This window comes from Anabas testudineus, chromosome 24 (assembly GCF_900324465.2).
Source record: "Anabas testudineus chromosome 24, fAnaTes1.2, whole genome shotgun sequence".
NCBI lineage: Eukaryota > Metazoa > Chordata > Actinopteri > Anabantiformes > Anabantidae > Anabas > Anabas testudineus.
The window spans coordinates 1,376,840-1,953,555 of record NC_046632.1 but is presented as its reverse complement, the minus strand read 5'-3'; the positions used below and the strand labels follow the sequence as shown (position 1 = coordinate 1,953,555).

At 40.3% G+C, this 576,716-nt stretch overlaps 19 protein-coding genes and 1 long non-coding RNA gene across 32 annotated transcripts; 11 read left to right on the top strand and 9 right to left on the bottom strand.

The window, feature by feature from the left end:
* The first annotated feature begins 77,751 nt into the window (after positions 1-77,751).
* LOC113149567 (uncharacterized protein C14orf132-like) lies at positions 77,752-98,351 on the top strand. The gene is made up of 2 exons (XM_026341773.1): positions 77,752-77,916; positions 97,550-98,351. Exons 1-2 carry the CDS (start codon positions 77,890-77,892, stop codon positions 97,778-97,780), a joined length of 258 nt encoding a protein of 85 aa, XP_026197558.1. The 5' UTR covers positions 77,752-77,889; the 3' UTR covers positions 97,781-98,351.
* Positions 98,352-120,492: 22,141 nt separating this feature from the next.
* LOC113149574 (B2 bradykinin receptor-like) lies at positions 120,493-122,103 on the top strand. Its single transcript, XM_026341779.1, has 2 exons — positions 120,493-120,560; positions 121,000-122,103. Exon 2 carries the CDS (start codon positions 121,006-121,008, stop codon positions 122,101-122,103), a length of 1,098 nt encoding a protein of 365 aa, XP_026197564.1. The 5' UTR covers positions 120,493-120,560; positions 121,000-121,005.
* Positions 122,104-124,876: 2,773 nt separating this feature from the next.
* katna1 (katanin p60 (ATPase containing) subunit A 1) lies at positions 124,877-130,312 on the top strand. Its single transcript, XM_026340810.1, has 11 exons — positions 124,877-124,959; positions 125,959-126,124; positions 126,210-126,349; positions 126,830-127,034; positions 127,209-127,324; positions 127,800-127,905; positions 127,984-128,142; positions 128,553-128,679; positions 128,834-128,968; positions 129,216-129,342; positions 129,703-130,312. The coding sequence occupies exons 2-11, from the start codon at positions 125,963-125,965 to the stop codon at positions 129,899-129,901; spliced, it is 1,476 nt and encodes a 491-aa protein (XP_026196595.1). The 5' UTR covers positions 124,877-124,959; positions 125,959-125,962; the 3' UTR covers positions 129,902-130,312.
* Positions 130,313-131,179: 867 nt separating this feature from the next.
* ginm1 (glycoprotein integral membrane 1) lies at positions 131,180-136,077 on the bottom strand. Its single transcript, XM_026340812.1, has 8 exons — positions 135,909-136,077; positions 135,670-135,741; positions 135,454-135,553; positions 134,821-134,975; positions 134,324-134,483; positions 133,996-134,225; positions 133,127-133,290; positions 131,180-133,029 (listed from the first exon to the last, which is right to left on the bottom strand). The coding sequence occupies exons 1-8, from the start codon at positions 136,068-136,070 to the stop codon at positions 132,918-132,920; spliced, it is 1,155 nt and encodes a 384-aa protein (XP_026196597.1). The 5' UTR covers positions 136,071-136,077; the 3' UTR covers positions 131,180-132,917.
* A 23-nt stretch (positions 136,078-136,100) lies between these two features.
* ppil4 (peptidylprolyl isomerase (cyclophilin)-like 4) lies at positions 136,101-150,395 on the top strand. Of its 2 annotated transcripts, XR_003297533.1 has the most exons (14): positions 136,101-136,192; positions 136,492-136,559; positions 136,997-137,061; positions 137,167-137,284; positions 137,701-137,843; positions 139,234-139,330; positions 139,703-139,819; positions 139,911-140,035; positions 140,131-140,197; positions 142,198-142,309; positions 142,468-142,564; positions 142,727-142,859; positions 149,712-150,055; positions 150,159-150,395. XR_003297533.1 is itself a non-coding variant. In XM_026340811.1 (13 exons), the coding sequence occupies exons 1-13, from the start codon at positions 136,123-136,125 to the stop codon at positions 149,928-149,930; spliced, it is 1,431 nt and encodes a 476-aa protein (XP_026196596.1). In that variant the 5' UTR covers positions 136,101-136,122; the 3' UTR covers positions 149,931-150,097. The 2 variants fall into 2 exon arrangements, 1 of the variants encoding a protein (XP_026196596.1); XM_026340811.1 differs by lacking the exon at positions 150,159-150,395 and having other exon boundaries at positions 149,712-150,097.
* A 4,533-nt stretch (positions 150,396-154,928) lies between these two features.
* Positions 154,929-163,495, top strand: LOC113149536 (endoribonuclease ZC3H12A). Of its 2 annotated transcripts, none has more exons than XM_026341730.1 (6): positions 154,929-155,834; positions 157,032-157,461; positions 159,442-159,581; positions 160,924-161,158; positions 161,317-161,423; positions 162,188-163,495. In XM_026341730.1, exons 2-6 carry the CDS (start codon positions 157,157-157,159, stop codon positions 163,048-163,050), a joined length of 1,650 nt encoding a protein of 549 aa, XP_026197515.1. In that variant the 5' UTR covers positions 154,929-155,834; positions 157,032-157,156; the 3' UTR covers positions 163,051-163,495. The 2 variants fall into 2 exon arrangements, with proteins under 2 accessions (XP_026197515.1, XP_026197516.1); XM_026341731.1 differs by lacking the exon at positions 154,929-155,834 and adding an exon at positions 155,842-156,908.
* Positions 163,496-165,874: 2,379 nt separating this feature from the next.
* On the bottom strand, positions 165,875-199,647 carry tab2 (TGF-beta activated kinase 1 (MAP3K7) binding protein 2). Of its 2 annotated transcripts, none has more exons than XM_026341729.1 (7): positions 199,307-199,644; positions 175,791-175,978; positions 173,967-175,656; positions 170,246-170,406; positions 169,368-169,461; positions 168,779-168,874; positions 165,875-167,952 (listed from the first exon to the last, which is right to left on the bottom strand). In XM_026341729.1, exons 2-7 carry the CDS (start codon positions 175,890-175,892, stop codon positions 167,813-167,815), a joined length of 2,283 nt encoding a protein of 760 aa, XP_026197514.1. In that variant the 5' UTR covers positions 175,893-175,978; positions 199,307-199,644; the 3' UTR covers positions 165,875-167,812. The 2 variants fall into 2 exon arrangements, with proteins under 2 accessions (XP_026197514.1, XP_026197513.1); XM_026341728.1 differs by lacking the exon at positions 165,875-167,952 and adding an exon at positions 167,965-168,234 and having other exon boundaries at positions 199,307-199,647.
* A 13,035-nt stretch (positions 199,648-212,682) lies between these two features.
* Positions 212,683-270,127, bottom strand: cdk19 (cyclin-dependent kinase 19). The gene is made up of 13 exons (XM_026341003.1): positions 269,866-270,127; positions 265,170-265,245; positions 241,404-241,514; positions 240,860-241,000; positions 227,457-227,514; positions 226,027-226,158; positions 224,732-224,875; positions 224,413-224,482; positions 224,238-224,310; positions 223,272-223,369; positions 223,030-223,108; positions 221,214-221,459; positions 212,683-217,447 (listed from the first exon to the last, which is right to left on the bottom strand). Exons 1-13 carry the CDS (start codon positions 269,991-269,993, stop codon positions 217,322-217,324), a joined length of 1,482 nt encoding a protein of 493 aa, XP_026196788.1. The 5' UTR covers positions 269,994-270,127; the 3' UTR covers positions 212,683-217,321.
* On the top strand, positions 247,267-248,884 carry LOC113149130. The gene is made up of 3 exons (XR_003297557.1): positions 247,267-247,450; positions 247,661-247,845; positions 247,995-248,884. It is a non-coding gene; the product is annotated as an uncharacterized LOC113149130 (long non-coding RNA).
* A 939-nt stretch (positions 270,128-271,066) lies between the features above and the next one.
* On the top strand, positions 271,067-280,269 carry amd1 (adenosylmethionine decarboxylase 1). Its single transcript, XM_026341463.1, has 9 exons — positions 271,067-271,375; positions 275,125-275,211; positions 276,145-276,271; positions 276,375-276,477; positions 276,702-276,744; positions 277,008-277,152; positions 277,244-277,336; positions 277,430-277,585; positions 277,684-280,269. Exons 1-9 carry the CDS (start codon positions 271,263-271,265, stop codon positions 277,825-277,827), a joined length of 1,011 nt encoding a protein of 336 aa, XP_026197248.1. The 5' UTR covers positions 271,067-271,262; the 3' UTR covers positions 277,828-280,269.
* Positions 280,270-283,236: 2,967 nt separating this feature from the next.
* On the top strand, positions 283,237-288,978 carry rpf2 (ribosome production factor 2 homolog). Its single transcript, XM_026342218.1, has 10 exons — positions 283,237-283,361; positions 284,251-284,383; positions 285,087-285,124; positions 285,570-285,609; positions 285,695-285,776; positions 285,985-286,061; positions 286,152-286,251; positions 286,347-286,449; positions 287,610-287,754; positions 288,564-288,978. Exons 1-10 carry the CDS (start codon positions 283,339-283,341, stop codon positions 288,744-288,746), a joined length of 924 nt encoding a protein of 307 aa, XP_026198003.1. The 5' UTR covers positions 283,237-283,338; the 3' UTR covers positions 288,747-288,978.
* A 2,303-nt stretch (positions 288,979-291,281) lies between these two features.
* On the top strand, positions 291,282-315,694 carry slc16a10 (solute carrier family 16 member 10). The gene is made up of 6 exons (XM_026341552.1): positions 291,282-291,591; positions 304,347-304,491; positions 306,045-306,474; positions 310,834-310,977; positions 311,308-311,536; positions 312,458-315,694. The coding sequence occupies exons 1-6, from the start codon at positions 291,282-291,284 to the stop codon at positions 312,682-312,684; spliced, it is 1,485 nt and encodes a 494-aa protein (XP_026197337.1). The 3' UTR covers positions 312,685-315,694.
* A 940-nt stretch (positions 315,695-316,634) lies between these two features.
* mfsd4b (major facilitator superfamily domain containing 4B) lies at positions 316,635-321,915 on the top strand. The gene is made up of 4 exons (XM_026341575.1): positions 316,635-317,222; positions 317,867-318,035; positions 318,170-318,286; positions 319,893-321,915. The coding sequence occupies exons 1-4, from the start codon at positions 316,941-316,943 to the stop codon at positions 321,185-321,187; spliced, it is 1,863 nt and encodes a 620-aa protein (XP_026197360.1). The 5' UTR covers positions 316,635-316,940; the 3' UTR covers positions 321,188-321,915.
* Positions 321,831-382,176, bottom strand: rev3l (REV3 like, DNA directed polymerase zeta catalytic subunit). 3 transcript variants are annotated; one of them, XM_026341571.1, is made up of 32 exons: positions 381,527-382,176; positions 356,438-356,627; positions 354,923-354,997; positions 354,400-354,560; positions 351,695-351,824; positions 351,297-351,391; positions 350,056-350,160; positions 348,784-348,868; positions 344,383-344,525; positions 343,317-343,442; positions 341,855-342,092; positions 340,699-340,841; positions 335,767-339,589; positions 334,264-335,186; positions 334,023-334,108; positions 333,683-333,808; positions 331,662-331,854; positions 331,198-331,312; positions 330,777-330,892; positions 329,954-330,072; positions 329,626-329,744; positions 329,323-329,464; positions 328,633-328,877; positions 327,399-327,507; positions 326,841-327,047; positions 326,632-326,741; positions 326,224-326,338; positions 325,977-326,114; positions 325,468-325,658; positions 324,772-325,018; positions 324,006-324,221; positions 321,831-322,905 (listed from the first exon to the last, which is right to left on the bottom strand). In XM_026341571.1, the coding sequence occupies exons 1-32, from the start codon at positions 381,663-381,665 to the stop codon at positions 322,765-322,767; spliced, it is 9,111 nt and encodes a 3,036-aa protein (XP_026197356.1). In that variant the 5' UTR covers positions 381,666-382,176; the 3' UTR covers positions 321,831-322,764. The 3 variants fall into 3 exon arrangements, with proteins under 3 accessions (XP_026197356.1, XP_026197357.1, XP_026197359.1); XM_026341572.1 differs by having other exon boundaries at positions 331,198-331,309; XM_026341574.1 differs by having other exon boundaries at positions 343,317-343,436.
* A 3,512-nt stretch (positions 382,177-385,688) lies between these two features.
* Positions 385,689-395,878, bottom strand: traf3ip2a (TRAF3 interacting protein 2a). 4 transcript variants are annotated; one of them, XM_026340942.1, is made up of 10 exons: positions 390,668-391,698; positions 390,292-390,334; positions 389,720-390,184; positions 389,403-389,535; positions 389,128-389,297; positions 388,953-389,041; positions 388,802-388,870; positions 388,603-388,707; positions 387,906-387,980; positions 385,689-387,341 (listed from the first exon to the last, which is right to left on the bottom strand). In XM_026340942.1, exons 2-10 carry the CDS (start codon positions 390,305-390,307, stop codon positions 387,195-387,197), a joined length of 1,269 nt encoding a protein of 422 aa, XP_026196727.1. In that variant the 5' UTR covers positions 390,308-390,334; positions 390,668-391,698; the 3' UTR covers positions 385,689-387,194. The 4 variants fall into 4 exon arrangements, 3 of the variants coding, with proteins under 3 accessions (XP_026196727.1, XP_026196728.1, XP_026196729.1); XM_026340943.1 differs by having other exon boundaries at positions 390,292-390,532; positions 390,668-390,730; XM_026340944.1 differs by lacking the exon at positions 390,668-391,698 and adding an exon at positions 390,440-390,658.
* Positions 395,879-397,009: 1,131 nt separating this feature from the next.
* fynb (FYN proto-oncogene, Src family tyrosine kinase b) lies at positions 397,010-488,988 on the bottom strand. 4 transcript variants are annotated; one of them, XM_026340938.1, is made up of 13 exons: positions 488,759-488,988; positions 444,697-444,766; positions 417,550-417,806; positions 413,415-413,511; positions 408,397-408,495; positions 406,774-406,877; positions 406,249-406,398; positions 403,081-403,245; positions 401,452-401,631; positions 400,629-400,705; positions 399,680-399,833; positions 398,663-398,794; positions 397,010-397,428 (listed from the first exon to the last, which is right to left on the bottom strand). In XM_026340938.1, exons 3-13 carry the CDS (start codon positions 417,794-417,796, stop codon positions 397,220-397,222), a joined length of 1,614 nt encoding a protein of 537 aa, XP_026196723.1. In that variant the 5' UTR covers positions 417,797-417,806; positions 444,697-444,766; positions 488,759-488,988; the 3' UTR covers positions 397,010-397,219. The 4 variants fall into 4 exon arrangements, with proteins under 4 accessions (XP_026196723.1, XP_026196726.1, XP_026196724.1 ...); XM_026340941.2 differs by lacking the exon at positions 403,081-403,245 and adding an exon at positions 402,563-402,718 and having other exon boundaries at positions 488,759-488,986; XM_026340939.1 differs by lacking the exon at positions 444,697-444,766.
* Positions 488,989-490,271: 1,283 nt separating this feature from the next.
* si:dkey-119m7.4 (uncharacterized protein LOC560629 homolog) lies at positions 490,272-500,720 on the bottom strand. Its single transcript, XM_026341270.1, has 10 exons — positions 500,176-500,720; positions 499,072-499,175; positions 498,768-498,922; positions 498,307-498,475; positions 497,787-497,910; positions 496,658-496,764; positions 494,898-495,109; positions 494,660-494,768; positions 492,820-493,032; positions 490,272-492,718 (listed from the first exon to the last, which is right to left on the bottom strand). The coding sequence occupies exons 1-10, from the start codon at positions 500,524-500,526 to the stop codon at positions 492,694-492,696; spliced, it is 1,569 nt and encodes a 522-aa protein (XP_026197055.1). The 5' UTR covers positions 500,527-500,720; the 3' UTR covers positions 490,272-492,693.
* Positions 500,721-504,244: 3,524 nt separating this feature from the next.
* ccn6 (cellular communication network factor 6) lies at positions 504,245-507,768 on the top strand. 2 transcript variants are annotated; one of them, XM_026341273.1, is made up of 5 exons: positions 504,245-504,334; positions 505,464-505,743; positions 506,457-506,693; positions 507,205-507,377; positions 507,463-507,768. In XM_026341273.1, the coding sequence occupies exons 1-5, from the start codon at positions 504,287-504,289 to the stop codon at positions 507,742-507,744; spliced, it is 1,020 nt and encodes a 339-aa protein (XP_026197058.1). In that variant the 5' UTR covers positions 504,245-504,286; the 3' UTR covers positions 507,745-507,768. The 2 variants fall into 2 exon arrangements, with proteins under 2 accessions (XP_026197058.1, XP_026197057.1); XM_026341272.1 differs by having other exon boundaries at positions 507,184-507,377.
* Positions 507,769-508,131: 363 nt separating this feature from the next.
* On the bottom strand, positions 508,132-516,599 carry tube1 (tubulin, epsilon 1). The gene is made up of 12 exons (XM_026341271.1): positions 516,416-516,599; positions 516,095-516,168; positions 515,610-515,662; positions 515,453-515,510; positions 515,104-515,219; positions 513,249-513,370; positions 512,573-512,760; positions 512,295-512,467; positions 511,261-511,401; positions 510,417-510,557; positions 508,483-508,657; positions 508,132-508,339 (listed from the first exon to the last, which is right to left on the bottom strand). Exons 1-12 carry the CDS (start codon positions 516,438-516,440, stop codon positions 508,181-508,183), a joined length of 1,425 nt encoding a protein of 474 aa, XP_026197056.1. The 5' UTR covers positions 516,441-516,599; the 3' UTR covers positions 508,132-508,180.
* Positions 516,600-517,242: 643 nt separating this feature from the next.
* Positions 517,243-544,191, bottom strand: lama4 (laminin, alpha 4). Its single transcript, XM_026341487.2, has 40 exons — positions 543,645-544,191; positions 537,648-537,749; positions 537,429-537,553; positions 537,253-537,333; positions 536,159-536,373; positions 535,013-535,113; positions 534,522-534,702; positions 534,017-534,100; positions 533,740-533,891; positions 533,335-533,445; positions 532,953-533,064; positions 532,683-532,847; positions 531,822-532,015; positions 529,916-530,032; positions 529,225-529,373; positions 528,200-528,341; positions 528,011-528,104; positions 527,790-527,906; positions 527,412-527,597; positions 527,169-527,308; positions 526,696-526,860; positions 525,915-526,060; positions 525,209-525,371; positions 524,988-525,121; positions 524,528-524,699; positions 524,170-524,301; positions 523,928-524,070; positions 523,419-523,548; positions 523,169-523,306; positions 522,929-523,062; positions 522,273-522,437; positions 521,951-522,101; positions 521,664-521,854; positions 521,343-521,532; positions 521,078-521,233; positions 519,221-519,380; positions 518,563-518,690; positions 518,383-518,476; positions 517,874-517,993; positions 517,243-517,789 (listed from the first exon to the last, which is right to left on the bottom strand). The coding sequence occupies exons 1-40, from the start codon at positions 543,750-543,752 to the stop codon at positions 517,644-517,646; spliced, it is 5,634 nt and encodes a 1,877-aa protein (XP_026197272.1). The 5' UTR covers positions 543,753-544,191; the 3' UTR covers positions 517,243-517,643.
* Positions 544,192-576,716: the final 32,525 nt, after the last annotated feature.

The following is a 576,716-nucleotide window of genomic DNA, read 5'->3' as shown; positions in this document are numbered from 1 at the left end:
GCCCTATCCACTACTATTTCCCAAATGAATTTTTAACTATACCTGTTAAATGCACACAATCTCTGCACTGCTGTTCACTGTGAGCAGGCTTCTTGCATTCTGTGTCTATCTGTGACTTGACTGTATGCTGGTACCAAGGGATCTCTCAAGTACCACAAGGGAATTTTGTTGCAGAAAATAAGGCAATGCAAACAGGAAAAGAAAGTTAAACAAAACCAAAACAGCTTTTTGTTATAGGAGACTTACATAACATGCAGCAGGCAATTTTGTTTACTCCAGCAGTTGTCATTAATACATCTGTGTTCTTTTCTGCCTGCCTATATGGAGGCCAAGAAAGACAAGCTCCAAGCTTAACAACAAATATGTAATTTGTCGCTGGCACACAACAGCCCATGCTAGTATTTTCCTATCTGACAGTGTGCAGGTTGACATATTTTTCAGTGGATCCAACAATGGTTCATATGATTGGATCTCATAACTGCCAGCACTATGGTTAGTGTCATCAGCGATGTAAGTGACACAAGTAGATAGGAGCCAAAGCACAACTCTGCCTTAGCCTTGTACATTGTACCCTTGTTAAGTTTCTTTGGGCGAAAATGGCGAAAGTGATAACTCATGAGGTTCAGAAGAATCTGGACAGAATCAATTGAATTTACATTTGTCAAACACACAAAACATTGAATTTGTGATTTGTCAATTCACTTCAAACTATTATTTATCTGACGAAAGTACAAAAAAGAAGATATTCAGTGTTTTTTTACTGAAAAGTTCAATTATATTTTATAAACAGTAGCAAGTTTGAAGTGGCAGTGCACTGAAAAGAACTGGGACAGACTCGTATTTACCGCTGCATTCAACAGTGGTTTAAACCTTTGGCTTACAAACACTGAGATTTCCCCAGAGTCTCTGAATCTTTTCACAAAATTATGTGCAACAGTTGGTAAAAGCCCTAAATTCTTGAGAAATGTTTTATTTTGAACAGACAAAGTTTGGCACTAAGTAAATATCCACAGCCCATCCTTGCTTAAAAAAAACGAAGCCTTTCATACCCAATCATGACACCCTCACAGTTATATATATATATATAGATATATACATAGAGAGAGAGAATATATAGACATATTATTACAAATGAAATACAGTCACATATTATTATTACCCACCCATCCACCCCAGCCCCACTGTCTGACAGGCACTGTGGTGCTTCAGCCCCCTAACTCCACTTCCACCTCAGATTAGTCGTACATCACATGGTCAGTACGAGTCCTTGTCAGTTGTAAGCTTAGCTGACCTAGCCATTTGAACAAACGGCTGGTGTTGTTAATTCTCCTTTGAAGATCGTCTCATTTTATCTCTGCACCTTTTGTGTAAGAATCTTTTGTATAAGTTAAATTAAATCTGCAGGAAGCAGAGCTGCCTGACTGAAGAGTCACCCTGAAGGCAACAATCCATCTTATTTAAGAAATATAAAAGTCAACCTGAAGAGTACTGGCATATTCAGGGTTCAAATGCCCTGAAGACAAAAAAAACTGAACCTAATTGTCTTATGTTAGCGAGCGCCATAGTGCAACTCTCAGTCAGTGATGACACAGGATGTCAGAGCCATCGCTTTGACCATGTAAATGACATAATGACATACTTTAAACACAATTTGGCTGTCACTTCCTGCCCATATGATGGAATGTATCAATCAGAGAGAACACTAATGTGGAGAAACATCTAGTATTTGTCTGTGTTAGCTTCACACTCTGTTAATGCAGTGTTATTTGCTCTGTCATTCTGCTGTCACTTACTGTATCCTCTGCAAACTGCATCGCATATGTCTTGCACGAGCATTTTGAAGTTAAAAAGAAACTGAATGATCACTCTGTCAGTAGTACTGACCCAAACTCACTGGAAAATGGTCTGGTTTTGCTCTGCTGTCCTTGCTTTCCGATTTTTATTCCTCCAAACCTTCAAAATTCTATTGCTGCTTATCTCAAAGTAATTATACAGTCTTTGTGTAAACATGTTGTGTAATTGCTATACAGCCATTCATGTGTAACAGGATGAATCCTCATAGGCAATCACAAAGTCTCCCTCCGTGTTTCACGCACAGAATGCAATTCACCATCTCAGCAACACACACATGGCTCTTCTCTCTATATTGCACCGGTGCCCATCTAACCTCAGCACTGGCTCCGTTTATTGATTCAGATCTAGTACATCAATGCAGCGAGGACACTGATGACCCCAGGCCGACTCATAAACACTACCTGGTGGCTTCAATCAGGTGAAGAGATACTATAAAGACATGGAGAACACTGAGTCAGTGCTTTGTGAACCGTAACACTGCTGTCCATGCACGATCTCCATCTGGGCAGGTAAGTCCCAGCAGGTCAGTGTGATTGGTCAGGCTGTTAGCGGCTATTTGAGTCTATTATCTTGAACCTTTATTGGATCCTTTGTTGTCATTGTCATACAGGGCAGTGGGAAGCAAGGCTGTGCTATAAAATTCAGGGCACTGTCATCTTTAATAAAGATCTCTATGAAGTTGTAGAGGCAATGCAGAATAATTGTTCTTGTTTACTGTATACAAAGCAGCAGCAGCAGCATTGAGATGATTCATTTTATTTATCCAGCTATATGTAAGTGGTACAGGGTGGTGATATACACTATACAGCATTGGAAAGGTAAGTCTAATTCTTTGTTTTTTAAGGTACACTGAAGGGATTGGGTTTAACATCAGGAGATAAGAGGAAAGGTCAGACTTTCAGATGTTATTTGATGCTACTGTAGATCCACAAACATTGGCTGTATCATGCGTTTAATAGGTAATTCTATTGTGGCAAATGCTAAATTTAAAACTAAGATAAATAAAATATAGCCCCTTTAATTGAATCCTTGATATTGTATTGATATTGATATTAACTGACCAAAGTTAGAAGTTTTACAATGTTTTTATCTGACTTATATTTATTGGTACACAGGTACTGCCCTTCACTAATAAATGACACCACAATGAGTTACATTTTGAAACCTTACCGAATAAATAATGAGAGAGAATTGAGATTTGTTTTGCAGTCATAGAACTCTTTTTTTAATGTGGATTAAAAGCAGGATAAATGCAGTTTAATGCCTACAGCTACTACGGCTGCTGCCGTCACTTGTTTTATTAACCAATGAATATCAGTTTGGTGATCTGTGGATGACAGCTCTGTGTATTATGTCTTTGTAATTTTAAATTATTCGCTTATCTTTATTTTTGGTCCGATTATGATCAGGATCTCCAAGACATTCATAGCATCAGTTCATAATATTTCACCTACTTCATAAAAGTGTACTCACACTTTATGCAGAGTATGTCATATCAAAATACTGCATCAATATGTTGGCAGCATTTTATTGTTACTTCCGTGTTGTTTTTACCCTCAGAATGAGACTGAAAGGACAGAGAAACACCAAAGAACTAGGGATCAAAAGCCAACTGTTGTTTCGCCCCATGTTGCCTTTATCTGGGATAAAAAGTAGCACTTGAACACACCACAAAGACTACAGTCAAAGGCCATCTTGTGTGTACATCCTGGCAGTATCTGCAGATCCAGTATACACCATAAAAAGTAGCATGTGTTACCATTTTCACACCACTCTCGTTCTCTATACACAGTTTTAGTCACATTGTTTGCTTACCTTTTCCTGGAACATGACGAATTAGCTTAAATGCCATCAATAAGGGTCTGATTAGTGGCAAAGATGCAGGACATATTCCAAAAAGGACTAATATAGACTTAAATGTATTTCAATAGTGATAATACCCAGTTAATCAAGATAATACTGTTCTGTCTGTTTTCAGCCACAAATCAATAAAAAAGCCCACATACACATTCGTACTTTAAAATTCTCTTCAATTCTTAAATCTTTTTGTCAAATACTAATACTAATAATTTGACATCTTTTGGATGCAGAGAGAAATGAAATGCAACATGTCTCATGAACTCTTTTGAACTGCTAACATCCTTGTTAAAAATACAAATGTAAATTAATTAGGAATTGTTAAAAACAAGATGGCATAAAATCAGCCAATAGAAAATAAAATGATCAACCCATGGAGTCTCAAGTATTCAAAATCACACTGTAAAGCTAAGCAAAAATGTGAAATCACATTCTCATCCAACTGCATCTGTTTCATCCTGCAGATTCTGTGTGTCTGGACGTTCTCCTGATGAGTCAGTGCATGATGTCATGGGGGATCTCCTCCCAGACCTGGATCAGGGCATCAGTGAGCTCCTGTTTCTGATAGTTGGGTCAGAAACTTTCACACCAGAAGCCTGCTGGAGCTTATTTGTAGGTTCTGCAGTGCTCCTCTTGTTCCTCTTTGGAACGCATACTGGTCTAGGTGCTGGGTTGTTGTTGCTTATGTGCTGCTCTGGTGAACCAGACAGTCTCCTGGTATCTTCTTCAAGGTCTTGATACTGTGCTAGGAAAAATAGCAAATGTTCTTTACACTAGATGTTTGGAGGTGCCATCTTTGAGTCATTGGGGTACCTCAACCACAGTGGGTTGAAGGTACCAGTAGTGACACGGACACTAGCAAAACACAAAACGTGGAAGGAATCCATCAGAAGTGATAAGTAGAGAACATTTGTCGGTGGTCCCCACATGTAAAACCATTGTATTGCTTTAGCCTCTCTATTGCACTTTCATTCAGACTAAAGCATGCAACACTGATTCACAATCACATCACTTAATTCCTAATTGGTGGCTTGGTGCTTTACTGCAATAACTATAATAAATGCTTTTGAGCAGTGTATTTATTGATATAATAAGTTATAATTTTTTCTTTATTATCAAACCTTGATTCATGTAAGCACCTCGATATCAATGTAATGGATTATTGCAGGCAAGTTTTCAAAGGCATGCTTTTCAGTGAGTAAATGAAATTAGGTGCTTTTTAAGTTTCTCCTGCACTTATCTAAAGGTTCTCAAATGGCTTCAGAGTTGGAATCTTTGATGTTTTTTGAATATAGTGTGGTTTGAGATCATGCTCTTTTTAACTATTGTGCACTGTGACTTACCTAGAGGCAACTGATGAGGCTAATGATGCTGACCCTGTGCACTGATGTCAAGTGCACAGGGAAGTACTAAAGATGCTTTCTGACACTAGTATCTTACTTATGTTGAAGAAGGCTGCTGTCAAAACGTTACACATGAACAAATTATGAATTTCTAATCAGCGGTTAGTTACCAGAAATACAGAAATTCCGGTCTTTGCTCTTTACTCTGCATTTAGCAGTAAATAAAACATCACAGGAGGTAACATCTCATGTCTAGCGAGACTAGATAAACAGGGTTTTCTGTGCCACCACCTATGAATAAATCACAACCTCTCTCCAGAAGCCACAGAATCAGTTTACACAGACAAACAATGACTTTCTAGCATCCACTAAGATGTAGAAAATTAGAGCCACAGCAGCACTGACTGACCACTGCGCAGCTGTGAATGAATTGGGGCAGTTGTCCACCAATCGGGCAAGACACTGAACTGTCCCCTCTTTGAAGTGTTGAATAATTCTTTAAAACTTTTTTTATATGTGAAATCCTACTTTGGAAAGTAACTAGTAACTATTTCTGTAAACTCTGCTTGTATGAGACTGACATCCATCCCGTCCTCTCACTCTCAGAAAGAAATAAACACATTTTCCAACATGTTCTATTCCTTCAACACCTTTTCCATTTCCAGCAACAGCACTATGTTGTGAACATTGTGGAGTGGTTCTGAGTACACGTTGGTTCTGATGGAGGACAGACTCCTGCAGCTCACGAGCACTGTGACAGAGCCTGAGATACGCAGCTTTTGATAAACATGAACACAGATAGAGAGGAGGATTTTTTTTTTAAATCATATAAATCTAAATGCTAATACAGAAGGAGAGGGTAAGGTGAGGTGCGGGAAGTTACTTTTTCTGGAAGCGGGCAGTGACGTAGCAGTGAGGGCGCAGAGTTCACTGTTGGTGCATGAAGACAGAGCAAACTAGTAGAACTAGGCTTGAGGATTTTATACTTTGTTTCTGTGAATTATAAATATATAAATTATAAAATATAAGTCAGCAACTAAGAGCAAAATATGTATTTTGGTGCTTTGAATCTTATTAAACAGGAAGAAGTCATGTTTATTTATCTTACGCTCTGTACTTGCTGTAAGTGAGCTGTAGGCTCCACTGTTCTCTCTCAAGACAGCACATGGTTCAGCGTGTTTTATAAATATATCCTGCTGAAGATTACCAGTGCGTCACTTAATTCGGGATCATTTGATAAAAAATACATTTATTTATTTCATTACATACAGAGTGTGCTGGATACTAAAACACTACCACAAGCTTAGAACCTTGAAAGTGTAGATCCTTTTTATTCAGTTAGATCTGAGCTTAAATAGTAAAAATTACTACAAAGTAGTTATTATTTTATACAACACAGTGCATTATTCAGATAGATTTCGACTAGTGTCTTCGGTCAAGTTAACAAGTAATTGTGTATTTTAAAAATCAAATGGAGTACAATGAGAGTAAATTGGACTGGTAGACGAAATAACAATAGATGAAATCAGCAGTGGTTAAAAAATACAGTGTTACTGTTTTTATAAGGAATGCTTTTGAATCAGTGGTGTTTTTCATGTGTGAGAGGAGCCTGCATCAGAAGCGTATTAAACCCATTCATTAAGAGGCATATTGCATGGCTGTCAAACGTCCAACTATGTCCGCAATTTAAGTGTTGATGTGACATTTGCGAATGCTGTGAAGTGGAGAATCACAGCTCCTGCCCAATGAACAAAAATGCCAGGTTTTCACATTTAAATTCTACCATCGTAGTGATGACAGTAAATACAGTCACAAGAAAAAGTAATGGCACTGTTTGCAATTTCCTTTTTCTTCCTTTTCTGCATAAATTTGTCAAGAAATGTGATCTAATCTTCACTTAAGTCACAACTGTCAACAAACACAATATTTCTAAGCTGATCAAAGAAACATTTATGTTGTGCAGAAAACCAGGAAAAAGTGCCATTCATTTTTTTCTTTCCATTACATGTAAAGACTGAAAGCACACATGATCAAAATGACTGACAGTGTTATCTACAGTACCACTGTCATCTCCAGGCAAAATGAAATATTATTTAATAGTGTGAGTACATTTCAAAATGCACTAAATGCCCGGGACAAGTTAGGTTTACTTAGTTATATAATATAAATGTCTTTGCCCAGTTATTTTACTTAAAAACTTTCCGAGAGAAATGTCAGGTTACAGTTTGTTGTCAAACTCGGGATCTACTGTACAGCAAAGCTGTAGTTTGTTTAGAGAGGGCAACCAATCAAATCTTCAAGTCTCCCTCAGAGATGATAACCTTCATGGTGGATTTCTGTTGCTCAGCCATCTAGGAAAAATATGATAGACAGGTATTTAGTGAATAACATCGTTAAAGTGTTACCATAAGTTCTCCTTGTATCCTGCATGCTGATAATGGAAGGACATCATTCAACTCTGACATCTTAACCACACACATAGAGGAGACATCACTAAAGTGAAGTTGGTGAGATCTCAAATGCTCACAGTACTATGCTGTCATTTTGTGACAAACAAACAGAACATCTGTTTTAGCTATAGCAATCTTTTCAATCTGACCATACTCAGGAAGACCTGAGCATGAGCCAGTAGAGAGTACCATGTCTGGATGATACTTGATTCCATCTACACAGACAGACAATGCATCAAGGACTGACCCTGGTTTTGTAATGTTTTGAGTAATGACTCTCTGAACATTCAAAGGGAAAGAGGCATGCCAAACTGGGGAAACCCTTTATATCTCAACCTCAAGTCAAGATGGTAACTGACTGCTTTCTGGTGAAATTCTGAGCAATGCAAATTGTTTTTTTAAAGCACTTATGCTTCCCCTGGAAGCACATTGTCCAAACCCTAGATATGGGACTAAATGTCCTTACAAGATAAGGGTAATGTTCGAAAATCTGGAAATGTTGACTGCAGCAGCCATCTGCTGTTCGCTATCTTACATTCCAGAATATTCAGTGTCTCTTTGGTATGCCTTGGTGCCACAGCTAACTCAATAATGTCTTTGAGAAGTATGAGAATTTCCCAAGTGTTGTCACCCTGAGGGACACACTGACCAATAAAAAATGGGAGGAACCTTATAAGACAACAAGTCTTATGGCTGTTTCTGCCAATGGTCCCTTTGGTGGAAAATGTTCTGTTCTGTCAGCAAATGTGTAATAAAAGTACCTGATGGCCTGATTCAGCATATCTAGTGTGAAATACTTTTTGCCTATCAAGTCTGTAAGACACAGGAACAACTCAGTGGGAAAAATGCCTTCCAAGAGATCATGTAGGACGTCAAGAGGGTAACCTGTGACCACATGAAAGTGCTTGAGATTCTCAGTTAAAGGACATGCTGTTTTCACGCCATAAGTTTGACTCAGTCTTGGGTCATCTCTCATCTCCTGTACCTGCCTATCACAGGAGTCTTCGTCTGTGAGTTGAAAGAATCCCCGAACATACCTCTTTTTGCTGCACATCACTTCCGCTTGCCAAACTGAATTTGCAGAACTTGTCAACAGTGAAGCTCTCCAGGAATCCTCTAAGGGAGTGTGCACCAACGGTCCTCAGCAGCAACATATAAGACTGTACCTTTCACATTTGTACCCATTTGCTCCAGGTAAACACCATTTTGCTCCAATAGCTTCAGATCATAGATCAGAGACTGCAGAACTTTTGCATAGTTGAGCAAGCTGGATTGAGTTTAGGGTTGACCTATATTTTGGAGGTATATTGGCAATGACCCAGTATATTGCAGATATTTTATGTTTCAATGTAAAGATCGAGAGCAATGGTGAACTCATCTCTCTCGACATAGAATAGTTCTGACATAGCTTTGTCTAATACATCAGTTTTGTTAAGCAACATCTGGAGCATGGGAACAACAGGGATATATGCAATTGTTTTTTTTGCCAGTGGAAACTCTTAACCTACATACAGTGCCTATAAAAAATATTCACCCCCTTGGATGTTTCATCTTTTTATTGACATAAATCGATCGTGGTCAATAAAAGTTGGAAACTTTGACAAAAAAAATTAAGTGAAAAAAGGTTTCTACAATTCAATTAGGCTTGCACATCTGGACACTGGCATTTTATGCCATTCTTCTTTGCAAACCTGCTCAAGCTCTGTCAGGTTGCAGGGGTATCGGGTGTAAACAGCCCTTTTTAAGTTCATCTGCAAATTCTCTATTGAAGGTTTGGGCTTTGACTCAGCCAGTGGAAAACAAATCTTCTCCCAAGTCATAGTTGTCTTGCAGTCTGAATAAGATTGTCCTTCAGGATTGTCCTATATTTTGCAATATTCATCCTACCCTCTACCTTGACAAGCCTTCCAGGGCCGGCTCCCAAGATGGTAGTCAAAATGGTAGCCAGGAATACTGATTAACCAGGGACTGGACCTTCCAGACACAAGTGTTTTTGTACCTCAACCACTTTTTGTTTTTGTACTGCACTCAGGTGATCCCCATTTCACTAATTGTGGGATTACTAGCACCAAATATCAGGGTCAATATTAATCCAAACACTGATTCCACCTTACATATTTGTATTTAATCGACATTACTTTGTAGAAACCTGTTTTCACTTTGACATTAATGACGTATTTATCGGACATTTTTTTGTCAAAGTCACCAACTTTTATTGACCATGACTGATTTATAATTTTAACAAAAGGATGAAACATCCAAGGGGGTGAATACTTGTTATAGGCATGCTACACTACTCACACAGAGCCCTTCCAATGAAAAAGAAAACAATAAGAAAGCAACAGGTTCCTACTTTTTACCAATACAACTCACCAGACTCATTACACCAGTAGTACTGTCGCCCTCCTCTCTGCTCTTCTGGCGGCCACTTTTTAAGTGTGAGAGAAGTAGCTATCAGGTGGCTAACAGGTGAAATGTCCCGTCAGGTTAAATGATGTTTGATTAGTGTTTCCACTAATCAAACGTCAAAAGAAGTGAGGAAAACAACAGTAAGAGAGGAACAGGCTAACTATGTATGTTGAATCGGACAATGCAGCAATTAATCATTTAGGCAGGTGAAGGAAAAAACATTAACATCACATTATGTTCACTCTCCCAGTATGCACCTGAAACAGCCAATCACTGAGCTTCAAAATATGTCCCCATGGAGATAAAGAGGGGTGTTCATGACTAAAACTATTTCTAAGCGATTTAACCTAAAGTTATTCACACATTGCATTACTATGAAATGCAAGCATATTCTACCACAACCTAATGTAATATACTTACATTTGATAGTGATGGAATCATTTGTGTATATTGCAATTGTTTGTTTATTAGATTATCTGGGTTTACAGTGTACCAGCTACTGCAATCACGTATTTCTAACATAGCCATTCATTAAATTAGAAGGTTTTAGGACTCATCCTCTCTACGAAACAGCAATAATAATTGGAACTTAGGGACACGCATATACTGTAAACAAACTATATGAACTTGTGGTATTTACTGTAAAGAAGATCTACAGTAGGTGAGCTAAAGAGCTGATCAATCTAGTCTTGTTTAATGTCCTGAAGTCATTCTACAGCTGTCCTCCAGTGGCTTTAAAAGGTGAAGCTATTTGAAACTTTCCGTCGTTTTCTCTCCCTTGTGTCAAACCTTTCAACAAAGATAGTCGGTGTGTGATATGGTCAGGCAGAGTGCAAATTAATTAGCTTGGAAAAGAATGGATTATCTGCTTCCAGCAGCATAGAAAAGCTCAGTATTTAACTGATCTCAAGGCATATTCTCATTAGAGCAGCTAACGCCCCTTCTATCCATCCTTTTTAGCCCGTGAAGCAGAACTATAGATCCTTTGTCTGCCGTGGATCACTGCTTGGTGAGGAAGCAAAAGACCTGGTGTGATTAAGACGGCTGAATAGACTCTTTTCACTTCATCTCTTCTGAGAGCAGTGGGATGAGCGTTGGCACTAGAGCAGAGTGAGGTGGCAAGCGCAGCAGCAGCAGCAGCATCACCAACTACATGCCATGACTCGTGATGACAGCGGTGAGTCCGGCCAGCATTTATCCTCTTTAGCACTTGTCAGGCTTCATCACGTCTCGGGCCTCTGTCACACGGCGACAGGTCATTGTGCTACGACCACTCTGGGAAGAGAGGAGCACCTGCCGCTGGGCGCTGTGAGTCCTGCTTAATAGACACTGACCTCTGAGAACTTTCCATGTCTTGATTGCATTTAAAGACAGAATCACTGACACTGTCATAGAAATACACGTTTTCAAATACAGTATCAGAGTTGATAGATAGCACAGCAGAATATCAATTAGACATAGTCTGTCTCCTCTATGAGCTTGTACAATATTCAGCATATTGTGTATTTGCCATACTTGAATATACACATACATACTGCAGGTTATGGACATAATATAGATCCACAGAGGTTCATGTCCTGTCTCCTGCTTACTCTCTAAAGAGCAGGTTGAAATATTAAGTCCCTGTTTAAATCAGTTTCCATCCTTTATTAACTAAAATTGGATAACAGTAGTCCATTTGGAAATCATACTTTAATTTATGCATATTTGATTGGCACTCAACTTGTGTCGGACAAGGTGTGTCCAGGATTCAGGTACGTTCACAAACTCCACTGGTTTGAGTATCTGTTAGTCAGTCTAGTTCGCCTCTGCTTCTCCGCGTTTCTCCTAGGGAGAGCGCCCTGTTCTTCTCCTTTATCGCCACTCCCCTGATCCTCTCTTCCTGTTTCCTTTTCCTCACGCTTGTGTCAGATCGCTTAAAAGAGATTTAAGCTCCATTTTACCAATGTGGAATAGTGAGGAAGGTGTTCATTAACACACAGGTGTAGTCCATACTGATCCATTAGCGACTAATAAATGCAATTATACACAACACATCAAAAAAAGATAAAACCAAACTAGAAAACATGCAGCACAACTAATTCCACATCATCTTAATGATGTATTCCACCCCTTGAAATGAACCTATGTTGTAATGAGATAAACAATGTTATTATTTTCACCTTTCATTGGTTTTAATGCTATGGTTGATCGATATATATCCATCCATCAGTTTTCTGCTGCTTCTCTGGTGTTGGGTTGCAGCTGGCTAATCAGGACAGGCCCAAACATCCCATTCATCAGCAACATACTGTAATCCAGCTCCTTCTGTAGGAAACCAGGGCATTCCCAGGCCAGATCAGATATAGAGAAATCTCTCCAGCATGTTCTGGGTCTTCTCCACAGTCTTCTAGTTATTGGACAGTCCTGTAAAATGTCCATAGAGAGATATTGAAAAGGCATTACTGAACAAATGTCCAAACCACCTGAATTGGCTACTTTAGATGCAATTTATCCCAGGATCTCTTCTTTGACAGTAGAAATGATCATTGGAGCTTATTTAAAACATAGTATATGAGTAAACAGGTTAGACTTGTGAGGACAATGATGGTCTGATAGTCGCTTCACAAATTCATCTTCATTCACTGTGGTGACATCTCTGTAGCCCTAAAAACATTTCACTGGTTTCCTAAAAACAAGCCCTGTGTTACCAAGGATATGCCGATGCAAATTAACAAAATAAGGTCTTCAGATGACATTAGAGGTCAAGGCGATGATAGAGGTGTGGCAGATGCAGTCCTAATGAATATTACTTACTTACTATAAGCAGCTGATGATTGGTATGGGCACTTGTGTACAAGTGGATGTCTATTGCCAATCTTGTATGCAAGCACAGTAAAAAATAAAATTCACAACATATTATACAATTTCACAAAAGAGGATTTTATCATACAACTTAATGTTCAGTTACATATTTGAAAACATAGACACAGGCCTCCAGAATGTCTGTCAGCTTCTGCACTTTTGATTGATGAAGATTGTCCTAAACATCCGTATGCGTATACAGTATAACACAATTATATGTATGTATGTCATTTGTGTGTGTCTCTCTCCTCATTGCATATTCATCTAAGAGAGCAGTGCACAAATAATACATTTTTACAGAGGTGGGTTATGCATTCTGCTGAACTGGACTGTTTTGATGAAACAAATCTCTGAAACCCTCTCAAAGGTTGTGTAAACATTGTGCACATGGGATTTACAAAACCTTACACGAGTAAGGTTGTCGTGGCAGGAATAAATCTGCAAGTATAAGGCTATACCTGATTCATATCAACTGAAAAGAAGACATTAGGCAATTCTTGTGGACTCTGAATCTGAAAGCACTGAAACTTTGTAAAAAAAATGTTTCTTAAGACATAACAAGAGAGCCTGTAGGCCTTTGGCTGCCTCAGTATTAACATCTATATGAACACCATCTCTATTTGTAAATGCTGCTTTTGCAGTAACATATGTGCCAGTGCAGCGCACAGCACGTAGGAGATCCCTGCATGCTGGAAGACTGCTGTTTGCATATGAACGCTGTGCTGTATGCCGGCGAAACTGCCAGTACGCATCGGCAACCTCAGTGGTGTAAACGCAATTTATACAACGTACACATGTGTACATGCTGGGATGTCCACTGCTGCATCGAGCAGCATTTATAAATCCCATCTGGCAAAATGAAACTAGATTAAAACAGGCATTAAACACCAAACACATGATCACAGTATTCTGCACATTCAGGAGATTAAAGCTGGTTTGACAGATGCCACTTCATCCAGCCTCTTTGGTCCTTTACATATAAAACATTTAGCAGCACAGGAGGACTAACAATACATTAGGCTTATGTTATTCAGAATGGTCACATACATATTTTAGCAGGATATTTATATCTGCTGGCAGCCATTTAATGTTGTCTCTGTGCTGCTCAGTATGGTGTCTGTGTGTTTCCACATGCACGTGGACACTTCCTTTGTGGAATCTACTGAGCCCTAAGGAGTGTGTGCTCTCGGTGAAAAGCGAGCTAAAATACTAAAACGCGTTCCTTGAGTATTCCTCCTTTATTCTTGTTTTCATGAGTAGTACTCACTGGACACACGTGGCTATATTTAATATTTAATAAACAGTTCTGTAGCACAGCTGGGTGCAGAGTATCAGAATGCGTCCTTCAGCTATTGTGAACGACATAAATATAAACCATTATTTGTGATTATTTAGCGTTTGGCTAGAAACAAGGCCATGAAGAATTTTAAATAATAATTATTATTCTTATTATTAAATTATTAAATAATATATAAATTAAAATAAAATAACATCCAGAGTAGCAGATGGAAGCAAACTAGCTCAACTACATCAAAACTGAATCAAATGAAAATTCAATTCAATTCAATTTTATTTGTAGAGGGCTTTTTACAATTGACATTGTCACAAGGCAGCTTTACACAACCAAAGAACAGTTCATGAACAGTGTTGAATTAACACATTTTCTTGATGGTAAGTACAGATGATAAAGATAAATTATTATTATTATTATTATTATTATTATTGTTATTATTATTATTATTATTATTATTATTATTATTATTATTATTATTATTATTATTATTATTATTATTATTATTATTATTATTATTATTATTATTATTATACAAATCTAGATTCTAGAGAAGGCAAAACTTCAGAACTTGACAGAGCAAAAATGTAACAGGCAGGAAACAGCTGGAAATTGCTGTACATACATAAAACAGTCCAGCAGCGTATATGGGAAACGGAGCAGGTGTCAGGGGAAGCAGAGATGATAGAGACCAGGGAGAAAACTTCCACTGTAACAGGAAGTGGGGCAGAATCATTACAGTTTTGGGATATGTTCCTCCTTCTCTGGCACTAATATATAGTATATTTCTTTGGTTTCTGGAGTTTCTAATCTGCCTGGAGACCATGTCCGTAAACTTGATAAAACTTATATAAAACCCAACTTCCACTAGGAAATGATGTTGCGCTTACACATAGCTGTGAACCAAATTATGTAGTTATGTAGTAACTCCTGGAAATGTAACAGACCTGCTGATCTAGACGTATTAGACAGTATTTACAGCTCATACTGTTACATTGTCTCCAATCCACCCTCACAAATAACCAAGTCTAATCTCTTGTTGCATATTCAGAGCAATGTAGCAGTCAGAGACGCACCCTGCAGGAGAGGCCAGAAGGTTGTGTGTTTCATGTCTGTAGCAACATAATGTATATTCCAGAATGTCCTTGAAGTATCCTTCACATGCATTCACGATGTCAGACAGATAAGAAGAAGAATACACAGAGTGGGATATGGCATTGGAGTGCTCTGCAATCCTGCTGCCGTTCCATCCAGACCCAATCCAGCGTGCCCTGTGTGTAGTGAGTCAGTCACCGTATCTCCTGCTCATGTGCCCAAATCACGTCATCTGTTTTCACTGTAATCAGATAATCTCAGACTCTGTTCGGAGAATTAGGGGATTATTTATGCTTAATCCAATTTTCTAACCTTCACCTGTAGGACAAAAACATCATTTACCAGAAACAAAACAAGGGCTGCACTGGTATGAGTACTCTGAAATACAGCTTAAATTAGACTGGGTGCTGAGGAAACTGTGGGTGTCTCAGAACAGAAGCAAAGTCCTGATTGCAATAGGAAATGACATGGAGACTATGGAAGAAGACGTGTTTACCGGCCTCATAATGGTAGGTGTGCAGTTCGTATGATACTAAACAGATGTTTACATAGTGTCTGTATTTGCTAAACGAGCTAATGCTTTTATTTTGTACAAATTTAATGTTAAATCATCCTAAATAAAACTAAACATGATCTCGTTAGTTACGTTTAACAGCAGATTTGCTTCTCATTTCTGGACAGATAGGTTGTTAATAATGTTGAATATTAATGGGCCTATAAGTCTGTACATAGTAACAAAATCCAAATTAAAGATGTGGCCGTATTGTGGCCTGGTCAGGTAGTTTCAGAAGTGTTAGTGAGTTTGGAACCACACACACACACACACACACACACACACACACACACACACACACACCTGTGTGTCTTACAACCCTCTCACCACACATTTGAGTGAACTGTAAAGTTTGTCTCCCTTAACAACTTAACTGTTTGTAATGTCAATGACATGACGGTAAAAATAAAAACAATGCTAACTTAATCTGAGGAGCCTCCTGCATCATTTCATATTTAATATTATCATATCATGATCAGTGGTCATGTGAGCGATAGGATCACAGGTGGCCTGAGACAGTTCGTTACACCTGACATGTAACTGTGCACAAAATTAAAGTGACTAACGAGTTAGAAACTGTATAAAAGTGCATAAACGATCAGAATAACTGGTGAGGTCTCCATGTCTCCCCAACGAGCCTGGTCAATAATGGCTATAACCAACTTAAGATAAAACTGACCGTCTGCAGAGCTGGACTGTAAATCTTTGAGCCTTATTTGCTACATGTTTAAAAACTGAGCATATTCTGGTGACACACTCAGCAGAAGATCACATCAGCAGTCGAGAGAAGGATCAAAGAACAATAATAAGTGGTTTCTATTGACTCTCTTCTTTTTAAACATCACCCAATTCTTAATGTCAGGCTGTTATGGATTTTATTGAAGCGAGGATTTATTAGACTGGATTATTTTAAGCTATGTGCATCTAATAAATCTAATAAATTAACAGAGTGGTTAATTAAATTTAGAAGAGTGCAAGAGACAGTGTGCAAATTAGACAGGATCATTACCGTTACGACTAATGTTGTGCATGAGCGGATACTGATCCACTGCAGTTTAGACTTGTTTAAAAAACATAATGTCAACACAGCAATATAACTAATATATAAAATTAATAAAATAACATCCAGAGTAGCAGATGTAAGCAAACTAGCTCAACTACATCAAAACTAAATCAAATGAAAACAAATCTGAGGTGAACTATTGGTTGTGTTATATCTACAGTTACTGCTTGGAAATTATTGATTGGCCCTAAAAGTAGAACAGTCAGCTTGTTCTGGCCTTATCCTGCTTATCTATGACACTGCTGTAGAGTAGAAAGACATACAAAAAAGAGCTGGGAACAAAATAAGGTTGGTGTAGGATGTAGATTACTCCTTAGTTTTTCTTTGAAGGTGTACTAGTTAATCAGAATTCAAAGTTAGGCAGTAAAAGTCAAGCTCATGGTCCAAGATCTCTTCTCCAAGAATCGTTGTGTGTGATAAGCGCAGCAGATCTGACCCTGAAACTGTCTGTATTCTGATCCCTCTTAGGGACTGTCCAGCATGTTACACTTTCTATTATTTTGTGACTCCGGTGAGTAATGTAGTCTCAGCTAACACACCTTAAGGGCAAGATTTTTAAAAAATTATTTTGCCAAGTTGTTGACCTACTTTCTAATCAAACACAGCACAGGTTATTCCACTTCCTGCGCTAATATCAGTAAAATTAAAATCAAGAAGCCGGCTCGTTGTAGGATGTTGTGAAAGTGCAGGTCATACAGTGGTTAGTGGTCAGTGAATGGGCTCGCATGTTAATTTTTCTACCTTTAAAATCATTTCAGACATCCAAAAACACAATGGCACCACTCAGCTTGTATAACATTGCCTTTTTAAATTGATTACGGGATGCCAACTCTCTGGAAACCACCAGAAGCTCTGAGAATGACACAAATAATAATTTCCACAAAGTTTGCTGCCTTAGTCTTGTCAATAAAAGAATTTGACATGTAAGAAAAGCTTGTAATTATACTTCACTATAACATTCGATGAAAAAGTTCCATCACAGAGGTGTTGTATCATGCAAACTGAACACTTACCAGGCTCCCGACTCAACATCCTCACCTTTTCTTTTTTGGGGCAGCCAAGCCTGTGTTCTTTGATTCAGTGATGCTGAACAGATGAATCCTCAAGCATGGCTTTAACAAATAGAGTGATAATAATAATAAGAAATGGTGGCACAGTTCATATATAATACTTCTGGATCTGCTTCTATTCTCATAATACATCTAATACCAGCCATGTAGCAGCCATGACATTAAGGCTGAAGAAAAATAACAGCTGTTACCTTGTTGCCTGTGCAGTGTTAGACTGTAGTGGCATAAACATGCTGCTAAAAGCAATAGTTAAACTCTTTATGGAACTACCGGCTATTAAGATTTGATTCCTACTGTATAGAAGTCCTAAAACAGACTCAGCCTTTTTCAATATCTTGTTAAGCCTTGCATCCTTATAATATTATATTCTTATTTAGGCATTATTTATGTTTGCAACAGTTCCTCAAATGTTTCCTGGTCCTCCGGAAAGGTTCATGCAATAATCCTATTTATTTACACCAAAATGTAGAAGACAGCAGGAGAATAAAACATGAGAATAAAACTGAACTGGTGTTCTTAAGACAGAGATGACAACAGAGGAAGCTCTGTGTGCAGTAGAATCCATCAGAGGCTGGCAGGTGGAGCAGCTCTGTCTTAATGGTGTCTGACAAAGTGATACGATTCTGTGAAGACCAGCTGATCAGGCCTTTAACAAGGCATTAAACTTGCATTAGCATGTCATATAGTTCCTCCCGCTCCTGGGGAAGAGGCAGAGATTAACCCCGCCACCCTGTAAAAGTGGTTAAACAGCAGAGAAACTCTAAATGAGGCTCTCCGACACATCACCTGCTGCTCGCTGCCAGTTATGTAACTTCACTGCAACGGTTTTTATTCAGTGTTGTAAAAAACAAACAAGGCCTCAGGCAAGGACAGCGTTCAACCTTGGAGTGTGTCCTTAGAGAGCTTCACTTGAAAGAGTAGCCTTTCACCATCTGAACTGTAATATTCGCAAATAACATTTGAACTGTTGTAGGTGAAACCTGAAAACACCCACACTGCCAGTGAGACGGGAAGAACGCGAGAAACTATTTATGAAACGCCGCAGGATGACACGGTCAGCATAATCAAGCACTTATATAATAACACATGGTATCATTATTTTCCTTGTTATCACCATTGTTGTTTTATTGATTTAGTTCCCCGACCTTTTTAATTGTGGAACGTGCTCAGATCTTATTCATGTCATCGACATGGCTGATTGGGCTTTTTCATACTGTGTGATGGCTGAAGTCTGGAGGAGGTTGAATGTTATAGCACTGTAGAAGTTATCAAATATATAACCATGATTGATCAGTATTACATTTCATAGTGTAGCAGTCCTGTACCACATAATGATTTTCACAGCATTTTGATGAATCTGTTTTGATGGATTGCTTTAAGTAGAATTCTTGCAACTCTGACATCACCATTGCTTCGACAATTTCATTTATTGCTAATACCACATAAACTGAACGTGACTGAGGAGAAAATCATTATCAAAGTGAAATTTACCACCAGTGGATTTGCTAAAGGGAACATCAGTGTATAACCTCAGAAATGTGACTGGACTATTTTACACATTACCCTCAAACGCTGAGCTCACCTGTTCCAACATCCAGCCAAAAGAGATCATTTTTCATAGCACTTAATTCATGTTGTGAGGAGGTGAGGGGAAGTCCCGTTTCCCCTTCACATTTCATAATTGTTGACATGTTTCATCAAGGCTGTGTAATAAAAAAAAAAAACATTTAAGACTTCTTGCTTTTAATTTGTTGACAGGATTTAAATGATCCTGCTCTCTTGACGTATTAGCAACACCCACGTTAATGCAGAACAGTGGGAATCACCATTAATCAGAACCAGTTCATGACCAATTTATCCAGAAAAGCAGGAGACTGTAAAGAAATCACCTTATGTCAACAACCTCAGTACCGAATACATTAGATTTACTTTGACTACAGCACAAAAATAGTTTTTTGTGTTTTACTTTTATATAAAGGATGAGTCCACCGCATTTTGGCTTTTTTTTATTTATTTTTTTTCTGCATCTGTCACAAAGTAAACCCAAAAAGAAGCTGCCTGGAGCCACAATCATGCTTACTCCACAGAGATCGTCTGTAGGAGAAATAATTGCCTTCTCACCTGAGCATGTGAGCCAAAGAGCTGACAAACAGATTTAATCAGTGTTTTCATTTCTGATTTACCACTAACTGAGGTCATATTCATCATGCCATGTTTTGATGGATGACTGAATTTTCCACCATTTCCCCAGATCCTTGCGAGCTTTTCAAACATTCGTCTTTCTGCTAAAGAAAAAAAAAAAAAAAAGTGATAAGAATTAACACTGTCAACCACAGGAGAGAACAACTTCAATCTTCCCCCACAAAATGAAATTATGCAAAGTCAAAGAAGGATTTGCATAATGTGTTTAAAAAAAAAAAAAAAAAAAAGAGCAACTCAAGCCCTTGGCTGATTAAAACAATCAGTTTGAATATCTGTAGCCTCCTCTGTTGTGGGTAGGGAGGGAGGGAGGAGGCATTGCTGACAAAAAGGTTGCACTCGGGTTGGCGGTGTACCACTGCCAGTATTACAGCCTATTAAACGCGCTCATCAGCGGAGGTCAAGAAAGCAAAGCCCTGTGTGAAGCCAGTCTGCTGTAATTAAAGACACGTGATGATATTCCTTCGTTCCCGCTCCACCTCCATCCCTCTCTCCTGCTCAACATGCAGGGATTGCTGGATTGTATCCTACATGTGGAAGTCAAACTTTCTCCAAGGTCAAGGGTTTTGTTGTGAGGAAACATGCACTGTCTGGGGTACTAATGACAGACAGAATTATTCCCAGAGGTGAAGTAAAGGTGCAAGAAATCACTGCACGTTTGGAGGTGAACAAGTCAAGAACACTGGGAAAACAAGTCAATTCACAACCTAGACTTAGGTGACGGGCACAAAAAATGGATGGACTATGTTCCGAGGCACATGTTCATTGATTTGTTTTAAATGAATGCAGCACTTCATTTATTAATGAAAGCAAAGTTGTGGAAAGGTGGTTACCAGTGTCACAAAAACAGGAGTTGAGGACCCATGGACATAGACAGAAGTTTAATTCATGGAGATATAGGAACAGCTATTACTTGATGATGATGGTTCAAAATACCTTTTATTAATGTTTATTATAAACCTTTTATTTTTCTTATCTCTACCAATCACTAGAATCCCAGATTCATATTTCAAACTACTGAGGGGTTTGTTAACCCACTTGCTTTCCCTGCCTCTGCAAATTGTAAGCTCTGATCACACTTTGTTAATCAGATGTGAGATTGTCCAAACTTTCTTCATTTTTGACTGTCGTGTTGTTCTTTATACTAGACAGTATAAACAGATCACTGTCTAATGGTTGTGTCCCAGATTATTTTAAATCAGCCTGCATACAGGCTGTTTTAATTCACATTTCATTTTAATTTATTTCCAAGAGTCTTGAAATAACTGAGCCACAGTAACAAATGACCTCTTACTGAATGCTGAAGTTGGCATGTGTTCTGTTCTGTTGCTTCATCTGGTGCTGATGCTATTGGCTGTTAATGTGGTGAGAATGTGTTGGGTGTGAAGTTCTAAGTTATATTTTATTCCTGAAACCAGAAATGGGTAGAGTAGCAAAGAAGTGTGTTGTGTTTAGCCTTAGCCAAGTATTAATCCAGACCTAACTGGAACAACAGTACCTACCTACTCCCAACGTGCATGAACATTGTAGCGGTTCTCAAGAGTCTACTTACCCTACAGTGTCATAAATGTAAAGATTAGCAAAAGCACAAGGATGCTGTTTATGAATAAAGGCTGTTACCAAAGTTACAGCTAGAATTAGGCCAAACTGTTAATTATAATTATTATTATGTGTATTTGCACCTACATCAACATGTTTCTCCTGATCTTGCTAAAATATTGGATCAAGGTTTAATGCTGGGTGAAAACACATCTGTGTTTGTACCTTGGGCTCATTTCTAGTCTAGGAGATAAATGTAAAGTAAAACAAATCTAAGCTGTCAATCTGGAGAAAACCTTCACGTTTGTTTCTTACATTTTCATTAATGGCAGAAATTTTCATGTATTTTTTTCTTCAAAAATACATGAAAATGGACAAGAAACTGAGAAGAAACCAACTTAAATCACCATGAAACCATTGCTCCAGGACTCTTCACAGCAGCCGCAATGCTCTATTGAAACTTGTGATGACAATATGACATTTATTCACACTCCATCTCTCACACTGCTCAGCTTCCCTCGGTTCTGGGAGAGGATAGTGAGAGGCTTGCACATGGGGTTTCATGTGACAGTGTGAAGGAATGGACAGGCCAAGGCTGGTTATCCATTTACATGCACGTCAAGCAGTCGCCTGCACTTCTGTCCATCCTTGTAGAACTAACACATCTATTTCACGTGCAGCTCTGTCAGTGCTCTGTCACTGCCACACCATCAGCAGCACTATTCTCTGCAATCAGGACACAGTGTGTGCACACACACACACACACTGCATGCACATACAGAAAAAAAATCATGTCATTCCAGAGAGACCATTGAGGCACACCTTATTTACATTTAGTACACACAGGAATGGATTCTTATGCATCAGACGTGCACACATCCACACAAAAATGTTTTAGAAAGCTGTAAACATATTCAGGCTGTGGGTTGCAGAGGCAGACCTCAGTGCTTTTGTGCCTTTATGAAGCCTCGGATATGCTGACGGAGCAAATGTCCTGTCACAGTCCTGCATTAATCACCTCCGCCATAATTCAGCTTCATTGTCACAATGAAAGCCACAGAAGCAGCTGCTTATTGGGACAGTGGTGAATGTTCCCAGCCTAGACCTCTTCTATCTGTAATGGATTGCCGTGTGTTACTGAGGAGCTCCCTGTGATTAATATAAGAAAAGTTCACCAAATGGAAGGCTCATTTTAATCACAAGTGATAATCGTGATGATGATGATGAAAAATAATGTGATGCCGACCTTGAACTACATTTGTGACATACACGTTACATTACCTTTAAGAAAAGCACTGCATTATGGGAAGTGCATGATCCAGGGTTTCTGTTTGTTTCTGTTATTGGTTTTATTTTTGTAATATAGTAATTTATAGTAAGTAATATAAGAAGTCAGATATAAGAAGTCAGACTTTAGTGGCATGGAAGTGGTACATCATCACTGACTGTTCTTGCAGATCCAAAGAAAAGCAGTGGCAGAAAACTATTTCTCATGTTGCTCTATGAGACAAAGTTGAACAAAGCAGATGGAGAGTAAACATATTGACACACTAAGAGTTGTCTTGGGCTCCATGGGGACAGATACTTTCCATGAGACAGCTGAGTGACAGATATCAAAAATGCCCCAGAAACCCTTCAAGAATGATGGAAGTATGAATTGTTGTTTGTCTTTGCCACCAGCGAGAGCAGACATCACTGAGCAAAGGCGTCTTTAGGATGTTTGTTTCCAGGGCTCAGTGCAGAGGGGTGACTAGGTGTCTTACTGCCCCCTCTGAAAAGCTGATAGGTGCCCCCCTTGCCAAAATAAGCTGGTAGGTATTTGTCTTTAGCAGAAGGAGAGTTGAGCACATTTTTAGCTGAAATAAAAATGAATAAGGCATAATTATTGTGTATTTTTGAATTCATTTAATAAAGACAAGTAAAAGTAATTATGTGTTTCAGTGTTTCCTGAAGCCCAAATTCAGCTGAAAGGAACGTTGTCTGCCACTGATATTTCCATGATCCATATTTGTGCAAAAGCAGTTCAATTATTCATATACCTTTATTGCATTACAACTAAATGTGTAAAAAAAAAAAAAAAAGCTTAATTATGCACAGGAAGAATTCACTGACAGCTGTAGACATAAAAGTGAGTGAGTACAATATGTCTTTTTATCTATCAACCAGGTTGACATTTACAGAGCTGTGAATGAATCTGGGTCAAAAACACTGTTTCTGGATTTAGAATGACAAATGGCTGTTATTTATTGTATTTTTAAATAAGTGCTTGGCATTTCTTACCCTAAAAAATACTTTTTTTATCATTAACAATGTATTACTTCCTGGAAGCATCACTTTCAATTTCATCTTTTAACCTTTTAAAACATGATCCTATTTTCTTTCGACCATTCCTCCAATCACCTACCCAGATTACAGAAACCAGGCTTCTCGTTTAGATGACAGTTAGGAAATCAGCTTACTCTAAAATGCCAACTGTAACTGTGGTGTGGGGATCCCAGCTCACCAGACCACCAGACACATCAGCAGCATCTATGTAAGAGGTTTCACTTCCTCTAGAGCGAATGAATTGGCCATAAGAGCTCTCAGTCCCTGTCATCTGCTCCCACTTGGTCTTTGCTGCTGTTGATACTGTGTGTACTCAATGGAATCAGACTGCACTCTGTCTGAATTTGAAATCAATATACGGTAGTTATAGTTATGCTGAAGGAAAATAAGCCAATCTGTCAGTAGTATGCAGAACAGTGGCAGTTTTCAGGGTTAGGAATATGTGGTCCTAAGGTCACCAACCCCCACTGAGGCAGAACAAGTCTTAAATTTAAATCACCAAAATTCTTTTGAGCCAGGTCCTAAAACCATGCAGGGTCCATAAGGATCTAAGGTGCATGAGTGTGCACAGTGACTTGGTGGCACTATATAATGTCATAGGAAAAATGGTGGTTCCATGCCAGCCCAATGATTTTGTGGTCATGACTTCAATCATAAATGCTCAGTTACAGTTATTGAAGAATCACAGCTTGGTTGCATTTTAGTATTGGTATGATGATATGTTGCAACAAACAAATCAAAATAAAATTACACCACGCAATATATTACTGATGACATCAGCACAGCTGGATCTCAGCACACACTTCTTCTCTCACACTGTTGCTGTGATAGTCACACGAACAGCTGTGCAAGCCCCCCCTGGTTCATACATGTCATTAACTTTGTGTCTTCTCTCTCCCGTAGTTGTGCTTCCTACTCTCTGTCTCCCTCTCTCTGTATTTTCCTGCTGGTACCCCGGCCAAAGAGCTGTATATCTTCAGAGTGTAGTTACTGGCCCTACCAACCTGTCCAGTGTTTTTGCTGCCTGTGTGAAGAACAACTCCAACATACCAACCAACAGAAGATTTGTCTGCTGCTTTGGGTAATTCTGTTATAACTTGGGTTTGTCATCATATAAATGTAATATGCATGCATTGTTGCCTCAGAATACATCATCAGTATCTAATTTTATGGACACATTTTATGGGTCAGATAGTTAAGTAAGTAATTTGATGTCATAAAGAACTAAAATAAAATAAAAAAAACACTGTCTTTAATTTTGCAGGTTGACCAAGCACCAATATAGAGTAAGTACAGTCCAATGCTAACATGTCAGCCAGTGAGGCGTACTGGCAATACAGTGTAGCCCATAAGTCCATGTAGGCCTGGGTGGGCTTCTGCCCTGAAAGTACACTCAAGGTTTTTATATGTGAGGTGCATATTTTAATCACAGGACCTCCACTCTGAATTTAATTAATTTAATTAATTAATTAATTTTTTTTTTTTTTTTTTTTTTTTTTTTACATAGCTACAATGCAGTGTTCTAACTTACCTGCTCTTACTGTGCTTGGTACTTCTGGACAACATACAGTTTAACACACTGCCATTTCCAAATGTGTTTCATAGTGTTTAGAACATCTGTACATTACGTATTAGCAAAGCCCAATAACATAAATTCTGTTACTCAGACTCCCTGGATCTCTACCAAGATGACTGTTGCTGCTAAAACCAGACTAAACAATTCAGGCACAGGGAGCCTAGGATCTTGAAGAAAGAACATAATGTTGACATTTTGAAGGATAACGTTCTGGCTGTGTAGCAGCCACGTCTAGCATCGCCACTGGTTCTTCAAGCAAGACAATGACCCAAAGCATACATTCAAGTTGGTCCAGAGATTTAAAAAAACAAAACAAAATGAAGGTCCTAGAGTGGCCCTCTTAGGGCCCAGATCTCAATGCTATTGAGAATCTGTGGCGAGGTCTCAAAGTTGATGTCCATGCTTAAAACAATTTGCCATGGAAGAATGGGCTAAGATTCTTCATGAGACATGTACCAAGCCAGTCACTAACTACTATAACAGGTTTTTGTCTTTTTGTCTATTGACTATTATTTGTCAGATAACTAATAATTTTGGCCTTGTCATTTAGATTTTTCTTGTTTGAATTTAGTACATCAGTAAAATTTTCCATGGAAAGGTTAAGTGTTTTGTTTGATTTCATGAAGGGGGCTAATAATTTGGGGTTGAACAGAGTTTAGTTAGTTAACAAAAGTGAAAGTGTGTAACAGTATCCTGGCCCAGTCTTCATAAAATGAACAAGTGCCTAAAGCACAAAGTAGCAAGTTAATACAGAATCAAAAGACGCTGTGCTGAAGTAAATCATATCACACCAACTGACAGCTACGCCGCGGTTTTTCTAGCGTGTGAAGGTGAAATTGCTAGAGCTTGATTAGAGCATGGAACTAGGGCATCGGTCCAATCTGTCAGGATTATAGGCATCTGGCTCCAACCTCACACAGGAGTCCACGCTTGTTAATTTGCATAGAAACAAAATACACGAAAGGGTTTGTGTTGACTTTTCCTTAGCGGGCTGACATTTGGATTTAGCTCAAAGCACAGCTGTGCTTAAGAATAGTTCAGCCTCAGGAGAAGCTTGCTAGTGTCAATCAATTCTATTCAACACTTCACAGAAATGTTGCTGGTAGTCATTTCTAAACCGCACCTTGGTCTAAACTGTGGTATGGACTAATGAACATATGTCAACATATTTTCTTCTTCTTGCTTTGGTCCATCATCATGATACAGCAATCGATCTTAGATGTGATGAAAAGCTATTCTAGTATGTGCTTGTACATTTTATAGTTTGTTTTTTCAAAAGATGGTCCTTCAACTCAATACTGAGCCCACACTGATGATTAACGTTTAATGTTTAAACTGTACACTTGTATATATCTCTAGATCATTGTGACAGTTTCTATGGTTGTGAAGGCATTTGTTCTTTTTAATATATATATATATATACATATATATATATATACTTACCACATATGAAACATTCCACTATATTATTGTTCAAATCATCTGCTGTTGTGCACACTGACTTTTCTGAAAAGAAAAATCAACCCAGGAATTTTAGCTCAGATGTATATTGTTGTGTACTGTTCACATTGTATTACAAAGAGGGTGGGGGATATCCACAATCCATAGCACAGACATACATACATTTCTCTATAATAACACCACTCAATAAACTTCACAGGATATGTTGGGTTCAGAGCTCATTTTAATAATTTTTTGCTGGCGTTGAACCAGAACTCTTTTTCTTCTGTCAGAATTGCCTTTTCTCCCTCCAGCTACACCTCATGTAAAGCCAACAGCAGAAATGCAAAGAATACGTGTTTTGTGGAGACTTTTTGTATTATAAATGCTCCACTAAGGTAACGAATAGCCAAGCTCATACAGTACAACACCTGTTCCTGCTGTGCACCTGCTGGTTCTAAAGCAGCCAGTCGTATTAGATTTTTTTAATGTTTACCAGGACATTTACATTTCCTATGCTGTTATTTAAGACTTTAACAGGTAACTTTAATTTAGCTGTCATGTTTGGGTCTGACTGAAATCAAACTGAGAGGCAGTGAACATGCGCGCTGACAGAGCAACTCCTCCCTGGGGAAGCTATCACAGCAATGCATCATTGTTTCCCACAATAAAATCACTCTTCCAGGACTCTCTCTGCAATACAAAAACACTCCTTTCAATCCCCAGTGGCCATCATCATCTCAAACAACACCAATTTAGGCCCAAAGTACACACATTTCAGTGAGGCGTAGGATAATGGGTATTGTGTAACAAGCCACAATGGCTGAAAAGGATCTTTTTCTGAAATAAATGACCCAGCTGGAGGAAGAACTCTCTCTGTTTGAATCATCGACTCCTTGATTCTGTGTGGAACATGTTGACATGAGCTATGCAGTATTCATAGTTATATACCAACAATTCAAAATCTGATGTTTTAGAGGATTGATCCATTGATTGCTTTGGCTTAATTGTAGGTTTAAACCAGGTCTAAACATGTACAGCACTTCTCCATGTGTGTCTCCAGTAACAGTACCTAATACTAAACCTTACTATTGTTTTGTGTTTAGTGCTGGTTGAACAATTCAGTATTTCCTACTAGTTTTGTTGTCGACTTTACACTGTTACATGCTGACTCTGGAAAAAAGGATGTTCACACTCGGAAGTCCTCTGACAGAAGCCCTCGCCTACTCAGCTTTTACATTAGTACTGTGTGAGAAATTAAGCTTTAATCAATGCGAGGGGTGACTGACAGATGACATGTTTTTCTCTCCGGGCTTTTCATAGCTGTACGCGCTCACTGCAGACACCAATCAGCACTGCAGATCTGACTCTAGCTTTGTTGCACAATCTTGTATTCCTATTGTATTCATTTTTAAAAAACAAACAATAATTAACTAACTAGGGCTTACAATACTGTTCACGTCTGCTGCACAGCCATGTGGGCCGTATTGACTGGGAGCTTTCTCTGTGCAAAGCTTTTCTCGACACGCTTCATTCATTTAGATGTACAGCCTATTACACACCAGATAAAAAAATGAGGACTCAAACTTCCTGGCACTACTTTTATTTCTTAGGCGCATCCCATCAACAGATACCACCTACTCCTAACCTGCCTGACCTCTCAGATTCTAAGCATAAGTCCCCCAGAGAAAGTTTCCAGCAGTGAGGAAGTGTACTTAAGACCAGCAAAGAGGACAGCAGACCCAATAGCAGGACACACAGTCAGGCAGACAGATAAGCAAAGTCTGTTCACTGCAAGAAAACAGGCTGTTAACTCAGGCAATCAGGCAAACACAGGGGGCAGAAACAGACCCCAGCCTGTGGTCAGTAAGCAGCAGACAGTCCAAGAATCTAGTGACCAAATCCTGGGGTAAACAAGGGCATCGAGACAAACTGTGCAGAGTTCAAAATGTGATCAGTCTAAAACAATAGGCAACAGGGGAAAACACTGACTAGATTTAAGGTGTCAGAGGTGGAACTGGTACAATGAAAAACATAAATCAATGAATCAATAAATCAAAGCCTTGCTGTTCGTAGCTACTGTACAGTGTGTACATTCAATGCTAATATTGTTTATGTCAATGTCTGGTGTGTTTTCTTTTATGTTCATTTACTATAATATCTTTACAGGATAGGTAATAAGTGTTACGTGTAAAAATACATATAAAACAACTGGCCCAGAAGATGACCCAGATTATCAAATTAGGAAACCTTTCCATTAGTAGGGGTCCGTCTTGGATGGTGAAAAGTTTGGAATAATAAAAGGAACTCTGTCTTGCTCCTGGCTTTGGGAAAGTTTCACTGCCACACAAGTATAATACTTGTGTTGCTTTTTTCAAAAGGAACGCTACTGGCCTGCACGCCACTGGCAATAGCTCACATATATTGCATAAGTATCAAGATTTGTTTTCTGTTTGTACAACACATCACAGCATTATACAACCATAAGGATTGTCAATTTGTCAACATTCAGGAGCTCAAGAATTAATGACATTAATAAGAGATGTAGCATGTTTCCTATTGTAGGCAATAGAAAAAATTTGTAATGTCTTTAAAAGAAACAAACCACTGGTGTACTGAGCAACATATCTAGAACGGCTGTGCCAAGGAAAACAACAGCTGATGGCAAAATCACTGTGTGAATAAACACCAAAAAATACAGATAGTGATGTCACAATCATGAATTTACCATTATATTCTGCAAAGGACAGGAGAAGAAACGTCTTTATCAAGCAAATAAAAAGCAAACCATGACCCCTTTTTCCTGCTTTCATCTTCAGTAAAAATAGAAAACAGTGATTCATTATGAAAATGAAACATTTTTTTTATAGTTGCCCAACCTTGAACAGCAAGCTATGGTTAAACAGACCAATCAACTACAAAAAGGATGAGGAAAATGATCTAACCCATTTCTTTATCATGTGCAGTAGTAGATATTTCCAAATCACAGCACATCTTCTTACTTGACTGGAACAGTTCTATGAACATTACACCATCATAACGCTGATGTGCTGTGCAGAGCTCCGTCTGTTTGAATGTGTTAAAGAAGTGTCTGGGAGACATAGAGTAACTATAATGTGTTTTTCTTCAAAGCAAAACATGATAATTGCTAGAATGCATAGCCATGAATATATCTGAAGCTAAGAGTCACCAGCATGTGGACATGTTGTTTGAGGTGCTGCAAAGAAGAAACTACATGACTGTAAAAATGTGGAAAAACAAGGTCCAAAATGTAATTTTCCTCTCTGCATCAGAATAATGCCAAAAAGGAAAAAAGCCATCAAAATCAGAGATGATACAGCATCAAAAGCGTCGCTTTGAAAGACATTTCCAATAAAAAGAAATCTCAATATCGGCTTGAAATGTCAGAGAAAAGAAAAACATGTGCGATGCGTTTTAAAAATATGGAAAATGGTTTCTTTATGAAGGCAAATAACTGTGGGATTTATATTTTTTACAAACAAAATAGAAAAAAAATATTTTAATTTTAGAGGTTATAATGGTTGTAAATGTAATGTCACTGTTACAGGTCAGGTGACTCGTATTTCATCAAGTATCCGGAATAATGGCCTGAGGCACAGGTGTATCTGTATCTGATGGCAACTTCTTCTTCTTCTTCTTTCCTATCTCATCTGTAAGTCATTCTCTTGACAATGTCTGAGAGGCCATGACTCACCTCACCGTGTCATTTTAGTCCGTTTTTACTGCAGGTTTTACACTAGCTTGCTTTATATTGGGAGCAGTTCAGTAATACTTTGTACAATGTGGTGGACAAATACTGACATGTGTCAGTAAAACATGTACAAGTATATGGTATACAGTTGTAGTTTACAGTTTACACTCTACATGGACATTATTGGCCTTTGTTATTATATAATTACTCTTTTTTATAATCATTTTCTTACATGTTGTCATGTAAATGCTTTGCCACATCTAATTGGAGGGTGTTACATTTGAGGTAGGTGCTTCTATCTTGTCAATGTAAAACTGGCTTGACTTTAGACCCTTAGACCACTAAGATAGGTGTTTCAGCAGCTTCCAGTTCAGGCAGACCTGTGCCAACCAATGAACCAATGTCCTCTCAGCTGAATTAGACAGTGTGGGTCTTGGCTACAGTGACTACACCTTTCAGTAAACCTGGATTTATGTACAGTTGTTTGAAATGTTGAGCCTGGAATCTTTTTCAGTTTTGCACTAAGATCCTTGGACCTTCTCCAGTTTTCCCCAGTGGAGTACTTAAGTTTCACATTTTCAGAAATAATTCTCTATCACATTTAATGTGTTTCAAATCGAATCACTGGTTTTACTTTACCCAGACTATATATTAAAAAACAACTGAGCACAGTGGTAAATGCATTCGCAGAACTGCTATGAGGACGAAATAGTGTCAATTCAAATTTGAAAGGAAAGGGATCTGATGTGATTGATGTAATAGCTGTGACAGATCTGAAGCCACTATCCCTCTGGATAGAATCAAGTTAAGGGTTTTAAAGATGCAGCCTGTCAGTCTATGCACAAACTGGCTGAAAACAAAAGTATTGATATTTTAGAAAGGTTTTACTTTTACCTTTAAAATAAAGGCCAAGTGGTCTGGGAATCAACATAGAGATAGAATGATAAGAGTCTGCTATGCTGGAAAATACCATGTACAGAGCTGGAGATAGTTTCAATGCAATAGCCTCAAAAGAGTTGAAGATAATGGAGGGAAAATTAAAACTACAATTAGACTACATTGAGGCAACACTATCACCCTGATTAGAAGCACAAACAACATGAGCTACTGTGGATTCAGGTGGAGAAGCTTGGTGTTTTCATGTCCCCTTAAAGACAATATTCAAACTGGCCTCCAAGGTGCAGCAATCTTAAAACACTTGTCGGGTGTTTCAGCATGCACAGGCTGTCACTCAGCACAGGCACCCAGCTGATGGAGGAAATCAAGAAGACAACTTTCTGTCACCTCTAACGTTTTTTTAAACATCACTTTTCACATCCTCTGTCAGACTGGATTCACTTTGCTCAGTGGTAACGTTTTCGTTCCATGTTTGGAGCTTTTATTTCATACTTTTATTGCCCTTTTTCACAGTAAACACAGATAAAGGTTTTTATCAGTCTCATTAATCATGAGCACAAGTCTGTGACTTCCCTCACTTTCTCATACCGTACCTCCTCATGTGACTGTTGTTTTTTCTCTCTCGACATGTGACAAAGAGCATTCAATGGAGGTGACATTTACCCAGGTGCAACATCTGTCACAATACCAATAATTTTACCAGTCACACATAAACCCGAGGTAACACTCATATAACACAACTGTTGTACTGCAACCCACACATACAGCGAACCATCGTCAAGTTACAGTTTGTTACAAAATGAGAACAATTCTTTAATAAGAGATCTTATTTTCTACTCGTTTCCCAGTTTCTAGTGAGTCATCAGTTTACATTACATTTACAAGCATGTTGAAGTTAGATAATGATTCATGGTCAAAGCTCTTTACATATAGTTTAAGATCTTACAGAGTTATGGGGCAAGAAAAAGAAAAGTGAACTATTTTCTGGATTTCTGCATAAATTGGTCGTCAAACGTAATCTTCACTAAAGTCACAAAAAAGATTTCTATCTATCTATCTATGGATCTTTCATGTCTTTTTTGAACACACCCATTAAACATACAGACTGCTGGTTGAATCATACGTAAACAGGGCTGACAGATTTTTTTGTGTTGGTAGAAAACTGTAACTGTCTGCCCCTTCCACTCAACCTGTATAGCACTATTCAGATCACGTCACTTACAGATGTACTGTTCTCCCATTCATTGTGCTATATTTCTTATTAAAACCATTTCATGGACATTTTAACCCTTCTGACCCTGACACTTTTGAACATCGGTGTCAGTACTCTTGGTTAAAACAGTTTTTGAAAAACATAACACTATGGGAACATGCTGCGATGGAGTTCAACTAAAACTAGGCATGAACTAATCAGAATCATCTCTATTCCTGCAGAAACCAAAGCAGAGTCAAAGCAGACGCGGGCAACATGTGCCTGTCTTTGGCCTGTTGATGACCAGACATGCTGCAGCACGTCTTTTTGTCAAAGTGTAGTACATGTTAAAGAAACCAGTGGTACAGAACATTGCGAAAGGTTCTGCTGCGCACACTGTGAAGAAAAGATTTCAATCAACTATTAGTCCTGGGAAACAGGAGGAGGAGGTGTAAGTGGTGTGAAACAGCAATTCACATCATCTTTTCTGAGGTTCTCATGAGCTGCACAGTGATGCTGTACAGACGTCAGCAAGGCTTTGTCTATTGTGTAGTCTGATCTCAATAAACACGACGAGCAAAAACGATGAGAGTCCATGTTTGAGATGGCCACCGTCTGGCAAACACTAGCCAGCTGTGCTCAAACTGTATCTGACTCTGAGTGTGGAAATCAAATGCTAAATGTAAAGGGTTAATAAGCAGATAATCGACAGCCTCCCAGCACTAAATGGTCTTCTGACTCCACAATGTGTTAGTCAGGTGCCTGACTGACTTAATGTTCTGGCTGCTGCCGCTGCAAGCTAAATATTTCCCTTCTAAAGGATTGTAATTATCACATCATTTTGCACAATGAACATTGTTTGCAGGACATGTCTGACAAATGCTTGCTCCACCACACACAGTGACACCTCCAAAACATACAAGCCTCTCTTTCCTGTGTGTTTTCACCATCCACTTCAACCACTCCTTCCATATGATTAATGCACAGTTCCTCAAAGTGCTGTCCTGAGGACAGAAACATTAATATCATACAGTTAACCATCATATCTGTGCTTAACTACAGAATCCCCATGCTGCCCATTCTACCTTATAACAAACGGATGCAGCTTTATCACTGTGCTAAGTCTTTCATTACAAGACATAAATATTAATCACTGTATACTACATGAAAAAGTAGGGCTCGTTGTCACTAGCAACAAGAAGAGAACTGCAGTCTGTCATTTTAAAGGTCTTCTGTAAAAACTGCCTCAGTTTCTAACTTGTCAAATCTAAACGCACTCACCAGGACACATCTCAGGACTGTATAACTGTAGTTACTGTTCAGGTACAGGCTTCCATCGATACTGCTGAAGTGGAAACATCAGCATCTAGATTAATGAGCACAAAGAACCCAGATATTCATCCAAGAACCTTTCTGTGCTTAGAAATGGAAAAGAATTAGAAATGAATTTGAAAACTGAATATCCTCCTCTACATCTATGTTATTGTATCGGATGCTGTAAGTGTGCTTGCTGTCATTGAGAGATATAAACAAAGTGTTCAATACTAATTTAAAATACCTGATTTTATGATTTGAAGTACTGCACAGAAGCTTTCTTGGACTGAGCGGAAATGTGAAGTGAAAGGATACGTGTAAAAAAGCTGCTGCAGACATTGAGAAGTTGCGTGAGGAGCGGCTCGTTTCCTCAGATCAAAAGGAGCTGCGGCATGATGAGCTGTCGCAGCGAGACAGGCAGATGAATATACATGACTCAGCACCAATTAGCTGAGGAACGGGGGAGAAATCTGCATGAATATTCATCTGACTTTGGAGACCCATCACCAGCCATATCACGTTCCTGCAAATTTTCAAAGCCAGTTGCATATTGTGATATTTCCACACCTGTCTTACTTCTCCCCACTCATCCCATGGTTACATGCTGTCGTTTGGTGCCTCGAACACAACACAAGAATAACACAATGTTAGTAAAGGCTCTCAGGTTGGCAGAACATAAAATAAAGTGGTGCACAGCTGTTGATGCTAACCCTGGATTGCACTGTGATTTAGATTTAGTGATGCTGTTAACCCTGTCAACATCAAATTGTAATGCATCTTACCGCAGAGCAATATTCTTTTTTATCCTGTGCAGAAAACGCTGTTATATTTTGGAAATAAAACGCTGAGTACAAGATAGCAGACTGACAGTTTTTTAATAGTGTGTTAATATGCCCCCACAGCCATAAGCAATAGCTCATAATAGCAGCAGCCACGGCTCTGCTCTGTTTTCTTTGTGGTCTTTAACCATCATAGTTAATCTGTATGAATATGTTGCAGGGAATTAGGTATGACTGTGGAATCTGACACAGGATGACACCAAGGCTGTGGGCACTGTGCGTGGGCACCTGCATCTTAAGCTTTAATTGAAGTCGTGTCAATACTGACACATACAGATATTATCTTGTCTAATATTTTGCACAAACACTGTGAACTAATGTGGAGGCCTGTGTGGCGATAGCTTTAGGGTTATGCTGCTGAATCATTTTTGTGTTAACGCTGAATTATGTGTGCTCATGCTGATCACTAACACTGCAGTTTGGCTTAGCTTTGTTGATTTCATTTTACAAATCGCAATTATCCGGTTTTGCATCTTATCAAACTTTTTTCCCAGCTGTTTTTTTTTTTTCCCAGTGGAATAGAAAAAACATTCATACAAACTATTTTCCAACTGAAGCTTTTAGCAGCCAAAAAAGTAAAGTGAGTAATGGACTTGCATTCATCAGCTCCGTATGAATGATGCTGTTATCCTATGTCTGCTGGATTAATACAGAGTCGGGTTTGATGGTTTGAACTTTTTCAAATGAGAGTTGTTGAATGGCGTCATCTGAGATTTCAAAAAACTCATATCAACAACAGTGATTTTTGCAGTTTTTCAGTTACTTTAGCTAAAACGATGTACCCTAACTCAGGTGCAATCTAGGGATAGGAAAACTTTAGACTTTTATACTTTTATAATTTTGTTGCCTTTCCTTATTGAAAATTCCCAATCTTACCCTGGTTATGTTCCAGTTTTACAGTTGGTGTAACAGCAGCTCAGTTGTTAGAGCAGTCATCCAGCAGTGCCAGAGTTAGCCAAAAATAGTAGTAGCCATTATTATTTTTATCATTAGTATAACTTGTGTCACATATTTGTCAAAGAAAATATAACGGGCCTTTGTCCTTTGTGTCTGTGCTGGCTGAAATTACTGAAGCATTTGTGTTTCAAATCTTGATATGACTAAAATCAAAGCTGCTGTTCACTGGTCAATGATTATTTGATGTTTAGTTCATTTATTAGTTTTGACCTCTGTTTTGTTTTTTTGTCCTTCCACTGACTGTTTTTCAGTGTGTATTAGATCTATTGTTTTGTCCATAACTCCAGAAACATTGCATGTCTAAATTCCCAACAACATCAATCCCAGTGTTGCTGCCAATACTCCAGAGTATTTTTTGACAAGCAAACTTTGTGACAAGCATTCTAATACCCTCCAAACACACACTACAGACTCACTCTCCGTCACACACCGGACATAAATTAAGTGCGATCCACACTGATCATTAATAGAAGCTGCGTACTTAGATTGAATACCATTGATTCACACCATAGTGTGTAATTGCACTTGTTAGATTTCCACTCCTTTTTTGTTACATCCACTATAATGCTCAGTATCAGAGAGCACTTTATGACCGTCTGGGTAGTCTGGGGTGTCTGTGATTTTATTAGGAGGAGGCTTTAAAAAATATGTCTCCTTGGGGAGGAGAGAGGAGCAGCACACTCCAACAGCGATTCAATCCCCACAGTTACTGTTCCTGCTCTACCCGTCACGATCCCTGCCTGACCCTGCCCCAGTTAGTTTGTTTTTCTGCCTTCTGTCTATCTCCCAGTCATTATCACCAGACCTGTTTCACCTGCGCTCCAGCCTCCCTTCATAAGCTCCCCTCACTCTACACCGTGCTGCCAGACTGTCAGTTTTGCTCTGCTCCCCGGCCTCTGACCTTGCCCAGTCCTTGCTCAGTCGTGAGTCTTGCCTGCCTGGTGTTTTTGGACCTGTGCTCTCCTCTTGGATCAGTGTCCGGATCATGAAACTTGTGTCCGCCCCTCTAAGTGTTTTCGCCTGCTCATTCGGGTAGTGACCTTTTCTTGATACGTTGTACTTTTGTGTCACTTTATATTCAAGGGCCGTGCTACATGTTCCTCCCGCTTGGCCCCTGTTTCATTCTACTAATCATCTTTTTCAATAAACTCCTGTTGATTTCATTGTGTCTGGCAATTCAATTAATCCTATTGCATGATCACCAGTCTATCTTGCAGCAAGTGCATCAAATATTATAACTGACTGAGGAGATGACATTGACTGCAGCTATGCATAATTATGGCTGAGCAAAATACTCCCTACTTTAAGTACCTGGCTGCTGATCCTAAAGTAGCCTAAAGGACCTGCTGGTCCAGAGTAAGGCTGTCAGAATAACACTAATTTCATCCTGAAAGATTGTGATACGGGTTTAGAAACTGAACACACAATTTACCCAATATAGGCAAGAGCAGGGTGAGAAACACTCGTCCACGTTGAAGGTGATTTAATGTTGAAGGGTCGCTGAGACTTCGTTAAGTCTCTGGAGCACTGGAACTCTGGAGTTGCACACACTCAGATCAATAGTGAAAAGGGACAGAGCTAAAGTGTGTTCTTTAGTACAATAGTACAATCATGTAATTGATGTACTCTCCTACTCCTGTTTTAATCACAGTGGAGTACTCAATATCCACCCTAATAACTTTTAAACATGTGGCCACTGGTAAGAGCTTTTCAGCTAAGTGTAGCTGAAGATCAATTTGAAGAATCCTGATCAATAATGTGTTCAAAATGTGTTCTCACATTTATTTCACATAAGTTTTACAGATTACATAAAAAAAAAAAAAAGCCATACACTCAACCTGCTGCACAAGGTCTAGTGTAAGCTGCCAGAATTGCTGCTGGTACGGGACAACGTCTTTAGCAAAGTCCCATTGTGACAACAAAGACAGGGACATTGACTAATTGCAGAGGTGGAGATCAAAAGGAAGTCTCTTGCTGGTGGCTTCCCATTAGCTGGGTTTAATAGAAGGAAGATCATGAATTTCCCCAAAGTCGAAAGTTTTTGTTCCAATTACGTTTAGAGATCCACAAATTGTTACAGCACCACAACGGCTCTAGTAGAAAGTCATTTTTGTGCTGTTATGCGTGGCGTCTCTTTATTTTGAGGCAGAAAAACAGTAACCATTTGAGTCTTGTCTCTTTCTCCTGCAACAGAAGCACTCTGTAGTTTTCTTTTTCTTTTTTTTTTTTTTTTAGTCGAGGGAGAGGATGTCGTGGCTCTGAGCTGTGTGCCTGCAAAGGTCAGCTCACCAAGCTGCCCCACCATTCCAGCAGATGATATGTACATGCTGCTGGACAAGGATGAAGGGCAGGCTGAGGCACAAACTCTGGAGGACTCTGTGTGTATGTGTGTGTGTGTGTGTGTGTGTGTGTGTGTGTGTGTGTGTGTGTGTGTGTGTGTGTGTGTGTGTGTGTGTGTGTGTGTGTGTGTGTGTGTGTATGCACGAATGCAGTGCATGTATGCAGTGTATAGGTTTATATGTGTCTGCTGTTAAGGGATTTGTCAAACCTGCTGGTATCTCATAGAACCATTCAATGTAAAATTCCAGGTGTCAGTATTACCATTTCAAATTTAAAAGATTAAAACCATGGCTGATTACTGTGCTTTAAAAACAACCTCCCCCACTAAAGGGTTAAATAATATCCAGCATCAAGGTAACTACAGCCTGTTCAGTGGATTATTATTTGCTATTCACTTGATTTCAGTTCGTGTGTCAATACTTGAGGCATGGTAGAGACTCTGCTCAAATAAGGAATGCAGTGGATGAACCCATTTGGCATTTTTATGTTCAGGTTGCCTACCACAGCCTACACCTTTGCAGTAAACATAAATAAAATTAAACTAAGAACTCAGATAAAATATTAAAATAAATAATTCAATACTCAACTCAGGTTGGATCAATAACTTGCACTGCTAAATTTTCTCAATTGCAAACACTACTGTCATCAAAATTGGCATTACACTGTAGAACCTTGTCTGCAAGTTTCTTGCTTTAAACTAATTATAATAAATAATCTTAAACTATGCTAGTGACTTACAGTACAGGAACATCGCGTCTTACTGACCCATTCAAACGCCCTATCCTCATCCCTAAGCAGACTTTTGGCTTAATACTGCATCATTACGCCATTATTGATGTGACTCTGTTAACACTAGTCAGTGGACAGAGGCGGGGGGGGGGGGGGGTAACCTTAACATCACTATGAGATGCCAAAAGGACTTAAAAACATCATTTTTATGCACTAGGAATGACAGTGGTCTGGATTATACTGAAACTATGGGAGTGTTTATATTAAAAGCAGCCTGAGTATATGTCAGATAACAGCCTGGTTCTATCTGTAGTTCAGATAAAGACCAAGCCTCTGTTTGAGAATGGTTATGGTAATGCAAAAAACAATAAGTGGATATTGCTCTAAAAAACAGCCCATTTTAATATGGAGATTTACAGCTGGAGGGCAGAGCCAGTCCAAACGCAGAGATGGATTTGTAATATTGTTTCCTGTTGGTGTGTTCAGTGATTTCTGCTGTATCAGATTAATGAATTATTCAGTAATAGTTTCTCCCAAGAAGACTGAAATAAAACAGGAGGAATAAATTCAGCTGTTAACATGGAACTGAAGGCTGCCTTTTAGATCTGATGTTCTCCAAAATGAGAACAGACAGCCTCCACACACTCATCTGTTTTCTCGGGTTTTGAATATAGTTACAATTTAATGCGGCGTGTGTCTTTGTGAGGCCCGCACACGCTCGCACTGAGTGATGTGAAAATATATTAAATCTCCTGAATTCTGCATTGTAGGGATTTCAGCAGGGCAGGTAGGGACCACCCTGAGTTTTGATGCTGCTTGTGTTTACTGTTTTGTGTGGAGCCCTTTCTTAAAATCATGTAATTAACAAATGAAATAAGTTAAAAAAAAAAATACAGTGAAAGAAATTAGAATCTTAATGAGAACTGTTTATTTCATGCATCACTTACTAGACTGATCTCTGCAGACCTTCGTTGTCTGCCTCACATTTTCTGAGGCTTCAAATCAGGGGAGAATATCTAACTAAGAGTGGATTTTGGATACAAAGTTCGGAAGTTCCCAACTTTATTCGACTTGCAGCTACCCATCAGGAATCCTTTTTTGCACAGAATCTAGATTTGTTCCCTCACCATCCCATGTAAATGCTGAAATAGGATTTTGAGAGGGATCTCTTCAAAGTACATTATGACCTTTAAGAGGCCAGGAAAGGGCAAATCCATGCAAGTCTTTTCTGTCCAGTGAGTTCCAGTCGTGAAGGAACTATTGCCCTTTCACATCGATGTTCACAGCGGAACAGAGGAGTGGGAAGGCCGACATAAGATCCAATTATGAACCCTTGAATTTAAAAACCGTTTGATCCTCCTGTGCCAGAAATAACCTCCTTATAATTTCTTTGGAGAACTTGCATGGTGTTCCATGAACTGAGATTATAGACTGAGCTCCAGTACATTACATACAGTACATTTAAACCTTTACTTGTTAGTCTGGGCTTTTGTTTGTTTGTTTGTTTGTTTGTTTGTTTGTTTGTTTGTTTGTTTGTTTGTTTGTTTGTTTGTTTGTTTGTTTGTTTACCTCATCTCGCTTATTTCTAGGGGAGTAGCCACAGAACTAAATCCTTTCCACGTATCCACAGTATGTCAATGTGTGAACTGACATCATAAGTCTTTAAAATGACTTCTTTCCCATCTTTGATGTACTCACTGCACTGCTGCCTGACAACCAGTTGACATTCCACATTCGAAGTAGGGGTTGGTGGGGTGCACATTTTCCATGTACAAGTGAGATGCTGAAATATGACCCTGGAAGTTCAGCTGGACTGACAGACTGTATGTTTAAAAAGCCTATTCTAGGACAAAGCATAACACAGTGGCTTGTAATACTCATAGACAGGATTGTACCACAGGACATTAATTCATGTCACGTTCCCCAAAAAAAAAAAAAAAAAGACACACAGGAGACTGGAGAGCAGATAACCAGTCCACTCACAGTCCAGGCAAACGGGTAAAAAACACAAGGCCGGATTTAGAGTCCAAGCTGTGGTAAACAGCAGGAATAGATTGTTTATGATGAAGAAGATTCTTCTGTTAAAGATGGTGCCACTGGCACTCAAACGCCTACCCAAGGGAAAAGAGAGCTAAAAGCAACAATCAGAAAACTGAACTACTTGTTACATGATGTAACATATGTACAAAGTACCTTTATTTTTCTCTTGTTTTTCTGATTTGAATCTCTTTCATTTCCCTTGTATTGGTGTTAGTCATTGTTTACCTGCTGCTTTCAGACGCGTGGCTTGTTTTGTCTTCCCTGATTAACTATGTCTTTTTGGCCTCCACAATAAACTGTTTTTATTTGTAGTTAACACACACCAACTTAATTCATTATGACATTTTTGTTCTCGTGTTTTTAGTACTCGCCTGTCACCACCACATCAGTCTGTCCCACTTTCCATTCAGATTCTTTTTTATTTTTACCTCTTCGCAGTAGCTGTCAGTTCTTGTGGACTAATGCGCACATGAACACACAAACTGCTAGTCTACATAACCAGATACACTGAAGGGAAGGAGATGCAGAATTAGTTCTTAGTTTTACTGTATGTTCCCAGGTCAGGAAGCTATTCAGCTGCTCATGTGTGTGGCCTGGAGCAGAGCTCTGGTCCTGGGAAGTGGAAGAATGCCTACTCTACTCTGCACAAAGCAAATCTGCGACCATGTACTGCAGAGACTGTGCACATGCAGAGTTAACCGGACCTTTGAAGCTCACTTCTCCCTCACAGCCTCCATAGGAGAAAAAAATCAACCAGGAATAACACCTGATAATGTCTCAGACTGCCTGTGCAGTCTACAAAACAAATGGGCTGGTAGAGACTCACCCAGTGTTACTGAACTCGAGCTGTATAAAGTGGTTGGCAGGTCTGGCAGACAGTGACACTGATGCACATTAGGATTCAGACTGAGCGCTGGCTGAGCTGCCTGCCCGCTCACCGCGGCTGATTATCAGCCACATCCAGAGTGCAGAGATACAGAGACAGACAGGCAGGCTCTCCGCCTGCTCCTCCCTGGTATTTCATGCACAGAGCCGCTCAAATGTTCAACCCCTCGGCTCCAGAGCCCCGACTGCTTCCCTCACTGCTGCCTTGTAGGGACTCAGAGTGCCGCTGCAAACTTTGCCAAGTGACTGAAGAACTGATGCGTCTGATCTAGTGTGAGTGACAAGGACAGAGCTGCTGAATTCCACTGACAGTGAACAGTGTGAGTGTGCCAGCACTGCGTGGAAAGTTGGAGTATTGTCACGCTCGTTCTTGTGAGCAACGGAAATGTGGCAGAATGTGTCTGGGGACACTCACTGCTCCCCCGTCTGTAGTAGTCCTTAGTCTGATTGTGTAGGGAGGAGGGGAACAGTGTCCTGTTGACACAATCCGTGTACAAGTCAGGAACTTGATGCAGCCTTGTATAATTCATGTGGTCTGAGTTGATGTGCTCTTATGTGGTCTAGGGATGAAGGCAAGTTCAGACTACAGACAAACTAAAATCCTCAACCTTGGAGTAGGTTGATTAGTCCTAGTGGTTCAGAATTGACTTTTGACCTCGTGATGAGCTGCTCTAGATGCTACAACAGTAGTGTTGTGGGTTATGTACCTTTCAGCCTGCCATTAAATATGGTGTTGATATTCATGTCCTCACAGTAGCAATGCTAATGGAAAACCTTTGTCTAACCCCAACAATGTCAGGTGCTAATATTTTATTTATTAGACTATTTATCATGAATTGTACAGCAGAGACATTCTTCAGAGAGAATGCTTTTAATGACCACACCAAATATCACATTTTTATGCTTTTGTATATGTTTATATAATATTATATTAAATACTTTGGGAATGCCAACATCCCTGCTAACACCTCACTGTAGGTTACCTACAGTATATCTCCTCCCAACCTGTCCTTACCAGAAGAAAACATCAGGTAAACTTTGGTAATTTATCAGACTCCTGCCCAAATGTTTGATACTTTTACATTGTTATGGTTTCGGTCAACAGACTATAAAGCCTCATTTCTACTTTTTTATGATTTTTTGATCCATGGAGGGTTTATGAAAATGTCCTAAAGCCTAATAATCCTAATAGGTTTTATGTTAGTGACATCATTTCAAATTAAAAGTCTGTGGAGAACACTAATGCACATGCTACACTACATGGAAGCAAACCCAAAACCTTGAAAACCTTTTTGGCTCATGTGCCGGTCAAGCAATTTACAGTTAAGTGACTAGGCGCCATATTTAAGGCTGGAATGCATTTTTTATGGACCTGCATATGTGAGACTCAGTAATTTAAGAAAAGGTTTGTGGCCATTAACAACACTCACAAGGTTTTGGTTTCAACCATGCTGTTGGCTGGGAAATGGGGTCAAGTTTGAAAATGGTTTGAACATGCATGGTATCATACAAGGCAACCAATGCTATACTGAACTGTTGTCTTCAGCATTAGTCACTAAGTTTTGCTATGAACAACCTCAAATAATAACACAAATAACAATGGATTTCAAAAGAATTCCACTTCTAAATAATCCCACGCAGCTACAACCCCAAGGAGGTTGTATGAGTGTGTGAGAAAAGCGCTATATAAGTGCAGACCATTTACCATTTACAAAAGAAATCCATTTGTGCTGCAGCCAGGCCAGATGTTGAGAGACTCAATGAAACCTTGGACCAGACAAGTGTTTTTTGTGTTGGGTGGTTAACAGGGAAAACTAATGATGATTACCTAATGAGAGCTACCTGAGCGCACTTATTACACATCTCCAGATAAACTCACCTGATTCTACAGGAAGACAGCTGCCACATGAAAGAACATATGGCCGTCCATATTAAAGTCAGGCTGCCAACTTTACTTGGCGCAGGTACAGTAAAGAGAAATGTGTGTATTTATTGAACACATGGAGTTGATATTGGGGTACTGCTGTTTCTTTCAAAGCTGATCTCATGAGGTGATGCAGAGGGCTGATGGGAGTATGTACATAGAGCGTGCTTCACGAGAATTGTCATGTATTTGAATGACCACTGTTTGTGTCTTCAGTAGATTTAGTATGCAATATCCTCTGCTCCTTGTTTCACCCACACCTAAGACTTGTTACTGTTGGGATGGCACAAACACCATCATTATGAATGTCATTCACCCACCAACTAGTTCCTTAGGGATATGCTTTTGTATGTAAAGCCAAATGAAGATCAATACCTGGCAGTGAGATACTTATGTATAATTTCAGACTTTTCATATTATTGTGTATCTCTTGAATTCAGAGCTCCAAATTGGCCTTATCAACACATTACTGAGCTGGCTTCTTGACCAAACTCCCTAGCTCAGTCAGGATGTCAGAATATGTATCAGTTCTTATGAAAGCAGCATGTCAGTGTGAGGAATGATATCTGGAAACAGCTTTACATAGTCAGCATGGTAATAATATCAATGTGTAGCTTTCGGAGCTGATGAGTGGCGACTGCAAAGCTTTAATGCAGCCTGAGAAGAACGCCGTGTACGCTTCAAGCTGCCTTTCTTCGGCTCGCTCTCCCTTGTTCAAATGAAATAAAGTGTCAGATGTGGCGGGGCTGTCGGCTGACAGTGCAGCGGAGGTGTGCAGGAGAAAGCCCAGCTTCCTGCACCGCACCACTGTGGGGAATGACAGGGAGCTTCTAGCATCTGCGTGGCTCAGAGTGTGAAGCCCTATTCCTGCATCTGCTGTGGAATTAACAAGACGGGGTGTCGGGCCTCAGCAACAATGCACTCACCAACGTAAGCATATTTAGTTCCCTATAGCAAGACTGTCTACATTAGTTATAGATGCAGTGCTCACATGAAATTCACTACTAACCCTAAGATATCACCATCATGGAGTGAAACCTTTCCTTTTCTCAGTGCTGCCATTACTCTGCAGTCATCATGCTGGCATAAGGTATTGAACTAATGTGACATTTTTCTGGAAGAAGACAGCTGTGAGATTCACCAATTACTCTTCTAATTAAAGTGATTTGGACATCTAAGCATGAGCTTGGAAGCATATGATTTCACAGTGGGTGGCCAGAGGCAGTTGTTGAGAAATCCCCCTTAGAAGAAATCTAATGAACTGAAAGAGGAAGTTGACGCTCTCCATCCTTGGCTCTAGCACAAAACTCTCTCATAGTCTCTACGATGGCAAACGAGATAGTGCTGTGCATTGGGGAACGGTCGTATGGAAGGCCAGGACTGCTGATATTTTTATTACAGCTTACTTATCATAGTAATATTTATCTTTCAGTAGACTTGAACTAGTCTTTGTCTGGGACAGGTTGATTGCACAATATGCAACTTGAATAGAAGAAAACACCAGGACCCTTGCTGCACAAGGTTTAATTCATGTTGGGTGTTCTGAAATTAACACAAACTATCCATACACACCTAATATTTGGTTGAATATCCCTTAGTCAGAATGCTTTGGGTAGTAATCAATAAACTGGCAGAATTCTAGTACTGTACAGTTAAATTTGCTGGTACAAACCTTTTAAGCACAGTCCACATATTTTACCTATTCACGCTTGTGTAAAATAAACACTAGAGCGTCTTTTGAGCATCCTCTTCAAGTTCAGTGTGAATAGGCAAAGTCATCTTGAAGAGAGGGCTACCTTCTCACTAGTACGACGGGGTTTCATTAGAAGAAGGGCTTCGGAAAAGTGCCAAACACACAAGAGGATGCCTGCTGATGGATGATGAATCCACACAGAGACCAGGAAGAAAACCAACAATCCTTTTTAATCTACTTTCCCTTTGCTTCAGCAGACCAGTAAAACCTTTATCAAAGATTTGTTTGATGTCTTTAATCTCCCCACATCGCCCTCCTCTCTGCTGTGAAAATGTGCCCTGGCGACTTGTAGCAGGCTGTTGTGTGTCACTGTTCAGGCCCTTGCAGTCCCATAGCTGCTGATTAAAAGTCTGCAGTACTGTCTGTTACCATTTAGTCCCTAATATAGTCCTGCTAGACGACATTTATTTTCACATGCATCATATCATAGCATGGGACAATTTAAATGTGTGTAACTATTTTATCTATAATTCATATGTAATTAACTATATATTTATGGCTTGTACTAGCACGTCATATTACTTATGGAAAAATACAAACCATATCTCAGAAGAGTTTTTCTAATGTAATAAAAACACAAAAAAAGCTGTTTTAATTCGCTCAGAGTGTCATGTAGCATCAGTAGAAGAGATTTTCAGACACATCTACACCGCAGGCAGACCAGCCAAGTACACCCACTCTGCGTCTATGAAGTCACTTTGTTGGAGCACTTACAGGATCAGGCATGGCGTTATGCTGCTGGAATATTCACTTCCCAGACATTGTATAGAGGGCAGAGAGAACTTGGCAGTGTTTCCGCACAGAATCGATGTGTGGTTTCCTCCTTTGCCCAAGAGAATTCATGTTGCATTTGTCCCTGTTCTGTTTCTGAATCTCTTAGGCGTGCATGGCTGAATATGGCTAACATATCTTACAAACACCAAACAACACAGCAGTTAAGCAAATAAAATCATCAAAGAATTTACTTTGGCACTTCTAATAAATCAGTTATTGTAAAGGATGTATAATGTGTTTAGGCCTTTTCCAACATAACACTTGCTCTGCCCTTTTAGTTAGCTCAATAATTCATCATGTTGACTGCACTGAACGTGTGATTTGACCACTTACTGTGTGGAAAGGAGCTGTGGTGCATCTGACTCCGCTCTATTCATTAATAATACACTGACATTTGCTACAGACTTGATGGGATTGCTACTTTTAGCTTATTAGAAAGAGAGAAACCTGTAAAGATACAAAATCCCTTTAAAATATTATGAGAAGAAGACTAAGTAAAACATCCCCACGTATTTGCACATGAAACATATCAGACTTTTAAAAGCAAACGAGGCTAGTGCCGCTAGTGCTAATGACTCCCACAGGTTGCAGGCGGCTGCAGATGTCGTCACATCTGCCACGTCCCAGAGCACGGCTGCAAGCTGTGGTGACTGCAGACTAACTGCAGCTGTGGAACACTTCCTGCATCATAGTCACTCTGTCTGTGTTCGCCTGAAAACAACGGGGTTAGGCCTGCCCACTTTCTCTTGGGTCACTCTACTGGCAACATGATACTTGGCATTGGCCAGAGAGGCCAGAACTAATGAGGTCTGAGGTCTGAGAACCCAGCAGAGACGCACAAGAAACAACTGGAGGCTTTTTGTAGCACACTGCTGCATTAATACCTGCACAGTTTGTTTAGGTCTTTATCATGATCCCATCACATGGCAAAGATGTGGGAAAGAAACATGCAACAAAATGGTTTCTATTTGTAACTTGCACCTGCCTATATATATAATATTAGCTTGTTATATTCGCAAAATATCAATATTGAAACTGCTAGTTTTGTTTCACTGCTTGTTCATCAACAGTGAGCAAATTTCAAATGACAGATAATACCAATGTTTTAAATTCAGACTCTCCTCATACTGGGGGCCTAGGTAACGTGGTTCCAGTACTTTCCTTGCTACATTCCTGCTTGTGTCGCACAGTAGTCTGCTAGTAGAAAGTAGTTTCAGATGCATCTCTGTTCCTTGACCCAAATAAAAGCTTAATGCACTTGTGCACATGTAGCACTGTGTCTTCTTTCTTCAGCTCCTAACTTCAGGTCTTTCAGGTTAATATACTCAGCTCAGAACCACCCTGACCCACAACACCTCCTCCGCGAGGTCAGATGCTGAGGGAGCTCAGAGTTGTTCTTTTTTTTTTTCCTAATTCATCTCCCCATCAACAATACATGTGCAGTGAATACAAATTTAAAGCCAGTAAATATCTCTCATATCTTAAAAAACCATGGCGCTCCATCCTTTGGGCTCTCAGTGCCACACGAGGGAACTTCACTTCATTATCTTCAAGCACCTTTTTGTCAGCGGGGCCACTTTTATCAGAGATAAAATGTGACCTTGTCTAACTCTCTGCTGAACATCTCCACCTAATAAGCATCATGAAAAGAAGATCAGGCAGTGAGAAAATATTTTCTATTATTCTAATTGTGTGTATATATCGTTTTTTGCAAATCCTTTCATGACAGTGAAACCATTTAAAATGCAAATGAGGCTTAATTATCGTAGTGTGTGCATTTAATATCTTCACCAAGATCGGGTCTTAAATGGCTCAATTTGGAGCTCAGTATTTTCAAGCAGCCACTTGCTAGAACCTGCACTATGAAACCTGTACTCAGTGAAAAATACGCCACAGTCAATCAGGTCAGACGTTTTAAGATCTAGTGTTATCCTCTAATGTTGTCCATATGTCTGCAGTGATAGGACATAAACTATGCTCCAATATTCCCACAGGTCCTTAAACTAGATGAATGAAACCCAATGAACCATTAAAATGATCCCCATCATGACAATTATCAATTCAATTGAAGCAGTAATTAGAATCAATATTGTCAGTGGGATGACAATAAGGCGTGCGTATGGGAGGCTTGTTACTTGTTTTATGTAGCTTTATTTATATTCTTTATGCCAGCACATTTTCAAGTGTCACCATATATACTTACGCCTTTACACTTTCAACTTTTAATAAACCTAGTTTTCGATTTGAATATAAAAAAGTGGGAGCGGAGCATTCGTCGGAAGCTATTTTCAGTCGCAGTGCTCGAGCGAGTATTTGTGGCAGCGTGACAGCAGGTGTGTGACAGGGTCCAAATAAACTACCGTGTATTTTCATGGTAATGAAAGAACATGTCACCCTGGAGCAGTGGTGTGGTTCACTGGTGTGTTTTCAACAGCGTTTGGACAATAATGGCACAGAGGAATATGTGTGTTTCTGTGTAACCTGATCCAGACTGTCACATCATCTCACCTTTTAGTTTTATACACAATTAGCCAGCAAATGTGTACTTAAAACATTTGTTGGAAAAGTAATGAAAAAGGAAGACATTACTCAAAATTCAACATGATTTGAAATAATAAAAATAGTTAGTGTTGACCAGTAATCTATGATCCCAACAGCATTTGACTATTAAATGGATCTTTCATTGCGATATTATCTTCTACACACAGATAGCAGCAGCTACAAAGCAGGCAGCTGTAGTTTCCTCCGTCCTGCATAGGGTCACCTGTTAGCACAGAGACACACTGAGGAGGCAGCTAATGAACTGTAGAAACAATGATTAACAAATGATGTGTCAACCCCCCAGGCTCGTTTGAACATTGGGCCATGAATGCTCACGTATTCAGATAGAATGAACAATTTAGAAATAGAATCCAAGTCGAACTGTATATACTCCCCCCCAAGCCCGTCCTCTTGTTATCCATACAGTACATGCTGTATAACAAGAGAGAGGGGACTGGGAGATGGCTGTCCCCCAACATGACTGGCCTTTAGCCACAGACTGAATATGAATGTTGAGAATACATCTGCTGCGTGTCAGACAGTGCCGCGGCACGCCTCGCTGCCTGCTGTTCAGTAGATGTGACTCATCAGGTCACTGCCACAGTACCCATCACCCCACGGTTGCACAGGGAGGGGGAAGTCAGCAGGGAAGGCCACATGCTCTCAGTGAACTGCCGACAGAAACGTGCCGCTGTCTATCTCCAGGCCGAGTCGTAGCAGAAATTCTTGATTCATGGCTTCCTGTACATCACCACTGCTGTGGGGCTTTGGAGTGCGAGGGGCTGTGGAGAGCAGGCCAGTAGAGATAACAGACTGAGATAAGTGCGAGGCCAGCAGACTGGCAGATCAGAATAGAGAGAGAGAGAGGTGCAATAAGAGCTCGGAGATGAACAGCTGCAGCATGCGCCTGTGATTCTGAAGCACTGATTAGTAAAGTGTCAGCTCGTGATTGTGTTTCCATTATTGTCATGCATACAACTATAAGTATAGCCAGCTGACAGGAGATTCCAACACACACAGCTTGAAGATTGTAGATCTATAAAAGACATGAATCATTCATTTTTGCCTATAAAACCAATACAACCCACTCACATGTTTTTAACAAAGTCTAGAATCAAACATTGTCTCTTTCTTTAGCAGCAGACATTATTTATTTATTTATTTATTATTTATTTTGTCTTATTTTGCCATTTTTTTGTTTTGTTTTTTGTGCTGCAGCATCAAAAATCTCAATTTTATCTGTATGCTGAATGTTTGATTAAAAGCAGGAACAGGTTGCTCTCATACATCATCAGGCAGCAGAGATGTTCTCAGCAGATACTGTACATTAAGCGGTGGGCATATATTGCCACCTGCTGATGAGATGATGGAACGTGCCGTTTCCCCACCGCGAACATTAGATTCCTCCTCTCCTCCTCTCAGAGATAATGGACAGTAAGTGCACTCTCAGCTGAAAATCAATGTGTGCAGCGAGACACAGTATCAATCAGACTAGAGGAGAGGGACGAGCAGAGGGGAGGTCAGGATGACTGGGAGCATTTTTACATTTTCCAAAGTAAAAGTAAAGTCGATACAAATGTCATATTCATTGGAAAGGAGATTTACATGTCATGCAGAATGGAATATAATGATATTGATCATTATTATTATAAACTGGTCTTAGGAATATGACAAGGTCTTCATTTAAATTACAATAAAAACAAACTGTTATTGAACTAACACCATTTAACATTTAATATATAATTATTTAAAAACTCTGATTGTTTCAATTTACATGGACCTGGTTCCATTGCACAGTCTAAATGTTGTAACGTTTATCTCATTATTACATGACATTGTCATTTTATTTGAGATGCTTACTGTACATATGATACATGCATTCAAATTCAAAAGGCGTCAAAATGTAGAGGAGCACTGGATAAACACGTCAAAGCGTTTCCAGGAAGAAGCTGACAGTGCTCACATTAAGAAGCTGATGGACATACTGCATGTGTCTGCTGCACCCTGCTGAGCCGCTGCTCAGCTGTGCTCACACACACTCTGCAACACTAGATGGTGCTGCAGGACATTAGCTTTGCCAACGAAAGGATGACTGGGACATACTGGAAAAACAAACAGATAAAACTAGCTTGGCTGCATTTGGATTGAACACCAGTCAAAGTACGGCTGCTCACTAGATTCCTCCTGATTCATATAAACTGCCAGGACTGCTCTGTTAGACGCCCAGCCGAGACTGTGAAAGAGGAGAAGAGATGGAGAGTGAGAAGAAGAGGAAGAGACTGAAAGGTCAGGGAGGTCAACACACACATTACTGCATGGAAGTTCTAATCTAGATAAACAGATAAACCGCTGTTTGCCAAGGAAAACAGGTAAACGTGTCCAAAACTGTTCTGCTCTGAGAAACATGAGCCAACACTGGTGGAGTTTTATCATTTCGAAATAGTGTGGAGATTATTTTTACCAAGTCTCCTTACAGAACCTCTTATTCGAATGCAGTGTCGATTGGCACGTTGCGCGTACCCCGTGAGTTAAAACGTATCTTCACTTTGCACAGCGTTCCACGCTTTGTGTGTCTCATGAAGAAATAAGCAGTGAAGTATTAAAACAGTAAGAAACATTCATGAGATGTCTTTCTGCAACAGAGACATTCTGCATTTCCTGCCATCAATATTGATTGGCCACTCGCACGCAGCAGTCACAATAGAACAAACACTTCGTCCTCATTATTGATACGTTTGTTCCATCGCTCCTCCAGAGTGCTCTCTTGTTGTAAGACTAAATATGAAATACATTTCCTGCAGACAATCCCCTGTGGTCTCAGAATAGCTCACGGAGTGAGAAACTCTGAAACAAATACAAAAAGATTGGGGACATGTCAAACATTGATCTGTCATAGCTTGAATTCTTTTTAATATTACAAAACCTTTATGTAGGAAAACGCTGTGCAATTTCTGCAGAAAGCACAAGTGTCACTATGGGAAGACAATGTAAGCACATATGGCAATTCACAGTATGAGGCCTTTTAATGACGGAGCAACAATATGCATTCAATTTGTGTGCTGCACCTTCCCATCACAACATCTGCTGCCATAACCCCCATACACAATGTTAAACTGCAAAGATGTCCTATGCATTGTACAAAACGTAATATGTGGTCATTTCATAGAACTGCACACACCATGATCAGTATCTACAGTCTAATGTGGTGACGGGCGTCACCCACTACAGAGCATGACTGCAGACAGTGGTGTGGGCAAAGACTTTTTTTAATAACTTAAAAATACTGCAAAGAAAGAGTGGAAGTGGAGTTTGACAACTCAGCAGGACCCCTGCTCTAACCTTAACCCACCTGAAAATCATTTTCAGGTTTCTGTTATCCATCATATCAGCTCTTTGTGCTGGCTTTGTCACAACATAGAAGCTGCAGCTTCCAGCTAGTTAAACTCTTCTGTTGAGAAGACGTCCTACATTTCTTTGCTTGCATTTGCTGTAGCTCCAATGTCAATGTCAATCATTGTTCCAATGATTTTACTACAACCTTTAACCATTTAATGAAGCTTTCTGTTTACCACTGAGTGAGCCACATACAAAGACACTTTTAGTGAAAGCCCTGTAAAACAATGTTATCAGAGTTCTGTCAATCTGAGAATTGGTCATCTTTCCTAGACTGAAAAGATGTTGTTGACTTTTCTTGCACAGCATGTTTGTATTTTGTTCAAATGACAGTTTATTGCCAGTCACTTGTGTCTAAGATGTAGGTGTGGTCTGAGAAGAGTCCGTCCACTCTTTGAACATTTCCGTTCAAACCAAACTGTTTGGTTTTTAGTTTCTTAACCATCAGGTGGAGCTGGATGGTGTTAAATGCTGGTGAGAAATCCACAAACAACAGTCTAGCATGATTTCCACTCCTCTCCAGGTGTTTACAGATGTAGTTAAGTGTTATGGTGGCACCCTGCACTCTTCTATTGGTTCCCATTACATGCAGGCAGTGTAATCAACTAGACTGATGATAAGTGTTATGGGTTGCATAGAATGAAAAAGGTTCACATACATTTTATACTAGCACTACAGGTTTTTCATGGTTGTTCTCAATAAAGACATGAAAGATCAGAATGTTTTGTTTTTTGTTTTTTTGTTTTTTTCAAAATACTGCAACAACCCCACTCTCTAATGTATTTAGCTAATGAACTGCTCTTTGCGCCCTTGAAGCACTACTGTAAATAGCCAGCACTAGTTAGTCATGCATGCTAATGTTTGCCATTTATATTAAAACAGACAAATCCACAATCATGTGGATCCCTTGCAACCTTTAATCTAAGACACAACTTTGTCCACCACAGTCACTTTTAGACTGGATATCATCTAACTGGATCTTTCTTTGCCTTGAGAAATTTTTTGACAGCTTTTGCTGTATGTTTTGGATCATTGTCCAAGTAGGTAATTCCTATCAGCTTCACATTTGGCTGAATCTGAGAAGAGAGTATTGCCCTGTACACTGTACAAAAGAATTCATCTTGATGTATTTATCAGTGTTCAGACCATCAATAAACACCTGTAACACAGTTCCATTGGCATCCATTGTCTGATGGATAAGGTGTATAATGACAGATGATTACATATGTTTCAGATCACAAGCTGACGCTTTGTTGTTGTTGTTGTTGTTGTTGTTGTTGAGTGTTACCAGTGTTTTACACCTTCTCTACAAAGTATTTACAGATCTGAACTTTTTCCACATTATTTTATGTAAGTCTTATTCCAAAATTAAATAATTTTCATTTTCAATTCTCCATAATGATAAAGTGAAAGAAGTTTGTTTGAAATCTTTGCAAATTTATTTTAAAATTAAAATGGGGAGCATCATTTTCAGATCAGATTCAGATAGATGTTTAGTCAGGTTTAAGTCTGGGCTCTTGCTGGACCACTTAAAGACATTTACACTGTTCTCCTGTAGCCACTTCTTTGTTATCTTTGCTGTGTGCTTGGGTTCGTTGTCCTGTTTAAAGATGAACTGTCGCCCCAGTCTGAGGTCCAGAGCGCTCTTGAACAGGTTTTCATCAAGTATGTCTCTGTACATTGCATCATCTTTCCCTCGATCCTGACTAGTCTTCCAGTTCCTACCACTGAAAAACATCCTCATCAAACATCAACTGTCACTGTACAAAACTCTTATCAGCTTTTCTAGATCCCAAAAACCAGCATTTCCCATCTCAGGGTTAATAATGCTGAGTTATAAGTTCAGCTCAGAGTAGTTAAGTGTGAATTTTGGAATACCTCTTCCGTCTGTTTAATTACGATGTTCGTTCCGTGTGTTGCAGTTTGAATTGAACAGAAGTCTTTCAATATTGACTCAATGAGGTTTAAATTATCATCCGGTCATGTTATTGTTCCTCTTACATTTAGCTCTTAAGACTAAAGTTGCTCAAAAAAAGGGGCTAGGCCATTTTCATGCTTTCTGTTTCACTTTCAAGCCATTTTCAGGAGCAGGCAGAAGTGACAGGCAACAGTTAATAAACAACAGCCATTAGAGGATATTTCAGGTACCTCTGTTTTATAGCCCCCCAGGCCAACACTTTGCCACTGGCCTGCTGAATTATTTTAAGTCCTCATTAATTACTTATAGCCCGAACAAGCTAGAAACAATACTGGGCACTGCAGCTGATTGGTTTGCTTTGAAACCACATCACCACAGTCTGACTCCAAAGTGGTACTTGGGATGAGCCTATGGCCATTTGACATCATTAGGACGGTAACTGCTATGTTGGTTTTGTGAGGTATCTTTAGAGACCCATGGTTGGTGAGGCATCAGTTGAAGGAAGAGCCACTAAGCTGCAGCTACTAAACACGAGATAATGAGAGGGACATTGACTAGCTGCTACCCATGTGCTGTTCTCTGATTCATCATGCTTCCATCCATAAATCTTCTCTTTGGTTTTCCTCGCTTTCCTCCTGCCTGGCAAAGTTGTACTGATGATTTGCATGTTTGGTTTGAAAAATGTTTTACATTTACATTTTAAATTTTTCTTCTTTCTTCTAAGACACATGCAGGAACTTATACATGCTAGATAACCATTGACTATAGTCTTTGCAGTATGTTCAAGAATGATAGTAATAGAACAATAATAATAATAATAACAACTTAACAAGCCCTGTATCTCACAATGTTTAAGAGCTTAAACGTTTACAGGATATGCTTTGGTCAAATGAATTTCTGACCTAACGTCACTAACCTTGTACCAACATAATAAAAACTCTGAAGTTTAAAGTAAAACCTAATTGAATCATTTCCCCACAGTCACCCTGCCTATTAAGAGTTTACAAAACAACTTGGAAAAGACAATCGCTTGGGTCCTAATTAAAACTGCTGAGCGGTACAAATATCCCCACTGGGTTTTCAGAGGAACGGAACATTGCTGCCTGTTCCAGCTCTGACACATTACAGCTCCCACTATTAACTCTGGAGGAGTTTTAAACTGACTACTAGAGAAGAGCATATTACACACGGATGGATCACAGCCTCACCTGTGGTTCTGTTAATCCCAAGCATATTAAAAACAGCTTAGTTCATCTTTTACTTAGGCAAGTGACCAAATTGCCATAAGAAATATGGGGTCTTCCACATTTCACAGCAGTACAGAGACTGCCTCAGAATTGGGTATTCTAGAGATCTACAATAACTGTGCTCCGTTTGTGAATATAATGCCACTCTAGCGTCTCAGTGTCCAAGGCTTTCACTACCACTACTTGCTTGATGTTAGTATATACAGAAGTATGAATTTGGGATATGGTAATGTCTTATGCCCTATTGACCGAAACCCACTTGAAGTGCTGCACTGTAAAGTTTTACTTGTTGTCAACTTAAAAAGTCAAGTAAAGGGCTGCCTTAAAATTTTACATAAAGCCAACAAATGCAATTTGTTCTTCTAACACAACTAATTGTTATCTTCACTAAGTATTGTATTGTATTGTGGTCCAAGTGGAATGAATTCAACACCAACCTCTATTATGGTTCACTTACTAGATACTGTGAAAATAAATGATCTAATGTATGTATACATAAGACACATAGCAAGTTTCCACCACGCTTATTTTCTAACTAAACTAAAAAATATATATATTTTAAGAGCATTACTTTACAAATGCGTGCTGGGAAGTCTACTAATATGCTAATTGGTTTTACAGTATTTAGGTTAACTTAATACTTTCCATTTTCACAAAATTCTTGAGTGAGAATTCACAGTGTGGATATCCCAGCAGAGAGCCATAATGAACTTACAGAGATAACCTTGACACAGTCTCTCTACAGTCAATAAGTTACACTGAGATAACATTTGCTGTGTGGAGATGGGGAAACACTAGATAAAGTGCAATAGATTTCTTTACTTGGAGCTGGTTTGAGATTAAATTGGGTAAAGAAGATATATCTATCCACACAGCAAATTGTAAATCAAACCCTGCAGCCAGCTAGCAAAAAGCACATCACACTGTGTACAAAGCACAGAAAGCATGCGGCCGAGGCCACGGATGTAATTTAGATGTTGTGTGGCCTGGCAGACAGTGAGGGCGGCAGCCATTTTCCTAGGGAACTACTACTAGCTACTCTAAAAGTCTGCAGTTATCAAAGAGAATAAATTCACAGGTGAATTGTTGAATCACAGAGAATCATACATCACTGATATATCACAGATTTGTGATTTAACACAAGTTATTTAAAAATGTGATACATTAAATCATGTTTACTAAAAATGACTAAATACAAAGTGATCCATGCCACAGTTGGTCCTGTATATCATCAAGGTGACTAACCAGGTATCTCAATTCTAATCACAACATCTAAAAATAAGAGTCGAATGTCAAACCAAAGATTAGATCAAATGCAAACTTATGCACAAAAAATAAAAACTGGACTGACAGAAGTGGGCTGTGTTAATTTGGTGCTGACAGTTGAGTACATTAACAACTCATTAACCCTGAACACAAATACTAATTAAGACAAGAATATGATACTAAAATATGCATTTTAATATTTGCTTACTCAGGAAGTGTCTGCTGGAAACCGCAGCAGTCCTCTGAGACAAAACGCTTCATAAATAAAAGTAGTTGACTCAGACTAATAGGTCTGTCCTGCATGAGAAAGGACTCACATACGGAAAAAGACAGAAGAAAATGAAGCATAGGAGTGCACAACATGACTGTGAAAACACTCACATGCATGCACGCACACACACATGGTTGTCCATCTTAATGACAGGCTGTCCGTCTTATTCTGTAGGTCAGAGTAACCTTTAGACGATGGTAAAGCATATGTACACCCTGAATAAATGAACAAACACTCAAGGTGATGAGTGACCCTACCACCAGAAAAACATATCATTTCAGCCATGTGTGTATGTATCAGTGTGTCTTATTCAACACACTTGCGTTGTAACTCAGTACAATAGCATAGTTAGGGTTTAATGAACACTAACATCACCATGTTAGTGAAGGGAAAGCGCAGCCATCAATATGTGACCAAACCTTCCATGACATCCACTCCTACCATTGTTACGAACTGACTGACGGACAGGACTGACGGGACGAACGGGGACCAAACAGGTAAGAACAAAAGGATATTTATTAACAAAAAGCAGGGGACACAGGGAACTAACACAAACTAACAAAGTATCAACACAAAACGCTGCGGGAACGCAGGCAACAGACACCGAGAGCAGGCCGAGGACCCCCAGGCCGGGGTGTGGCAAGAGGGTGAGACACAGAACAAACAAAACCAAACCAAAAAACAGGGGCAGAGGGAGGAACTGTAACAGAACCCCCCCGGCAAGGGGCGGATCCCAGATGGCCCCAAACAAACCAGGACGGGCGGGGGGAGGGAGGCCCGGAGGAGGGCCCGAAACACCAGACCGGGCGGGCGGAGGGAGGCCCGGAGGAGGGACCGGGCGCAGCAGACCAGGAGTGCCTCCGGCGGACGGCCAGGAGGCGGCAAACGGACCAGGAGTGCCTCCGGCGGACGGCCAGGAGGCGGCAAACGGACCAGGAGTGCCTCCGGCGGACGGCGGCAACGGACCAGGAGTGCCTCCGGCGGACGGCCAGGAGGCGGCAAACGGACCAGGAGTGCCTCCGGCGGACGGCCCAGGAGTGCCTCCGGCGGACGGCCAGGAGGCGGCAAACGGACCAGGAGTGCCTCCGGCGGACGGCCAGGAGGCGGCAAACGGACCAGGAGTGCCTCCGGCGGACGGCCAGGAGGCGGCAAACGGACCAGGAGTGCCTCCGGCGGACGGCCAGGAGGCGGCAAACGGACCAGGAGTGCCTCCGGCGGACGGCCAGTAGGCGGCAAACAGGACCGGAGAGACGACGAACCAGAAGACAGAGCCTCGGGCGGACGGCCGGGAGGCGACGAACCAGAAGACAGAACCCGAGACCCTTGAGCCGGCTGGAGAACCAGGGACCGGAAAGCCAGCCGGAGAGCAGGCCGAGGACCCCCAGGCCGGGGGCCAGGATACGACCCACGAGGCAGGAGACCCCCAGGCGGACTGCCGGATGGCGAGCAGAGAGCCGGGGAGCAGCAAGACGGCTGAGGACTCCCAGGCGGACTGCCCGGCGGCGACGAACAAGGCTGGAGAGCCCCGGGCGGACTGCCCGGCGGCGACGAACAAGGCTGGAGAGCCCCGGGCGGACTGCCCGGCGGCGACGAACAAGGCTGGAGAGCCCCGGGCGGACTGCCCGGCGGCGACGAACTTTGAGCAAGCTGGAGCTGAGGGGCCAGAACAGGACCACAGTTCTCAGGGGCCCCCCAAGGAGACAGGAGCAGGGTGGTGGTGTCCTCATTGTCATCCCACCACATCTCCTGGGGTGACAAACAAAGTTCAAAGGGTAGAGACGGCGGTGACGGCCTCTGCGTCGACCCGTCCGAAGACTGAAGAGACGGCGGCGACGGCCTCTGCGTCGACCCGTCCGAAGACTGAAGAGACGGCGGCGACGGCCTCTGCGTCGACCCGTCCGCAGACTGAAGAGACGGCGACGACGGCGACCTCTGCGTCGACCCGCCTGGGAACCTGGCGGCTGCAGGGACCGGAGCAGCAGCTGACACCAGAGCAGCGGTGACTGCAGCAATCAAGGTGGCTGCAACTGTGGCGACAGCTGAAGGACCAGGAACAGAAGCCAGATCCGTGACAGGAACAGGAGCCGAGACCAAAGCAGCGGGAGCTGCGGGACCGACAAAAACGGCATCGGCTGCTGGACTGACAAAAACGGCATCGGCTGCTGGACTGACAAAAACGGCATCGGCTGCTGGACTGACAAAAACGGCATCGGCTGCTGGACTGACACACACGGCATCGGCTGCTGGACTAACAAAACTGGCATCGGCAGCTGGGGGACCAACTAAAGCAGCAGTAGCTGCAGGACCAACAAAAGCAGCAGTAGCTGCAGGACCAACAAAAGCAGCAGTAGCTGCAGGACCAACAAAAGCAGCAGTAGCTGCAGGACCAACAAAAGCAGCAGTAGCTGCAGGACCAACAAAAGCAGCAGTAGCTGCAGGACCAACAAAAGCAGCTTCGGCTGCAGGACTAACAAAAGCAGCTTCGGCTGCAGAACCAACTAAAGCAGCACTAGCTGCGGGACTAACAAAAGCAGCTTCGGCTGCAGAACCAACAAAAGCAGCTTCGGCTGCAGAACTAACAAAAGCAGCATTAGCTGCCGGACAAACAAGCGCTGGGGACCGGGGAGTACTGGAGGAGGAGGAGAGCAAACAGTGCTGGCTAGGCAGGGCAGTCAAACGAAACCCCTGCTTGAAGGAATTCAGAGCAGACATCACAGTGTCTTTAAGACACTGGAACTCTGGATACGTCATCATGTATCCCTTCTTCACAAAGGTTCCGATTGCTGCCCTGTACAGCGCCTCGAAACACTCGGGGTCCACACCCGAGTGTAGCCAACCGACCACATGCTCTGCACTGCAACATAGGTCCAAATACTCCTCCTCCAGAATATCCGCCAGGCCCCCATAGCGCACAAAACTGGGGCAAGACGGAAGGGAGAAGCAACCAGTGGTGGAACGTGGTGGTTCCATGGTTGCAATAGTGGCTGGTTTGTTCTGTTACGAACTGACTGACGGACAGGACTGACGGGACGAACGGGGACCAAACAGGTAAGAACAAAAGGATATTTATTGACAAAAAGCAGGGGACACAGGGAACTAACACAAACTAACAAAGTATCAACACAAAACGCTGCGGGAACGCAGGCAACAGACGAACCAACAAAACATACAAAGTACCAACTAATAAACCACTAGACAAAAATACAAACCACAACTCACTAAAAGACATACAAAGTGACAAACGAAAATCACTGCCGAGGGCAGGAAAACGAGAACAAAACATACAAAACTAACAGGACAAAGTATCAACAAAAAAACACTGCATGAACGCAGACCAAACAAACCAAACGTACAAACAAAATGGAGGTTCCTGACAAACAAACAAACAGACAGACAGACTAACCAGATTCTTGGAGGAGTAGTGTGAGAGCATGAAAGTCAATGTGCAACAAACCAGCAATCAACTGAGGACTGAGGGGTGCTTATAAAGCAGAGGGAGTGCACAGGTGAACTGAGTCAGTAATTAGTCCAGAGTGCAGAGAGTGGGGGAAGAGGAGGAAGTCCATATATGGTGTGTGGCAAGAGGGTGAGACACAGAACAAACAAAACCAAACCAAAAAACAGGGGCAGAGGGAGGAACTGTAACAACCATGGACTTGCATCACTAGTTTTCCCGTGCAACTCTCCTGTACCCAGCATGCAATTAACAGTGTCTTCACATATCTAACAAGACTATTTAGGTCCAGTGAGAAACAAAATCACCCCAGAGGATGTATTTTGGGTTCCCTGACCACCTTTCCTCAGACTGAAGAAGCTATGTGGATACGTGGACCTATTCCAGTTGCGATGGCTTAACTTGACTGATAAGTTTAAAGTTAAGATTTAAAAGAGGACAGTGACAATTTAACCTGATGATCTGTAGCTGGAAAACCAGACAGCAAAGACCCAGTAACACTAGTCCCAGTAAACATTAATAGGGTCCTGACAGCAGGGGTAGACTTGACCAAGTTTTAACTCAGTACCACACACAAAGTCTGATCAGCAAAACCAAGTTGAACTGTAATTATTATAGTGGGAATTCCAGAAAAAAGGTAAAAAATGGAAAGTGGTGAGTTAATTCTACAACTGGATACCTAGAATGATAGTGAAAATCACTATGGCAGTGCAGCCAGTCTTGCCAAACTGAAGTGTGCCACTGATGTGGGTTCTCATGGAAGACACAACCAGACTGCAATAAACAAAATGGACTTAGTAAATAATTGAGGGTGAGAAGGAGGCAGTACAAGAGAACTACATTTGAAAGATGGAATTCAACAGCAGAAAGCTGCATTCAGAGAGAGGGGGGTAGTGTCAGGAGGAAGGAGCAACATACCATACTACCAATGAACTGCACGTTTTTCCATATTAATTGTTTGGTTTTTTTCCATTTCATTGTGTTTCCATAGACAAAAATGATGATTAACCTAACCGAACCTAAGCCTGGAGGGGATAAAAGCATCAGTAACCATCTCGGGGACCTTCTCTGAGTACTTAATAAGGTACTTCACAGATGTCTCTTTTAAATACAGTGTTATTAGATAAAGCATCCACATAACGTAAGGTTTGCTACTACTGGGGTCTCTTCAACTTCACATGCATTCAAGTCCATAATCATTAATGTTTCATCTCTTGTAGGATTGATAACGGAATTAAAGGGTCATCACAGAAAAGTTGGCATGTTTCAGTGGTAAATCAGCTGCATGTACATGGCATTTCTCTACTTTCATGATGGTAAAGCTACAGTACCTTGCAGGGGAAGCACAATTCTGACCCAGTGATTGGTGGAAAATCCTGTCAGTGTGTGTGTGTGTGTGTGTGTGTTGCTAATGGATATATTAATGATGATATATCTTGCATCTGGATCAATAATAGATGATGATGTGGTGGCAAGCGATGGATTTATAGAAATACAACATATAATAACCTATTGGAGAAAAGAGACAGGATCTCATAAAAGTGTTGTGCAGTTACAGTACAGTACATACAGTTGGTTTAGTAAAATAAGCTGGGTAGGAAGTCTAATACCCCTTTTCCATCAAGCCAGTTACAGGGGTGGTTTGGAGCCAGTGCTTCAATTCTGATCCAGTTCTTTGCATGTTAACAGCCAAACAACAAGCTCTTGGCCAAAAGCAGCACCAGCTCTTTGCTGGTCTCAAACCAAGAACCATTTTAGAGGCTGGAGTCAGGATTATCAAGACCAACTAAAGCATTGATGAGGCAATATACAAATCACTGCATTTGCTTGAAAAAATATGTCAGCTATGTGTGATTTCCTGGTTTTATGCATAAATTGATCAAGAATTGTTGTTGGATCTTCACAAAAGTCACACATTAATAAACTGGAGTTCGGTGTTAGTAAACCTGAAGTCCAGTCAATGATCAAGAGTCGTTGATTTGCATGTAGCTGGAATGAATTACAGAGTTATCTCAAAGAGTTTAGATATTCACCAATCCACAGTTAGACGAATTGACTATAAATGGAGATCACTTAATACTGTGGCTACTCTCCATAAAAGTGAGCAATCAGCCAGGATCACTCCAAAAAAGAACCATACAGCAACAGCTAAAGATTCGAACAAATCATTGGAGCTGGTTAACATCTCTGTATATTTTCAACAATACACAAAACACTGAGCATGGATTCAATAGAGAAAGCCATTGTATTGTAGTTTGCTAAAGACCACATTGACACTCAATGTATGTACAAAACTACAGGGAAAGTATTTTGTGGACAAATAAAATGATGGTAGAATTATCAAAAAAAGCAGTCCTGATGGTGCTGGCTCTGCTTCTCATACACATCCACACACTCATTCCCAAACAAGTGCTCATATTTACACCCACGCAGACAAACACAAAGACAAGGGCATTAAGTTGCTGATATTCTAGAAATCTGGTACTAGTAATTCCATAATTTCTTCAAATGGGACAAGTCTATTGCTTGATAGGATATGTTTCAGATGTGTTATCCCTTTTTATGCCAAACTGAGAAATGTAATGTACTGTTGTGTGTACTGGCATAAGTATCAAGTCAGAGAGGTTTGAATGCTAATACTTTTATTTTGAGATTTTATAATGCTAAATCTATAGCATTAATTTTATTGCAAAATGTTTTTTCCAATGGCTATCCAGAGAGAGTCTGCTGGGCTATTTTTGATCCATTTATAGACATGTTGTAATCTGTTGGCAAAGAAGTAGTAATAAGGATTTGGCAATTCTAAGTCAACACAGCTTTTAGATTTTGTGTGTATATAAGTGTTTTAAGCTGATTCGTGGTTTTTTATTTTTCCATAAAAATCTGGAGATGTGTGAGTCAAATGCCAGGTATAGTCTCAGGTATAGTCCAAAACTATACCTGAGATGGAAGGATTGGGTTCATTGAGAACAGATAGTTGATTCTGGGAACATTATTTTCATTTTTTAATTATTTCCATGAGTGATATGGGCAAGGACTTCCATTGTTGGGAAGGACGAGAAGACATTAAGGTCTCCCTTTATTTTCTGTAATAATGGGGAGTGGTTTAGTTGTGTCAGATCTGACAGCCTAGATGAGAATTCAATACCTAAATATCTAATGTTCCCTGACTGGAATGGAATAGAAGAGACACTCTAGAATTCAAGATTGATTGGCAAAAAAGAAAGAGCTGAGAAGTTGTTTATAAGACGAGAGAGAGGTTTGTGGGTTTAGGAGAAACAGTAATACATCATCAGCATATTTTATGATGTACATTTTTTTATTGTTATTCCAATAACTCCTTTGTTTTGAGAGAACTGGAGACTAGTTGACTCTAGCTTATGGGTGATGGCATAATCCATTAAGTTGATTAGTCTATACGTATTATTTGTTGACTGTCTATCTTTAATGAACCCTGTTTGGTCAGAATGGATTATATAGGGAGTCATTTTCTCAAGCTTTCTGTCGCATGCTTTGCAGAGTATTTTCTGGTCTACATTTATAAGTGAAATTGGTCGGTTACTCAACTGAAGTGTAGGATCTTTTCCTGGCTTTTGGAGCAAACTTATGAAGGCCGAATTCATGTTGGAGGGTAAAATACCTTGTTGCTTAACTTGGATGTTTTTGTAAAACATTGGTGCCATCATGGTCCAGAATGCCTGGTTCCATGGTCCAGCAAATTGTTCACAGAATTTAAGTACTTAACACTATGTTTTATCTGCCTACTTGTTTTTTCAGAAAACCATTTGTCTGTTGGCTGTCAGACATCTTTGGTGGTGAACTGTATAAACATGGGCAGTTCCTTTTCTTTTAAAGACAGCAGCTGAATGGGCTTTGGCATATCAAGTCATTTTAACTAACCACCACAGACAGGCACTGCTATCTGGTAATGAATGAGACAGAAAGGGAGAGAACTTAAAAGATTATGCTTTAATCAAAGGTGTAGAGTGGGGACATCTGCCGCAGCCCCAACTCACATGGGTCATGTGCTTCTAAAGGTGGCTTAAAAAGTGTTTGGATACCTAACATACAGAAATGAATATATATATAAAACATAAATAGTATACATTTTACATTACTGATTTATAGTCACATTTAAGTGGTAAAATACTTGGTATTAGAACCTTTAATGTGCTTTATCAGATACTTATGTGTAGTGTACTACAGTAGGCTACTACAGTGTGTAGTCCTATTTCTACTAAAGGCATGTCTCCCAGGGACCAGGAACAATTTGAGAAACGTAGTTCTTCCACCTGTATTTTCACCAGAGGATCATGGCAAGGCAGACCCTGAAATCTGCCTAGCCATGATCAGATTTGTACTGTAAGTTGCTCTCTGCCTCGGTTTACCCTCTGTTTTTGGTCCTTTTTTTGAATACTTGGACTTTCGGATTTGGACTCGTTGTTTACTTCGGATCTCTCCATTTCTCTCCAGTCTCCCTCTCCTCAGGCTCCTGCTCTGTAGTCTCCTGACACACGCTCCTTTCCTGTTAATCTCCCTCCTGATCTGTGATCACCAGCCATGTCTCACTTCTCCAGTTCCTGGCTCTCCCCTTCTCCCCTGCCAACATTTTCCCCTTTTGCCCCATAATCACCTGAAACCCCTACTACTCTGAGCTCAATAAACCTCATACAAACTTGCCTGCCGGTGTCTAGCCGCTTCTTGTTTCTATACTTAGAAAATGATAAAACCATCTGTCATAAGGTAATAAAATGCGCTTCACTAAATCATATGTGAATAATTCTGATTATTTTAGAGATTATACCACATAAAGCAAATGCATCCATACACTTAGCTCATGGCAAGATGCAGCCTGTGGCCAAAACACTGTCTTCCCCACTATTTGTGTTTAGTGGCCTTGTTTGACCTGTTCTCAGTAGTGATGAGAACTATCTACTCTTCCCAGAAATGGCAGCTGGCCAAAGCCGCCTGGAAGCCACCTGTGATGGTATGTTCTCAGTGAAATAGGTCATCTGTAGACATTGCACTTTCAGTTTAAACATCTGGTGTACAAGCATAGTGCTCCACTTAACACTGTTCTGATGCTGCTTTCTTTGTGTTAGTGTTTCCTCTGGAAGTTGCCACAGCTGTTCAGCAAACACACCAACTGTGTTTGTAAAATGTCAAATCTCACCTGAATCCAAAATCTTTCCATGCTATTCTTCTTTACAACAAGTGACATTTCCCTCACTCTTCTCTCATTCCTCAGCCATCACGCTAACTTTAAAGTTGTCAAGTGTAGCTAAATGATAAAGGGTTTCATTCCTGATTGACCAAATAGCACAAATGCATGGGGCACATCAACAACTTTTTTGATTGCAATTCTGGCAGTCATTTGCAATATAAATAATAAACATATATACCAGAGTGTAGCATCAAGTCAGTTACATTTCTGGGAATTGTTGTAGTTTTGTTGCAGTTGCAGTTAGGCTAGGAGAGCTGGGTAGGAGCAAAGAAGATCCTTAACCCATCAGCCCCATTTCTATCTAATGGGTGCACTCCCAAAAGCAATAAACAAAATGAAAACCAACACTACTGCTCAGAAGTATATGATTTATTGTTTTCCAAGTAACCACACGTGAAATTAGTCTGAATACAAAATAAGAACAGCCTTCTTCCAGTCTTCCAGTGTCTAATGTCTGTGCTCTTTTGCCCATCTCAGTCTTTTGTGTATTTTGTCCAGTCTGAGATGCATCTTTTTCTTGGCAAATCTGCCATGAAGTCCAGCATCATGAAGTCTCCTCTTCGCTGTAGATGCTGACACTGGTGTTTCACATGTACTGTTCAGTGCAGCTGCCAGTTGAGGACCTGTGAGGCGTCTTTGTCTTAAACTACGCACTCTCAGATATTTGTCCTGCACAGTTGTGCATCGGGGCCTCTCCCTCCTTTTTCTGTCCCTGTTAGAGACAGTTTGTGCTGCTCTCTGAAGGGAAGAGTTAACAGCATGATAAGAAATTTTAAATTTCTTCGCAACTTCTAGCATTGAGTAGCCTTCCTTTCTAAGGACAACAATAGACTGACAGGTCTCTAATGAAAGTTCTTTCTTTCTGGCTATTGGTACCTACTGGAACCTGTAAAGCAACGACTGCTAATGTTCAGATACTAAACTAACCTAAAGAATGCCATGCTCACTAGTTTGCTTTATTAGTACCACTGTTCTCAGCTGTGCAACACAAGTGCAAAAGGGTTTCCTTATAACCAATTAGCCTTATAAAATGAACTTGAATTAGCAGCCAGACCAGGAGATTGATGCAGAGGACTGTAATTTCTAATAGTAGGCCTCAATGCAAAAATGTAGATTATTCTTTAAAAATCATTAGATTAATTTTAATTGATTGTGAAATTGATAGAATTGTTTGTGAATTGCATGATAATTACTTTTTCTTTGGAAAACAAGGAAATTTGCAAGGGATCCCAAACGTGAGTGTTAGTGTGTGTTTGACTATTCCAGATGGGTGTAACTTTTCCCGCTGAGGAAGTCCACCACCACCAGGACATTTTTGCCATCATAGTGATTTCGTTAACCTTACGCCCCTGTCTACTTGACCTATCCTGTTCTTCCCTTATTTATTTATTAAAATAACTTACTCACATGACACTGCCTTTATGTTCCATTTTTGGTCCAGACCTGAATTTACATTACAGCAACCTCGAGAAAATACACCTGACATCCCTGCCTATGCCAAGATCTTGCAGCTCTAGGTCTAATGTTCTTTTGTTTACAAAGGCCTAGACTCTGCAAGATGCCAAAAAACAGAATTATGAGAAACACAGTTGAGACCTGGAAGACAGAATCTACTTGCGAGTCCAATGCTGCCAAACCGGCTTCAAACCAGCAAGGGCAATTTTGGGTGCTTCAGCAAGTTGGTCCATTAAGTTATCAAGTTGTTTTGGAGGACTCTGGTCTAGATCTTAAAGTAGCCTACATTTCCTATTGATCTTGTGCTCCATATTTCATTACTAATATCTGTATTCGATTATGTCTATATATACAAACTTGACCCAAGGCCGAGAGCATGGTGGCCAAACCACCATTTGACCTTTTATTTAAATATTATTATCTGTATAAATGCTTGTGATTCTTACTTGTGCTGTGACATTATCTTCAGCCAAAATATAGTGTAATTAGCTTTATTCAATTATTATTTAATGTTATTTCATCTGTGGTTATATAATTATAACAGAAATTCCAAGCATTTGAGTCAGCAGTTTTTTTATTGGTTGTCAATTTAATACAAACCATGAAACTTAGACTTCTGAAGTACCTTTGCATCATTATTAGGTCCAGCACGAGATGACGACCTACTGAGCTGACTAGAAAGTGGAACTGGGCCTATTAATACCTAGAACTTATTTGATATTATGTTAGGGTTTGTGGTTTTCCTGCTCCATGTATCAAGATCTGTTTTTTGAATAGTCATTGCAGTAATTTACACAGACCGACAGACAGTAATAGACTGAATAAAGACTAGGTGCCACAACATAAATAAGACTGTTCTTTTCCTTTAGATCTCTTACAATCTATGTAAGCTATTGAGAAATTTCACTACTTTTGCTTTTGTAGTCAGAGCTTTTGCCATATAATCATATGATTAGGGTTTTTCTTGTCTCTGTGCTCATCACGATTCTCCATTTGATGTCATTAGTGTTCCGTTTCATCACATGCTGCAGTGCAAATCTGTAGTGGGATATTCAGTATAGGCCTGGAGTGGGCTTTTTTTATCTACAGCTTTTGCAAATATAAACCTCAATGAGAGTCTTGTCAGTGTAATCGACCATGCATCATGCTACCAAATATTCACAAACTTTGTCCTATGGAATAAAAAGTCAGTATAGTGCATTAAGAGAACACAGTGAGTTCCAGTTCACTCTCACTGCTCTCCTAGTGTCACTGTCAGCAGCAGCAGCAGCAGCAGGAAGCAAGTGTTTACAGGAAGAAAATATCCACTACCTGCTAAGAGACAAACAGCAGACACAGTTGATATTGTGTGAGTTAAAGTAGCCCTGTGATAAATATGTACATCATGGTAATACAACAATAACTTCCTGAGGTGCGGTTATGGTGATGTTGCCAGGCAACAAGCATAGACTCAGGAATTCAATTCAATAGGGTGATTGTTTTTATCTTTAGATAAGTCAACTGGTTAAATAAATGATTTGTACTGTATTCATTATGAGTTTCAGAGGTGCTGGTAGGGGGATTTTGTTGCAGATGGAAACCACATCTACTTTAGGCCACTGAACCTTTTTCCAATTTTGTTCTTCATCTATACTGAAATAGTAGTTTTCCTCTCCTAAAGAGAAGACGAGTTTATCGGTGTATCAGTCCTCAGAATAATTTTAAGAGTACAATTGTACATGGTCACTGCCCTGAGTGTTTCGCGTCTTCTGATTACCATAGTACCCTTCACCTTTCACATCTTTTGTAGCTCTTCTCTCAGCCCTTGGTATTTCACAAGCTTCTCTTGTTCCTTCTTCCTGATGTTGATCATTTGGGATTGCTACTTCTATTGCTACAGTCTTCTTCCTCCTTTTGTCCACCACTACTATGCCCAGTTGGTTAGCCATTACCAGTTTATCAGTGTGTATTTAGAAGTCCCACAGGATTTTAGCTCGCTCATTCTCAACCACCTTTGGAGGCACATCCCATTTTGACCTTGGGACTTCCAGCCTGTACTCAGCACACATATTCCTGCACACTATGCCAGCGATTTGGTTATTGCGTTCCATGTATGCCCTGCCTGCTAGCATCTCAAGGTGCTGGATTTGGGGTGAAACCTTCCATGAATTGTAAGGAGCTTCCTTGTCTTGATGTCAGTGGCTTCTATTGTCCTAGCATTCAGCTTACTTCTCAGGGTTTGCCTTATTCACCATAGGTATTTGGCAGTTGCAGCTTTCATTGTGGCCACTTCATGACTCCCATTTACCCGAGGGATCCCACTATACTTATATCTGTCCTTAATGTGTGCCCTGTTGCCTTCTGGTAGTGTAATCTCCTCAGTTCTAACTACCTTCCCTTTATTTGTTGCCATCCGACTACACTTATTTAGTGTGAATGACATTCCAATTTCGTTACTGTAGATCCTAGCAGTGAGGATCAGTGAATCAATGTCTCATTCACTACTGGCATACAGCATGATGTCATCCATATAAAGGAGGTGGATGATGTTGGCTCCATTTGTAGTCTGTATCCGTAACCGGTCTTGTCGATGACCTGGCTCAGGGGATTTGGACCTATGCAGAACAGCAGTGGGGACAGAGCATTACCATTTTAAAAATCCACTAACTTTAGGACAAGGGAATCAAAATGCAGTCTGCTCTGAGTGTCAAATGTTTGTTCTTCTTCTGTAGAACCCAGTTTAATAGAGACTTAGTCAGAGCCAGTTGAGGCAGATGACCACCTACCATGAGCCTGGTTCTGCTGGAGGTTTCTTTCTCTAAAGCTAGTTTTTCCTCTTCACTGTAACCTACTACTGCTCAAGTGAAATTGTTGGGTTTTCTATATACAATTATATTGTGTAAGGTCTTAAATCTCAAACTGTAAAGTGCCTTGAGATGACCTGTGTTGACATGTGATGACGTTGGTGCTATGTACTGTCAGTAAACTAAATTTAGTTGAAATTGCCAGTTGTTTTAAGCTAAACCTTTTCCCACTGATATAGCATCATATTTAACATTCAGTATGTGGCATTAGCCTTTTGTCAGCAGTGTGGCAATGTCTGTGGCAATGCTACACCCTGACAATGGGAGAAAAAATCAACAAAGATGTCACACCATGTTCCACTCCCCAGCATCAGGGGAATGAATATTGTTCAAAACTGCTATTTCTATTAACTGAAACTACCAATAAACTGTCACCCTACCTGTAGACAGAGATTATGAAGTATGGAGAGAAGATAAAAGCCCCAGAAGCCGACGAAGTATCAAGAACGATTTGTTGTTTTGTCTTGAAACACCAGTCCCAGTAAACAAAGCATCAACGTCAGTGGAGTGATTTACTATTTAGCAGTGATGGAAAAGGAGCAGAGGTGACAACATTATATTATATCTATGGCTAGAATACACCCAAAGGGAAACGTCTCTGTGTGCCTTTCTCCTTGCTACTGTTGTCACATTTGAAATAATCTGCATATAATTTATTGCACTCTCCGCTGTTCTGCTATGTGTTATTTTTCACGTCGAACCTTTACACAGCAATAAACAGCTGAGGGACTTTGATGACAACAAGGAGGAGGGGAGAAAATGGAGACAAACAATAGCTTAACTCTGCGTGGGTCTGATCTAATTTGAATGCAAATACACAGAGGTTTTCTGCTTGGGTCTTCTGTTTTTTTTTTTTTGTTTGTTTGTTTTGTTTTGTGCTTTATGCAAATGTTACAATTAGGCTGCTTATCTCGACAGGATATGCAATTCCAGAACAAGAGGAGATAATGGATACCATCACAGTAGACAGGGGGTACTTAGATGAAGCCAGCTCCATGCTTTGAAATGATTAGGTCTTTACATGAATCCTTGCAATGGTGCATCTGCTGATGAAGATCAGACCACATATATAAAGGCGTTGCTAATAATTCTTAGTGTTTGTCACATACTGCAGGTGAATTAACGGAGTGCAAGAAATTTTAGCAACAGGCCTGAAACTGATTTCAACAATCTTTTTTTAACAAACTAATTTGCATTCACTTTAAATTAATAACCCCAATAAAAACGTCTCATGTAATTCCAGAGTACAGAGTGCACTTACTGTAATAAGAACACAATGTCAAATAGGAGATGTTTTTCTACCGGTTTGTCTTTATTTCTGTGCCATTGGAAGAGTACTGCGACAAATATGTTAACATGACAGAGTTCACATGAAAGCAAGACATGCTGGCAGCTCTACTGTATGAGGATATCTTTGAGTCAAAGGAGTCATGTTTTACTTTTCCTGTTCTAATGCTACATATATCATTTTGTGAAGATGGATGGCCATGTTACAGTCTGTAAACTTGTGTTTGCATGCTGGCTGGTAGTAAAAAAAACACACAGGTTTCAGTTCAAGTTCTTTTCAAAATGTGAAACCATCAAACATTGTGGAAATCTGTCCAGCTCTGACCATATGGGGCCTGCTTGAGCTCTCTATCTGCCCCTCTACTTCTAAAATGTTTAATTTAGTTTGCAGTCTTTCCCAGATGACTATTTTACCAACGTCCCCCAACGTAAAGCAGGATTTTTCCTATAATCTTTTTATCAGTGGAACCCCTGAACCCATTTATCATATCATGTTAGCATGCTTATGTTTAACATATCATTTCCTAAGTCATAAGCACAAATTCTAGCTGAGAATCTGAAAACCTGCAGTAGCAAGAACAAGAGATTTTGTGGGTTTTTGCGTTAATTTGTCATAAAACATGATCTAAACAATTCTGATCTTTCCTGTCCTTATTGAGAACATCCATAAAAACTTTATAGTGCTAGTGGAAAAGTATTAAGCTTAAAACATTTAAGCTTGAAGCTTAAATGTCTGTCTGTTATCCCAAATTAATGCAGAAAACCATATATATGATATTAGAGTACACTGCTTGAGGACACACCAGTAAAAAAAAAAAGAGGTGAAAAATGTGAAATGAATATGTTCAGAACCAACCAGACCACAGAGGATGACAGGTTGATGTTTGGGAAAATAAAATTGGAACTTATTGGATTAACTCATTTCATCTGGCTTTTTAGTCAGTATATATTGTGTGCAGAAATGTGGAGAACACTTTGAAGAGAGAAATAGAATAAAGTGAATCGTGAATCATTTGACAGTTGGGATGGGTTGGGTCTGATGCACAGTCACGCTGTATCATTTATATTTTGTCAGAGAAGACTATTATTGCGTCAAATTTAGAGAGTAAGTTGACAGAGAGATGTGAGTCCACATTGATGCCATCTTTCAGGACATGTTGTTAGCGTGCCAGTGACACTGCCTCTTACACTTACACTGCCTCTGCAGGAAAATGATCTAACCCTTTAAAAGATCAGGATAGTTTACTTTGGGCACCATGATGAGCTTCTATGACTCTTGCACTATGATCTAGACTCACTGCTGAGAATCTGAACTCTACTGACCTTACACATCAAAGTCTTTTTACCACTTTTGAAAACTACTATTGCGTTTGTGAGAAAAGTTGCATAAACCCTTTCAGTTATGTGAATTGTGACAAAAAACTATGTTACTTATTAAATCTTGGTTCCGACTAAAGTCTACACTGTAGTTTGGTGGGGAAGCAGGGAACACTGGGAGTTGTGGTCTGGAAAATACAAAATTGCAGTTGCTGAGATGGCGATCACGATGAGATAGGGTGCTTGGTGCAAAGATAAGGTGCAAAAACCAACACGTTTACAAGGGTGAGATAGAAGCAAGGTCTAGAACAAAACCCATTCAAAACACACAGGACAATGTATCCAGAGATGACTTGCTGGAAAGCAGTGTGAACACTGACAATCTGGCAAAATCATGGTGAACAGGGTGGTGCTCATAAAGCGGGATAAAGAGACACAGGCGAAAACAAGACACACGGTGGGGAACAGAAACAGGAAGCGGGGCCAGGAAAAAAAAAATTGAGCTACTCTGGCACACACTGTAGCCAGATTGAAGTCAATTTCAAATTACACTTGTACTCTGTGAACATTTTTAAAAATCAACCTGAGAGGCCACTTCTCTCTGCAAGCTACTTACAGACAACTACAGATAAGCATGATAGGCATCTACAAAGGATTAAAACACAGAGCCCTTACAATCCACTGCCCTCTGGCAACTGAATGACAATAAATACTGGCTTTAATTAATATTTGCTTAATATTTCCTTAGGCAAAAGGTTGTGCAGACAGTTGCATACTGAGATCAGGAAACAATAAAGGATAGATGAAGATGTGTAGTAATGTCAGCTGCACATTTGTGAACCTTTAGAATTGTCTCTCTTTGTGCATGAATATTACCTTAAAAGTTATCTGCTGTTCAAGCAAATCCTACAACTAAACACCACTTATACAAATAAGAAAAGAGAGAAAAAGGTTATGAACGTATTGCTGAAAATTATTCAAGCTTAAATGTCTGTGTGCGTGGCAAAAGTATGTGAAACTCTGGGATCAGTTCATTTGAATAGAAAAGCATTTCCCTCTGGGATTAACAAAGTATTTAGACGCCTGAATTTTGAATGTTGAGAGTTGGGTATTTCAATCACGAGATGACAATCAGGTTTAGGGGAGACAGTATAATGTTGACGACATAGGTTTGTAGACGTGTGCCATGACTTGAACTTGTTTTTCAGTCTACTGTATGTTGGTCCTGGATGTCTCAAGAAGGTGTCTGCACATGCTCATGCTGAAAAAACCATTGTGCCATTAATAGAGTAAAACCAACACAGAAAATTTAATATTTTGCAGATATTGTCAAGTCTTTACTGACATCACCAGTTGCACTTTCCAGTGTTACCATTTCCCAACCTGATGGTTTTACTTGTGGTAAGTGAACATTATCATTGTAATACAGGGTGGACCATGGCGTCTTCAAGTACAGATAAAACAAATATAAAATGTCATTAACTGACCAAAGACAATTTTCTCAAGATAAAAGTAATAACACTTGAAGTACCTGCACATTTATTGTGAGCAAAATGGAGGAGTACATCCTGCAGGAACCTTTTGTCAGCATCTCGTCCAATATGACAAACTAAAAAGGAGAAAAAATTAATTGTGTATTAAGAAAGACACTGCTGGTGCCACTTCTGTAAAACACCATTAATTGAATGAATAGCTATAATTTGTCAGATATACACTGCTGTGCTGCTGCTGAACTCTGTCTGTTCAGCCTGCCCTCAGTAACACACAGGTAACAACAGCTGAATCCTCTAAATAACAGAACATAAGAAGCTTCACAGATGGAGGATATATTGTGAGACTGCTGAATTAGAATCAGAGAGCTTTCTTTTAGATAATGATCTGGGAGACATTTGAATAACTCACATGTCTGTTGACGCCCTCACAGCCACTCAGTCTGGATCTCCCTCCTCAAGGTGACATCTTTTATGGGTGTTGAAGTCTTTACAGAAAACAGTTGCCTGGTGAGTTGTAGCAGAAATTCAAGAAGAATTCACAGCAACACTGTAACTAACTAGTCGACTAGTCGTTTTTACACAATAACACAGAGACAGTTAGCACAGATGTTAGAATTTTTGACCTGATGTTTGAAAGAGACACAACCACTGTGTGTGTAACTACCTACAGACATAAAATAAAATGCCATTCGCAGGAGCTCTTTTGTTTGTTGTTAAAAGACACACAGCGGCTTATGCAGACAGCAACATAACATGTTAATTTACTACGGTTACTACACAGATAAATATCAAAACTGTCGGAATTGATCCCTTCTTCAACCTCAACTTTGATGCAAACCCAGCGGTGAACGCACTTTTGGAAGTTCTGAGAAGGAGACTAAAGAAATGTCTGAATGAGAAGTGATATGTTGACAACAAAACAAGAAAAGAACCTTGTCCCAAAAGTGAATAATATGATATGTAAATACACAAATTGATCTATTGAAGACTGGTTCAAGCAGAAGAAAAGTGAAAGTTCTGACATTAATTCTATAGAAATGCTGGGGAGGGACAGTTCATTAAAAAGCCAGGCAGGACTGAAAAAGATTTAATGAAAACCTTTTTTTAAAGTTACCGGTTACTGAATGCATGGGCTCCTACATTAGCAACGTTAGACTTTATTAGACTTGATACATTTATAAAATAAAGTCAAATATAATTTAAATAATATTTCTGCAGAAACAGACATTTCTAACGGGTTCACATACTTTCAAGAATCACTGTCTTACAGAGATCTGTGATCAGATCATTTTACAGGCAGCATAACGTTCTCTATGGCTTCCCCAGACCTTACATGTCTGTTACATGTACAGGTTGAACCTGCTGTAGTCTGTGAAAAGCACAGGGGCCCAGTGGCAGACCTGCTAATACTAGTGCTCTATGGAAATTACCAATGAAGCTCCAAGCTGCCGGGCACTGAGCACAGGGCCCACAAGAGGACATCTGGTCATCAGACCACCCTCATGAAGTCTGTTTCTGATTGTTCGGTTAGAGACATTCGCACCAGTGAGGTCATTTTGTAGGGCTCTGACAGTGCTCATCTTGTTCCTTGTTGCACAAAGGAGCAGATACCTGTTCTGTTGAGGGGTCAAGGACCCTCTACGGCCCTGTCCAGCTCTCCTAGAGTAACTGTCTGTCTACTGGAAATTTGTGCAAAGTGAAACTACTGATTGTTATATAAAACTTTTCCTCCGTGTTGTCAAAAAAGTGTCGCTGCGTGTCTGTGTGGCGACATGAGCTTCCCTCCAGTGTAAAGTATAGTGGAGAGAGAGGCGGTGGGGCTCTGGAAATAGGCTGTGTTACATTAAAGATTTACCAATTCATCAAACAATCATTAATCACACAGACTTCCATGCATTTAACAGAAGCCGGGCTGAAAGCTCCTCTGCTCTCACGGCGTGATGGATGGCCACTGTGTGTGAAATACATGCCTCCATTACAATACAGCACACATGATGCCATGCACTGTTCTATTTTAGCATGCATGGCAATTAGAAGAAAACCATTAGAAAGTCAAGGCCAACTATAAATAATGTGGGTCAAATGATTAAATCAGTTCTGTAATCTATGCATGTATGGCTTGTCTAGCTGGCTATTAACAGTTTGTAATATTGCTGTTTATGGTTTTTGACTTCAGGGCTGTGCTCTGTCACTCCTTTGTCCACTCTTGATTATTCTCTATGCGAGAACTCTACAGTATGCTGTAAAATCTGATTTGGAACATATGTAAATCACTATACTGTGCAGCAGTGTCCCAGTTTTATGATGTACCATGATATAAAAGTTTATGGTCATTATACCATTTACATCTGTTTATTACTGATTTGGAAAAAAATGCAACTGAACACAGCCTCCAACCTGCACAACCTTCAACAAAACAACACTGTGTCTATATAGAAGGTGAAGCATGCTCTGGTGAGAGGAGCGATTTGATTTCAAAAATCGTTGCAGCCACTTTTATCATCGTCCTACATTTAAGAGACTTTTACAATTTATGCAAATATGACCAGAAAAAAACATAACAACATAAAATTCCATAATAAAATACATAATTTCATGTCAGAATCATCGAAGATTTGGACATTATACATATTATCTTTGCAAAATGTGAAAAAAGAAAAGAAATGGCAAGAAAATGTGTTCAAAAAATATAAAAATTTTCTTTTGAAAATAAAAAATTAAAATGCTATGTAGGAATTCATTGCAATCATATTGTATGGATCCCAGTGGAACTGGCTCACTTGCGTTTATTGATGGTGTGACTGCTCACAGAAATAACAAGAGGAATTCTGAGGTATATACTGCAGGTCTGAACTCTCTGCTTACATTCAGCCAAATGCTACAAGACGGCCAGGACAGTGCTTTTCAATGGTCAAATCAGCTGCCTGCTCTCATCCCAACAGAGCAGCTTTTCAAACAAGCAGCAACTGGAGGTGGCTGCACTGAGAGCCTGGCTGAGAATCTCCAGGGAGGAAACTTGGAATTTAGTGAAGTCCATAGGTCCACTTCAGGCAGTCATTCATTTTCAAATGATTTTCATCCAAAAATGATGATTATATTTACAATTATGAAGACTTTGTCTAACTACTGCATTACTGAGCTCCTGAACATACAGGTACTCTACTTTAAATGGCTGTAAATCTGTGGTAGAAGTACCACATCAGGCTGAATGTATACTCTTTGATTATAACTTGATTCAACCTGGATGATTCCATTAAGACTCTATGTGTGTTTATACCTATTATCAGAGCTGTCCTGTGAAAGACTTATGATGAAGGAGATGTCTTAGTATGATAAGATCTCCAGGTTAAACCAAGTACACATAGGATCCATGAGTACAATGTCACACAGGTCATTAAAAGTGACAGTGGAGGTGGTGGATTTAGAAAAGTTGATGGTATAATTTTTATAATGAGCACAGTTTCATGGTGTGACATGTTAATACACCAGTCTGTCCAAAACAGTAGAGACAGAAAACACTCTCTCTCTCTCTCTGTCTGTCTTACCTCCACCCCTCACCCCCGTCTAGCTCTCTCCCTCTCTCCATCTTCCTCTCTCTCTCTCTGTCTTACCTCCACCCCTCACCCCCGTCTAGCTCTCTCCCTCTCTCCATCTTCCTCTCTCTCTCTCTCTCTCTCTCTGTCTTACCTCCACCCCTCACCCCCGTCTAGCTCTCTCCCTGCCTGCTCTCTCCGACTCGCTCCGCAGCTGCGCGCACTCGGTCCACATGAGGAGAGGACTCGCTGATGCTGGATCGCCGCGTCGGGGATGACTAACCGGGGATCCGCCGGTCCTTCCCAGCGAGAGTAGGACGACTCTCGACGCCGTGTCGGGAGCAGCAGTTCGCCAGCTGTTTGACCTCAAACCCTCCGCCACCATGGATCTCTCCTTCATGGCAGCGCAGGTAAAGCTCTCGCACTTTGTGTCTGCTTGTCATCAGCGAGTTCCAAACGCACGTACGCATGGATGAGAGGCAACAAACGGGGGTTTATGGCGACGTTGTTAGAACTTTTTATTCTGTCTCATTTCAGTATAGTGAGGTGTAAAACCAAGAAGGAAAATTAGAATAAAATGGATAAAATGGGAGCCGGGTTAGTGTCGCAGCAGGATTCAACGCTGCGCTCAACCAAACCCATTCAAGTCAATTAAACATAACAACTGGAATATAGACTGGGTTTGAAAAACTACATCACCAAGTAATTGTTCTGTGAGAAAACTGTGTCTTTATAGCCTGTTTATCCAGTCATACTTGTTGAAATACTCAACAGAGTCAAAATAGTCTTTATTTTCTGATAAACTGCAAATTTTGCACTAAAGCACAGAATAAAATGAAAGTTGAGAGCCCAGAAGGTGAGACCTGCATTGCTACCAAATCTTAATACCCCGTCTTAAAGAGGGTCCCAGGTTCAACTCTAGTTTTACTGACTTAAGAATTAGGTTCATATTGTCATCACAGCAAACCTGTTCATATAGCAAGTGCATCAATATAATGGAAGAACTCTCCCCAAACAATAGATGCTTTTAAATCTGGATTTAATAAAACTAACATTTAATGCAGTCAAAGCAGGCGAAGCAGTGTATTGATCTGTGCTTTATTGGGACGGTGAAGGCAAAAGTCTGAGGTGGTTCTCAGTAATCCGAGTCCCAGTTATACCAAAGCCTCTGCTCAGGCACCGGGGCTCGAGGTTCTTGAAGTCTTTCACCTCTCAACTCGAGGGCTTCATCGGTTCAAACTGACTGGCTCGCAGTTGCAAGTAATTAACCTCACTGTAGTACCCGACAATCATGTGTGTTGTTTGAGTCACGAGTCAAAGTGCGAATGTTAAACTAGCAACTTTGTGGCACCTAAGAGAGATAGCGGTCTGCCCAGATGATGCATGATTCACTCAACAAACCTTCACAACTCCACAGAGGTTAAATGCGTATCACTCCCAACCAACTGAGGAAGGATTTAGAATGATTGACAAAACACCCTTAAGACACTAAATCTAGTTCAGCTGCCACTGAGTAGCACTTTAGTAGTTTTTTACCTTAAGCAAAGTAAAATTGATTGAAAAGTAGCCTGTAGTTTTAGTTGTGTTTAGAGTTCCAGCCATGTTCTAGCTTTGAGAAAGACTACTGTGTGTAACCAATTCTGTATGATATGTAATTCAGTATGATACATGAATTGGGGAATTTATAGTAGACTTTATAGTAGGTCTATGGTACAATATATTTTGTACTATAAGTTTGGAGCTGGACTGGTGGTAGGCACTCCACACTTACTGCAGCAGTGAAATACTTTAAACCCTTTAAACCTTAAATCAGACATTTGCTTGCTTTAAGCAGTGCATGTGGCGACTTGCTTGGTGCTTGCCATAGATTCATGTGTTAGCTGCCGAGATCGTTCATTAACTCAGCTGATGCTGATATTTTGTAGTATACATACTGGCTACCCTCAACATGTCCTGCAGAACTGTAGCCTGCATACCAAAGAAACCTCTTGACAGCTGTGGGACCCACCAAATTAGTTCATGCACTAGAGTTACTAAAGACCCAACTTATTATCTTGTTAGCCTACCAATAATATTACTGATTATTTACTTTTATAATTATATCATTTTTATATTTTGCATGATGCAGATGCAGATGCAGATTTGCATTATATTTTCTACAATCTACACCTGCTCTCACCACACTCTCTGCCCACAGTCGACCAGCTCTGACAGGTTGGAAGGGGCATTGTTAATATTTTTTCTTCCTTTTGTGTTTTTGAATTCGCTTCTCTCTACCAGCCCCCATCACACCTGACCAGGAACAACTTGGGTGTGTATGAGAGATGTGAAGAACAGAATATGTCCGCGCTCTAATAGCGAGCATTGGTAAGGAACATAGGCAAGATGTAAGGAAGGAATAATAATAAGCTGTCAGCTCTGCTAGACTTCACTGTCCTTCACCAGTGCATATGGACTTAGGGTTGAATGTTCTTTTGTGGGAAGATTTTCCTTTGTTTGTCCTCATTTCATCTCCAGCTAAGATACAAATGAGTTCTAATCCTCTGCAAAATGACTGTTTTTGTCAGTGTGTGCTATGAAACTAATGTCTCGCCTGATTAGTTCTGACAGAAGATGAAGAATGCTCTATTTCCTTAGGTCATAATGGCCATTATTACAATCAAGATTTCTTTTATTGCAGGGTAACATTTATTTCATATGTGGCTTTTGGAGACTTTCCCACATTCTAATTACATTTGCTTTGTTCTTTTCTTTGACATTTACATATATTGGCCAGGTAAAGGAACATTTAAAAATAAAACATATGAAGGTTTTTGTCTTGATTTTATCTTTAGAAGACTCTGAAGTTGGCCAGGATGACTCTGATGCCAGGAATTGAGGACAATAGCATCTTATTAAATTTGAATGTACTTATTGAACATAAAGCCTTCCAAAGTCCAGTTTAATCTGTATTTGGATTCAGCACAATAAAATTAGAAATGACAGTTTCAAGAGAACTGTACTTTTTTATTGAATGAAAGAACAGCAACAAAAGTCACACACTCTAATATTTTTTTAGACCACCTTTAGCTTTTATTACAGCATGCATTCGCCTTGGCATCATTTTGTAAAGCTTCTGCAATGTCACAACATTTATTCCGCAGAGTTGCATTAACATTTTTCAATGATGATGGGAGAGTCGGGCCACAGCACAAAGTCTTCTCCAGCACATCCCAAAGATTCTCAATGGGCTTAAGGTCTGAACTCTGTGGTTGTCAATTCATGTGAGAACATGATGTGTCATGCTCCCTAAATCACTCTTTTACAATTTGAGCCCGATGAATCCTGACATTATCATTTTGGAATATGTCCATGCCATCAGAGAAGAAAAAATGCACTGATGGAATAACCTGGTCATTCAGTATATTCAGGTAGTCAGCTGACCTCATTTTTTAGACAGATAATGCTGCTGAACCTCGACCTGACCAGCTGCAGCAACCCCAGATCATAACACTGCCCCCACAGGGTTGTACAGTAGGCAGTAGGCATGGTGGGTGCATCACTTCACCCACCTCTCTTCTTACCCTTATGCACCCATCACTCTAGAACAAGGTGAATCTGGACTCATCAGACCTCATGACCTTGTTCTATTGGACAGTTGTTAACCCAGCTTTAGTAGTTGCAGCAAACAACTTCTTTGCTTGATGTATGTCAATAATTTGAACCTTCTGAAACAGATGAACATCTTTTCCTCGACCACAGGATGTGTCTTCTGACCCGAATTGTGAAGCTACTCCAGGTGGTGACTTTTTTTTTTGGACAGGCAGTGTATAAAATGTAGCCACTGAAGAGCAGAAGACATGTAATGTGGTTTAATATAATGCAATATATAAAAGCAAGTATCTTGATCCAAATACTTAAAATTCCAAACTCTATGTTTTATGCTGATCAGTATAACTAATTCTAATTAAATGCTTGAGAATTTTTTGACCTACAATAGTGTTTTGGAGCAATATTATAATAAGCAACTCTATTTTGTTTGAATGTCAGTTCAAGTTCAGTTCAGTTTTATTCTTTTGCATAGATGAACAGCTGGTAAAAACAACACATAGAGATACATAGCATTGGCAGGGAAAAGAAGCCTGCTTGTGTGCAGACATGATGCAAACAATGCAGGATATAAATCTTAACTTCAATTACCACTGTAATGTTTTTATGAGGACAGAAACGTATTCACATTTGTCTTCGTTCAAGGATACACAGTGTGTTTTGTTGAGAAACATGCAAACTGAACTTTGGAGCTCCTGAGTCTGCCACAGAAGCCTGCTTAACATAATTCTATGACATTACTAATCAAAATAGTGAGGAAAGACAAAGAAGAAAAATAATGAGATTTATTAGTCCTGGGGCTGATTCTTGGAATATAAACTGATACCAGATGAGCTTTGGCAGTTTTGGCTTGGAGACATCAAGCTTTCCCCAAAAATCCTATGTTGAACCAGGGACTGAACTACCACCCTCACTCCACCATAGCTGCCAGCTGTGGTATAAGATGCAGGAACACAAATAGTGTTGTAGATGAAGAAGGTGTTAAGGAAAAGCTATTCACACCCCCTGGGTGCTCTAGTGTTTAAACTTAGGCTGGATGATGTGTGCTATGTGTGTTTGCCTATGTTGGTTAGTTTCAGGAAGGTTTATTTTAAATTCCAGTGTCCATGTTGGTTTTTAAATTGAAGATAAGCTCAGATTCTGAATACACGGCTTTAAAGTTAACTAGGTAGGAGTCCAAGATAGAAGTTCATGGCCAGATGTCTAAAAATTCTTCTAACATTACTATTAGTCTGAGCTGTACTAATGTACAAATGTTTGCTTGCAAGTATGCAAAACTAAGATGATGAACTTGACTCTTGACCCAGTTAGAATCCTCTGTAAGATGTGGTTATCCTTACAAAGAGGACTACATACAGAGCAGCTAGCGTGGCTGTACTCTTAATCTTGCTCTATTTTAGAAAAATCCCCCCTAAGGAGCCAACTGGCCAGTGTGACAGCAGATATCAGATCAGATGAGCATTGTATGAAACTCCCAGAGGTAATGTACAATCTAAAATTCACATTTTGTGAAAAAGGACAGCACAGTAAAGACGCTTACGGTAAAGGTTTTATTCACTTAAAAAGGAACTGGAAAAGCAAACGAAAGTGGCAGTGCATCATGGGATGGAAACGCCACAGCGTGAATGAGTCATCAGTGAGCCAGTGGGGTTCTCTTTTGAGAGTGTCTCAAAGAGACAACGCAGGACAGCTTGTCTCCCCACTTAATGGACCCACTTTACAAGTGCCTTAAAACATCACGGACATTTTAGGCTTTTATCCAGAAATGGTCAAGTTGACAAAGGAGAAAACAGGTCCGAATTATGCAGTGTTGTTTCATGAAGCAGGCAGAGACAAAGCTTGTTTTACATTTAAGGTGTTTTTAATGTGCTGTACATTCTCAATCTGTTACTTAGTGTGTTTAGAGCAATTGAACAGCAGTTGAAAGTTTTAATCAGGTACACAGGTGGATCAGTCTTGATGATGTCGGATGACTGTGCCGCCAATATTTTACGACATGATATGATCACAGCTTGACATTCACGTTTTTTGCTCAGCACCCACTTTTACACAGTCAACAATTTTGTTGTTAAATTCTGTTTTATATGATTAAAGTTGCCCATGGCACGCTAACATTTACTTAAACTAGATTTACAACCCCTTTTAAGTGTAAATTACAGCTGTTCACACCCAAATCAACACTACATAAAGTGTGTAACAGACTGCATAGAATGTGTAGCTGTGATAAGGTTGGGTGTAAAGCTTATTAATGTAAACATGCAGACTATAAAGACAAAGGCATAACATGAGTAGCTTCTTGTTAAATACGATACATGTGACACAGGGGTTTAGAAGAAGTTTAGAATTGAAAAGATAAAGACTGAAAGGAATGACAGCAACCTGTGATGTTTCAGTGACGCCTCCGTGGGAATTACCTCTAGCTTTATACATTCTAATGAACAACCTCTTTAAGTTATTATCACAAATGTCTCTCAGGGTACTTTCATTAAAAACTGAGCTTCCCTGACCTTGGCTATAAGCCTGAGTCTCTCTATCCTGTCTCGTTATCAGAGAGGACGAATGTTTGTTCATGGACACACATCAGTAGAAATGGTGAAGGAGCTAAGCTTGTGCTTAGCTACTATGTGGTTGACTACGATATAGTTTGATATGATTGTTGATACTGCTGCAGTTGCCACTGGCTGCTCTAATTGTTGTCTGCAAACAAAATGACCACTTGCTTACGTATAAAACAAATCAGTTTATTTCCTGCATAGAGAGTCCTTTGTACAATCTATTATACACAGTTTCAATCTTTAGAACAGCAACAATGATACATCAGCACGGTGAGGTTTCAAATGTACCGGCGCAATACAGTCAAAAATCTCTTTTCAAAATCTGGCTGTCTAAATATTATCAAAAGTTAAACTGAACAACAAGATGTCTCACATTCAATTGAAAAGTTTCTACATCACATTTAATGCATCCTCGACGTCCATAAAATTTGAAGTTGTAATTTTGCACAATTCTGCAACAGGTACCCTGGAAGCATTCTTATCTCACACAGTTTTAATGAATTCAGCTGTCTACATAGGTTTTTTTGACAGCTCACATTTCACTCTCACTATACAATAATACAGTATTGTAATACAATATTTGACATATTCTGAAACACATTTATATGCTTAAAGTTTTCAGGCATAGTCAAATTGCTTGCATTCTGACTGTTGCGTACTATGCGCTGCAGAAGCGAATGTATCTTGCCCTTTAGAAAAAGTTAATAAGCATTGATATGTTGCTTTCAGAAATCCCCTTGCAGAATCTTTTTCTGAGGTTTTTTTTAGATTCTTGACAGTAAAGCCCAGTTATGCAGCAATATACCACCGATTGGGTGGGGGAATGCTTCTGAGGAGAGATTTTCTAAAAGTGTATGTCACATTATTCCCACACTACACATGCAGGCCCATTGCCCTTCTGAGCATTGAGTGGAAGTGTTAAGTAAAACCAATTTTGCCTTTAGGCATGTTCAGACAATGCATTCTGGTGGGTTCCTTATGAAGCATACTGAAGCTTGGAAGACTCACTACTGCAAGCTGCACTTTTCAATGCAGACTCCCAGTTTGAATGCATTCCAACAAATAAACAACATATTTTGGTGGAGAAGGGTATCACCACTTAACACTAGAATACATGGGGTTAATGTCATCTGATGGAAACATTTACTATCAGACATCATGACACTTTGTTATAGACTAAAGCTTTGCTGGTAGTTATAAAATGTGATATACAAATAAATACAGTAGCATGGGGAGCTATTTAGTATGTAATGCATTAAAACAGTATATCACATTGAAATAGATCATGCTTAATAATGTGTGGAATAAACATTGCATATTCAACTGCTGCCTAAAAGAAACTGAAGAAATTCAGTTGTCATAAATAGAGTTCATTAATGCACTGCTCAGAATATTGTTAAATGAACATTTAAAGAAACACTTACAGAATGAGGGAGTTCCCCAAATTGCTCTGATTTTAATTTCATATTAACATAAAAACACTAGACATTATTTTTTATATTTAAGATATTAAAATGAGACAAAAAAAATGACAGTATGTATGTCCAGTCATCAACATACTCATAGAAGGTAATGTACAAACTAACAGTATCAAATGGTGGCATGCTACATAAACACTAACATGGAAATCATTAGATATTAGATTACATAATAAGGAAAACATCAGTATTACAGTGAAGAAAATAGATGATTGTTTGAATTAGATCTAGTCTATTTGATATAGTGTACGGACAGTGTGTGTGTGTGTGTGTGTGTGTGTGTGTGTGTGTCTGACTCATGACTGAGTGTTGATTTTGCAGTAATCGCTCTTACTGTGCCTTCCAGAGAAGAATGACCTTTGGGGTCATTTGTTGCCAGCACAGTCTTGTCTCCTACGTCTGTTTAATCTCTGTCAGTGATTTCAGATGTTTTTGGGCATAAATTCTGTCCTACTCCTCTGCCATGGTGCCATTTGTTCACACCTTATTATCTTCAATAAGTTTCAAGGTCACATATTGTGACCTTGCTGGGATCTCGCTTCTCAAAGGTTGCGATGAATTGCATTTACATGTACAGAGAGATGAAGCAGTTCTAGTAGAGGATGTTTGGATTAGTCCTGGGAATACAGAGTGCAGCACACAGCCTGTTTGGTACAGTACACAATGCACAATTCAGTACACAACAGATAAACTTTGTTCATTTGTATTTGCTGTACACTGATTTCATGATTTAAAACCTTATTAATCCCAGAGGGAAATAATTTAGCCTTGTAACAGCTGCTCTCAGTTCAAAAGGAAAGAAAAGAACCACAACTGTACCAACCAAAGGCAATTTACTGTATATTAAGGGAGCAAAAGTGTTCTGTCTTCAGCCTTCTCTTCAGCAAGTGATTGACTTTACCAGTGTAAAACCTTCCTTATTTAGGCGAAGTCTTGTGTTCAGCTGACTGTGTGTTTTAGATCAATATATTGCTGTACAGTGAATGTCTGTGAAGATTCTCAGTTAACCAAGTCATAGCCCTGAAAAACTAAGCCCAAAAAATATAACTGTATACAGTATTATATAGAAAACCACAACCCCTCTTCAGCAAGCACTAGGTGACAGTGGAGAGGAAAAAACTCCCTTTAGAGGAAGAAACCTCCAGCAGAACCAGGCCCAGGGTGGGAGACCATCTGCCTCGACTGGTTGGGGTGTATTGTAATGTATTGATTACAATTTGAAGGCATGAAAACCTGCTCTGTGACTATGCCTATTTAAAATCAATCTTTAATATAATCTGCAAATATTTGCAGACTCCAAACAGAAAAAAAAGATTTCATTTCAGCAATGTTAGATAAGACTTAATTTCCTGAAAGATTAAACCAATTGAGTAATAACCTGACTTTCCAAGAGTCTGTTAACCCCAACACAGTGAACAACCCATCTGTTATTTCTCAACATATGTATTCATATTTTATACTTAACAAATTAGAATAAAGATCATGTTACACATTAGTCATGATCTTATTAGAACTGAAAGGGGAAAGATGGAGGAAAAAGGAAAGCTATAGAAGCTATAAGAAGAAATGTTTCCATTTTGTGAGAACCCAGTGATGTAGGATAGATCAAAAAGAAGAAGACCAAGAAGTAAACCCTTTGTGTGCTGGTGGAGAGACTTGAGAGTTAGAGACGTGTGCCTACCAAGATACCTTGAAGGTTCATCCAGATAAGTAAGACCTGAGCCAGGCCAGAGCTGTGCCAGTGATGCCAGAGCGTGCAGACAGAATTATCTTGTGGTGTTGAAGGCTGCATATAGATCAAGTAGGATTAAGACAAAGACTGAGTCACAGCTTTTGCAGCCCACAGGTATTCCACAACTGTCAGGTGTGCTGTTTCTGTAAAGCGACACCTCCTCACACAAGACTGGTTGACATTGAGGAGGTTGTTCTGAGAAAGGAAGCTGATTGAAGACTGCTTATTCAAGGGTCTTGGCCAGAAATGGAAGAAGAGAGACTGGTTTGTAATTCTCCACATAGGAGGGGTAAAAAAGAGGTGGACCACCTCCCTCAAGATGAGTGCCATCTTCGGGTGGGAAGCAGCATGTCAAGCACATCACAGAAGTTACCCCGCTGGTGTGGTGGTCAATAGATCACAGTCACGTAGACTGTAACTGGTGCAGTAATCCTAATGGCATGATATTTCAATGGTAAGACACTGAAAAAGACACAAACCAAAATTGTGTACTTCTAGAGCTGTTTCACCTTCAGATCCATATTCTCTGTGAAAGTGTCTTTAAGCCTAATTCTGGTGAGTTCCTTGAAGTGGACTGTCATGTAAGGTTTGTCAATCCCAAGGCCAACTCTCCCTGTCCTGTAGATATTTATATTTTCCCTATTTGACTTATTTAAGCTGTGTTTACACAGTCAATTTCATTGGAAATTTCACCTCCTCTGGATTTGCATCAGTTTGCTGAGATCTTCATCTTTAGTGTTTCTTTCTTAGACCTTTGCTCTCTAGGGTCTCTCCCAGGGTAAGGAATTTGAAATCCCAGCTAATGCACCTATACGTGTCCTGAATAGGTGCTCTCTATTTTTAGTTTCAGACAGTCTGTGTAACAACAACAGTGCGAAAAGTACGTGAACCCTTTGAATAATGACCTCATACAAGAAGAATACATGCCTCGCCAGCTTTCAGATGATCTACAATCAATAGTTGTTAATTTACATAAAGCTGGAAAGAGTTACAAAGTAATATTAAAGACACCAGTCCACATTTAGGCTAACAATCTACAAGACACTTTGGGACTGTGGCTAGTCTACCAAGAAGTGGGCGGCCAGTCAAAATGACCCCAAGAGCACAACAAGCAAGAGGTAAAGAAACAACCCAGAGTGACAGCCAAAGATTTGAAGGCATCATTGGAACTGGCTAACATCTGTATTCAATAGTCTACTGTACGTAAAATGTTGAACAAGCAGGGTGCCTATGACCGGACACCATGAAGAGGCGTAAAAAGGGCACTGCATTAAAACATGAAACATGATGAAAATATCCTAATTTGGACCTGCTTTGATGTATCAGGGCCTCGCCAGTTTGCAGTGATTGGGGGGAAGATGAATTCCCAAATGTATCAAAAAATTCTTCAGAATAATGATAGAATGTCTGTACGTCAGCTGAAACTCTGTGGAAGTTTGGTGATGCTACAGGACAATGACCCAAAACAGACAACAGAATAGCTTCAGAAAAACACAATCCACCTTTTGGAGTGACCAAGTCAGAGCCCAGACCTCAACCCAATAGAGATGCGTTTGAGCAACTTTAAGTGATCAACACGCATTAAACAGTTCTGCAGGAAGTTCTGCATCCCTCTGGACTAAAATTCTTCCTGAACAATGTGCAGGTGTGATCCACAGCTACAGGAAGAGCCTGGTTGAAGTTATTGCTGCCACTGGGTGGTCAATCATTTATTTACCAAGGGTTCACAAACATTTTCACTAGCACTAGAGGTTTTTATAGCTGTTCTCAAAAATATATGAAAGATCACATTTTTTCATTCTTGTGTTATTATTTTAGACACATTATATTTGTTAATTACTCTCGACTTAGATGAAGATAAGATCACATTTTATGATAAATGAATTCAGAAAGACATTCCAAGAGGTTCATATACTTTTTCTTGTTGTTGTTGTATTATTTTGTATTAAAATATCATCATTAGCTGAACGCTATCAGTTAATCTAGGTGCTGTACATAAAGAATGAGGTTTTTATGGTTGTTCTCAAGAAAGACAAGAAAGATCTGAATTGTTTGTGTTATTATTTTAGGCACATTATATTTGTTAATACTCTTGACTTCAGATAACGTTGTAAAAGGTTGACTGTAGATAATTACCAGTTGCTTCCCAGACAGGAACTGCTTCAAAAGTAAGTAATACACAGATGTATATGTATTGTACACAGACAATACTATGAGACAGTCAGAAGTATTAGGTGTTCTCTAAACAGAACAAATGTATCCAGTTTTAGATATGCTAGTATTTTTGTGTTGTTTAAGACTAGATGCAGTAATTCAACTGAACATTTTCTGTGAGAAATGCAGACCAGTTTATGGGCTACAGTGGCCCAAATAGGCCAAAATTAGCTGGGTTATTGTTTAGTGAATAGGCAACATAAAAAGCCTTGGAGCCTGTACCCTGCCTACCAGACTACAAAAGCATCTCTGCTTTAGTCTCAAACAAGCTCTTATTTTTCCGACATCTAAGTGGCCCTCATACAAAGCATCTTACAGTGAGTGGTAAGCAAGGGTCAAGCTCTTCGCCAGAGGGTGTGGACGTGGTAGACTGATGAATGCGTAGATGCATTCTTACATGTATAAAAACTATGATACTCTCAAACAGAGCAGTATCTGTGGGTCTCAATACCATGTAATACAGAACATACATATGTAGTGCTTTCTTAGAAAAAGGAATATTACTTAAAAATATAAAAAATGATATAGGTAGAGTTCTTGTTCTTACGCAAATCAATACATGTGTAACATACCACAACCGTATAATAATGAGGCTGCTGTGCATCAAAAAGACCAGGAACAGACTAAAATGAGTCAAACTGAACTGTGGAGTGAAGAAAAACGAGCAACACCGCTAACCAGGTACTGTTAAGCACAGCTGGCCGGACCCCACAGCCACATCACAGTGTTGTAAAGTTTGCTATTACATGTCAGGATATCATAAAACGAGCACTTTTCTTTTAATACTGGCAGGAATATTAATACCACCAAAACAGCAGCTAATGCAAAAAAAAAAACAGTGCTCTACCGCGGACAGGAGTGGGAGGAAGAAGAGCAGCAGACTGAAAGACAGAGGAGAGTAGTAATTATATTACAGGCAAATATACTGTCATGTTTTGCAGTATAATAATAATAAAATCCTGTGCAATGCAGATGCTCAGCAGGTGTCTGAACCCAAGTTCAGGTTTATTTGGAGCTGGATTTGTGGTGGGACAGTGTGAGAAACTGCTGCCAACAGATAAAATACCTACTGCAGGAGTCGCATTGCGTCATATGTTATATGGCGCAAGAGTGTGATGTGCAGCAATAGGTCTCCAGCTATAAGGCTGCTCCATATTTTGTTTTAAAGCAGCAACTAACAAAATCTCAGGCTGAAACTGATGTGAAGTGCAGTGCCACTAGATGCTGACTCTGTAGAAGTAACCGTTTCCTACACATTATCATAGCGTGAACAGCTTAATTTATGCATAATTTTAATGATTCCCACAAATCTATCAAAAATACAAGTGATGTCAGCGTTAACAACTCCTTAATTTGGGGATAATAGCAAGTCAGGTCCCTGCTTTGTTATTAAACTGTAGTTTCCAGGTTGCTACCAGAAGTCTATTAGTATAATATAGTGTACTGTATAGTAATAGCATAATATAGTGTCTTACTGTCCATGGTCCCCATGTAATAACCATATTAGAGGGGTGTTTTACATCAACAGCCAGGATTTCAGGTCTGCTTTTATTTTCTCTCAGTAGCACTCACAGCTCTGGGACATTTGCATTTAAAATGCCACAATTTATATATCTGAAGGAGCGTGAACCTTTTTCCCACTGAGTTAATTGTGTTGATCTGCTCAGCATACAAAGTATCTGATCAAGAAGACTCCTCCATTCACTTGTTTTTTCTGAGCATTGGGGAGTGAAGCTTGCTCCGTTATTGGGGTACGGGCTCAAGTCAACTCCGTGCAATGTCAGGACCTGATCCTGTGGAGACAGTCTGGAGTGCTTGCGTGAAAACGACTTTACAAAGCAGCGCTGCTACTAGTATCAGGTGGAAGGTCAGCAGCTTATAGTTTTACCATCTTCTGCTTTTTGACTTACAGACAGACCTGAGCACCTTCTGAATATCACATTGAGACAATTCATCATTCTTTTGAATGGCTCTGGTCCCATTGTGAATTGGGATCCTCCATCTTAAAGGTTAATGTAAAGGTTAATAAGATGTTTAAATTCTAAGCCTCCTGTTCAGCATTTAACAACACAATACAACAAAGAGGTCGCTTGAGGTTTATAGTCTCACTGGTGGCTGTCTTGGCTGGTAGCTTTTTCAATGTCACATCAGTCAGCCAGCTCGGGGAGTTGAAGGATATCACTTAACGACATTCTTTGTTCCAGGTGTATTACACTATATGTGGCTGCATGGCTCTATGATGCCAGGCCTCATTCATTTCCAATCTATTATCTGTGAACTCTAATGGAAGGACAAATGAAAGGTGAATAATATGTCTAAGACGCTGTCTGTGCCGTCTTCCGAAAATATTTCACTGATGGTGAATATGTCACAATAATGAGACGTCAGCAGGATTAAATGTTTCATATTTCACAGCTCTGTTTCATGGTCATAACATAGAAACTACCATTAGTGTTTCTAGGTAATTAGGACACTCCATGTAAAAGAAACAGAGGTATTCAAAGTTACACTGAATAATGGGCAACTTGTGACTTGGAGGACCGCAGGTGGGATTAATCTGCACCATTTTCAACCCTCCAACCGCGTCTTGCATCCTCACAGCGCCTACATCCCTCTCTAATGTCACACACAATCACAGAGATAACCCTGATTCAGCCAGAGCAAACAATGACATATCTGTACTTCTCACAGCAATTATAAAGAACCCGTAATCAGTACGAGACATTACCAAATGATCAGATATTGCAGAATATCAATACGACTGAACATCTTCTTTTACTTTCTCACTTCTCTAACTTCATACTAAGTGGCCAACACTCATATCAGAACCTGTGGAAAAGACCATCACTATTGATTGCCAGGGTAGAAATCCAATAATTGCACCACCATTTTCTAAATTGGCTCTTGGAAGCAGAAGCTGCTCAAACATCCAGTACGGTGTGTAATTGAGTATAAATAAGGAAAATAGGGGCAGCACTGAAAGAGTTTTTGTCCTTTTTGTGGTGAGAATACAGATCAGATGACGACACTTACCATTCTGAAGAACTGTCACATGGAGTTTCTGTTCACACAAATCAAACCGTTGTTTTCATTAGCTCGCGCTAAGAGAATTCAAAGAGAAAACAACAAACACTAATTTATCACATCATCCCTCAATTCATATGTAGAAAACAACAACAAACAAGGAAGAGCACAGTGAATTGGTGGATCAACGTTCCCCGGTGTTTTCCTCAGGATCTTCAGTAATAGTCTTGTGTTCTGCAGTGCTTATTTTATTTTCTTTCATTTTGCAATAATAGAGCGATAACAGGAAATGAGTTAGAGAGATGTGGAATGAGACACAAACACCTCCTGCCCAGAATTTAACTGGGGACACTGAGGTTCATGGCTGGCGTCTAAGCTCTAACTCCCTGCTTTGATATTTAGTCGGTCTATCTCCTCTTGCACTCTCTGGCTCTGAGCACGGCGCATCATTTCCTCATGTTTTGACCCTGCAGGCGATAGACGGAGGCGCATTTAAACCACAGAGAGCACTTAACCTCCCCATGACTGCCATCCAACAGGAGGCTTATTTGTTGCCCGTAGCGACATCAAGATATTCAGGCACTGCGACAGCTGCTTTCTGAAGAGTCCGTGTGTATGAGACCACCAGGAGACAGACGGTGATAGGTTTGCTCTGAGGAATAGCTGCTTTTACAATGGCGCAGTGTGGCCATGTCAGTGGAGGTGATACAGTCATTTTTCTAAAGGCTTGCACGTAACTATATGTCCCTTTTGTAATTGATTATGTTCCATTGTTACCTTGTGGCTCACAGTGAATTATTTCATCAGCTACTGGATGGATTGCTCTGAAATCTACTATAAGATAAATCCAGATGACTTTGTTGATCAGAGATCGTTACAGTGACTGCTGATCCTTGGTCTATTTCACAGTTCAATAATACATCTGTACACTCTACAGAAATCTACATACAGTGTTAACTGGTTATTACTAACTGGAAGAACCTGTTTTAATAATAAGCAATACACTCAATATCATAAAAATATAGTGCCTATACCAACCAATTATAAATATGAATCATTTTAAATATTACATAATCTGTTAAAAACAAACAAAACCATGGTCAAATGTGTGTTTCCAGTCAGTGTACTCATGATCCTCTTCTTTTTGAGGGTCTCATGTACCCATGTGGGTGCTTGTTGTTTCTGTGCGTGCGTGAGTTAGGGATAGTCCAAAGACATGCAGTTAGCTTAACTAGTGACTTTGAATTGCCTGAAGGTGTGAGTGTGAATACTAACCATAGCCTGTTTACGTCTCTGTACGTCAGCCCTGAGGTAGACTGGCAATCTATCCAGGATAAGACGTTTATATACTGAATGGTTGACAAACACAATAACATGGAAACTGAACATGTATTTGTTATTTTTTTGTGTTTTTGCAGATTGTAGAAGGTTTACTCTGCTATTAAAAACAAAAACAGAGTGATAATGAATTTTCAATGACTTAGCTTAGTTTGAAATGAAATTTTGCAGCATATGCAGAGGAAGTCTATATGAAATAAATTACTGCATTTTTATAATTTGCATACATTTAGTAAAATATTCAAAACAAGGACGGATCTTACACAGCATGGATATTTGCATTGTTTTGGATGTAGACATCATTTAATTATCGTTCACAGCAACACAGAGTGACACACTGAACTGTTAACATCTCTTTTTACTGTGTATCCCTGTGCTTATTTGAGTGTGTGTGTGTGTGTGTGTGTGTGTGTGTGTGTGTGTGTGTGTGTGTGTGTGTGTGTGTGTGTGTGTGTGTGTCATGAATTCTAATGGCTTTCAATGAAACCCATTTAATGCCGCTGATGAAGAGAATCGGTGACAGAATGAAAATGCTAATGGTTGAGTCCTTGAGGTGACAGCAAGACGCCGCACGTTCCCAAACGAGTCAGGAGCCCTGTCCACAAACAGTGTCAACTATGGATTACATGTCACATGGGTTTGTCATATACTGCTGCAGACTGCGTGGTCAACAGGATATAGAGTTCTACTGGGAGCTGTTTGCAACAACTGTTATTATTTGATCTGTGTTCACATTGATTATGTCCCTTTTGGCAGTTCCAGGGCTGAATGTAGCCGATCTGGTCTGGTCTGAGGGAGCAGTAGAAAACGTCAGTGGGTGATGCTGTACGTGTTTGCATGAGAAACAGCTGATGATAGACAATAGACTTTGATATATTCATGGGTTTTTCAACACAGATGTAATTTCTTATGTTGTCAGTGCAATGCTGCTGCTGATTGTCCAGAAAGCACAGATCCTGAAAGAATTAGACTAAGGGAGACGGCAATTTACCTTAAAGGGTCCAGGCAGGAAGACACCGTCTGCCCACTCATCTTGTCACCACTCTAAGGTTCCTTCTGTGTATAATTATCCAATAATTGCACGTGGTCCTGTGCAGGAACCTCTATCATATGGTCGTCAAAAGAATAAATACATTTTAAATAAACCTTATGTACTGTATGTTGTCTCTTTATGCTGTTGTTGCCTTGTTTGTCACATAGCAGCTTTACCCCCCACCACCATCAGTGTCAAGGGTCCATTTCTAAATAACTGGTATACCCTGGACCTGACCTTTGCCTTGCCCCTTTGTAAGTTGTGCCTGTCCTATTGGCAGTGATTTTCTATTGGGACTTTTCCTGTGTTGCTCTTGTTTTGTGATTTTCTGATTTCAGTTGTTAAAGTACTTTGCGTCCCTGTGCCTTTTGCCATGTTACTGATGGTTTTCTGTTGATAATTTGTTCTTGTCTTGTTACTCTCAGGTCTTGAATTGTTACTTTGTGCCGAGCCATGTCTCCTGTGTTCTTTTGTTTCCTTGTGCCTAGTTCTCTGCTACTTTGTATGCCCAATTTGTTTCTCCAGCGTTAATCCATTAAACCTTGTTTTGTTTGAACTTGTGTCTGGCATAATCAGTCATTTGATTTGTCTTTTTTTTTTTAGCTTGTGGCATCATATCAGTTTCAGGAGTCTCATTTGCAGTTAAACTTTGATTTGATGTCAATAATTTAAGCTTTTCCACTTAATACTTTATTACTTACTTGAGATCTTCTATTTGAAGGAGCTCCTCAAAAATAGGCTCTGTCAGATTATATTGGCAACAACTGTTATGAGTATGTGAGATACATATTTATTGCCAGTTAAATGTATTGGATTGATATTGGCATATATCCAGTCCATCCTCAGACAGAGATTGATGCCAAAATAAAAATAAACCTTCAGAACGTATTACTCTGCATCTTAATGTAGTTCCCATTGTAAGCTGGTTACAGAAACGCCATGGAAACTCACTGGTTAAGAGCACTGTGTTGGTACAGTGGGGATTTTGAAGTGTCTGAACGAAAACTCAGAGCGTCCTGCAAAAACAAATGTACAACACTAGTACATCATTGGTAACGTGAGTCATGGAATTGTTATCTTTACCTGGTTTTTGCAGGCTAGGACACAGTGTGTCTAAAGTGGTGTGTTGAACAGTCTTCTGGCATCTGATAACCCTGCACAGTCCTGGAATGACTAATGACAACAACAATATACTTTATTGATCCTGTTACCAGACAGTACATATCAGCGCTACTACAGGGTTTTGGTGACTTGTCCAAGGACACCTCGACAAGTAGCCAGGAGGAACCGGGAAAAGAAACACTAACCACGGAGTTCATAGACAACTGCTCTACCAACTGAGCTACTGCCGCCCCTAATTGAGCAAGCATTACTAAAACTGTTCTTAATGCATCCTCATTACCTGAAAAACAGACCTACACCAATTATACCTGCCAATACAAAGCCTGGTAATGTGTGTAACAGCAGCATGGTGAAATGGAACTCTTTTCTTTTTATCCACATAAAGTCTATTTAAAGGTTTTGGGGAGTGCATGTGTAAAAAACAAAGTTGTACAAAGCTTTTTATGATTCCAGAAAAAAAACATCTGAGTATTTGCCTCAAGTGATGTCACTGGCGTCAACATGGGTTGGGTTGACACGTATCTTGTGGTGCTGTACATCCTGCTGAGCAGGAAGAAGTACTCAGATTGTTTTCCTAAGTAAAGGTATTAATGTCATTTTGTAGAAGTACTTTTTGTGAAGTAATACTCTGTTACTCTGTTAGAAATCCTGCATTTATTATGTTCCTTAAGTAGAAGTAGTATTGGCTTGAAAAATACTGAAAATACCAAAAGTAAAAGTAAAGTACTCTAGGATGGAAATTGTTTAATGTTTTGTGTTAATAGACCTGTGTGTTAACACGTTATGCTGTTTTGATGAGTTTAAAAATGATGACTTGAATAACCTTGGAAACTGCTGGTTAACTTAGAAATTTTACACCAGAGAGCAACAGTTATTCATTTAAATCTTAAAAATAAATGGTGAATGAAGTATTTCAATAAACAGTGGTACAAAGGTCCAACATTTTCCCCCAGAATGTGGTAAAGTCTTCTAACTTCTACTTAGTACAAAAAGTCAACCTGTTCTACAGGTCTATGGTATACAGTATGTGCTTTGTTTGTCATTCTAACCAGAACAATCAACAACAGTAGTTTTGGTGATGACCATTTTATTTTTGTCATTAGGCCAAAATTTCTACCTGGATGTGAAAAAATACCTTATATTTAATAAATATAATACATTTCAAATCTTTTCCATACTGGACGTTCCATGGGTTATTTTCTGTAAGGCAGGGGTCATTCTGTGACACGCTTCAGATTCATGTCATGTTCTCACTGCTTTTTTTTTTTTCCTTACCTAATTCTGTTGGTTCCTCTCCAGTGACTCATTGTAGATTAGATTCAGATCAGGCACAGGAACTTTAATGTCTGCGCCTTCTGATTTAAAGCCAGACGTTCTGAATCAAAAACAGCTTCATGCTGCATGAATATGTACAACTGATGCAACTTTTTCTTTGTTACGTGCTATAGAAAGTATTCGTTAAGACCTGTTGTGGTTTGAATAAAAAATGGAAGAAGGTCTAACCTCTTTGGCATTAATAAAGGTCAGGATGTTTTTTTTATTCTAGCATGTCACATTCCTCCTCTGAAGGTCTGATTTCACTTGCTGGATATTTCATCAGGCTGGATGTTGCTACGGAAGCTTGTGTTCACTTTCTGTATTCTTTCATTGTTCCTCCTCTACAGTACAGTAGTTTTGTTAATTTGTTTGGTCAAAGTCCAAAGAGTTTGTGAATTTTACTAAGTGAACTTCAGGGAGTTATAATTGAGATGGTAGTGTGAGTCTGAATCAGAGCAGTTGCTTGTAAATTGGTTTTCTTTACTGAACTGGCTGAACTCAACATGATCAAAAAGTAAAACCTAACTTATACAACCACACATCAAGGAGCAAAATGCTAATGGAGCAGCAGGGCGGGCCAAATCGTGTGTTGACAATATCCGCAGTGCTAATGATGAGGGGCTTTGTCCTGTGTTTACACAGATCCCGGTGATGACAGGCGCCTTCATGGACTCGTCTCCCAACGATGACTACAGCACCGATCACTCCCTGTTCACCTCGTCTGCCAGCGTCCATGCTGCCTCAATGGCAGCTCATAGCCCACCTGAGGAGCCCCAGTCAATGTCCCGGGACGCCATTTGGCTTTGGATCGCCATCACTGCCACCATTGGGAACATAGTGGTAGTGGGCGTAGTGTACGCATTCACGTTCTGAGTGGGACTTTTCTGACACAGGTGGTCTAAAAGAACACGGGAGCTACGCATACACTCACTGTCGAGTGGATGACTCATCAAATGGAATTTGGTCTGTCACTAAAGGACATGTCGGCAATTACCCAGCATTATGGCAACGGTGGCAAAGCACTTGAGTCTTAATGAACTTTAACCAACGAAGCATGGACGAGTCGAAACTGCAGAAAAATGTTCCCTCTGAGGAACTAGAGGTGGTAATAGCAGACATTATGTACAAATGTCTTCTTTCCTCAGCGTCTTTATGTGCTTCACAATATGTTCATCTTCTTTCTTTAATGGCTTATATATACTAAATGTTTGCTTACAGCATATTGCTCCTTGCAGGGAAAGGAGTGTCTGTGTGTGTATGCACATAAATATAAATATATATATATATATTTTACACTGCCCCTCCAAAAAAAAAAGTCACACACTCTAATATTTCCTTGGACCGTCTTTAGCTTTGATTACGGCACCCATTTGCTGTGGCATCAATTCAATAAGCTTCTGCTAAGTTTTCTCCAGCACATCCCAAAGATTCTCAGTAGGGTTGATGTCTGGACTCTGTGGTGTCCAATCCATGTGTGAAAATTATGTGTCATGCTCCCTGAACCACTCTTAAACAATTTGAGCCCGATGAATCCTGGCATTGTCATCTTGGAATATGTTTGTACCATCAGGAAAGAAAAAAATCTATTGATAGAACAACCTGGTCATTCAGTATATTCAGGTAGGCAGCTGACCTCATTCTTCGGGTACATAACATTGCTGAACCTGGACCTGACCAACTGCAGCAACCAATAATAATGTCAATAATTTATATGGATTATTACACATGGAGCATCACATGGAGTATTCCCATTTCTAGTGACTTTTACTTTAAGGAAGTGTTGTACTTGTACTCCTCTATACTATACTATTAGCAGGTTTAGATGCTTATTTATCATTTTATATCATTGAAGTGGCTTCACCTTGTTGTTCTACAAGTCTGTAGTCAACACAGATCTGTATCCATCTTTTTTTATCAATTACTAAGAATTTCCACTGTATTCCACGACATTCATGCTGTCAACATCATCAAATTCAGCACTGCCAACATACAATGTTTTCTTAATGGAGTACCTTTACTTTGTACCACAGTGGTTTTGTAATATAGTGGAGACAAATGAGAATATGCTGTTTGTTCCCAGAAATACAACATGTGCATTTAAAAAAATACAACACGGAGCTTTTTTTTTTATTAGATTAAATGTATTTTTTAATTACTTGACAGCCTTAGAAAATAAACATTAAGATACAGCCATTAACACAATAGAAAACATAGCTTACTACTGTAAGGTAGTAAGGTCTCAGTTATACATGTGACTTGGGCAAAGAAACCCTTGAACTAAAGACACAGATTTCAAACATAGCAAGATTGTATCTCAGCTCATGTATTTTAGACCTGAGCTGAAATCTGTTCAAATCTTCTGCATATTTCAAATTCTTGTAGAGATTTTAAAATATGAGTGAACCCATAAATATTGTGAGACTGCTTCATGCCAGGATTGTAGCTAAAGAAGTAAGATTTCTTTATTTCTCTATCTACAGGCATCATGAGTCACCCTGTCACCTTTTATTGTTAAACTTGATACCAAAGGAAAGATCAGGGCAGTGTTTTTTAAGTTACATTTCAAAGCTCAAACATACTTTATGTCCAAAGGAACATTATACAGTAGGATTTAGTTTATGTGTTTACACTGTGGTGGGTCCTGGCTTTCACATTGTCACATCTCTCCCTCAAAATTGCATTTGATTATAAATATAATCACTATAATATAGCAATCTGGATTGCATCCTCAGCCTGCTCTCTTTATCTGTAATCTTTGTCCTAGCTCTGCTTAGGGGCAGCAGCCAAATTGTTTTCCAAGCTGAATAGGCTGTAATGAGCTGTTGGGTGAAAGTTGCCTGTTGCCATAGTGATGCATCCCACCTACTGTCCAAAATCCACTCCCACCTGCTTTATGTCCTCCCAGTCCACCTGGCTTCTGAAATATATGCCCCACACACACACACACACACACACACATAATCAACACACTGCAGCCTTAAAAAGAAAGATGAACATCAAGTTTATGTCAGTGTGTTTAATCTACAATGTGCAACTTTTGGGAACTTTTAGCATGAGAATCATCTTTGCTTCATACTGCCACACTCTACCAGGCTCTGTCAGGCACTGCCCAGCTCTTTAGGTATTACTTTGATGCAGTGCTGATAAATCAGAAGCTACAAAATCACCAGAAATGCAAAAGTAACTGGCCCTCTCTTATTGGTCATTGGAGACTGATGATGTTGTACTGCAGTGTAGAAGCATTGAGGATTGGATGTCGTTTCAGCAAAACATTTGGCTGCTGCCGGGCAGACCGTGACAGTTTGGTTTTGTTAAAACTGTTTTCCCATGAACAACAGTGTATCCATGTACCCAGCCCTCCTGTTCAGTGTGTGTCACTGCAGCTGTTCTTAAACAGCTTAAAAATATAAGCAAGTTTCTAACTGAAGCATGTTAAGGAGTGAGTAGTTAGAGGCTAGTTGTCCCTCTTTTTTGGGGTCTTCATGCTAAGTTAGGGTACAGCATCCTCAATTCAACGCCACCAACAGGGAAGAAATACATTGAAATAATGTCTCGTACTCATATGTTATATCAATATACCATTCTAGTTTGAGGCAGTATAAGAAAGTCTAGATTCTGCCGTTTAACGGGATCCTTTTGTTTCCATCTATCACTGCGAAAATAGCTGTTCTGGACCCTCAGGAGTCTACGGAACACCACGGAACCTGCAGACAGTCAGATAGATTTTGATTAATACTTTCCCTTTAGAGTCTGACAACCCTGAGCACACCGCCCAGACAGTGTCCTCCTCCCCCCTTCCTCCCTGCAGATAGGACACTCAAAGTCACTGCCCAAACAGCAGCAGACAGCCAGTCTGCCCATTAAGTGTATTATTGGGACAGTGCCACCTGATGCCAAGATACCTGATGGCAATGTGGCCCAGCAGCAGCCTGGGGGTCACACACATTAACTGGATATTTTCTGAGTCTTCATGTCACAACAGCAGGATGATAAATTCATACAACAACTGTATTGTCTCGGAGGAACATGTGACGCGGCCTGCCTTAACTGCACGTGATCATTAGTTTGTGTTATCAGATGGTTCAGCGTGGACTTTGATTTATTGGTTTTTATCATAGAGATGGATGACTCATAGGAGGAAGGCTAATGAGATGCTGATTAAAGAATTAGAGAAGCTCTCCATGCATTTAAATACAAATATCTTAGTTTAACAGAGACAGCAGGCTGCTGAGTGAATACACTGTACAAAGTACAAGTACGTTGGCAAGAAAAAGTATAAGAACCTTTTGGAATTTTGTGGTTTTCATTAATTTGTCATAAAATGTTATCTGATCTTCATCTAAGTTAGTTGGCCATTCCAAAAGGCAGATTGAAGCGATTCTGTTGTGGACTTGCTTTGGTGTTTTGGGTCATTGTCCTCACCCAGCTTCTACAAAGCTGACTTGAAGACATTCTCACATTATAAGATTTTTTACAGTTAGTTATTCATCTTTTCCCCCAATCACTGCAAGCTGGCCAGGCCTTGATGCAGCAAAGCAGGCCCAAATCATGATGATACTTCCACCACACTTACGATTGGGACAATGTTTTCATGATGATATGCAGTGATTATGTATACCAGATGTAGTGCTGTGTCTTCTTTCCAAATAGTTAAGTCTTAGTTTTATCAGTCAACAAAACATTTTGCAAATACTGCTGTGGAGTGTCAATGTACTCTTTCACAAACTTCAGGCATGCAGCAATTCTCTTTTTAGTAAGCAGTGGCCTCCTTCATGATGTCCTGCCATAGACACCCTGCTAGTTCAATTCATTATATACTGTAGACTAATAAACACAAATGTTAGCCAGTTCCAATGAGGCCTTCAATTCGTGGGCTAACCAAATGTATCAAAATGTTCTTCAGGATAATGTGAGAATGTTTTTTTGTCACCTGAAACTCTGCCTTTTGGAGTGGCCAAGTCAGAGCCCTGAACTCAACCCAATAGAGAGCCACAAACACGAGACGTCCAGTGAATATGACAGAGCTGAAGCAGTTCTGCCTGGAACAATGGACTAAAATTCCTCCTAAACAATATACAGGTGTGATCCACAGCATCAGAAAGTGTAGAAAACCATAAAATTTCAAGCCACTGTACAAGATACTGTGGGGACCTACATCTAACTAAACATTTACTTGTGGGGACCAGATGCTGGGAAATGCTCACACCTTTGTTTGTGAAGCAGGGTTTCTTTACAAATTTGTCTGATGTTTTTGTGCAAACTTTCTGGAACCATATTTTTATTGTCACTCTGACCATGAACATTCTTCATAGGAGACTGGGTTGCTGACAGTTTGTATATACTGTACTGTAGTACTCTCAGTAGGTAGCTGTAATTTAGTTTTTCTTTTTTTTACAATGTTTCACAAACTTTGTCTGAACTTTCAGAACTCCCGTGCTCTTGAAATCTGTCCAGAATCTTATTAACGTATTATCTTCTTCTTTCTGCTTTTCTTTTTACATTTTGGTGTCAGTCAGAGAGGAGTTTTAACTGCAGTGGACTTCTGCTCAGTTCCAGGGTTGTTGCAGTATTTATTGTATCAAATACTATGTTAGGAAACGTTGATTGCCTACTGTACTTTACTAGTACTGTCTTTTTGTATTAAACTCTAGTTATTATAAAAAAGTTGTGAATAAATGTTATACTGTATATCGAGTGTTGTATTTTATTACCTCCTAATCTCCTTAAGATGGTTCATCAGCACTAACCTCAGTGATAGATACAGTATTTTGCATCTCCTGCAGCTGAGGTAATCAGGGGGTATAAATACTTTAAATAGCTATTAGAGAATAAACTCCAACCATAAGTAGTGTGACTGGGCTTATGTCAGTAAGCCTGACTAATGTTCTTAAAATTCAGTTTTAGATGGGCCATTTAAATAATTCAGACCCATAGATAGTATATACAGGTATGGTGGTGGACAGGTGTTTTTGGAAAGGTCACTTACTGACAGCATAGTCACTGAATGTACACTGCTCAAAAAAATTAAAGGAACACTTTGAAAACACATCAGATTTCAATAGGAAAAAAAATCATGCTGGATATTTATACAGATATGTTCTAAGTGATGTGATAGGAACGAAAGGATGCCACATCGTTTGATGAAAATTAAAATTATCAACCTACAGAGGACTGAATTTAAACACTATGAAAATCAAAGTGAAAAAATGATGCAGCAGGTTAGTCCATTTTACTGTAATTTGATTCCAGCAACTCAAAATGTTACTCAGTAGCTTGTTTGGCCCTTATGTGCTTGTATGCATGCCTGACAACATTGGGGCATGCTCTTAATAAGACAACGAATGATGCCCAGGGATATCTCTTCCCAGATCTGTATCAGGACATCACCGAGGTCCCAGACAGTCTGAAGCGCAACCTGGCGGCATTGGATGTACCATAACATTATGTCCCAGAGGTATTCTATTGGATTTAGGTCAGGCAAGCATGGGGGTCAGTTATTTATATGAATTCCTTTATCTTCCAGCAACTGCCAGCATAGTCTCACCACATGAGCCTGGGCATTGCTGTGCACAATGAGGAACCCAAGTCCCACTGCACCAGTGTAGGGTCTGACAGTGGGTCCAAGGATTTCATCCCGATAACTAATGGTACTCAAGGTGCTCTTGTTTAGCCTGTAGAGGTCTATGCAACCCTCTGTTGATGTACCTCCCCAGACCATAACTGACCCACCACCAAACCTGTCATGCTGAACGATGTTACAGGCAGCACAATCTCCCCAGACCCCTTCACATCTGTATCATGTGCTCAGGGTGAACCTGCGCTCATCTGTGAAAAGCACAGGTCAGTGGTCTCCACCTGTGAAACCATTCTTGTTTTGGGGGTTGTGTCATTATTTCCCCGCTAGTTCACCTGTTGTTGACTTCATTAACACCAAAGCAGCTGAAACTGATTAACAACCCCCTCTGCTACTTAACTGACCTGATTAATATCCCAGAAGTTTAATTGGCTTTACTCTGATTAAAAGAGGACAAGTCCGTTCTCGTTCAACAACCAAGTTCCGCAGATTCGTTGCGGGCCCAATACTGTATTCTTCTGTGTGCCATATGAGCTCAGTGCTGCAGCAGCAGTCATTTTTCAAGTCTGATTCCCATTGCAGTTTGTTGATAATGGTTATCCTGGCAGCAGTATTGTGGTGAATGACATTGGCTTATTTCACACAGCTGTCTGCTTTCTAACAGTCCGTAAAATACATCAAACTCAAACACTGGAAACTGGAAAACCTGAATGTGAGTCTCGGGTTGCAGGTTACTGTCCTCTGTTTAGTTCCTAGAAGCAACTGTGGACATTCTCTATCTCCTGTCTCCCTTCTATGATTTATTTAGTTATTTCATTTATACTTTCTGTTCTCCACAAGTTACTAACCTGTCATTTCAGACCCTGCCACTCCCTCCTGCTTTGCCCTCTAGTAAGACTGGGTTCCACCTTTCTAATTACCTAACGTTGCCCCTTCTTCCTTCCAGCTCACTTAAAACTTATTGGAATAATAATTAATAACTTACCGAGTGTTTTTACCAGATTGTTGCCCCTTGCCAGGTTTTCCATTCTTTATTTGTCAGTGTGACCTTTTTGCATTTTGCCTCCCTCCCTTTGCAGGCCCTTTAGTCTTTTTTTTTTTTTTTTTTTGTGCCCTATTAACTATTTACCAAAGTCACGTCCCACATCCCTATAAAGATTCTGTGACTGACCTCTACAGCTTTAATCCAGCTCATTGACAGGCAGCACCTTCCCGATCAACAAACAACGGATTAATACAACCATAGCCTTTTTTGCCCATGCAGGTAATTAGGTTCCATTGATTAGGGCATCAGGGGCAGAGAATGTGAAGGAGTCCAAATAGCAGTGTCAGACACAAACGGCTGATAAAGGCATGGACTTCAAAAAGGGAAACAAGGAACATTATGTGTAAGATTGGAGCTTAGTGACATAAACAACAAAATAAAGTGTGCTCTCACATGCTTTGAAGCTGTTTCAACATTGTTCCTTGGACAGCAGGGCATTTTAAGTATACTACTGTATTTCATTTAAAGGAAGCTGCATATGGTGAAGTGCATATGAACGGCTAAACAGTGAATGAAAAGAGACAAGCCGGCAGCAGTATGAGGGTTGCAGATCTGGTTAAGTAGTAGAGATTGAACATAGGTGGAGCTGATCAGGTGATTAGAGCATAGGAGAGTGGAGAGTCAATCAGTTTATTTATATGGGCATGGCAGGAAGTGGCTGGGCAAGTGAGTGACAGGAGTGTGGACAGGTGAGTAGGAGAGAGCACAGGGAGAGAACAGGGACAAAAATAAAACAACTAAGGTAGGATCAGGCAGGGATCTTGACACTACCCCTACATATTTTAACTAAATGCCTAACTCTAACATAACCAAAACCTAATCCTTACCCTAAATCCTAGTATTAACCACAACGACATGCTTTGAATGTATGACCAGCTAAAATTTCCTCACAAGAAAAGTGTTTGATCAAAAGTTGGCCAGTTGACCACAAGAAAATAGAGACACACACACACACACACACACACACACACACACCAGAGCTGGATCAGGCCATAAGTGAGCAGTAATGACTTCTGTGTGCTCGCCTGTCGGGTAAATCTCTGTAGAGCCTTCACACAACACTACCCCATCCTCACACATTCCTCCCACATTCAACACAGTCCACACATCTGTCACTGGCTGGATGCACTGCTCGCCTGGCTGAGCACGTACAGCGAGTCGTGACCAACAAGCTATACCAATATTCCCAAAGGCGCCATGTCAAAACCCTACAGTGCTTCCTCAGGGCTTTACTGTCAATTTTCTGACACACTGTGTTGACTACAGCTCAGTTTGAAACCGCCATTCTTTACCAAGCACTTGTTGAATAGTGTGTACAAATCAAGAGTGCTCAGGTTTAATTAAATTTCATGACTGCAGCTGATCATTAAATGGCTTATTAAGTCGTTAAATAAATATTGCAATATGAACATTATCACTACATAATGTGGAACAGTTAGGTCTCCTCCTCTTGCAATTCCATATAAAGATTTTTAGAACATTTACTGCCCATTACTTTTAGTGATAAAAAATGAAATGTTGCTGGTGCTGCACCCCATTGAACCTCAGCCCTAAAAAAATATATATGCACAAATGTTAGGGAGGACAACAAATTACCAAACCTGAAAGTGATTGTCCACCTGTGATTGTAGTTGTATTTAATACATCTGAATGGTAGGTGCATGCAGATGGCTGCTGTTATTTAGGCGAGGAAGAGGCATAGCAGAAATAACAGAATAAAAGTTTACCAGTTATTAACATATAATATGTATAATGGCCCATTTACACGAAGTTCTGTGCACCCAGCACGCATTGAACGAAGCCAAAATGGCTTTTAGTAGTAGTAGTCAAATACTGACAGCTGCTTCATCCATGATTATATATCAATATAAAAGAAAAAATGGAAACCTAAAGTGGAAATAAATGGAAATAAAAGTAAAGTAGTAAGTACCTCATAATTGCACTTAAGTACAGTGCTTGAGTAAATGTGCTCAGCTGCTTTCCACCACTGGATGTAGGCAATACACTAAAACAGAGTAAACATAAATTACAGGAAGTGTGAGAAGAATAAGAACGAGAATAGAGGAATTTATTCCGGTATACATCAGGAGAGTGAGTCAGCATTCACAGTAGTGGAAAAAAAAACTAAAAAAGAACAGACTGCCCATTTTCATGATGTTGTCACCATGGTAACCAACTCTGAAACCACCCACAGACTGTGATACTTGATTGTGGCAAGATACTCCTACAATATACTGTAAAATAATTAAAGGTGTATGTAGAGAATAAAAGAGCATCGCTAATATACTAATAGGTGCTAAGTACTATTTTATAATCCTTACAAATCAATCCTAATCCTGTTGTACAGTACCAATGTAACAGTCCATTCTTGGTAAAATGCCACATCTAAGCTGAGCACACAGAAGTCCTTTTTTCTTGAGTATTTTTCACATAATCTTCAGCACTAAAATAACATCAAGTTGTGCCATTCCCAATCTCAGAAGCCCACTTCTTAAACCCCAAGGTGTCATCTGTACATGCACCGATCAGTCGGAACATCAATACCACCTAGTGGTTTTAATGTCAGCATGGCTACTTTGACCAGTCTGCAGCTGCATGCAGCAAACTCTGAGTCCCTGTTTGTTAATCGTGACCAGCGTTAACATTCTCCCACACTGACCTCTGTCCACCACAACACTGATACCACCAGGTGGTTTTAATATTGTGGCTGATGGGTATATTTATACAGTATATTTAAATATTAAGGAAATAATATGACATTGTTGAGTATACACAAGAGTCCATGCAGCTGCTAGATGTCTTTTGTCAAAACTTCAGTATGTTTTATGTAGACATTTGAGTTGATGCTATAAGTTGAATTTGGACGGCTGTCAAACTCAGACAGAGCTGTGAGGGAAGAAAAAAACAATTCATTTATGTTTTTAAAATGTGGTCAGGTTAGGGGAGAGATTTGATTACTGACCTGCTGCATGCAAACACAGACTTACCATAACCAGGTTACTGCTCTGAATTCAAACAATTTGTTCGATTTCTCTCAACAGGACGGACGTCTGTGCAGAAGACCCCACAAACTCATTTTATTCCATCATTGAGAGGCAGCCAGAGAAAAGAGAGGCTGACATTTGACATTCAACCAGCCACGCTAATCATTTTATCAATTCAGCAGCCCTTCTTGTGTCTATGTTTTTCCGTCTGTAAGTGAATGTACTTCAAAGAAATCAGACTTTCTCAATTACTGATTTATAGAAAATAAATTATAACCAAGGGTGAGATGTTTTCTCTCACAGATGCTTGGTCAGTATTGTGTCTTTGATTAACTTAAGTGATTCAGTGTTCTAACAGTGCTGGTGATTGATGGCTCAATTGCCAGCTGCTCCAGGCAGAGAAGATGAAATTCAGTCCTTTCTGTAATGGCCACACTGAGCTGTGTTTGACATTGCAGCTGCAGGTAATCTCATTTTCTACAAATACAACCGTCTGATGACGGGTGGCCTCATGCAGACAGAGGCTTTCCATCTGTGGGAAGAAATGAGGTTCATTGCCTTCAGTATTACTAAGCAGCTTTTCTGGGGCTACATTTGCACATAAATGTGAAGGAAGTCAGGTTCCAGGTTAAGATATAGGAATATGAAACAGTTCAGGAAGGAAAACGGCATTTTTTTCTTATAAGTCACAAGTATTAACAAATTAAATGTATCCTTCAAGGTCTTCATTGAAAACAACCTTAAAAACACAGTATGAAGTGGAAAAGTGGAAAAAAAGTATGTGAACCCTTTGACTAATTAAGTTAATAAAATTAGTTTGGAGGTGTGGACTAGAGCTACTTCAACTGACAGAAACCACAGTAATGGCCTGGGACGGCATTTCCTTGGAGGGCCACACAGAACTCATGTGCTAGCCAGAGAAGTACCCTGACTGCCATTAGATACTGGGATGAGATCCTCAGACCCATTGTAAGACCATATGCTGGTGCAGTGGGTCCTGGGTTCCCTTTGATGCATGACAAAGTTAGGCCTCATGTGGCTGGAGTGTGTCATTCAGTGTTTGATTCTGAATCCAGACCTACATGGGAAAATGATTTTCCATTGATCATTCTGATTTTATTTTGTTCTCAACAAACTACATTTATTGTAAAAGGCTAAATCAACATGAAGACCAGAAAGGTGTCCATTGGAACAAAGCAAGTCATTGTGAATATGAGGGAAGAGAAAGGATCAATGAGAAACACTGCACAAACATTAAGCATTGTCAATACTGCAATTTAGAACAACCCAAATAGAAAGAAAGCACTGTGTACTGAGAACAACAGGAAAAGGCTATTGTTTCTCAAAACAACAGTCAGTGACATCATCAGCATTCTCCACAAAGCAGTGGTGGGGTGAAATAGCCCTCTCCATTCCAAGACTGCAATCCGTCCAGTGTGACGAAGTGAGAACTTTAAATAGACATGTGGCCCAAGTGTGACTTTGAAAAATCACTTCATGAAAGATTGTGATCTGACTCAGAAAAACAGATTTGCAGCCGATACTGTAGCTGTAATGTGAACAACAAACGATTTTCCACAAGTCGGGCCGCCGCAGGCTATTGTGTTTACCTTCTGAAACACTCACATCATCTCAAGCCACGTCCATTTGACGCTCAGCAGATCTGACATGAGTGGATATCTCTCTCCCACATTTCAGTCCAACACCTTCCCCACCCTCCCAGGAGAGAGGTGAAAAATCTATCCTGTTTTCCTCTTGACTGAATCCTTGTGATGTTCAGGAAAGCAGTAAATCCACCACAGGTCAACCTGCTCTGTAACCCTGTCAGTTCACTGACAGGTTCTATTCAGTGAAACCTTGGTTTATGCACAGTGAAGAACTCAAGATCCATTTCTCATTTTGAATTAGAAATGTTTGGACATTTACTCATGTATTCAGTTCATCACAGTGGCCACCAGGAGGCTGACATAGAAGCTTCTCCACCAGCTGATCACATTTTCCCCTTCTCTACAACTGGCCTCATCCAATCAATCTCTCGCCTCCAGACCACTAATCCAACCATGACAGAAGCCATGACATATAGAGTTACAGTGTGACAGAAATAGAAGCTCCCTGTTTCTGTTCTACTTTGAAAGCAAGGGAGCAAAGTTAAAGATGTCATGAAGATTAAATCATGGACATTTTCTGATTCCTGTCAAAAGTATGCAGTCAGGAAGGAAAAACCACACACCACTTTTTCCAGAAAAGTGCTGTCAGCAGGAAGTCTTCATATGGTGTGAAAGAAAGTGTCTGAGTAAACACAGCCTCCAGCAGCATGACACAGTGGCCAAATGGAGACAAGGAGGGGGAGGCAGCGATTTGAATGGACAAATCCCTCGTGCTGCGCCTGCTGTCAACAAAGCAATTCATCATAATATGTGCCACAACAATGCAATCAGGGAAATGAGAAGCCAAAAGGGGATCTTACTCCTTCGGAGACTCTAGTAAGAAATCCTGCTGAGCTGCGCTGATGACAGCTTCTCCCGCGGAGAAGAAGCACAGATGCTGCGTTGATTTATTTGATATGAAATGATGATGTCTACACTTTCAGTAAAAAAGAAATATGACTAGGAACAAGTTAGGAACCTGATAATTATTAAATAACTTCAAATCAAACGTTAATTTGACAAGTAATGACAAGTCACTTGGCACTAGTGTGAATATTGAATCACATTAATGAATCATGATTAGATTATTTAATTATGAAACAATCACTTTCTTCATTAGTAGCTCCTGGTTGACGCAGAACAAACTAGTAACAACTCAATTATTACTAATCATTTCGTACACATACTGTTTTGGTGCCCCATCAACTACATAACACTGCTTTCACAAAGTGTATTTGACACAGTAACAGTCTATATCCACAGCACAGTGATTGTCAGCGTCTGCTAACCAGTGATGCTGCAGTTTAGTTTACCGGTGTGCCTGTCCAGACTCATATTCTAAGCCAGATATTTCTAGTATACAACCCTGATGACGAAGGGACATACATGAGGTCACAATGACCTTCATCTTTGGCCTTTTGCCACAAAAATTGCATCAGACATTTTGTACCAGCTTTCTTTTTTCATCAAGAATACACCTCAAGTACTGGATGAACATGAGGTAACTGTGACCTTGACCTCTGGCCACCAAAATATAATCAAGTTATCACTGAGTCTGAGTTAACAGATGTGCCATATTTCCTTAGATATCACGTTCACAAGAATTAGGGTGGCTGTACGGACAGAAAACCTGAAATGCCTCAGGCCCTGGCTGTCTTAAAGATTGTTGCCAGGGACATGGACAGAGGGAGCTCAAGGCTGGTGCTCTTCTTAGATGCTGGACTCATGAGAAACACATCTAGGACTCTGGTTACAATCAAAGTTGAAACAGGGACATTTCTAAGCATTTAGGAATGAGGACACTACTTTTACTACTGTGTCATGCTGTTGTAACCTGCAAACCACATTTTGGCTTTGTACTGTTGAAAGACCGAGGACTTCCCTGAAAAGGATGATGTCTGCATGACAGCATATGTTGCTCCAAGAGCCGGTTATACTGAATAATACTTTTACAGATGTGCAAGATACCCATGATACATGATGCTCTTTTTCATATATTCAATCACAATACTGACTTTTGTTGCCATGTTTCAACAATTTTGAAATGTGTTGCTGATGTTTTAATCATATATAGGTTTTGTATTGATTTGCGGAAATTATTTCTGTTTGGAAAAAGGTCTATTGTAATAATCTGTATTTCATCTCGTGTTTGCTTTTGCCCTTTTCTCTGTGGTTTAACCTACCACAGTAACGTTTACTTAAAGGCCTCATTACACATGGATTTGCTCACTGTGTATGAGAGGTGCCTGCTGTGCATCATCATACCTTATCAGCTCAGCTCTGTTTGAAACAGAAGGGAGATCTGGCCTCTAGTCTAATGAAACTCAGTTACTGGCACTGTCTGGGGAGTAGAGGGAAACAATCCTCCCGGTGATTAGCCACATATGCGTGCTGCTGTAGGTCTGCTTCTGCTTATCTGCTTCCAAAATCAATTATCATCAGTGACTAAGAGAGGGAAGACCTCAGAACAACTCACAGTTACGTGTATGTAGAGTAGTTTGAATTTCCTTGGAGTTACATAGAGACATGCATGCTCTCATCTCAACTGAAACACACTCAGTGATGGCTGAGGATGATTGTATTTCACTTGGCCTTGGAAGCTGGAAGAACCACACCTAGAGTCTTATAGTAAGACCAGATAAAGCCCTATGAACCAAGATGTAGTTAAACCATTAGGTTCCCAGTGTAATGTGTGTGTTACCTCCCCTTGGATAAGTTATTTCATAAAATGCTTTACAAATATGAACCTGCTGCTGATCACGTGGGGAAGAACCTTCAAAAACCCACTACTAGGAAACCTCCTGCATTTTCTATCTTCTATGTTTCCATTCACTTCCTGTCAAAGAGGTCAACGGCAGTTGAAAGGAAGAAAAGCCAAAGAATTCCGTTATAGTCTGGTATCTTCCATGATTTTGACATGAAGTGTTATGACTGGGAGTGGTTGTGTAACACTGTTGCTGGCAGGAAATGACTGTGGAGAGAGTGATGATAAACTGTTAGCATGTCATCAGTCTAGTCTGCCCTGGATTTTTACCCAAGCAGTCCGAGGATCATAGTCGACTGGACACATTCATGGAGTCCCCTTTTAATTGTCTTTCAGATAGAGAGGGGCAAGGACCAAGATAGGATGTGACTGGGCCAATGTCAGATGAGAGACTAATCAAATAATAATAATAATAATAATAATAATAATAATAATAATAATAATAATAATAATATTATTATTATTATTATTATTATTATTATTATTATTATTATTATTATTATTATTATTATTATTATTATTATTATTATTATTATTATTATTATTATTGTGCAAATCTGTCTACCACAGGGAGATGGATAACCGTTTACATCTATGGGCAATTTAGAGGCACCACTTAAGTCCTAATATACAAGTCTTTAGGACTGTGGGAAGAAACCAAAGTGCCTGGAAAAAACCCACAGAGGCAAGAGGTTGGAGAACATGCGACCAGCACACAGAAAGGCACACACCCGAACCCTTCGTTTATTTAAATGTTACTGTTTTATTGGCTTATTTTATCACAGCAGCTTCTTTTTAGGAGTTAGGAAGGAAAGTAAATAGCTCATCTCTGTCCTGTCGCTGTCTTAAAATCTTTATTCAAGTCCCTGCCCAGGATCATCCTCTTGGAACACTCGCAAGACCAGCAACATGGGCAAAAGAAATTAGGACTATGTAAATGTTTTTTTTTTCTATGTGGCCTGCTCTGTCCCTTATCTCAATCACACCAGTAAAGTGAACGTTAAGGATATAGTGTGGCTTCATCAAATTTCCGTCTGTCTGAGATGCATCTTGATAGAATTTGCAAATGGCTTTTGAAACCAGCTCTCTAATCCAAAGAAGCCCAGGATAAATGAAGTGACTAAGTGTAATTAGGATCTCATTTCACCCACTCACAGTTAAATAGAAAGCTTATAAAACTGGGGATATTGATTTAACCTTATAGATATAGAGTAGCTGTTCAAGTTCATGGCATGAAAACAGCATGAGAGAGTTGAGTAAGCTGAACAACTGCTTTAAATATATAGAAATGAAAGCATACCTGTTACTTACCATACCATGTGAAAACTCTGCTGACCACTGACTGATCGGAGAGAAACATTACTACCACAAACACAGTCTGCATTATTTCCCAAACTCTCCAGATTTCATCAGTCTGCCTTCTCTCTCTAGCCTCCCTGAAAATAAATCACAGCAGTTTCATGCTACGCTACCAGCTACAGTGAGGGGCTGATATATGTGCAGTGGAAAACAAAGTAATTGTTAACGAACTCCAGTAGAGTCAAGTTGAGCAAGTACCATGCGGTGGAGAAATGCTAGAAATTTCAATAATCAAAACATCTACCCGTATCTTGGACAAAGTTCATCCACAGATTTACATGTCAGGTGCCAAAGGTCCATTCAATTCTATGGTTGCTGGCAGCTGCCTTTTTTAATGGCCATCTCATTAACGTATGTATATTTTTGTGATTTGTTTTGCTGTTGTTACAACAACTTCATCTTCATATAGACAAAGAAAATCTGTAATAAAAAATAAACTGAAAACAGGAATGTGTGTCTAAATATGGATGCTCTGGCTTTACTTCAGTATTGAAAAAGTTGTTACCACAAACTAGCTGACTCTTTGGACTCCATCAAGCTTTCTGTGTGAACTTGCTCACCCTGGTTTATTGGTCTGTTGGACATCAGTTTCAGTAAATGTTATTAGTATAGTCATTCTTTAAGGACATTTTCAGAGAGTTTATTTTTAGAGCAGTTTCATCAGCCAAACTGAGCCCATCTATGGTCTGTTACTGTTAGCCTGTATCCAAAGCAACACGGGAGCTAATAGAGTCAATGGAAACAACCAAAGCAAGCATAGTAATTTAAATAGAACTCATGTCTAGTGCAGCTATAATGAAAGATAATCACAAATTCATACCTTTGCCTCTTCATAATACAACAACTGTCATGTTGTTGGACAGTGAAGAAATATCTTGCTGGAAATTTAAAATTTAAAATGAGAAGCATAAATCTTTTATGAAACATAGATAGTAACTGCCAAAGGTTATGCAGAGCATGTCAAAAGACCTTCATCCAGGTGATGGTAAGGTGTGGTACATATGCCACCATAGCGTTTACCACAAAAACAAAATGACTCATTTTAAACTCTAAGAATGAGTAATTATCTTCACATGATGAAACATCTCTCCACAATACATTTTTGCAAAGGCCTGACCCGTTCTCACTTGGTTTTAACACTCAGATTTATAATAAAGATTAAAACTTATGGTGGCCAATGGTCGCACAAGAATGAAGTCCTGAGGAGTGGCTGTATTCTGAATATTGCCATGAGAGCTTGAAGATGGTTAATATGAATGTGGAATTCAGTCTTGTTGCTTCACTAATAGCCATTGTGGTAAATTACAGTACATGTCCGCAAGAGGCTAAACAGAGTTTTGTTTTGATGTAGTAAAAGTTAATCCAAAATGTTGCAGCCAGAGTTCTGACTGGAATTAGCAAGACAGATATATTTCTCCTACATTAGCTTCTCTCCGTTGGCTCCCTGTAAAATCCAGAACAGAATTTTAAATTCTTCTTCCCACTAATAAATCTCTTAATAATCAGGCTCCATCTTATCTTAAAGATTTTCCCAGCAGAACTCTCCATTCTCAGGCTACTGAGAAGTTTACTTGTGGTTCCTAGAGTTTGCTTCTTCCTCTCTGTCTCCCTCTCTCTCTGTACTCCTCTGCAGGTATCCTTGGCCTTGGAACTGTGAATCTCCAGAGTGTAGTTACTGGCCCTACCGACCTGCCCAGTGTTTTTGCTGCTTATTGTTGTTTTTTGTTTCCTGCTGTTCTTTTCTCTCTTCTCTCTCCACTCACCCCAACCGGTCGAGGCAGATGGCCGCCCACTATGAGCCTGGTTCTGCTGGAGGTTTCTTCCTCTAAAGGGAGTTTTTCCTCTCCACTGTCTCCTGTGTTTGCTCAAGTGGGGTGGTTGGGTTTTCTATGTAATTCTGTATACTGTTATATTTTTATAAGCTCTCAAACCTTGCACTGTAAAGTGCCTTGAGATGACTAATGTTGTGATTTGGCACTATACAAATAGAATTAAATTGAATTGAATTGAATTGAATTGAATTGAATTGAATTGAATTGAATTGAATTGAATTGAATTGAATTGAATTGAATTGAATCGAATCGAATCAAATCGAATCACTGGACAATATGTTGTACAGTACAACTTGTAGGATGAAGTCAATAGTCGTTTCGTTAAGAGAACTGGGGAAATACAAGAAGAAAGTTATCTTATTAAATAGATCAGTGAAACTGATGAGGAAATGCAATTACTCCAGGATGTCTGCTAAATGTCTGAAAAATGGACTTCATTACATCTGTCAGCAGACCAGTCACTGTGAGCAGTGGATGTTCCAGCCTTCATAAAAAGTGGCACCAAAAACATGGCATGATAATGAGTAGGATCTAAATAATAAGAGCGAAATGTTACATTTTATTCATGTTAGTTAGCGATTTATTAAATATAAATTATGTATTTTGAAAATATAAACAATATTGTTTTATTCTGGATAGTAAGTACTGTTTACATGATATGTATATTCATTATGTAGTATTCACATAAAAAATGTATTTGGTCAAATTAATTTTAATTTGTCATTAATATGAATGTATAAATTTCAGCAAATAATGATCACAATTTTAGATTATATTCTTGTGCTTTAACTCAAAGTTTTCTGTAGTCAGTCACTTTCTGCATGCCCAATTAGTCGCATTATTTTAATCAGGTTTGCGACAGCCCAGGGTTCAGACAACCTCTTGATTGTTCATTGAAAACCTTTAACCATGTGAACATGAGGTCTGAATGCAAATCAAAGTAAAAAAAAAAAACAAATCTGAAACAATAAAAATGTCTGTGACCAGCTCCTGCAGAACTCCTCAGGAGGCAGTCTAACACGCACTTGGTGGAATCTTTAATTAAGTCATTCATCTCTGGTGACAAGCTGATGCGAAGATTGCAGTCCTCCATGAATGCTAACACGTGATCTGATTTATAAAAAAGAAAAAGAAAGAAGAGCAGGAAAAAAAGATAGTGGGAGGCATAGGAGACAAAGAAAAGATGAGACATTGGCTCAGAGGGGGAGCTGTGAGGCAACTGGTCCCATTCAAGCATTACAGCAAGTGTGGCATAGCATTTGGTGCTAATTAATGATTTGTTATCCCACTAGCCGTAGGAGTAGCAAAAGAGATACAGAATGTACAGCATACAGTACAAACACGTTTAGTAGGTCAAAAAGAGTACACAGGTTTTTGTGTAGGTAAATGTCTTTCAGCATCTTTATACCATCTGACCATAAAGCATCATTCTGATTCTGGGTTTAGTAGTTGATAGGTCATGAAACATAAGATCCAAAAGGCTGCAGAGCAAGAAAAAATGTTGTTGATGAAATCCAATATTAAGCAATAAGCTTCTTCTTGGCTGCTGACACACCTTTCTGCCATATTTTGTCTGCCTTTTTCCAGGAATGGGGGTTTTCAGGAGTCATTAAGGGGGAGTGCTGCACATGGAAACTACATCTGGCAAAGTTTTCTCCCCAGAGGGCGTGTACAGTAGACTTGCACAGGTTCACACCATGTGGATAAATGAGCTAAATGTGCCAGGTGGACACAATTAACAAACATACATTGTGTGTTAATGTTGCAATTTAATTTAGAACTTCAAAAATATAATTTTTACTTTGGGAACTGACACAGATCACTATCTGGCCTATAGAGCCCCATTTAAATGACAGGCTTTAAAGCAGGTCTAAGTTTAAAATGTAGGAATAAGTATCATTAATTTGTATTATACGTATAACAGTATTATCAGTGTTGCCTATTAACTCAGCACCTTGCCTAGACCTTGCTTCTTTAGTGAAAGGTTTGCCACCTGACATAGATACAGTCATTTCTCTAGACTAGTGAGGACTTCTTTCATTATGTTTTAATCTCAAAGATGGCTGCAACTATGTGGCATTGAATTGAGGTCATTTTGTTTTCGTTTTGTAAATTAGAAAAAAATAAAATAAAATTTGAAACTGCAAACTGAATAATTCATATTAAACACTGAAAAAGTAAAAGAACCAAAGTATAAATAGGTGTATGAAAAGTTTTAAACTCTGAATCTGAGTGTGATTCATTTTTAAAAACTTCTATGAATAAAACCAATTTAACTTTTCACTTATTGAAGAATTATTTACCTTTAGATATACTTTTCACTATTTTATATCTTTATTGACCCTCTTCTGGCACAGGAAGCAGGATTAACAGGGTTGGGCACTCTCTCCTGAGTTACTACACATTCAGACCTTGTTGACTTTAGCAAACGTGGGAGAATTTACCAAAGGCCCTCCTCAGAATTTCCAACCCCACTTATTTAAATGCAGGGATGAGAAAATGGACAGTTAGGAGAACATTACATTACATTCCCAGGCTGTTTGTCTGTGCCATGCCATTAACAAAATCTTTCAAATAACATCTTTGACTACATACTGCCAGAATTAATCCTGGTTCTAATAACATTCCTGAATGCAACATGGTCGTATTTGAAGAAACTTAGGAGAGCATGCTCATCTCAGGGAATCCCTGTTTCTGAAGAGAAAATAGTAAAAGGAAACTGAGCATTTCAGCTAGTAAAACTAAGTAATAGCATCCTGTGGACTTGCCGAACCTGAAGTCCACCCCTCAGACCTACGCTAGACTACTAATTGACTTGGACTAAATTGTTAAGTCAATGATGAGGCTAAACAAAGCCACTGAGAATGATTACTGAGCCTAAGAGTTCAGATCTAGAGGGAGAAACTGAGTAAAACTGAGAGCTCAAATCTTTCACACTGTGACGTTGAAATTTACACACGCACATGCAAATTTGCAAAGTTCCACACTTTCAGTTGTATGTTTTTCATGAACTGTACTTGCTCTCTGTGCTTGCTGGTTATTGGTTGACCCCTCCTTGGCAGCAATAACCTCAACCAGGTGCTTCCTGCAGCTGTGGATGAGACGTGCACATTATTCAGGAGAATTTGTAGCCCCTTCTTCCTGTAAAACTGCTTCAGCTCTGCTCATATTCTTTAGATGTCTCATGCGTGTGGGTCTCTTCAAGTCATTCCAAAGCATTTCTATTGGGTTGAGGTCTGGGTTCTGACTTGGCCATTTCAAAAGGTGGATTTTCTTTTTCTGAAGCCATTCTGTTGTGTGTTTCAGTTCATTGTCCTGTAGCATCACCAAACTTCTACAGAGTTTCAGCTAATGTATAAACCTGATCACATTATGCTGAATAATGTTTTTTTCTGATAATCCTTCAAATCTTTGCCTGTCACTCTGGGTTGTTTCTTTACCTCATTAATGAGTGTTAGTTTTGCTCTTAGAGTCATTTTGACTGGCCGTCCACTTCTTGGTAGAGTCGCTACAGTCCTGTGTCTCCATTTGTAGATTGTTTGCCAACTGTAGACTGGTAAATTTCTAACTTCACTTTGTAACCTTTTCCAGCTTTATATAAATCAACAACTCTTGATCATAGATCCTCTGAAAGCTCCTTTTGGTAAGACATGGCTCACATAAGTCTATTCTTCTTGTGCGCAAACTCAAAAGGTTGGAGTAGTAGTTCAGTTGAAGTAGCTCTAGTCCACACCCTCAAAATAATTTTCTTAACTTATTCTAACACCTGACTCCAACTAGCTTTTTTGATGTCAGTATTTAAAATAGGGTTCACATGCTTTTGGCACTATGAGGTTTTTATGGTTTTTCTCAATAAAAACACTAAAGATCAAATCAGATCAGGTCATGACAAATTAATGCAGAAAACCATGCAATTCCAAAAGGTTCACATATTGTTTTCTTGCCACTGTACAATAGAACAGAATTAGCATTGCTTTAATTTTTCATTAGAAATTATATTGCAAATCTTTAAAGTTCAAACTGTTTGATTTTTGACTTTGATTAAAGATCTGAGCACTCTACAAGAAGCGTCAAAGATTAGACTAAAAATGTTAGAAATTACAAATGATGTATTTATATTCTTAGCTTCAGCTGGCTGGTGGTTACTTGCTGGTTTATGCTTATTAATACATTTAATAATTGTAATTATTAATACATGTTCCTATCATTTTAGTTGGATCTGTGTGTGTTCTCCAGGCTGCTGGCATATAACACACTCAGGGCAATGAGAGATAGATGAATCACTAGGAGGTTGAAACTGTGTTTTTTTCCTGTTTATGCCCTTGCATGCAAATGATCTGTTATACTTGTAGCACAAAATAATATCACATCTCTGGTGAAGCATAACTGTAAGCCTGTCTATGCATGTCTTTTGCGTTTACATGTGTCTGTGTGTGCTGCAGCGTTTGAGAGAAACAAAGAGCTGCCTTCCACCCCTATCAGGCTCCAAGAGAGAACAGTAAAAATGCATAAAAGAATGTCTTAACCAGAAATTGAGTTTTCTGTATTGATTTATTCCCATATAACTAGAAAACAGGGGGTGCTTTCCTGTCTGGAATTTGTATATTTCCCCTGTGCTTGTGTGGTTTCCTCTCGCAATCAAAAGGCATGCATTTAGTTCATTTCTATGTGGACAGATATTTTTTTAAATGTTACTTTTGCAGTTGTGGCCGTTAGTCCACAAGCAAACTACATTAAAGGTCACAAAAAAATAACCTTCTGGAAAATTGTTAGCACCGCACCATGCATAAAATATCTTCCTTTCAGTCTTTTTCCACATTTAGCAAAACAAAAATGAACACAAAATTAATAAAGCCGCTCATCTGCATCAGCAAATGTCTTCCTGTTTCATTGGGTCGCTTTCTGTCACTTAAGTACTGCTCTTCTTGTCAGTTGGACACCTCTGGCAGTTCACCAATAAACCAGTAGTTTGGACTCAGATCCAGATGTGGTCAGACCGGGGTTTTACAGCAGCTGCTGAGAGAAAGCAGAGCAGTATTTATTTGTCTCGCTCAAATGTTCCAAAAATCATGATTTGGAACATTTGAGTGAGAGAGCCAATCCATTCCACTTTGAAGCATCCAATCCAGATGCCAAAAATACAGTAATGTATAACTAATCCCAAACAAACTGTCAGCAACCCCTGAGTCAGCAATCAAAGTGAAAACATATTGCTGCTGGGCAGTGAATACCATTTTGTTGAGCCAGAACACAACACAGTAGCTGGGGGCGAAAACCAGATGGGAACTGTAAGTGACGACACAGAGATGATATCTGGGTCTGCACGTATAAAAGTGATGGTTCTCCCGGTGCTCTCTCCACTGGAGGCTGTATCATCATGATAATCTTCTGCTGGGTGTGAACGTGAGGAACATCTGGATGGAAAAGGCAGAGCAGAACAGAGAATAAGGTGAGTGGTTCGACAGCTTTCTATGAAGTAGACGGAATTGAAGGTGTATTTCTTTTTATTCTTCTGTTACTTTTAGTTTCCTGTAAAGAGTGTGAAATAATTTGACATTTGTGTAGAATGTAAGCAGTTAAAGATTCTACACATATACAGTGTGACACAATAGATACTTTAAGTAATTATCCAGTTTATTAAAATAAGTCATTAATTGTGGTTACAAATGTGTTTTAAATGTGTGTTTCAGTATAAAAAGTCAATCTAGTCAATCAAAAAAATCTATTTGGTGAACACTCTTTTTCTGACTCTTTTATTTTGTTGTGGTGTCTGTTGTATATTCCCCTCTCTTACCTTTTATTCTTTTTGTAAAGCACCTAACTTCAGTTGGAAGTTTGAAAAGTGCTGCAGTAGTACTACATTAAGTTGTCTGCTTGCTTATTCACAGTTTCCAATGGTTGCAAACGTATCAGACTGGTTGGTCCCGACTGTGGACCCACAGTTGGACCCGTGCAGTAACTACACTGAAGCCTGGTTATGGCTATCCTCCCTGCAGCCAGCCTACCTGGGTCTGATCAGCATCTTGGGGTTGGTGGGGAACAGTCTAGTTCTCTGTGTGTTGTGCTTGCACAGGAAGCCCTGCACTGTGGCTGATGTCTACCTGGGGAACCTGGCAACTGCTGACCTGGTCATGATGTCCTGCCTTCCCTTTTGGGCTAGTACTATTGCACAGGACTACCAGTGGAGCTTTGGAGAGCTTCTCTGTAAGATCGTCAACGTAGCCATCTCTATGAACTACATCTGCAGTGTTCTGTTCCTCACCCTGGTCAGCGTGGACCGTTACCTGGCCCTGGTGAAGCCCATGAGCCCCAGCCGTCTAAGGAGGGCCACCTGGGCCAAGCGGATCTGCCTCGGGATCTGGAGCCTGGGCTTCATCTTCAGCCTGCCAATCCTGCTTTTCCGTACAGTGACTTATGTAAAGGATGCAGGTGTGGACGCCTGCATCCTAGCCTACCCCCACCCAGCATGGAGGTTACACTACAACATCACCAAGATCATTCTGGGCTTTCTCTTACCCACTCTTGTTGTGGGTTACTGCACTCGTCACGTTGTTGCTGCACTGAACAACCGGGGAGCCAGAGGCCTCCCTGGGGTGAGGACAGAGAGGAAGGCCACCTACTTGGTCCTGGCTGTGCTGGCTGTCTTTCTTTTCTGCTGGACACCGCACCAGGTGATGCGGTTTCTTGACACTCTGGAATACTTCCATGTCATGGATGGGTGCCTGTGGGGTCACGTCCTGGACATCGGTATTCAACTGTCCACATATCTGGCATACAGCAACAGTGCTGTGAACCCGTTCCTGTTTGTCCTTGTGGGGAAGCATTTCAGAAGAAGGGCCAAAGAGGTGTTTAGTTTTAACCCCTGGTCAAAAGACATGACCTACCTGAGCGTGAGCTTCACCTCCATGAATAGACTAAATGAAACACAGCGTGTTAGTATTGATAAACCTTTTATTGGAGGACTTGATCAAATATATACCAATGTATCATGAGCAGATGCTGTAAGTACTTCAGGAGTTACAAAGTAAACTGTGTTAAAAACAAGGATGTTGAAAACACTAATTCTGATCACTTCATAAAAGGTCTGCAATGGTCTTTGGCTGCAGTGACGACCTTTAAAGCTGTTTTCACTGATTATAGGCCACTTTGGGGCAGCACAACACTAGCAGTAGGCAAAGAACAGTAGGTTTATCAGAGCTATGTTGTGAAAAAAAGCGATTGCCTGCTGGAAAGTAGGTTGGTAAGAGTCTAGCCTGCATGTTGTACCACCAAAGCACTGAACTAAAAGTCAGAAAAGATGTCTGTAGTGTTCAGTGGAACTGAAGAGTTAGTGATGAATCTCTGTGTTCTCCCTCACCTCCCAGGGTGAGGCTTTATGGTAACTAATCAGTCTATTTTTGAATGTTGATCAGTGCAACCCAACAAGGTATGAATTGATCTGGACTGTTCCAGATTATTCCTGAGCTCCAATTACTGGAGGATGTATGCTGCTGCAACCCCAAGGGAGTTATTAGCACAAATAGTCCACTTGGCTCTGTGTCTTTGTCCTATTTCACTTTCCTCTGTCTTTGCCTTTGTGAATATTTTGTTGATGCCCTATGTTGAAGATTTATGATGTAATCAATGCTAAATACCAACTGGCTGAAGATGAATCCCCCAGTAAGACTTTTCCATTGTCTCTGAGCTTTTTATGCCTGTGACTAAGTGCATCATTATGAAGTCTGAACTAGCCGAGACCTGCACTGTAAAGGGAATTTATTTCAAGCGGGATTCAGCTGAAGGAAGGTCATGTAGTTACTGTTGTTATTTAAAATGTTTTGCTTCCCATAAAAGAAGGAGTCTAATAAAGATCCAATCATCTCACTGTGTTAGTAGTTGGTGGTGTTTTTTTCTCAGGTGGGCATAGAAAGGGGAATAAATGCAAATGTTTTGGAGTTTTTGGAGTCCTAAGTGCTAAAACCACCACCTGTATTTTTTAATGTGTATCATTAATACAACTGTAATAAGATCGGATGTGTATTTAGTTTCTTATGCACAAACATTTTTTACAAAGTGCTGAGCAAAATCTAGGGAACAATTAACCATTCAGCTAAAAGGGTATGATGAATACAATCTTTCTGGTGATGGTTGACTTGCACGTGAAGTCAGAATAACATGCATAATAGCTAAAAAAAAATATTAAGGTCACTAATCCTGGATGATCCCAAAATTAGCAGGTCACTTAGTAACATGTGGGGTTATCATGGTTGGGTATAAAGAGTCAGTTCAGTCATTTCCTCAAACTCCATACACAGGGAAGAAGCTGTGCATCAGCTCTGTAAAAAACTAATCCTTCATAATCCTAAAAACTACCTTCCATATTAAAGTAACCAAACAGAGGTCAGGACGTTAAATAGTTTCAGCTACAATGTCAAGAAAATACACCACATTGTAAATACATATAAAACTGCAACAATCTAAAGTGTGACTAAACCATGGCTGTGTTCCACGTTGTGAAACCAGTAGGATTGCTAATCTGCTTAAATCTGCTTTAAAAGGTTCATTCAGTGTCAGGCTCAAAGTCATATTTCCCAGATATTATTAAAGTAATATTTCCCAAACTTAGATTCACAGTGTCAAGGGAGCAGCTTGAGAATGTTTTAGCTGTTCACAACATTCACCAGTAGAGGGCAGCCTCTCACCATACTTAGAGCTATTGGTGACCTAAACGTGTCTGTGACTTCCCCACTATAAAGAAGGTAATTTATGACCTGAGTAAAATAGTAAATGATTAACAATGCTCAAGTCTGTCTTGAAACATAAGAACTCCCGTATGAATGCTGACACTGATTTTACTGTTAAAGGATGCTATCCATGCCATTGATCATCCTCCATCTGTGCAGAAATCTGTGAAAAAGCTTCTCTGCTTACAACTTCAAAATTAGTCTCATTACATAGATATCTTTAGAGTTAGAGCCTTTTTAGTTGAGATACTTTCCTTCCATTGCAACTCAACAGCGAAACACAAAGACACACTTCACTTAATAGACTCAGGATGTGGATGTTGGATGACTTCCTCTGTAAGAGCTTCAGAAAGTTCCTGCTGCTCCTGTAGGAACAGGAGAAATGATCACAGAAAGTAAAACATCTTTCAGTGTTCAAAAGGGCACTAACACTTCAGGATAGACGCTTTGTCCAAGTGATTTTTCAAAGGGATTGTGATCTGCAGCCACAAGACTGTTAATGGTGGTGCTACATCTTTGATATAGAGGTGTATGGTCAGAGAACCGTGGCCGTACACTCCTGCTCCTTGCTGTGATACCAACTTGCTCTCATCAATCAGGAACAGAGTTAAGAGCAGTTCCTCAGCCTGCTCCTGGTCGTTTAGACCTACCAGGTCAAATCACTCTTACAAAGTGGTCAGGAACATAGTGCTGCTGTCACAGAACACAGTTGACTGTACAGTAAAACAACTATTTATTTCTTATAGATCTCCAGTAACATGGCACATGTACTATAAATTCTGCAACACCAGTGCCTCATGGAGCGCCTTTAATGAACAATTTAGTTAGACCTTTTATTACTTGTTGTTGTTTTTACCACACTGCACATTTCATACTTGAATGTTACGTAGTTTTATTTTGAAAGGTTTCAGTGTGCGCGCACACACACACACACACACACGCGCACGCACACACACGCTGTGCACATGCGCCGTTGCGAACTTCCGTGATGCCAACTGGACTACAAAGGTCCGCAGGTTGACTGGTATTTGTAGTCTCCTGTGGTGAGTCCGTCTTTGAACTGCTACAGCGGAACTCGTCACAACAGCCGCTGCGAAGACTTCAGTGAGTGCGTTCATCTGAAAAGTTGAGTATTAAAACGGGACGAACTGGGTTTGTGTAAGAATTCTAACCTAGTGTTTAGTTATATTGCACTGAGCAAATGTAGTTTGTAAGTTTTGTAAACATAGAGCATTTGTAAAAGTTGTTGCGTACGTTAGCAGAGATAGGAAACCGACCCCCCCAGCATGAAATTCAAAGTGACGGATATATTACGTAGTTCGTTTCTGTAGTCTCAGTGTGACGGACAGCTGGTGTTAATTGTAATTTATCCTGCTGGTGTTAATTGTAATTGTAATTTATCCTGCTGGTGTTCAGTGTTTGTGTTTTTACATTAACAGACAGGCTACGCTAGCGTCTTGTCCGTGCAACCTAACGTTAGACAGTTGTGTCGCATGTAACAGCTAGCCGCAAACATTCAGATGGGCGAGGCTGCGGCTAATTAATGGAATAAGACGTTAAAGTGATCGATAATAGTTGTTATATTACACAAAATGTTACAAAATGTTTGTAGAACACGTGTACGTTTTTGTAACGGTGCTGTCTTTTCTCTATTTGAATGATGTGACGACTGCAAAACGTGTCAAAATAACAGCACATATTCACAAACGGTTTTAAAAACAAAAAGTGGCTGCTACCAATTTCAATTGTGTACTGTGACTCCATCATAACCAGTAATGTCGATTCACTTCTTTCTTATTATTGTAGCAGAGATTGGGATCAGGGCATTTCCAGAAAGAATTAAGACAAAAGTATGTTTAACTCATTTTATCCACAGAAAGTGTGTCTTATGGTCAAATAATTCAGTGCAATGGCCTCTATTGTAGCGTTATAATCAAGAGCCTTAATTTAACTGTTATTCATCTTAAGTGTTTGGAGAATAACAATTTCGTTGTCTTTCAGTCTCTGTGCTTTAGCACATTTAATTTGAAATCCATTTTAATTAATAGTAATGCATGTCAGACAAAGCGGGGGCTATAATTTGAAGTATCTCTTTGCCCTATAACCCTGTCCGTGCTTCCACAGCGCCATGAGTCTACGAGAACTTAGTGAGAACGTGAAGCTTGCTCGAGAATACGCCCTGCTTGGAAACTACAGCTCAGCCAGCGTTCTCTATCATGGACTGCTCGAACAAATCAAAAAGTATGTGTACACTATGCGGGACAGCGGTTTTCAGCAGAGATGGCAGCAGGTAAAAGTGGCGTTAATAACTAATATGATCAAACCAACAAGGAATTTTCTGCCCCTCTTATGTTTGTCTGTGTTTATTTTCTCAGCTGTGGCAAGAAATTAGTGAAGAGAGTCGACAAGTTCAGGAGATTATGTCGACCCTGGAGAACTTTCAGCTTGACACGACGCCTGCTAAACCCACTAACCATGATGATTGTGAAATAAGGCCCGTGCACGTTGAACCGAGGTATTGCAGTTGGATTTTCAACTGAATTTTGAAGTTCCCCCATTCATTGCTTAAGTACTTTTCTCGTCTACTACTACTGTTCACCTTTGCAGTTCCCAGATTTGTGATCAGGGGTTTTAAAAACGATTTGTCTGTAGTCATATGATTGAGATTAGCAAACCTGGTTCCCTAGTGTGAGCAGCTTTGTCCCTGCTCTGCCTTGTAGAAGGTGGCTTGTAAACTTCACACTGCCTCTTTGGTAGTTTTGCTTATCTTCTTTTCTAAGCCTGGTTGTTTTAATACACTTGTTGAACATTCCCACAGCTTTAAATCTCATTCAGTTTGTATTACTGCTACGAAATGGATCAAAGTATATGTCTACATAAGTCCAAATTTGCATTGCTCTTTTAGAGCTCTGGCATGAATAAAAATTAACAGATATTGTGATTTGTGATTATTTGTTGTTAATAGCTCCATCTTCTTCCTCTTCTCTTCTCTCAGACATTCTCCGTGTCCAGTCAGGAGGCCTGCTAACCCTTATAAAGACAGCAAACCTCCAAACAACCGCCTGAGCGCCGCTGTGAGGGCTCAGCAGAGGCACACACCTCGTGGGGCCAATGGAGACCGAAGCAAACCCCCCAAGGTCAAAGAAAAGAAGGAGTCAAAAGAGACGAAGGAGGCTGGGGGCAAAGCAAAGGATGATAAGGTGGACATGAATCTACCTTCTGTGTCATTCCATTTGATTTTCATTGTTGATTATTCATTATTGACATGCTGCTTGTGTACCTTCAGCATGACTAGCCTGTCATTCCAGTTTTTCCTCTGGGACAGGCCACATGTACAGTACATTCAGGGAAGGTGTGTTTGTTCTGCCTTCCAGAACAAAGCAGAAGTCCAGGAGAAAGAAGTGAAAAAGTTTGATGGCACTGGTTATGACAAAGACCTTGTGGAAGCTCTGGAGAGAGATATTATATCTCAGAATCCCAACATTAAATGGTATGGTTTTACTTTTGTTGGCCTGGTTCCTTTACAAAAGATAGAAACCAGAGCACAACAGCTTTAAAAATTTTGTTTGTGATTGTTAGAAGTCATATTGCTTTCAGTTTGGGGGGAAAAAAAGCAGGCGAATATTAATATACCTTTACAAAAATACATAACATTTTATGAACTTCTTAACAAATAGCTGCACGTCCTCACACAACTGGATGAGTCACACGTGCTTCATGAAAAGATGCTGTTTTCAATCAACAAGGCAACAGAATCTGTGATGTACATTCAGCCCCTCTCAAAAATACACGGGTCATTGTTGTAGTGATGACCATACCAGCCCACACCTGGACAATACTGCTTAAATTGTGCTGTTCAAATTTCCACTCAGGATGCATAAGATATCTCTGATGGTGCCTAGCTACTAAATGTATGCTTAGCGTGAGTTTCTGATGTGCAGCCTGTGTCTTACCTCTTTGTGCAGGGATGACATTGCAGACTTGGAAGATGCTAAAAAACTCCTGAAAGAAGCGGTCGTGTTGCCAATGTGGATGCCAGCCTTTTTTAAAGGCATAAGAAGACCATGGAAGGTAGTGGCTTATGATATTAAATGTTAAATTCTGTTGTCGTATGAATCGCCATTACACAGAAGTCATTTCTGATTTTAGGGAGTGCTAATGGTGGGACCCCCGGGCACAGGGAAAACACTTCTGGCCAAAGCAGTTGCTACTGAATGCAGAACCACATTCTTCAATGTTTCCTCCTCTACACTCACGTCCAAATACAGAGGGGAGTCTGAAAAGCTTGTTCGCCTTCTGTTCGAAATGGTGAGCTCATACGCATTTTCTTTAAGGATTTTTGCATGTTTTGGCTTAATGTGTACCACATCCTCCTCCACTGATCAGTGTACACCATATAAGAACTAACTGACTGAATTTTTTGTGTTGGAAGTTAAACAAAAAAATTAAATGTAAAAGTCTTTCTATACTTTCTCCTATCTCAGACACATCTCAGTACAACCAATGGTTGCCTTAATTACAGCAGTGAACAGTGACTGAAATAATCATTTGAATATACTACTGGTAGAAATTCTTGAATTTTGGATATTATGGAGCATGAAAGCAAATACCTGATGGTGTACATTATTTTAGAAACTCTGCCTTCTCAAAGAACAGCCTGAGATTAACTAAGATCGTTGAAGCTTCTTCTGGACTCAGTCATGCTTGTCTTCATGCAGGCTCGATTTTACGCTCCCACCACAATCTTCATTGATGAAATCGACTCCATGTGCAGCCGCAGAGGCACTTCAGAAGAACATGAAGCCAGCAGGAGAGTGAAGGCAGAGCTGCTGGTGCAGATGGATGGTACAAAACCAATGAGACGATCACATACTGTGATTTACAAAATCACAAATTACTTGTATTTGGTTTTGAAAATATCTTTTATGAGTGAAACTGGGGAAACAAAATGAATTCTCCTAATTCATCAATTAATCCAGTCGTTACTGCTGTTGGACAGGTGTGGGTGGAGCATCAGAAAACGATGACCCTTCTAAGATGGTGATGGTCTTGGCTGCCACCAATTTCCCATGGGACATTGATGAAGCTCTGAGGAGACGACTGGAGAAGAGGATCTATATCCCTCTGCCTTCAAGTATGTGTCTTCACTACAGTGTAACCTCCCTGCACACCACAAAAATCTAATCTAAGTCTAACTGACCTGTTCAATCAGGATGACTTTATGTATTAATTTACAATTATGTTTCATGTTGATCTCCACTAAACAACCAGTCAAGCATGCAACATGTGAACAGCATCAACTTATACAGTGTTGTCATTGTTACAGTATAATCACGAAAGGTTGTGGGTTGCTCTGCTCGCTTTTGCCTTTTTCACTACAGCCAAGGGACGAGTGGAGCTGCTCAGGATCAACTTGAAGGAGCTGGAGCTGGCTGGTGACGTGGACTTGGACAAGATTGCAGAGCAGATGGAGGGTTACTCAGGAGCCGACATCACTAACGTGTGCAGGTCAGATTGTTCTTCATATTACAGTTGATTTGTTTCACAGGAGCTTCACACAGTTCAGAGTAAAGTCAATAAATGTGCACCGTGTCTGACCTCAAATTCTGCCAATGAAAAAAAAAAAAATGCTTTCTGGAGAAATGGAAGGTAATTTTTTAGAAAGAAATTGAATACATTCACACTTTGTTCTATTTACAGTTCATCTGTTGTAGGGTGGGTTTCTAGTAGAAAACCAGTATAATTTAAAACTCTGAAGGCAGACAGTAAATAAAGTGAGGGTTGCAAAGATTTCTGGTGTATTTTGTGAAATCTGTGTCATAAATAGCCCTGGAAATGTTTAAATGCAAGTGTTCTGTACCGCTGTAGAGATGCCTCTCTGATGGCCATGAGGCGAAGAATCGAGGGCCTCACACCAGAAGAGATCCGCAACATCTCGCGGGACGAGATGCACATGCCCACCACCATGGAGGACTTTGAGTCAGCTCTGAAGAAAGTGTCCAAATCTGTGTCTGCAGCCGACCTGGAGAAGTACGAGAAGTGGATTGAAGAGTTCGGGTCTTGCTGAAGGAAAAGGCATCCAAGTAGTCTGCAGGTAACAGTGACTTCTAGTATGGCTGTGTGTCAGGCAGTGGAATGTGGAAGAAGCTAATGTTTCTACACATTAGGTAAATAAGTGCACTTGAAATGGAAAATGTTCGTGTGTGTACAAGGTCACAGCACAGACAAATCAAATGCAGCTGTGTTCTGCACCACACTGACAAAGATGTTTTACTGCTACATTGAATTCATCAGTGTCACATTTGCTTTGTACCTTTGTATCTGACAGTGATCCCTGTCAATCACTTTACTTACTTTGTTCTGTTTTTTTAATGCACTTATGTGGTTCTAGCACACTTTTCCAGATGTGACTTGTTATGAACAGAACACTAACAAGATATTTAATTAAAGTTAACTGTGTTTATGGATATTAAAACTATCCTATGTGTATGTGTATTTATTCATTGGTCTATGGTGTGGTATGGTGCAAATGCATGATCAGTTTTTAGTTTGTTAAATATAATACCAGATTTTGCCTTAAACAAACACTTACTATATTGTGTATGTAGTACAAGAGTTCAGACAAGCCTTAAAAAAGGTTTTGGGTGGGCTATATGAACTAGGGTAGGAAAAGGAATCGAGTGGGCTTGATGTTGACTCTGGGTTTCACTGTGACCTTCCAGAATATTACATGCCTTACCTTTGGTGTGATCTTTGTTGGAGAAGAAATTCTTCCTTAACACTTTCTAGTGTCATGAGCATCAACAACTCTTCCAAAGTCTTGAGAAATCTCCTTTGTTCAGGATATGTCTTACTTCTACAACCCTGTGTTATCAAGATCAGACTTTGATGGTGATGAAGAACCAGATGTCTCTTCTATAAAACAAAAGAGAAGACTCAAACCTGATTATTAACCCATTGACTGAAGGACTCTCATTTCCTCTACAAATCAACACACAAACTGACACAAACATTAAATAAATCATTAGGGTATAATGGGTTGTCTAACTTGATTGTGTTCCTTTTATCCAGTTTTAGGAATTGCATAATATCAGATATTTTCAGTTATATTCATGCATTGTGTTTACTCACAATACTGTTTATAACTTCCATGTCTACATCAGCATGCCTTTTGTATAATCTTAATTATTGGATACTTGGTTTTAGCCAAATTACAAATGCTAACTAGACCCTGAAAAATTCTTAGTCCTTGTGTAATATTATAGCCAGATCTGTCTACAAATTTTTAAAACAATACTGTAAGTGCTGACTTTGGGGGGAAAAAAAATAAAAAAATCAGAATTCATAAACGTGATGGTCGAAAGGAAAGCATTTATTCAGCAGTATTTAGACCCAATTACACAGTCCAGCTGTAAGTCATACAATGGATGCACACAAATGCCTCGAAATAGTAACACCTGGACCTAGGAACATTTAAACAAAGAGCAAAGTAAAACATTTAGCTGTTCAGAAACACCTGATTTCATGCCTGGCATACTTTACAGCCTAATTTATGTATCCTCTACAGAACTTTGTCAGATTGAGTTTGAGGCAGGTTTCATTACAGGTCAAGTTGTCTTGAGTCGTCATGCATTTTCCTAGTTTAACCGTATGAGCTGCTGATACAACAGCAAACTGCATTCACTAGCTAGAGTACACATGCTACAGCAGCACATCATGCAACTTGCAGCTCAACTGAACTCAGGTGAAACAGAAAGTGATGATCTCAGCCGCTCTTAAGAGTGCAACATTTTTGGAATGAGAGAAAAACATAGTGAGACTAGTTTTAAGTAAAGAAAACTACCTTTTTTTGTGCTGAGCCTACCTGGTGCCTCACACAGCCTAGTGCAACAGTGGAAGTGATACTCAGTAGGTCTAACATCATCACTCTATCTCTATAAATTACAACATTTACCACAACAAAGGTACATCTGTGCAGGTTCAACTCCCAAATTCACAACTAAGTGTAGTTTACACTTGGAATTCAAGGGCAGAGGATGTGCAGACACTATTTCATGTCAGTCCAGTCAAAGCAGTAGTTTTTGTGTATATAAGGGCAGTTCCAGAAGTCAAATAGATAATCCTGTTTTTCTCAGAAACCCCTATTCCCTACTTTTTGTAGGCTATCCATAAGACATGACAGTAAAAGTGAATGTAGTACACGTCTGCAAATGAGAACAAGTGAGTGCTGGTTGCTTCACCATGGTGATGCCTCCAGTTCATTAAGCCATCGCCCTCTTCATTGCCGATTCTACAATCAACGTTTTGGAGGCTCCACCCTAGTCGCCTGGCAATCCACAGCTCGCAAAAGTGCTTTGAGACAAGTGGTGAATATGAGGAGATGTGCAGAATAAATAAACTGGGTGTTCTCTCTTATTTCTATTTAAATAAAAGGACTTTAGAGCTCCCATAGTCTATAGACAATCAACAATCTCACTTAACATTCGGTTTCATTACTGACAGGAAGCCACACGCAAAATTATAGGAAATTCTTTTTTTCTTTCAATCCACACATTTCCAATCTTGCCTAGTGCTAGAATAGAATGACATACTGATTGCCTGGGAATCTACCCTGACCTATAGGTTTTTGTTAAACATAGTTTTTTTATTTTGTAGAAACAAATGATGCATAATATGCAGACCAGCTATTGGCAGATCTTAATATATCAGTTTTCTCCTTTCTCAACAAGAACGTGTCACAAACCATTCCTTTAATAGACTTAAAAGCTCAATGCTTTTGACCATATCACACGGTCTTCAAAAAGAACAGCCACTAAATGGACCTCGAAATGAGAGTGATAAACAAGGATCACAATAGTAATAAGAATTCACCGCATTGCTATGGCATGTTTTGAAAGTGGATTAATGGTACTGCTTGCAACAAGTTAGACAAAACAAGTAATGACATAGTATGGGTTCACAAATGTGAACATAAGCTGGGGGGGAACAACCAGGCCATGCTGAAAATGTGAGACAGCAACTGAGGTTAAAGAATAAACCAGAACAATCTGACAAACTGAAAAGAGTTGGCCGAATCGCTTCTTTCAAGGCTTCTTCTCATCCTCCTCTGCTTCTGCTTCCATTTCAACGTTCTCCAACAGAGTGTGCTTCTCCTCCTCCGGCATCATAGTAACGTGGTTTAGGTGAAAAATGTGCCTGAAAAGGAGAAAACATTAGGGCAGGATGTGAGCTGGTCATGTTGAATACGCCTGCATATTCCAGCAGATTCTTAAATCAAGTCAAAACAACTCACTTGTGTTCACAAGTTGGGAAGAACATGTCCAAGATCTTGACTATGACCGCTGACCCGACAACTCCGATCACCACCACCCACATCACTAGGAAGAAGAGAGGCAGGGACTCGGAGCAAAAGTGCCGCAGACGCTCCCTCAGCTGCTCCACCCACTGACACATGGCCTGAAGAGAGGGTGGATGGATTTTTTTTTAATATTTACCGATAAGCCTTCTGTCAATCATCTAATTAATAAACGTCTACGGGCTTTTTTTCACCAAAGGAACTTTGCCTGGGGACCAGGAACCTTTTGAGGAAGTACATGGAATTTAAATTTAATTTAGGGATAAAAGTCCTGGGGTGGTGCTTCCTGAAGGTCCAGGAAGTATGAGGGCCTTGCAAGTACCACAAAGCATTTTACACAGCCAGCATTTCTTACAAACTCACTGCACACATGAAAAGCGACTGGCTGTCATGCTTCTGATATGTCAGCAGTCTACTTTGCATAATATTCCTGGGGATTTGGCCCTGCTGTGGAAATGCAAATCACACTTCCTTTGACTGGACTTCACACTGGGACTGACTATCACAAGGACAGTTCCTGAACTGGAAAGAAAACCAGGAACTTGCCAGGGAAAACACCTTAATGATTCTGCTTTATTGCATTTGCATTCAACATTTTGTTTTTGGCACGAACATTTGCAGGATGTTAGCTGACAGCTTCAAGGAAGTGACATTCCTCTCTCTTTTTTTTTGCTCCAGTTGACTCCCAACAACTCAATGTGTCAATTTCTTCTTCCTAGATAAGAAAGCACCCAAACCACTGGATCCTCAAATGGTTCAGCACCAAAATGTGTCATCAACTAGCACTAACATCAGACTTTACTCACAGAATAAGATGATATGAATTCTTTAGGCGGAGTTTCCATCTGAATCTGATCTGGCTGGCTCGGCTCTCTGTCATCAAACTCTTCATCGTATCTGACATCATACAACAGGTCGGGGTCCATACGCAGAGGAGTCTCTGGGAGCTTTCCGGGAGCTGCAACCTCTTCCTGGGTGGTCTCTGTGTGCTTCAAAGGGTACTGGTTGGTGGTCTGGGATATCAGCTGGTCTTCATCTGATTTTAAAAGGGTAGAAGAAATAAGAAAATAAATGGCTACAGTGGACAGTGTTTGCATAATAATAAGTACTAGAAAGTGCACCATGTCTTCTTGCCTTTTCTGGGATTTGGTGGATCTGTGACAACAACATCATTCTCTCTGGGAACCTTGAAGATTTCACTGTGACCGATGGGGTAGATGTTGGTAAACTGAGCCAGCTTCTGGAATTCTGGGCTCATCAGTATCTTCACCTCACACATGTCAGGCTGCTGGACCTAAATAATTCAAGTGAAACCATACCCCAATATTTATATTCTGAACTTTGTTTATGCAATTATTTATGATGAGCTAAAAACAGAGCAGTCTATTGTAAAATTATAATGATGTTGGCTTCAGAGATCAGGAATTCATGTGTAAATATTGAATCATTTAGTGAACTCTGATACTGATTAGTAACAGATTTGCATGATTTGTTAGCATAAATAAGTGAGCACACTTTAACAGTTCAATCTCCCTGTCAGTGACAGGGAATGACAGATGTTTTTTTCATGATACCCACTCCTAAAATTCAAGTTTGACAGCAAGATGACATGATTCTGAACAGTTGTTTACCTCTTTGCCCTCCATCTCGATTACTTCACTGAACACCTGCAGAGCCACTACCTCCTCCGAGTCACTGTACAGCCGGTTCTGGCTCACCATCACCCGGGTGACAGTGGACACCAAATCCCCAGACTCAAAATCACTGGTTCCATTGATGCTATCCACTGGAGAAAAAAAACACACACAAATCAGTGTATTCTAAAGCTCTAAGAAAGATGTGACTATCAGTTAATGAATCTACTATTGAATCAATAGTAACTCATGAATTGTCATTATTTGGGTAAAATCTCAACAGCAAATTATTTTTGTGATTATTGATCCATCTATAATATAGTAATATACAGTACATAGTAACTATAAAGCAATCAAAAATGATCTAATTAATGACATGATCTGTGATTAAATGAGCGATATATATACAGTATTTGCTTCAATTGATCTATAACAAATAAAAATGGAATCTTCCTAAGATTCTTCTTCTTGATTTCACTGTATTTAACAGGGTCCTGAGTTTCACTATAAATGTGCTAGAATTAGCCCAAAGGTTTATTATCATCTGCTGTATCTTATGTTATAATCGTTTAGCAGTTGGGTTCTGAGTTGTCTGTCCCAGCTGTTTTGGACTTTTGAGTACAAACTTACAGAGAAGTGCCTGACAGTTGAACCTGGTGACCCCTGACAGCTCTACTGGGATGTCATTGACCAGCACCTGCTCATCACCCACTGATATGTTTAAATTGATCTGAGAGAAAGGATGAAATGTGAAATGTGAAACGTGGCTCATTCGTCATTTTCCATAAATGAAAAGAACCCATCATTGCACAACATTTACTTAGCAAGTTCCCTGAAACTACACACCTGCAAGTTGTTGGATTCCTGTAACTGCGTGTCCGCCAATGTCCCCGCTGTCACATTAATGAGGATGTTCTCCTACGGGCATCAGTAATAAAACACAACAAGAAAAATGACACAAAGAGACGTGAGGTTCAGCACCACCATGTCTGCCAGCCCGGACATCCCTTCATCACCAAGCTAACACTATGCTAACGTCAACATCATCATGTTTTGTTGCCGTTTCCTGCCACTTTGAGCCTTACCGTGTTAAGCTGCCTAGGCGGCGATTCTGTGCTCGCCACTGAAGCAAAAAGTAGACATGTAATACAGACCACTGGTCCTGTCATTGCCATTTTGTGTTGGAAAAACACCAGCAGCGAGAAAGCTAACACAAAAACATTAAGCAAGACATATGAAGTGCGCATGTGTGAGAAACTCAAATTCCTACACCGTTCTCGCGAGACCAGGAACGTCATCATGGCGGTGCTCCTTGAAACGACGTTGGGAGATATTGTTATGGATTTATTTACTGAAGAAAGGCCTAAAAGTAAGAAAATCGATTATCTGGACACAACAGCAGCAGTTTTTAGAACCGGTTACTAGTTGAGTGAGCTGTGGGGAAAGCTAAACTACAGAATAAGGGTGTTGCTAGCTAACGTTGTTAGCTTGTGTGCTTCTTTTCATTTGTTTATTTAACATTTGCTAACAATTAAGCTAATTCACCAACAGTAACATAATTTTAAGAAACCAAAACATTAATGGCTTAATACATGTAGAGAGTTATTAAGGGTTTAGCTAGAAATGACTCGGTTTAACATTAACCAATGTGCTCTGTTTCATTTATAGCTTGCCTAAACTTTTTGAAGCTATGCAAGATAAAGTACTACAATTATTGCCTCATTCACAATGTGCAGGTAAGGCTACATGGTAATGTTACTTCGCAAAGTTATCTGATCTTAGATCTATATCTTAGATCTCCTTGATTCACACAGGGCACAAACTCATCTTTATTCACCTAAAGAGGGCGATGTAGTCACAGAGGAGAGCAATGAAGTTTCAGGCCACGGTTCATACAAATGTAGAAAGGACACATTCTGAGGACATGGTGTGAAGAACCCTAAAGGATACACTTGCAACACTTTAATTTCAATCAGAGTATTTGACTCATTCAGGAAAGGTGATCTCATGTGGAGAAATAAATAATGCAATGACAAAGTGTATGTTAAGATGTTTAAATTGAACATTTTTACTGTTTCACTTGTGATGATACTGTGCTTTTCTAATTTAATTGCCTAACTTTGGCTTTGTGTGATACATACTGTATTTAACAATGCGCCTGTCTCTTCTTAAGAGAGACTTTATTGTGCAGACGGGAGATCCTACTGGGACTGGCCGTGGTGGAGAATCTATCTATAGGTCAGTCTTCATCACCATTTATTTTTTTTTAAAGACACCACAAGTCAAACAATCATGACACCTTTTCTCTTGTGTGTGTGTGTGTGTGTGTGTGTGTGTGATTAGTAAACTGTATGGCGACCAGGCCCGCTTTTTTGATGCAGAAAAAGCACCGCGCATCAAACACAGAAAGAAGGGGACCGTATCCATGGTAAACAATGGGAACGATCAGCATGGTTCTCAGGTAAATGGACCCCTGCATGGTCTTAGTGTACAATGTTAGCATAGATGGTAACGTAGTAAATTACTGCATATGTTTGGTGTAAATTGCTGTGTAATTGTAAGATAACTGCCGTGATTAGTGTGTAATTAGTACAATATTAGAAAATGAGTAGTTTGTGAGAAATTGTGATGGATAATGTTATGTACAGCCTTCAGTTTTTTGGTTTCACAGTATTACAGACTTTTGTAATCACTGGGCAACAGAATTTTCTGCAGGACTCAGTTTGAAATATAAATATTTACCTACCATATACTTATATAAATATATATAACCCCCAAAACAAATAACTTACTATGTAATTATTAAGTAATTGGAGAGCTGTAATTTACTAGTTTGTGTTGCATGATGTACGTAACCTGTTGGTATTCTTGCTTCAGTTTCTTATTACCACTGGTGAGAACCTGGACTACCTAGATGGAGTCCATACTGTGTTTGGAGAAGTTACAGAAGGCATGGATGTCTTAGCCAAAATCAATGAGACCTTTGTTGACAAAGATTTTGTCCCATTTCAGGATATCAGGTAAGGTGGATAAATAGTGTTGCTAAGATTAAAGGTTTACCTTACACTGATCAACAGTAACAGAAATGCTAAAGTAACCTTAGGGCTTCCTCCCTTTAATTAGCAAAGAAACAGATGTGATACTTTGGAGCTTCATCCAAGTCAGACGAATAGATAGATGATGATCATGATGTTCAACCTTTCATTCAGCATCCTCTCTACAACATGCTCCACGGGTTCCAGTCCCCAACATAGCCTTCCTGATCAGTTTATTTATTTATTTTGCCTCAGGAGACAGCAGCAATGGAAATTCCACTGGCTACAACAGCCTAGTAAAAGATTTGCAACATGTTGTTGCACACATTAAAGGACTTCAGCTTCCTACAGAAGTAGAGTCTAAACAATACTGTTACTTTTGGCTGTAAATCTTCTCCTACATACATATAAAGTGCATCCAGAAAGTGTTCAGTGCTTAACTTTTCCACATTATATGTTACAGCCTTATTTCAGAATACATTACATTTTTATCAGAATTCTACATAAGACACCCTATAATGTCAAAGTGAAAGAAGTTTGTTGACTGATGTAATAATGTACATATGTAGCCTTTGCTCAATACTAGTTGTTGAAGCACCTTTAGGACCAATTAAAGCCTTAAGTCTTTGAGAATGATGCTGTAAGTTTGGTGCCTATTTTTGGGCAGTTCCATTTGCCCTGTGTGTTATCCCGTAGCCACTCCTTTGTTATCTTGGCTGTGTGCTTAGTGTTGTTGTCATTTTGAAAGATAAGTCATCACCCCAGCCTGACATCCAGACCTCTCTGGAACATGTTTTTATCAGGGATTGCTGCATTCATCTTTCCCTCAATTCTGACTAGTGTCCCATTGCCTGCCACTGAAAAACATCCCTACATCATGATGCAGCCACCACCATAGCCATTACTGTAGGAATGGTATTGGCCAGGTGGTGAGTGGTGTCTTGCTACAGACATGATACTTGGCATTTAGGCCAAAGAGTAAAATCTTTGTTTCATCAGGCCAGAGAATCTTATTTCTCATGGTCTGAGAGTCCTTGAAGTGCATTTTGGCAAACTTGTAGTGGTTAGTTGACATTATGCATAGTTGTTTACAATTTGTAAAATTCTACAAAGAAGTATTTGTACTGTATTTGTACTTTTTAGTACATACTATATTTCCAGTGAACACTTAACACAATTTTTTTACACAGTATTTTAGCTTTGAAACTTCACTGGTCTTTCATGTGATATAAGGTCTGACACAATGTATGGAAATTTTGCACTTTACTTGAGAGATCACCTGCCCATCATCTGCTTGGTTCTTATATCCAATAAATGCAGTGAGTCGGAGCATGAAGTTTTAAAGTGATGAGAAAATAATGCAATTTATCTTCAGAATAAATCACACTGTGATCCTGGAAGACCCATTTGATGACCCTCCTGACCTGCCAGTCCCTGATCGATCACCTGAACCCACAAAAGAGCAGCTGGATGTGAGTCCCTTAATCTTTTCAATATTTCAATATTGCGAATGTAGATGGTTAATAAATGATAATAAATCTTACATTGATAAAGATTTGACAGTGATTTTCTATTTTCAAAACTTTTCACTCCTATTTAGCCAGTGTCCCATCTCTTTTGAGTCTTTTGCAGGAATCAAACATTTCTAAAAAGCTGTCTTTTTTAATCTGTTCATCATGTTATAAGAGTGCAATTAAATAGTACTCTAGTCTAAAAATTGCGGAATGTTAACAGAGAGAGTTCAGCTCCAAGTACCCAAAAACAGATGTTCACGAGTAAATTTATGTTGGGTCTGAAAAAAGAAAAAAGACTATTGCTGTAAATCCAGTATATATTCTTTGCAGAGCGGCAGAATCGGAGCAGATGAAGTAATTGATGACACAGATGGGAAAGGGGCTGAGGAGGTGGAGGAGAAGCTGAAGGAGAAGGAGGCTAAAACTCAGGCCATCTTACTGGAGATGGTAAGAAGAGGAAACCTGCTCTGAGCTTTTTACAAAACATAGCAATGCAACCTGAGATGTTTTTACAATATTGTGACCCACAATTCTCCAGCTTGGTGATCTCCCTGACGCAGATATGAAGCCTCCAGAGAACGTGCTGTTTGTGTGCAAACTGAACCCGGTGACCACAGATGAAGACCTGGAAATCATCTTCTCCCGCTTTGGGACAATAAAAAGGTTTGTACGGGTCTATTTTCATTGTGCCTTAGTTGCATGTTCATTTTTTAATCACTCCTGCGAATAAATTTCAAACACTATTCTGTTCTGTACAGCTGTGAGATCATCAGAGATTGGAAAACTGGAGATTCCCTCTGTTATGCTTTTATTGAGTTTGAAAAGGTGAGCATCTTCATGAAATACAGTGTCACAAAATACCTCTATTTGCACACAGATACTACACCAGTGTATTAGAGGCAGTGTGGGGATGGGATTTATAGCTTAATGTAAAATTACTATTCACTTCCTGAGAATTAGTTTAAAAGAGAAGGATTGGGGTAAATATTCTAAACATTGGTTATAAAACTTCTCCCTATATTTTAAGTGTAGTTATAAGATTATCGGGTTAGACACCCTCAGTGACATATTGTTACTGCTATTACTTTACTATATGGACACAGTAATTAAGAATTTTACTTAAGGGCTTCACTTTGGTAAAAATTAATAGATATTGACAATTAAGATTATTTCTAAACTGTATTAGTGCCTAATGGAGAAAAGCTAACACTGAAGTACTGTACTCCCTAAATTCCTTGGCCTGCTTTTCCACCCCTCTTTAGACAGGTTACAGCTCATTGGCCAATGCCAGAATATAAAGAGTTACAGTAATCCAGACAAGATGATACAAAATCATGAGTTAACTCCCAGCCATATATAAGGATAAAATATGTCTGACCTTACATTTATATTTCTTAACTGAAATGATGAAATTATTGCAGCAGTCAAATATATCACACTTAAAGGTTAAAGGTCATCTAGCATCTCTAACACTAACTAACACGATTAGTTATAACAATATACTATTGTTTATTTCAAGTGCTTCCTTCAGGCTACCAGGCCTGGCTAGTTTATTTCCCCAGAACAGTACCCCTCATACTCAGACACACAAAATGATATTAATTTTTATTACCCATGGTTAGCAAGAAAGTTAATATGCACGTTTCCTACACTGTAAATCTACAGTATGTAATATTAGGGTAACTTACAAGTGACTAATAAACTATTGCTTCACCATCAAATGGTGACTTCTAATGTGATGTTTTAGTTAATACAATGATCCATTGACACCACTAGTGGAAATGTAAGTGCTTTCCCAGTTCTGTGAGTCATAGACTCCTATACACACAGCTGCTGGTTCATTAGGTTTTGTTGTTTAATCTAAAATCTAAATGGTAAATACACATACAATGTATATGCAGTTTTTGTTTTTGTGTTTTTTCATAATTTCACAAACACCAGCCAAAATGACCAGTATCTCACCATCCACTGCACACGGCCATTAAAGGTGCGTTAAAGGTGTATTGAGAAGCTCATCAGCCATTATAACTAGATATACACTACATACTGTGTAAGTAATTAAGGTGAAAAAATGGAAAACCCCCTTCAGTTTGATGTTTTGACATCATCACATGAGTCATTGTAATGGAGAAGTAAAACTTTAATACTCAAAAGTTATCATAAAAATAGATCATGCTTGGCTTGCTGTAAAACATTACAACCTGAGCAGCTATTCAAGGGCAACTTCCCCTTCACAAACTTTATTCATTTACACTAGTAAGAGTTCATGAGGAACCAACTGCACTGTTATTTTTGTCAGTGGTTTGAACGGGTGACAATGAATCCTCTGTACACCAGAGGAGTGGGTGCAGTTTTAGCATCAGTTCTTTGAAAATGTTCATGAACTGTATTTATAGAAGGCCGTTCAGGACTGGTGCTGAAATTGATCTTGTTAAACAGTTTAAAGTGCAGTGAATAACTTAAGCATTAGAGGGCTCTAGACTCATTTACTGATCTATTTCATTTACTGAGTGCAGCAGACACTGTCTGATTTTAAATGCAGACTGTCTGAGTAGAGTGTCCTTGTATTGTTTGTTGTAAACATGTATAGAATTTACACGTGGGTAGGTGAATTGTTAAGTGAAAGACAACAGTCTTACAGTAACTGTACCCTTCGCATTAGGGGAAATTTTGATACCTTGTTGACTAAACCGTTAATCAGTGAACTGAGAAGATAATGTGCACATTAATATACAGATAAATGACATTTAAAACTATTATTTTAAATCAATTTTCTACTAACACTGTATTTTCACGCCTTTTCTTCGTGTTTTCTGTCTCCACAGCAGGAGGATTGTGAAAAGGCCTATTTCAAAATGGACAATGTGCTCATAGATGATCGTCGCATTCATGTGGACTTCAGCCAGTCCGTTGCGAAGATCAAATGGAAAGGGAAAGGTACTCTGAAGCCTTTGTGGTTCACATCTGTTAATTATTTCTTTTTGTTTGAAGGATTATTATTTTATCCAGTGTACATCTACCTGTAGTTTCTACTGTCCTCCTCAGTCTGAGTTAATTCTAGATGTATCTTCCTGTCATGCCATTCTTTTTCCTAGGGGGAAAGTATACTAAAGATGATTTCAAAGCCTATGAGAAGGATGTGGAGAACCAATCCAAACTGGCTCTCAAGGATCAAGTAAAGCCTAAACAAGAGTATCCTTGTGTTTAAATAGTCTAGGATTTAATTTTCCAGTTTTAGCACATGATGTCAAGACATTTCATTGGGAATGGATATTTTTTTAATAATTTGATTTGGGGAACACCTCAGTGTTGACTTTGTCACCTATTTGGAGATTTCCGTAACATTCCCAAAAGTTCCAAGTATGACCTGCTAATTGAGGAGGAAGAGGAGGCAACAAGTCATCGGTCATCTGAGAAAAAGCACAAGGAGAAGAGACACCACCATCATTTAGATGATGAGGATGGCAGGAAGTCCAAAAAGCATAAGGTATGTTTACCCACTAGCCCCTAAAACACATTTCAGTGAGCCTTTAAATGCCATGGACAAAAACCATAAATTCATATAGTGTTATACTCTCACAAGCATAATACTTTGAGCATAGAGTAAATGACTGTGCAGTTTTACTTCTGTTTTCACCCCAGTGACCTATACTAGTCTCAGAATGTCAGTTTTTCCATATCTATATGAAGAAAATCATGTGATCTACTTATCTTTTTGTGTAAATCATCAGTAACAAATCCTCAAAAGCTCAAATGTTTTGCAGATGATAAAGAAAGCCTCTCTAGAAGGTCTTTTATGTATGCTTTATTCAAAAAAATAAAAATAAATCACACTCTACTAAAATATCACTTTACCTTAAGGTCTGTACCCCAATCATAAAATCAGTTTAGGTCATCGTTTCAGCTGAATTAAAAATCTAAATAAAAATTTCTATTACAGACACCCTGAATAATATTAAAATCTACAGAAAACAGAACTTGTCCGCAACTTCCTAAGCACTTATGTCTTTATTTTTATTCATATACAACTCTGGAAAAAAAATAAAAGACCACTGCAAAATAATCTGTACTTCAAGATTTATCCTTTATAGGTGTATGTATTGGTGAAAAGAACAGCTTTGTTTTACTTTTTTTTGAACTGCTGACAATATTTCTCCTAAATTCTAAACAAAACATATTCTCTATAATATATATTTAAAGGAAAAATAATGACACAGTACCTCATGGAGCAGAATTAAATGTGATTGTGTAGGACAGACACTGGCTTATATATTTTTATTTAATTGACATTACTTTGTAGAAACCTGTTTTCACTATTTTTCTGTTATTTTATTGTCAAAGTCGTCAACTTTTATTGACCATAATTGATTTATAATGTCAATAAAAAGATGACACATCCAAACGGGGGGAAAACTTTTTATAGGCACTGTTTATCAATAAATTATCTGGAATTATAATTAGTTTCTTCGGGTTTTATAGATGAATATAGCTGGGTATCATCGACATAGCAATGGAAATAATAGAGTGTTTCCTAATAATATTGGGGAAGGACATATGGAGTGAAAAAAATCGACCCATGCACAAAACTCTGTAGCTAACTTTTATGTGCATGGAAGACTCATTAACATGCACATACTGGAATCTATCTGATAGATACGATTTAAACCACCCTAGTGCTGTTCCTTTAACCCCAATGGCATGTTCCAGTCTGTGCGATAGAATGTTGTGATTTATAGTGTTGAATGCAGCACTAAGATCTAACAAGACAAGGATAGAGACAAGTCAGCTGTTGCTAAGAGACAATCATTAATGACCATTAAGAGTGCACCTTCTGTACTATGATGTACTCTAAATCCTGACTAGAAATTGGTATTGTTATTCCTGCACAGGTGGTCACATCATTGCTTAAAAACTACTCTTTCAAGGATTTCAGAGATAAAGGGTAGATTGGATCAAGCCATTGATTTGGATCAGACCCACTTGGTCGGGCCATCCCCAAGCCATGTGATAAACTGTATTGAATTACAACCTAAATGATACAAAACTTTAAGGTCAAGTTTCTTCCTTAATTTGTAAAGTTTAACAAACCAGAACATTTAGGAGTTATGGCACTGTGTAAGTGCAGGAACTGAAAGTAAAGTGAGGATGCTTTCAAGAATAATGACATGAATAGATTTCATTTTTTAATTATCATCTAAAATTAAATGCGTAGGATAACATCCTTGATTGTATGGAACTATTGATTGGTAGTCTTTTCTTTGAGTGTGGCATTGTTCTGCCTCTTCTACCATTTACACTGTCTGTGTTTCTATGTAAGCTGTTACCTGGCTGTCAGCCAAAAGTGCTTTGTCTATTTTAACATTTTGATATAAGTTTCTTCAACTTGTGGCAGTTTAAAAAACAAGTGATGAATGAAGGTGCACATGTGCAGCTAGCGACTTCTAAAATAAATAGTTCTGTGTAAAGAGACAGGTTATCAGTTCAGATTAAATTAAATCTGTTTCCATTTCAATGAATGGCTTGTAGTTATCTTAGTCAACAATGTGTTTACTACTGTGGAAAGTTTAGGGTGACTTAGAAGTTTCCTTGTTTTCCATAAAAGCATCCATTTTTTCATCTGTGCTAACAAGTGCAAGAGTCTTCTAATGATTCTTAGATAAGACAAACTCTATTAATCCCCAAAGAGAAATTCAGGTAGTCTTGTAGATAAGCTACAAGACTTTGCTGCCAACTGCTTAGGCACAAATTCTAGTATTTAATCTTTTATTTAATTAATTTATTAAAGGTCCCTTATTACGCTTTTCAGGCTGAAGTATGTTGGTCCTGGATGTCTAAAGAATGAGTCTGTACATTTTCATGCCGAAAAACCGTGTTGATCGCCTCCGCTGACCTGTCTGAAAATGTGCTTTTTAGGCCCTTTGTCAAAGCAGCCGTTTTCAGGGTGTGTTGCTTAGTATGCTAAAAATGAAGCAATATAAAACTTAGCGAATGACAGCCAGTCCTAATTGGTTTGGCTCAGCATTCTTTCTTTTGGTCTTTGAAGAGAGGGTCTCCAGCTGATGGTTTTACTTGTGGTAAGTGAACATTATCATTGTAATACAGGGTGGACTCTGGAGTCTTCAAGTACAGTAAAGATAAAACAATTGAAAACAGCAGACCAAAGACAATTTTCTTAAGATAAAAGTAATAACACTTGAAGTACCTGCACATTTGTTGTGAGCAAAATGTTGGTGGCGGCTCAACATCCTTTTGTCAGCATCTTGTCCAACATGACAAAGTAAAAAAGAAGAAGTCTATTAGTAACAACAGTGTTTGGATTAACTCTGTAAAACACATTTAATTGAATGGATAGCTATAATTTGTCATAAATAAACTGCAGTACTGCTGCTGAGCTTTATTAAACAAAAAACTGTGGCTGTTCAGTCTGCCCTCAGTAATAGAAATTGAAGTAGATGAAATAACAAATCCACAAGCTTACGTAGCTGTAAAATACAAACAATATACCTGATGTTTGTAAGAGACACATCCTCTGTGTTTGTGTAACTCACTACATACCAACCACAAATAAACCTGTCTCAGGAGTTCTTTCGTTTGTTGTCATAAGACACACAGCAACAACGTTTGGTATGCAGACAGCACCCTCATCTGGACCAAGCCTGAGGCGGGACTATGTGACGTCAGGAAGGTAAAGGATTCTAAACGGACCCTTGTGGGTCACCTGAGGATTTGACTAAACATCAAAATGTGAAAAAAAGAGAAAGTTGACTTTTAACATAACATGCATGTCTACATGCATCCGTAGAGTCATATTAATGTAATGAAATGTCCAAAAAGTGGATTTTGCATAATAGGGGACCTTTAATTTTTTTATTAGTATTAATATTATTATAAAACAAATAATTATAATAATTTGGCCTTTTAAATTGATAAAGCTACATTACAAACACAGCATGCCTTTGGAACACAGTATTAATATTTGCTACACTACATTACACAAAGTATTTTCTTTAAAAAAATGACATTTCTAAGTGGCCATCACGTTTGAACAATGGTACATAACCAGTTTACCATGTTCAGACGTGTATTGTGTTTAACTAGCAGATCATGTTGAAATTGGTATGGTCAACCCACGTTTGTTACTGCAATAATAATATCAAGCTTGTCAAAGCATATCTTACTGTATATAAAGTGTGTTTCCTTGTTCCTCTTGTTAATATAATATTTGCCCTACCAATATTTATTTAGTTCTTGATTTCATTCTGTGTGGGAGCCATTTGTCTCTGCTGGCTTTGTCAGGTGAAACAATTGGGTGAAACCCAGGTTTGAAGCCTGTTTTTTAAATAATGTCTTAAGCTCTGACACCTAATCTGGTTGGAGTGTGAACAAACACCAGTTTGCTCTTTTGTCATATTTTTAGTCAGATCTCATTATTTCCTTATTTTGACCAGGAAAAATAAAATGATTCCAACATGAGCCTTCATTTTGGCACTTGATTTAGATTGAGTTTTCATTTAGTTTTCATTTTAGTCTCATTTCCATTCTGAGTTTATTATGTATACATAAATAAACCCAATATTTATGTATACACGGGGACTGTGAGTAGAACATTTTGAGGAAACGGCTGTAACCATCTTGTGTACAGTTACCATAGTTACAGTTATGTGACAAGACGAGCGCTTGTCTAACATGAATACAGTGATATTTGCAGCACTAACTAAATGTTAAGTTAGGTCCTTCCTGTATTTGAACCAGAGCAATTTGGGATTGTTGAAGAAGCTGATGTAGCAAACAGGCAAGAGTTTGTGATTTGTCAAATGCTGCAGTTTGTTGAATATTCAATTTCAGTTTAATTTTATTTATGTAGCGACAAATCACAACATATGTCATCTTAAGGCATTTTACAGTGTAAGGTTTAAGATCTGACGAAATATAACTTTATACAAAAAAAACCAACTACACCCCTCTTTAACAAGCACTAGGCGACAGGATGTTTTATCAAAAAAAAACATCTTTTGCAGCAGTTACAGCCTGGCAAACCTTAGGCATAGCTGTCATTTTTGATTGCTTTCCTTCCTCAAAGTCCCTTCCACTCTGTGCAAATATCCTACTTTACCACCTCCAAAGCACCCCCAGACAATCACACTGCTTCTACCATGCTTGACTAAAGGCATTAAGCACTGTTCTAGCATCTTTTAATTTGCAATTATGCATCCCACAAATATTTTTCTGCTTGTCCCGAAGACCTCAAACTTGCAAGACAATTGCAAAAGGGTTTTTCTCATTTCTTAATTGGCCTTATAAAATCATTAGCTCGGATTAGCAGCCAGATTAGCAGCCAGACCAGGAGATTGATACAGAGGATTATTTGACCTATTTGACCTTGACTTTGAAAGTTCATTAGTTTTTTTTTTTAGCTCTTAAGCATTTATGGTATAATCATCAACTAAAATCATGTGGTGTAATGCGGGATGAGTCCAGCACCATCAGTCCAAATGTTGTTTATATCGGATAAACATAATATGTTCTGTTTTGGTTTTGTTTTTCTGCATGTTAAAGGGCGTCCTTGGTTTTGCTTCATAAATTTTGTAATATTTGCAGTATTGATACTCCTACAATCATAAAATTAATCACGCAGTAAATAAAAGGCAGCAGACAGTAGCTGTAATAATGAAAATGGTGTTCGTTGTACTCAGTTAATAAGTTAATACTCTAGATGCTCTAGTTGCCCAGGTGTAAGGATTTGTCTATTTCCACACACAGACAGAAATATCACTGCTTCTGAAATGTATTCACAACAAAAACACAGGGTGCAATAAAACTTAGAGACGGCAGTCGTCTATAAACCCCAGGGTTACTGGTTCGATTCCTGGTTCCTCCTGGTTCCTCTACTGCAGCAGTCCAAACTACAATTTCCCCAAAGGGATCAGTAAAGTGTTTCAGGTTCCTCCTAGCTACTTGTTGAAACCCCATAGTAGTGATATATACTGTTTGGCAACCACAAATTCCCCAAGGGGATCAATAGTGTGTCATTATTAATTATTAATAGAATTCAACTAAATGTGATGTCTGTAACAGCACAAATTGACCCACTAGGAAACCCTAATGTGTTTTTATTTTATATGACCACCAAACCTAAACACATTGTTTTGAGACATCACTTCAGTCTTCACTCTTTTTGTTGCTCTCAATAAGACTTGATCACTTGTCAACTATTCCTGAGCTATCTGCTTTCTCAGGTGATTTAGGTGTATGTCATTATTTGAGGTGCTGTGACTGAGACAGTCTCTGACACTGGGCGGTGTGCATTTCTCAAACTAAGACAAATCAAATTCAAAAGGCAGAAAAACACCTCCATGTTTCATAGTGGAGGTTGTGCTCTTTGAGGTTTTTCCTCTGAAAACAAAATTTATGTGACTTACGGTAAAATGCACATTATCGTATGTGCCTAAAAAACAGAATCTTCCAGAAGTGTCGTTGTTGTTTAGCTGAACACACCTGGGGACTAGGGTTGACATCCCTTGTTGAGACATTTGCTATTAGAGGGATCTGTACTCACATACAGACGAGCACAGGCTTCTGCTCGTACTACAACTATGTATACAGACACAAATACACACTTAAAAACATGTTGGCACATCTGGACAGTAGAAACAACTGCTTATATGTTGTGACTTAAAGCACTTCGGGGTGCTTAGACTGGGGTAGTGACGAAATTATTAAAGCACAGGTGCCACATTTGGATTTGCCTCCACCTCGTCCATGCTTGGCAGACGTTTTCCTCCTCATCTGCTCAGATATCTCTAAGTCCATGTTCAGCGTGGTGCATGCAATAAAACCAAACACTCGTGCTGGACATTTCTATTTTTAAATAGGCTCAATGACTGTTGAAGAGGATTGACAGCGACGGCCTTCCTTCCTTCAACCTTTGCTTGATTTGCATAAAATATCACTACAATCCACTCAGCACCACTTCTAAGGGTTACCAGTAATCTCGAGTCTGCTCACTCATCTCTTAGTTAAACCTGTAAGAAGTCATCACTGATGATGCACTGTTCTAACAAAGTAGCAGCTTTTCTAGGAAATCGTGATCCCAATTTCATCAACCCTAAGTAGGTGTTGTGGTAGGTGTGAGCACCCACAGTTACAGCAGGGGCTTACCAACCACACATTTGACAGTTGCTGGAAATGTGGAATTATTGTTATTGCTGTGTTAGTTTCTTAATTATAAAAAAAAAAAGGTTCTTATCGTTATGGGTAATTGTACTGTCTTGAACACAACCTTATGTGTTTACCTTTACTCACTAACAGTGTCACGCTCCCACATTTCCCATCTTCCCAGGACAGTGAGGAGAACCGCAGAGACAGGAAAACTGGACGCCAGCGCTCTCGCTCTCGCTCACGGTCCCGCTCCCGCTCCAGAAACAGGGACCACAAACACAGCAAGTCACGGGTCAAACATGGCAAAGAGGGACGTGATAAAGCCCACAGCCACAAGGACAGGAGCCGCAGCCGCTCCCCAAAGAAATCCAAGGATAAGGACAGGAGTAGATACAGATGAGGGCAGGAGGTCGGGGAAGAGAACAGTGGAGCCTTAATTGTATACAGCATGACTAATAGGCCATCTACATGTTCACATGCCTAATCCCCTGGCTTCCTTTCAAATAACTTGACCTTAAAGATCAGGTGATTGTTACTCCCTTGCTGCACTGGGTTGAGAAATGCTTTTTATATATTAAAAAATTCCACAAAATGTGACATTTGTCATTTTGTCATTTGAATACCACAGAAGACTTCCTCATCTGAATGTTATTCACTTCCTCTGCACCTTACACGCTGCCTAAATTAGAACAAAGGTGGTGCCGCGTGTATCATCGTTGACTTCAGTTTCTAACAGGTGGGTTTGTTTATACTCATAAAATGTGTGCGTGGAAAATTGCTGGGTAGAGTGTGTGTCTCCCTCCACCCGCCTCCTCATCGAGCGTTTACAATATCTGACTGCACAGAGTTAGAGCTACAGCAACATTTCTCAAGCGTATAGAGGAATGTTTTAGGTCTTTAGTGACAAAATGGAACAGAAATATACCTGATCATAACTTCAGTACTGAGGAAAATCACCTGCTGAGGAAGCTTAGGTCCAAATTGAAATCCTTACGTTGTGTCCACAAGGAATATTTTAATTTGAAGACACTGATAATTATTTTCATATGGTAGTTTGACCTAGTTCTTCGAAGGAGATTTAGATCTTGAGAGGAGACGATGGAGGAAGAGGAGAGACTTGAGCACTGTGTGTGTTTTGTGCTCCAGCTGTTTTGCTTTGTTTAGTTTTCAGAGTGATTCTGCTGGAGCAAGGAAAACAACGCCGGACATTTCAAAGTTTTCATGGGCTGTCTCTTGAACCGAGGATTTAATTTTAGAATGGATTCTACAAAACATGTAAATGTCAAAAACGGATTATTCTTTGTTAGGAGAACAGAACTGCACGAGCAGGAACCACCTTGAATTCTCTGCAGTTGTCTGCAAACAAACACGTGTGCATCCGCACAGTCCCTTCACCGAATATGTCGTTTTTAGAAAAGAGTCTTCGTGCAATGTTTTTAGTTTCCCGAAAATACACTGCTCTGTTGTGGGCGGTGGGGGGGTTAAATGTGTGCGGTGAACAGTGGAAACTGTAGCTTTCTGGAATGAAACTGAATAAACTCTACAGGGATGAGTCTGTACAGAGTTAAAAGCAGCGAGCAGAGTGGAAACAAAGGGTTGCACTGCTTCACTCCCACAGGTGGAACCACTGGTAGAGACTTCCCCAGCCGCCCACGACGTGTGCACACACCCTTGTGTGACCTTTAACCTTCTGTCAAATCACAGACCAGAACACAAGGACTTGCTGTTTCTATATTAAACTCTAGATGAGAAACAGGGCTTAACCCCCCCCCCGATACTTTGAGTCATATGAGCATCTTATGACTGGATGGTGAGATTTCGGCTTTAGTGACATATTGAACAAAGCCTGACTCCTCTCACAAACCTCCCCGTCCCCCGTCATCTCGTGCCTGCGTCGGCATTGTTCTCTTGTCTCGCTCATGTCGTTAGTATGTTTATTCAAAGAAAGCAAGAATGTTCAGTGAGCCGTCTTTCTGGCTGAATAGTGAATAGTGAGGTGTCGTGTGCACGCCGCCAGTCCAAACTTCACACATACCTTTAGTTATACATTCACTCATGCAAACACGAATGGTAAATGTGCTGTATAGAAGTCATAAACCACCTGTTCTCTCTGGCAACAGTTGTAATTTAATTTCCGAGTTAGTTTGTGCTCTCTAATTCATCTGCAAGAGAGAATAAACTACAGAGAGAAGAGCATGTCATTATTTTACAGCAGATTTAAATGCGAAACAAACATTTGCACTTAAAGCAGCACTACATATCTTTACGTTGCTTTCACTTGTTCCATGGTTTCGTTTCTATTCCTCAGCAACAAACACCTCCAGTTTAGTGTCACTACTCCCAGAGAGCTTTTTGGCCAAGACTGGAGTGCAGCGAGGTTTCAGAGCATGACGTTCCTGCTTATCCTACATCTGTGTGTGCAGATATTTAGCTTTTTAGGTCATTTTTTGCCAAAATTGACCTGAAAACCTGTCTTTAGTTCTCAGTTATTAGAGACAGAAGAACTGTGTAACTATGGATAATCTTATGGTGGCTGTGAATGATGCAATCGCACTTCTTATGCTTAGATACTACCTTAAGTACTTTTGAAAATGTATCATCAGGATTCTCAAGAAGAGATTCCTTTACGCTGACTGTCATCACCGTCACCATCTGCCGTGTCTCTTACTGTAAACGCATCAGCACCCTCACCACCACACTCAGTTCATGCTTCCACATCAATGATATGTTTTACTGCAGTAGAGTGGGTTTTATTATGGTAACGGACCCCCGGCTGTCGATGTTTGCAGGGTGGCACCTGAACAAGTCCAGACTAACCGTGTTGGATTGGAGCATTGCTCTTTGTACAAGATGCAAACTCGTCACATTATGCACCACTATTGTCTGGTGCAACTCTCTTTTTACACAGTCTTAAGGAACCACAGGTGCTGGAGACCACTTCAGAGTGTCTGGAGACTCTTCTCTGGTACTAAGTTGCTGATTTATCTGTGAAAACATATATAAGATAATATTGAGTCAGACTTTTTTTCTTTTTCATTACATAAGATACATGTAGTTGTCTATATTTAATTTAATGCACCGCCCAGCCAAACTCAAGTCACCACCTGGATTTCACTAAACAAACAGGTTGGAGCTTTCTGCTGGATAATTACTGCAGTGATTCATATGTTTCAGCTGGGAACACAGTGAGGTCAGCAGATTTACCTGAACGTACTGATTACGGACAAATATGTTCCAAGACGACGATGCCAGGAAACACCGGGTTCAAATTGTGAAAGAGCAGTTCAGGAAGCATGACACATCATTTTCACACATGGACTGACCACCACAGACTCCAGACCTTAATATTAATTAATCCCACCTTTAGGACGTGGTGGAGAACACTTTACCCAGTGGTTCAGTCCCATCTTCAGTTAATATTCATAATTTCTTATGAAGAGCAGCTCTGGACGGAGCTCGATGTGCTGACACTGCATAGACGTGTGGACCATGGTCCAACGAAATATTAGAGCGACGGACTTTATCTCTTCTCTCCTCTCAATTTAGATTTCACTGGTGCATGTTCTCTTTCTTAGGATGATTGTTGGGTTGTCTTTATACTTCTTACCATTTAAAGTGTTTTGAGAAGATGTTGAGATTTGATGCTATGTAAATAAACTCAACTGAACTGAATCAAGTGTCAATACTCAAAACATTACTTCCTAAAAGACTTTTGCAACATGTGCCTATGAAAATATGGTGCACTTGACACATAAACTTTAAAAACATTGTAACCCTCAAAATGTGGTGGCCTACATTACGTCAGCATTTTAGTTGAATATACAGCGTTGGGTGTTGTTTTGCTTGCACTTTACTGGTGTCGGCTAAATGCCGCCTTGAATTCTTAGAATGGAATGTGCGTGAGACGTGTTGCTGGTGGCTCCGGAGCTGTGCAACATATTCAGGACGTTTCCTTGTGAAAAGGTGAACGGTGACGTCGCGATGACTGACAAACAGCTCTTTAAGACATCATATGAAATCAGAAGGAGAGCAGCTGAAGGCAGACGTGCAACATAGTTCCTACGTCGGCTTCTACGAGTTCTCACAGAAACACTGTGCGTTTCCTGCTTTGCTACTTTGGCCACTGTTCTTTTCCAGGTATTGACGGGAGCTTCAATGTCATGTCTTAGCAGTGTGAGCTCCCACCATGCAGAGGTGAAGGTAGTGGACCATAAAGGTTTTAGAAAGTCATCACGGTCATCCACCCACCAGCTGCTGAGATATGGTGGTCGGACTGAAACCCAGACTGAACAGTTTTCACTGCACCAACTAATGTTTCATGATCAACAATGTAGATTGTGACTGTCTAACTCACGAATGTCTCTCCTCAAATCCAATCCTTTGATATCATTCGATAACAATCAGTATGTACTCGCTTCTTGTTTTGGGGAGGGACACACCTAAGTAAAGTGACACCTCATGCTTAATAGTAAAACCAAGTACTTCCTCATTGCTTCATCATTGCAACATGAAGCAACGTGGAGTGTGTGTGTGGGAACAACTCCTCCGAAACTATTCTTATAATCTTACTAATACAGCGGATCAATGATCACATGTAATTCTAATACAACACAATAGATGATCTCCCGCCCTGTTCTCTAGTAATTCATCTACTGTGCCGTCCTTCATTCACTAATTCAGGAACTGCTCATTGACCATTCATTCATTTACAGGTCAGAAGGACAGCGTGGCTGCGGAGCGCGTCGTCCACCAGCTGCGGGTTGATTTCCCCGTGGAGATCACTAATTAAATAAAAGATGGGTTTCAATTTCAAATGAATAGTAAGAGTAACATAAAGAATATCTTTGTGTCTTTAATGTCATTCCAACAGTTTGGTCATGACAGGCTTCACATCACATTGTTTCCTTGTTGGATCATATCAAACTTTCCCCCGTCGTTCCCAAAATAACCAGTTTACTGTTCCACCTGTAACTGTCGAACCATGGTTGATTCTTTATAGCAACTATAAATAACTAACCCCTTAAAGCAGCTTCAGCCAGGTTGTAGCCTCTCAGACACACACACACACACACACACACACAGCCTGGTTGTTTTGTTTTTTTTGCATGACCAACATCCTGGTTAGATTAAGGACAAACCAGAAAACTGAAGGCAGCATCGAATTGCTCTTTCATTGTGATCAGGCAGTTTTGCTTCCTGTTCCTTGTTGCATTTTGTCCAGGTTTAAACTTTGCCTGTCTTCACTTTGCTCGTGATGTCATCGAGCTGTGACATCACAAACACAACAAAAGTCAGTTGTTTGTTTTTTGGGAAAAGAGGGGACGTTCAGTGTGTATCCAAAGAAATCAGAAGCACCATAACAACTGTGTGTGTGTGTGTGTGTGAGCACAAACACTCGTGTACTTTGATCGGCTCAGTTCTCAGAACCAGAGGCACTTCAGGTAAACTCTGTTCCATTATGTCAAGTCACGCTTTCAGACGACCTTTAGTAACAACAACAGTGACACTAACGTGTTGGGATTGAATTCCGTCGCCACTGCTACGAGTATTTTTCTGTGATTCCTAGAGGGAATCTTACAAACACCACGCTCTGCTATTTTTGGCCCCAGGTACAAACGTCCTGAGCTCAGCTTGCTCGGCCAACTCCACTCTTTAAAGTCATTCTCTCTCTGCTGTCGCCAGGATCAGGTGACACACACTTCACTCTTCTTGTTGCCTGTTTAAGTATCAAGCGCTCAGGTAGTGTTGTGCTCTCTGCTCTGTGTGTTGACATCTGAAGACATGTGTGACGGCGGTGGAAAGTTCAGTAGAACAGCCAATAAAGCGTCCTGACATATTTACAGTCTGCAGAAAAACAGAATCAGAATGACTGTGAGAGTCTCAACAGTGTGACGCCTACAGCTCAGCTCAGCCGGTGTCCTGCGCTGCTTTGTGGAAGACACTGAACACATCACAGCACACCAGGAAGAGCTTCACAACCCCCACGGATCAGACGGGGGGGAAAAGAAATCCCTCAGGCTCCCACATCAACCCCTCGACTCCTGACAAGGAAGTGGCGTTAACAAATTCACTCGGCATATCTCTTCCTTGCTGGTCACAGAGAGATTTGTTTTCTCAGCAACCAGCGCTCACTTCCTCCTATGAGTAATAAGAGCAGCTTCACACAGACCGGGCTGCTTTTCAGAGCGACTCACTGACAGACTGAGAGCAGCTCTCACACACACTCGCACACACTCTCTCACACACTCTCTCACATACGCTCCTACACAGAGAGAGGGGCTCGGATCCACCACTCACTGAATGGGTAAGTAGAAAGTCAGACTTGAGTCATGTCCCAGGTTAGTTCTGCTGTTTGTGAGGCTGCAGTCAGGTCTTGTTCAGTCTTGCTCCAGGCTGGGAGGACGTCAGGGTCACTTTGAACTGCATGCCGTGTGTGTGTGTGTGTGTGTGTGTGTGTGTGTGTGTGTGTGTGTGTGTGTGTGTGTGTGTGTGTGTGTGTGAAGCTGCAGAGCCTGTAGGAGTTTAGACATGTGGGGACCATTCATTTTCCAGTTTTCATATTGACTACACGGCCTCACACTTAAACTAAACGTTAACTCAGCTACTGAGGATGTGGTTTGGTGCAGGTTTGTAGCAAGACTCTGCAAAGCTGAGTCTCCTCTGCACGGGGAACGATGTTCTCTGGTGAAAACATTCTCAGCTTTCAGGCGTCACTGTGCGTTTCACGGCGTGCGAGGAGTATGGGATGAGGAACACCTGACGACTGTGCTTGCGTTTTTCTTTTTTATTTAATTTCCTCATACCTCACATGTCAGGTTGACAGTAAAGGTTTATTCAAACATGTCTCTGACAACCATCAAGAATGAGGCGCTTTGAAGAATGATGGATGTGCTGTGTGTGGAAACAATGAGAGTGTTCTGTTCAGTTCACAGCGAGCTCTCGGCTCGACACACCTTCCCTGTGCTCTCACAGTGTGTTTTCATGCTCTGCCGGGATGAGTGGAAGTGGAAGAAGTGGGGTGGGGGGGTCAGTCATCTGGCATTTCAAACGCATCAGTGCGCGTCGTCTCCCTGGCTGTGAAGTTCAGGGGGTTTTCCACCAAGTGCCATAAAATGTGTGACCCCCTCCCCCCCCCTTTTTGGTTCCATTCATTCATGTTTGCCACAGCAGCTGATCTCGGTGCCACTCGGGAGGGATTCCAACTAGACCAGAGCTCAGTGCAGACCCCTCGGTTTCCTCCTGCGCTGTGACGGGGGCTTTCTGAACCGGCGTGACGTCAGGCAGAGCTTGCGCTTGCGTTGGCAGTCATGAGGCTGCGGTGAGCAGAGCAGATCCTATCAGCGACTCCAAACCACAACTGATTAGTCCAAAAACCCCTGTGAGACCACTTCCTGTGCTTACAGTGACAGAGGCCGGCTCTGCCTCTGCCTCCACCCCCTACTTTTTTTTTCTTCTTCTTCTTCTTCTTCTTTTGACACCTGTCAACTTTTCCAAAACACAGGCCGTCACCGTGGAGACACTGCTGAGCCAGAATAAGGAGGCGAAGAGGATTCCCCCCCCCCACCCTCTGCACAGGCAGTCCTGAGAACTCGAGACGAGAGAGAGGAGGCTGTTGTGAACCCTGCGATGGATCAGCAGCAGCAGCAGCAGCACGCCACAGTGGAGCGCTTCCTCAAGTTAGGATACTCTCACAGTGACATCGTGAGGGTCCTGGAGAGCCTCAAACATGACGCCCAGACCAACGACATCTTGGAGGAGCTGATAAAGACCTGCCACACTCGCACCTACAGCGACAGGAGCGTCCCCAACAGTCCCAAGCTGGTGCCAAGAGGCTGCAGCCCCAGTCCCGGCCAGCCCAGGCCCAGGGCGGACAGAGAGGCCGCGGCCGGCTTCAGACCAGTGGTCATAGACGGAAGCAACGTGGCCATGAGGTGAGTCCACTCTGCTGCTGTCAGTCTGTGTGTGACCAGTGTTCCCATCATGGGAAGTGTGTTGTAACAGTACACCAGTATATCAGTTATTATTACAAATCGATGGTTTCCATCTGAGGCCGGCGTCTCTGTTTATGTCAAATGTTTCAGTTCACAGATTTTTAATCACACTTCCTCTTAAACACGGGAAGTGAAAAAATTCTGTCAACTCAGTTGAAAATCACCTGATGTCAGACATGAGTGGATATTTTCACATCAGGTCCGTCTCTGGTGCGACTCGTAGCCCTGCTACAGCCTGACGGTGCCTGAAACCCCCCCCACCGAGCAGGTAACGAGGAAGCTGTTGAGTCAAACGAACAACTTGGCGAGTAGGAGGAGGACACCCTGCGAGCTCGAAGTGGAAAACAAAAGAGAGACATTTTCACAAGACGTGTTCCTGTAAGGACGTGAGCTGACTTGAAAGAGGAAGGAGGGCTGAAGTATTCAGTGCCACACCTTTCCACCCAGGTGGAGCAGCATTAGCAGAATCTGGCCTCTGATGGGAAATCTCACCCACCGTGACAGAGACCGTCACCAGGAAACCTCTGTCTGTTCCTCGTCAGAGTTGCACGGACGTGTCCTGGGCTGTTGCAAACCTGACGTGAACGCTTGCTACTTCTCACCTGAACGATCCCATTGTCCCACCTCGTTGACACAGACTACGACCAGTGAAGGGTTATTCTTGTTGTTCAGTTTCAGGACTTAAGGAAGTCGAGGAAGGAGCAGAGCCATTCCCATAAAGCTGATCTGTTTTTAAACTCACCGCCTGCAACAGATCAACAGAAGAAATGAGCTAGTTTAAAGGTGCCCTTATCAACATGGATAAAATGAGTATGAGTAATGTAAAAGATGTGGCTAGCCCTCATTAGCCCTCCTGGTTTACCTCAGCTGTACACCAGGTTTTAACCTCTCTTTAGACTGTTTTGGTTTTCACCCGTGCAGCTTTAATGTTTCCGGTCGCAGCATCAGGCAGCTGTGACCAGCAGAAAATCTCTTCTGATGACATGAAGCAGACATGAACAGAGTCTAGTCATGACGTACCGGAGCACTCAGCAGCTGAGGAGACTCATATTTCATTATTACTCTTCTTAAACACACATCTCAAACCTGACGGCTGTGATCATGTTGAATGTGAACCGTGCGACTACCTCACAGCACAGATCAGATTTGGGACTGTTCACAATCTCCTCCATCAAGGAAATGTTCTCCATTCAAAGTAAACTTTACGACATGTCAGTGAAGTTATGCAGCACAGATCTATTTATTTGGAATCCATAAACTACACTATCTCATGCCAGGTCTTGTCCTTGGTACCTGTTGTATGCAAAGTGTCTCACAACTTCCTGCTGACGGAAAAAAAAGGGGAAGTCCCACACACACACCCACACGAGTGCTCTCTTGAGCCTTTTACTTTCTCCTGCAGGCAAAACGATCTAGTTACAACCTAGGCAGCACTTGAGTGTCCCCCCCTGTAATGGGAGCGTTACAATAGGTTTGGATTTCAGAGGACGCACAGGTAACCTATCCTGGCAAACACAAAGCAGATCAGACTTTGCAGCACTTGCTGACACGGCTTACTGATAATGACGGTAACACAAGAGGCCGTGACACAGTAGGAAAGTTGAAAAAAAGCCAACCAGGACTTGACTTCTGGTGTTTTTCTAAGACTTTTCTCAAGTCAGAAATGTTTGCTGTGTTGTAAAGAGCAGCCACTTACGGTAAAATGTCAATGAGATGCACGTGAACAGTCTCAGTTCTCACTGTTACTCATCGTGCTTTTGCAATTGTGCCTTTCAACACAGCATCTACTTCCTGAAAAGGGAGAAGAGATGTGTGTGTGTGTTTGTGTGTGTGTAACGTGCCCAGAAGCACAAAAGAAGAAGTCAGTTTTTGTAATTTTTCTTCTTTTTAATCATCTCTGGCTTTTGTGTTGTGTTGTAGCCATGGCGACAAGAAGGTGTTCTCCTGCCAGGGCCTCCAGCTGGCGGTGAACTGGTTCTTGGACAAAGGGGTGCGCGACATCACCGTGTTCGTCCCCCTGTGGAGGAAGGAGCAGCCGAGGCCGGAGGCGCCCATCACAGGTGAGGTCACCTGACCCAGCTGAGGCGTCAGCTCACTTAAAGGGAAATGCCACCAAATCTAAGAACTCCCTGTGTCTTATTTTAGTTATGTGGTTTGGTTCGTACGCACCTTCCTCAAATCTGACCTCATTCTCCTGTGACGTCATGCTGATGCTGCTGCTGGCTGAAACACAATGGATGTGCTTTGTTTGAGGAAGTCGTCCCACACAACAAACACAGTAACCTTGCTATTCTCACACTGCCAATCAGGATCAACCGCAACGTTTAAAGGCTTTATTTGGCTGCAACAACTGACAGTAGAGTCAGGAGTGCATGACTTTCTCCTGTGTGTTCAGCGTGGAACTAGCCTCAGCTTGTGCCTTTCACTGTAGTGTTAACTGTCCTGATGTCACGAAGCAGCCAACATTCAGATTCTGAACAGAGCTGATAATTACAGATAATAAAGGTAAATGTACATTTTTCCTTCCTCGAATGACGACATGTTTAAATCTGTGATTTGATGCTGTGTCAGTGGAATCCATGTTAATAAGTGCAGCTTCAACGTGCACGTCACTGCAGCCTCTCTATCATCCACTCCCACCGTCGCTCAGCTATCGCTCGCTGTTATCTTGTTGACTTCGTGCTGACTTCTGGTTTCACTTGCATTATTTGATGTGTTTTTAAGAAAACTATTCTGAAACCAACAGCGTTAATGGAAAACCGACTTGTTATGTTGTCGGTGAGGATGGTTTTTAGTTCGTCAGAGAATTTCACATGAAATGAAGCTCTTTTTTATAGAAAACATGTGCCTCAGGAGAACAGAGAAGCCACCGGGCAACGCTTGGCGTCTCTCTCACATGCATGCTGAGACATTAGCTCTCTTGGCATATTGTCTGCCACTTTGGCACGTAACTGATGGCTGCTGGTAAATTCTCATCCACCTATTATGTTCATCCTGTTTGGCAGCTGCAGCCCAGCTCAGATTGACGTCCAGGGAATTTGCCCATAGTGGAGCTGAAAAATGAGGAAGTGGGACTAAAATACAGAGATTATTCATGTTGGGTCAAGTCGGCTGAAAATACAGTTTTCTTTCTTTTCCTAAAAGCAGTAAGCTGCACTTTACCCAGCGCACTTCCACTCCTTTAACTTTTTACATATGCGCATTACTAGTTTTATTCATGAACCATACTGATGTGAATTCCTGAGAAACACTAAGCCCAGTAATTTACCTCCACCCACACAGTCAGGTGCACCTGATTTTTAAATTCACCCACACCTCTTTTTCCCCAGACACAGGGAACACCAGGTGATTGCTGTGGTAGTAACTACTAATAAGCCTTTAACATTCTCGTGTCTCCTCTAGAACAACATATTCTCCACGAGCTGGAGAGGAGAAAGATCCTGGTGTACACACCGTCTCGCTGCGTGAACGGGAAGAGGGTGGTGTGCTATGACGACCGCTACATCATCAAGCTGGCCTTCGACTCAGACGGCATCATCGTGTCCAACGACAACTACCGCGACCTGCAGACGGAGAATCCGCAGTGGAAGAAGTTCATCGAGGAGAGGCTGCTGATGTACACGTTCGCCAATGACAAGTAAGACTGATGGGACACAGGCTGCACGAAGGGGACGTGCACAGCCTGGGATTTAAATAAAGAGGGACCTTGTTGCCTGGATAGATTTGAGCCCCAGCATCACAGCATTCATTGCACTGATGTCACTTAATGTTAACTGCGTATCTGTGCTGGTGCAGGTTCATGCCTCCTGATGATCCTCTGGGCAGAAATGGTCCAACCATTGATGACTTTCTGAGGAAGAAGCCGTGGACATCAGACAACAAGCTGCAGCACTGTCCATATGGTTAGTTCACATTCTTCTTTCAGACATCACTAAAAAAAAAAAAGGGATAATCAGCATTTGGGAGTATGAAGTTTTATGTGCATCAGTATTTAGCAGTTTTCATTTTCTCATATGAACTAGTAACAAGGTCATTACAGTCCAACTTCCACTGCAATCACTGATTCCAGAGCACTTATGACCTGCAGTTGGAACTAGTCTTCAAACGGTAAAAGTGTTACTTTGACATTAGAGTGTCTGCAGGGCTACACCGCTGCTGCTACGTGAAGGTGGTGCACCTTATTTTTAAGCCTGAAATGATCATTGGCTGATTCTTGTCCAACACTACACCCTAAACACTGCTTCACAATGTTTTTACAAATTGAACTCTGTTGGCGGCCAATCTGAGAAGTGTGGCACCGTGTCGGGTTATTCAAGTGACTCAGGAGGCGTTTCGTAATACCAAAATGTTTTCTCAACCCTCAAAGAAAGTCCCACAACATCAACACAAGTTGGAATTTCAAGATTTTCAAAAGACAAGTGAAAAAGTAGAAGTTGTGCCCAAACTGAAGCTGCACTGTGTTGAGTCATTGGAACATAAACAAAGATTCTGTCAGCCAGTAGGAAGAACTGTGTGCTCTCATCCTTCCTTATTTCATAGTGACGCCTCATAATAAACCATCTGTTGTAGTTAAAACCAAATAAGATGCATTGAGTTTGTTAAGTGTGTTTCCAGCGGTGCAGGTGATTCAAAAGTTCATGAATAGCATCTTATTTCTTTCTTTCAGGAAAAAAGTGTACTTACGGTGTGAAGTGCAAGTTCTACCACCCAGAGCGCGTCAACCAGTCCCAGCTCCCTGTGGCCGACGAGCTGAGGGCACAGAGAGACAGAGCCAAGAACTTCTCGCCCAAACCGAGCCTGCAGGAGGTGCACGGGTACCAGCCGGAGCACCGATACGCATCATCCACCACCCCACCTCTGAGCGTGGAGGACCAGTCGCACAGGGCTTCACCCAGCTCGAGAAGCCAACCCAACACCAGCCTCCACAACTGCCCGAGCTCCGATGTAGACGAGGCCTTCAGCTCCATGGAGGGCTCCATGGCTGGGCTTTATATCCAAGACGTTGGCTACAGCATGGAGCGCCTTCCTCACAGCTACAGTAGCGGCGTGCCTAGCTGCAACCTGAGCCATGACGAGTACTCCCTCCCTCAATCCCTCCCTGGCTCCTACAGCGGGAACAACCAGAGGCTCTGTCCGAACGGAGGAGGATACATCCCCCATCAAAATACAGTCTACAGCCAGTGCAGGTGCTACCACCAAGCATGGAGCTCCTGCCCAGCTCTGCCTCCACATAACGAGGAGTATCCTGGTCATTATTCAGACAAGTCGTACTTCACACAGCCCTCCATCAGACAAACCCACAGAGTGCACAGCGACCATTGGGGGCAAGGCAGCCCCTCTAGTGCCAGGGTGAGTGGCCAGGCTAAAAGTCCATCCAGTGAGCAGAGGAAGGGCCTGAGGAGCCAGCTGAGCACCCTCTTCCCCCAGAGCACAGTGGAGCAAGTCATGAACGCTTACCCGCACATCTCAGACATGTCCAAACTGATTTCTCTCATGCAGACATACAGGACCAGCCACATCTCCTACTAGATTACAGACTTTGACTATTTACTCAACCTGAGCCCACATTGGAGTTCTCATCCCAGACGCAGATGCAGTGAAAACTGAAAAAAGTGAATGTATATGACCATGAATCATACTAAAACTCTTCCTGGAACACATTCCAAACGTACCCTTTATTCAAAGCATTAAAAAAGTGACTCAATCTAGTGAAGTCTTGAAAAATGTAGCACTTTGGATGCTATTTATTTCTCCCAGTGTAAAAGTGCAATGCACTACGCTCCATACATGCTACTTATTGTAGCACTGACGGTTGTTTTATTAAAGCAGCATGTGTTGTTTTTCTCATGTTGCCTCAAAGTGAGGAACTCTATACTCTGTAATTCTGTAAAGAACAATCACAGACCTGTTTCTGATGTGAATTTTGTGTTTTGCTGTGACTGTGAAATAAAAGCAGCAGGAAATAGAACTCTCATTACTGACTGAGGTGGAAATTACCAAGACTACATGACACCCCTTTAACATACTTTATATTTCCCCAGTTTAAAATGTAAACAGTGAGCATGAGCAGAGAAATGTAGTTAAAATGTCAATGTACCAGGGTTGGTGGTTCAATCCCCAGCGCTTCCTCCTGCCCATATGTTAAAGACATGGACAAGACACTAAATGTGAGAATAAGAGGAAGTGTAAAGTGTTTCAGGAACTAATAAGTAGAAAAGAATAATACAAGTGCAGAGCACCTAATGTTGTTGTGTCTAAATGGGAGCACATCATTGCAGCAGGTCCAACATGTGAAACCAGAGAGGTGGAGCAGATGAATGCTCATTGTGTTAGTGCCAGACGTTCAAACTGTCACGTATGACTGTCTGGGACTCACGGTGTAGAAGCGCATCACAACTGCTGCTGCTGCTGCTGCTGCTGCTCTCTGCTGGTCAAAAGCTTTGAGTACCAGTGATGACACAGCAGGTCTAATGCCTGCAAACATGCTGATTTAAGGTAGTGTAGCAACAGTTGTCAACGTACTGTTGTTTTTCACGTACAGTGGCAAGAAAAAGTATGTGAACCCTTTGGGGTTAAGTGAAGTTTTGCCTTAATTGGTCATAAAATGTGCTCCAATCTTCATCTAACTCAACAATACAAAAACACAGTCTGCTGAAAATAATACTACACAAACATTATATGTTTTCATGTTTTTATTGAACATAACATGTTCAACATTCACAGTGCAGGGTGGAAAAAGTATGTGAACCCCTAGCTGGATGTGTTGCTGAAAGCTGTCCTGCCCTTTAAAAACACACCCTAACCCTAACCCAGTTTTGGGTTTACTGTTGCAGCACTGTTGCTACTCTCCCTCGGCGTGGTCGTCCTGTAAAGATGACTGCAAGAGCACAGCGCAGAATCCTGAATGAGGTAAAGAAGAATCCTAGAGTGTCAGCTAAAGACTTACAGAAATCTCTGGCACATGCTAACATTTTTGTTGACACGTCTACAATAAGGAAAACATCAAACAAGAATGGAGTACATGGGAGGACACCACGGAGGAAGCCATTGCTGTCCAAAATAAATATTGCAGCACGTTTGAAGTTTGCAAAAGAGCACCTGGATGTTCCACAGCACTACTGGAAAAATATTCTGTGGACAGATGAAACCAAAATTGAGTTGTTTGGAAAAAACACACAACACTATGTGTGGAGAAAAATAGGCACAGCACACCAACATCAAAACCTCATCCCCACTGTAAAACATGGTGGAGGGAGCATCGTGGTGTGGGGCTGCTTTGCTGCCTCAGGGTCTGGACGGATTGTTGTCATTGAGGAAAAATGAATTCCAGAGTTTATCAAGACATTTTGTAAGAAAACGTAAGACCATCTGTCGCCAACTGAAGCTCCACAGAGGATGGGTGATGCAGTGCTGACCTCAACCCGATTCAAATGCTGTGGCATAACCTTAAGAGAGCCATTCACACCAGACATCCCAAGAATATTGCTACACTGAAACAGTTTTGTGAAGAGAAGTGGTCCAAAATTACTCCAGATCGTTGTGCAGGTCTGATCTGCAACTACAGGAAACGTTTGGTTGAGGTTATTGCTGCCAAAGAAGGGTCAACCAGTTATTAAGTCCAACCTAAGTTTCCACCCTGCACTGTTAATGTTTACATGTTATGTTCAATAAAAACATGAAAACATGTCATGTTTGTGTGCTATTATTTTCAACAGACTGTGTTTTTCTATTGTTTTGACTTAGATGAAGATCAGAGAACATTTTATGACAAATTCATGCAGAAAACCATGAAATTCCAAAAGGTTCACAAATGTTTTCTTGCCACTGTATGTTTAATTTCAAAGGACAGATATCAAAATAAAGAGTGCAAAAACATACTGAGCACTGATTTTAGGGAAGTTGTTAAAATAAAACCTTTTTATTTTCTAATGAATTGGAAATAAATCAAAACATTTTAGAAATGCTCATGGCACAGATGTAATACTAAATTTACTTTTAGATTCCCTGTTCTCCTGAACCACTAATGTTTCTGATGCTACTAGTGCTCCGGAGAAAGACGGGTTCTGAAGGACCTGCTGTTACCATCTTTACCAACACCAATCTCCAGATTTAAGGGTTGTATAGATTTCTATTCCTCATTAATCCCCTTGGAAATTATCTGTATGTATAAAATACACAGCCTGCCCCTTTAACTTCTATAAAACCATCACAACGTGAACAGCGTGAAGACTTGCAAACATTCACCTGCTGGTTAATTAGTGACAGATAAGCAGGCTGTTGCTGCCATCTAATGGAGAAAAGTAGCATCACAACACACACTAAAACGATTCAGAATAGATTTTTTTTTTTTATTATTTTTACAAATAACTTATCTGTTACAATGACAGTTTCCCAGCTAAAATCCAAAAAACACTTTAGATATCCAAATTATTATTATTTTTTCCATTTAATAAAACATGAATAAACTGCCTCTTCACACCAAGGTGCAGATAAAGCTGAAAACTGGTTTTGTTGGGTTGGGAAAAGGAAAAAATTTATGGCATAAGTGCTTAAGAGACAATAATTCATCTTCTACAAAATGCAATGATTTTGGTTTTCAAAGTGGCACTTTGATGTGACAGAGTCGATTATCAATACAAATTCAAAGAGTTCTAAAAGGTACTAATGCAAGGCAACGCTTCACAAAGGTGGAAAAAAGTAACTACTCCACAGTTAAGGTAAGTTAATGGCAATAAGTAAACTTTAGAATCACCCTCGTCAATAAAAGCTTAGGAGGATGAAGTGAGCCAATAAGAGTAGACAGAGAGGACAGTCATGTTGTGCTTACACTTAGCAAAAAAACAGTTTTCTGTCTTGGCACCCATAGGAATATTTTGACAATATAACAGTTCAAACAGAAAAATATTCACTCTGACCTTTGGTACCTCACAGAAACACAACTCAGGTGTACAACAATATGTTGTTCCGGGAGCACTTTGTCATCAATCTGCACTAACATCCTGATTCTACTGGAAAATGAGTGTCTCTTTGCACTGAGGTGTAGTTGTCCCCCAAACATTAAACCTACATTCCAGTTGTCAGATAAGATAGCACTTTGTAATTTTGCTTTTTGACCCCTGTTCCCTCCCCTGACAGACCCAAACTTATTTGGTGCCCTGGGGGAAAAATAAGAAAAAAAGAAACTAAACAAACAGAGGAAAAAAAAAAAAAAAAAAAAAAAAATCGCCTTCCACTTTGCTGCATCTGCAGATTGTACACAGGAAACTGAGCAAATCCACAAGCGATGAACGGACCTGGCAGACGTAGCTTCGTGATGACTGCGAGGGTTTTTACTGCTCTGCTCCTCTGCTTCTGCAAGGCTTCAACTCTCACAGATATCAAGTAAAAAGCTTAAAAAGGGAGCATGGTGCTTATTTGTTTGAAAAAGGGAAACAGAACAAAAAAAGTTAATAAAGTCTATAAAGCTATACTTACAGGAAATACAAGTGATTCATAGTGTGAGAAAGAAGGCTTTTAAGGCACATTCTAAAATTATGTACAGTTAAAAGCTCAAAGGGAGTTTCTGCCTCCGTGTATTGTACACAAAGCATGCAACGTAGTTTCTTTTTCTTTAACTCATGACTGAAGGCACAGGAAAGGGGATACTGAAGGAGAAAAAACAAGAGGCACGTTTGAGTGGCAGAGACTCTGCCAGTTTCCCCTTCCACATCCTCAAAAAACAGCAAACAAACTTTAGGTCCACGAGTAGTCTGTTAGTTTTCCCTTCAGATGGAGAGCGGAGGCCAAACACAGCTCCCAAATTCCCCAGTCGTGCCACCGCAGAGGAAGAGAAACACAAATATTAGCTCAGCAAAAAGCACGTTGGCACCTGGTGATGTGTGTGTATGTGTCAGGGATGTGTGCCGCCACACTGCGGGGCCACGCTCGTAATACTGTAAGTGGGAGCAGCGAGGTATCCCCGGGGAGAAAGTGTCACCCGTCGAGCAGAAAAAAGGGGGACGTGACCCCCATGCAATCCGAGTCTCTAAGGTGAGGTATCATCCGAGTCTTTAGGAGGAAACGAGTTGTAAACACTATCCAGTCAAGCCTTCAGCGGACAGCATTCTACAAACCTTACAGAGGAAAGAAAAACTAAACAGAACAGGCCGGACAATGCACTGTGACTATGCCCCATCCCAGTTTCATACACGTAGGGAAGGAAGAAACAGAAAGGCCCCTTTTCTAATCTAGTCTTGTCGAAGGCAGGTGAGCGGGCGGAGGAGGGGCGGCGGTGTGTCGCAGCCTCGTTGGCTCAGAAGTGCCGCGGGAACTCACACTGTTCACAGCGGTGGAGGGCAGGATGGTTGAGGAAGGTGCAGGCCGTGCAGTTCCACTGCGCCCCCTCATCCTCCTCCTGGTCTGCAGTGGGCTTCACAATCTTACTGCCCGCATCTGTGACGAAGAGGAAGAGGAGAAGAAGAACAGGGTCAGTGCAAGATACAACACCAGAGAAGAAGTGCTTCAGAGGATTAACTGCTACATTAAGACAAAATGAAAACTGAAGCCACGTTTATGGACCATGTCAAAGTCAGGGGCACAGTTGATGAACGCAGGGGTAAAGATAGAAAAGAGAAGAAGAACTGAGGTACCAACCGAGTGGTAGAGGAGAGGACGGACCAGGGGAGGGCTTCATCATGAGCTCAGAGGTCACATTATACCTACATCCTCTCCTGTCTGGCCCCGAGTATGATGGAGATGAAAGAATGAGATGTGGATGGATGGACAGACATATTTACAGAGCAGGGGGAAGCAGAGGAGTAAAGAAATGGAGAAATCAAGAGTGGTAAATGGGGTTACACCAAGAGCTGTCAAAAGTAGTCACAGATTGTCTTCTCTAGCAAAACTTTCATCACAGTTTCACAACTACTAATGATGTTTTGTTTATGTTCATATGGATCAGATTTTAAAATCACTGTGGCCACACTAACGGCATGTTGGTAGAATCCTGAGGAAACACATAAAAGCAGGAGTGAAAGACAATCAAGTTAGTACTGACAACAGTTACTGTTAGAAGTAAATTATTTAGTAACCCAGCCTGATGAGCATTAACACCTCTTCTTCTCAAGTCTCAAATCTGGGACAGACACACTTCTACAAAGTTGTGCTGCCGAGATCAGACGTAGATAGTGAAGAGCAAGATTTCTCTTCTTTAAAAAAGAACTTTTACAATGACATGAGGAATGCAGAGTGATGACCATGAAACCTTTTCTGAACTTACCAACAGATGAAGTACCTTTGGGTTTGGGTGGGACCGGACCAAGGAATCCAATGTTGTCATAAAAATTATGGATTGCAATGGGATTGAAGTGTGGTCCTGCAAACAAAAGGGGTTTTTAACAGAGTTGCAAACAAGCTACTAATAAAACTATGTGTATTTTTGAAAGGAGGATAGCACAATATTGAATATATGTATTTTAGATTATGACTGTACAAATATTAAAGCATGATTGTTTCATCATAACTGACACAGCTTAAACTCCAGGTATCACCAGGTCTATTACTTTAATGAACAGCAAAAATTATTTGTGTCCTGCCTTCACCTGCATAACCCAGTAGGCCCGTGGCCTAATCTCTGTCAGCAGCAGAGTGCTGCCACGGGGCCAATAAAACCCTTGTTACCAACCAGCAACAGGATGTAATTCAGGAAGAACTGGTAGTTAACAGTACAATGGCAGCACCGTAGCTGTGTGTGCCGAGAGGATGTGAACAGCCCTGGCCATTGAGTTATAGCTGCAGGGCTCAATGACTTACTCGTAATATGTGAGCCGAACGCACTAATACAAACTGAAACAGAGACAGACTCTTACCTTTTGCTTGAAGAAGATCAATTTCTTTGGTTAGGCAGTCAATGTCAATCTGAAGTAACCTGTTTTTGCTTCGCAACTGCTTCATTTCGTCAATCTGACAAAGAAGGAAACAGGATGGTATAAGTTCAGTTAACCCTGAGGCACCAGACATTTCAACACTGCTTCTACTCTAAGTCAGTGGAACAGAACTGTGACCATGTCAGGAGGAGAGCTGCTCCACACTGCAGAGCTGGCTCGTCTCAGTAAACAACACTACTGTAAACCTAGGAGCTACTGAGCTCAGCAACACTGGTCAATTAACCTTTAGCTCACTTAACAGAACACTAAGAGCAGGACTTTATCTGAACCTGAGAGGTTTCAACAAACACATAGCTTCAAATCTAATGTGAACATGAACTGGTGCAAAAAATAAATACGAAAAAACATGTCCACTTTATGTTTTGTTTATCTGTCTGTGTCACTGTTGTCACATTTGTCTCAGTATTAGCTGCACACGTTGCTGCAGTACAGAATGTGAAGTGAATACAGTAGGGTGTGCGGTCTGTCAGTCTGGAAATATGGAGAGATAAGAGCCAAATCATAAACAGACCCTGTAATCAACATAGTTTTCAGAGTGTAGGAGAACTGAAAGACTAAAGTGACCCAGATTTCTTTCATCTGCCAGGAATAACGAGAAAAAAATAATAATTAATAACATCACTAATGACCGCACACAAGAAGTTAAATGCAACTCAATGAAGACATCAACTCAATGATTACTCCTCCCTCACCTCACATTTCCTGTCTGTAAGTTGATTTTTGCTGTGAACTTCAACAAGCAACATTATTTCACAATGAGGAAAGAAAACAAACAAAACATTTCATTGAATCAAGCTCACAGAGGGAATTTGTGTGGCTGAGTTGGATCTCTCCAACCGTCTTCTGGTCAGGTCGTTCTCCATCTCGTTGACTTCCTCTTTTAGCTTTTCCAGCTTCTTTTTCTTTAGCTCCAGCTCATGCCACAGCCTCTCCATGCGGGCCTTCTGGTGGACAAGCAACGCTGGGAGGAAAGCAAACATGTACACACACACACACACACACACACACAATTGTCAGCAACTGTTATAATATTATTACCACATTTAACAACTCTCAATGGCTACAAATACATGAAATACATGATCAAAACCAAAACTGCTGATGAAAACTCCTTGGAGGAACATTCCTGTGTATCTGCACTGCTGATAGATTTTCAAATGCACCACACTGATCTCTGCATACACCAGTCTAACCAGTTTTGGACATAAAAACTACTTTGTGTAAGGAGAGACAGAGGAACTACATAGGAGTCCTTAGTGTGTATCAGTGTGTTCCGTCACCTACTGTGGTAACATGAGGGGATTGGAATTATCCCTGCTGCGGGCTATTCTGCAGAAGAACACAGTGTTTAATATGAAGCTTTAACCGTGTAGAAGATCAGTTCATGTCTCTACAGCATTTGGCCATAATTCATCAGAAGCTCTAGCTTCTGACAGGCTGTAACAACTCCTACTCAGACATTCAGTGATAAACAACTTTCACAAACATCTGCCACTTAACATCAAGGGTGTTTTACGGCAACATGATCAACTGATCTCCTCCTGTCCTGTCAAAATGTCCTCAAGCTAAACAGCTTGAAACATTATTACCAGTTAGCCAGTGGGGAAACTATATAGTAAATGCAAAATGCCATGTCCTGTATGACAACATGCAAGGTGTGCACTTCTATTCATCTATTTTGCTTCTTTTGTAAATTTAAATTGAGCAGAGGCCACCAATACTGTTGTTTCACAGCACTTTTAGACTCCTTCCCTTTTTGCACAATTTACTGTCTGCAACCCATAATGACACCAGTTTAAAGGCCACATATTATCAAAAATCCACTATTTTGTCACTTTTGTGCACATATAATCCTCTGTATTGTTGTAAGTATGTTAGAGGTGCACTCCCTTCTTTTTTACATGTTCCTGTTTTGTGCAACCCAGTCCTAGAATGGTCCATTCAAAGTTTTTGCTTAAAATGATATATTGTTGAGTCTCAGGTATCCTATTCCTGCTCAGGCTTGGTCCAAAAACTGCCCACACCAACCTGTGCCAAAAAACTTGCAGTCTGCAATTGTTTTTCCTCACTACAGCTGACTCATCTTGCAAACAGCATAAAAGTAGCAACAGAGCAAAGCATGGACAGTACTCTCTGGTTAGACGTATGGATGAACATAGAAATCTCTGCTCCTTTTCCCCATCCTCTCAGGATCTGAACAAACTGGGGTTTTATTTGTTTGTAACGGAACGGTACTCACACAGCAAACAAAGTAGTGTGTGTGTGTGTGTAGGTGCGCTGACCATTTGTGGCCGCTATATTTACTTCAAGACTGAAGCGCAAAGATGAACTAATTTTGACAGTCTGTGACCTAAACCTGGACGTCAGTTAAAATTTGAAGCTGTAAATGTTACAAACACAGAGTGCTTTGCATCGTTTATGTCAGAGTAGTTCCCGCTGAGTTGTCAAACTAGTGTAAGTGTGTGCGCTTGTGTGTGTGCAATATTCCGACTATTTATGGCTGTTGGTTTTATTTAAGTACTAACGCTAAGGGTCTCATTCAAAGTTTGAAGCTGTAAGTGTTAGCAACAGATTGCCTTGTCTTGTTTGTTTACTTGGTTAGCTTGTTAAATAGAAATCTTTGGGCTAATTACACAGGATGTCCTAGGGACATCGAGTGAACCTTTTGAAACATTTCAGCATAAAAATACACTGAAAATACATTTTGAGGTACTTCAGCGACCCGTTTTTCAAGCCCCAAACTTGGGACTAATATGGGCATTTGCTCAAATGAAACAAACAGCATGCATTGCTTAGTAAAGGGGCCGTAAGACTTATCTGAAGTGAGAGAAGGATAGCTAAATACAGTCAAATACAAGTAGGAGGATCTGCCAGATCTGCAAGAAGTAGGCATCGAATCATCGCCCAAATCTATAGTTCATCTTATACCTACTCCTTTTGCTTTTGTTTTGTGTGGATTGGAAGCTTTCAAAAAAAAAAAAAAAAAAAAAGTCTACACAAAATGGATGACCTACAGACCTACCGACCCCAACCCCCAGACCGGTCCATAAGTCAATTGATACTGGGCTGCACAGAAAGAATACATAACTTACATTATTTCCATTTTATTTATTATCCGATTCTGAATGATGTCTTATTTTGGAAAATTACCGGATTCTTTCCCCCATATCTGTATATGACTCACTCTTGATGCATGTCAAGATGCTTGCCTCAGCGCATCTTGCCACGGCGCAGCTCAAAAAAGGTTGGGGACCACTGACTTACAGTACACTATACAGTATACTTTCCATGGACACAGTGCATCAACCCACTTGCAGGGGTGCATCTAAGAGGCTAGTCCTTTTATCTTGGGGCCACGTCAAAAGACCATGGATGTTTTTCCTGCAGTTGTGGTCACAGTTGCAGAACTGTTAAGACACCTAGCACAAAGCTTGTAGAAGATACAAAGCTGTAACTCCTACAGAGTTCCAAATTAAAGGTTTGAATTCCTTTGTAAAGGAGAGATTTCAGTTTTAATATTTGCACATTTGCAAAAATGTCTAAAATCAGGTTTGTCATAATTGTCATCATTGGTTATTGCATGTAGACTGATGGGTAAAAACTGCAACTGTGACAATTTAAAATGGAACCTAAAATGAAGTGAGCAAACTGTGAAGAAGTCCTGAATAGCTTGGGGAGACTGGTATGCAGCTAGTTAAATGGATTCTGTGTGTATTATGTCTGAAACGTATTAAATAACAGGTATGTGGTGACAAGTGCATCTTTATCAAGTCCAACTCTAAATGTGACTCAGCCAAGCACGATTTATGGCACGTTTTCCAAGTCAGTGCAAATAAATAAAAGGGGAAACTGGTCAGCCTGAATAATGTGAAGCCCCCTCTTTGGTGGTAGTCACTGCAGTACAGGAGCCACAGTCAATGACTCACATTTAATACAGTCAAACGCCCAAAAAAGGAAACAGCAGTGTGCTCCGACACATTTGACTCATACTACAGAATTCAGTCTTGGAGGCCAGTGAAGCGAACACAGCATTTAGTGTGGAGAACTCACAGTAGAGTCAGCACACTTTGGGAGCAGTTTTTGTCTTGATCTTCATGCAGAGCAGTGTTTCTCCACTGACTACAGGTTAGTGACAGCAGGCATACACAGCTTGGCTCAAGAAACAAATTATAGTCAAATTATAAAATTAGATTTTTAAGACCACACAGTGGAAACTTAACTATAATTTATTGTTTAAAAACTGACAGATAATTGTAAAGGACATTAACCCTTCAGCCAACCAATAAATAGTTGACACGGAAAACAGCTTTAACATCTGAGACCACTTGAGGGGGGATTCAGTGTCAGCTATTTTTGAGGATTTCTTATGGCTTGGTCCAAGCTGTAACTCAATGTGAGCATTGACTCAAAGCTTTGGATTTATTTATTAATGTTTCATCTGTGCTTATGCATTTGTTTCTTCTGGGAAATACTTCTAATTCCGAGCTTTCTATCTCAGTGGTGATATTCAGCATTGCTCACCTTGTGTGTATGCTGCATCATCAGAACCCATGCTGAGTCTGCGATGTTCACTAGGCCGATCCCTGTGTGGTGACAGCGGGTCTGAGAGATGGAGGGGGTCTGGCTCCACAAAGTGGTGGTCTGAGGGTAGGCTGAGGAGGTTGTTGGGCTCAAAAGTAGGGGACACAACTCCAGGGGACACGGCTGGGGGCTTATTGGGGGACACTGTGATTTTAAAAGTGTATTTGGTGTTGGGCTGAGTCACCACCACACGAGGGGAAGAAGCTGTGCTTCCCCCTCCCACAGAGGCACGGGACTTAGGTGGATGGTGGTGTATATAGGCGGGGCCCATGCTCACTTGGCCTCCCATGGTTCTGGGCCCAGAAGGTCCCTGCAAGGGGGGGTTGGCTGAGATGTAGACTGTGGGAGGGTTCCTACCCCCACTGTCGTCACTGGAGGCATTGGCAGAAATGTAAAACTTGGGTTGTGAGCGGGAGCTGGCCGAAGCCATGACGGCCTCGTCAGAAGGAGTGGTAGCAGCAGTAGGTGGGCTGGCAGAGATGTAAACAGTGGGCTGGCTGCGGCTCAGGCCTGTGCCTCCAATAGACAGAGGCGTGGTGGGGACAGCAGCCACCCCAGTTGAAGATGAGGAAGAAGGGCAGGAAGAGGAGGTGGAGGATGAACGTGGCCCACTGCTTGTCCGCAGCACAGCTGTTGTAGTTGTAGAGTTGCTCCTCTGGGGTGATTCAAGTTTGATCTCTATCTGATTCTTCCGTGGGCCAGTCGAGATGTTCTGAATGTTGTACTGGCTGATGGTAGACAAGGAGGTGGGCATGACGGAGGAGGAAGAGGAAGAAGAGCACGAGGAGATACCAGAGGAGGAAGCCTGGCTTCCACTGGGAATTATGGAGGGTGCTTGAGGATTTGTGGGAGAGCTGATTGGCATGTAGACGTGCGAGGTCTGGTGGCCCTGGGTCTGGTGCTGTGAGGTAAGTGAGGAGGACGCGTGCTGAGGGCCGGACCAGGAGCCAGACAGGGAGGAGGGGTGTGACACCTGGTAGATTTGCTGCTGGGGCTGTGATGTGGGGCTGTACTGGGCCCTGCTTCCCTGTTGCTGGTTCTGCCGAGTTGTACCGGATTGGCTAACATAGGGCCTGATGTAAATAGAGTTACCCTGTGGACTGCTTACTCCTGGCTGTGGCCCGCCATGTATGTGCAAAGAAGTGGGGGTGTTGCGGCCTGTCTGGATATTGGGGGCCAGCGTCACTGTAATGGGGTTGAAGCGTGGCATTTGCTGGCCACCCATAGATGTTCCTTTGACACCCAGAGGATAGAGTCCAAGGTGCTGTGGAGGCTGCGGCTTGCGCGTGGGCTCCATCACACCAAATACACTCAGGTTGGGGGGCACCTGCACTGGAGCTGACTGGGGCTCCTGCGGATAGAAGTCACTGTTGGGGGTCTGGCCTGTCGGTAAGGGCCCTTCACTCAGGCTGTGGGCCAGAGTCCGGCTGCCGTTCATTCTCAGGCTGTCCCGAACTGGGGCCATGTGCACATTCTGAGACTGCGGACCCAGGTTCAGCTGGGTCATGTGATTGCGGATCCTGGTGAAGCTGGGGTCGTCTGAAAAGCTTAGGTTTCCTTCCTGGCTGTACAGGTAGCCTGGACTGACCTGAGACAAGTACTCACAACAGGCGTCTAAATTGTTGTTGTTCTAAAAGAAAGAAAAAAAGTTTCAGATGATAATTCTAAAATTTCAAGAGATACAGATGTGATAAAAATAGACAAAGGTAAGGTGATCCTTTATAATTAATAGAAACAGTTCTGCTGAAATCTTGAACCCCTTACCTGCAGAACGCACTGAGAGACAACACCCTCTGGGACTTCAGGGAACTTCTGGCGCAGGTCATGCAAAACCCGAATGTCAATCTGGTGGCTTCCTTGTGCCATTCGTATGTTGCCAAGTCAGGACTGCTTGTTCTGTTCAGCGCACTGTGGCGTCAGGTGTGGCAGCAAGTCACCTTCATTTTGAACATCTTCCAAATAGAAAGAAAGACAGAAAAAAAGACAAAAAGAAAGAAAGAAAGACAGCCAGACAAAAAGAAAACAAACATTTAATAAGAACAACAAAGTCATCTCCATACAGTTTATGTAAAAGATTCACACTGAATCCAACCTTTCTCTAGTGCAAAATTTTACATTCGCATGAGCTGCTGTTTTGTTACCAGTCAACGAAAAAGTAACTCTACAGACATTTGATGAACAAATCTTGCTTAATGAATACTAACAGCTGACCTTAAAGTCAACATTCACTTAGCAGATGCAGTCAGTTAAATAGTCTTGTCTGGAACCAAATGTCAACATAAAGACTGTTAGGCTCCAGCAATAGGAAGTTCTGCAGAACAGTTGATTCCTGAGAAGCCCTGCTTTGTTTCTGACACTAGCGAAACAAATATTCTGTTTGGACTGTGCTGACTTGTGTGCAGTTTTGCTCTTGTGCTCCATGTTGCCGCCGTAGACTCTCTTAATTCAATTCAATTTTATTTGTATAGCGCCAATTTACAACAGAAGTTATCTCAAGGCACTTTACAGTGTAAGGTTTAAGACCTTACAGATATATCTATATCTATCTATATATAGATATATCTATCTCTATCTATCTATATATTTATCTATATCTATATCTATTTATCTATATCTATATCTCTCTATCTATATATCTATATCTCTCTATCTATATATCTATATCTCTCTATCTATATATCTATATCTCTCTATCTATATATCTATATCTCTCTATCTATATATCTATATATATCCACACACACACACACACACACACACACACACACACACACACACACACACACACACACACACACACACACACACACACACACACACACACACACACACACACACACACACAAGTCTATATAATTCAAAGTAAATGTGTGCAGAAGAGGTTATTAACCTACAGTTGTTCTTGGCTCTTCGCAATCTTCATCTATACATTGGCTATTATCATACCTGGGAGCTGGCCAAGGCAACTCCTCTATTGTACAGCTAGCCACTGTGCAGATCCACTACAACAGCCAAGTTCAAAAAACTTGCATCGATTTCCTTGGATTTTACACAGCTAGTGCAGGGAATTTATCTGGTAAACTCTGAGCTACACTTCTCCAGCACTACCTTGGGGACTAGAAACACAGACAAGTGTGACATGAAACAGAAGAGTCATGAGAACTTGAAAGTGTGAGGGCATGACACTCATGTCTTGTATTACCACACACTTTTCTTCAAACCACACTGTTACGAAACACCTTCCTGTGGGAGGTTCAGATATGCCATTCAAAACATTGTGACACATGAAGCACACCCTGTTCTGCTGTGTGCTGATTGATAGTGTGATGTAGAGTGGAGGAACAAGTGGTGGGTTTCTTGATGACACTACAGAGAAAGTGGATGTTGATGTCTAAAATGATTTTAAACTAAATTTGCCAACACTTATTTAATGATAAGTTTGATGTGTTTCTGCTCAAAGAATCTTGCCTATTATTAGTGCAGAAGACAAAGTATTATCTGAGCAGCTGTGATTCCGTCTTATCTAGGTTGTGAGGATGTGTAATGTCATAACTGTAAGGTTAGGATAAGAAGAAAAGAAGCTACTTGGCTACCGTTAATAGCAGGGTGCCATCTGTGAGTAGGAGCCTGAACCTCAGGAGACCTGAGCTACGTTTCAAAGGTGGTAATTAGTTTGTAGAGATCATGTTCAGCATCAGAGGGCAACAGGAAAAAGTATAAATTAATAATACATTTTAAAAAATAATAATTAAAGATTCCAACAACAACGTATTTTTGTTTTGTCTCAACATATGGATAATAGAACTTCAAACTGTTAAACAAGGCTCTGGAATCAGCCATCAGTCACTGTTTTCCTTTCTTTTGCACTACAAGAAAATGGAAACTTCAGCAATTATGCCACCAGACTGTGGTATTCATATTATGTGTCAGAAAAGAAGCCTTAAACACAGCATGGACAGTCTCCAAATGCAAACCAGAGGAAAACCAAAACATCACCAAGTCTCAGATTACATGTTAAGAATATGTCCTACTGCCTCCAGAAAAGCATTTTCCATCTACTCCAGTAGGTTAACGCATGCTGCAGAAAACAAAGCCTTTGAATTATCCTGAATCACTGACCACTTTTAAAGCCTGATACATAATCAGGTTACATCTTTCTGTTTAATGTATGAGTAACCACCACAGTCTGAAAACAACAGTCCACAATTAAGGCTCTGATCAGGAGGCTGGCCTGCTCAACTGTTGTGGGAAAGGAAATTCACTACTTGGCGAAAGACCCAATTGCAGGTCAACAGTGTGGTTAAGCCATTTCCCTATTTTCTTCTAAATCAAAAAGGTCCACACACCTCTTCACGGTTCGTAATTGTAGGCCTACAGCCTGCACATGTGTGAGGGTGGCTCTGAGGGTGGCTCTGAGGGAGGCACAGGAGTCCCTGCAGTCCCTGGAGGCACTGGTAAGGCAGCTCTGTGCTGCCAGCACAGATAGAGACAAAGCTCCTTTTGCTGAGGCTGTAAGCCACTGTGCCAAAGCATTGACCCACAGCCCCACACTAATTTCTGGAGGTGGCAGGCCTGCCATACTCCATCAATGGGCTTATTCACTCTGCCAAAATGAATGCACCTAAAAACGTCCAAACCCATTTAAGCCTTAAGAAAATGTGGATAAATAATCAACAGAAGCCTTTGGCATAAATATCAGCACAACACCTGATGCTCTGGCTGGTGCAACAGCCTGACAAAACTAGCTAACACAAACAAAGACACCAAAGATTACTAGAAACAAACAAAACACACAACCAAATGTCATCTCATTCTATTTTCAGCATACAAAGATTGGAATGTCTATTCAGGATTGTTTAGAACAGCGATGGCCTCGTCAACCCAGATCTTCCAACAATGTTTTCTGCAGAAATGGTAGTTCAAACATGATACTACTGAATGCAGTGGAAACAGTGAGGATCTCATCTCAACTTGAATCAGAAACATCCTCTGCAGTTTTAAGGAGCAGCCCAGCAGCATTGCATGGAATGTCTAACTTCTGTGTATTGGTCCAGCAAAATTTAAACAAATAGAGGGACTAATTGGCAGTGGATGTTGTTGAGGGCTGCTGGCAGACGCCCCAGTCTTCCAGAGGAGCACCAGACATACTTATGTGTGTAGTGTACACACTACTCAGTAATGTAGAGCAGAATACACAATCAGCTACTGTTCAGAGAACTGATACCCAATCATGTGCATGAATCAATTTTGATTATTTTTACAACAGGAAAGAAGAAGAATATTTCCACTTGAGAATATTGATGAAGGTGAGTAAGGCATTTTGCAAAAGAGTGCTGTTAATAAGTCATTTTAAAACACCCATTGGGCAGCAATGCCCACAAACACAAAAAATGTTTTTTTAAAGTAATCAAACGCTGATTTCATATAAATAGATTTGATCTGTTCTACATAGTTTCTAAATCTAACAACTTTGTTAAGCTGTAACGCAAACTGGTTTCAGTTGTGCGACATGGCCCATTTCACATTTGGGTTGCTCCATTATGGCAAACATCATAATCACAATTATGACAGTTGTGTGCAACACTGCTCTCTATTATAGATGACAAAACTTTTGCCAAGATGGATACACTGTCAGGTTTTTTTTCAGTGTGTCACAGAGCACAGAGTGTCAAAATAAGGCGTGAAACACTTTACTAGTCCAGATACTCTTTGGGTCCTGACCTGGATCAGAGACCGCCACTTGATGACCACTGATCTTCATAATTCTCTTCTTCTGCTCTTTCCTGCTCTTCTTCTGTGGTATTCAAATTTCCCAATTGTGTGACAGGATGCTAACAGGCTTTCTTGGCAAGTGAGCCATCTTGTCGTACATGCCACAGAGTAGTTATATTCAATTTATAACAATCACATAATAACATGACTGCAAACACAATGCAGTACAATTATTGTTTCAGTTTGAATAATTAGCTTCCACAATTGTTAAAAGCCAAACTCAAAAATGAAAATAGAATTCAATTGAGCCCTACCTCAGATGGTAGTTATTATGGAAACAAACTAACAGCACTACCTCTTTCTCGTGCTCTTCTTTCCTAAATTTTCTGCAAATTTCACATATACACTTACTATTCTATTGATGATTCCATAGATTTAGCTTTTTTAGATATGTCGTTCTGATTTAATGACACTGAAGAACTGCTGGCCCCACCTAGCCTCCCACAGAGAGGGGGAAACTCACAGACTTACATGGAAACTTTACTGAGGAGACAGAGTCTTAAAGCTGCAGCGCACTGAATCAAAGTAGTTTCCCACCATATTAATGTCACAAGTCATACTAAAATAAACTTTAGGATAAACTGCAACTGTGTCATCAGTGGAAACTTAAAACAGTTGTGCACCTATAAAAAGATTGCCTTAAAACAAGATTGAAAAGTAAATCTCAAATCCTATTACCAGTTTATGTGATTAATCAATTCAAATTCACCTTACTAATGACAACATTAGTAGGTAACACATTTACTCTAAGTATATTAGGCCTGTACATGAGCTCCATACAGTCTGAAGCACTTCTTTTGTTCCAGGCAATGTCTCCAGAACAGAAACAAACCACACTTTATGTGCAGATCCCAAATTGCACTCAACTGTGCCATGAAGCCCAGGCCTCCCAGTGCACACTGAGCTCAGATCAACTCTGCAAAACAGCCTGCTTGGCTTATAGTTACCCACTTTTGAAAACAGGGGTATAAGAGTGTGTGTCTATGGCTGAGGGGGAGTGTGTGTGTGCAGGAAATCAAAAATTCTTGAGCACCGCAGCCTGCAGCTGGTGGTTGATTGGAAGCAGGCGAGGGCATCAGCTCCACAGGTCGACCAAACCCCTGTGTCAAGGCACTGTGAAAAACTGAGAAACATGAATACACGCCTCTCTACTGGGCACTCTGTTGAGTTGATGGACCGCCAGTCCAACTTTTGAAAACTCTTTCTTTCCTACTGTAAATGGTGGTTTTAAAAAGCAGACTGGTTGATTGTAGGCCTCTGTTAATTAGAGGAGGTAAATAAGCAAAGCAGCTGCACACTTGCTATAACTTGCGTGTGTGCATGATTTTGTGCTGGGGCCATGACACTTTTTGTCCTCCTTGTTCTCCGCATACAAACCTCTGTACTCATTCAACAGCTTCTAAAAGTATAAATGTGTGTTCAGTTGCAGAGGCTGACAGCTGTTTTTACCTGCAGTTACGTCAAACGCGAACAAATTGCAAATTCCACTTTCATCCATTAACAGGTCTGATCAAAGGTACAACTGAAGTGCTGCTGCTGGCCAAGAACATTACCCAATCTGAGATGAGGACCTCACATGGAACTGCACAATAAGGACGAAAGATATTTAATGATATAGTAAAAAAAATAAAACATGTTTTTGCATGTAGCAGGAGTACATCTGCAGCAATATGTCTGAACCACTCACACCATATATCATATACACAGTACATGATGCAACCCGTGTCAACATTTGGTCATGAGCAGAGAAAATGTGATAGAAGAGTTGCAATGAATTTGTGGTGTCATCTTGAAAACATCAAAATGAACATCTGTTAAAAATGATGTTGATGTGATAAATGATTTCATTTTGATCACATACTGTGGGCAAGATAACAGTCTGACTATTTTTTTCTCTTCAACACTCAGTGTTGACAAAGTGGATACAATTTTTTCCTACACCATAACATTTAACCCTTACATTTCGAACGGTATGAATTTAGACCAAGGTGCAGCGGTTTAGCCAGGCTCTGCAAAACAAATATCTAACTCTGCACAAGAGCATTTGTTTCTGTGGTCCCTCACTGCTTTGTTATTCTTAGGACAATATGTTGAGACAACAGCAAGAGCTTAAAATAGAAAGCTCAGCAAAATGACAAGTTGTATCCTAATTTTTTTTTTTTTTTTCCTAAACCCAAAAACAAAAATATTACCAGCTGACAAGCCCCAACACAGACTGTCCTGTTGAGCAGGTGCAATATAATCTATAAGCTCAACTTTTCCAACCAAGCGCTTATTTTTCTAGCAGTAAAACATTCAGCAAAACAGCAGCGGCTCAACCATGTCACTGTGTACATTATTTTCACACCCTGTTTGGAAAGAGTGCTTGAAAGTAGGCAAACTGTTGGCATTCACTGCAAGCAGTGCAGTTTTCTTTTTTCTTCCAAACACTGCCACAGGCCAAAAGGAGGGTGGAGATTTTACCCAACCAATCCAAAGCAAGGTAATGAGAGAAAAAAATAACAGTAATGCAAACCTTTAAAACAGGTATATAAAGCAGTTGGATGTTTGTCTGAGCACTTTATGTCCTGGGATAGAACACAGTCAGCAAAGTACAACAGCAGGGATCTGGCCTGACATTATGCTAAACCATTTGCTTTGTTACTCCATATATTGCATTTGTGTGTGTGTGTGTGTGTGTGTGTGTGTGTGTGTATGTACATATACCTACATACATACATACATACATACACACACATACACAGAAAATTTTCTAAACAATGAGCTGCAGAAACAAGGAGTGGAGACCTTGGAAAATTGTGAGTGCAGGAAGCAGATGAGACAGATTTTGTTGGTAAGCATCAGGAAGGGATGACAAGACAGATTAAGACATGTTCCTGTGTCTCATGAGAAGGATGACAGATTCAGTGATGCAGCTCTGAGTAACAAGAGGCCCCTCGGTTCTTCCTTACATTTTCAATGGCCAGTTTATTTATTAATGATTGAAACTGTGTGTGTACCTGTAAAAAGGCTCACTATAAAACCCTTTGCAAGAAAATGTTTAATGTACCAAATTCTGACTTTTGACTATGCATGACCCTGAGGAATAAAGCACCTGAAAATACACATATGAAGACTTCTGAATGGGTATACATTTTGGTGACATTTTATTGTGAGACCAGATGCTGTGGTAACATGTCAAAGTGTCCCTGGACAAGACACTGAACCGCGGACCCTTGGCGCCTCAAGGAGGCAGCCTGTTCACAAAGAATTTCCCCAAGGGAATTAATCAGAATCAACTATTATCATTATTATTAATAAAGCAACTGTCTCTCATGAAAAGTGCATCATCATCACTGACATTTATTGTTTTAATGGACTGATAGTCAAACGGCATCAAATATGAGTCAGTGTAGTCGCTATTCAGGACAAGGCAAAAAATGTGTGACTGCTGAGAGTAGTGTTAGATATTTTTAAGCATTAAATCATATTTAGTTGTATAAATCATAACACCTGTCATATGAAAATTAACAACAATGACTAAGGGTGTGATTATTGTCCAAATTCATGGTTCAGTAGAGAACTCAACTTTTCTGTTTAGTTTTGTTTGTTCGTTTTTTTATTTTAAAGTTAAAGTCAGGGCCTTTCAAAACACTGATCACCTACACTCTGCACTGCCCCTGAATGCATCACACCTCAACTGCAGCTGACTGACATGGTTTTGGTCTTGGTTTCAGAACTACTACACCCCTAACAATGACAGTAAAAAGTGTACTGGTGTTCCTCGGCTTGACTCAAGTGTCATGTAAGAAAATTGTGGAAGTGTGGAAGCTGCCATAAGCTGGCAGCTGGTAAATGTAGCAGGTATATTGACCTGACAGGGGTTTTGGTAAATAGCCTACTGAGGCATTTGTTTCTCTCTAGTTTTCATTTACCAGCTGTCAAGCAGTAACTATTCAGTCTATGTGTTCTGCTTCTGAGTCACAAGCACAGATGATGTGAGGAGAATACAGAAGCACTTTAATGGAAACTTACCAAAAATCTGTGGGTCATTAAAACATTTCAATAAAAAAGTTGATATCAAGCTTTTTTAGTAACCCACATGAATTCAAATACAGAAGTCACATCAATGAACACTTTCTAGCAAGAGAAGGCAGGTTATTGCGCAGTTCTCTCTGATAACTTAACCAATGTACTGTGTGGAGGACTTCCTAAGTTCATCCACAATAACAAGTCATAACAGTGACTCATGAACATGTGGCAAAGACAACCTGCCGGCTGCTACTAAAAACAACCAAATACCAGCTGAGCTGTTAAGTGGAAGGAGCGTTGTACAACAAAACTAGCCCATGAACTACACTTAACAGCTAGAAAACATTCACCTCTAAGGTTTTCTGAACTGAGCCACTGTCTACCTCAGAATGCACAACTGCTTATTTTTGACATATCGCACAGACAGCAAAGAATTGAAGGAAACCCAAGTTATGGGAAAACTGATCTGGTACCAGTTAGGTGTGAGGACATAGACTGTGGCGGGTCAGAAACCTCAAAAGGATAAAGTTGGTTCAGGTAGATTTTCCACCAAGAGTTTCAAAACGTGCTCAACTTTACTGGCCAGCTGCATGGCAGCAGATTCATGCACTACATGATTCACTATTGCAGATTATTTGTCAGTTTGAAAGCCATGACTGCAAACTCTACTAATACTGCTGCTGGCTGCCTTATTAAGGGCTGCTCAGGCTTGGGAATTCACCGGGCTTTTCTTTAGATAAGCATCACATTCATACAAATCAGGATCTGACAAAAGTTAGCCATTAAAGCTTTGGTACTGTAGTGAGTTTTACATCACATAAGTAGATCAGCCATTATACTGATAATACTGTATATTGACTGTTGTGACAATCAAAATTGTGAGTATTCACAACCTTTTGGTGGCTGACTAATTCCTAGTGTGTAGTCTGCTACATGAAGTCTATAACCAGTCCCTAAGATAAGGCTGCATATAAAACGCCATAAATACCAGACATAACTTCCGTGTCGATCCCATTCAACAGACCCATCTTCAAGAGGAGATCTCACATAGACAGGCACAGGCACTTTGTTCACAGTTGTTCAGCAATGCAGACACACAAGCAAAGTATCGCATCTCCCTCAAAGATCACACCCAATATTTCCTTCAAAACTAAACAGGTCTTAGTTTCTAAATGCATACTTTTTTCCTAATATATGTCTGGCTTTCTGCTGTTGACTCTTAGAATCACTCAGAGTGCCTTGCTCAAAGGCACAGCCACTTCAACTACTGAGGAATGGCAAAACATTTCTCACCAAGTCCCCTCCCAGACTCAGCTTGCCTGCAATTCAAACTGGTGACCTTCCGGCTGACTGCAGCCAGAGCTTGGGTGGCAGTGCTGTCTCTCAACACTCATTGCAAGTCAATTGAACATAATCAGACAGCTTGCACTCAGGCGCTTAGCGATGACATGCCGAGTATGCACCAGCCCAATCTTCACCCTTTATTGCCTTACAAAATGCACTTACTGTATGTCATCATACTCTTTGAAGCACACAGACACAGGGACATTAGCAGCACTTTAGCCAGCTCATTCCATCAGTTGACTCCACCACCCGGGTCTTTACATTCAAGGAAAGACCTCCTTTTTAACCACATCTCCAACAGATCTTTGTTACAGAGCCCTGTGTCAGATTGAAACAGGGCAATGAATACTTAAATCTGAGTAAAGAAGAGCAAATATATACCTTCAGGTATAAGAGGAAACATTTTTCTGATCTACCCAAGTACCCAAAGAACTTCTGCCTTTATCATAAACTCAATTTCAAATTTCTCCAGAGCAAATATTTTCATAGTGCCCTGTTAATGATTGTGCTGAGTCAGTGTAAGTATTTGTCTTAATCAGCACAATTCCAAATAAAAAAATTTACGAGTTATAATATGTATTGGTGGAGCAGTAAGCAAGTTATTGATGCATCCCCGCTTTAGAGTATGACTGGACCTCCGTGTGTTTGGCTGAGGAGAAAACCCTCCGCCGGAAATGTTTCCTGCAGCTGTTAGGAGTATCATTCCCCACCTTGAGGCCAACCACAAGAAAAATAGCAGCCAAGTCACGTGACTCATCTGCTGCTGAGATGCCATTCTGTCTTATTCCACTCCTCTCAAAACATTCAAGTCATACTTGTCTCCCTCAGCGAGAAGGCCCTTTTCACCTATGCCTGGGTGACTGGCTTGTAAACACAACAAGTCAAAACTAGATATGTATAAATGTTTGTATATAACTAATATTTTATATAGTTATATACTAATATATATATATACTAATATATACAGTGAGGGAAAAAATTATTTGAACCCCAGCTGATTTTGTAAGTTTGCCCACTAACAAAGAAATGATCAGGCTATAATTTCAATGGTAGGTGTATTTGAACAGTGAGACAGTGAGCCAGAAAAATGCGTTTCAAAAAGAGTTATAAATTAATTTGCATTTCCACGAAGGAAAGAAGTATTTGATCCCTTCGAAAAACGTGCTTTAGTACTTGGTGGCAAAACCTTTGTTGGCAATCACAGAGGTCAGCCGTTTCTTGTAGTTGGCCACAAGGTTTGCACACATCTCAGGGGGGATTTTGGCCCACTCCTCTTTGCAGATCCTCTCCAATGTTTGGCAACTCGAACCTTCAGCTCCCTCCACAGATTTTCTATGGGATTAAGGTCTGGAGACTGACTAGGCCACTCCATGACCTTAATATGCTTCTTCTTGAGCCAGTGATTTGTTGCCTTAGCCGTGTGTTTTGGATCATTGTCATGCTGGAGTACCCAACCACGACCCTTTTCAATGCCCTGACTGAGGGAAGGAGGTTCTCACCCAACATTTGACGGTACATGGCCCCATCCATCCTCCCTTTGATGCGGTGCAATTGTCCTGTCCCCTTGGCAGAAAAACACCCCCAAAGCATAATGTTTCCACCTCCATATTTGACAGTGGGGATGGTGTTTTTGGAGTCATAGGCAGCCTTCCTCCTCCTCCAAACACAGCGAGTTGAGTTGATGCCAAAGAGCTCGATTTTGGTCTTATCTGACCACAACACTTTCACCCAGTCTTCCTCTGAATCAGTCAGATGTTCAGTGGCAAACTTCAAACGGGCCTGTAGATGGGCTTTCTTGAGCAGGGGGACCTTGCGGGCACAGCAGGATTTCAGTCCTTCACGGCGTAGTGTGTTACAAGGCAGCTGGTGACTATGGTCCCAGCTGCCTTGAGATCATTGACAAGTTCCTCCTGAGTGGTTCTTGGCTGATTCCTCACCGTTCTCATTATCATTGAAACTCCATGAGGTGAGATCTTGCATGGAGCTCCAGACCAAGGGAGATTGGCAGTTAATTTATGTTTCTTCCATTTGCGAATAATTGCACCAACTGTTGTCACCTTCTCACCCAGCTGCTTGGCGATGGTCTTGTAGCCCATTCCAGCCTTGTGTAGGTCCACAATCTTGTCCCTGACATCCTTGGAAAGCTCTTTGGTCTTGGCCATGGTGAAGAGTTTGGAATCTGGATTGATTGATTGCTTCTGTGGACAGGTCTCTTTTATACAGGTAACGAGCTGAGAGGGCTGCCAATGTCAGCTCGTTACCTGTATAAGATCCACCTGGGAGCTAGAGATCTTGCTGACGGATAGGGGATCAAATACTTATTTCCTTCATGGAAATGCAAATTAATTTATAACTCTTTTGAAACGCATTTTTCTGGATTTTTTTTGTCATTGTTGTGTCTCACTGTTCAAATACACCTACCATTGAAATTATAGCCTGATCATTTCTTTGTTAGTGGGCAAACTTACAAAATCAGCTGGGGTTCAAATAATTTTTTCCCTCACTGTATATATATAAGTATATATATATATATATATATATATATATATATATATATATATATATATATATATATATATATATATATATATATATATATATATATATATATATATATTATTATGGTGTTTTTCACACCCTAATAATGCCAAAAATCTAAAATATAGAATATTCTATTCATTCATTCGTTTTATTTTATTTGACTCATTGACTTGAATCTGTACTTGAATCTTACTTTTCTTTGTCTAAAAGCCACCGCCTACATCTGTTTGGTCCAGTGTTTACTTTTTTGTAGGGAGAACCACTGGCAATCCAGCCCTTCTAAATTAAATGAGTTTGCTCTAATGTTGTTGCTCTAACATCTGCCATGATTTCCTCAAATGGTTGTGCTTGTGCTTGATTAGGTGAAACAAACTAAAATCATGTTTCCATCCTTTATTAGTTCAGGTTTCCAACACAAATTGCAAATAACAATTTCTGATTCAATGATATGTGGCCAACCTATTTCAAATGACCCATTAAGTACTCAGAATTAGCGTATCCCCAGACTCTTCCACTGATACTTCTGTATGTAGGCGCATGTGAGATGCCTGTGTTATGCTTATCACTGAGTATGTACCAATATCACCAGTATCACAACACAGGAAATTCTTACCATGGTGCAGAATTATCCCAATATGTTTTGGAAGATCAGGTATAGCACAGCCATACTCCTGTAAATACTTACCGTTTTGGAAATGGTTGGGTACCATCGCCATGCTCAATACCTACATGAAGTGTAACAGGCAGTGATCAGCTGTAGAGAATGGAAGGACGACAAAGCACTGGTTCTACTTAGAGTGGCACCAGCAGGTGTGACATGGAGGGTGCGATCTCTAGCCTTGATGGATCCTTTGCGCACGCACATACGCGCACACACACCTCTATAGAATACCACAGCAAAGCAGCTCTGTTATGACATCTCTGACTGAGAGCAGAGGTAGGCCAATGGGTTTGAGAGGTCAAAGGTCAATAAGGGATGAGGGTGGAGGGAGGGAGGTGCACTCACGTAAGCCAGTGACATCCCTCTACTAAGCTATCACTTCCCTGTTTGTTGCACTGAAGGAGTTTCAAATGATCAGTGACAGAAAACAGTGACATTTTCAGAAACATGTCAAACAAGTGAAGTTTTAGACAGCATAGTGGCACCACAGGTTTTACTAGAGTGTATGTTTGTGGTGCTGTTGTGCAACCTGCAGTGGAATATAAAAAAATCCCTTCAAGACTTCAAGTAGTTATAGCAAGATGGTAAGGGTTGAATTACAATGCTATTTCATAGAGCCCCAGACGGGCAGTTGCCCTTAGAAAAGTTATACTGAAGCATAACAACAAAAAGCTTTTCAGTTGGGTGGACTCTGTTGTCCACCACACCCTGACAATATGTTTTCAGAATGAGACAGCAAGGAAGCAAGGGGGTATGTCAGCTTGAGGCCCACACTGTTACTGATAGGACACAAGATCAAAGGCCTTTCCCATCGTTAGTGACCACAAAAAAACACAAGTGAGATGAAAGACCATCTACAGACTACAATAGAAATGAGGAAGGACAGAGCAGTCCTGTATAGCATTTTAGAAACACCACAGAATAAGGTTTCTGTGCTGCATCTACAAGGAAAAGTTGGAAGGACTCAAAGGGGATGTGAGTCCGGAACTCGCCTACACAATAAGCAGGGGACTGATAAGACACCAGCCTGTAACAGGCACTCAACACACAAAAAGCAAATGGGAGTTTGAACCAATTAACTGTCTGCTAACTTACACAACATTAACTTATGCAGGCGTTGCTAGATTATTGTAAAACCTTATCTTCAGACAGTGTTTTTAAAGTCCTTCATTGATCCCTATTGGGAAATTGTACATAGATAATTGCACTTCTATAAGGTTTCAATCTCTTGTTTAAAGTCATGTCAACATGTGGCCAGGGGAACCTGGCAATGGAATTCAGCCACCCTGCATAATGTTTCTACTATATAAGCAAAAAGTTGTACAGTGGCAAGAAAAAGAATTGTTGGGAATTTTGTAGTTTTCTGCATTAATTTGTCATAAATTTTTATCTGATTTAAAAAGTATTCACAAATATAATGTGCCTAAAATAACACAAAAATAAACACCTGACTCCAATTTGCTTTTTTGAGGTAATTATTCCAAGGTTTCACATTCTCTCCCCCCAGATCACACTTTATGACAAATTAATGCAGCAAAACCATGAAGGTTCATTTTCTTGCCGGTGTATATACCTGGTATGATGTTATTGCATTATTTAGAGGGGTTTTACTCATGTACTGTGACTTGAGAATTAATGAAACAAAGTTTGTTGCCATAGTGACATTGCTAATTGCTGAAACACAAAGGTAGCATTAGTATCTGTAAACAGAAATTATATAGAGAGTCAGAGTCTGCGCTGTGGTAACATCATTTCAAAAATGTCTAGCAGCAGTCTATCTCTAGTCATTAGTCTACATACAAGCTATTAAAAGTAATTTTAAAAAATATTCATAAAAAATTAATAAGCACAAGGGTGTAACATCATACTGTAGTGTTAAACACATTAATGACATGTCTAATCTGTATTCAGACATAAAGATCCATCAAACTGCATTGATGCATCAATCAAATCACAGCAATTTAGTGCAATTGCTCTATGATTTTTAAGATTAACTTTGATTTTGAAGTTGTCATGCCAACCAGATGTTTAGAAATCAGATCAGCGATTCCTATTACTCTGAGCTATAGCAGCTACGAAAAATACCCAGATAAAATATACTTTCCAATCAAAAAATTAGCTGTAGGTATGGAAGTATTTTGGATTTAGAAATAAGATGGTAGAATACATATTTTCAATTCTTGGGAATATATTACAAATATCTAAAACCCTCATCAAAAACTGAACTTCTGTCCTCCTGTCCATTTCAGAAGAGAGCCAAGACGGAGAATGTAATAAAGATTAAAGGAGATAAAACAAGCAGACAGCAGGAGACCACACCAAACCAGGTCAACATTCGTGCAGCTGCATGTTTAGCTAGAGCTGACAGAGAGCCTAAAATTAAAGTTTAATATCATAACTATTATCACAAAAGTTATCACAGTTATCAGTATTATTACAGTTTTGTACTGTAGTGATACGAAGTGATAAAAAAATAATTTGTGGTTATAGCTAAAATTATTATTATTATTATTATTATTATTATTATTATTATTATTATTATTATTATTATTATAGTCTCTCATCTGTGTTGTATTGGAATACACAAATGCAAATTGAGGAGAGTCGCAGTAATTGCAATGAGCCCAAAAAAATTACTTGAGAACAAAGGCGTCTCAAAGTTTCTCCTGTAAGAACACTATCACAACCAATTGGATAACAGTCAGATTCTAAATTAACAAAATATATTGCTTACGTGACTAAACAAAACACTGATGACTAGGGCTGAAACGTTTCCTCAAGAAACTCAAATAACTCAAATAATATAATGTAAATACCTGATGCAAACTCTTGGTCTTAAAGCTTGTTCATGTATTTATAAATAGTCCAATGTGTTTTTCAGGCATGATAATTACCGGTCCTGTTGAACAGGCTACAAACAGAGAGAAAAGAGAAAACTACAGAATATGTCGTAAGTGAGAATGAACACAAATATTGGCAGCACTGATACTTTCAGTTAATTAAATAGCAGTCACAATCAAAAAGAGAAGCTTTATGGCCTACTAACAGTAAATCATGCAGGGTCATTTCAATTCAGATCCATTGAGTTCCTGGGCATACAGACAAACAAACCCAAGAGAGTACAAGTAGATTCAAACTGATCCAATTAGAATTTGGTCCCAAACTGACTCAGAAGAGAGTAGACCCAACACCTCAAGTGAACTACGTTTATTACCATAGATCTTTTCTTTACATTACAATTACAATTATAATAATATGAATGTGGCACCACTGATCACAAAAACTAAGCAGTTGAGGCCAAATGGCAAAATGCAAACAGAGGTGTTTCTCAGGGCAATGCGTGATGAGAGGAAGTGTTTTTGTCACACACACACACACACATCCTGCAGAGGCTATGGCCTGAATGACTGAGGAGCAGAGGCCAAAGATAAACTGCTGAACCACCTTCCTGTATGTTGTCAGTCATGGGTTTCAGTCAAAATGCAGCCTTTTCATGTGGAAATGCAGCCAACAAAAAGTCAACAAACAATAGAAGGGATATTTGTAACTACTACTACTACTACTGGTATATGTGAACACTGCACAGCAAGTGGATATGTGAAAAGTCACAGAGAGGCAGATGTTAACTTGTGAGAAACAGCTGCCAGCATGACCTTTGATAAACCTTTTTGTAGTTAACATTACCTTTTAAATAAATACATTTTGAAGTCTACTGTATGTATATGTATAAATAAATTGTGTAAATATGTAAATGTCCAGAAATGCTAAGTAAAAATGCTGACTGTGAAATGGAGAATTACATGCTTGTTCAAAGTTGCAAGCATTTCTACAGTGTATGCATCCATAGTCTAACAGGACCCATGACATCAAACTGAATAAAATCTGTTGGTTCTTACACTTATTAAATCACACTCAAAACATAAGTCTGACAACAGGAAGTAAACAAGTTTTCTGTGGGCTCAACTTGATTGCATGTTAATATGATGCTGTTGTGACAGCACATTTTCTTGTCATTCAGAATAAAGAGCAACTTAATCCTACTGCTCTGCTTCTTCTAATGACCAATAAATCATAAAAAAGAAAACATGGGTGGAAATTAACAATTCAAGCACAACACTGATCCCGCTAACAATGCTGAAGTGTCTTAAGAACTGCACTGCTGTCTTTCCAAACATGCCTGTTTAAAACACCAGCGGGTCTGGTTTCAATTAGTTTAAATGGTACATCCAAAGGGAGTCAGTGGAGGAACTCGGACTATATTCCTTTAATTGATGGTTGTGCTACTATCCTATTTCATAGCCGAGTTTCAGCAAAGGAAACTTGAAAAACACTTCATTAGCATGAAAAGCTCTCTTCTTTATTTATTCCACCATGTTACAGTCTGATTTAAAAGTGCCAATATATGGGATGTCTATTTTGAGTTTATTTATTTAGCTGAACAATTCCCCAGTCTAATACTACAATGCTGGAATTAATGTACCCTTGCCTGCAAACAAGCAAATTAATAACAATAGCATTAGCAATTTATACTGTAATTCTTCTAATTATTCCTACACAACATTGACATGAAAACATTTCAACATTACTTCCAACAGGTTTGAATGATTACCAGAGATATTATAATTCTATCATATTCTATCAATTCTATCATATAATCCATGCATTACATTATAATAAACATGTTGTATTATCTGGTTTTCCTTTATTAAGCAGATTGTGGATAAATCACTAGATTATGAAAACATCCACTCTTTTATACTCATTAAAGTAGGTGCTAATGAAAATGACAAAAGCATTTGGTAGTTAGTCTTTCATCCTGTTCATAAATAATGAGCATGTGTAGCCTCTGTATTCAAGAAACTGGCCCAGAAATCTACCAAGTAAATTCTTCAACCTTTAGCTAAACAGGTCATTTAACCCTCTACCGCTCCACTAATGCTACTTGCTAGAGAGCGTGGTTTTACAAGGCCGCTCCTAAGTTTACTTGTGTGTGCCTGCACAAATGTGAGCAGACAGTACTGGTGAATTGTACTTGCAAAGCTCTGTCTTGTTTGGTTTTTTGTTCTTTATATATAATTTAAAGAAGTGAGTTTTAATAACAACATTGAGTAATTAGTCCCACCCAGACAGCTAATGGTCTAGGATTGCTGGGACAGCAATTTTAGAGGAACAGAAAAGGCAGAGATAAAATACAGAGCCCATGTCAAGGACACAAGAATAGGGGAGGCTTCAGCACACACAGGCTCCATTACAGATATTGTTCACTCTTATTTTTACCAATGCATGTAACAACTACAAGACAGAGAATGAGACAGTATGCTAATAGTAATAGTTTTGACTTTGGTGTGCATGTATGCATTCATTGTCTTGAATACAGAAAGCCAACAAAATGGAACTGAATCTCGTCTGCATAGCACTGCAGTAACAAAACAGTCTGAGACAGCCTTCATCCGAATTGTGTAGTGTGTCACAGTTCACTGTGAAATTCTGCTTCACAGTCTAACAGAAAATGTGTGTTCTGTTACGCATTTGAGTCTGATTTACAACTAGGGACGGACAAATTGTAGGTTACAAATACCCAAACAAATCAGGCAACAGCAGCAAGGGTACAAACAATGCATCTTTCACACAATATGAGCAGATTCAGCTCGGCCCCAAGGTTACACCACAGCCCAACAAAATTACTAGGATGTTTTCTGTTTTGCAAACTGTGATTAAAATTACCACCTCAATGTCATTAGATTAGACCTGCCAGCTCTTCATGTGAAAGGGCAATCCTCAGAAAACAAAGTCAAAAATAACTATTTTGTTTAAATATGTTATAACATGCTTTTTATTTTAAAAAAAAGTATCTTCTACAACATAGCAAAAATAATGACAACAGAAACCACATATAAAACGTAAGAATACTGTATGTCAGGAATATATTTCAGAATGAAAAAGCTGCAGCATTTTACTAGTATTATTACATAATCCATAACACAGACAAGTTAGAAAAACAAGACGCAAATTCCAACAAGAACCAAAAATGGCTGTATAAATAAAAAATAAATTAGTGCTGTAATCCATGGGAAGTTTAAGAGAACCAGCTGATATGGGTGTGAGAACAATGATGTGTGCCTGGCAATTCGTAATAATTCCATAATATACAACGTCCAAGGAGTTATGGTAAGGAGAGTTGTATGCATATAAAGTACATCCCCAGAGTCCCAACCTCAAGCAGCTGGAGGATCCATAGGTTTCTTAAAATTTGTAAATAGCACAGCTTTCATTTAATCAGCATTCAAGACAAGGTAAAGATCAAAATCAAGTTGTAGCTTTGAGAGAGCCTGTGTTTTTGTGGGTGCAACAGTAAGTAAACTAACACTGGTTTAAGGGGTGACCTTGGTATATTTGTTACTAAGACAGGGCGAAAAAATGATAAAGATATCTAATGCAAACTAAATGGAGGAACTTTTAGAAATGGTCGACATAATTTGCATAGAACCCAATGATAATAATAATAGAGCTGCTTGAACCAATCATGTGGCTGGAAATGTTACAGCCAAATCAGGTTAGGTGGACTACACGCTCAATGCAAGGCTTTACAGTCCCAGAGCCAAGCAAGTCCTGGATTTTTGTATAAAACAACCAGTGCCAGACCTATTAGTGCCCACTTTCCAGCACCATGTCTTACAACAACAATTAAGAGACACAGTGATGTCACACATGTAACAGCCTACTTAACATTCTCATAGGGTGCAAATGTGACTGTGTTGTGCACATGCAGTGTTACGATTTTATTCGAAAACCAACCAAAGTGTTCAGATTATCACAGACAAATCAGTGCTTTTTTTGACTCCTTAACAATACAGATTTGATAAGTGTACCTTTAAAGATTTTATTGCCAGAGATTTACCCGTTTGCCAAAATTTTGTAGGATTTGTTGTTTTCTTTTAATATTCAAAATTGGGAATATATTAATAAAATATTCTCCGTAAGTGTGTGTATATTTCTTTCCCTGCCTTAGCCCAAGCCAGATTGTGTTTATGAGTAATGTTTGATAACTGTGATATAAATCTGGCATTATCTTTGCTTTTTCCTTTTTGTAACATACGTTCTTAATTCTTTAAAACCATGGGAAGACAAGCTGTAGCAATAACACAATAAAGAAGGACAGCTGCAGGTGAATAATTAAATGGAAAATTTGTTGAGATGAATAAGGCAATACATATGTGGGTATCTGCACAAGGATTACGTCAAGGGGGAGCATTAACAATTTGGAAAAGACATCACTGTCATCTTTTACAACATTTCACATTTTTATGACTCAATTCATTGTGTTTTTATGAGACATTATCTAATCTTTATGTATCTGTATCTGCATTGCCTTATCAACCTATGCAGTTAGTTTGGCATATTAAACTTGGTTAGTGATCATGTCTGCAAAAGAAATATCTTATGACTTATGGATGGGTACAGAATCTTAGCCCTAACCAAATTGTGAATTGAATATCCAAAAGTAATATAAACATACCAATTCCCATATTAATCAAAATCAGTTGCTCATTCTTTGTTTTAGATTCACAGCCCACAAATTGACTGTATGGTCCAGGTTCACTATAATCCTCAGCCCTTTTTCCAGAAGCAGGTCACTGATTTCAGCACAAACAAGGGACAGTAGTAACTAGCTGGTCAAGACAGTCAAGCGTGTAACAGCTAAAGGCCCACGTATTTTTCACAGGATTTCATTAAGACAAAGCCAGAGCTGAAAACACAAGACTTAATATTGGACTTCACATGACCAGAAACAACTCCCAATTACTACTTATACAGTACATAATGGATGTGTAGACACACAAATATAAAGTTTTAACTTAAAACACTGATGATGAAAATGATCTCGTGCAATTGGACATAATTGTGAATACACAGCTTAATGCAAATGCAATAAGCAAGTGACAGCTAGAGGTGCAGTGGACTGTGCAATGTCCACCCTTGAACTGTAGAGGACCACAAGCAGTATGTGTAATGGAGGACTCCATTTAAAGCTGAGAAGTCAGGAGAGCTTGACAGGGGGAGGGGGCTCCCATAAGAGTCTCTCCTTCTGACAGCCACACATAGGAGTGGGGGAGGGTTAAAAACCAAGTCGTCTTCCTGAGTCTGCAGCAATGGTAATGTGATGGATCCTTCCTGTCCACCTTCTTGACTCCCCTTTGGCATTATAGGTCTTAACCTGACACATTTAACATGCACTGAATAAAAACCAATGTCGATAGGTCACTAGGCAGATCTGTATAAAAGAACATGTATCACATTAAATCTACACAAGTTTAGAGTCTGTAGTCTTTTAGAGACAATCTGTTATGACACAGAAGATGAGAAGGTTATGCCTGGGTTAAACTGACTTTCCACAGTTAATCCAAATAACAAGCATTTGAACACCTTCCAGACAAACTCACATTCAGTAATTGTCTTTCCCCTTGTGAGAAGGGAAATAACTTCACACCCCCACCCCTTTGCTCTGCGGTGATAAGTTGTTGTGCAAACTACAAATGATAAATCAGGAAACAGGTTTTTCAGGAAAGAAGATTTAAGTCTTGGCACGGATCTCGCAACAACATGCCACAAACTCGACTCACTGTAAAACTTCTTTAGCACAACTGCTAGTACTACTTGTTAATTGTAAGGAAGCAAACACAACAAGTGAGCCTGATTGTTCACCTCTTATTAACCAGCACTGAGGCAATTGAGGTAACATACTCAAGTTTATGTCTGTATTCTGTGTGTTCACTTAATCCCGTTGATTTAGTCTTTTAGCATATGCCTAATGACTTCCAAACTAAGCAATTAGCAGCCTGCAATTCTGTCCAAGCACATAATTATTCCTAAAATTCTGACTTAGCACTTATCACACATACTCTGAGCACTGGTTGCTGAGTATCCTAAGAGTGGCAAATCAGCAAGGCCTCCTAGCAACATATTTGCCCAGCTACAGGCACACATGGTTTCAGTTAGGGGTCTGCACCTATAAACAGTTGGCCATGGCAGCTTACTGGTCAGGAAGTGCAATGTTGACTGCAAGTCAAGACAGGCACAAGCTGCTAATGAATGACATACACTCTTACAGTCAAGCTGTGACAATAAGATTTAGATGGGAAGTGTTCAGAGGCTGACAGAAAAGTGATTCTGAGCTCTGTAGATCTGTGAAGAAACTAAAGCATTTTGAAGCTGCCAGGCAGTCTATTTGGAGTAAAAGAAAGTAAAATAGAGTATTTAAGAAGCCTGGATTATTAAAATACCCTCAGCTAGGTTGTGCTTTGTATACGTGTTCTAAATCTAATGTTTAAGTAGATTTAGCACTTCAACAGGCAATTCCATTTCTTAGCTGCAAGTGCCAAAACATTAATTGGACAGAGGTTTATTACCTGCCCAACTGGCTGGCAAAGCTGAGAGACTTTCCAGCCACAACCAACATTTTGCATCATTTGACTGGTTGCTGGTGTTAGGCTAATATTTAGACCAGCCTAAGTGATACAACATGGAGAAACACACCCTTGATACACCCAGAAGGGGCTTTCAGTTGCAAAGTAGACCACCACCAATGGCTAAACACTACCATTACCAATTAAAAGAGGCTGTCTAACCGCGCATTTAAAAGCAACTGGCACGTCAAACAGTAATATGCGTGTCACATTTGGTTGCAATCACATTGATTAAATGCAATTTGAACTGCGTGAATATAACCAACTTGAAAAGAGAAAGGGGAAAAGAAAAGAAAACGATCTTCTGTGAACATATTAACAGACTTTATGCAGAAATTACGCAATCTTGTTCCATCAATACTTTCAAACAACTTCCATATCTGCAGCAACTTTCAAAACAGGCCAAATGTTGCAACCTGTGCCTCCCAGCTGATCCTGGCACCTTTAGTAGCTTCACAGGAATAAATAAATCAGTGGGGGAAAAGACAATACCAGTACTGGTTGGTTTATCCAGGGATTTACATCTGTCATCTTAACACTTCAACAAAGCTACAAAGTGGGCACATCTGCTGCAAAAGGGGGCAAATGTGAAAGACAAGCACCACGGTGAGATGACTGCATTATCACCTCAGTTATTAAACAGCCAAATACAATCTTTAACAGTGTGGGTCTTCTCAAGCTCAACTTGGCTGCGGTTAGGCAGCACTAAACTTACAGTGAGTGTTTACACCTGAGAAGCTCTAACTAGATGTCTTGTCTTACAGTGAAAAGGACAGTGTATAAGTTGAGCTTACGCCAAGACGTGTGTAAAAAAAAATCCCTGATGTGGACAGACAACTGCACCAAATTGGATAGCAAGCTAGAATGTTGAGGGGAAAGAAGGTTATACAAAAATACATCTGCTACTGTATCCATAGCATAAAGCATGCATGCAGGTCTACTTTGGGGTACGTTAGCTCTGTGTGAGGTTAAGCGAAGCTACAACTTTATGATTTAACGTTTCCATCCAGGACTTCGTCTTGCGACGTTTGAGCGGAGGGCTCAATGGAAAAAGCAGCCTAATACGGGCTAACGTTACAAAACATGTAACGCTGCCGCCAGCCAGCGTCATGCTACAATAAAAGAGCCGTAACAGTGATTTAGCGTTCCACGTACTAGCCGACGGGAACGAGATTTATGGGAAACGTTAACGAATCATTTCAACTTTTGTCAGTGGTTTGCTAACTTGACCGAAACGAAAACAGCCCCCCCCCCCCGAACACTTCAAGCCAGTTAGCTAACTTAGCTAGCTGCCTGCTGTAACGTTAGACAAAAACTTTTTCCACATCTGAAAACTTTTCTCTCGGTTTCCTTTCAAACCGTCAGACTGCAGCTAAAAGCGCTCAAGGTCCAAAACGCTGAGATGCTTATTCGCTTCACAAAAACGCCGTAAAAACTTCCGGTTGGTGCTAATTGGCAAAAACACTAACTTTATGTGGCTAACTTACCATCCCGTCTCGGCTGCCGCCGCTCCCCGGGCCGCCTTTAACACCCGAGACCGCCGCCGGACCTCCAGAGGGCCGCGGAGCTAGGAGAGGAGAAGCCGAGAGAGCACCAGCTACTACCAGGGACACGAAGAGCCAAGTGCGCCGAGGCCCAGGGCCTTGTGTGTCCTCGAAATAGCGCTAGGAGGGAGGGATACTGAGCCTCGGTCCTCCGCCGTGTGACAGAGACTCGGGAATAACTTTTTGACAGCTCGCTTCTTCAGCCCCCCCTCCCCGCGACAGCCCTTCACTTTTCTCTTTTTGCTCACTTCTGCTAGATACGAATCAAAATACTGTCACAGAATATGGCGGCGGCCTCAGCTCGCTGCTATCGCGAGAGGAGCGCCTGGTTCTCTCTCTTTTTTTTTTTTTTCAGTTTCCCAAGGTTGAGCCGAGGGAGGGAAGGAGGAGAAAGTCGTGAGTGCAAAGTGTGCTGATCTCCCTGCTGCTGCACATGTAAGCGAAGCAAAAGACACGTCTCGATTGATTTGTATTGCCAGGAGATGACAGCTGTGCAGGAGAAGTGTGGCCGCTCATGAATGCAGAGGATGGATGGATGTTTTGTTGTGGGTCATACCTCACTGGTAATAATTCATTGGCTTGGAGCTGGTCATTCATTGTGTTGCTCAAGGACACTGATTCATCTGCGTTAACTCACATACATCCTCCATAAAAGCCCAATCAATACAGTTACTAATGTAGTACATTCTAACAGCTGGCACCACATTTAGCCACAAAAGCCAGAGAGAGTTCAGTCAAACCAATTGAGAGCATTTACCTTTGTTGTCAAGTTCAGTCAACTGTGTTCTCTGACTTAGAATAAATGTCCCACATCACTATTGGGCTGTGAAAATCACTGGTATTGGTATTAATGGATGCTGACGGCCAGTGAAAAAGAGAAACTCTACTGTTTTAAATGACTTTATTATGTGGAAAACACTTTGGTGTCTCCAGAAGCTGGAATATATCAGTTAGACTACAGCAGAATAACTTAAACACAGTGTGCATCATAACATGCCACCATCTATGTTTAAACTATGTAAATGTAAAAACATTTAAGAAAACAGCTGAGTTCTAAATATGAAGCTTCTATTCTACAGACGTGGACGAAAGTATTGGCACTCGGCCCTTAAAGAAAGAAAAAACCCACAAAGGTCACTGAAATAACTTGAAACTGACAAAAGTAATAATAAATAAAAACCTACTCCAATGAACTCATGAAAATCAGACATAGCTTTTGAGTTGTGGTTCAACAGAAGTTTTCTGAAAAATAAACTAATGAAACTGGCCTGGAGGAAAATGATGGTACCCCTACAAAACATTGAAAATTATTTGACCATAGGTCCATGATAAACTAACGTGTGTCCTGTAATTATCTTCACAGGTGTCTTCAAACAAATCAGCCAGTCTGAAAAGTGGTCATTGTGATGTTTGGTATCATGATGTGTACCACACTCAAGATGGACAACAGAGAACTAACGAGAGAGTTGTCTCAGGAGATTAGAAATAAATTTTTAACATGTTAAAGGTAAAGGCTGTAAGACCATCTCCAAGCAACCTGATGTTCCTGTGACTACAGTTGCACATATTACGCAGATGTATAAGCTCCACAGGACTGTAGCCAACCTCCCTGGATGTGGCCGAAAGAGGACAGTTGATGACAAATTAAAGAGACAGATAATACAAATGGTAATCAAGGAGCCCAGAACAACCTCCAAGACATTAAAAGTTCAAGGTACAGTGTCAGATCATACCATCAGTCACTGTTAGAGCTTAGATGCAAAAATTAAGCATCCAAAGAAAAGTACACTGTACCTACTGTGAAACACGGAGAAGGCTCTGTTATGTTCTGGGGTTGCTTTAATACATCTGGTACAGGGTGTCTTAAATCTGTGCAGGGTCCAATGAAATCTCAAGACTGTCAAGATATTCTGGAGCCAAACGTGCAGCCCAGAGTCAGAAAGCTTGGTCTTTGTCACAGGTCATGGTCCTCCAACAGGATAATAACCCAAAACACAGCTAAAAGCACCCAAGAATGACTAAGAACAAGTCTTTGGACTATTCTGAAGTGGCCTTCTATAAGTCCTGATCTAAATCACATGAAACATCTGTGGAAAGAACTGAAGCATGCCATCTGGAGAAGAGACAGCTGGAGCAGTTTGCTTGTGAGGAGTGGGAGAAAATACCTGTGGACAGGTGCAGAAGTCTTATTGAGAGTTACAGAAGTCACTTGATTGCAGTGATTGCCTCAAAAAGTTGTGTTTGTCCAGACCAGTTTTATTAGTTTGTTTTTTAAAATGCTTGTTGAACCACAACTCAAAAGCTATGTCTGATTTTCATAAGTTAATTTTTAGTAAATTTGTATTTATTACTTTTGTCAGTTTCACGTTTTTTCAGTGACCTTTGTGGGTTTGTCTTTCTTTAAGGGAAGGGTGCCAATAATTTTGTCCACGTCTGAAATTCAGTTTGGACTAATCAAAAACAGCCAGAGTAGATGTAGACATCCAGCAGGGCAGAGAGTGTTTCTGAGGGACAGGGGCTCATTTTTGAATTTTTTAAACATAGGAATTAATCAGTACAGAGCTAATTTAGACTATTCTACAATATTGAAATTTCTATCATTATCTCTCTGCTAGAAATTGTAAACAGACTCACAGGAGTTTGGACTGAAAGTTTAGAGTTATTATTTGCACATATTTAGTTTTTTCAGTTACACCCATTAATAAATATTGGTTGTGGATAGAATGTACAAAAAATCTGCATATAGTTTTTGGTAAGTCAATAAAATGGTTTTAAAAATCTAAATTCTCTTAATTTTGAGAGGGGGCAACCTGTTGGTTCAGTTGGGTAAGGGGCAGGGGCTTGAGCCACCCTCTCTTGTAGTTCCTATTCCAGTGGTGCACAAGCCCAGTAGACTAAGTGCTGGAAGACAAGCTTAAAAAGCTGAGTGACAAAAACTGGCAGGTGAAGACCAAACACAGTGTGTTCCATCATTTGTAGACTGTAAACACACTTTGCTCCAGCACTTAGAGAGGGGAAGAGGTGCCACGTTGCAGTTTGAAAATGCACCAGTGAGTTATACCACAATATCAAAAGTTGATATGAGATGTGAACCCTTTCAAATGTTCTCTATGTCTGTATAAATATCACCTACATGATATCAGATTTACATTAAATGAATTGAATTGAATTGAATTGAATTGAATTGAAAATTCAATTTAACTTCCTATTTTTGTCCTCATCACATGTGCTTCTCTGAGGTTCTGCCTTATTTAAAAAAGAGAACTCTGGGTCCTCACTGCCAAAGTCTCTTTATACCATGGCATAAACATAGAAGATATTTGAAGACCTTAGAAGAAGAGTAGTTGATGCTCACCAGGCTGGAATGCAGGGGTGGATCTACTTGGGGGCAAATGTAGGTTTTGTCCCATAGCTGACACCCCACTCCCGAGCAGTCCCACCCCAACTGAAGCAGTAATTGGACAATAAAATGACAAACATGACCAAAAGCTGTTCAAATCACTGAAACAACCCCACCACCAACTTTTAAATCTTTAGTACTGTCTTTTGGTTTTTAGCTTAACTGTGTTATATATTGAATTGTACTGTATAAAAATTATAAGCTGCAATCTTGGCCAGGTCTTTCTTGAAAACGAGGTTGCAAACCCTAAGTGCACTTGACCTTTCTACCAAACCTCAAGGTACCCTGTGTAAATTTTCTCGATTCAAGGTTGCAGGAAAGGTGGGAAAAAGATATCTTAAGAGTTCTGACTCTATACATACATTATAAAGGGTTCACAAACCTTCAGACACCACTGTATTTAATTATGTTTATTTTTGGACAACTGACAACTATCTGCTAAGGAGGTCTATGATATTTAGTTGGAAACAAAGCAAGTGAGGCATCTTGAGCTAAGAGTTTTCTTGTCATACTATTTTTCAGAGGTTTCCAAATTCCAATGGAATAAATGTTCATTTTATGATTTCATTTTATGTTTAAAATGTATATTGTAGTGGTTGTGCTTTATACTTTTTAATGGAAATTTCATGGTTGGTTGCAAGACGTCAGGGCATTATAGGATTTACTAGTTTCAAAAGACAGTTTTTGATATCACGTGGTCAGAAAGCTGCTTCAAAGGCCTTTACTGCCCACCAAGAGTGTCCTGTCCATCACGATGAACGCTCCAGTTTCCACTCACAATGTTGCACCCAGTTTCTCTTTTTACTTGGCATGGACATCACAAACAGGTGTCCCGTTTCATTGTCCTTTTAAAACGATTTTTAATGCGGACCACTTCTTCAACTCTGTGCTTCTTGCCACATTAACCCTCGTGCAGGAGTGAATGAGAAAACAGACGCTTGCGGAAACGCTCATGAAAAAGGACTTTGCATTTGTTCTGCAGTAAACTGGGTGGAAACATATCGCGTCTCGTGTGTCAGCATAATGAAGTGACTCACGCACATAGTTAAGCAGGCACACACACACACAAATTGTGGCCCCTGCTATCTTACACAGACTGTGACCCCTTGACTCTGGGTTTGAAGCCTGGGGGAGCTGAAATCCCCTTTCAGTGTGAGCAGCAAAACCGACAGCACAGTGCAGCCTCTTATCCTCTCAGTATTGACTGCTTCAAACAATGCTTTATACACTTCCATGTGCTGAAGGCATGAGGGCCAGGGTGGAGGGTTATATGTCAAGCGGATGAATCAGCAAAAGAAGCAAAACCAAAAGCGATAGAACCAAAATTCTCAAGAATTTGCAGTGAGCTGACTTGTGAATGTGGCCACATTTTGTTTCTTCCCCAGTTTTGGTCTTGTTTCACACGCTGCCATACAAGTGGATTCGACTATGTGTGCTTTGGAATTGCAGCCGCCTACCCCCTTCCTTCCACAACCCACATGTAGTACACACACACACACACTAGCATCTCCATTTCCCTGCGTAAATTCTGTACACACATTACAAATATGACAGGATGGCCCACCTGAGTTCACATAAAAACAGGACAAAATGCACCTAACAGCAGCAGCCTGAGTGAAACCCATAAGAAAGACCTGCTGTTGCACTCTGCTGCCACACTTGCACAGCCCAGATAGGCTCTTCAGAGCAACAAGGCCGGCCACCCACATTCTTGGCATGGAAAGAGGCCCATTTCTCACGGTCTGAGGACAGCTTGTCATGGGTCAGCAGTTTAGATTTAGCTCTTGAGTGGGACTTCAGTCATTATTCCCCTCTTAAGCAAACTCCTGTGCTTGTCCACTGGCCATTTGAAGCGGGTTATGCAGATGCTCCAGTACTAACAAACTCAACGGAGTGCTGCTAAGGACAGGGCTGGAGGGTGAGGGGGGTAGAAGAGGGCAGGAAGTTGTTCTCAAACGTCAAGGAGTTACACACAAAAGTATTCCAGCATGCAGTGTTTCTAGCCTCAATATAGATACACTGCCTGTCCAAAAAAAGAGTCACCACCTGGATTTAACTAAACAAATAGGTAAGAACCTCCCATTAGATAATTACTGCATGGATGGTTGTGTTTCAGCTGGTAACAAGTTATTAAACCCTAACTGATGCAGCGTGTAGCTTCACATTTCTTAAAGAACCATGTCGGAAAACACATTCTGTGGTTGTGGTAATGATGTTAATCTGTTTCAGAAGGGTCAAATTATTGACGTGAATCAAGTAAAGAAAACATCTAATGAGCTTGCTGAAACTAGTATAATTAGGGTTAGGAGCTCGATGAGGCCAGATTTACCCTGTTCCAGAGTGATTGGAGCATCAGGGTAAGAAGAGAGGTGGGTGAAGTGATGCACCCATCATGTCTAGTGCCTACTGTACAAGTCTGTGGGGGCAGTGCTATGATCTGGGGTTGCTGCAGTTGTTCAGGTCTAGGTTCAGCAACCTTATGTGCCCAAAGAATGAGGTCAGCTGACTACCTGAATATACTGAATGACCAGGTTATTTCTTCTCTTATGGTACAAACATATTACAAGATGACAACGTCAGGTTTCACCGGGCTCGAATTGTGAAAGAGTAGTTCAGGAAGCATGACACATCATTTTCACACATGAATTGACCACCACAGAGTCCAGACCTTAACCCCATTGAGAATCGTTTGAATGTGCTGGAGAAGACTGTGCGCAGTGGTCTGACTCTCATCAATAAAAGATCTAAGTGAAAAATTAATGCAACTCTGGAAAGAATAAATGTTGTGACATTGCAGAAGCTTATTTTAACAATGCTAAGGTGAATGTGTACCAAAATCAACGATAAAGGTGGTCGAACTAAATATTAGAGTGTGAGGCTTGCGTTTCTTGGATCTTTTTGAAAGATCCAAGGAACATTCAATATTTGTAGAGGGTGAATATGTGAAGACCCAGAGCCTTAGAAACAGCTTTGTAAACATTCACACCTTTCGGCAATTTAAAGTTACCAATTAAACTGTGTTAATTGGTAATGGGAGGTTTTTGGATGATGGGAGGAAGCCGGAATACCCGGAGGAAACCCACAAAGGCATGAGGAGAGCATGCAAACACACAGAAAGGTACCTGACAGACTGGTGGAATCAAACCCAGATCATGTAAAATCTGTGAATTAAGTAAAAAGTGAGTGGTGGCGATGGTAATACCAGGCTGATTTAGACATATCCTGACATAAAGAGATATACATAACATATTGGTAGATAAAAGGAAGTTTTTAATTAAAGATATTCAATCAACAACAGGCTATTAATAACTGAAAATGTGCAGAAATACAGCGCTGATTTGGTCTCACTAACGTAACAGACAACTCAAACAGTCTGGGCCTGTTTTGTGTAGAGTGGAGAGTTTATTACCAGAAGGTAATTGAAATGTCAAGGTCTGCAGAGTGTAAGCATCAAGTTGTGGTTGGAGGCTGCTCTGAGCAGACTGGGAGTGAGTGGTGTGATGGCAGAGTTCCAGACACTGATCTCCTACCCTTAAGGTCAAACTGACACCCCGTGGATGGGCTGGGCACTTTCCCACTAGAGCCGAAGCAGATAGAAGGCACAAATAGAGCTGCTGCTTTGTTTTCCACTGTGGCAAAGCTAAAACGGCTGCTGTTAGGACAATAATGTTAGGGAGCAAAAAAAAAGTCCCAGCATTTAGTAAGCATGCTAACCCCGTCGTAACTCCAGACTGACTGTCCTCGAATCAAAAGGGCTCAATCCTCTCCAGAAGAGACTTGTAGTAGCTAAAATACTAGTTTAATTTCTTTAAAAGCTTTGTACGTTATTCAATTAAAGTCAAAAGAGTTTAAGTTAGAACACCTCGTACTAAGAAGTTCTTAAACTGTGATATTTTAAGTTGAATCAACTTGAGATTAAGAGAACATATTTACTTTGAGCCGATACAAAAATAACTTTGCTGTTTCCACTGAATTCCTACATGATGTGTTACAGTGTGTAGCTGTTTGAATATGAACTACTCCAGAGGATGCTCGAATTTTGAGTTGAATTTCCTTTAAGTACGAGACAACCATTCTACTCGTTCCGATTCTGTAGTTTCCCAACTCGTCTTCACCATACAACTGTATCTGAGGAGGAGGAGTACACTGACACATCAGCATCCCACACAAGCAGACTGTCAAAAGTGGTGACTGGTACTGTATCATTGTAAACTCACAACATGCTATACTCAGTGTAACGGAAATCCTCCATATTCTTTTTAAAATAATCTTCTTAGACCGCTGCACTCAGCTCACCTTACTTCTGGCAGTCTTTACTATGAAATTCCAAATAATGAGAACACTCCTTACTGTAAATTCTCTGGTTGGTTAGAAGGGGGAGCCTCACTCAAAAACCTTTAGAAGGGAATATTTCTGCACTGCTTCAGGACTGTTCAATGAACCTGGATCACAGGAGGCTTTGACAGCACCTCTCCACTATAAGTGTGTGTTTGAGCACTATTTCTAGTAAACAAAAGCTCATCGTTACACATTTTAGCTATAGGTTAAAAAACCTGGCTATGTGACATAGCTCCCAAACTGTAGTAGGACTGACTTCACATCTTAGACTTCACTGACCCAAAGACAACAGAGCAAAAACTTGAGAAGTGCTAAACAGAAGTCTATTGAATAATGTGAGCTACAAAATGTTTTAACCCTCAGGAGTCTACAATATATAAAGAACATTTTGAGTCTCTACCATAATGTCCAATGTTCACTATTGGAAGGGAATCTGGCTCCATACAATACAATTATTCATTACATGTACTTCATTTAAAGGGCGCTTTACCCTGTTTTTGCTTTTATGGGAGTACTTTACAGACCACTATCACAGGACTCCTAGGAGAGTGTCCTGTTTGTTTTCCAGCTGTTCTTGCCCTGCCCACTGCTGATTCCCTAGATTCAGTCAAACAGAAGCTGGTGAGGTGTGGGAAGACAAAGTAAATCTTCCAGTTTCTGATTCACTGAAGAGGGCAGGGGTAGCTGGAAGGCAGGGTAGGGTTGGAAACTATAGATCTAGATAGTCACATATAGAAGCTCTTTATTGGGCTGATTTACCTACTAAGACAGACCTTACAGAACGTTGGTAAAACACTATTTTATTTTATATTTCATTGGACCACCTTTAGCTTTGATTACAGCACAAATTCACCGTGACATTGTTTCAATAAGCTTCTGCAAGGCCACAATATTTATTCCCGTCCAGAGTTGCATTCATTTTTCGCCAACATTTTGTATTGATGATGGGAGAGTTGGACAACTGCACAAAGTCTTCTCCAGCACATCCCTAAGATCAGTAGGGTTAAGGTCTGGACTCTGTGGTGGTCAATCCATGTGTGAAAATGATGTGTCATGTTTCCTGAACCACTCTTTCACAATTTGAGCTTGATGAAGAAAAAAATAATTGATGGAAATAACCTGGTCATTCAGTATGTTCAGGTAGTCAGCTGACCTCATTCTTTGGACACATACTGTTGAACCTAGACCTGACCAACTGCAGCAACCCCAGATCATAGCACTTCCCCCACAGGCTTGTACAATAGGCACTAGACATGATGGGTGCATCACTTCACTCGCCTCTCTTCTTACCCTGATGCTCCCATCACTCTGGAACAGGGTAAATCTGGAATCATCAGACCCCATGAACTTCTTCCACTGCTCCAGAGTCCAATCTTTATGCTCCCCAGGAAATTGAAGCCTTTTTTTTTCCATTAGCCTCACTGACAAGTAGTTTTCTTAAGGCTATACAGCTGTTTAGTCCCAATCCCTGGAGTTCCCTTTGCATTGTGCATGTGGAAATGCTCTCACTTTCACTATTAAACATAGCTGTGAGTTGCAATTTGATTTCACCACATGTTTAAGTAAGCGCTGATCACGATCATTCAATGCGTTGGACAGTTCTTAAGCCAGTTGTAGTAGTTTTATTAATCTTCTTAGATTAGAGATAGATCTATCTAATAGATAGATAGATAGATAGATAGATAGATAGATTTACATACATACATATATGTTTAAAAAATATATGTACACATTGTCATTCAACTTATCCCCATGGGGGGGCTCCACAGTGGCCAGGAGAAGACAGGTTGTGAAACTCTGACACTAGAATAGATGGATGACCACTCTACCAACTAAGTTACTGCTGCTCCCAAAGAACATTTTATCATGTAGTCCATCTTAATGAGTCCATAGGTGTGGGGTACTTGTAATTGACCAATGGTGCAGCACCTGGAGACAGAGAATAAGAAACAGGATAATCTGTGTTAATGTATTCTGCTGAGGTCTCTCCTAGTCATAAATTTCCTTCAGGTAGTAGCAGAAACTCTGCAGGCAAAGCTGTCAATCTGCATGTACTCATGAGGTAGCCAAGTCTCAGCTTGCCTGTGCTGGGTTCACTTGTCACACCAGCAGCTCAAAAAGAGAAGTGACTTGACTCATCATGTACAATAATTTGACGATGAATATGAAGGGTTTAACCATCCACACATATTCAATTCTCGTGTGTGAAGAATATGTGTAGCCTTCTAACAAAAACAGGCTCAGTAGCAGTAGCAGCTTTATTCATTACAAGCGGTTTGACAAATTAAAAACCAAATCAGACCGTTTTCCCAGATTTAGCACTGAACCAGGCGAATCTCATTGAGTTCTACTTACTGCTGACTTTGACAGAAATAAAGGCATCTGAATGTTCACTGTGACAGGCTACACTTCGTGGAAAGGGAAACAAGCAGTTACTTATTGTGTTACTTACTATATTATGGAGTTATGTGCGAAGTCTTGTGGCTGGGCCGTTACCAACATTAAGGGGTTGGTTTCACCAATATGATAGATAACATACACATTTTCCCCCTTACCTCTCGTGGGAGTCAGCATACAGTTTTAGTTTTGCCCAGGACTGAGGTTTTTATTGCAGAGGCGTCCTCATGATGTTGAAAAATGACATTCTTGATTGTTGAGAAACAATATTGGCACTACTCTGGATAATGTGCAGAACATGTGCTGTCATAGGGAGGGAGATAGTTTACAGAAAAAGCAACCATCGCTGCTCTGATGGATAGAATGTTTAACATGTAACTCTTTGTAACTGGAAGTGAAATGAAGGGTTGGAGCAGTTTGCGGATTGGTTTCAGTTGTTGGGATTAACACAAATGAAATGTGCACTGAGCCAGAGACCCCACTTCCTAAAGCTATTTGACTAAAGAGTCACAATGGGCCATGTGATGAAACCTGAACCAGCTCCATCAGCTGAATGAAGACATTGTGATACAGCTTAAAGATCCAAAAAGCCAATAAATGAGTTGAGATAACAGGACAGAGCATGTGAGCAGAAGGTAATCATACTGATTTAGTTTAGTACTTGACGATGGTCATGCTTACAGCCACAACAGGTGGCATTATGTCTTCAGGTTGTCCATGTATCTACCAATAAATCCATCTATCCCATTCTCATAAACAAAATATCTGTAGAAGGAATTCTTCCAAATTGATCAAACGTCAACTGATGGTTGAAGTGATTAGACTCACTGTGACCTGATGTCTGCCTCATTCTTGTGAACACGATATCTCAAAAACTCCTTTGGGAAATTTCTTCACATTGGACACAACTGTTCCGTTGATGTCCTAAATAAATAAATAAATAAAGGTCCAGGTTCTTATCTTTAAGTTTACTGCTTAATTTCTGAAAAATATCAATGACGTTGATGACTCATGATGTTGAACCCGCTCTACTGACCTGAACAACATTTAGCTGCACAACCTTTATTTTTCATATTGTTTGAAAAAGTCAAGAGAAGACCTAGCTGCAGTAGGTGAATTATAGTTCCTGGATTAAAACATGGAATGGTCCTTTAAAAATATATGCTCCTTGTGACATGTCTGTTTCCTCCAGCGCACTGTGCTGTAGGAGTCAGAGCCTGTATCAGCTGTAGTTCAGTACCCGTCACGCTTGGGTGACATCAAGTGGTGATCAGCTGCAATATGTCGCTGCAGAAAGAAGCCACAAGCTGCACTCTCACAACTCCTCTACAAATCAGAGTGACTGAGACAAAAAAGATTTTTATTATAATAGAGGATATAAAATAAATATACATGACTTTTTCTCATTTAACAGTCATTTGTACAGTGAAATTTGCACAAAAGCAGCTAAATAAAGTTTTTCTTTTTAATTATTTGATGTTACCACATTAAGCTATTGCTGCCTTATCTATAAATGCTATGAAAAGACAACACATTTCGGCCATATGTATATTTTAAACTTGTGTGCACACACACCCACACACAGATAATACAGAGAGAATGTAGGAGAGTGGACAGACACCCCGACCTGCAAAGCCTTCTGCTGGTGCAGCTCACGGAGAGCCTCTGGGACTGTGCATGAAGCTTAATTTAAAAATGTTTAATTAATAAACAGTTGCTATTATTATTATTATTATTTTGTATTTTTGAGCCCACAATATAAAAATGTCTTCCACAACTGCTTATTAAAAGATGTTCTGATGGGATAGAGGGATAGAGTTATTGTAACCACAGTTTGTGACGCAAGCCAAACAATGCTTGTTATCTGAATGGCATGACAGGCATTGAAGGCATCCCAGAAACTTAGCTTTGCAGATGGAGTGCCTGTCTGCCTGTACAAACTGTTGAGAGGGCGACAGTGAGTCGTTATGTATAAGACAGGCACATGCAATACTACCAAAAAGGAGATGTGAAAAGAGACAGCGGACTAGAGGTGCACTAGATTCTGATATAGGCGTGTACTAATGTGTGTCTGTCCGTCTCCACACACACACACACACACACACACACACACACACACACACACACACACACACAGAATTCTTTGAACTGTCATAGCACTGCCAGAAATTTAGTGTCTAAAGCAAGACATTAAAAAAACATTAAATACTTTTTTTTTATTTTACCACTAAATATCTGAGCAACAACAGTGCATCAAAAGACAATTCTTGTATCAATAACTCAATGAGAAATTCTTAAAATGTGTTTTTTTTATGTACAGCATTTGAAAACATACTTATAACTACACTTCATTAATGCGGGAGGAAAATACGTGTTAGAAGAGAAAAAGCAGATAACCCTGTATCGGGATTGTTTGCAGTCTTTAGAGGTGTGATACAATGAAGTGAAAAAGAAAATACTGTATATATTTAACTGCTAACTTCCACATTGTGTAAATGACAACATGCTACGTAGTAATGAGGGAGATAAGAGGACACTGGAAAAAGACTCAAAGAGCCGACGGAAGAGCGCGTGAAAATAAAAACAGCATAAAAATGTGAAAAACATCTTCAAAAGATGAGAAAAAAAGGCACCGTCCACACAAATCAAAACGTGGATCATCATCATCATCTTTCCTGTGAAAACAGTGACGCTGTGGGACATTTGCGTGACAGAGCACGGAAGCCGGTGAGTGATGCCCAGACATTGGCGTCAACCTTCATTCGACTGTACACTGAGGTGACATTAACACATTCAGTAGCTAGACGTGATTTCATGTGAGCATGTAGAGGTGAAATAACTCCAAGAGAACAAGAAATGTGGTCTAGTGATGCCTGGTTGGGGTGACAGAGGTCCCTTTCTATAGCTACTATAGTTAAGGCAGAGGAAAGTTTAAAAATGGGTATTATTCATAGATGTATGGAAATAATAAATAGAATTGTACTGTATTGATATATATGTATTTCTTTACAATAGTTCATTTAGAGTACATTTCAAAATGCTGTGGAAAAAAAGACATAAGTGAGCGCCGTCTTGGACTACTGTAGTCAATATTACACAGAGTGAATTCACATCATCCATCAAAATATAATAAAAACCTGTCAACTGCAAAACCTAAGCACAGGTAAAAGCTTTAGTCTGGGAGTTTTTTTTTTTTTTTTTTGCATAGGACTTGTTTGACAGTAATTTGTCTTCCACTGGAGCCTCATGCTCAGTAATACTTGTGATAAGTGTCTTAATGTATCCTCGCTGTGAGTCAGTTCGACTTCGGAGACGTGCACTAAAGGGAGGGGAAAACCTTTTGAATAGCTGCTGGTTTTGATCCCCGTCAGATAAAACTGAGCAGGTTGCAACCCCCCCCCCCCACCACCACCACCACCACCACCCCAGATCTGTTTGCCAGACTGTCAGAACACACTGAAGGAACATACATGAAGAGTTCACTTCCAAAATGCTTTACAAGTACATTTTATATGAAAATGTATTACCTGAAGCTTGTATTTAAAGCTGCATTAGTTCATATTTTTGTAATGTGTATGGGGTCACTTTCAGTGAAGAACCGATAGAATAGAATTCCCCCCTCAGATCTACTGAGCATTTTAGGCTCTTTTAGCTCATAGCTTTGTTTTGTTTACCTGCGAGCTCTGCACTTATTAACTAAACAGCAGATGGACAAAGTACCAGCAACACGCTAATAATAAAAGATCTAGCTGCTATAGAAACACAAGGCTTTGTGGAGAATAATACAAAGCTAAAATGAGACTTATTAGACTTGTATTCAGGTGGTTAAAAGCCCCAGGGTTCTGGGGATTTTAGAGGTAAGAAAAAGTCAAAAATCATATTGACTTTTGTGGCCTGCACACACTTAAAGACTAGCTAAGAGTTCCAAAGACTGGACTGTTCACACTTCAAACAGTTTCCACCAGAGATCACCATATTCTACTCTTTGACAGTCTAGAATCAGCACACATCTTACAACTGAGTATCATGTGGGCCACACATTTGAAGACTGGTCAGTTACTACTGGAAGTACCTGTAGTAAACAATATCACAAATTTGAAAAAGTAATGTTTAATAAAATTCCTTATGAGAATGACTGGTAGAAACCTAGGTGTGAACAGTCATTTAGAAAAAATCCATCTTTGAATCCATCAACTTTAACAATACATTATTGTGTGTATTATGTTTTGTAGATAAGGTTGTCAACATATATTTTTTAAACATAATGTGAATTTCTGTTTTTATTTATTATTATTTCCTTTGTATTAGTTGCTGGCTGGTAGTGATTTTGCAGCCTTTGATGTGGAAACTGGGGTTCAAATCCCGGCTGTGGCCTTACAATTACCCTGCCTTTGCTTTGTAGCTTGTAAGTCGCTTTGGATAAAAGCAAATGAATAAATGTAATGTTTAACAACAAATTTCTCATTAACTGATGTAATCTTGCTAGCTTATGTACACACTAACAAATCACAGAGGTTTAGCTTCTTTTTTTTTTTTTTTAAGACCATGAAGAGTGAATGAAAATGAGAGAGATTACAGAACTAAGTGGATCATAGGCTAGTCCGAAGGTGACTTTGCCTCTCTGTAAGGTGATTAAGGAGATAATAGAAATTTGTTGGGTTTTCAGTGCTTGTTACACTGCCCCCAAGTGGCCAAAAACAATCAATTAATGCAGCTTTAAATATGTGTAAAATATACAGATCCAGCCTGCAAAAGGTTTTGTCAAACATCTAAAGTTACCTGTTTTCTTATGAAAACAAATCATATCACAAATCATACATATTACATCATATTCAATTTTCATATTCAAAAATCTTTAAACATGTATTTTAGAGTGAAACCTTTTCCATCAAAGTTCCATCAACTGCTTGTTGTTTTTCTCTTTAAAACTGGAATAAATTAAAAAAACAAACAAAAAAAACAAACAAAACAAACAATGTATCTGTCTTTTTACATAACTACCACAATTTGGAAGCAAATGTCCTCAACCCTCAATATCGACTGTAATAAATCCACCTAGCTGCTGCAGAAAAAGACATAGTCTGGAACAGACTCTCTCTTACTGAGAGAAGGGTAGGTGTTACTTTGAGGATCAGTGGCACCGATAACAGGAATCCTGGACACAACGTCATCAGTTCAACACTAAAAACACATTTTCTATTTGTAAAATTGTGGTTTTACAAAAGGACAGAGGTCCAGTTCTTTTTTCATCCACATGGTGTCAGTGTTTCCTAATGCACAGTGGGTCGTTGGGTGCGTTCTTTAATACAATCTGGTCATGTGACCTACTTCTATTCTAACCTGTTTTAAGTGTGTTCAGTGGTGGATCAAGTTTGAGATGCTTTGCAAGTAAAAATATATTATAACTATCTTAAAATACAAGCTAGCAAAGTAAATTATGTATTTTCAGCAAATATACTAGTGTTCTATTCAGTTTATGTTGCTGGATTATTATTACTGGTGTGTTGCTGCAGCTACTGTAGTCATGGTGCAGCTAATCTGAACTACTTAATAGTAATAAACAGTGGGTAGAACAGGGATAGTTGGAAAACAAAGCAGGACAGTGGCCCCTGTTCTACACAGTTGAGTAGTTCAGGACAAAATCATGGTCTTAAAAATACTAATCTATGTATAAAACATATCCTAATGTGTAGAGGTGCTGGCAAAAGGGTTGTGGGTGAAGGTCACCCTTTTAAATAATCAGAGAAAGATGAATTATTTCTTTGTGTTTGCCTTTGTTCTGTAGATTCTTCTTTACTGTAATTTCAGAGTAATGCCTGAAGTGCTGGGCAGATCCTGGAAGACAAGGGCAAGACAGGGCCAGGTGAAGTGGACCCATATGATGCAGCTAGCTTGACTGCATATTGTAGCTACAGAAGTAAGCTAGGTAGTTACCTGAAGCTCTTAAATAAATGTAAAAAGATATGCATTTCCATCTGAAATGTAGTGGAGTAGTACATTTAAAGTAGCATTAAATAGAAATACTGTAAGTAACTTGAATATGTCCATAAAACGAGATTTTGTCATTCTGGGAGCGTATGCCTACTTATTAGCTTTCTTTTCTGCCAAATTGGCCATTTTCAGGATATGCATCATTTGACAAGATATAGTTTGAAAACACACAAAAAAGTACACTGGCTTTTTTACACTTAAATTGTGTAAATGAGAGCATTAGATGCTGTGTTAGGTGGGGGTTTTGTTAGCCAGGCTAACAACCGTTTAGTATACCACTGTACCTCACTGTTCTCATTTATATTGATGCTAAGCTAAGCTAACTGGTTGCTGGTGGTAGCTTCCTGCTTCATACAGGTCATACTCAGGATACATACAAAAGGTATCAGAGTTCTTCTCTAATTTCTATATTTATAGGCCATCACTGCCTGTGTGTATTAGAAAACGCACCCATTGTCTTTGAATGTGCCCTAGCCTCAATTCAATGTCTGCTCAGTGCTTCTGAGGAAGGGAGTGGAAGAGGATGGTTGTTCAGGTGAGAAAACTAACCCCATGTTTGTTTCCAGCTCTTTGCAGATTTTCTCTTGCGGTTTAGCGGTCAGTGCAGTTCTTATAAGTAAAAAGAGAACATGCATAAAGTAACAAACGCACATCACACACACACACACACACACACACACTCAAAACACTCATAGGGCAACAGTAATAATAAAACCTAAAAAAACTATCTGACATCAGGCAGTAACAGTTTCAAGAAGCATATAAGTGGAGTGGGAGGCTGTACCGTTAGCTGCCCTGTACATTTAAGCACACGTTCGTGTTCAGAAACCTTTAAAGTCTTGGGTGTCCACAACAAGCTGGGTGTCGGAGCAAAGTGTCCACCAACAGCTCCCGAAGAAGAAGACACTGTGGAGCTGCTGGCCACAAATAAGAGGCGTCCAGCGTCCTGCAAACACTGTCGTCGTCAGAGGAAACAAAGCTGGGCTGTCACATGATCCTCATCTCTAAGGGTAGTGGAGTGACTCACAATATATAGAACTGAGAGCTGTAAAAAGATGTTCCTTATGATTCAATTCTAGATAAAGAGAGGTTGGAATATAGAAACCCTATAATAAAAGGTTAAATTGCGCATTTAGTATTTCCCTGCAATTCCATCAGCTAAAGAGCTGATTAATCTGTGTAGAAACATTGACTCTTTTTCTTTGTAAAAGGACAGGGTTAGCTCGAACCTTTCTTTTGATTATCCAAAGTAATAGTACATTTAACATGACAGTAAAGGGTTTTTTCCTCCTGTGTTTCCTTTCATCTGATAGTTTCCATTCATAGCAATATTTACAATGACATCAACTATCAAGGTAAACTTGAAAACTCTAGCAAACAAGCAAGTGAAAAAAAAATCAAATACAAAAAGATGCTATGTAATGTACATATATGAACACAGCTGCGATTCTTCCTCATGAGGAAGATGTTTGTAAGTGCCATGGTTTGGAGTCTGTGTGTGTGACGCCTTCACTTCTATCTTACATTATTTTCAGTTTTAAAAATAGTTCACCGGCCTGATGAGGCCCAACTTCTTGTTAGAACATTTTGGTTCCTATGTTTGTTGGCCTTTGTGTCGCAATGCCACTGAAGGCCATCATATAGGAGGTCAAAGGTGAGGGAGGGTTTGAAAACTGTGGATGGTGGACTTGGAATGATGTAATGCACAGAGGGAGGTCCGACCAAGATACGGCTGGCGATGGGGTCCAGTGACATCTGCTGAGGTTGTTAAGGGTTTGTTGAAGGAGTATGAGGAGTGGACTCCTCTGCTGGTTCGGCAGCAGCTGGGAGCCTCAGTAACGGTGGGTGTGGTGGGTGTACTGAGAGCTCACCTGGGACGACGAGGAGTATCCCATGGTGCTTTGTGGCTGGGTGGAGCCTTGGACGTTGCTTTGATAGCCAAGGCGGGAGCTGGAGTGCTGATGGATGAAGATAAAACACAGGAGTGAGCTGCTCAATGTTACCATGAAGATCTCCTGTCTTTGACTTTGTGTGACCATGTGCTACTTAATGCATTTTAAACTAGGGCTAAGATTAAAGACTTGATTCTGCTGTGTACGTCCATGGTGACATCATCAATGTTATCCTATCCATGGAATATTCAGTATGATACCCTGGAGGCATGGACTAATGTGGGTGTTTAAATTCCAGAAAGTTAATAAAGGATAACCAATGTGCACATGACCCCTGTGCTGAATTTGTGGCTCGACTTGAAAAGTGATGCAACCGCTATGTTACCCGACAGAGTTTGAGCAGTTTTGCAAAGAATACTGGAGGAAAATTGCAGCATTGCAACTGATTGCATTACAATGTTCTCCTATCGCCATCCTTTGTGGTCCCCCCATTTTTTGAACTCAACTTTAACCAGTAAAAATATTTTTGGGAAGCCGATTTGTGAAGCTGGCTGTGAGGCATGAGGCCCTTAGCTGAACTGATTGCTTGTCTACACTGCACAGTCCAGGTCACATGTCATAACACTGTATCTATTCAGGAGAATGATAGGAGAGTGGGATCGCCTGTGGGATAGTGGAATGTGGGATCAATGAGGGGAAAAGTAGGACTTTGACAGTGACAGCACACTCACAGAGTGCTGGTGTGTCAGTGCACCCCACTGGTTTATTTATACATCTGCTGAGGCTATCTCACACTAGCCTCAACCCTGCTATAAATATCTCCATACGTGTTATACTTATACAGTGTGTGCACCTGATAGTGTCACACACCCTCGCCTCCATGTGGCCTCACTGATAGAGCACACTTAAACAGAGACAGCGAAGGTCAAAGCGGTCACCTTTATCACACTCTGCTCTCTGCACTCATCGACATGTGCTCTCCATGTGAATACCACATTTCCTCACACTGGTCCCACCACTCAGACATCGGCCTCTCCCTGGCTCTTTGATAAGACTCGAGCTAAAGATATAACCAACGCCAGAGTAACAAATACAAGTTCCCACTGCTGAAGAGAGGAGAAAGAAGTGCTACTGATGACTCTAAATGCAATCTATAATTATATCAAAGCCTTTCTTTAAATGGTAATACTTTTTGCTTCTGGAAAAATATAGAAGTGTCATCTAATCATTGTGCCGTTGTTGAAGCCTTATTTTAGCGATTTGGTGGAAACCATCCTTTCTTCTATTACTGCAGTGTTTCCTGTGCCACTGGCGACAACACAGGCCTAAAGCAGCAGGTTTCAAGCCCCTGTGCTTAACTGTCAGTGAGGTGTTCTCTACACTAAGTGCTGCAGATTTTTTCTCCAAACTCTCAGTTTGAGTGTTATCTGTCTCTGAGGTTGCTTTGCAGACCTCATGTATTGACCTTTGGGCTGAGGCCACAGTCACTTTCGTTTGATGATCTTCAGTGCATCAATGCCGCAGAGCAGAATGCTGCACCTCAGTATGTACTGTCTTTCTGCCCAGCAGACTGTTGCATGTGAAAGCTTTCTTGCATTAAAAAGTAACAGGGACTCAACACTTGAGCAGAAGTGTTTAATGTCTGTTGTAGGGCTTGTGTTTCTTTCTTCTCACTTCACAAATCAACAACATGCCTTCCTTTTGCATAACTCTAGATAAAACACACATATAGATTAAACACAGGTAGTATTGCTATGTAGCAGTTTTCTAATTGATTTACAATATTACTCAAAATGTACAAGAGTTCATTAAAGGCATAAATACCAGTATTTATAACATGCATGCTGATCATAAAATAAGGGGAGAGAGAAGTGCAACAGGCTCCAGTCAATCAAATGTGGCTATTGCGTCTATCTGAGTGTCTAGTGTCTATGTCTGAGCATCTTGGTGAAAGCATTATTAGCTCTTACAGACAGTCACTATCAAGTCATTGGGAATATCTCAAACTGCCACCTTATAGTGGTGGAGGGGTTTGTGTGCTTGAATGATTCTAGGAGCTATTTTGTCAGGGGCTTAAAGCCCCTTGTAGGTTCTTTCAAGGCAAACAGGTCCTAAGTGATGGGCCAGTTCTTGCCCATGGGACCCAGCTGGGCACAGCCCAAAGGAGGGATGTGGGCCTGCCTTCCTGTAGGAGAGTTCCTCTGCGACCCAATCCCTGGACAAAGAATTTGGCTATTAGATCATGGAATGTCACCTTGCTGGGGAGGAAAGAGCCTGAACTTGTGCGAGAGGTGGAGAGGTACTGACTAGAGATAGTCGGGCTCACCTCTACGCATGGCTTGTGCTCTGGAACCCATCTCCTTGAGAGAGGTTAGACTCTCTTCTACTCTGGAGTGGAGCAGTGAGAGGCAATGGGCTACATTGGGCTGGCTTATAGTTCCCCAGCTCAGCCGCAATGTATTGGAATTTTCCCCGGTGGATAAGAGTCGCTTCCCTACGCCTTCAGGTAGGGGATAGGTCTCTCACTTTAGTTTGGCCAAGCACACTGCACCCCAGGTGGTCGCAGAAGCAAAAACTCAGACCTGGGAGGAGTTCTGTGATGCCATAGAGGAGGACTATCGGTCAGCCTTGAAGCTGCTGGCAAAGCTTTCAGCGCCCACAGAAAAGCTAAGCAGTGCTCTGTCAACACTGTTTACAGTGGAGGTGGTACATTGTTGGACGGTGGAAGGCCGACACGCCTTCTGCAGAGGAAGCAGAGCATGTGAACTGGGGTTGTCCTTCACCCTGGCTGAAGTCACTAAGGTAGTTGGTAAGCTCCTCTGTAGCAAGGCACCAGGGGTGGATGACATTCACCCCTGTAGGACTGTCGGGCTGATACGCCAGTATAGCATGGTGGTCAGGGACAGTGCCACTGAACTGGCAGACAGTGGTGGTAGTCCCTCTTTTCAAGAAGGGGGACCAAAGAAGGGGGAGTAAAGGGTGTATTCCAAGGGTGTATTCCACACTCCTCAGCCTCCCCGGGAAAGTCTATGCCAGAGTGCTGAAAAGGAGAATAAGCCAGGAATCAAACCTGGAATTCAGCAGGAATTATGATCGTGGGTTCATGGGAGTTCACCCAACCAGTACACATGTGCTTTGTGGACTTTGGGAAGGCTTTCGACCATGTCCCTCATGGTACTGTTAGGGTCTGGTCCCTGTAAGGGTACTGGGGCGGTTTACAGCCAAGTGTGAAGCGGCTGGGATGCGAATCAGCACCTCCAAGTCTGACGCCATGGTTCTTAACTGGAAAGAGTTGGCCTGCCCTCTCCCGGTTGAAGGAGAGATCCTGCCTCCAGTGGAGGAGTTTAATAATCTTAGGTTCTTGTTCACGAGTAAGTGAAAGATGGAGCGTGAGATTGACAGAAAGATCCTTGCATCGGTAACAGTAATGCGGTCAATGTACAGGTTTGTTGTGGTGAAGAAGATTAATCGATTTTACAGTCAATCTACGTTCCTACCCTCACCTATGGTCATGAAGTCATGACCGAAGGTCACAGATACAAGTAGCCGAAATGAGTTTCCTCCGCAGAGTGGCTGGGCACCCCCTTAAAGGTAGGGTGAGGAGCTCTGTCACCGGGTAGGAGCATCAAGAGGAGTCAGCTGAGGTGGCTTGGGCATCTGTTTCGGATGCCCCTGGGACCCGTCACTGGGGAGGTGTTCCTGAAATGTCCCTCTGGGAGGAGGCCTCGGGGAAGACCCAGGACACGTTGGAGGGACTATGCGTCTCGGTTGGCCTGTAGGCAGACCAATAACACATCTCCTCTTAAGCTGCTGGTGTAAAAATCCTACTAACCTGGTACTCTGACTGTAGTACCCCTGTGCCTGAGGAGGCCCCAGAGGGCCCAATGCGAGGTTTCTTGTTGGGCGGCCCCTGGTCCTGACCATGTTGTAAACCTCCGCCGGTAGTGGCCCCTGTGGCTCCGGCAGTGCCATTAGTTTGGGCAGAGTTTTGCTGGGAGGGTGCCTGCTGGGCTGTTGTCTGCTGCTGGTTCTGGGCCTGATTTTGGCCTGTCGTCTGCTGGTGCTGCTGGGTCTGGTTCTGCAGACAGAAGCACAGGGCAACCGACAGATGCTTAACAAAACTGATTTGATTTTGGCTCCAAGAAATAGCTATACAAATAAAATTTGTATTGAATTAAAGAAACAAACTTAAACTAACTGTGTGAAATCTGTTTTTAGCTGTTTGCTCTAGTCTCATCTGTAAGTTCTTCTTTTTTTACCCAGCCTCTGTGACCAACTTTCTTTCTGATGAGTCAAACACCATCTAACTTGGCAAAACTACATCTAGCTAAGGGAGACCTGAGCTGGACATGAAAAATTACCATACAGCGGATCATACAAAGAAGGTAACTCAGCCCAAAGCCACCAGGTTGTGTTATTTAGACAGTAATGACGGCTCATGTTTTGTGTTATACGACATAAATAAAAAAAAACATCTATTACACAGATGTTTTCACATTCGCAGAAGTAGCCAGCTGAAGTGGTCACATCTGCACTGTTAGCTTACCTTGTAAAGCTTTCCACGTGATGGACTTCTTACATCTGGGTACAATTCAGTGGACTTTATTTGTGTCATATGCAAAGACTAAGAGGTCATAATTTATCTCCTCTTCCTCATCGTTTGCTGTCTGTCAGCCCAGAGCTGGGACATACATGATGATGGTGTTATATATATATATATATATATATATACACATATATATATAACACCATATTATATATATATATATATATATATATATATATATATATATATATATATATATATATATATATATACATACACACACACACACACACACACACATACATATATATATATATATACATACATACACACACACACATATACTGTGTGTGTGTGTGTATATATATATATATATATATATATATATATATATATATATATATATATATATATATACTGTATATATATATATATATATATATATACTGTATATCTATATATATATAGATTATACACTGTATATCTATATACAGTTTTTTTTTATTATTAAAATTGGCAGTTAAACGGCTTCTGCTAACTTTTGCTACAGCTGTTTTCCAAAGCAACAACAGTCATTGTAAAAAACTGATGATATACTTCTAATTTTAAATAAAAGAGCCATGCTAAAGGTTTCCTGTGGAGTTCTGCAGTGCTGTGAAGGTGTTTCTCTCTTAGCTGTACTTGTTCTTTTGCCTTGTCCGTGCACATGTGGACATAAACACATGCACATATGACTAGAAGGAATGGAGCCTATAGAGTCGTGCCACTATCTACTGCCACACTAGTCTACTGTTCAGCAGGTGGCTGTCACAAACATCCCACCTCTAACCTGAGTTCCGTGAGAACTTTGCATATTAATAGAAGCCCCATGGGCTGTGTAGTGTAATGTTCCTAAATACAGTGAATGAGCAATGCAAGAATTAAAAAAATGCAAGATTATTAAAATCAGTACTGTTTACTCAGATTCTGGGAAACCTGCTCCTTAAATGTGAACCTTGGGTTGGTTCTGTAGAATAAAGGTTACTTTACCAACAAGTGGATGTCCAGCTTTGGCATTTAACATGATGATGCTGTATGACACATGTTAAATCAGGATAATTACCTTCTCAGTTTTCTCCTCTGACTCGTCTTCATTGAGAAACTCTCGTTTTGGGTAGGGGATCTGACACCCAGCAAACACACTGGACACAATCAGACAGAAATCAGTGGTTATAAGGTCTCTTTATTAACATCTTACCACTCCAACACCTAAACCCAGGAAGAATTCATTCCTCATACTTAAATAGAACTTTCCCTTTGTTGAATCAAGACAAAGCAAAACATCTTGCATAAGTTTATGCTCACTCAGTGGTTGGTAGAGGATCCTCCAGGAAGTACGGGTCCTGCAGCGCCTGCTCTGATGTGATTCTTTTGGTGGGGTCCATAGTGAGGAGTTTCTGGAGCTGGAGACAAAGGAACCACACACATAATGTCAAAATGCTTTAGCATGTTCTCATCTTTAAAGAGTGTAGAGCTTGTTAGTCTCACTGATGTGCACCCTGCACGTGTGTATGCGTATGGTAAACATAAACAGTAGGAATGTAACAGTTCTGAAACTGGCATTTGATAGAAACATTTTATGGCTGTTAATTTAACACATTCATTTTTTCATTACTTTTATTTGTATTTGTCAGCTTTTTTCTCGTCCCTTTTTTCTGTATGAAAGGAAATATGCACATGGAGAATAACTCAGCATACAGCTTATATCTTACAAATATCATTTTTTAAAATGATAGCAGTGTTTACTAGGAGTCATATAATGGTAATGTTAATATGTTTGGCTATTAACTATTGGCAACACATCTGGATAAATAGTGAGCACAACATGTACAGCATATACTGAACATTGAAATGCTGGGCAACTGTGTTTTGTTGATTTGAATATTCTGCAAAGTCTACAATATGTTGTCTGTTCCACTTGGGGTAAATATATTAGTTCACTTTAGGTTAAAGCTGAACCAGGAAACAGAAGCTACAGGACATGCAGCTCTTACTGGTGCTGTGACTTTTGGTGTTACAAGATCTAATCTGTTTAACCGCTATCATTTAGCCAAAAGAGATAACACAGAAATATGTCAAATATCAGGTTATTTTATATATATATATATATATATATATATATATATATATATATATATATATATATATATATATATATATATATATATATATATATATATATATATATATATATATATATATATATATATATATATATATATATATATATATATATATATATATATAGTGTGTGCGTGCATGAGTACATACCAACAGGAAAACTTTGCTGTCCGGTTTGACTTTATGCTTCTCCATGTATTTGATTAAGCTGCTGTTTGCATACCTGCAAGACCAGACAACACAAAGATACAGTTCGACTGTGTGTTGTTATTTGTTTACTGAACTATGAGTTGCTGATTGTCACATTATCAGAATATCCACTCACGTTGTCCTCCTGAAGTCCTTCTGCAGAGTGGGGTACTCTGGCATCTTCCTAATGTCTTCCCAGTCCTTATCTGTGGAATGTACAATCACACATCCAAGATAATGATTTAACACAAGCAGTACAACTTCATACAGTGCATGGCTTGCCGTTTTTGGTTTTCATCAGCTTTAACAAAACAGACTATTAGATTATTTAAAAAGAACATGTTGGCTTCAAGCTCTTTTCTCAGATCTTACTGTTTGTGCACACTTGTAAGTTCTCTGCATTGTGCTGTGTGTAGTTACAGTTACAGTGCAGTACAGTACAGTGTGTGGCAGACCTGCGGGGAAACCCATGACGCTGAATATCCTGTCCAGCTGGTCGTGGTGAAAGGGGTTACTGGTTTTGATGTCTTCTTGGCGACAGTGAAAGATGGGCTCTGACGTTAGCAGCTCCGCAAAGATGCAGCCAATTGCCCAAATATCTGATGCACACATGCATAAAACACACGCACACACACGCACACACACAGGCGCCACTTAGTCTGAGTGTTCTTGTACATTAGCTACAGTGCATTAGTCTTCCCAGAATTAATGAGTCTGTTTTTTCAAGCGTGTTGGAAGATAGATTTTACGTTTGTACGACACAGATGGCTGTTCATGTTAAATATAAAAACCTTTGTAAAGTTTTTCTTTTTAAGTAGCTAGTTGGGAGTGAAAAGGAAGATGGGAAACAAGGGGACAGAAAGGAGCAAGATATGCAATATACTGTACGTCCCCATCCACAATCTAACTGTGGACGCTGTGCATCTGAGGCGCACACTGGAAACAGCACAGTGTCCCCTGCTGGGTGTGAACCACTGAGTGTTGTTTCTTATTCCAGGAATGATAAAAATAGACACAGCTGCTTGATTCTTGGTGAAGACCGTGGATCACATGGGCACCTTCTCAGCCAGCACACTCATTAACTAAAAGTTAACACAAACCTACATAACAATCCTTGTGCAGAGACTATACAACCCCAATTCCAAAAAAGTACACTATGTAAAATCTACAGAAATAAAATGCAATGATTTGCAAATCTCATGAATCCATATTTTTTTCACAATGCAACATTGCAGCAACAAATGATCAAACTATTTAAGAATAATGTTCCTCAAAGTAAAACTGCCAACTTCAAATATATCATTAACTACAGTTCATAATATCAACAAAAGATTCTGAGGATCTGGAGGAATTTCTGTGCACTAGGAACAAGGCTGAAACCTGCCAGTGATCTTCAATGTCCCAAAACTCCAGAAACTGGTCTCCTTAGTTCCCAGATGTTTGCAGAAGAGGGGATGCTACACCATGATGAACATGGTCCTGTCAAAACTGTTTAAGAGACATGTTGCTGCTATCGATTTAAAAATGACCTTTTTCTTTTATTTAGATGGTCGATTTTCTCAATTTAAATATTTCATGCGTTGTCTGTGTTCTATTGTGAATACACTATGAATTTGATATGATTTGCTAATCATTGCATTCTGTTTTCATGTCGATTTTACACAGCATCCCAACTGTTTTTGGAATTAGGTTTTTATGTTCATGGCTGTTTTAAACAAAGACATACCAAAAGAGCTACTCCCCAACTCACCAATAGCTTTGGTATAATGCCGGGCCCCCAGCAGAAGCTCAGGGGCCCTGTACCAGAATGTCACCACCACAGGGTCGAGGTCCGCCAGAGGTTTGAGAGGAGAGTTGAAGAGTCTGGCAAAACCCATGTCGGCTGAAGGAGGTGAGGAGGAGAAGATAGGTGCAGTTAGCAAACAAGCACAACATCACAAGACTCATGTGAGTGTTGTGATGTTGAGGCCTGGAGCATTTTGTTTCATGGCTGAGTCAATTCACATAGTACAAACACCAAATCATCACCTCTGCTCCCACAGAGAGGAGCACTCTCTCTTATTGAGATTTAAATGAAATAAATAAATACATTTATTAATTAATTTGGCAACATGACATTCTGGGCCAGTTTTATCAATCAATCCTGTACAGACCTAACCCAAGAGTAAAGAAATCTATCACTTTCAAACATATTTGCTGCATCTTTATGTTGGCACATACTTTAATCTCTGGAAATAATCAGTTAATTTTCTCCAGTGTTTTTCTTCAATAGCATTTGCATTCCTTTGTAAGGTCGATTTGTTTCAGTAAAATGCTTATAGCTTTGGCTGACATGAAAAAAATGTATATCTGTCGTATCTCTGGCAAGTGGTGCATGTTTTCTTTGCCATAGTTTTCACCTTTCAGGCTACATACAAGCTGCCTGCAGCCTTAAAGGAATACGTACAGAAATGGCATCACATCCTCTGCATGCTTTTTGGTTTCAAAAATTATTCTAAAAGGACACTAATCCTAAAAAGATTTTACATTAATACAATTTATTTGAAAAATTTAGTTTATTGTTATTGCTTTAGTGTTTCTTTTTTGGTAATGTGCATATTTTCTCAGGAAGTGATGGCTCCAAAATCACAGTAAGTAATGAAATGTAAAACTTGTCCGAAAAAAGTAAGGGTGAGTCAGTCAGAGGAAGATGAACTCACACCTGCTGTCAATCTTTGCCTTTGTTTTATTCAAATCACTTTCTTAGTGATCAGACCACCTGTATGGGTGAATGTGAGCGTGTGAAAAACTATAACTTTAGAATTTCACCTCCAATTTACAATATCACAAAAAATATGTCTATCTCTTGAACTGTAAACCTGTTCTTGCTGGTGCAGCTGTGTGCAATAACAGTCTCATCAGCATCAGTTGTAGATAATCTAGTTGCACTAAAACAATAACTGAGTGAATACACAAAAATAGAATCCAGCATTGCAGCTGGAGCTTCCAACAGTCTCTTGGCCAGCTGGCTTATGTAACAGCACTGATCTGAGCTCCCTGTCGACCTCTGAGTAAGAAGGTGAACCGCTTTGCCCATTATGACAATCAAACAAGTCAACAGCCTCACTGACCCTGACCCTCACTGTGATAGTAGTCTAATTTACAAATGCAATCAGTCAAGCAGAAATATTTCTTTCTTACCGATTTTAACTCTTCCTCGTTCAGGACCTTCACCCATCACTAGGATGTTAGCTGGTTTCTGCAGAAGACAGAGAAACATTAGATACTATGTATAATATGTCTTGTTAAGTCTCAGGAGAGAACATACATCAATTCTAACAGTCATATGGGACAATACTAGAAATACATCCATTTTATCCCAGAATACCATTGGATTTGGACTTGCCTGTTGGTCAGGAAAGCACCCAGCCACATGACTATGTCAATCAGCCATTTTGCAAGTGTGTACCTCTCATGGTTTCTTATGACAGCCCACACAGAAATGCAGTAAAAACACCCTCACACACCTGGCACTGTTCATCTGTTTTTTGGATGTGGAACAAACACTATTCACTTATTTGCACAGTTTTTTTGAGCATTTATTATGAAGATCAGCTCCTACTGGAGCAGAGGCTGATGAGAACAGTGAGATTTAATGAAGACATTAAAGTTGCAGACCATACAACCAAAACCATGAATATATATATATATATATATATATATATATATATATATATATATATATATATATATATATATATATATATATATATATATATATATATATATATATATATATATATACACACAATTATTATTGCTTCGAGTTTCTTGACTTAAGTCAATATCTTACTTTTAGCTATATACCTATACACATCTAGCAAACACGAAGCAACATTAACATCCTGTTTAAGTCATGCTTCTAGCAACTTTGCCAACAAAAGTCCACAAGTTATTTTCATGTCTAATTTGCTTTCCTTTTCCTTTCTGGAGGGAAATACCTGACTTTTTAGGTGCTCACATATTTTATTATATTCACTGGCTAGTTTGCCTGTGGTCAGGGGTTAAGTGACAAATTCCGACTAAAGAGTTGAAAGGATGTGGCTGAAAACACCTCCTACTAAAAAATAGGTTAATGACATGAAAAAATATATATCAAAAATGATATAACAAACTGACACATACTGGAAAAATTGTCTTCTTGTACATCACACTGTTTCAGAGCTTGAAGTTTCAAATCAGAATTACCAACCAATTCCTACTAAGCATGTGGTATTTTCCCCCTTTACATTCTACATTCAAAAAATCTAGCAAGCTGCATTGATAAGCCTGTAAAGGTTCACAAAACTATTTCTGGCTCTGGGACTCCACACATCAACACTGAGATTTTAAACAATAATTTCCTAGACGTGTCGGATTTAGTCGACAGGGACAATAATGACTCATCCAGAAAGTCACGAAAGATCCCACAAAATCATCCAACGAACTGCAGACCTCTCTCACCTCAATAAAAGTCTGTTGTCATGACTCTACTTTCTCATAGACATTCAAAGGCACATTAGGGTTCATCTGAATTCTGGCACAACACACCTAGATCCTAGAACCTCTAACTGTTTCGGGAAATGTCCAACTGATGAGTGAAATGTTATTTGAAACTGTTTGGTCAACAGGGGTTTTGTTATATGTGGAGTCAACCTAACAGAAAAAGAGGCCATCACAGCTATAGTCAAGCATGGAGGTGGCAGTGTAATCTTGTGGAAATGCTTTGGACTTGCTATAACTGAGGGAAACATAAATTCTTCTCTATCTACCAGAGAATCCTGCATTAGAACATCATTAGTGAGATGAACCTGAAGAACAACTGGGTTATTCAGCAAGACGATAATCCTAGGCAAGAGTAAATCGACCTTCGAATGGATCAAATCCAATTCCAGCTGTCTTTGGGTGAGAGATAGGGTCAAATCTAATTCCAGCTGTCTTCGGGTGAGAGATAGGTTGCCAGTCTACGACAGAGCTGACATATAGACACAACAACAACAACAACAACCAGTCATACAAAATGGGCAATTTAGATTCACCAACTCATCCAACATGCGTGTCTTTGGACTGTGGAAGAAGCTGAAGTACTCTGGGAAAACGTACGCAGGCAGAGGTAGAACGTGCAAACTCCACACAGAAAGGCACCTGGCTGACTGGTGGATTCAAACCCAGGGCTGTCTAGCTGTGAGGTGACAGTGCTAATAGTCACACCACAAGCCACCTTTAAAAAATACAATTATCATCTGAAGCCTGGACTTTGTGTTTTGTGTTTGAAGATCAGAAAAACCTATTAAATAAAGATTTCAAAACATATAGAAAAGCAATCAGGAGGGTGGACCAATATTTATTTCACAGTACTGTACTTGCAGAGGGACAGAAATCATGTGTTTTTAGGTTGACAGTTGATTTCTAATGCAGTAGGACGCATCAGCTCGTTGTCAAACTATCGATTCTCTCTGGGTTTCTGTGTGAATGTGGAGCCTCTGGCTAGGCAGGCTCAGATCTGCCTGGCAAACACGGCTTGTTGCTATAGAAACAGCACTAATAATGAGATCTATAATTCATGCCCACAACACGACATGCAGCAATTGGCAAACACAAAGACAAGCATCTCTTAAAAGGCCAGAGGAGTTCAGGCTCACCAGCTCCTCTTACAAATTCGAAATATGCCTAACTGAATTCAAATACCAGGCATAAACATGCTCATTGTGGTTGTTTGGAAAACAGTTATGACTTGAGTGTTTAGTAAAAGGCCTGGGTGAGCGTCAGTGTCTCTTCCACATGCAAACATGCATGAAACATAACAGCTGAGGTGGAGGAGTTAATGTTTCTGATTAAATAAATGACCTAAAAACAACACAGTAAGTGTTACTGGAGAGAGGGACCAGATGAGTGGAGGTAAAATACGGTGTTTCAATGAAATATAGTACTTGTTTAAGATATGCACTAGTGATATTCTGATAAATGCACCAAATTGTGCTTTATACCCCAACATTTTGACTTCCTCTAGAATTGTTAGAGTGAAATCAATCAGTTACAGTTGGCTGTTTTTTTTAAATGGATCAGGAGCCGAGGGAAAATAAACACATTCCATCCCACTGAGGACCGCTGAGCTCCATCCTTGGGGAAATGGCCCTCTTATACAAAACCATCTATATCTTTGTCTTAAAAATTAGGCCAGCTGGAGGCTGTGTACAGAATGTGCAACTTGATAAACAGGCTTTCCTAAATCTGAACGGCTGCAGACAACCACAAGATGAAAATGAAGATAGAGAAATTACCTGGCATTACCTGCATGACTTGGATCACTTTGACGCATTGTGGTGTTGTGGAAAAACAGCTGAAGCTCCATTCCAGAACACTACTTTTGCCTACATAGCAACATACAGTCAGTGGCCACTTTATTAGCTACACATGTACAGTGTAATACAATCAAATACAGAAGCTCTACCCATAAATTAAAGTTTAAAGTTTCTTGTTGAAACTGCCAGAATGGTGATACGTTTTTTATTGAGGTCAAAGTGGATGGTGTCATATTTGACGGCATTATGATAAGAGGTGTTTCTAATACTTTGGCCACTTATTTACTTAAATGATTAAACACATCAATAATCAGCTAATTCAAGCCCTACCAACACATACAGGGTACATATCCTATTTAAGTGCAATAGTTTTTCTTACTAGATCAAACTAATTTAATAATCTAATAGTGACTAATAATAAAGTCTTTTAATTGTGACACTACATAACACATACACAAAACACATCAGGTTCAGCAAAGTGCAGCACAGCAAGCAGGATGACCAAAAGAATGACTTTTAAATAACAAAATAACTGATATAAACATAATATAAAATTAATATTCAGATCACTATATCACTACAGATTCTTATTCACTACAATTTCTGTCCTTCTTTGGATTGTATGTTGTTTACTAGCACACTTGAACAACAATGTATACAGTATATTAGGGTAGTTGTTTGAAAATTGAAAAGATGAAAATTCTCTCAGTCTGCTGGTTGGTCGTATCTTTATGTAGGCTCCTGTATCATCCTCTTTGGCCTCATATATAATAAACAGACTATTTTGCTTTATATCAGTCACAGTACAGCTCTGATGGCATGCCACTGGCAGCTGTACTAATACTATTAATATGTTATCTATAACTAAAAATCCCAACCAATCATTGTCATTGTTTCCCTTCCTAAGAGGTAGTTTGGACATGTCTACTCATCTACTCAAACAAGTACTCAACAGTCTTCTTTGTGGTGGTTTCCTGTCACACAAATCATGTCAGGGCACATTTTTTAGAGGCTGCTACATTGTGACCAAGGCGAGAAAAGTTGGCTAATGTTCTCAGTCAAATAGCCCACTCAACCAATCAGAAAAAATAGGTGTAGCCCTGATCTAAACTGATGACGCACAGTACATCCGTCAAAGCTTTAAAAACAAATGCCACATCACAGGAGGCCCAGCTCCTTAGGGCAAGACTCAGCAGTCCATCTGCATGTGTCAAATGACGAGGTCCATTCCTCCGAAGACAGGACAGAGAAGACAGTGTGGCGTAAAGGAAGCCATAAATGTCAAGGTTGAACAACCCTCCCTCAACAGCAGAGGTGGCCTAAGGCACAATCTATCAACAAGTTGCAATGCAGTTCTTTCATCAACCCAGGTGGTTTTACAGTTACTGTAACTGTTTCCAGTCGTTCCAAACACATGAAACCCACAGGTTAGCCCTAACCCTAACCCAAACCCAAACCATTACCCTAAGCCAGAGTGTTAGCAACATAATGGCTATGCAGACTTCATACCAACCTGGATGTCTAAGAATCTTTAACACATACAACTCAATTAGATTTGAACTTTTGTACAAAGGTGTTAACGTGATCAGCATCACGTTTACTTAAATTGGATTTCTGACCTAGATGTTATCCATCCATCGATCATCCTAACCGCTTGTCCTCTTAAGGGTGGTGGGAATGCTGGAGCCTATCCCAGCTGTCATTGAGTGAGTGGTGGGGTACACCCTGGACAGGTCACCAGTCTATCACAGAGCTGACACACAGAGACAGACAAACATTAACATTCACTCCTATGGACAATTTAGAGTCACCAATTAACCTAACATGCATGTCTTTGGACACTAGGTGGAAGCTGGAGTAACTGGAGAAACCCCACACAGACACAGGAGAGAACATGCAAACTCAGAAAGAAACACAGAAAGATGAACAAAAGAGCTGATTGTTGTTTTCTACCTACCATTATTTATGACAACTCATATTCCATTTGCAGTCTTGACTATTTGTTTTTATTGGTTGTATTTTGATGACTTCTTTGTGACACAAGAGAAGATACAAAACAAGCAAACAAACGGGTTCAGTAAAGTGTAGCACAGTGAGCTGGATGACAGACGCCAAAGCTCTACAATAGGCCTCATTCAGGAAGCGCTTGTAAGACCAAATTCCTTTTCAAGTGGCATTTATAACTCAAAGACAGCTTCTGCACTTAGGATATTTTTTCCAAGGTGTGAACTAAGTGGTTCAGAACCTGTCATTAGTCACTTACATGTGGCCTGCTGTTCTCCACAGATAGAAAACACTTTGACTAAATCTAACAAATTAAGTAATTTGTGCTTATGGCTGCCTGGGTCTTGTTTTCCTGTTTTGTTCCAGCCACTCCAACATCCTCATTCTCTTGCTTCAATAACATTGAATAAGAGTCGACTTTAGACTCACAGAAAGGCTGGACTAATGCTACGTTTGGCCCACATCATACCCAGCAGAAGCATTGCTTTGACAGACAGACACAGAGGTAGAGGCAGAAGGTGAGCTCCCTTCAAGGTCCAGAGCCTAGAATGCAGAGATGCATTGCTTAGATAGATTTCTGGTCTCAATCTTCCCTGGGATTCACAGACAACAGCCGACTGCCCTTCCAACTTAGCCATAGTCGCCCCATGATGAGGGCAGCACACCTCTTTCCACCAGCTTCCCACACAAGGTCTGCCTTATCTCTGCTTTACAGGCACTACAAGATATGAAGACAAACATCTGCTTTACTGCACTTTTTACTTTAAAACTCCATTAACTGGGGAATATTCAGAATAATAATAAATATACTGCAAATACTGTTACTATATCATGATTACTATGAGTCTGATTTTTAGATTTTATGATGCTCCTTAGCATAATTTGATACATATCTTCACACAGCATCTTAAAACCTTTATTGAACAACACAAAGTAGGTGCGACCTCTGGGTAAGTGTTAGTACTGGTTCAGACCTTGTAAAGAACCAGTTTGCTTTTCCTTGGGCTAAAGAGCCACCACAGAGTCATGGCATTAGGTCACTACAGTGTTTGCATATGTTTGTGGTTTCACAGCAACACTTGCACCAAGCACAACAACAAGCAACAGCTCTGCCATGACTTTATGATGGTACACTGGCATCTAATGTGTTTGTGCTGCTCGTTGTGCCTGCAATGGTCATTACGTCCAACAAAAAATATAATTACCTAAAACATTTTAATTATTGTTGTCACTAAACTTAGAAAGTTCATTAGCCTTTTCTTAGCTTTTGTCATTAGTTATCTACCTAGTATCTACACTAGTGAGAATCGCACTGTAGTTAAACAAATCTAGTAAATAATACACTCACTTTTTTTCCCCAACAAAGCTTTCGTTGGTCTTAAAGGCCACCATAATCATGCCCCCGGACTCTGACATAAGCGTTTCTTGATTACAGACCAGCAAAGGTTTGGTACCACTCCGGAACCAGTTTTCTAGGCAAAGAGCTCGTTCCTTAACTGTCAAAACACAAAGAGCTGGTTTGAAATTAAGCACTGGCTCCAAGCCCACTCTGGAATAGGCTTGGTGAAATGATTATTACAGGAGTCACTGACTTTTTTTATTTTTATTTTTTTGTAGCAGCTAACGATATCTTAAGTCAGTTCCTTTTAATATCTGTCACACTACAGCTCTGACGACCCGCTGTTGACAGCTGTATTACCAATACTATCTACTTGTTGTATTTGATCTTCCAATACTGACACTCCACTTGCTATGTTTCTGTCTGCTGATTACAGTAGCTGAACACTTCTGCTTTTTATTCTTTCGTAACAGTTAGAGTACTTATTATGCTAATGATCTAACCTTGTGAACTTGCATTACTAAGCCTGAATTAGCGATTTACAGGTTTGTATAGTTATGGGAGCTTGAAGATTTTCCTGCATGAGAATTACCTGTCAGGTCACATACTGTAACTTCACATCATTTCCCTGGGTTTATTTATGAAAAGTAAGTGTGGACAAGACTGGAAAAGACTGAAACTGAAAGGCAACTGTATCAAAGATTTCCTATTTTAATATCACACTTCATGATTCTTCTTCTATAATGTGTCAAGTGGAATAATACAGTATATTTCTTACTACTACTGAGCAAATTCTCAGTGGTCTGTCTTAACTATAGAATTATCTTCCCCGTGTTCCTGCATAGTGTGGGATGACAGCATTAAAGAGCCAAGAAAACAATAATGTATTCATAAAGTACAGTATATACATATAGTAGGTTTGTTGATCCGATTTACAGATCACCTTCAGTAATTTCCCCTGACAGTGACTACTGGTACAGTACGCTGAGGTCTGCTTTTGCTTTGGCCTGGTGGCTTGCTTAGTCAGCATCTTGACTTAGCTTGTCTCATGCAGGGCGGTGGACTCAGTACTAGCTACGGACTGTTACATAACTCTGTGTAGGCACAGAGTGGGAGGTGGGGGAGGCACACAGCAAACACCTTGGTTATAGGGGTGGGCGGGACAGAGAGGAAGGAGTGGAGCAATGGATGGACAAGTGGGGGATGGGAGCTATGCAGTGGTGCAATGCAAAACACATGTCGATTTCTGTGGTGCAGAGATGCAGAGCATGCTTCACGCCACAGCACAATGTACAGTTATGTTACGGCAGTGCTGGAGCAATTAAAGATGCGCTGATTGAAGCACCTTTCCCCACCTTTCTAAACAGAGCACTGCAGATTCCATGTCCGTCTTGTCTTACGCGTTTTCTCACATGTATAAACAACAAAGATCATGGCAGCATGTTCTGCTTTCATGTCAATTTTAAACAAGGGTTTTTGGGGCATTTGCTTCACTTTTCATTTGTTATTAATCACAAAAAAGACTGTGGCACCTGCACAACAGTGATAATCAAACCAATAACAAGAAGCAAACAGTGAATTTGGACCGTCTTGTGTCCACAATGGCAGGAAGCTGGCAATAAGCCATTTAAATTACAGCACTAACTACAACACATCAGTGCATCAGAGTCACGGTGACATCCGGCTGCAGTGAAAATAGTTAGAAAGGACCGGAAGAGCTGGTGCACAGATAAGAGTGGTGTGACCTTCAGGGAGCAAAACAATCACACAGCTCCTGTGGGAGAGTTGATGTTGTTGTAAAGGATGAGGGGTGGAGGGTGTGGGAGGTTGGGTGCTTTGCCTCTCTGCACCACATCAACAAATTCACAAAATGTCTACAGAATAAAATTCTGAGATATTTTATTATTGGCAAATGTTCACCTCTCCGTTTGTGATGGCACATGATATTTGATCTCACGTGTTCCAGGTGATATTGCTGGTATTGTTCACGTTGCTTCACTGTCACATCTACTGTCATTACTTACTGTGACACTTGAATAGAAAGCATCATCACTACCGTGTTACTAAGTAGCATCAATGCCTTTAGTTGACACGCACCAACAGACATTTTCGGTACAAGTGGGGATACTTGCACTAAGATTAGCTGTGAGGGGCCATGACTACGGTGGTGTGGAGGGAGTGTTTTTCCACTGCACAGCACCCAAGCTAAAATAAGCTGTTTACCTTGATGACGAGTTGCCGGTGTTCTCGGTGCAGCCTGTCAACAGTCCATGAAGGCTGATTGCGCTTCTGCTATTTCGCCTTGCAATATCTAAAACTAATCAGATTCAGATAGTTTTTATTATTTTAATACTATGCAGAAGGCAATTTGAAACATTTGTCATGACTGATGGTCAAGTTAAGCTGCTAGTTAGCACTTTAAAGAGCATTTAAAAAAAACGCTGGTTATAAAAATTATTTATAAAATTAATCAACTTCTATTTTCTTCAAGAGAACTGGTTTAGAAATGGATATTGGTTTTCTCAGGCGACTACCTAGCTGCTGCATACTGAGAAAGCCCGTTGTTCAGAATCACAATCTGACTTTCATTTAGTTCTGCTGCTGTGTTACCTTGAGCTTCAGTGGATGAAACTCAAGGACATGTGATGGACCTAACATGGTCAATGCCATAAATGTAGTCAAATTTGAATTCTGACCTAGAAACAGCACAACTTCTGATGTCTCAAACTTTGTTTAAATGACAGCTTGAAAACATGATTCAGTTTGTATTTGGTCTTCTCTTTAGTGATACACATAAACCAAACCGGAACCTTTTCTTACAATGTAATATCACTACTAACGTGTGAATCTAAAGCCGGATACAGCTTATTCATATGTGTCACAAAACTCCATTGTTGTCTAAAAACTATTAAAGCCACATCAGTGAGTCACACAATCCCATTCTTTCTTTATAAGGAAAATATGGGTACTGTGGTTTATCTATAAACAGCTCCACAAGGCTCTGAGTAGAGCCTGCAAGGTCACAGCACCTCGGTGGAGTGACAATTAATTGACAACAACTCGAATGACATGATCCTTAAAGTTGTTTTCATAACACTAGCAGCATTGACTCTAAGGATGACAGTGATGTCAGGCCACATCAAACTGAAACATCTCCACAACTGCTGGCTAAATGACACTACGGGCACCACTCCTCATACGGACATTCCTGGTAATAACGGCATCATCATGTTCTGAAATTCAAAATTCCAAAACAATTATATTTTATTATTCTTATAGATTTTTTTCTCTGACTTGTCCCAGACTGAGCCACTGGGCTCGCCAAATGCTTCAATGAGATTCTCCAGCATATTTTTCTATTCTTAAAATTAACTTCTCTCTTTCCTTTTACCATTCCTCCTTCAAAACAAACTTTGGTTTCTGTCTTGGTGTATTACTCTCAATCTCGTTTACACTTGAAGTTGCAGACTGGGACTTGAAACAGACTCTGGGATTTTGACTTGAGTTGACTAGTCTGGACTTGGATCTGTCTTGGACTCAATAAAGGTGGACTTAAGTACAACCTTGTGGTATGCTAGCACTGCCATTAGACACACACTGACAGGTCTGCAGTTTTGCTATGCTGAACATTAAAACCACCAGGTAGTTTTAATGTTGTGGCTGACTGATGTACTTTATGTTTGTTAGAATGCTCCAAATGTTAGAATGCTAACAAGCTAAACTAAGATGGTGAACGTGCTAAACATCAGTAAGTATCAGTCTGTTGGTACTGTCATTCTGATGTACAAAGGTTCAGCATCAGAACTGGACAATTCTCATGAATATTTGCTTGTCAGGAGACAAGGTTGCACTCAACCCTAACCCTAATTCACATCAGTTCCATTATTGTGAAACATCAGTCAGGTGTTCTTGAAAGGTCAGTTAGAGCTGTTTGACATGAACTTGTGCAACACAGACTACAATGTGATGCAAGATTCTGTGAATGGCTTGCTTAACTCACCATCTGACGCTGACTGAATCTCTGCGCATAGTTTTAATCATCACAGTGACATTTGAGCTCAACAACAGTCTGTCTTACACAAATCCACAGCGACTACAATAGGAGCAGAAAAGAACCTCTTTCAGAGTTCAGGAATAGATAAACTGAACACAGGCAAGGTAAAAACCAATTGAATGCCTGCAGAGCTGCCCTATGGATTGTTTCAACTCTCCAGAGAGACACCAGAGAAAGTGTAAAGAAGGCAAAGCACGTTCCCCGATCCCTGCAGGTTTGCATAATGTGATGTCCAGCCACCATATGACCACTGAGGATTGCTGGGGATTACGTAAGAGCGGACAACCTGATTCAGAGGCAGACGCCCGAACCGTGCGACTGCCCTGTCCTTTGACTTCTGAACCCAGCTTAGCCAACTCTCACTCACATAGTTTAATCCCAGTCATTCATTCTTTCACCAACACCCTCTGGGAACAGCCTCTCTCCAGATTATCTGACGTCAAAACAGTGATGGCAGTAATCAAATTAAAGTTTTGCTGCATAATCCACCCCTCCACTTTTCTTTAGAGTGAGAGTGAGGGAGAGATCAGAGCAAGGGAGTCACACACTGACAGATGGGCTGTAGGAGTTAACAGTGCACAGTCAGATATGAAGCAGAGAGAAAGCTAATTGTTCCAATTAGTTTCTTCTATCTTATATGTGAAAGATCTGTTGTTTTCCAATGAAGGTGGACAGGTTCTCTGTGCTGTATAGCAATCTTGTTATCATGTTACCTTTGACAGCAACTTTCTATAAACCTGAGCTGAGGACCCAGGCTGTGCTGTGAAGTTAGATATAGGCCTGACTGGATGATACAGACAGTAACAACAACATAAGCATCTCAGGCATCCAGGTCACAGTTATCTAAGCAATATCATAGGATTAACTAGTTTAGCTACATTAAAAAGGATAGAAAGTAACACTAGCAGTGAATAGAACAGTGATAGAAAGTAAGAATAGCCAGATTTTCCACACACACATACTTCAGTGGTCTGTCCAGGTACATGTGGCCACCTTAAAAAATAAATAAATAAAAAATCTGTCCCAGACAACTCGCTATGCATTATCAGTTAAGTACAGGACAGATTCTTCTCTTTCCATTGCTCTACAACATAACAGTCATATTAATGCAAGGTTACGTCAGCTTCCCCTTGAAACATATTTACAGACTTGAGCTTTCTGTTGTGTGTTCATCTGACAGATTATCTGGGTTGTGTGTCCCCAGAGCAGATACATATTTGCTGATTAGCACTAATTATGGCTGTTTTTGGTTAAAATGTCAAACAGCAGCTCATATTAGCTGTCACTAACCAATATTCATTTTATAATTTCAATGGATGATAGGCCAAATGAAACTTGCTGTTGTCAGAAGCTTAATTCCACACACCACCTGTAGCCAAATACTGTAAGTGAGGAAAGAGGTGTCACTCTGTAACACCTGAAAAACGTGTATCTCTCAAAGTGAGACCTCTTCTCCTGTAAAACCACCAGCTGGTTTCAGAATCTCCCAGGAAAAATGTCAATAAATCCAGACAAGCTTTTCATTCTGAGCCCAGTGTTCAAACAGCTTTCAGAAAATAAGGAGTGTCAAAGATTCAGTAGACTGTTAAGGTGATAGCACAATCAAATATCTTACAATCAATATTTGATCTTCCTTTGCTATATTTAGGTCTACAGTACAGTACAGTACAGTACAGTACAGCAGCCCCTTTTTTTGCAAATTTACTAAATGTTATATTTAAAGAAATAACTGTACATAAAAAGAGAAATATAATTGAATTAATAAATTCCATACACAAACCTGACCTTATAATATTATTGGCCAAATAAGTGTGCTATCTTTGATTTAACTCTTCTTAGAAATGTAACTAACCCAGACTGTGTTAATCAAATGTAAAGCATCACTTCATTTAGTTGCAAAATATTTTCTGTTCACACATAACCTTCAATCATTCTGCCAACATAGCTGGGATTTTTAGATACACAATGAGAAGTCCTGTGTCTCACGAAGTCTCCCTCTGGCCAAAGCACTGTGGGAAACAGAGGCGGAGAGAATGTCGCAGGAACCAGTGTGCTGTAGCCAGGTTAAAGGCTAGACAGGAGTCAGACAACATCTAGAGTTCAGGACGTCCTAGCTGTCAGGCATTACAATCACTCTCACCCAAACAATCCCAATCATAACACCACTCCACACCCAGACAAAACAACCCCCGCCCTGAAAAAACATGGCTCTACAAGTTGGAATGGCTCAGTGTGACACATGTGGCAGGCTTAAGTGACAGAGAGAGACAAGGTGCACCTTTTTAAAATAATACCACTTATACAGTCATTTAATAAGGTAACTGTACCATCTTATGGAATCCAATGCAACAGCTCTGTGATAGATTCTACTTTTACAAGGTCCTAATTTCTTATTGTTTTGGAAACAAACACATGGAAGCTAACTTTATCATTAGGAGCAGCTCACAGAAAAGCTGTTCTGAACAGACTTCAGTCATAATAATATCATTTCCAAATGTGTCTTTTTTGTTTGGTTTTCTTTTGTGAGACCTTTAACAAAAAAAAAAGAGATCAGTTGGTATTTTCACACTGACATAGACAATTCTACCTTAAAAAAACAAACTCTCCTCCAAAGAACTCACCTATACCAACACAGAAGATATGTCTTGACCTTTTCAAGTCTTTATTTATCTTCATGTGACCATGTATGATGTCACCACACACATGGCTGCTACAATGCAACCTGTGCTCTCCAGGGTAACAGTGTTACTGTGACATTAGCTGTGTTGCTTTTGGAAATGGCTCAGTGATGAAGTACAATACATGCTTGAGCTGGTGCATGTCTGTAAAAAGAAAGTGGAGCAGTGAATCCAATATAGCTGCTCACCAGATCCCTGTGGAGCACCCAGTTGGCATGGAGGTAATGGATCCCATCCAGAATCTGATATAGGAGAGACTTCACCATCCCTCGGGGCAGCTGCATGGGTTTCTTGTTGGCCTTGGAGGCGCGGTGGAACTTGATGATGTGCTACAGGGCAGACAAAGGTTTCACCTCAGTTGTGCTTCTGTATCTGTTCATCTTAGAAGCTCATACAGCATGGCAACATTGTTTTTCACATCTTGGCAGTGTCTGGCATATTAAGTAAACTACAATCCTGTAACAGATCTATATGTGAATACTAATGGCAGACAACTGGATGCTACCCAGTGCAATCCAATGTGTGAATTCAGTGTTTTAATATTTTTGATAATTTGAACCCTGGGTGAAAGCCAAATACACCAATAATAAAGGTAATAAAAGAAACCTTTGCTATACGGAGCACAGGAAACGTTCTGTCTATTACAGTGTAAGAAAACAGAAAAGTTTTCTGTGACACAATTATTAGCATTTCTCTGTGACATGCATTAAGTAATGGCACAGAGACACTTACCCAAAGGTCATGTTCAGCATAGTCGAAGAGGAGCCAAACCTTCCTGTCGCTGTGAGACAAGAACACTTTCTGTAGGGCGATCACATTTGGGTGTTTCAGTTCTCGTAACAGCTGGAAGAAAGATGCAGAGTTGAGGTAAATCTACTTGATTGTAAGAGCGATATTACAGACAAATGGGTAGATTATTCAGATGAAACCAAAATAACAAGCATAGACATGTAATATTGAAAGAGATTAAGATTGTGTTTACTCCACATTGATACAAAACTACAATTCTCATGACGCTCTGAGGGATGTAAACAGGAAATGCCATGTTGCAGCAGATTCAGTGGGTTACATGTGCTGTAGGCTACAACCTGACCCTGATTTGCTTATAGCTTACATCTGTTTATCATTGGTCACCAGTAATCAAGACATTTATGAAATGCTAAAACATTATTAGATAAAGTAGTAGACTGATTTTGCATTTCACCCACAGCCCGTGTGCCTGCAGCAATTTAGAGGTGGACTTTGCAGTCCTCTTATTACACTTATTGATTTATTGATCAAAATAAGATCTATGAACAGCATATTTGTCATGAACACGACCTGACCCCAGTGCTGGTGAGTTTCTACACTCCTGTCCGTTCCTTGACCTGCAAGTTGAATCCTCCATCAAACGGAACAGACATCTGAGTCCTCCAGCCATCTATTTTTTTTTTTTTTTTTTTTGGTGTAGTCACATTTTGAACTGACACTAAGACTATTTAGCCAAAAGTCTGACATACAGTGGCAAGAAAAACTATGTGAACTTTTTGGAATTTCATGGTTTTCTGCATTCATTTGTCAAAAAATGTGATCTGACCCTTCATATGTCTTTATTGAGAACAACCATAAAAACCTCACACATAGTGCAAGTGGAAAAAGGATGTCAACTCTTCATGGACTCTAACTGGAGTCAGGTGTTCGCATAAGTTAAGAAAATTAGTTTGGAAATGTGGACTAGAGCTACTTCAACTGACAAAAACCACTCTAACTTTTTGAGTTTGCGCCACACAAGAAGAATAGACTTATGTGAGCCATGCCTCGCCGAAAGGAGCTTTCAGAGGATCTACAATCAAGAAAGGTTGATTTACATCAAGCTGGAAAAGGTTAGAAAGTGATGTCAAAGACTTTAGATATTCACCAGTCTCCAGTTGGCAAATAATCTACAAATGGAGACACTTTGGGACTGTGGCTACTCTAACAAGAAGTGGGCGGCCAGTCAAAATGAACCCAAGAGCACAACAGACACTCATTAATGAAGTAAAAAAATAAAAACATCCCAGAGACACAGGCAAAGATTTGAAGGCATCACTGGAACTGTCTAACATCAGTGTTCATGAGCTTAGAGTAGGTAAAACATTGAACTAGCAGGGTGTCTATGACAGGACACCACGAAGGAAGCTGCTGCTTATTACATTTACATTTACATTTACATTTAGTCATTTAGCAGACGCTTTTATCCAAAGCGACTTACAAGTGAGGAACAAGGCAAGCAAACAAAATCTAAGTCAAGAAGAAACAACATCAAAGCAAAGTGCTATCGAAAAAGTGTTACTGTTTCAAGAGATGTGAGAATGAAAGGGTAGAATTTTTTTTTTTTTTTTAAGTGCAAAGGAAGATGCGGAAGAGTTCTGTTTTCAGCAGTTTTTTAAAGATTGCAAGTGAGGTGGCTGAGCGTGCAGAGATAGGCAGCTCATTCCACCATCGTGGGATCACTGAGCTGAACAGTTTTCCTTGGTGTCGACTGTGTGGTGCTGGTACCACCAGACGATGTTCCCTGGTTGAGCACAGTGGACGGGAGGGGATGTAGACCTGAACGATTGAATTGAGTTAAGATGGAGCTGTGGAGTTAACCACTCTGTAGGCAGGAGACAGAGCTTTGAACCTGATCCTTGTAGCCACCGGAAGCCAGTGCAAAGATCTGAAGAGCGGTGTGACATGAGACCTTTTTGGTTGATTAAAAATGAGGCGTGCTGCCGCATTTTGGATCATCTGGAGGGGTTTGGTCGTGAATGCCGGTAAACCAATCAGTAGTGCATTGCAGTAATCCAGGCGAGATAAGATCAACGCCTGTACAATGAGTTGGGTTGTGTACTCCGTCAGATAGGGTCTGATCTTTCTGATATTGTGGAGGGCATAATTAAATTATTATGAAGCATTACTAAGCATTAAGCATTATTAAAAACATTGCTGCACACCTGAAGTATGCCAAAGAGCACATTGACACTCCACAGCTGTATTAGCAAAATGTTTTGTAGACTAATGAAACTACGAGGGTCATTCAATAAATAAGGTTAATTTTTCGGTATAAGGACTGTTAATACAGATAGAAGCTTACTTTTTTTTTTTAATTCAGTTTTTTGTTTTACTTCTTTTTCACATGGATTTAATTTCTTTTGCAAATTAAAAAAAAACCTTGAGAGTTTTGGCGATTAACAAAGATGGCCGACCAAGAAGCATGCTCCAGGATTGAACAGCGGTCAGTTATCAAGTTTTTGGTTGCTGAAGGGTGTAAACCCGTTCAAATTCAGAGGAGAATGTCAACTGTGTATGGTGCCACATGTTTCAGCCCTTAAAGAAGGACAGAGCAGTGTTGAGGATGAAGGTAGGCCTGGGAGGCCTACAGAAGTGAGGTCTCCTGAGGTGATCGCATCAGTCAATGACCTCATTCAGTCTGACAGAAGGGTGACAGTGGATGACATTGCAAGGACTTTGAAGTGAAAAGTAAGGTTCCCAGTAAGTAAGCTTCTATCTGTATTAGAAGTCCTTATACCGAAAAATTCACCTTATTTATTGAATGACCCTCGTATATTGAACTATTTGTAAAAAACACAAAACACTACATCTGGTGTAAAAAAGTCACTGCATATCATCATGAAAACATCAACCCAAATGTAAGTATGGTGGAGGAGGTGATTTGGGCCTGCTCTGCTGCATCAGCTATGCAATGACTTCAACAGAGTCACACACATGAAGCAGTTCTGTCTGGAAGAATGGACTAAAATTCCTCTTGAACAATGTTCAGGTCTAATCCACAGCTACAGGAAGCACCTGGTTGAGGTTATTGCTGCCAAGTTGTCAACCCGTTATTAATTCTAAGGGTTCACATACTTTTTCCACTATCACTATGAGGTTTTTACGGTTGTTCTCAATAAAGACATGAAAGATCAGAGTATTTTTAGGCACATTGTATTTGTTAATAATATTGACTTAGATGAAGACTAGATCACATTATATGACCAATTAACGCAGAAAACAATGAAATTCCAAAAGGTTCACATACTTTTTCTTGCCATTGATTGAACCCAAACATGATTTCTAAATCTCTACCCAAACCTGAACAGAACCACAGGGTACCAACGGGTCAGGTTCAATTTAGGCAGCCACCCTCTACTCCAGCCACAAAAAATAAATAAAATGCAACAAGAAGGCATCCAAATTTTAAATTATTGTGACCTGTGAAAGCAGCTTAAAAGGAACAGCATGAAACATCTAATGTTTTCGTTTCATTTATCAGTGAGTCTCTGGCTCAAGGCCTAGTGAAGGTTAGCAGTAAGACAGCTGCATAATGGAGGACTTCTTCTGCAAATAATGGATAATGGAGGAAATCTGCTCCGTCTTTGTAACTGGTTCACAGGTCTTACACACTCCCTGTCACACGGTGCCATTTGCTGACCCATCAAACACAATCCGTACTCGGCCACAGCCTCTATATCTCCAGGGTGATCCAGTTGGAAGGGAGACAGAAATGAAACAGTCAACACAGAATCCCACTCATTGGATGAATTATTAATTTGTGCAGTAAGTATTGACTGTACTTCACATACAGGAAAAACAATGCAGATGCTCACATTAAGGCCTTGGTTGTTTCTTTGACATGTTATTAAGTTTAATACTTAATTTGGGCCTTTAGTAGTGTTTCAGTTTATTGCTCACAAGTAGTCCATTGTAAGTCTTTCAGATTTTTAACTGTACTATCTGTGTTTTGGCAGCAATAACCTACAACAAGTTCAGGGTAAACACATGTACATAGTAATTTCCGTTTGTCCTGAGATGGACACGGACTATGGACAGGGACAAATAGTTTCTCTTCATACTCAATTTTAGGGGTATGGATATAGACATAGGGACATTCTACAAATGCACAACAAAAAGCAGAATTTAGAACATTCAGAAAATTTCCTGCCTGGTTACAAGCATACAGCAACCACTACAAAGCTTTCCTGTTGTCATATAGTAGTCATTTTAATACTTTTTATACTTTTTACTTTACTTGAAACAGCGCTATGGACAAGAAAAGCACACTTTGCATTAGTGGATTGGACACTGACCTTTTGTCAATCAGTACCAAAATCATTGTCTGACTTTGCCATAGAACAAGCAGCTTGTTGTGTATGACCCTCTGAAAGCTAATGACAAACATATAATTAAATCATCAATTTAAATACACTGTAGGTTCATATGACTGGATCAATGCAACAACAATAACATATTTCTAATTATATGTAACCTTAGCTTAGGAAACATTATAGAGAGAGAGATCAATTGAGGGGAATAATACAGGAATTGTATGCAGGCTGTTTGATTCAGCTCTCAGATGGGGAAATGACTTTTGTGTTTAATCCACAGGCTCTAACAGGGCATTGTGGAATGAGCCCGGGGCTTAGGGCTTGAATACCCCAGCTTTGAGGCAACGCTTTGAATTCTGAGGACCGTATGCTGGACGAGACTGTCGACTAACCATTAGTAAAATGCTAATAAATGTTGTCAGAACTCCAAATGGTAAATCAACAATAAGCTGGTATTACAAATACTGCGTCGGAAACAGTAGTATGGTTGTGAGCTTCAAGCCCTCAGACAGCACTGCATTAAAAACAGGAAGGATTCTGTGAGGTACATCACTGCATGGGCTCAAGAATATTTTCAAAAATCACTGCCTGTTATCACAGTTCACTGTGTCATCCAAAAATTTGGATTCTCATTTTGTGTGCTGTTTAGCACATGCACATGGACACACTTTAATAAAAATTGAAGGTTAAGCAATACACATTCCATTCCATTGTGACCACATGCCTTAGTCACCAACACAAACTTTTAGGACAACAATAATAATTCCCGGGTTACAGACAGACCATTGCAAAGAAAACATGTTGTCATTGTCTTGTGCAAAATATGCAAATATCCCAGTTAATTCTGACTTTAAATATGACTTGAAATCTTTGCCAGTTGATCTGCAAAGAGTACACACCTAACTAGTAAACTGTGGACAGAGCACTAAAACTTCTGTCACCATTCAAACCCACTAATCCCGCAAGAATAGAAATATTTGCATGTTATTGTACCAAAACAAACATGGATGGCAACCAGTGGTTTGGATTGTTTATACGAGACGCACAATATGACTTTTTATGTCAACTGCAACCAAAAACAACCAATACGCACGTATTACCATTGCCATTTGCCGACGTCTAGTGGCTGAAGTGAACTTTATCAAGGTACCTGGTACTTACAGATAAAATATTATCGTTCTGATTCCAATATTGGATGGTTTGTTAATACTATAAAATTGACAATGCATTAAAAAAAGCATCTCCTAATATCTGCAGATGTGTGTTCACCAATCGGCCAACAAAATCAAGGTTTACATGTCTCAAAATGTTTTTCATTAAATGTAAATGTGTTTTTACAGAGTAATAGATATACATGGATAACATTACACTCACATGCAAGTTTTGATTTTTTTCTTATTCTCAGAAGAAGAAAGTAAGTAAGAAACAACATAGACATGTGGGCGTTGCACATCAAGTTTTCACAGTAAAAGCTCTGTTAGCTTGCAGTCTGCACTTAGTGCACTGTGTAATACAGAAAGTGAATACTTTTAATAATAAACGCCCACACCACTGATCTTGTTTACAATCTCCAGAGGGATTAAGCAGACCTCCAATCAGCTAGCTTATTAATGTTAGGTCGACATTAAAAGCTGTGCTCTCTGTGCTACCTGCAGTCTGGTCCCAGGACACACAGTAAGTTCAGATATTATTTATTTGTTTGTGTATCCTGGTTAATACCACACTATTGTCAGACCCCTTTAATTGATACATCTTCACAGTGTTTCATTTTTTCAATGTGGTTTTTAACAGAAGACAAATACCAAAAACGTATCATTGTTCCATTATTTATGGATGAAACGGTAATGTTTTCTAATGTATTTACTAATGTTGATGACCACACAGGATAGCTGAGTTAAAAACCACCTGGAGACGGAGATCTTTCCTGGACCAGTTACCAAACAGTCTCCGCCAAGGCACCTGGCAGCACACCTGACTCAGCCAAAAAGAAAGCATGTCGGCTGAAATCACCTTGTCTCCCAGCTTAGTGTAAACTAAGCTTCAATGTTCAGGACATGGACACAAACAGGGTAACACTGCGTTGTTACACTTTTGTATATGTGGACATATGCCACTCTTTCTGTTCTGGTTAAGCTGACTTCTATGTATAGGCTATGAAAACATCCCTACACATTTTTATGTAAAACACAGTAACAAAACTACAATTTTCTCTCCACAGTCTTCTCACATACCACCCTATTTAACCATCAGGAAGGAGTAACTGAAGGCCTTTCACAGCTGACAGAGTTGGAATGTCAACTGGTGGCAACATGTATGTTGAACAGCTGTTATTGTCCAACAGGCACTGCCCCAACAGGATGTATGTCCTGAACCAAGACACAAACATATATTAGTCCAATAGCAAAATATATGAGAGCTGTAAAATAATAATTGCTTGTATAATTGCCTTGCATACAAAAAGTCAACATAATATTAGAAGCATGTTGAGTCAGGTGCCCAGTGTGTTTACATACAGCAATGGTTTCAGATTAAATCAGGCTTTCCTGCACTCCGCTATTCTGACTGGTCAGTGACATTAGCAGTGGCATTCACTGGTAAAATGTCACAGCTAGGTCAATAGATAATGGTCCTCTGTTTACCACGACAATGAATTTGAGATGAAACACTTAAGATGCGAGTGTCTTTCAGCTTTATTTCAAGGGGTTTGAGAAAAGTGTATACATACCACCATATTTGTGTTGCACGCACATCTAGCAATCTGTAAAGTCATTTTAAAGAACTTAACACAGAAACTCATTTTTTAAAGACTTGATCAACACGCATTTGTGGACATAATGAGGCACATTGTCACCTGACAAATGTTAGGTGATGTTAAGGAAGTAGTCTTTTTTACAAACCCTAAGCATGTTTATTTAGTTCCTAAACCTAACCCAGACATCTTTGCGCCTAATCCCAACCAAATCACTTTGTTTGCACAGTTGTTGTCCAGAGTCTTCGACTGTTTAGGGTGAAATAAGTGTAAATGAGTCTGCTGCCATTTTGATATCACACAGGAGGTAGCTGCCGTTTTGGCAACTGACAGCAGCATAAAAAAAGCACTAATAGTAGGTAAACATGCATATAAACAAGACCAACTTTTAAGTTGTCACTGCAAATGTTTAAAAATAAAGAACATACACTCACTGTTTGTTTGGCCTCAAGGTTACAAACTGTGTTATTTGGTGAACATTGCATGTAAATAGAAACTTTGTTTCCATGAAATGCCACAGGGATCACCTTCAAGTAAGAACATTTGCATGTCCGGTTGTTCCGACTTTAAGTATCTTGTTTCATCCAAACACTGTTTACTGTAACATACATACATCACAGCCGGAATCTACAGAAGGTTTTTTTTAATCGACATTAAATAAAATAGAATGCAATGGAACGTATGATGCCTCTAAAAGGTCCAATTCTATTAGAATTTAACTTGAAAGCTTACATCTCAAAAAGTGCAAACTTGGCGTGGTAGCATAGGTGACAAAACCATAATTGCTCTCCTCAAATAGGCATGTTGGAGCTTGTGTTACACCAACAGAGAAACAGGTGACAGTGGCAACAACCAACTCAAACACCATTCAGTGACCCATTATCAACATCAACATGAAATTACTCAAATGTTTCCCTGTGTTGGTTATACTGACACTGCTTGGTCTCACATGATGGTAGCAAAACAGCTTGGAGCAGCAGATTGTCTCAAGCCATCTGACGCATTACCGTATGTAAAACATATACTTATCTCAGATGCAAATAAATATTTTTTAAAGGGTTTACCTTGTTCATTTTGCAAGTTCAGTGTTTGCAAGCTGCTGGTATATTAACATAACACAGTAATACTAAGTTCTGGAAAAATGGCCCTGCAGGACATAATCACATGTCTATAATCTTAACCACAGAAAGTTGGGTGTCCTGTAAAAAAGTTCTACGTGCAGAAAATGTGACTAATGTATCCGTGCTATTAGCCAAAGGCCAGTTAGACATGTTTCAACATATATATGTGTATGCATGTGTGTGTCAATGGTAAAAAGAATGAGTAATACAGGAATTGCTACATTAACCTTAGGGTCTTTAAACCTTAATGTGGAATGCCTAGGACAGGGGTCAGCAACCTTTAACACCCAAAGAGCCATTTGGACCCGGTTTCCACGGAAAAGAAAACACTGGGAGCTGCAAATACTTTTTGACATCTAAATTGAAGATAATGGGTTTTTTTTAAACCTTTACATTTTGTATACACAACTTTAGTGTGTTTCTTGTGGCATGTATTTTAGTGGTACAGAGAAAATTTAATTTAATTTATGTATTAAACACATTTTAAACAAAGAAATAATGGCCAAAAAAAAAACAAAAAAAACAAACACGCTGAGTTGAAGGTCTTTTTCAAATGTATCAAAAAGCTGAACTTAAATTATCCAGGTAGTAAACAGAAAATGCCCTGAGCCGTCATCCTTATATCGCCTTTGGACTGTCGGAGCGTGTAGCGGAGCCTTGACATGAATTTAAAAAGTTAATTGGAAAAAAAGCACTATGTCACTAAACACTGAAAAATAAATATTTGCAACATATCTGCATACACATTTTATTTTATCTGCTCCTGAACCTCTGCGCACAGAGCTGTACGAAGTCACTTTCATCTTTACGCAGGACTGTAAGCTGTCGTCTGTGAGCGGTGTTTGTTTTTAACGTGGTTCATGATGGAGAATAGCTGCTCACATACGTATGTCAAGCCGAAGATTGACAGGGCTCCATGTAAATATTTCTTCATGTTTATGTAGGTGTCGGGGATAAATTCCATGTTTCAAACACGAGTTTTTCTGTCTTATTTGTGATTCTGTATTAAATTAAATACTTATACTTTATTTTCCCAAGCCCATGTGGAGCCGCAGTATAAGTATAAAAACCTTCGGAGCCACAGGTTGCCGACCCCTGGCCTAGGATATTTGAACATTCAAGCTTCTTTCTTACTTGTGGTCCAATGTTCTGTAAAAATATTTTACTATTTTGCACTATGAAAAGATGACTGAGTTAAACAGCTTGAATTCCTGTGCCAGGTCATTGCATAGACTTGGAGCCCTGAGGCTTAGTACCCCTAAGTTTTTAACTGGGATGCTGACACAATTAGAAGCCTACTGCCTAAAGATTGCAAATTTTGTTATGTATATATTTATATTACATTACATTATAAGTAATCAATAAAATCTTCAAATAAACAGGGAGCTAATGTAGAGAGGAATATATTGGTGTAATGTGGTTAAAGCTCCCTGTTCAGCAGCCTACCAGCTGAGTAGATTTACTGATGTTTGATCTTTTTGTTTAAGACAGCAGAAAGACTTTTAAACATACATTAACATACAGTAGATTAGTAGGTCAGTGGGTCAATTCCTGGTTCCTCCTGGCTACATTTTGAGGTGTCCTTGAACAAAACACTGAACACAGAAACTGTCTGGGAGCTGGCCAACAACAATTTCACCAATAGAATTAATTAAGTATATCATTATTATTATCATATTATTAACTTTTACAATATTCCTAAAATGAAAAGAAGGATTTGACAAGTTTTTCACATTATTGTAAAGAAAGTAGCGAACTATGATCCATAGGTGTGACAGGAAGGTACAACTGTGTGTCATCAGCAAATTAATGAAAAAATACCAAGAATTGAGGCACACCATACTCGGTAGGACAAGGAAGAAAGACAACATTTAAAAAAATGATGAAAACCTGTTAAATGTTGTGCAGGTTATAGCCACCCAGTGCCTCAATCTATCCAACAGAATTCCATCTATTAATAACAATATTAAGGGTACATGCATGGCAGTGTCTGGAGGGCAAGTGAAAAAAAAGTAGAGTATAGACAGATAAAAGATAGTCAATCACATAGGGAAGACAGCACAATGTACTGCAAGTTTCCTCATGGATGGGTGAACACCACGCCCTGGGAAATAAGGGGACTGATTCTAAAAAGGGTCAATGTTGTGAATAAATCCAAGGTTGTGTGGTCAACAGACTGAAGCCAGGTATGGAAATTAAACAACTGTAAAGACGATTATGACTGCAATCTGTTCATAATGACTGATTGGACCTAGATTTCATTCCGGCTCAGTCTCTGCTGCCAGTCACATTAAGTGTGTGTGGTGTAAAGAGTCTTATGAACGAAAAGTCTTAAGAACCAACCACTGCCAGTTGGCATGATATTAATCACTGACACGGGAACGTCAAAATCGAAGGAACCTAAACTACAGCTTTACCTGAAGTTAGTTTTACAAAGCCATTCCAGCTCCATTTTCCTGTGTAGGCTCTATAATTCGCCTTGTCCACACCTCATCCACATCTCACCTAAAATCAGTACTTTGTCCTTTTTTCCGGCGCTAGTGTCACTGCTTATCAAAGGTACATGCTACCGGTTGGTGTCCATGTGTTGCCCACAGTCTACTCATTCATCAGGTGTGTGCTGCTTCCATACTCTCAAATATTCAAAATGTGTGGTGGAAACAGTATTTAAGTGTGAACTGTCTAGTCTTTGAAAGGCTTAGCTAGTCTTTAGCAGGCCTTAAAAATCTCTCTTAAGTGTCCCATACCTCAGAGTTAATACAAGGTGCATGAGAGGAGTGCCTTACTCCTTTACTCTAAGCCATGACCACAGCTGCTCAGGTTGAGACAAAGTCATGCTGAGAGAAAAAGCACACACTGTGTTCACTAACTCACTAATGACTCCCGGTGGTTTCAGGTCACTGACCTTCAAGTAACACTTTTAGGTAGCCTATGTGATTTCAATTTGAATTAGAAGGAAACCATCTAGCAAACAAGATGTTCAATCGAGACTGAAAACATCTGATGCTATATTTGGTTTTAGACACCTGAAACCAAAAAACATCATATAGACAGTAATGTGGCTATCACTTAATAACTGAGGCCAAAATGTAAGCAGGTCACCCACCCTACCCACTGTCCCCCACACTCTGCTTGGTCTAACATGCTTTCAAGTTTTTATCTAATTTCTTTTCCTATTTTTACATAATTTTCTTTTAACATATATTGTTTGGTTTATACTAATACTACAACACGAAACGTTTGGAACAGTAAATGCCATTTACCTTTTACCAGGCCTCCATAAGGTGGGAAGCTGGACGTAATGGGTTGGTTGTGGTGGTGTCATTTCCATGTCCCTGAACCACAGCACAAGACGGTGGATGTTTGTGTCATGATTTCATTACAACTAAAATATGTTTGTTGCCTAGGTTTCAGAAGCATTTCACCCTTATGATTTACTGAAGATGCTCCACCTCTTAATGAACAGCTTCTTGCATTTCATTAACCTTATGTTTCAGTTATTAATGTGGGCTAACATTATGAGTTCTTGAGGGAGAATGGGAACAGACTTGTCGACTAAATTCCTTGATAATCCTACTAAAAATTAGGTTATACTTGACCTCAAACCTCAGGGACAAACCACGAAAAACATGCTGGCCAAACTGCCATCTATGAAAAGGGGCCACCGTGCCATGATATTATACGTTATGGATGTAACATTAAGCTCCTAGTACACTCCATCAGAACTGCTTGTCAGATGATCAAATTGCTTCTGAGCTATTTCAGTAACTTTCCCACCCACACACTTGAGGCTGTGATTGGTCAGCTGCACAGTAGTAAGAAAAGAGTTCAATTTCTCTCTCCAGCTCTAGTTTTCATTCTTTTCTCTTTCCGTGGCAGAAATTACTACTACAATTCATGTTACTTTTAGGTTGCACAACTGATTTCTACAAACACTTTTCATCCTGACCTTAAAAGCACTTCTGGCTGGCTGCTGTGTTCACAGGCTGATTGAAGGAAGGAGTGTAAGTGAAAGCTCTAGTGAAATATTACTGTACAGTGAACATGTTCTTGACGTTATCATGACTGAATAGACTGTAAATAGCACTGAACAACTGAGTAAATTTCCTTTTTGAATGAACATGCTGCTCTGTTGCCGATAAGATAGGTAGCTGCAATAATGCATAGTGAGCATGAAAAAAACTGATTTGAACGTACAGTTTCTGCCATGTAAGTAGCAATATTGTAAAGTCCAGAAACAGGGCTAATCAGGTAATCTTGTGACAGGCAAGCTAATGTCAAAGATGGTGCCTCAAGATGATTAAAACAATAATACTAAGCTGGAATAGGCCTACAGTTCAGTGACAGAGTCAGTGATTCTGTGCAAGCAGCCAGAGTTTGGAATAACATGTATCATTTGATGGATGACAGGAGTATCCAGCCTCTGCTACTCCTGTTGGTTGTAGCAGCAAGGCTAACTTGTCAAGGCTAAGAAAAAAGATAAAGACTAATCACGTCCTTCTCAACACACTGTCTTGTATCATATACAGTATGAAGAAAAAGTAAGTGAACCTTTTAAATGTTGTGGTTTTCTAGATGAATTTGTCATAAAATGGGATCTGATTTTCAGCAGATAATCAGAGTCAAGAGTATTAATTATTATATAGTATTATTAATTATATATACAATATATTTATATATTTTATGAGTTATTATTTTAGGTACATCCTATTTGTCAATACTCTTGACTTAAAAGATAATAAAATTATGTTTTATGACAAATTAATGCAGAAAATTGCAAAAGGTTCACATACTTGCAGGGGACATCTTTTGATACACTGAGCTGCTCTCCTCTCATCTGCCACCTTTGCATGCCATAATTTTGTGTCTGCTATCTCCCATGGTTCTGCTTCTTCCTCTTTGTCTCTCTTTCTCTACATTTCTTATATACTTCTGTAGGTATCCCTGGCCTCAGAGCTCAATGTTTACAGCATACAGTTATTGGCCCAACCACTGTTTTGCTGCTTGTTCTTCTTTTGTTGCTTGAGGCAGATGGCTGCTCACCCTGAGCCTGGTTCTGCTGGAGGTTTCTTCCATTAAAGAGTGTTTTTCCTCTCCACTGTCGTCTGCTGCTGCTCAAGTGGAATTTGTTGGGTTTCTACATAATTCTATTTAGTTGTATAGTTATATTTTGTAAGGTCTTGTAAGGTGCTGTATAAATAAACTAAACGGTACTGAATTGATATAACTGGTAACTATGAGTAGGACTAGGGATAAAAGCTGAACTACTGTGCAGGCTGTGGCATTCAGATGAAACTGCCACTCAAGCCAGTGGGGGCAGCCACAGCAGCTTGGTCTAGGCAATTACAATGCCTCGGAAAAAAAAAAAAAAAAAAACAGAGGCTGGCTCTATGCCAACCTGTCATGGGGCCTTACAGATTTATGACAGCATGACCTGATGCTCACTATGGGGCCCAGCGAAACCAAACTAACACAAGTAATTGGCTTATAAGGAAATGCTTGCCCAACCTCTGGCACATTTAACTGTGTACTGACAGCTATCAACAAAAGTAACAATATCCACTAAGTTTTTGAGCAACAACACTGGCAGAACGGTTAGGTTTCATGTGAAAGAAAAGCCCACATGAAAACTAAGTCTGCCTTGGATCATCCTACATGAGAACTGATTAATGATTTCCCTCATGCAGCTGGCAAGCAGCGGGTCGATAAATCCACTTCAAGCTGCTCTGTGCAGGGCTCTGCCTGCCACTGGTTACAGACAAACACTGCAGCTCTGTTTGAGGTGGCCATGTATGCCAAGTCCTCTCCCTCCAGAATGAATAGTGACAGCCACTGGCTCAGTGAGACATAAGTACACCAGCAGCAGCAGTATACATTTGGTGTTATTTATTTAAATACTGCTGACTGGGCTTACAGGCAGCAGGCTGCAGCTCCAGGAGCAATGAGTTTAGTGCATGATCTATAAATATTAATACAATGATGCATCAGATCAGAAGCACATACAAGACATCTTCTGTTGCTACATTTATTTTACTGCAACAGCTGTAGCAGATTTGAATAAACATTTACATGTGTACTGTATTTAAGAAATGAACTCCTCCATTAAACTGACAAAGAGTCATTAGCTCTCACTGATTCCTTAGCAACCATGTGTCTGCACTTTCTGACCTCCACCCTCTACAAATACAACTAAAATATGTTTGTTTGCATAGTGATCAGCATGCTTTTAAAGAAAAGCTGATGAGCTCTCATGGAGACTGAGGCAGAAAACGTGATGCCTCATCTCTTGCTGGAGCATAATTTTATGTTTCTACCTTGGTAGAGGTGGAGGTGAGAGGCTGTGCAGTCAAATTATTACTACATAATTTTCTCCCAGTAGATTATTATTACTTAAGGAGTGATTGCATGTTTATCTTAAAAAAGAAAAAAGCTAAATAACAGCCTTCAGTTATTTGAGCCAGTGCTGGTACTGCTTTTGCCCACATGTGCAGCTGTGGCAGCCAGGAAAAAAGGGAAATATTTATGAGGTCAGAACATTCAGCTAAACAAAAGCCATTGTCACCGAGAGGGAGAACAAGCCTCATTTCATGGTAATAATAAAATTTATGAACAATGTTTCAATTCATAAAGGTCAAATTGAATGGCGGGAACAGAAGTGAAACAGGAGCAGGTGGGTGAATGACTTACAATAATAATTAAACCACTGGAGAGCCCTTGCCTTCTGAAATTGGATAATTATGTTTTATATTATATTATATTATATTATATTATATTATATTATATTATATTATATTATATTATATTATATTATATTATATATACAGCATCATACTGTCACAATCCCTGCCCACCCTAGACCCAGTTAGTTTTATTTTCCTGTTTCTGCTCTCACAGACTCACTCAAACTTATCAATTAAGTGGAAAGAGCTGTCTGTGGATTTTAGAGAAAAATGTGGAAAAACAGGGACAATCTCAAGGCTACAAGTTCATCTCCAGAGATCCTAATGTTCCTCAGTCCACTGTGGGCAATATCATCAAGAGGTTTACAGCCCAACCGACATGGACACCAACCGGCCCAACCTCCCTGGACGTGGATAGAGCAAAAACAATGAAAAATTACCCCAAAGGATTGTTCGAATGGTGGATAAAGAACTCAGATTAACTTCCAAAGTAATTCAAGCTGATCTGCAGACACATTTTACAACAGGGTACAACAGTGTCAGCTTGCAGTGTCTGTGGCCATCTGAATGAAAAAAGACGCAATAGTAGGAGAACCAGGAGGGGAAAAAAAGTAAGACTGGAGTTTGCAAAAACTTATGTGACAAAACCACAATCCTCCTGCGAGAACATACTGTGGACAGATGAGACAAAAAAAAAGAAGTGATGCCTTCAAAGAAAAGAACACAGTCCTTACAGTTAAACGTGGTGTAGGTTCAAAGATGTTTGGGGTTGCTTTGCTGCTTCTGGCACTGAATGCCTTGACTGTGTGAACGGTGTGAAATCTGATCATTATCAAAGAATTGTGGGGCATTCTGGGTCTTCCAGCAGGACAATGACCTGAAAAAGCACTCAGAAATGGTTACAAACAAAGCCCTGGAAAGTTCTGAAATGGCCAGCAATGAGTCCAGATCTGAATCCCATAGAAGACCTGGAGAGAGATCTCAAAACCGCTGTATTGAGAACGCATCCTTCAAATCCGAATGACCTGAAGCAGTTTGCAAAAGAAGAGTGGTCTAAAAGAGGTGTAAGAAACTCATTCATGGTTACAGGGAGCGATTGATTTCAGTTATTTTAAGAGGGTGCTAACAAATATTAAGTTAAGGGTGCCAATAATTTTGTCCAGTGCATTTTTGAGTTATAGGTGGAATTGTATCAAATTTGACTTCTCTGTTTTTTTGTGTTGTTCCAATGCAAACAAAAAAATGAACATGTGAGTACAAAACATTTGCAACTCCAACAATTTTCTGAGAGAAGGGTTGAATTGCAAGGGTGCCAATATTTTTGGCCAATAAAGTGTAGTATATAATCAAGCTCTATCATATCTTAAAAACCTCATAGAATCATACTTTCGCAGCAGAACACTCTCAATCAATCAATCAAATCAATCAATCTCAAAGTGAAGGCCTTCAGCTATTAAGCTCCTCCCCTGTGGAACCAGCTCCCAGTTCAGGTTCTGGAGGCAGACACCCTCTCTACATTTAAGACTAGACTTAAAACTTTCCTTTTTTATAAAGCTTATAGTTAGAGATGGATCAGGTGACTCTGAACCATCTCTTAGTTCTTCTATACGTTAGTCTGCTGGGGGACCTCTACTGATAAACTGAGTTCCTTCCTCTAATAGGGAGTTTTTCCTCTCCAGTGTTAGAGGAAGTAAGATATGTAAGACATGAACATTATAGCCAATCTCCTGCCATGAGGCTAATTTGTGGTAATTACACAATTTCATTACACTTAAACTATGAATAAACATAAATGTAGGTGATTTGTAGACATAAATTCACTTTAGAACTGGTTGGTACTGTATACTTTCTTAGAATGTAAACCTGACATAAAGCCTTTATGAAAGCACAGGCTTTTACACTTTGGAATGGCCAATAGCCTGAACTTTGGCATTGGTAGAAAACGCTGGATCAGTGTAGCTGCATCACTAGCTATCAAATGGAGATTCTGGATTGTATTTCATTATATTCATATTACACTGTGTCAATTGTTTTTCCCCAATGAGCTGTCTGGCTAATACTGACTACTCGCACACTGTGCATTTAACTGCTTTACACACCCCTGTCCTCAAATTACATGGTGCAAAGACTGCAGCCAGTGCAAAGCTATTGCTCAGTCCATTTTTCAAGTTTGTCTTTAAACAGCTATATCCAGATTCCAAATTAACCGTTTTTCTCAAAGCCATCCTTTTACACAGCTGACACTGCTGCAGATAGTTGCAATGTAGCTTAAAAATATCTGTTATTATTATCATTTTAAAAAAAGGTGAAAAACATAGCCAGTGGGGAACATCAACACAGCGAATATTCTGGAAAGAAATCAGCTAACTCCAAAAGATCTTGTCTTGAAAAACAAATCCTACATTAGAAGCTTTAGAGCAGGACTGTTCTTTCAGACAAAGACAAAGCAAATCAACCGTCTCAATTTAACCACTGAGCTTCTCTGCATGTGCAAGTAACATGACACTGAGTATGAGCTCTCATTCTCCTTTCTTCTTTAAATAAACAAATGTCACAAGCGATTCCATGACAACACGTGTAGTTACCCAATGTCCATAAAAATATATGCAAAGTCTCTAAAGACTGAGTGTCAAATAACACAATGCTGTGACAACATACTGAGTGTCCGAGGCTGTGACTCATTTACTCCTGCCCTATTTGACAGGGAGGTGCTGTTAGAACCAGAGGGAGAGATTGGTGAGCACACAGGTAATCTGACACACGCCTAGATGGGCATATTGACAGGCTGTCAGAGAGCAGAACAGTTCTCCAACAAGTAGCCCAAAGAAAACGAGCTTGAGGCAGGACACATAGTACAAAACAACTGAGTGCAATATTGGATTAAAAACATTACAACATTATCTCTGATTACGTGCAAGAAGAACATCTTTGTATTCAACTTAATGATTGCACCTGTTCATGAAAAGGTGCCCGTTGAAGAGATTTTATCATAACAAATATTCCGAAATTGCCATGTAAGGTAAAGTAACTTAACACTTTATTGAAATTAAGGTTCCAAAGCATTAGAGTAAAAATCACGTCAAAAACATCAGAACAGGATTCATTTGAGAGTATTGTACCAAAAAACAGAGACGTAACCAGAGATGTGAGACACAGTAGATAACAAAGTGTGCTCCATAAGAGGCAACAGCAACACTTAATTCACAGGGGCCTTAATTTCAATTCAGTTTATTTATCTAGCGTCAAACAACCGTAGACTGCAAGGTTTAAGACCTTATAGAATATAACTACAGCATATAACTAGATTTAAAACTATTTAATAAAGCAAATAATTCCTTAATCTTTGTTATCAGGTAAATTAGTCTGCAAATATCCGAGTCACTTGAGTTGAAGCAAAAAAGCAAAAAGAAGCAAAAAGAAGCAAAAAAGCAAAAGTTTGACCACAGCAGAGACATTGGACCTGAGGTAGTATTCCTCCACACACAGCCTTGTATGTCTGTCCAGCCTCACCATCTATAAACCATCCAGGTGAGCCGGCACCCAGTTCTTAGTTCATTCAGCCACTTCCTATTCTGTTTTACGATCAGCCCCAATGACTTGTTCATTTGTTTGGGGAGAGATTGTAGAAGTTGTAGAAATGCCACGGAAAAATTAAACGCCCATAAGAATATTTTAGGATATGAAACTAGACAATACCAACAATATGGCACTGACAACACTTCACCTAAGAAAAATAAAAAGACACTAAAACTATGTGTAGGAGTTTTCAGGTGTGCCTTCAGTGTTGTGATGATGGGTGTCCAAACTGAACAATGCTAAAATTCTAAAACCTGAGCTGGACATATGTAGAAGACAGTGCCCAAATCAAAATCTCATGCCTGTCCACTCTGTCACAAGACTTTCATGAGGGTTGCAGATACTTTTTTTGGACCCTCCAAAAAACTTCCTGACAGTCCCAAGTACAAACATCATCAGTCCATAAATGAACCTCCCTTTTGGGCCTCACCCACATAAGTTAGTTGGCAATTTTCCACTGCTCTGAGTGCACCAATAAAGAAATAGGAGCTAAAACAAACATTTTCTGACAGTGAGTCAGAAGAGACACCTTGTAAAGGCCCATTGCTAGAAAAAAATGTTTTTGGAATTGCAAATTGTTCCAAATCAAATTCCTTAAAGCCCTTTTTTTAAATTTGCAATTTTCAGACAACCATATTCTTTACCATTACAGTGAGAAAACGAGTCTGCAGATTTGATTGGGATTGAGAACCCTGAACAAACAAAACCACTGGTTTGCTGCTCTAAGCTCATTGCACATAGTCACGAGTTGCTGATGAGCAGAAGGTCGTATTGTCTCATGTTGCGACAGACTTCAAGTTTACTCTTCTCTGAGGAACGTTTCAAGCAAACAAAAGTTTCCCCAGTTATGGACAGCATTCACAAACCCTCAGGCAGAAGGATGACTCTTTTTAGAGGAGTTAAAAAATTTTGGCTTATTGGTGACAAAATGGGAACTGTAATTGTGTGTTGAACGTGCAACTTAAGGTGGGTGCAAATGTTAATGTGCAGCCAGTGCTCTTGAAAAGAGTTCTATAGGTTTGCTCAGCTTCCTTTGAATGTTTACTCAGTGTCACAGACAGTGTTTGCACCATATGACACTCAGCCTCCCCCCAGTGAATGTTATAGTGGAAACCAGAGCCTCTTATATAACAAGCCAGTAAAAGGGGCCACATTATTCTCTATCTGCAGCTTCAGAGAGAAGTGGCTAAGTGGTATGCTGACTCGCCCTCAGGCAGCACCACTCCCACCCTTCTCCACAAATACTATGGACCTAAACTTGAGTGCTGGTTGGAAACTGGGTATGTCCATCTCCCTGTTCCAAAAGCAAATAGTCCATTACAAATTGTTATTATGTAATGTTATTATTTATGTTATTGAAATCTCAAGCATTATATTCTGGTGTCAACTCAACTTGCTGTGTTTGGAGGGGGAGGAATGCTGCCTATGACTCCAAAAACACCGCCCCCACCATCAAATATGGAGGTGGAAACATTATGCTTTAGGGGTGTTTTTCTGCCAAGGGGACAGGACAATTGCACCGTATCAAAGGGAGGACGGATGGGGCCATGTACCGTGAAATGTTGGGTGAGAACCTCCTTCCCTCAGTCAGGGCATTGAAAATGGGTCGTGGTTGGGTACTCCAGCATGACAATGACCCAAAACACACTGCCAAGGCAACAAAGGATCGGCTCAATATGAAACATATTAGGGTCATGGAGTGGCCTAGTCAGTCTCCAGACCTTAATCCCATAGAAAATTTGTGGAGGGAGCTGAAGTTTCGAGTTGCCAAACATCAGCCACAAAACATTTATGCTTTGCAGAGGATGTGCAAAGAGAAGTGTGCCAAAAATTTGCGCAAACCTTGTGGCCAACTACAAGAAACAGCTGACCTTTAGCATTGCCAACAAAGGTTTTGCCAGTACTAAAGCACATTTTGCAAAGGGATCAAATACTTGTTTCATTCATGAAAATACAAATTAATTAATAACTGTTTTTGAAATGCATTTTTCTGGATTGTTTTGTTATTGTTGTGTCTCTCACTGTGAAGAATTTCCCCATCCTGGGATGAATAAAGTCTATCTATCTATCTAAATAAACCTACCATTGAAATTATAGACTGATCATTTCTTTGTTAGTGGGCAAACTTCCAAAATCAGCTGGGGTTCAAAAATTGTTTTCCCTGACTGTATAGGAAGAGCAATAATATGCTGTGTATTTGAACAAATTATTTCATATTGTCTTTTTACATGTGCAAGATTAAGTTATTGATTCATGGTCACTATTGTACTTTTTCTTTTCTTTTGGTTTGTTATGTGTCTATAATAATGCTGTTTTGTCATTTGGTCTTTTGAAATGAAATGAAATGAAACTGAAATGTAAGTTATAAAAAAGTTTATACAGATAAAGACATACATGTGTTATACATAAATGTTTCTTATGGCTTTGTTGCACATGACAGGAAAGTTATGAAAAGACCCATGATGTTGTCCATGATGTTGTATTTGGCACCTGGTGCAGGAAAAGAAGCAGGTCCCAGCAGCATAGTAGGTTGGAAGTTCTGATATGAATGCAGAGGTGTGTTTTCTGTTTTCTCTGAGGCAGCATCAATTGTAAATAAAACCTATTTTGTTGCTGAAGAATTATAAGGAAATACCATTGTTTAGATTAAAATAAAGTTGTAAACCATGCTTAGTGTCAGTTCGAAATAGGAGTCAAATGACTTGGGGTCATTTTGACTGGCCGCTCACATCCCAAAATGTCTCCATTTGTAGATTGTTTGCCTAACAGTAGGCTGGTGAATATCTGGTCTATGACATCACTTTGTAACTCTTTCCAGTTTTATGTAAATCAACAATTCTTCATTGTAGATCCTCTAAAACCTCCTTTTGGCGAGGTATGGCTCACATAAGCATATTCTGCTTGTGTGGAGCAACTTCAAAGGTTTGAATCCATCAAAGTAGGTCTAGACTCCAAGTATGCTAACACCTGACTCCATTTAGTTTTATTGAGGTCACATACTTTTTCCAGTAGCACTATGAGGTTTTAGTGGTTGTTCTCAATGAAGACCAGAAAGATCAGATTTTTTTTTGTGTTGGTATTTAAGGTACATTATATTTATTAATACCTGTCCACCTTGGTAAAGTACTTTGTAATACCAACAAATAGGATTGTACAACTGATGCAACCTCTCAATGAAACAGCAGAAATTAGTAGATAAGCCTCCGTGGCACAATCCAAATAAGTGAGAAAAGTTACATTTTTCCCCAAGGTGAAACTGTGTGTGAAGTCAGGTTTCACTTTGACCTGCACAGTGACTAACTGCATTTTCTAAAACCAGGAACACAGTGTTATTGCATTGTATTGTATCGTAAAAAGCATGTCATTATTGTTATTATTGAAATTTTTTTTTTTTAATATTAATTTTTCATAGTTCTTCTTAGTAGTCGTGATGGTTATATCCCAACGACTCTCCCCATATTTTTTTGAAGATACATCACCTAGCAAGTGGATTCAGATCTGGTGAGAAACAAAGACCACCCTGGAGGATAAATCTGGACCCCCTAGCCAACTTTCTTCAGACTGAAGAAGCTACTTGAATGAGCAGTAAATGTGAGAAGAAGCAAGTCCAGCTGACATTACTGAACTTTCAGATGATAACACCTCGATGACTAAAACTATTCACCTATATACAGCATATTTGGTATTATATTTATTTTTGTATTTTGTTATTTTTGTGACTTTGTAATCATGATCATTAGGCCACAAATGAAGAGCTGCATATCATAGATGCACCTGTTCACCCGCATAATGGCGTGTAGGAGAGGTGAAGGTGGAGGGTGAGTGGATATTTTTTGTTGACTGTTTGCTTGTCCCCTTAATGTGTCACAAGTCATAAAATGAATTTTTTATTTTTTTTGGTCAGCATGTACAAACAAGACTTTTGCCTCCAAGTGATTTTTTTTAATTGTATCCTGAAGTCACTATCGTACTTTTACTGGGGCCATTTTTTCCAACAAGCAAACAAAGTTCTGTTTACACTTAGTATTAGTCATGCAAACTAATTGTTTGTATCCTTGAGGACAACCAAATATGCTCATTGTTTATTTTACCTCAAACTGCTCAAACACTAATACATTAATCAGACAATATTCCATTCAAAGCTATGTTGAAAGTTTAACAGAAATTTTACTGGGTCATTAGAACTTTTAATAAAACTGGGTCTGCGTAACAAGTAGCATGAAAAAGGCTTGTTACATAGATTCTGAAGAACTAAATTTTAAACCCAGGAACAGCAGGTAGAAGTTCAACAGCTGACTTTAGACAGAAATCTAATTTCATTACCATACTTATCTGTTGGCATATTTTAGCTAAAGTCACTGAAGTTAGTATCAAGCTGATTTAGAGGCGTAAAGCTGCTTGCACGGAAGGTTTTGCTCCAGAGGCCTATTCACATTGATCACACCTCATGGACCAGAACCAATCCCATTCTATCTAGTGGATTAATCCACATTGACTGAAATATGAGCATGACCTCTGCAACTCCTGCATTCTTTCACACTTCAAGTCAATGTTTTATTCCTGAACTGTGATTTCTAAAAGCTGTTGCAAACTTTTTAGCAGTATCTCTATGGATTGACCCCCCATTCCCCCGTCCCCGATGTAGCAGACAAGAGAAAATCATTTAAAAAATTGCTGAGCAATTTGCTGAGCCTAAATGAAAATCATGCTTGTCCAGTAAACTCCTGCTTTCAATGAGTTTAGGGAGGTAAATTGAATTGAATGCCACAGTGCTGTGAGACTTTGCTCAAGTCTCACATTTGGTGTTTTCTCAGTAAGCCCCAAGATGGCACTAAGTGTAGGCTGTTCTGTTCAAACAGTTCAAAAATACACCTAAAAATAGCTGAACACTTGTCTTATTTATACAATCTATCTGTTTGTCTAGACTGCACACAAATGCACTGAGTGTCATACACTAAAGCCATTTCTTGACAGACAGTCAACAGTCAAACCTTTTGCTAACAATACCACCCAGCATCTTTTACTATATCGGGGGGTACAGACACAGTAGCCAGCATGTTATGTCACTGAAAACCACAATTTGTCATTAGTATGTTTTCACTTGTGCATGAATTAAACTAATGAGATATGACTACTAGATATGCTATTTATTGAGCTTGAGGCATGAGTTTTCACTCCAGACAGCGCCAGGTTTTCTGGACATTTAGGACACTAAATGTTAAACGTTGCCTTATCTTCACCCGGAAACAAACAAATATGTAACTTACAGCAATTTCCCTGCAGGCCGACATCGATATTCCAGTGCCTTCAATTTGCTTCAGTGCATACTCCTTCTCATCTTTTCTGTAGAGATAAAAAAGAGAATATGGGAGCAACATCATGAAATTGATAACAATTTTGGAAACAATGGAGCCTTTTTAACATTTGGGTTTTTGCAATGTTTTATCATTATTACAGGAGGTATTTTAGGAGGAAGAAGAGGACAGTGGGGGGCATGAAAACATTTGCAAAGGTTCAACTGCGGCTGAGAAATCTCTGCAAATAAAGAAAGCAAACATCCACTCATTGTCTACCAGAGAGCTCTGTACTTGTCTCCAACCTGGCATGTGCAGGTTAATCATGTGTCCTTGTGAATCACATTTGTGCATGAAAACCAGGTAATAAGTGAAATGTGAGACTGCAGGTCTGAGCACGTTCAGCAGATAAATATTGATTGTTTGCGATAAGCAGTGCTCTGCTGTGTGAAATCCAGCCCGAACAGAGCTATGAAGGAAACATGGGCTTAAGGGAAACATATTTGATTTAAAACAGTGGAAAGAAGCTAAATTAAAATGTAAACACAGTCAATGGACAGCATCCAATAACAACTTAATTCAGCTAGCAGACAGCACAGATCAAACAGGTTCTCGTAGCTCTGGGACCAAACCCACTTCAGTCTAATTTGCATTGTAGATGGTCATGGATTAACTGGCGCTCTCAGGCACATCTCTAATACTAATTGAGCACTGCCAAGGCTAAAAACGGCTCATATAATTTCATCTTTGGTCTGTAAACTAAGTGTCCTCATATTATTTTAGTCAAATTATCCACTATCCTCCTATGCAAAAGCAGAAAACTGATTAGAACACCACAGAAGATCACACGCAGAAATACAGTGCACATGTGTCTGCCAGCTTAGCCTTTAGCTTTTAGTCAGATATAACATTGTCAATTTTAGCTGATAGTGGGCTTCTGTATATAATCCCTCAGCTACAGTATTTGAATTGGCCATTTTTAATTTGCAGAGAGGTGGAGTATTGATCGGACAGCATGTTTCGGTCCATAACTGTCCTGAGCTTGATTGAGCATGGAAGCCAACAGGCATATTGTATTTCATGTCTGAACCTGACTCAAGTCTGATGCATTTGAGTATGGCCCTTGAGCTGAAATCTGGAAAAGACCAACAGATCAAAATCTCTTTCTCCCAAACCCAAAAATGATATTTCTGGCTGTACCTGGACCAAAACCTTGGGCCCCAACGGGTTCCATCGGGTTATGTCCAGGTATCCACTCTCCAAAGAGAAGGACACATAACAAGGACAATAAAAAGGAGCTGTATTTACACACTGCAGCTAGAGAATGGCATTGATAAGATTGTTGATTCTAAGAGGAATGAATGCATGTGATTCTGGTAGACCGGACAATTTGGGGATTAAAAAAGCTATTTTCAAAATACCTTGCTTTACTATGGCATTTTCAACTTGTGGAAAAAAGTAAATGCCCAGTGCCTCTAAAGCTGGTTTGACCAAACTGCTGCCAGTACTTCCAACAGTGTAACACACATCACAAAATCTTAGGCTGGTATTCGCTTAGCAGGCCAGGTCCCTCTATTCCACTGCATCGCTTTGGTGCTGGTTAGTGTGTGCCTGTAATGCCAGTGCAAGCCCCTGTTATTACGCCACTGCGGTTTGCACACAGTGCCATCATGTCTCTCCCAAAATTTGGAATACTATGGTCTGCGGATGCACTGGTGACTGGCTCTTAGTATTAACTTTGCAATGCCAGCACCATAAACCTATGCTTAAGAAACCACCAGAGACAAGCAGCACTGCAAATGTCTGAACAAAGTTTACTTTGGACTTGAACATCATGGACAACCCAGTGTTTTGTGTAATATTATTATAGTGCACCCATAGTAGACTTCCACTAGAGTGGATAAGGCTAAAATTTTATTATTTGAATCTTGAACATATAATCTAAGAATTTAACGTGATAATTCAGTCCAGCTATTTTTTCTGCAGAGAAACAGCTGGATTTACTGCATGTAGTAAAGCATTTTCCTTTTTAGAGTTTTCTGTAGAATTATTCACAAACCCCCCTGAATTCTTTTTTGACTGTTAAATTATACCGGCCAGGAAATCTTTCAGCATACCAATTAAATATTACTAGTTAAACACAGTCAACTCCACCATAATGGCCTAATTCATGGGGTGTTACTGAGATGTTGACCAGCAGGTTCTACAAAAGGTGGTACCCTTCTAGTTGCAGACCTTTCCCAAGAAAGGTTAAAACATACAAGATTCAAGTGACCGCAATTTGGGGTGCCACAAGTGAAGGTGTCTAAATACTGTATGGTGCACTCATCTCCACAGCAGAGAGATACACAGTTCAAGCTGCATGGATGTACCCTATATTCCGCCTAGTAACAGCTGGGACCAGCTCCACCTTTCCACAACCCTGAACAGAAAAGCAGTTTAGATAATGGATCTATAGCATTTCTATGATGCACTTGAGACAAAAACTAGGGTGGTGCCTCTAAGGTAAGCAGCACATATTAATATGTGATGCTGCCCATCCCAGGGCATTTTCACAAATCTCTCTGAATACAAACCAGGCTGACAGTGGCAACTGTCCAGATTTTACTTACAGTTGTATAGTTTATTTTTCCAAGGACAGAAGCCACCACAGTATTACATATTACAAGCTGCAGTATTGTACCGCAGTATTTAGGTGAAAAATTAAATCTGATCTACTGGTGAGTTCCATTTGGTAATGCATCACTAACTAAAACATGCTTCTCATAGCTTTCATTCTGAGCGGTCATGGCAGGTAAATCACAGGTGTACCTAATAAAAGTAATGATGATCCATTTAACTCAGTCAGAAGGGAGCCACTTGTGCTTTCGTTTCTATCATAAGACAGCATATGGCCTAGGCTAAATCACTGCTACGTCTACTAGCTACTATAACTGAATATGTAGACAGAATAATGATCCAATGATACATTTAAAGGAGTCAAAAGATTCTATAACATCTGTGTGACAGAACAATGAGGAGTAAAAGGCCGCAAAGTTGAATGATTAGCACCTGATTGTAAACGATCAGGTGATAGCCATCTCACTGTACTTCTTCTCTAATCAGTCATGTATTTTAAAGAAGGTCTGTACAAAATCTATAATACCTCTGAGGATGTTACTACCTTGCAGTATTTAACAATTTCCCAGGCATTAGTGCTGCAGAGATGCCTGCCTGTGACCTACCTGTGCACACCTTTTGTCCTCACATCAAACCTCCATTATCCCACTGTTGACTCAGCTTTTCTCCTCAATGAGTCGATGACCTCACATAATATTGCATGTGTAAGGTAACACGAGGCTGCGACTAGGCATGAACTCTTAGATCACATTTGAACGTGGGTCACATCGGGCTAATGCCCAAACGCAGTGACATTTTTTGGCTTTTGGAAATATTTAAAGCCACAATATGCAGCCTTGGGTAACCAAACCAGCTGTAGCATGAGAGCTGACAACAAACCGCTGTGCTCAGCCCTCAACCTCCACGCTGCATGCTGCATTCTGTACAGGCCTTCAGGTATTAGTCCTTCTGAAATGAACACAATGAATAAGAAGCTACAAACTCACCAGTCAAGCACATATAACTTGCTTTGCTCACAAACAAGAGAATATATCAGCACTGCTGCCTAAGAGTTCAATGAGTCGTGGCCACAGAAGCCTTTGACTGTACCTCTCCGCATTAACATACATTCAGAAGCATCATTCTAATAAAAACACATTTTTAAAGGTTATAAAATTAGCACCATAATATTTCAGGCTTGTGCATATGTGAATGGTATCACCAGAAGTATTAACATTGATTCAGATCAGATCAGATCAGATCAGATACTACTTCAGATTGCTCACTTTGCTTGGCAACTAAAGAAAAAACGACATATACACTAATTAGCTAGTTATCATATTATGATGGAGAGAAAAGAAAGCAATTTTTCATGAATATCTCCCTTGCAGGAGCTGCTCTTGCAAGCAAAGCTCAGGTCAGAGTGACTTCAATTCACTTCAGTTAGGAAATAAAACAGCCCTGCCAGCTGTTGGTACAGTGAATTAGGACTTTTTTCCCCTTCTGCCAGTTCGTGCTGGCACACGGTAACAGAGACGTGACAGCAGATCTTTCTGTTCGCCTTCCACACGCTTGACAGCGACAACGCTGGGAGCAAACAGCTGAAGGACAACTAGCGAAAAGTTTGGCAGCGCAGTGTTCAAAATGGGGGAGCGGCTTGTCCGCGGAAAGACGCCCCGACACTATCGCGCGAAACCGCGATAGCAGTGTCCTCCAGCGCGTTGAAACTCGTTAAAGAACAAGCTCCCTACGGTTGTCGCCGTCAAAAACAAAACAAAAAAAAAAAAAAAGACTTGTCAAAAAAGACAAACAAGTCGCACCGCTGCTGTGTTGTTTTGGGGGGGGGGGGGGGGGGGGGGGGAAGAGCAGGAGGAGGGAGGAGGAAAGGGAGAAGGGGGGCCGCTGGTGAGTGAGCGAGTGCGTTACATGAAAACAAAAACACAGACACACGGCTTCGGGGAGGCTCAAATCTAACGCCCCGTTCTACACACGACCGAGCTGCGTGTCCACAAAATGCATCCCGCAGTCAGTTTTATGTGAGCACAAACAACAACGTTCACGGTTATCTTACCCGTCTTTGCGCTTAGCTTTATAAACGTGCCCGTAGGTGCCTCGACCCACTTTGCAACCTTCATATTCGAACAGATCTTCTACTCTCTCTCTCTCGGCCGCCAGCTTTGTTTTGAAGTCGTAATCCATTTTAACCCATAAATACGTCTTAATTTACAATAAAATAAAATATTAATTATTACATGCATTAATTAAATAATCTGGTCGTTTTATTCCCCCACCATTTCCTTGTTTGGGATTTTGGTCTGCTCCGCTTAATGTTCACTGGCTCGTTGACGTTTCTAATTGGCGCGCGAGGTTCGCTGGGTAGGGTAGTTCTTCTGAGCAGGCGCCGTGATTCGCCAGCTCGTAAGCCGAGATGTAAGGAACTACAGCCCGCGTTTCTCACTGCGGTTTGTTGCACTGTGCGTACTCATGAACGCTCTTCAAAAATGCAGTCGTCGGTGGTTTGGATTTCAGAAGTAGAAACACACACGTTCGTCTAAAACGCATACCTTATGATCAAAAGACAGATTTAGAATTACATTTAAGACCACCATCCTTTGTTTATTAATGACGGTAATTTCATAGCACACACAAATGCAATGTAATCTAAATTAACGTAAGCACCTAATTATTAGCATTACTAATATTGTTACTGATCATTTATTATTATAATTATTATTAGTCTCAGTAGTGGTAGTATATTGATGGTATTGCGAAACTTCCTGATGTTATAATACAATTCATTATTTTAACGGGCTCGTTTTATTGCATTATATATGTAGTGCAATTTTTTTTTTTTTTTTTTTTTTTACAAATTTTTAAAATAAAACAGAAGTGTGCTTTAATAACATATAATGCACTGCACGTGAAAGGAATAAAATATACGAACATTTAATCCATATCAGAGAAAAAAAAGAATACAAACAACTTAAATTACATAAATGTAATGTTTATGCAATAAATATGAAAACATATTTATATTAAAATATGAGTTTAAATGAACGTCCCTTAAAATATTATTTAATGTTGTTGAATAGAGTCATAACACGTTATGTAGGCTGGAAAAAAATCTCACATGTCTTGTTTGGCGATGATTGGTAGATCTCTGGACCAATCAGAGACGAAGGCAGACGCTCGCACGAGGTTGGCCCAGTCTAAGAGTGACGTAAGCGCTGGTCGAGCATAAAACCACCGCGCCACCTCCATTCAGTGCTCTACACAGTATGGCCGGCGATATTAGCTAGCACTCGCTAACGGTATTCTCTGCAAAAGGGAAGACGGTAACTCAAGAAAATCAACACCTGGTTGCTTAAAGGACTGTACCTCAATAAGTTATAACTGATCGAGGAAGGATTCATTAAGCTGTAAACGTTACAACCGACGTTCAATATTTTGTTGGGTGTCTGTTGTCTCATGATGGAAGATAACGGTGCACACTTCTTCGAAGGGACGGAGAAGTTGTTGGAGGTGTGGTTCTCCCGGCAGGATGACACCAAAGGAACCGGGGACCTCCGCACCATCCCAAGGTTTGTCACCTGAATGCCTTAGCTGCTCTGTCAGTTACCTAGCATACTGAAACGTCGGCGGAAACGCCGGCCACATGCTTGGCTCCGCTCCTTCTGTTCACTCCTGACATAACTAACGCTAGTTAAGTGGGGAACGTAGAAAAGTAAGAAATGTTTTCTAAGACCACTGGTTTGATTGGGCCATTGGTTTAAGATGGTGTGCTAGCTAACAGTTAACTAGAAAGGGGACATAATTGTGACACCAGAGCTCACTATTAGACATCTAGCTAACGCCATCACTCGAAAATGGCCACCTCCCCCTTGGAAGTAGCACTTCAAAGCTGAGTCATTCATTCTTAGCCGAGGAAATGTGACGTTTAGCTAGTATACTGATATGATTCCTCAATTGTTATGGTAACTGATATATCGGTGGTATAACTAGTACTTAAAACCGTTTCGGTATCAAACCGGCCACCCCCCCCCCCCTTTTTTTTTTTTTTAAGCTAGCGCTAGCTAACTTTAGCTAGTTCCTGGAAGAAGAGATTGAAATATTAAGCTGTCCCCTGTCGTCTTCGACGTTGCACGACTCGAGGTGTACATTCAATTATCATTTAATGTACCTTACCTTGTATTAGTGTCACGTGTCGGCCCACTTTGATGTCAACATTAGGCGGGCTTGAGTCGTTTTTTTTTTTTTTCTTTTAAACATGAATGCGAATAGCAATAAATTACCCCCTGCACTGATCTTACTTGGTTCATCTGTAAAATCAGATCTAACGCATACAAAGCTACTTTTTACAAAGTCAAACGGCGTTTAATAAAATGGCTTGGTTTTATTTCGTTTTCTGTACCTCTAAATGGTGAGGTTATTTTTTTCCTGCGTCATTCGAAGGGGCCTAAGTGAATATGTCAAGCATGTGGTCGCCGTCGTCACCTCGTGTTGCAGCAGCACTGGCCAGTAACATGGACACACACACACACACACATATACATAGAGCCGAGTCACAGTTCACGGAGATCTCCGTCGTCTCGTCAACCGGAGGAGATTCACTTTGTGAATAACATACGCTGTTGCGGCTCCGGTGCTGGGGAGGAGTGCATGCCAAATGCTGCCTCTCACAATGTACATGACTGCGATAGCTGAGACAGTGAGTCATCGGGGAGTGTTGTAGATCGAGATCCTGCCACTAAAGAGGTGCCCATTTAATGTTTAAGCCTAGCTTGTTCTGCAGACAGCCACTCTGTGCATGGCAGCCTCCGAAAAAAACCGCCTGGCGTCGTCTTCCAGTCACGTTTTCATCCATGCGGCTACTCCCCTCCCAGTTCCTCCCATTGGTTAAAGGGCCTCCCTACTGCACTCAGAGGAACGAGTTATGTCTGGGTGATGGGATGTTCAGAGGAATTGTTACAAAACACCACAAAATCCATTAGCTATTGAGGAGCTGGTACCAAGCAGGATGCAGTTGGTCACAAATCAATAAAAATGATTTGTGTGAGCTATGTCACTGTTCAGTTCTGATTTAAAACAAAGAGCTGGCTCTGGCCAGTAGAGCAACTGGACCTGTGGTAGTAATGTCAACAGGAGGATGATTTATGCTGTCAGCAGCTGGTTAGAAAACAACCTGTTAGTGTAGCTGTGTATTCCACTGATTGGGCTGTAGTAAGGTTGAAGTCAAAGTGTCTTACTGTTCTGGTCATTAACCAGATCACTGTGGTGGGTTGAAATAAAATGTGTGGCCAGTCGAGTGAATGAAGACTGGCTTTAAAATACATCCAGAGGGCAGATTAACGGCTCAGAGGCACACTGTCGGTGGCTCAGGCTTGCTGGACATCAGCCAATGTCCAAATAAGTCCACAAGGGCATCTGATTCACAAATGTGGAGCTTGCTCGCGTTACTGCCGCTGTCCTTCAGCTCATTGGCAGCTTACAGCCTTCTCCTAGCAGTTGTCAAGCTGGGAGTCCTAAAGCGAGTCAGTGTTATCACATCTACGCCTTTCAAGATGAGGACCTCTCCTTTCCTCATGGCTCTGACGCTGTTACCATAAATTAATTAACATGTCATATGATCTGTTCTGTTCCACAAGCCCCTTTTTTAAGACAACAGGCAGATCTAGTCAAAATTCCAGAACTGCGTTGTGCTGCTAAACTATGTTTGGCTATTTCCTAGGCCTTGATGAACTCCTGTATTATGCAGCAGCTTAATCATTTTTTTTTTTTCTCTGAGGAAAGTCTGATCCTGCTGAGCGATTAGAAATAGCTCCTGGTATGCATTTCACACTGAAATGGGAGCTGACCCGGACTCCAGGAATGCTGTCCCACCTCGGATGATGTCGGGAAGCTTGTATGTTGCAACACCTGAAGTCCTCCCTGAAATAAAAAGTGAAATAACTGGATGAGTCATGCTTGTGGCGCTTATGCCCATTTGTTAAATTCCAGTTCAAATGTATGTTGAGGGCAACATTTCAAACTAGATTTAAATCACAGGTGAAACTTGTAGCACATGTGTGATGTTTTGCCTCCTTGTCTTCTGTATGAGGCATTCTCAAGAGTTGGTTGTTCAGTATGTGTGATGTGACCTTTTTATCATGCTGTGCTGCACCAGCCCAACCAGTTCTTGGTCTCATTCATGATGGATGTAACCGATTGTCACCCAGCGAGTTTGAAACCTGGCCTTTCATCAGAAATTTAATTTATTGAGATTTCATAGGTCACTTTCAGGGAGGTTTGTCCCCCATTGGGGTTTTGTTAGGTTGCTATGATTATGAAGCAAGAATGACCTGCAACAATGGTCACTATTACTGCACGCAAACTTGAGCTTGGGCACTTGATCTTATTTTTGTGTATGTGTATGAAAGTCGGGAGGTTTTTTGGTGCAACTTGGAAATGTCGATTAAAACAGTGAAGCTTTGTCTGTGTAGCTTAGTTAGTTCTTGATGATTTACTAGGCACACCTGCTTTGACCAGTGCTGTCACTGCAAGTTAGAGGGCCACTGCTGACAGTTCTACTACTTACAGGCACATTTCTCATTCTTGCCCCAGAAAAGGCTGAGTCATGCATGTGTCCATCCCTTGGGCTGGGTTGGGGGAAGGTCGGAGGTAAACTGCGACGTTGGCCTGCTGGTAAATTCCCCATTGAATGCTGTGCTCCTTGTGCTCAGTCTCTACCAGCCTTGGCTACACTATGCGGTCCTGCAGGATGGCACTGCATGCACACAGGCTGCTTTTACAAGGCTGTAACAAATATATGACGCAGCTGCATTTGCACTGCAGCCGTCTTTGAGCGGTGGTGGTGGTGGTGGTGGTAGGAGGGGGTGAGGTGGCAGTTGTTGAGAAGAATGCTGGCATGCTGTGTTGTCTGGCCCATTTGTGCCTGCCCTGGGAGCTAGTGCCAAGATTCAAACACAAAAGAGACGGAGCATTCCACGCTTTATGCATGTACATGTCCTCATTACTTTGCGTGGACACGTTTATCTCAATACCATTGTTGTTATGACACTTCTAGCCTGTCCTCACACCTTTTTAAATGTGAAATGCATTATATCAATGAATGTCCTCACAAATGTAGTAAGAGACCGGTTTGAGAGTTAAGGTAATGTTTGGGTTTGGCATTTGTGAGTTAGGAAATGCATTGTCACATGTCCTCCCAAAAATAGATGTCTCTTAAAAGATGTGTATAAAACACATCTGCTTCCTTTTTGTTGTGTGAACTCAACATTAAAAAGAAGCGGATCCTCAGTTGTTGTGTTTTGTTTTTCTCTTCCTCATTCAGGTTTGAGTGGGACAAACTTCTGGAGAATGTGCATTGTTTGATCATAAGTGTGACAAAGACCGACAAGCAGGAAGCTTATATACTCAGGTGAGTGCTGTGGGCCTTTATTTCCATTAGGGCCCTGCTGTCCTCTTGATGAGAAGACGGGTGGTGTTTGATCAGAAGTGTCACAAAGAGCATATACATGGAGGGCAGTAGGTGCTGTGGTGGTTTTGATTAGGAGATGGACAGGATTAGAAAGTGCACCCCTGTAAGTCACTTTATAACACAGTCACTATATCAGGTGATGACACTAGAGACCTTTCACTGCTCTGTAGTCTTTATTGTACTGCTTCAACACTTTCTAAGGACTTGACACAGTAAAGAACTGCAGTCCTGTGACCACGATAAACCGAAACCTTTTAGTTATCTGTATCAAGACTGACGGGTAAAACATTTTTAACAATGAGGAAGTTATTTTTATTTTTTTTATCACAGAGTGTGCATCACATTTAGCCAGGGTGAGTGTGGCACGGGTTTTGTCTGTTCTCACTCATGTGTCTTGCAGAACAGGTGTCTATTCAGTTACTCCAAGGTATACACATCACCCTTAATTATTATGAATTAATAAATCCTTACCTTAAAACAGAGCTTGAGCCAACATGAAAACCCTTCTGTCTGGTCAGTTTGGTTCCCTTTGCTGACGTGTGTCCATGTGATCTGTATAATCGCAGCAAAGTGCTTGAATACTTTTGTTATAGGGATCAGTTTTTGACTTAAGAAGAGAAATTAATGGAAATGTCTAAACATTATTTCACTCTGTCATTATGCATTCTTGAGATTGATGAGCGAAATGACTTTAAAGATCCTTTCAACATTAAATCTACAACCCAAGGTATAACAGAAAGTGAATGTGTCGGAACACTAATGCTGCTGTTAGTATTATATTTTTTAAGAGCAGAGCAACGTATATGCTGACGTATGAATAGAATTTCCATGCAGACAGTTCATGTTGTGTTTTTCTTCAATACCTGTCCACAGTGAGAGTAGCATGTTTGTCTCCAAGAGACGTTTCATTTTGAAGACATGCGGAACCACCCTCTTACTGCAAGCACTGGTGCCTCTGCTGGAACTTGCTCGGGAGTACTGCGGCTTTGATAGCATTGAGGTTTGACATATGCCGATTGTGTAACAAATGACATTCACAGTATAGTTTCAGTTTTTATTTCACCCTTGTAGGTGTGACATTCTTTTAATTTGTTTGTTTTCAGAATTTCTTCTACTCCCGTAAGAACTTCATGAAGCCGGCACACCAAGAGTTCCCTCATCGAAACTTCCAGGAGGAAGTCGACTTTCTCAGCCAGATTTTCCCAAGTATGTAACGCATGACTTTTTAAATCTCTTAAATGCTTTTTGTTTTGTTTACAAAGAGGATATCTGCACAGGTTGGGTATAAAAAGGGGAAAAAAAGAAACGATTTATTTCCTAGAAGCTTAAAGTGGACAATCTGTACATTTACTAACTTATTTTTCCAAATATCTGAGATAAAGACCACTGAAACAAACCCCTGTTTTCTTTCCTCCCTCTTGTTGTTGCAGATGGTGCAGCCTACTGTATGGGACGTTTGAACTCTGACTGCTGGTAAGCATCACACATATTTTATGTACACATTTTCAAGACATTGGTACCAATATCAGTGATCATTTGTCTGATAATTCTGTTTTTGTTCATCATATTTGAATGTTGCTCGATGACATTCAGATTTTTAGTGCAGATTACATTTATCTCTCTTGGTATTTGTTTTCAAGTTTAAACTTGTTCGCCGCCTCCTCTAGAGTCTCAGGGTTATTAACTCTTCATATACAGACTTTAAAGAGTCCCTCCCTGGGTGTGTCTCTGTACAGGTACCTGTTCACCCTGGACTTGCCAGAGTACTGGGAGAACAAGCATGCAGATCAGACACTGGAAGTTCTGATGAGCGACCTCGATCCAGCCATTATGGACCAGTTCTATATGAAAGATGGTGTTTCCGCAAGTGATGTCACTCGTGTAAGCATGCCGCCTTCAGTGCAGTTCAGATGATCTGATTAGGCTGTTACTCATGAATTGTTCCCAATCAGTAGTTCACCTCTTTTTGCAGATGAGTGGAATTCGTGACCTGATACCAGGTTCTGTGATCGACGCGACAATGTTCAACCCTTGTGGATACTCGATGAACGGGATGAAGACAGATGTAGGTGGTGTCATTGCTCAGTGTTTTCCATGTGGCGCTACAATAATAATGGGACCAGTTCTGTAACCTGGTTCTGCCCGTTCTGTTCTGCAGGGAACTTACTGGACCATCCACATCACTCCGGAGCCGGATTTCTCCTACGTGAGCTTTGAAACCAACCTCTCCCAGACGTCGTATGACGACCTGGTGAGGAAGGTGGTAGAAGTGTTCAAGCCAGGAAAATTTGTGACTACGCTTTTTGTCAATCAGGTTTGTATACAACTGTTAAAATTTATTTATTTTTAAACTGTTTGATTTTAAATTCAGTGTCTCAAAGTAAATTCCGTTTTCCCTCCATTTCCCCCCAGAGCTCAAAGTGTCGCAGTGTGTTCTCTTCTGCCCAGAAACTCGAGGGCTTCAAGCGTCTTGACCGCCAGTTGGCTCAATTCAATGATTACAATTTTGTCTTCACAAGCTACGCCAAGAACCACCAGCAGAACCAGCAGAGTTGAGGGCTGAGGATGAAGAAGAGGCGTAAAAAGAAAGGCTGCCGCCTCCTTGGGTTCCCCCAGCGCGGCCAGCTTCACCCCCCAGTAGAAAGCTTATCGTCTTCCCCTTCTTCCGTCACCTCCCTCCACCTGCCCTCCAACTGTCGTAGCTCAGAACTCCCCGGCGCCGACGCAGTTGAGAGCCCTAGTTTAAGTTTGAGTTGTTTGCATTGTTGTACTTGTGACTTAGATCTCCTGCATGTAAGCTCTGTTCTCCGTGTCACTATTCTAGCTCACTCTTGCTGTGATCTTGAAGTGCATGTAGAGGAATTAAACGCGCTCCATTTGAGGCCATTCACCTGCGCCCAGTACAACGGTCCTTTCCTGCAAGTCTCCCCCCTCATCCCCCACAGACAGGGCTTCCGCCCGCACTAGGCCGGGGCCCTGACACGCTCAGACTAGCCAGCCTCTGTAGCTGCTCTTAACTCGGGTTATCTGTTGGTTTAGAAATGTCCACTTTGACCCGACTTGTGAAGCTTTCCAATGTGACAATTGGAATGAATGGTTCCCTATCGGCTGAGTGCACTTTACCCATGGTACAAACAGAAGGCCAGCCTCCTGTCTGGATGTACACGTCTTGCTGAGCTTTGGCTGTTCTTATTGTTGGAGTAATGTCTCACTATTTGGATAGAAGTTTAGTAGCTTGTTTTTCAGCATGGTCGCACTAAAGCAGATTTCTGCTTTGCTAGACTGTGAAGCAGGTTTTGAATTGACTCATTCATCTTCATCTTATTTTTGGCCCAATAGACAAACTCTTAAAGTTATATGTAGGAAGAATACATGATGATCATTAAGCCCACTTTGTTGCACCTAAGCTCCGTTTTTACAGTGTGCTGTATCTACGGGAAGCTTCTGGGTCTTCAACCCCACCACGTCCCACCCCAGTCATATTCAGAACTGAATGTAGCACAGGCTGTGTGAGTTTGTAGGCATCTCTAGAGAAAAGCCTGAACCAGGTTTGAGCTGAATGTAGGACTCCAGGAGAGCACACACCTTCCATTGTCTTTTTGCTGCTGACCAGTCATCACCCCCCCTCGACCACTACCAGAATCAGATTATCAGCAAGCCCCTGGGTCTGTGACATCACCCTGGTGGCTGACCCCCACCCCCCACACACACCACCACCCTATCTGAATGGGAAATAATGAATCGGACACTTTTTGCTTAGTTGCCCAGCAAAGCATTTTTCTTTCCCCTTCAACATAATATCCATCCTCCCTCTGTCTCTTTCCGCCCCCATACAGAAATCTGTTCGCACACAATAGAGGCCCACCAGTCTGAGCATGTCAGGGTGATCCCGGATCATTCCACATGTAACCACTGCATAAAACTGCCGTTTTATTAAATTTATTGTGCCCAAACTTTTTTTTTTCCCCCCTCCCCTCTTTACGGTGAAACAGTTGAAAATGTGACTCCCCTAGCAGTTCTTTTTTTTCCTTTTGTTTGCATCAATGCCCTTTTGTTCCATGATGGGCAAAAAAGAGAAAAAAGTCCTGTAACACTGGTGCATGTAACTACTAGTGCTGTGTCGCTGCCATGTCTTCCGCCTTTCACCAGTAGGTCTGTTTTTGGGTTGGGGGGTTTTTTGTTTTGGTTTTTATATCCTTTTTTGCACTGTACTCATGTGCTTCACTATTTTTAGCCCTGAGATTAACTTGTAATTAATCTAATCTCAAGTTGTGCTGAAAACAGGTTAGGGTTAGCTTTCATATTTATTACCTCACATCAAACGTCCGGGTTTCCAGTCCCCTGCCTGCCGTTGAGCTAGTTCGCAATGCTTCTCCTGCCAGAGAAGGCACTTTGAATCAAGTGGTGGGGGGGGGCGTCTTAACCTTCTTTTCAGCTCTGCTGTGCAGTACGGTCTCATTAGAAAAATCCTGCATTGATTTGAGTAGCATACTGATGTCCTGACATGCTCTGGTGTCATTTGGGCCAGTAGGTGAAGTTTGAAGAACACATGAACAGTTTCCCACTAGTTTGTCATGTACTTTGTTTTTTTTTTTTTTGAGTGGTTTACTTTTTTCCTGAGGACCAATCTGAGCTCTGATTAGCATTTTATACAAAATTAGTATTTTGCTACGGACCAATCTTTCTTTTTTTCCCTCCCACTTTGTCCAAATGTTTTATTTTGTTAGTTTGTTCTGAGGTTAAGGACATGACATTTTCATAACTAAAGGGTTCTTTTTTTCTTTCCCCCACTTTCTTTTCCTCTTGTGAATCTTATAAAAGAGGAAGAGGAAGTAAAAGCTCCCCCCAAAGGGGAGAGGGTGATGTTGCAGAATGTACTAAAGGAGAAACTTTGCGGTTTAAATTCTTTCTTTTGCTGCTCTTTGCATGGTCAAGATGTGCTAAATATATCTGTGATATGAGCTTGATGCTTAAATAAAAGATGCTTATCTGTGCAAATGTCTCTTTTTCTCTGTATAGGAGCAAAGGTTCTCATTAGATGTTGACTATTGAAGTGATTTATAGAGAATACAAACACAAAGGATAAATCAATCCAGAAACTCAATTTACACTTGGTTGACTGGTTGAAGTGGTGGAGTCGGGGTCAGTTTGTGAATGGAAGAAATGAAATGCCTTTTCTGTTAAGTAGAAGTCAGGTGTTATAAGTGCTTCTCCTTGAATCTGTGCATGTGGGCCAAATCCAGACTAGACATTCAAGCTATCAACAGGATTTCAGGTCTTTTCTTAGTTACTCCGTAGGACTGATGCCCAGAGAAATCTATTCCAAGTACTTGCATGACAAAGCTGTTTTGAGAAACAGATGGAAATAAAACTAAATCAAAAGAGAGGGGAGGGGGGGTCAGGCTTTGAAAACACTGGATCCTACAATTCCCACAATGCAAGTCAATGATTTCCACTAGACCCTGCCTGTCTTGTAAATGCTCAGATCTTTTGAAATAATGGAAATCAGAGTTTTGTGCTCTTGTGCTGATATAACTCTTATTACATCATCAGGGTTCGTGTCTGAGTCCACAAACCCAAGTCCAAGTTTTTTGGCTACTTTCTGTCATTTATGTGATGTTAGAGATATTATGGCTCTAATCAATAATGATCAAAAAGCATGTGCAGCATTAAACACTGTATATTGAATTAGAACTTCAATTAAAAGGGTCTGGAGAAGCTGTGGAGATCTTAACATCATTTAGCATGACCGGTTTGGTGCTGGGTCAGTGATGGTCTGTGAAGGCACAGACCTCTACAGGCTAGACAACAGCACCCTGAGTGCCACGAAGTATCAGGATGAAATCCTTGGACTCGCTGTCAGAGGCGACACCAGCATGCAGTTTGACATGTAGGTCTCATCAGACACAAAAAAACTCTCTGTTCCTTCTGGGAACAGAAAGGAGCCACCGCCAGCAGACTCTGGGTATCGGATTAAAGAGGTCACGAACTGTAGTTAGGAAAGATTTAGTAATCTACAGTATAAAGGGATCAACTCAGACAATTTACTGTATGATGCCCGGCTGCCATTTTTAATCTGCTTTAAAAATATGGAAGCGGATAAGCCAGGCTTTCCACAGACATTAAGTTATTTAGTTTTGTCGTCATCTTTACTCACTTTTTAAGAAACTCCAGCAGGCCCGGTTTCCACCAGATAACACTTCGGACTGAGCTGGAGAATTCCCACAGATGTTCTTTACCCACTGTTTTAATTTCTTTATACTTTTTAATTTATTACAGATTATGTCATTATAAATAAAACATAGAACCCTTTGTTTTTTGAAAATCTAAATAGGGAAATCTGATTGAATGATGTAGCTGTCAAATATATGTTGTGCAGTTAAAAGTACATTTGCCCCTGGAGTGTATAAAAGTGCAGTAACATGAAATGAGAGCAGCACCGGATGGATTTCACGTTCATGTGGTGGGACATGCTCCCACCTGGTGGGCACTGACTGTACTGATGCTTCGCAGCTCTCCGCTGTTTCGGAAGAAATGCGCCTCATGTCAACAGGTTCATTTTGAGGGGGACTGATTAAACAGCACAGAGCTGCCTGCAGCCCGTCCAGCTGCATGAGTGGAAGACATTTAGGATTCAACACTGCTTCTATTCTCTCATCTCATTCTATTGCAACATCCTGCAACATTCGTCAACAGCGCTGAACTGGCAGGTGGCTTTAAGTTGAAAAATGAAGCAGATCGGTCTGAGTTTCTCCAGGTTTACTAGAGTTTGCTGGAAGTGATGGAGACAGAGAAGTCAGAAGGCATCAGGGTCTTGTTTTACTGTCTATCAGCACTGAAATCCTTCAGCCATGTCTAAACTGGTCAGCACGGATGACTCTCTTTTCTCAGCACTTCTCTCCTGCTCTACACCTCCACCTCCTCAGCTCCTGGTGGATTTCAGGTTCTCTTCCTGGTATCAGACTTGCGCTCTGCAGGTATAATGGCCAATAGCTAATATTAAGCTCCCAGGCCTAATAAATGAATAAAACGTCTAACTGTTTTTTTTTATTTGCACCAATGGAAAACAGTAAACTCACAACCTCTCTTATCCCTCACATAAAAGCTGAGTAGACCAACAAAAGAAAAAAACAACGCAGGCAGAATGTAGAAAAGCATAAATCCCTCATGGAGATGATGATCTTTATGCTGTAATCTAAAGAAATATGCAGAATTTGTGGAATTTGTTTCTGACTCACTTCCAAACAGCAACTTTTTGAGTCACCCTTTGCAAAGGAGGCACGCCAGGTTTCTATCAGTTCCTTGTAAGAATGCTGCATTTTTACTATCTTTTAGATCTACAGAGCTCGGGTGACTGACTGAATCAGCAATGTAGTATAAGAACTGTGTAACTCTGTAAAGGGCAAACAGGAGCACGTCTAAAGACATAAATACACTGCTCAAAGCTGCTTGAAAACACATCAGATCTCAATGGATCACAAAATGATGCCACATTGTTTGATAGAACTGGAAATTATCCACCTGCAGATGCTGAATTCAAAGATCCACTTTATAAACATAGATCATCAAATTGGCTTAAGGACACAGGCCCAGAGAGGTCATAGACCACTGTATAATGTGTGTGTGTTAATAGTTGTTTGAAAGTCGTAGCTTTGTTAAAAGATATAAAATAACAACAAAGATACACGTGATAACGTGATAAATGACAGCCTCATTGGTAAATGTGTTGCATCTCTTTTAGTTTGGGGATCAGGGGGATGTGTTGGGGGACTGACAACAGCAACACCAGGCCAACAGTTGAAATCTGAAATGCTAATGGTGCATAATCACAGAAGAATATGATGATGAAATAATTGAATGATTGAATTGATGAAAGACATTCTGACACCTGCGGCTGTGGAGCGTGACTGTGACACTAGGTGGCGGTAATTTGACGCGAAGAAGGAAGTCAACCAAACACCAACGAAGAAGAAGCGTCCCGCTGTCTTCCGGCGCTTTAATTCACGTGCGAGCGGAGCAGCGTGAGTGTTGTCCACGGTGACAGGAGCTCGAAGAGAGGCAGCAGAAATGTCGCAGCTAGACTCTGTCATGTAAGTTTGCCTTTTTATTCTTGGGAGCTCACCATTGTATTTGTTTGTATTTCTTTTTCTAGCATTTGCTTGAACATTGCTCGCTAAACTATTGTTGTTAACTGGACCATCTAGCCTAGCACCTCGTCTGTAGCTAGCCCATGAACATTAGCCTCATGCGTTTTTACTGTATAACGTAAACTTGAATTTATTAGGGTGTTTAGGTTAAGAACAACTTGTTAGCACACTAAACTTAAGGTGGGTTGGAAGTGGCTGTTACTTTGTTACTGCATTTCGATATTTGTTAGGGTTACCACTACACTATCCAGCCACCTCAGATCCCTTAGATTAGAAGTAATGAGGGCAACATCCACAGTTCTTACTATGTGTACTAATGTATTCAAAGTATGTATTTAAAGATAAAACAAGGTGTCAGTCTCGGTGTGCTAAAACAGGTGGACATCTTCCAAAGTTATTCTTTTTAGACTAAAAAATTCTGTATTTCTCTGGGCAGTGTTTCCCTGTTGAGTTGTGGTGAACAGAAAGGAACAAAAAGAGGCATAAAAGCAGCTTTAGGCGATAATTAATGTAACTAATTTGGAAAGCCTTTTACCGTCTTCACATAAACTTTTTATTATTTTTTGCAAAGAGGAAAGACTGGGTTTTGTCCCTCCTCGCTCACATAGGAATCATATGTTATGTTTTGGAGTGTTCTCTCCAAGACCAGCATGAACAGGAGAACTGATTCTAGCAAGTAAAACTCTGCTCTATACTAGGTAATATTTTTGCTCAAGTTGCATGTAGATTAGTAGGCAGTCTCTTAAATATTAGTAAGTAATTAAAGCAAAAGTAATTTCTCACAAGCACTGACAGTTTGTGTCATGGTTTCTGTGTTTGTGCGTATCCACAGAAAACCCAAGACGAAGCGCTCCAAGCGCTTCTTAGAAAGAAGAGCACCTAAACTGAGTGAGGATCTGAAGAGTGCCATGATTATGAAAGGAGGGAACACTAGTCAAACCGTCACCCAGGCCCTCAAGGACATAGTAAGTAATGTGGACGTGACACACTCATAGTGGGTGACAATTCACATATCAGTGTTGTTGTAAAGGTTTAATAAACCATTTCATCATCATCATCATCATCATCATCATCATCATCAACAACAACATCTACGTACTAAGAAAACTGTATGACTACATAAAACTTTGTTTTAACGTCCGTTACAGATCTTTAAGTAGCTTGTCCCTCACTATTGGAGAGGAGGTTGTTTAACAATCTGGCCATCCTTGTGTAATTTTGATGTGAAATTAAGAAAACACACATTAATTCCGACACATCTAATACAGATTTCAGCACACCTAGTGTGACATACACAACTTCAATTATGTTAAATGCATTTTGATTCTAAACATAGCATGTTAATGTTAGCCTCTGTTAGCTTTAGCTATCAATCTACCAGCAACTACACTAGTGTCACTCACATTGCAGGATAAGAAATCTAATAAATTAGACACTGATTTTTATCCTCCGAACAAAGCTTTAGCTGATCTTGTTAGTCAGGATATTCTGTTATTCTATTCTGTTTTGTTGTTGAAATATGTTTTAAAGACTTGTAAATGTGTTACCAACAGTGACTTGGTACATTAATCATATTAAATTGTGAAATACAGGAAGCCACATCTAGACAGACAGTAAAAATCTTTCAGTTTTGTTCTGAATTCAAACTTTAAAAATGTGTTCCCACAGTATTCCCTGAAGAAACCGAATGCTGTGCTTTACAAGAAGTAAGTGATTTCATGTCTTAGGAGATGCTAATATGATGAATGGAACTTGGAACCAATTCATGGTCATATGCTTCCTAAATGCGAAACTAAATGTAATTTAGTTGCACAGACACTGTCATTATTGAAGCAAAAACCTCAGAAATAGTTTTACCATAACTGTTCAATACATAATAGTAATAATTTGTTGAAAGCAGAGGTAGATGACAATCAACTGTGTGTTTGTTACACTAATTTTTACTATTTTTCTTTTTTATGACATTGCTTGTACATTAGAGCATCATGAAAAACACATTTTATGTCTGTTATTATCCAACACAGTCAATTTGGAATTGATCATAGCGAATAGTTATCAACTTGTGGAGTCAAATACATCACAATGCATTTAATGTTACAAATGTTCAGTGAAAACTGTCTACAGTGGATCAGATCTGTGTTTCCTTTTCAGGAAGAACATAACTCGGCCGTTTGAGGACTCAACATCACTGGTATGTGTATAGGTGAAGCTGTGATTTCTTCAATGTATCTGTTTTCTAGTTTTATCGCTGATCATTTATGGAAACCCCTTGTCAGGAATTTTTCTCCAAGAAGACAGACTGCTCTCTATTTCTGTTTGGCTCCCACAACAAGAAACGACCCAACAACTTCATATTTGGTAATGTTTCTCTCTGATATGTAAACACCACCAGCACCATGTAGACCAGCTGAAGTTTTAATGAAGAAGAATCACCTATCATGATAATTTTGCTTCTCAAAATTAGACATATAATGATTCTCCAAATGCATGGTTCAGTTCACACCTTGATTTTTGGTCAGAGCATGTGCGTGTATGTGTGTCATTGTGTCAATTGGTGGATCTCCAGGTCGCCTGTTTGACTTCCACGTGCTTGACATGATTGAACTTGGAATTGAGAAGTACGTCTCTCTGAGCGAGATTAAGGTAAATAGCTGCAGCAGCACTTCTACCATGAACTCAGTTTGTATGTTTATTATTGAGTCATAGTGGGCGGTGGTTTTTTTTTCGTGACAGACCAGCAAGTGTCCGGAGGGAACCAAACCAATGCTCATATTCGCAGGAGAGGCTTTTGACACAGACAATGAGCACAAACGTCTAAAGAGCCTGCTCACAGGTGAACACTCGATATACTCTCTAAGGCATTAGATATGTTTTCGATCAGAATGACGTCTCATTTGTCTAAAAACATTTCTTTGTCCTGCCTTTCAGACTTCTTCAGAGGTCCCACTGTGTCTGCTGTGCGGCTGGCAGGTTTGGAACACATTCTTCACTTCACCGCCCTGGATGGGAAAATATTTATGCGCAGCTACAGGTACTGAACTAAAAAGCTTAAAAATAATTTCAATCTCATTTAGCAAGAGAAGTGGTGTTCTGGGTGAAAAATCAACAAATTCCAAATCCACAACATACCTCTTTAATGTCAAAGTAATGTTTTTTACAAAGTAATGTCAATTAAATAAAAATATATAAGTGCATAAGTGAAATCAGTGTTTGCATTAATATTCACCCCCTTCAGGTCAGTATTTAGTAGATGCACCTTTGGCTGAAATCACAGCATGGAGTCTGTGTGGACAGGTCTCTATTGAGCTTGTACATCTGGACACTGGAATTTTAGAATTAGAATTGGGTGTGAACAGCCCTTTTCAAGTCCATCCACAAATTGGCCATGGAGTCTTTCACATGCCTATGGTTGAACTCAATTCATGTTTTACGCAGGTTGTCTTCAACAGTGTCTTTCTCCCATAAAGCTTTGACTGGTAGAACCTGGGCAACAGTTGTTGTATGTACAGTCTCTCCTATCTCAGTTGCTGAAGCTTGTAACTCCCTCAGAGTAGTCATCAGTTAGTGGCCTCTCTCACTAGTCTCCTTGCACAGTCGCTCAGTTTGTGTTGACGGCCTGTTCTAGGCAGATTTAGTCATGTGCCATATTCCTATAATTTCTTGATGTTGAATTCCACTGAACTCTGGGGGATGTGCAGTGCCTTGAAGATTTTTTTTGGATCCATCAACGTATGCTTTTCAATGACATGTTCTGAGTTGCTGGCAGTGTTTTTCTGTCTTCATGGTGTAATAGTAGCCAGGAATACTGAATAACTAGTGACTGGACCTTCCAGACACAGGTTTCTTTACACTGCAGTCACTTGAGACTCATCCACTGCACTCAGGTGATCCCCATTTCACAAATTGTGGGACTACTGGCACCAAATATCTGGACCTCTGTTGGATTAGGTCAGTCAGGGATGAATATTAATGCCAACACTGATTTCACCTTACATATTTTTATTTAACTAACATTACTTTGTAGAAACCTGTTTTCACTTTGACATTAATGAGGTATTTTTCTGAAATTTATTTGTCAAACTTTTACTGACCATGAATGATTTATGTCAATAAATGGATGAAACATCCAAGGGGGAAAATATTTATATAGACACTGTCCACCAGCCACTCTGTTCTTTCTACCACATGTAGGTGTCTCTTGAAGAAGTCGGGGTGCCGAACACCAAGGATAGAGCTGGAGGAGATTGGACCATCGTTTGACTTTGTCTTAAGAAGAACACATCTGGCTTCAGATGACTTGTACAAGTTAGCCCACAAACAACCCAAGGCCCTGAAGGTAGAAATCTCCTGGATAAAATTCCCAGATATAATGAGAAATGGAAATTCAATTAAACTAGTCTGGATAAATAGAGGGTTGGGGCAAAAAATAACTTGAATTTTCATGTACTTGATTTATTTTCAAAGTGTAATGTTCATCCACTTAGACAATAAACTAAGACATGTTTCAAACAAGCCTAGAAGTCAGATACAGCCACGTTAGTGATGTTTTCATGCTGTCCTTCTTATTACTCAAATAGATTTAAAAAATACAAACCCTTGTGTTGTGTACCAATAGAAAATTTCTAGTTTCCCCTGAAGGTGGCGCCAGAGGAAGCGAGGCCATATTGTGGCCACACTTTGAAAGCAAATCTGCATATAGACCATGCAAAACAACTTCTTATCAACTGCTCTCCATCGTCAGAGTTGTATCTGTGTTTCAAGCTTCATGCTGACATTATAATAATAATAATAATTGAACCCATTTGCCACTGTGATAGTCATTACAAGAGCAGATATGAAAGTATGTCTGACATCTGACATTTCTGTTGGATATAATCATGTAGCCACAAAACTATGAAGAAACTATAACGGACAGTTCTGTAGGCAACAGCTTGAGACGAGGTGTCAGCAGCAGGAAAGTGGGGCCTGCACTATAATTGCTATCTATGCAGTAGAACTTGAATGTTTCTTTTTTTAGTACGTAGTATAGTTGTACTGTTGAGTAAGCTTTCATCTGAATGACGGAGTGGTGGCAGTGTTTTTTGATTAATTATTTTCTCCAACTAACATGATGTAAATGATTCCTTTATTTTTTTCCTTTTACAGCCCAGGAAAAAGAAGAATGTTTCCTATGATGCCTTTGGTACCAAGTTTGGCAGGGTGCACATGCAGAAGCAGGATCTGTCCAAGCTGCATACACGCAAGATGAAGGGCCTTAGGAAGAGGAAGGGAGAGGTTGTTGAAGAACAGGACGGACAGGAACCCAAAGTGGCCAAAGTAGAGAGCTGAGGTCTGAGATGGGACAACGTAGACTGTTTACACCATGCATGTGGAGGACTGTCCAACACTTAAGTAATGGACAGAAGAGACGGGACTGACCATCAGCTTATTGTTCTCAGTTTTTACTGTTGGACTTGACTTGTGAGATGTATACCACGTTTTGTGTTGGGGGCATAAGATTCAAAGTATGTTTAAGCATATATTTTTCAAAAAACAATACAGTTTCTCAGTTTGAACATTTCATGTGTGTTTGTACTATTTTCAACCACATACATTTTTTCAATATTTTACAAATTACTTCATTCTGTTTTTATTCACATTTTACATAGTGTTTTAACTTTTGTTGGAAATGTTGTTGTAGAAGCCAAATCCACTTTGTAAAGAATAATCTGACACCACACCAGTTTCATAGCAGAAAGCCAGGGCTCCTATTATGACCAAATATCTGGCTATTAAAACAAAAACGGTACTTGTTAGCAGTTTGGACACACCTTCTCATCCACTAGCGATTCTCTGAATTTATATCGGGTGATTGTGGAGGAGAGGTGATCTGGTGCAGTGGGCTACAGGGCGTTGCTTCTGATGCAGTTAAAGGATGTCAATCAGCTGCAGAGCATTGATCCTCTTCCATCCTCGCATCATCCATCGCTGTCCAGAGTGCAACAACCCCCTCACACTGATCAGCAGCAAGCAACATCATTACCAACCCATCCCACCCTGGATACAGTTTTTTTTTTTCCTTTGGAATAACATTTAAATTTGAATAAAAATGTTGTGCTAACTTTTTTCCTTTTTTGCCCGCATTATTGTGGCAGGCATGTCATTTAGAATGAGCCGAATTAAGACGGACAATAAAATACTCAACACAAAATGACATAAGGTTGGGTGCAAAGGGAGCGTCCGCCAAAGGCTTAGTCTTTTCAAGAAAAGATTACCTTATTAATCATACATGACTTGTCACCACAAAAAAGAATATTAATGCACAATTACAAGAGTTCAGGTCTTTCACCATCTACAGTAATGCAAAAATATTGAGGGCGTATGTGGAAACTCAGTGAGTAAAGTAAAAAAAACATTATGCTTCTGAGATGAATACTACTAATGGGCTCTGTCACTTAACACAATCTGCTGCTGCATGCAGAAATGCAACCTGAAAGTCTATGACACAGAGGAAGCCATACATCAGTTCTGTGCAGAAACGCTGCCGAGTCTCTGGAACCAAGCTCTTGTCAGACGGACACTTGTTTTCAGGAAGACCGGACGTCAGGTTCTCTGTGTCAAAGATGGAAGAAAAAAAAAAAAACATCCAGTCCTTTATTAGTGAAAGACACAAAAACCAAACATCTGTGATGGTCTGAGGGTCCATCAGTCCCCATGTGTTGGAATTTTAGAGAAATAGCTCGGGGGTGTAGTGGTTAACACTGTCTCCGTGTCGTGCATCCCTGTAACAGTCTGACTCAAATAGTAGGAGATGCAGATCTCTGAAGATGAGAAATCCTCCTTGTCAAATTATGGACCCCCCCCCCCCAAATTGACTGTGAGACACTTTACCACCACATGATGTTACCAGTACATGCTTAAGGTCATTTTAAGATAAAAAAAAAATCAGGCATGCAACATCGTAGCGATAATTCGAGTCCAGCTTTTATTAGAAGCAGATCCTTTATTTGATTGACTTTGACATGACAAAATATGACACACTTATGATAATAACAAAATTCAACGGACCTCATTAAAACCTTTTTTTTTTTTTTTTTACCATTAATTAACATTTTCCCGTCACACTTCTTTTAAGTAACTCATTGAAGAAAGCTGCAGTTTTCGGGTGAATCTCGACATAGAAATCCAACTTGACATTAGATTTAGCCTGATACAAGGCTGATGTCGCCTCTGCCTGTCCTCCGAGGGTCTGCGGGGTTAGGTTAGGATTCACTGGTGACTGGGTGTGGAAGTGAGGGTCTGATGGAGAGAGTTATTAAATGACACCTCACTTTTCTTTCCCTCCACTTGAGAATCGTTCTTCATGTGTTTCCAGCAGCTTACCCAGCACTTTGCGGCTTTTTTTTAGCAGCTCCAAGGGGGAAGTGTGACCTTTCATAGGAGAAGTAAGTGATCCTGCGACGGGTGGGGTGAGTGGTACCAACCGGACTTTCGATCTGTGTATATATGTGTAATTACTTCCAAGTCTTGCGAAACGTATCGTGCATTAAAAGCAACATCTTATAAGTGCCATATTTTATTTTAACACTCTGTTGCGTCACAGGGGTCAGTCTCCAATCAGCTGCAGGATGCGTTGGAGCCCCGCCCGCCCGCGCTGTCACTTTATAACGAGCTACCGCAACTTGTGAAGTGTGAGTCGGGACACATGTCGCTCCACGACAAGGGCCAAGTCCCCTGAAGCTGTCACTGCTCCCTCACAAGCTGCCTTTACCCTCCACTTCTCTCAGTCCTGTCATTGTAGGCGACATACGTTCAGATTTAAAACAAATAACACAAGACTGCTCCCGTTTTCTGCTCTTTAACATAAAGCTGACATTTAAAGAAATGACAGAAGGGAACAATATGTCTGAATGTGATGGAGCCGCTGAGGACGCGGTGCCCACCGACGGACCCGCGGAGGAGAAGAAGGAGAGCTGGGACAGCACGGAGGCAGTCCCGGAGAAAGCGGCGGCTTCTGGGGCGGACGAGGTCGAGTTCGTGCACCCCGAGGGCGGCTGGGGTTGGCTGGTCATGCTGGCTGCCATGTGGTGTAACGGCTCCGTGTTCGGGATCCAGAACGCCTTCGGCATACTCTTCCTCTCTCTCCTGAGGGAATTCGGCGGCGAGCACGACGACGACCTCCGCTTCAAGACAGGTGAGTGTGGGCATGAGTAGTGTTAACAGCCGTGAGTCTGAATGTATTTCATTGGTTATTGTTGTGCAAAATAGCAATTTAACGTGCTTGATAAGCGGCTTTGATTTCCCTCTTCAAGTGGGACTAGTTAAACCCGACTTTAGCCACCTTTGACCTCTCCCCTCAGCACATGTGCTGCCCAGTAATAAGTCAAATCCGGTGAGTAGCAAACAGCAGAGCAGCAGCAGCAGCACAGGTAGCTCGTTATCCTAATGTACATACTGTAAAGCAGCTAGCTGCAGCTAGCAAGCTACACGATGTGTCCTTTCCTGGAGAGACCCGGGCACAACTAGCCAAGAGAAATGCTAGTGCGGTGTCGTGAGCCCACTTTTTAAGCATGTGTACCACAGTGCAGTTAATAAACGTGGTGTCGTTTCATTTAGTGTGGTTGCAGGCTGTGTGAAAACTCTTCCACGCTTTAAGTGGCTCGTAACGTGAGTCACCAGAGAAAGTCGGGTGTGGCGCTGAAATTGTCAATGAACTACAGATGCTGCTATTAATGAAGCAACACACACTCCAGTAACAGCACTACTTATTTTATACCTTTTAAAAAGGGCAATTTAGCGACTTTATTGTGTGTTTTTTCTCTTTGGAACAGTTAGTTGAGTGTGGACTGCTAGGGTTGAGGGTTGACAGCCTGCACTAAGGGGCGGATCTACAGTGGGGCAGTGGGGCCTCCTTATCTCTGGGGTTTTTCCCTCCTGGTGGCCCCCAACTATCAACCAGTACCAAACAGTGAGTTCCTAAAGCTGTAATTAGACACTCCAATGTCAAGCACGTCACTCAAATAACAGGTCGGCTTTCTTGGGTAAGCTGATTTCTGTCATGTAAATGGTAAACCTGGTTACCATGTTCGGGGTAGGGAATTAGGGATACCTGATTTCTCCCAGAAAACTCACGATCACTTGTGTAACCGTGTTTCTAATCAGCTTATTACAAGAGTGCTTGTGCAGGACATGTTCACAGCGGTGAGTGAGAGGGATGTTAGGCTCCCGTGATGAGAAATACCCTGAGTATTTCCTGATTTTTGCAGCACCAAGACAGTGAAATGATGGCTGATATCTTACACTTGATATAAAAAAAATTATCCACATTTTACAATTAAAAACCGAATAAATAGCTAAAAATTGAAGATTCTGATATTTGGGTCCAGCCCAAGTCTCTATAGTGTAAAAATCAGTGGACAATGCTTCCAAAATACAATAAATGAGTAGAAAAATCAGATTACTTATCTGCTGGATGTATAAATGGATTTCCAGTAAGCAGGTGTTTTTTAGTGTTTATAAAAACGTTTCCATGATTTCCACGATTATCCGAGAAACCTGGTTTCTCAGAGTAACCTGGTTACTTAAGTGCAACTGTTAAAACAGAAAAAGAAATGTAATAATTATAAATGACCTCATAGATCTCCCCCTTGTGTATCATCTTCTGTTCTTAGCTCAGTAACAACCATCGTACATCGTTGACTGGTTTGAGAATTGTATATGCTTTTATGCTTCCTGTTGGATCGTTCTGTTTGTTCCTTCACCCCTCTTTCCTCTTTCTGCCACCTCTTTGTAAATGGTTCTACATCCGCCCCTGTCCATTGTTGTTTTAAGTCGTTTGTTGACCATATATGGGCAGTGAATACGGGCAATGCAAGAGTTTCCATGTGTCTTTGTATTCATATCCATGAAGACGTGTTTTAATCATGATGTGGTTACTTGAGATAGCAGAATCAAGGAAAGTGTGTCGACAAAAAATCCCACCCTTCTATGTGTGTTTGCGTGTGTGTGCACGAGAATGAGAGGGATAGACTTACCCTATGAATAATGACCCTGTGTTGTTCCGCTGTGATTGTAACCACCTGTTGTTGGTGCCACAGTTTTGCCGATGAGGAGGTAAGAGTAGAACTGTATCTAAACCACTGTTTTTGGTCATCTAGGCCATAAATAATTCAGGGGTACACTTTTTGTTGACGGCTTTTATTGATCAGTAAAAGCTGTGAGACATTTCTTTAAGTTTATGCCATTCCAGCAATGTCCTAGATTTCTGCTGTTAAAGCCAACAATAAAGCAAATGGAGCACCCACTGACTAGCATTTACTAAAGTTCACTAACAAATCAGGATTCATCCCAAATACAGTGATATGTTACTGATACATGAAATTACATTTTGTTCATAGTGAAAATAACTATGGAAGAAATACTGTGGTGTCTCTTAGTTTTAATGATCGTGTAGAAAAACCTGTTGGGACTTGGTAGATGTTAGAATTCCTGTAGGTGAGAACTTCTGAAGCCCTGGATGGTCACACACAATATAGTTAAATTGTGCATTGGGTGATTTGTGCTGTGAGGCAATAAAAAATGTAATATATTTCTTCGTCTGGGGTTTTTGTAATACGCATTGCTCACAGTGTACACCTTCTAACAAATGACGCCAAACAAATCAAAATTACTATGTTCAATTTGTCTTTCATCAAGATGGACTGTAATAGTAGTGGACTGTCCTGTTCTATTTTTCCCAAGGGGATCAATAAAGTCATCTCTTGATGAGCAATGTCTTTCCCTAAAGTGAGGCAGAGATTCTGGTAATCTTCTCCCAACAACAACAACAATTTAATATTAAAGCAATGTATTTATCTTATTTTCTAATGCATAAAATCTAATTAAATACAACTACAGGAAATGTGTGTAATACTGAAGCAGGTAAATTGATCTTTGTTGCCAGTCGAACCATGACACTGTGACTTTGGAGTTGGTTCAAGTTCAGCATGTTATATAATTGTTTAGGTCTCTCCAAACCTTTGAACCTGATTCTGGAATTGATTTGGTCTGCAACTTTCTTTTTGGACTTTGTACGTAATTGGCATTCATCACATACTGATGTTGCCTTGAGCAAGCCTTTTAAAAATGCTGGTAACATGTTGTTTAGGATGTCTAGCGTATAGCTCTGATAATAAAATGCCATCAGAAAGATTTAACTTTAATTTTGTGTTTTTTGTCTTGTTTTTGGCAAATGTATTACACAAATGTAAACACTCAAAGTAAGACCCACAGTTGAGAGATCCAGTCTAGTTAGGTTCAATGCCTAGTCACTCGTGTTTAAGCTTCCCTCCCAGGTCTGGCAGATGTTTCAGGTATCTTATCAGGATCTCACCTGGATCCCTTTGAAGGTTTACCCAGCATGACTGACACTGGAATGACTGACTTTGGATAAGCGTCTGAAAATTGATGCATGGATGTGTTATTACCCTGATATGAGTATTTCATTTCGAAATATCACAGTTTATTGTTATACATTGACACTTCTGGTGCTGCTACTTTTCTAATTTTCCCAAGCGGATCATTTATTCATCATTTAGTCAAAGCGACTTACAAGTCATTACAAGGTACAAGGGTAGGCAGGGCAGCGTGAGGAGGTCTTGCCTAAGGACCCCTACTGGAGGTAGGCCACAGCTGGGATTTGAACCCCAGTCTCCCACATGGGAGGTGGTGATGTTACCACTACACACCACAGCCGCTGGATCAATACAATATTCCTCATTATTATTTTATTAAAATATTTTGATGCATGCTGCAATGTTTTTTGGCATTTTTTTGCCATGAAAATGTGGGGGCAAAAAGCTAATAGAGGGTTTTTGTTTTTTTTTTTTCAATTTGTTAAAAAGAACAGTTTATGCCATAATCTGGGGTGAGTGCTTATCATTTCCATTTGCCATCCCTTCGTTTAGTCACAAATGACTAAGGAAGAATTCAGAGGAGTTGTAGTCAGTGGAGGTGTAATGTTACTTGCTTTGTCATGGATTATGTTTCACTTGCAACCTTCTTTGGAAAGTCTGCCTGCACTATGACATCACCACCTTGGTATGAGCCTTAGCAGTTGTTGGGACACCAGGGTAAAGTGATCATACTAGGGGTGTCACAATTCTTCCAGTCCACAGTGTGGCTTGTTTTGGAAAAGTAAAGAACATGGTTGTGTGTTTTACCTTCCAAACAAGTGGCATAACTACCCTCCACTGGCCAAACAAAGTGTTCCCATACTGCTGACTTGAATGTGCCTGGGAGCTGTGCAGTCATCGGGTTGTTATCTATCTTGGGCCTTGCAAGATCACTCGATCATAATTGGACCAAAAAAGTGATTTGGCACCAAAGTTAGAACGCAATAAAATAGGTGTAATAGTGCGATAGTCTGCAGTGGTGAGGCGGGTTGGGAAAAGCTGTATCGTAATTTGAAATTGAGGAGGTTTATGTTTTTGGTCTGAACTTCAAGAAAAATGTGTGACAGTAAAGATCAGATTTCAATATTTTGCTGCTGCTCTCTACAGCAGCCTTCCTGATGTGAGAAGAGTGGTAACCAACATAACTCGGGTAGTTGAGTTGTTTTGAAGTTGGACACAGGCGCAGGGAAAGTGCCAAAAATGGCAAGAAGATGTGGGAGAGGCCCACTGCATTGACATGCAGGATAAGAGGTCAGGAAGACTTTGTAAACATCATAAATAATGATAATGGAATCCATTTCTCTCCAACTCTGCATTTATGTCTAAGTGAGCCCAAAAAGAAAATATGGATCTTAATTGATACAGTCAACACAAAGTAGATCTTAGTGGTGATTATTTCACATAATTATATTCTGTCACAGTGAAGCCTGTGAGACTTTATTTTCAGTTATTGTGATAGAAAGTAAGGATAAAATAGTACAAGTGGGGAAATATTACAAATGGACACTTGACATGAGATGTGATTATTAGGTCATATTATTATTAATACATTCATAATAAATTACTATTACTATTACTAAGTAATGTCACCATAACTAAAAGTGTAGGCAGGAGGATTTAAAGGAGGACTTTTCTCCTATTCAAACTGTAAACAAAGCTGCACTTAGCGGTCACCACGGATGGTTTATGTCTTCTTCTATTTGAGAATATGTCTGATAAGTAGTTGTAAATAGCACTGGGATCTCTTTCTCTTTTTGTGCAATGATTGGCTAAAATGAACAGCTAATCAAAGTAGTCAGACAGATGCTTACTGACAGCCTGACTCTGGCAGACAGCCAACCGTTACTTTATTTTGCAACAGTTCCACACTTCATCTTAAAACTCATTTATTGCATGACCTTTATTGGCTGATGTTTTTATTGTAATTGCTTTAATTATACTGTATATCAAAGTTTGACTTTACTCTTCATTTTATTGCTTTTACTGTTGTTACTACTGTATAAAGCACTTTGTAACTGTGTTTAGAAAGGTGCTATAAAATTACACATGTCTATTCAAAATCAAGTAAGGAGAACAAATATAACTTTTCTAATTTCATTGTCCTGTACTCAATTTTACAGTAGTTTGTATTTTAGAGAGCGTGCTCACGTACAGTTTTGAGAGAGGAACTCCTCACCATATCCTTTCTGAGCATATGACCTATCTGCACATTCAGGTTATCTTACCACAGCAGTTTCTCTTCTGTTTACATGAACAGCAGCCCATCCTCTCCATCTGTTGCCTGCACGTATAGCATGACTTCAGTATAAGGAGGTTGTTTTGGCGCAAGTGGGTCTTTATCGCAAACATGCAAGGGACTAGCCCTTATGCTCTCAAGATATGTTTTTCCTTACCCCCAATCATATATTAAAAAGCCAAGTAGTGGAGATTTTTATATTTCTTATATTTATATTTTTCTTATATTTTAATTACTAATCTGGAAGTTGAGTCATGGTAACTGGACTTCCTTCTTTCTTGACTAACAAGTCACAGTAGTTGTTTCTTAAGGGGTACCGTTCCAGTATATAATAATAACATATTATATCATGTTCTCTTGTTTTGATGTTTTTTAGGGCAATGCCATTTAGTTTGATTCTGTTTTATTTATCTCAAAAGTAAAATTTTGTAGCATCAAAATTTCACTGAATCATAAGAATAATAATACATAGTAAATATCCCACTTAAAATAAAACATTAGCAATCACTAGTGATTCATTTACTTGTTCATGTCTGTTAAGGTGTAGTGCAGGTACTTGTTTTTCTAAAGTCATTTTAGACAACTGTACAAACAGTGCTGGTTATTCCTCAACTTCATGGCTGTCTGCAGGACTGAATCAGAGGCGGGTCAACTCTGAAAACCAGATCTGATCCCCCTGTGTTTTGACGCTTAACATACCAACACACGTTACAACACACTTCTTCTCATATTCAAACACAGATACTGTTTATAGAGCTTATAATTATACTTAGAAACTACCCCCCCTTCAAAACACTGTTATGTTACAAACTGGCATTTCATGCCCGAAGTGAAGAAATACTAAATATGCTAAACACCTCAAATCAATGAAGTTACTTGGTAATCTTTTGGGCCTGCGGCTCTCGTATGTTAAGTACAAAGTGAGCTCGCTCCCGTAGTCTTGTACCCATAAAACTAACTTGTAAGAGAGTATCACTGATTTTAGTCAGTATGAATCTAGATTCTACACAAACAAATTTCCTGTTGTCAGTGAGTGTTAAATACAAAAATGTATCCATCATAGCTTGCTAGTTTGCGGTTGCATTTGAAGCTCTCCCTTGAGTCATGTTTAATCAAATTAGTATTCACTTTTGGAACCTCAACCTAGCTTTTATTAAAGGACTCCTGCTGAAAACACAATGAACAACAACAGAGAGAATGAATTTGAATATGATGCTGGATTACTTTCTGATCAGATGTCTAGTAGACAAATCTGGTTGATGCTGCGGAATTGGACATTTTGTCTCAGCAGGCTACAGTGTTTTAGCTGCATTTTACACTTAAACACTTTGCCTATTAAGCAATCTCATATCTCTAACCAAACAAACAGCCATCTTTCTCAATCAACACATGTTTTTCAGTTTTAAAACACGTGTTGCTTTAAAATGTGTTATAATAATATAATAGTAATAGTTTAATGTTGTTTTGAGTTTTGATAGTTCAAAAATTGGGAGTCACGTTTGTCATGACAGGCTGTTTGACTCTCACATGGCAGCTGTTGTATTTTTCAAGTGCCAAAGATAATGCACACAAAACTGGGAAACTAGAAGTCAAAATCAACCAATCACAGTGTGTAATGCTAGGGTGGAAAGGTCCAGCCCATAAGCTGGCCTGACCTGTCAGGTCAATGGTCTTTATGTCTGTGTTTCTGATTCTGGTTTCCTCCCTGTGGGAACGCCAGATGGGGTTATTCCTGGGCCTTGTGCCATAAAAAACACTTGGCTGTTGTCTAACATTAAAGCAGCTACAGACCTTTGGACCAAACAAATAATATAGAATTATTTATTATGCTGTTTTGGTGAGTCTGAAGTAACCAGAACACGTGCTTTATCAATAACAAAGAGTCATCTGTTCATATTTTGCCTGAATATTATTTTCACTCAGTGTGAAAGGAAAACGTGACTGGCACAGTGACTGTACGGTGAAGCTGAAAATATTGTTTCAGTATCGCTGTCTCTGAGAACGTGCCATACTGACTATCAGGTAGCTAGGATATGTATTTCCCAACCATCAACAGGTTCATAGTAACACACCACACTGCAGATAGCCAGCTAACACGCCACAAATGGGTTAAAATTTTACCTGCAGGTAGATGAAATGTTTAAGTGCAGTAGCAGTAAATCCACCAACAAGATATATGACACTGAGTCAGGTGTGTTTGTACAGTGCAAACTGAATGTTAAGTGTTGTACATATTAACAAGGTAGAGTATGATTGCTTTAACTTGCTGCTATCAGGGGGCGAGGGTAAGCCGACTTGTTTAGTGAGAGCCATTGAAAGCAACACTCTTATGTTTTCTTATGTTCTTATTTTTATTATCTATGAATTCTGTTGTTTTGTGAATTTGAATAGGTGAGTTTATATTAATCTTGTTTACCTTGTGTTTTAGTAGTCTTTTAGTAGTCTGATTTATTTAAGTTGAAAACAGGTATTTTAGTGTGTGTGTTTTTAAATCTGCCTCCGCTTTGGCTACTGAATACATAAAAAGGATCAGTAAAGTCAAAATCTTTTACCTTTAACCTGTTCAATTCAGAGCAAATCTTTTTTTTCATTAACAACCAGACAAGCAATTCTGGACAAACTAAATGAGGGACATATCCAAACTGTAGTTGTCCATGTCTGTATAATGTACTAAAAATGGGGTTGATGAAACCTCACCCAATCACCAATCAGTCCTGACACACCACCCCCTTTTTTTTTCTTTAACACAGTTCCCATTTAATGATTTTTTTGTATCCAGTGCAGAGACAAGTCATTCCACACATGCTTATGATGTGTTTTCTCTCCAGTTTATGTGCAGTCATAAATTATGCTGCAGCTTCTCCCTGGCTTTTTTGCTGTGTCATCAAGTAGAATGTTTCACTTCCTGTGGTGTGAGGCCAGAAAGCACATGCATGAGTTGAAACTTTGGGTGCAAAAACCCCAAATCTAGTATTTCTTACTGCCTCTCCCCCTCCAGAATCTCCAATGGAGAGGCGGTGTAAATGGTTTCCAGCTGCTGGAAGCAGGAGATGGAGTAATGACTGTGATGCTATATGGTGTGTTCTGGGCCAGATGTGTATCTGCAGTACAGTGAGGCCCTGATGAGGGATAACTGGGGCTGTACAGCAACAGCTGTAAAGTTATACTTGGAGGAACTTGTTGTACAGTAATTTTTAGTTAGAGCTGAGAATAGCAGCAGGAATTTCCTTAGGTGCTTCCATGCTGAGAAAAAAGTCAAGCAGTCACCTCCAGGAATCTCTGTTTTATAACGTCCAGTCAAGCTGCAACTGGTTTTACTTGACTGACTGTTGTGAAGAAGTGGACAATGTGAAAGCAATGTAAAAACAGATGATCCTGTGTGACAAAAAAAGTCTAAGAATCAGTCTTGACAGGTAACTGGCCACTGGATAACATTGCACGCTGTAAATATGAACATTGTGATGTAGGGAAGTCAGAAATCAGGAAACTGACTGCCTCACTTTTACCTAGCAAACATGAAGACTAATTTTAAACTAAGTTGCTAATTCAGTGGCAAGTTAATTTACCACATTGTTTTGAGTAAACCAAATTATAAATTCAATGCAACATCGCACATACTTGAAACAAGCCCTGAGAAATTGAGTGAGTCAGCCAATCAGAAGCAGGGGTGTGGTCCAAGTTAAAACTTTATGTATTTAAGTCTGTTCAAAAATGGTAAAGAAGATAGAAGATTAGCACAAGTCTTCTAAAAACCTTACCTGGCAACACATTCATCGACTTGCAATTTAGTTAATCATGAACTTCAGTGCATTCAGGTCCAGTTTACTTATTTTAAGGACCATCATCTATCATTTATGTTGGCAAGTGATGCAATTTTCACAGAAGACAATAAGTCAGAAATTCACTTATAAAGACATTCCAATTTATGGCTGTTTTCCTATTGTAGTTCCCATTATGAGGGGAATTAGTTATGAGTTTTAGATATGTGCCAGACATGTTCAGCATAACATAGACTACAGTTTGTAAGCCCATTAATTCTGCTGTTTGCTCTACTTGCTGTTTTTTTTTTTTTTAAAGAAAAAATGGGTTGCCAATTTTTTTCTTGTGTGACAAGTTGGAAACAAGTTTCTGGCAGGATGAAATACAAGACTAACTGAGACACAGCATCTGATGTCTCCACCTGGCTTTTTAAAACTTTTTTCTTCTATTCTTTCTCCGTCCTTCTCTCACTGTCTTTACTAGAGAAGAGTTGACTCTGCTACTTGTGGGAGCTGACAGTGAGTTCAGTGCAGTATGGTCAGCTTCCTGACTGCAGGTCAGTGGCTCCAAAATTCTGATTGTAATGCATGTTGGCTGGTGAGGCCTTTGGTGGAGGTTCTACAGCAGCAGTCACTCTAACAGAGCAGAGCTATTTTCTTCCACTACCTGAAGTTTATTTTAAAGGATTAAAGGTAAATCTACTGTTTTCTGCCCATGACTCCCGTTTCCCTGCTCTGTTACACAAGCACCTGCAGTACTTCAGGTGCTTGTATATTGTAAGTATGCCCCAAAACATACTAATTAATCAGAAATAATTCTCTAATTGGTTAGAAGGTTGAGCTCGGACTTTCAGAAACAAATATCTGCCCTGCTGCCAGTGCTATTCAGTTCTAATACAATAACACAGTATTTTCTTTTTGAATATTTTTATGCTCCAAGACCATTATTTAATCTCTCTCCAGATTCTGGCATTCCCCAGTTTCTATGCTTAGCAACTACAAGTTAATAAAAATTATGGTCACATTAGAGAAGGATCACTGTCCTGGTTAAATAGAATAATTATAGTTTTTTTCTGTTTCTATTCTTTTCTAATGGAATCACATGTCAGTCATTTTGTACAAACAGCGTTAATTGTTCAGCAGAAAAACATTTGGCCAGTCCAAATGGTATCATTCAGAGTTTCCAAACTGCAGCTTCCTCATTTTCAGCTGACTTCCCATAACTTCAATGGACTGAACAGACATTATTCACTGGGTTCATGATGATGTTGATGTGGTGTAGGGGTTTTAAGTGCTCTCTGGTGTTAAATGTAGCCTGACTTTATTTGTCATGTTGGAACTCTAATATAGTCTCAGTGCACAGATTTAGCCGGTTGGTAGTATGTGCTGCAGGAACAAGGTGTTTATTTAACCAACCCCGGAAAATGACCTATCACACCACTGCGATATGAACCAAGCATGCTCATCCATTAGATGTTTCCATTAACTTTTCCATTAACCCTTCAACCAGCTGCTCTAATGCAAGCCTCCTGAATTTATCATGTTGAAGTGAAGTCATCAGTAAACCATCAGGACCATTCTGTGCCTCTACATACTTGGTCCTGTTGGCTGTTCTCAGCCACTGATTGCCTACCAGTGGTACTTAAAACCTTAGTTATATGTGTACTTACAATGTAGTATAAAAAAAACTTAATAAAGCTCACAGGAAGAATTAGGAATTGTGATTTTAATAGGTAATTCATGTCTGAGTAGAGTGTTTGTGTAGATGATCACAATTAGAATGATTTTTTGTGTTTTCAGATTATCCAGTAAACTCGGGGAGGGTAATCACGTTCTAAGCACACCACGTGGTGAAATAGCACAATTACAACTGATAATAAGTCTCATACACAGAGAGAAAGTGGACACTTGTGTTCAAAGTCTGCAGTTCTACTAAAGGTGTCATCTACGTGGCTTTTGAATGCATTCTTTGCTTTCAGTCTTATGTCCCATTCAGGTTTCAGGTCTTTGTTTACAAGAGTGTTCTGCAGCATTCACTGCTGTAGCTTCAGTCATTGTGGGGTGACTGGGTTCAGAGCAGAGGGGTTTCGAGCAAGAAATCTTTAACAAAGCAGACAGACGACTTAGTGCAACTCTGTCTTGTCTGTCGGTGTACAAGCGGGCCCGCGGCTAGCGATGGAGGTCACTGGGACAGAGAGAATCCTCATATTACATTTTGCAATCTGGAATTCCTCTGTCTGAAGCGTAAATGCTTTGTAAATCAAGAGAGTCTACAGATGAAACCACAACAGCAATTTCCTGTTGTCTTTGAGGGTTCTGCCATTTATTATATTACCTAGCTTAAAGTGGCCTCAGACGGTATTGTGGCCCCTTTACTTTTTGCACACTTTATTGTGTTGAAAATGTCATTTTAAATTGAAACTCCTCAGTCTTGAATCAGTAAGCCATATTTACAAAGTCAAAAAACATGTTTCACAATTTTTGGGAATTTCTTAAAAACCAGAAACCTTATTTCTTATGTAGAAAAGTGTTCTTCTGTGGTGCTCCAGTTTGTTATTCAGTTTGACTACGAACCTAACAGTCACTTTACCAGAGCATCAGAAGTCCTCTGCAGAGATGGAGGTACCTGGCATAAGGACAAACATCTCAGTAACACTCCATCAATCAGGCCTTTATGTTAGAGTGGCTAGACAGAATATGCTTTGAGTAAGAGGCAGATGACAGTCAGACCTCCTCGAGTTTGTCAAACAAGGGAAAAGATTATTTAATAGAAAAATCAAACTCTTTGAGCAGAACTCCAAGAACTGTGTCTGGTGAACACCAGACACTGCTCATCACCCGGCTAATACCATGCTTACTACAAAGCATGGTATTGCAGTGCTTCTCAGAAGCAGGGATAGGACGATTGATCAGAACTGTGGGTAGCACTTAAAGAAAACCTGCTCCAGGGCACATTTGACCTGAGACTGGGGTGACAGTTCACCTTTCAGCTCAACAGTGACCTGAAGCAAAAGACAATTAAAGAAAGAGGTAGATTTGCACACTATTATGAAGACATGTTTTTAGTTTGTCATCAACACTTGGTAGCTGTTGCTAGTAGGTACACGTCTTAGTCATTGTGTACTTGGTCTTGTTAACTCAAGTGGCGTCTCCATAGAGCTTACCAAACATGTTTTCAAAGTTACAAAGAAAAATGGATGCAGACACTAACAATGTAGAGTATGATTAATAACCAAGACCTCAAAAAGGAAACTCGAGACATCTGGCGACTGGTTGTCTGTGTGTATGGACTGTACAGTGTGTGTGTGTGTGTGTTTGTGTAACTGTCAGTGCATGTGTGCGTGGATACAAAAGCAGCAGTTCTATTATTGCATCATGTTGCTTTGTTTTGTATTCAGCGGATTAAACACCATCTTCCTGGAGACAGTTTTTACTCTTGAAGTTGTCAAACAATAATCACTCTGACTTACAGCTCACTGTTTGTGAGATTTTCTCACTTGCTTTCCCTCTGTGTTCCCTGCAGCATGGGTGGGCTCTCTCTCCATGGGGATGATCTTCTTTTGCTCTCCCATCGTCAGCGTCTTCACCGACATCCTTGGCTGCAGAATTACCGCAGTGGGCGGCGCTGCTGTCGGCCTGGTCGGCCTCCTGGCCAGCTCCTTTGTCACGTAAGGAACCAAATATGTTTTTCAGTTCAAAATGACTTTCACTAAATAAAGTATATAGTCATCAACTAGCCAGTTGACTTTTCAGGATCTATTGGACATATGTCCTAATTATAGCACATACCATACCATAAGTACGGACAGTTATTTTAGCTCTTATATTAAGAGTGTTAGCATCTGTTTAGATGTGCTTACAAAAACCTATAACTCATTATAACAAACATATATATATATATATATACACGGATCTGCCACAACGTGAACACCACCTAGTGACTTGGGTGCATTTCTTCAGATTCTTCAAAATTAGTACAAGAATGCCAAATTTGGATTTAAGGATGAATTGATTTGTTGTAGATGTGTTTATTAATCATAACTATTTAAACAGTTAATGATTGATAACATACCATAGCTGTAGTCATATAAAATGATGTGTTTCACACTGTAGAATAGTAGAATTGTAGTGTGATTAAAATATTAAACACATGTACAAATTATTGGCAGGCAAGTTAAAATCTGATGAAGAGAGTTTACTATATCATCATCGTCATAGAAGAACTTTTAAATCTGGAGTTAAAATTGTGTATACAATTCTAAACACACACACACCCCCACACACAAAAAAAATACCCATACATCGCTCAATTCTATAATGGCACTTTCTGGGGAAATTCACTTAACTGTTAAGTCAGTTTTCCGAAACAAAGCATGCTCTTTTTAGCTTTTATCATTACTCTGTGGGGAAGAGGCCCTGTACTTAGCACTCTGCTGTTAATAATTTCCCAGAATCCCATACTTCCATGAAACACACTAAGTCACATAAACTTGTGATCCACATAGCAGCAAGTGCACTGTTCTCACTTTGTCATCACTTTTACTTATCACTGCCGTAAATAAGTAATAAAACAAAATTATTGCTTATCAAGTGACTGTCAAGCAGCATTTCGTGGCCGACTGCCAAGTTATGCAGTGAAAAGTGCAATGTGCAACATATCTTTGTCATGTGATTCCTCTTTTGGAAAGTTATTTTCTCAGATTTATTTATCTGAAACAGGACTTTGAAACCAGTCATATCTTGTATTTATGTGGACCTTCATCAGTAATCAACACTAATTATTTAGTTATTTTAAAATACTGTTCAGCTTCAGCAGTATATTGTCTGATCTTAATAATGATTAATAAATAACATCTTGCATCTTACATATGTCACTGCAAAAGACTGTTGCAGCTTTACTGCTGTAGAGCTGTGCATGATGTTCGCTGCATAGCTACACCTAGAGAGGGGAGAAGCAAGCTAATTTCTACCTCTAGTCCACATTTATAACATTCAACAATTACTTAAATTGTCTTATTGTTGGAGTCACATGGTTGATGAAAGCCCCTGGAGCAAATACAATGCATAATGAGGCATGTAGATACAGCTCACAGAGCCTTCTTTGACCTTTTCTTATCTTTTCTAGGCATTTTTTTCTCAAAGCCACTTGACTAGTTGAATCTTTTCATGTTGTTTCTGGGACAACAAATAACAGTTTTGTTGTTGTTTTGTGCTCTCACAGATCTCTGGGCCCCATGTACTTCACCTATGGCATTGTCTTTGCCTGTGGCTGCTCTTTCGCCTACCAGCCTAGCCTGGTCATCCTGGGCCACTACTTCAATAAGCGCCTGGGCCTGGTGAACGGCATTGTGACAGCTGGCAGCAGCATCTTCACCATTACTTTACCCATTGTGCTGTCAGACTTGCTGAAAAATGTGGGCCTCCAGAACACCATGCGTATTCTCTGCATCTTTATGTTTGTGCTCATGCTGGCTGGTTTAACTTACAAGCCCCTCCTGCCTGTTAAATCCACTAACACACAAACAGGCAGCTGGTGCCCACCCATGAGCCAGGTCTTCAACATCAACATCTGGAAGTCTTTGGGATATCGCATTTGGGCTTTCGGTGTCCCTGCAGCTCTTTATGGCTACTTTGTGCCTTACGTTCACCTGGTGAGTTTGTGTTTTATGTTACTATGCTTTCTTCATTCAGCTATGCTCAAATTCACTTTCACACGTAGTGCATATTTTTGTATATGTGTTACTGACTATCTTCACTCCACTGTGTGGGCCAGAGGTCAGTCTGATCACACATAGCAGTACTGAAATGCCAACACAGGGATTCTATGGTGTGATTTCTCTGTATCTCAGCCCCATGTTTTGCATGTGTTCATTGGCATGAGTGAGGAGTACGGGCCAGATGTCAACTAGGGGTCTTCAACAACACACATATCAAAACACACACTAGCAACTTGAGTTTCATTAATGTGAAAGGTGAGAGGAAAGACGGTCAAAACTCCAGCTGAGGTCTCCTAAATATTGTGATCGTACAGCACAGATGCTAGCTGTGTGGTCCTGGTGAATGTAGCCAAATTGGACAAGAAGACTCAATAAGCTGTGATTACAGTCAAAAGACTGTTCTGCAAACAGGTGTCTGGTTCCTGCATTAGCTTTTATTTAAGCTGTAAGATGGAGAAACTGTGACTTTGGAGAAAAGATTTTCTTGGGAGGGCTGCAGAGGAGAGCCTGGATGTGTTGGACTTCTCAGGAGGTGACAGTTTATTTGTACATGACTATGTTATTGGAGGGATCCCAGCCTGTATTTTCCCAACACTTTTTTCCCCCAGGCTAAGAGTTACTCATACTGGGACATAACGGGGGCCCGGCTTCAGCCTCAGTGCCACATCTGGCTTTACAGCCCTAGCAGCTGTCCTTTAGTAGACACAGAGCTTCCACCCTCTGGTCTTGAGGCCAAACCCCGACACTGTGGCACCGCATGGGAAGAAAAAGAAGGAAAAAACATGGGTCAAACAGCACATTGTCTAGCTTTTCAGGAAGCAAGTCCCATCAGGCCCTTAGACCCTGCGTGTGGGTGTGTGTGTGTGTGTGTGTGTGTGTGTGTGTGTGTGTGTGTGTGTGTGTGTGTTTGTGGGCATGAGTGTGCGTTTCCTTGAACAAAATGCTGAATGAAGCCTTTTAGAGCAACACTGCTCCAGCGCTATAATGTGTTTTTTTCTCTTTCCAAATCAAGCTGTACATACACTATCTGTCGACTATAAAAGAGTAAAGTCCAGTTTTGTCCACCCACATACTTTTCCAGGTACTGCTGATTTGAGATAAGTCGCTGGCCTTCAGGTATGATTATGTTTGCTTTGTGAGTTAGTTGATAAAAGGTGCACTACTGGCAAAAGCAGAGAGGTAAAGGAATTTGAATAGACTTTTTCTTATGCTCATTTCACTGAACATCCTGAAGAGCAGCACATGAGGAAATGTAATCAGCCAAACTATAATATGTTTTCTCCTTTGCTGAACCATAAGACACTCATTTCATTCAATAGTAACTTGCAGAAGGTAATTTTCTTTCCAGAGTGTGCATGGGTTGGAAAAGTGCCAAGAAGAGCTGAGAGAATGTGAGCTGGTTCACAGTAAAGAAAAAATGTACCTTAAAAAACACATTTAAAGTAGGGAGCAGAGCTTATTGGCCATGTGCTGTTTCTTTTATAGATTTTTTTCCTTATTCCTGTGGTGAACCAAATGCAACACATCGTCATTTGAACAACATTGCACTAGCTCTGGTCCTTTGATGTGTCACAGTAAGCCATGCCCGTGAGCACCATACCAGTGTCAGTGAATCGTGTTATTAATCACACCTGTGACTTACTGCGAGGGGAAAGTTAATGGATTAGTGGGGGGTATTCTTTATTTTTCATTTTGCCCACAAAAACAAAATCATTAGTGAACCACACTGAGTGTTTATTTTGTTAAGTCCCAGATACACCATCCTTCCACCTGAAATACTTAGTATTGCACCAAATATGGTTTAATACACCACTTATGGTCATCCCCAAATGTTACTCCTATTTCAGTAACATTTGCCACTAAGGTTTGTTCTACAATAAAACGGCAGGCAGGCCAATCAAACACACACTTTGCATCTACAAAGCCATGTTGTTACAGCATGTGTAGGATGAGGCCTGTCATTGTCCTCTTGAAAGATTCTCTGACTTCCTGGAAAAAGATGTTGCCTTTGATTGCCCTTCAGCATATTTCATATCTCTGAAATCCCAACATATGCCTCTTTGTTAAACCTTCACACATGCAAGTCACACATGCTATGGTCACCAATGCACCACCAACCTACCATTACAGATGCTGCTGATAGCAGTCTGGTCTTTTTAGTCTTTAATATGGAGAACCTGGTGTGTTTTTTCCTGAAAACAAGCTGAAACATGGAGCCATCTGGGCACAGAATACATTTGCACTCCATAACATGGCAGCTTTCTGCACAAAATCAATGTATGCCTTCTTCCCCAAGTACTAGAGTTTCTAGTTGTATGTATGGATGGAAAGGCAAACTATGTTAAATTACAGCGGTTTTCCAAAATACTCCTAAACCAATGTGGTTGCAATCATCATGGAAGCATGATGGTTTCTAATGTAATGCTGCTTGAGAGGTTAAAGGTCACAAACATTAAAGCTTGGTTTCTGCCCATGGTCTTGCCGCAGATATTTTTTAAGTTTCCCTAAATCTAGTATCAAGTATCATGACTGTAGATAGTGAAAGACCTGCATTCTTTACATTTGCATTTTGCATAATTCTAATTAATTAATTTTAGCACAAAGCTTTTGGTGGATGGAGAGTTAAAAATCACATTTCTTTTATCGTATTTTAGAAGAAGTACTTCTTACCATCTTACTTCTGGACTCAGGTTTCACAGCCTTAGTAGACCATGATGCATTGCAGCTACAAACAATGTTGCTGTTTTAAGCAACATGGTTCACCTAAAGTCAATAACGTGTGCTGGATTTAGAACATTCACGCATTTTGTAGGTCAAAGGCATCATGGATTGTAGCAAAAGTGCACGACTTAGAACTAAGGTAAAGAAGCAGAGCTGCATTGAATGCATGTGCGTGTGTTTACTCTGCAGCGTTGTAATGTTCAATGCCACAAGGCCACCTACCAGGCTCCAAGTTGCATCACTTGAAAGTGAGTTTGTGTTCCTGAAAACATGATCAAAGACACGTATGCCCTCGAAAAGCAAACAGTTAAAGTACCTTCTGCTGCAGTCGCCTCTGATAAGCACGAATAAATCAATTAAACAGAATTTCCTTGTCCATCAATAAATATTTACATAGTCTTTTAAATGAACTATCTTGCTTGATGACTGTAGGAAAAGATGGCTGCTGTATGATCAGTTTGTTAGTAGACAGTAATGTGGGGTGACAGAGTGAAGGAAGTACAGATGGATAAACAGTAGCACGAGACCAGCCTAAATCAGCATCTAGTCTTGTTAAAGACAGCAGAGGAGCACGGTTGCAATTTAGTTGTTTGTTTGTTTTTTTATTGTAACACCTGCAACCTTGCAGGAGGTCTCGAATAAATGTGAAACATAACTGATACGTTGTGTGAATAAGTCAGAGAGTTCAAGAGGGTTGAAGAGTTCTTCCTCACGTCTGTTCAGTAATCCCAGCAGAGAGACTGTGATCAGTACACCTAGCTGAATACACAGGTCTTATGAAGGGACAGTAGCATGGTATAGGGTGCTACAGTGTTACACCATCAACACATAGCCCCACATTGCCATCTGGCAAGTCTCTGAAAATTCTCCCCTGGGGTCAGTCTCAGATGAGTGCGTGTATGTGATACACGTGTGCACACACTCACTGAGCCTGTGGCGTTGCATCTTAAATGCGGGAATCCCCTGTAATCAGGACACAGAGAACTGAGTTGTGATGGATTGAGAAAGACAAAAAGTCATCTAGAGGTCTTTGCAGATGTGTGACCTGCAAGAGGGTTGGTGAGGTCAGGCGTAGTGGCAGCAGACAGAAAGGCTCTTTGAGCAGAACTACTGCAGTCTGCCTGGAGGTAGCAGCAGTTGGCAGGGCTCCACACAACAGGCTCCTTTGGCTTTTGCACAACGTCAAGTCTGGAAAACGAACATCTCAGCTGCTTTTCTCACAGTTTGAAGTGGAAACTAGAATTCAGTGGCAGCAGAAACAGAAACAGGAATGTGGAAATGATGGATATGTTACATAAGAGTGATACTGAGTAGTAAGTAGAGAGTGTGACCCCAAAACTCCTGCCTGATAAGGGGCGGGTACAGTAAGAGTTTGTGCCACTTTACAAATCAGTGGTTGGTTTACTCACCCCTAGATTTATGAGGTCTTATTAATTATATTTTCTGAACTAAAAAAAAACATGTTTATTTTCTGTTTCCTCTTCTTGATTTTTAAATTGAATCTTTTCCAGATGTTATTCTGGATTTAGAGCCGTGAAACAGCTGTTCATCTGTTTCATTTACTCTTCACAGATGAATCATGTCGAAGAGCGCTTTGGACAAGATGCCAGCAAAGAGGTTCTGCTCATGTGCATTGGTATAACATCTGGCATTGGTCGTCTCATCTTTGGCAGGGTGGCAGACTACGTTCAAGGAGTCAACAAAGTGTACCTGCAGGTGAGTCTGGCCTTAACAGTCACAAAAACATAGTTTAAGTTATTACGGTTGTCCTTGTGCACCTTGTGTCCTTGTGGGGTTTTCAAGGCTCATTTGTTATTTGTTGCTTATTGTCATCAATTAATGCTGACATTTAAAATCTCTGTTCCTCTATTTACATGGAAAAGTTCTGAGACAGCATTTAGACGATTGCGTGATGGTCATGTGATACTAAAGCTCTTCACTGACATTCAAACTAACTTGAACTAGAAAGGACCCTGGTATGGATGTTTTTTAATCTCTTACTATCTTATAACATTATTTAAACATCAAATGAACAACCCCTCCCAGGTTGCTTCATTCTTCGTCATCGGCCTCATGTCCATGATGATCCCACTATGCAACATCTTTGGTGGGCTGATTGCCGTGTGCCTGCTCATGGGGCTCTTCGATGGCTGCTTCATCTGCATCATGGCTCCGATCGCCTTCGAGCTTGTTGGAGCCAAAGACGTGTCCCAGGCCATTGGCTTCTTGCTGGGCCTAATGTCTGTGCCTATGACTGTGGGGCCCCCTATCGCAGGTAATATAGTATATCAACGATCTCACTAACCTACTGAATATTCATTGAAAGCTCCAGAGTTGCTCTTTTGTTACATAGCCTGACCTCTGACCTCTCTGTGCAGACAGAGAAAAGGTATTAAGCTTTCTCTCCAGGATAATACTATGACCATTTATCTATTTATGCCTTCATTTTTTATGCTTTTATTATATTCATTTTAGAATTGAGATTAGGGTGTTTCCACACACCCTCACATTTCTATCACAGCACTGACAGATAAATGTGATCCATGAAAACTACATTTTACAACACAGAAAAGAGAGCCAGCTCTTACTGCTACAATTAACATCAATATGTTATCAGTGTGTTAATAATTTAATAAATAAATCATGCATCTTTCTTTGGAGTAATGTTAGTCTTTCCATAAATATCATGACAAATATAATGGATGTTTAAAATAATAACTGTTGATGAGGAAACAATGTTTATTTTATAAGATCTACTACAGTGGCACGAAAAAGTATGTGATCACTTTTTATGACAAGTTAATTTAGAAAACCATGAAATTCCAAATGGTTAACATACTTTTTTTGCCATTGGACATAATGTACTAGTATGTTCTGTTTACAGAAGATGTTCTGAAGTCTCCAGTCTCCTCTTATTTGTTCTGTTTAAAAAAACATTCCTGCAGAAGTTCAGTAGAGCACTTAGTCATTGCTGAGAGAGGCATCATGTTGTACACATTCACTGGTCTTTGGCTCCACCTATTTGACACAATCTAGCTAAATAGTTAAATTTGAAACTAAAAAAAAAAAAAAATTAATTAATTAAAAAGATCATATATGTAAAGTGTAGATTAGAAAAACATAGGTAAGGTAAAGGAAAGGTTTTTAAATAAGTGTAAAATTTACCTCTTATTTTTCTCTTTGTCTCTGGTTGCAGGCTTCCTACGGGATAGACTCAATAGCTACGACGTGGCCTTCTACCTGGCAGGTATCCCCCCAATCTTTGGAGGAGCTGTGCTGTGTCTGATCCCCTGGCTGGAGGCCAGGCGCAAGAAAAGGGAGAAGGAGGCTGCAAGCAAGGAGCAGGACGCCAGCCAGACGATGTTAGGCCAAGAGAAGTCTCAGGGAGATGGACAATGCAAAAATGGAGAGTCTGTTGTATAAGTGCCGTGAAGAAAAGACTGAAAAAGAGACGTGGGGTCAGACTGACACTACTGTTGAGAGGCAGCAAATGTAAGTGTGAGTGTGTATGTTTAGCGCAGATTATAAAAACTCCCCTCAGTAGGAGATTAGAGTAGAATTAACAGGTTGAAGTACAGAATAACATGAATGTAATTCTGAAGAACTATGCATTAGATAGTGTCCGTTAGAATAAATGAATCTTAGAGCAGGTAAACCTGATGCCTAAATGAAATTGGAAGAAAACTACACATTCATTTTTGTCAGCCAGTGTCTCTGCCTAAACACTTTCAGATGGTAGTCTTAAAGGAAAAGTGGACTTCTGCTATTTATACTCTTTATAGTGAGTTTTCAACACTTCCATATGCATTTAGAAATATGGCATAAAACAAACATATATTGGATTATGCAAAAATTAAAATCTTCTTTTAGATGCATAAATCAACACTGTTTTGAGCTAGTGCAAAGGAAACCAGCCTGCTACAGATCTCTGTGGAAACCTCCCATCACCTAGTATGCCAAAATTGGAAATATCAGTGTTCAAAGGGCCAGTACCCACCATTTCAGAGAAGAGTTTGGAGCAGGTCCTTAAGACTGGTGTTGTGAAGCCCTGGGATTATCTGAGCTGTGAAGGTGCTCAGACACTTCAACAAAAGCAGCACAATAAGTGTACGTCCCATCTTCAAGACAAGACGGTCTGTTGCTCAGGCTGGACCCAGGAGATCCGAACTTTTCTAGAATGAATTGTACTCAAGGCTGGACCAAACATGCAAAATGGGCCCCAGACCCTCAGGACTGCTAGATTTACCATGTCCCAATCAGCTTGTGTTCACCGAAAATTTGTATGTACCAATATTTTTATTTAAACAGAAAACTGACTCAAATTATATGGAAGTTAAAAGGAGGGAATTTAAGGTGATTGTAAATTGAAGGCCTTTAATTTTTCGGTCTATATTACTCATACGTGGAAAATAAACTGGTTAATGACATTACCACAAATTAAAAATCAATTATTAAGTAATATATACAACAGGCGCAATGAGAGAAATGAGGTGTTAGAGGGTTAATCAAGACCTGATTGTACTGTGACTGATTCAATCCATGTGCATGAAAGACCTCTCAATATTTGATGTTCATATCTTTAAGGGAAAAGTTCAACATTTTGGGAAATATACTTTTTGAATAAGAGAAGAAGATTGATACCACTCTCATACCTACCTGTTCTTAGCTTAGTTTAGCTTAGCATAGCATGAAGTTAATGAAATATTTAACCTTGGTCTGTCCAAAGGTGACTCAATTTGAATACTTCATACACATAAAACATGTTGTGTCTCTTGTATAATCTGTTTTTGGCCAGGTGTAGAAAACCTTTTGAGTATTTCCCAAAATGTCAAACTAATCCTACCTCACTGTCACCCGCTTACTGTGATGGAACAACATATCGATTTGTAACGAACATATTGGTGCTCAAGGCTTGACTTCAAGCAGTATTTCTTTTAAAATGAATTGTGGTGAGACTTGATTTTATTTTATTTTATTGGTCCACAACTTTCAGCACTTGCCTTTATTGCGCAACATAAATGTGCAATGTGATGGGTCAAGTACAAGCAGATAAGATGCGGGTCACAACTAGATCACTTTCTTGGATTGATGACCTCTTTAAAAGACCAAAATATGATATACTATTATAAATACACTATCTTATTGATTTAGAGACTGAATCTTCAATATTTCAAATGGAAATGAAGACGTTTGAGTTCATCACTATCTCAGCATTCGCTACCTTAAATTTTAGTGGAAAAGTGTTTGTTTTATATTTTCATATTTATTTTTTCATCTTTGTTTTGGGCATTGGTCTAAAACCTTGACTTCATTTACTGAAGACCAAAGTGTATTGAAATGAAATAGCTCAAAGAAGTGTGTTAGCTGCTCCCTAAAAGCCTACAGGTAGTGCCAGTGAACTGTGACCACTGTGTTATCACCAGTGATACATGGCTTTTTGGAAACCATTTCACCATTACAGAATTGCTGTGGGTGAAAGTTTCCTCTGCAGAACGGTGACACTCTACCTCAGATGTTACTAAACAGTAGAACTGCCGCAGTCTGGACTGTCCTGTTCCTCCATCAGAGGTGCTCCAACAGTGCTCATGTTTAAGCAGTGTGGCTACAGGAGCACAACATCAGCTGCAAAGCTTTATGAAATGATCTAGCAGTCCAAAGTTTTGCTCTTTAAAGAAGCTTCTGCTGCTCAGAACCTAAAGTGCTTTGTTTATGCAACAAGTGTGAAAACCTGCACACAGGGTTTACATCTGTTCTCCTCTCTGAAGATTTTATTTTATTATGATTACATTGCATTTGTTGCAATTAAATCTTTTACGTTTTTTATTTTTACCACAGTGGCTCTATTCACCAATGAGTGCCTTGAGTAATTTCACCAGAGAAATTAATTTGTGCCTGTCAATATTGATTGTTTTGGTGTCATTATGCTTTAACATGTATTGCTTATTTCATTTAGGTATTGCTCAGTAGCTGCTTCTTGAAATTATCTGTGCCTTCCATTTGTTATTTTATCTTTAATGTAAAAACTGCCTTAAATACAAAGTGTTTTCAGTCTGTTAAGATGTTTTTGCATAAGCTCCATATACAATCTTACCAGTGGCTTTATTCACAATATCTGTATATACAGTATATATAACTTTTGTTTTTGCTGTGAATACAAAGTTACGTTAAATACTTGCTGCAAGCGATACTTCTTTATTTTTATCCTCTTTTTGCTTAATTGTTGTGTTGACTTCTGTTCTATTGATGCTCAGTTTTGATTATTGTTAGCATGTGGTTGATTATTCACATCTCTCATGAGTTAATCTAAGTATTTTTATTTTTCCTATTTCTCCCACAGGATCTGTGGTGAACTACAGTATATGAAATGTATGTTAACGCAATCAGACTTGAATGTTCTCATGTCAGTAAAAGAAAAGATGTTTAAATGATGCAACTTACTCTTAGTTTCTCTGTCTATGTGTGTGTTATGGTATGACTGAGCACAATCACTTAAAGATGTCATATTACACCTCATTTAATCAATCCGTCCCTTTGAGTCCTAAGGAAACGTGTCACTGTGTAAAAAACCAAAACCTCTTCCTAGCTCTTCCTAGAATAAGGAATAATAATAACAAAAATAATCATTTGGTGCCTGTTGCTTTAAATACAAATGAGTCAATTATATGTAACCACACAACCCTTAAAATCAGAAGATGGCAGCTTTAAGATAATTTAATCACAGAGAAAGATTCAAATATCCATGTGCCAAACATGATTTTAAGTGGTACTTGTAAATAATCTTATTATTCAAAAAAACCTCACTACTACACGTTTATGTATTATAGTGGATGAAGCAGCTGTCACCTTTACAAACTGCTAAAATAAAACAAACAAACAAAACAACACTGTTTATTCAATGGAGTACTTGTGCATCTATCAATTCATTTTCCAAATGTGCCACCGTTTTATGAGTGAGGCTTCAATCTGGGCCCCCCACTTAAATAACTGTACACTCGCCCCTGCAGCTTATTTATCTGCGATGCGCGAAATTGTATGTTTATCAATAGATATGTAGAGGCCGCCATTTTCTCTAAATGCTAACCTGACTGCTACTACTTCCTGTATCCCTGGACCATCGTTGACGCGTAGCTAGATCACAGATGGAAAAGAGGAAAGAGGTGCGACTGTGCTCTGTGTTTCGGATCCAGAATCCTATGATCAGCAGCGAGCACGACTGAGAGCATCACTGTCTGTGCGCTAAGTGAAATGAATATAACACAGTAAGTGTTTTAATCACTACATTTAAAAAAATACATTTCTTAAAATGTGACTACAGCTTAAAACGTTTTTCAAAATTTATTTATTTAACAGTAGTAAGTACAGTGATGGGTGGTTTCACACGCCCAGTGAGCAGCATTCGGAATAGACGATCTTTGCAAACCTCGGGCTCCCATACGGTCGCTGTTGACACTCTAGAGGAGTCCCCGTTCAGCGGTCTCCTGTCACTCTCGGAGCCACACACCTGTTCTAAAGATGGCTGACTTCATTTCAGCGTTTCAAATTTAAGATATACCGAGCGGTCCTCGTAGAGTAAGCGCCACAGCGGAGGAGGCCGCTAGTCGTCCGTCGCTGTTAACTGCTAGTTGCGCGCAGACTGCATCCTCGTGACGGCGCAGCTCCAGCAGCATCAGCTCACAGGTATGTGTTCGTCCGCCGCGCGAGACTCCGTGGTGAAAAAGAAGCACGTTCGGTTCGCCAGCATGGAGGAGGAGGACGACAACGACGAGCAGGAGGAGGACACGCTGTTTGACAAGAGGAAGGACGCAGGACGAGGACTGAAGAGCGCGCTGAAGGCGGCCAAAAAGGCGACCAAGCCGCTGTCCGACGACCGGGTGGAAGTGGTCGGCGGAGGGAGACGCGGAAACGAAGCGCGCGGCCGCTGGATGGTCACCCTGACGCTGTGTGCATCCTTCCTGGGCTTGGTAAAGATATTCTTAACGTTTAATTCAGCACAAAACATTCAATATAAGTGGAAATGTGTCTCCTCATTCATTCTCTTCATGAACTCCAATTAGTGTAGAGTTTAATATTGCTCCTGGCAACTAAAAAGCTTAACTACATATCAAGATAGCATTAGTTCGTCATGGTTAACTTGAGGCTGTTCTAATGCTATCTGTAGAGTTAGCATAACAAACTCCTCTTTATACCTTTATATCTTTAAATCTTTATTCTGTTATTGTCTGGAGAAATGAGGCGGAAAAAAAGTTCTTACAGACATTGAGTTGTTTGAATGGTTTCAGGACATATCTCTCATATCACCTTGTAGCTCAAAGGGTTAACGGTTATTCAAAGTAGATGGTTTAATTGTCATTGTTCCTCTGTGGAGAACTTTCAGGTGATGTGATCACCTGTATCCAGGTACAGTGAAAGAACCTGCTCAGTGAAACAGTGAGACATGAGCTGGGTCTAGTTAAGAGTCAGCAGCAGATCAGGTGTAATGTGCAGCAAGTGTTCTGAGCTCAGCGCTGCAGGATCCTCACAGACAGGATTTACGTCGGCTGTAAAAATTACTCTTCAACTCAACTGTCTTTTAAGAAAGTTGACTGAACTGTTGTTGTGCTTTTAGGGGATGAGTATCTCTGTTCTTGGCCCCACTTTTGAAGACCTGGCTGTGAATGTGAAAAAGAACATCAGCAACATCTCTTACATCTTTGTTGGCCGCTCTGCGGGATACATCGGAGGATCCCTCTTAGGAGGCACTCTCTTCGACTACATGAACCCCCATCTCCTGTTAGGTGACCCTTTCTTCAAACGAATGTTACGCCATAGTTCCAAGTGGTGCTGATGGAGTCTGTGTTGACAGTCTAAATAAAGGTGATATTTCACCTTTATTCTACTAAAATTGTCTTTTGTCTTATTTTCTTTCTAGGTTGTTCGATGCTGCTCACAGCCTTTGGAATGTGCGCCATCCCTTTCTGTAAGAATGCTCTGCTGCTCACCGGCTTCATGTCCAGCATTGGCATCTCCATGGGTGTTCTGGATACAGGTAAGGAAAATAAATGTGTTGGATGTATTTTGAACGTCCCGCTTTCACTTTTTCCTTTAACTCCCTCATGACTTTCATAGACATCTTTTTAGTAGTTTAGACATTTTAGTATTTCATAGCAGAAACATTACAATCCACTGCGGTTCATTCAGTATGCAACAACTGACTGTGCAGGTTTACTTGAAGTCCTATCATTAATGCTATTAAAAGTGTATATCAACATTTACCAACGTAAAACATACATCATTTTAATTACATATGTTGCCCTGGGTCGGTTTAAATTCTGGTTTACAGTCTGTATCAGACTTTTCCTTTTACACTGTGCAGCATTCTTTCTGCTGAATGCAAGCTTTAGGTTTACTGTACTACTGTGAAGCAGTAGTGAGTCTGTAACTCTAAAGATAAAAAAGGCACAGAGTGCCAGCTTTAATGACCTTATTACAGCCAATAAAAGTAACCCTTGATTTCTCTTCTATCACTTTTAAGAAGAGGAAAGCTTATGATTTCTTCCCCTCCTATAGAAACCGTCAAAAGTGATGTGTTGCTAAAAGCCCCGTTTGAGTTTCTGTTCCTCCATCCTGCTCATCACTGAGCCATGTTTCCCTCTTGCCAGCCTTCACAGTTTCACACCTGTTTCTTTCTTCTGTTGATATTTTGCCATCCTAAATCTTCAAGGAAGCCATTTTGATTAGTTAGTTAAATCTAGTTAAATCTTGCAATGTCTATTGATAATTCATTTACAGTCACACGAATGAGTAATAGAACTGTTTGCAATTTTGTGATTTTCTGCATCTCATATTCACTAAAGTCACAAATGTCAGTAATTCTACAAGTCAAAATCTTTTGTGATCTTTCTTTTACACCTATTAATCATACAACATGATGATGATAAAAAAATAATGTCAACATGCTGCTAACGTCACTAAATCTCAACTGCAGTCAGGTGTTTGTAAATCTGGTGTCCAGTCAATGAAACAAGAATGAAAATGGGGTTTAAGAGCAACACTGACTCATGAAAACTCCCACTGTGTCGGTCTACTATTCACAAGCAGTATCAGCTGATGTGAGCCAAACCTCACAAAAAGAGACTTCCAATCAAGAGTTGTTAACGACCATGTTGAAAATACATTATTCCGGTTTAAGGCAAATGCAAATCTATTTTTAGGACAATATTCCCAATAGACTCCACCAAACCAAGTCATTACAACTCACTGCGCTCATATGACCCCACTGAAACCTACTCCAGTTTGTAAACTCCTAAACTCCAACTTAGCTGGTGGCTCGGAAATGGAAGCATGAGGAGGTGATTCTAGTCTGTTTATGCAATTGCTTTATTATCCCTTGTATCACATTGTGACCTTGATTTGGTGTGTGTGTGTGCTATATAAATAAACGTTTTACTTACTTATCTTCTCCTACCTTAAGCATATCTATTATTTTATTTGCTTTTTCAATTTAACTGTGAATTGAATCTAAATGTGTAGCACTTCAGTCCATGTGTTTGTGTACAGAAGGCAAAGCAAAGCCCAGAATAAGGAAGTGTGACGTCAGTGCAGGACACCAATCTTCAGTGATCTAACGATTGTTTCTCTCCTCTTTGTGTCAGGTGGCAACGTGCTCATACTGAATACATGGGGAAAGCAGGCGGGCCCTCACATGCAGGCTCTACATTTCAGCTTTGCAGCCGGAGCCTTTGCGTCTCCAATCATAGCCAAACTGCTGTTCGGACCTGACGGGAACAGCACAACGGGACCCGTCCACACCAACTCCACATCTCCTCCCACCACAGACTCATCCCCTACAGCCTCCACTATACACACCATCAATCACTTCAACCAAATCATCACCCTCAAATCCATGTGGGCCTACATCACGATCGGCTTGTTTGTCTTGCTCGTCTCCGTCCTCTTCTTTGTACTCTGCAGTCGCAGCAGCACATCGTGTGACAAAGTCAGCACGTCGTCTGCAAAGCCCCTGGTGGCCAAACACCACATGGCCCTCATCATCCTGCTCTTCTTCTTCTTTTTTGCCTATGTTGGTGCCGAGGTCGCTTACGGCTCCTTCATTTTCACCTTTGCCAAGGAGTACGCCCATATGCCTCCATCCCAGGCGGCCGGGCTGAACTCTCTGTTCTGGGCAACGTTTGCTGCCTGTCGAGGGTTGGCCATCTTCTTTGCGGCTTGTGTGTACCCAGCTACCATGATCCTGCTCAGCCTGGTGGCCTCAACAATCTCCTCTTTGCTTCTCTGCCTCTTCAGCAGGGAGAAAGCGGCTCTGTGGTTTGGCACCGCTCTCTACGGGGCCTCCATGGCCACCACCTTTCCCAGCGGCATCTCGTGGGTGGAGCAGTACACCACAGTGACGGGCCGCACAGCATCATTGTTCGTGGTGGGTGCAGCGCTGGGCGAGATGGTGCTGCCCGGTCTTGTAGGCCTCCTGCTGGGGAGGTTTCGTGACCACCCCATTCTTATGTACCTGTCACTCATCACTGCTACCTTCACATCCATCCTTTTCCCTGTCATGTACAAGCTGGCGTCAGCCCCTAGCAGCCAAAGCAGGAAACCATGCACCAGGGGCCGACCAGATTCCGATGACAGCGAGTACAGGCAGGCCCTGCTGGACTCAGGAGCCAATGACGAAGAGGAGGAGGAGGAGGAGGAGCTGGACAATGAGGCCGATCAGTGGAACGATGCAGACTTTGAGGTCATTGAGATGGATGACACTGCGAGTCTTGTTAATTCTCCTAATAAGGCTTCCTCTCCTCCCGATGTCACTGGCTCCACCACTTCTAACACCCAGGGGCCAGAGCCTACAGGTGGAGCCTCAGACACCATGTCTCTAGGTGGAGACTCGCCCGGACGCAAGCTGCTGCTCTCTCTTGATAGAGAGAAGAGAGACTAAAACCTTGTCCCCCCCTGTGACTCCTAAGTGCTGTTAAAAAGACTCAACACTAGAAGAGCCATGCCTCGACATGTCTGTGCTCATTTGTTGTCGTTGCCAATTTTTCCGTATAGTTCTGATCAGTTACTGTGCAGTGAAACACTGGCTACTGTCTGAATCATGACGCTTACAGTAACCCACAGGATGTCGACTGAAACCTTTGCACAAAGACTCATCAGCGTCTTCTACAGCTTCCAGAGCTCTACTCTGCTACACTCCAAATAGTTTTAAATCTCGTCAGCGATTCTCTGCGAGGATCCTGTGTTTTCCTCCTCACTGAGGTCAAAGGTCAGCGTAGTCTGTAGAACAGAAAGTTCAGCTGGTAGAATTCAGTGCCTTGCTCAAGGACACACGAGCAGAGTGAACTAATTGATCCTGTTGATAATGGTTGTGATCCTGCCCTGCTGCTAAAGCTGTAGTTTCTTTTAGGCTGTTGAAGTGAGTGTGTGATGACGGCTGTTTAAGAGCTGAATGAAGTTTTCTCATTGCACACATGTAAACATCCGACTTAATTTGATTTTGTCGTTCTGTGCTGTATCGTATCGTGGGATTTGTCCCTGTGATTCATCTTTGGATTTAAAAAAAACAAACCCAGAATCAAAGATTGATTTTAATACTTTGACTTTTTATTATATCAACTTCAAAGCTCCACCCACAGCAATTTCCATTTAAAAACAAACAAAAAAACATTTATTTTATTTGTACATTTATACAAATACATAGATCCGGAGTAGAGCTGTGAAGGGGAACTGAAGAGCAAACTGAGTCTTGACAGATTTCATTTTTTATTTTGGAAACCTCCACAAAACCATATATGCACAAGGAAATAATATACCTCTTCATGACATAAATTATCAAAATACAGTATTGCAACAGTCCCAGATTAAAAAAAACTGAAATAGCTTCCAGTTTCAGCACTCTGTAGGTAGAGTGTGAAATGTCAAATCGGCCGACACGGACATCAGTACAATCAAGGTTAAATGAAACATGAGAAGTGACATCCTTTAACAAGCTGCTTTCACAGCTGGAGCGTCAGGTTTCTCATACTAATGCACAGTGAGAATATAGATGGAGCTGTACAGGGAGTATTTACAAAATCCTGCAGTGGAGAGAAAGAAGACAAGTCCATTAGTGAGTTGGATGTCATTTGTTTTGAGATCTGTCACCTCCAACTCCTCCTTGCTTGGACTGCACTAACTAGTTCCATGACAGGTGGTCTGGAGCTGTATCACCAAAGACGTTGGCTTCACTTGGCCCTTAGCAGCGAATGGAGACATCAGCAAATGTGCATGAAGACAGACATACGCCCACATCAAGGCCAGAGGAGCCACCCACCCCCTCCCCCCTCAAACAGTCTGCACATGCTCAGAAATACTCTTACAACAAATAAGTTACGAGACAGAATGAAAACCCAGCAGGGTTCAATCAAAGCACCATTTAAACTATTACAACTGAACTGAGTCAAACACTAGGATGGGGAGACGTGGGGAGGGATTTAGCACCAAATCAGTGAGGAATTCTGGGGGTTAAAGAGCCAATCAGAACTGCTCCAGCAGCTGTCGGAGGTAGGGGGCCTTGGAGAGCTGTCTGTTGACCCGGGACAGTTTGTAAAGGACGGGACAGTCCAGGGACACGCAGGGCACCTGCCGCTCTGCACAGCCGCTACAGTTCCTGCAGATCTGGAGAAAAGATCAACACAAATGTAACGATGATAAAATAATGATGTGCTACATTTCACATTTTGACAACATGTTCAACATACGAGATCTAACAGTACCTGCAGTGTCGCCGTTATCTACATGACTGCACACAGGGTCAAAGGTTAATATAAACAAGGAGTGCTGCATTAACTGAAGGAAATGTTTGACAGGACGGGACAGACAGTGGACAACTTTCTCTAACTCTCTACATCAGAAAGAGTAGCTGCTTCCAATCCTCTCTTCTGGCTCCACTTACACATTCTAATAGAAATGCTAGTATGACGTGACGTGGACGGACTGATACCGTCACTGTGGAGCCAATCAACCAATCAGACACATCTCTCTAATTATGAAGTGTGCAGACACTTCCAGGTTCTTTTTACCTTTCTCATCCTCCACTACAAAGTGTGTCGTTGTTGTCATTGTTCTTCTAGTGATGCTGTTGGTGCACTTTGTTTTCTCAAGTCGCTCTAAATCTAATGTGAGCGTACCTGCGAGGTCCTGTAACAGCTAGTTTGGACGGCAGCACACCCTTCAGTGCACAAACACTGAGAATGAACTTAAAAATACAATAAAGTAGGAATGAGAAAGCAACATTATCAGTATGTAATAAACTAGCTGCAGATTGGGAAACTCTGACATCATATTTACAATAAAAACTATTCTCCAAGTGCGTCAGCCATTACTGGTCATACATAGATGATTAGTTTTTCATATGGATACTAGAGAATCTGAATTTTTAAAACAGTGTAGTAGAGTTTACACTGAATGATGGTTTAGAGCATAAGACTTTTCTAAATGTGTAGATAGATGGTTGTAGGTAGAAGGAAACTAATCTGTCAGGGTATCACCCTGCAGTCAGTTCATACAATAATAGATTGATATTACAGGTTCATCTTTTGTGACAGAGGCTAAAGAACAGTGTGAAGGCTTTGAGGCGTGCAGTTTAGTAAATTATTGTTAGATAACAGTTTGAAAAGTTGAAATGCCTTTATTTTAATAAGGTCTAACACTGCTGTTGATCTTTTAAATGTTAAATGATGTCAGATTAACGTCTGCACCCAGCTGCAGCTTCTCACCTTCAGCAGCTGCTCTTGCTGACTCTCCCACTGTCTCATGTTCTGGTGGAGCGTCACGACCACTCTCTGGGGCTCAGCACGACACTGGGAGCACACTCCCAGCTGGGTCAGCTCATCGCACACGGGGCAATGGAGTGTGGTGAAGTACTGGGAAATGGTTCCCTTCCTGCCCACTTCCTCTCTGACCACTGCTGAAGAGCAGGACACCTTCTGGATCTGGACACAGACAAAGAGAGAGTTGAACCATGTTAAAAAAAACTGAATAAGACTGCCTCTTGCTGAAGACTGTTTTCCTGAAGGTCTTGCTACATGTTATTCTTCAGTAGTTCTGTAAATATCTGCCTCTGGTGTGATGAGTTCAGCATTTCCACGCCAAACATCAGCCCATCTGCTAAAATCCAAATGGATATATTCCCATCAGCCTCAACATTAATACAACAACTGCTTATGTTTATCACCGTGATAAACTGTTTCAACTTCACCAGCAGAGGGCGCATGTGCTCTGCCACAACTGAACCTGTCTCCATTACTGACTGTACAGTTTGATGAGTCTCATTCTGTCCTCAGCAGGAAGCAGAAGAGAGACTCTTCATGCTTTGTTCTCTTTGAATCCCTCTGTCAACGTGCTTTGATTTGGAGTGAGGGCAGCTTGTTCTCATCAGGTATATTAAGGTATTTCTGTTTTTGTACTATATGAATGACTTCTGCACATCTAAAAACCACAAAGATAAGACAACATGAACTTCATGCTGCTTCGTCCTCTCACCCTGGGGAGCTCATGGTACCAGCTGAACACATCCACTCCAATCAGCTGGAACATGCGGGCCAATGGTGGCAGGATCTGCTTGGTGATGTAGTAGGTTGCGTTGAGGCGAAGGCTGGGGTCCTGCAGCACGTCGATGGGCCGGCGCACCAGCTGGATGAGGGGCACACCAGGCATCCCATACACAATCACGTAGGGCACCCGCTCGCCTACTCGTGGCTCCAAGCGTCGGTCGTACGCCATCAAACGCCTGAGACAAACGGAAACACACCGTTCAGAAGTGGTGTCTCAGAGCTGTTTCTGCAGTTCTGCATTTGACTGTAAATCTCTCTGTGTGCACTCATAAAAGCAGCAAGGTCAGGAATCAACACTCCGACTTCTGCTCCTGACTACGCCGGTGCTCATGAACAAGGCTTGATATTTCCTTCTTACACAAGCTTTGGAAATTAGATTTTTTTCATCCACTGAGAACTGTGTTGCCTAGCAACAGACTCAGGTACTGTACATGCAGGCTAGTGCAGCCAGACAATCAGCACTGTGGGGCAGGAGTAATTGGATTCACACCCAGTACTGTAACTGTAGTTGACAGTGAGCTCCTGCTCTGCGTCTCACTCACACACACACAGTGAAACTAAGAACTCTGTTCTTTGGTGTAGAGATGTTAGTGCAAATGGCCAGAGACAACACACACACACACACCTGGTGAGCTCCAGTGCAGGGACACAGGCTCCGGGCCGGTACGAGCCGCTGCCTCTGTACTCCTTAGCGAACGTTAGGTCCTGCATGCTGGCCCGTCCGTCCAGAACCTTCACACACTGACGCTGTACAAACGGTTTGACCTGGCTTATGTCCCGTGTCTCAAAAAGCAACTTAATCGAACGCTCCAGAATCTACGAGGACACAAATGGACAAATGAAAACTCCAAGAGAGTAGAGAGAATAACAAGAAGAACCTAATCTAAGAAACTGATACGAAATAAACAAAAACACATATTTACTGTAGTACTGGAGCGTAGTAGCTTGCTCCTTAATGCCACGATGTTTGAATATAATTAGAAGTGATGGTGGTGATGTATGATTCAGAGTTAACACTAACATAAACCCTTGTATAACCTAACATGTATAAAGTGGTCTCTGGCGTGGTTGTGATGGGTGTAGAGCACACAGGAACGGGCAAAAGAGAGGAGGGAAGGAAGGTTTGCCTGTTACCTTGGAAACAGCAGGGCAGCCGTCGCGACGCACCGTCTCAATCCCTTTGGCGTCAAACACTGGCTCTTTTTGGTCGAGGCTCTCATACATGTAGCCCACGTAGCGCTTCTTTGTCTGCAGGACGCAGGGCAGGTACACCTGGGATACACACAGGTAACAGAGAGCTGCCGCTAAATGTGCATCAACAGAGAGAACTCACACAGGCACTCCATGCCGTGCTGCATCTCTGAGTCTACAGAAGCATTACCTTCTCAAACTTGAGCTTGACAGGCTTGGGGTTGGTTGCAGTCACGGCCTCAGCGATCTCGTTGCCGATCTTAAAGGCCTGCTCTTTGGTGGCTCCTCTCAGCAGAACAAACATGCTGCAGAAAGCAGAGGCAGACAGCAGCTCGTTAGCATAGTTCACTCCCTGTGATAGAACTCAGTTACCTGAAGCTTCAGACTTCAGTTATCATCATTTTGCAGATTCTCACAGTGGCATTGTTTTCTGAACCGAGGATTAATTAGTGTCTTCAATCTAGTTATCAAAACAATCCCAAAATGTAATCAGTGGAAACACTGAAGCTAGAGCTGCAGATAACAGTTAGAAAACAGTGACACGTGAACAAAGATGCTCACAGTGATGACTCAGCCTGGATCAGTACTAATTTCATACCTGTCGGTGTCACCGTACACAACTCGTGCTCCCCATTTCTTAGTGTCATTGACCAGCCTGATGGCTCTCTCCAGGGTCTCTCTGGCTTTGTGAACAATGCTGTCTCCCACCTGGAAAGCACAGGTGACAAGATGCCAATGAACAAACAGAAGCCGCACGGCATCGCTGTAATGCCACAGGAAGCTCACGGCGACATCTGACGGACTTACCTCCACGCTGGGCATTCGTCCGGAGTAGTTGGCGGACGTGTAGCCAAAGGTGACGTTAGCGATGAGCTTGAGTCCGAGCTGCCGGGCGTGCAGCAGCCTCATCAGGGCTTTGTCGTGCTTGTAGAATTTCATCGACTGCTTCACCATAATCCTGGTGTTGAGGATTTCTTCCAGCATGCTAGGCAGGACTCCTTTCCGCACAGAGGACTGGATGGAAAAAGTGTGCAAGTTGACATTACTCGTAGAGATGAACATGGAAACATGCTCCCTGTCACTCACAGAGTGATGCAGTTCCCCCCCTGCTTTTAGGAGTAGCTTCCACAGTCACTCCTACTAAAAATACTTTTGATCATATATGGTATGTATCCAGGGCTTGTATGTATTGATCCGTTTCTTTTTGAAAAGAGTGAGTAAAAGGATGCAGAGCATGTGGAATTTCTCTAAATGTGCCCCACCTTTACAACCTGAACAAACCTGCACCACTTCATGATGCAGCCTTCACGTTTTCTACAGCAACATTCAGTGAAGTCTCACCAGGAGATGTCAGAGCAGCTGTACCTTGACAAAGGCGATGCCGTTGGGGGAGACGGTGATGTCGTTGCGGAGCTGGTAGAGGAGCTCAGGAGGAACCCGCAGGGAGGTGCAGCCAAATTTAAACTCGTCAGGCCTGAGACAGAGACACGTGCATATGAACATCATTCAACACCATTCATTCCCTGTCTTCACGTCACCATCACTGCAGCACTGTATGAGTAAAGTAAAGTGTGTCGTCACAGTGATGGGTCTGCAAACCTCTTCTCTCACAGGCTGCAGTGTCACTGTGGCAGAAAGGTGTGTGACACTGAACTGTAGAGCGACTCCAGTGACAGCAGGTGTAACCACACTGCACTGAATAAAGCAAACACACTCTGGTGCACACACTGGTACCATAAACACAGGAAGGAGTTACTGGTTTAAGTTGGTGTAAGGCTGGAGTCTGGTTAACGTCAATAATACACGACTGGTTGGGTTATGTCACGACCACTAACCACATTTTTCTGTAGCTTCATCCAACTAGTGGCAAATTGTAGCAGTGCCTTTTCTGATCATTTAAACATGTTGATTAAACAAAGGCCAATGTAACAGCGGCGTATTGTTGTAAAGGCTCCTTGAAGAGGCAGTGTAAAAGGGGCTTAGGCTTCCATCATGTTTGAGGATGTGAATGGTAATAAACTGCCCTCTTGCTTCCCCATATTAAAATATCTCTGCTTCTAGTGGAAACAATTCTACAGAGCAGAATGTTCATGTAAATGTGCAATTGCCATTAATACAGTTATGAGATAAAATGGAAGAACAGTAAATTTAACCTGCAGCCTGTGATGAGAGGTTTCAGGGAGACACTGCTTAAGATTAACATCAAGCGTCTTGTTTGTTCAGAGGTACAGTCAGATGTTTTATATTATAACGTAGAAAACAATAATTCTTCACACAGCAGAAGCTGCAAGCAGAGAATGTAAAGCTTCAATAGTGCAGAGCTAATTTGCCACTTTCTCTGTTTTCCTGTTACCTAGCAGTAACAGTAGACATATGCATGTTGGAAAGACTTGTTGTTGCTATGCAACTACAGTAATCCTGGTGAAAATAATACTTCCTAACTTGCAGTGCTTGCTTCTCTGAGCAGTGAACAACACACAGAGCTCTGAGCGTGACGGTTCCATTAAAAATAACGAGGGCAGGAAGGCGGCACTGGAAGCAGACTTTCCAAGCAGACACGAGTAAACGCTGTAGGTGTGTGGGCCTATCGTGTCCTTACGTTCCCAGGCTGTCGATGTGGCCAAGGCAGGTGGAGTAGCAGTAGTTGTACGCGATGACGATGGACGGGTAGAGTGACTGGAAGTCCAGTACCACTACAGAGTTGCTGTAGAAGCGAGACTCGGGCTCCATCACCAATGGGATGCACTGCGGTGCCCTCTGCTGGGCTCGCTGCTGGATGCTGGGCGTAACAGGGATGTAGTTCTGCGGTTTAGCCAGACGCAGCATCATGGACTCAACACGGTACTGTTGGTACGAGAAGAAGCAGCACAATGAAATACAAAGAGGATTTGAAAAGTATTAGTCTTAATGACATCATGAGTTTTACGTTCAGCTATTTTCCTTTTTTTTTTAATGTGTGCGTTCATTTGTTACTGGATAAAGCTGCTTTAAATGCGTTTTACCCAGTAAACATTCTCATTCATTGTTTTTCCAAAATACCTGTGTTTTGCCTAAGTGTGAACAAAACAAACCTGACTACTTTTAAAATCTAAATCCAACTTTGGTTTGGAATGAGCTTTACTGGTGAGTAAAGGAAAAGCAGCCAACAAGTCCTCAAGGATGCAGTCAGGCAGCGTATACAAAGGTGTCATCACACCAAAAGGTTACAAGAGGTGTCTGAACACTGAATATTTCAATAATGAAGACCTAAAATTAAGCCACAGTGAAGTGTGTGTGCATGCGCTGGTACCTGTGATCCCCGGGTCAGAACATGGAGGAACTGAATCCCAAACAGTCTGGCCAGCTCGCTGGTTCTGCCGATAATATCATGCTGCTGCAGAAGCTGCATGCTTCCACGCATCCGGCTCACATAGTGGTCGATCAGCTTCCACCTACAGTAACACACACGAGTGCGATTATCATGACACAATGTTCACAGCTTTTAGAAACTGCAACTGCAAATTATATGAGGACTGGAGGGAGTAACAGTCCCATCAGGTCACGTTGAGTCAATCACACTGAGCTGTGTGATACTGTCAGTGTCAGTACAAACCTGTACAAGTCGCTGTTGTGGTCAAACCAATCAGAGAGTGTGCGGGGGCTGTACAGAGGGAAGCGCTGATGGAGCACATGGAAGGCCACATTCTCAAAGGTGTAGTTGTTTAATGTCACCTGGAGGAAAAAGACAAGCGTTGACCATCTCCTCACAATATCGCCGCCATGACTTCACTTTGAAATGCTTTCTCACTAAAATGCTACAGGAGTGAGAGAGAAAGTAGTTTACAAGATAAAACTCTAAATGCTTAGGACTGACAACAGTGTGTGTGTGTGTGTGTGTGTGTGTGTGTGTGTGTGTGTGTAAGTCGTGCCGGGACACCTGCCTCGGTCTTCATCACCCTCCACAGGTTGAGGGTGATGCGTCCAATAATGTTGATCTCAGACATGGTGTCAGCTCCGTACTCATCCCTCTCCGCGCTGAAGCGATTCTCTTTGGAGTCGCCTGAGGACACACACGGAGTGACACAGACAGCCAATTACCAGAGAGGAGGAGGAGAGCGCGGCCAGAGGCTCTTCATTCAGCTACTACACACTGACACACACTGACACTGACACACACACACACACTGACACTGACACACACACACACACACACACACACACACACACACACACACACACACACACACACATGCACACACACGTGCACAAACAAGGTCACACGTGTTTGTATTTCTAGTACCTGCAATGTGTGTAAGCACAAACACTTTTTCTTGCATTGGACTGAATAATTTCCTTCAGATTAAAACACTTGCCGGAGAAGAAACTGAAAGTGTCTCCCTACCCACCCAGCCTGACAGGACTTACTTTAGACCTCAGCAGCCTCACTCAAACGGTCAGGTCCATTATGAACAACAGTATAATTCTACAGAATCCTGCACATATGCAACAAGCAGCTATGTGTTTAACAAGTGGCTGCATCACTGTATGGATTTACCCTGATGTGTCACTTCAACTAAAAGAGGAACGTAACAGTTAAAAGTCATGAAACACTACATCATCATGATTTGAAGAAGGTATTGTAGTCGCTATAGTTAAATTTAATCTGGAAGTCTCTTCTCTTACATTCCTCTAATATGTCCAGTGACCAGTAAGGTGCCACATTCACTAAGTTAACATTGAATCTTTGGTGACAGCTTTTCCTACCTGGCACTCGTGACAGCTGCTGACACAGGTCCACTCCGAGTGCTGTGGCCCGTTGGAGGAGGTAGCCCCAGGAATGCATCTGCACCTCATATCCCACCAGGATGTCTGGGTCATACCTGAGAGAACACGGCCCATGAGAACAGAGAGGCAATGATAATACTATACTGTAGCTGCTGCTGCATCAAAGGATAACCTCTGACCTGGTGTTTTGGATCTATGAAGTATAAAACTTTGTCATTGTTCACATTGTCATAGACATAATATCTCCTTTAGCCATTCTAGTTGTTGTCTTATTATTTGATAGAAAAGCTTTTTAAAAACAGCCCAGGACCAACATATACTTGCCAGGATTGGATGGCTACAACTGCAAAGCTCCTAAACCCACTCAACCCCATGCAGTGAGAGCACTTTATACACAAACCTCCTCATGATGGTGACCAGCTCCTGAAACAGCATCTTCTCATCTGTGGCGTATGTCACCACCAGCCCAGAAACACCAGACCTGATCAGCAGGGGCGCTGTTCCTCTGTGACCTGCTGAGTGAATTCAAAAAGACTTTGAAGCTTTATGGGAAAATGTGGAAAACCTCAACAACGCATGGTAACATTTAAACTCTGCTGAACAATGTAGTGAACTAACTACAGACATCTTTCAATACATTCCTAATGCAGAGGGAGGAAAATACTTCAGAATGATGCACAGACAGAAATGTATAGTTCTTCAAATTGGACCCAGTGTCTTCTCTGTGCTCTGAAATCATTCCCTATTCACTCATTCACTACTCCCTGCACAGCCGGTAGTTCCTTCAGTAGTAAGCAGTAAGTTGAGATTTTGGACACTTGGTAAGTAAAGTAAATGGGGAGTAATTTTAGGCACAGACTTTACCTTGGTTACAACTTTGATGGTCTTTATCCACCACGATGGCACCAGTCAGCTGGGTGCTCTCTACATCTGGTAGGGGAGCATCAGAGCTGAGGCAATAGAATAAGGCACATATGGGGTCGAACTCAGGATCAGGTTCAAGGTCACGGCGTGATCTTGCATGGAGCTCCATGCCCATTAGTGTTAGATATTGCACCTGAAAGAAAAGAAAACTGTGTCATAAGGAAAAGGCATCATCTTTAGATTGAAAACTCAACACCAATCTGGCTTTACTGGGCACAGCCCCAGCATTTCAATGCAGTGAATACTACATTATTATAGAACCTAATTTTATACACTTTATTTTATTTTATTCAAATTGGGGGGGTCATCACACATTAACCATCTTACTTTGCAGGAAATAAAGGTGAACACTTCCAGTGGGAGTGAGTACTTTTTATAGAAACCATACTTATGTAAGATTAAAAGCCATCAAAGATGGTCTGGAGATGGAGTAGAGCCTAGGAACACTGTTACAGATGGTAAACATCAGTGAGTCAACAACTGCCAGTAATATGCTTGTCCCACTTCATCACATTCTCCATCTTCTGTTCAATTTTCCAAACACTATAAATAACTAAGGTTACATACAAACATTACACCGAGCAACTCTTTCCAAATGAACAGTCATTTGTCATGAGACTGATATACAGACAGGTTCATATAATAGTTCATATGACAGAGACATTATTGTAATTTTACACTTAAATGTAAAAAAACAACAACATACTGTTAAAACACACCAAATACCAAAACACTGAAAAAAAGTACCTTATTCATCTGTAACAATTTTATCACTATCCAAAACCTAAGATTACTCTTTCTTTAAATATTTCTTTAAAAAGGTGGACAATACAGTCTCCAGAGATATAGTCTCCAGCAACCAATCAGGACAGAAGATGCAGTGGAAGGCCCAGATGGACATCTGTCCAGGAAGACATATACTTACGAGTGTCCTCCTTGAGAAACGTATGCCTCACTGCTCCAGAATTGGCTCCATTGTTGAGTAAAACAAGAAAGAAACAAGTGTACACCGATACTGTGTGTATAAGGCTCAGGTCAGTTGGCCTCGCGGGCAGAGCTGCCAAGAAAAATAAACTACTATGGTTGGAAAATCAGAAGAAAGGTTTGCAGTGGGCCAAGATGCACCAACTGTGTAGATGACAGAAGTCTTATGATAAGTCCTAGTTTGCAGTGCAGTGAATCCAAACATACTGTACAGAGTTCAGATGCAGATGTCACAGTCACCACTGTACCACTGATAATTTAATGGCTTCTTTAAAGGGTTGATGATCCATGGGAAGTATACATAAAGCCCAAACAATGAGTGTTGTCAGACCGAGAGAGAGGGAGGCTGTGAGCGTATCCGTAGCTTCAGTCAGTCGCTGATCTGATGTTCTCGGGCCCCCGACATCTATCCTATGGCTTTATTTGTTGGTCTGTCGTTCTCAGTAAGGGTGCTCCACAGACTCCGGCCTGGTCTTTTGATGCCGCTCACTGCACCTGCCTTGACCTCAGGTCTGAATTTGAGGCCTTCTTCCTGGTTGTGAAAGAACTATCTGGAGACAAAAGTAGCTACTGGAATATTCTTTGTGATGGCTTTGGCTCAATCGCCATTGTTACTTGTGGGTGTACAAACTTTTTCTTGCCAGTGTATGTACAAAATGATTTCCGCATGGTTTGACAAGACCACAAATCCCTTTTCAAGGAACTGAATTACTCAAACGTAAATTGTCTTCATACAAGACCTTTCCTTAGGCATAGACAGTCAAATACTGGCCACATTTAAATTCAAATAATTATTATTTTAGAATTAAATAAGTATAAATATGACCTGAACTGACTAGCCTGTCAGCCACATGCTACAAAAAATTGCTGGGTTCTGAAATGTTTTTGTTTCACCTGAAAACAAAAAAAAACAAACAAACAAAAAAACTAAAATGAGAGAGCAGAGTTAACCATGAACAGCTTAAGTTGCAGCTCACCTCATGCAGAGCTTTGGCATCCTGCAGGTTCTGCATACTGACTTTGAAGCCATAGGAGTTGGCTATGCTGGGTCCTTCAATCTGAGAGTCATCTTTCTTTGGCGCATTTAAAGCAGCAAACTGGTTCTGTGGAAGGCAATGACAAATACCCAAATGAACAAGACAACACAGACAGATCAAATCTACAGGAAACCTATGAAAGCTCAATAAAAGCTCAAATGGAAGATGGACCGACTTCATGACGAACACTACACTGATATTGTAAAACCGACTCTCTAACCAGGCTAGCCTGTGGGGAGATGATGTGCTCAGAGACTTAAAAATCTACAAGCAGCCTGACCTTCATCTGTGTGGTCAGTAAAACTCTTCTCAGTGGGTCTGCCTGGCTTCTCCTCCTCTGCTGGAGTCTCTGAGAAAGGGCATCCTCTGCAGCAGGAATACAATATAAAGAGCAGAGGCAAGTGAAGCAACATTTTTATATAAATGAAAGAAAAAAAACTATATAAAATAAAGCAGAGTGGTAGTTAGGGATATAATTACACACTGTGCTCATAGGAGAGATGAAATTGCTATTTTCTTACCATCACATATAGGTGTGCTGCACACTGGCTCCATATCATCCTTGCTTTTCCTCTGCCTCCTTAAGAGGGGCGTGCTGTGAAGGAGGAGGGGGCTAGTCCTCCCCTCTTCCCTGTTATTCACATGAAGAGGCGAAGGACTGCTTGGATATTCTGCTCGTCTCTCCAAGGAATCAGAGAACCTAGGTGACAGGGTGCCTGGTGAGTTTTCAATTAGCCTGTTTTCATTCACGTGGTGTGGGCCTGAGGGACTGGGCTGACAGGACTGCTGCCACGTAGGCAGTTCTGGGGACTCAGGAGAGATGGTTTTATTATTAGGAGCTTTTTCTTCTTCCTCTTGGTAAAGATCCACAACAACTTCATCTGAAACGGGACTTTCCTCAGTGGATTTATATTGAGATCCTGTATTCTTCATGGGAGATAGGATTAAGGACAGGTTCCGTTTTGTTCTCCTCTGAGTCCAGGTACTATTAAGGGACTTCCCACACAGCTCAACTGTAACTGCTGGACAACATGAAGCAGCTGGCTGCTCAGATCTCTCTGAGTTTCTGTCCTCAACTTCGAGCTCATCACCCCCCTTATTGATTGGTCCTGTTTCTTTCCCCCACTTTTGTAAATTTTCATACTGTTTTTTGGCTTGCAGCCACAGCAGCACACGATCTCGACTTGGTGGGTTTTTACAGGGCAGAAGGACGATTTTCTTGTCACTGGCTGAGGATAAATTAGGTTTTGCCTGCTCTTTACAGGTCTCTGAGACATCAACTCTGTGGGCTTGGGACAACAAGGTAATACTGGTGGTGGGTCGTGTCATGGCTGAGAAGGCCGTCTTCCAGAAATGGAGGCCCTCCAAAGACAGCTCTCCACTGAACTCGTCTAGATCTTTAGCAAGTCTGGTACCCACCATTAGCTTACGACCACCAACCTCCCTGAGGGGAATACACAAAATATCAAATAAGCAATGTTGAAAACACTAGAGTATCATATTTTAGATCAGTGAGTTCAACAAATGCACCAAATGTTTTACTGTGTATAAAATAGCACCACATATTAACATTTCTGTGCCAACGTTTGTTGTTCTTTTGGTTTCCGGCACTCTGTGAAGTTCACTCGTCAACAGACCAGAGGTCTGTTAACTTTCAGTGTTACTCACCAAACTACAAATGCAATGACTATATTTAATTTCCCATAAAACAAAAATTCTTTTATAAATGCTCCTGCTAACCTTTACACTTGCATTATAAAAATAACCTATTTCACAAATACCTCATTTTTTGCAGTGCTAATGGTCCAATAGGCACATGGTATATTTAAGTAACAATGTTTATCTTGTCTTACAAAGATGCTCATAAGTTCTGAGTGAAACCAAAATTTAACTAACTCTTTTTCTTTTATAGGGTTTTTTTCTGATCAATTTTTATCTAGTTATTTATTCTACACACATCTTAATCATTTGCAACACAGTGTTAAAAGTAAATTACTGTTTGCCACTGTTGCATAAAGTCTTACATTGGCTTCCCTGGGGCATCAGAGGGGTCACTGCAGAAAGGCTCCTGGAAGGTGGCCTCTGACATCTCCAGGTCTAGTAGAGTGCTGAGGATCTCCTCCCGGCTTGGAGGGGACATGAGGGGCTTGAGAATGTGGGCGCCACCTCCTGCGCTCTTCAGCAACTGGCTCGCCCTCACCTGTGACAGCGAGCCAATAGAACAGGGCGAGCTATTGGGTGTGGTGGACATTAGTCCATCAATGCCCTCAAGAACATCCCCTGTTGGTGAGCCCTCATGGTCAACAAAGGATGCTGAGCTTAAAGGTAGTGGTAGGACAGGGTCAAAGATGGAAAAGAGCAGCTCTTTTCTCTCACAGTGAAAGTCTTGGAAGGGGCTGAGTGTATGGGCTTTACCTAAAGAAAAGTCCCACTCCCTACTCTTCATTTTCTCAGAGTTGAGGGATGTGAAGTGATTTGACTCAGACTCACTGTTCTTGGCACTATCAGGGCTGTCAGGCCTTGGTTTGTGGCAGTCAGAAGTCCTTTGAAGCTCCTCCACAGTTCCAAACAACCTATCGAGTTTCTTCTCAGAGCCCAGTGCCTGAACAGACACAACGTCCTGGCTTACATCACTCAGGAACTTAACTGGTAAATTTTTATCAGTAAGGACAAACTGGCTACCACTGTATGGGCTGGGAAACTCTATAGCATTTATATCAAAGGTATAATTGTGTGGAAGCTCTGGTGACAAGTTGTCTTCTATGAAGTTGCAACTGTCCAGGCCTGGGTCTGAAACAAAGAGGGAGCAGTCATCTGACACACTGCCCTCCTGCTTCACTATCAGATGTGGCTGCGTACTACTCATTTTACCTTTCCTGCTTCTGGGCTTATTGTCCTTGACAGGGGTAGATTTTGGGGCCCTTGGTTTGCGATGATTGGTGGAGAGAGCTTTTCTGGATTTAGCTGGTTTAGTTGTGGTATCTAGTAGTGCTGCAGTCTGAGCTATGGCAGTGCAGTGGCTGTCTATACTAATCGCTTGTAGAGGAAGGGCTTGTCCCTCTCGTCTCTTCTGGAGAAGTTGTTTGAGAACAGTCAAGCTAGAAGGGATCTCACAAAGAGTGGGGATCTCTCCATTCTTAGGGCCTGAGTGTGGGGAGGCTACTGCTAGTTCAGTATCTTTACTGTGCTCCACAAAGGGTTGACCAGCCTGCAGTAATGGAGAAGTGGTGGACTCCTCCTGTGAAGCCTCTAATTTTACCAGAGTGGTCTGGCAAGCTTGCTGCTTCCACTGAGCTGGTCGTGAAAAGGATTGGTTGACCTCCATTATTGAAGTCTCACAGTCCTCAACCTTTGGCTCTACAGACTGGGCTACTGAGTTAGAGTCTGGTATAGATGCAGTCTGGGAACTGCCCTGGCTGTGACTATCTGTGCTAACTGGGTGCTGAAATGGAGGGACCTTTTGAGAGGAACTCTCAGAAGGAGGTAGCTGATCATCTGGAAAAAGAAGCAGAGAACTGTCTTTGTCATGGTCATGGTCTTTACGTTCCTCAGTTTTCTTTTTGCGAGACCTTGTAGGTGTTATTGAACTGTTAACTGTGGCTTCAGCTGCATCTTTAGCTTTCTTTCTCTGCCTTGAAGCAGTACCACTACTTCTTCTTGCTTTCTCTTTTTTGGACTCATTTTCCTCTGATGGCTCCTGCTTAGTAGCCTTCTTGCTCATTTTCCTTTTAGGGTCTGCAGCTTTCTTAAGTTTGGCAGTTTGACACTTATTTTGAACTCCTTTGGTTGAAGACACAGTGTGTGGCTTGTGAAAAGCAGAACTAAGACATGGGTCACTGAGTGGGTTTATCAGTTGCTCTGAGCTGTCCATAAGAGGGTCACTTGGTGACCAACAACGTGGAGGTGTTGAGTCTATAGGGCTTGGGGATCTATCAGAGAGGTAGCCCAATTCTACCATGACATCAGAATATTCTATGTCAAGGTCATCTGCTAGCTCACAGTAATATGGCCGAGGAGGTGGTAGAGAGGGAAGGACTGGGCCTCTCTGCCAGCCTTTAGTCCTTTTAAGCTTTTCACCCTGCCTGACTCGAGTTCTAGAGGAGGTGCTAACAGTTTTCTTATTATTGGAGTTGACCTTTGGTTTTCGTTTGGGGTGTTTCTTAGCCTTTGGCTCAGTGACAGGAAATTTGACAGCAGTGGACTCAGGCACCTTAGGCCAGAAATCTTTGAGAGGGGCCAGTTTCGTGTACTGCTCCAGCTTGTCTGGTGTCAGCAATACAAGTTGCTCCTCTGCATTCAGCTTGGACAACTTCACCAGCATGTTTTTTTGTCCTTTGAACCTGTTGATAATAATGTACTTGATGATGATAGGGGGCTCTTTCTTGCGCCGTTTGTTGTATTTTACTTCCTGCCCACTGGAGACATTACTGTTCTTGATCTTGACAGAGGCCGGGCTTTTAGAACGAGTGGAACCTGAGTGTTCTCCATCCTCACCATCATAGCTCATCTTCCGTTTGGCCCTCAAGGTATATTTACTACCAGGCAAAGGTTTTGTTTTGTCCACCTTTGTGGATAAATCTTGCAATGGGCTTAACCTATCCTCTGTTGTGTCTTTACCTTCTTCAGAAAAACAGGAAACAATAGTGGAGTTGGTGGCGGGGGGCTCTGAAAATGGTTCTATCTGTTCATTTAAAGACCTCTCTTCAGTTACTTGCTCCTCCTTAGTGACGGGCTTTCCCTCTATAATGGGCCCATCTTTAACAGGCTGGGGCTCATTTACTGGTTTATCCTCTGAAACTGGCAGATCTGTGTCCACTGTCAGTGGACCCGCAAGCATGACAGAGGTAAAAGCAGTGCTAACCTGACCCTCACAGACAGAGCTTTCAATTATGTTTGATTTCATTCTCTGTCCTGCCATTCCTAACCTTTTTTTACTCACTTTTAGCCTGTATTTGCGAGGCTGTGCCTGCTCTAGCTTGCTGCAGTAATCAGTAAGCTTTTTGCTCCCAGCTTTCTTCCTACTGAGGCAGTTGGAGAGGATGACGCTGGGGAAGAACTTGTAGTGTGCTTCCTGCTGGGCCACAATTGTCCTCTCAGTTTTATTTTCCTGATAGTCCTCGTACCTGATTTTCAGTTCACCAACATCTCCCTCTTCACTGTCCCGCCCCATTTCCTCCTCCTGAGGATCAAGGAATTCTTCCTTATCCACTGATGTCCGGGCTGAGGGAATATTCCTTAGGATGGGGCTTTTACTGTCCTTTTGGTTCAGTTCCAGCTCTGTCTTTGCTGAGCAGTTTCTCAGCTCTGAGTAACAGAGGGAGAAGGTCCTGTGGTTTTGAAGAATAGAGAGACAGTTTGTTTCTACATTCTTTATGCTGCCATACTTCTTCCTGCTTTTGGCAAGCTTTCCATTACCAAATGAGAAACTTTCAAGGTCTGTGTTATCCAAAACTATGGATGTCTTCCTGTCATAGCTGTATAGGGGATGGATGTCTTCTTTGTCTACACACATGGGAGACACCTCAGGGTGACTGGCTCTTTTGCAGGGAATAGGATGCTTGACTGGCGGGATGTAGGGGATTTCTTTATTAACCTTGAAACCTGTTGAACATTCACTACTGCTGTCCTGGCTGCTTTTTGATTGAAAGTGCTTGTCAAGTGATTGCTCTGTGTCCAGCGTATGAACTGGTCTGTGATCAGAATGCTTACATTCCAGAACAATCTTAGCCGAGGAAGGTGGCTCAGGGTGGATAGTTTCACCAGGGAAAGGGTTTATTTTCCCAAGCATCTTTTCTGACACTATGAGAGAAGACTGGGTCCTGGAGCTTCCGTCTGTTAAGGATGAATCTAAGGATACAACATAAGAGCAGAAGAAGCACCTTAATAACAGTTCATATATGCTAGACAAATATTTACAAGACAATATTTGACTACTTACTTCTCTTTAAATTAAACACATTGTTTAAAAAATGTTGATAAAAACTTTTAATAAAATTAGATGACAGTAGTACAATTCAACAGTATCTTTGGCCACAAGTAATGTCAGCCAATCAGACACAAGCAATGATCAAACACTATAAGCCTGGATATCACTGTGGTCCATATTTTATCATTTCCCTGAATTCCTCATTGTCAACAGTTTAAACTGGCATAATGTCTTATGACCTTATAATTACAGTGAAACTGCATACAGCTTATGTACAGCTAGTTTAGAAATAGATGCTGCTGTTATGAAGGCAGCTAGACCTAGAAGACTTACTTAATTATCTTAAGTTATAAAGAATCTACAGGGAAAAGAAGCCCTGAAATGCCTAAAATGTTTCTGGGGTGTAACAATTCTCCAAATCCACAGCTTAATTCAGATCGTGACTTTAGAGGCACCGTTATAAAAAATAAATTTTGTTGCAGTATTTTATTAAATCACCAACTATTGGGTTATTGGGGTTTAAGTGCTTTGAAACATGGATGACCTATACTGTCCCTAAATGCCTCAACAGAGCTAAAGCTTCTATATGGGCACTGTTTTACTTTCTTAGGCTAAACATAAACCCTTTGTAGTTCATCCATAGATAATAGTAATATAAGCTATTTGCATTGCAATTTTAAAAATGAAACAATATATTCTGATGCTGCACCAACAGCTCTGTGATATAAAAAGGCAATTTCACTTGCATGAAAAGTGGCACACACACACAAATGAGAAGTATATTAGGATCTTACATTAAGTTCATTAAAAGTTAATTAATACTACTTAATTAATTCAACTTAATAACAGTACCCCTGGCAAATAATTCCAAGGCTTGTACTATATTAAAATCTTCATAATGAAATTAGATCACAGCTAAAACCTGCCGTCAACTTAAATTTGTGCAGCTGCTGTCAGATCTGTTTTCTGGTAGTTCAGATGAAATGTGCATCAACAGCATCAATAAACAAACTGAGATGATGTGACTCACCGCTGCTCTCGTCGGCCGCCCCATCGAGCTGAGGAATGGACAGATTGGCAAACAGAGCATTGTCCCCGCTCCACTCCATGTCTTCATCAGAAGACTCCTGCTGCTCATCACTGAAGCAGTCCTCTCCCTCCTTCACGTTGGACCTGTAAACACAGGAATGATGGGAAAACTGAGCGAATAGCTCATTGTGGATGGCCGTCCATATGACTGCTCATTGTCTTCCAGCTCATGTTTGGGCTCAAGCAAGGTTTCAACTGTCTCAAAGGGGCAAAAGCATGGGCAGACATTGTAAAGCTAAGCATAATTTAAACATCACAGTGCACAGATACATCCACGGATGCACTGGGACACATCATCAGTGATGTTTTCTGAGATCCTCAGGGGTTATTAGATAACCTTCCTCAGGTGATCCAGATGGGGTTGTGTCTCAGCAGCACTCACCCACTTTTCTGACCATTCCAAATACACTTTGAGGCTCTTTCTGCAGCCTCTGTGGTGGACCTGATGCCTCTCCTCTTTGCAGCTTCTGTGATGCCAAGCAAGATAAAGACTTGTGAAAAAGTCTGTGAATGATTGTGTGAACGATTGAATGATAGTGGCCTTCTCCAAGTGCTGATGGGCAGCTGCTCAAAATGTGCCCCAGAATCCGTCTTCCAGGACTGAGTGGACAAGTTGGAACATCACTCTTGCCCCAGACATGCAAGTTAGCCGGGGAGCACATCACAGACGGCTTGTATCATGAACTTAATACGCTCTAGTTCTGCCTTCCAGATGTCATTCCAGGTCAGCGTCCTTTCCTCCTTCCCACCTTGTCCATGCTCCCTGCTGCTGCATACTTATCACCCTGCTAGTTCTTTCCCAATTGCCACCGTGGCCACCAAATCCCTGCGTCCCTGGACTTCCTGCCTGTCCTTACTTCAATGCCTGTTGATGCCACTTTTGAGTCTGTAGAGCCTCAGTACATTAATACCGTTACATTAACTCTCTTATGCAAGTTTTTATTCAGTTTCACATTATTTCAGTGACCATTGTGGGTTTTTCTTTCTTTAACAGAAAGGTACCAACAGTTTTCTCTTTGTCTGTATCTTTTCTGTTGATATAGACAATACAGCGACTTCTTTCTGCTTTCACTCAAATGGAACAGAGATGAACTTGCCTTGGCAGGGATGAGTTTTCAGGTGCCTCACTGTCCCATCGCTGTGACATTAACACACTAAGCTCGGCCTCTTCCTTGTCCAGCTCTGGCCCTGCCTCTTCCTCATCACTGTTGCAGTGGTAGCTCCTTGCACCAGGAAGAGTCTGGGAGCGGGAATCTTGCCTATTGGGTGTTCTGCAGAATCCATCGTCCTCCAGGCCAGCCAGTAAATTGATGATGGCATTGTCTTGGCTGCTGTCTGCATAGACACCAAAAACAAAGTATTTAAGATATTATTTCAGGATAGACAGATTTTCAATCAATCAATCAAACAAAGACTATATAAACAACAGCATTTCAGCAAATTACAATACTGTGAAAAGTTTTAGTTTGTTTTGTTTTTAATTTAAACAGTGAAACTATCATATATTCTACATTCATAACATGTGAAGAGGAAGTAAAATATTTAGTTTTGTTCTGTATAGTCATACAGTATATTGAGAGAATCGCAGGGAAAACTGCTGACTGGACAGTTGTCCAGAAGACAATCATTGACATTGGAGGAGGTCAAGCCACAGAAGTTCATTGTTTAAAGGTCTGGTTGTTCACAGAGAGCTGTAATTGAAGCATATTTGCACAGTTGACAGGGAGGGAAAATGTGGCAGGAGAAGGTTCACAAGCAACAGATATGTTGTCAGCCTTAAGACGATTGTCAAGCAAAGACATTTCAAGAACTTGGGAGAGCTTCACAAGCTGTGCAGGGGGGCGGGAGTCAGTGCATCAAGAACCCAGACCCAGAGACGACAGCAGAATTGGACCGTTGCTTAGTGGTCCAAAGTCCGTTTTCAGATGAAAATGAAATTTTGCATTTAATTCTGAAATCAAGATCCGAGAGTGTGGAGGAAGCTTCTTAAAGTTCAGTGTGGAGTTGATTTGGGGCCATGTCACCTGCTGGTGTTGGTCTGCTGGTCCTCTGTGATTTATCATATCCAAAATCAACACAGAGATGCTGATTTCATTGTCCAGCAGGATTTAGCACCTACCTACCACTAACTGTTTTCTGACCATGATATTACTGTGTTTGATTGGCCAGTCAGCTCACCTGAACTAAACCCTAGGAAGATGAGAAAAACCAACAATACAGACAGGCTGAAGCTGCTGTCAAAGCAACCTGATCACTAGTAACCCTCAAAAGAGCCACAGGCTGATGTAAGAAGTGGTCACTGAAATTAAAACAAAGGCTTGAAATATTTAAGTTAACATGCAATAAATCAATATAATATAATATAATATAATATAATATAATATAATATAATATAATATAATATAATATAATATACATTTCATTTTTAAAATAAATGATCAACAACTTTACATTATAATTGCAGAGATGTACTAGTATATGTTAAACAGAAAATAAGAATAGACTGAGTTTGGAGTTGTTAGTGGATCTGAATCACATTTCTTCTAGTGGCCATCATACCTAACAGAGGTGAGTGGTTGGACGTCTGCGACAGTGGTAGGAAGGTCTGACTGTTCTCTAAGAGACTCAAGATGGCCTCCTCATCAACCACTGCCTCCTCTGGGATTTTATCAACCCTCACTGAGTCTGAAGAAGGGAAGAAAAAAAAAACAAGGCATTAGCATCTCTGGACACCTTGCTATACAGGCAGACCTCGACTGAGGGAACAGAAGAGGAGAGGTTCATAAACACATTTACACACAAGTGCACTACTATGATGTAGAGAAGCTTCACCATCACACCAAACACTCACACACACACACAGCAGGATAGCAACGTGATCAGACACCGATTTATTTGACTAATTCATAATATCTGGATTCCAGTAGATAGTCGCTTTGGAAGTTTCTGCCATGAACTTTAAATGCTTTACATCTGTTAACTGACATTATTGGGTGACAACAGGGGGCCTAGCTTTATTTTAGAGCCTCCCTTCTGACCCAGTGTCATGTTGCTTGCAAACATAGAAAAAACACATAAGATGTAACATGTAGATACTTTGCCAGGAAGTTGAAGCTTGGACACAAATAGATATTTTATGTTGAGGAGAATTATGAAAAACCTTATTTAATAATAAATGTAAGTAGCCAAGGTGCATGTAAACTTCCAATCTCAACTGTAAATCACTTGTTGTCCTATTGGCTAATTTGTCAGAAAAGGTTCTATGGTAACTGGTTACATTTAAAATAGCCTCTAACTGCTCAGCACAGATATTTTTAGCACCATAACCAGACACACACAGCATAATTTGTACAGCACTTTAATCACTGTAACTACACTCTCTATTCAAACTCTTACTCAGCAGCAAGGCACACAGTCCTTAAGCAGTCTAATAATGTTTGCTGCAACATACATATTATTGTGTGGTGCTGCCAGTGGGTGAAACCTACATCTACACGTTTCTACAACAGAGACACCTATGCAAAGACATTTTAAGTTTGTTTGGTAAGAATATCTAAATAAAGATTCATTTTACAAATTTGTGACATATTTCTGCTTCCTGAATCCCAGCAGCAGGTTTCCTCACCTGGCTCAGAGTCTCTGTGCACCTCCACAGCGTTGGCAGCAGTACATGGCAGTACCTCTGGGGTCAGGGGATCAGAATGGAGACTAAGGTCACTGAGAAAATCCTCTTGGTCCTCCCCGTCACCCACAGACGATGCTTGTGTCCTTGACATTGAAACATAATTTAACTCAACATCGGAATGTTTCTGTCATCCGAGTCTGTCAAAGCAGGGTTTGAGCTGTCTTAGTCCACCTTCATGCAGTCTGATGACTGTCTGTGTACATTGTAAGCACACCTGCCACAGCAGCTATTTCCTACTTATAACCAGGCAGCAGATATGTTTTTCTCACTGACAGTCATCATTTATTGTAATTGCTGCTGAAACAGGAGAACCTTCACTGTAAATGGAGGAACAGAGACTTCAATACAATATTATTAGCTTGCATAACGACCACATTTCATGACATTTCTTTGTACAATTATTATCTTTATTATTTGGTTATTGACTGAACTTACAGTATGAACAGTGTTACCATTCTGAGGTCCCTGGGGCGCGGTCATCACCTGCATGGGTACTACTGTCAGTATGACTCTTTTGCCTTATTGTGACTCTACCAATAGATTTACATAATACTGGTCTTCAAAATCCATTTACTCCTCTGTGAATTGTGTGAATAGTAATTCTGAAGATTAAATACATGCTGTAGGACAACTAAGAGTAGATGTTTTATTTTTTAGGCCTGATATCTGGTTCAGATCTGAGATATATAGATTTGCCTTCTTTAACATCAGAAAATTTAGAGGCTAACTTTCTGAACTTCTTACCTCTTCTCTTGACTACTAAGCAGTGACAATGTTTTTATCATACACTATTAAACCTTCTAAATGATCCCAATAACAGCACATCTCTTTTTTGATCAACCAAAAAGGATACATCATACCACCATTTCTCTGGACAAGCTTCCTGTAGCTGCCTGCATAAGGTTCAAAGCTCTGACACTCTACACTACATCTACATCATCTACAATCCCTCTCCCATTGTGCTTTGACAACAAATTACATCTGGTGATCCCTACATCTCACATAGATGTATATATAAAGCAGATTTTTCAGATCTGTGGACCCACAATAGTTGAATAAGCTACCTCTGTCTGTTTGCTCAGCAGCCTCACTCCTGGTATTAAAAAAAATAACCAACAACAGAAGCCTTTTGCCACTTTCCGTGTACAAAAAAGAAAAAGTCTATCTGGCAATTTTGTCTCAGGAAACGAAAACATGTTCTTTGGCACTTCGCTTTGAATGTCTCACCCCAGTCCTTGTGTTTTTGCTTGCTTTTCATCCAACTTGTAAGTTGCTTTGGATAATGACTTAGTGCAAATGATTTTAACATCATCTTCCACTTGAAAGCTGTCTCACAGAGTCTATCATCACATCGGGGTTCCACATCTTTGGTTCAGAAAAAAATATCTATTAAATCTTAAGTATCTATTATTTTTCTTCTTATTATTATCATCTTATGAGTTCTTTATAATGGTCATGTCTTATGCAGGAATTCCTCTGCACAATGTCTTAACATGTTGGACTATGTTTATCACGGTGCATTAACATCTGTCACCCCAAACTTATCACTGTGTGAAGATTCAAATCCATGGTTTGCTCCAAATCTCAAGTTTAGAGCCACTGTTTAGTTCATACCTTGTTTTTGCTTATTGGGGCTTGGGGGTCTTCAAAACACAGATGACCTATACTCTGTGCTGTCCCTGAACACCTCACAACATGGCCATCTTATGACAAGAACTATCACAGTTCTGTCTACAGGAGACTGCTGACATTTAGTCTTTGTTGTTATTAACAAAGCAATTCCAGACAAACTCCTTTCTTCTTCTCAAGTCTTTCTTGCAAAACAGCTAATGGACACATAGCTGCATAAAAAGAATCAATCTTTAATATAATTCATTCTAGTGGATTCAAGCCAAAATAATTACTACTGATTACTGAAAACACTACCTTTGATTTAGCAGTCACTGAACTAAGACAACCAACTTAAATTAAGCTTATTCTCAAATCCAGTACATGCACGTCCATGGAATTACAGACTAATTCTCACTTTCAACATAACTTAGAGTCCCAAACTGTACATGTACAGTGTTGTCAGCTTGGCTGTTACCTGACTCACAAAGCAAATGACCTTCTGCTATCTGCTCTCAGGCAGTCTTGTTTTATTAGCATGTCTTTACTGTGGGTCTTAATCAAGGGAAGTGCTGTGTTTACTCTGTGCGTCTGTAAACACAAACTGTACACAGTGTGTGCTGGTGTGCAGAATGTTTGTTGTCTGCTAAGTGAGTGTGTGCGCTTGTCTGTGTCTGAGCATATACAAGCGTGTGCGGATAAGTGGTGTGTGTCTGTGTGTTTGAGAAAGAATATGAATGGAAAACGGGCAGGCAGCCAACTGGGCTTTGTATCTCTCCAGATTGCTCTCAGCTACAAGCCGCCTATCACACTCTCTTACCCACACTGCCCTTCTGCATTGCCTAGCAACTCACCACTTAGTGACACTGAAAATATTGAAATGTAGACCAGACTAGCAGCCGCCACAAGTGGAAGAAATTTCACAGGAATGGTCAGAAAAAAGTGGAAGGAAAACAAAGAATTTCATTTGAGGTGCTAGTCTTTAGCTGATCCTCATCTTATCTGGAGGAAGGATGTTCAGTTCTGAATGAGCAGCAGTGATTTTTGTAGCTCAAGTTCAAAGTAACAAACACTTTCTAAAAACACTGGGGCCAAAGATGTGCTGAGAGCCAGTGTCTGACAGTGTTTATTATATAATCATTTTTAATTTATGAAAACATGGCTGGAAACATATAAAATGTGGGTTTGTTTTTAAATCAGCTGACATTTTGCTGTTGAGATGTTACTGCTGTCTCATTGTCACTCAGACACTGCGTTCTGCTGGGCCGTTTGGGAAAAGGCTCCAGAGCGTCAGTGTGCATGTGCCACTGTCTGGCTGCCTCTTAATTAGTCTGCTCGCTAACGACTTTAGAGGCGATGAGGGATGGGGCCTGGCAGGCGTCAAGAGATTGCTGGAGCGATTAACACATTTCGCTCACAAGCCACGCCCCCCTTGCTGGCTTCACTGCTGAGCAAAATGAGTCTGAATAACACAACCACTGTTTCCAAGTGAACTTCTGCTGATGATAATCCTGCTTTGGATACAACTTATCTAGTTTCCACAGTGTTTTATGTACTACCCTCTTCAGAAGCCTGAAGTGGAGCAATTATTTGACACTGGAAAGGCTCCATTATGCTTAACAACAATTTGACTCCTGCCATTTTCACATAGTTCTGATGCCACCCACTAGCCGTGGGTGCTGTAGTTCAGTTGGTGCGAAACGTACCCACAACACCCTAAGTTGGTAGTTCCACTCCGAGTTCCAAGTGCCTTTAATTAAGTGTTGAGAGGTATACAAAATACAAACCGAAAAAAAGTAGCCAAAGCAATAGAAAAAGAATGAAATATTACCTTGATGTCATGTTGTATTAAGATCTTTTTTTATCATTCGCCTGAATCTCTTAACACTTGTTGTGATTGTAGGCACATCATTATAACACATATGCAAACAATATATTTCCCACTATCACACTACAGCATAAGACCAATTTTTTTATAGTAGGAAATTTTTAATCATTAATGCAGCAGCGGGTTAAACAATTAAAAGTGTTATAACTGAAACCACCACAACAATTGAGACAATGAGAATTTAGCAACCGTAGTGGTAAGGAGGAACGCTAACAGAAAGGTAATGGTTGACTGTGTGTGAGAGAGTGACTAAGGCGGCCAGGCAGTGGAAGCTCCACCAGTAAACTGTGTGTGTGCTCCCTCTCTCAGGACGAGCCCTGCTCTACACTGAAAGCCCACGCTGCTCCCACAGCATGCTGCCCTCTCCCTTTCCTCTGGTCCTGTCTGATATCAGGGGTTAGTGAATAGAAGCCATCTGGATCTGATGCACAGGAATGCCTGGCTGCCGAGCCAACTGTACTTTTATTTATAACAGGAAATACTTGTACGCCTGTACGTTGTAGGATAGGGTGGGAGGTGTGGGTGTAACCTCATTGACATCACTTTAATCTCTCCTTTCCCATTTTTGCTGCACTATGCCCCTTCCATCCACACCCCCACTTTATACATCTGTTCTGACTTCACTTTCTCCATCTCTCCTGTCCAAGCATTCCAACCTCTGCTTTCACTCCCACACTCCACCCTGAGAGGAAAGAGGAGGTGGACAAACACTGACATGACGCCATAAGGCACGGGGAAACTGAGGACACGCAAGAGCTTCAGTAAAGTTCAGCACAAAGAACCAAACAAGAGAGAAACATGAGGTTCCCCATAAAAGCAGATCAGAGGAAAAATGAGGAACTCACAAGTCAAACTTGTTCTCCTTCAGAATCTCCTTGAATCGCTTCATGAAGATTTTCTCGCTCTCCGTTGAAGTGACAAACACACGATCTGGAATACATCAGACAAACAACTTCAACACTGCACACTTCATTCCTGGAAATTCAGAAAATATTTATAATAATAACAACAACAACATGTAACCAGAAAAAACTGGGAATCGAACCACCAACCCTGTGGTTCGTAGAGAACTGCTCTACCAACTGATATACTGCCGCCCCACATCTTCCAGTCCTCGGACGCTTAGCAACAACTATAACATTATGGTTACAAACTGCTGTTCAGTATGCTGGTAGTGACTGGGTAATTTTGGCATTACTGATGTTACAGCACTTACTCTAAGCACAATAATGAAATGAGCCTGGGAGTAATTCCACAGACCAGACCAGCAATGTCTTTTTTCTTTAAACCCGTCATATTTTCTGTACAATCTGTATAATCTCTGTAAGAAACAGACCTTACACGTCAGTCCCTTCCCTTTCCCTACACTTTTTAGAACTCTGTGTACTGAATGAAGGCCAATTCATTACAACACAGCAGATCAGTGTGTGGTTATTTATCACTCTTTTCACATGACAGCTCCGTATCTGTATCTGTCCATATCTGTGAGGACAACTCAGGGTGCAGAAAGATTCAAGTTGTATCACAAATCGCACCCTAAAGATGATGCTTCTCTGACGTGCTTAGCTAATAGAAAACACTGTACTCGTGTCCTAAATTTCCTGTTTTTCTCTGAAGTTTGTTTGTGTGAGTGAGCCAAGTCGGATTCACTGAACTCTTTACTGCACAGTCATGAGTCGCTGGTTTCACACTGATGAACACCACCTGTTCCTGGGGAAATGGACGTTCATGGGTTTTGTTTAGTTCTGTTTTTGGTTTTACTCTAGAGTAAAAAATTTTAAATTCTATGTAGAAGACAATTGGTAAATTCACCTACGTAACTGTCGCGAAAAGCATGAACCTTATCATGAAGATTTTCTTGCTCTCTAATAATAATGGTCTGAATTATTTCCATGTTTCCCATGGTGATCACAAAGTAAGCAGCAGACATTTTCTAAAATTCCTTAATAATCAACATTACGACTAAATCTGGAAGTAACTAGAATTGCTGTTCCACATTCCAAAGTGCCACCAACCTAATAACAATGACATTTCTTCTTTTATGTTGAGAATACGTCACTAGTTATTTGAGAAAAAGGATGGACATGACGAAGAGTTTCCACTGTGGATTTGCTCACCTTGTGATTGAGGGGTTTCTATCTGGGAGGCCTGGTTCTTCTCTCTCCTCCTCTGCTTCTCATCCTCCCAGATGGCCTGCAGGCCAGGGTTTCTGCCAATCTGATCTGAACAGAGAGGTGAATAACAACACAGTGTATCAGATAACAAGACCATCACATTACTGTCTTTTCAATGAAGTTATTAACCCTACAATAAAGCCTCTCTGATTTTTGTATCTAAGCTACACTGACCAGCACATGGAACTCATACATTCTGTAAAGTTTTAACTTACTGTAACAAAGTGGATGGAAAAGTATGAGTCAATACCAGCCCTGGAGTGGCCTCTCCTTTCCTTTCTTTATTCCAGAGCAGATACTGAGTGGTAATTACACTTCTGCACCCAGCCTGATCTAAATTATAAGAACTTCTACTGTGTACTGTACTACAGCTCTGATCCAAGCGTTGTCCCTAACTCACAAACAAAACATTCAGCAACACTCGCTCTGCCTGTCTGACAAGGACAAGGGCAGTTACTGAACTGCTCCTTTGAACTTGCACTTACAAACTCTGCACATGTGGCTTCAAATGCCAGAGTGAATTTACCAAGCGGAGAAAGGTTTGGCTTTACCACCCAGACAACATCTGTGTCAGCAGTAAAACCAGCACGGCCTGTGTGATTGGCTTCAACTGCAGGCAAAACATCCAACACTGGTGAGTGCAGTCGTGGTTTCAAACTTGCCATTTATTTAAGAGCATTATTCAGTTTGACAGTCGTCTATGGATGTTTGTCACACCCACACAACAAAAAGAGGATATGTTTGGCTTGCCCATGGGAGAGGAGATGGCTAGAAAGACACCACACCTAGTTTAGCTGCCTGAACAGCAAATGATGACGTATGTTTTTATTCCACCATGATGGAAGCTCAGAGATGAGAAATCCAGATGTATGCAGATGTGATTATTAAATACAGCAACAAAGTCACCAAACCCTGACCTTTAAGGATATTCTGCAAAGACTTAACAGCCTCTGTTAATCTCTCTCTCTCTCTCTCTCTCTCTCTGGGAAAGCAAGCTCCTTACACGAATGCTCATGTTTCAAACATGTTGATGAATTTAACGAATGGCGATAGAGATGAAGGTGCTCTGTCCTGTCAGTCATCTCAGCAACCTGACAAACTTTAAGCACAGGTGACTCAGCAGAAGATGTCTGACCACAGTAGCTCTCCTCTATCACAGTGGCGCAGCAAAAGTTGAAACTTACTTTCAATGTCCAGGCGGTTGAGGATGTCTACAGCCACGGCATCCACCTCCAGCTCACAGGTGCTCTGTTTCTCCACCTCTTCCAGCACTAAGGAGCTGCAGGCAGTGAATTCATGTTCATACACTGGTATTGTCAATAAAATACTAAAAAGTGCATTATTATTATTACAAATTAGAACTGCTATAGTTTGTTTTCTTGGTGTTTGTATTTTCACTACTGACCCACATGAGTCATGTATACTGACTGTATAATTAAAAAGTAAAAATCTAATTACTTTTAATTTATGAGAGTAAAACTTGTTGGGAGGAAAAAGAAAGAAAATGAAACATAATGCAACTAATTCCCAGTGAGTTTGTACTGTCAGAACATTCACAGTTGATACAGCAGGTGGGACTCACCAGGGTAGGGCGTTTTCCTCCCAGTGGGCATATGTGCCCCCCAGGGTGCTGTCGTTCAGCTTGGAGGTGCAGGGGCTCTTCCAGGGGCTGATTCTGGGATGATTGCTTGGAGTTTGCCCGTCTGAGCCTTCTGGAAAAACACACATACACACCACATTAAGGTTCTCTAGTAGGATGTCAGCAGGCTTATCACCAGACAGACTAGGTTAGCTGAATGATCTGAACCTGTTGAGGAAAAAAAAAACACGAGGCACAAGAAATTATAGTAAGGAACTTTGATGCATGGTCATCATTTGGTGCACCACTGTTATTTTCTTTCCAACAACAGCCAATATAATCATCTTACATCACAGTGTTCCTAGTCCAAAGCAAACAACCAGGTGAGCATTATGTTGTTATAGTGACATGGATGATGGCTAGTGAAAATCACATCCACATATAACGAACCACATGTATTTTTTAAACTAATGTCACTGCTATTGTTGCCATTTGGGAGACAAGTGTTCAAGCTGTGCAATGGGACTTTTAAACACATTAAGACTTCTTTTTATCTTAAAATAGTCCATTGGTCCTTGTTCAGCAGCTGCTTCCTATGGAGGTCAGACAGGCTGCTTAATGGAGTTCCAATGATTTTGCTACAAATCTTAACCGTCTCATTTAATGAAGCTTTCTGTTTCACACTGAGTGAGCCACATACAAAGACACTTTCAATGAAAGCCCTGTAAAACAGTGTTATCAGAGTTCTGTCAATCTGAAACTTGGTCAGCTTTCCTAGACTGAAAAGATGTTGTTGACTTTTTTTGCACAGCATGTTTTGTTCAAATGACATTTGAAGAAGTCCGTTCACTCTCACTCTCTGAGTCCTGCAGATTTAAAGTCAACAACATTTCTGTTCAAACCAAACTGTTTGGTTTTTAGTTTCTTCACCATCAGGTGGGGCTGAATGGTGTTAAATGCTGATGAGAAATCCACAAACAACAGTCAGCATGATTTCCACCCCTCTCCAGGTGTTTACAGATGTAGTTAAGGAGTGTTATGGTGGCATCCTGCAAATCCCTATTGGTTCTATGGGCAAACTACAAGGGGTGCAAAAGGGGACCTTTATGGGATAATATGACCTTTCTTATTCATTTCTCAAATTGATCTCAGATTAAGCATTTGCTTTCAAGTTTGAGCTTGAGGGGAGAAGAAAATGTAAACAGTACCTATTATTAGGGGATTTTGGTTTCTTTGTGCTAGGCAGCATTGGAGAGCTCTTTGCATCGACTGCATCAGTGTGTCTGTAGATCAAACGTGGAAAGCCTGCTTTTGTTGGAGGAGAGTCATGGAGGATTTTTAAAGCAAACTTTATTAAAGTAAAGTGTGGAATTTCCTGTCTGGAATCATTAATGCTCTTGCATGTGAAGGCAACCACAATGGGCTGGATGCTCTCTGGGAGTGGGGCGAGAGAGAGCTATGAGATCAGGGTTAAACTGTGATCAAACTGAGTTGGTTATCAGGGGTTTTAGTCTCCATCAGGAAAATTCTAGCTAGAGTTTTTGTTTGTGAGGGTCAGGTTCACCCAAGATTTGAGTCTGATGCTCCCACTGTGGGACTGACTGAGTTGAATGCCTGAAAAACTCTCAGTAAAACACTCAGCAGACAAAATGCAAAATCAGCACACACAAATCAAATGGCTTACTTATCATTGCTTGTTAATTTGGAGCAATACTTCAGAGCACTATAGGTGTTAATACCCACTATTTAAATCAGCCAGTGTGTAGGTTGATTGTACTGTCCCTGAATGGAGCACATCAGAACAGCAGTGCTCACTCTGCACTAGACACAATGTTACTTTCAGAGTACATAGCACACCCACAAAGTCAACTCACGGGTCGCCTACTGAGGTCAAGTGGAACAATCACAGTATAACAACAAGCTAATTCAACTGTGTATAGGTGAATTAGCTTACAGATCACTGATACATCCCACTTTTTCTGAGTTTTATGAATCAAACTCTTTGAAATCAAAACCTGGAGAAGCTGCAGCTTCTGGGTTGGTGTATTGTCATTTTGGAGAGCTGACAGATCTCTAAAGACCTGGCTCAAGTCAGCTCAGGCAAAGAGCAGAGTGTAGAGACTGCAAAGTGACTCCTGCCATCATGTTTCGTCATGACACATTTTATTTTGTTTTACTTGAAAAGAACAAAATTGATAAAATGAGCCAGGCAGACAGGGCAAAGAGAAAATACCAAAACAACAGACCACAAGAGAAAGCGTGTAATGAAGAGAGAGGGCAACTTATTGGAGGGAAACAGAGAGTACTGTTAAAAAGACAACAGAGGCATCCTGAGGCTGAGATAAGATAACAACTAATTTAATATGACACAAGGAATGAAAGCAATTCCTGGCCTGCTCTCTATGACTGCTGAGCCACAGAGAACATTGCAGAAAGCATGGAGAAGGGTGGCTCTGCCCACACTGTCCAGTAGAGACAGAAACAGCAACATGTCCTGCGTCCTGAAGCTGCTGAGACAGCAGAAGAAGGCCACTTGTTCAACATCACAGATAAGACCCCTTGAGAGCCACGAGCAACCTTAGCTGAGGGCCTACATCATGTTTCTGATAAGAATGGTCGATGATTAATTATAATTTAACTATAAATAAACGAGAAGAAAAATGGAGAATTTCTATATTATTCAAGTCATTTCTCTCCTGAACTCTTACCTTTGTTCTGGCTCCTGCGGAACTTCACTGCTGCCAAGTAAACTAGGTTCATGCCATACAGGTTGTAGTCTATAAAAAGCTGCAGCAGGTAGGGGATGTGCCCTTCGTGGGGCTGGTAACTCTTGTTCATCACTGCTCCGCTCTGCAACAGCTCACACACCCTGCAACAAAGAGACCATTGTTTATAAAACATGGTGTATCTGCCATCTGAGGGGGACACAGTTACATAAATGTAATGTGGGGATCACGTTTCCTCAGCTACTGCCTAAACTCAACAGTTGTGTACCCTAGTATCTGATCTATTCCCCCCATCAATGCAGCTCAGACTATTTTTAATCCGTGCTCTGTAATTTTTTCTCTCTCTCTTTCTCTCTCCCATTCACGCAGTATGCAGACACAGACACGCAGGCAGCCCATCAATTCGAATGTAAGCGAACGCGCAGCAATCGATTTCAGTTTAGTGAGCAGTAACGCCAAGGGGAACCTGCTCACATTAAAATATATCAATCTGCAGTAACTTTACCTTTTGACCATCTGAGGATTGTACAGATAGATCTTCATAAAGTGCTTCTCCTTCGCGTGGTATCCATAGAAAGGCCTGGAAGAAAAAGACCAGAGTGAGAGGACATATCAGCACACTGCACACAAATCTGCATCATTCACTGTAACAGTGTGTCTACACTGGGAAATTTGCTGCCATCGTGCAGAGCACTGAAACTGACAGTATGCACAGCATATAAGAATGATCCCCACATTTTCATAATTAATAATTGTATAGATTCTCACAATAACTCAAGATACATAAGCTATTTTGGTTTAGATATAAGCCTTTTAATGGTACTGTTAATAGAAGTGGGGAAATGACTTTGCTCTGGTTTGAATCAGTGGACCAGTTTGTCTTATCTGCTCATTAGTTAAAAAGCTGTGGGGCGGGAACAAGAAAGTAAACACATGAAAAAGATCCTGTTGTATACCAGTAGTGAATATATGAGAAAAAATAGCTGGTGATTATCCGGGCAATATACCAAGCAAAACTGAAACATTTTGAAAATAAAACACAGCTTTGCACTTTGTGAAGAAGATGAGCTTGTCAACTAAATGTTAAGAAAAAACCTGCTGATCTGACCCAGATAACAATCTCACTGTAATACCACATCCAGTTAGAGGGCTAGGTGCAGTTGTTTTTGATCTGCAGTTGAGTGTGCTTGCTGTGCTCAGACCTTCCCACACAAACGGCCCAATTCAACAGGGCTAAACATGGTACTGTAGGTGTGACAAATTGCATTATCCAAACTTTTTTCTATTTGGCTGCCTAATAGTTCATAACGTCTGTGAAACCTTTGACAATGTTCTACGCACAGGGCAATTACAGGTCAGCTGGAATGTTGGCAAATAATCCAGGAGTGAGAGAGGAGAATATTCTCATGTGCTGAGTGCATTTTACCAACGAGATGTGAACACCATAATGTGAAGCCCTTTTCTTAACCATTTCTAACTGGATCTTTAGTGAAAGCTGGATACAGCAGGCTTTCCACTGCAGAACTTAGATCCTGGTCTCTGCAGTGCCTAAATATTTTAATGCACCTTTTGATCACCTACTTGATTCAGACTTTTTTTTTTTTTTCATATTGTATTTACTTTTATTAGGTATGGTTATTTTAGTCTAGTTTAATCCCCTACTTTTTGGTTCGATTTTTTTGACAGTGTTTTGACACTGTTGTACCCACAGATTAGGTTGATGATCTGCTATAAAAGATCTGTTTGATGGTGTTATGGTGATATTTGACAGTGGCTTTGATTCCTTAAGATGCCTTCTATATTCTGAATTGGCAAAATTAATGTATTTTTACATGGAAAAGAATAGAAATATAAAATAAATGCTGAATCTGAAAGACAGACTGTTCAAAAGGGTCTTTCAGCTATCTTTCAGACCCAATCGGGACCAATCAGATAAAACTGTATAAAATCTGACCCTTAACAGTCACGTGCCATCTCTACTTCATGAGCTCAGTTAATTTTATAATGACGAGTCACTTACGTGCCAGAGACCAGCACCACCTTGAAGATGTGCTGGGTGCTAGAGGCAGGGTTTCCCATCACAACGTTGAGGGCCCTGTCGATGCTGAAGGCCACCTGCCGCATGTAACGCTCCGGCTGCTGCCCGTAGCCGTCGTACGGCACGTAAATGTAAGGGAACACACCATGAAGGTGGAGACATGTCTTCTGACCTGCAACAAAAACAACAGGACTATTATGTTATTCCTTTCATGTATGCACTTAAAATACAGAGGAGACTTCACATGGGGACTCACATTGAATATGCTTAAAATATTATATAGTAATATAAAAAAAAAAAAAAAACACATATTCCAGAGATGATGAGACTTGAACTATAGTTAGGTCCATATGTCTTTGAACAGTGAACCAGTTCTCATCACCTTGGGTCTATCACAGTGGGTTTGAATGAAACAGTCAATATGTGCTTACAGTGCAGGAACCAACGGTTGTAGTCTTCACTGGGATTTCTAGGGCAGAAACTATTAATCTATTGACAGGCTTCAATTGAGATGGATGGAGTGTGCTGGTTTTAGTAAACCTTTTTCCCTCTGTACATTGTCTGACCAGTCACACCACAGATGGATGGAAGTGCAACAAAAAGCCAGTGATGGTGTGATTTGTGAGCCCATTAGCTAAATTAGCTTAACAGAAACAAAATGGAAGAACTTCGCTTAGGGCTGTGGGTGGAGAACATATACATGGTCTTGACTGATGTAAAACGAGGTCCGCCAGCACGGGGAGAAGGAGACGCAGTGTTTAGTACAGGGGTGGTGCAGCATCACAACTCCTAGACAAACAAGTACACTGCTGAAGAGTCATCTCAGGTGAAGTGTGATACCACGCTCCAGTTCGTTCCCCCTTCTGCTTTTCTCTGTTTGTATCTACACATTGCTGGAGTAGCTGGCGCTGCATTTAAACAGGTTACATAATAGAGAATAACTTTTAACAGTGTTAAAATGAATACTACAAAGAACAGATGGCCTGACGCCGAACAGGAGGAGGCAGTGCTGAGCAAGAGCCTGAACCGAGCATGTTTACACATGCCAGGAGACATGCCTGCCTCAACAACTATATCAGTGGTGGGGCTTCCCAAAAAAACAAAAAAAAACAACAACAAAAAAAAAAAACACTCGAACACATACCAGATCAACATTAAAAGATAAAAGGGAATATTCTAGAATTGTCTTTCTGTTCTTGGAAATCAAATGTTGCTGTGTTTGTCCTGTGTTTTCTTCTAGTTGGTTAACTGTTAGTCATGCAAACCAATAATTCTGGTTCTTATTAGCGAAACTCAACTGTAAGCACACTTTCTAAGAGACATAAGTTCTGCATGAACACTCCAACTAGCACTAGCCATGAGCAGAGGGGTGGCAGCTAACCTGAGAGGTGGTCGGGATGGTGCACTTACTGGCTAAAGAAGCCAAAGCGGATGACCAGTTCTGGTCTTCCACACCAGCATTATTCTACCAGCCAGCATGCAAACACATGTTCACCATGTTTAACATAGGAATCCAACTTTACACAAGTATATATGTAACGCAAGAACACAAAAAGCATAATATGACTCTCTTTAACCAAACACTGAAATCCTGGATTCTTCATGACTACACAGGGCTACATGTGTTTTGCTGCACCTCAAATGGTTTAGTTACCGCTATCGTCCTGTCTGATTCTGCATGTAAAGGCTGTTTAAATGCTGCAAAGAAAAGGAAGGTTGTCATATTGTACAGTTCATCATATTGGAAGTACTCGTACTAGCATAAGCCACTCATGTTGCAAGTGAATGCACACAGTCACGGATTTATCCACATTTTTAATTTTAACTTTACACTTTTTATGCGAATGATTAACCAAATACATTCAGTATTTGCAATCACAGATTACAAGAAGAAGAGACAGTGGGAGTCAGTCTAGTCTGCAGTATGTATTTGTGTCTCCATTGAACAAGGCCAAAGTGTGTCTGTGTGGGACTCCACTGTGAGCTACACAAAGGCGGGCAGCCACTCCAGCAGTGAGGGAGCAGTGAGGACAGCACGCGTCTGTCTGTCCTCAGCCTGCCTTGTCAACATGGCCTCTTTCTCTAGCACAAACACACACAAACACACACCAACTCACTCCAAGAGCAGCCAATGCTGGCTTCTGCTGCAGTCGCTAGGCAACGGCGCAGGCAAAAGCAAAAGCCCCTGACAGACAGCGGGAGAGATAAACAAGTGATTCTTTCCACCCAGCTGGTCAGGGTGCAGAAAAAGACAAAGTGTGTGTGCATCAGAGAAAACAGGGCAGAATTAACAACAAAAGAAAGTGGACAGAAGATTTTACTCACATATTGACCCCCCCCCCCCCCCCCCCCCCCCACACACACACACACACACACACACACACACATAGACATAGTTTTTGAGTTGCAGTTCTACAGAAGTGTTTTGAAAAACAAACTAATGAATCAGGGCTGGACAAAAAAGAAAAACCACTGTGAATCTTTGAATTGCTTGATTTGTTGTGTTTTGAAAAAATGGCAACTGTTTTAACTTAAAACTAAATCTACAACAGCAAATTGTGCAAAAGTGCCACATTACTATCAGAAGCCACTGCACCTCTGGCTGTTTGGACCTCTCGTCTACGATTGCCTGCCTAGCTTCCTGTGAGAAGATTTGTGAATGAGGTAGGGAGGGGCTGTGACAGCTTCAAGATCTGATCTCTGAGGGAAGAAGCAGAGGAGATCCACTCTGTCAAGTGCCTCTCTCCATGTCTTGAGCAGCCCAGGTCACTAGTGAGGCAGTCAGAAAGCTCAGCCAAGCAGCCAGCCTACAGTTAGCATGTTGAGCTGAGTTTAAAATTAGGGATGTGCCATATTTTAATCATATTGTGATACTGACATCACAGGTTTGAGATGATACGTTTGCATATGTGCTACAATGTATAATACAAACAGAACAAGCATGGTCAAGGACTGGCACAATGCCAATTGAAACTGTCATTCACATTCTGTGAATGTTTCATTCATATTCAAATTTTAGTTACTTGATCGGTTTATTTGTTTTGGTATTTGACCATGTCAAAAAGCAAACACACTCAGTGTGAGGCAACACCGAGTGTGTTGCTTGCGTCTGCTGAAAATATTGTTCAACTGCACTACTGTCATGTCATTATGCCGCAAAATGATTGTAAAATATTGTGATTAAGTTTCTAGGCTATACAGACCGCCCTTATTTAAGACATCACACATTGTAGCTCTGTCTGTCTGTCATATATTTTTCACTATGAGCTCTATCATATTATATGTATGCTCAAAAATCAATTCCTAATAAAAACACACTTTAGATAGAGTCTACTTTGAAGCCATTTTGTCTTACACTTATTTCTAATGACAGTGATGCCCAAACACAGGGTGGAGGAAGCTCTGAACACATGTTTCTGTTTAGATGTGTCTGAATACTTGTGTGTTGGAAATTTGGGGTAAAGGTCTTTGTATTTCTGACTTTTTAGCATTCAAGGCTTCACAAAATCTGCAGCTGGCTGCACTAAAACCTACAGTCTGAGGCTAATTCAAATTTTCACATAGCTTAACCAACTTGCAGAGTCAATTCAGTTCAATACCTGCAGAAAACTACAGAGAGAGGGAGGAAGAGAGGAGGACCTGCAAAACTACGGGAGAGAGAAGAAATGCAATGGTAGAATTTGAATAGATAGAGAGGAGAGAGGATATGGAGCTCAGTGTATCAGTAGAGGTCCCCCAGCAGACTGACCTATAGCAGCATGACTAAGAGATGGTTCAGAGTCACCTGATCCATCTCTAACTATAAGCTTTATAAAAAAGGAAAGTTTTAAGTCTAGTCCCGAATCTGAACTGGGAGCTGGTTCCACAGGAGCAGAGCTTGATAGCTGAAGACTCTGCCTCCCATTCTACATTTGGAAACTCTAGGAACCACAAGTAAACCTGCAGTCTGACGAAGAGTTCTGCTGGAAAAATCTTTAAGATAAGATGGAGCTTGATTATTAAGTGCTTTATATGTGAGAAGAAGAATTTTAAATTCTGTTCTGGATTTTACAGGGAGTCAATGGAGAGAAGAACGTAGGAGAAATATGATCTCTCTTGCTAATTCCAGTCAGAACTCTGGCTGCAGCATTTTCTCTGCTGTCTCCCTCTCTCTTTACTTTTCTGCAGGTATCTTCGGCCTGGAGCTGTATATCTCCAGATTCCAGTTGACCTGCCCAATGTTTTTGCTGCTTGTTGTTTTGCTCTGCTGTTTTTTTCCTCTTACCCCAACCAGTGGAGGCAGATGGCCGTCCACCATGAGCCTGGTTCTGCTGGAGGTTTCTTTGTCTAAAGGGAGTTGTTCCTCTCCACTGTTGCCTAAAGCTTGCTCAAATGGGATTGTTGAGTTTTCTATATCATTTCTTACATAATTATACTCTGTAAGGTCTTAATCCTTACACTGTAAAGTGTAATCGAGGTTGTAATTAAAACAGTGAGTGAGTTTATTTACATTTTGAGTAATAGTGGCTGTGTGTCTTCTAGCAATATACTCACTTATGGTCACATAATTGTAAGCCAACACTGGTTCTCTAATGTGTGGATACAAAAACTAAACCCAGCAGGACCCATCTGTATATGAGGGTTTGGACAGAAATTTGGAAAGCTTATTAGGGATCAGGTAGAGGTCTATAAAGAAGGACTAACAGGCTTACTTGCACTTGTAGCATAAGTTTCACTTGGAAATGTTTTGAACAACATGAAAACATGTTATATAATTTAAAGTACTAAATTTTTAAATGATGAGGTGGCTAAAAACCACAAAAATTCAACTGCATTGGTTTCGAGTCAGTTTCGGACATTAAACACAATATACTCATTTGGTTTAGATTCAGCCACTACACTTTGTGGTTCTGGTTCACACAGGAAAATAAGCCTCGATTCATACTCCACTATTCATTAGTCATGCTGCTAACTTCTTCCTCTGGCAACAACTCTGCCTGCTAACCAGACATATGTTAAAGCTTCAATTCCAGTTTTCAGACTGCAAACTCTTTTTAGAAAAATAGTCCCACTCCCTTGCAAATGTTCGAGTCTGTCAGTGATCATGGCTAATCAATCTTCAGTAAAATAGGAATCACATTTTCCCCCACTCTGTCACCAGACGTTAATCCAACACAGTTTTGGACAGACAATAAATGCCATTCATCATCTTTTGGCTGTTCTTCATTGCTCATGCAAACAAGTCACAATCACTGCTGTGTAAAAATGAGATCACACAGGGGTATCAAATTAAATTTGTGGTTTAAAAACAATGAATCCTGCAGTGATCAGTGATGGTGCTGTGGGACAAAAGGTTTCTGTCCCTGCTCAGGAGCTGGTAAAACAGTCAAGCATGCAGTCTATCTGCAGATTTTGTTCAAGTAGCAAATGTTCATACCTACTACATGCATTACGCCACTTTAGGGTTGTAACAATCCTACAAATCCACAGTTCAGTTCATACACCGTTTTTTTGTTTTTGCTTTGTTGGTGCAGGACATTATTAAATCAAAAACAATTTGGAACACCAAGTGCTATTAGGCACTTTTGAAACATGGAAGACCTAAAGCGTGCACTAGTGCCATATCTATTAAAACGTTAAGGGGCAGCTACTTAGTCAACATAGTCCACTGGCTGCAGCCACAAACATGACCGATTCACTATACTAAAAAAAATAGCAAAAAATGCATTTAGGCACAACAGTCCCTTACAGTGTGTGCTATATGCTATATACTGTGCATAGTACATCGAGTCAATTTTTCCACTTCTATTGTCATAGACTAGGAGGAGCAGCAGTCAGCCTCCCTCTGTACTCAGACAGCTGCTACAGGGAAGAGTGATGAAGATGTTAATAAAACCAGCGTTGGCATTAATTAAAAAGACTCAGAGAGAGCAATGTGAGCACTTCCACTGTCTTTTGAGAGGAAAGTCAGAATAAAACAATACTGTATGTGTTCACTGCTCATATCCATGGTGATGGTAGAAAAAGAGAAAACCAAACCATGGGGCAATTCATGTAAATGTACAGGTAACACACACGTTTAGAGAGTTGAGAGAATAAATGGACAGTAGTCAAACTTTGTCAGTTTAGTGAAAGTGTGTAGCTCACATCAGTCCTTCTCCGACACAGATGACTGAGTGACCAGCTGAAGACTGGTATGAACAATTTCATTCAGTCTTGAATGCTTGGTTTTATCTGTAATGTCAACCAGAGACAGATGTCACTAGGTAGGCTGTTGCCCTTCTACATATAGTAAACACTGTAACGGATAAGATTAAAGCTGTGCAAAAAAATGCAAAAATAAAAAATACTAAAGCCAACCTATTCTAATGGGCTACTGGGCTCACAGGTGTGTACTGCTGCTGGTTCCTGTTCTGCTGTCTGCTTACACTACACCTATGGCAACAGTGTTACTTAGTTAATGTAAAGCCCACACAGAAAGACATGATAGGTCTACACAGATATACTTACTGTTAACACAAGGTATTTTTCAAATCATTTAAAAAACTAAAAATTAATTAATCAAATTAATATTGCTCAGCCAATATTAAATATAATATTAAATATTAAATAAATGGGGCAGATACAGACTGTTGATGGGTTTTAGAACCTTATATGGCCCTGTCCAGCTGTCCTAGAATAACTGTCCTTACTCCTGGAACCTTTTCCGTGCTTTTGACACAATGGCAAACCTTCTGACAATTGCATGTACTGATGCGACATCCTGGAAGAGTTGGACTGTTTGTTCAACCTCTGTTGGGAGAGAAAAAATGTCAGTAAAACCATTTTTGTTTTGGGGGTTGTCTCATTGTTGCCCCTCTAGTTGACCTATTGTTGATTTTAACACCAAAGCAGCTAAATCAACCCCTTCTGCTACTTAACTGACCAGATTAATATCCCAGAAGTTTAACTGATTTGATGCTAAACCCTGATTAAAAAGTGTTCTTTTCATTTTTGGGCAGTGTATAACTACAGATCTGTTTCAAGTATTTACAGACGTCGTCTCTCTTATTCTGAGTATCAGTATATCTCAGAATAACAGTTCTCTTGCCGTACTGCTAGACCTTTGGTTGCCATTAGGATTGGCAAATCCTGAGAAGCAATTCCAATGTTTCCATTATTAATCCTAATACAGCTCTTCTAGAAACATCCCTTTCTCAGATATTGGTGGTGGTCTAGAAAACATATGGCTACACAGAAAAAAAATCAAAACATACACCACCCACGTTAGCCTGTCTGTGAAACTGGAAGCGTGTGTGTTTTGTGTGCAGCAAATGTACTGTATAAATCTAGTCAATTCTACAGAGACCGATTGGCTGCAGACCAGCCAATCAATAGCTACTGTGCCATCACGGGCACAATCCTTCATGTTCTCAGCCACTGTTCTAATGAGTTAAATGATGGCAATCTGTGCGGGTATGTACCTACATAAGGTTGGGTTCATTCCAAATGGATTTCAGTAAATGTTAGTGGAGCAGAGCTACCATATTAGGTTGCTGAGTAGAGTGATGAGTATTACATCAGTGCTCAAGTTATAGACAGGAATATACATCACTGCACACTGGTTAAAAGCTCCTGTGTGCGAGTTGAGAGCAGAATGACTGCAGTAAGAGGATGAGAGCTGAACATAGGAGGGTGACAACCCTCTAAATCACACTTTTTGCTAATGGTTTCATTCTCATCATGTGCTCCGTTATTAAAATGGTGCTGAGGAGAAACAATAGAATCTAAAGACAAACAGTCCACATATGAATGAAAGTTAAAGATGACCTCATGGTCACTGCTTTATACACTAGTAACAGACCAACACTGCATGCTCACATCAAAGCCTGACCATGGTGGCAGAGATAAACAGCTACCCTATACAATACTCTAAATGCCGTGTTTTGTTAATAGATTTTTGCCAGAAATACAGTGCACAATAAAGCCTGTCATATGGGTGTCGCACCAAACAGTATAATCTTGCAAGCTCACCCACAAACCTCTGCAGATTGTGTCTGACACAGTCCTAGTGCATCCCTCTAAAAAACACTGCAGCCTGCTGTGCACTGACTGCACATGACTAACTGTTAATGACTGGCTTGTTGCTCTGTGGTATAAGTAAGCCAATCACTTCCTCTACAGTCTCCTTCCAAAACCCAGTCCCAGGGCTAATAACTTATGAGGTTTCCTCACTAAAAATACAAATCTAAGTTTTAAAGCTGATAGTTGTGAGATGTTCAGATATCTAGTTTGCAACAAATGTGGATGCAAGGTGGCTGCAAAAGGAGGACACACATCAAACATCTTTGCCCAAAGGGTGTCCTATTTAACCTAATCAACAATAAATAAATGTGAATATTTAATGTTGATCATAAAATGCACTACTGAAAATATTTCGCACCTAAAGTAAGTGTGTGTGAGTGAAACATACATTCAGAATCAGTCAGCACTGTCACATATCTCCACTAAATTGTCAGCTACTTTAATAAATGGTAAGAGAACTTTTGATAGCATTTTTTACTATGTTTAAAATTTTCACAAACCAAACAATCAACTAATGGAAGAAACAATGTGTAGATTAATTCATAATTAAAATAGTGGGAAACAAAATAGTTCAAGATCAACCTGCGACACTAAAGCACTGCTTTTACATTAATGCATGAGATAGTATAGTACAAAAGTAAAATAAGACTAGATTTTCTACACTGAGTACTTTTACTTGTCACTTCCTAAAGTGTATAATTGTGAAAACATTTAATTTTACTTAACATTTTAAATTGTAGCAGGTTTGGAGTGCATTTTAGTACTTCTACTTCAAGGATGTGATTACTTCCTCTACTTGTGCTTTCATTTATTTAACAGTCCTTGTAACTTCTACTGCTACTACCATCTCCACCCCCACCAAAACCAATAATAACATAAAAATGTGATTTTTTTTTTTAAATGGTTATTATACAGTGAAATGCCTTTGCAAACCTACTCTGTACCTGAACGCAGTACATAGCAGCAGCTGGTCGGCTGCTAACTTTAGCCATAAAGAAAGAATATAATAAGTCGTCTTAAAAGCATAAATAAGAGTCCCTGCATATTGGATTAAATCTGGGGGCGTGATGTAGCTCAAAGGCAAATCCTGGGATACTTTGTAGTGATACTGTTAGGAATACAGATGAAATTATCCATCTGCTACATCTGCTGCTGTGGCAAAAAGGATTTGCCAAGTCTTATTAAAATAGTGCAGATATTTGATCATGATGTTGAATTAAAGGACGATTCTTTCTTTCTGGCTGCCTAGAGAAGGCTTTTTTGCCAGAGCAGACATGTATTCACAACTTCCCACTTTACACCTCACCTCACTTACACCTGAATATATGGCAAAATTACACATGCATGCACACGCAGGCACACTTCTACTCATAAAAACAGGGCATTTCTGGAGCATTTAAAATCCTGTGAGTGACTCATCTGAACAGATTTCACAGAGCCTGAGGGGGGGGGAAACAACAACAAGAGTCACATTTCATGTACATTGTGCTCTCTTCACTGGACCACCAGTATTATACAACACTTCCTGCTTTTACTTCATATTAAAAATCTCTCACTAGCCAGCCACTAATGCTTTGATCAGAATTTGAGGGCTGAACATGCTTCCTCTGGAGGACTGCACACAAGCTCCTCTGTGGGTGACTGCCCACTGTCTGCAACAATCAATATGATCATATTCCCATTTCTGCATTTCTGCTCTCTGACACTTTTACAGGTGCTGTGGACTAGTCTCCACCACACGGTACAGCTGCTGTCATATGTAGTCAAATGCAACAATTCTGTGTTTAAATGTCACAGTTTTGGTATGCAAATATTTTACTTCATTATATATTATCATTTTTATAGGATGTGGTTGGATTGGTGTCAAATGACCCATTCAGGCAATGGACACACCTGCCACAATGCTAGCAGGCTTTCTTGCATTTTGCGTTTAATATGCACCTTGTCACGTGCCTAATGGAGCATTATTAACAATCCTACCTAAAGGGCCACTGGGTCAGTTTTCAATCATGTCACACACAAAATGTTTGTCCCCTCACCTCAAGTCAAACTGACCACTTTTCTGACTACTTCAAGGACTTCTAACAACACTGTCCTACATGTTGAGTTTACTCTTATGAGCACTTATGATGAGTATGACTGATAGTGGAATGCCATGTAACAGCACAACATATGACAAGTAATCACAGTGTACACGGTACAAATTCAACTTGAATGGTCTTCCACCATGTTTTCTGTCTATCTACTTATTTACCCTATTGAATAAAGACAAAAAAGCCCCAAAAAAAGTTAATTCTTGACTTCTGAAACATAGTTTAGCAAAAAACCTCACTTCACACAGTCAGGTTAGTAGTAGCTGAACCCTCTCCACAAGTTAGCCCAGTTTTTCAATGTTAACAGGTGAAAAACAGTAACTGACAGCATTCTGAATGTAACTTAAGCAGTTTTCACATTTACAATTCGGACCATTTGTGGAGGATCAGGTCCAGACATTGTGCAGAGTTGTGCATTCACATGCAGAACACAGCCGGAGAAAGTCTGGGTGACATCCCACTCAGGGAAATACTATAATGTTTGATTACCAGGGGGTCACTCTGACATTACATGTGCACAGCATGATAAAATCCGGGTCCAGACATGTTCAGGGTGTCGGTCCATGTGTGACTACTGTAACACATGGACTGACACTAGCAACTCTACTGTAATACAACACCTCCAACAACAAGATCTCCTGACCACTGGCTATTTATTCCAACTTCTGAAGAAAATGTTAATAATGTACAATATATTTTGTGTCTCAGCATAGATAAATAGCAATTTTCCCAATGGGCTGTGCATTTATGGCTTAGTAGTAGGAAGAGGTGCTGTGAAGGTGTCAAAGCCTGAAACTGTCTTTCTGACTGTGTTTGGGCTGTGTTGACTGGACAGGTGGGCCTCTCCCTCCTGCCCTATAGCCAGGCTTCTCCTGGCTGGAAGCCTGAGCAACAAGCCAGGAGCAGAGATGAGATGACATCCCAGCCTGGTTATTCCCATATAAGTTGGTGGATGTCCTACACTGTACACAGCAATGTTTGATTTATGTAACTAAATGTGTAGTGCGACAAAATATAGTCAACTGGAAAAAAAAAAGTTCTCCAACAACTTGATTGAGTTTCAGAAATCTATGTATTTTTTCATCCGCAACGACTCATAATTTTTCACATTAATGCACTCTTTGAAAAGATGAGACTAAAATGTGCAGTTTTAGTTGGCTAAAAATAAAGGAATGAGGTTGACTGTAATTATACAAATACTAACATTAACTTTTACACCACTTTTACACTTTTATATCCAAATAAAGGACCTCTAAAACAAATGGACAAATGAACAGGCCTTGTGGCGGCTAGGTACTGAAAGTATTCTCACACCTTTGGCTTCTGACAGTAAAAGTTCATAATTTCATTAAATGGTACTCAAACCATTGTTCCGCCACTCCAGTTTCATGACCGAGAACAGATTCAGCTCTCCATTTATTCCTTAATGACCACTTTGTAGCAGCATGTCCCTTGCTCAAGCTGTGCCTGCTGGAGGACAGGCATGGATGCACCTCCATGCCAGCTATCCCCAGCATCTCCCTGGCCAAGAAGACAGACTGCACAGAAGAGCCAGTCATCTGAGCAGACAGGATAAGGCTGGCCAGATGGTGACTTGGAGGGTGCTTGATGCCAGGCCTAAGTTAAGCAGACAAAGCGAAGATACATCAATCTTCATAAATATGAACACTGAAATATAGGTTGGCTGCTGCCTATGCTGTGGTTGGGCCGGGTGATGTTTCTGCCACTCATTCTTGTTAAGAATCCTGTATATATGTGTGTCTGGTGAGAATAGAGTGAGAATGGAGGCAGCAGACTCAACAGGTCTGAGTCAGCTGGGTCAGCATTGAATGAGAAGCAAGACAACTCAAGAGATAATCAAAACGAAATCAAATAGTGATGAAGATGCATAACATCACACGGCTACAAGACTTGTAAATGATCGTCCAATGAAAGGAGAACAGACTCATGAGTCTTACACATCATCTCACCCATTTCCCAAAAAAGGGAAATCTGAATGTAGCTTAAACCGTAGGCTTACATCTGTTTCACAAATGTGAATCTTTCATTTTAAATTATACTATTTATGTATTTATTCTGGAGCCTTACCCTTCATATAATCCTTTATTTGTGTTGAAGCTTTAGGATGAAGGCCACTATAGAACCAGTCCATAAGTGCTGCTGCATTTCTCATGATCAAGAAGCTTAACAAAGCACTATACTCTGTATTAAGACAAAATATGAGTGGAAAGATAGCAATAAATCCAATGCTTGCGCTCTACACTGCTCAGATGCTCTGCTGCCTGTAGGGGCTTTAATTCAGGAGAAGCTCCTGTGGGTCTTCTAGGTTAGAAACTTGTTGCTTTGAAATGTTTTTACTGGCATAATTTTTTCTCTATGAAACAAGCAGGAAACAAAGTTTTCCATTGAAGGATGAAAGTATAAACTTGGCATTGTTTCAGTGTTTACCCTTCCACTGTTCAGCAAATGCCAAGATGTTTTCAAGCAAGACACTTCAGTCTAGTTTCAGCAGAGCTGGTCTGCAGCCAGTAATGGAAGCCTGTGGCTGTGTAACTCTCAGGCTTGAATGAGTGAGAGCAAAATGAGTAAAGCATGTCAGTGTTGAGAATGAGCATGCATACTTTTCTGGGATAAAAAAACGAAACAAAAATCAGATAATGTCAAAGGGATCAAAGCATGCATGTCTCCAGTCACCTGAGCAGGAGTCAAGGAAGGACAGGCAAGCTATGACTAACCCACAATCAATGTAAAGACACAGGAGTGGCTGGGAGAGGGGTATAAAGAAAGACAGTTTGCTTGTGACTAAGGGACGTCATGTGGACTGCAAAGCAAACTCTTAAAATCACAGCTTGTGTATTGTATTTCTTTACCTCCTCTTAATATCAATATCCACCCAGCATTTAAAAAAATCTGGCATCTGGAAAAAGGTGAATAAAACCTTTTAGCTACATCCTCATCTCCACCTGCTATTTTTTGGCATCCCCTCCACATTTCACCTCTGCTAGAGTGATATCAGACCCTAAGTATGACAACAAGAGTTTTGGAACAAAACAGCTGCAAAGAGATAGAAGCAATGGGTCTGGAGAGAAATACGACAGGATGGCTTTTCACTGCAGCAGAAAGAGAAGAGAGACAGATGGAATTGAAAAGCATGAGAGGAGACAAACTGAGAAAAGGAAGAGAGAAAATGCAAGTGTCTGGGCTGGAGGGAAAGGGAGAGGGAACAATCAAAGAGAGGCGCTGAAGAAAAAAAAAAAGGAAAAAAAAAGAGCAGTACATCCAGTAAGAGTGTAATTAGCAGTCTGAGAGTTTACAGGACGAACCCTGTGAACTAGGACACTTTCTTCTCAAATAACCTCAGCTGAACTTCTCTGGGAGACAAAGGCAAAGAGAGAAAGAGAGAGAAAAGAAGCAGGACTTTTTAACCAAAGTGCTGTGCAGAAATATGGGACGCATCAGTGCAGGGCATGTAGGCTGCTATTTAAACATTTGCCTGCCTAAACATGCCTCATTTATTGCAACATCTGTATAGAAAATGTATAAGTGGAGCACCTGCTCTGGTTTTGACTGACGGAGGGACAGAGGCTGTTTTCGCATACGCTGGACACAGGGATACTGAGATTTGTGTGGATACATGAGAACCTCAGGAAGAGATCACAGTGAGTACCACTGGCTGTTCCAGGAGCTTCACCTGAATGATGGTCACGTAAAGTCCTATTTTAAGACGAGTCGAAAACAGTTTTTCAAACTACTGTCTGTTCTGACTACCAAACTACAGGGAGTGAATCGGGCACCTGGGCATTAGTTTGTGATAGCCCTACACTATAATTTGTTTCTCACCAACATACAAGGTACTAATTGGACAAAGGAAAGAAAACGTTTGAACCTTTTTTCCCTCACTTTCTTCCAAAATCATCTTATATAAGAAAAAACTGAACTTCAAACAGAGCTTTATATAAAAGAGTGATGTCTACGCTCATCAGGAAGGCTTAAGGGACAAGAATTGAATACTGGACTGAATAAGCCCTGCAGAACCCCAGCCCCACAAAAGGACCTGTCCAGTTACTTCCACCCCCTCTTAATTTGCCTTCACTAATGTGTGTGTGTGTGTGGGGAACTACAAGATAAGAAAAAGAGGTGGGTGTGGAGGTTGGATTTAAAGAGTATGTGTAACTTTAAGTAAAGGGATCAGCAAGTAGGGACAGATGAAGTCGACAGGGTAAGGGGAAAGACCACAGTGACTCCCAGTTCTAAATTCTCCCTTTCTACTGGCTATGCCACAGCTCTACCAAAGAGGAAGACCAGGACAAGAAGAGGACAGAGGGGGAGGGAAATCAAGAGCGAGAGGGAGAAGAGGATGAGGAAAGAAAATGCTGTTGTGACTCAGAGAGAGAAAGTGAAATGCTTGAAACTAGAACAGCATTTCGAGGAAAACAAAGGAATGTAGATGACAGCAGGAGAGGGGGAGGAGAAGAAGGAGGGGAGGATGAGTGGAGGTTGAGTACAGCAGAGAAACAGACGAGAGGGAGAAGACAAAGAGCCACAGACTGTGACCAGCAGAGGGGAAATCCTCAGGGTGCCTGCAGCTACTGGGACACACACACACTTCTCATGCTATAGCTGTGAGGACACTCATTGACATAATGCATTCCATAATGTCCCCATAACGTCCCCATAAGGCCAAAACCTCCTCACATGAGTAGTATTTGAACAAAATTTAACCAACATGAACAAACAAATGCGCGCACACACACACATACACACACACTTAAAACAAATTCTCTGTAGTGACCTTTGCCAAACACAGGCATGATAGCACAAAACCTGGCAATCTTACAGTGACATCACTTCTGGATGCTTCATTCCAAAATCCAACTACAACTGAAAGCAACACAGGGATTTCTTTAGTGCAAATAAAGTGATACATTTATATAAACTCTCTCAGATTACTCCAGAAACCTGGTTATCCGAGTGCATTTAAATTAACAGAGTGCTGTAAGAGTGCAATGCCGCATTCTGATCAGTCTAAAAATCTGATATTAAAATCTCTTAACTTTTAATCTGGGTGAGTGTTGTATGATCAAACTAGTGCTGCACAATTCATCTAATCGCAGTCACAATGCCACAAGTCACAAAACTGCAAGCTGGAGCAGCTGGATACTCGATCACCACCCTCCATGTGGTAGACTGGGGTGTAAATCCCCTGTCTACCTCCAGTAGGGATCCCTAGGCAAGACCTCCTAACGCCTACCCTGTCTTTGCCTTGTACCTGGTAAGTCGCGTTGAATAAAAAAATCTGGCATCTCACAGGCATTATGATATTGTGTCATCACCAATAATCGTTCGAGCTGCACAACAGTAATTTTCTTGTCTTTAAAATGGTGAGCAGTGAACTATGGTATTGTCTATACAGGGTAAAAAAATATTCAAAATATAAAATAATGCAACATACTTGATAATTTTGACTAGTACCTGCCATTATTCACGTCCAAAAAGAATATAACTCTCAAACTCTTTAAAGGACCTTTAGATGACTTCTGTTGTGATTTAGCGCTACACAAATTACATTGTACTGAACTAAATTGAATTAACCAGCCCCTCTCTTACTGTGGATACTGTAGGGCAGACATCTACTATAAGGCAGGAAAGGATAATACTTAAAGTGGAGTCACACACAAAAAAAGAGAACAGATATACGGTGCCTATAAAAAGTATTCACCCCCTTGGATGTTTCATCCTTTTATTGACATTATAAATATTTCATGTCAATAAAGGTTGGACTCCTCTAAAGGTCTTACTTTGACATTAATGAGATATTTTTCTGAAATGATTTTGTCACGATTGATTTATGTCAATAAAAGGATGAAACATACAAGGAGGTGAATATTTTTTATAGACACTGTATATTCTCTCCTCTCCAAAATGATTAGAACAGTAAAGCCAATTCCTTTAATTTTGCTGTAGACTGAAAATATTTGGGTTTGTCATCAAAAGATCAATACTGGAAATGATGGAAAAGCTTGAAAATAAAAGCTGAAATGTTGATCTTTTAATAAACAAAAGATATTATTAATTGATATTATATATAAACTGCAGAGAGATTATTTTATAATCAGTGTGAGGAGAGCTGAGTGGTTGCCACAATGCTACAAAAAGCCATGTCTTGGTGATCTCTCATCAGATAACAGGAGAGATGTCCAAGTGTTGGCTGCCCTTCTTTTTCTCAGCTCAGAAGACATTTGATATTCACAGCGTGTCTTGCCATCCTACCACATATCACGAGAAAAAGGGATGGCAGCTCAGCTGGTCCACTGGGTAAGCAAGACACACACACGCACCCTCCTCCTCTCGGTCTAACATTAGGACGAGAACACCAAATTGCAGCTGAGACATTGCTGTGTGTGGAGCTGATTATACAGCTGGAGAACGGAAGTGGGATCCAAAAGGGAAAAAACAGGTAGAGGCAGAACTCGAGGAATAGAAGGTTTTGGTTCTGACACGAGAGGTGATAAATGTAGAGTGATTTCACTGGAAGTAACTAGAGACACTCAAACTGTTGAGTGTGAGAGTCAGTGGCCTATTAAGCACAAGGAACAACCAGTCCAACACAAGCTCACAACACACACACATGCAAGCTATTTTTAGAGCTGCGCTTGCAGAATTTCCCTACCCTCTCCACTTTTACAAAGCCTGCTCTCAAGCCGACTGTACGTAGCTATGAAATTAAAACTTGATTAAAAGTAATGAAATACTAATACTGTGTTCCCACTGCAGTATCTGATTTAAAGCAGCAGCAGCAGCAGCAAAAACGAGATGGCTGCAGCTCTACAGATTTTAACCACGAAAGTGGACTTAAGTTAGGTGTAGAACTGCACCCTCTCTAAGCAAATAAGCTCTGAAGACCAGTGTTGTATCTTACAAAAGACCAAAGCATGTTTGTCTTCTGAGAGATGTGATCAACATTCTCTAGGAATGACTAACAGGTCAGCTATCATAAAAAAAGTGGCAATAATGCCCACTAACCCCACTATTGTGTCACTGATTGGGTGACAGCACAAATTTTCAGCTTTCATTTAACTTTGACTATTTTGTTCTCAAAGGAAAATTCTTATCCACTTGTATGACGAGAGTACAACAGACAACATAATAACGCCAACGATAACAATAGTGACAAAGTGCAGCAAACGGCATAGCTCAGCGGGTTCTCTTGAGGTACGTGATGACAGAGGGGATTAGGCTTCTTCCAAAAGCGGGCCCTCCTGCACCTCAGAGCCTTGTACCTGCTCTGACCTGCTTTGTGTGTCTTATGTTTAGTTTCTCCTCTGCCTCCTTTGGTGATAAACATATCTGTAATAAATATAACTTATTTGCAGCATTAGAGGCGAGGCTGACTGATATGGAAACTCAGCATCGCACTATGGAAACAAGCCAGCCAGTCAGGTCCCAGTAGCTGGTGCGGCGCCACCTAGCTTCTGACTGACAGTTCCTGAGAAGCCGGGAAGTCAGGCCAGCCGGGTGATGGTTCATAGGAAGAATAACCTTAGACACTAGCCCACGGTTCACCACGACCAGGTTCACGTTTCTAACCAATTTTCCCCACTGAGCAACACACCCGCTGAGAAACTCACTCTGGTCATTACGCAACTCTATAGTGAGAAACGTGAAGTTAGAGACTCCAGCAGTTGTAGTCAAGTGTATTCCCGGGGCCAGAGCAGACAACATTAAATCCTATTTAAAACTCCTGTGTGAGGATAAACGTAAATACACTAAGACAATAATTTACACAGGAGTTAATAATGCCCAATTACGCCAATCGAAGGTCACTAAAATTAATGTGGAATCCGTGTGCACGTTTGCTAAAACGATGTCAGACTCTGTAGTTTTCTCTGGACCCCTTCCCAATCTGACCAGTGTCGACATGTTTAGCTGCATGTCGTCATTTAACCACTGATGTCTAAGTGGTGTCCCGCTAACAATGTGGGCTCCACAGACAATTTGGAGAAAACCTGGGCTGATTAGAAGAGACGGCATCCATCCGACCTAAACCCTGACATCTCAGAGTGGAGACCAGGACGCAGAGACACAGTCTTACATACCTCTCTGCAGCTTCCTTACAGCCGCCAACCCCCCCAAAAAACTCCCCCATAGAGACAGTGGCTGGGTTTTCTATACAATTCTGCATACAGTTATATTTTCCTTACACTGTAAAGTGCCTTGAGATGACTTCTGCAGTGATTTGGATTGAATCCCTATTTAATTCAACTAAATTGAGTGTTGGAAGACCAATTATTTTTGCAGCGATTCTGCTCACCTTTGTAACTTTGGTAGGCTTGTTAACAGGGAGGATGTTAAAAAAGCAACTGGAGCAATACAGTAGGATTGGCTGAATAAAGCTTTATAACAGTATTAGATGAGGAGCAACTCAAAGTCCTTTAAGTTTATGGATGATATACATGCTTTGGTGACTTCTTTTCTGAATATCCATGATGTGCTGACTGAAGGCGAATGCGTTATCTTAGGTTACTCCCAGGTATTTGAAAGTTTCCAGCGTTTCTGCTGTTTGGTTAAAAAAGACAATGGGGTGCTGCGGTGAAGGGGGGTTGACTATTAGCCCTTTCGTCTTGCTAACCCTTTCTAGTATGGGGATTAGTATTAAACTTCCATACGCCTTCCTTATATTAAAAGATCATTCTACTTTAAGATGAAAGGACTCCTCCAGATGATGTGTCTGGAGAAGTCATGTAAAGAAGTGTTGCCCTGCTGTAAAGTGCAAACTCCGCCGTTACTTATAAAAACATCCCTAATGCTACATATGAACGATAGATTGCTTTGTTTATCTGTGTGTATGCATGTGTACATGCACACGGGCCTCGTCAACATCCATGCTGAATGGTGCACCAATGTAGGTTCAAGGCACCCCTCCACCACCCTCCGGCAACAAGTCCAGTTTTCCTCAGCCTGCCAAATTCTTTCATTATTTTTAAACAAGGCTTTGATCTGCAGCAGTGCCAGTGGCCCTGAGGTAACACAGACAGTGCGTTTACATGCACTCAGGTAACTGGATTACAGTCGGCTTTCTTGAGAAACACGTAACCGGGTTTCACTGCTCTACTAGTATCAGATGAGAGGAGCAACTTCAATCAATTACTTACAGTGCATGTCTTTAATTCAGACTGTCTGCGCTGTAAATAGGGGTGCTGTGACTGTAGCTGTGGGAGATGTGTCAGATTACTCTTTTGCTGCATGTATTCTCTGATTTCCAGTAACTAGGTTTCTTGAGTGTAAAAGTGTTCTCCGATTACGCAAGAAAACTGGTTTCTCTCAGTAACCTGGTTACTTGGGTTCATGTAAACGCAGAGTGGGGAGTCTCACTCTCTCACAGGCTTGGCAGAGAAAGCAGGGGCCCCTCCTCTCTCTGTATTGGGACAATGGAAGAAAGGAAGGAAGAAGAAAAGCCCAACACTGAGTGGAAGACCTGAAATGACCCAGCACCACGTGCCAACATGGGCCTCTCTCTTCGGAACAGAACCTACTTTGGAAAATATGAGACACTACCAGAATGAAGGATGCACAACAAACCATGTAAACAGTGGCCCACAGTAGGCCCACATGGTAGGAGGCATATCCCATTGTGACAAGAGATGAGAACATCTCCTGCTATCCAGTGGGGTTCACCATGTAGATAAACTGCAACACATCACCTTATTAGTAAAGCCATCTGTAGCTACTAGAGAGCAACAACATTTCAGAACAATTCATGGTGTCCACGTGCTCTCAGACAAATGTGGATGGTGTGCTCCTAGTCCTATGACTTGTGTCGTGACTGCACTACATTGGATAAAATGCCTCTTGCCTGTAAAGCTGCCAGGTGAGATGGCATGTACACAGGTTTCTGAGCTATGGCATTAGTGGCCTACTATAAGGAGATCATCATATTATTTTTATTTTTGCAAATCACAAGAGTGGTGTTTTTGTGATCCTGTACCAGATCAATAATAATGATGGAGTTTGTCAAGAGTGAGGCTGAGGACTGCATAACTGCAGTTATTTGAGTTAGTTTTGTGCTAATATCACCTGCCTTTGTGCTTTCTATAACCCCTGCTGTCAGTGATAATTTCAGACAATACATTAAGTTGATTTATCTCTGTTAACCAGTGGAGCCAACAAAAGTTGTTTTTCTAGGATTAGCTAGCATTAGCTTCCGGCAATGTATCTAAATGCTACAATCCCTCAACATTAACATAATGGTTCTTTACTTAATGTAGGTTATCTCCTCTTAAAATGTTGGTGAAGATGCTACTTGCACTAAATTGATTAGTTTGAGCACACTTAAACTATGCAAACATCAGTGTGTGACAGCATTTCCAATGTAGAAAAATTGCTTCCTACCCAGTAGCTGCTGTAATGCGCTACGCGACGTAATGAGAAAATGAGAAGGGGCAGCAACACTGACTATGTTCCTTAGTTCAAATGTTTATGTGGCGTCAGTTTATATGTGTTAATTCTGTGACAAACTTGCAGCTCGCCGAATAATATTAATATACTATATAACGATTAAGATCCTCTAGAACCTGGAGCTTTGAAGTGAGGGCTGGCTCAGAGGACAGTGTGAATTGGACAGATGGACTGTTTCACAGTCCTTATTGTACCACTGTTTTGGTGTCCTTGGCAAGACTCTGAAGAACTAGCCAATGAGCAGGTGAGTAGAAATTCTGCTTCTGGGGAATCAATGTCACATCACAGTAAGAATACTCCAAGTCAAGCCTGCACAATAACAAACATCCAGTTGCTATAGATGTTAATGTCACCCTACCACCTTACTCTGTGCGAACCGAGGTGACAGAAAAGACACTAGGGAAGAACAGCAACACCTTTAGATACCCACTGAGGAGCTGGAGGGAGCTATTATAGCCATCAATCACATTCAATGGGCTGCGGCAGCAGCAGCAAGGACAAAGAAGCAGCAGCGGCGCGTGCAGACACAAACACACGCAGCTTCTTGAAGACAAAAAAAAGGACACCAGATACTACGAAGGCAGCACAGCTGGGAGGTTTTTACTAATCAAACCTTTCCTCCAGCAGCACAGGGTCTGTGTGCAGGTACTGTGATTTTAAATGCTTCCCAGTGCTCTAGTTTTACCAGTGTAGGGAAAAACATACTGACCTGTTGCATATCACCACTACACCAAAAGCATTGTGCCACGTTTTTCTGCAACTTTGTTCTACAAACTTTACATGTATAACAAACCACCAATACACTTACAAATAAAGAAATAATCAATTCATCAGTTGCCTACACTGCCCGTATGTCAGCTTGTGTACTGCACACGTAAACATGAGCCAACACATAATTTTACATTTCAAGTCTATTTTTTCATATCTATGCTCTACAGAAAGTGTATAGATTACGATGGAACATTTATTCTATACAGAAAATTCAATGATTCTTCAAATGAATAGAAGCTCAGTGTCCACACACCCAAAATACTATAAAACATGTTTCCTTCCTCTGACCTCACTTCTAAGAAGCCTTCACAAAAAGCTGGGCCTCGATCTGCGAGGAAAAATATCACATAGTGAGGATTAGAGAAAACTGGAAAACAGATCTTGTAATTATAAAGAAGCAACTCCAGCGGTAGTTAGAGGCTGATAGCTGACCTGGATTGACCCAACAGGGAGAGAGGAAAGTAAACAGTTAAAGGGACAATGACCTTCTGCCTGATGAGCCACAGAGCCTTTTTGAATCCACCTATTATCCGATTAACGGAGGAATTCCTTTAGATGGTATTAAGGTATCCCCTGGAGTGAAGCAAACCATGAGGGGGTGGGAGCAGTAGAGGGGAAGAAGGGATCTCCCTCTTAGGGGCCCAGAATCTCACAGTTTGGCCTCCTCATTTAGGTCATGCACTTCCTCTCTCTTTGCTCTTACATACACTCCAACAAACACTCAAGTACACACATCCGAGCAGGGAGCCAAAATGCTGTGGCTCCAAGCATCACAGAAGCTCAAGGCCCACTGTGCATGTAGGCAGGACTCATCGGCATCACAGGTGGAGCTTGAAGCCATCAAATTTCAAAAGCTGGAGCTGCCTCGACGGCAACTCTCAGAAGTGTGAGATGAGGCCTGCATAATGGCACACTGATCATTTCACAACAAAGTTATGCCTGATTTTTTTTTTTCTTTCAGTCATTTCATAGGTGAGAATGGACATGTGTGAGTTCTACACAGGCAGGCCAACCACTGAATACTGACAAAGAAAAGGGGGGGGGGAGCAGGAAGTGTGGCATCAAATTACACTGAGCTGATTGGTGGGAGCACACGGCTTAGGTCAGGGAAGGACAGGGAATACAAGGCCTGGGGCTGGAGCCAGAGCCACATGCCACAGATGCACTGGTGACCGCTTAGAGCAGAGTAAATACAGAGAGGAGATAAAAGTTGACACACATCAAGCAAAACTGTAAACTCCTTCAGTAAGGCCAGACAAGAAAACTCCATGATGGCAAAAGGACATATTTTAAAAAGTAGCTCTGGGTAGGTGTGGCCTGTTCCAGAGATCTGTATCTGTTACAATGTGATCCAGATGATGATGTCATTTTATTTCTGGAAACACAGAGCTCACTGCAAGCAATACATAAACTGAGCAAAAGGAGAGTCGAACTGATTAAAGACAATTAAAGACAGCCTACTTCGTCATTCCTGCAACTTGAAACAACACAGTCTGATTCAAAGCACATAAATAACAGAGAAAGAACACAACTATTGTGTTTGTGTAAGAATTCAGTCAGTGAAAGCTTTTAATGCCCTGGTGGGACACTGGCATCCTTTTAAACACCACACAACAGGAATATTAGTCAATCCTGACAGGATCAGAGGCGTAGACTTTCAGGCAGGGTGCAAACTACGCACAGGTCAAACATTAACAAATGGAGAAAAGCATGTTACAACAGTAACAACACTTTTAGACCTCCTTCACACTAGGAGCAATTAATAACATTAACAATGGCTGGATTTCATGTAGTGACTCTTTTTAACAGCTTGGCATCACGCTCATTGGCTCCCTCAAAAGGTTTATTCACACGCACAAAAGGAACTGATCCATCATAGATGTTACATTAATGCTATCATAGTTATATAAATAAAAATGTATTACAGTCATTGTGTTGTTGCCCTGGAGTCGTACTACATCATTTCCACAGACAGCTTGTCACACGGTGGACTGACCTGAACACTTTCAGGTGACTTGATGCAAATCAACAATTCTTGATTATAAGATCTTTTTGTTGCAAAGCATGATTCACAAGAGTCAACACTGAAATGCAATTAGTATTTGTTGGTATTATTAGCTGAGGGGACACACACACTTCTTCCCATCTGACATATTGAACATGGATGATGACAATTACAGAAAACTGTAGGTGTTATTGGTTGAAATAATAAGGTTTCGTTAGTAATTGGAACTTAGACGTCAGATCATATTAAAGGCATATTTACAGGTAAGGATAGAGGTACTTTTCTTGTGACAGTAAAGAAACAGTTATAAATCATATAAACTGCTTGTCTCCAAGTCTGACCAAAACAAGAAAACAGCCTCTGGATTAGTTTAATAAGGCAGGAGCCTAAATGCAATGCTATGGTAATTGGCTTTATTATGCTTGAATCAGTTGATGGATTGCTGCACTACATACATTCAGCTGAAAAGCTACCGCATCTGCTGCAGTGTGTGCTGCACCTCAAGTCAGACACAGCCATACGGTACTTAAATCTGCAGGTTTATGACAGAACCAAATTAGACCCGACTTCCTAACCCTGAACCAATGTCCTTCATTCCTCTGCTCTAAAAGCCTTTAATCCTTAGTGACGTACATCCTGTTGGACACTGCTCCGGGGCCCTGCAAAGGAGCACAAACACAGAATTGGGGGGTGGGGGGTAATTGTGACTGCCATTTTTTCCCACTAGGGATTAATCTTGCTAAAAATATACAGTCACCATACATCAATGGTGATTTCACCTGTCGAAAACAGTTGAGGGGGTAGGGTGGTCACAAGAGGATTTGGCACGGGTGCTAATGCTGTGCCATTGTGCAGGAAATCATTCTATTGTTTTGCAGGGTGGGGATTAAGCTGCCCAGAGTGCTGGGCTATAATGGCTTTATTAGAGAGCAAGGTATTTGCCAGTGCCCAGAGAAAACACGCTTTAGTGTAGTCTCTCCTAACAGCAGCAATAATCAATCAATACCACCCTCCATATATAGGTTTTGTCAATAATGTCAATATGCATGGTGCATTTCATTTCCACACAGTGTAGGATTGTGTTTTCATTGACTGCCTCACTCCTGCAGCCTGCATATTAATGTAATGTGTTCTCATACAACAGTAACCTGATTCTCTGCATGATTCCATTTCACTGTATTGTGGACATACTGCAGTGTAACTATTGTTCTCTCTTATTGTTGTCACAAGTTAAACAGCTACAAAAGGCGGCAGCATATCTTAGTCTAGCCCGTCGTCACTCCACAGGTTGTTATAAGCACAATAAATACAAGCAAAGTAGCAAATCTGTCCGTGGACGGCACACGTGGCAAACACAGGCACAAGTGGAGCCCTGGAAAGCAAAGGCGTCTGCCAGCACACTGCCATGATGGAGCACGGCAGGGAAAACAAAGCCGAGTGCTGCGAGGAGGGAGCGCGGAGTGGGGGAAGCACAGGACTCCCACCGCTGCATGCACACCGTGTGTAGAGACACAGCGGTGCACGCCGCCTTTGTACGCTGTGTCAACACCCTGGCCATCTCCCTGCCGTCCTGCTGCACGCCACAGCCGTCACCCTTTCCTCCTGAACGGTGTCAAAAACAGCAGCCACCGCCGAGTAACGTTAACATGCGGCCGCCGTTCCCGTTAGCTTCACGACACAAACAGCCATAAAGAGGAGACTAACCTGTGGGTGTCGCTCCAAAGATCCGCACCACCGGCACTTTCTTCACGTCGCGCTCCCTGAATTCAGAGTAGCACACGTCCAGGGTCTTTATGGGACTCGCCAGATAGTAGTCTGCGGAGACGATGCGGACGGCGAACATGACTGCTGCGTCGACAGAATAGCGAAGAAACTATTGTTAGGAGTCCATCATATGCGGGGACGTCGGTAGCAAGTTGATACCAGCCGAGGAGGGTGCTGTCACGGCGGTCAAACAACGACAAAGTGGAAGGGAAGCCCGTTTGTGTCCCATGAAAAAAAACGCGAAGATTCCCGTGGCTTCTCCCTCCGAGGTGCCGCCGACGCCGACGTCCAGCGAAGGTCGCCAAAAGCTAAACTCGACGGCGGCGGGTAATTATCCGTCGATCCGCAGCTGTCGGGTCCATGTTGGACGTGTAACTGTGTCTGTCTCCGTGATTTTTGCTCTCTACGGTGTATTTGTTTTCGGCCAGGAAGACGTTCCCCGGGCTTCCGGTATGTAGCGTTATCTTTCCAAGTCACGCAGCAGAACTAGTCCCGGCCAGCCCCGTTTTATCACACAGGTCCTCACTCGTGCCCCTTCTTCTTCCATAACGGGGTAGCCCGCGTTAGCTCGCCGACGAGCGACTGCCAAGATGTCAGAATGCAAAAGACGAAGACTTCCGGCCAGCGTTTTCACAATAAAAGTCGTTGAAGCCTACGCGAGCGCGATGACACAAATCGCCAGAGGTAAAGTGAGCTTTTATTTTGAAAAGGCTCACATCTGGCCCAGTTGTTTATGGCCGGCAGGTTTGGACGCACAGTTGGCGGTTTAATGGAACGCTGAGCAAGTTAGTGCGCAGACACGCAGCCTGGCTGCCTCCTTATTGTCCGTGTGTGTTTATTTCGACACCAGGAGATAGCTCATGTTCATCTAGGACGGTATTCGACATATTAGCTAAAAAACGTCCGCCTGTTTGTACAGATTCGTTTAATCATACGCTGTCTTCGGACGTCGTTTTACTGTAAATTGTGCAAATCAATATATTCATGAAGTTAGCAACAATATCCGGAAAGACCCGGTTAGTAGTATTTTCAAAATAATTGCCCACAAACGCTTGGAAAAATAGAACAAAAAACAATGAAATCACATAGTCACTGCATCGAGACATAAAACAAGTGGTACACTAAAGTAAACTCCTGTCTTAATACAATAAGGTGTTTCAAAGTGGAGGGCTCTTATTTCTCTAAACAAAGTGAAGTTACTATTCAGCACAATGAGATCAATATAAAATTTCTGTTTTATCAGTGTTCAAAATCAATATAAAATGACAGAAAATAAAAGGTAAATAAATAAATTAACAGTTAAAATAAGAAAAAAAATATGCAGACATTTCTGGTGATTAGAATTTAACATTTCTCAGGTAGAGTAGCTGTTAATATTAGTTTGATCCACCAGCCTTTGATTCAAAGCTGAATGTGTGCGATGCCTTTTCGCCTCCTCCACACCATCAGGCTGTTCAGTATTCCGCTCAGATCCATATTATGGCCTATACGTGGCAGGAGGCAGTGTGCCGAGGATGTGCTGAGCTCCCTCATTTCTCCTCACCACTCAAAGCCCAGCAGCCCTCACCGAACAGCTAGTGTGGTCCGGTTCATGACTGAGACATGGCAGTCGATCGCTCCCCAGTGATGAAAACCGTCTTTATGCATGTTCATCTTGATAGAAAGAGGCGGCTCGGTTGGTTGTGTGTGCTGACCTTGAGTGAGAGCGTCTGCTCACCTTTTCCAAGAGCACAGACAAGTAGGAGAGACACATTTAATATCAAACTAATCCAGAAATATCATAAATGCCATATTTAATTCAGCATTTGGTGGGAGCTTTTAACTAAAGTGCCCTAAAGTACACCGCATACATCCATTTTCAGTTTTGATGGCCCAAGTGGCTGCAGAGCCTCAAATAAGTGCTGGTGAAAAGTGCTATCTTCTCACTTTCATTATGGAAACTCATTTGTTTTTAGGGATGTGACAGTGATGGAGGTGAGTTAAAGGGACAGGACACCCAAAAAATGAAGATTTAGGCATTGTCCATGTCTGTCAGGACTGGTAGCACACAGTGGTAGAACATAACAGAACCTTTTTAAACCTGTGTTTCTCCGGAGGTGGTTAGTACTGAGCTCATCAGACCTCTGCAGCATGTCACAGCACCTCAACTCTGCATGTAGCTAGCAGCTATTTGTGCCTCTGTTGTTACGAAACAAAAACGATTAAATTAATTATTAGATTAAATTTTATTTGTATAGTGCCAAATCACATCAGAGGTCATCTCAAGACACTTTACAATATTTAAGGTTTAAGACCTTTCAAAAATATAACTGTATACAGAATTATATAGAAAACCCGACAATCCCACTTGAGCAGCACCAGGAGACAGTGGAGAGGAAAAACTCCCTTTAGAGGAAGAAACCTCCAGCAGAACCAGGCTCATAGTGGGCGGCCATCTGCCTCGACCGGTTGGGGTGAGTGAAGAGAGAGAAAAGAACAGCAGGCAACAAAAAACAACAATAAGCAGCAAAAACACTGGGCAGGTTGGTAGGGCCAGTAACTACACTCTGGAGATACACAGCTCCAAGGCCAAGGAGGAGTACAGAGAGAGAGGGAGACAGAGAGAAGGAAGCACAAATACTGGAGAGAGAAATGACATGCAATGGAAGCATTTGAATGAATAGACGAGAGGAGAGAAGAGAAGAGAAGAGAAGAGAAGAGAAGAGAAGAGAAGCTCATTTTATCAGTAGAGGTCCCCCAGCAGACTTATCAAAAGCTGCATGAATGAATCCATGAATCCAGACTGGAAAACTTCATACATGTTATTACACACAATTGCTTCACACATAATAGCTTTCAAACTACTTTTTCAAGAATTTTAGAGATAAAGGGCAGACTGGATATTGGTCTATAATTCACTAAAACCCCTGAGTTAAGAGTAGGCTTTTTGAGTAGAGGTTTGACTACAGCAACCTTAAAAGCCTGCGGTACGTAACCTGTTTGTAAAGATGGATTGATCTGATCTAATATGGACAGCAGTCTAGTCAGAATGAGGTGTAAAAGACATGTTGAATTAGTTACTTAAATTAACTCAGCATGATCTATGAGGAAGAAGCAGTCTAAGTATGAGTGAGGTCTTACAAATGAATCTAGAGCTGCTGTACATGCAAGACCATCCATGCCAGTTGTAGGGAGAATGTGATAACATTTTTATAAATAGTTATGATTTTATTTGTAAAGAAATTTTCATTATTATGAAGATGAAGCCTCTAGTTCTGCTTCACCAATTTTTAGCCTTTTATGACGGTATCACAGGATGCAGTGCAATTTGTGGAGTACAGCTCTGAGAAAAAACAGTCTAATCTCAGCACAATCAGTTTGACAAACATGTCAAACTCAAAGTCCAGCTTTGTCCTGAACTTTGGAGCATATCTCACTGTTTTCCTTAGCTAATGGAGTCATGAGAACGGCTGGTCTCAGATGTCCTCCTTGATCTTTTCATCTACTGACTCCTTGTTGATGACTTTTGGGGAGTTTATGTCTAGTGTTCACACACATCTGTATTCATTCAGTCTTTTATTCTCTCCATAATTCTTAGATTTTTGCTCAAACTTTCATCTCATTGGTGTAGGATAGTACAGAGGAAAGAAAAACCACAACGCAAAAGTCTCAATTCAGGTATTTTTCTTCAGTTATTATAATTTAATGCTTCGAGGAGATGAAAATTAGTTGTTAAGAGAAAATTGGCCTTTTTTTGTTTTTTGTTTTGTTGGCGTTAGAAAATGTTACGGTCATGTCCCATATGAGAAATAAGGATGCGTTACACTCTCTGGTCTTTCTTTATCCTTGTTCCCTGTCCCCAATGTCAATTCAACCTCGATGTAAAGTGTGAAATCACAATTGTAAAATTATTAGAAGTTGACAAGTGCCCCTCCCTCCAGATACGAATCAAATTGCCTGTAATCAATACTGTAGAGGCGAAATGGTCCTAAAATCAGCCACTAGAGAGGGGTATATTTTACAAGCAGCAGAGTGGATGAGAGAGGGTCTGTGCCGTTGTGGGCACATGTGCTTGTGGTCGCTTTGGCCTCACCAGATAAGAACGAGCAGAGTAGCACAGAAGTCCTGGAACAATAACAAACAGTAGATTTATTGGTAGCAGCAGGGCTGGTGTTTACAGAAATCACCGTAATGCAGGAGCTGATAAAAGCCTGGACATCACCAGAGTTCTCTACTCGCACAACCAATGTGAGCAAATCATTTTTTTTGTCAGCTCTGGTAAATAAACGGACTGAACTGGTGTGTGCACAATGACAGCAGAGTGAAAGCTGGCGGTTGAGGGAGTCCCACATAGTGCTGGCTTATCAGGGAGCTGAAGGCCTACATGTGGACAGGATGTTTCTGTTGTCACACTTCCTGTACTCCATCTACACATTCTATATCATGAGCATTTCTTCTTTAACTGCAGATCAGTTAGTAAACACAGTACATTTACTCATAAAGCCATAAAGACATATCAACATATACATATAATATGAGTGAAATAGAATGGAGATGTTGAATGGAAAATAGGACTATTATCTGAACTGGTTAGCAGCACTTGGGGTGTTTGATTATGTAGTGCATGCTGCCACCTTCTGTTGAAACATGTGCTTTGCCTAGAAATACACACAATAGTAAAAGACTCTTACAGCATTTGAATATTAATTCATCTTTTAATAATTTCACACATCTGTGTGTGATTAACAGAATAACATTTGTTTTAAAACTAAATTACAAACATACAAGAATTCACAGTTTCTGTCCGATAGCTTAATTCTAATTCTTAATTCTGTTTCCATTAACAGTTCATTAAATGACTGTGTGTAATGTGACAGGTGTTGCTTGAATTGATAAATTCACAGAATTATGTTATTCAACTCTGCAGTTCCCCTCACCTCCACACAGTCGTGTAGCCTCTTTTAGCTCGTTGTTTTGGTTTTCTGATGTCATCACCACTGTTCCCAGCTGCAGTAGACAGCTGGTTATGTACAAACATTTCCTGAAAAGCTGGGAGTTTTTCTTAAATGCAATAAAAAGTAAAATCTATAATTTGTTAATTCAAACTAACCTTTAACCCTGTCAGGGTTAACCCCTCACCCTGACATAAATACAAATACGTAAAATAAGGTCACTCATGCTGTGGGCACTGATGCACCACCATATCATCACAGATGCTGACTTTTGCACATTTCCCTAATAACAGTCTGGTCGGTCTTTGTCATGAAGAACCCAGCATTGTTTTTTTTCCCAAAACAAGCTTGCAAGGACTTGTCAGACCCGGTTTGCATAATGGACTTATTTCGTGTCCAGAAACATTACTCTAAATTATGCTAATGCTGCTTCTTCTCTACTAGATGTGTAAAAAAGCAATTGTTAGTTAGTCACTTCGCCATATCAACGTTGTAAGGTAATAATAATATAAGGTAATAATATTATAAGGTAATAATATACAGTGAACACTGTGAAACTCTACAAATATGGTTTTATGTAGCAGGTGTAATGTGTTAATTTGTTTGTTTATTGAAGGCAATATTCAGTATGATCAAGGAAGAAGACTGAATGGTGTTGTAAGCCTGCTGAGTTTTACTCAGAGGGGGCGAACAGTGAGGGTGAGGTCACCTCCCCGCTGTGGAATGATGTAGCGCTCCTCTCTGAGCAGGCGCAGCAGCAGGTCCTGGGTGTCCCTGGGCCAGTGGTAGATCCTGGTGCTCTGGAGCCAGTTGGGGACATGTCTCTGTGGCACAGACACACTGTGTGTTTACTTCACTCCACATCACCAGCAGCATGTACTTTATGGAAATGTACTAATTTTACAGTGCAACATTTTTTTGCTGAAATGCCAATTTGAGCACTGAACCTCTTTGTTTGTTTGTTTGTTGTTTTTAAATGGTGTATTTATTTACTTATTTTTGTTATTTTAGGGATTGGGGGCTTTGAAATCTCAGAAAACCTACACTCTGTACTCTACCTGAACACCTCACAGTAAGAGGATTCAGGGTGGCAGATGCTTGTGTCGTGGTTTTTGTCTTATCTCTATAGGTTTATTCTGGTTTAACATACTGTATTAATATCATAGATGCACTACATCATCCCTCCCCTACTGCTCATTCATCAAGCAACCATGAGCATGATTCTAAAATCTGGTGGTGTTAGTTATACCAATTATTTGCATTTTCATATTGAGTTTAGGTTTTTGATTCTATGCACTGTATACACTTTATTAAATGTCCAGGGTGAAATTATTTTTATCTATGTATTGACCCTTCACTGTGTTTTGCAGTTTTTTGATTGTACCTACCTTTGTTGCATTAGGAAACAGTACAGGGACCAGTCTGAAGTTCAGGCAGCCTTGTTGGATATACTCATTTTGGATCTGTGATGGTAGGAAATAAGGATAATCATCGTTGGTTGTACTTTATAACCTTTACCCGAAGTGTGTCAATAACAACACATGCTAAAAATCTTTTAGCTTTCTGTGTTATTAAATTTATATTGCATCTTAAAGATGTAGGATGCAACTCTAATAGCATGTGAACCACAATCCACTCCAGAGGTCCTTCCTCTCTCTGCTCTTCTACATCTACCTGAAGCTCTCTCCTGCACAGCAGGTAATTGTTGTTATTATTAAATGACAGCAGCACTGCTCCACAAAAGGAACAATGTGATACAAAAATATTAAAAAAAGGTGAAGTTTAAAAAGTTGCACGCACTACTGATACACTGCAGCTTGTCCTGCCTTGTTAACATAAAGACTTAACTAAGACATTCAGAAAAATGGCTAACATTAATATGATCATGAAGTTTCTTCATTTTAACATTTGCTGCATGCTTTACAGGGAGGATTGACAGCACTTAAGTGGGCGGAGCTGGGAAATGACGTTTCCAGTTAAAGAGGGAGTGTAATGACATCATCTAATCACAAGAGGGAGCCATTGTAAGCAAACATGGACTCCTCATGTGGGCACATCTGTCTTTACAGCTGTGTGAGTGTGTACCTGATTGTGAATGTACTTAGTGTGCAGGCCGTGCTCATCATCTCCATCTCCCTCCACGTCTTCCTTGTACTTGGGGCTGATGACCACGATGATGAGCACTGATTTCTGTAAAACATCTCTGTCAGCTCCTGCAGGGGACTGCTGCACTGTACATTGCAAACTCACTGGCTCTTTGCTCCAACTCTATAGTCATACTTACATCATTCAAAAATGTGTCCATCCATTTGACGATGCTCATTCTTCGGAGCGGGTTATCAAACATGTCAATCTATCAAGAGACAGGCAACGTGTTAGAGTTTGTACAGAGAGTCATTAAGAAGTAAAGGTGATGGAGGAATAACAGAACTCACTGCTGGTTTGAATCCCTGATCAGCCAGAAATTTGGTGAAAAGCAGAATTTCTTTGGCTGTATCCACTGAATATGTGATGAAAACATTCCCTGTCAACAAAAACAAATGTGACTCAACCTGTTATTTAAGAGTGAGAGAAGCATTTAGTTCATGCAGCGACGTGGATGTGACTTACTACACTCCTCAGGTAAACTGATGGTCTTCCTGATCTCCCTTGTGGCAGGTCCTGGAGCGGCCTGGAACGAGCGATCGATGCTGACCTCACGTATCACGTCTCTATGAGGTGCTGCACTCTGAGGCAGTGAGGAAGCATCTCTGAGTTGCGGTCTGTTTTGGGGAGGATTCCTGTGAGAGGAAATAATCAGAAACACTCTGACAGTGACTCATGATGTGGGGAAAGTATTATATGTCTTACCAAAATGACAAACAGGACAGGAATTGTTCTCCTACCAGGACTGTTGGTGGTACTGAGACCCTTGTTGTGGGTCATACTTATAATGAAAATGATTGTAATTGTGATGGGGCGGATTTGCTGGAGGGCAGTATGCACACTGTCTGAGACAGTCCTGCTTTGGATTAGGGCCTGCACAGAGACACAGAGACACAGAGGAGCAGACGTGAAGTGAAGTCCTACTTTAGGCAACTAGTGATTCAGCAGTATTGGGGTAAGGCAGACTTGATAGAAACTACTTTTAAAACTTCTTTATCACAGATGTGATGATCATCTGCAGTATCACATGTAAAAACATCAAATCCACTGAGTATACCTGCTGCAGGGTACTGTCCTGGGTGGAAGGCGATCGCATCAGACATGAGGGGTAGCGGGGGCTCCAAGCATTCTGCCTCCTCCACAGAGGGGTCGCGGGACCTGCTTAAAGCCCCTGCAAAGCCTGTTCTTTTGTTGCCGGCGCGGTCCCATTCATACAGCTGCGCCTGGTCTCTGACGCTGTCGTCGGCAGGGTGGGGGGGGATCATCTGTCCTGAGTGTGCTGGCGGTATGAAGTGAAATTCTGGCTTAGTCTGATAGACAGCTCCGGGCTTATGCTGGTACTGGCTGTCAGTGGGCGTGACCTCGCTGACATCATGTGGATCACAGTCCTGATCCTGTGGCCTTTTGCTGGTTTCTTTCTGTTCATTACACTTATTACACCAGGAAGACCAAAACTGATCCAAGCTGGTGGGCGTCATGCTCTCATCCATCTCAACAGGAACACTGTGATGACGGCAAGGCTCTGAGGAGAACCGACAGAAAAACAGGTTGTGGCACTTCACTCTAGAAACCTTCGGGCAGACTGGACAGATATGAGTGCTGCGACTATGAGGAACCTTTGTGCCCTACCTTTAAAAGAGTCCATTTTGTCAAGGAGGAAAACGTCTGTTGCCTATGGTAAAAATGAAAATGAAAACAAGAGTTAAAGGAATTTATTAGAGCCTGCCACCAAGAGACCCAAACACGACCAAGTGTGAGGTGTTCTGAGGACTTGTACCTGGTCCAGTCTGTTTCTGAACAAACATGAAACTCTACACTACAGCGCTGCGTCTCTCAGCTGGGTGTAACATGTCAACGCGATCGCTGAAAACTAGTACAAAGGTCAAAATCACTGATCTGAAGGTATGTCAGGTATGTCCTCTGAAAGAACTAATCACCCACATTTTCTGTCTTTACACTCACATATAGACAATACAGCAAACTTCACTGTCCTCTGACCACCTACCTTTTGTTACCGTTCAGCACCGCCTGTCTCGCCTCTGCCCAAACCTGTTCTGAGGGCAAACAGGAAATATTGCCACTGCTTGTCCTTTTATGTTTATGCAAAGCCTGGGAGTGTCATATCCCATTTATGCAAATAACACAAGGCATTACGACTACAACTGCCAAACAGCCCGTTTCTTCTGCAGCACGTCGGGTTTAACTGTTTCCTTGATGTGAAAGGAGTCCGGTCTCATTTTCAACCAACCTTCAGAAACATTCTGCAGCAGTGAGTTACAAGAAGACAACAGGCACAGAGTTGACATGGATAGATATAATTGCCAGGTACAATGATCTTACATTTTATTTGGAACAAATCACTGTTACTATTGAATTTGACGCAGTAGTCTTGGATCAGCAGCTACATATTTTCTACAACTTTAAAGTATAGCTGAGCTCATTTGTTGTTCACCCGATGACAATGAAAGGTTCAAAGTCTTTAAGGAAGATCTTACTCTACATGTTCCACTGAACGCCAGTAACTTACCTCGCTATACTGTTCATATAATGAAGTCCTCTGGCTCTTAATTTGCTGTTTTATATCTTGATTACATCGTTTTATTTTTTATTTAATTTGATAAGAAATGGAAAGTTAGAGGATCACCACAGTCATTATCATTAAGTGTCATCATCAGGAGACCATAAATGTCAAAGTAGCAAAATCATCTGCTATTGGCATAGTTACAAACACTGGGATGGAAAGGTACATACAGAGACAGACGAAGATTCACACCTATGGGCAGTTTAGAGTCACCACTGAATGTACCCGCCTGTCTTTGGACTGTTGGAGGGAGCCGGAGCATTGAGCGTAAACCCCACACAGAGAGGCACCCGGCCACCTGGTCCCTCTAGCTGTGAGATCATAGTGCTAACCACTACAAAAACAATGATTATTCAACTTCCATTCTTTTCCCACCTCATGGTCTTCATCAGTGAAAATGTACCCAATTGCTACATGTCCTCTGATGAAGACCATGAGATGTGGTTGATAGCTTAAGCTCAGGTTTTTGTCCAGTCCTTTGGTTCCTCTCTATTGTGTCCGTTTGAGATGGGTCAGCACCACATTTACTGAGTCACGACTTGGTGGAGACTTATGGTCTACAACTGAGAAGACTTTCATGGGGGTGTGAGTGAGAACAGAGCCCAGCTCACGAGCTTTCGCCCTACAAGTCACCACGTGCACCAGCTCCTGCCGGAAGCCCCGGCTGACCATGCAGTAGAGCAGGAAGTTGGTGGTTGAGTTAAGATTCTGCAGCATATTGGCGATGTCTCCAGCCACATTAATTGGGATACTGTAGTCGTTCCTGTTGAAGCTTTCGCTGTTGTACTGTGTTCTCAGGATGCAGTACGTGACAAAGCGGGGCAGGCTGAGCACAACGAAGGCCACAGAGACAGTGCCTAATAACAGGATGGTCCTCCTCAACAAGCCCCTGGTACTCCTCCCGTACATGATGCGAAGCTCCTCTTTGGGGAAGAGGGTGGATGCGCGGCACAGATGGTATCCAATAAGAAAATTGAAGACGATGACCAACACAATGGGGATTCCCCCTGAGAGGAAGGTGGTTATCCACACTATAAATGTAACGTAGGTCTCATTACGGTAATGACACCTGGGCAATGTCAGGTTTTCCTTGTCCACAGTAATGTTAACCGGTGAGACAATATTGATCCAGCCCAGCGGTACAGAGGCAAGGTGTGACACCAGGACAATGGCCAGGCAGGTCAGTTTAGTGACCCAGGCCTGGGAGAAGTGCTGCTTGGCCGCTGTGCTGCGGAGGGCAAGGTAACGCTCGATGGTGAACACCACAACGATCCAGGAGGAGCTGTACAGGGACCCATACTGCAGGAATCCCAGGATGCCACACCAGGGGTTGGAGTGCCAGAAGGGCTGCAGCAACCAGAAGGTGAGGGTCAGGTCAACGAGGATCACCCACACCAGGTAGCAGGTGTCCATAATAGCAAGACAGCTCAGGTAAATGATGGTTGTGTTGGACATCCCACATTTACGGAAGCATATCATGTAGAATGTGAAGAGGTTGGCTGAAAGGAAAAAAAGAAGACGTTACTGATCACTGTATTATTGATTAGAAGACAAAGCTAGTGATTTCCTTTATTAGTGGTATTTTAACAATTTTCAACACTGACGTTAATGTCTTATGGTCTTGACCAAGGCTTTTCGCAAATGCTACCCTTCCTATAGCCTAACCCTAACTATCTGTACGCATTCACTTGCGAATGAGTGTGTTCATTTGATTTAAAATATATTAAAATAAAAAAATCTAAAACATATTCTGGGTTATTTAACACTTTTTTGAGTGCTGACTACATCTTTTCAGGATTTGTTTTTCATGTTAATGTAGAATGAGCCACACTGAAGGAGAAGGTGTGTCTAGACTATTCCTTTACCAGCTGTGTAATACTGTAACTATGCAACTGTCTGCCATCAGTAAGTTAGTTAGTAATCGACAGTTGCTGGCCTGAATGCTTGGAGAACAGTGGACTGTGAAGGTCAAGTGTAGTTAGCTTTTGTGGTTGGGTTGCTATCTCAGCATCATTATTGCTGATTGAGGTGAAACCTATTGAAGCCCAGACAGGCAATCACACCAGATACACACCTGGAATACCCATGATACAAAGAAACGGATAGTATATCTTCTGGACGGTGACAAAGATGCTGATGCCGGCCTCCTCCATGACTCATTCATGGGTCGGCAATCGGTCACATGCTAATACCTGCAGTAAAGCCATTAGAGAGCTGGATCAAGAGCTGGGATACACAAAGAGAGGAGATGAGGCAGGGCCTGTGCTGCAGCTTAGAGCTTTTTATAGCATAACGTGGCAAATGAGTATGATTCCAAATGTTACATTAGTAAAACAGAAGGATTTCAAACATTACACTTCATTTAAGATGCTATAAACACAAATACAACACATTGTTCCACCGGTACTGCATGTGATCACAATGAAAAATGTGCAAGTCAGGGAGAAAAAGCAAGAACTGTACAAAACCATCCCACATAATCATTCAATAAGTGGAGTATAATGTCCATTCAAACTAGTTGATTCCTGTTTTCTAATATAATACAGATTACACAGCTGGCTCCTAGTCAGAGAACTACAAAGACCTCGATGCAGCTGATGCATGCCCCTAAGCTCACTCACGATAGGCACTGGATGAAAAGTGATGTTTGATTTGACCGGACCTCATCTGTGAGTCGCTGGAGAGAAAGAAGCAGCAGAGGAAGCAGTAAAAGCTTTCTGTTATCATTATGTTCTTAATTCTGGGGGAAATACCTGCCCTGTGTTACATAACGTCAGCCCATCAAGGTAACATACAGGCTGCAAATATCAGTGCTCAGTGTTAAAAACAGATCAAATCAGACTCACCTGCAGTGTGCGGGACCTCCTTGCCGTGTTCCCAGAGCTTTGAAGGTGTCATACAGACGTGGCTCTGTCCGCAGAGGTGTGCAACAGCAGGTGATGTCTTCACCAGGCGGTCGATGATGGGAGGAGGGATGTGTGAGCTTTAAAGCTGAAAACTGGGAGGAGGGAGTCTCATCACCTGGGATATAGCTGAGAGACCTTTTTTTTATTTTTAAATGAGGTCTGCAATTTTTGATTCCACTAGCTGATGGAAAATTAAACTGAAGCCTGATATGAACTGACTAGATATGTATGAGCTGAGGAAGGGATGAGCTGCACTATGTCTTTAGGTGGGTTTTTATTGTTATGACCATAAACGGAGGGGGTGGATGTTCTGCTGCAGACCTCGTTCAGCACGCTCATCATCCTGAAATCAAAGAACACACAACAAACAGAGGCAGGACACAAGTGAATACCAGTCTGGAAAACTCTCCTCATGGAAAGTGAGTGAGATGTTTTACTGCAACAGTGTGATCTGTTCGACACAAATGTTTGTTCTAACAAACAACATGCGAGGAAATTTTAAACTGGCTGACTACAGGAAAAGTGCTTCCCGTCCTCCACACTTCATTCTTGTGTCGACTTGGCAGCTGTTCTGTTTCTCTAAAGGTGCTCTAACCCACCTGAAGTACACACTTCACACCTGCAGACTGCTTCACATGCCGCACTGCAGGATGCACTGGTGTCCTGCCAGATACATAAAACATAGATACGTGTGTGTGAAAAGACAGAGCAGGAGAAGCACAGGTGGAATCAAACAGTGGTCACGGCTGCATTTCATTTATGACCCCCTTACAGTTGGTTAATGTTTCATCTTGTTCCCACGTTAGTAGCAGCACTTACATATTATGGCCTCTGCACATTTATTTAACCGGTTTATACCTTTAAACAGGCTCTTTGTACTCTACATGTAATTACATATTGTTTTGTTGGAAGTGATTTTTCCAACTTCCCCCTCCCACATCACGACGCCGTGGACGTATTTTCAGTCGCCAGGGAGCACATCTTTGATCATCAGGTGATTTTAAATGATCCATCAGCGATTAGTTTCTCAATATCACCTTGTTAAATTAGCAAAAATTGCTTTCTACCATCCCCTAACATCTGCCATCCTGTGCATATGTCTGTGTCTAGCCCAGAGCAGAGAAAGAGATGAATGGATAGATAGAAACCATGTTCGGGTTCAGTCACGTAGGTCAAACTTTAGGCTAAACAGCTCTGCTGTCTTTGTAAATTATTAAAAAGTGAACTACATGAATCTATTGTTCTTCTTTAGTTTAAGTGAGGGTATTATTAACAATGAAATGATGAGACATCTGTGTTACTTCCAAAGGTAAACACAGCACACACTCCACTGCATCAGGTTGTCAGACAGAAATCTGCAGCCTGGATGGATGGACGTACTGTAGAAGCCCTTTAAATAAGGTTTCCCATCAGTGAGTAAGATGGAATTATGGGATATTCACCAGTACCACGGGCTGACTTTTTTCAGTTATTTTGCAAAAAAACAAAACAAAAAATCTGTCACATTAGAACTAGGTTCCATTCCAGGTCGTTTCATAAATGTGAGTGACTAAATTTGTGCTCATTTAAAGTTGAAGTTTTTTCAAAAACACAGTTATTTCTTTTAAAATAAACACTTCTTTGTTTCTCTGCGACATAAAGAGGAATAAATGACAACACAAGATAAACACACAAAAGAATCAGTGTCATCATCAGACAACCAGTAAGTGTTTCTGTTTCTTCTTAATGTTTCGCTTTATATGAATTTCTTACCAAGGCTGCATGTGTCGCAGCTTTATAGGCTTCTTGGCCACACACATACACCCCCCCCATGTAAAAAACACGTGTCTTGGAAACAATGTAAAATGTTTATTGTTGTTTTCTGAATTTGTCAAATCACTGAATTAACAAAACAAGTTATGTTAAAAAATGGAAATGAAAGCTAGAAAGGAGGGAAGTTAGAGATGCTTTAAAACCATTTTGCTGTACAACTGAGAAATGAAGCTTTCCACGGGCTGCGAAAACATCTGCACTGACACCAGACAGGGTCCACCAGGTTCCACTTCACTTTCAATTCAGTGGTTCTCTTTATGAATTCAGAGCTGAACAAAAGGATCAAGCAAACAAACAAAAGACTCAAATGCAGATCAAATAAAAGCTTATGGGTAAAACTTAAACAAGTCAGGATGTTAGGTGGTCCACTTTCAGCTGCAGGTTCCACAGGAGACGAGGAAAACTACCGTCCACACAGACCCCCCCTGAAAATCTCGATGATGAGCCTTGGAGGCCTTGGAACAGAAGCTCAAATCAACAAGTAAATGCTCTTCTTGAATCAACTCGACCTGTGTTTCTCACAGCTAAACAAAAACAACACTCGTGGTACAAGGACGGAAAGATTCCACCCCGAGAACCTCCCCCGAGAGCGGGAGTCTTAACAAGAAAAGAAGGAGAAGAAGAAAACTAAAACAGGAAGGCAGAGGTCTGCGTTGTGCTTCCTCCGAGAGCGACTGAAAAGTCAAAGGAGAAGGTAAAATTGTGGGGGCGGATTCTTTTCACATAATGCAAAATGAAAAAATATCCAGGCTTCCAACGGAGTCTCGAGAAAAGGAAACAGGATCTACAGTATAATACACATCGGGAGGAACGGTGCCCGTCTGCTTTTGCCTTTATCAGTTTGGTCATTATTATTATTTTGTGCAGGAGAAAATAAAGCAAACAAAGTCAAACAAGGCGTATTACTTATTTACATGGAATCCAGGTATCTCATAGCATTCTCACAATCCCATGTCGTCTCCGTCCACTCTCCATCCCTCAACTTTCCTATCTACCGCATTAGCAGAGTTCACACACTAGGGGGCGCCATGGAGACTGAGGGGTTTTGTTTTTTTTTTTGAGGTGGGGGGTGGTTTTGGAACTGAAACGCTCGGGTTGGGCTGAGGAAGCTGTACACATCCTATAATAAAGACCTGGACTGGGAAGGCTCCAGAGTTTTTGTTTTCTTAACAGCAATGATTCGGCCAGTCTGGTCACAGCCCCAAAGCTGACCTGCCCCACCCCACACAGACAGACACAGAGGATTTGGAGGAGGCCTTTAGAGGTTGTCCCCGGGCTGGTACTGAGGCTCAGTGGCTGTGAAGTAGTCCTCCAAGAAGGCCTGCAGGTACTCGAAGGTGGGCCGCTCCTCAGCGTCCTTCTTCCAGCACTGCAGCATCAGCTCGTGCAGCGAGATGGGGCAGTCCTGGGGACACGGCATCCTGTAGCCTCGCTCCACCTGCTCCAGCACCTCGCGGTTGTTCATCCCTGAAAACATACGAAAACAAAGCACGCACAGTGTGAGCACAGTGTGAGCAGAGGCACCCAGGGGTGCTTCAACAAATCAATATGCCTGCTCTGTGGAGACCAAACACTTGTTGATTTAGCCTTGGTTACCATAACAACACCTTTAAGCAGTTAACTTTTGACGTTTCCAAACAGTTTGTCTAAAACAAAGCTCTCGATTCCTCAATGTCCAGATGTTAAGTGAGTTACATTACTATAGTAACTTAGTCTTTTAATAGACTTGAAAAAGCTGAAGCTCCTTTAAGATCTATTCCTCCCTTTTCTATGTGCATCAGTTCATTTTTGGGATTCTATTTAAAGGGCAACTTCACAGATTTTCAGATTCAGATTTTCCAGGTTGTTAGGTCTGCCTCTGTCTTATAAATAATGAATAAATAAAGTATCTCTCTGCTTCCAAATGAAAACTCCTCCAAATGACAGGTTGACCAAAACTACAACATCCGTAGGATGAGAAACCAAATCAGCGAGACATCACCTGAACTCCAGGTGACGCAGTCTACATACTGACTGTATATAACTATATATTTGAGGAGGGGGAGGTATAAAAGCATTCAAACATCAGACAACCCCCAGACTAGAAACAAGCACATATTTGTTTTGTTGTTGTTCTGGCAGCATTATAGGAAACAATGACACTATGATTGATGTGTACCATGATGTACTTTTCCTTTAGTAATGTTTACCTGGATGTTTAGTGGTCACAGATACAAGATAAGACTGGACTATTGTTGGGTGATATATCTTATCAGGAGGTGATGATGTAACAACCTGGCTTTATTACTGCACCATTCCTTCTGTCCGCTTACTGGATAATAAATGCTGTGGCAACAGGTTAGTTTTTTGCAGATATTTTGACTGGAATAGGCTTTTTGGCATCTCTCCACCTGTTCTGAGTGTGTTCTAACCTTCCTCACTGTCTCCCTGCAGCACCACCAGTCCATCTGGATACACGTGTTCCACCTCCTCACGTAAAACTCAACTTGTTTCTGAAATACAACATGTCCCTCAGGAAAGTGGTGGTAATTAAGGGTTTATCTCACAGCGTGGAACCATGGAAAAGCTGCGTGTGCTTCTCTAACTGACCTCTGTTTCATAGGTTACCTCTTATCAGACCACCTTATTGACAGATCCCCAGTGGCTTACAGTGAAAGCTACGTTATTGGTGGCTGCCAGTTTACCCTCTTCCCCTCCTCACCTGGGTAAGGAACCCGACCCTTGGTGACCAGCTCTGTGAGCAAGATGCCGAATGACCACACGTCTGACTTGATGGTGAACTTTCCGTAGAGCGCCGCCTCTGGAGCGGTCCACTTGATGGGGAACTTTGCACCTGTGGGAGAGCAGTGAGATGAAATGTGTGTCTCAGGTACATTCACACAACTACTCACTGTCTGTCGCGTGTTGTATCACATCTTCTGTAGCTCTAAAGGCCTTTTTCTACAGCGTGACAAACTAAACTCAGAAAAGATTGTTTACCTCGCTGTGTCACAGTGACACAACCGTGTCAGCTTCACTTCTTTATTTCAACACGGTTTCACACCACCGAAGAACAAGATGACAGTGAGAGTGAGCTACTACTTGCCGTCACAGGCTGTAGGACAGATGTCCACCTATGTGGACTGTGAGCATCTATTTTCTAAGAACAAGTCTTTGGATTTGGCTGGCTGGCTAGGTAGTTATCAAACTATAAGCTGGCTTTGTTGTCACTGTTTTAAAAATGGAGTAAAACCATGTTCTAGAGAAAAGGAACGTTTAGTCAGTGGAATTAACCCTGGTGATATCATTAGGGTTATTTTTGTGTAGGCTTGGAAACTATGTAACATGAAGTATATGGGACATCTCCATGACAACAGAGACACTTTATTTGCTGATGAAGGTCATAAGCTAAAAGCTCTAGAGTGAATGTGTTATAATAAGTGTAGCATGGCTTAAGAAGATCATTACCTGAGTGACTAGTGTTGGTGGGTCCCTCCTCAAACACAAACTAGCTTATTTGGTGTAGAAACACTTCTGGACAGTGTCTGCTCTCTGCTTCAGTGCAGCAGTGAACAAATATTTGGAGCAGAGTCCAGCTGTGACTTCACTGCTGACTATTCTGTGGTCAATCACATGTGGGCGTGGAGCTAATTTTGTGGCCCCGCTGAGAGAGTTTCCTCCATGACCTAATACAAATGTGTGTGTGAGTATGAGAGAGAGGAATGTGGAGAGAACCCACCTTGCCGAGCCGTGTATTCATTGTCTTCGATAAGCCTCGCCAGGCCGAAGTCAGCGATCTTGCACACTAGGTTGTCTCCCACCAGGATGTTGGCGGAGCGCAGATCTCTATGGATGTAATTCATCCTCTCGATGTAGGCCATGCCCGCTGCCACCTGGAGCCCAGCACAGAGAGCACGCTGCGTCAACACTCACTGAAGAAAAGCCTTTTTGAGTCAGGCTGCATCGATACACACAGAAGGAGCTTTTCCTAAACAATTTAACTAGACTGAAGCCAAGTGAGTGACCAGGAAAGTAGAAGAGCTAGTTTAAGATGCTCTGAGACTCACAAATGAACAAGCAGACAGCATCTCTTTTTAACAGATGCACTGTCTGTCTTGTTAATTAATTGTTAATCACTTTCTGCTTATGTTTCAAAATAAAAGCCTATTAGAAAAGTAAGGTTGTATGCCCACTGAGGCTGGTGGTGGGAGGCCAGTAATGCATTATATCTGTGGAGGAAGGTTAGTATAATGTAAATAATCTGTGCAGCTGAAACAAGTCATTAAACTAACCAGTTAGATATTTGACAGGAAGTAAATGTGAGTAAAGGTGAACTCAATATTTCAAACATTTGCTCGTATGAAACCATGATGATGTACTTTAATAAATTGTAGTAGTGTAATAATGCCTGTATTTCAATCATTAATGAAAATGAGTTAGTTGCAGCCCTGCAGATGACTTTTACATAATAGCCCATCACTAAATCCATCAGTTTAACATTATGAACAGTGAACAGAAAAACAGGTTGCATTTGTTTAACTGCAACACAGGAACAAATCAACTTATGTCCAGCCTTCTTATAATAAAATTAAAAGTGGGCACGTGGAAATAAAACCATGTGGACGAATGGAGAATATGTACAAGCAACAACAAAGCCAATACTTTCTGGTGGTTTTGTCATGGTGTACCTGTGCTGCCATGTCCACCAGATTCGGCAGCTTCAGTCCTCGTCCTTCTCCATCCTTCAAGAAATCCAGCAGACTTCCTACAGCGGAAGTACACAGATATGATTAGATACAGTAAAGACACAAATTCTCTACGTCTTACACCCATCAGTGAATCAGTGTTCTGTTGCCTCCACCCTCCACAGGAACTGTTTGTAATGTATAAACTACAAACCACAAGCAGCACTGTGACAGCTGAATGTTTTGGAGACACAAGGTTTGTAATTTGCCTGTTTACTACTGCTTTATATAATCTACAACAGTGACAATTGGAGGATGGAGGGGAGTGGGGGTGGGGGCCTCGATGATCACCACAAATACTTTGACACTCACAAAATTTCACACTGGTTCTGTTTTGTGAAAACACTTTCTCCTCTCCCAGCTTAATGGGCTGACCTAGATGTGGCAGCCTCTGCATGCAACAGACACAGTAATGCACATCAAAGTTTCCATTCTTGTGTTGTCGGGTGTTTTGTTGTGGGGTTTCTAAATTCCAGGGTTTCAGAGGATTGTTTTGAAGGCCTTAATCGTCTTCAGTCTCTTTGAAACAAAGACTTGACCACCACAGTTACTATTATTCTGACAGAAATAGAACAAAAACACTAAAGCTTAAATGAAACATATTCTACAAAGCCTGCACGCATTCCTGTGCAAGGTGCCATAGGTTTAAATACACAGTAACAAACATTTGTTCATTTAGTGTGTCCAGTGCTTTACATTCAGAGCATTTTGAATATCAATGTGTTGTGTAGATATATACACACACTTGTATGTGTGCTTACTGTACCTTTGCCCATGTACTCAGTGACGATGTAAATGGGCTCCTCAGACACCACGGCATAGAGCTGCACCAGCTTGTCGTGGCGGAGTTTCTTCATGATCTGAGCCTCCTCCAGGAAGGACTCAGGGGACATGGTGCCAGGCTTCAGAGTCTTCACTGCCACCTTAGTTGTGCCGTTCCACGTTCCTGGAACACACACGCTGGCATCAGAATACTGCAAACATCAGTTTGTATTCAAATGGTGTCATTTCAAAGACAGACTTGACAATCTGACGAGATGATTGGTGGCTGAGAAGTGAGCAGAGTCAAAAACAAGGGGTAAACTCATAAATCAGGGTAGGCGTCTTTAGTGATGCAGCTGTGTAGACATTTTGGGATTTGGGACTAAGTGGACGCTGATCACCTGCTGGGCTGGGAGCTAGACCAAGTGTCAGCTGGGGGAAGCCCTTTCCCTTCCAGCTGCAATATAATACTGCAAGTGTGCAGCTCCACATGTTCTGCAGTATGGTCCAACATGGCAAATATTTAAAAACATAAATAAGACAATATGAATGTATGTAAATTAGTTAATGCATCATTACGACTTTTTGTTATATACTTCAATCATTGGTATTGCCTTTACAATAAGAACATTACTGTCACTGCAGATATTTCTACTTCAAACTGTCTTCCTTTAAAGATCAAACAGCATCTGGAGTTCTTCAGCGGGGACCGAACACTAAGGCACTACAGTAAGAAGTGAGAGTAAAACTGCTAATGAATGTTAAATGGATTTCACAGGCTCCTTGAATTAAGTTTTTCCAGGGTGGAATGCCTGAGAACATTTTCAAACAGGGGCTCTTTTTAGTTGCTTCTTTTTACTTAGTTCTATGCATTTTATTCTACCAGTATCATGTATCCATAATATGTTATCTATATAGTTAATATCAACCTTTTTGGAATGCCATACTGTTTGTATTACTTAATCTCTGTGGGAATGGGAGAAGCATGAAACAGCATCTGTAATTACTAAACAATAATGTGACAGTTGTGTTTTTATAGTAGGGGAGTTCACATTTATTTCCAGGGTGGACAAGGTAATTTTGTTTTTGGGGGGTGGGTGGGGGCGGTTTCTTACCGTAAAACACATCAGCAAAACATCCTGTCCCCAGCTTTACTTCCAACTCAAGTGTGTCTCTGCTGATCTCCCAGGCATCATGACTCAAGCCCATAGTGTCAGGGATGTAGTTCACACACACGCCCGTTAAATTAAAGCACAAACCATCCGCACTCTCTACAGGGGGAGGGAAGGCAAGGCACATAGGGTTAACTACCGGGAAGGGGAACATGCAGAGAGGGACATGGAAGGAAGCCAACTTCAGACAGAGAGCAGAATCTTTAGACATACTGGATGTTTTTCCAGATGATTTTGGGAGGATGGGGTCAGAAAGTAGAAGTATTTCCCTGGCAACATCCGCAAACTCAGAATGGACCAACTTTGTTGCACCATTTTTTCCACTTTACCCCTCATCTGATCCCCCTTCCCTCCCAGGCCAGATTGTATTCTTTTGTTTTTAGACTCAGTCTGGTCTCTCTGCTGGTTCAGTGTGGCCCATTCCTTGTGACCTCGTCTTCCGGAGGCGACTGGATCCATACCCATCCAGACCTCCCCAAACTGCCCATTCCCAAGGCGCTTGATGAGCTGCAGCGACTCCCGTGGGATCTCCCACACATCTTTCGTTTTGACGGACAGGTCAGCGAGGCGGGGCATCCCTTTGTGGCAGGGAACCACCAAGCGACAGCAGAGCCCGGCGGCTCGGTCTGCACGCAGCGATGCACAAACAACACAGAGAGAGCATAGAGAGAGATGTGCAGAAAGTCAGCACAGCATCCTGAAGGAGCGAGGAAAGCTTCAAAGCAACAAGGCTACAAACAAGGAAGCTGAAAATTTACTCGGTTTGCTTCCTATTACCTGGAATCAAACCACTCATCCTTCAGTTCATGGATGACTAATATAGTTTCCTGACCAGGACCTGAATCCAGGTTTAGCAGTAAGAGCAACAAATTCAAACCACTAGACCACCAGGGAATTATTATAGTTTTTCACCATTAACTACAGATGACAGAGCTAAGCACCAGGTTTTCTAAGAGGATTCATCTAACTGTTTAGTTTAAAAAGTAAAACTGTTCTGAATGCCAGTCAATCGGTAAAGTATAAAAACATGAATATATTTCACCAACTATACAGACTGCAAACTGTGCAATCGTGTGGCCATTAATAGAGCTGTTTTTCTTTTTACTTCTTGTATATAGTATATAGTATCTTCTTCTTGTATATTGCATATAGTATTTATAGGTAGAGACATGGATTCAGTTGTAATTCTGGAGCTTTAGCATTGTTGATTGTTACTAAACTTAAGCTTAAGCCAAACTGGAGATTTACAGTATAAAGGGCTAAAAACCCAACAACTTACGAACTGTGAACTACCTACTGTGATGTGCATGTCAAACAAGCGTGGGGTTCCTATACTAAAGAACAGAGATAGTACCACCAAGTAGCTAGTACCAAAACTACAGGCAGATGTAAAATGAATGTGCGTCAGTGGCAGAATCTGAAAGCAGCAGCAGGGGCAGCTTACTGTAAACAGTATTCTTATAATAAAGCAGATTTGTTCATCATTTTATTTTATTTCCTCTACTGTATGTTGCCTTGCTGAGGTGGCCCTGTGACGCTCATATGGAAAATATGTTAACAGGAGTAGGCTGGGTAATGGCAGCTCACATACACTTTATGATAATGACAGTAATATATGTATAGAGAAGGAAGGCTGTCAGTCAATCACTGGGGAAACTGAGTGATATTGCTTTTATTACCATCCCCTCTGTGCATTTGTCACTGCATGTGATGACACCATGATGTTTGTGTTATGAAATCAACATCTCTTGCTTTTATGCTAGAGGAAAGGTAGTGGTGTGCCCATAATTGATTAAACCAGTGCATTAGGGCAGACTTTTCATTGGTACCTCCATGCTGATATCTAGAGAGAAACACTCTGCCAATGCCAGTGATAAGGCTTCAGGGTGTTTGCATGGAGCATAAAGACAAGATAAAGGCCTGCGTCTCACCTGTGGGAGTGTTCAACCTGCAACTCGGCTTTCAAAGCCCATCTGGGCTGCCTGCATGCTGCCTCAGCTGCTGCACTCAGACATCAATACAGCACTGTGTTCACTCTGCTGGCTATCATAAAACCAGTCAATATGTGGACTGTATCCACATAGCACGCATTAAAACAGATGGTGTTTCCTAGAATGCTCAAGAGTTCTAGAAAATACTTCAAATGATGATTTTGTAGATGATCATGCTTTGGTCAGAGATGATAAGCACAATGCATTCTTCCTCAATAAAATATGAAAAGCATGAATGTGCCAGTGCTTGAGCCGTTGAAGAGCTATGTTTTCCACATCCAATTGTGCTTTCTTTAGCGACAGATAACAACAGATGTCATCTCAAGGCACTTCACAGTGTTTAAGGTTTAAGACCTTACAAAATATTAGTGTATACAGATTTATCTATACTGTATACAGACATAGGGTTAGTTTTACCCTACTGATGATGTATTGATGCAATATGAATGGTTTTCACATCTGACTTTGAAGCTGCCCAACAGTGGTTTGAAAACAGGCACTGATTCAACCTGAGGATAAGTGAAAGAGCACTAACATACCGTAGACTGCACAAATAATACTTTTACTCTTGTTTGCTGTATATGCTCGTTTGCTCTTTAAAGACAGAAGAAAGCAGGAAGCCGTGAAAGCACAAGCCCTGAAAAGAGTAGAGATCATTTGCAAAGGGGTGCTGTTGGCTCCATACATCATCTGGGGTGCTGGTAAAATGTAGAGGGACAGGTAATATTCCATGACACAAACATATACAGAAAATCCATGGTGTTGATTTCAGGGCTCAAACATTGATATGTTAATCTGCCAATTGGAGCGTGACAGCAATAAGATCTTTTTCATAGGCAGAGGGAAAACAGAACAACTGGAAGAAGAACAAGGACTCATATATGCAGTATGTCATTGGTACTAGCACACAGATATACAAAAGAACAAATACAAAACACTGAATGTATGAGTAAAACTAAAAACAGGATCCTCATCCTGTAAATCTGATTATCAAATGTGTGTCAGCAGCACAGATGCAGCGGCCATCTCCTGAGAGCACACATGGTCAGCAGGAACAAATTCATTGCTGCTCACAGTGAGGAAACTGACCTCTGACACACTAACTCCCTGTGCTAACAAAGTCCTTTTCCACCCTCACGATGACATGTTTTTTTTGTTTTTGATTCAAAATTAAGATGTTGCAAATGCAACTAATCTTACACACAGCAGCATCCTCTTCTTTGTGTTTGTGTCTCACTGTGAGTGCCACCTTTTATACCTGTATGTGAAAGCCTCCGTCTCCACAATCTTTAAAATCAATATAAATTCATATTATTTTTCCCCCAGAACCATATTGCAGCCAGATCACTATGTGGCAGTCTTTATGATGCTCAGGCTAATTAATGTAACATATTCTTAATGTAAATCATTGTAAGGTCACTCAAATCTAATTTACATGTTCTCTGTGCCTGTTATTGCTTCTGTTTTTCCTCTGTTTCTGTGCTAAAATGAACTATAATATATAAAGTGAACCATAATGATTACCTGGAATATTTCCTAATATTATCAGAAATTAACTAACAAAACTAATTAACTAACAATAAAATCTCTATATACAAGAGTCAGTGTAGATGTTGATGAAAAGCTCAGTTTTTATACCCGAGTAGTGCTGAACCAGCTGTTGCAGTGTGTCAAACTGAGCCCTGGTGGTGATGTAGTAACCGCCACTGTCCAGCTTGCGGATCTTATAATGTTTGACATGGTCTCCTTTCACATCATCCCAGTCTCGTATGGACAAGGAAAAAGCACCTAGGGGGACCAAGAACAGGGGTTGAGGAGATGAGGGCATGAAATAAAGGATTCAAGTGATAAAAGGATCATTTACAGTAAATCAGGACATATCCACTGGAATAATAGGTATACAAGACTAAGAATATGAATTCAGTGCTCACTTCATTAACTGATTCAATAGTTACTGCCATGGAAACTATTTGGCACTCAGAAATTAGTGGCTAATGCATTGCTGCAGTTCACATAAGGCAAGAAAATACCCAAGCTCAGAAGGAATTCACACATTTTACTTGTTATTACACTCTCAGGCTGATATGTACAGTTCTCCCCACTGGTAGTACAGTGGCCATGGCATAGAAACTTAGAGTGTTGCTAATGTGTGTCTTCTTTTACCTTTTGTAGTTTCACTCTCCCGAATGAGATAGGTGCCTCGGGGGTTGCCAGTGGACAGCAGTTGCCTCTCCGCATCCTTACGACCCAGTTTACCAAAGTACCAGCTGCAATTACAGGACAAAGCACATTGCCTCAAACAGCAGACTGAGCATCCATGATGAACTACAACCACTTTTGTACTGGTCATGCATAGGGTCTATTTATTGTACTTATGTAGTCCTGTGTGTTGTTTAGGCTCACTTAAAGAAGGAATCAGAAACCTCTGTTTGTAATTTTATCTGATTTAAGGTATATGGAACAAACTAATCTTGTAAACTGTTGGTCTACAATTTATTCGTTCTCAGTCAGCGTTGTTTCATCCTAGGCACCAGACTTAATGCTGTGGAAGAACTTGTGTTGATCTTGTTACCTAGATACTGGGGATACAGGTACAAATCAACTTAAGTGGAGTGTCTCACAACAAGGCCGGAGTGGTGACATTTTGTCTTTAAACACACTAAATCAGACTTTTTGGGTCACATTTCAAGAGGCTGAACCACTGGTACTCAGGATGCTACGTGACCAAACCTTAGAACAACACAGAGTTTTATTTATCCCCATAATGAGTAACACTCAACAAAATCCTCAGTGGGCTGTTTATTCAGTCAACACTTTCAAGTTGTAGGGTGTAATGAACATTAAAGGCTCTAGGGATTGCTAGAGGGGCTCTAAATTATTTGTTCTGTTACATTTTTTGGTTTGTATTACTAGCATATTGCTCCAACCTAGCAGGTAGTGTGTTTTCAAGTAAAACATTATTTATTAAACCGTTTCTCAGAAACGACACAAAAAAGGGTAAACAAATTAACCAAAAAAACCCCCCGAACAAACAGCAAATGTAAGTACAATGAAGTATTAATAATAAGAGCTACAGCCACTCCTCTTTGGTTTTAAATCCAGCATGGTCTAGTAACTAGTTCATAATATGCTTCTACTTATACTTCTATCTGCAAATTGACAGCATCTTTGTTCAGAAACCGTAATCTGACCAAAGGGTCTGAGTGAGGTTTACATGTGTGGCACCAGTTAATGTCCCAAACACACAAAACCACACACAAGGCAAGCAAGACTGAAATCCTTGACTGATTCTTTTCCATTCATTGTTTATCAGAGTGAAATCTGGTTTTCTGAGTGCATACATTTTCATGTTAAAAATATATGCACACACTGAACTGTAAAATTGAAAAAGCCCTCACCAACGAGATAATATTTGCCTTTCACCCACACTCTGGTTGACATTTCAAATTCTAAATCTACCTCTTTATAGTGTCACATAAATGTCATTTTATCAGGCCAGTTGAAAAGTCCCCCCTGCGGGAAAAGTAGAAACTGTGACGATGATGACAACGTTTCCTCCTGAATTTCCTTCCTCAGAAGGTAAACTAACTGCACACATGCTGCCAGTCTGCAGCCTCACATCCACTAATCTCAAACTGCTTCATAGAAAGTCTTGGACCAGTGTACAATGGATCTGTGAGAGGCGCACACACACACACACACACACACACACACACACACACACACACACACACACACACACACACACACACACACACACACACACACAAACACACACACACTTACTCCTCAGCCTGGATGGAGTCCACTGGAGCCACGTAATTACTGGGAATGTAGCCGCTGCCACCAGTGGTGAGGGAGCGAGCATCCCACCAATCCCCTTCACTGCGAGAACGAGAGAGGGAGAGAAGAACAGAAGAAACAGTTCACGTTATTTCATAATATATAAGCTGACATCAAAGTACAGCTGCAGTTTGACTTGTTCCCTAATACCATCCATGTGGAAAACATATAGGAAAAAGTGAGTGTGTACTGAGTAAAGTAGAGGGGAAGATGTGGCTCTTGACCCGCGGTTTGTTTAGCCCTGCAGCCGCACACACTAAAAATGTATTAACACATATAAACACTGAATAGGTTAAGGAAGTTGATCAAGGGCCGATCATGAATAGTTCAGCATTTTGGAAATGATGCTTATCTGCTTCCAATAAACATTAACATTTTTGCCTGTGAATTGCTTGTGGAGGAGGGTGACACATCAGTCGAAGTTTAGCTGCTTTTTAAAGGGTGTCTGCTAAGTGTGGAAGTAGAAAGAAAAACAGCAGGAGGAGGAGGAGGGACTTCATAAAACCCCCTCAGCTTGGACGCCTACACAGCCATTAGTGTCTTTCTCTGATGTCCTCTGTGCAACCCTCCCTCACTAAACCCAGGATCTTTTTCGGCCCATCCAGCCCTGTGTGCATCGCAAACTCATTCAGTGGGTTTCAGTTTTATCTGCTTCTTTTCTCTCATATGAGACACACACAGCACGTGTGCTTAGGTATGGAAATGTGTTTAGAACTTGCAAACATTTTAATAACTGCCAGATTTTTTAAAGAACACTGGTAAAGTACTGTGTTGCTATGAATGCCGCAACTGGAAAGCTGAGTGGCTGACTTTCTAACATGGCTGCGTCTGATCATGTGTACAACTTAGAGGAAAAAACAATCAGAAAACATTTCCAGCCTGATGTGCTCTTGGTGTTTATTTTTCTCCTGTCAATAACTGCACAAATCTCAAAGGTTATGATGCCACCTAGAGATATTTTCAGCACAGCTGCAATGTACACATGGGCAACAAATGACAGCATATAGTAAACCATTTAAGAGGCACACAGATCAATTTGTGCACCCACAGGAAGCAGCGTAACAGTCTACTGCTTAATAAAGACTGTTATTATTTTACCAGCTTAGTAATATTGTGTGTTTTAACTGTGTTTGTGCTATTAGTAAAGATCAGGCCACTCTGCCACAGCTAAATGCTTAAAATTTAGCACATAACATCTCCTAGAACTAGAGTTACTGCTTTGTGGTTGTTCGGTTGCTGCCAGAAGGTTAAGTTGCAGTTTGCAGTTCAGATGCATGTCAATCCATTTTAAGTTCATTCACAATTCCACATGCATGTTTGTGTCAGATGTGAGAACATTTCCTACAGGTCTCCCAGAGATATCACATTGATGAGAATGAGACAGGTATAAAGTCACTGCAACCTCTGACTTTTGACCGCAATAATTAAATCGGTTTATCCTTGAGTTCAAGTGGATGTTTGTGCCAAATCTGAAGAAGGTTCATCTCTTTTCCTCATTAATTCTTTATCTCTCCACACTCTTTATCACACACATCAATATGTGGCTGCCTTAAGGGACAGCTAGCAGTAGTGGTTTACCATCCATCCATCATTACCAACTCATTCAAATGAATCCCAATCACACATGTACATGTTCCTTTCCCTTTCTGTGAGCTCTGATACAATACAGAATGTCCCTGACATTCTGTATTGCCTTGTGCTTGTTTTTTTATCACATCCTTTACACATCACCAGGGAATGTCTATGGGTGTGTGTTTATGTGTGAGAGACAGAGATGGGAGCAGAGCAAGAGGGAGGAGAGAAGTTGTTAATTTATGGTGAATAAAGCCATGATGGGGGATCGTGCCTCCCTTTGTTCACAGCCCTCCCTCAGGAGGGGTTGGAGGGAGGGAGGGGGTGAGGGAATAATGGAGCCTCAACAGTCTGCCTTTTGAGGGAAAGAAGTATGCAGAAGTGAGAGGATGTCCTTGGGTGGCTTAAGATATAGCGGTATGTGTATTTGTGTGGAGCCGGAGAGACATTAAAAGACAGGGCAGGGTGGGGCCCAGTCTTTTGTCGTGCAGAAACAAACCCCCTTAAACCAACTCTGCTCTGCTGCAAAAAGACAGAAAACAACAACAACAGTAAACAAAAGATGTCCCTCCTGTCTTTAAATGGATTCAAATCCTCCGTCCCCGTGGTGACTGCTGATGAGAGAATACAGTAATTAAACACAAGATGTTGACTGAGAGGAGTCACATGGCACCGACGACCATTCACAACACCACTGTGTGTCTATTCATATCCTGCAGCTGAATCAGAACAATATTCATTTTATTTACTAACTTGTAGCATTCAGTAACACAGGAGCTATTTCCTGATTATGTCTGTCACAATAACACACTCATGGTGGATATAAACAGCCTGAACTGAATGCAGCACCTTCTAAACATTCAGAGGCAGAGCTCTGTTTCCTGGAGGATGCCAGCACCAAACAAAGAGGGACAGCAGTGGCGTCTGTCAGCGAGACACTACGGGATCTCTGGTGTCCCTGTTTGACACGGACGTTGCCTGTTTGGGCATCTGTCACTCATTTCTCTCCAGTTCTGACAGGCTAGAGCAGCTAGTATTTCATAGTTTTCTCCACCTATACCCAGCAGGGGTCAGTGTGGCTGGCTAGAAGAAGTTCAGTCCACGATTGAGGCAGCAAGGCCTGTGTAGGATGAAGAGAGGTGGAGAGGAGAGGCGGAGGAGAGCAGGACGAGAGAAGGGGTGAGGATGCAGATCTGTCTGTCTCCTGTTAAGGAGGAGGAGGAGAGAGCGAGAGGGGAGGGAGAGCAGGGAATGTAGGCTCTAATGAGGGCGTCTTCCTGCTTCAGTTGAGGCCCAGCAGGGGCCAAGTTGTGTGATGGAATGTGCGAGACGCCGGCTGGGACAGGATGCTTACTGGGTGTGGTGAGGAGGAAGACCGACCTTGTTGGGCCAAAGGGTGAGGTGATAAATGGGTGAGGTGAAGGGATCTAAGTAAAGTCCTTCTCCACACTGCCAGGAATGCCTTCCTGGTGGGGAAATATGGAGCCATTTCTTTGTTTTGGTTGGTTAAAACTTAAAAATTCTTAAAGCAGCCTATAAAATAACCACCAACTCTGATTGTTTTTATCTTAGTATTAAACTCAAATGGACCACAACCTGTGGTCTTAGTGGTGGCTCTGACTCTCACCCTAATGCTGTGATTGGTGAAGGTTGCTGGAGATTTGCACAATCGAGGGAAGATCTGCAGACACTGGAACATTACATTGTACATTAATACAACTAAAAACATTTATTCAGCGTCTCACAGTGAATCGTTTAAGTCTACTCCTCTCCTAGGAAAACACTACAACTGAACAGAACTCAAGGATGATTTTCCTCCCTTCCATCATGTTACTAAAGTTGAAATGATGCATCAGGCCTTCATCAATGAAACTAAATTTGGTTTAAATAATAAAATAATAATACCACACAGCACCATTTAGAGTTATGATGCAGTTCAATCATTCCAGGAAGCTACTCATTTATGTTTATGGAAAAAGAAACTGATTAACAAACACCTTTATGACTTGTCTAATAATCCATCACAATTAACATTTGAATCAGATTTTAGTCATGTTCCACTACTGTTGGGACATGATTCAGAGCAGACATTGTCAAAATTAGTCTGTATTAAACATTATTACTAAGCAATGACTCTTACTGAATTCTGAAATCACGATTAACACAATTCAAGAGTGTTGTCAATTGACTTTCATGCAACATGACACAATTGGTGTGTTTTTTACTACACTGATGCACAGTAAATACCATTCACATAGTTTTAATCATGTTTCACTTGAAGATCCAATTAAACTGGCTTCATTGTCCTATTCTAGTGTTATTCCACTGACTGGTTTATGCATTTGCATAGAAGTCCTCAGAGTGCAGTGAAAGCTACATACTGGCAATCAACCTGATTATAAAATAATGGAGACATAGTAAACCTGCTGTAAGTCTGCAGTACACGCGCAGAGCAGCCTAATTATAATCACATCTTAAGCAGAACAGTCCCAGCACTCTCCCTGCCTCCTCGAATGTCACTGCACCGCAGCAGAAACCCAAACAAACAGTTGGGCAGCTGAGGTCAGCTCCAGCAGGCTGAGGCACAGCCCCATGCAGACAGAAAGAAAATCAAAACCATTCAGCATACACTCAGGCCAGGATGGTTAAAGAGCTGGCAGATAACCATGTCTCTCCACACACACACACACACACACACACACACACACACACACACACACACACACACACACACACACACACACACACACACACACACACACACACACACACACACACACACACACACAGGTTGTCTTCAGCTCTGCTGACTGGAACAAAGGCTGGCCAACTTCACTGTGGGTGTAACAGGGCTCTTCCTGTCCAAGTTCAGAGGGAAGTCTTGGAGGAACGTGACTGACACTCATCACTGCTGGCTGGAGACCCTGCTCCACCCTGTGCAAACCCAAACCTTAAATAAACTGGCTTCACTCTTGATATTCATATTGCATGTTTGAAACCACCACTTTTACATAATTTGAAATACTGTGCAGTATTTTAAGATTGCGCCCTATATAAAGCTCCTTCCAATCCTGGCTTCCTTCACAATTTCATACATTTTACTGGCTTTAAGATGTTTTTCAAACATCAAAAACTGTGTTTGGGTTCACCCAGATGCTTGTAACAGTTGAACATGCTTTTATAGCTTTATAGAGCCCAAACCAAATTTGGGTTCTATTTTGCTCCAGATTATGAAACCAAAATACCTAATTTCTGTGAGTAAAATGCCTTTTTACCTCAGCTAAAAAACCTCACCTCCCACGAGCAAACATCATCTCCCTTATGACAGCGACAGAAACTTGAATTTCTCTCAAGTACAGACAGAGTGATAAGCAGCTGCATCAACTTACGTGCTGTTGATAATCTGGAACCTTTCTCCTTTCCTGAAGCTGAGGTCATCTTCTGTCCGCGCCTCATAGTCATAAAGTGCCACAAAGAGGGTGACTCCTGCAGGACGGATAAAAACTCAAGTGTCAGCACTTGGCAGATCAGTGGGGGAAAATGAAGCTCCCAATTTCACACTCAGAAGCTCCAGATGACTTTAATGTGAACATGACAACCGATGATCACCCTGAGTGGCAACAGGCCAACAGGTCCATGCTATTTTTATCTGGTTCCACCAATAGAATGAATACTGTATTTCAATTATCCTGTGAAATATTTCACTGTCCACTTGGTGGATTGGCATGAAATTTGGTAAAGTTATTTACTGTCCCCCACAGGATGACTCTGGAAGGTTTTGTTATTGCTGCATTTATCTTGAATCTTTGATTGGTGCTCTTTAAATAATGTTTCTGTGCCTTCTTCTTCTTCAATGGTGGCACCAGCTGTTTATGACGACCCCTGCTAATTGCATTCTTGTAGTGGATAGAAACATGCTTTCTTTTGACCCTGTCTCCAGCGCCATGCCTTATGATAAAACAAAGAGACACAGTGATATCTCTGCTTTTATTGCATTTTATTGAAAGGCATAATGCCAGTAAGCATGGTCAAAAATGATGGATTTGAGAGGCTGAGTTAGCTGATATAGTCACATCATTTAATACTAAGACAGTAATGGGAACCTTTCAGCTTGACAGAAATGGTGACTTGACTTATATGGCGAAACTGACTGTTATGAAAATTGTTACTTTTTTTTCTATACCTCACAACCCTAGATAGAGGGTCACCCTTTGCAGAATTAAAATCAAATCTTTTCATAAAGTCACTTTCTCTTATCCCCTCTCCAACGTCTCCCCGAACTAATCCCACTCATTTTAGTTTCATCACATAAGTAAAAAAGATCAGTCACTCTCAGCGTTTTCCAGTAGCACATCTGTTACAGGATTTTTTTTCTCATACTTACAATCTCATTGCTTGCTTGTGGCAAAAGTGATAAAGCATTTTAGGCTCCTTGTGGGATGTGTTAACAGATAACTGCAGTACAATTAACAATACAAATGAAATTGTGAAGAGGAGAAACAGCACATTGTTCAACATTCAGATGAACACAAAGATAACCTAACAGTGCAAAATGTGAAGAAAAAAATATTTTATACACATATTGTAGGTGTTGGATTCTCGGGGGTCAAACTAAATCAGTGCAACTAGGTGCCATTTTAGTACTGCTACAGTTAGTGTAAACATAGGTAAAATGTAAAACTACATTCTGAAAAGATTAATCCTTCATTTTTGCTTGATTTAAATTTGTATATAGTGTCATGCTTTGCAAGTGCAAACTTGTTTTTTTTTAGGTTAAATGATTCTGCTTGCCTGACGCTCATTTGCCACCTGAATTGCACAAACTGACAGTGCTGTGAACCCTGCCTTGCAGGACAGCCAGGGGGTGCTTTGAAAACTGTCCTGTCACAAAAGCTAGAATCGGCACTGCCTCCCCTCAGCAAGGCTAAAACCTCTCTAGATAAAGAGGTGACCTGAAAAAACCTTCTCAGTCATTCCAATACTATCTCACCAACAACTCTACTGAAGGACATGGGTGAAGGAAAGTACAGAATTGGTTTGCAAAAAGGTAGTGGAAAGTGTTTTTATATCCAGGATTCTCAGTGTCACTCCAGGTTTTAGCACAATTTACTTAAAGCTGAGATCCACAGCTTCCTGCATACTGCTGGCCTGTGATAAAAGCAAACTGCAATGCTTTTCACACTCAAGCAAGAGAGTTGTTGTGAAAGTTGAAATTTGCCAGTGTAAAACTAGCGTAGTGTAAAACTCAAGTAATGGGGTTATGTAATTCATCTGAAAACACTATGTACAGTTCTACTGACTAAGACTCACTAAAATAAACACTAAAACAACCAACCTAGTTGCCTTTGACTTAGTAGGTCAAGATGTCCTATCACCTGGTTGAAAATACAGACAAACGCACATAATGTTTCACTTCCTGAATACTAGCTCTGTTTTGCCTACAATATATCAGCAATGCTACTGGGTACAGACATGTTCAACGTGACAAAAATCAATTATTAATAAAGAGGATAGAACAATCTACATTCAGACCTAACATGTTAGTGGACAGTTCTAGGAGCAAGCATTGTCCTCAAAAAGTATTTCTATATTAGCTCTATAAGAGCTCCCATTAAATAAAACTAGTGTGACAGAACATGTACTTACAGTGCATCACTGTAATAGGGCTTTGTCCATGTCCATAAAACTCAACACAGCTGTAATATCGGCTGTCACCAAACTTTTCCAGTGTTCTGTCACCCTCTGTCATGATGTTTGAACTGATATGTCTGAATTCCATACCACCCTATGTTAATTGTCATTTATAAAAATGTGGCAAAAATAAATAAAAATTAAAGCATAGAGATAAAGGCATTTTCCATTTCATTTCCAGTTTAGCTGAAGTTGACTTGCCACACAAAATAAGGCAAGAGTAGTGAGATAAGACAAAAACAGCACTCTATTTTGACAGGTCTAATGTGACAGCAGCTATTAACCTGTGTTTTAATAGCTACGAGTGTTTGACAAATGGAAGTTGAAAGGACACTTCTTGAAAGTCCACTTATACTCTCTTGATCACATTTATTCAAGTAATTTCACTTCAGACACTCTTGCCAGGCTGAGGCTTTCCGGGAAGCAGTGTTGACATGAAGAAGGTTTGTGAGGCTCATACAGATTTGACTGCAGATTGAGAGGACCTACTGCTATTCATGTGATAACAAACAAAGATAAAGGGGGGTAGACTGTTAAAAACAGCGTGTCTGATTGAAACACTGTGGTTTTCTAACCTTTACAACTACAACAAGATCGTTAATGCATCACAGCTGTGGTTTGCCATGTTCAAATGTTCCATTAAGTCAGCAGATGTGGGTGCTAGGTAGGTTTATTGATTCACTTCAATTGTCTGCTGGGATCCCACCCATTTAGTTATGTAAAGTCATAGAACTAACTGAACTAATTTCGAGAAAATGACATCAGATCAACTAATCAACATGTCTGATGCCAACACCAATATGGGTTCCTCTGCACTGCGACTGAAGAGTTGGTTGTGGCTGTTAGGCAAACAAGCTAAGCAACTGTATTATAAGACAGGCTGAGAGGGCAGCGTGGCTTATGTCCAAATTTCCCCACTGGGAGAAAATTAAAAAGTTAAACCTCTCTCTGCTGCTCTTCCACGGTGTGGATTTAGATTATACAGTGCAGAAAATAATCCACATGTTGGAGGCAGCAGACTCCTGCTTTGTTGCGTGGAAATGCTGAGTTCCTCTGCACAGCAGCCTGGGCTCAGTCAAACATAAAGGATATCCTGTCTAGGAATATTCCCTACCTACACAATGGGCCTAAAGCCCTGTGCTAATGCCAGCCGGACGTTCCTGTCAGGGCCGGGTTGCTGGGAGTGAAGCAGTAGCAGCAGCTATGAGGTGAGAATTGTCAGGATTTTAGGATGCCATGGGAAGTCTTTCACAGCACAAAGTATCCCAGTTTGAGCTTTTGTATACACAGGTATATGTGTGTAGGTGGCTATGAGTGAACTGGCTCCTACATAGCACAGAGGTGACAGGAAAGGTTTTGACCAGTGTTCTTCTTCCTTTTTGTATCAACTTTACAAACCAGTTGCCGTGATTCTCTGGACCTGCCCAGTACACAGGTTGTGATCATACCTAAACTATGAAAAAACACCTACTTGAGGACTGCACTATGCTGGGATTTTATGTCTTGGGGCTATTTTAAAGTTCAGTCACTTTCAGCTGTGACTGTATTTGGCCTTGACCTTTCAATGTGCAATGGGTTTAAAGCACAAAAAATGTGTTGATGAAAGAATTCCTATTTAATAAAAGAGTACTGATTTCATGAACATCATCATAATTCAGTATTACTGTTTGCCATTAATCATTTAGGTTTGCACTGGGTGAGTCTTTAATACATATCAGAGCATTATACCTGAGGTTTCCTATTTGCAAAGTGCAAACAGGAATAACATTTGTCAGCTTGCACCCAATGATGATAATCACTCCTACCTAACATTCAACAGAACACATCCCTTACCTGTGCCACCCCGAGTTCTAAGGGTTCCAGTGTGAGAGGAAGTGCTGACCCCTCCGAAGACGGTCATCCCCTGTCCGACAGGGGCATGGAAGTTGTTGTAATTGGGGATGGCGGTGACCCCAAAGTTGGGGTAGTGCTGTGGCGTGGGGTCGGCGCCATAGCGGTAGCCCGCTGCCTGTGAGATGCTGGTGTCTCGTTCGTCTGTGAGTTTGGTTGCTTCCTTATCCTTGCATTGCACACAGCCCATTATCTATAATCTGTGGACAACAACAGAATGAGGAGATATTAGGCTGGTTTAAACAAAACAGTACTTGAGTGACAAATAAAAGAAAAGAAAAATAGCTAGAAAAATCAGAACAAATCAGATAAAGGAAGGAAGACTTCGGTTTGATAAAAACCTCTGGAGATTTATAAAAGACGGCAGTTGAGAGTGTGTAAGTACGCATTTAGATCATAACCCTTAACTGAAAGTGACGGTTGAAAATTTACATTGACTATTTAAAAAACAAACAAACAAAAAAACACACAAATAGGCCAGAGCCGTGATGCAGACAATGAATTCAACAGATATAACTGTACTATAAGCTTGACGTGTGAAACGATAGGATGAAACATTCTGTTAAGAAGCCGACAGAGAAGCACTCGTCGGCACAGCACGCCAAACAGAACTAACCTCATCACTCTGTTCAAGGTTTTCACTTCACACTGCTTTCTCTATAAAGGACGTCCTTTCACTCATCTGCTCTGGGAGGAAGGGACCTATTTTTATAGCAAGACACACAGCCTGGTCTCTCGGAGACTCACACAAACAGTGTTTCTCTTTCTTGGTCAGTAGGAATAATGTATTTTTATCACACTGATGTTGGGGAGGCTTGACAAAGAGAAGGGGGATATGGAGGCACAGTGTTGTGCTTTCACATCACCCTGTTGATCTTAATGGATGATGTAGGGAAGACAGTCTTATCATAGAGCTGAACAATCAAAGTCATCCTGAGTAGCTAGAAGTAAGAATCTTCACCTGTCTTCTATGAGCATTCAGCTCTATTTTTACTATCTATATGAATAAATCACTCTCTATTATTCTCTTTATTATCTATAACACTCAGCAGCTTGAATAAATACACCACAGATTGCTTCAGAAGTCCTTTTTTATTTTTAAAGGTTAAAATGGTGATTTTTTTCTAGCACTAAAGGACCTAGAAAACTCTAATCAGCCAAAGCTAATGAAGCAGGAATCAGAACATCAAACATATTATTATATTATTCATATATTTCCAGCATACTTTATTGATCCCTATGAGGAATTTATTGTAAATAGATGACGGAGTTTCAGTGTCTTGTCCAAGTGGCACGTGACCAATCAACAAATCAAAATTAACCCTGCAGTTGGACAACTTGTTTACCAACTGACCCACAGAGGTCCTGTTAAAAGATTTTTTGGAAGTTCTGTCTTATCTGGTTCAAAGGTTGGCTCTAGACTGTAAAGCCCACTGGGGGCAAAGTTCACCTTTGGCATTTTGTGATGCTAATTTAAGATGCAGTCCTTTCTTCAGTGATCCACACCTCCACTTTGTAGCTAAAGGTGTGAAACTGCTTTAGTCCGCAGTGTCAAGCTGAGATAAAATGTTGTATTGTCTTCAATCTATCAAGAGAAAGATGGCTGAGAATACAAAGTAGTTATGATTTTATGAAAAGCTGATGAAGTAAAAGCTAAATTTTTTCATAAATTTTTACATGTGGGGAAGAAAGCAAGACTTGTTTAAATAGATTTGATGTGCTAAAGTCAGAAGCACTTTTCAATGAAAACAATGTTCATTTTATAAACCTTGTTATCATTTATCTCAAATCTTTCGTCATTTATCATCCTGCTTTCCACTGGGAAGAGTATGTGTCAAAGAGATTTATTTTTCAGGAACGTTTGTGACTAGTTAATTTATCTAAAGTTTTCCCTTAAATGTAAAGTTCTTAACATTTTTGCAGTTTGGATCTAAGTATACTTTGCACTTTGTTGCTGGGCCTGAATTCAAATTTAGTTAAATAAAGTAATGCCTAGAGCTGCATAAGCTAAAATGTACGTGGTTAAAACTGACAAAGTGCTGTGATACTGTATATAAAGTTGAACTCTGCATCTTTCAGCCGTCTGTAGCTCTACATTATTTTTAATGTAAATGTTTGTTCTTTACCTCCTGTCTATAAAATTGCACAAAACAATGCTGCCTTTCCCCTTGCTGAGGAAGAGCATATGAGTTTAAGTATATAAGTAAACATTCTTGGAATGGTTGATGTACAAAACTGATACTTAGATTCAGAGACAATGTGTCAGTGTCAGAGTCAGACATTAATTAATGACGTTACATCAGCACTTCACAAATGTTGCAATTTAAGTTATAACTGTGAAAGCAGTTATGTACTGTGTTCTGAAAATAAATCTATGTTTTGAAAACATAAGGCAAATGCCACATGAATCCTGTATTACTGTATTAACTCTTTTTGCCTTTTTTTTGTAATACAATGTAACTCAACAGTCTTAAAATCTGTTCTAAATAGTTCATTCATGACTAAGCTAGGATGTTTTTTTCCTCAGCAAAATTAAATGCTAAGAGTCACACAGCAGTGAGAGATGAAATTACCCGTGGACAATTTTGTGTACTCCCAGAGGCATTAATGCTTTCTAATTGTTTCTCTGCAAAACATGGATGAAAATAACCGTGTGGTTTTAACTGTTGGCACGGTTTATCAGTGCAGACACTATGGGCAATAAATCTAGGCTCTCCTTGGAAGACAAAGTGCTGGTCTGGCCTTCAGTTCCAGTCTGTCCTCAAATGTGTCACTTGAGAATATATTTCACTCCCTGCTCTATTCCCTCCCCTGCCTTCCTGCTGTCTCCTGTCTCAGTCGCCTCATCTGACTGGAGAGAGGAGAAGGAAATTTATTCACTAGACACACTGTGAGGACAGAGAGAGACGAATAATGAAGGAGTGTGGGCTTCCCCCTCTTAGCAGCAGCAATAAACAATTGGAGGGCCATAGGAAGGAGCCTCATTCTCCTACTGACAAACAATAATCACTCTAAGTTGAGTAGACCACAGGCCAATCTAATGACACGCTCACAGAGACAAGAGACTGAAAAGATGATACTTTAACCAATGACACCATTTGTCTACTGGCTTCATACAGTTGTAAAAAGTGCTGTGGATATCGATGTTTCCCACAGGATCATTCCTAATGGTGTCCATGGCCAACATAACCGTTCCCCAGGCTAAAAGTTGGGGTCCATGTGAAATGAACTACCCATTTACTTCAGCAAAGTCCATGTAAAGTTCAACTGAACCCATGCTCATATTGGGTAATAATGGCTTGCATACTGGGATGGCAACATTTTACATTTTTACACTTTTTCAGTTGACAGGTGTTTCCAAAAAGTTTACCTGTATATTTACAGTTTTACAACAGATACTGCTCTGGTGTTTAGCTCATTTAATCACTTTACCTTTTTGACAACATTTGTGTTTTCTGTACATTTGCCATGTCAGCTGCTGGGATTTTGTAGGATGATTGTGCAGCATAGTTGAAAACAATCGATTAGTTTATCATTTATCATTATTCTAACAGTGTTAACATTCCATGCAACTTTCTATGTCAAGGTCCCAGCATTCACAATATGATCAAGCCAATGAGAAAAAAACCTCTCTCCAATTAGAACAGTAGCCTCATACTGACTGACACACCGTGACCACTCTTTCAGCATAATTACAGACCTATCTGTCAGATGGCATGCTGCTGCAGACAGGGGCCGAGATGCCCGTCAGTACAATCAGAGGTTGTCACAGGAAGTGAAGGGTGTTGGAAGGAGAAAATCGCATTATTTGCGATTTCTTTTTTAAACCCAACAAGATAACCTGAGTGTGACGTCCCTTCTCTCTCTGCCTGCTGCGTGAATGGTTGGATTAGCTTCCTGGCTCAGAAGCCAGTGAACACAATAGTGAGTGACACCATGAAACAGCTTATTTAAGTGGCTAAATCTGTAAGGGCACTGCACCTCTTGTAACCAACTTATTTTGACTTGAATATCTAATGACTTGTCATTGAACCCATGGGCAGAGTGAAATGGCTGCCTCAGATACACATGCTGTGTTGCAGCACCCGCCCCGATGATGTCGTGAACGAGCATTCTAATGCTGCCACAGGCAGGGGGCCAAGTGACGAGAGCGCCAATGCTATGCTTTGTGCAAGACAGCAGAGCGTTTCTAATCGTATCTGCTCACAGCACAAGCCACGCACTGACAGAGACCACACGCCACTCTGCATTCTGACTCTTTACATAACCCTTGACTGGCAGAGGCAGACTGAATTGGCTTTTGGAATGGAAACAAGTGTATTGATCCCTCTGAGCAGGATGGAAAGCTGTTGGTGTACAGTTGTTAAATGATGGAGGAAGGATGATGACGGATCAAGTCTATTTTGGGGATCCGAAATGGCTTAGCACTACAGCTGGGCACATGGGACTAGATGTGGGTGGTTTTGATGGATTTTTGATTAGAGGCTGATGACAAAAGATGATACTGACACAAACAAACATTCATGCATAAAAATCCATACGAGAATACCTCTAACCACTGTGATATGTAAAGCACTATGGAGTCACTGTTGTCACTATGAGTGACACATCAAGCAGACAGTAATGCCTGTATGTGCTGCTACCAGAGGCCCAGTTAGTTTTATTGTTCTAGTCTGCTGCTGGCAGAGACAGACACTGTTCTAAGAGCCACAAGGCCTCTGAATGACAAGGTTACATTCCTTACCCACTTTTACATCACATGTTGATATTGCACCGCCAAGTAGTTAAATGACACATAATGCTATTTTGGTGATGTTACACCTTGTAAAAACAACAGATGTCTAAGTACAAATATTCCAGACTTTGGTATCAAGATTAAAAAGTCTAGTGTTGTGCTTGTTGACAACTGTTTGCCTGGAGAAATCAAACAATCAAAGCTATGTATGAAGGTTTAAGAGTGGTTAAGAGCATTGTTTTCCTTCATAGATAACTGGGTGCCTAGGTACATTTGTAAAATCTATGTTGGAAAAATGGCTATAAAAAAGCCAACAAGCTTGGATGCATCTGTTCAGATTGCTAAAAAACAGCTACAAAAAGAATTTCTAGAACATTTCCGGAAATGCTGTGAAAAATGTTAAATAAAACAATTAATACATTGGAAATGATGTTGATGATCTATCATCAGATGAAATAGTTGGTGCTGCTATCATGGCACTATTACGGGGTTTCAGTCTCTTGACCCTGACATTTGACCAAGAGGAATCAGGAACTGAACTACCAACCTTAGGATTTCTGGACAACTTCTAACTGAGGCACAGGTGCACTGAAGTAGATCTAGATCTAGATCCACGCTCGTACTTAGACTGCTTCCTCCCCGTAGATCATTCTGAATTAATTTCAGTAATTAATTCCTCTAAACCATCAACATGTCTCTTAGATCCCATCCCGACTAGACTCCTCAAGGATGTCTTACCTTTGATCAGCACGTCCATATTAGATCAGATCAATCTGTCTTTACAAACAGGCTACGTACCACAGGCTTTTAAGGTTGCTGTAGTCAAGCCCCTACTCAAAAAGCCTACTCTGGACTCAGGGGTCTTAGCGAATTATAGACCAATATCCAATCTGCCCTTTATCTCTAAAATCCTTGAAAAGATAGTTTCTAAGCAATTGTACGACCACCTGCGTAGCAATAACTTGTATGAAGATTTCCAGTCAGGATTTAGAGGACATCATAGTACAGAAACAGCACTGGTAAAGGTCACTAATGATCTTCTATTAGCATCAGACAATGGTCTACTCTCTATACTCGTCATGTTAGATCTTAGTGCTGCATTCGACACTATAGATCACAACATTTTATTACACAGACTGGAACATGTCATTGGGATCAAAGGAACAGCACTAGAGTGGTTTAAATTGTATCTATCGGATAGATTTCAGTTTGTACACGTTAATGATGAGTCTTCCATGCACAGCAAAGTCAGCTATGGAGTTCCACAGGGATCCGTGCTTGGACCGATTCTTTTCACTTTATATATGTCCCCTTTAGGCAATATTATTAGGAAACACTCTATAAATTTCCATTGTTATGCAGATGATACCCAGCTATATTTATCTATGAAACCAGGAGAAACTAATCAATTAGTCAAACTTCAGGAATGCTTAAAAGACATAAAGACCTGGATGTCCTCCAATTTCCTTCTCCTAAATCCAGACAAGACAGAGGTTATACTGTTTGGGCCTAAAAATCTCAGAGACACTATGTCTAAACACATTCTCACCATTGATGACTTAGTTCTGGCCTCAAGTAATACTGTAAGAAACCTCGGAGTTATCTTTGATCAGGATATCTCCTTCACTTCATACATCAAAGAAATCTCTAGAACTGCCTTTTTTCACCTAAGAAACATTGCTAAAATTAGGAGCATCCTGTCCCAAAGTGATGCTGAAAAACTAGTCCATGCATTTGTTACTTCCAGACTGGACTATTGTAATTCCTTATTAATGGGATGTCCCAATAACTCATTAAAGAGCCTCCAGTTAATCCAAAATGCTGTTAAATCCAGAATTGAATTTAAAATTCTTCTCCTAACTTATAAATCCCTTAATAATCAGGCTCCATCTTTTCTTAAAGACCTCATAGTTCCTTATTTTCCAAGCAGAACTCTCCGTTCTCAGACTGCAGGTTTACTTGTGGTTCCTAGAGTTTCCAAATGTAGAATGGGAGGCAGAGCCTTTAGCTACCAAGCCCCTCTCCTGTGGAACCAGCTCCCAGTTCAGGTTCGGGAGGCAGACACCGTCTCTACATTTAAGACTAGACTTAAAACTTTCCTTTTTTATAAAGCTTATAGTTAGAGATGGATCAGGTGACTCTGAACCATCTCTTAGTTATGCTGATATAGGTTATTCTGCTGGGGGACCTCTACTGATAAACTGAGCTCCTCTCCTCTCTCCTTTCTCCTCTATCTATTCAAATGTCTTCTCTCTCTTTTAGTTGTGTTTCCTCCTCTCTGTCTCCCTCTCTCTGTACTTTTCTGCAGGTATCCTCGGCCTGGAGCTGTACATCTCCAGAATCCAGTTCATCTGCCCAATGTTCTTGATACTTGTTGTTGTCTTTATTGCCTGCTGTTCTTTTCTCTCTTCTCTTTCCACTCACCCCAACCGGTCGAGGCAGATGGCCGCCCACTATGAGCCTGGTTCTGCTGGAGGTTTCTTCCTCTAAAGGGAGTTTTTCCTCTCCACTGTTGCCTAAAGCTTGCTCAAATGGGATTGTTGGGTTTTCTCTATAATTGTTTGTATAAATATTTTCTGTAAGGTCTTAAACCTTACACTGTAAAGTGCCTTGAGATAACTTCTGTTGTAAATTGGCGCTATAGAAATAAAATTGAATTGAATTGAACTGAAGTATTGCTGCCGAATTATTACTGAATGCAGAAGAATTAAATGCAATGAATGTTCAGTCAGCAATTCAATTTAAAACTGTCTAGTTTTTAGCAGTATGCCAGAATGATATGTATGTTTTGATAAAGATGATGTGTAGGAAACGTATGTAAAAAACAAAAATCTCGTAGCGTAAATTTATGGCACATTACAATTACTGTGTTTTTCTTACCAACTTTAATTAATTATAACAATTGTTTAAGCAGTCAGATTGCTGGATTTATGTTAAATGCAACCTGCTTTCTTCCAAAGACAGCCTTGACAGTCATAAACCCTGTTTGTCCAATTCCTTCCACCACAGCCTTCTGCAGGCCCAGTAAGGGCCAAGCTTATCACTGACTGCTCTCTTTGAACTGAAGGCTCTTTTATCTCTTTATTTATCCCTTCCTTCCCTCCTTTTCATGCAGCCCCATTTGCTGATTAATTATTCCTCCTTCACAGAAAAAGCTGCCACCTGCTTGCCATAGGGGCTGTTTTGCTGTTTACTCTGTAAGTCTCTTGCTGCTCAGAAAAAAGCTCTACATTCATAGCATTGTTTTGCTAACAGGGAGTATCTGAAATATGTATATTTTCATATATAAAGAACCCTGATTGGTTCTGGTAGTGGAGTCAGCTTTAAAATTAGTTAATGCATGAGGCTAGTCCTATAACACTGGATGGACTAAATTCATTAGGTTCTTTAATTAGAGCCAAAGACCTATATCACCTGAAGATGTAAAGAGGACAATTAGAGGCATTAATGGGATGACAACTAATTCATGCCCAAATATAATAAGGGGCTGTATAGCTGTGCACCATTTCTAAGAAAAAAACTGAAGGAATACAGAACGGTGTTGGGAGCTTAGTTCAGAGGCATGTGCCATTCCAGGTAAATAATTCATGCAATGGCAGTGAAGAGCTGAAGGTATGTCATGTCGTTTGGGAGCAGCCACTGAGGGAGATGCCTGCATTTATATTTAATAGGGAGGTGATGAAGAGTAAAGAAGGAGGAGTAAAATGAAGTCGGCAATGTTGGGGTTGGTGAAGTAGGAAGGCAAACCCCATCATATTAACCCCTCAGGAAAGACTTTTTCCTTCCCTTTGGTCATTAGTGGGCTGAAGTAAATCCCAGTTGAATTGTGTCTGTTTGAATGAAAATACCTCTGGCTTCAAAATAGTGAAAGCAGGGTGAAGAGGTTGACTAGTAATTTGTTTCAGACAGACTGGGACATGTGTGGGAACATATATCCTTCAAAAGGACACACATGACATATTATAGAGCTCTTTTCCATTTTAGTGTTGTGCTACTTAACAGACTTAATTTGCATGGCAAGTACAATTATTAGTGAGTGTAGAGTTGAGGGTAGGGGTGAACAACATTGTCATAAACTACAATACATCACAATATTTATAACATGTTTATGATCACAATATAATTTAAAACAATACTATTCAACATATTTTTTGGTTATGTCACAATGTACAGTCTTGCAAGTACTAAAGTAATACTAAATTTAACTTGGGCTTAATTAGGTTAAAACATTTAAATATGGACACATTATTCCCCCATAGTGTATTGTATTGTCCACCTTTTTTATTGATTTGACTTAATTTCTCTTTGTCTTTGGCTAAGTGGATCCACCTCAACTCATTCCACTTCTATTACAGCAAGGAGAATGTTTGGCAAATAACGAATTAAAGGAGTTTGTTACCATTGTTGCTCTAGTATCTGCCATGATCTCCTCCTCAAATTGGTGTCATTTTGCTTGGAGGAACTGGAGAATATTCAAATCCTGTTTTCACTAGTGGTTTATTTGTGTTTCTGACAAAACTCGTATCTGATTTGGTGCTGAACAAATTAGATGTAATCTTCAGCAGTAACAGTTCAGAAGTGAACTAACAAATTCACGCTGATGATTAGCTGTAAACAGTCTCAATGGAGGTGACATCTGAGGGAACAGAGAGAATCCAAAATGGAACAAGCAATCATCACATCTTTATGGCACCACCTACACCACATTAGCATTTCTCTCAGCACTGGCCTCATCCAGTTTGACCACTGATGAACATACCAAAGCTGCTGTTTGTCATCATGTTGTAGAACAGACAGCACGTCCCTATGCAGTGCCCTTCATCAGGAGAAAAAGACTGAACAGTAAAATAGACAAACATAGAGAGAGGAGGTCTGCATAGGGTAACCATGAGGTAGAAAATTATAACAGGTGCAAAAGGACGAGCATTGAATCTAATAGGTGGGACAGTTGCTGGTCTTCCTAGAGCTACTAATAGTGTGAAATAGAACTGAAGTGATGGAGTAAATCGACAGGGAGTGGAAGAATATGTGGTAGGTAATGATAGATGTGGAGTGGGAAAACATTGGTGTGCACAGACAAGAAGCAGGTGCCCAGACACTTGACAAAGGAAGCAGGCTAAGCAGCTCCTATAAGCCAGCGGAGTGCCTTGTCTCTGCACTGCCAGCATACCACCCTACCAGGGTCATGTAGGGACCCACAGAGGGAGAAGAACTGTGGCAGTCCAGGTTAGCCATTTAGATCTGCACGCTAATGCCTCAGCTTTTCTGGTGTCAATAATGACTGTAACATATTTGATCTAGACCTGTGCAGGGTATCTTTTTAATATATCACGTCAGACGTTCAGATTGTGTTATTTTGGGTTTGTGTTGTGTGCAATTACTATACATGCATTGCTTTAAAATTATTGATTCTCTATGACAGGCTGGAGCTGAAAGACCATTCATCAACAGCCTCTAATACAAACACACTTACTAATAGGCAGCAAAACTGAACTATCCAGGTAATAGTAAAGCTATTAAACAAAACAAAAAAACAGATAAATGAAAAAATACTGACAACTTCATTTGAAATGTGCACAGTAACTCACTTTGTAGGCAAATTTTCTACTCTATTACAAGGCCTGTATTACACAATAAGGCACTTGTATCTTACCAATAGTGAGTACACTTTAGAACCCCCCAACCCAAAAAAAAGTACAGGTGTGAAATGTGTTGTAAATGTTGCAGTTACTGCTTTGTACATATCGAGAATTATATTGATTTATGTTGATTATAGAGATTATGGTTATGAAAGCTTAAATTCTATATATCACACTGTATATTCAAAGTAAAAGTAGTTCATTGGTGTTTAGGGTTTGACCTTCTGAGGGTTATCCATATTCAAGCAATTTGACCTCATTACCGTGGGGTCACTGAAGTTAACTGGCACAGTACAGTTGCCGCCATCTCTGCCTACCCAAACACCTTTGTTGCATCAAGGAAAGCCTGTCATGCAGACCCATACTAACAACTCAGAGGTACCTACCTTTTCCTAAGGACCAGAGTACCAATGATAAATGAAACTGTAAAAACATCAATAAGGCAAACATCACCATACATCAGAGCTGCTACTGCAACTCTGAACTCAACATTTAAAAGTTAAGCACCCAGTTTTGGTCCTAAGTAAGCGACCTACGTAATTAAGCGAGCAGGTCCAGCAGAGTCTGTAAAATGAAGGATCTGCGCTTGATTATCTTGTTTTCACAGCTTTTTATTTTACAGCATCTTCCTGCAGAAGGTCTGCCTGAAGATGCTCAAATTCCCTTCATTAAAAATCACAGACTATCCTGTTTTTATCCCTCTCAGTGTGAGCTCCTTAGCTTGTACAGGTTACCTCCCAGTGTGTTGGAGATCATAAAGCCTTTAGTGCGCTACCCCAGCCTGCAAAAAGCTCAAATTATGTTTTTTTTTTATTTTTTTTAAATATACTGCTGTTTTCAGTTAGCAGCATCTTCTCTCCAGAGATGTCAAAATTGGAACAACCCTTCTTCCTGCCACCTAGCTCATCTGCAGTTCCACTGGGGGAAGTGAGAGGCCACATGCTTGTCTAGATCCCTTCTTGCTTGCAGATCACATTAGCACAGGCCTCCCCCATGCCTTATCGTCTGTCTATCTCTCTCTGTTCAAAGCATACGAGGATGCTAGCCTTTGTGCTCCCTGCTCCTGTCAGTCAAATTCAAGCCGGGTGGGGTATTTGGTGACACCATTGTGTCAGGGATGCTCAGTGACAACAGCAGCAATACTGGTAGAAACTGGAAGAGGATGACACCTAAAGCTTTTTATTTGTTTGTTGCATCTATGCAGAAGCCAACTTAAGCAAGTGTTCTAAGGCAACATGTACAGTGCCTATAAAAAGTATTCACCCCTTTGGATATTTCATCCTTTTATTGACATAAATCAATCATGGTCAATAAACGTTGGCCACCTTCTACAAAACAAGTCAGTCATTCAGTGAAAACAGGGTTCTACAAAGTAACGTTAATTAAATAAAAATATGTAAGGTGAAATCAGTGTTAACATTAATATTCACCCTCTTCAGGTCATTATTTAGTAAATGTACCTTTGGCTGCAATCACAGCTGCTTGTATGCTGATGTGTCTGCATGCTATGTAATTCCTCCACTCACCACTACTTGTCAGTGGGGTTTCTATGCCACTGTGTTGAACTTTTTCACCAGTGGGTAAGTTATTCAGGGCACTACAAACAATGGCGGCTGAAACTGATTGGATGATTTTGGTGTTGAAGCTAATAGAGGTCAAGCAGCACTTGACAGTGTGTGAAATCACTGCAAAGCAGAAAACTGGGAGCATTTTACACATACATGTAACTGAATATTATGCATATATGTACGCACACACTGATTACACCACATTGCATGGGTGACCATTCCTTACAGCAGGAGGTGTTCAGGGACACTACAGAGTGTAGCACTTGAAATAATTCAAATACTTCACTATTTTAACATAAAAAAGACGCAATTACTTAATGTACAATCTTTTTATTGTTATTTTAATTTAATTTATTATTTTTAATTTTTATTGTTTTAAATTTTGTTACAGCTGACAAAAATGGATAAGCCTCCTAACAGCTGATATGATATGCTTCATAAATTTCAATATTATGTGATTTGCATATTCTTGTTGCAGCTACTCTGATACAGTATATATGTGCCGAGTATCAGTTAATATATATTATATTGTCTATTGTTTTATGATCAGTTAATACAAGTTTTTACAGATGCTTGGTGCATGATGTGCGCCTTGTGATCTGCACCTACTTTACTGATGCAAGAAATAAAAGCAGAGGCTAACAGGGAAGGCTAGTGAACCTTCATTAAATGGCTTACAAACATGTCAGCCAGAGGCACAAAATCAAGTGAGCTGCTTGATGTGAGCCCTGCAGACGTGTGCTGACAGCTGACCTTCTGTTAATAATGCAGCTGTGTCCAGGACTTGACCTGGCAGCCCCCACACTCTTTCCTTCCCCTGGGCTCTGGATGAATCAACACTGACACAAGATGATGCCTATGCTCTCCTCACTGAAATATTCATCTTTCATTTCAGTTCTCTGCCTGCTTGGTACAAGACAAGAAACCTTACACTGTAACTATAGATTTAACTGGGCTTTTAAAGGTAGTCACACGTGATTTTCTCATTTACAGTAAATTCTGTGACTACTTGAACGACAGGCTTTCTCTGTCTGTTTTAGTTCACTGAGTAAAAAAGTAAATTTTTATAATCATAGAATACAGTATTTATTCCATTCACAGATATTTTACTGTTATTGTAAGGCAGTGATTGATTAATTCCATTCACAGATATTTTACTGTTATTGTAAGGCAGTGATTGATTAAGAATTCAAAAGATTGGTGGCATCTTTGGGCTTTGGTTCTAGTAGACACCGTCAAAGTCACTTAATAAGCACCATTATAGGGATAGCTAGACATGTTCACTTCTTTATTCGACTTCAGTACACACTTTCCACACTAGAAGAACAGAAATGTTTAATGTTGTCCTTCAGATTTGCTAAAATGGGAAGGACAGTATTTTATAATGTAAAATGTACTATTTGATAATCTACTGTCAAGGGCAATACTTTAAGTATTTAATTTCAAAAATATATCATTTCTATTAAGTTATCCAATACAATTTAAGTACACTATGTAACCACATTAGCGCAGCCATATCAAAGTTCTATACAACAAATGTTAAATCAATGAAATCATAGAGCAAACAATCACATGTAATGAGTATGACGACCAAGAGAAAACTGCTGGGGATGTGCACATAGCAATGGTTCTCATATGTTAATAGCACATATACACATATTTTCACTATATTAAAATATAGCAGCATGCTTAAACACCAATGCACCATTTCTCAGACATGACCCATCATGGGTAAATGACTGATCTTATTGCATTTCCGGCAGCACCAGCGGTTTGCACTGCTGGGCAAACACTCACTACCATGCAAAGTACCATTACGAGAATAAATACTCAAAATCGATCTAAAAGCAAAGCAAAGCAAAGCAAAGCAAAGCAAAAAAGAAAAAAAGAAACCCAAAGTACATGTAGTATATAGCTTTAACACCCAGAAGCAAAAATAAGGGCTAACAAAAACATCATACATCTGTGTGGAGCAAGGGGAAACTGTAACCTTCTTCTTCTGTGCAGGGTTAATGGCACCTCACCGAAGATCAGCTCCACCAGCTTTTACTTTGATAAACCACATCCTGGAGTGGATCAACCCATACATCGATCAGCATTTTCTTTGGCAGATGTTGACCGAGTTCAGAGTCAGAACTTGTGCTACACTTTCTGAAAAGCTAGCCTAATGAAGCTTGCTGCTACTAGTGGCCATGCAAAGATAACATATTAAATGAGATGTCACCATGGATTTTTCACGCTGATGGCTTCCTATTAAATGCCTTTAACGTGACTTGAGAGATGAAAATGTGGGGCAGTTTCTGGATTAAGCACATAGACAGAATCATGTTCTTTGGCTAATACAAAGTTCTTACCGTGAGCACCCTTAGGAGAAAGACAAATGACAGCAAATAAGAGCATCTTGCAGACCAGCTACTTAAGTGTTCCTCTCAATTTGGTATGAAAAGAATATACCGGAAAGCTATCCTTAGAATAGAGTGTCTCCTGAAGCTGCTAAGATGTTAGTTGACTGCTCCACATGCAACAGGAGGGCCTCTTTCAAATAGCATGTTAAAAAAAAGGAGCCTGTCCAGGCACATGCTTTCAACAGATGTAGCTTGCTTCCTACTGAGGCCAGCCACAAAAAAATATACAGAGTTAGTTAGTTACCAAGTAATGCTAGGCACCTATGATGGGATATTTACACATGAAAACAGAACAGCTTATAGACCTAACAATTGATTCATAACACCATTAGAGGGCCTAAATCCCAAAAGGAAATATCCAAAAAACTCCAAAACTCAGTACTGAATAACAACTAAAGCTGTATCAGCATGAGGACACTGAATGCTCTACAAGTTGCATCTTCTTGCAAATGTGTAGCTGCGATGAAGGTGCAAGAGAGGTAGCTATCTCACTGACTGTTCATTCCGACTGCCTGCAGGATGTGGTTAAAAGTCTCAAATACACCTTCAAGCGTGTTAAGTTTCCATTCAGCTCACTGAGACACAGTTGCAGGAAAGCAGTGCAATAATATACCTCAGCCCTGGAAATGCTGAAAATAACCACTCACTTCTTCCATTCAGAGGAAGACAGATCTGTTGATGAAGTGTCTTATGGCTGAGTCAACCATTCAATCTAAAAATAGGCCAAGGACTCTGCATTTTACTCTCACTGCTTTGCTTCAAGGACTGGGCTGACCTAGAGTCAAACAGGGCTACATGGTTTACTTGTCATCCTCCCTGCCCCACCCTTTTCTGCACAGACTCCAACAGTAGAAAGGAAACAGCAGTGAACTATTCTGGCTTTATCATACAGCATCAATAGTATGTCTTCCCCTTCACACTGTCACATTCATTCCCAATGGCCTATTAGGACAGAATAAATGAATATGATATTTGATGCCAGTATTGCCATATTAATATGCTACCAAAAAGTAAACTGAAGAATAGTAATATTAAAATCCAAAGCACATTCTTTAAAGTCAATAAAGGATAGTTGATAAACCTCACCCCACATGCCTCTAAGAAACAGGATTTTCCGAAGAAGACAAAGCACAGTCGTTCCTCACTGACCCATGGCAGCGATCTGTCTGTGACACTGTTGCTAGGTTACCATATTCCAGAACACAGTGAGTATTATGGGTTCTTGCTCGGCTTGCAGAGCCAGGCTGGCAGGGTCTGGGAAATGGAAATGACACAGGAGTCGTGATGATTTCAAATCCCGTGAATGATGGAGGATGAGGAGACATATTTTAAAAGATAAAGGAGGCAGAGTGTGACTAGGAGAGAATGCACTGTGCCTCACAGAAGACAGTGTGATCATGCTGTGACTACTTGTGCCTGCGTATGAGGTTGCCCGGCTCAGTACAGCACGTTCCTGCACACGGAGCAGCAGCGTCTAGACAGCACCCAGACTTTGAAACACCCCCACTGCTCAGCACCTCCAAAGAGGATTGTGTTCCGGCTGGGGATAATCTTTAAGGCTCATCATTCTTAGTCTTCATGGAGTTTATATGAGTGAGACCACATGTACGCACATACACAGGAGAGCATCAATCATGCACAGTCATACATAAACAGCAAGTATACCAACATTACATACTAGCAGCAAGGTTGTCAATTAAATCTTCTTTACGTCTTTAATCACTGACATGAAAGAGTACCTCCAAGCTCTTGATGATAAATCACTATTGACCTTAATTTTGATTTGACCATATGAAGTCATTTTTTGCATCATTCTGTTTTCTAAATAAATATGTTTAAATTACATGTAATCAAAAACAAGTGCTCTGTCCACCACTGCTGTATTCTCATTTGTATTCTGTGACCTGCAGTGGGACAACAATTTTGTTACTAAAATGACTATTACAACTAAAACTTTAGTCGTATTTTTTCGCAAAACAAAACACTTTTAATGTTATTGTAGTAACACTTTTAATGAACTAACCGGTTTAATAGAGTCAAAAGCATTAGAAAGGATGTGGCTTGAATAAAGAGATTCAGAACTAGATTCTGATTCAACATAATACCACTGAACCCAGTGTCACACTTGAATAGAACACAGCCACCACTGTGATTTGCATCACCAATGCTGTTGAGAAGTCCAAATGTCAGTGTGAAAAAGAGCTGCAGCAAATGTTCATCTGACCTGATGTGACCTATAGCTTATACTATAGTAGCAATAAGTTGTATTGGATTTTAAAGCCTGCTCCTCCCACTTTGTTTTGATGCATTTCTCTCTCAACTAGCCGACAAAATGCGTTTGTACATCTCTGAAATTATCCTGTGGCTACCATTATCAGATACATCATCTGTAGCAGAAACAGCCATGCAGCTCATGCCATGACACTACCTCCACAGCAGATCTTCCTTCACACTTTGGTAGCGGTTATTCTTAGCCTCACCAGCTCATAAAACCTTTTGGTGGATCTTTTTACTTTTCTGCAAATTCTAATCAGGTTTCTTTAAGCTGATGAGGGATTTGCATCTTGTATTTCTTCTCATAAAACTATCACATTGTGGATTGCATTGTTGTCACCACTGTTCTGTGGCGATTGCTGGTGATGTTGCTTCTGTTTTGGATTTTTTTATCGTAGCTTTAATAATATGTCTATATATGTTGTTCAGTACACAACTGGTTAATTTTTTTCATGATATCCCTAATTGTTATATTGGTTAAGCTCAGTGTTCAGATGCAAAGATTAAACTTCTCTTGTTTCTCAAATTCAAAGTGTCAGGTTGAGGTTGCTGTTATCTTTGTCAATTATTTTTTTAACTGCTTGTCCTATTACTTTTACTGTCCTGTTACAGATACTGTAAAACTATTGCACTGTGTGCAAACTCTGGACTCTGTCTCCTGTCATTAGAGGTTGTACAGTCTCATTTAAAGCCATAGGAATCTAAGCACATATTCTCTATCTCTCAGACCTGATTAAGAACAGGGAAGACATTGTGGTAACATTAGTATCATAAAGCATGATGTAATTTGCCCCCTGTTGTGTTTTCCTGGTTTGTATCAAGGCTGCCTCGCAACACACCAGGTGGGCTACATTAAGATCAATCAACAGATAATGTTTGACACTGATGTTGCAGTAATGGCATGAAAAGTGAGAGTGCTTACTAAATACTATTTATAAATGCTAAAGCAGACATTTAAATTTATTCCAATAAAACAGCGCCATTAACTCTCTTCATGTGTTTTTAAATGTCAGTGTTTCAGCTGGCAGCATTTCTCTGTGGTGGCCCACTATGCCACAATCTCAGTTGCCGCAACAAAAACTAGGACCATTTAAGACTAGGTTTGTTTCCACATGGTTTCATGCGATTGAACCATGACTGATGGTCAACTGATCATCTTTTCAAACTTGTTGGTGACCCAATCGGGTCATATGATTGGTGGTTCAATTCCTGGCTACTCCTATCACATACTGAAGTGTCCTTGGACAAGATACTGGACCCTGTGTTGCCCTGGTTAGTCAGGTCAGTTGCCATCGGTGTGCGAGTGTGTGCTTGTGTATGCGAATGGGTGAATGGGACGCAGTATAAAAGTGCCAGCCAGGTACAAAAGCAGACCATTTACCATGTTCAATGTTATCATAAAATCATGATAAGTCATACTCAGAGAGGGAAGGAGAGATAACAGGGAAAGGAAGGAACATGTGTGCAGACTCAAAACAGCTTAATGTGTGTTGTCCATGTCATCGGGTAAGTTAGCAAAACTTAGGGTAGGCTACTAAACAACCAATAGCAGATTCAAATTTTGAGCCATGCTGATGCTGCATTTACTGGTTAAAATGACAGCAGTGGCTGGTAGTAGGTCTACTCAGTTGTCACTAACAATGGTCCTCTAAAGAGGCCAATGCCAATCTTTAACAGTGAGGATGATAATTGATTTGTCTTATTCATCAGATAAAATACAACAATTTAACAATTACAAATTTGAGATAAAAATGTTGAACTTCAACGATCATTAAATATAAATCTCCAAACCCTATCTAATCCACATCTGGAAAATTGTATATAATTTAAGGCCGTCGGTGAGCTCCTGTTAAACTTGATGTGGGGTGTTTGCTACCCCAAGAGCCTACTTTTTTCATAGGTATTTCAATAAAATATGTAATTTGCTTTTCTCCTTGCTTTTATCGCACATCTAGTAATAAATCAAGTGTAGCGAAGTAAAGTCTCATCTCACCTGTTCTCTTGCCTGCTCTGTGTGGAGCAGCTGAGCATTGCCAGTACACTCAGTACAAATAAAATGTGTCTAATAAAATGAGTACCGCTGCACGCATAATAAAAATAATTTTCACATGCAGTAATTTATAGGCATATGCACGCATGAAATTCTTACAGTATGGACTGCAGATGTGTCTGCAGACATTTTTAAAAATTGATTAGGTGGCATGAGGGCAGACATCGGCCAATGCCAATTAAATACAAATTGGTCACACACAGACATTTCAGACTGAACAATGTCTTTTGCGGGTACACATCTCTTTCCCGCGCTTATGTGCCTATCGTCCCACGTGAACCAACTTCATGAAGAAACAACTCATCATATCTTCACACAGACTAGACAGGTGTCTGTTATGTGAACCCATCTCTTTCCCGCGCTTATGTGCCTATCTTCCACGTGAACCACACCTTTCAGACTAATCAATGTTAGTCATCGTCTTCAAACAGACCCCATATATATAGCTTCATGTTTGCCTTGAACTTCTTTCAGTCTGAGCCCAATAAGTACGCAATTGACCAGGGTGTTCTCTGTCTAAGTGGTTCTGGTCCAGGTTTTGGACATGATGAAGAGGGCACTGAAATTGAACCAGAGATAGAGTAGGATGTCTCGGAAGTGGAAGACAACACAGATTTTGATCCAGACGTTGAGGAGAACAGATGGAGAGGGAGAGGGAGAGGCACCTGAAGAACAGGAGACATTCCAGTCCAAGAGTGGACACTTGCTATGGTCTTCGTCCCCCCAGGACAGAGGAAGTAAAGCATGAGTGGAAAACATACAGATGATGCCAGGGCCAACACGGTATGAGACATCTCGTGTGGATGACATCAAGTCCAGCTTCCAAGACTTTTTCCCATTGTCCATTGAGGGAAATATACTGGAGATGACAAACCTGGAGGGGAAGCATGTGTTTGGGGACACCTGGAGGGAAATGGACCTGGTAGACCTCCAAGCCTACATAGGTCTGTTGATTTGAGCAGGAGTATATCGCTCAAACAATGAGGCTACAAAAAGTCTGTGGCATACAGAGTCTGGTAGGCCTATATTGTGTCTTTACAAGTTTCATGATGAGTGCCTGGTTCAGAGGTTGCTGACTGACACACACACTCTTGTTTCATATGTTCCTAAGAAGAATAGAAATATCATCCTGATGAGCATGTTTTTTGAGTTTGTTCTTTCGTTTTTCATTTATTTTTTACATTACAAGTTCATTTTGTAATACATTTTCGGAGTTATTTTATATCCAATTCTATAAATTCATGTTAAACACTAATTTGAGACATTGTTCAGATCTAAAGAATGTTGACTAAAAATTTGGTGGTGAAAAATGTTTTTTGTGCTAATTTAAGAGCAGTTAAAACAGACTGGTCAATTTTGACCGGGAACACTGAAGGGGCAGGAGACAAACACGACCGGAGGGTTAAAGTACTATCGAGGCAAAGCTGTTTTGCCATATTGCCCAGCTCTGCACTCAGGTGTTTTAATTTGAGAGATAAATAAAAGTCTAACAAAAGCATTTTACACCCACACACCCAAGCCAATTTCTTGATCCACAGGAAACACTGAATGTGATGTGGTTTTGTGCTATATTGCACCACTGGTACAAGTAAAGTCACAGCTAGATACATTTATAGCACATCCTTATTATATTTAAAGATTTTTTATTTTAGATTTTCAGTGTATTTTCTTCAAATGTGTTAGTAAGTCATATGCATTTGTTTCAAGGAAATGTGTCAGTATGTGTAACTGTAAGTTATCAAAAACTATGCAGTACTGACAACTAGCATTAAATGTGGATTTACTGGCATCTTTCGGATCCTTGTGTTTGTTTGTTTGAGGACTTTCTGTGAGTGTGGCTGGCAGCACACATTAGAAATGTTTTTAGCTACTAACCCTGCAAAATACAGGACTACTTCCATGTAGGGGCCCATCATGGACCAGAACGAGATATGGTATAATGTCACCCAGATGGTTTCCACTAGTGACAGTGAAAAGACAAACTCGTGATGGTGGTTTGGATAAATGTAGATTGATTTGCCCGACTGTAGAGCCTAAGGCACAGCAATTTGGTAGTACTGTTGCCTCTACTCTACTGAAGGCTTTTTTAAATTTCAGTTTCATATATTCAATTCAGTTAATATATATAGCGCCATAACGTAACAAAAGAAACTCTGTTTTAAGGCACAAACTAACTGTCAACCAACAGACAGGAAGAGGTCCCCGTTGCTGCTAAACAATCAAAATCCCATAGAGACAGCATCTTCTCCCCGACCACCTATTATTAATTATATACATCAAAAACCAACACAAGAGAAGTGATTCATAAGAACTTAATAAAAATAAAGACGACTCCTCTCACAGAACAAAATTAAAAAAACAAAAACTGTTAAATATCAGATCTCTCATCTAAATCCTGTGTACATGAATTGATAAGTCACATACAGTGCTGAAATTGATCATTTAATAGTTTTTCTCCACAACCCTTTTAATCTGACCAGTATTTAATAACATTTTGAATTTTCAGTACTGAACTTCACTTCACCTAAGAATGTCACTACAGTAGACGTTTATCTAAAAATGCTGTAAGGAACTGATTCCATCTTTTATTTCAGAGCCATGTATCAACACAGAGGAGGGCAGTCATCCTAACTTTACTCTAGTACAAGTCGACTATCTTGTTGATAATACTGCAGCCACACTCCAAACAATACTCGATACTCGATGGTTGCTCCTCTGAAAAAGAAGCTAGTGAATGTGAGGAAGCTAGCACCATGGTACAATTCACAAATCCATAGCTTAAACTAGACATCATGTAAGCTGGAAAGGAGGTGGCATACCACTAATTTAGAATCTTGCCATGCCTGGAAAGTTTGATAACATATAAAAAAAGCTCTCCGTAAAGCTTGAACCACATATTATTCCTCATTAATAGAGGCAAATAAGAACAACCCCAGGCACTGTAGCCAGGCTCACAAAGAGTCATAGCTCTGGTGAGCCTAGTATGCCTTTAACTGTACAACAGTAACAGTGTTAACAGATCAGATCCTCCCTGCAACTGGCATGGATGGACTCGCATATACAGCAGCTCTAGATTAATTTGTAAGACCTCACTTGTACTAAGACTGCTTCTTCCCCATACATCATGCTGAGTTTATGTCAACAATTAATTAATCTACACCCTAAACATGTCTCTTAGACCTCATCCCGACTAGACTGCTCAAAGATGTCCATCTGTAGTAACAGGCTATGTACCAAGGGCTTTTAAGGTTGCTGTAGTCAAACCTCTACTCAAAAAGCCTACTCTTTTTATTTCAAAGCAATTATATGACAGGTAATAACCTGTATAAAGTTTTCCAGTCATTTGGAGTACGTCATAGTACAGAAAGAGCACCAATTAGGGTCAGTAAAGATGTGTCAGACAATGGACTCTCTTGTCCGACTAGTTGTCCTTTGCACAGACAGAAAGAAAGAACCACAACCAGAAAAAGATCCACACCAACACAAATATAAAATAACATCAATAGAGAAAACTTAATATATATACAGAATATGTGAGATGAAAGCAATGGGTCAATAATTATAGTCTATGGTGGAATGACAACAGTTATATGATCAGTCAGTTTGCCAACCTCTTACAGAGGGGGAAGGAATTGTAAAGATTGATGCCTCCTGTGGCACGAGATGACTGCCCACCTTGAGCGTGGTTCTGCTAGAGGATTCTTCATCAAAAGGGGGGTTTTTCCTCTTCACTGTCACCTAGTACTTGCTCGAATGGGGTTGTTGGATTTTCTATATAATTCTGTATAGAGTTATATTTTGTAAGGTCTTATATCCTCAAGTGCTTCGAGATGACATCTGTTGTGATTTGGGGCTATACAAATAAAATTGAATTTAATTGAATTGAAAATTGTTCCTCCTTCTTCTCTACCCATCAGTGGCTGTAACTCAGCTGAACAGCAGGACTCTCCCAGCAGTCAAAACACTGAGGTTAAAGTAGCACTAATTCCTATGGGGCTGCTCATAGTGCCGCTGGCTTAGTCCCTGAGGAACTAAGAACGGCAGATGGCTGCAGCCCAACAGCTGCCCACCCCCCACCATCCACCCTTATCCCCCTATTATAATTAAAACCACGTCACCTCTAAACCTCCAACATGTGGAGTGCTGATTGAAACTGTTGACGATTATTGACAGTCCAGACTGCTGACACCCTTTAATAGCCACATAACAAGCTCCAGTCTGTAAATGAGAAAATAACACATAATGACAAAGCAGAGCAACAACACTGAAAGCTCTGAAGAATCAAAATGCACTCCACATGTTGAATGAGATGAATGAAACTCAATGAGATTTAGAGAGTTACTACCGCAGAGGTTTCCTTTGTGGGACTGACAGCCATCTTTTCTGGCTGGGTTACGATGAAGCTAATTTGCAAAGCAAAAGTGTTTCTGTGTGAGGTCTTCATTCTTGCGATGGGCCAAGTAAAAGACCCCATTGTTAGCCTTGGTCCACTCGTGTCCAAAATAAGCCCATCTAAGTGTGAAGCCAATAGATGACCTGGTACACTCAGTGCCTCTTGTAGGTCTGGTGACAATGTACCAGTCAGAGCTGGGCAGTAAGTCTAAAGCTTATCAATGAGGAGTTACAGTTGCTCCTGATTCTCCACCCATGCCTTTTCAAACCAATTGACCAATAAAAATCTATGTTCATTTTTGTTTTTTAGGCCATATGGTGGCCATGACACTTAATCTGCATGCAAATAGACAGGGAACACACCTATCCTGGGTGTCTTTTATTTTTGTAGAAATGCTCTGGTAGAGGTGCAGCAGATGTTAACAGCAAAGATCAGAGGGTTTTGTGGCATAAAATACACTCACGCCATCACTCTCTGCAAGGAAATGAAGTTGACTTACAGGAAACAAAAACATTCTCATAAATCATTGAAAGGATCTTGGTACTGTAACCCAACAGTATGCTGTAGCATATGTGTTGAAGGTATGCTCTGAGAGTGAGTAAAACAGGATGAGGTTATTGTATTGTACCATATGCACAATAGACTTTGACACATACAACCACATATATGTACGCTAACATCCTGTAAGCGGCACAAAATGTGCTACAGCCAGCATCCAGCCAGTTGTTGGTGCTTTACACACACACAGAGACAGAGAGAGAGAGAGAGACAGAGAGACAGAGAGAGAGAGCGCTCAAAACTTTAAACCATGATACTTCCACAAGCAAACAAATGAGTCAAATTAGAATAAACTGATAAAATGCTGTCAGAATTCCCCAGTCATTGCTGAGCAAAGCGTCTGCCCTCCACCCACATGCCCAACCACTGTTACAGGTTGCCTAGGTGGGTGGACTTATGAAGGGTTTAAGTGCGAGATCATTAAAATGCTGCAGTTGAACACTTCCAGCAAATGACTTTCCTACGCCCATCCTGGACTCTTATCTGAGAAGATGGAGGGATGAGGAATGGAAGAGAGAAAGAAACATCAAAAGGACTTTCTGCAGTAGTGTAGAGTTCAACCACTTTTGTGTGTGTGTGCTTGATTGAAAGGCTGAGCAGGGTTACACTGGGGAATCAAAGAGGAGTTAAACTGTCAATCAAACTAAATTATTTTAAAAACACATTTTTGATGTACAGGCAGTGAATCAATTAAGAATACAATCACTAGATTAAATGTCATGTAGCTGAAGAAAAAAACAAAAAAACAAAAAACACAAAATATTAAGAATTATAAGGGAAGCCAGAATCCGAACATTTTCACTTAAAGTGAATAAAAGAATTTTCAATATCTCACTATGAAGTTGACAGAGCTGATGTCTCGCAGCAGGGCTGAGTACTGCTGCAGCTGCTAATTTGCTGACGTTTTCTGCTTCTTCAAGTGAAGCTCCTCTAGTGTAGTGATGATGAAGATGAGAGAAAGTGCTTGGACGTGAGTGGATGTGATGCTCAAGACAGAGTGCTCTTCTTATAAAGCAGGATACCTAACACCCATCAAATGGCCAAAGGAAGACTTGGGGGCAAGGGAGGTCTCTTTAAATCTTTGTAACAAGCACAGAGAGAATACAGTACAGAACATTCTGAGTGGGGTGTGATGTGCTTACTTGAGTTTGCAGCCCTGATTAGAGTGAATAGATAAACAGATAGCTTTATTAGGAGCAGGAAGGAAAGCGAGTGGATGAAAAATGCCACCACATGTGTCACTGTAATGGAGTGAAGCTTAACTAGGTTCATTAAGAGCACCCCCCTTCTACCCACTGACAATGTCTCCTTATCATCAGGCAAACCAGGAATCACAATGAAGCCACAGTCTGGGGCCAACACTGACATTTTGGTGAATAGTTGCACAGCCCACATGGGCACAGTCATTATCATGGAGGTAACAAACTGGGAGGAGGAGAGGGCAAACAGTCAGCTTTGAGGCAACAAGCGAACACAAGTACGTGTTTGTCTCGTGGCTGCAAATAATTCTAGCAATGAATATCAATGTGAGGATAATTACCACTGTGCTGTTCAGCTCCCCTTCTTGCACAAACTCTCACAAAGGCAGAAATAAGCATGAAAACACAATTGGAATCAGTGACTCATTTGCTGTTTCTTACCAGCCTACAATACCACCCACTCAGCATGCACTCACACTCATACATCTACTCCACATTCCCACAGTTAAAGGTGCTCTGGATGTGCCATCATCGCAGCTCAGCAGAGCTTCTTCTGATGTCCCCGCAGTGTTCGGTGGCACGTCTTTTATGTCACTGCCACCTCACATACAGAGAGGCTCTTCCGAAAAATAGACCCCCCCCCAAAAAAAAGAAAAATGCAGAGCCAAACTGTGATTCCGCTCTGCAAAAAGCTTGTTGTGCTCGCTCTATGGTCGAGCAGCAAAACACACAGAAGCACCGCAGGAAACTGGAACTCACATAAATAAAGAAGCTATTAGCATAGTCACACAATTGAGCCTGCAGGATGGACACACTTGCTATGGATGTCATATGCTCAGCTGACTCCAACTTTCTAGAAGAAATCCCTTGTTCATTTTACACTAAGCCATTTATGAAATCTACATAAAAATCTTTTTTTTGTTGTTGTCAGTTGCTCTGCTGAACTTTTCACAATGTGGCCCCTGTCTTAGAAGGCTGGGTTCAGATTGCTAGAAGCTCCACTCACACTCAGGAGAAGAAGAGTACGGACTAAATGCCTCTAAATGACACAGACATTCCTTTGACTTCAAAACAGGTCATATAACAAGTGAAACAAACAAACAGCTGCTGTATCAAGGAAAAGGTTTTTGCCTTGGGCTATGCTTCATAGAAGCAGCTCACAAATTGTATAGTATTTTCTGTATATAGTTTGTCAAACAGAAGACAAACACAAGAAGCTGCACATGACACCCAGGCTTTGATGGGTTACTTATCCAACTTGTCACAATTCTCATCATTGTACCACCCACTAAGTCTGAACTGTGTCAGGAAGCCTTTTGTTTCTACTGATATTTTTGAACTGTTCAGTAAAGCAGCGAGTCCCTTTGGAGCAAAATAAATGTAGTTTAAAAATGAGTAAATATCTTTTAAATGTGTCTCTTCTACTGTATTGAAAACACAGTAAACTGTGACCCTGGATTAGATTTGGCCTATCATTACATCTACGTTAAAAACAGATGTTCCAACAACTTTAGACAACTAAATCTAGATCAAACACATAATATAAATACATAATCCTCCCATCTCAGTGTCAGCTTTCTTCATGTTATCAGTGTGTGCCCCTGTTTCATTTTTTCCTGTTCTCCTCATTTTCACAATCACAAAATATTAACTTCATGTCCTTGAAGGCAGGTACATTATGAGCACATCCTGCATTGGTACAACTGTGTCAGTGCATTCTTACTTAAGGAAGGTAAAGAACACCAACACTAGGATTAGGATGGATGCAAAACATCTTTCAACTTTAGATCAGAAATATGCTGCATTTAGAAACACATATACATCAGCGGGATAGACGAAAAATGACAATAGCGTTGACTGAATCAGAGGTAAAGAATAGCTGCAGTGTGTATTGGCTGACTTCCCATTAAGCAGCGCAGCAATCTAAGGGCTGACCTTAGTGCTGCACTGCAGATTAAAGAAGCTAGTAGCAGAAATAGACAGTCCGGTAAGGTCATAAACTGTGTCAAGACATAAATGAATTCAACTTTAGCTTTTGGCTGCATGTATCTGTTGTTGCAAGGTCCACAATCCATGCTAATGCACCAAGGTATGTATGTGCGCTTGACAGCTGGTTGGCCTCTGGCGAACCATCTCAACTAGTGGTGGCCGGCTGGTAGGTATCTCTGCACGGTTTAATAAAAGTCCCTGTTCCTCAAAACCCATACAATAAAAAAGTGTCATGTTTCAAAAGTGTGCTTGAGTCAAGTGCAAGTGTAAAGAGTTGTACCTCTGGTTTTCAGTGCAGCAGGACCTTTTATTCCCTCCACATTGCTTTGTGTGCCGCCAAAACAGAGGCCCTGCGGGAACAGAATTATTCATTATCCAATTCAATAAAATATGAATATCAACCTCATGTGCCTGCCACGTCATTCATGCTTCTTCGCTATTAAAAAAAAAAGTAGCATTCTTTTGCATTGGGACTTCAACATCATTTACAGCTTCTCTTTTCTTTTTGCCTCTTATCACAGTAGTAAAATATAGAACAATTTGATAAAAGATAAAGAAGTGGCTGATAAACACAGATTTGTCCATCTGGAATAAGACCAATGCAATTAGAAGAGCAAATAATATAATATTAAAAAAAGCAAAACCACACACAGCCCCACTGCCCTCGATTCACAATACACCCTACAATCTAGTGAGATCTGGCCTATGCAAGGGCCACAGTGGATGATTTGTATAATTTGGGTCCTATTCATAGGGATACTGTCAAAAAGGATCAGTCAGAACACCTTCACTCTAAGGGAACAAACTGACCATCGCTCCATCAAAATGGCAATCATTCAACAAACAAAACTGAGATATGAACCAAGCCATGGATATGCAGAATTGTTACAATTCATGTTACCTTGAGGATGGTTTCTTATTATTGATCCAAAGTTTTCCTTTACAAGGCCAAGCAGAGGATACCAAACACGACCCAAACAGACTGCAGTTTTTATCGGTGCACCTCTGTCTACTCTCTAGAACTTGGAACTGTGCATCTCTAGATCCAGGAACCCTTTCTATGTAAAATCTGAACATAAGCATAATGTCAAATAATTGTAGTGGAGTAAAAGTACAATGTATTCTTAAAATAGTAGAGTAGAGTAAAATCGTAGTTGTAGAGGCAGAAATATAACCTCAAACCTGTACTCAAGTGGTTACTTTCCTACCATATAAGAAATAAATAAAAAAAAAAGGTATGTGCAGAGAATAAAAGCAGACAACTAACACACAACTAGATAAATCTCCACCAGGCGTGAATAAACTTTACAGTAGCTGCCAACTCTTTGACTGACAGCAGAATTACACAGTGAACTCATTGTGTGGCAGGATGGCTGAGGTTAACTGTGTGCCACGACTCCTAACTGCCCTTTATTTACAAAAGACAAGCCACCTCTGCTGCCAAATATGTTAGAACCCATTAGCTGCTGATTTGACTTTAAAGCTTAGCCCTGCTAATCTAATTTAATCTGTCTCAGTGGCTTCCCCAATTGCTTCAGTGTACTGGTGATGATAACGCTGCAAGTGCGTGTGGCCTCTGCCGATGCAACTGTTTGTTCTGCAGCAGCAGCTGCAGCAGCAACCACCCACGTGGTTGCTGCAAAGCAGTTGTTGCTGCTGTTGGTTTGTGTTTGTGGGGGGCTTGTTACATGAAAGATTCCTGTTGTTGGATACATTAGGCCTAAGTAAAAGTGACCTAATTTTATCTGCACAAGATCAATGCATATTTGTTTGCAGCCTTTTACTTTGCAATTTTACAAAGCCACCTGCCTATGCTTGCACACGCGTGCACGCACACACACACACAAGCACACCCCGTCAACCAGCTGACTGGCAAGGTGGTGAACTGCAGCTAGAAATGAAGCCAAGTGCTGACTGCTCTGTGTGATAGCATATAACAGAAACCAAAAAGTCACAGTAGAAGAAGAGGTAGAGGAAATGACAACGACAAAATAAAAAAGATAATGAGGACAACAGGATGAGATGATGTCTGGTCTGACATTATGTGGTATTATTACTCACATGTAAATTTAGGTTTTCTTAAACCTGTGCACTCTTAAGAATTTTGTCCGTTCAGAAAGTACCTTTAATCTCTTTAGTTTTTTACTTGATGCATTCAGTGTGTATATTGTGGGATTCTGTGCAAAAGAACTGTCCCAAAATACTGTAGCTGACCTCAGTGTGTGAGTGAAACATGTTATTAAAGTCTTTTTAACCAGCAGAAAATTGCCATTTGGCTGCCCCACATGTCTGCGTCCACTTTGTGGACTCTTTCTTTCTTCCGCTCTTTCCCTATGTGCCTATGCGGTCGGACAGGCTTACAGCAGGCTTTGCTGAGTGTGGAGCCCCAGGCCCTGGAGGGAAAGCTGGCTCTCTTTTTTATCAGCAGCTCGATTCAATAAAACATAATGGCAGTGAAAGTCATTTAGTCATGCAGAGCTGTCACATGAGGAGCTAAGGCACAACAGGCTCAGTCTTTCTGCTGCTGCTACTTGGCTACTGGGACAGATGAGTGGGCTACTAAACTGGCCAGACACGCAGCGAGATCTGTACAGAAGGGAGCGGACTCATTGTGGCAGGCTGCCGCTGGGAGACAGTGGGCAGGAAGGAAGGCACATGATGTACTGCACTGTACAGCCAGTGTTCAAGCAGAAAAATTAGGCTTTGTGCTGATATTTGCCCCCCAGTGTAATCACTGTCAGTTCCATATATGTATCTATTACACCCCCGGTCTGAAGGCCTGGCTTATCTGTAGCCCGTTCTGACACTTTTAGAGGACTTTCTGTCATTCTTTAAAGGATTCTTGTTCAGTTTCTAGTCATCCAGTCCAGTCCAGAGAAGCTAGATCCCTCAAACTGTATCAAAATAATGTACAGGTAAAAATACTTCATCAATTCAGTGTCACAAAAGCTATCCAGTTAATTTACTTGAGATGCTCTTTATTTTTTAAGTGGTCCAGTGGACATGGAGCATGAGTCATTCATGTTTCAGAAGCTCCCCCATCACTGGTATAAAATGGTCTTAAAATGTCAAAAATATCTACTGCAATTAGTTCTGGGACAACGTATCACCTAGTAGAGGAGATATTGTGACAAGCCTACTCATGCATGAATTAAGTAATTTACCAAGCAGAACTGCCAAATATTCAAAGTTTTAACACTACTAAAAAACATTTCTACTGGTGTATTCCTTTAGATTATTCAAACTAAACATATGTCATGCAGGTTTTTTCATTTAAAGAGACGTGAGTATTATACATAACACACTAACGTACCAGGGCAGAGTAAAGAAAATGAGAACTTGAATAACTCAAATAACTCCTCCTCTTTCTCTTTTCCTTTGCTTGAATCATAAAAAATGATTAGGAACCAAGCAGCAGACCTTCCTACACAGGTCTTCACCTCACCAACAGGGGCATGCTCGCTTGCTGGCTTCCCACTTATTTGCACAGCCACTCACACTCTCTGAAGGCCCTGGTTTAGCCGTAGGTGGCTGCTGGGAAATAAGCTTAGGTCTCTGTTGGCGGTGTGCAACTGCTATCCCTCTGTGCTGCTCAAATGTGCAATGCCTCATGCAGTTTAACGTAAAACTTGCCATCAGCCACCCACTTCTGATTCATTTAAGAGCTAGCCTCTAAAGGGTAAGCAAGGCCATTTCTATTATAGCTGTATTTGCTTACTGCTGCAGGCTACCGCCTTTACATGGATTTAGAGTAACCTTACAGACTGGGGGGTGCCTGTTTTTTCTTCTTAAATTCTTTCATCAAGTCCTTGGTAAAGATATAACATGCTAGAATACTCAGTGCTTCATAACTGTTCCCAAGAGGATGATTTGATTGACAGTTAGGACTTTTAGTCGGCTGCTAGCCCTCAGTGAAAGGCTGACACTGCTGAGGAGTGGATTAAAGTGGACAATTATCCTTATAGCACATTAGGCCTGTGTACTCTATCTGCACCGGCTGTCTACACTACACAAGAGCGGGATTTAGCAGGTGATTAAAGTATTTTGGAGGGGAAAAAAAAGAGAATTGCTTTTTTTATGTTCATTAAAGGACGAATGATCTTACTCCCATATGGGCCAGTGCTGAACATTACTAGATTACTACACTGCTCGTCCACTGCTGGGACAGCTGCACAATATCTTCTCCAGCACATCCCAAAGATTCTCTATGGAGTTCAGATCTGGACTCTATGATGGCCAATCCATGTGTGAAAATGATGTGTCATGCTTCCTGAACCACTCTTTCACAATGTGAGCTCGATGAAGAAAAGATTGATTGATAGAATAACCTGGTCATTCAGTATATTCAGACCGTCAGCTGACCTCATTCTTTAACATTATATACGTCTTTTAGGCCTTGGGCTGTGTCTTTCTGCCCGATTTCTTCTTTAAGTCAGTTGTTCAAGTTTGTCTGTCTTGGCTGCAACTTTTCCAGCTACATGATTGATTCGTGCAGCGCTATTCTTATTATTATTGGCTTATTGTATCAAAACATGGATGGAATGGGTTTTATCGAAGTTATATTAACCATGTCTAAAAGTTCTATCAGGGGGAAGTTATTTTGCGATATCTTAATTGTTTTATTGCAAAGACCTTTAGCATTTTCCAGTCACAATTACAACTAGAATTTAAACTATTTTCTATATGCCATGTATTTTTGAGATGTTCTTAAACTTGGCCCTGTCTTCTGGTAGCAGCTTTTGTTTTAGTTCTGTGCAGAATCTTTAGATTTAGCTTTAAACCATGGTAGTGGCCACAACAAACAGAAAGCCCCCACCATTACAACTGATTCAGTCCTATGTGTTTCTAATACAATAATTCTAAATGACGATATGCACTCTCCTGTTTTTGCAGGATATTTAACATGTGATGGAGCATCCTGAAGATAATTCTTTTGCAGTGTCACAGCCTTTAAATAGGGCCTGCTGAAGGCCCAGGTTGGGCATGCTGTTGTGATGCTGCAGTCGACACAAGCTCTAGTCTCTCTCTGTAAGTATCTCGCAACTGCATCAGCAACGCAGAGAAATGACTCTGCACTGTCAAATAGAGAGCAGAGTGAATCACAATAGGCAGACAGGCAGCAGAGTTCAGTATACTGTATGCTGCAGTGGAAATAGGCCATAATGGACGTTCTTGGTGATGAGTCTGACACATAGTTACTATGCAAGATAAAACGAAGGCTCAGAAGGCACACTTCCACTGTGTTCTAAGAGGAAATCTAAGTGCATGATGCCAATCATAAACAGCATCTGCCCACATTGAAATTCACAGAAACCATAAAGAATAATAGCTTCTTTGCAATGTAGATTTTCTAACGGCATCATCCATGTGGAGCACAGGCAGGCTTTGTTGAGACAGAACATAGCCTTTGTCATTCACACATGACATTAGACACAGCTGGAAAACTGACAGCAAGCTAATTATGTATAAAATCCTCCAGGTCATTAACATCCACACAGAAAGGACTTTTGTGTTCCCTTCAAAATACAAACACTTGTCCTCATTCTGCCTGGCACCGTGGTAAACATATCATTAATAAATAATAAAGTGTAGAGAGACGTATTGTCCGCCTCACACGTCGTTTCAGTGAGGAGAACTACACCCACATGATTGCTACTTGTGTCTGGCAGAAGGAAGGAGGAAAATTCTGAAATGTTCCCCAGAGAGGCACTGTTTCTTTTAGAGACTCAGTCTGCACTTCAACACCGAGGCATTCCACCAATCTGATCCCAATTTTCACTTAGTTATACATATATGTATACTCATTTACATTTTTCATTTTTATTTGACAACACCACATAAATGTTTTTAAATGGAAACATTATATTTGGTTACCTAAGAATGGTGACCAAGCTATGTATTTGATGGGTCATTTTGCAAACTATTCAAGGTAACTCCATTACCTGATATGTAATTTTTCCTTCTGCAATTTGTTGTTTCTTATTATCCAAAGTATCAGTAGTTCAGTTAATAAACTGCTGATATTAGCAATAAATGTGGTCTGTTTCCGCCACAGGAACTTCTCCTGAAGCAGAAACATTTTACCAGTTTATTCAGCTTTGGTTAACTAGTTCTTACCACTTCTGCTAACCAATTTCACGGAGGAAATCCTGGTGATAGATTAGGCTTGACAAGAAACTGCAAATCAACCTGCTAGTTTTGCAGCATTGCTGCTCCCCCTCACAGCAGCTCTACAATGTAGCAGAGTGATGCAAGGCGTAAAAAACAGTTTATGAATGTAAAAACATACAAAAAACACATGTCCATGCTATTTCGCTTATCATTAGCTAATTCAGACACTCGCTGTGGCAGTATACAAAACATTCAGCTAGTAGTCTCTCATGGTTAGACAGTGCAAATGCTGCATTTACTGGTTCACATGACAAAACCTCTGATACCAGATCTTGTCAGCTGCCACTACTGAACATTAAATCCATGAGTAAGTTATTGGTTAACTCTGTGGCTGATGTTTGGATGGAGCCAAAGACTGTGAGACTTTCATAGCTCCATAAAATTCAGTAGAGGGACAGATCGTGACTCTGGAAAATAGTGACATAGCAGTTAGAGAAGTTGTTTTATTTCATTCATATCAAAAAGATTGGACTGGGCTTGGTATCAGCCTAATATTACCAAATATTACATTTTAATCTGTATCAAGAAAACAGTGAATTTGCCACACCTCCTCAGTATACATTGTATTGTGATCACAATTCTTTAATAGGCAATTTAAGCATTCTTTATCAAAGAAATATTGTTTATCTCATTAATTAATTTAAATTATCTTTTTGATGCTCACAAACACAGTATTGGTCAGGCTGATGTGTTGAAAGCACTTTCTGCAATTCCAGACATACAAGACAGAGTCTGAGAAAGCATCATACATGTTGTCAGTTGGTGTCCTCCTCTCTCCCAGATGCTCCTCTATTCACCACATGACTTGGATCTGTGGCTAGCTACTCAGACACACACACACACACACACACACACACACACACACACACACACACATACATGTCTTTACTTCTCTGTGAGGACCACGATCCTTAAGTTCTTTGTGAGGGCCACCACTTCCACTATAGCTACAATGGTGGGCCATTCAAAGCTATCACTAGAGGGGAGTAAAGAGCTAGAAAGTCACTTCAAATGTAAGAAAACTCAAAGTAAAAAAAATCTTTTTCTTGTGTAGTTGTGTGGACCAGCCCTTGTTGCTAGGCAGATTAGGTGACAAACGTTCTTTTCCATTTAGTCCTATTTAAAAGTCTCTTGCCCACTGTCACTTAGAGATATGACAGGAGGAGCCAACAATGCAACCATGTCTTTTTAAATATCAAGTCTTGATGATATTTCTTATTCCAAAATGACTTTATTTTAACAACACATTAATCAGCTTAATTACAAAACTGATCTTTGAACAATTTTCCACTGTAGTCTATATTGTTTTAGGTAACATGGCATGCAAGTTCACCAGTTATGCTTAATCTGATCATGCAATGCTCCGTTTCAGGCTCACCAGTCCTGCTGACACAACACTAAGTCTAAACAATCCTTAACAAAGTCCACTAATCCACAAATTCTAACATACTAATTATGGTCACTCCAACAAGTATTTCAAAAACAAACAAAACCAACATGTAACAACTACTTGGTGTATCTTTGGTGTAATTGGTGCATCTTTCCAACTGTGACTGTGAAGTAGTGTGCTCTGAGACAACTCTTTACCAACATCTCTTTGTGATGTGAGTGATATACTGCCCCAGCTGTTGCCAAACTGCTGCTTTTTCTGCTGAACTTCAAGGTCTGCGATGACATCCGTTTTGTCTTGAGAGGTCGAGAGGTTGTAGCTCCACAGCTAAAACAGAAATCACAAATGTGACAAAGATTATCTAACTTTACAGTTAGAGCCAATACTATATTTGTTTCTGTATGCCAATCATAAGAATTTTTTGGCCAATACATGAATAAATACATATAGACAGTTATTTACCACATTGATCCAAAAGCATATACATTTTAATTTTGCTAAGCAATATTTGCAGCTGCTTTGCAATATTGCATCCAACAGAAGATAAGATACCTGTACCTGCAATTTTCCTGTGCAACCAAACTACAACTGCAAATTTGTCTTGTAGGAAACATATGAGACTGCTAGGCTATATAATAATGCAAGATAATTTGTGAATTGCATATAAAATATAATAATATATAACATATAGAATGTGAGAACTAACAAATCCGTTCGGAGAATGACGGCACCTGCACATGCAGGACCCCTATACCTGAGAGTCTAAAAAGTTGTTCTGATATCTACAGATTTTGTCCAATATTGGACAAAATATGGATATTTTAATACTGAAAATCTGATCAGCTCCCCCTACTTATTAATTGATACATAATGTAATGTTTTAAGTCATCTTAAAATACAGCTGATCACCTGTATTCCCAAAGTATTAAACTACTAATTCACAGCAACTGTAATTCATAGTCATTCAGACTCTGAATACTGCCTACACACATGGAAAAAATTGTTGGTAACCCTCGGTTAATAAAGGAAAAACCCACAATGGTCCTCCTCGGTTTTCTTGTATTATGTCCACTGTGGCTTAATCAGTTACTGATGGTGTGATCTGACTCCGATGTATCCTGACCTTGGAAGTTGTTCTGGGTTCTTTACCATTTATACTTCCTGTCTACTTAATTTGTCATCAATTTTCCTCTTATGGCCACGTCCTATGAGGTTGGCTATAGTCCCATGGACCTTAAACTTCTAAATAATAAAATAAATAATAAACTGTAGTCACAGGAACATCAAGCTGCTTGGAGATAGTTTTACAGCACGTTTGTCTACGTTTTTCTCTCTAATCACAAACAACTGAGGTACAGGAATACCACAATTGCTGTCCAGGCCAGTTTCATTAGTTTTTTGTTTTGTCTTTGTTAAACGTAAACTTGAACCACTGCTCAAAATCTATGTCTGATTTTCATTAATTAATTTTTGGTAAATCTTGATTTATTATTATTTTTGTCAGTTTTAAGTTATTTCAGTGACCTTTGTGAGCTTTTTTTCCAGTAACAGAGCGGTACCAACATTTTTGTCCATTATTGCATTACCTGTTATCTCTGTTTCTTTAATCATCTCTGTTGGTCACCTCAGCCAAAACTTCTGGTCCTTCTACAACAAAAGAACATAACAAAAACTTTTACACAAAAATATAATAATATTTAACCTTAAAGAGCTCCTTAAGTTATTTTCCTACCATCTGAATCTTGAGCTGGCTCAAAGTTCTTCTTTAGGCACTTTTTTTTGAAAGACCCTACAAGAGACAAAAATAACATACACCTTAATAAAAAGCTTGACTGAATACTAAACATTTACATTTAGCAGACGCTTTTATCCAAAGCCACTTACAAGTAGGGTACAAGGATAGACAGGGTAAGCATGAGGAGGTCTTGCCTAAGGACCCCTACTGGTAGTAGGCCACGGCTGGGATTTGAACCCCAGTCTCCCACATGGGAGGTGGTGATGTTACCACTACACTAACAAGCCACATTACATTTGCTGTAATGCATAGGAGCAAGAGGAACTAGAAGCAAGCGGACAGAAAAGAAACTTACTTGTTTTCTCCATCTTTTTTAGCTTCTTGGTTGATCGTGGAGTTGAGGTTCTCTGACTCAAAATGTCTGCTTCTTCTACAGCAAAAGACAATGTAATCTTAGCATATACAGACAGATGCTTTAATATTTAATCTCAGTGTCTCTATAAACTAAGAAAACTACTCATACCATCTGAATCTTGAGCTGGCTCTTTTGACCTCTTTCCTGTGGAGGAGAAGAAAACCAACAACAGACAATATCATTATCAGGATATGTTACAATATATGAGGTTACCAAATTACAAAATAAAGATGAAGTCCTTGGTAACCAAATGGTCACAGCAAAAACCACATAACCCACTGTCCGTAGTTTGAGTCTAACTGAAGATCTTGGCTACACAGTCCTACAGTCAGCTTTTGATCACAGCAACTACCACCATACAAGTGGCAGATGAGAGGCTTAAAATATTGTTTTTCTCTGTGTTTATGCTTGTTTAACTCACTCAAACTATGACTAATTACTCTTATTAGGTTTTCGCTCACAACATTTTCTTTCATTTACTGTAACATAGTTGTGAACACAAATACACTAGTAACAAGTAATAGGTTTTACTTTTTTTTTATGCAATCTAATGTTTTTCTCTGCCGACTGTTGTCCACTCTTAGTGTAGAATAGTGGAGCCCCACCCTTTATCAGACACCAAGCAAAGACAAGCAGAGAAAAGAGGCAGCAGCATGTTTTGGATTATACTAATCTCTTTTACCTTGTCAAAAACAGATATAATGCACTTTACAAACTGAGACACATAGCTAGGAACTCCATCATTAACTTTTCACATTTATAAGATATAATGTTCACTTTTTATATGTGTCTGCATTCTAGAGCTCAGAGTATACTGACATATATTGTGGTAATTCTTGCAGTTCTCCTATGATAACCCTGTAGCTATATTCATACCATCTGAATCTTTAGGAGACTTCAAAACTCTCTTTGGTATCTTTTCTTTGGAAGACCCTAGAAGAGAAGAGAAGAGAATAAAAACACCAGGCATTAACCCATGAGAAAAAACAGGTTATATTTAAAGGTATAATGTGTAAATACACATACAGTAAAGTCTAGTTGGCTTATGAATTCTCAACATATTTATTATGATACAACTACTGTATGATACCAAAACACAGTTAAACATCTTTTAAACCTCAATAATCCAGTACTGTAAGTCCCTGAAATAATTGCCTCTTCTGTTTCTGTGAGTCTTCTGGTAGTTGGGATTAAACCTGTTTTGTACTAGTTCATTCTACTATGACTACGAAACATGTAATTGTTGGATTTTATTAAGATGTAAGTAATTTTGTTAATGAACGAAGCTTTACAAATAAAAATCTGTTAAAGAGCGTTGTGGATGCTGTTGAAGGAGTAGTTTTTAGAACTTTTATACCAGCACACTGAGTTCCAGTTATCAAACCTGTCCACTGATGTTGTTTTTAGTGTTTTTCTATATTAAACCATTATAACAAAACACTGGTGTTATGATACATTAAATTATTTAAAGTTATTTTTTCAAAAACCACTTAAATTGTTATTATATTTTAAGATTTAAAGATTTAAGAGCAGAGAAAGTTTTAGACGAGTTTCAGATTTTTGAAAATTGGGACTAAGGCTCCTGAGAGTGCAAAGGTGAGTAGGTCATTCCACGATCATTGAACCACTGAGGTGAAAAACTTAGCCTTGGATCTTTTAAGGTGAAGGGAAGGGACCATAAGACAACGTTCGTTGGCAGTATATGTAACAGTAAGACAGCATAGGATTAGTAGAGTTATTAAATTACTTATGTTGACGTCACATGTGAAGAGAGAGTATCCTCGTCTTGGATACAACAAGCTTCTACACAATTTCTTTTTATAATATTACAACCCCCAAAGCAGGTCACTCCGACCTATGTTAACTTTCTATTGTAGCCCATTATTATTTAAAGCAGATTAAAAATAGAAGATATTATTCTCGTCACATTTAACGCACTTAATAATCAAGCCCTGTCACATCTTCAAGATCTCATAATTCCATATTTTCCAATCAAAACACTTTGTTCTCAGTGTGCAGGTTTACTTGGTTCCTAGAGTTTCCAAAATGTAAAATGGGAGGCAGAGCCTTTAGCTATCAAGCGCCCCTCCTGCGGAACCAGCTCCCAGTTCAGGTTCTGGAGGCAGACACCCTCTCTACATTTAAGACTAGACCTAAAACTTTCCTTTTATGTAAAGCTTATAGTTAGAGATGGATCAGGTGATTCTGGACATTTATTTTGTTCAGCAGGGTCAGTAAAGACAAGGTGAATATCTCATCTAAAGCCCTGTAAATGTTGAAATGTCCACAAGATGTGCCCTCTTCATGTGGGACTGACATTTACATAATACAGGATTTAATCATTTCACTGATCCTGTCTTACTGTCTTCACACAACTTATCAAAACAGCAGTGTTCTTTGTTACTATGGGTTAATACAAAAAACTTAACTTGCAGACATGATCTGGACTAGAACTCAGTCTGCTGGTGTGCATGTCCTCTATTCTCCTTATTCACCATCTTTCACACCACACTTCAGCTGGTAACCATTACTCTAGACATATGTAATGCAGGATTGGACACTACAAGATTGTTACAACACAGATGGTAAAGCAAACAATTAATGTAAGATTTACCTTTTTTCGCAATCCTTTTGCATTTGTTGGATGGTTGTGTAATTGTCTGGTTCTTCTACAACAAAATAGGATGTCACCTCAATATTTTGTACAGTAAAGCATATACAGTAGATAATGTAATGGATGAACAAAACCTCAAGTTATTTTCATACCATCTGAATCTTGCGCTGACTTGAAAATCTTCGAAGACCCTTCAAAACACTAAATATAACATCATCATGACAAGCTTGACTATAAGAACATAACTTAGTTATTTAATATGGATGTTTTTAAGTGTAATTATTAACATGGCAATTAATTTGTCAGATGGCAATTTAATGTGTGATTTTGTCATGCAATTTACAATGCACTTTGCAAGTGGAGTTAGCTAATAAGAGATGGCAGATGCAGGTGTGGTTCCGCCTTGATAAGAGGACTGACAGATTGCATTTTCACTTAAGTTTTGACACAGAAAAAGCGTGGTAACAATATACTGAAAATGCATTAGGCTGTCGGTGCTGTTTTGCTGTCACATTTGAATAAAGAGATTTTTAAGGTTTTAAGGCCTCCACCTCTGTTAACTGAGTGAGTGTTGATTGCACCAGGTTGGACACACCAAACTCCTACCACTTTAGGGGGCAGGAGGGGTTGGCCAAGGTGTGAGTATTACATCCTTCACAACCTCCCCTTCCATGGTTTCATCTAACGAGCCTTTTCAGGCCAGCAAAATCTGAGCACAGCTGTTGCAGGCATGCATATTAATATTGCATATTCATATGAATTTAAACGGAACAGAGCAAAGCAGAGTGTGCAGAAACATTTTGAGAAAAAGCTAAATCTGAACAAGAAATCATTTAGTTTTGCACTTAAATTTAAAAATCATGTTTCTTAAGGATTTAAAGGTTGTATGCTATAGATATGGTACTTGCCTTTATCCAAAAATAATTTATAAACTTGCCTACAATAATATAAACAGGTCTACATACCAATTCGTCTTGTGGCTTCTTTTGTCTGTCCATCACCTAAGAGCACAATTTAAAATAAACAAGCAATGTTACAAACTAACAAACAATCAGAAGTAAAGCAAACATATACTTAGTGAGTATTGTATTAGGTACATTTGTAAATTTACAGGAATTCATAATTGTGCTATTACCAATTAAGTGTTTTTGACACTGTCATAAATGTGTAAATTCAGAATATAAGGAACACCTCCATATATAATTACCATCATAATACCATCACTATGCACTCAGTGATCAAAAGAGTTAACACCTGTACATGGCAACATGTGTAACATGAAATATTCAAAAGAAGTAATGAAGAACAAAAAGGTTTTATTTACTTAACTCCACAGCTGCCATCTAATACCTGACTATATTTGCCTTCCTAAATGCAAAGTCACCATCCTCATAAAAAATCTGCCTAGTCATTACATGTTTTTTTTACTAATGACAGCAAGGTCACTAAGCCACTAGAAAACCAGAGAAAACTTCCACAATGTTTATAAAATTGTATATTAAATATAATTAAGAAATTGCAGTAAATATGTTTATTTGGTAGCACTGTAGTATTTCTAGTATGAATGATTTTAATAATGTACATAAAGTTTGTGGTGTGTTGACTGAACAGATCGAAGATGTTAAATGTTAGCTTGGCCTTGAGGAGCTGTAGCATTTAAATACTCCACAATTAACCTCAACCTAAACCTAAACTGTACATTTACTTATCCAGTCTGAACGCTAGGTAAAACGTTTAAAGGAATAAGAGTAAAATTAAGAAAGAATATTTTTACATATTTCTTCAACAATGTCGATTGAAACAGATATTAAAATGTTAGCTAAGCAGCACTAGGTTAGCTTTCTAGCTAGCTAAATCGAAGATTAGCATTAGCTAACCCAACACTTTTTTCTTTTACCAAAAATTGCCAAAAGTTGTTTAATAAAAACTGTACATATCTTACCTCAATCAACTGCAGAGTTCTTTTATGTTCTCTGTCTTCTCCTGCTTCACCTCCTCCTCGTACCTCTCACTACACCGCTGGTGGTGCTCCCTCAGTCTCTGCAGTCTCCGTAACATGCGCTGCATGCTTCTGATGACGCATTCAGGTTCACCGGGATAGAGCAGAGCTATTTGTGTTTTTTTGTGGTAAAATGGATTTTATAAATATCTTTCAATTTAAAATGAATTTAATCTCTCTCATTAGTAATAAGCACAAATATGACTTTATAATGATAGTAATTTAAGGCAAGTTACATATTTGTTGTACTTATCTTTTCAAAAAGCCTAATATAAATTGATTTATTTGACATTTTAGTGATATTTTACATTGTCCATGCCAAAGAATTAATTAATCCCATTAAGTTAAAGTCGCTGTTTTTGAGTACAGTTTATATCCATATGTAAATTTTACATTTAACATAAAACAGGTTCAGTGAGCGTATAAATTTCCCACGTTCCATTGAAGGCATCACAAGTTCGGAGGTGCAGGTGTTTATTTGATCACCCTGTGTCTGTCTCCCCTCCCCCACTCAGTGGCCTGATGTCCTGTCTGACCTTTAGAGACACAGTCAGTATGAAATCAGGGAAACTGAGCCCACACAACTTCTGGTGAAAGCACAATTACACTTTACCTTTCTGTACGTATTATTACATTTAATCATTGTCATTTATAATATACATGCACTTAATATAATTTTATTTGATTTTTAATTTTTCTTTTTTTTTTAACTTTTTAACATAAAAAAAATTCTAATACTGTGGTTTTGATGTTGTTGATTTCTCCCCATTGCTGAACTAGTACATTGTAGAACAGAAAACCTGATCAAGTTCATTTGGAGACAGATTGGTGCAGTTCAGCTTGATAACTTGTTCGCCTCCTTCCCCTCCCCCACTCTGAGTGTAGCCCACACAGCTGCTGCTCATTGTTGAAGCATTCAGGTTCATCAGAAGAGTGCAGAACTATTAGTGTTTTTCACTTCAATTTCAATTCCCTCCACCTTTTAAAATACATTTCAACCTGAAATAAAGTAGTGTCTCTCATTTAGAATAATAGAAATTAATACATTATAATAATGATGTTTTAAGGAAAGTCTACATGCATTACTTATGTATTTAAAAAGTCTAAAAGATATTGATATATTGGACTCATATTTTCTTTTCATCCATGTAAAAAATCATTTAAAAATTTTGCTATACTTTTTTTTTTTTAATACAGCTTAAGACATGTAGTAATTTACCATTTAACAAGAAACATGTTCAGCCACAACCCAGAAATCTGCAATTCACAAGTTCTAGTAAAGGCATCATAAAAGCTGAGAGAGGTTTGGAGGTGCAGGTGTTCAGTTGAGCTCCCCTCCCCCGCTCAGTGGCTGCTGCTTGGCTGTGAGCCTCCACACAGACACAGACCGTATGGATCCAGTTAAGCAGTATCCAAACAAAACTTTTTGACAAAAGCTGAAGTTCACTTAATTATTACATTTAAAAATATATGTATAAATAATTTATGTGCGTTAAACATCATCATCATCCATATGTATGTCAGGAAAATGTATGTACAGTTTTTAAATTAGTGCACATATTAAATTGAGTGAGAGGACAGATCGTGACTCTGGAAAATAGTGACATAGCAGTTAGAGAAGTTGTTTTATTTCATTCATATCAAAAAGATTGGACTGGGCTTGGTATCAGCCTAATATTACCAATATTACATTTTAATCTGTATCAAGAAAACAGTGAATTTGCCACACCTCCTCAGTATACATTGTATTGTGATCACAATTCTTTAATAGGCAATTTAAGCATTCTTACAAAGAATATTGTTTATCTCATTAATTAATTAATTATCTTTTTGATGCTCACAAACACAGTATTGGTCGGCTGATGTGTTGAAAGCACTTTCTGCAATTCCAGACATCAAGACAGAGTCTGAAAGCATCATACATGTTGTCAGTTGGTGTCCTCCTCTCTCCCAGATGCTCCTCTATTCACCACATGACTTGGATCTGTGGCTAGCTACTCAGACACACACACACACACACACACACACACACACACACACACACACATACATGTCTTTACTTCTTGTGAGGACCACGATCCTTAAGTTCTTTGTGAGGGCCACCACTTCCCCTATAGCTACAATGGTGGGCCATTCAAAGCTATCACTAGAGGGAGTAAAGAGCTAGAAAGTCACTTCAAATGTAAGAAAACTCAAAGTAAAAAAAATCTTTTTCTTGTGTAGTTGTGTGGACCAGCCCTTGTTGCTAGGCAGATTAGGTGACAAACGTTCTTTTCCCATTTGTCCTATTTAAAAGTCTCTTGCCCACTGTCACTTAGAGATATGACAGGAGGAGCCAACAATGCACCATGTCTTTTTAAATATCAAGTCTTGATGATTTCTTTTCCAAAATGACTTTATTTTAACAACCATTAATCAGCTTAATTACAAAACTGATCTTTGAACAATTTTCCACTGTAGTCTATATTGTTTTAGGTAACATGGCATGCAAGTTCACCAGTTATGCTTAATCTGATCATGCAATGCTCCGTTTCAGGCTCACCAGTCCTGCTGACACAACACTAAGTCTAAACAATCCTTAACAAAGTCCACTAATCCACAAATTCTAACATACTAATTATGGTCACTCCAACAAGTATTTCAAAAACAAACAAAACCAACATGTAACAACTACTTGGTGTATCTTTGGTGTAATTGGTGCATCTTTCCAACTGTGACTGTGATAGTAGTGTGCTCTGAGACAACTCTTTACCAACATCTCTTTGTGATGTGAGTGATATACTGCCCCAGCTGTTGCCAAACTGCTGCTTTTTCTGCTGAACTTCAAGGTCTGCGATGACATCCGTTTGTCTTGAGAGGTCGAGAGGTTGTAGCTCCATAGCTGAAACAGAAATCACAAATGTGAAAAAGATTATCTAACTTTACAGTTAGAGCCAACTATATTTGTTTCTGTATGCCAATCATAAGAATTTTTTGGCCAATACATGAATAAATACATATAGACGTTATTTACCACATTGATCCAAAAGCATATACATTTAATTTTGCTAAGCAATATTTGCAGCTGCTTTGCAATATTGCATCCAACAGAAGATAAGATACCTGTACCTGCAATTTTCCTGTGCAACCAAACTACAACTGCAAAATTGTCTTGTAGGAACAATATGAGACTGCTAGGCTATAATAATGCAAGATATTGTGAATTGCATATAAAATATAATAATATATAACATATAGAATGTTGAACTAACAAATCCGTTCGGAGATGACGGCACCTGCACATGCAGGACCCCTATACCTGAGAGTCTAAAAAGTTGTTCTGATATCTACAGATTTTGTCCAATATTGGACAAAATATGGATATTTAATACTGAAAATCTGATCAGCTCCCCCTACTTATTAATTGATACATAATGTAATGTTTTAAGTCATCTTAAAATACAGCTGATCACCTGTATTCCAAAGTATTAACTACTAATTCACAGCAACTGTATCATAGTCATTCAGACTCTGAAATCTGCCTACCACATGGAAAAAATTGTTGGTAACCCTCGGTTAATAAAGGAAAAACCCACAATGGTCCTCCTCGGTTTTCTTGTATTATGTCCACTGTGGCTTAATCAGTTACTGATGGTGTGATCTGACTCCGATGTATCCTGACCTTGGAAGTTGTTCTGGGTTCTTTTCCATTTATACTTCCTGTCTACTTAATTTGTCCTCAATTTTCCTCTTATGGCCACGTCCTATGAGGTTGGCTATAGTCCCATGGACCTTAAACTTCTAAATAATAAAATAAATAATAAATGTAGTCACAGGAACTCAAGCTGCTTGGAGATAGTTTTACAGCACGTTTGTCTACGTTTTTCTCTCTAATCACAAACAACTGAGGTACAGGATACCACAATTGCTGTCCAGGCCAGTTTCATTAGTTTTTTGTTTTGTCTTTGTTAAACGTAAACTTGAACCACTGCTCAAATCTATGTCTGATTTTCATTAATTAATTTTTGGTAATCTTGATTTTTATTATTTTTGTCGTAGTTTTAAGTTATTTCAGTACCTTGTGAGCTTTTTTCCAGTAACAGGCGTATCCAACATTTTTGTCCATTATTGCATTACCTGTTATCTCTGTTTCTTTAATCATCTCTGTTGGTCACCTCAGCCAAACTTCTGGTCCTTCTACAACAAAGAACATAACAAAAACTTTTACACAAAAATATAATAATATTTAACCTTAAAGAGCTCCTTAAGTTATTTTCCTACCATCTGAATCTTGAGCTGGCTCAAAGTTCTTCTTTAGGCACTTTTTTTGAAGCCCTACAAGAGACAAAAATAACATACACCTTAATAAAAGCTTGACTGAATACTAAACATTTACATTTAGCAGACGCTTTTATCCAAAGCCACTTACAAGTGGGTACAAGGATAGACGGGTAAGCATGAGGAGGTCTTGCCTAAGGACCCCTACTGGTAGTAGGCCACGGCTGGGATTTGACCCCCGTCTCCCCATGGAGGTGGTGATGTTACCACTACACTAACAAGCCACTTACATTTGCTTTGTAATGCTAGGAGCAAGAGGAACTAGAAGCAAGCGGCAGAAAAGAAACTACTTGTTTCTCCCTCTTTTTTAGCTTCTTGGTTGATCGTGGAGTTGAGGTTCTCTGACTCAAAATGTCTGCTTCTTCTACAGCAAAAGACAATGTAATCTTAGCATATACAGACAGATGCCTTAATATTTAATCTCAGTGTCTCTATAAACTAAGAAAACTACTCATACCATCTGAATCTTGAGCTGGTCTTTTGACCTCTTTCCTGTGGAGGAGAAGAAAACCACAACAGACAATACATTTCAGATATGTTCAATATATGAGGTTACCAAATTACAAAATAAGATGAAGTCCTTGGTAACCAAATGGTCACAGCAAAAACCACATAACCCACTGTCCGTGTTGAGTCTAACTGAAGATCTTGGCTACACAGTCCTACAGTCAGCTTTTGATCACGCAACTACACCATACAAGTGGCAGATGAGGGCTTAAAATATTGTTTTTCTCTGTGTTTATGCTTGTTTAACTCACTCAAACTATGACTAATTACTCTTATTAGGTTTTCGCTCACAACATTTTCTTTCATTTACTGTAACATAGTTGTGAACACAAATACACTAGTAACAAGTAATAGGTTTTACTTTTTTTTTATGCAATCTAATGTTTTTCTCTGCCGACTGTTGTCCACTCTTAGTGTAGAATAGTGGAGCCCCACCCTTTATCAGACACCAAGCAAAGACAAGCAGAGAAAAGAGGCAGCAGCATGTTTTGGATTATACTAATCTCTTTTACCTTGTCAAAAACGATATAATGCACTTTACAAACTGAGACACATAGCTAGGAACTCCCTCATTAACTTTTCACTTTATAAGATATAATGTTCACTTTTTAATGTGTCTGCATTCTAGAGCTCAGAGTTACTGACATATTTGTGGTAATTCTTGCATTCTCCTATGTAACCCTGTAGCTATTTCATACCATCTGAATCTTTAGGAGACTTCAAACTCTCTTTGGTATCTTTTCTTTGGAAGACCCTAGAGAGAAGAAGAGAAGAGAATAAAAACACCAGGCATTAACCCATGAGAAAAAACAGGTTATATTTAAAGGTATATGTGTAAATACACATACAGTAAAGTCTAGTTGGCTTATGAATTCTCAACATATTTATTATGATAAACTACTGTATGATACCAAAACACAGTTAAACATCTTTTAAACCTCAATATCCGTACTGTAAGTCCCTGAAATAATTGCCTCTTCTGTTTCTGTGGTCTTCTGGTAGTTGGATTAAACCTGTTTTGTACTAGTTCATTCTACTATGACTACGAAACATGTAATTGTTGGATTTTATTAAGATGTAAGTAATTTTGTTAATGAACGAAGCTTTACAAATAAAAATCTGTTAAAGAGCGTTGTGGATGCGTGTTGAAGGAGTAGTTTTTAGAACTTTTATACCAGCACACTGAGTTCCAGTTATCAAACCTGTCCACTGATGTTGTTTTTAGTGTTTTTCTATTTAAACCATTATAACAAAAACACTGGTGTTTGACATTAATTATTTAAAGTTATTTTTTCAAAAACCACTTAAATTGTTATTATATTTTAAGATTTAAAGATTTAAGAGCAGAGAAGTTTTAGACGAGTTTCAGATTTTTGAAAATTGGGACTAAGGCTCCTGAGAGTGCAAAGGTGAGTAGGTCATTCACACGATCATTGACCACTGAGGTGAAAAACTTAGCCTTGGATCTTTTAAGGTGAAGGGAAGGGACCATAGACACGTTCGTTGGCAGTATATGTAACAGTAAACGCATAGTTAGTAGAGTTATTAATTCTTATGTTGACGTCACATGTGAGAGAGAGAGTATCCTCGTCTTGGATACAACAAGCTTCTACACAATTTCTTTTTATATATTACAACCCCCAAAGCAGGTCACTCCGACCTTGTTAACTTTCTATTGTAGCCTAATATTATTTAAAGCAGATTAAAATAGAAGATATTTTCTCGTCACATTTAACGCACTTAATAATCAAGCCCTGTCACATCTTCAAGATCTCATAATTCCATATTTTCCATCAAAACACTTTGTTCTCAGTGTGCAGGTTTACTTGGTTCCTAGAGTTTCCAAAATGTAAAATGGGAGGCAGAGCCTTTAGCTATCAAGCGCCCCTCCTGCGGAACCAGCTCCCAGTTCAGGTTCTGGAGGCAGACACCCTCTCTACATTTAAGACTGCCTAAAACTTTCCTTTATTGTAAAGCTTATAGTTAGAGATGGATCAGGTGATTCTGGACATTTATTTTGTTCAGCAGGTCAGTAAAGACAAGGTGAATATCATCCTAAAGCCCTGTAATGTTGAAATGTCCACAAGATGTGCCCTCTTCATGTGGGACTGACATTTACATAATACAGGATTTAATCATTTCACTGATCCTGTCTTACTGTCTTCACACACTTATCAAACAGCAGTGTTCTTTGTTACTATGGGTTAATACAAAAACTTAACTTGCAGACATGATCTGGACTAAACTCCAGTCTGCTGGTGTGCATGTCCTCTATTCTCCTTATTCACCATCTTTCACACCACACTTCAGCTGGTAACCATTACTCTAGACATATGTAATGCAGGATTGGACACTACAAGATTGTTACAACACAGATGGTAAAGCAAAACTTAATGTAAGATTTACCTTTTTTCGCAATCCTTTTGCATTTGTTGGATGGTTGTGTTAATTGTCTGTTCTTCTACAACAAAATAGGATGTCACCTCAATATTTTGTACAGTAAAGCATATACAGTAGATAATGTAATGGATGAACAAAACCTCAAGTTATTTATACCATCTGAATCTTGCGCTGACTTGAAAATCTTCGAAGACCCTTCAAAACACTAAATAATACATCATCATGACAAGCTTGACTATAAGAACATAACTTAGTTATTTAATATGGATGTTTTTAAGTGTAATTATACATGGCAATTAATTTGTCAGATGGCAATTTAATGTGTGATTTTGTCATGCAATTTACAATGCACTTTGCAAGTGGAGTTAGCTAATAAGAGAGGCAGATGCAGGTGTGGTTCCGCCTTGATAAGAGGACTGACAGATTGCATTTCACTTAAGTTTTGACACAGAAAAAGCGTGGTAACAATATACTGAAAATGCATTAGGCTGTCGGTGCTGTTTTGCTGTCACATTTGATAAAGAGATTTTTAAGGTTAATGTTTAAGGCCTCCACCTCTGTTAACTGGTGAGTGTTGATTGCACCAGGTTGGACACACCAAACTCCTACCACTTTAGGGGGCAGGAGGGGTTGGCCAGGTGTGAGTATTACATCCTTCCACAACCTCCCCTTCCATGGTTTCATCTAACGAGCCTTTTCAGGCCAGCAAAATCTGAGCACAGCTGTTGCAGGCATGCATATTAATATTGCATTTCATATGAATTTAAACGAACGAGCAAAGCAGAGTGTGCAGAAACATTTTGAGAAAAAGCTAAATCTGAACAAGAAATCATTTAGTTTTGCACTTATTTAAAAATCATGTTTCTTAAGGATTTAAAGGTTGTATGCATAGATATGGTACTTGCCTTTATCCAAATAATTTATAAACTTGCCTACAATAATATAAAAGGTCTACATACCAATTCGTCTTGTGGCTTCTTTTGTCTGTCCATCACCTAAGAGCCAATTTAAAAAACAGCAATGTTACAAACTAACAAACAATCAGAAGTAAAGCAAACATATACAGAATTGCTTTTTTTATGTTCATTAAAGGACGAATGATCTTACTCCCTATGGGCCAGTGCTGAACATTACTAGATTACTACACTGCTCGTCCACTGCTGGGACAGCTGCACAATATCTTCTCCAGCACATCCCAAAGATTCTCTATGGAGTTCAGATCTGGACTCTATGATGGCCAATCCATGTGTGAAAATGATGTGTCATGCTTCCTGAACCACTCTTTCACAATGTGAGCTCGATGAAGAAAAGATTGATTGATAGAATAACCTGGTCATTCAGTATATCAGACCGTCAGCTGACCTCATTCTTTAACATTATATACGTCTTTTAGGCCTTGGGCTGTGTCTTTCTGCCCGATTTCTTCTTTAAGTCAGTGTTCAAGTTTGTCTGTCTTGGCTGCAACTTTTCCAGCTACATGATTGATTCGTGCAGCGCTATTCTTATTATTATTGGCTTATTGTATCAAAACATGGATGGAATGGGTTTTATCGAAGTTATATTAACCATGTCTAAAAGTTCTATCAGGGGGAAGTTATTTTGCGATATCTTAATTGTTTTATTGCAAAGACCTTTAGCATTTTCCAGTCACAATTACAACTAGAATTTAAAAACTATTTTCTATATGCCATGTATTTTTGAGATGTTCTTAAACTTGGCCCTGTCTTCTGGTAGCAGCTTTTGTTTTAGTTCTGTGCAGAATCTTTAGATTTAGCTTTAAACCATGGTAGTGGCCACAACAAACAGAAAGCCCCCACCATTACAACTGATTCAGTCCTATGTGTTTCTAATACAATAATTCTAAATGACGATATGCACTCTCCTGTTTTTGCAGGATATTTAACATGTGATGGAGCATCCTGAAGATAATTCTTTTGCAGTGTCACAGCCTTTAAATAGGGCCTGCTGAAGGCCCAGGTTGGGCATGCTGTTGTGATGCTGCAGTCGACACAAGCTCTAGTCTCTCTCTGTAAGTATCTCGCAACTGCATCAGCAACGCAGAGAAATGACTCTGCACTGTCAAATAGAGAGCAGAGTGAATCACAATAGGCAGACAGGCAGCAGAGTTCAGTATACTGTATGCTGCAGTGGAAATAGGCCATAATGGACGTTCTTGGTGATGAGTCTGACACATAGTTACTATGCAAGATAAAACGAAGGCTCAGAAGGCACACTTCCACTGTGTTCTAAGAGGAAATCTAAGTGCATGATGCCAATCATAAACAGCATCTGCCCACATTGAAATTCACAGAAACCATAAAGAATAATAGCTTCTTTGCAATGTAGATTTTCTAACGGCATCATCCATGTGGAGCACAGGCAGGCTTTGTTGAGACAGAACATAGCCTTTGTCATTCACACATGACATTAGACACAGCTGGAAAACTGACAGCAAGCTAATTATGTATAAAATCCTCCAGGTCATTAACATCCACACAGAAAGGACTTTTGTGTTCCTTCAAAATACAAACACTTGTCCTCATTCTGCCTGGCACCGTGGTAAACATATCATTAATAAATAATAAAGTGTAGAGAGACGTATTGTCCGCCTCACACGTCGTTTCAGTGAGGAGAACTACACCCACATGATTGCTACTTGTGTCTGGCAGAAGGAAGGAGGAAAATTCTGAAATGTTCCCCAGAGAGGCACTGTTTCTTTTAGAGACTCAGTCTGCACTTCAACACCGAGGCATTCCACCAATCTGATCCCAATTTTCACTTAGTTATACATATATGTATACTCATTTACATTTTTCATTTTTATTTGACAACACCACATAAATGTTTTTAAATGGAAACATTATATTTGGTTACCTAAGAATGGTGACCAAGCTATGTATTTGATGGGTCATTTTGCAAACTATTCAAGGTAACTCCATTACCTGATATGTAATTTTTCCTTCTGCAATTTGTTGTTTCTTATTATCCAAAGTATCAGTAGTTCAGTTAATAAACTGCTGATATTAGCAATAAATGTGGTCTGTTTCCGCCACAGGAACTTCTCCTGAAGCAGAAACATTTTACCAGTTTATTCAGCTTTGGTTAACTAGTTCTTACCACTTCTGCTAACCAATTTCACGGAGGAAATCCTGGTGATAGATTAGGCTTGACAAGAAACTGCAAATCAACCTGCTAGTTTTGCAGCATTGCTGCTCCCCCTCACAGCAGCTCTACAATGTAGCAGAGTGATGCAAGGCGTAAAAAACAGTTTATGAATGTAAAAACATACAAAAAACACATGTCCATGCTATTTCGCTTATCATTAGCTAATTCAGACACTCGCTGTGGCAGTATACAAAACATTCAGCTAGTAGTCTCTCATGGTTAGACAGTGCAAATGCTGCATTTACTGGTTCACATGACAAAACCTCTGATACCAGATCTTGTCAGCTGCCACTACTGAACATTAAATCCATGAGTAAGTTATTGGTTAACTCTGTGGCTGATGTTTGGATGGAGCCAAAGACTGTGAGACTTTCATAGCTCCATAAAATTCAGTAGAGGGACAGATCGTGACTCTGGAAAATAGTGACATAGCAGTTAGAGAAGTTGTTTTATTTCATTCATATCAAAAAGATTGGACTGGGCTTGGTATCAGCCTAATATTACCAAATATTACATTTTAATCTGTATCAAGAAAACAGTGAATTTGCCACACCTCCTCAGTATACATTGTATTGTGATCACAATTCTTTAATAGGCAATTTAAGCATTCTTTATCAAAGAAATATTGTTTATCTCATTAATTAATTTAAATTATCTTTTTGATGCTCACAAACACAGTATTGGTCAGGCTGATGTGTTGAAAGCACTTTCTGCAATTCCAGACATACAAGACAGAGTCTGAGAAAGCATCATACATGTTGTCAGTTGGTGTCCTCCTCTCTCCCAGATGCTCCTCTATTCACCACATGACTTGGATCTGTGGCTAGCTACTCAGACACACACACACACACACACACACACACACACACACACACACACATACATGTCTTTACTTCTCTGTGAGGACCACGATCCTTAAGTTCTTTGTGAGGGCCACCACTTCCACTATAGCTACAATGGTGGGCCATTCAAAGCTATCACTAGAGGGGAGTAAAGAGCTAGAAAGTCACTTCAAATGTAAGAAAACTCAAAGTAAAAAAAATCTTTTTCTTGTGTAGTTGTGTGGACCAGCCCTTGTTGCTAGGCAGATTAGGTGACAAACGTTCTTTTCCATTTAGTCCTATTTAAAAGTCTCTTGCCCACTGTCACTTAGAGATATGACAGGAGGAGCCAACAATGCAACCATGTCTTTTTAAATATCAAGTCTTGATGATATTTCTTATTCCAAAATGACTTTATTTTAACAACACATTAATCAGCTTAATTACAAAACTGATCTTTGAACAATTTTCCACTGTAGTCTATATTGTTTTAGGTAACATGGCATGCAAGTTCACCAGTTATGCTTAATCTGATCATGCAATGCTCCGTTTCAGGCTCACCAGTCCTGCTGACACAACACTAAGTCTAAACAATCCTTAACAAAGTCCACTAATCCACAAATTCTAACATACTAATTATGGTCACTCCAACAAGTATTTCAAAAACAAACAAACCAACATGTAACAACTACTTGGTGTATCTTTGGTGTAATTGGTGCATCTTTCCAACTGTGACTGTGAAGTAGTGTGCTCTGAGACAACTCTTTACCAACATCTCTTTGTGATGTGAGTGATATACTGCCCCAGCTGTTGCCAAACTGCTGCTTTTTCTGCTGAACTTCAAGGTCTGCGATGACATCCGTTTTGTCTTGAGAGGTCGAGAGGTTGTAGCTCCACAGCTAAAACAGAAATCACAAATGTGACAAAGATTATCTAACTTTACAGTTAGAGCCAATACTATATTTGTTTCTGTATGCCAATCATAAGAATTTTTTGGCCAATACATGAATAAATACATATAGACAGTTATTTACCACATTGATCCAAAAGCATATACATTTTAATTTTGCTAAGCAATATTTGCAGCTGCTTTGCAATATTGCATCCAACAGAAGATAAGATACCTGTACCTGCAATTTTCCTGTGCAACCAAACTACAACTGCAAATTTGTCTTGTAGGAAACATATGAGACTGCTAGGCTATATAATAATGCAAGATAATTTGTGAATTGCATATAAAATATAATAATATATAACATATAGAATGTGAGAACTAACAAATCCGTTCGGAGAATGACGGCACCTGCACATGCAGGACCCCTATACCTGAGAGTCTAAAAAGTTGTTCTGATATCTACAGATTTTGTCCAATATTGGACAAAATATGGATATTTTAATACTGAAAATCTGATCAGCTCCCCCCTACTTATTAATTGATACATAATGTAATGTTTTAAGTCATCTTAAAATACAGCTGATCACCTGTATTCCCAAAGTATTAAACTACTAATTCACAGCAACTGTAATTCATAGTCATTCAGACTCTGAATACTGCCTACACACATGGAAAAAATTGTTGGTAACCCTCGGTTAATAAAGGAAAAACCCACAATGGTCCTCCTCGGTTTTCTTGTATTATGTCCACTGTGGCTTAATCAGTTACTGATGGTGTGATCTGACTCCGATGTATCCTGACCTTGGAAGTTGTTCTGGGTTCTTTACCATTTATACTTCCTGTCTACTTAATTTGTCATCAATTTTCCTCTTATGGCCACGTCCTATGAGGTTGGCTATAGTCCCATGGACCTTAAACTTCTAAATAATAAAATAAATAATAAACTGTAGTCACAGGAACATCAAGCTGCTTGGAGATAGTTTTACAGCACGTTTGTCTACGTTTTTCTCTCTAATCACAAACAACTGAGGTACAGGAATACCACAATTGCTGTCCAGGCCAGTTTCATTAGTTTTTTGTTTTGTCTTTGTTAAACGTAAACTTGAACCACTGCTCAAAATCTATGTCTGATTTTCATTAATTAATTTTTGGTAAATCTTGATTTATTATTATTTTTGTCAGTTTTAAGTTATTTCAGTGACCTTTGTGAGCTTTTTTTCCAGTAACAGAGCGGTACCAACATTTTTGTCCATTATTGCATTACCTGTTATCTCTGTTTCTTTAATCATCTCTGTTGGTCACCTCAGCCAAAACTTCTGGTCCTTCTACAACAAAAGAACATAACAAAAACTTTTACACAAAAATATAATAATATTTAACCTTAAAGAGCTCCTTAAGTTATTTTCCTACCATCTGAATCTTGAGCTGGCTCAAAGTTCTTCTTTAGGCACTTTTTTTTGAAAGACCCTACAAGAGACAAAAATAACATACACCTTAATAAAAAGCTTGACTGAATACTAAACATTTACATTTAGCAGACGCTTTTATCCAAAGCCACTTACAAGTAGGGTACAAGGATAGACAGGGTAAGCATGAGGAGGTCTTGCCTAAGGACCCCTACTGGTAGTAGGCCACGGCTGGGATTTGAACCCCAGTCTCCCACATGGGAGGTGGTGATGTTACCACTACACTAACAAGCCACATTACATTTGCTGTAATGCATAGGAGCAAGAGGAACTAGAAGCAAGCGGACAGAAAAGAAACTTACTTGTTTTCTCCATCTTTTTTAGCTTCTTGGTTGATCGTGGAGTTGAGGTTCTCTGACTCAAAATGTCTGCTTCTTCTACAGCAAAAGACAATGTAATCTTAGCATATACAGACAGATGCTTTAATATTTAATCTCAGTGTCTCTATAAACTAAGAAAACTACTCATACCATCTGAATCTTGAGCTGGCTCTTTTGACCTCTTTCCTGTGGAGGAGAAGAAAACCAACAACAGACAATATCATTATCAGGATATGTTACAATATATGAGGTTACCAAATTACAAAATAAAGATGAAGTCCTTGGTAACCAAATGGTCACAGCAAAAACCACATAACCCACTGTCCGTAGTTTGAGTCTAACTGAAGATCTTGGCTACACAGTCCTACAGTCAGCTTTTGATCACAGCAACTACCACCATACAAGTGGCAGATGAGAGGCTTAAAATATTGTTTTTCTCTGTGTTTATGCTTGTTTAACTCACTCAAACTATGACTAATTACTCTTATTAGGTTTTCGCTCACAACATTTTCTTTCATTTACTGTAACATAGTTGTGAACACAAATACACTAGTAACAAGTAATAGGTTTTACTTTTTTTTTATGCAATCTAATGTTTTTCTCTGCCGACTGTTGTCCACTCTTAGTGTAGAATAGTGGAGCCCCACCCTTTATCAGACACCAAGCAAAGACAAGCAGAGAAAAGAGGCAGCAGCATGTTTTGGATTATACTAATCTCTTTTACCTTGTCAAAAACAGATATAATGCACTTTACAAACTGAGACACATAGCTAGGAACTCCATCATTAACTTTTCACATTTATAAGATATAATGTTCACTTTTTATATGTGTCTGCATTCTAGAGCTCAGAGTATACTGACATATATTGTGGTAATTCTTGCAGTTCTCCTATGATAACCCTGTAGCTATATTCATACCATCTGAATCTTTAGGAGACTTCAAAACTCTCTTTGGTATCTTTTCTTTGGAAGACCCTAGAAGAGAAGAGAAGAGAATAAAAACACCAGGCATTAACCCATGAGAAAAAACAGGTTATATTTAAAGGTATAATGTGTAAATACACATACAGTAAAGTCTAGTTGGCTTATGAATTCTCAACATATTTATTATGATACAACTACTGTATGATACCAAAACACAGTTAAACATCTTTTAAACCTCAATAATCCAGTACTGTAAGTCCCTGAAATAATTGCCTCTTCTGTTTCTGTGAGTCTTCTGGTAGTTGGGATTAAACCTGTTTTGTACTAGTTCATTCTACTATGACTACGAAACATGTAATTGTTGGATTTTATTAAGATGTAAGTAATTTTGTTAATGAACGAAGCTTTACAAATAAAAATCTGTTAAAGAGCGTTGTGGATGCTGTTGAAGGAGTAGTTTTTAGAACTTTTATACCAGCACACTGAGTTCCAGTTATCAAACCTGTCCACTGATGTTGTTTTTAGTGTTTTTCTATATTAAACCATTATAACAAAACACTGGTGTTATGATACATTAAATTATTTAAAGTTATTTTTTCAAAAACCACTTAAATTGTTATTATATTTTAAGATTTAAAGATTTAAGAGCAGAGAAAGTTTTAGACGAGTTTCAGATTTTTGAAAATTGGGACTAAGGCTCCTGAGAGTGCAAAGGTGAGTAGGTCATTCCACGATCATTGAACCACTGAGGTGAAAAACTTAGCCTTGGATCTTTTAAGGTGAAGGGAAGGGACCATAAGACAACGTTCGTTGGCAGTATATGTAACAGTAAGACAGCATAGGATTAGTAGAGTTATTAAATTACTTATGTTGACGTCACATGTGAAGAGAGAGTATCCTCGTCTTGGATACAACAAGCTTCTACACAATTTCTTTTTATAATATTACAACCCCCAAAGCAGGTCACTCCGACCTATGTTAACTTTCTATTGTAGCCCATTATTATTTAAAGCAGATTAAAAATAGAAGATATTATTCTCGTCACATTTAACGCACTTAATAATCAAGCCCTGTCACATCTTCAAGATCTCATAATTCCATATTTTCCAATCAAAACACTTTGTTCTCAGTGTGCAGGTTTACTTGGTTCCTAGAGTTTCCAAAATGTAAAATGGGAGGCAGAGCCTTTAGCTATCAAGCGCCCCTCCTGCGGAACCAGCTCCCAGTTCAGGTTCTGGAGGCAGACACCCTCTCTACATTTAAGACTAGACCTAAAACTTTCCTTTTATGTAAAGCTTATAGTTAGAGATGGATCAGGTGATTCTGGACATTTATTTTGTTCAGCAGGGTCAGTAAAGACAAGGTGAATATCTCATCTAAAGCCCTGTAAATGTTGAAATGTCCACAAGATGTGCCCTCTTCATGTGGGACTGACATTTACATAATACAGGATTTAATCATTTCACTGATCCTGTCTTACTGTCTTCACACAACTTATCAAAACAGCAGTGTTCTTTGTTACTATGGGTTAATACAAAAAACTTAACTTGCAGACATGATCTGGACTAGAACTCAGTCTGCTGGTGTGCATGTCCTCTATTCTCCTTATTCACCATCTTTCACACCACACTTCAGCTGGTAACCATTACTCTAGACATATGTAATGCAGGATTGGACACTACAAGATTGTTACAACACAGATGGTAAAGCAAACAATTAATGTAAGATTTACCTTTTTTCGCAATCCTTTTGCATTTGTTGGATGGTTGTGTAATTGTCTGGTTCTTCTACAACAAAATAGGATGTCACCTCAATATTTTGTACAGTAAAGCATATACAGTAGATAATGTAATGGATGAACAAAACCTCAAGTTATTTTCATACCATCTGAATCTTGCGCTGACTTGAAAATCTTCGAAGACCCTTCAAAACACTAAATATAACATCATCATGACAAGCTTGACTATAAGAACATAACTTAGTTATTTAATATGGATGTTTTTAAGTGTAATTATTAACATGGCAATTAATTTGTCAGATGGCAATTTAATGTGTGATTTTGTCATGCAATTTACAATGCACTTTGCAAGTGGAGTTAGCTAATAAGAGATGGCAGATGCAGGTGTGGTTCCGCCTTGATAAGAGGACTGACAGATTGCATTTTCACTTAAGTTTTGACACAGAAAAAGCGTGGTAACAATATACTGAAAATGCATTAGGCTGTCGGTGCTGTTTTGCTGTCACATTTGAATAAAGAGATTTTTAAGGTTTTAAGGCCTCCACCTCTGTTAACTGAGTGAGTGTTGATTGCACCAGGTTGGACACACCAAACTCCTACCACTTTAGGGGGCAGGAGGGGTTGGCCAAGGTGTGAGTATTACATCCTTCACAACCTCCCCTTCCATGGTTTCATCTAACGAGCCTTTTCAGGCCAGCAAAATCTGAGCACAGCTGTTGCAGGCATGCATATTAATATTGCATATTCATATGAATTTAAACGGAACAGAGCAAAGCAGAGTGTGCAGAAACATTTTGAGAAAAAGCTAAATCTGAACAAGAAATCATTTAGTTTTGCACTTAAATTTAAAAATCATGTTTCTTAAGGATTTAAAGGTTGTATGCTATAGATATGGTACTTGCCTTTATCCAAAAATAATTTATAAACTTGCCTACAATAATATAAACAGGTCTACATACCAATTCGTCTTGTGGCTTCTTTTGTCTGTCCATCACCTAAGAGCACAATTTAAAATAAACAAGCAATGTTACAAACTAACAAACAATCAGAAGTAAAGCAAACATATACTTAGTGAGTATTGTATTAGGTACATTTGTAAATTTACAGGAATTCATAATTGTGCTATTACCAATTAAGTGTTTTTGACACTGTCATAAATGTGTAAATTCAGAATATAAGGAACACCTCCATATATAATTACCATCATAATACCATCACTATGCACTCAGTGATCAAAAGAGTTAACACCTGTACATGGCAACATGTGTAACATGAAATATTCAAAAGAAGTAATGAAGAACAAAAAGGTTTTATTTACTTAACTCCACAGCTGCCATCTAATACCTGACTATATTTGCCTTCCTAAATGCAAAGTCACCATCCTCATAAAAAATCTGCCTAGTCATTACATGTTTTTTTTTACTAATGACAGCAAGGTCACTAAGCCACTAGAAAACCAGAGAAAACTTCCACAATGTTTATAAAATTGTATATTAAATATAATTAAGAAATTGCAGTAAATATGTTTATTTGGTAGCACTGTAGTATTTCTAGTATGAATGATTTTAATAATGTACATAAAGTTTGTGGTGTGTTGACTGAACAGATCGAAGATGTTAAATGTTAGCTTGGCCTTGAGGAGCTGTAGCATTTAAATACTCCACAATTAACCTCAACCTAAACCTAAACTGTACATTTACTTATCCAGTCTGAACGCTAGGTAAAACGTTTAAAGGAATAAGAGTAAAATTAAGAAAGAATATTTTTACATATTTCTTCAACAATGTCGATTGAAACAGATATTAAAATGTTAGCTAAGCAGCACTAGGTTAGCTTTCTAGCTAGCTAAATCGAAGATTAGCATTAGCTAACCCAACACTTTTTTCTTTTACCAAAAATTGCCAAAAGTTGTTTAATAAAAACTGTACATATCTTACCTCAATCAACTGCAGAGTTCTTTTATGTTCTCTGTCTTCTCCTGCTTCACCTCCTCCTCGTACCTCTCACTACACCGCTGGTGGTGCTCCCTCAGTCTCTGCAGTCTCCGTAACATGCGCTGCATGCTTCTGATGACGCATTCAGGTTCACCGGGATAGAGCAGAGCTATTTGTGTTTTTTTGTGGTAAAATGGATTTTATAAAATATCTTTCAATTTAAAATGAATTTAATCTCTCTCATTAGTAATAAGCACAAATATGACTTTATAATGATAGTAATTTAAGGCAAGTTACATATTTGTTGTACTTATCTTTTCAAAAAGCCTAATATAAATTGATTTATTTGACATTTTAGTGATATTTTACATTGTCCATGCCAAAGAATTAATTAATCCCATTAAGTTAAAGTCGCTGTTTTTGAGTACAGTTTATATCCATATGTAAATTTTACATTTAACATAAAACAGGTTCAGTGAGCGTATAAATTTCCCACGTTCCATTGAAGGCATCACAAGTTCGGAGGTGCAGGTGTTTATTTGATCACCCTGTGTCTGTCTCCCCTCCCCCACTCAGTGGCCTGATGTCCTCTCTGACCTTTAGAGACACAGTCAGTATGAAATCAGGGAAACTGAGCCCACACAACTTCTGGTGAAAGCACAATTACACTTTACCTTTCTGTACGTATTATTACATTTAATCATTGTCATTTATAATATACATGCACTTAATATAATTTTATTTGATTTTTAATTTTTCTTTTTTTTTTAACTTTTTAACATAAAAAAATTCTAATACTGTGGTTTTGATGTTGTTGATTTCTCCCCATTGCTGAACTAGTACATTGTAGAACAGAAAACCTGATCAAGTTCATTTGGAGACAGATTGGTGCAGTTCAGCTTGATAACTTGTTCGCCTCCTTCCCCTCCCCCACTCTGAGTGTAGACCACACAGCTGCTGCTCATTGTTGAAGCATTCAGGTTCATCAGAAGAGTGCAGAACTATTAGTGTTTTTCACTTCAATTTCAATTCCCTCCACCTTTTAAAATACATTTCAACCTGAAATAAAGTAGTGTCTCTCATTTAGAATAATAGAAATTAATACATTATAATAATGATGTTTTAAGGAAAGTCTACATGCATTACTTATGTATTTAAAAAGTCTAAAAGATATTGATATATTGGACTCATATTTTCTTTTCATCCATGTAAAAAATCATTTAAAAATTTTGCTATACTTTTTTTTTTTTAATACAGCTTAAGACATGTAGTAATTTACCATTTTAACAAGAAACATGTTCAGCCACAACCCAGAAATCTGCAATTCACAAGTTCTAGTAAAGGCATCATAAAAGCTGAGAGAGGTTTGGAGGTGCAGGTGTTCAGTTGAGCTCCCCTCCCCCGCTCAGTGGCTGCTGCTTTGGCTGTGAGCCTCCACACAGACACAGACCGTATGGATCCAGTTAAGCAGTATCCAAACAAAACTTTTTGACAAAAGCTGAAGTTCACTTAATTATTACATTTAAAAATATATGTATAAATAATTTATGTGCGTTAAACATCATCATCATCCATATGTATGTCAGGAAAATGTATGTACAGTTTTTAAATTAGTGCACATATTAAATTGAGTGTAGATGCTACTAAGAATACTGTAGTTGGTATACATTTTTAAAAATGCTGGACGAGGACATGGTTACAAGAAAAGGTTTTCTGCACTTCAGCTTGATAATGTGTCTCCCCCACATAGTTTTGGCCTGTTCCTTTATGAAACAATTGTTCCCCTTCTCTTTCTCATCCTAGATATTTCAGATGCTATTTACAATCTACTATACTCACATGTATATCTGCATTCATAAGAAGTTATTAAAGATAAATATACTTATTTTACTCAATTGACAAGACAAAATTATGCATGATTGTTAATAATCCCTTTATGCTGTATGCTGATGTAACATACAAGCCTAAAATGCTATGGCTTCACAGTTTTATATAGATGAAATGGTTAACTTAATTTGGTGTCAAATAGCGTTTGTAATAGCCTGAAGTGAGAGTTTCCATCCTTTGAGTGGAGTCACTGATATATTTAATGGTAGAGGTTACTTCCTGAAGGATTCCTGTCATAAAGGTCAGTTGATGATGGCATTTCTGTGGAATCTGAAGCTTCAATAGTCATTTCAACACAAAACCCCCCTCTTAAGAAAGTGTAAGAAAGTGGGCCCTTAAGGTGCCTTTGCCTATTTAGAGTGAATTTTAAACACCATATTGAAAACACTCCAGACCAACCATACCCTTCCCACATGACACGTAGCTTGTCTACCAGCACCTGGAATAGACAGCAGCCTCCAGAGTTCAAACTCTGACAATATATGAAAGGCCACCGGTCTATAACGCGCTTCTCAGAGTGACATTTGCACAAGTTTCACTCCTAAACAAAAATGCACTGGACATTTCAACAACACAAGTTGAGCAAATTCTGCGCAAGCATTTGTGATAATCCAGGTTATAAGCAGAATTAACAATAAACTTCGGGGCAAAACATTTGCCCTTATGTTGAGCCTTGAACTGCTCAGTGCAATAACCCTGCTTGTGATCAAGAGGGAAGCATGTGGTGTACAAAAAAATAATCCCTTCTCATTTGCAAAACCAGACCGCGTTTGTGCAAGCGTGTACTATGGAGAAAAAATGCATCAACAGTTCTGTGTTTCCCCTTGCCTGCCTGCTTAGTCCCTCACATATGGTGGCAGAGGTGGAATCAGCTGGTTGAGGATACAGGTGTTTTTTTTGTTCTCCTTCCTCCTTCTCTCCATGACTTCAACAATGTTTGGTGTTAGCCATGCAGGGTGGACGATAAACTACAAGAAGTAAAATAGAGAACAGACACTACCTCACTAACCGCCCACAGGACGTCCGCCTGCAGAACTGTGTGTATGACACAGTTACACCACAGTGTAACAGTTACACCCACAGTGGTCTGTAGAACAGACCGTAACCCTCCTGTCATCTTCAGAAGTTCTCTGATGACTCTGTAGGATGTATTAAGGGTGGAGATGTCACAGAGTACTGGGAAGTGGTGGAAAGTTTTGTTGACTGGTGTGGACTCAACCATTTTCAACTAAACATCAATATAACAAATGAGCTGGTGACGGACTTCAGGAAATCTGTCATCTCTCTCCTGGTAGTATACTTGGACAGCAGACTGGACTAAGAACTCAGCAGCATTGTACAAAAAGGTGCAGAGCCGGATGTACTTTCTGAGAAGACTCAGGTCCTTCAACGTCTGCAGCACCATGCTGAGGATGTTCTAAGAGTCTGTGGGTCCAGTGTCATCTTCTATGCTATGTTCTGCTGGGCCGCAACATGAAGGATACTAACAGGCTTAACAAACTGATCAGGAGGGCCGGCTCTGTTCTGGGGGTGCAGCTGGACCCTCTACATGTTGTAGCTGAGAGAAAAATGCTGTCCGAATCAATTAATCCTGAACAATCTCTCCCACCCTCTCCACTGTGTTGGCTGGACAGAGGAGCACGTTCAGCCAAAGACACATTAACATTAAATGCTCCAAAGAACGCCACAGGAGGTTCTTTCTACCTGTGGCCATCACCCACTCGCCCCGCTGTGAGGGCTCTAATGCTCTCTAACACTCCCTAAAGTCTGGATACCCCCCTCTAATGCTGAGATCTCCTCTGTCAGAGTGCTACCTAACACACGCCTATCACAAATAAAATTTTGACTAACAACGGAGGAAGACTGTCTAAACATCCTGCACTCCACACACTGAACAAGCTGAACAAGCTAAATATTAACCATTATAGCATGCCTGAGTTGGAGCTATGTTGTTTAGAGTTGGATTCCGCTTGTTGTTCTTTATAACAACAGCTTGTTGTTCTTTATAACAACAAGCTGATGTTCAGAAAGGATAAAACAGAGTTTAATATTCAATCTTGGCTCTAGACATGGCATCTTTCTTTTTTATGCAAAAAATGTGGTGCAAACTGTAACAGAAATAAGCACACAAATGCAGATTCATAACACAGAGGTCAAGAGATGAAGGAAGTTCACTCTAATAAGAACTGAGCTAGGTAAGCAGTTGAGTATGTATAGGTAAGGCGAGGCGTATGGCAGGTACTTAAACTAATACACATGCAGTTCCGGGCTTGTGCTAGCGCTGGTTTAAAATAGTTTTCACTTAGCAACATTTTCAGAACCAGTAAATAGGCTAGAGAACCACCACTGAGCCACTACATCATATATGTCTGTAGTATTTCACCTGCTATATGTTTATCTCCTGACTTTGAACGCCTCCACTCTAATCTAAACACTGCTGGGTCACCACATATTCACTGCTCATTTTGATGTGACGCTAATTAGAGCAAGCTAGCTAAATAGATTTAGCTTTATTTTATCAGTCACATTGTAGTATTGTACTGTAGTACCGGTACTTGAACTACTGTAATAAATCTTTCTTTACAACAAAGCTCAGCTGATTTTGTTAATCAGCATAGTACTTTGTTTTATAGCAGCAAATAATTGGTTCTTTGCGTTTTGACAGACAAAGAATGGGCTTCTGGTCAAGAAACTGGCAGAAACATAAGTGCACAGTGAGGTTTGCCTTATGATGCAAACATCTGTGAGAAAGCAAATATATTGTTAGGCAAGAATCTAAAATATGGGAAGGCAAGGGCAAGGCCTGGGGGGAACACAGAACCAGGAAACTTGTGGCAGGGTCATGGCAGGTGAGAAGCGGGTATGGATGATGATGATGTGGCAGGTTGATGAAGACTGAGGCAATGACAAATGACATGCATTTATACGTTGTCAGTGTGCAGCTGGCTTATCAGGGCAACAAGTATTTAGGACACAGCTACTGAAAAAAATCCCAACAAGTGCTGGTTAACTGTCTGACACCACCATTTAATACTAACAGTCACACTGGAGCAGTAGACAGACCTACACTCTCCCATCCTCACTTGAATTACTTCACGCCAATGAGGGCACTTCAAAACTGAGATATTCATAATCTCAGAAACAAATGTGAAATGAAATTTTAGGATAACAGGCTCTAACTAAATGGTGGCTAAAGTTAGCCTCTCTCACACTCCAAAACAGGCCAATTTTCAGGCCAATTACAGGGTGAGACAGTCAGGAAAGTTTAGAGATATTGGGTGAAACTATTTTTATGGCTCTGGTGGATTGAGTGCTGGTTAAGTAGCATGCTTATCTAAAACAGTTATACCTTAGTTTAACTCAGCTGCTATTCAGGGTTTACAAAAGTCACAGGCGTGTCTACACACCATATGCTGCAAACTAACAGGAGAAGAAGAGACTTAAAGCACTGCTACAATGTCCAAGTAGTTTGATGAAAGCAGCAGAAGAAGGTGATCAGTTATTTGACATAACCCAACCAGTCATGTAACATTATGATTTACCATATCCCAGTCTTTCCTCAATTAGAACTTGCATTGCATTCAGTAGCATTTCTCCTCCAGTTTTTCATTATCTACATGTTGCCGCAGGAAACTGAGTTGCTGGCCATACTCATGCATGATCATGTTCTGTGTAAACGCACATTGGAGCATTTTTATGGCTATGTTTTAAAGTGCAGTGTAATTAGGCAAAGGTGTCTTAGAGAGGGGGACACCTTCTCTTTTCTTCATTTTCTCCTGTTCTGTTAGTAGCCATATTGATGAGCTGTCACTAGTCCATGTATCTTCTACTTTCTCTCTCTTTCTGCTTACAGTTCTGATAGTACCATCATTTCTAGTATTTATATAGTGTTGAAATGTCACTACTGTTTATGACAGTAGAGATACCTCATGATCATTACATCACGATCAAATAAAGCCTTCTCTAGGTCTGTTTGATGTGGTACCTCAGTGTGTATTCCCTAACAGTGACTCAGCATTTTCAGTACGCACTATATTCAATTTTAAATGATTAATTCAAATACGCTGATTGACTGACATGATGTATGAGCACAAACCAGTCTCAATCTTTTGAGTTCACCATCAAATTAATAACCTTAAAAGCCCTCACAAATTAAAAGCCCTGAATTTGGTTGTTAGTGGCATTGTACTTAAGTACTTGTATACTTACCTTCTTACTTATACTCATTTCTTTGTCCTTCCATTCATTTATGCTGTACTTATCTTCTAAATATTCAAGTTTGTGTAGTTGAAGTGATTGTACAGAGTGCCACTATTAGGTTTTTACAATATACAGTTTTTTTTTTTAATGCAAATAATAGTTTCAGTTATTTCAGGGGAAATCATTCAGACATTTCTCATTAATGTTTTAACAAAAAGTATTTTTTAGCATTAATATTTTTTACAGCATACTTGTTATGTCTAGTACCAGTAGGTAGTAACTGTATAAGTATGAAGTAATAGTAAAATAAGCAGTAAATGTATGTAAAAGCTATGTTTGCCCTCTTTTTCCCCATTTAAATGTGCTCTCTGCCTCACTTTCTCATTTACTTCCTGTACAGGCCCCAGTTAAGGCAGAAAAATGTTGCGATTGGCTATTGTCGTCATGTGACCACAGTAGCCAATCGCAAAATTCCTCTGCCTTAACCAATTGGAAAATTGCATTATTTCGCCTGCACTACTGGAGTGTGACCTGTAGTAGGAGTGCTAGAGCACTAGCTTGCACACACACATCCGACATTACTAGCTGAATGTGGACCTCTTCTGAAATTTATACAGATGCTTCAATAGGGCTAAAGGAGGCTATCCTAGCAGTTTCCTTGTGTGGACCACCCAAAATGTCCTCACAAGTAAAACTGCCCTCACAAGTAAGGTGTCCTGTCAGGGGTTGGTCTGCACAAGTATAGCAAGACAAACCCACACACACACACACACACACACACACACACACACACACACACACACACACACACACACACACATAGCGTAAACTTGTTACAGGAACACACCACTGCCATCTCACTGCTTCTGCAGCAGTTTAAACTGCTGTATCAGGTGGAGGCTGACATAATCAAACTGGTAGGGTTTTTAAATATAGACTGAGGTGCCCCAGTGCACTATTGAACTCTAAAAATGGAAAATGTCTGGAGCATGTGAATGAGAAAATGAAGCCACGCTCAACAACCAGCAACTGACTTTCCACATTTTGGAGCTGATGCACACATAAGCAAACACAAAAATGATCTGTGGCAGGTGGAAGTGGCAGGGCTGATAAGGGATTGTGTTTGATACGATCTGTATTATTCCAGCTCAATGAACCAAGACAAACAACTCCTGCTAATTGAATTCCTTTGAAGAAACACCCTTAGGACGGACATCTCCACGGGCCCTGTTTAGACAAGCTTTCATGCAAGCGTATTGCTTTCACACACCATTTCCTACCCTGAAATGGCTACAACAATGACCCAATGGCTTGTACTTGGTTCACAAACTTTGCTATTTTTTTTAAAAATCAAACTAATGGATGATGTCAAATGTTAAAAAATATGAAAGAGGAACTGGGTTTTTAATTAGCAGAATGAAAACAAAACTAGATGTACTGATCAGGAGACACTGTAGTGACTACAGGCATTTAGAGGCAATCACAAGATCTATAGCTCTGCTCTCACATGTCAGTGTGCATCTTCTCTGGCTCTGATGTAGCACGCATTCATCCGTGGTTCAACATTTACTCATCTGTAACAATAACTTCATTTGAGCCAGAGAGTATGTCATGACTGAGCCACCAACAACGAGAAAAAAAACAAAACACATACAGAGAGAGAAGAGACACATTTCATCTTTCTCCACTGGCCATATGACACAAAGGACAGCACTGTTGTGGTGTCTTTGTGACCTCTGAGGTTCTGGCAGGATGCTGAATGCAATGGAGCGGCTGCCTGTACTCTCAGTGCGAAACCTGCAGCTGGGGCCATCTGACCTACACCACGTGATGACATAAAATCCTTGACTCAACTCTGAAGACAGACAGACAGAGTTTTTTTCACAACTTTAGCAAACAAGATAAGTTGGGGGCGACTTTGAATCTGCTGGGTTTAATGCAATAACTTTAAGAGCATAAACAAGACTGACATAAACAAATCTAAGGCTGTATATACTGTATGGAAATACAACCCATCACTTGCCTTTGTGTGTGGGCTTTATGCTAAGAAAATATTATTAGTATCATTAGGGATCTATCAGCTGCTACTCTGACGCACTGTGTTCATGGACAGTCCAGAGGTAGGTCACAATGAATGGTGGGACCCAAACCATAGATTTGGAAAATGGTTACACATGTATGTATGGGTGTAACAACTTTCTAAACATTATTTCAGCCAACACAACTTTTCTGCACATTTGCCCAACACTCTGTACTGTCCCCAAATGCCTTGCAGGTAGGACATCAGAGCTGTTGATGAGTGTATGCTAATACTATGTGGTGTTACTTTCTTAAAGTTAAACTTGTGCACAAAGTCAAAACACTCAAGGCAATTGCCTGATGTTCTGCATGAAAACAGGAGTAAACTGTTTTGTCCCATTAGCAAGTCTGTGGTGGACGGACACTTTTCTACCACAAAACATGTGGAATGGCTGAAACGCAGGAACTACTAAGACAAATACCTGCAACAGAGACTGTTGCATCATATAACAAGATCTGAAAGAATCAAGATAAGTTAAATTTAACATGCATTGTTATGGTAATGTGAGTGGAGTATAGATCACAGTGACGCAGATCAAAGTGGTGGAAGCCTGATTGACAAACTGTGTATTACTTACTGTAGCACACTCGTACAGAACAGTGAACTTTATTCTTTCTGGTCCAAGCTGCTTTTTTTAAAATGGATTTTTATGCAGACTATTGTCACTAATATACTTTTTTATATTTACTACTTAATAGTAAAATTAACACTTTCAATAGTTTTTAATTTTGAGATATTTTTCACTTAAGCCTGCCCACATCAACTGAAGTTGCTAAGTTGTCATCGTCAAACTCCTGTGTTCAGATTAGAGGTTACATAAAGTTTAAAATGTGTTTATGACAACATCAACCACAAACACAGGCTGTACAGTGACTCACATATAGATAAATAATAAAAACCAGCCCATTTCACACCTGTACTTCACAGCTACAGTGCTACTCTGTAGATGTGCAACCTAAAGACAGTATAGTGATAAGTGTACAGAACAGCAAAATACACCCTGGCAGCATGAACCAAGACCAAAGACTAACTAAACGAACAAGGCACCTAATAAAGTGGCAGAGAGTTTAAACAACAGTATGTCTGTGTCTTAAATATGTTACAAAAACAGTGTAGGAGGATCTGTGAAACCTGTGGGACAGGTTGAATGATGTTGAAAGCTGGTGAGAAAGCAGGCAACTTGGCTGGGGCCCTTGAGCTCCAGGGGCTTGGAAAGCACCACAGGTTTGTGCTTTTGTTTTGAAAATATGCTCCTCTTATGCACTAAATTAAATGATAAATTAACTTTAAGGTGGTTCCAGGTACATTTCTTAATCTCATTTCTGAATAATTAAACTAGTTAGCTAAGAGTACACACAGCATAAATGGGGTGGAAGAGACAAGGAGCTCATGGCTCCAGCTCTAGCTCATTTTTATCATCAGGCCACAAGCAGGTTGTTCTTTCCATACCAAGTCCTAACAAACACCACAAGTTCATGACAGAAGAAAACAAATGGCCAAAGTTGCCCACGTTTGTTATTAACACTATTGATGGAAACGGTAACAGTCATTCACCTGCAGATGCTGTTTTCTACTGTCCTCAGCCCTGACAGTGATTAGGAGCACAGCTCTTTGGCAGTGTTTTTATCACATTATAAAAGTTCAGCGATTATCAGTGATACAGTGCAGGTCTCGTCCATTTATATAGCACCGAATTTAAAAGTAATAATAATTACACACTTTATTTATTACTGTTGAGGAAATTGTTGTTGGAAAGTTGAACACAGATGATGGCAACACTGCAGTCTCGACCAAGAACACCTTAACATGTGGCCAGAAGGACAGATGCTGTTGTTGAACTACCAATAGACACAACACAGACCCTCAGCAAAATGTCATGAGTCAGGTGAGGACATGTGTAATACAGAATCACAATAAAATGGCTGAATTTAACAAAAGAACAAAAGTTAATAATATTTTTTATTTCATAGCCATATTATTAACTGACTATACTATGTAAAGTCTAGATCACCAGACCTTGAGAATATGAATTGCACATATTCTCTACAGATAAGAACATTCCATACAGCAAGCTAGTTGCAACAGCAATAGCCTTGCAGAGGCCAGATCTAGTCAAACTAACAATATACTGTGCTTCCATACAGTGCACCTGCAGCACCCAAACCCAGCCAAACCTAATATGGTTGCATAGGAAGCAGCTTTGTCTTCGTGGTGCAGAAATCTTAAACCTTGTGGAGTCAGCGAGCTCTTCACCAGCTGCTGGCTGGCACTTTTAAGGGCACAAGGATAATAGTACTTCTCAAGCAAAAGAAAGGGGGCAATTACAACTTCACATCACATTGTGTCACCTCCGGTCTCTGACATTTTCCCCTGAGTGCCATCTAAAAAATTCAATACAAGTGGCATGTCTGGCTGTCTGTCGCATCTTGTAAATAGAGGATCTTGAGGTAGGACCGGGCCAAGTTCTACGGACCAAGGGGGCAGAGAAAGTAGCGCTTTAAAAATGAGAAGGAGACGTTAAGATCATTTAACCCCATTATCAGAGGAAAGGAAAGAGTCTCAGAAAAGTGAGTAGAAGCCTGACATGAAACTTCCATCAGCTTGTTGAGGGTAATACGTAGTGGAGATCCAAGACACCCAGACAGCACAAGAAAGCATCAGGAAGAAAACCAGCAGCTTTGGGTCGACAATTACTGCCAACACACTCCAGCTGCATCACACACACCTTCTGCTGTGGAGGGACGCAGCCCCGGACCTCAAAGTTCACTTAGCCCTGTGGTTTCCCTGCTGCATACACAAGCCTAAAAGCATCTCGCATAAGAGAGGGCCACCCTGAATCATGTGAGCTTGCGTCCTTCATCCGACTGCCCTTAGCATTAATGGAAGATGCTGGTGATGATGAGAGAAAAGGGAGAGAGTGATGGAGAGAGAGAGAGAGAGAGAGAGAGAGAGAGGGGAGGCCAGCATGGTAAACAACCGAGCAGAGAGGATCAAAAAGCAATGCGTCAACATACTTTGACGGCTGACGTTAAACGTCCTGCGGGATAATCATCTCAGCGATTGTCACTCGCCAGTGACCGTGGATAACCTAATTAGCTTCGCGTGTTGTGTCTTTATTCCAGGCACACAAGCGTCACATATACTAGTGTACATGTTTCACTGAATACACGCAGGCTATTTTATTAAAATGAGCCGACGCCTCAGACAGAGATGTAACGTTAGCTAGCGAACAAGCTAACTAAGCACGTTTACGTTGAAGAAACGTCAATAATAACAACAATACCTGGAAAAATCAAAGTAATTCATTCCGCTTAGAGACAGAAACGAGCCGAATGATTAGTCAAATGGCAAATGTGAGTCTTACCTGTTCCAACGCGCCTAATAATCCGCAGCACAAAATTCCATAGCCGTTCTCCTGAATGAACTGGACAGGAATCCTGCACTACTGTGGCGGCCCCGCTCTCGCCGCGCTCTCGCCGCGCTGCTCGACGTAGCCGCTGCGTGTGATGGCGTTAGCTCGACAGGGCCACGACGAAGAAGACGCCGCTGCTGCTGCTGCTGCTGCTGCTGCTGCTTTCACCGGCTGTAGGAAATACCCAAACAAGAGAGGAGCAAGCCGACGTCACAACACATCAAACGGATGTAGCGACTACGTACAATAACTGTGTGAGGAATATGTGTGGGGCAGGCTGTAGCGTCGTCATGCCAACGTCATTTTATCTTTACTGCTACTGTTGTTAGTACTATGACCTGTGCATGAGTTACTATGGATACTAGGAGTATCGTAGTTACATACATTTGTGCCGGTTGTTTTCAGAAATAACAACCAGTGTCTTAATTAACGACGTCTGCTACTTTAATGACTACTTTTGTTAGTTTTATTCTTAATGGGGATGTGGGATGGTAGGGGTGGGGGTGGGGGGTAAATCAGGTGATGACAACTCAGATTGCAGTTTTTAAGGAGCATGTGAACGTAGCATAACGGGCCCAGTCCATTGACTGACATGTCGCCTGTCCAATGAGAGATCGCGATGGTTGGGCCGCGTGTGGAGCAGATTTCTTCATTGAGAAAGTTGAAAAAGTCGGATCCGGAATTTTATTATTTTAATAATCTCCATGAAAATACAGTCCCATAGAAACTATTATTATTATTGTTATAGAACGATTTTACAGTCTGACAATCTGACTGCATTAGGTGCAGACTGTTAATTGTTTTACTGAATGTTGGAGCGCCACCTTCTGCTCACTCGCAGATCTGCTCCTTCTGATGGACTAATTGAATTGAAGCCAGCTGACAGGCTGGATGCTCTTCATGTCATCTTAGGGTTACAGAGACGTCCAGCTTCCATTTAATATGAGCTGTGGCCCAGAGAAGTCAGTGGTGTTCTTTTCACTGTATTATAACCTAAATTCTTTAGTTTGTTAAGAAATATTCTCTCTGTACTGACAGTTCTCTACATGAAGATAAGAACAGACGTAGAAACCCTGCACCTCTGCTCGGTGCTCCTTTCATACCCACTCTATGATAACCTTTTCTTCTTTGTTTTAATACTCCCATTCCTTTGCTTTTACTTTATTTGGCGTGTGATGTCTGCAGTGCCACTGAAGTACCCGGTTTCTTTCAGCTTCCCACAGCTCAGTCTTACACTGAACATTACTCACACAGCTGCTAGATAGAACTGATCATGAGCCAATTTCTGTGCAAAATTTAAGCTGCAATTAGTGACTTATTACTTATCCCAGCAGTTTGACAAGACAAAAAGCGATCATTGTTAGTTAAACCTGTTTTTTCAAATTGTTTTAGCCAGGCTCTAATCTGTTTACATATTCCTTTATTTAGATTTTATCCAGCAACAGTCAAATGAAAACCTCGCCCATAAAACTTGTGCTCATAATGTTCTCTTAATTAACTTCAAGGTCAAGTTCTCATAACCTGTTATAACCTTAATAGAAAAACGTAAAACACTTCTATCAAACCTTTATTGTAGAACAGAACAAGCCAGTGCTGCAAACTTTCCACCCAGTGTAGAAATGTCAAGAATGAACAGCACAGTTCATAGCCTAGTCAACAGAAGCATCCTTACATCAAAAACACAACATCCAACAGCCACATGAAACATCTTTTTATGTACTACAGTTCAAGTGTTTGTTGAGGAGCTGTCAGAAAAGACGTGATGCTCGCTGCACGCCAGCGAGTGTCAGCGTTTCTCTGCAGACAGTTTCAGCTCTCAGACGATCTGCACATCCCACACTAAATGCTCTCTGTAAATATCTCTTCCCGCCAGTCTGCTCACAAGCGGGTAAACACTAATAGGCCGGCATATGTGATGCAGATAACACTGGTAATCAGTCCATTTTCACCATGCTTGACAAGAGTCATGGCTTCTTTGTGTCTTCAAAGGTTCCAGTTTGTTCAATCGTGCTCTACTGCTTCAACATCCTGAGTCGTTCATGTTCGGCTGCTGAAAGAAATCTTTCAAAAGTAAGAAATCTGACACAACAGAAACATACAAGTAAACAGAACTCAGTAATAGCACCACCCATCCATGGATAGGATTTGGTTTGTGTACATATAAACAAGATAAACATCTAAATAGAAAAGCGTTTTGTTTGGGAGTGTATCATCTCAATGTAAGCCAGTACAAGTACAAGTGTGTACAAGAGAAGGGGAGGGACGTACTGTACACGTAGCATGCTAATGAAGGTACAGCTGTGGTATGACCCCGCCCCAGCAAGCACTGAACACTTAAAGCTGCAGTAATATTTTTGTGTTGCCTACATTGGTCTCCTTCAGGCTTCTGAGCTTCACTCCAACCAGCAAAACATTTACAGCCAACAGCAAAAGCAGAGAAAGCAGAGCACTAAAGGGACAAACATCTTCCTCAGGAGCATGTAGAAAGAACTGTTCACAGCCCTACTAGATATAAAAAAATCCAAACTAAAACAACAACAACAACAACAACAACAAAACTAAACTAAACTAGACAGATACAGCAGATGAACATATAAGGAAAGTTCATCTGGAATTGTTCCATGAATATAAATATATCACTGAAATATCAGCGCTTAGGGAGAGGTAGCTCGCCCAGCTCCGGAGTACAGAGCTGGGATGGTGAGTGAATTCGGTTCAGCAACAACCTCCAAGAAAATATGTTGAAACAAATAAGTGCTGACAGCTGAAACATGACAGTTGTGGCACTAGTTTCATCCGTTCTGTTCTGGCTCTTTAAGGACTGGTGTTTCAACTCCACATGACTGTACTGTAAGAATTCCCTTTGATTCTTATAATACTTTACAGCCATGTCACTGATTTCGAGCCAGCACTGTTATGTTATTATGTTATATGTTATTTGCATTTTGTACATCTTTATATATAGTGTTTCATTATACATAATGAAACACCCCATTTCCAAATCCACTGGGGTGCTGTATGAAAAAAGAACAAAGACAGATATCAAATGTTAAAGTTTAGTTATTTAAACAAATCCGCCTTCTCCAGACACGAGCTCATAGATCATGGACTGAGGTGAAGAGGGAAACTCTTCTGTGGGCTGGTGAGTTAAAATTTGACCCTTGGGCTAAAGAGCATTTAGGGCTCTGGCTTGTTATCTGCACAGAGTTCAAAAGCCATCATGCATGATGGTTTAGGGGAGCGGTAACTCACAAGGCATCAGCAGCTTGCACATCTGTGACAGAGCAACTGCTCTCCACATGACATTTTTTCAGGGAAGGTCTTGCTTATGTCAGCAAGACACCAAACCACATTCTGCATGGCTCAGTAGTAAAACAGGCCAAGTGCTAGACTGGTGTGTTGGCAGTCTCCAGACCTGACAACACTGAAAATACATTTGACGACACATAGTAAAGCACCAAATACAACTGAAATCAAGTATGAGGCAAGAAAAATGTTCACTTTGAAAACTACAGCACTAATTAAAGAAGATGTGATGTAACACTGAGGTAAACACGTCCCTGACTGAACTTTTCTGAAATGTGGTGCTGGAATCAAAATCAGATTTTTTATAAAACTAATGTCTCAGTTTCAACATGTGATATGTCTTTGTTCTATTTTAGTCAAATATAGGATTCGTAGAAAAACACTTGTAGAATATAATTACAAAGATAAAAACAAACAAACTAACTAACTGTGTACATCGCTGGTTGTTTTGCACAGACCCACAAAAACAAACAGCTAATCTTAACTTCCACTGGAAGCACTGACACTTGTCTTTGAAACAGTCCTGAAGAATACTGAATGGCTCAGGATGTGGCAGCTCACACTGCTGACGTTGGTGTTCTTCAAAGATGGCTGCCATTCTCTTCACTATAAAGAAATAAACAAACAAAGAAACATGAAAACAATATATTTAGAGGCAGATTTGTGCCACATCAGATAAACTGAATGACTGCAGAATAACACTATACCTGAGGCTGGACCCCTCTACATCTTCAATAGTGTCTGGCAGGGCCTTATTGGCTGTCTCGGGCAGCAGCAGGGTTAGGGCAGAGCCGAGCAGAGGGCAGAGACCGCACAGGACCATGGGAACCTGAGGACTGATGCTCCTCAGCAGGTACATCATGGGGGCCAGGACGCCTCCAGTCCGCGCACACATGGAGCCTATACCAATCCCGTTTTGTCTGTAAATTACAGAGCAATGAGGAAAACAGAGAGAGAAAACTGAGTCACAATCTAAAGCTAAATATCCATGATTATGGGATGGCAGTAGCTCAGGTGGTAGAGCAGTCATCAGTGTAAGTGGTTCGATTCCCGGTTCCTACTAGTTACTGGTCGAGGCCTCTTTGGACAAGATATCTGAGCAACAAGGTAGAACATGTACTGTGTGATGGTGACCTGAACAGTAGAATTTAAAATCACACTGCACATGATTGATGCAGCACAAATGTCTGCTAAACACACACAGTGACATCATACACACAAGAGCTTCTATCCCTACTAGAGCCTGACTGACGAGAGTTTTGAAGACTGCTTCTGACATCGGTTTAAACACTCCATACACCAATCCAAAGTCAGATAACATGACTTCTAATGATCTTGGAGTGTGTTAAGTAAGTTAGTGTTTTGAACTGTACTGCATTTTACTATATCAGCGGGGGTAACACCTTTCTAGACCATTTAAAGTATCTACACATAAAACTACCTTTGTCAATAACTTACATTTTATTTAATGCAGGACCAGACTACGAGGTGGATACCTGAACTGACTCTGACAGTACGGGGTCTGACGGTTTTGGGCAGATATTTAGAAATCATGTTCAGTTTTTGTTTGGGAACAGTTAGGACAGGTCGATCAACTTTAGGTTCTAATTGGGTATACTGGTGTAATTGCAGCCAAACAAACAAACCGAATGCTGTTGCACTTGAATGCCTGCTCTGTCTAATGTTTGGGGGACAGTGAGTCAACATATAGATCTTACTCAGAGTCAAGGACGAGAGCCCTGTTAGAGAAGTGTGGAACAGCTCCAAGTCCAGTGGGATTTGGATGTGAGGTTCAAGTCAGGTTTGGACAGAAATATGATCCATACTTTAGACCAGACCCAGGCTGCACATACACAAACTAAGGGCCAGGTGCTTTTATTACACAGCCTTGGTCTCCCTGGGGCATTCTTGCTTTCCTCTGTAAACACACATCAATCAGGTCTTTTGAACAGCAGGACCCTCACTACACCTCATACATTCCAGGACGTCTCATACCAGGACTGAGGTTTACAACGCGTGACCCCAGAGCCATATGGGCCACGGAAGTGCAAGCTAATGGCATTGGAGGGACAGAATTTACGATCAGCATTTACGATGACAGAGACGTGGGAAACAAGGGAATGAGGGCAACTGGTGCCTATAACCCCAACCTCCAACTATCACACAACTACATGGAATATTCAAGTACCAATTAATAGGTCCACTAACAAGCAGGCCCCCATATATCCCCACTCTATATCCAGAGAGTTATCAATGAAAAAAAGAAATAATTTACTACAGATTTAACAATAGCCTGCTGATTGCAATGAATCAAAGGGCTTTCAGGCATCAAACCTCAGTTTCACTGTAATTAATAGCTGCCTTTATTTCAAAATAAACACTGAATGGGTTTATAAATCACTGAATATCACACTAATTGTCTCAGTGCCACTCAAAGAATTCACCAAGCATAATATATTAAACCTTGCAAAAGCACTGAAAAAGTCACATTGACTCTGGCACGGCTCTGCTAGATTCCCTGTAGATAATATATGACGGCCACCTCACCTGATCACAGTGGGGAACACCTCAGCTGAGTAGACATAGATAATTGACAGAGAGGCAGTGATTCCAAACTTCCCGATCATGGCCAGGACAGTTTTGACGACAGACAGGTCTGATGGAGAGGTCAAACAAAGGTCGGGGAAACTTCTTCAGAACAACAACATGATGATAGCTTATTTCCAAGCTGACATCTACAGTCTTTAGATAGAGTGAATGCTGACAAAATGAGAAAAGTCCATACCACTGGGGATGAAGATGGTCAGCAGGCAGGCCATGCCACCCACAGCTAGGAAAGCTAACTGGGAGATCTTGCGGGAGCGGTTGAGGGTGAACAAGGTGATGGTGCGTGCAGGCATCTCTACCAGGCCAAAGATCAACTGGGTCAGATAGATGTTCATTCCAAAGTCAGAAATGTTGAGGGACAGGCCGTAGTACACGAGCACGTTAACGAACCTGAGACAGGACAGCAAGAACACAGGAAGATTAGCATCAACAGAATTCAATTCGATTTATTTGTATAGCGCCAAATCACAACAGAAGTCATCTCAAGGCACTTTACAGTGTTTAAGGTTTAAGACTTTAATTAATAGTATGAATGTAATCAGCCACCAGGTGAGACAAGGAGCTTCATGTTCTATATCAACACACCTGTCTTAAAGTTAGTGTAGAAATACTATATATTATATGAATCATTGTGATGGATCCAAGTTGACGACGACACAAAATTTCCAACATCCCATAAACCTGGTCAATCAGTACATTCAGGTAAATTAGCTGACCTCACCGTGTTGCCCGCTGAAACAATAATGACTACAGGAACTATCTAGCTGAAGGCTCTAACCTTTTTGCTTAGTGAAACCTACCCTTATTCAGCTTGTGGCCTGTGCCATGTCATCAATACTATCTGTAACTTTATTTTAACAGTCCCTTAATGTGTTGTCATAATTATAGCCATGTTCAGGATATGGAAAAGAAAAAAACAAAAAACAAAACTGGTTTGTATTTGTACTAGTATGTGCCTCTAACGTTTGTGAGGTAACCAATGATTTGGACGGCAGCATTCTTACTGACCTTCACCTGAGTCTTTATCAAAGTCAGTCGAATGTCATAAAGAAAAGCTAATTAAGGTCAGCCGTGTTTTTTCTACACTTCTGACATAAACTATAACCTATAAGGTATGTGTTCTGATCACAGCTGTGCAGTGTGTCATACAGTATATTATAGTGTAGTATGGTATAGTATAGTTTAATATAGTAACTATAGCACTGCAGAGATACTCACCAGCCCTTCTAACCAATCAGGGATACAAAACTAATAGAGAATTTCAATTTGCTTATCAGCATGTTTTGGCGCATTCTCATTTCTAAAATGTAATAATGATAACTATTTGAAGCACTGGCCAAAGTGTGACAGACCATGTCAGAGGAATAATTTAACTTCTTTCACTTTTTTATTTTGATACTTGACAACAAACTGAGTCCACACTCTGAAAGCCTTCCAGGAGAGACTGTGTGAAATTCTGCACTGTTATTTCCATATTGAAAACAATATTACCAGCCTTTGAGTGAGGTCATTCAGAACTACACCGACACTTAAATTACAGCTTGACTGTGACTGAGCAGCCTCAAAGTCCAGACTGTGTTTGGATAGCTACACATTCTGTTGTTCCTCAGGCTCTGTGCTTCAGCACTTTGAATTTGAAATCAAATTGCTTGTATATTGCTTTAAAGATAGTCAAATTAAATTAGAAACTACTTTAATCTAACATTATTTTTATTTCAAACAAAATGTGCTTTAACATAGAGCCTAGAGAGCACAATCATGTTTATGTGCCCTATTACTTGGTCTTTGCTGTACATCATTATTATTACTTTTTCAAAAATAATAACTGTATGTGGCTGTTTTTCCACAATGTCAACTTTAACCATATGGACACTCTTGGTTTTGACTTTTTACTGACAATAATGTAGAAAGAAAATACTTTTTTTGGTTCATACTCACCAGAGATAAAAAACAATCAGAGACTGCTTCCTCATTTTTGGGGTTCGAACAAGGTCTATAAATGAGTGTTTTTTCTTCACCTCCGTTTTCTCTTCAACTTTATAGACCTGGTGAAACAGTGGGTGAGTGAGGGTTATAATGTGCATGGAACACAGTGCTTAAGCACTTTGCATGGGAAAATGATAACTAGAGATCAAAACATTTATGCAAAGTAATCATGGTTGCCTCAGACTTAGCTAGAGCTATTAGTTTAACTTCTGTGTCTGTGAAGTTACACACTCATTGCTGCTAAAGCAAGAGAGGAACTCAGTGTAGTGATGGTGGTAGTGATGGTAATCTACAAAAAAGATTTTGATATTCATGTGTGATTAAATGTAACTTATGGGTCTTTTTGTGTGATTTTTTACAAAACTGAAGGAAACATTAGCAGATCCATTAAACAGTCACACATTTACCCTTTAGGATTATTTGAAATACAAAGCTGCTTGTTGCTATCCCTGTATGGATCAAGGTTCAGAGACAGTGCTTCATTTTGTTGCATTTTAACAGCCAATGAATCTGTCCTCAGCCAGAAAAACATCGACTCTTTGCTGGTCTAAAACCAAGAACCATTTGTGTCACGGGTTAGGGGATTGGGCTTGGGTAGAACAGTTGATCCTAGTAAGGTATGTAATGGGCCACTCCATGTCTGCAAACAAGCTACTTTGTATTGAACACATACAGATGCGAAATAGTTGGCAGCAGCTGGGCTCTATGTGAGAACAGCCTTTTCAAGAAGAAGACTGATTTAGACTGATTCAGCATCTAAGTTACCCAGCCAGCTTATCTTTTTCTGTAACTTTGACGGTGGACTCAAAATGCGACTGTTTGAGTGACACAAATGAGTTTGATGAGAGACAGAAGCCCGGGCACAGCAGCGTTTCAGTGTTGGATGGCATCATTCAAGCTCCTCTTTACTGGTGTACAGAGCTCTTAAATGTTAAACATAGTTTATATAATATTGCAATTATTTCTCCAACAATAGCAGATATTATGATAGGCCTAGTTTTAGGTATTTATTACAACTATTCGTTGGCCTAAACTAAAGAAATTACACATCTTCAGCTAGTTAAGATTATTTCAGGTGTACCTGGCACATCTCCAGATCTTTGGGGAGAGGCTTTCCATTAATCTGCGCTGCTTTCTGGATCAGCTCCCAAGCTTCCTCTTTCCTGTCATTGGCCATTAACCAGCGAGCTGACTTTGGCAGCACCCTGAAGACATAAAGACAAATCTCTCAGCTGTCTACTACTTACAAACCATGTACCTGACCCACTGTGCTGCATGTGGATGTTTTGATGTATTTCAAACAGACCGACTTGTTTTCACAGGTAAAAGGACAGGTGTAAGTGACATTAACTACTGGAATGCTGAAACATGTTAATGGAGTCATTCATTTGATCAGTTATGTTTGACAAGTCGTCTACAAGAAGTGTCACAGACAAGATCTAAAGCAAGAGAGAAACAGAGAAGTGCTCCTCAGAGTATTTCCCTGTACTGTCACATCAGGAATTGAATGCTAATCATATATTCACAACTCATTTTGTTTTCAGTAAAATATACTGTAACAATACCTTTGGTAAATCTAGGTAACATTGCTGCCCACTCACCAAATGTAGATAACGAAGAGGAAGCAAGGTGCTGAAATAGCCAGCTGGAGTTTACGCCAGTCTCGAATAAGGTATGCTACTCCAGCCAACATAATGTAGCCAAAGCCAAAGAAGTAGTCAGTGATTATACCAGCCAACATCCGCTGTTTGGATCCCGTCCATTCTGTGCCTGCATTAGACGTGAACAGGACAGAATTTTTTATCCATTTTAGAATAATACTGATGCAACACTTGCAAAACATTTTAAACTGACAAAGGCTTTCTTTATTTTGCTCAATGTATTTTATAAACCGACCACTGAAAACTAAATCCTAATCACATTAATGGCTTGATTCCTTGCTCAAGGAACTGTCTCTGCTGAGTATGACAACTGTTACATGAATCTTTTCATAACTTATGTAGAACAAAAATAAAAACACACTCTGTAGAAAAAGCTTTTCAGGTTTCTACAGGGCACTAACCTAGGACAAATGCATTAATAATAATGCCAGATATGGATGTTCCGACCATAAACCGAAGGGCGATGTAGGTGTAAAAATTGGGAGCAAAAGCAGCACCAACGCCAAATACAGCCTGAATAGAGAGACTGATGAGGATGATGATCCTGCGACCGTACCTGGAGCGGAAAGAGACATTTTTAAACTTGGTTAATCCATGTAAACTCTGTAAATTCTGGTACTGAGGTAGAACAAGGGAATAAGGACTGTTGAGTTCAATCATCATTTCAACATTGCTCTGCTTGATGCCTGGGTGTGATTTAATTACTTGTCAGCTAAGGTCCCAAACACCACAGCTCCAACAAGTAGGCCAAACATGTAGATGGAGGAGCCCATGTTGTTCAGGCTGGCATTGTCACAAACCAGGTCCCACTGCAACAAACAAAAATAAGAACTTTGGTGAAATTGTTTTATACAGCTAAATACAGTGAGGAAAAATTGGGAAGAGCGGCTGACAGCAGTGTTCCGTTTGTCAGACTAGTTGGTTTACTGTGAGAAAACACTAATAGTACATTACCAGTATTACTGGATGCTGACTCTCCAACTCATTAGCCTTTGACATTTAAGGTTCCCATAGGAAAGATCCTAATGATAAGGAATGAATGGATGAACTAGTTCCATTCTTTACACTCCACAAGCCCCATCTTTATGTAAAATATCTCCTTATCTAACAGGCGGAACATTTTCACGCTAATTCTTGATAAACCTGTTTGATTCTGGTGACATTATAGCCACTATCTCTAGGAATTTAAAAGAAATCATTACTTTGGTTTGTTCAACATTCTAGTTTTATGTGTTTCATCAGGGAACTTTCCTGAAACTTAAGTAGCTTTAGTATGATAAAGGCATGTCATGGCTTGATTTGGCTACAGTCAATGTCCTTGAGGCTGTACACATGTGACTTGCTCTGTTGGTGATGAACCGCATACAAAGTTCTTAATGTTATCCAGCTGGAATGTTACGCAGCTCTTTACTTCAAGATCCACAGTGGCAGACTGGCTAGAGTCTTGTAAATCAAGTGCAGATGCCCTGTCTGGTGCCCAGTTCCTGTTGACACTGCAGCTGGCTTGGATTGTTGTCACATGTGACATTGCTTTGTCCAATCACATCACATCAGTCATGTAACTGCTCCTGCAACCCTCCCCTTAGGTTCAAGTGTTACAAAACCTGGCGGGGTGCGTAGGGAGGCCCACAAGATGCCTGCACTGCAGGAGCCCATCTCTCTACTGTCACCCTATTCAGTCCTGTCTCAGATATCACCAGAACCCACTGAATCACAACTGCTAATGCCCTCCACATGTATGGAGTGTGAAAATAGAGATGTTCACTAAATTCAGATCCTTAATTATGAGAAAAGTGGCTTTTCACTCACCTCAGTTACAATGGTGCTTTGAAAGGTCTCTGTGCTATACTCCCAGCCCCCTTGGCAGCTCCCAGTTTGGTGTCCATTGCCAAGAGTTACAGAACCACTGTGGTTCAAGGCGACCATGCAGGACAGCTCAGACTGACCATCGAAGGTGGTCAGAAGGCTAAAGTTTGCAGAGGCTGGCGTGCCTGATGAGGGCCATGAGGAGCGGCATAAATGAGGAGGAACGGCTCCGGTGAAGACGGAGACCAGCATGTGGAACGCAAGAAAGATCTGAGGTAGACAAATCCATATATACAAGATCTTCTGGAACTTCCCAAAGCCTCCAATTAGACAGAGAATTTCATCAAAATTCATTTCCGTAGCCGTTTCTAGATTTTTACCACTATATAACAAATCTGGTCTAATTCAAAAGGGCTCTGGAAACGGAGCTGCTAAAGACACACCAGCAGATACAATTCACAAGCTAAGCATCAGTCAAATGTCCTAGATGTCTAAGTCAGGCTGACTCATTCACATGCGGTCACACCTGTGTTGTGCTCTGCTGTGAGAGTAACTATCTAACTATAGTGAACTACAGAGCTCAGCGAGGGTGATTTAACCTCAGTGTTGATGGGAGGGAACCAAAGCAGGAGGGAGGTATTTGCTCTCTGTAGGAGGAGCTGCTATGGGATGATGGGATGACTGAACTTCTGCTTTTGTATCAGCCCTCCCCATCCTCAAAAAATTTCATAACATCAAGATTTGTCTTAAGTAACCAAACTTAACTTAACACCAGGAGTCTGTGTTTACATGAGACAAACAAGTTTGACAGTTGAATTTTACACATTGCACATTAACTGAACTCTGCATGTTTAGGGAAATGCAAATGCATTATTATGGTCACTGAATTCTCCTTGTATTTCACTTGTGAAACCTGTTCAATGGTTCTCAGTGGGACATTAAAACCAGCTAAAAGACATGCACATTCCAACTGGTATTAACTTGTCTTCGTTGGGATGGTCGCGGGGGGAGTGAGCATCTAAACTGGAGATACAAAAGAAGCAGATAAAACAGGGCGGGATAAAGAGCGGCTCTGACAACTACATGCTCTTCCCCCGTTATCACTAACTCCTATTCCTAAGCCTTATCAGGTCTCTATCACTCTTGGCTTAAACTGCTGTCACACAGTTTGAACATGGGAAAGAATCTTTCTCACACTACCACGTACGTAAGCTCAAAGCGGACATCACTATCAAAACCATTCACACAACTGGAACAGAGCTCCCAGGGGTAATCTGAGAGGACTGACGTTTGGCATTCTCTGATGAGGTGTGGGCCCCTAGTCTTCAACCAATCTTGGCCCATATCATTTACATAATAATCATCTGTTTTGGGCGAAAGAACAAATGACACCAAGCAAAACCCGTTCCACTGTCCATATGGGCAGCTGACTGCTGTAGTAAGACAATGTTAAAATTGTGAACCTGGCCTTCAAAGTCTTGTATTGTAGCATCTGCCAATACATGAAGACAGGTGCAATATAATCAAACTTTTCTGGGCTTGTTAAAGAGTTTAATTTAATAAATGCAGTCAGCTTGGTGCAGATGCCACTCTTTGCATACTCAAACACACAGTAAACACAAGACTAACCTTTTCAGTGCAAACCAGGAAACAGGAGATGCTGCATGTTGCACAACAAGCAGAACGACCCCATTGTCGCTTGAGGAAGGTGTACAAACAGAGCTGCACGTTTAATAGACAGACTGGATATTTCCATCAGCAATCAGACCACTATTTGAGTCACACACTGTTATTAATTTAAAGGATTGACATCCTTTTTCCACTAGCACTATGAGATTTTTTTGTGTTATTATTTTAGGCACATTAAATTTGTTAATATTCTTGACTTAGATAAGGATCAGATCACATTTTATAAAATTAAGAATTATTGCAAAAAAAAAAGAAAAAAAAAGAAATTCTTTCTACTGTATCTGTTTACATGAAACTGACTGACTTATTTTCTGCTCGACTAAAACCTGTCTGATCAGGTTGAGTTGCAGCTGTAGAGGTTGCAGCGTCCTTCACACTGATCAGCCACTGAAACTCCACTTTCCCCAGATAATCATTGTCCCAAGTGAAGAGCACTTAACTGGTAGTTATTCAGTGCTAGGCTGCATAAACAGGGAATTGTGCGAGGTGTCAAATTTTTCGAGGTCGGCTGCTCCTCCTGTCAACTCTGAGGCCACTTACTCTATTTAACATGCATATTTTTAACTATTCAAATCATGTCAACTTAAATATTCCCCACTTATTCTGAACATGAACAATTTTTGTGATATTACAAGGACGCATACTTGGTTTTGTTTTACAACACCTCTTTAGTAGTGTTAGTTAAATTACATTTACCAGTTTACACTTGCTAAATTGATCAATCTTCTCTAAACTTTTAGACAAACAGGTTTAGGAATACCACAATTTTACAGAAGCAGATGTAAGGAAGTGAACATTTGTGTGGTTCCTAAAAGTTTGTTTCTGTTATAACAGCTGAATCAAGAATAAGGGTTTACCGGTTGGTTTATCAAACAAGTTTGTCCAGTCAACCCCACTCCCCACCCATTCTCTCCTGGATACAATACAGGGAGAAATACATCCACTTCCTTAAACATTCTTATAGAGACATTTGAAACCAGGTGAAAGGTGTCTGTCTCAGTAAATGGTCTGCACTTATATAGCGCTTTTCTACCTAGCTGGTACTCAAAGCACTTTACACTGCATCTCATTCACCCATTCACACGCACAAGCACACACACATTCACACAGTAAGCATAATGAACATAATAGTTGAGTTATTAAAGCTGCCATTCATATTTTCTTAATTCTCATAGTATTTACTTGTGAAGTCAGTCAAAATAATAAGCATTTCAGTAAATACAGGAGCACTATGAGGTTGTTCAGTGTTGTTCAGTTTCACCTTAGATGCACCTGTGTGCATTGTGTCTTTCTCTTCACTCCTGCCCTGCCTAAAATCTCTATTTGTCTAAAGAGGCAAAAGTTAAACTATATGTTTGGTAGGTATTGCTCATCATTTTCTAAGGCCATCGTTATGGTACAGCACGATGGGGGCGACATCATTCTATGGAGGTGTCTCTCAGAGGCAGTTCACATTTCAGCACAACACTGAAGTGAAGCACACTTGTTCCCAAGCCAGTCAGAAGGTCAAAGGCCAGAGTCAGGGTTCAGAATTCAAGGTCAAGTAAGACTAATGACGGCGCTAGATATAAAGTCAAGAGTTATGTGGATATATTTTCCTGGGACAGTGAACAACATTTTGTGCCAAACCTATTCAGAACGTGTTGAGATTCACATGTCACAGCATAACTAAAGACTTGTTGGCGGCAAAACAGAAAAAGTCAGAGATCAGCAATATTAGGATTCACCCTCTGGGCACCACCAGTATCGCTACCAAAATGGATCACAATCCATTCAATAGTTGTCAATGTTTATTATAGTTAAAGATAAATGCAGGGGAAGTTCTTGTGATTTTGGGTGCAGAAACTTTTTTGTGTGATGTTATGAGAATAAAATCAACAATTAAAAAAAAAAAAAAGACAACCAGATTATCAGGTCCCCTGGACCACTGGCATGGTCAAAAACTACATGTGCTATAAGAGGCTATTTTACTGTACCTATAAGCAGTTTTTTTCCCATCTGAATTCACAAAGGGGTGTTGGCCTTACTTGGATGGTAGCAGAGAGCTGGCCCTCAGAGGGACCTCTTCACTCAGTGTAAATAATATTGGAATGTGAACTCAAATATATATCGGTCCACATGGAGCGGTCTCAGGCAGCTTTTGCACTGCACACTGATTGAACTGCCAGTTGCAGCCCAACAAATGGGCAGGACTTGAGGGCCTTGGAGTGGCCCAGCAGTTATGAAGACAAATATTTCTCCTCTGGATCAGTTAGGCGGGGTAATAGTGTGTTTGGAGAGGAGACAGAGGGGTGCTTTGTCCCCTTCTCCCAACCGCCTCCCCCCACCCCACCCAATTCCTCTCTGCCTCTCCCTCTAACCCACCTTCCTGCTCCCTGTTCCCCTGCGCTCTTCTGGAGCTCACACAAACCTTAACACTTAAGAGATGCTATCGCTTCTCTGCCGTTGCTTCCTGCTCGTCCTTGCTCAACAGGTAAGAAAAGTATTATCTGTTTCTATTCTAACACAACGAACATACTGGAGTTTCCGATAAGACAACACTTAATGGCACCAATCACCTACCATATATGGAGTGACAGGAGGATTCATCACTGAGATGACTGTTCTCAGTGTTGGCATACCAGGTTCTTATACCTTGGTTTTGCAGAAAGTGGAGTATTTTTTTAGACTTTGCCTTTTTATTCATAGATTCTCAGTGTATATTTATGTGTATACAGAGTGGTTTTTAGTCTTGCTATTTTACTTTATTGGGCTCAGTGATAGTCTTTATTTTAGAAGTGTGAGCTGGCAAAAAGGTGCTCCTAAGTCTGAGGTCTTTGTAATTTAAGCTCCCATGGACCTATTTTCACACCACGAAATGAGCTCATTCAGTAAACCTGGCAGTCAGGCTTTAGATTTTTGGCATAACCCTCATTACCACTAGAAGCACTAAGTAGCTTGAGGAATTAGAACACAAGTGGCAACATGCAAGGATTGCATCTAAGCAAATGCCACAGAAAATAAACACAATCTAGAATAATGAATCTAGAATAATAAAACACAGTACATGGTTTTGGTTAGAAAAAGTGAGGTTCAGTAAGTATTGAGTAGTATTGGTTGTTAGGTTTTGTTTTTTACATGAAACAAACTGAAAGAAACAGTGCTTTTAGTGAGGACTATTTTTCAGTGGAGGATTAATACATTCTTGGTGTGTTTTGGGATTGTGATGTTTGTTGGTTGGACCACCACACTGTTTCTAAATGAAATATCTTTGTAATTGTTTGCTAGATTGAGATAAATCATGGATTACAGGATACAGGGAAGGGAAAGTACAAATTAAAAAGCAACCGTTTAATATGACGTTTGATGTGGCATGGCATCAAGTTGCAGTCAAATAAAAGTGCAAGTTTAATATAAGCAGGCATTGCATCCTGTGGTGTAACTATGTCATATATGTATGTACATATATGCATATATTAGAGAGTTTTGTGGGAACCTCTACCCAATCACTGATCTGATGGTTTTGATATGAGTTTGCAATTGTCCATATTCCTGAGAAAGAGTTATACCTTCATACTGACTGGACACTGAAGCCATCAGAACCTGTCTTTCTCCCCACCCAGTGCTTCAGTGTCGCTCAGAACAATGGGCAGCTGCTGGCTCCTCGAGGTGGACAGTCTGCTGCTGAGAGGCGGCAGTTCTGCCAGTGGCCCTGCAAGTGTCCTGAGCGACCTCACTGTGCCCCAGGGGTGAGCTCAGTCCTGGACGGGTGTGGCTGCTGCAAGAGCTGTGCCAGGCAGATTGGAGAGCCATGCAATGAGAGGGACGTCTGTGACCCGCACAAGGGCATGTACTGTGACTTCTCAGCAGACCAGCCAAGATTTGAGATTGGAGTGTGTGCATGTTAGTGGCTCTCATCTTTCCTTAAATAAGAACAGTAACAGGGCTGCAACACATGTTCACATCACAAACTAAATCCCTTACTTCCTTCCAGTTTGGTGTTAAGACTAAAAGCAGCAATATGTCTTATGCCCAAGATGCATTTTGTAGTTAAAGAAGCAGAGTTATGCTTAAAGGTAGTAAATCTTTTAGATTTTTATATAAATCCAACTTAAAATGTGATGAGATTTTCATGCAAAGTCTAAAACATCCTAAAATTAGATAAAGAGAACCCAATTAAACAAACTCGAAATAAATGTTATATTTATTAATTTGTTTATTTTGGAAATGTATTCAATCTTCTCTCTGCAAAAAAATTATGTGAATCTCTAGGATTATCAAATCATTTAAAGGGGAAATACAAAGGGGGCCAACAGCACTAACTTGATTGAATTCCTTTTTTAACTTTACTTTATCAAATGCTAAAAAATAGGTAGGTATAGTATGTACCTGCAAACCAAAACATATTGTTGCATCTTATGTTTTTATTTCTTTTTCTTTTCTTTTAATGTGTAGAAAAAAAGATTATTACTAACACTACTGCTTTAGTCATCAGGTTATCTACTATCTTGGATTAAAAAAAAGAAAAAAAGACCACATTTATTTATGGAATATTGTTACAAGCTTTTGGCAAGATGTATTTCCTGCATCAGTGGTGTTCCTGTTTATTCTTTCAGACATGATGGCAGTGGGCTGCGACCTGAATGGTGTCCATTATGAGAATGGAGAAGCCTTCCAGCCTAGCCCTCTTTATAAGTGCACATGTATTGCTGGAGCCATCGGCTGTACCCCTGCTTTCATCCAGAAACCTGCTGGAATCTTGGGCCCTGCCCCACTGATGAGCAACGTGCCAGCCGGCCTCCGCAGCGGTCAGAGCCCCAAGAAACATCAGCAGGACACCACCTACATGTCAGGTGTGTTTACAGAGTCAACCTGTTTGACCTGGAATGCTAATTGCTGTCCTAGTTAGCTGGCAGGCGAAGAGAAAGGGCATTTCATTACTCTGGCAGTTTGAGGCATGACCAACTGTGGTTAGACTGCTCACACAGGAAGATGTTTTCAGTTCTAAATATGAGGGGGACCAAACTTTTCGCTTTGATCAGCTCGGTATGAAATTCTGCCGCCACATATCTATCCATCTATCATCTTGGAAATTCTTATTCAGTTTGCCACAATGGAAAAACAGAGCACACTGTCATGAAAAATGACTGACCTCCAGACAAGGTAGTGTATGCCTGGAGGTTAAAGTACATTATATTCAGGAGAAGGTGAAAATGTATTTTGTCATGGCAGATGAGAGCATATATTTAGGATTGTTCAGACTGATGTGCTACTTGGACAGTGGCACTAACTATTTGTGTAGGGTGTCGTTGACACAGTGCTCTTTAACTGTAATACTGAAAGCTTACAGGGCTCCTCCTTTAGCCTGGAAGAAGAACTGCCTGATCCAGACCACCCCCTGGAGTCCCTGCTCCAAGAACTGTGGCCTGGGCATCTCTGTGCGTGTCAACAACGACAACAGCAAATGTGAGATGAGGAAGGAACGCCGCCTGTGCCTACTGCGGCCTTGTGATAAGAGTGTGCTAAGGAGCGTTAAGGTGATGAGTTAATTTAACTTGATTCCAGTACTGAGATGGTTTTATATAAAATTTCAAATACATTAATCACCGTTTTTGCCTCCAGGTGTCAAAGGGAAAGACATGCCGGCCTAAATTTCAGGCGAAGAAAGCAGAGAAGCTGACGCTCTCGGGTTGTACCAGTACCAAGAAGTTCCGGCCCACATACTGTGGCGTCTGTACAGACAAGCGCTGCTGTGTCCCAAACAAGTCACACATGGTCAAGGTCAACTTCACTTGCAAAGGAGGCTCCAATACGCAGTGGAAGATGCAGTGGATAACGTCATGTGTGTGCCAGAGGAAGTGCAACAATCCAGGTGACATGTTCTCTGAGCTGCAGTTGCTCTGATGGAGCCACGTGAGAAGCCCGGAGACACAGACACAGGCTACGAGCCCTACTGCTACAAAAACAGCCAGTTTGGTTGAATGTTTTCTGCAGTGATGGTGATGTGCTTAAGCAATCAACATGAAACTACAAAGCCTGTAGCTTTGTCAGGTAATGTATGTGCAATAACAATATGGATAAGGAAGGTCTAGATGCGGTAACTGCAGATGTTAACTCTTCTAATAAAACATTTGTCAGGGAGCCTAAAATGGCAAATCAGATTAAGTTTAACTGTTGATTACACTTGTTGCTGCTGGGAACATTTTTAATCAGTCCATTGAATTAGACCATTCTACACTATTATAACTTATAAAAATGTATACAACAGATCTGGTTGTGTGAGTTTTTTTTTTTTTTTTAAACAAAACACAGTTCAACAGATTTACAACAAAGCAGACCTTCATCTGGCAATGCTGAGTCTGGGTGCATCAGGGGTGAGTTTCCCCTTGGAGGCATCAAGATTCTGGTACTCTTCAATCAGTGAACTGAGAGAGGAGATGGCCTCCGAGAAGTGGCTCTGCTCCATCCCGTCTACGTGCAAGTAGTGATGTAAGTGAGCCTTTAAAAAAACAACAAGAGAACACATTTTACCTGCTGCACACCTAGAAATATAAAGCTTTCTAACACAGCAGTGAAGAAAAATCGAGAAATTGTTATAGTTTCTATCCCTTTGCATAAGCAAAGATCTAAGAAGAAATATACCTTCTTTCTATAAAGCTTGGTAAAGCGCTCTCTTAGCTCCATGAATGTGGGCTTCACACAAGTGTTGTTTGCCAGGGCTAACAGGGAGTGAGAGTGACCCACAGGAGGCACTGAACACAGGCCAGTCTTCCAACCTTCCTGATTCCACGAGACAAAGGGCAGTGATAGCCTCAGCCTAGAGCAGGAACACAATGACAGTGATTGCAAGAAGGCTGGTTCCACCTACAGTAAAATCAGTAAAAAGACATTTTATATGTCACTAAGTTAAGATTCAATTGCACTTTAATCACAAGAAAGGTGTACACTAATCAGCCACAACACTATAACCACTGACAGGAACATGAGCGTAAGACCTGTACAGTGGATCAGTATAAGAAGGTGGCTTGGTCTGATGAATCCTATTTTCATGTAGACGGCTGGGTGCGTGTGCATCGCTTGCTGAGGAAGAGATGGCACCAGGATGCACTATGAAACAGAGGGTGTGTTTGACTTTTTTGTTGTCCATCATTTTGACAGACAGGGTCATAAAAGTTCTTTCATAATCTAAATATTACCCATCATTTTAACCTGTAAGTGGATTATGCTATTTAAACGATGCAAGCAGGAGACTTGGAATCAGTTGAGTGAAATGATTCCAAGTGTCATGCTTGCAGTTGCTTAAATGTTCTGACCATCCTCAATCTACTTGCTTAACTACGCTGCTACCGTCTGCTATACAAGTTATTTTATTATTACAATAAAAGAGAAGCTATAAGATGTACTAATCAAACTGAAATCATTGAGGTGATGGTAGTGATAGTGATAGTTACTCAAAAACCTTTAGAGGCAAATATTTCACTGCCTGACTGTTCCAAGACTGACTTCACAGGAGAACTCAAAATGTCTCCACAAAACATAAGAAAAAAATAAATAAAATTTTTGTGGTTACTATCTAAAAGCGAAAAGTAATTTCCCCATCCTGCTGGCATTTCCAAAACATGGAGGAAATCCCACAGCATGCGCTCCTTTTGCACCTGTGGACCTTCAGTCCATTGCTCTTTAATGTGCTTTCAACACTTGGATAGCTAAATGCATTGAGTGCAGTGTACGCATTACCTCTGCCATGTAGGCTACTCTTTGCAAAACTAAAAGATCTAAGTGTGACACCACAGAACATGTGGCATACGTAAGGCTACCCTGGGTGTATAATGTATAATCTGTCAAAATGATGGATGGACTTTGGACTTTTTTGTTGTTATTTAAAGTTCAGTGGTGGACAGTTGTTGGTTAATGCAACCTCTGCTATGAGAGTCTGATACATGGGGGGCCCACTTCACAACTTTTAGGACTTAAAAGACATGGTGCTGTGGTGGTGACCTTCACAGGTCTTGTGGAGCACATGCCTTAATAAGTCTGAGCTGTTTGGGGGGGAAGAGGGGACCTCCACAATGCTAGTCAGGTTAATGTGTAGGAAACAGTTAATGTTGGCATCTAGATGTAATAGTGACACAGAGTTACAAGTAGGCAACTAATGATTATTTTCAATTAACAATTTCTTAAATACAAGAAAACAGTAATGTTACCAGGTCCACCAATGCCTTGTTAAAGAACTAACTTCAAAATGTATTAAGTTACTTAGCATATCTGCGTGTGCGTGTGTGTTTGTGTGTGAAGGCAACACTGAACAGATACCGGATATTGAACAGCTTTAGTTGTGAATAAAAGCTGTGACTGGAACATTCCCTCTTTTAGTTTACTGTGAACATTTTTTGTGCTTTCCCTCCTCCTCTCACTCCATCCTCCTCTATTACTCCATAAATGAAAACAAGGTCTATAAGGAAAGCAGTGAAGGGGGAGCAGAGGAGAGGTAGATGCTGAATGGACTAGTCATGAGTCACTGCCGAATGGGGCAGTTGTTGTGTATTTTGCTGCAGGTCGAGACTTAGTGGACTGACCTCTCAATGTTCCTGCGTAGGTCGGACACCTGCACATGGCCCCTGACCATGAGGGCACAGGCCAAGTAGAGGCTGTGTTTTGGGTCTGCTCGGATTAGCTGGTGGTCTTTACTGAAGGCATCGCTGAACATTTGATCCAGTCTAGAGGACAAGGTTAGAGAAAAAATAATAACATTAGACTTAATTCTTTCCAGACACTACATGCAAACTCTTCTTCTTCAGCACAGAGTCTCTGTTTGCAGGCTGTAGCAAATCAAATTGCCTCAGGGCAAGTTATACTGGGGACCAAGGGGGGAATGTTTGAGACAGAGGAATTTTTGTACTTTTATTTATCCAGAAGGTTTTACTGAGTAGGCAAGATATTTTAAGAAATACCCTGCACTGCATTCATACAGTCAAATATATTTACCTCTGGGAGTTAGCCAGCACAACCACTAACTGTTTTTGACCAATGAGCTGCTCTGCTCTAGGAGATGAGGTCTCCATGGCTCATACAAGGCCACTTTCATGGCAGCTGTTGAGGAGGAGGTGGGGTAGTGGGTCAAATGGTGATTTTCCTGTCACATGCCTGCAGCACTAAACAACACAAAGTTTCTCACCACACTTGACAGAATGAAAGCTGGACTTTGTACTAATTAGAACCAACAGCCAATAGGCATGATTTAAAGGATAAAAAAGCGTGAAGCATATGAGGATGTGATTTACTCTCATCATTCATCACTACAGTCACCAAGAGGAACGTGTAAAGGGGCTAATGGAGTTATGTGAACTAAATCCCTGGAACCCTGCGGGAGTTGGAACAACTGCGAGGTAATGTAGCTTCAGTGACAGCCATACGGCAGACCTTCTGGTGGGAACACTGACATCCGACAGCGTGTAGAGAGGGGTGAGGCTCGGCACCAGGTAGTGTAAACGAGGAAAGGGCACCAGGTTCATGGCGATCTCGTTCAGGTCCATATTTAGAGATCCCTCAAAACGGGCTGAGCTGCAACAGGATGAAAAAGAAGAGGAAAAAAAAACAAAACAAAACACACAGGACACTTGTATCTGACACTTTTTCAGGGACAGATCATTTTGTTTAACAAAAATGTACTAAAATATAAAGTAAGGACCAGTTTCATTTTATTTTCATTGAATCTCCCAAAATGTATGTACAGTATGTATTCTTGATGTATAACAAAAAGAACTGATGCAGTGAGTAGCTTCTCGTGTCTTAAACAACCATCTTGGAAAACACATGCTGTGGTCGTGGTAAAGATGTTAATCTGTTTCAGAAGGGTGAAATTATTGGCATGCATCAAGTAAAGCAGACATCTAAGAAAATTTATGAAACTACTAAAACTGGGTCAAGAACTGTCCAATGAATTACTAAAAACTAGAAAGATATTGTGGAACCCTCATCTGCATCTACTGAAAAGTGATCCCCGATCACTTGAAAGTTTGCTGAAATCAAATCGTGGAAAAACAACAGCAGAATGCATGGCTAAGTTTAATAGTGAAAGGAGGAGAAAAGCATTTGTCAGTGAGGCTAATTGGAAAAAAGGCTAGGGAGCAGAAAGATTAGACTTTTTTTTGGACAGACAGTGTATGTTGTGGCCTTCACAGCCACCAGATTGGTGTACATAACTGAACAATTACCAGAGATTTTGAATTGAAGTTTGAGACAGCACCATTATCAAAACATCAAACACCATATATTTTGAGAACATGGTGTTTCCTTACAGTACACTTCTACAAACAGAAACACATCCACACATTATTGTATGGCAGTCATTGTGAGGACACTCCTACAATGCATTCTCTACTAGGTCAGGGTAATCTATTCTGTTTTTGATTTGTCACATGTACTGCCTTAGCCTAACCACAGTAATACTATACCTGGTAATATTGAGCAAGAGATTAGCCACAATGTTATTCATGGCATCAAAGGGCTTCTCTGCCCCACTGAGCCCACCCTGTCCAGAGATGATGGTGCTGTCTCTCTTGATCATCGACCCTGGTTTCCCACTGTGTGACATATGTTTGATTTTGTTCACTATGTCGACCAATGACTGAAAAGGCAGAAGTAAGGGAGAACAAAGACATATATAGTTTAGATGGGTTCATACAGCACAGATGTTTTCAGAGCGAAGGGAAAAATGTATGGAAGCACACACCTGGTTTTCCACTGGCAGGACGCAGTCAGCGTGCTCTGTCAGCTCTCTCATGGCCAGGACGCTGTTGTAGGGGGAGGTGACAACATCATCCTCCGAAGATGGATAGATGGAGGTGACAATTCGGCACACCTCAGGGAACTCCTCCTCTAGCAGGCTCAGCACTCTGGTTCCCAAACCAGATCCAGTACCTCAAATTCAGTCAGGTCACAAAGTACAATAAGACTGTTTTCAGTGTTGTGAAAACATCAAAACTGTTTGATGTCCAGTATACAGGTAATCTGATCATCTTTTCAAGTGTGCAAGCATATGGTACAGGTTTACAGACAGAGAAATTATTGCTGTGAAAGCAGTGTTGTGGGATGAGTCAGAACATAACATTCAAGTTATTTCGGCTACCAATGTGGGTTTTTCCTTTTTTTAATGAAAGTGTAACCACATTTTTTTTCCATGTCTATATATCTGCTGCTTTCTAGAATTGAGCTTTGGAATAACTGTATAGACTTTAAAAAGATATAGCTTGTTTCACTAATGCTCTTAAATTCAATATACAATCAAAAATAGAAAAAGATATCAAAAACTCTAATCAGTGCAAAATACAATTAAAGATAGTTTACAGTAAATAAGAGACCTTCTTCCAAATATCCATACATGGATATGGAATGTTAATGTGCCTTACCTCCTCCCATAGAGTGAATAAGAAAGAAGCACTGCAGACAGTCGCAATGTTCTGCTGCCTTCCGCAGCTTATCCACTATCTGATCCCTGTAGACTGAACTGTATGTCATGTGTCCAACCGCCCTAGACAAGGAAGAAGATCACCAGAGCACTTTGAGTGTAAAGTGTATTACAGTTATGAGTCAGAGCTACAGGTGGGCCATTGATACTGTCAGATCCATAGGTATCTGAATAGTGACACAGTTTTTGATGATTTTGGCTTTGTACCCCATCCAGTAGATGTGAAATCAAACAATCAAGATGTGGATTGTCAGCTTGAATTTAAAGTTTTGCCATGTCATGAATAATGTACATTTTTTACAATCTCAAATCTGGCCTGTTTTTGCCTGTTACATGCATTCCTATATTCAAATAAAAGAGAAGGGCTGTACTTTTTCCACACATTGTGAAACTATAAATATAAATGTTTAAATGTGGCACTTTTATGTGTGCACTTCCCGCACAGGCATGTACGGTAGACACTAGGTATGATGGGTGCATCACTTCACTCGCCGCTCTTCTTACTCTGATGCGCCCATCACTCTGGAACAGGGTAAATTTTGACTCATCTGGAGAATGTGTGCTGTAATCAAAGCTAAAGGCGGTCCAACAAAATATTAGAATGTGTGACTTTTTTTTGGATGGGCAGTGTATTAGCATGCAATATGTGATAGGAATACTAATGTCTGGTGTCACACTCATAAACTTAGCAGCTGGCATGTTATGTGAAAGATGAGACAACAGATTATTGTGACAATATAATAAGTCATAGGTAAGTGCATCTGCCCTATTTTATAATCTTCTACTACAATAAACTAAAAGGCTGAAGAAGTCCAGTGTTGATTGTTGTTGACACTGTGATTAGCACAGCTCTAACAAATCTAAGGCCACATTCACATAGTTTTACTATGTGTGAAAAACACAGCCCTTCTCTTTCATTTGAATGGGGGAATGCATGTAACACAGTGACCACAGTGGCCTCTGGCAAAACAACACATTTTTGAGAGGAGATAAAGTAGGATCTGCTTCAACCTTTTTTGCAACACAATGCTACCTGGCAAAGTGATGCGCTGGCCTATACAAGCCTCTGAGCAAGAATGTCTGGTAGATTACTTTGCAGTGTAAATGCTGTATTTCTACTGTTTACATCAAGATTGTCAAAAATATATAACTGTTGCCCATGGTGTTTTGGCGTCTGATAAGCTTTACACACACTCTGTCCCTCCCAGATTACATTTCACTGACTGCTTTAAAACACAGTGTCTGGACAAAGTCTTATCAATACACATCTCAGTCTCTTGGGAACTCCCCTTTAATATACTAAAAATACCACTCCCGAATAATTGTTCTTCTTTCTGCTTGGCAACATGTTCTTGCAAAGAGACATTTCTTTTAGAATGGCTGTGAGGCTAAAGAAAATCCACAGCGGAATGTTCTCAGCTGCCTTGTACAGAAGCACTACTACTACTGACCTAGCACTGAAATTGGACTGTTAGAACAATGAATACAGTAAATATCACCAAATTGTTGAGGCTGCTAAAGCACCAGTGTTAATTTGTTTTTTTGCTCTGTTATATCGTTGAGAATCTGAAATGTGACTGTCTAACAATGTAGACAATTTATTTGATTCATTCTTTGGCATATTCTATTAAACCAAGTGCCAATCCCTAAACACAATAAAGCTACACTTTTACTAATAGGACTACACATGTGGATGCGTGTAAAACTGATATGGTATAAGTTGCAACAGTTTGCAACAGTTGGTTCGAGCCATGTGAGCTTGTGGGATGGCATCCTGTAGTTACTCTGTCTCTCACCAGTTGTTCCCTGAACCTGACACGTCTGTGAGGAGCTGGGTGCTGTCGAACACTTCTCTCAATGGGCCCTGCAGGATCTCGTTAACCACACCCTCCTCCATGTCCACCAGCACCGCCTGCAGATTCAGATATGTCAGCACATTTATTTTGTACATTTGTTTCACATCTTTAACCCCACTCCATCTGCTGTCTTCCCATAAACCCTTTTTTTCTACCCTAACTGAAGAATGACACAGATGCCAAACAATTCTTTATGCAAATTCCTACCCTGACTCTAAAATAAGGTGGTATGAAGACCAGAGGATTTAAAAAGCCCTCAGGCTGTTTGCTGGTAATTAGCAGAACTTACTCTGGCCTTTAAATGCTGAATTCTTCCTCCAACAACACAGGATCTCCCATCACTTTTCCTGGAAATTCAAACCAATTATTAAAGCACTTCATTCAGACTATTCAGACGTGTTTGAACCCGTGTAGGACTTACGGAATGAAAGTGTGTGTGTGATTACCTTGAGTCCACATTGCGGAAAAAGCTACTGAGAGCCTCATCATACACTCCCTTCTGAAAAGGAGAAAAACACAGGATATTAGAATTGCCCATAGGTGTAGATGTAGTGGTGGATGATGTCTGACTATATAGGATGAGAAAAGACAAACCAAGAATGGGCTTAACTTAAAGAACAACTCAGATTGTTTATAACATAGGTTTTACTTTGATTGCTGAAGTATGTGTATCATTCCCCATCCATCACACTTGCAGCACTGGAGTTGCGTTCCTATAGCTCATCAACTATTTTGGGAGTACAATTTAATTTTTATAGGATAACAGACAGGATTGGAGGCCAAATGTACAATCGGCACAAACGTAGATCTCAACTGTAATAGAATAATATTGTATTAATTTTCAAAGTGAAAATCTGCAATGCTACAGCAATTAAGTGACATTGGCAGGTAAAAAGGGAGAAAACAAAAAAACGTGTATATTTGCTCTTACTTTGTTGACATGAGCGTGTTCTCGGAGAGCAAGGTCCCAAAACCTGCAGCCAACCTGGTTGCCACACTGTCCAACTGAAAAACACAACGTTAGCGTTAAACTAGTATTACTGGTATAGAAAATGTTCCATGATGAATTATCCGCTGCTCAATGTTACACTAGTTCGTCACCAACTCTACAGGCAGACGAGCTAGTGGCGTTAAAGTTACCAGGCACGTATGAGCCGAAATAACTTATTTATCACAAAACAACAAACTGACAGCTAGCCAAGTCAGGCTAACGTTGCGTTCACTTAGCTAGTTGCCCGTGAGCTTTACTCACCCTGGACCACCACCGACTGTGTCATGACGGCAGTAACACACAAACCCTTTCGTTGCGTCGACTTAAGTAATGCATAATGTTAACATTTTCCAACAACTGACCATTAACAAAAGTTTGTGAAAAGCTTTTTGAACGCTTTTTCTACTCGCGCCTCAACTATGTTTGGTCGAGTGCTGATGACGTGTTTACCATGGAAACAGCGTACACAGCTGCGTATTAAACGCACGTCACAGCCTCCCTGCCTGCAGACAAGATGGCGGACTGCATGGCAGGGCCGACATAGAGCGGACTGGTTATTGTTGAGCGTGATTATTGGAAATATCCTATACTATCAATATTTCAATGTATCAGAAAGGCTGAAACTCTGCAGCCCTGCCTTCCACACCAGAGAAACCATTTATCTGTTTATCTGTAATCCTGGTTTGTCATTTTGGATAGACGTACTATTGCCTCAGATATCTTTGCATGCATCTCTGTGCTTGATAAAGAAAATATAATAATAATAAAAAATATTTAATGAACCATGGAGCCCTACTTGCGCTGACATGATTGTTTTATTTTTTTTCCAAGTCTTGATGTTTGTATATATTTGTTCTTGAAATAACACATATTTTAAAATAAATATAAAACATATATATATACCAAACCATGATTCCTACCACGTCACATTATTTATATGTTTTCAGCATTTGCTTAGAAAATCTGTGTAATACATATTAGAGGGCAGTGTTTCTATGTTTATCTGAAGTAGCACTCCAACAATTTCACAAAACAGTAAAAAGCACTGAACCTTTACATAGATAATAAACATAGACAATAAACAAGTCTTGTAAAATGCATATTTCTTTATTATTTATGGGTAACAGTACAAAAAGTAGTTTTGAAACATGATTGTGTACAAAAATTGTGCCAGCAAGGCTATAAAGAAGAGTGTTGGAACATGTGACGCATGTGTTTACTGTATGTCAGCAGGGGGTTTCACTGAAGTCTTAACTGAAGCCTAAACTGCTGATTCAAACAATCCTCTGATGTAATACAGAGCATATCATTTGTATTTTCCATGTATGAATTTAAACAATTTGGTCATTTTCTTGATGTGAGACATTTTCATATAAAAAAAATTAAAAAGAGAACACTTCTCTTATTGGTTATGTTAAACAAAAACAAACTTTCTTTATTGTGTCTGGTTAGTGATGTATTTGCGGTGGTGATGGTGTCGACACAAGCGTTATGCTGCCGGGCAGTTCCCGACGCTGACCGCTCCACTGACCAGAGCAGCTTTGCCGAGGCTCACGCTGCTCTTATTGATGGTCAGGTTCCTCATGCAGCCCACGTATGTCTTCGTGGTGGTGATGCTCTCTGGGAGGAAAAGATCTGGAAAGGAGGAGGAGTGCGATTAGAGAAGTTTGACATTTGGAACAAAGGAGAAAATCAGTATAGGTGATGATCCTGGCGCACCTGGAGCTCCACCGATGAACACTGGCATTTTAGCACTTGTGGAGCTGGGATTTAGGGATCCCACCACATGGCTGACCTCAGAGTCCACATCCAGCTGGACAACGTTAGCATCTCGGATCACTGAGATCAAGCAGGAAAGAATACATCAGTTTAGCTAAAACATCATCAACTTAGTCCTTAATGTTATTGTAAAAACTAGATGTGTTTATACTGAGAAAAAAGTGTAAACATTAAAGGGCGATTTCACAGATTTTCAACTTGCTTCCTGTGGTTCATTTTGGGGAGTACATGCACATGAATACTTATGCCCCTCTGCCTTCCCTATATTAAATTTCAGTTTAAATTACATCATCAGTTTCTCTACAATTGTAGTCCTGGTCAAACTTCACTTTTGCAGTTTAGTAAAATGACCTAAGGGCAGGATAGTACATCAAACTTAAAACTAAAGGTATCTGTACCTTTGTGGTTGTGATTAGAATAGCTTTGGGGACTAATCAGTAAATTCTCACCTGTGATATTGTGCCAGTTGCCCCCACACAGACCCTGTCTTGGAGACACCTTTGTGGAGAACTCGTGTTTCCCATCATTTACAAGAACCACCACCTGACAAAACAACATTGTTCTCATGCTTTTGAACAGAAGATGATGGCACTACCTGGAAATAAATGCTGTATCTGCCAGTGACCTACCGCTCCTTGATGAATGTGCACAGTGAAATAGCCCTCTGCTGTGCGCACATGCAGTAGCACCCCAGATGCCACACGGGGGCGCACCTCTATCGATAGTTCAAACCTCTGACCCTGGTCAAACGATTCCTCTGAGGGAAGGAAGCACAGACAGCAAGATAAAGTGAGTTCTGAGTACCTTATCCATTTTGTTCCTCTACCCAGCCACTTTTCTCTGTGGTGCATACATGCATGAAATTACTCTGCTGGTTCAACAGCTGCAGTTCAGTTTCTAAGTTCATTGGGGCCTTCACCTTCCCCTCTCACCATCTCCCCCCTCTCACCATCAGCAGAGACACTGATTCGCCATAACTGCACTGTGGGTATCGTGTTCCCTTGCCTAACGAAACTTTTAAACACATGGGATGGTGGAGGACCAGAGCGGCTTGTAAGCTTTCCAAAAGGAAATCTAATGAGCCGCGTAATATAACACATGCTCAGTTTCCAAACGGTTATGACTGCTGCCAAAATGCATGTGAAGTTCCTTTTTTTTGGACAGAAACCTACACAATATCAATGTTTTCAGATTCATACATCATGTTCAGCTCCCTAGTTATAGTTTAGAACTTGATGAAAAACATGTCTCTGCTCGTTTTCCATTAAGAAGCTACCAGAAACATACCCAGAACGACATATCCTCCTTCCTCTGAGAAGTATGCTCCCGCTTCAGAGTGGCCCTCGAAGCACGGGACCACGCCATAAGTCTCGCTCACAGGGGACAGCCACCGTCCATCAAGCTGAAGGTTCTTCAAACAGCCGTTGAAGCTGTGTGCAGAGTTTCTCTGAAGGGACACGCATGGAAACACATATCAAAAGTTTAGATAAACACGCTTGGACGTTTTGTAAAAATCATGGTGACAAGGTACAGGATTACAGCTCGACTGTGGAACACACACTTACTTGGTTCAGTACACATTTACTGCTACAGCTTTACTAAGTCTGGTGTGGACAGAAGCTAATGCTGATTAATGTTATTTATGTAATGTTAATATAAGCAAACTTGATGCACAGGACTGTATGACTGACTTTATGACTAGTTTATTTTACTATTCTATTTTGATTTCATGCCTTTAGTATTGAAAGTAACACGTTTTCCTGTTTTCCCTCAGCTGTTCACCAGTTGGGGACATTCTCTGGACTGCAGACAGGCTAGTCTTAAGCACCTGCATTCCTTTACTACTGAGCCGTGCTATTGTAATACATGCAGAATGTGGACTGTCTTTGTCTTCCTGAAATGAGCAAGATCTTAACTGAAAATGATGTTGCTCCAAAACCTGCAAATAATTAGCATTAAGTTACCCATGCCGTGCACTGATACACTTACGCATTACAGATGTTGTGTGCTGACATGTGGATGGTCCCTGAGTGGGGTTTGAAGAGTTCCCCAAACCCATACTGTGATTTCCACTACAGAATAATGTATTTTTAATCCAGATGAAGATCACAGCCAATCAGCATTGGGTTTGGCCTTTGGCCACTGCTTAGACTTTAATACGATAAGATAAGAGAAGGTAAGATACGATATGATAAGATAAGACTTCTCTGGTTCATCAGGATGTTGTGTAGGGGATGATCAGTGTGTTGTAGAATATTCTCAATTTTTTTCTGAGTGCATTTCTCAACCACAGCCTCCAGCCAGTCCAACCTCATTCCAGTCACTGAACAAACGTTTTGCACCAGTTTTCCCAGCTGCCTTACATCATTCTGTTTTATGCTGCCTCCCCAGCAAACTGCAGCATAGAACAGCACACTTACTACTGTAGTTTCCTAAAACATTTGTAGCATCTTCCTGCAGAAGTCTAATAATAACTTAAGCCGCCTTAAGAGGACAAGACTTCTCTGCCCTTTTTTATAATTCACATATGTGTGAAGTGACCAACTTGTTGTCCAGGTGAACACCTAGATAGTTATAGACTGGCACCATTTCAATGTCTGCACCACTCATGCTGACTGGATGAGGAGGGGGGTGCTTTAATGACATTTCTCAATTTGAACTTACAAATCGTGTATTTGTACCATTTTCAATCAAATGCAGGTTTTAAATAGTTAACAATTTGCTAATCATTCCATACAGTTGGTCACTGTCATCACCCTTCTTCTGTCTTAATTTGAAAATTTCCGGTCTGGTCTCTGTTCCATTTCCCCAGATTTACCTATAATCAAACCTAATAGTTTTACCATGACTCTGACTCTAGCCCTACTATATGACTGTTTGTCTGGCTCTGGATTTCTGCTCTGTTTGATTTCTCCCCTCTCAATTTGTGGACCTCTCGATCTGTCTGTGGTTTATCTGCTCCCCCGGTGATTGTCTGCTCATAATACGTATGTTGTTTACTAAGCGTAAAAGTCTAGGATTGAATATTTACAGTACTATATGTTATAAGATATTATAAGATGATAAAGTATAATTCTTGTATAATTCTGGGGGGAAATTGTGGTTTCCTGCTGTCTGTGGGAACACGTTAACTTTAACCCATACCTGAATATTTTTCTGAGCTCTCCCTGCAGGGACTCCTCCGATGTAGAGGGGACTGCTGATGTGCCAGGAAACATTGATTCCATGAGCTCTGTCTTCCAGCACTGTGTGCCCATCCAATATTAACCGGCCCATACTCCCATCACGGATAAAAACAACCTTTAGCAGGAGACGAGAGGAGGTCGTCACAGTGCAAAATAACACCTAACTAAACATGCATACACACATACAGAATGTATACGTGCAGGAATGCACGTGATGTACTTACATTGTGCCATGCATTGTCATTGTATTTCTTCTCACTCTTGATTCTGACTCTTTGTTCTGCTACATTAAAGGTGTATACCAGCTTCCCTTGGGCCAGGAAGAGAGCCATGAAGTTGTCTTCTTGGGCATCAGATACATAAAAGATAAGACCAAAGGATGAATGGGTCTTCAGGGACAAGGAGAAGTGGGACCTGGAAGGTGGAAGGTGGAAGGTACACTTAGTCATGTGTGCAGACACAAAGAAACCTTTTAAAGAGTTGGTGTGCAGAATAATATTTTGAACTAGAGTTTCGTATGTAGTATCCAGTTCTTTCAGACATACCTCTCAGAAAAGGAGTCTGGGAGATCTTTGTAGTGTTGCCTACTGTTGGTGATGCCACCATAGCGGAAGGCTTGGTGAGTTGCTCTAGGACTGGGGGATTGGTAGCAGGGCTCAGTGTTTGGCAATGATGGCCCCTGGTCATCATTCAGTTCCATCAGGCCTAGAGGAAGGCCGGACTGATCCCTGGTAGCCTTTGAAAGTGTTTAAAGAATGTCAACCACATGAAAAGGGATACATCCCCCAAAGAGCCAGTGTTCACTAAGGGGAATTCTTTCACTCACTTTTACCTTTTGTGACTCATGTCTGGCGATTGAGGAGTTATCCTGTTGCCTTGACAGCAGAACAGCAGGAGGTCGCTGAAGTGGACAGTCCTGCAGAGAGGCCTGGACCTTCTCTGTGTACCGCTGAAAGTCCTCAGGCTCAATGTCCCGGTCTTGTCTAGAGAAACACAGATAGAAAGGGGTGACAGCAAGTGCCAACAAGCTCCCAACACACTATCATGTCTGCAACAAAACAATCCCTGCCTTTAACTAGTCAGCTCGCAGCTCATTTGTGATTCTTCGGAAGAGAAGGAGCTGTAGTGATCAGTAGAGTTCAGTATTAATTTACCTGTTGATGTAGGCGTTGCTGATGCAGCCTGTGTAGTTTTTGAAGCTGCTGCTCGGAGACCCTCCATAGTAAAACGTCTTTACAGCAGAACCTGATGGGGGTTTTGTGGCTGACGATGGACGTTTCTTTTCCACTTTGTCTTTGTCATCCACCAACAGAGAATACCTGAAGTCGACAGGTCAAAAGTGTTCTGAATATAGTTAACATACCACACCTCCTACTCAGGGGCGTGGTCAGTGGTGTCATTGGCCACTCCTAGAATCCAATTAACCATCATTGCCAGTAAGAAGGCGGTAGAAATCTCAGCACAAAGAGTACTGATCAAATTTAAGTCTGTAGTAAACAATAACTACAAAATTACAATATATATATTTATTGTGTAAATTGAAGGTTGTCAGGGTTTCCAGCTCCACTTCCTGTATGTCCATGTTTGACTTAACTACCCTCTCTTTGTCTATGCCTCTCTCACTCTGACCTGATTACCTGATTTGACTCACCTGCTCTCTGCCCTTTATGACCAGGTCTGCAGTCAAACACATTGTCACTTACACCTTTTGGATTTTTGACCAGACCAGTTTTCGCTTCCTGCTCCTCTTGACCTCACCATCTGCCTCAGTAAACAGTTTTTAATCAAAGCTGTGAAGTTAAAAACTTACTTCTGATTGTTCACCGAGGCCACTAGGAAGTGTGTCCTTCCGTCACTGTATTGTTTCTTGTGTGATTTGACTTTTGTGCCTCTGCAGTTCAGCACCACTACTCCATTTTCCAGGGAGATACTGAACTCATCAGACTAAAGTAGGAGAAAATCAAAATATTAGTATTAATCAGAAGCACAATAATATGTTAAGCCACCACAACCATTACTGAAAACTTTAATGACATGGACTTATGTGTACCCCTTCATTGTGGTAGAATAGAAGTCCACTGGGCTGTAGTGTTCTAAAGTTGAGGCCTCCTTCAAAGTTGTCGAAGGGAGAAATCTTTGCTGTGGATCCCAGGTATCCCTTTCCAGTGAAATAGGCTTTACGGGACATCTGTCATAATAAAAAAGTCCCTTTAATCACCTTTTTCCTTTTACTGCTTGCAGATGTGACTGAGTTTATACTGTACAGTGTTGATCCCTGAAGGACCGGAAAGAGAACATACAAAGGATTCCTCAGGGCAACCACTGCTGATGCCAATGGTTCCAGGCTCCTCCAGCAGGTTGAAGTCTTTTTTCTGGAACTGGAATCCTTTCACGCAGCCTTTCAAGCCAACCACAGCAGCCAGCTCTGGCCTGTAGTGATACATGTACAATATGGTAAATGGTCAATTAAACACACATTGGAAACTCTAGCTGACTACAGTGCACTCCAAAGAGTCACATTTGTGGTCTGTATGGTTACTACAAAGAAATTACTTAAACCTGTGACATTTTATCAGCCATACAAGACAACACATATTATAATACTCATTCCCAATAACACATTCCCAAACTGTTCTATCGTCTGTCCCTAACCAGTTAATGCAGCTTCAAAAGTGGAACCTTTAACTGAACCTGTAACCTGAGCAATTTATCAAGCAAAGTCAGATGTCAGTCAGAATGTGGAGTTTATGGTAAGATGACTGTTCAGGTTGACTTTTCACATATTAGTTTGCTGCTATATGTAACTCACCTGGATTTGAGGATGCGCGATGGAGCGCCTCCTATGTAGATATCTGAGAATGGCAATGTTGTTTTCGGATTCTCCATAGATTTAACATGGCTCTTGTCCACCAGTAAGATTACCTTCTTTGACTGATGATAGATGACTGACACCTGTGCAAATGGACCACTGACAGTTACAGCAACATATATCTCACTCACAAGTCCAAGTTGTTCCTGCTTAGCCAACTAACTTAACAAGAGTGAGTGTACCTCATGGTATCGTGCGTCATTTATTTGCAGCTTCGGGAGGTTATTCTCCAAAAGTTTGGGCCCGTCGCTGAAGCCAAAGTCGTACATTAGGCGCAGAAAGCCATTCTTCAATTCTAAAAGGAAGAAATTATCCTGCGAACAAGAAAAATAAAATGAAATACAAGTGTTAATCAGAAAACATAAGAGTGCAGATGCTTCTACACGCAAATGTTATGTCTTGACATTCTGAAATAAATGTGCAATCGCTCAGCTTTGACTGGCTACCCAACTACTCTGGAGATGGTTAGACAAGAATAAAAATATATTTCAACATGTGAGACGAAATCTTGAAGGAAGATTATGAAGTTGTCAGACTTACCCCACTGACCATGAGGAAAAGGACACCGTCATTTGCTACCGTTCGTACTGCAATATCAAATCTTGTGACCACACCAAATTTGCCCCTCCTTTCAATATTACTGATGAGAGCATAGCCCGTTCCGTCAAACAGGTAGCTGGCAATGCGGCTCTGTGAGAATGCCAGCTTGTACCTGACAGAAGGAGAAATGCAATGGAATAGGTTAAACAGCAGGTTGTGTGACACATGCTGGGTGTACTGCATGAGCATTACAGTTCAGATGCATGGAATATGCCTTGACTATCAAATGGAATAAACTAACTAGATTAACAAAAACATTTAAGAGTCTCAAGATGTAATGTAATCAATGGTGAATTAGCAGCAAGACCACTTGCTACACTGGATTCGGTATTAATGGTTCTTTTTGCAGCATATGTCAAACTCTAGATTTAGTTTATACTGTGGGCGAGTTAATGTGTACCTGGGGCATGGTAATGATGTAGTCACATCCATTTTGTGAGTCTTCTTGAAGTTGTACAGACTGATGACTTCATTGTTCAGCGAGGCCAACTCGATGCAGCCCACAAAAGGAGCGAGACTCAGCGGAGGAGGAAGCTAATCAAACAGTACCATTTTATTACTTACTCAGTAAACAAACATGATGCATTTGTTAGTATTTAGGGTCTTTGTAAAACTCATTACCTTAACATCCGGTGGGACGCCACCAACAAAGAACACTAAATTGTTGGGGTCAATGTCAAACAGTGAGTCAGTGCCTGGAGCCTCGCCTTTCTGAATGAACTTCTGCTCGTCTGTGGCGGTTTGACTAGGGATGGTCAAGAAGACTTTTCCATGTCTGCCCAGCCTGTAACAAAAATTATTTTATCATCTCTACCCCATTTGGGCCTCATTTTTGTCCTTACACATTTCATACAGCTACTAGTTGCCAGAAATTTCACAAGGCACCTTTAAGTTGCTAAAAGCTAATGTGGAAGAGGTACAGAGAGACACAAAATCAAATTACAAATGCTTTTTACTTATGGTGATCATATTTATACCTAAAAATCCTAAAAGTTATTCATCCTTCTGAAGAAATTGTGTGATTATTTGTTTGTCATGGAGCTTGTTTTCTACAATAACCTAAGAGCTAGTGGAAAAATCCCATTGGCTTTTTGTCAAGGTAATCGTGGTGATGTTACCTTCCAGACTAACATACCAAAAATGTTATTCTTAAAGCACTCTATTGTTAAAAAAAAACTGGTGAATGTGACAAGTTCTATTAAATTACTTTTATGCCTGCCTGAAATGTTCTGTTTCTATTGGTGGTTCACCAATAGAACCCGAGTAAGCACTGGGGTGCATGTATGCACCCCAGTGCTTACACTTGAAGCTCATAAACAGATATTACCTCTCCACTCTGATGTAGTTGAAGACTGCAGGCCATTGGCTGACAGGCTTTGAGGCGACCGGGATCTCAACGTATTCACCCCCAAGGTTGTACACATAGACCAGGTTGTCATTCTTAATAGCCAGACCGATGTAGTCTTTCTTACCCTGAGGGCATAACCAGCACAAATCAGAGTCATGCATCACAGTGAGTTCACGCTCTGCTCCCAAGCCCCAAGTTTCCCAGAGGGAATTATCATTTAACCAGGAATAGAAGTAGTTTCAAAAATAAAAACCTTCTTCACTTGGGACTGCCAATAGTGCTCATGTTGAGGCTAGTGTTCCTTGAAATGAAAGTGGAATGTCATTAAAGAGAACAGAGAGGCCTCAGAATGGGTAGTTCCTATGTAAATCAACACACTTTCACTATTGTCACAGCTGTCTTTTGGAGACCTATGAATATCCTTGAAAGTGCACAGTTGGCTAATCGTTCACTTTCAAGGGCATTTATGGGAACAATCTTTTCTGCTCCCATGATCTCAACAAACTATCCATGTCCACAAGCTGCCCCCAGCCTTTTATCTTTGTCCTTGGCCTCTGAGTACATGTTTGTGAAGTGTTAGTGGCACATCTGGGTCGCATACCCACCTGACCTGAGCTGAATGTACATGTTCCCCACATGTGTTTACCTAATGTAATGGCTCCCATCTGTCTCCATTTAGCATTCTTCCTGGTAAGCATTTATTTTTATGTTAACTAACGACACCATATGGCATCCATTCTGTTTTCCCAGCATTCCTTACACTTCTGTCTCCCAGGTACAAGATGAAACGGTCCTCTATGGGGTCCTCGTCAGGGTCTACTCTCATGAACAAGCTGATAGATGTAACTGTCTTCAGTTCTTCCAGGTTACTGCGAGGATGGACCTCCACTGAGGACTGGCCATTGAACTTCATGGACACTTGGACCTGGTACAGAAAACAAAGCAGAATGGCTGATAGCTTATAGAAATCTTAAAATTAGGAGTAAGTTTGTAATATTAGAAATGAAAATTTTGAATGCTAATGCAGAACTGCAATCTAACACTACTTTTGTGTTTAACACCCACTCACATCTCATTTCTTAATACTATATTTGTAAAAGGTAACAATAACAACGCCATAGTTTACCCAAAACAACAAGTTGCTAGAGTTATAAATACAGAAAATGTAAATTGATATATTTATATGCACTTAAATCTACTACACTGTAAGTGTGCTGAAAGTTATTAACCCACTTTCTTAGCCACACTCCTGGCCTGGGCTATGAGCTCTCTGATCCTCATGATGTTGGCGGTCACGTTGTTGACAGGTTTCTTCTCCTCGACCACTTTCAGCTTGCCCAGCAGCTCAGGGACGAGTTTATTCAGATCTCCCACTGCAAAACAGGTTCAATGAAACAAACAAACAAACAAACAAACAACTGTGATGCGTTTGCACAGTATACAGTCCTATCAACAGTGGATAAACTAGTTCAATACCTGCGTCCCCTGCAGAGACAACAGCCTTTTCATAAGCATCTGTTGAGTATTCATTGTTTCTCATGTTGTTCACCCACTTCTCAACCTTGCTGCTTATTGGAGTGATAGTTTGAAGGACCTCTGCTGAACGGTTGAGAGTCCCCTCAGCCACCTGCAGAGTGAACTCCAGACGCTGTGGTGTTCTGTCTGGACGTGGATGCAAAGAATGAACACTTATAGAGTATATTAAGGTGAAGAGTATAAATTAATACATTACAAGAACAGTCTAACATTTCAAAAACCGAAGAACTTCACAACCTATGTCCAGCCAGCAGATTGCCGTGTTTGTGGACATAAAATGATATTTGCTCTTGTAAAATAAACCAAATATCTTCTTACCTGCGTGAATTCCACTAATATCCTGTGCTAGTTCTGCAAGTTTGTTGGTGTGTTTATTCATGGTTTCTTTGGTTTCGTTTATGTATGTCAGTTTGTCGACCACATCAACTTCAACCTCTGTAACAGAATAATCCCTTCAATGTCACAGAGACATTATACAGATATAGATATATGCACATTAACAATTGATATTTCAGTGTCTGCTTTTTGAAACCCCATACCAATTTTTTCTGAGTGTAATGAAACAGACTCCTTGAAAACATTTTTACTCTGCGTTACCAAGTGATGGAGCTGCATGTTTATCCCAGTGATAGCCTAAAAGACACAAAGTGAAAATTAGAATGCTATAAGAAGAATTAAAAATTAAATTAAAGTGTCTTTATGCTGAATACTGTCATTCTGTAACATACATCTTCAGCTCTTTCGGCTAAGTTGAGGGTGGTGAGAGAGGTGATGTTGGCATCATTGATGTATTTGACTATGTTGTTGTAGACGTTGGCAGCACTTATCGCTCTCTGCACAAAACCATTGGCATCGCTCTCTTTCAGATCCCTGGAGGAGACAAAATGGTTTTTACTGTTGATTCTGAGTTTTTCTATAATTTACATGAGAGGACCAAATACTCCTAATGCTTATGAAAATCATACACAAATGTTTTCGCAAAGATTTTAGCATCTTTCAGATAATTGTTTTTGTTATGGAATATAGAAATTTCTACTTCCTTAATACAATTGTAGACCAATATCCAATATGCCATTGACTGGAACATGCCATTGCTATTAAAGAAACAGCACTAGACTGGGATAAATCGTATCTACTAGATAGATTTCAGTTTCATTGTGTTGATTATGAGTCTTTCATGCACACAAAAGTTAGTTATGGAGTTCCACAGGGTTCTGTGATTGGACTCTCTCCATTCAAATGTCACCATTGTATGTCATTATCTTTGTGTCCTCTCTCTCCTGTAATTGTGCTTCCCAGAGTGTATTACTGGTAATATTTTAAAGTTACATCTTTTAAAATTATTTTTATTTTTAATAAATACCGACAATAAATGTCGGTATTTTATATTAGCATGTATTATGTATGTACTCTCCATAGCCTAATATCTTATTCCTCTTAGAGCTCCATTGTTGGTAAAAAAACATTAGATTTTCAGAAGTGAGTTTATTGTTGTTGTAGTTTATTTTGAATCATTCTCACATTCATTGTCCTTCTGATAGAAATATTTACTTGAGCACCAATCAAATGTCCTCTGTTTAAAATAGTTTCCTACAAATGGACCACATTTCTTTAGTAGCAACCAATGGTTATAGTGCTCAGAACCACAGGGAGGGCAGAGAATTATTATGACTTTCTAATGCACTGCTGGTTTGCTTGTTTTATTAGTTTTATTATGTGTATTAAATCAGTTTAAATCACAAGTGTGTCTCACTCCTCCAGACTGTTGGCCTGTCCCTCCAGCTCCTCAGCATGCTCAGCTGCCCTCTGAACCAGATCTCTATCAGCCAGTGACAGACGCTCCATCTTCTCCGTCAGCTTTTGGCTGGCGCCATCGATTGCTGCGTGATACTCAGTCACATTCTTTACAGACAGACGCACATATACAGACACACAGCACATAGATGCATACATGGGATTTACAGTTTACATTGCTCTTAATGGATGAAATTGATTTTTTATCTTGTGTGTAGTCCAAGACCAAAGTATGAGAAAACACACGCATGGATATATGTCCAAGTTAATATTATTATTTCTGGATGATTGTAATTCCCCACAGGGTAACTCAATAGAGAGCTTCTTGTCTAAACTGGGGATGCCGTTTGAGAACATCCCTCAATCCCCAAAGTGCCTCTAAATCAAATTGGCCAGCTATAGAGTGTGCCACTGTCTGGACATCAGGAACCCATTTCATGAATACATTCACTGCAAGCCCTGAGATAGTGCAACCCCATATCACAGTCCATTAGATTATGACACACACCCCCTCATTCAGCTGGCCATAAAAGAAAACTAGAGGATCATTAGACATGAGGGACCTAGAGGTTTTAGACTCTTACACTTGACCTCAGCTTATAAAGGTGTATGCTGTCAATCAGAGCTTCTCACAATCATGTAGAACTCACCTGCACCATGGCGTTGACCTCAGCTATAGTCCTCTCTGTGTCAGAGATGAAGCCACCGGCTGTTTCCAGGGTGTCATTGACAGCAGTGTTGTCCTCTGTCAGCCTCTGCTGCTTAGCCTAGAGGCACAGGGAAATAAACATAGCACATATGATCAGCCTTAAGTAAAGTTTCAGAACTTATTCCAGGATTTTCATTTTTTTCTTTAATTAGATAGGAGTAAAGAGTTAAGATAATGTAATTATGAAACTAGAAGCAGGATCATTACATCGAAACACAGGTTTTACGGTTCAGATTAGCTTAACATTTTCAAAACTTATAAAAGGCAACTGAACGTAGGTTTTGAAACATAATACTTTACAGTTTTACAGTGCTGACATGACATCATTTGATTTCCAGAGTGCACACTGTGGCGGGTGTTGACCCGTGTTATGGTAGGAAGAGCCCCAGATTAGGAGCGGCTCTGTGTTTGGTTAGTACACTATTCATGCATTGACTTACAGCAGATACTGTGGTCATGGAGATTCCCACACCTGATAACATGAACACACACACACACACACACACACACACAGACTCACAGACTCACACACACATTGCAGCAGTTGTTCTGCTGGTCAGTAGACCCATAATGGCCATGACAATGAGCACTAGATTACAACTTGCTAGATCCTAATTCCAACCACATTCAATTTTACACAGAAGATAGGATAGAAACATTCATACAGTATTTTTGTTGATGTTCGGACCCATTTATAACAAATCGTGTATTTCCATTATTGTCAACATTCTCTAAAGCAAATAATTGGACTTTTATATGTGTTTTTTACTGGGTGGGCAGCCGATGATTTCAAATTGCAGGATGAACATGAACTATCAGAGGTTTGAAACTTTCTGGTCTGGCAAGATTTCTCTCTTACACACATTACAGCCAACAGCTACAGACATTTACTGGATAGACATTATTATTTAACGAGCCAGTCTGGCAGAAATAGACCTGATAAGTGTAATAAATAAAGTCATGAATTAGTGGCAGTTGGAATAAGATGACCAGTGACCTTTATTAATTTCTCTTCAAACCTCTGCTGTTTTACTGTAAATAAACGTGTGGTGGTGGAATTTCTATTATCTATCTATGATACCTGCTACTTGTTTTTGTTGTCTTTTGTTGCCTGCTGTTCTTTTCTCTCCCCTCTTTCCACCCCAACTGGTCGAGGCAGATGGCAGCCTGCCCTGAGCCTGGTTTTGCTGGTGGTTTCTTCCTCTATTATCTTCAATGTCGCCTAGTGCTTGTTCAAGTGGGGTTGTTGGGTTTTCTATATAATCCTTTATCATTATACTTTGTAAGGTCTTACACTTACATTACAGTGAAGGTACCTTGGCACTATACAAATAAAATTGAATTGAATGCAGTTGATACTGCATCAAATATAGTGGTGTTTCATCTTCCTCTACAAGTGTGGGGGGAAGATGAATCTCCTCTCTTTGCGTATCTTGTGGGTTCTATCATGGGAAAATAAGGTCATGTTTCTGTGAATAGACTCTGGATATTACCATGAAAACTTTAGCATTGCAGCATTGCCGCTGTCCACAATAGTTTACTTATTTTGTGTCTCTTTTCTCACCATGAGTAACAGACTATAACCAGACATCTCACACTGCATTTGGCAAATGCAGTAAAGACTATTGGGATGCACTTCTTGTATCTTTTATGACCAAATATCTTGGTGTGAGTGAGTATAACTCAATTTTGTTTGGAACACAGACTTTCCCATAGCAGGAAGAAAAGTTTATGATCTTTTTAACAATGAAATGACAAACACTGAATAAGATGTGAGTGCTGAGGAGAGATGCAGGAAGGGGAGGGAGGGATGCAGGGAGAGCCCAAAGGGACTCATAGGAAATAACCTCATTCCTCTGGACTTTGATGATGCTCGCTCTGTTCTTGTCCTCTGTCTCCTGGACCGTGCTGGCTGCTTTCTGGAGGAGTCCCTGAGTGCTTGTAAGCTTGGTGGAGAAACGGGACAGAATCTCCCTGACAGGAGGGAGGCGATTGTCTGTGATCACCAACTTCTTTTCCAACTGACGGATACGCCTTAGCACTGGAAACACAATCAGAAATCCAAGCCATTACTATCATCATTAGTGTCACTTTTGAGTGAAGCAGCACTTGCTACTGTAGACACTAAGGCCCCAAAGTCTATCTCTGTTTCAATGCTGAGGAGTGAATATTAAAACTGGTTTCTGACTGATCCCCTGCAGATACTACAATTTCCATCTATGTATAAGTGTATCAACATTTACTTGTATATCTAAATTGTGTTTTAAGTAACAAAGTAACTCCCTTTCCTTTTTCCTGTAAGTGACCTACACTGACATAACATCACAGTTTTCTCTACAAATGAAATAAAATCAAATGTATTTATATAGCACATTAAAAACAACATCCTGTTGCAGTACTTCACATAAAAATAATGATATTCTCCACTTTTTTTCTTATATAGGTAAATAGCAGGCAAATGTACTGTATGCCTTCACACCAAACTATGCTACTGTAGTGATGCTGGCACTGTAGATAACATTGCTAGTTGGTTAGTTAGGGTTACCAATTTGAGCTGAAGTCTATTTGATTTCATTCACTGTAATTCAAATGTCACATTTCCATATTAAATTGCTATAGTAGTAAGGATAACAAAAGGTAATCATTGTGTGCATTTTTCTGTTTGTGTTTCTACTTGTGTATGTTGAATATGCACTACATGTGCTTACAGTCATGGGCCTCAGTGGACTCGTCAGTGGCGACAGGCTCTCGTGGGGACAGGTCCAGTTTCCTCATCCAGGTTAGCATTTTCAGGCCCATCTCAGTGTTCTCCCGGACCTCCTCTGGGTCCACATCCTGGTGAACACTGTACACCTCCCAATCATGGATCATCTCTGCACGTGCAGAAACACATTCATTAACACACAGGGACAGAGGCATCATTGCACCCTTTATACTGCAAGACTTAGGGACATCCATAGTATGTGACCATTATGTACCTTCGATGCGAATGTTGAGCTCAGTGATATTTTTGTTGAGCTGCTCAGCCATGGTAATTGTTTCCAAGGTGTCATTATCCAGCCTGTTTCCCAGAGTCTTTACTACAGTCTCCTAAAAACCACCACACAAATGAACAAATAATTACTGTTAGCATCCATCAGTGGCTTTTAAAGATCAAACTGCATATACTAAGTTTCTTGTAGAGAGAGAGATTCTGTAGCTGTGTTATAACATAAAATCTTTGCAGTATAAATAATGCTGCACAGAATTTAAATGTACTGGAAATTTTAGGTTTAAATTTTTTGATTTTCTAGGTAAAAAACCTCCAGGGACTTATAAATAGTTAATGTGCATTAAATGATAGATGATAACTTTGCTTACCGATTCTCCAAACTGCTCAATGTCTAAAACCACAGAGTCTGTGGCCTCCTTCAGTTCTCCAGTCTGAGCTTTTATTGCAGATGATCTGTTTCTCCATCCCTGAAACTCACCCTGGAAATGAAGCAGTTCATTTATTAGCATTATAATGAGATATCAAACTTCAAACATCAACATCCTGTTTAGAAAAAGTGACTAGAGTGATACCAAAACTGTAAAGTTGCTGGTCCAAAACAAGAAGCCATAAGAAGCTAAAAGAGCTGAGGGGACTTTTAGGGCTTGGAGACAAATCAGACTAATAAGAAAACCTCTCAATATTACACATATGATTTAGAGTGCATTTAAATGTACTGATTGAGCTCATTATTTATTTCATGCATATTAAGTTTGTGCATTATGTGCAGGTACCCGCAGTCGATGAGCAGTGTAGTTGTAGTATTTAAGCCTGTCATTAGCAGCAGCCCCAGTGGAGACGTTTAACACTGCAACTTTCAGCTGGTCCAATGTCTTGTTGGACAGCCGGAGGTCCCCAATCAGATGCCAAATACACTCATCACAACCTAAAACCAAAAGAGAAATGTGATTCCATGCAATGTCAAGTAAACGGAAAGAACAAAAACATCTTTTGTTCTTCAGACTCAAGCTGTGCTCTTGAGTCTCTGCTATGGTTGCTAACTCCACTTACTGATGCTGCACAGGTTGTCTGTTGCAGCCTCTGCCAGGCACTCTCCTGTGTGCATATCACAGTGGCCACTCTCACAATTGCACTCTGTGAAACAGAAGAAAAGATGCACATTATCGTGCAGCAGAAGATTCTAAATATTAGTTCAAATGACTGATCAGCTGGAAACATGTTAGTGCAGTTTCAAATATAAATAAACAGATTTAGGCCTGCACATCTGGCCTGTGGCCTCTCCTGTGTGGGACTGATGGTTTTAGCAGCTGTGTGCATCTATACATTTGGTTTGCATTGGAATTTCATCACAAAGAACCTCCAGCCTCAGGGTAATAGCCCTCAGCAGAATAGTCTCTGACATCATGCACACTACTGTGTTTGTGGGCGTGAGAACAGTGTACTGAGAGTACTCAGTGCAGCCTCTTCCTCTGGGAAAGCATTATCTCTATTGAATATTTCAGCAAATGGTGTGGGGGTGTTTTGTTTCTGTTCGTATGACAGACAGATGACTTACTCTGGCAGCCGGAAGGGCTGTAGTCCCAGTAGCCCGGGAGACAGCGCTCACAGTAACGACCTCCAGCACCCGGGCGGCATGGACAGCTGTGGGTGAGAGGATGGCAGGTGGAGCGAGTGGAAGCTGGCTCACATTCACACCTCCGACAGCCCTGACAGCTGGAGAAACCTGAGTAGCCTGCCTAGATTACATGAATGAAAAACACTATTACATCCCAGTATCTGGCTGTTCATTCTGAATAATGTACAATGTTCTATTATGCATTGTATATATGAAGACAATTCCTTGTGATTGCTTAATGTTTTATACTTGTGTTTCATGCATCAACTACTTTCTGCTCTCTGGTGACATGTTGTCAGTTCTTGCATGTCAGCTGACACTGTTTAAGTGCATACAGTACAACTACCTGATGTGCTTCTGCTTCAACTGAATTTTCATTTGCTTACTTTTAACTGTCCTCGACTATTGTAGATGAAATACCTTGGACTCACCTCACACTGGTCACAGAGTCGTCCAGTGACGCCTGGCTTACAGTGACACACTCCTGTCCTCTCGTCGCATGAAGAAGTGCCACATTTATTGCACTCGCACTCTTTGATAGACACGGGACATGAGCATTGATGAGAACAGTAGAGGTCAAACAATGTCACATGTACAGTGGCAGAGTTATTTTGGACAGCTTGTACAACCTTGACAGGCATATGGTAATCCTTGATGCTGAACTGTGACTTGTCTTGTTTTTCCACTCAGTTAATTTGTGATTACATACAGACCAAAACCATGAAGAATGATATGGTATTTTGTAATGTATTTGATATTGTAGGTATTATAAACAATAAAAGATAATAAAATAATTTAAAATTGCTGTCACTGGCAAAAACTAGTAGTTCATGCAGTGGCAAGGAAAGATATGTAGAACTTTTTGGAATTTCATAGTTTTCTGCATGAATTTTTCGTAAAATGTGATCTGATCGTCATCCAAGTCAAGAGCATTAGAAAATATAATGTGTCTAAAATAATAATATTAATAACATCTTTCATGTCTTTATTGAGAACAACCATAAAAACCTCAGAGTACGAAGTATGTGAGTCAGCTGTTAGCATACCTGGAAGAAAATTATTTTAAGGATGTAGAATAAAGCTACTTGGACTGACAAGGCAAGGAAGCTGCTGCTTATTAAAAAGAACATAGCTGCATGCCTGAAGTTTGCCTAGGAGCACATTGACATCCCACAAAAGTATTGACAAAATGTTTTGTGGACTGACGAAACTAAGATAGAACACACAGCACTACATCTGATTTAAAAAAGGCATCAGCATATCATCATGAAAACATCATCCCAATCGTAAAGTATGGTGGAGGAAACATCATGATTTGGTCCTGCTGTGATGCATCAGGGCCTGGCCAGCTTGCAGTGATTAGGGGGAGATGAACCAGTTATTAATTCCACACATACTTCACATACTTTTTCCAATATCACTATGAGGTTTTTATGGTTGTTCTCAATAACAACATGAAAGATCTGATTCTATTTTAGGCAAAACCATACTTGTTCTTGCTAATGTATTTCAAAGATGACTGGGCAACAACAATCTTCTCCAACTTTCAAGTTTCAAGTTAAGTTAAGTGCCCCCACCTTTGCAGTTCTTGGCGCTGATGGCGTCACCATAGAAACCTGGGGCACACCTCTCACAGTTGGCACCAGCGGTGTTTCCCCAGCAGTGCTGGCAGTAGCCCGTCACATTGTGGCACTCGTTGAAGATCAGGTTGGGGTCAGAGTTACCGTTACAGTCGCATCTCTTACAGGAGTCACCAATCGCCATTGGGTTGCCATAGTAGCCTGGAGCACACCTGGGTGGGAAAACTATGAATGACTGACAATACCACTGCCAGTAAATAGCCATGGATAGTGTGTTTGATCTTCAGTGCTTGACAGGGGCTGTTTAGAGAAGAACTTTAATTAACTTTCTTGCTTGTCTATTCTGTTTTGCCCATATACAGACAATGGGCCACTTGTCTGTTCAATTGCTTGCAGTGTGATCCTTATTACATGGAGTCTGACCTGTGCAGGATTTACAGGCTGGCATTTTTAAAACTACAAACATGATACACTGTAAAAATCATTTTACATTTAGGGTTTAACAGAAGCCAGTTCATTATGTTAGCTGCAGTACAATTGTTGTCTTACTTACTTACATTTTTCTTCAAATTAACTGAAGAAGTTGAGAAGAGAGTGTGTAGGTTAAAAAAACAAAGAGCATATAACACAACAACAAGGTAAATTTAAAAGTGCAGTTTTATTACCGTGTCATATTCAATATAAACGATTGAAATGTTTTGCTATCTTAAAAATAAGTTTTCTTCAAAACTTCAAAATTGGAGTTAGCATCAAGACTCTAATGCAGTCAGTTGCCTTTAAATTTGAGGTTTTCTCTACTTTTTCTTTTTTTTTTACAGTGTATCATGTCATGCAAATGTGTCCAGTTACTGTGTAAACTCCAGAGACAGAGGGAGCTGCAACCAAAGAAAACAAGCAAATGAAGAAAGTTCCTCTTACTTTGTTCCATATGAAACATAGAGTATGCCAATAAAAACAAAAAAAAAGTAAAAGTTCTGGGTTAAAAGGTTGTCAAAAAACTCCCTTGCTAGTGCTTACCCTCTCTATTTATGCAATATAGTTAAGCATTAATAAATAAATTAATAAATGCTCATGGCCTTGTCATCACTGACCTCTCACAGAGATGTCCAGCGTAGCCCTGTTGGCACTTGCACCGCAGGTTGGCACCCCCTTTGTGACAATGCACTGCAAAGCTGCTCAGACACACAGGGGGAAGTATTCCAGAGATTACACGGTGCTTGCCAACACGCAGCTTTGAGGCTGCAGAAACAAGAACAGACTCACTTACTTATTGGAGGGAACTGAGAGGGGGCAGGGGCAGGGTTGGCAGGTGTGTCCATCCGGGCTGGGGGTCAGCGTGTAGCCATCTTCACACATTTCACAGAAATCACCTGCACTGTGGTCCCTGCAGTTCTAGGGGGGGAAGCATTAACAATGAAACATTGTCATGAAAAGGAATAAGTCGTTTAATAACTTCAATGCACAAAAATCAGCATATTACACTTACTATACAAATGCCAGTGATGTCTTCACAGTAGTCAGCATGGCCTTTGCAGTTACATGGTAAGCATATGTTTTGCTCACTGAGAAACAATCCTTTATCACACACCTGGGGTGGAAACAGAAAGAAACAAGCTTAAAAAAGAGAAAGTGGAAGTGTCCAAACAATTAAGTCGATACACTTGCAGACATTTATTTGATTTGAAGTTGAAATTTATCTCATGGGAAATTTTCCACGTTACAAATGATTCATCCTCTGATAAGACAGAATAAAAGTAGTCCAAAGGTCACTATAATGATCCCCATGAGATCATAACACAGCATATTTCATTTCAATATAGCAAAAAGCTGTAAACACTGAAAGCTAAACCAAGCTGAAGAACTTTGAAGTCAGGCATCTACTAACTAATTGAGTCCATGTTTTTTTAAACATATTAAGTCCACTGTTGGACAAAGGTTATGTAAAGTCAAGTTGATTTGTGTTTGTAAAGAAAAAAACTGCATGGGAGAAGTCTGACTGGACAGTAAGAGTTACAACCTTTCTTCTGGAACCAGACCATGTTGCAGTGATGACACAGAGTTTGAGTTTAAACAGATTAAATAAGATACAGCAGCTAAAGATGTGACCATTAAAAGCATTGATAACCTTTTTTGTGCATTAAGCTTGCTATGTACAACTTAAGCAACCATGAAGCTCCAAACCAATCCACTGTGCTCCACCCAGCCTCCATCTCCCGCTACACTCCACCATGCTCTGCACTTCAGATATTCAGTCACGATCAAATTACAATAAATAATTACAATGAAAAATTCCTGTGAGTCCAACGTCACATCAGGCATTGACAACACGTCTTCACATTAAGATACTATATGGAACCACCATGTCATGTCATTAACATTGTGTTTCATTGTGTTGTAACATTTTCCTCTCTGTCTCCCTCTCTCTGTAGTCCTCTGCAGGTATCCTCGGCCTTGGAGCTGTATATTTTGCAGTTTACGGCGGCCCACCCTGAGCCTGGTTCTGCTGGAGGTTTCCTCCATTAGCACTGGATAACACTAGATAAGAAAAAACTCCCTGGAAGAAACCTCCAGCACAACCAGACTCAGGGTGGGTGGTCATCTTCATAGTGTCTCCTACATACCTGTAAATTACAGATAATGTCATGATAATGATATCTCATGTCACTCAGCAGGTTTAATGTTAGAAAGAAGTAAAATAAGAAATCAACACTGTGTCTATCCAGACTCATTGATTCATTGATAAACGTACCGTCGCTGACATACATAACTGGTTAGATACTTTTTGATGTTTAATTCTGACATTGTACTGTACATTTCATTTTACACTAACCTAAATGTTCTTAGCTAAAAAGTTTATTTTTGAAGGTAGCACAAAGAGAAATGTGAGACAATGTCTGAACAGGAATTCCTTCCCATTTGCAGAATGACTTTTTAAAACCTGCTTCCTGTCTGATGTTTGTTGACCGTGGTTTCTCAAGACGGCGTGATGTCAGAGTTCACAGCTGTGTCCCACACACGCACACGCGCACACACACACACACACACACACACACACACACACACACACACACACACACACACACACACACACACACACACACACACACACACACACACGGCACCATTCATTGAAGCATACAGTAGCACTTTGTTTGCACCAGTCCTTCTTGTTCGCTCAGTCAACCAGACTCTGATACTGTGCATCCAGATCAGAAGGAATATGGAACATTCCTCAGAGACAGAGAACTGTATGTCTACTTGTGATTCAAATTTCCTTCTGATTTATTCACAGATGGGTTAGGAGACAAAGACATGCTTTTGTAGTCAGCTAGTAAAACATCCTGTGAACAGCAGCAGCGAGTCTTCCTGCAGACCTTGTTTCCTGTGGTTTTGACCAACCCACAATGCACATACATCATCTTTCATCCACCATTACTACTGTATTTAAACAATCAAAGTGTCAACCCTCAACGTAAAAACATCATGAAAATACTACTAATGATGGAAATGAGATCAGAATAAACGATAACATTGTGGCTCCAAATGGTTGCTGGAGCCATTAGTATTAACAAACCACGGGGTTATGGGAAAACCACAGAGCTCCATTGGGATTTGCTATTTGTAAAATCATTCGAACAAGAGTTGGTAATGGTTCAGCTCAGTTAGCTATGCGACACTGATGATGGGTCAAGCAGCTGCAGAGTGTACACAAAAGGAAGCACTTGAAGGTTAGAGGGAGCTGGAGCAGATGGTGGAGAAGCAGGACATGGACTCTTCAGAATAAAATGACAGGAATGCTTACAGCGAGTACAGTATCCAACCCAGCAGCCTACATGTACCCAGCAACATTTTGTTCGGCATGCTTGGAAGCATTTGATTTCATAATCATTTGCATTAGTTATTCAAGATCCAAACCTACAGGGAATAATTCAGCTTTTAAGGAAATATACTCATGAGACTGAGATCCTGGCTCAGTCAGGCTAAGCTATAAATCCTATACAATACTATTAATCCTAAACTATTATTATTTTTTTTTTTTATTCATTAAGCTGTAGCCTAGCTTAGCATAAAGACTGAAACCAGGACAGGCCTGACTCTACCTAAAGTTTTCAAATACAACTACTAATAACTGTAAAACACCCGTTTTTGTTTATTGTCTTCAAAACTGACAATTTGTCAATGTATGTTGTTAAAAACAGCCGTTAATCCATCACATGCAGCCAGATGGGAAAAGATTCTGCCACACAAAAATGATAAAATATGAACACTGACTTACATTAGTTGAGCATCCAGAAATACTTTCTAATAATTACACTGTGTATGGTATAAAATTGTTTGCTAAGTTACATGCAGTTATAAACAAGTTCTAAAGTTTTTTTTGCTAATCAATAGTGAGTAAATTAATGACAATTGTTTTTATAAAATGTGTATTACTCAAATAAGTAGAAATCAGAACATGACCTACATCATTTGGATTTTACATGAGGCAGCTTTTGAAACTTTGAACCTGCCAGACTTTTCCACATAAATGACACAAGCTGTTATTGGCTTTATTCACTTTAGCTTGATTACCATCACCTTGATTATTTCTTTGTAAATTCATATTTCTAATCTAAATCTTGCTAGCTTTGTTAGTATATATGACTGTTTTTCAAATTTCTCCCATTAATTTACAATAACTTATACTTTTAACTCTGCAGAGCCAGCCAGGCTGCTTATTCTTGTGTCCTGTTTAGAAGTAGGCTTAACACTTAAGATTAAGTCAGTCTTCTGTCCAAAGAAAGGAAGCAAATAAGTGTATTTCTTTAAATGTTGATCTAGATTATTATTCCAAGACTCATTTCTCTTGATAATCATATAATACCGAATCTGGAAGTCTGAGTAAGATTTTCAAACACAGCAGTGACTGATTCATCCTTCTTAACTATAATGTAAATTGAAACTATCAACTACGAGCACACTCAGCAATGTGAACTATTTCTGTGGCCCTCCCACTGTGCCCTTTACAGAGGAGAACAAAAATGTCATTCAGCGGTATAATGACTCTTTCTGTAAAGCTGCCTTTTCCAACCAGTCAGTGTGTTCCACGTGTGTTGACTAAATGCTTCTTTGATAGGGCTCTATCTCTGTGATAAGGAGGAGGAGGCACAAAAACAGGATCTGGCTCTACGATGTGTGATGTCCAAAGTCAACACCCTCTCTGGTCATGTACCATGCCATGCTCTCTCTGGAGTGGGGGGTGGGAAGACTTTATGACATCTAGATCTCAAGAATGCTGTTTTATAAAGATAACTTGTGCTGTGTTATTATTTAAATGGATTAAACGTTGAAACTTGAAGGTTAAATGTCAGTTCTGCTCTGCCTTCTCACTGCGGCTTTTGTCCTTATATTGGCCTTGAAGAGGGGTTCAGACACTGGATTAGCGTTCAGGATGGGAAAGATTCTGGTTTATGAGAATTTCAGTCTAACTAAATTACTGTACACAGACAGTCTGGCTGCAGGGTTAAGGCCTGCTCTCATGGGACCCTCTGCTCAGAAAACTCCAACATTACAAAACAATCAGTCAGACTGAAAGTAATTGCACTGGTTTATCATTCTTTTTTGACCTACAGTGGATTTTCCCAGGATGTTTCGTTGTACAATAACCATGCAGACACTTGCGTTGCATTTTGGTTGGCAGGAATCATGGGTCTTCAGTGAAATTCTTGGTGCCAATGGACACAAATCAACTACACAAGTATCCAAAGTAGTCACAGAATGACAGTCAACGTGTAATAGAACATATCTGTAAAAGGATAAAATTGCAGTTTATCTATGGCCTGGTCTCTTGTTTGATTTATCTGCAACAATAGGCCCTTTTTGGCTTATTAGGACTGAACACAATCTGAGCAAGATGCTGCTGTAATGGAAAACATTTAATGTGGTTCGAGATGATGACGTGATTAATCTTTTTTTGCACATTTTGTCTTTTGTTATAAAAACATTGTGGGATTAGCCTACACTCCCATTCACCAGTACATACTCCACACCCTTATTTCCCACACTACACTTCCTGTACTACACTGATTCAGCCACACTTGTTGGCTCAATCATCCATGCAGTAGGATTGTGTTTTCATTGCTGATGATACACAGCTATACATCCCATCGCCCCATCTTAGGAACATTCTCACCCTGGACATTAGTTGGTTTGAGTCTGTGGAGGTTTTATACACTAATGTTTCCCTCAGACTTATGACTAATAGGCTTATTATTTACTCTATGTGGCAAATGATTATCTAATGAACTTCTTCTTTTTTTTATTCCCCTTTTTGATAGAATAAGGAGGTTTGTTCTGTATGACTTAGTGTTGTTTTATCATTTTATATAATTTACATTTTACAAAGCTATTTGTTAAAGTATTGTTGAGTGTGTTGAGACGCCTGTTGTGAAGATACACTTCAACAAATCTTGACTTGACTTGACACTATAGAAGTAATTCCCTGGGATACTATAAATGATGCAACTCTGTAGAAAGAAGTTACAGCCTTCACCTGCCATTAGCGGTGGAGTTTATTTGAATCATACATATGTCAGAGTTCTCATCAAAATCAGACAGGAAACAGGCCCGGAACTGCTTTTCTGTCAGAAATGCAACAAAATATGACAAACAGTAAGCCTGAGAGGACTGAAAACTGTGTAAAATAAGTGAGGAAGGCAGTCTACAATGCCTTTCCATATGGTAGTACTGCAGGTATCATTAAATATATTTTCCCAAGGGAGCTAAATTCTTGCTGTTGGGGGCCGGACCTTTGTGGACTATACTGGATGAAATGCAAGCACACAGTTACATTTACATTCAGTCATTTGGCAGATGCTTTTATCCAAAGTGACTTACAAGTTTAGTACAAGGTATGCAAAATATCTAAGCCAAGGAGAAGAACCTTTTTTTAAAATTCAAGTGCAGTGAAAGTTGTGAAATAGTTCTTTTTTCAGCAGTTGTGAATTACATTTTTATAAAACTAAAATTGCTTTGATCTATGTCTAAATCTAATACAGCTAGATGAAAACGGAACCCTGAGTGCCAGTCAATAGTGTCTCGTACAGTACTCCCACTGCCTATTGTGTTGCTCAATATTTGGCAGCTGGTTTCCATTAGGGAACTGCCAAGGGAGGCGGGGTAAGAGTGGCCTGACAGTGGTGAAGACAGTAACTCAGAGCCCATCTGAGCTTTAGCCTTGGGGTTCTTTGATGACACAAATACACACATGCATAAACACAAAGCAGGGGCATTTTGAAGTCCGGGCAGAGTCGACTCACAAAGTCACCAGGTGGACAAAAGCTCTCAGAGGGCTCTCCACACATCTAAAACTAGGTATTCTCAAAACATATTATTTTACATGACCATTAAACCCTTTACGTACATGTACAGTAGGTAGAAATAGTCTGAAAACTAACATGCACAGTGTACCAGCCAAAAAGAGATAAAACAAAATCTGTCTTACTGTCAGCATTGACTGTTGCTGTTCCCCAAGTCTGGCAGCAGAAGCTGAATAGTCATTCCCTGAGAGGATGCAGAGAAGGCAGAGGCAGAGCAGAGATTTGGGAGCCATATTTGCACTGTTTGCTCAGTGGAGCACTGATTCCCCCCCTCTCTGTCTCTGTCAGTGTCTTCTGGCAGTGGGAAAGTCTCTGCGCAGCGGCTCTTGCTCGGCTACACACGCTGGCTTTCCTTTTTCTGCTGCCCCGACCTCCAGATGCAGCACTGCGTCTAGTCCCGGGCCGGGCTAAGTCCTGTAAAACAAACTTGTGTGTACTTCCTCCCTTTCTGTCCCTCCCTCCCTGCCTTTATTCCTCTCCCTTAGCTGGCTTGCTTCTTCACTGAGCATGTGTCTAAATCACATGCAGATGGAACGCCTGGAAACTGAGAGTTGGAGAGGGAAAGAGAGGAGAGAATGAAGGAGAGACGGAGAGTCAAATGAGTTGGTGACTCTTGAGCAGGAGGCAGGCTCGAGACGGACAGTTACCCAAACTGCAAATCTCCACGCCCTGACTGGCAGAGTCAGATTGAGTGTTAGCTCCCTGTCTCCATATGCAGGTCCATGGCACCCTTTCACCTTGGGCTCTATGGGCAACACCCCTCCCTCCTATGCTTCCCTTCCCCCTGCCTTTCGTCTGTGTTCGGCCAGGGTGGGCAAAGGGTCTCAGGCTTCAACACTCACTCTGCACTCTGCAGGCAGAGAAGAAACAGCTGCTCTAATATCCCAGCTCCACCTCGCAACCACAGACATGAGCTTGCTGTTTGTTTTCCAAGGTCAGACCATCAAAAGCTGCTAAATGTGTGGGTATTGTGTCAGGCTAACAGGAAGAGCCTGAGTAGGACTCTTCCAGCTCAAAGAAGGTATTGTCGGAGTCTCAAAACAGTAGTTCCCAATGGTATGAAGTGCTGGATACTGTAAAGGCCATGTAAGAGTTGTTTTGCACGTGCTGAAACTCATGACTGTGACCATACATACTGTGAATAATGCTCTTTCAAATAGGTTCTAGTTATGTTGTGCCAGCTCATACGACCATGTGAGCTATACTGTGTGTCTCAAGTAACTAATAAACAGGTTGTCACATTCCAGTTATCTATGGCAGAGATCACAAGAACACAACAAGGCCTCAGGCGGCTCTACTGTGCATGTACTATTTCCAACACAACCGGACTTAACATCATCATGAAATATTAATACATGTCCACAGACAGAAGTTGAGCAGTGCTGTGTTTGTGTATTAAAAGAGAATCCAGATTTCATCAACTGATTCATAGCAATATTCCCAGACCACTAATTATTATGTGTTATTTTTCTTGTGTTTTCTGATCTTGGTAGCTTTATACTTGACTTCAATTGACCAAATACTACCACTGTATTCTTAACTTCTCCTTAAAGGGACACGTTTATCCTGGGTGGTCTTCTTTGCCAACCCATTCGGGTAAAGCCACTCATGTGATCAAAGGCCACTGCTGGGTCTGGCAGCTGAGCAATACAGCAGGCATGGCACAGTGCAATACTGCCCTGTGAGCCAAAAGCAACAGGGAGAAACCCATCTGCAGCTTACAACTTACTTAATAAAGACCAAGACTTTGCCACAAGTGCAGTGTGCTTTTACTGTATTCTTTGTAACATGCTTATTCAGTCAACCACATGTGTGTCCAAGAGAACTGCAAAACAAAGTAACCGTTTGTGTTAATTCTTTCTCTATTAGACAAACTGTCTAATAGAATCACATGTATTTCTCAGAGAGGGCCCTACAGGTCATAGAGTCCACAAGGTCAGCCCTCTCTCCTGGGCCAGTGGTGTCTCCTTACACTCTCCACAAATGCCAGAGAAAACTTAAACCTCTATCACAATAAACACCTCCCTCCCTTAATGCGCCATGCTTGCTGAAAATGCTAAAAGCTCTCTGGATAGAACACAACACTTCTAAAAGAAAAATAACTTCAGATTTGGATTGACATTTACTATGCAGTGCGGGTCAAAATGTAATGCCCTGGTTTATTAGAACTTTTTTAGCAGTTTTGGCAATCATGTATGTTGGTTATAATAGTACTGTGCTGTACTGTGAGATCTGGGAACAAAACAGTATTACCCAATACTTACTTACTTACATAGAAAACCCAACAATCCCATTTGAGCAAGCTTTAGGCAACAGTGGAGAGGAAAAACTCCCTTTAGAGGAAAACTGTTAATTTGAACAGAACAACTGTGTTTGTTCTGCTCACAATACAACATATCTGCCCTGAAAAGTGTCTTGTGAATAAAATGAGACATAAAGTGAGATTCACCTATACAGGCCTTCAGGAACCATTAATATTAGTGGTAAGGTTTTTTCAGACTGAGGTATCCTTTTCCTGTGGTATTAAAAATTTAGGTTTACAACAACATGATTTAGAACAAATGTCAAATTCATGTAAACATGAAAAGGACCAAACATTTAGATGAATATCTTGTCCACATTCCTCTCTAGTTTCCTCCATTCAATTTCAAGAACTTGTAAACCGTCATGCATGTTTCCAGAGAAGAGCTCTCCTGTGGGATTGTTTCCTCAGAGTGCAGTTGAGAGAATGCTTAACAATTTCTCTCACAAGTCTGAGAGTTGCCTCCTCGGGGGAAATGTATCTCAGTCTTGGCAGCGAGTGTAGATTAGAAACAGATGGAAGGAGCACAAACAGAGGTCTGACTTGGTGGGAAAATGGAATGATTCAGTCTCCTATCGTGTAAGTCGTCCTTGCCAAATTCAGAGACTACTTGACAAATCACACAAATCATGTGTAAATGTGTGATTTGCTGTGTATTTCCCCAAAGGTAAGTTTAGTCAATCATCTGCTCTGAGTCCTAAGTTCTTTCCAAGAAAACTGATGGATACAGGAACCTTAGGCCAAGAATTAAATAAGTTGGTGAATCTCAGCTGGACCTTACATAACAAATTAGTTAAGTTGTTCAAGATACAAAGGCTGCTAAGGATTCAAAGACAAAGTCAATGCTCACTTTTTTTCTTAATCAACCCTTTAAAGTCTAGGCTTTAGTTGGCCATTTTTGGCTTCGTCATTTTACGTCATCTAAAATCGTTCATCATGTTTAGTTGACAATGACTTGCTTACTTCAACTACTACAACTGGAGGTGCTAAGCCAGGAGGTAGTTTGCACAACCTCATAAACTGTGTGGTGATGTAGCTCTAGAAAATCCAGCAGAGTGATATAGATCTTCAATCTAGAGGATACCATCATATTTGGATAAAGAAGTGCTTGAAAGGTCGACCTAACAAGAAGGACAAGTGCTATTGTAATTGTTTGTATATAATAAAATAGACAATTGGTGATACTTGCTAAGCTAAAGGTCACTAAACACACTAGGACTTGTGAAATCAGTGTTCTGTTTTTATTTGTATAAGATTTAATATGAAAAGAGACTTCAGATTGTTGGGGAGTTCAGAATCTCTATTCAGTTGCCCAGCGTCCTTTTTTCAGTCACTCTCCACTCATGGTCGATTGAGGCAGATGGCCGCTCACCTTGACCCTAGCTCTGATGAAATAAAATTGAATTGAGTTGAAGTTGTTTCCTTTCCACCATCGTCTAGTGCTGCTTAAGGAGGGTTTGTTAGTTCCTTGACTACAATTCCAACTATGTAAATTTAATATGGTCTGTGCTAGTACTATATTGTATAAATAAATAAACAGACAGTGACTACTGTATCCTTTATTTGTGTAACTCATTTTTTCATGATCCAGACATCTATTTGGCAAGTTAATTGTTTGGAGTTTTGACAGGTTGGAATGAATGAGGAATATTTGCATTGTTGCCATTTTTCTCTGATGTCACACTTAAGGTGGGAGGTTTATCCTAGCTAATGGTATATTTTGAGTGTGTTACACAAAACAATAGGTTGACAAATGTAAATATATTCGGATCACATAACACAAGTTGTTATCAAGCATGTAATATAACATCAGCTGTTTTAGGTGTGGTTGAGCATCATAATGACTAATAATTACTTTTCAGAACACTAAATCCATTCAGCTTGCTGAACTACCACAACCTATCTCGACTTACTGTATGTATGTTGGCTATGTTACTCTATGTGGGATGCTTCCATCTTTACTCCTCAATGTCCTCAGAGCTGCAACAGCTAAACGTTCCTCTCATCCATGAGAAAACGTGTCTGATACAGTTCTTCTGTCTTTTCTTCTTTGCCTTATTGGCCTTCCTGCCATCTAACAGACAGACAGACAAACAAACATTCCCTCCACTATTTGTTGTTAATAGAAGTAAAAGTTAATGTAAGTGGAGTAAGCCGAGGTGTATTTCATACCTGATGTTGTAACTAGCTGGATCTCCTTGCTGACATCAGTGCCAGGAGTGGCAGCAGAGTCAGGATCCAGCCAAACAGTTGCACAACTTAGAGTGTCACTGAGACACTCTACTGTCGTATTTTCACCATCCTGAGTGTCCTGAACCTTGTTAGACTTAGTTCTGAATACACATAACACAAAGAGACCAAGGATTAGATTTTCCTCAGGTACCTTCTCCACTTTTTAGGGCAAAAAAAGTTTGAATGTGAAGTCATGACTCAATTCTAACAGCAGCACGAGAAAAGAAGAATGGACCTGTCATTGAAGTCGGTCAGGTCCTGACTGCTACTAGGCTCATCAGCTTCTGGCTGTGAAGGTTCATTCAAGTAGATCTGTGTGATGAAAGGATGACTCATGACCTCACTGGGAGTGATCCTCTCACTGGCATCTACTCGAAGCATTGCTTTTAGCAGTTCAACACACTGCTTCCATCCCTCTGCTTCGCTCTCTAGTCCCTCGTTAACCTAATCAGCAAAATTAAGTTAAACTCATTCATGACAGAAGCCATGAAATCCATTTATTAGGAGTTTCAATCTAGAAGATCACTTACTGTCTTCAGATCATCAAGACAACTAAATACAAATTTCTTGGAGCCAAAGGAAATGTTGTGTTTCCAATACTGGTCGTGAGTCTAAAAGAAGAAGAATGTGACTTAACCCAAAGAACCCTAAGATGTTATAATTGTAGACATTCTTGATCTTGATCATATTGATGATCAACAACTAAAGCACCTTGAGGGTCCACTGATTGTTCGAAGTCTTGATAAAGAACTCCTTTGTTTTTAGACCAGCATCCAGAAGATGGTCAGCTGGTTGGCCCAGGATTTCACAGATAGACTGCATCTGCACCCAAAACAATAAGGCACATTGAAGTATTCAACAGGAGCGACATGATTCACCTTATTGTGTGTCACTTTTTACACAAACTCAGCTTGGATGCACTAGATGGAGGTTGCACTACTAGCTCTGTTCAGAAGAAGCCAATAATTTACTGACTTACCTGATTATACTCAAAAAACCAAGGGAAGATGAGATTTCCAAACATCATCAACCCCATCACAGTGCCGAGAGACCACATGTCAATGGCCTCACAGAAAGGGAGTCCTAACATGATTTCTGGAGCTCTGAATGTAGAAGAAAAACAGCATCTAAGCATAGATTAATCCACAGATATAGATAGTTAAACAGTGACCATTTGTTGAAACCTCACCTGTAATAAGGTAGTTGGTGACTAGAGCCCACAACTGCATCACAAGTGTGGAAGGACAAGCCAAAGTCAATTAGCTTTACTCTGAATGACTCTTCCTGATCCATTACCAACATGATGTTATCTGGTTTTAGGTCCCCGTGGATAACACCTGCTCTCTTTAATCCATTGAATGCTGTGGCCAACTGCAGGTACAGAGGTAGTAACATCATTTAGAACAGTTTTTTCCTGGTTCCTAGTGTTGCTTTCTAACATTGCATCAGTACCTGCTGCGTGATGAGCCTGATATCCTTTAATGGCAGGTGATTCTCCTTCATGTAGTCTGTCAGGGTCATATTGAGCAGTTCTAACACCAATCCAATGGTGTTGTTCATGTGGTACCAGTCATAGAGCTTCACAATGTTGGACTGGTCCAGGTTGTGCCTCATCAGTTCTTCCATTATGGACGCCTGGGGATAACAGACAGTTCGGTATGTGTATGTTTTTGTATGTGTAAGATTTTTATGAATAAATTCTGTGCATATCAACACTTGTGAGTAATCCAACCTCCCGAGTGGCGTACTGGACTAATCTCGAGACTTTAATAGCCACTGTCTCTCCGGTGTCTCTCTTCTTGCACTTGACTACTATTCCAAAGTCCCCACTTCCCACAAAGTCAACCAGCTCATACTCGCTTGGTATGGGGTACACATCTGGGTTGCTACTCTCCTCTTCCATGGGTAACATATTTGTGTGCTGGCAGCTGAAAGGGATATTTAAGAACAAAAAAGATTACTTTACTATTGCTGTCTTGAAATATATTCACTAGTATTTACATGTAAATGTATCTGTCTTAACCTACTTAAAAGAAATCAGATTCAAGTCAACCACAGCTACAGGAAGGGGCTGATCTATGGGAAGGAGAAGGAGCAACTGGGCCCCTAATCCAGCCAATCCCCTCCCCTTACATATATTCTATATACTCTATTCAAATATTCATTCATTTTTAATGATCTGCATTTTGCTGACTCAACATTTTATTGGTGTCACACCACCTGACACAACGAAACATTTTGGCAGTGAAACCTTGTAAATTTGAAGTTGATTTGTAGTTTTGCTTAAAATATTATATAATTATATAATATTTGCAGATAACCAATAAATAAAATCAATGACAATACACATTTTAAACTATCTATACGCCAAATGTCATGTGTTTACATAGATATTAAAGCATCTCACTTTTATACAAATAAAATTTTGAAGCCAGAATGAGACCAATATGAGAGAGGAGGGAGGTCAGGGGAGATGCTTTTTCCCTCTCTTATGTAGGTTTTATTTTTTTCATTTTCACCACAACAGCATCCCCTACACAACATTTTCTTGTTTTATGTTTCTAGCTAAATAGACAGAAAGAAAAAAAAGAAAACAGAAATGGAGAAACAGAGAGTGAAAATCAGAGAAAGAATGAGGAAAAGAATCAGAAGAAAAAAAAACAACAGAAAGTACTGGAAGGTAGTTGATCTGTGTGTGTTGGAGAGAGTGTTTCTTTTTATTTTCATTAGAAACAGAAATTGGAATGCAGATTCAGGAAAGGCAAATATATATAGCTTAATCTAAAATGTTTGTCCATTTACATAGGATATGCATTGCTCCCTAAATTTGGATTTTTTTTATTATTATTATTAATTTACAGATGCCTAATATCTGTCCGCTGGGGAAGATGAAGATAAAGACAAGGAGGTGGAAGCAGGCAGGCTCAGTGTGAGGCAGGCAGTCGAGCAGTTTTGGGCTCACCAAGACCACCCTGAGAAGCTGAGTCAGTGGACTGCGCACCAGGTCAGAGGGCACTTCTCATCCCTGAAGATGAGAATTCTCTGTTTCCACTCACGAAGCCTTAGGTCATGGCCCACACTCTGGTCCTTTATAACCTCCTCCGCTTGATTATTAAGTGTTTTATATGTGAGGAGAAGAATTTTAGAATTAAAGATCTGGATCCAGGTGAGAAAACGAACAATCGGATGCTTGTGGTGGCTGGGTGCAAGAGATGTGCCCTCTACCCTCTGTACCCACATGCCATCCGTGCCACAGCATGGGGCATCTTCACCTCATCATTGCCAACCTCCTTTAGCCCAAGAATATGGTAAAGCATATTTATATTACCATTATCATCTTTCACACCACTCCAAAAGAAGATTTGAGATGTTTGGTGGTGCAGGAAGCCTGACCCTCCTGAGAGTTTGGATGAGTTGGTGTCATGGGTCCAGTGTGTCAACTGCAGCATATGTTTGTGTTGGAGCTGGGTGAAACATATTGGTGCTATTGAGGCCAAAATTTTGCTTGTTAATTCTAAATGTTGAGTGAAGAGAAAGTGGCAGGGAAGAACAGATGCAAGTGATGAAGATGATAAAGTAAAGCTGAAGACAGAGGGAACTGAAGGAAACGGGAATTGAGGCAAAATAAAAGCACGAAACAAGAAGCGGCGGCAGGATCATTACAAAAACAAGCTTTTATGGCCTAATCACTAATTGTTAAAGCATGCAATCTTATTTTGGAGGACAGAAATATGCACCGGTGCATGTGTTAAAAGTTGTTTTAAACTTGATTGACTCAGACAACAAACTAATAACACTGTAAATGTTGTGGAGGCAGCGAGCAAATGGAGGTGCACGGCTAAACCAAACTGTGGTAACAACAAACGTTAAATAAATTATATAAACTATATATTACTTGAAAGATAACCAGCTAAACTTTATTTATATGCTATTATGTCAGCTTGAAACATAAAATGATCACATATATAAGTATTCAAAGTTAAAATGTGATAGAATGCTAAACATTTAAACTGCATGTTGTATTTACTCCTTTTATCTTTATTAAGAATAACATTTGTTTGATGATTTCATTAAAGTGTGACAAACATACAAAAAAAAAAGGATAAATACTTTTTTCAGCAGTGTATATGTTATCTGTAGAAAATATATGCAAACAGACAAACAGAGCAATAATTTTCTTTTAAAAGTTGTTGTTCTTTGTCATATTTAAACACAATAAAACTGGTTGTTCGGTGAGTGCTGACACATCTGGATTATAGCTTTGCAGTATAGTCCAGTGCAGTAATAATAAAAAAAAGCTGCTCACCTTGTGCAGTTATCTATTTAGACTGCAGGTTGATGAAATGCATGCTGGTACATCACACACGTAAACCCTCAAACCTGCAAAAGAAACTGGACTTCTGCAGACACAGAAACAGTGACTTACCTGCACAATGTTTTTTTTTCAACTAGGGTGTTTTTACAGGAGTCAGATGTGTGGATTCAGAGCCTGCATGTAGTCCTCTTCAACATAGTGAAATGGCAAAATTCCAAATGATCTATGTCTGTATTATATTAGTTCTAGAACATGTTTATGATGTCATATAAAACGTAGAGTGTGGACTGCCCTGCTAAAAACAAAACAGGATGAACACTGACGTCAATAGTTGGGATCTGTGACCCTGTGACCCATGTGGCCATTTTCCCTTTACTGGATTCATTAGTGTCTGTCTGTGTGAGAAAATATCCACAGACAGTGTGGCCAGGTTAAAGTAATAGAAAGTGAAGGCCAACACCTTTGTTCTTATCCTTCAGACTGTAGCAGCTCCACTCCTAACTCCCTCTGAAGCTCCTGAGAAAACTCATTTCAGCTTGTCTTTGCAGTCCCAAAGCCTTATCTTCCAACTCTGGTCCTGTTCACAACAATGTCTGAGACAGTGTGCACATCTACTGATCTGCTCCATTTTACCCTCACCTGCTAACCTTATGTTGAAATATTATACCGTCTGCTGCTAACATTTAAATACAGTATAACTATTACAATCTACAACTAAAACAGAACTGATGGGTGTGATTTTCTACTTGCTTGAATCTAGCCTTCATCCTTTTGAATCCTCTTAGATTGGGTTGAACAGAACCTTTGAAATGACAAACAAATCTGAAATATTCTCATTTCCTCATTCACACCATCTATGTTGTTGAGGCTGTGGTTTAGTTTTATTAGACTGTGACGTGCCGACACTGACTGATGACGACAGGCAACATCTGCACAGAATAAGGACCCTGAAACATTGTAAGAGATAAGATATGAATGAGATCTAGAACCACGTAGAAGTTCCTTTAAACAATAAGAGTTTCCTATTGGGGGCAGAAAATATGTCGGGGCCACTTCAGCCCTAATGTGAACATGTGTTAGACCTTGTTATTAATTTGTAGTGTGACTGATGCACCGATGAACAGTTTGTATGATTTTTTCATCCATTTCTTACTTTAATGATACATTTAGGCTCCAAGCACAATTATATTTTTGTATAATCTACAGTACAGCACAGTACACACAAGGCCCACACAAAAATAAAGACAGAGGAAGGAAACCAGTCAAAGAGGAGAACCAGGGAGATGAAAACATCTGGAAATGAGACGTGGCTCCAAACACAAGACAGACACCAGCGAAAATGGCCAAATATTTGCTCCAGAGTCTCACAGTTTACTTTGCGTGGTCACAGTGTTTGATGCATTTGATGGTTCCTCTAGTTACAGGACAGAAGTGTGTGTTCACAGTGTATTAGATGACTAAACATAGCATAGTTGTTTCTTATAATTAAAGACAGGATTGCACAACTCTGGAACGCGACCCTGGTGACATCTTTGTTTTAGTTATTGTTGAAACGATTATACTGACCTACTGAAGAGTGTGAAGAATATGGAAGCATAACCCTAACCCTAAAACCTCGTCTTAACACTTTGTAAAAATGTCCTCACTTCAGAGGTTAAAAATTCATGCAGGTCCTCACAATGAAACACACACACACACACACACACACACACACACATGCAGATACAGACACAAAGAAACTGTTGCTGCTACTGCTTAGTCAACATCTGCACAGGATAACAAAGCACTAAATGAGACCCAGCGGGGACAAACAATCTGATTTGTCATCGTCAGCAGCCAGTTGAGGGTATTCCACCATGGCAGCCATCCCGGAGCGGCAGACTGGCAGCTTGACAGCGTCCACTCTGTGAGGCTGCAGCTACAGCAGCAGACACTCTAGAGGGCAGTGTTGCTCTCGGATTGAAGCAGAGGAACCAGCTGCAGCATCTCCCCAGGGCCTCCCAGTGTGGAGGAAGGAGTCTCGCTTCCTCTTTTGTTTCCCAGTTGCTGCAGAGCAGAACCCCTGCCAACCTTCGTCCAAACACTGAGTGGAAAAAAAACAACTGTGTGGCAGAGCAGACAGATTATAAATCTGCGGATCTGGCATGTCTAACTTAGTGTGGTGGACATGAGAATGATTATCTTGATTTGGAGTAGAGTGTGTTTCTATATGCACTACCAGTGCTCCATTCAAAGAACGTGAAGAAGGTGTAGTTCCCATTTTTATAAGTGAAAACAGAAGTTCCTCCTGGAGTGTATTTGTCTGGATCTGTTAAACACTGTTCTAGTTTCTTAACTACACGGGTGACCAGGATGTAACCTGGATCTTTTTTGTACATTTTTTGTATCTTGGATGTACAACATAAAATTAACTGGGTAGTAATCTTAATACGTAATAAGTGAACTTCTGTAAAGATGCATTACAGTGTGCTGATAATCCTTGGATCTTTGAATGCAGATGTATTCTGGGAGAGCTGTAAGAGCATTTGGCTGAACCGCTGTTATGTAATGGGGCTGTAATTTCCCACCAGTGTTGTACATGTCTCATCACACCTGCCACTCTCCCATTTCTCCTCCACCAGGTCACTGATCCCACCCTTAAAACATGTTCTTCCCAAATATCTATGCAGGTGATTCTGAAGGGCTCATTTATTGGACTCTCACTTAGAGAACTTCCAGTGATGATGAATGAATGCAGCATTCAACTCACTCTGATGCCACTAATGACAAATACAGCCCTTGTTGTCACTCATGTATAGTCTGCATTCTTATCTATTGCTAGGGAAAAAGGGGATGAGGTGGAGTGACTGGAAAGCAAGAGCTATAGAGCATTGGCCGATATTATATCAGCATGTATACAATATTCTAATTTTAAGCATCAGTTCGTGGCAACTTTGCTGAATGGGTGCAGAAAAAACAAACCTGGGCTTAGCTTGGGATCAGATGTTATCCTTTCAATTAATTCAATTAATAACAGTCAATCAACTGTCTGCAAATAAGCAGCCATGTTTTCTGAGAACTGAAGCCTGCTCTGTGTTTTTCTTTGAACCCGTCTGGAAGGTGTCCAGGTTATTCTATCTGCTGCGCTTATTTTTTAAAGAGGGAGGAACGGTTTGTTTTCCTTGCAGGCGGTCCCTGTGCTGTGGAAGTTGTTCGACGGTGTACTCGTTTCAGTATTATGCTGGCGGCTTTTGTTAATGTGTGAATACATGGTGCCTAATATCTACAGGGCAGTACAAACCTCACTCTAACTATGCAGCTGTCAGTGTACATACTGCACATGTTGACTGTATAGCTGCCTTATTGTCCTCCCTCCCTCTGGGGGAGTTACATGCTTATTTTATGGTTTTACATGAAAAGCACCTACATTACTTCATCAGTCTTGTTTATATTTAGTATTTTTGTGCCAGTCAGGCAATTTCTTTTGGTCATTGTGATGATTTCCAGAGGAGACAGTCCTTAAAATATGGTCAGCGTGATATTGGCATTAGAACAGGACGACCACAAAATAGCAATTCGCGGAACCATTACTGGGTTAAGTATGTTTTGAAATGAGGCCAGTTCACTTTAACCTGCTGCGATGGCTCGTCACGCCTCTTGCTTTTCAGCTCTCCAATTTGTGCTGAACAAAACTATAATTCATCAGAGATGGGCCACATTTGTTCCACATTCTACCAGGCCTAAATCGAAAATCCATACATCAAGGTCTTGTAAAAATTGCTTTGTCAGACAGCGTCATATGCAAACGTTCCGCTCTGGGTTGATGTTTGAATGATACAAAATATTCCATACATCACAAACCCAAAGCAGTTTTTGAGTTTAAAACGTAGAATCTGTAAGAGACCTCAGTAGTAGAGTTGAAAGAAAAGTTCTCTGATCATATAAACTGTAACTATACTACACTCAAACAGTTCCTCTGAAATAAAATCACCATTCCTGTGAACCTTCCCTGCTCTCTACAACCAGCTGAAGTGTAGTCCTGCACAGAGACCCCTGAGACCTCCACTGAGACACAACGAACAAACACACAGCTGTTTCTGGTTTAAACCCGTCGGTCTCTGAAGAAACATTAACCCAGTTTTATGGTGTGACTCATAATAAGAAACAGAATAGATTAATTCCAAAATAAGATTTCCTTCCTATGAAAACAGTACCATTTACAGTAAGGCAGTAACAACTTATAGTTTTCTGCGGATGGGGCTCACCTAAATGTTTGGGAACATTTTATTTAATGTCAGATAGGTTAGGGCTAGGGTTGGTATTTGGGATTTTGAGATTTAAAAGATCACTGTCTTATCTTTTCATTAATTATGAACCTACTATATCACATAACTTAGCTCAGCACAGAGAATGAAACATGGATAGCCGACAAAATCAAATGACTATCTACTATCTACTATGTATTCCAGAGGATAATAAGACATTGCATTGAAGTATTTTCAGTTAAAGTCCAGTTCTAAAATGTCCACACATCCTGTAAGGTTGTCAGGGACGCATGAAGGCACATGTGGCACAGGTGTTTACACTACAAAAGACGTGGTAAAAAACTGATACTTCATCACCACTGTGCAGTTCTGTGGCATCACCCATGGACAACCACCACCATGCTGCTCTCGAGATTAGATGATGTGAAGGATTGGTGCTGCACCAGCTCGTGTGCTTAGCATTGCTGTAATAAGATTATTTTACAAATGTGTTCAGATAAACTGGATCCTCGAATGACTCCTGGCAGGATGTGTGACGTTATTATCCTGAAGTGTGGTGCAGATGGTAGTGATTAGTCCAGATTTAATGCCATATCCTCACTGTCCACATTCGAACGCTAATCACTCCACTAAGGGGATGGCAAAGGGAGGACAAGCTACACTAGGAAATAAGCCCAACGAGTGCTGTTGCTCCACACACAGGAAGAGCAGGAGGCAACAACTGTAATCAGTCAGGGCCATGTGGAAGAGATGATAGTGCAGCTGGCCCAGGGCTTTATGAGCTGCACTGTTGTGTAATGGACAATACAGAGATGCGGTCTATTTTAAAAACCCTTGGAATCACAGTCATTATCGCCCTCTTCAAGTAACACATGACTTTGGCCTTGAAGGAGAAACAGTACAGCACAGTATACAGTTCACAATGAGTCACTTCTACAGGAAGAAAAGATCAGAACACCCATAATAGAAGCTGCAGGGCCGACAACAAACTGAGTCATTCATAAAGCTGTACTAGTCTGTATCATTATACAGAAGAGTCTTATATTAATGACAAAGCCATGACAATAATCAGACTCACTGTACAGTATCAACTAACAACCAACAGACAGTTAACAAGTTAGCAACTAGTGAACAAAGTTCCATCTAACTTTTATTGCCTTATTTGCTATAATAAGTATATATTATTTGGCATAAACTGCTATTGTACTGACATTTAGTAAGCTGTATCTAGCTAGTACAATATACAGTAACGCTCTGTCTCTGCACGTTTCAGTGTTTCAGAGTTAAACAGCTGCAAGAAAAGTGCATGATGTGTAACTCACGCAGATGTGAGAGTCAGACAGTGCAGAATGAAATTGGATCTATTCATCCCCCCCGGTCTGCTTGGATATACTGCATATTATGGAGTTTACACATTTCCACAGCTGAAATAATGGAATGGCACCAGTGATCTTTAAGAAACCTCGTCATGACTGTACAATAAGTGGAAGTTAGCGCGGCACCCCCAGTGCAGCATTGTGCACCAGTGCTAATGTCAGGATCCCACATGAATAATGGGAACCCTGTGCGGCGGCCCAGATGCTTCTGTCAGGCCCCAGCGCAGCGAAAGTCAAACAGCAGGCCCCTCACAGCGTGGACTGATAACACACCCTGCCTTCTTTCAGCCACACAGGAATGCAGCCAATCACAACTGACGCAGCGTGTGGTGATATCTCAGACCTCTGCCCATCTGCTTCCTGGCCTGCCTGACCTTGCAGGTCACTCAGACAGCGGATGTAAAGCCAAGGATGAGTGCTCAGCTGCTATGCTTAAAGACAAAGTCTGGTTTAAAATGTGTAGTTGTAAATTTGGCCAATGTTTTTATAAGACTACCATGACATGTTCTCGCTAGAGAAGCTGCCAAGATCTGGGAACACGGCAGCACTGCTACAATTAAGTTGTACAAGACAAAGAACATGAATTTTCCAATGATAGGATGTAAACAGACAGTTCGTTGGAATCAGTTTGGAGGTAAATCTGAGGACACTTGAAATATTGTTACCACATCATTTCATGAAGACAACCAAGCTATCTTTATGACAACAGACAATTGGGTGTTTTTCTAAATGCTGCATGTTCTGAAATTGGTGAGATGCTTTTTTAACGTGCACGTGCTGCAATGTGTTGTGCTCTAAGTGCCACTGTACTGCAGTGAGATTCACAGCAGCAGCAATCCAAAGCCAGATCATGTGGGTTGACAGTAAAGTGACAGCTAGTGACAGAACTGTTCTGTAAGGCTGTCTGCGAGAGAACAGCACTGACTGACAGAATCTGTGTTCACTTCGCGCCTCTGGAGTTATCGCAACAGTGTCGCACACTCAACCGCTGATGTGCCTTCAAATCCACATGGAGGAAAGATGACAAAACACTGTCCATCATGCCGTGCTGAAGTCCCACACGTTAAGTAGGGGCTTTAAAGTGATGCCTCTAAGTGTAGGAATTAACATCAGGAGTCAATAGTAGCCACTAAAGTGTCAAATGATGCTGTTAATCAAGAACCAGAGAGATTATAATAAGAAAACTGATGTGAAATATACAAGTGAGGAGAATGTGCACAACTACTCAGTTTAACCAGGATGGAAACATTTACTTAATTGTAACAAAACAGTTTTATTTGCCTTATTTTTATATGCCAATGACATGAGTAATTAGCCTTTCAACATGTCAGATCTTTCTTTATATGAAGTAAAGGTCTGTCATGTTCCCCTCCCACTGAGTGGAAGCCACTGACACAATATTAAGACCCCACATGGATAATGGGAACCCCGTGCGGCGGCCCACATGCTTCTGTCAGGCCCCAGCTCAGCGAAAGTCAGCATCCTTGTTGTGTTGTGGTTGTACTGTTTTTAGGTACTACTGGTAGTACCAGTAATGTCAGTATTTTATTTCCATATGAAGACTATATGATTAGCTGCTCTAACAATATGTTCCATACCACAAATATGTTCTATAAGCATCAGCATTTCTTTAGTAAACCTTGTAAACCCAAGCATTAACCTTAAAGTTGCATTACTGTTATTGTTTGTAAGGTGTCTGTTTATCTAGCAGCCCCACTTAGAGTCATTTTTATGTCTTTTATGCTACATCTCAGAAATGCCTAGAAGGAATTTCATTAAATCTGGCACAAATGTCTGCATGTAGTCATTAAATTAATTTATTAGAATATATAAGAAATAAGTTTCTCACCTTTAACTCTTTTTTTGTGTATCAGACATCTCCCTCCTTAGCTGCTAAATGAAATTTTTAACTATGTTTACCAGCTAGTTGCTGAGTTTGTCTAGCCATAGCTATTGCTATATGTCATATATAGGTCATAAACCAAAACAAACAAAAGGCTTGATAACTTAGTAAAACAAAATAAGTACAGACAAAAAGTCATTTTTGTTATTGTCTTCTATATTGTTTCATTACATCTTCTCAAAGAGAATAGGAAATATGCCTGAATCAATAAATGCACCACACACTTCAAACTACTTCACATTATAGACACATAAAACTACATGTGGGTGTGTGTGAGCATAAGGATGCTGGGAGTTGGAAGGGGCACAGCTGGGAACCTACTGTGGAAAACAGTATTGGGTGGCTAGGGAGGAGCTGTACCACTTGGCAGCTTTGCTGACAGGAAGTGGGCCCACTCTGTCCCCACATTCCTCTGGCAGATGTTTGACAGAGAAAATATTTTCACAGCTGGAGAGGGAGGGCCTGTAAAATATGTTTTACAATACATCATAGGCGGAGGTGGTGAAAACGGAGTTAAAAAACCTCCACAGTGTTTTACAGTATGAGGTATGTGCTGTCCTCAGCTGGTCCTGAGAGTTCCCTTTGGGTGTTCAGTCACTGGGTCCTCTAAGTTTCCCATAACTCCCTGGGTTCATGTCCTTGTGTAGATGATAAGATATTTATCCATTAATGATTAACTCAAAGGAATGTGAGCCTGCCTGTCTACTGATTAACACTAAAAACAGCACTAACACTACTACTGGATAATGTGCAGTGAGTGGTGATGATGGTGTTGCTGATGATACTACAGAAACGTAGAAGAGTGCTGGGATTGCAGCATTTAGTAGTAAAAGGAGAAATCAGGGAGACGGTCACCTGTGTACCAGTTTAAACAGCCCGACAGTACGAAAACTCTCGACGTCATGTTGCCACACTCATACATGGAAGTGTGTAAAAAACAGTTTCACATTACTTTTCTCTGGTCAAGTCAGAAGTTCGAAAGTGAGAAGTGGTCTCAACAGTCAGCAGGCTGACTTCCAGCCGGGGTCAACTTAATGAGCCACTGTAGGATACTTCACAGCTGTGCGAGGGCCGATAGTAGAATCACTACAGAAGTACTGCTCCCTCCATCCTTGGCTCAAGCTGGGCTTATTGGCAGACATTAAGCTGCTTGATTGACTGTGTGGACGTGTATCATTTATCTGTTTTGACATTATTAACAGTTATTGCAGAGAGCATACTTTTATTACTATTGCTCAATTGATTAGCTCCAACACTGACTAAACACTGAAGGTCTAGGTAGATTGTAATAGAGTAGGGGCGTATTAATAAATTATTTACTCTTTCTTATTTTATCCGGTGCCATGTCATAGTGGACTACTGCTGATGCAGATGCCCCCAGAACTTCCCAGCAAAAAGACCAATATCAACAAGAGGGTAAGTAAGAGGTGTTCACCATGGACAAACAAGGAGAAGCAAAAGATGGATTTAGTGTGGCTGTCAGGTGAACAGTGAAGCTGGCCCCCATTAGCTCTTTTACGAACGCCTTTGGGTGTTCTGCTAGTCTTAAAAGACAGGGGTGTTACTCGGCCAAGATACTGTGTCATCCTAAATGGTACTTGCTTTTCAGAAAAATGTCATTTAACCATCTGTACATAAATGACTGACTGGATGAATGAATTAATATACGTTACATATATGAAGGTGCCCAGCCCACATGAAACTGGACTGACAGTGTGTTATAAGCTCATAAATATCTAATGATGTTGTTTTTTGTAGTGAGGTCAGTATCACCTTGCTCAAGGGCTCTTTGACATCAGTCCATACCGTCCACTTACCGCAGTCTGAAGCCTCCACTGAATCCTTTGTATTGTGACAGCTGTGGATTTGTGTTTGAAGATCCTCTCAATGGAAGGAAAACACAGTGGGGCATAGGATCAATACCTCTCCTGTTGTTATTGCTGGTGTTGCCTGGAAAGCTGTGGAGTCTAGCCGGGGCCAGCAGGTAGCTGTCAGTCACAGACCACCCAGAGAGACGTCTGCCTCTGAAAGTGGGAGTTTGAGCTGGACAGGCTGCTGAGAATATTATCTACACTAATGCAGAAATCATAAAACTAATATACAGTTTATTTGAGTTTGCTCTTCAGCACTGAATCTGGGTTCAAAATTATAATATAAATAGAAGCATGCATTTCAGATGAATTTTTAGCTTTTATTTGATGGCATTCACACCTAGATATGTTTGATAACATACACCATCTGCATCTGAGTTCTCAAATACATCCAAAAACGGATGTTGTGGCGCTATATAAATAAATTGAATTGAACTGAAATAGATTATTGTTATACATATAGAGTGTATTTGTGTGTGCAAATGTGTCTTCAGAGCACTGAGGACTACATTTAAGTCAAAGGACAAGTAATGAGGGCAATAACAGAGACAGATCACCTTATAAAATCTACTGATGAGTGCTTTATCTTTTTTTGCTACTGCTGCCTTTCCATTCTTTCATTAGCGTGTCATTGCTACACAGGTGCAAAAAACAACCCCACCATACATCAATGTCACTGCAATGAGTTTGAACTGGATTCTCATCAGACAACAGGAGAAAACAGCCTTCTGCTGCATCCAGCTGGCTATGTTGTTTGGCTGGAGTCCTGGCTGCCTGGTCTCCTCTGGCTCAGCTCCTACTAAGGCTGGTCAGACTGACAACAGGAGCAGCACAGGCCTCTCACCCTGTGAGCACACAGCCCAGAGTTCAGTCTGAAGCAGTGTGGCTTAATGCCGGTACACTAGGAAACCAGTGTTAACACTCACAGCAAACCAGCTGAACTGATTCAACTTCACCTGCTATTTTAAAGAAATAGCAGGTGTATAATAATAATAATAATAATAATAATAATAATAATTACCTATACATCATGCTGTATAATAAGCATGATGTATAGGTAATATGAGAATACTAAAACTAACCTTAATGTATTAAACACTTTTAAAAAAAACACAGGTACAACGTGCTGCACAAATACAAAGAATTAAAATAATGTATTCAATAACAACAAAGAGTAGTTACAAATGAACACATGAAAATACAGATACTGTACAGTATAAAGACAGGTTGTCAGGAAGACAGGCTTATCATTTCCATCCTGTTAATGTTCCTTAACAGGATCCCTGTTCATGTGAGCTATAGCATGTAAAAGCAAGCTAGACTGAGTTAAAGCACAATTTAATGGACAACATTTGGATAACTTTCCCACGTTTTGCATTTGACACCACACTGTATCTGCTGAACTTGTTCCTGAGCTGACTGAAAATCCTAATTCATAGTACTGTGTTGTTTGCAACATATATGCTAAATAGTCTTCATCAGAGCAATTCCCCCTGAATCGCTGTGTGCACATTGGTCTACGGCTCTATCTGTAAGAAGTCACACACAAACAGTAAAATAAGAGGGTGATCGTTCTTGTCTTTTGGTTCTGATTTAACAGAACCAGATCAAGATGTGCTATGTGAGTCCAACTGTAACTGTGTGTGTGTAACTGTTAGAGCTGCATTATGAAAAAGTCCTTTCAAAGTCGAGGAGCCTGTTACAGCAGGATCTTCACCGGTCCTGAGGCCAAACTGTCACAGTGCCAAGAAAACAGCTCTTTTATTGTAGCATATGATCTCTCTCCAGAGATGGGAAGAATTTGCCATACAGTATTCTTCAACAGGAGTGGATGAGATGATGTTCAGGTTGGCACAGAGTCAAAAGAAAATAGGAGAAAGTAGAGGCCATGGCAGGGGCTGACTGGAGTCTGGGAGCCAGTTTCTTGCCTGCTAACTGTCAGGCTCTTTTCACTGTCCCACAGACCCTGCCTGCACACAATCCCTCTGAAAAGAGCAGGGATTAAGACAGTTAGAGATAAATACAAAAGAGACACATCATCTCTCTTCCTCTTTGCGCACCCTCCCCCAGCTGCACAAAGATAACGTACAATGGAATGATGTGTTCTTTTAGTCTGTGCCGGATGTGTCATCTTGCACTGCTGTGCAGAACTTCCCAACATTGTGTACAAACCTCTGCTATTGTGGACCAGCAGAACTAATACCTTGCAGACATTGCTTGGAGTTCCCTGTCTCCTGGAGTCAGGAAGCAGGGAGGCCAGGGGACTGACAAGCCTACAGAACTCCAGTTGTTGAAGGAGGAAGTCAATGGCCTGTACTGTCTTTCTATCGCTGCATCCCTACAATGTTTAGGAAAGTTCTTGAACTCGTCGTAAACATCCAGCTAGGTAGCCAGCTAGGAAGTTCCTGGTTCATACATCAGTTGACACAGTAAAAACAAGAATGTAGTTGAAGGTCTGGGCAGAAGACTACTGTAGTTAAACATCTGTGACACATCAAGTTGATAGGTATTGATGAAAGCAAGTAAGAATCAAGAGTCCCTTCTCATAGTTCATCTTCATCACATCTGAATAGTCCAATATGAGAATACTTTCACAACAACATGGCAAACTGAAATTAGGAAACTGAAGTCAACTGAAGTAAGTCGGAGTGCTGTGATATTGGTAAGCAACCACTGCTTTGTTTACAGGTTGTATCTGGTCTCTGAGGTCTTCCACTTTCCCTTTGGTGAAGGACAAACACAGACAACCTCCACCTTCTGGTATAGAGAGTGAGCTCATACCTAGTTAACAATACACTGTAGTCTTTGTGGTTAGTACAATTCATATTTTTTGGTCCAGAGAGCAGTGATGTCATTCTTTGTTGTCACGAGTGCTTTGTTGATAGTTTGGTGCCCTGACAGCAGTCAGTAAATTGTCAAAGATAGGTAACTGTAAATCCCCTCTTCTCTTACAATCTGGGTAGAACAACATCTTTTATTAGTTATTCATGGAATCATGGAAAGTAGCGACTAATGAGAGAATATTCCCTCAGCTCTATAGAGTGTTGTACCATTACAGTAACCTCATCTATCCATTTTCCTGCAGCATTAAGCAGCTGTTTTCAGCAACAAAAGCTCAGATACACCTATTGTACACTACCTATCCACTACCTGTAAGGAAAAATGTTCTCAGAATGCTTCTTGACTCGCTTTGCTTACTTTATCAACAAATTGTAGATTGTTGATTTTCCACATTTTAAGGCTGATAGAAAGGCTTGAGTTGATGTAAGTGAGATGACTGACACGTGTTGTACAAATGTTAAAGTCCAGCACCCGTATCTGGTTCACACAGTGAACTTTGCTGAAACAGGAACTATGCGATATTTGTCATGACCACTTCGGCCCATTTGCTGAGATGTTACCAGAGAGGAAGTGAAAGGGTGGACAGGGGAACTGACTATGTGAGAGCAGTCAAAAGGAACACTGCCCTCAGGCCTTTGAAAGCACATTTTTCTCCAATGTCATGGAGATTTCTTTTGCTAATGAGCTGTATCCAAGTGCTGCCAAATGCAGAGGGGAGCTGTTCCTCCTCTTAAATTAAATCAAGGGCAATTTTGTGGCCTTAATGCTGGGAATGTAAGCCTTTATGTAACCGTTAGTGGGAACCTAGGTCCACTTATTTTTGTCAGTGATGGCTTTTTGTCAGAGGGAACACAGAATAAAGCGGTTGTGGAAGTGTTTTTACTATTTCATGTTATTTGGTTATGCAGGATTTGTTTCATTGTTCATAAGCAATGAAAATATGAATCTGAAATTCTGTTGCACTTGTATAACTGAGAAGTACACTGGGCCTTGCTTCTTAAACAGTTACGCCAACGTTCAAGTTTGGGGTCACTTGGAAATTGATTAGAAATTCTTTTCTCAAAAGTGCCACAATCCATCTGTGCTTGCAAAGACTGAGCCTGTCGTGGTTGACTTGTGGTAACCTGTTATGTCCACATTTGGTCTGATTACCGCTCTCTTTGACATCATCAGTTTTGCCTGTGTTAACCTGTCCCTTTATAAGCAGGTGTGCAGGCCTTGGCCCCCTGCTACATTGTGTGCCTTTGCCAGAAGCCACTCTCCGGCCATTATTCTCTAATTTTCCTTGGATCCATGTTTGTCTGTCCAGACCTGAACCTCTCACTCTGATTTCTGCCTGACCTATTCGATCTATAAGTCATCCTCTGACCCCTTTGCCTTGATTCTGGACTTTGGATTTGGCTGTTCTGACTATTTTCTACCTACCTTTTCGGATCTCTAGTTCCTCCCTCTGGACTCTTCAATATATCAACTCCATATTCTGGCTCCATACTCATCATTCTATGAAAACTGGCCCAGAATCTCTGACTCACTGCTCTTCTCCTCCCTCTGGTCTCCATCACCCAGCACACCCAGTCCGATCTCTGTCCAACTCCATCCGGTTCACTTCCTGTCCTCTGTTCTCCTCTTAGGCCTGGAGGTAAACCAGCCCAGATTCACCCCTTCAGTTCCTGGATCTCTGTCACATCTCTTCCCCTTCTTAAAAAAAACAAACAAAAAAAACATAGTTTTACCAATTGTAGCCTGTTGAGTCCTTCTAGAGCACGGTCGAGGTTAAAAGCTTGGAGCCTTTTATTCCCAATCCTGATAGTTTCACCTATTGACAATTCACATGTTAATTGTTAAATTAACATTTATTAATGCAATTAATATTTTGTGACTTTTCGGCATGTGTTGCAGGTATAAACGTTTCTCAACTTTCCTGAAAATGAAAGTTGTAAATTGGGTGACTCCAAGATGTCCCACGATTTTAAAATCAAAATACTGCTTGCATATACGTTTATTTACTTGAGAACTCCACATTTCTGAGACCTATGCACAGCAGTCCTTTTTAATATTGGAAATTACATTGGGAATTTAGAATTAAAAAAGTATTCAGCTGTTCTGCAGAATTGTATTATAATGTCACTCTTTTATGGTTAGAATGTTAAAATATGTTCAAAGAACTTGGACCCACGGACTCAGTAAGAAGTAAACAGTCGAACTGATTCTAGCTGCTGACCTGGCATTGTCAGTAAAATAAGTCCCAAGTAGAAAAGTACACTTTAGCCCATGGCACTTAACATTATACATGGAACAATACTTTAGTAAGTACATACACCTCAAGGAGCTTAGGTGACATTAGCTTTACCCTGCGGGTCATACCTTCAGTGAGTGGAATGGAATCCAGGGAGGAACTACGGAAACAGTCAGTACAGAAGGAGGGGGCATCTTTATCCTGAAGGAAAAACCACAAGTGTGACAACACACTGACACATGATGAATGTGAGAACAAAGTTTTATTGTACTTTACATTCACTTGCCTAATTCTATAAATGAAATAATCAGTATGGGATTACATTGTTATTCTACATGTTAAAGCATTAAAGTATTAAAGCATAACTTAACTGCTACTTTATGCACTGAAGTGGTAATGTAACTTCATGTTCAGGACAGGGTCTGTACATGAAAGGCTTCTTTCATGGTCCTAGTGTGCAATAAAAACGGCATCTTGCGGCAGACTAGAACTCAGGGGAGCGAGATCCAGGTGGCCTCGATGGAAAATGCTGGGATAAAAACAGCTGTGTTGTTGTGTTCGTCTTGGAAAGGGCAGTTTTTCAAATGCCCAAATTGACATTGAGATTTGCAATAACTTAAAAGCATATGAAGTTTGGACTCTGGGGAGTATTTGCATGATTACAAATCTGCTCCTCAGTGAAGACTATTTTCTTACATGTGGTTTCAAGCTTCTGAAGCGAAATGAAAGAGTATGCCAGGCGTTCTGTTGTCACACTGCTGCTCTGCTAGACTCCTCTCCCACAAGTTCAAAATGGAGTGCTCCCACTATTACATTTTCCCAATAAGCAACCTCACTTTTATCACATTCTCAAGCTCACCAAGGCCCGATTTAAAGGAAAGACCACACCATGCAAATTTTGAAAGTGGAAAAAAAAATCTGGCCTGAAAAAATTCTGGTTACTACCATACTAGCAAAAGTAAAAGGGGGCAGTGATACTGTAGGATTTTAGCTGTTCCAGATGAGAGCTGCTGCCTTTTTGTTTCGTCTTTAAAAGACACCAGTGTTACAAATTGCACACAACCTAGTGAGTTCTGCCTTTAGCATTAAGCTAGTGAATCATCCAGTATAATATCCTTTAAAGTATTCAAAAAAGCTTGTATAGGCACAGATCAAGTCTCAATGTTACCTTCATCAAGGTGGCCTCAGGCACTGACGGGGATGTGATTGGTTGGGTGTTGTGTACTCTGTCATATCTGTCAGCCAAGTCATGGGAAGAATCCATGACTCTGTAATTATCTGATTTGAAGCGACCTTTACATCTGAGAAATGACGGTGTAGTCTGGATTTGACATTAGATTCATACCATAGCCTTAACTGTGCTAATTTAAATCTAAATCCTAATCCTAACCTTAAACCAAGTCATCACTGTAAACACCCTAAACCTCATCATTCACGTGTACATGGAAAATATAGTAAACTAATAAAGTAAAATAATTTCACTTCTTACTGTATGTGTGAATTAAACATTTTGTGTTTAATTCACACATGCTGCAAACTTAACTAATACTAATACGAATAAAAGTAAATATCTAACAGAGCTATAGAAAAACCTTTAAAATGTTACCTTAAAGACTTGTATGTAAACATTTTATCTTTATTCTTATCATCAGCACATTTGAAATATTAGCTTTTTATTTCCTGTCTATCTGCAAAGAGACAACATCTGGAAAAGATATCACCCACTTCCTTTGCTTTGTCGCTACTAACTGTGACCATGGTAACAAGGGCCCAGGTGAAGGCAGCACTCCACAGGAGGAGTTCAGCCATGTTTCTTGGAGGAGGTGAAATAAAAACTGAACTGAATTTATCAATAGATAAACGGAGCTTCATCTCTTTTCACTGTCTCAATTAAAAATCTTGTGCAGTATATCCCCTGTGTCCAGTCACTCTCTCTGACAGCCATCTTAAATCTGCTCAGAGATCTTAGGGGACCAGTTTGCAGTCTACATCCTCTATAAGCTCACAGCTCCTTTACCCCACACAGTCGCTATGGCAACCACAAACCACCTCTGGCTCCGAGTGCATCTGTCAGCCAGTGTGCCCCCCCCCCTCCACATACACATACACAACACACTTCAATTTTGCTTCTTTGTAGCATGACAGTGTGTTCCAGCATCGGCTTGGACATGTGCACTTCAATAACAGTGGAAAGTGTAGTCGTTTTCACAAACACAGTACAAGACAGATTAAATAAATCTTGTGCTCATCCTTGTTGATTGTTCCTCCACCATTTCATCTCCTCACCAACACCACACACAGCACAACAGAGACAAGAAGAAATGCTGAGATAGCAATGCAGAACTCCCTTTTGTTGTCCCAGTTGTCACCCAAAGAGGGCAGTCTTGAGCCTATTCTCTTTGCTAAAGCTCTGTTGACACTTCTTCACAAAAAAAAACAACAATATTTTTAATCCACGCAAACTTGCTGTGTCACAATCCCTTATATGTACGCCGGACCACCCATCCAGCACTGAAAGTCCCTGGCTGGGATTTAAACCTTACTGACCCCCGCCCCCACCTATCAAAAAAAAAAAAAAAAAGAGGTATTTGTGTGTGTGTTGGTATGCATGCATGAATGCGTGAGTAGTGAGAAGGGGAAGGAAAGTAAAGGAGGAGGACAGAGAGCAGCTGAGTGGAGCAGCCCTCTCTCATCACCGAGTAATGTTTCGCGCCGGCTTTTATTTTCTTTTTCAGCAGAGAGTGAAGCAGCATTGTGCGTTCAGCTGCGCCCAGTGTTCCTATTCTCTTTTCGCCCTCTTCTCTTTTCACAGCAGACTTTCTCTTTTGTCATCCTAAATACCAACCCCTCCGCCCCCCACCCCACCCCCCTCGCCACTCACCCTTCCAGTTCCATCCCTGTAGACCCTTGTGAAGTCCCCACACTTTATCTTAAAGGCAGTGCAAGGAAGGGGAGTGGGGTGAGACTGGGATGGGGGGGGGGGTGTTGGGGGAGGGGTGTAGTACTGTTGTAATCTGCAATTGTTACAGTGTAGAGCCTTGCTACGCTGTCACCATCCCGAATTGATTTAACCATCAATGGCTGCATCCATTTGAGGGCTGCTGGTGCTCGAGCCCTGGCTGCCCGCATGCAGCTGAATGTGCTATGACACCCCTCTTGCTCTCTTTCCCACCATTGGGTATCAAAGGCTATTGTGTCCAGAGAATGCAGAGGGGTCACCCATTTACCCCATGTGGGGCCAAGCCATGAGGACTGGGGCTAGAAAGAGTAGAAAGTGAAATAGCAGAGGAAGGAAAGTGGCGAGGTGAAAGAGGAGGTCCTGAAGTGCAACATCACTATAGTGGACTTCCACCTGTCTGTACGGGGAGGAGATAAATATATCTGTGTCACTTCTGATGTCAGTGGAGCGATTTAATTTGGCACACTGAAAACTGGAATTCAAGGCGTCTGTGTACTGTTTTCACCCAGCTCTCCCTCCACAGCTGGCTGCCACCCCAAAGCCTGTGTTTACCATGACTGGAGGAAGGGAAGGAAGTGGGTGGCTGTTGTTTTCTCCTCACTGTGAAGCTCACGGTAGAAGAAATAAAATAATCAAGACCTTTCAACAGGTGAAATGTTAGTGATTTACATCATGCCAGATGCCAGGCAGGCATCACAGAACCAGCTCCCGCCTCCTCTGCTGGCTTCAAGTGGCTCCAATTCCAGCCTGCTTGTTTTGGCTTATTACATGTTACCATACCTACAGCTCAGCTCTGATCCCCAGTGCTGCTTTCGTTTGGCCGCAGCAGTGAGCGAAAATGAAGCAAAGCTGATGCTGTACAGTAACTAAGGACCACTGTGGTCTGCGTTGCTGGATGCTTTGAGAAAGGAGGGGGAATTTGAATAATGCGATTAGGGATGAGGTAATTCTATTCTGCCCTTGCTCTGTTGGGTTCACTGGCGCACAGTCCAGGATTAACACACTTATTTTCTCTATGTATGAGGAGCACAGGCAAAAGCTGACAAGCTTTCCACATTATAACAGACAAGTTAAATTACATATGTTTAAACTATCTCTACACATAAAGCCCTGAAAATGTACACTTATTGTATAAATATTTCATATGCCAGACTAATTCAAAAGTTTATTATTGAACCTCCAGAAACACATATTAAATATTTACATCTAAATGTAAATTTAGACCATTTATATAATCATACAAAAATTTGTTAAAGGTTCAGGGCAATGGTCATCTCAACCAGACGTGCCAACACCTGATATGTCAACACAGGTCATCTATGGACAGTACACGTACAGATACTCTCACACCCACACCTTTCCCAGAGGAAAAACATTTGAGCATTCAAGGTGATTTTTTTTACTTTTGGTTACTGCTAGGCTAGCCCTGGTGGTAATTATCTTAAAATAATAAATATCACTCCAAGTCTGAACTATCAAAATATATATTTCAGTTTCCTAGAGTACCTACAAACTGTACTTGCAACATTGCTGTAAAGTCACTCACAAATCAAGAGCTTTATTGTCACGTATCTGTGTGAGAAATTATTGAATATATCCATGTATTGATTTCAATTGTTAAAGGACCACCACCAATGTAACACAACAGAAAAAAAGTAATTTGGTTTTACTATAGGGGTATTAGTGGAACCAGCCAAAAATAATATATGAACAATAATGGTGGGTACTACAGGATTTGTCTCAGTGGTCCAACACTGCTTGAATTCTGTATGACAAGCATTTGCACATTATCGACAGGCAGCAATGTTAATTGAGGTCAGTTGGCAGTACATAAACCTGAACCCAGCCTTGTCTTAACCCAAGCAGGAAACAGCGTGATAGAAAAACATCTCTATAAGGAACAGATTCTGAGACAAAATGGGCTTTGAATGCATCACTTACACTATTTACTGTCCCTGAATGCGTCACATGTGGAGTACTAGCTCTATTGATGACATGCTGCTCCCACTCTGCCTTCTATATAAACACTGTGCTACTTCAAAAATGTAAAACCTTTGCATAACAGCAAATGACAAGTCCACTTACATTAAGAAGACAGGAAATAACAGAATTTGGGGATATTGACAGGAGTTTTATTCCTATATTTTATTATTTATTAATATTCAGGAGATCTTACAGGAACTTTAGGGAGAGGTGGGATTTTTGCAGCTGTATAATCAACAATGTTTTTTTTGCTTGATGAAGGACAGTGCGGCACTGGTCTGAGTCAACAACCATTCCAATAAGCCATGCAGGTACCATTTAGCACAGTTCAGTGCTACAGCTACGGTTTGCCAGCTAAACAGGGGTAGACTCTGGGGAGGCACTGACGCACTTGATTATTCCACTCGGTATCGTGTATCCTGCATGTCTGGAAAAGCTGTTATTCACTCGGTGAAAGCATTAGGTTTATGTGCAGGAGCATTAATCTATCTGCTAATTGTCCAGTAAGAGCCCTATTGGAAAAACATCATTTTTAAGAGATCACAAAAGCAGAGAATCCCTCTACCTCTGAAGCAGGATGTGTTGACAGAAATTATGCTTAAATATCTTTGGGTTGGTTCAGAATACAGATGAGACTGTCTTTCACATTCCTCTCCTCTACAAAGAGAGTATCACCACCTTGTCACCCAGAAAAGGGCCACTGCACTCGTTCCCTTTATTTCAGTTATGCTCCCAAAGTTTCCATGGCAACGTGAATACTATTCAGTCCTTGCAAGCAAAGCAATCCTTGCAGTTGACTGTTCTTTAAAACGAAGAATGCCACAAATGCAGCTCCTTAAAAAACAACTGTTAAATGAGGTCTGCTTAAAATTTGTGAGTCTCAGATGCCAAGTCCTTCCTGTCATTGTGAAGCTTGAAAATAAAGATGAACAAGCGGGATCCTTTAAGTTCAGAGAGGCAGAGGCTCATGTGATGGGTGAGGGGAGCTATGGAGTAATAAGACTGATGTAACATGAGTAAATTTCTCTGGTGAACTTGTTGCTGAGTAACCAGTTGCCTTGGCAACCATCTCCTTCCCACCACCAGTATTCCCCAGCCACTCTCTTTCTCTGTTCAGCGCTGTGTGATCTCCATTACAGGAGGAGGACATTAAAGTGTTCTTATCAAGGCTTCAGATAACAACAAGGCCAGCATAATCCATGCTCCAGCACATGTCTAGATAAACGGCATGGGCCCAGTGTCTTCCTCCTTACGGTTCTGAGTTCCTCTCGGGAGAGTCTTTGCCGTATTATGTCACTAACTGAACTAATGGCTCTACTCTGATACCTGAGGGCTGGATGTGGATGGCAGTGTGTGCCTTAGAGAGCTTTCATTATAAGAAAACAATCCTTTAGTCACTACATGTCAGTACATGCACAGTTTTTGCTCTGCTAAGAACAGCTTTTGATAACATGTGCCTACTGAGGTAGGTCACAACAGGGATTTGAACCCTAGTCTCCTGCAAAGAGACCCGTAATAAGGTCCACAAATCCTGATATTAAATGGCAGTCAGGAGCTGGCAACATATGCCTGAAAAACATGCTCAACAGATGTTTCATACTGAACAAATTTCTAACCTGCATGTAGCAGAAGAAATTACTGTGCGGAAGGCTTAATTTAGCCTGTAGCTGGGCAAGTTATGCACATTTTATTGATTTATAGGTTTGTCAGCCCTTCTCAGCCCAAAGGGAAAAACAGCATCCAGCTGATTAGGTTAAAAACTGTGACTATGACAGATCATCAGGTTCACAGTTGATCTGTCATCAACCCTTTAATTTGCCTTAGAATCACTTCTCTGCTTAGAAACCCAGACAAACGTCTATCAGAATGATGGTAAGAGAAAGACATAGAGAAGCAAAGGAACAGATCATGATCCAAAGCATACCACGTCATGTGCTAAACATGGTGGAGGCAGTGTTATGGCATGGGCATGTGTGACTGCCAATAAACCGAGCTCAATGGTATTTATTAATGATGTGACTGTTAGCAGCAAGAGAAAAGTACACTCCTACAGACACTTAAGATGCTACAGTTTTAACCTTCACTCAGTAGATGACACCTCGGGCACAGTCAGACAATACAAATAAATGTAAATGTGTGACTAAACCCGCTATGTCTTAACTGTACAACATTACCTTTCTCACAATATGGTCAGAGATCTGTTTGTTTTTGTGGTGGTTGCTCATAATTACCCATGATTACCCACATAATCAGCGCCTATCATGCTAAAAATTATGTTTAGTAGAGAATTGATAACAAACGCATGTTTAGTGCAGTTTTGGTTGAGTAAACTGGGTCATTTTCAGATTTATTCTGCATAAGTAATGTGGTGTTTTGTTTCAAGTGTAATGACTAAAACCTTTATTATCTACACCTATTGCTGGCTTCTTCTGAGCAGCTCACAAGTTTTATAGTTAAGGCTGTGCTGTAGAGTCCGGCTATGAGGGGGAGCAGCCTTGTAACACTAGCATGTCGGGATAAACAAAACACAGCTCACTAACAAAATAAATGGATTTCAATCGGCTTCATTTTAGCTCATGCACATTTTATGCCCAGGCTCGCACAGATTTTGATCCTTCAGATCAGCTTGAGCCATCTCTGGCATCCACTTTGTAAACCGTAGACACATAAACACTAAACACGTAGACACTTTAAAAGTACTGCACCAGTTAAGAACTCAGTGATTCACCCGCTGAGAAACCTGGAAGAACTCTGGTCATAGGAGACTCGATCATGAGACACGTGAAACTAGCCAGACCTTTAGGGGCTCCAGCGGCTGTGGTCAGGTGTATCCCGGGGGCCAGGGTACCGGACATTGAAGGCAATCTTAGGGCCTTAGGACAGCATAGCTTTTCTAAGATAGTGGTACATGCTGGAGCTAACGATATACGCCTTCGTCAGTCTGAGGTTACCAAGAATAACTTTAAAGAGGTGTTTAAATTAGCGAAGGCGATGTCCGAAGTGGTAATCTTCTCTGGCCCCCTCCCAATGAGACGAGGTGACATAACCTACAGCAGGTTATGGTCGCTGAACCGCTGGATGTCCAGGTGGTGCTCCGAAAACAACGTGGGCTTCATAGATAATTGGAGTACCTTTGAGGGCAAACCTGGCCTGTTAGGGCGGGACGGTGTCCATCCCACTCGGGAAGGTGCTGCTCTCATTTCTTGCAGTATAGCTCATAGTCTAAGATCAGGCCTAGCTAGTCGCTGACTACCCAGAGTCCAGGCCAGGGAGCAGACAAACAGGCTAAACCAAGTGTCTGCTAGCTGCACAGAGTCGTCACTCAGGGTTCAACATATTGAGACTGTGTCTGTTCCTCGAGCTAAACAAAAAGCTAGAAAAACCCAGAAAGTATGTTTTAATAATTTAATTAACATACAGACCTCAAATTCAGAGCACACTGATTGTGCAGCCAGCACCTCTGATCTGAAGTTAGGACTGTTAAATATTAGATCTCTTACATCTAAAGCTCTTACTGTTAATGAAACTATCACAGATCAGGAGTTTGATATACTCTGTTTAACAGAAACCTGGATTAAACAGGACGAGTATGTAGCTTTAAATGAAGCAACTCCTCCTGGATACAGCTACATTCACCAGCCTCGTCTGACTGGTAGAGGAGGAGGTGTCGCAGTTATTTATAATGATAAACTGACTATCGTACAAAAGCATGTACACAAATTTAAAGCTTTTGAATGTCTTTATAGTAAAATAACAAGTATAGATACAAATATAAAGTCTGCTCAGCCGATCCCGCTAATTATCATTTACAGACCCCCAGGGCCCTACTCTGAATTTCTTTGTGAATTTGCAGATTTCCTTTCTAACCTAGTTGTTTCTGTAGACAAAGCGTTAATTGCTGGAGATTTTAATATTCACTTTGAGAATCCAGAAGACCCTCTGAGAACAGCATTTATGTCCATATTGGACTCGCTAGGAGTAGATCAGTGTGTAGTAGGACCCACTCATAAAGCGGGTCACACCTTAGATTTAATAATATCATTCGGTTTAAGTATAAGAAATTTACTTACGCTCCCACTGTCTGAAGTTATCTCAGACCACTATCTTGTTTCAACTACAGTGTGTCATATTAACAATGTATACTCAGCGCCGCGCTATCGCATTAAACGTACATTTACATCAACTACCGCACAGAGCTTTATTAGTAATCTTCCAGAGTTATCAACTTTGATTGGATCACCGTCTGACACCACAGAACTAGACCAGGCGACTGAATATCTCGAGTCGTCATTACATTATACCTTAGATAAAGTAGCTCCAGTTAAAAGAAAAGTCATTAGAGATAAGAAACTTGCTCCTTGGTATAACGATGACACGCGCGTCTTAAAACAGACTACTCGAAAGTTAGAACGTAAATGGCGCCAAACTAAACTGTTAGTATTCCAGATAGCGTGGAAGGAGAGCATCCTGAACTATAAAAAAGCTCTTAGTGCAGCTAGATCAACGTATCTCTCCACTCTCATAGAAAACAACAAAAACAACCCTAGATTTTTATTTAATACAGTAGCCAAATTAACTAGAAAGAAAACTACTGCAGATATCTCCACAACAACGTTGTGCAGTAGTGAGGACTTCATGAACTTTTTCAATAACAAAATTGTAAATATAAGGCAGAAAATTCAAGCTTTAAAACCAGACAATTTAGATGACGCAGGTGACGAGCTAACCTCAGCAGATCAGTACCTAGATTACTTTACTCCTCTTGAAGAGAATGAACTAATTTCACTCATCTCTTCTGCAAAATCTTCAACCTGTACATTAGACCCTATACCGACACACTTTCTAAAACAGATAGTGCCAGAAATAATAGAACCCCTGCTGACAATCATAAATTCCTCACTCAGCTGTGGGTATGTCCCAAAGTGTTTTAAATTA

Bases quoted from the DNA above. Each gene is read 5' to 3' on its own strand.
- katna1 (XM_026340810.1), top strand. From the start codon at position 125,963: ATGAGTCTACGAGAACTTAGTGAGAACGTGAAGCTTGCTCGAGAATAC. The intron at 126,350-126,829 runs GTATTGCAGTTG...CTCTTCTCTCAG, and splicing joins CCCGTGCACGTTGAACCGAG to ACATTCTCCGTGTCCAGTCA. The intron at 127,325-127,799 runs GTATGGTTTTAC...CTCTTTGTGCAG, and splicing joins CAGAATCCCAACATTAAATG to GGATGACATTGCAGACTTGG.
- tab2 (XM_026341728.1), bottom strand. From the start codon at position 175,892: ATGGCACAAGGAAGCCACCAGATTGACATTCGGGTTTTGCATGACCTG. The intron at 170,407-173,966 runs GTGAGCAATGCT...CTTTCCTCCCAG, and splicing joins TGATGCAGCATACACACAAG to CGTTGCTTGTCCACCAGAAG. The intron at 168,235-168,778 runs GTAAGTTCAGAA...ACTCGGGGCCAG, and splicing joins CAAAGGTACTTCATCTGTTG to ACAGGAGAGGATGTAGGTAT.
- ccn6 (XM_026341272.1), top strand. From the start codon at position 504,287: ATGCTATCGCTTCTCTGCCGTTGCTTCCTGCTCGTCCTTGCTCAACAG. The intron at 506,694-507,183 runs GTGTGTTTACAG...TAATACTGAAAG, and splicing joins GGACACCACCTACATGTCAG to CTTACAGGGCTCCTCCTTTA. The intron at 507,378-507,462 runs GTGATGAGTTAA...TTTTGCCTCCAG, and splicing joins GTGTGCTAAGGAGCGTTAAG to GTGTCAAAGGGAAAGACATG.
- traf3ip2a (XM_026340942.1), bottom strand. The intron at 388,871-388,952 runs GTGAGTTCTGTT...GTCTCTTGATAG, and splicing joins ATCAGGGATTCAAACCAGCA to ATTGACATGTTTGATAACCC. The intron at 387,342-387,905 runs GTAGGTACAATC...TCTGTGCCACAG, and splicing joins TGTTTCCTAATGCAACAAAG to AGACATGTCCCCAACTGGCT.
- amd1 (XM_026341463.1), top strand. From the start codon at position 271,263: ATGATGGAAGATAACGGTGCACACTTCTTCGAAGGGACGGAGAAGTTG. The intron at 276,272-276,374 runs GTTTGACATATG...GTTTGTTTTCAG, and splicing joins GCGGCTTTGATAGCATTGAG to AATTTCTTCTACTCCCGTAA. The intron at 276,745-277,007 runs GTAAGCATCACA...GTCTCTGTACAG, and splicing joins CGTTTGAACTCTGACTGCTG to GTACCTGTTCACCCTGGACT.
- lama4 (XM_026341487.2), bottom strand. From the start codon at position 543,752: ATGGCTCCCAAATCTCTGCTCTGCCTCTGCCTTCTCTGCATCCTCTCA. The intron at 533,065-533,334 runs GTAAGCAAAGTT...GGTGGTTTTTAG, and splicing joins TTGAGCAGTTTGGAGAATCG to GAGACTGTAGTAAAGACTCT. The intron at 522,102-522,272 runs GTAAATTAATAC...GTGTTTCTCTAG, and splicing joins AGCAACGCCTACATCAACAG to ACAAGACCGGGACATTGAGC.
- ginm1 (XM_026340812.1), bottom strand. From the start codon at position 136,070: ATGCGCACTTCATATGTCTTGCTTAATGTTTTTGTGTTAGCTTTCTCG. The intron at 135,554-135,669 runs GTGTGTAGTTTC...CCTTTCTCTCAG, and splicing joins AGGAATCCAACAACTTGCAG to ATCAATTTAAACATATCAGT. The intron at 134,226-134,323 runs GCAAGAAGACAT...TTTTAAAATCAG, and splicing joins TCCACCAAATCCCAGAAAAG to ATGAAGACCAGCTGATATCC.
- rev3l (XM_026341571.1), bottom strand. From the start codon at position 381,665: ATGTTCGCCGTCCGCATCGTCTCCGCAGACTACTATCTGGCGAGTCCC. The intron at 354,561-354,922 runs GTAAAGTTACTG...TCTTTGTTGCAG, and splicing joins AATCCTCAGATGGTCAAAAG to GGTGTGTGAGCTGTTGCAGA. The intron at 351,825-354,399 runs GTAAGAGTTCAG...GTGTTTTTCCAG, and splicing joins CCGCAGGAGCCAGAACAAAG to AAGGCTCAGACGGGCAAACT.
- LOC113149567 (XM_026341773.1), top strand. From the start codon at position 77,890: ATGGATCTCTCCTTCATGGCAGCGCAG. The intron at 77,917-97,549 runs GTAAAGCTCTCG...GTGTTTACACAG, and splicing joins TCTCCTTCATGGCAGCGCAG to ATCCCGGTGATGACAGGCGC.
- rpf2 (XM_026342218.1), top strand. From the start codon at position 283,339: ATGTCGCAGCTAGACTCTGTCAT. The intron at 285,610-285,694 runs GTATGTGTATAG...ACCCCTTGTCAG, and splicing joins TTGAGGACTCAACATCACTG to GAATTTTTCTCCAAGAAGAC. The intron at 286,450-287,609 runs GTACTGAACTAA...TACCACATGTAG, and splicing joins ATATTTATGCGCAGCTACAG to GTGTCTCTTGAAGAAGTCGG.
- si:dkey-119m7.4 (XM_026341270.1), bottom strand. From the start codon at position 500,526: ATGAATTTTGATGAAATTCTCTGTCTAATTGGAGGCTTTGGGAAGTTC. The intron at 497,911-498,306 runs GTGAGTGGGCAG...TTATGTCTTCAG, and splicing joins CTCTTCGTTATCTACATTTG to GGTGCTGCCAAAGTCAGCTC. The intron at 495,110-496,657 runs GTGAGTATGAAC...GTCCTGTCTCAG, and splicing joins CTGATTGTTTTTTATCTCTG to GTTCGTTAACGTGCTCGTGT.
- slc16a10 (XM_026341552.1), top strand. From the start codon at position 291,282: ATGACAGAAGGGAACAATATGTCTGAATGTGATGGAGCCGCTGAGGAC. The intron at 306,475-310,833 runs GTGAGTTTGTGT...TACTCTTCACAG, and splicing joins TTGTGCCTTACGTTCACCTG to ATGAATCATGTCGAAGAGCG. The intron at 311,537-312,457 runs GTAATATAGTAT...CTCTGGTTGCAG, and splicing joins TGTGGGGCCCCCTATCGCAG to GCTTCCTACGGGATAGACTC.
- ppil4 (XM_026340811.1), top strand. From the start codon at position 136,123: ATGGCGGTGCTCCTTGAAACGACGTTGGGAGATATTGTTATGGATTTA. The intron at 137,844-139,233 runs GTAAGGTGGATA...ATTTATCTTCAG, and splicing joins GTCCCATTTCAGGATATCAG to AATAAATCACACTGTGATCC. The intron at 142,565-142,726 runs GTATCCTTGTGT...CATTCCCAAAAG, and splicing joins CAAGTAAAGCCTAAACAAGA to TTCCAAGTATGACCTGCTAA.
- cdk19 (XM_026341003.1), bottom strand. From the start codon at position 269,993: ATGGATTACGACTTCAAAACAAAGCTGGCGGCCGAGAGAGAGAGAGTA. The intron at 241,001-241,403 runs GTAAGTGTCTCT...TCTGCCCTGTAG, and splicing joins ATGCTGAACATGACCTTTGG to CACATCATCAAGTTCCACCG. The intron at 224,483-224,731 runs GTCTGCCACACA...TACATTCCACAG, and splicing joins CGTCATGGGTTTCCCCGCAG to ATAAGGACTGGGAAGACATT.
- fynb (XM_026340938.1), bottom strand. From the start codon at position 417,796: ATGGGCTGTGTGCAATGCAAGGATAAGGAAGCAACCAAACTCACAGAC. The intron at 401,632-403,080 runs GTATGGATCCAG...TGTGTGTTCCAG, and splicing joins GTTTGGGGAGGTCTGGATGG to GAACGTGGAACGGCACAACT. The intron at 400,706-401,451 runs GTACAGTAAGCA...CTTCCGCTGTAG, and splicing joins CACTGAGTACATGGGCAAAG to GAAGTCTGCTGGATTTCTTG.
- LOC113149536 (XM_026341730.1), top strand. From the start codon at position 157,157: ATGGATCAGCAGCAGCAGCAGCAGCACGCCACAGTGGAGCGCTTCCTC. The intron at 159,582-160,923 runs GTGAGGTCACCT...TGTCTCCTCTAG, and splicing joins GCCGGAGGCGCCCATCACAG to AACAACATATTCTCCACGAG. The intron at 161,424-162,187 runs GTTAGTTCACAT...TCTTTCTTTCAG, and splicing joins GCTGCAGCACTGTCCATATG to GAAAAAAGTGTACTTACGGT.
- mfsd4b (XM_026341575.1), top strand. From the start codon at position 316,941: ATGTGTTCGTCCGCCGCGCGAGACTCCGTGGTGAAAAAGAAGCACGTT. The intron at 317,223-317,866 runs GTAAAGATATTC...TTGTGCTTTTAG, and splicing joins GTGCATCCTTCCTGGGCTTG to GGGATGAGTATCTCTGTTCT. The intron at 318,287-319,892 runs GTAAGGAAAATA...TCTTTGTGTCAG, and splicing joins CATGGGTGTTCTGGATACAG to GTGGCAACGTGCTCATACTG.
- LOC113149574 (XM_026341779.1), top strand. From the start codon at position 121,006: ATGGTTGCAAACGTATCAGACTGGTTGGTCCCGACTGTGGACCCACAG.
- tube1 (XM_026341271.1), bottom strand. From the start codon at position 516,440: ATGACACAGTCGGTGGTGGTCCAGG. The intron at 515,220-515,452 runs GTAAGTTCTGCT...CTGAATCTGCAG, and splicing joins TTCAGCATTTAAAGGCCAGA to GCGGTGCTGGTGGACATGGA. The intron at 512,761-513,248 runs GTAAGGCACATT...ACTGAATTTGAG, and splicing joins TATTCACTCTATGGGAGGAG to GTACTGGATCTGGTTTGGGA.